Source organism: Hemitrygon akajei, chromosome 12 (assembly GCF_048418815.1).
Source record: "Hemitrygon akajei chromosome 12, sHemAka1.3, whole genome shotgun sequence".
In the NCBI taxonomy this organism is placed as follows: Eukaryota; Metazoa; Chordata; class Chondrichthyes; order Myliobatiformes; family Dasyatidae; genus Hemitrygon; species Hemitrygon akajei.
The window spans coordinates 26,933,754-27,510,469 of NC_133135.1; the positions used below are offsets into that span (position 1 = coordinate 26,933,754).

The 576,716-nt window shown below is 40.8% G+C and overlaps 8 protein-coding genes across 19 annotated transcripts; 7 read left to right on the forward strand and 1 right to left on the reverse strand.

Moving 5' to 3' along the window:
• The first annotated feature begins 27,512 nt into the window (after window positions 1-27,512).
• palmda (palmdelphin a) lies at window positions 27,513-151,385 on the forward strand. Of its 4 annotated transcripts, none has more exons than XM_073062755.1 (9): window positions 27,513-27,587; window positions 97,446-97,491; window positions 122,444-122,524; window positions 123,457-123,587; window positions 135,389-135,503; window positions 140,263-140,287; window positions 140,385-140,504; window positions 142,353-143,468; window positions 150,988-151,385. In XM_073062755.1, exons 2-9 carry the CDS (start codon window positions 97,447-97,449, stop codon window positions 151,032-151,034), a joined length of 1,680 nt encoding a protein of 559 aa, XP_072918856.1. In that variant the 5' UTR covers window positions 27,513-27,587; window position 97,446; the 3' UTR covers window positions 151,035-151,385. The 4 variants fall into 4 exon arrangements, with proteins under 4 accessions (XP_072918856.1, XP_072918855.1, XP_072918853.1 ...); XM_073062754.1 differs by lacking the exon at window positions 27,513-27,587 and adding an exon at window positions 50,831-50,944; XM_073062752.1 differs by lacking the exon at window positions 27,513-27,587 and adding an exon at window positions 51,177-51,226.
• An 11,810-nt stretch (window positions 151,386-163,195) lies between these two features.
• LOC140736820 (uncharacterized) lies at window positions 163,196-189,404 on the forward strand. 3 transcript variants are annotated; one of them, XM_073062764.1, is made up of 4 exons: window positions 163,202-163,287; window positions 182,938-185,468; window positions 187,260-187,393; window positions 189,033-189,404. In XM_073062764.1, the coding sequence occupies exons 1-3, from the start codon at window positions 163,252-163,254 to the stop codon at window positions 187,273-187,275; spliced, it is 2,583 nt and encodes an 860-aa protein (XP_072918865.1). In that variant the 5' UTR covers window positions 163,202-163,251; the 3' UTR covers window positions 187,276-187,393; window positions 189,033-189,404. The 3 variants fall into 3 exon arrangements, 2 of the variants coding, with proteins under 2 accessions (XP_072918865.1, XP_072918864.1); XM_073062763.1 differs by lacking the exon at window positions 187,260-187,393 and having other exon boundaries at window positions 189,033-189,120; XR_012101012.1 differs by lacking the exons at window positions 182,938-185,468; window positions 187,260-187,393 and having other exon boundaries at window positions 163,196-163,287.
• On the reverse strand, window positions 189,133-245,209 carry frrs1a (ferric-chelate reductase 1a). The gene is made up of 16 exons (XM_073062765.1): window positions 245,109-245,209; window positions 238,385-238,581; window positions 232,267-232,415; window positions 229,630-229,724; window positions 228,111-228,255; window positions 222,060-222,242; window positions 220,549-220,647; window positions 219,423-219,570; window positions 216,646-216,759; window positions 211,543-211,658; window positions 204,889-204,975; window positions 191,582-191,679; window positions 191,358-191,416; window positions 189,929-190,072; window positions 189,423-189,484; window positions 189,133-189,266 (listed from the first exon to the last, which is right to left on the reverse strand). Exons 2-16 carry the CDS (start codon window positions 238,578-238,580, stop codon window positions 189,174-189,176), a joined length of 1,788 nt encoding a protein of 595 aa, XP_072918866.1. The 5' UTR covers window position 238,581; window positions 245,109-245,209; the 3' UTR covers window positions 189,133-189,173.
• Window positions 245,210-257,007: 11,798 nt separating this feature from the next.
• On the forward strand, window positions 257,008-360,352 carry agla (amylo-alpha-1, 6-glucosidase, 4-alpha-glucanotransferase a). 4 transcript variants are annotated; one of them, XM_073062759.1, is made up of 34 exons: window positions 257,008-257,151; window positions 258,706-258,851; window positions 269,183-269,390; window positions 270,948-271,117; window positions 274,925-275,128; window positions 278,771-278,952; window positions 280,359-280,494; window positions 280,603-280,720; window positions 281,228-281,330; window positions 281,442-281,539; window positions 282,943-283,082; window positions 285,603-285,790; window positions 287,791-287,914; window positions 292,266-292,429; window positions 293,663-293,764; window positions 295,827-295,982; window positions 296,109-296,259; window positions 303,039-303,163; window positions 308,432-308,541; window positions 308,663-308,797; window positions 310,555-310,685; window positions 313,182-313,318; window positions 318,716-318,849; window positions 332,879-333,054; window positions 335,476-335,578; window positions 336,794-337,019; window positions 345,738-345,849; window positions 345,950-346,085; window positions 348,787-348,899; window positions 354,002-354,213; window positions 354,504-354,601; window positions 354,968-355,055; window positions 355,150-355,283; window positions 358,935-360,352. In XM_073062759.1, the coding sequence occupies exons 2-34, from the start codon at window positions 258,770-258,772 to the stop codon at window positions 359,050-359,052; spliced, it is 4,614 nt and encodes a 1,537-aa protein (XP_072918860.1). In that variant the 5' UTR covers window positions 257,008-257,151; window positions 258,706-258,769; the 3' UTR covers window positions 359,053-360,352. The 4 variants fall into 4 exon arrangements, with proteins under 4 accessions (XP_072918860.1, XP_072918861.1, XP_072918862.1 ...); XM_073062760.1 differs by lacking the exon at window positions 257,008-257,151 and adding an exon at window positions 257,181-257,357; XM_073062761.1 differs by lacking the exon at window positions 257,008-257,151 and adding an exon at window positions 258,163-258,290.
• Window positions 360,353-394,823: 34,471 nt separating this feature from the next.
• LOC140736822 (putative ferric-chelate reductase 1) lies at window positions 394,824-437,986 on the forward strand. 3 transcript variants are annotated; one of them, XM_073062766.1, is made up of 16 exons: window positions 394,824-394,976; window positions 401,618-401,816; window positions 404,599-404,753; window positions 407,743-407,831; window positions 408,621-408,777; window positions 409,892-410,077; window positions 411,051-411,152; window positions 413,882-414,023; window positions 416,084-416,197; window positions 426,444-426,556; window positions 428,478-428,564; window positions 429,421-429,518; window positions 433,564-433,622; window positions 434,554-434,691; window positions 434,805-434,836; window positions 436,964-437,986. In XM_073062766.1, the coding sequence occupies exons 2-16, from the start codon at window positions 401,618-401,620 to the stop codon at window positions 437,054-437,056; spliced, it is 1,764 nt and encodes a 587-aa protein (XP_072918867.1). In that variant the 5' UTR covers window positions 394,824-394,976; the 3' UTR covers window positions 437,057-437,986. The 3 variants fall into 3 exon arrangements, with proteins under 3 accessions (XP_072918867.1, XP_072918869.1, XP_072918868.1); XM_073062767.1 differs by having other exon boundaries at window positions 394,950-394,971; XM_073062768.1 differs by lacking the exons at window positions 433,564-433,622; window positions 434,554-434,691; window positions 434,805-434,836; window positions 436,964-437,986 and adding an exon at window positions 432,418-432,684.
• A 12,364-nt stretch (window positions 437,987-450,350) lies between these two features.
• cfap57 (cilia and flagella associated protein 57) lies at window positions 450,351-525,394 on the forward strand. The gene is made up of 22 exons (XM_073062762.1): window positions 450,351-451,324; window positions 452,878-453,191; window positions 457,746-457,987; window positions 458,960-459,110; window positions 471,640-471,792; window positions 473,323-473,462; window positions 474,614-474,779; window positions 476,115-476,228; window positions 486,154-486,366; window positions 486,926-487,099; window positions 488,040-488,201; window positions 491,065-491,220; window positions 492,160-492,253; window positions 494,266-494,456; window positions 494,590-494,763; window positions 495,119-495,277; window positions 498,356-498,499; window positions 506,630-506,746; window positions 508,542-508,676; window positions 518,223-518,366; window positions 520,043-520,178; window positions 524,804-525,394. Exons 1-22 carry the CDS (start codon window positions 451,168-451,170, stop codon window positions 524,971-524,973), a joined length of 3,606 nt encoding a protein of 1,201 aa, XP_072918863.1. The 5' UTR covers window positions 450,351-451,167; the 3' UTR covers window positions 524,974-525,394.
• A 10,031-nt stretch (window positions 525,395-535,425) lies between these two features.
• Window positions 535,426-539,047, forward strand: LOC140736816 (transmembrane protein 125-like). 2 transcript variants are annotated; one of them, XM_073062757.1, is made up of 3 exons: window positions 535,426-536,234; window positions 536,323-536,412; window positions 536,684-539,047. In XM_073062757.1, the coding sequence occupies exon 3, from the start codon at window positions 536,707-536,709 to the stop codon at window positions 537,367-537,369; it is 663 nt and encodes a 220-aa protein (XP_072918858.1). In that variant the 5' UTR covers window positions 535,426-536,234; window positions 536,323-536,412; window positions 536,684-536,706; the 3' UTR covers window positions 537,370-539,047. The 2 variants fall into 2 exon arrangements, with proteins under 2 accessions (XP_072918858.1, XP_072918857.1); XM_073062756.1 differs by lacking the exon at window positions 536,323-536,412.
• A 25,165-nt stretch (window positions 539,048-564,212) lies between these two features.
• tmem125a (transmembrane protein 125a) lies at window positions 564,213-566,706 on the forward strand. The gene has a single exon (XM_073062769.1). It carries the CDS (start codon window positions 565,619-565,621, stop codon window positions 566,279-566,281), a length of 663 nt encoding a protein of 220 aa, XP_072918870.1. The 5' UTR covers window positions 564,213-565,618; the 3' UTR covers window positions 566,282-566,706.
• Window positions 566,707-576,716: the final 10,010 nt, after the last annotated feature.

The window sequence follows — 576,716 nt, forward strand, 5'->3', positions numbered from 1 at the left end:
AAAAATTACCTCTGACATTCCCCATATACATTCCTCCAGTCAACTTAAAATTATGGCACCTTGTTTTCCACCCTGGGAAAAAGTCTTTGGATATCTACTCTTATCATCTTGTACACCTAAAAGTCTCCTCTTGTCATCCTCTGGCCCAGAGAGCAAAGCCCCAGCTCACTCAACCGATCCATAAAGACTTGCTCTCTAATCCAGGCAGAACCCTGGTAAATCTTCTCTGCACTCTCTAAAGCATCCTTCCTATAATGAGGTCACTGAACTGAACACAATATAGAAAATTGGAGCACAATACAGGCCCTTCGGCCCATGATGTTGTACCGACCTTTTCACCTGCTGTAAGATCAATCAAGCCCTTCCCTCTTACATAGCCCTCCATTTTTCTATCATCCATCTACCTACTAAGAGTTTTATTTTAAATGTCCATAATGTAACTATAGTATACCTACCACAAGCCTGGGCATCATGTTCCATACACCCACCACTCTCTGTGTATTGAAAACAAATGGATAAAGCATCATTGGTTATGTATGGGGAAAAAAAGTGTTTACAAATATTTATCACCTGAAAGGAAATCAAAAACAAAAAATATTTTCAAAGACAATTAACATGAGGGGTTGAATAGATACTTGAAAAGACAGTAAAAACTGCTGGTCCACTGTTTGTGTGAAGACAACAAGACTAATTGACTAATCTATTATAGCTACAACAAGCCGAATTCTGTTCTCAGCAATTCCATAAAATCAAACTTGACAATTATAAAGTAAGTGATACTTTATATTGTTTGAAGAACTGTAGATGCTGGAAATATAAAGTGAAAACAGAAAACGCTAGAAATATACACAATGTGCTGGAGGAGCTCAGCTGGACAGGAAGCATCTGTGGAGGGGAATAAACAGTCGACGTTTTGGGCAAAGACCCTTCATCAGGACACTGGATGCTGGGAACACTGGAAATACTCAGCAGGTCAGGCTGTATCTCTGGGAAGTGAAGCAGACCCTTCATCAGTTCTAATGTACAATCTTCAAGCTGAAACATTAACCCATTTTCTCTTGTTCCAAATTATAAGGTAAAACAGACAGAATAATGCTATGGAGATGCAAGAAGTTACTGACGCTGGAATCTGGAGCAATAATCAAGACATTGGAAGAACTCAGCAGACCAGGCAGCATCTTTGAAGGGAACTGGAGAGTAAATGTTATGGCTCAAGTTGCTTTAACTGGACTTAATACAACGCCATTCCTATCCTAACCTGATCAGAAGCATTGTCACACACTAACATTAAAATACAATGTACCCAATGAATATGAAACCAGGCATAAAATACAGGAACTTGTCAGCATTAAATTTATAAAGTGGAAATCAGTAAGGACATTCCAAATGTTTTAATTTGACTTAAGGAAGCCCATTTTCTAATTTGTACTCCAGCTTTTTCCTAATTGGAGGAAAAGATCGATGCTAGACATGATGTAAAGTATTCATTAGATCACATGACATGCAGTAATGCCTCAGGGTGACGGTGGTGAAATAATTCATAAAATACTGCATTGTTCACCTCAGGAAAGACCAAGTCATTCCTGTACAGCTTTGAAAAAACGGTGGCTTGAATATAGAACTGCTGGTTTGAGTCAGAATAATTACAGCTTTCTGCAAGGATTTCAGGTGTTCAATAAAATGAGTGTGTGCCCTTTAGTTTGCCTTCAAACTTTTACAAACCGCAGCAATTCAATGAAGGACTTTTTCTCATCATTTCTTGGTCTTTATGGATCACTCCGGTGAGGTTTTATACAAGTGCCAGGGTACCATGATTGCAGCCCACCACGTCTGCAATAACCATGATGTCTGTCTAGTTATCCCATCTGCCAGCTCATGGTCTGTAGCCTCTATTCTCCGACTATTCATGTGTTTGCCTCAATGCCTCGTAAACACTGCTGCTGTCTTTGCTTCTACTACCTGGAAACATGTTCCAGGTGTCTACCATTTTCCATGTTAGAAAACAGGCCTTGCACACCCGCTATAAACTTTCCTCCTCTCACCTTAAACAAATGCCCTCTGGTATTTGAAATTTCCACCATGGGAAAAAGACTCTTGCTGTCTACTCTTTAATGTACTGTACTTTTAACAAGTCACTCCTCAACTGTAGGCGCTCCAGATAAGAACAATCCACATTTGTCTGTATTTTCTTAATATGTAATACTCTCCAATTCAGCCAACATCCTAGTGAACCTCTTGTGCACCCTCTCTAAAGCTTCCACGTTCGTTCTGTATTGCAGTGACCAAAGCTGCACACAGTACTCCAAATATAGCCTAACTGAAGGTTTATACAGATGCAATGTAACTTGCCAACTTTTATACTCGATGCTTCAACTGAAGAAGGTGATGCACCATCAATAACTCTCGGAGACGGAAGGTGAACGATAGGCTTTCATTAGCAGCAAAACAGAGCACAGCATCTCGGAGACTGAGGGGGGAGCAGTGCCTCCAATCGCCTTTATGCAGGGGTCTGTGGGAGGAGCCACAGGAGCTGTCAGCAGAGGGGCATGTCCAGACAGGTATACATAGTTTACCACATTCACCCCCCCCACCTTTGTTTTAAAAGAGAGTCCCCACAGGGCGAAGTTTCTTACAAGTATATTTACAGGTTAAGTCTATCAGGCAGTCAAGTCTGTCGCTGCGATCTATGTAGCTCCGGCTGTGATTGCACAGGTGCCGGTGGTGATTGCACAGATGCCGGAGGTGGTGATTGCACAGATGCCGGTGGTGGTGATTGTACAGGTGCCGGTGGTGATTGCACCGGAGACGGTGGTTGTGCTGGCTCCGGCCTGACTTGAGGTGCCAGCACGTTAGGTGTCAGTAATCCCTCATGCGTGTGCGTGGCGCCCGGTATGGGAGAGTCGTGAGGAGTCTGTGTAGGGCTTGTTGTGCGCGGTGTCTCGTGGGTATACACCTCGGTGGGTACAGGGTTCATAGTCACCGTGGAGTGTTTGGGGTAGGGGTCTGGTGCTCCTGCAGGCGCCAGGTCACGGACGGAGACCATGTCATCCCGTCCATCAGGTAAGACCACGTAGGCATACTCGGGGTTCGCATGAAGTAGGTGAACCCTCTCAACCATCGGGGAGTATTTATTGCTCCTCGCATGTTTCCGGAGCAGCTCTGGCCCTGGGGACGTCAGCCAAACCAGTAGGGTGGTCCCAGTGGCAGACTGCCTGGGAAAAGAGAAGAGTCGCTCATGAGGGGTGGCATTAGTGGACGTGCATGACAGGGAGCGGATGGAGTGGAGTGCCTCGGGGAGGACCTCCTTCCAGCGAGGGACCGGCAATCCCTTTGACCTAAGGGCTAAAAGTGTGGCCTTCCACACAGTGGCATTCTCCCTCTCCACTTGTCCATTCCCCCAGGGATTATAGCTCGTGGTCCTACTAGTAGCAATACCCCTAGCCAGCAGGTACTGGCGCAGCTTGTCACTCATAAATGAGGACCCTCTGTCACTGTGGATATAGCAGGGATATCCGAACAGAGTGAAGAGCTGGCAGAGGGCTTTTATGACGGACGCGGCAGTGGTATCGGGGCAGGGGATGACAAAGGGGAACCGTGAGTACTTGTCGATTATGTTCAGAAAGTAGACATTGCGGTCAGTGGAGGGAAGGGGGCCCTTAAAGTCGACACTCAGTCGCTCAAAGGGGCGGGTGGCCTTGATAAGTTGTGCCTTTTCAGGACGGTAGAAGTGCGGTTTGCACTCAGCACAGACTTGACAGTCCTTGGTCATCGTCCTGATTTCCTCAAGGGAGTAAGGCAGGTTCCGGGCTTTCACGAAATGGTAAAGTCGGGTGACCTCCGGGTGGCAAAGATCTGCATGGAGGGCATATAGCTGGTCGAGCCGCGCACTGGCACATGTTCCCTGGGATAGAGCATCAGGGGGCTCATTGAGCCTTCCAGGCCGGTACAGGATGTCATAGTTGTAGGTGGAGAGTTCTATTCTCCACCTCAAAATTTTATCATTTTTGATTTTGCCCCGCTGTTGGTTGCTGAACATGAATGCAAGTGAGCACTGGTCGGTCAGCAAGGTGAACCTTTTGCTGGTGAGATAGTGCCTCCAGTGCCTAATAGCTTCCACTATGGCCTGGGCTTCTTTCTCCACCGTGGAGTGCCAAATTTCAGGGCCTTGAAGGGTACGAGAGAAGAATGCTACCGGCCTTCCTGCCTGATTGAGGGTAGCAGCCAGCGAGAAGTCGGAGGCATCACTCTCTACTTGGAAGGAAATGGTCTCGTCCACCGCATGCATCGTTGCTTTGGCAATGTCCCCTTTAATGTGGCTGAAGGCCGCGCGGGCCTCGGTTGAGAGGGGAAATGCGGTGGACTTGACCAGGGAACAGGCCTTGTCTGCATAGTGAGGGACCCATTGGGCATAATAGGAAAAAAAGCCCAGGCACCGTTTGAGGGCTCTGAGGGTGGTGGGAAGAGGGAGTTCTAACAGGGGGCGCATACGGTCGGGGTCAGGGCCAATGACCCTGTTCTCCATGACATACCCAAGGATAGCGAGTCAGGTGGTTCCGAACACACACTTGTCCCTGTAATAGGTGAGGTTAAGAGCTTTGGCTGCTTGGAAAAATCATTGGAGGTTGGTGTTGTGATCCTGCCAGTCGTGACCGCAGATGGTGATGTTATCCAAATATAGGAACGTGGCCTTCAGTTGGCACTTGTCCACCATCTGGTCCATTTCCCTCTGGAAGACAGAGACACCATTCGTGACACTGAAGGGGACGCGCAGGAAGTGATAGAGCCTGCCGCCCGCCTCGAAGGTGGTGTAGGGGCGGTCCTCCGGACGGATGGGGAGCTGATGGTAAGCGGATTTCAGGTCTATTGTCGAGTACACCTTGTACTGAGCTATCTGATTGACCATATCCGCGATGCGGGGTAGGGGGTACGCGTCAAGCTGCATGAACCTATTGATGGTCTGGCTATAGTCCACGACCATCCTATTTTTCTGCCCAGTCTGAACAACAACCACCTGGGCCCTCCAAGGACTTGTGCTTGGCTCAATGATCCCCTCCCTGAGCAGCCGCTGCACCTCCGACTTAATGAAGGTCCTGTCCCCCGCGCTGTACCTCCTGCTTTTAGTTGCCACAGGTTTACAGTCAGGGGTCAGGTTGGCGAACAGCGGTGGGGGAGGGATCTTGAGTGTGGAGAGGCTGCAAGTGATGTCAGTAGCGCAACTGTTGGTATGGTGCTGGGTGGGATGTGTGGGTCGGTGTGTGTGTGTGGTCAGTAGCGGGGTATAGGATGAAGTCCCACAAAACTGAGGATTCCTGACTGTGAGTGGTGGGAGGAGCCCATCATACTCCATTGTCACACTTTTCAGGTGGCTCTGGAAGTCCAGCCCCAATAGCACAGGCGCGCACAGTTGAGGCATTACCAGTAACGCAAAGTCCCGATATTCTGTGCCCTGCACCACCAATGTCGCTACACAACCCACCCGGATGTCTGTGGAATGCGATCCAGAAGCCATGGTGACCTTCTGGCTTACCGGCTGTGTCACGAGTCCGCAGCGTTGCACTGTGTCCGGGTGAATAAAACTCTCAGTGCTGCCCATGTCAAACAGGCAGCTAGTCCTGTGACCCTCCACCAGGATGTCCATCATTGACCTGGCAAACTGGTGTGTGGCGCTTTGGTCGAGGGTCACGGAGGCCAGAGTTGCATCGCCGTCTTGGTGCCTGGTAAGCACCCGTGGGTCGGAGGCGGGGCGAGGTGGCGCTGACAAAGATTGCGACCCCCATGCCTCGCAGGTGGTGCTGTTCGACCGCGCTCGTGGTTTGGATTTACAGGCCTTGGCGAAGTGGCCCTTCTTGCCGCAGCTGGAGCAGGTAGCTTCTCGGGCTGGGCAGCATTTTCGGGGGTGCTTTTCAAATCCGCAGAAGTAACACTGCGCGGACTTGCGACTGGCAGCAGCCGTGGTCGATTCGCCGGCGGGTTGCGGGGACTTCACGGACTTGCAAGTGGCAGCAGCTGAGGTTAATTCGCCGGCAGTTTGCGGGGACTTCACGGACTCGCGAGTGGCAGTAACACTGCACGGACTTGTGACTGGCAGCAGCCTTGGTCGATTCGCTGGTGGGTTGCGGGGTCTGCAGTGTCCATGGGGCCGGCAGGAGATCACGCGCCTGGAGAGCATCAGCGTTGTGCAGAGCAGCCTCCAGCGTGTCGGCCAGTTCAATCGCCGAATGTAGGGTAAGATCGGCGCGTTCCAGCAGCCGCCGGCACATGTACACTGACTTGATCCCAGTGACAAAGGTGTCTCATACCAGGAGCTCCGCATGCTGTTCCGCCATCAGTCCCCTGCAGTCGCAGGCCTGCACGAGTGTCTATAAGGCCCAGACAAACTCAGCACTCGACTCTCCGGCCCGCTGCCGCCGTGTCGCTAGGCGATGTCTTGCGTAGACGGTGTTCACCGGCCGCAGGTACTGTCTTTTGAAGGCGTCCAGTGGCCCTTGGTAGGTCGGCAGGTCTCTGATCAGGGAGTAGACCCTTGGACTGACCCTGGAGAGGAGAATTTTGAGCATCGTGGCAGGCTCAGTCACACGAATCTCTTCCAGGTACGATTGGAAGCATGCAAGCCAGAGTTCAAAAGCGATGCTGGCTTCCGGAGATTGAGGGTCAATATCCAATCTGTCCGGTCATAAAATGCTCTCCATGTTTTAAAATTGCTGCTAATAAAATTGATGCACCATCAATAACTCTCAGAGACAGGAGGCGAACGATAGGATTTAATTAGTAGCAAAACGGAGCACAGCATCTCGGAGACTGAGGAGGGAGCAGTGCCTCCAATCGCCTTTATACAGGGGTCTGTGGGAGGAGCCACAGGAGCAGTCAGCAGAGGGGCGTGTCATACAGGGGTCTGTGGGAGGAGCCACAGGAGCAGTCAGCAGAGGGGCGTGTCATACATACAAAGCATGAGTAAGTCAAGTCAAGTCAAGTAACTTTTATTGTCATTTCGACCATAAACTGCTGGTACAGTACATAGTAAAAAACAAAAACAACGTTCCTCCAGGAACCATGGTGCTACGTGAAACAACACAAAACTACACTAGACTATGTGAGACGGCACAAGGCTACACTAGGCTACGTAAAACAACATAAAAACTGCACTAGAGTACAGACCTGCACGGGACTACATAAAGTGCGCGAAACAGTGCAGGGCAGTACAATAATTAATAAACAAGACAATACGCACAGTAGAGGACAAATTACAAAATAACAATAAATGATGCAGATGTCAGTCTAGACTCTGGGTATTGAAGAGTCTGATGGCTTGAGGGAAGAAACTGTTGCACAGTCTGGTCGTGAGAGCCTGAATGCTTCGGTACCTTTTGCCAGATGGCAGGAGGGAGAAGTGTTTGTATGAAGGGTGCGCGGGGTCCTTCACAATGCTGTTAGCTTTGCGGGTGCAGCGTGTGGTGTACATGTCTGTAATAGTGGGAAGAGAGAGTAAGAAGCCCGATAGAATACTCTTCCCTTGCCTGGATGAGTACAACTTCACCATCAGCACAGAGTGACTGCATTTTGTACCAGTACCCTAGCTGCAAAATGCATTACTGTTATTGGCTTTGGGTACTGTGCAAACCCATGACCTGCAAGAAGTGTAGGGCAACACCACCAACTGGAGGTCCCCCTTCCAAGTCGCACACCGTTCTGATTTGGAGATGTGACCACTCTTACTATCATATTGAATTGGGGTGGAAGATGCTGGGGACCAGACAGCCTAATCCTGCTCTCATTTACCTGTGTCTTTCATTGTCACTGGTTTGAAATCTTAGGGGTCCTACCCAGCAACATAAGGGGGAAAATCTCCAAAAGGGCTGCTATAGAAGACAGCTCATCACGACTTTCACGAAAACAGTTAAGGATGGGCAGTAAGTGCCTACCTTGGCAGAGATTCCTACATTCTTGAAAAATAATGAATTCAAAAACAATATTCCAGAGCCAAATTAGCCGGGAAACACTGGGCTCTGAGTTTATTGGAGTAATCAGATGAGTCCTAGTAAGTATGTTAATCCAAGCCTACAAGTTAGGTTACTGGCTTCTATGTGTTTGTCTTGTGATGAGTTAAGTGTTTCTTCATTTGGTGCAATAATTATTAACCAGCAGTATATCATTCAGAAGTGGCCCATTTGGAAAACATTGAGAGAATTCTAAAGCTCATTCTTGTCAGCAGGTTCTGTAGACATAGAAGGGTTTGTACAGTTACCAGGGAAACCAAAGAGAAAATAACAAATTTTCTTAGCTGCTTGTAAAAGCAGACTACATAGCTGTCACGCAGAAATCAGTCTTTCAGTCAGACATTGTATGTTATTAAAGCTGACCTTTAGAAAAATAGCGATAAGCAGAATGCACAATTTAATCGCCTCATTCTGATATGCAAGAAAGGACTGGAGACTGTTAGAAGTTTTGAAGTTGCATTCTTTCAAAAATGGCTGCTGGAGGAGATAGTGAGAAGCACAAATTGCAGCCAGTAATGCTTGTATCCATAACAACAGCATAAAATGATTGCCTCACTCAGCAAGCTGTCTTTGCCGCCATGAATTTGCACCAGCTATGATCCTAGCATTGTCCATGCTTTTGAATTCCTAACATTCAACCTTCACAAAAGCGCCGTTTGATTTTATTTTTCTTCATATGTTTCAGATGCTTTATTCACAATATTGGTTGCAAACAATATATTTTATTTAGAAGGCAAATGAACAAATGTGACAGGGTAAAAAAACATTCTTTGCACTTAAAAATATTGTAAGTATTTATAATGATCGAACCAGCATTTAAATCTTTTGTTTAAAATTGTGTGCCAAGTTTGGCTGATGTTCATTCTATTCCTTAAGTAGAGCGGGCTCACTGTTAACCAGTTATTGCCCCCACTACTGATCATGGTAGTGAAGCAGTTAGCACGACTCTATTACAGCTTGGGGCATCAAAGTTCGGAGTTGGGAGTTCAATCCCCTCCCTGCTCTCTATAAGGAGTCTGTATGTCCTCTCCGTTGGATGCATGAGTTTTCTCTGGGTGCTCCAGTTTCCTCCCACAATTCAAAGAAGTACCAGATACTGGGTCAATTGATCATTGTAAATTGTCCTGTAAGGGTTAATTCTGGGATTGTCAGGTGTTGCTGGGCAGTGTGGCTCGAAGGGCCTATTCCACACTGTATCTCTAAATAAATTTTTTTTTTAAATTCAGAGTCAGATTAGTTAAATAATTGTGGGCGTTGATGGCCATCTCTGGGGATGGGATTGAGTGTGGCAATCCCAGGTTCTATCCGACAATCTAGAGCAGCTTCAAGGAGGAAGCAGTATCAATAGGAAAAGAGGAGAGAGACTGCAAAGAAAACCTGTTGGAAATGGAGCATCAAAGACCTCAAGCCCACTGAACTGAGAACTGAGAAAGTGAGACTGACACGGCTATGGAGACCACCTCACACTACAGAAAGACCAAGTGGTCTGTTTTAATATCCACATTCCCAGATGAATTATCAAAAAGAGTATGTCACCCTTCCTCTTCAAGTTGCATGAGGAACATTTTGTACATAGATCCCTCAAACTATCAACATATCACTGTTTTGATATGATCAATGAAGTTCCAGTGTTCTCCCACACAACTGTTTCATAGAGCCAGGGCAAGGCACGGGTGAAACTGTTCATGTTTGTGTTGTTGGTCGAGGTTGATAGCCAGTTGAGGACTTTTGACTGAATCGTTGTTCGGGTCAGTAGCTTGCAATGTCATTGTATATAAACTATCATGAATTTGGGATGTTTGTGACACTCAACTTGTAAACTAGCACACACTCCATGTCTTGCACGAATGTCATTTAGGACTTCAAAAACTAGAAGATGGTAGAACGCACCCTAGGGGTCATTGAGGGGTCAGCGGTGGAATGAGTAAGCAGCTTCAAGTTCCTGGGTGTCAACATTTCAGAGGATCTGTCCTAGGTCCAACACATTGATGTAATCATGTAGAAGGTACGCCACTGGCTTTACTTTGATGGGAGTTTGAGGAGATTCGCTACGTCACCAAAAGACTCTTGTGAATGTACGGTGGAGAGTATTACGGCTGGTTGTATCACTGCCTTGTATGGACAGGATCACAACAGGCTTCAGAGGGTTGTTGACTCAGCCATTTCCAAAATGGGCACAACGCTCCCCACCGTCAAGGTGCATCCATCACTAAGGACCCTGGCCATCTGGGGCATGCCCTCTTCTTATTACTACCATCGGAGAGGAAGTATAGGAGACTAGAGACACTCCACAGATTTTTAAGCAGTCCATGAATTCATGAACACTACATCATTATTCTTTATTTGCACTATTTACGTGTGTAATTTATAGACTTTTTATGCCTTTTCACTGTAGTGCTGCCAGAGAACACCAAATTTCACAACATACAAGTCAGTGATAATAAATCTGACTCTGATTTTGATGCAATGTAGCCCAATATTTCTATTATTGGAGGCAACTACAGTAGCTTCTCACTGCCAACAGGGTGGAATTATCTGATTATTAGCTACTTCCCATTTAAGCTATAGAGTCTGGTTTTCTGTCTCTTAGCCCTTGACAGATGTCACTGAGTGCACTTTCCAGCAACTCAATGAGATGGTGGCATTACCTAAATTATGAATACTGCAAGTGAAAGAGAAAAAGATCCAAAGGATGTCAGTCAGTGTAAGAGGATTACAAGTGGTATTTGTAGAGGCAGGGGATTGTTGGAAAGTTGACTGAATTAGACTCACACATGCACTCAGTGGCTACATTATTAGGTATATGTGTACATCTGCTCGTTAACGCATATATCCAATCTGCCAAACTTGTGGCAGCAACGCAGTTCATAAAAGCATGTGGACATGGTCAAGAGGTTCAGTTACAAACAAGAGAAGAACTGCAGATGCTGGAAATCCAAGCAACACACACAAAATGCTGGAGGAACCTAGCAGGCCAGGCAGCATCTATGGAAAAGAGTAAACAGTCAAGTCAAGTCACTTTTATTGTCATTTCGACCATAACTGCTGGTACAGTGCATAGTAAAAATGAGACAACATTTTTCAGGACCATGGTGTAACATGACACAGAACAAAAAACTAGACTGAACTACGTAATAAAAAAAACAACACAGAGAAAGCTACACTAGACTACAGACCTACACTGGACTGCATAAAGTGCACAAAAACAGTGCAGGCATTACAATAAATAATAAATAGGACAGTAAGGCAAGGTGTCAGTCCAGGCTTCGGGTAATGAGGAGTCTGATAGCTTGGGGGAAGAAACTGTTACATAGACTGGCCGTGAGAGCCCAAATGCTTCGGAGCCTTTTCCCAGATGGCAGGAGGAAGAAGAGATTGTATGAGGGGTGCATGGGGTCCTTCATAATGCTGTTTCCTTTGCGGATGCAGCGTGTAGTGTAAATGCCCATGATGGCTGGAAGAGAGACCCCGATGATCTTCTCATCTGACCTCACTATCCGCTGCAGGGTCTTGCGATCCGAGATGGTACAATTTCCGAACCAGGCAGTGATGCAGCTGCTCAGGATGCTCTCAGTACAACCCCTGTAGAATGTGATGAGGATGGGGGGGTGGGAGATGGACTTTCCTCAGCCTTTGCAGAAAGTAGAGATGCTTCTGGGCTTTCTTTGCTATGGAGCTGGTGTTGAGGGACCAGGTGAGATTCTCCATCAGGTGAACACCAAGAAATTTGGTGCTCTTTACGATCTCTACCGAGGAGCCGTCGATGTTCAGCGGGGAGTGGTCGCTCCATGTCCTCCTGAATTCAACAACCATCTCTTTTGTTTTGTTCACATTAAGAGACAGGTTGTTGGCTCTGCACCAGTCCGTTAGCCGCTGCACCTCCTTTCTGTAAGCTGACTCGTCGTTCTTGCTGATGAGACCCACCACGGTCGTGTCATCGGTGAACTTGATGATATGGTTCGAGCTGTGTGTTGCAGCACAGTTGTGGGTCAGCAGAGTGAACAGCAGTGGACTGAGCACGCAGCCCTGGGGAGCCCCGTACTCAGTGTGATGGTGTTGGAGATGCTGCTCCCGATCCGGACTGACTGAGGTCTCCCAGTCAGGAAGTCTAGGATCCAGTTGCAGAGGGAGGTGTTCAGGCCCAGTAGGCTCAGCTTTCCAATCAGTTTCTGAGGGATGATTGTGTTGAATGCTGAACTGAAGTCTATGAACAGCATCCGAACATATGTGTCTTTTTTGTCCAGGTGGGTTAGGGCCAGGTGGCAATGGCGTCATCTGTTGAGCGGTTGGGACGGTATGCAAACTGCAGGGGGTTCAGTAAGGGGGGCAGCAGGGTCTTGATATGCCTCATGACGAGCCTCTCGAAACACTTCATGATGATGGATGTGAGTGCAACGGGACGGTAGTCATTTAGGCAGGACATTGAAGACTTCTTCGGCACGGGGACGATGGTGTTTTGGTCAACATTTTGGGCTGAAACCTTTCAGCAGGACTGGAGATAAAAAGCTGAGGAGTAGATTTGAAAGGCGACGGTGAGCAAGGAGATAACATGAGAGAGGGACAAAGGGATGGGAAATGGTGAAGGGGGGGAGGCATTACTGCAAGTTTGAGAAATTGATGTTCATGCCATCAGGTTGGAGGCTACCCAAACGGAATATAAGGTGTTGTTCTTCCAATCTAAGTGTGGCCTTATTCTGACAGTGGAGAAAGGAAGCCTTTTTCTTTGAAGAAGGAGGGCAGATACGGCCTAGATGAACAACCATCAGATCGGGCAAGAAATGTGACTTTGACCCTGGAATAATTTTTAGTGCCAGATGGGGTGGTTTGAGTATCTCAGAAATTACTGATTTGCTGGGATTTTCACTCAAGGCAATCTCTAGAGTTTGCAGAGAATGGTGCAAAAAAAAACAAAAATTAAATCCAGTGAGTGGCAGTTCTGTGGGTAAAAGCTACTGGCTATTGAGAGAGGTCAAAGGAGAATGGCCTGACGGGTTCAAGCTGACAGGAAGCAATGGTAGCTCTAATAATCAGGTGTTACAACAGTGGAGCACAGAGGAGCACGTCTGACGGCTCAACACGTTGAACCTTGCAGTGAAAGGGCTACAGCAGCAAACGACCATGTGCATGCACTCAGTGGCCACAGGAGGTACCTAATAAAGTGGTCACTGTGTGTAAATGATAAACATTGTAAATTTCAGTCCCACACAATCCTTTACAGAGATTGCTACGATTGTTTTCTGTTCTGGAAGATGCAAGACAGCTCGAACAATGAAAGGTTTTATTTTAATTCCTGTATTCCTTAGGTACACCAAAGGCATCTACAGATACAACGTCCATAGCAATGACAAATGCAGATGAAACATCTCCGCCATTGAACTAGGCATATACTCTCTTTTGTCTCAGTTGTATATATGTATATTTCTTTTTCTTATTCAATTACCCAGCATAAAACAATTATTTTTCTTTTGTGGAGATGGCGGTGCTTGAATATACTACTTACCGTATCACACAGAAACACACGGTGTTCCACAAAGATTGCAAATTGTGTGGGGAACATGGGATTATTGAATCTGTTCCAGATTTATAATAATGTCCTGTGAGAACTGCAATTGCATCTTCATTTAAAAGGAAGGAAAATCATAATGAATTTAGGACCATGAAAGGATCGGTAATAAAATAACACAGTGCACAGCAAGGAGTTAGCAGAAATATTATATCTTGAGTTCATACTTAATATGGAGAGAGCGCATCTAGACCCAGTATTGGGTGATGACACAATAAATGTAGAAAACAGATAAAGCGCTTATACATGCCTTTAATAAAAATAAACAAACCCATGATAGAATAGATTGCATCCACTCATTTTATAGGACTCTAGTGAAGAGATAGCATTTGCATTACTGTGCATATTTATCAAATAATCAGAAAAGAGTTAAATGCCAAAGAACTAGTAGCAACAGACTTTTAACATCATAAATCAGCGAGTTGTTTTGTTATGTCTCCCTCTCGCTGTGAAATGGGGACACCTCTTTTTCCCTTATTAGGGAGAGAGAGAGAGAGAGCCTGTGGTTTGTCAAATTACCTGGTAAACGAGTAGTATTTGGGGTATTGCAAGTCTGTGTATTTACTGATGCTTTGTTGCACACTTGAGTGTTCAGTGGGGGGGGAGTGCCAAAGTTTTTTTTGTTGGTGGAGGAGGGGGGGCCATTGCTTTGCTGCTACTTGTGCATGGGAGGTGGGGCCTGGGGGGGCTTCGGGGTTCTAACATTTAACTATCATTCATTTTTTGGGGTACTCCTCTGTTTTCGTGGATGTTTACGAAGAAAAAGAATTTCAGATGTATATTGTATACCATAAATTCTGGTGTATAAACTGAGAATTTGGCCCTAAATTTTAGTCCTAAAATTAGGGGATTGGTTTATACAGAGGGTGCCAACTTTGGAAAGATGGATACACGGAAGACAGGTCGTATTTATTGGCCATTTTTGAGTCAAATTGGTTCCACTGTCGACGCATGAATTCTTTGATTTGTTTGAACTCACGTCTGGTGGCTGAGGATGGACGTCAAACCACCGGGGATGACTGCAGTGTCCGTATTTTCAGCTTTCAGTGCTGCTTTTGTCTCACCTGACAAGTGCGCTTTGAACTTGTCCCAGACAAGTAGCGACTTTTCCTTCCTGACACCCTCGGGACGTCGACGCCACACCTCTTTAACCCACTTCAAGCAACCCTCTTCGTCCATCCAGCAGCATTCTTGAATGTAAACAACTGCCCGCGGGAATTTTCTGAGCAATCTTTGTTTTTCGTCTCAACGCAAGATCACGTCTATTCTTAAATCGGGTGCATCAACTTTACGTAGCTTTGAAATTTTCACTGACCTCACGGTGTTTTTCGTCCTGATTAACTCATCAGTTAATAATGCATCGGGGTGATTGATAAGTTTGTGGCCTAAGGTAGGAGGAGATGCGTTATTAACTTCACACTTTCTGCATAATCACTCAAAGAGTTGACCTGCGTGTACATATAACGAGAGCTATATAACTCATCTCCTTCTACCTTAGACCATGAACTTATCAATCACCCATCTGTGGACACTTTCTGGAGGTCCAAGATCCGTATGCTCCACAACCGCTGGACTAAGTGTGTAAATGCAGGAGGGGACTATGCTGAAAAATAAATGTGCTAGGTTTTCTAAAATTGACTCCTTCTACCTTAGGCCACGAACTTATCAATCACCCTCGTATTTGAGAAGAGATCTCATAATAAGCTAATGAATGCCGGAGAATGTGGAGGTGGGAGGAAATAGCAGGAGGGATGACTCCGAGGTGGAATGCAGACATTGGGAACAGAGAATAAGTAAGTAAATGAATGGTGGCATTTCACAGGATCAGTGCTGCAACTGATTAATTTACATCAATAATTTAGAATTTGGAATCAATAGCAAACTTATGGAACTTTACTATTGTTAGTAATCCAGAAGAGGGCAACGGCCAATAAAGAGGCTTATTCAAACACTTGAAGAATGGGTAAACTATTAGCAAATAAGTCTCAGCAGATACACTTCGGTGGAGAGAAGTGGGAAATAATATTATTTAAATAGTGCATCTTTAGATGTGGCAGAACAACAAAGAGTTCTTCGAATAGAAATGCATCCATCATTTAAATCATGCCACATGTTTTCAAGACAATAAGGAAAAGCAAACTGTAAAAAGTAGCCTTTGTTTCTAAATGGATAAAATTGAATCATGGGGTAGTTTTGCAGGATTAGGCCACATTTGGAGTATTGTATATTGTTCTGGTCATCCAATTACACAAAGAGATACGATGACAATGGAGGAAATGCAAAGAAGGTTGCCAAGGTCCACTTATCAGGAAACTATGAATAGACTGGATCCCTTTTCTCTGGATGTAAAATGCTGAAAACTAATCTAATAGAAGCTTTTAAAATTATGAGAAGTTTTGCTAGAGTAGATAGAGGGTAAAGAGTTGTACTTACAAGGAAGAATTATAACAAAAGACCATTAATACATGGAAATCACCAAGAAATCCAATAGGGAACTCTGAGCCAATTCCTTTATGCAATGAATACTGAGAATGTGAAACTCACCACAATGTGAAATACTGCTGGTTTGTTTAAGAAGAACACAGACAAATACAGTATATGAGGAAGAATAGAGGAAAGGGCTAAAATTACAGAAATGAAAGGAAAAGCCTGAATGAAACATGGTCCATTTGCACTGTATAAATACCATATTTTCTATGTGATGCTTTGTATTTGCTGTTCTTCTGTGCCATTATCATTATACAATAGTGCAGTGGCATCAGAATTCAGACAAAGAGGTCTCTATTATATTTCCAGCTCAAACAGGTCCTCTAGTGGCCAAGGACAGGTAAGCTGTTCAGTAACACCATAGATTATCAAGAATATTAAAGAACAATTTCTAAATCATTCATATAGCACTGCTGTCTACTATGACACTGTAATGTTATCAGGAGATTAATAGCAGTACAGTTGGATGACTTTATTTATTTATTTAGAAATATATCCTGGAACAGGCCCGTCTGGCCCAACGAATCGCCCCGCCCAGCAACCCACCTATTTAGCACCTACCTAATCACAGGACAAACTGCAATGAACAATTAACCTCCTAACCGATACGTCTTTGGACTGCAGGACGAAACCAGAGCACCCGGAGAAAACCCATACATTCACAGGGAGAACGTACGAACTCTTAACAAGCAGTGTCAGATTGAACTCCAAACACTGGAATGCCCCAAGCTGTATTAGCAACGTGCTGACCGCCATGCTACTGTGGTAATTAACTAACTGCTGTTTGCCACTTCCCTATGATCCATGAAGATTAACTAGCTGGTAGTGCAAATGCAAAAGCTTAAACAGGCATATCTATGAAAACAGGAATTCCTCTTTCAATAGAATTGACCTTGCCCACAACCACTGTAATTGTGGGACAAAACCCACAGTGCAGGCTTTCACAGCACAGTACCTTTATTTTCACCTGGATCACTTCAAGTTTGTGCCTATAGGCTCCTAAAAAAAATCTATCGTTCTTCATCATTAATTCATGCCAACTGCCTTATATTAAATTAAAAATTTTAACCTCAGCAGTGCTGGAACAAAATCACATTATTGGGTTTACTTCATTTGTACATAACTGTCCATATTGGGCTTAGTATTTAAGCCTTATGGTAATAGAAGTTCATAACATCCAACATTTTAGACCAGTGCAGCATATTGAATGGCCATAGTGATTGAGAGTATGCTCCAACCAATAAATAAAACACCAAAACAAAGATGCAGTTCTCCACTTACAACTTAGTTTAAAACATCACAATCTATAATGCTTGGCCCTGAACCTTTCTGCTATTATTTGTTGACCTGGCAATCTCCCGCCCCAAAAGAGTCACCTATTGCTTTTTAATGAGACAATATTTTTAAGCAGGTTTTAGAATCAGATTTAATATTACCAGCATATGTCATGAAATTTGTTAACTTTTCAGCAGCAGCACAATGCAATATGTGATAAATATAGAGAGAAAAAGAAATGCAGTAATTAAATGGTTAAGTTTAAGTGAGTAGCAAAAACAAAATAAAAAGTATTGAGGTAGTGTTCATGGTTTCAGCGTACATTTCGAAATCAGATGGCAGAGGGGAAAGTTTGCATATATTGTTAATGTTATTCCCTGACAAATTGCAAAAGACTAGGTAATTTTACTGTCAATCAATGTGATAGCTATCTTCTACTCCCTGCAGTTTTATGCTACCCTTATAATTGTGGCTGTTGTATGTTCTGCCTTGTTTTCTTTCCTCTGTGCTCTTTCAATAAACTCTACTTTCAGACTAAATTCACTTTGTTCATTGCACAATCAACTACTATGGGCAACACACACAAAATGCTGGTGGAACACAGCAGGCCAGGCAGCATCTATAGGAAGAAGCACTGTCGACGTTTTGGGCCGAGACCCTTCATCAGGGCTAACTGAAAGAAAAGATAGTAAGCGATTTGAAAGTGGGAGGGGGAGGGGGAAATGCGAAATAATAGGAGAAGACAGGAGGGGCTGGGGTGAAGCTAAGAGTTGGAAAGTTGATTGGTAAAAGGGATACACAGCTGGAGAAGGGAAAGGATCATGGGATGGGAGGCCTCGGGAGAAAGAAAGGGGGAGGGGAGCAGCAGAGGAAGATGGAACCCTGAATGGTGGTGAGGGAGGAAGCGTAAGGGCAGGTGTAGCACTTGTTCCGCTTACAAGGATAAGTGCCAGGAGGGAGATCGGTGGGAAGGGATTGGGGGTACAACTGGACAAGGGAGTCGCATAGGGAGCGATCCCTGTGGAAAGTAGAAAGAGGTGGGGAGGGGAAGATGTGCTTGGTAATGGGATCCCATTGGAGGTGGCGGAAGTTGCAGAGAATTATATGTTGGACCTGGAGGCTGGTGGGGTGGTAGGTGAGGACAAGGGGAACCCTATCCCGAGTGGGGTGGCGGGAGGATGGGGTGAGAGCAGATGCGCGGGAAATGGGAGAGATGCATTTGAGAGCAGAGCTGATGGTGGAGGAAGGGAAGCCCCTTTCTTTAAAAAAGGAAGACATCTCCTTCATCCTGGAATGAAAAGCCATAAGCCTAGAGTTATGACCCATTGCTCTTCTCTGACAGTTAGACATAGGTCATACCTCCCACCCAGTTGCAAATGGGTATTTCAAGATTTTAACCCCTTTCAAAGAAAGGTGCAATAAGGAGATCCAATTCTTATTTTCCCACGCACTTGTTAATTCTTGATTGTAGAGAGTTGCAACAAAAAGATAAATTACAAGGTATTTCTTTATACTCCTCAAATGTCTTTATTTTATTCACTTATGAGATGCAAACATCATTGGCAAGACATCTCCCCAACTGCCCTTGAGGAGGTATTGGTGAGCCATTTAGTTCATCTAGTGAAGGTATTCCCTGGGAGCTGTTATTCTAGTGGAGGTATTCCTTTGGAGCTTGGAGTCTTTCTGTGGAAAGAGTGGCGGGGTAGAGATACATCTCTACCAAAGGAGGTTTGGGGCACTCCTGCAGGCCACCCCAGGGGCAAGGTGTAGCATCTGCTTAGCCCCTGATCAGGGTCACGTGAAGACATGGGAGCAGGTGGTGGACGGTCATATGAACAGCTGGTACATATCACAAATCCTAGTTATGTGACCATTGACGCCAGGCAGACAGTCTCCAAAGAGTATTAATAATGACGACGATCGTCTGTCTTGTAAAGACACTGCTGCATACCACTTCTGTAGAAAAAATTGCCAAGAGCGATCATGGTCATGGAAAGACCATGATCATCCATGCCATGTGACGTGGCACGTAATGAATGAATGGACATATCAGGTTCATTTCATGGACCAAGGATAAAATGAGCATGTATGTTCAGGGTTGTGAAAAATGCCAATCCATCAGGAAGGACCCCCACCGCCCAAGACATGTCCTTTCCTCATTACTACCATCAAAGAGGAGGCACAGTGACCTACATAAACACACACTCAACACTTTAGAGACAGCTTCTTCCCCCCTGCCATCATATTTCTGAAAAGTCCATGAACCCTTGAACATTGTGTCACTACATTGCACCCTTTTTTCACGACTTATTTATGTTTGTATATTTTTTGTTCTAACTTATAGTATATCTTATGCACTGCACTGTACTGCTGCCACAAAACAAATCTCATGACATTTCCAACGGGATCCCACTACCAAGCACATCTTTTCCTCCCCCCCCCCCCTTTCTGCTTTCCGCAGGGATCGCTCCCTACGCAACTTCCTTGTCCATTTGTATCCCCAATCCCTTCCCACCGATCTCCCTTCTGGCACTTATCCTTGTAAGCCCTTACACTTCCTCCCTCACCACCATTCAGGGCCCCAGACAGTCCTTCCAGGTGAGGCAAGCTGGTGTGGTATACTGCATCCGGTGCTCCCGGTGTGGCCTTTTATATAATGGTGAGACCCAACGCAGACTGGGAGACCATTTCGCTGAACACCTACGCTCTGTCCGCCAGAGAAAGCAGGATCTCCCAATGGCCACACATTTTAATTCCACGTCCCATTCCCATTCTGATATGTCTATCCATGGCCTCCTCTACTGTCAAGATGAGTCCACACTCAGGTTGGAGGAACAACACCTTATATACCAGCTGGGTAGCCTCCAACCTAATGGCATGATCATTGACTTCTCTAACTTCCGTTAATGCCCCTCCTCCCCTTCTTACCCCATCCCTGACATATTTAGTTGTTTGTTTTTTTTCTCTCTCTCTGCCCATCACCCTGCCTGTTCTCCATCTCCTTCTGGTGCTCCCCCCCCCCCCTTTCTTTCTCCCGAGACCTCCCGTCCCATGATCCTTTCCCTTCTCCAGCTCTGTATCACTTTCGCCAATCACCTTTCCAGCTCTTAGCTTCATCCCACCCCCTCCGGTCTTCTCCTATCATTTTGCATTTCCCCCTCCCCCCACTACTTGCAAATCTCTTAGTATCTCTCCTTTCAGTTAGTCCTGACGAAGGGTCTCGGCTCGAAATGTCGACAGTGCTTCTCCTTATAGATGCTGCCTGGCCTGCTGTGTTCCACCAGCATTTTGTGTGTGACATTTGTCAGTGATTCTGATTCCATATTAGTGGGCTGGTTTATTCTGATTCTTAGTGTTGGTGTTTTACTAATTTCTGTATGTGGCTGTACAGGTGGTGTTCCTGTCCTTTTGAGCTATTGGAGTTATGGTTCTCTTCACACGTGGAGAAATTTCCAAAAAAACTGAGATAATGGAGCTTTCGTAGAAACACACAGTGATTATTTTAATTGATGTTATTTTTGCTATGCCGCAGAACAACTCAGCTTGAGGCCAGGACATTGACTATTTCTTTACTCTCATTATAAAGGAGAATGTCCAATGTGGGCCATTAAAATTACAACTTGAATAATTTGATAGCTGCAATATACAGAAAAAAATGCTCTTTCTTGAAGTAATGCAAAACCAAGAATCATAAATGCATTCACCAATTTGAGAGAAATTTCTTAACCAGCGAATAGCTGGAATGTGAGGTACACTAAATATGATAGATATTTAAGAGGAGTCTACAATGATATGAGAATGTAAATAATAGGAGATTATGTTGATAATAGATCTTTCTCTTAAAATCAATGATTTTATTTTTATTTATAGATGAAAGGCTCAGAAATCAATTGCATCTCCAAAACCACATGTGCCAAGTGAAAATCAAAATGAAAAACTGCAGGTGCTGAAAATAAACAGCAATTGAATCATTGCTTCTGTTTGGGTCCTTGGACAGTCTCATGTAGTTCATGACTAGTTCACAACTACCTCATGTAGTTGTGTGATAAGGTGTTATGAGTAGGAGGGTGGTTGGCAGACAGAGAAGAGGAGTTCGGGGGGTCACAAAGGGATTGTTCCCTTCGGAATGCTGAAAGTGGAGGGAAGGGGAAGATGCACACTGATGGGATGGAAAGGGAGAACCATGGGATCTCTGTCTTTGCTTTGGCTGGAGAGGAGTTTCCAAGTGCAGAAAAAATGTTGTAGTCAATGGCTCTGTCAACAGTTGTAGTGAAATGAGGTGCAAGTGACTCACTGCTTCACTTGGAAGAACTGATTAGTTCCCTATACTCTGCAGTAATTATTGGGAAGTAAAAGAACAGGTTTTGCATTTCGTAACTACAAGAGATTCTGCAGATGCTGGAAATTTTGAGCAACACGCACAAAATGCTGGAAGAACCCAACGGGTCAGGAAGCATCTATGGAGGGGAATAAACAGTCAATGTTTCGGGCTAAGGCACTTCATCAGAAACAGAAAGGAAAGGAAAAGAAGCAATAATAAGGTGGTGGGGGGGAGAGGAAGGCGTACAAGCTAAAAATAATAGGTGAAGCCAGGTGAGTGGGGTAGGGGGAATGAAGTAAGAAGCTATGAGTTGATAGGTGGAAAAGGTAAGGGCTGGAGAAGAAGGAATCTGATAAGGGAGGAGAATGGACCATGGGAGAAAGTAGAAAAGTCACTTCATTTTTACTATAAATGCCCAGTCCCTATAGACTTCTATCCTCCATAAAGAAGACTTTAAATCTCTCTACATCTTTCTCAACAACAGACCCAACCAGTTCCCTTCCACTACCACCTTCCTCCATCTGACAGAACTGGCCCTCACATGCAATAATTTCTCCTTCAGCTCCTCCACTTCTACCCAACTGAAAGAGTAGCCAAGGCCACCAACATGTGCCCCAGCTATAACTGCCTTTCTGTTAGCTACATAGAACAGTCCATGTTCCAAGCCTTCCCTGCTAGTACTCCCCAACTCTTCAACACTACATGGACAACTGCATTGGTACTGCTTTGTGTAGCCATGCTGAGCTCATCAATTTCATAAACTATGCCTTCAACTTTCACCCTGCCTTTAAGTTCACTTGGTCCATTTCTGACACTCCTCTCCCTTTTCTTGATCTCTGATCTATCCCTGGAGACAAAATTTCCACTGACGTCTTTTATAAACCCTCTGACTCCCAAAGCAATCTTGACTAGACCTCTTCCCACCCTGTTGCCTGTAAAATTGCTATTCCCTTTTCTCAATTCCTTTGTCTCTGCCACATCTGTTTCCAGGATGAGGCTTTCCTTTCCAGAACATCAAAGAATGGAGTTTCCCTTCCTCCACCATTGATGCTGCCCTCACCCACATCTCCTCCATTTCCTAGATATCCATGGTCACCCCATCTTCTTGCTGCCTTAACAGGGATAAAGTTCCTCTTGTCCTCACCTACCACCCCATGAGCCTCCACATCCAGCATATCATTTTCCCCAACTTCCATCAACTTCAACAGGATCCTACCACCAAACAAATCTTTCCCTCTGCTTTCTGCAGGGATCACTCCCTCTGTGATTCCCTGGTCTATTCATCCCTCCCCAATAGTCTCCCTCCTGGCATTTATCTCTTGCCCATTCACCTTCTCCCTCACCTTCATACAGAGTCCCAAACAGAACTGCCAGGAGAGGCAACACTTCACTTGAAAATCTGTTGGGATTGTCTACTGTATTCGATGCATCTAATACTGCCTCCTCTACACTGGTGATGCTGTGTCTGTGCAACTACATATCAATTAAATAAAAGCACGCACATGGGAGATGGCTTTAACTGGTGTATTCAGACAGCAGCAAGAGAAAGAGAGAGGGAGAGAGATCAATACGCATGTGTAGACAACAGATGAATGCACATAGGTAAGTTATCAGTCCATACATACTGCTAAGGGGAAACATTGCTCTAAAAAATAGATCCATACATTACACTTCCTCCCCCTTTAGATTAATGTAATATAAAACTGTATCGGTACAAAACGTTCAATTTCCCTTGCACAAACCATATTCCAAAAAAACATGCTTTCACAATAATGGTCCATTACTGACTTCACTATAGTAAAGATTCAGTGCTTTGGGTGGTGCTCTTTTTCTTGCAGGATGGCGCCACTGGACCTGTGGAGTGACATCAGGTTTGGTAGGTGTCTTATCAAAGCCAATGTTCTTGTAGCACCTCTGGATCCATGGAGTGGCATTAAATTCGGCAGGTGTTTTGTCAAAGGCAACATTCTTGGTTTCTGGTGTCACATGGCTGTAGGTGACGTGATCATCACAGAGAGGTAAGTCCAGTGACTGCAATGTGTCCATCTTGTTGGATGCAGTTGACTCCACTTTGTTCTTCAGTTGAGCATTCAGTATCTCGTCGACATGGCGTGTCCATCTCCAACATCGACTGTGAAGATCAGTGGTCCAGTTCTTGTAGCTATCCTACCAGGTATCCACTTGTCCTCTTAGTAAGCATGTTCTAGGACTTCCTGTCCAATCATGAAGCTCTTTGCTGCTTCACTTGGCAACTGGCTGAACTGTTTATTCTGCACTTCCCTCCGTGGATCTGGTTTCAGGAGGTCTATGCAACATCTCAGATTCCTACTCATGAACAGCATTGCAAGTGTTTGCTTTGGTGTCACATGAACAGAGTTCCAATACACAAAAAGGAAATTGTCCGCCTTGTGCTGTACAGAAGTGTTCTCATTGTCCATAACTTTAATGGACTTCTTGAAGGTTTGGATAAACCTTTCAACTAATCCATTCATTGTCGGGTGGTGAGGAGCTGACTTGAAATGTCTGATGCCATTTTTCTTCATCAACAGTCTGAACTCTTCTGATGTGTATTGTGATCCATTGTCACTCACAATTTTTTTCAGGTAAGCGATTTCTGGTGAAGATAGGACTCAGAATGGAAAGTCTTTTCTGAGGTGGTTGACTTCATTAGAATGACCTCCAGCCACTTTGAATGATCACTCAGAACTATGGAGTCCATGAATGGCCCAGAAAATCAATATGCACTCTTTGCCAAGGTGACATCAACCACTCGAATGGGTGCAACGGTGACTGTGGGTGTGCATTTTGAACTTTTTGGCATCCCGAAAGGCTTTAAGTCCAGTCTTCAATCTGTCTATCTATTCCCGGTCACCACCTGTAGCTCCAGGCGAGACTCTTCATCTTATCTGTACTCAAGCGTCCTTCATGCTGGTCTCTACTACCATCTCATTAGCATTAAACAGTTGTGACAGTCTCTGGTTGGTGCTACCATTTGGGGTGCAGTTACTTGTTGATGACACATTGAGAGCTTTGATTGTGTGCCTGTCTAGTTGGATTTTTCTCAACCATTCACGTCTGAAAAGTGCAGGCCTTCCACTTTTCAATGCATAAAGCTCTAACTGCTGATTTTGGCCTTCAAACATCACATTCACTTTCATTGACTTTGGCACCTGCCTTTTTCACCTGCGTAGGTCTTTAGCATCACTAAGGTCTTCTCTAATGGTAGCTTAGAACACAGTCTGTTGTAGTCAGCCTCTGACCCTGTATCCAGCTTCACTTTCAGTTTTACACCAGACACATCTGTTGTGATCCATATGATTTTGTGATCTGCTTCGGTACTACTATGCAGTTCTAGGCATGACAGTTCACCTGGTTTGTCTGATTCTGTTTCACATTCGGTCACTTTACGCATTTGCTAGTTTTGTGTTTGAAACCTTTCACTTGTTGTCATTTTTGTCTTTGGTTGCGCTTTTTGTCTGCCTGCACACTCTCTCTGAGTGACCTTGTCTATGACACTCTCTACAGACTTTTTCTTGAACCAAGAGTCATTTGAATCATGGGAGGAATTGCCACATCAATTACATTTTTGGCTTTTTGCACTATCCAGGGGCATCTTGTGCATTTCAAATGTAACCACTTTTTCTGTAGTTCTGCTGCATCCTTGGCTGCAGTCTCTAATGATATTGCAATGGTCAATGCCCATTCTAAGGTTAGGTCTCTTTCTGTCGGTAGCCTCTTTTGAGTGCTTTGACTATACGTGCCACATACAAGCCTGTCCCTTAATGGATCAGAAAGTCCAACTCTAAAGTCACAGTATTGGGAAAGTTTGTGCAGTTCTGTAATGTATTCAGAAATGCTTTCATGCTTTGACTGGTTACTTTTGTGAAATTTAAATGTCTCAGCTATTACCAGTGGTTTTGTGCTCAAGTGATTTTGTAAAATTGCAGTAATTTTGTCCTGTCTTTTCAGGGGTTACCAGGTTGTGTAAGAGACTGTACATATAAGCACCCATTAAGCTAAGAATCTTGAGGGCTTTCCTCATCCACATTATTCACATTACAATACAGTTCAACCCTCTCAATACAGGTGCCCCCCCCCCTACAAAGATAGAGCACTCCTATAAAATCGTTCTTAAGCCAAAATGGTGTAAAGTGAAGAACCATTAATTTATATGGGAAAAATTTTCTTAAAAGCAAAAATCCTCTTTGTAATGCGAAAAAGGTTACTAATGTAGGTCTTTTGTAAAAGTGAAGCGGGGTAAAGCGAACATTCCTAAAGCTGGGGACACCTGTATATGACTCCCAGCCTTCATTAGCATTATGAAATTATTCAACTTTCCCAACTAAAGCCATCGCCAATTTATTTTCACTTCTTCTTTGCTCGTTGTGCGTCTTTCACTGGGTACTAGGCAAATATTCAAGCGTCCCTTTGTTAGCGTCTGTGACAGCGTATTCCATATTGTTTAACTCTTTCCTCTCGCTGTCTCATCCTGTAATCATCCCGTAACTGCCAGTGCAGTTGGTGATATTCGCTGACATTCAGGTTTGTACTCGTCGCCAATTTGTTGTGTCTGTGCATCTGCATATCAATTAAATAAAATCATACACGTGGGAGGTGGCTTTAACTGGCTTTAACATTACAGTGAGAGTGACAACAGATCAATGCACATTGGTAAGATATCAGTCCGTACGTAGTACTATAGGGAGTCATTGCTCTAAAAGAATTAGATCTATACATTATAAGAGTGATCTGATGAGACTTTATTGAGCACCTCTGTTCCATCCATCTAAAGCAGGAATATCCAGTGGCCAACCATTTTATTTCCAATCCCCGTCTCCATTCTGATGGCCACAATGAGGCCTCTGCTCTCAGATTGGAGGAGCAACACCTCATATTCCGTCTGAGTAGCCTCCAACCTGATGGCATGAACATCAATTTCTCCAACTTCCAGTAATTCTTCCCCTTGCCCCCCCACCAGCTTTTACAATTCCCCACTCTGTTCCCCCCTTAACTCATTTATTTTCCTTACCTGCCTATCACCTCCGAAGGAATCCCTCCACCTTCCCTTTCCCTCATGGTCCACTAGCCTGTCCTATCATATTCTTTCTTCAGCCCTTCGTTCCACCCATCAACTCCCAGCTTCTTCATTCACCCTCCCCACCCACCTGGCTTCATTTACCACCTTCTAGCTTGTCCTCCTGCTTCTTCTTCTGGCATCTTCCCCCTTCCTTTCCAGTCCTGATGAACATCTTGGCCCGAAATATCAACTGTTTATTTCCCTCTATAGATGCTGCCAGACCTGCTAAGTTCCTCTGGCACTTTGTGAGGATTTTGCATTTACTGCAACCCTCTGGGGAAAAGCTGTAGAAGGGGAGTGGTTAATAGAAAAGGAAAGGCAGACAAAGTTGAAATCAGAGGGAGTCAAAATTACCCAGACCCTGTGTCATAAACCAGCTCTTAACAAGATTATTTAAAACTAAAAGTAACAAAGAAAATGCCACATAGAAATAATGCATTACAATTTATATTTATGTGGAGATATGCTTTGATTTATATCCTACCAAATCTCCATATAAAAGTAACAAAAACTTATCTTCTTCAATTGCATAATACGGAAGTCAAATAAAAAATTTAACACTTTCAAATTAACCACTAATGCAGATTTCTTCAGTTGCATAGTTTTCGGGTGTATCTGAATTTCATATTGATAAGGGAGCATAAGTTTTACTGCACTTAATTTCTGCAGGATAACTGTGTTGCCGTAAACCATAGCTTTCATTATTCTGTTAAATGATTTCCTGTGCCAGACTGTGACCTGAGGAATTTATGATATGTTGATACATTACAGCACTTAGCAGCTGTGAGGCAAAAATCTGAGGAGCTCCCTAACTGAACACTTCACTCCACAAACAGGAGAGGAAGCCTTCACCCCTCTACTACCTTCAAGGTAAGATCAGTGACAAACATGCCATTGAATGATAAATCTGCCTTCATTTATTTTTCTGCTGTTTTCTTTTGTTGTGAAACTTGTCAAAGTTTTATAAAACTTTCGTATTCAATAGTCAAACTCACTTCAGCAAAGGTTATTCAAATCAACCTGGTTAAACATTATATTGCTAAGACTGGAGCTCTGTAAGATTCTGATTAATATAACCGGCAAAACTAATGTTAATTCTCATGGTAGTGTACTTTCAAAGCAACGTCATTTCATTAATTCTGGCATGGTTTGAGATCACTGATGCAGCAAGCTTTCAACATACTGAACATCCTTATAGATGTGTTCTCAAAGCCAAGTAAGTGTTTATGTGATACAGTTAACTGCCTGAATCGTTCAGCAGTCTTGCCCTGAGCTCTTGTCAAGTATTGATCGTGAATGTCCTTCATTGTGTCAGGACCAGGAAGATGTCTTCGCAAGTACTGAACCTTGATCTCTGCACAAAAAAAAATCCACTGAGAAAATATAAATGACAGCTTTTCATTTCAGTGTGGTATCTCTCCTTCCTGCATGTGTCAAATCTGCTATTTTATATATCTAAAGAAATATCTTTCAATCTGTTGTGACCTTATGTTCCTTCAACATTTAAAGCAATTCCTGCATTAATAAAAAATGATCAATAGTGCCTGTCTGACAGTTATTATTATACAGCATCAGATTAAAGTTTTTCTGAAATACTTCTCAAAAATTTGCTGGCAATTTGTAGTATCCTTTTATCAGTATCTGTCTGAAAGCTGAAAAGGTGGGAAACACGTAGAAGGTCTGGCAATGTTAGTGACAAGGTAAAACAGGGTAAGTTTTCAGATTTATGCGGGTGGGGCTAATATCACCATTAAGTCCGTAAGTCCATAAGACCATAAGACCATATGATATAGGAACAGAATTAGGCCATTTGGCCCATCGTGTCTGCTCTGCCATTTTATCATGGCTGATGCAATTTTCCACTTAGCCCCAATCTCCTGCCTTCTCCCTGTACCCAGTCATGCCCTGACCAATCAAGAATCTATCAACCTCTGCCCAAATATGTACAGAAAGACTTGGCCTCCACAGCTTGCTGTGGCAAAGAACTCCACAAATTCACCACTCTCTGGCTAAAGTAATTCCTCTTCATCTCCATTCTAAACGTACGCCACACTATTCTGAGGCCGTGTCCTCTGGTCCAAGACTCTCCCACCATAGAAAACATCCTCTCTACATCCTCTCTATCAAGGTCTTTCACCATTCGATAGGTTTCAATGAGGTCTCCTCTCATTCTTCTGCACTCTGGTGAATACAGGCCCAGAGCCATCAAACACCCTTCAAATGACAAGCCATTCAATCTTGAAATCATTTTCGTGAACCTCCTTTGAACCATCTCCAGTTTCCGCACATCCTTTCTAAGATAAGGGGCCCAAAACTGCTCACAATGCTCCAGGTGAGGCCTCACCATTGCTTTATAAAGTCTAAATATGACATCCTTGCTGCCCTTAATGCTGCTTCATCCTGACCTCATTGGAGTTGGTTCAGTCTGTGATGGAGGAGGTGCCCACAGTACTGGCAACTTTTGCCTAAAATACCACTTTTCCAGCTCCTGTTGGAAGTGCATAAATCTATTTCCCAATAATAATGCATGATCCTTTCCCAATATATAATAATCTCCCTGTTTTGGGGACTGGAGTTTACTTACCCTGGCCTGGAATATTATTGCTGCCTTCATTGGATTCACTTGTACCCTGCACCTCATCTTTATCAATGTACTAAACTCCAGTGAGATCTCACGTTCTGACAGAACCAAGAACTGACTCTCTACCACCCACTTTCCACCGGGCGCCCCCAAAACACAACACACCATGCCCTGAAATCATTGGCCTTACAAGTGGAAAGCAAAGTTTCACCCTCGTAAGGCTGAATGGAGAAATCCCAAAACTGATGGCAACTGGACAACTATAAATCCTCAAGAAATCTTAGGTCTCCATTTCTGAGATGTAACCTGTTCTTGGGCATCAATGAATGACATCTCAATTCCGTCACATGTTTACAAGGACACCTACCTGGATTTTATACCAGGTCGATGTCTCCACACCCATACCTACCTAGTCTGGATGCAGAAGTTGGAATATAAACCATTCCCAGCTCCAGGAGCATGGTCAGAGTGGGAAAATGGAGACAGAAGTTCTGATGTTGCTCTTTGGAACACAATCTCCCTAAAGCTTAAGAACAAGTAATGCTTGAGGCCCTGAGCATTGTCCCTGACATTCAGTTCCTTTTAAAAATTATTGAATAAGGTAAATTATTACCTCATTTAAAAAAAAGAAAATAGAGTTAGATAAAAATAATAAACACAAGGGATTCTGCAGATGATGGAAATCCAGAGTAAACCTACAAAAAGCTGGAGGAACTCAGCAGGTCAGGCAGCATCTATCGAAAGGAATAAAAAGTCAGTCCCGATGAAGGGTTTTGGTTGGAAACATCAACTCTATATTCCTTTCCATAGATGCAGTTTGACCTGCTGCGCTCCTGCAGCATTGTGATGTGCTACTTAAATAAAGATAAATTAATTAATTAAATCATTCAGATAAACACACATAGTATTAAAAATAGAGAGGAATCTACTCATGTTTAACGGCTGGAACCCATCAGGCTTACTCTGCTGAGAATCTGAGAGGTGATTACCCAACAAGCATAGAGATTTAAATTAAGATTTAAAACAACTTAACATCTTTTTGGTACTTATTGTTACCCTGAAGCACAATGGATATGTTTTAAAGGTGATATGAATAGTTCTATAAGTTGAACCTTACAAGTGGAATGTTTATTAATTCACCCTGGAACAACATTCTCCAACAAAATATCTCAAAAACTTCAATGGAAACCAGCTTTGTGAGTCTTTAAGATATGACCACATGGTGGAATAATCTCCATGTCAAAATTGAGAGTAATCTCTCTTTTTACCAATGTTAAGTAATGTCCATGATTTGCTATTTCTACATTGGCTCTACACTGAATTTTGCAGCATATTGAATGTGAAAATGGAACTCCACACCTGAATTCTATGCAGAAACCAGTAACAGGGTGTAATGCTCAACCATTGGGTTTAAAAAAGCTTGACTGCAGACAATTTAGAAAGCCAAATGCCATTCAGTTTCAAAATATTTGCAATTACTTTGCTCTGTTAAATGTGTCACCAAATGCATGGATCTTAAACCTGCCTCAATATGTAGTCAGTCTTCAATTTTCAGTTATAGATTTGCAAATTAATAATAAAGTTTAGTGTTGGAGGGGTTAACCCATGGAACATTCTTTATAAAGGGTCTATTGTACGTTATTCCTGATCCCCAGGGTGATTACAGCTGATCATTTCCTTTTGGAAACTGAATTGAAAAGGATTCTGCTTAAAATGTTACATTGTGGAAAAAGTGACATATAGCCATATGTAGAGGAAACCATGAGTCAGAAGGTAGCAGCATTCACAAATCTAAACTGTAATGAAGGGGAAAAAAATAAGGACCTGCTGGTTTCACAGAACTGTGGATTAATTCATGTATCTAGGCCAGAGGTGCGAATGCTGCACTTCAATGAAATTTAGTTAGCGATGAAGCAAGGGCGATGATTGCACTGACAGAGTGAAGAGGCATGTCAAAGATTGGACTCAAAGCTGTAACCTTTGAACAACGACAGCATGTCAGATCCAATCACTTGAGTGTATACTCTGAACCATTGAGGTCATTGCAGTAGATTTAAAGGACGATCCATTATCCTCAAAGTAAGTTTGCCCATGGACGGCTCATAAAAAGGCCAAAAAAATGTAGAAAAAACATAAATGAGTTTTTTAAAAAATATTTTCACGTTTTGAAAGGCTAAATGCAAATATAAAGATTACATTTTAAAGATAATTTTCAGTTCTATACCTTTGTCAGTTGCATGAAGAAATACCTTCAGTACCTCCAGTACCTAATAAAGTGGTCACTGAATGTATTTTCATGATCTTCCGCTGCTGTAGCCCATTTACTTCAAGGTTCAATGTGCTGTCCACTCAGAAATACTCTTCTGCACTCCACGGTTGCAACGCATGCTTATTTGAGTTACTGCCTCTTTTACGTCAGCTTAAGACAGTATGGCCATCCTCCTCTGACATCTCTCATTAATAAGGTGTTTTTGCCCACAAAACTGCTGCTCGCGGGATGCTTTTTGGTTTTTTTTGCACCATTCTCTGTAAACTCTGGCGACTGTTGTGTGTGAAAGTCCCAGGAGATTAGTGATGCCTGAGCTACCCCAACCACCCCATATGGTACTAACAATCATTCCACAGTTAAGGTCACTTAGTTCCCATTTCCTCCCCATTCTGATGTTTGGTCTGACTATGTCAACCTTTTGACCATGACTTCATGTTTTTATGCATTGAGTTACTGCCACATGATTGGCTGATTAGATATTTAGAGCAAGCTGCTCAGGCATACATAATAAAGTGGCCTGTGGGTGTTTATGGTGCATCCTGTGATAGCATTCCTGGTCAGAACTTTTCAAAGTTGTTATTGAAATATGTACCTAAGTTTTAAGATATCACTATTTAATAGAATAATTTTGTTGATCATACACGTCCAAATTTAAATTTGCAAACTTTTTTTTATCTTCCAAGCTTAAATATTGTAGTTTATTGAAAATCTTTATATTGGTCCTGCCGGATATAAGAACAAAATACATTTGATACAACATGTGGATATTGGTTTTTAAATGAACTAGGAACATTTATTTACAACAAAAATATTACAGTCATTTCACATCAAGACAGAAAACACCTGCTTCAATTTACATTCAGACTTAAAATAGAAGTTTCTAAACCTCTAGCTCCATGCCTCCTCCTTCTTCTTCTTCATGTCCCTTGCGCGTTACACGCTTGGGCGATCATGGCTCTCCACATCGCAGCGTCAATGATATCTCACACAGCGTCCATATATTTTCTTCTTTGTCTTCCTCTTCCGCGTTTCCCAGGCATACGGCCTTGTAATGTAAGGCATTCTACTTCTCCCTTTCTGATGACATGGCCCAGGAAATTAAGTTTCCTTTCATTTAGTGTTCTCATTAAAGATCTTTTGATATGGGCACGTTGGAGTACTGTCTCATTAGTTACCCTATCTTTAGATGATATTTTCAGCATTCTTCTATGAAACCACATTTCTGTTCTTTCTAAATTTCTTCGGAGTTCTGGTGTTATAGTCCATGTTTCGGAAGCATACAGCAAGATTGACCAGATGTAACATTTTAGTCGCCTCAGCCTTGTTGTCATAGAAATGTGTCTGTTGGTAAAAATGGGTTTCATTTTTTGGAAGCTGGCTTTGGCAAAGGCAATTCTTCTTTTTATTTCTACTTTACTTCTCGCATCTTGTGATATAAAGCTACCAAGGTAACTAAAGCTGGTCTTTTGTTCAGTCTCTTGGAAACCAATGTAAAATTGGCAGTTGGGAGCATCCTGTTGTTTCAATATTACCATACATTTGTTTTTTTTTGCAGTTGATGTTTAGATCAAAATCTGCACCTGTTTGTACTACTTTGTCTAGGAGGATTTGTAGGACTTCTGCAGCACTTGCTATTAGGGTGGCATCGTCTACATATCTTATATTGTTGATGTTAACACCTCCAATTTTATCCCATCTAGGTCTTCTATTTCTCTGAGAATCATTTCACTATAGATATTAAATAATTCCATGCCAGCTGTCAGTAATTACGCTGAAATTCAGTTAACGCTTGGAGTGATGTTTACTCCCATATACGTACTTACAGTTCTTCACTGCCAACTTTCTCTATCCATAACTCAGATGTACTACTCATGTCAGAGAACAAAATGTTTTGATCTTTGTGTCTTTTATAACATCTCTGGATTAAAAATGACAGGGCTGATGGGTAACTGTAAAATTACAATTTTACAGTGTGCAAGTATGACCTCAATGAAGTATTGTGTTCCTTCATTGCTTGGAAAAGGTACAGAACAGAAGAACAAGTCAATCTTGTATAATATGCCATAGGAAAGATTGCATAGGGCTATAGGAATGTGCTGGACTTGAAAACTTCTTTGAGTTATCTGGCCTCATATTTTCCCACTTTTCATCTCAAATCTCTTTTTGTCTAAAATCTGTTCAATTCCCTCTTTAATTTGTTGGAGGTATCCAATTCCAAATTGTTCTGGGGTAGGGGACCTGTGAAAGTTAAATACAAGCTGTTTATTCTGCTCATCTTATTTTATATTGGATTCTGCAATCAGGTAAACTGATATTTTAGCGTCCATGAAAGAAAGCTTTTAAGGAGGGAACCAGAACGTGGCTGCTAAAAATAAAATAGCAATGTAAGTTTAAATATCTCCTTCTCAACAGTGTACAGTACCAGAGGGCAGAAAGATAAATTAATCTACAGTAAGTTTAATGTTTTTTCTGATTGAGTTCTTTAATTGAAGAGAAGATCCATGTTTAGAAATGACCTGGCATCCCACCAAATTAAGAAGTTGATATCAACTTCTTAATCCTGTCTCCCTTTCTCTTCACCATCTACACCTTGGACTTCAGCTACAACACAGAGTCTTGTCATCTTTAGAAGTTTTCTGATGACTCTGCCATAGTTGGATGCATCAGCAAGGGAGATGAGGCTGAGTACAGGGCGATGGTGGGAAACTTTGTCACATGTTGTGAGCAGAATCATCTGCAACTTAATGTGAAAAAGACTAAGGAGCTGGTGGTGGACCTGAGGAGGGCTAAGGCACTGGTGACCCCTGTTTCCATCCAAGGGGTCAGTGTGGACATGCTGGAAGATTACAAATACCTGGGGATACAAATGGACAATAAACTGGACTGGTCAAAGAACACTGAGGCTGTCTACAAGAAGGGTCAGAGCCGTCTCTATTTCCTGAGGAGACTGAGGTCCTTTAACATCTGCCGGACGATGCTGAGGATGTTCTACGAGGCTGTGGTGGCCAGTGCTATCATGTTTGCTGTTGTGTGCTGGGGCAGCAGGCTGAGGGTAGCAGACACCAACAGAATCAACAAACTCATTCGTAAGGCCAGTGGTGTTGAGGGGGTGGAACTGGACTCTCTGACGGTGGTGTCTGAAAAGAGGATGCTGTCCAAGTTGCATGCCATCTTGGACAATGACTCCCATCCACTCCATAATGTACTGGTTAGGCACAGGAGTACATTCAGCCAAAGACTCATTCCACCGAGATGCAACACTGAGCATCATAGGAAGTCATTCCTGCCTGTGGCCATCAAACTTTACAACTCCTCCCTCGGAGTGTCAGACACCCTGAGCCAATAGGCTGGTCCTGGACTTATTTCCACTTGGCGTGATTAACTTATTATTTAATTATTTATGGTTTTATATTGCTATATTTCTTCACTATTCTTGGTTGGTACGACTGTAACGAAACCCAATTTCCCTCGGGATCAATAAAGTATGTCTGTCAATATTATCAGTAGTGTTCATAGCTATTTAGAAATCTGGCAGAGGGAGTTTCAGCAATTGAATAGAACAATTCCGGAGTAAGTTGGAATACCCGTCACCGGCTTGCATAAGTAAAGGTTCAGCAAGAGCAGGGTAAGTCAATCTGCCACCATCTACAAAAGGCACTGCAATGACTCAACTAGAGTACTTGGATACCATCTCCCAAATGCAATCTCAACCACCCGGAAGGAAAAGGGCAACATCTCTGAGATGTGTTCTCTCCACCAACACACTCACTCACCATTGAGCAACTTCTCCTTCGACTCCACCCACACGTACAGCTGTTTGAACCCACGTGGACCCAGGCTTTGCCACCACTTCTGGTGAGACACTTGGAATAGTCTTTATTTCATTCCTAATTAGACCACTCCAAATCCTGTACATCAACAATTACTGAACATTTCTCTTGATTCATACACAACATAAACATTTCATGATTTTTGCTGTCAACTTTCATCTGTCACTTTAATCCTCCATCCTTCACTGGCCTATCTACCCGATGCCTCCTGTACTACAAAAACAAAGATCAACGAATTTTAAAGAACAGAACCTTACACTTCAGGTATATTGTTGCCTTCTGGGTTTAGTACTAAAATCTACAACTTAAGTTAACTTATTTTCTCTTCATCACAAGTGGCTCTTTCTATTCCAAGTTCTGATGAAGGAGAAATATCTCACACACACACACACACACACACACACACATACATCAATTTGTTATGTTTGTATCTTGACTAGCCTTTTCTACAAGTAATGTAGTTTACTTGTATTAATCTTTCAGAAAGCTGTGTTAAAGGATGCAAGGATGAAGTTGAGATAGGAATTACTCAGATATTACTGTATGGTATATTCTAATTTGAGGGAGAACGTCATATTAAAATGTGCCTTGTTTTCTGAGAGTCAATCATAAGTATTTTAAATTAGTATATTTACTAAAAAGATCCATTGATAACAGATAAGCTGCAACAATAGATTTCTCTAAAGTAACATTGTGAACCAAGCCCTTTTTAAATTCTATTACAGGATGTGGACAATAGTGGTAAGGTCAGTAGTCATTGCTTTTCCCTAACTGATCTGGGGAGTTGATAGTTAGCCACCCCTTTGAACTGCTATAAATTAAGCCCTCCTGAATTTTGTTTCAAAATTCTTTACCATGACATTTTGTTCCAAGACAAATGTTCCCTGATATGAATCCATTAGCTGGACCTATTTGACAATCACCTTTATTGCAATTTTGAAATTGCTAACATTTAGATATAAAATTGATACAGGTGGTTGGAGAGATGCTGAAATTAATTTGGCTACATATATCAAGATTTATACTAGAAAGAGAGTCGACTCTAATATTTCAACTATCCCTGACAAGTGATTCTATAAATCAACATGGTATTTCCTGCCACGGTTTTGAAAAAGCTATATTTTGTGGGATGTTAAAACAGGCAATTGAATTACTGTCACCAGTTTTGCACTATTGCCATGGATTAGTTTAATTCCAAAAATTTTCTGGAGGCAGAGTTTACCCCAGTGAAAACACATTTAATTTGTTCAGCAACTTCTCACCAGAAGACCACAGTCTGTACAGATCGGAAATAGCATCTCCACTTTGCTGATAATCAACACTGGCGCACCTCAAGGATGTGTACTTAGCCCACTGCTCCATGCTTTCTATACTCATGACTGTGTGGCTAGACACACCTCAAATGCCATCTATAAATTTGCTGATGACAGCTATTGATGGCGGCATTTCTGATGCTAACGAGAAGGCGTACAAGAGTGAGATAGATCAGCTAGCTGATGGTGTCACAGCAAAACCTTGCATTCAATGTCAGTAAGACCAAAGGATTGATTGTGAACTTCAGAAAGGGTAAGATGAGGGAACATACACCAGCTCTAATAAAGGGATCAAAAGTAGAAAGAGTGAGCAATTTCAAGTTTCTGGGAGTCAACATCTCTGAGGATCTATCCTGGGCCAACATATGGATGCAGTTACAAAGAAGGCACAACAGTGACTATATTTCATTTGCAATTTGAGGAGATTTGGTATGCCACCAAAGACACTTGCAATTTTCTATAGATGAACAGTAGAGTGTATTCTTACTGGCTGCGTTACTGTCTGGTATGGGGCGAGGTGGGGAGTGAAATATCACTGCACAGAATTAAAATAAGCTGAAGAAAGTTGTAAACTCAGTCAGCTCATTAATAGGCACCAGCCTCCTCAGCATCTAAGATATCTTCAAGGAACAATGCCTCAAAAATATGCATCCATCATTAAGGACCCTCATCGCCCAGGTCATGCCCGCTTCTCATTGCTACAACCAGGGAGGAGGTAAAGGAACCTAAAGGTGCACATTCAATTATTTAAGAATAGCTTCTTCCCCTCTACCATCTGATTTCTGAATGCACATTGAACCCATGAATGCCTCCTCACTACTTTTTCTTTTCTCTCTCTCTTCTTTTGCACTAATTTAATTTAACTTTTCAAATACATATATACTTCTTACTGTAATTTACAGATTTTATTATTATGTATTGCAATGTACTGCTGCTGCATAACAACAAATTTCACAATGTATACCAATGTATGCCAGATTCAGCTGATGTTGATATATATAAGTATCTGTCCTGTTATTTAAAATCTTGGTTCCTTAAGGTGTTTTAGTCGGGGCTAATAGTGAGGATAAACTCCCACTACCTATACCCTCAACAGTGTGCAACTTAAATGGCCTCTGACAACCAAGCCCCGCTCCTGGCCATCACAAGTGGCTTAGCTACTAATCCCAGTTGAACCATTTCTACTGACAGGAGAAGGGGCAAAGAGGAGTTACTGGTGTGTTAAAACCAGTCACTTTGGGCAGATGGTGCTTGTCAAACCTCCGCTGCCTTACGGCTATGCACACTCATGAGGAAGGCTTCAGGAGTAAACCTTGAGGGAAAATGCAGAGCTGGAGTTCCTAAGGCAGTCCTACACTGAGTTCACAAGAATGATTCTGGGAATGAAGGGGTTAACATATGCCGAGCGGTTGGCAGCTTTGGGCCTGTACTCACTGGAATTTAGAATAATGCCAGGGGGATCTCATTGAAACCTACTGAATGTTGAAAGGACTAGATAGGGTGGATGTGGAGGGGATATCTCCTGTGGTGGGGGTATCCAGAACTAGAGCGCACAGCTTCAAAACTGAGGGGTGACCATTTAGAACAGAGGTAAGGAGGATTTCTGTTTTAGCCAGAGAGTGGTGAATCTGTGAAATGCTCTGCCACAGACTGCGGTGGAGGGCAAGTCCGTGTGTGTATTTAAGGTGGAAATTTAGAGTTTCCTATTCATTCAGGGCATCAAAGGATCAGATGGAATGGTGGAGCAGACTCGATGGGCTGAATAGCCTACTTATGCTCCTATGTTTTATGGCCCTAAGGAGCTCAATGCTGACCACCAATTCCTTTGACACCACTGGTGCCAAACTGCATCAGTCTCTGCCATTCCTTTGGATTCAGCAGCTACGTGGAGAGCCTGCTACACGGGCAACAGCTTGTTCTCCATATCATACTGCTCTGGCTTGCGTACCACGTAGACAAGGGTTTCAAAATCCATGGTCGGAACCAACCAATGGAGGGCCTCTATTATCGTTGCTGCAAACTAGTTAGAGAATAAAAACAGAAGTGTTGGAAACATTCAGCAGGTCTGGCAGCAGTATGCAGAGGGAAAATAGAGTTATCACTTCAGTTCAAAGCACTTTCATCCGAATGGCTGGTAAGGATGTTGATTATGACAAGTTCATGTCCCGCTGTGCTCTTTGCGCAATTCTTTGACTTCATACGGCATTGGCTCTATTCAAAACTGTTCTGCAGCCATGGATGTAATATTTGTTCAAGCTATTTCTCAACTTCTCTCATTGTATGAATGCAAATGTAGCAACTTCTCACCAGTCCCAGCAAACTGCAGTTCCCCAGGTTATGACATTTCTCCACCATGAACCACTCCAAGCTTACAGTTGTATCAGAGCATTTTAATGAATTTACACTCGAAATAATGGGCTCACCCACAGAAGGGCAAATTAGAAACATGTCCATAGACATACCCCACACCGGATACACATGACCCTTCCTCCATGGGGCAGAAGATACAAAAGCCTGAAAGGATGTACCTCCAGTCTCAAGGACAGCTTCTACCACCCCCACTCTCCATCACTGATATAATACATTTGACTTTCTATTACGTAATGATGTGACATTATTTCCCAATGGGCAGAAACTGTGGAGAGGCAAGAGTGGAATGTGATTTCCTTGGCCACCCTTTCCACCTCCCCATTATTCTCAGAGTCCAGTTGACTTAAGGGAAGGAATGCACTGTTTCCTTCCAGGTGCTTGATACCTCCTTTTGCTGGTGACACTAGAGGGAGCTGACTGTCTTGTTGGCGATAAAGACAATCAGGGAACAGATCTGCTACAAGGATCCAGCTATATCTGCAGAATTATTCCCAATTGTAGATAGTAGCAGCTCAGTTGAATTCCAGCACCAGGACACCGGTGCTGTGCTGGTGGGCCAATATGGCCAAATAGGGCTAAGACAAATTTCACAGCTTCACCAGATCCCAGATTGGGAACTTCATCCCCTTAGTGGAATTAGACCTCCTGTAGATACAGCACAAAAACATGCCCATCAGACCATTCAATCCATACCAAAGTTCAAACTAAGTTTATTATCAAAGTACATATATATCACCATATACAACCCTGAGATTCATTTTCTTGTAGACATACTCAATAAATCCATAATAGATTAATAACCAGAATAGAATCAATGAAAGACCATTTGTCTTTTGTTCAACCAGTGAGCAAAAGGCAAAAAAACTGTGCAAATAAAAAAGAAACAATAAAAATAAATAAAAAAGCAATAACTATCAAGAACATGAGAGGAAGAGTTGTTGAAAGTAAGTCCGTAGGTTGTGGGAACATTTCAATGATCCCCTTTGTGAAGTTATCCACTTTGGTTCAAGAGCCTGATAGTTGAGGGATAATAACTGTTCGTAAACCTGGTGGTGAGAGTCCTGAGGCTCCTATGCCTTCTTCCTGAAGACAGCAGTGAGATGAGAGCATGTCCTGGGTGGTGGTGATCCCTGAAGATGGATGCTGCTTTCCTGCAACAGTGTTTCATGTAGTCTCAGTGGTTGGGAGGGCTTTACCCACAAAGGATTGAGCCCTATCCATTACTTTTTGTAGGATTTTCCTATCAAGAGCATTGATGTTTCCATACCCAGCTGTGAGGTAGCCAGTCCATATCCTCTTCACTACACATCTATAAAACTTAGTCAAAGTTTTAGGTGTTATGCCAAATCTTCACAAACTCCTGAGCATGTCACTAAACTAGAGATTCAATCTGTCTAGAGGCTGCATGTTTCTGTGAGGGTATGAGAAGATGAGACCAAAGTCATTCTATCTCTTGATGGTGTATGTCTATACCTAGGTTTGGGTACTGCATTATCAGTAAGGAGCAGCTCAGAAAGCACAGGTGATAGGGAAACACTGGCTCTGTTATTTAATCTTAGCAGAGGTTCTGCAGTCGTCGTCTCAGAATCCTGTACCCTTCCTACAAATGGGTCTGGATTGTTCAGTTTGTGTTGGCTTTCAGTAGCTTCAGAAGCGGGCAACAGCTGATCAAAATGCCTTCTCCAAACGTTGTGGTTACTAGTTGCCACTGTGTATGACACAGGACTAGTTTGGGCCACCTCCACAGCAAATATCCACTTTGTTCCAGAGATGCAGTTCCGAGCAATTACTTGCACCTGCTGTGAAACATCGGTACTTCCCTTTCACGTGTCTCTCTGCTTGTTTTACAGTTCATTTAGCACTATCTGTTTTGTGGTCTAAGGAGGTCAAGCCCGGCGCGAAGCTGTCTTTTCATCACTGACGTGGCTGGAGCCACTTTGGTGGTGCAAGAAAGTGCTAAAACATTGGTTGAGGGATCCACTTCTGCTGAAGTCATATTGAATCTTTGCAAACTCCTGAGGAGGAGGAAGTGTCGCCTTGCTTTCTTTGTAATTGCACTTACATGCTGGGCCCAGGACGGGTCCTCCAAAATAATGGCACCGAGGAATTTAAAGCTGCTGGCCTTGTCTATCTCTGATTCTGTAATGCGAACTGGTTCATGGACCTCCGATTTCCTCGTCCTGAAGTCAATAATTAGATCCTTAGTCTTGCTGACATTGAGTAAGAGGTTATTGTTATGAGACCACTCAGCCAGATTTTCAATCACCCTTCAAACCACACACACTCAATGCTGGAGTAGCTCAGCAGGCCAGACAATGTCTATGGAAAAGAGTACAGTCAACATTTCAGGCTGAGACATTGTGAGTGTGTATTGCTTGGATCCAACTATCAAGCACTCATTTACACTAGTCAAATTTCAAAGTTCAAAGTAAATTCATTATCAAAGTACGTATATGTCACCATATACTATTCTGAGATTCATTTTCTTGCAGGCATTCACAGTAGAACATAGAAATACAATACAATCAATGAAAAACACTGATAAACAACCAATATGCAAAAGAACTTAAGCTGTGAAAATACAAACAAATAAATAAATAAACAACTATATATAAATAATACTGAAAAGATAAGCTATAGAATCCTTGAAAGTGAATCCATAGCTTATGGAATCAGTCAGTGTGGAGGTGAGTGAAGTTATCCACACTAATATTCTAACTCATTTTTTTCTCCCCATCTTCCCATTAATTTTGATCTTCCTCTGTTCCGTAAGCTCAATTCAGAGTGACCAACTTGCTTAACCTGCACATTTTTGGGATGTGGAAGGAACCCGGAGCCCTTGGAGGAACCACCCAGCCATTCCTTTCCACTCCTGATCACGAGTCTTGGCCTGAAACGTCGACTGTTTATCCTCTGATAGGTGCCGCTGCTGAGAATTCCTCTGCATTTGTGTGCGCTGGTCGCAGGGAGGGTTTGCAAACTCCAGACTGACAGCAGCAGAGCTCAGCACTGAGCAATGGTTGCAAGAACTGTGCGGCAGTAACTGTCCCGAGCTGTGCTATTGTGACACCCGGTGTTGGGGCATGTACAATTACCCCCTTTAAAATGAATGGGAGGAATCATAAATATATGCTTCCATTTGATTCAGTTGAGCTAGTTTAAATATGTTTTTGAGCATGCATGTGGGCAAGCTTTTGATTTTTAATTTTTAAAAATAATTTTATTTTTATAAATTTATCTACTGACAGTTTCCATGTGGTTTTAAGTATTTGTGAATGTCAAAGGCATTTACAGATATTCAACACCAGAGACAGAATAGACAGCTGGTGATCCTTGGGTGGGGCCACATCAGCTGTCAAGACCATTCTGAGAGGGTAATGAGGCAACTCATGCTGCACCACGTCATGCGAACATGCCGGGAGCTGGAGAGCTAGTGGGGACCACACTGGAAGAATCAGCGTGGCTCAAGGTCGGATGCCTGACAATCTTGGAAGAGTAGAAGATCTACTGCCATTATTCAACTGAAAATATTTCTAGTTGGGACATTTTTGTATGTATCTCAGCATCTTTTCATTGCCATGAGTTACATACTTGAGTATAATATATGTATATACAGTACATTTATTCTTTAGCTGATCTGTTTATCAGCCCAACAAAAATCAGTCCATTCCTACCAAGGAGAATAATCTCTCATTTCTTTATCCTTCAAACTTAACGCAGTTTATTGTTTGTCCTTCTCCCTGTGTTCTAATTGAGGTATATGAGAACTATTCATGGAATACTAAGTGATGGAATACCATTAAAACCTCCTGGGAAAAGAAGCAATGAACAAGGTAATAAATGAATGAGAGTACTTTGTTGGACTTGAATTGAATCCAATTTGGCTGTGTAAGCAAGTTGTACACTGATACAGAACATCATGGTATTAAGAAGTATCAGATATCAAGATCAAGGTCACCATTCAGAGGAGACCTCAGTTTAGGCTGAACATTAACAAAGATAGATCGGTTCTTCTGACTGAATAATACATAAGAAGGAAGGTCAAAGGTTTTAAACTATTTCCTGAATCATTTAGTAACACACAATTCAATTTTACAAACTGTGCAGCTGACTTAAATTCTCTTCATCTCAACATTCTGCAGATATTATTTTGAAGTCTAAAGTGAAATGCGAATAATCAATTTTAGTTCTTTCCATTTTTCTTTGGATGTCATTGTTTCCTAAGTGATTTTCAATGATTTTTCAATGCCAGTAAAGAAACAGAACTTTTCTATGTTTGAAGACTCTGAAATATCAATTTCAATATTCCTCATTAATTTTGTCACTCTCTATTCACTGATCCCCTGCAATGAATGGCTTTATTCTGGTGGGAGTTGGTCTGATACTCCTATGACCGTCAATCAACATATTATTCTCACAAAGTCCAGAAATAGAGAGGGTGGCCACCTCTTTCATGAGCTTCTGGCCCTGTTCTTGGATTTCATGAAACAGATATATAAAGTTCTTACAAATGTTTTCCAGTCTATCCATGGTTTTGCCCCACCCTAACTTAGTAATGCCCTCCAGACCTGTAACCCTATGAAATATCTGTGTGCCTCCAATTCTGACCTCTTGTTCAATCACAGATTTAAGCACTTCATCGTTGACAACCATGCCTTCAGCTGTTGAAGCACTAAGCTCTGAAAATTCCTCTATGAAGCTCTTTCTATCTCTCTACCCTTAAGTCTAAAAAGTTGCAGAGAACAGCAGAGCTTCATAATTAGTTCATTATATCCCATGATTTCATTTCTTGTTTGATAATGCTTTTTGGTCCACTTTTCCATTCTAAGTGAAGTTTGTGTGCTTATTACTGTTCTTGCTATAACCAACTTTACAGATGCGAAGTCTCAGCCTCAGTGTATTTGCAAAGCAATATACCACATTGCATGCATTTCCAAATACAGTGGGTCCAGTTAATTAGAACACATTGGAACCAGTACATTTTGGTCCAATTAAGCAGCTGTCCCAATTAGCCAAATAGTTAAGTAGGTAATTGTCTAGAAATAGATTTTTAAAAAGGTATGAAAAACACAAACTGAGTAATAAATTATGTATTTAAATGAAATGCACAATAAATTAGAACACTATCGTAATTCTACAAAATTATATAATTATTAGTTATTAGTTCCCAATGGTTATCGACGGAGGAACTCATCCAGTCTGTACAAAGAACAATATCAATACAGATATCAAGTGCAGATAATGGACTACATTTACACAACCTTATCAGCGATTGCTTCCTCCACATCTTCATTTTCATTGTAACATTCAAGATGATTGTCGATAACATCCTCATAGTCTTAACTTATTGAAGTAGCAAAATAATTTCATTTTCACTGCTGGACATTTCTGGCATCTCTAAGCCTGAATGGTTGAAACCACGGTGAGGAAACCAGTTCTGAATTGTCTTACAGCTTATCTCCTGCCAACTATCAGTGACAAAAATCACTTTTTTTTAAACACAAACACACGCAACTGATGTCATTTATAAACTGTTCTCTCTAAGCATAGCATAGCATCTAATGGCCACAAAATTGCACACAACTGATGCTATTTATAACCCATGTGGCAACAGTCTCCTGCCTTAATTATTTCTGAAAATGAAATTAGTAAAATATTACTAATTTTTTCACCAAAAATTTCTGTTTGACATTTATTGACTGAAATAAATGCCAAGAACACTGCCTTTACAATGTCATCTGCACTACTTGAAAAATATTCATTCAGCATTCAAGTAACAGTTACAGTCTGCTGATTATTTATGAGATGTGTTGGTCAGTAAAGTGAAGGTTGAGAATTTTAAAAAGTTGCTATGAATTTAAATGCACATGCGTTGTTTCAATGTAGCTGTACTTTGTAGAGAAGGAGGTGCGGGAGCCTTCGCTCCCACACCACCAGATGCATGAAGAGTTATTACTCTGCATCAACTAGGCTCCTGAACCAGCGTGGATAACGTCACTCATCTTGTATATGAACTGATTGCACATCCGATGGACTCACTTTCAAGGGATCTTCAATATTTATGTTCTAAATATTATTTATTTATTGTTTATTTGCATAGCTTGCCTGATTTTGCACATTGTTTTTTTGGCATACTTTGTGTGTAGTTTTTCATTGATTCTATTGCATTTCTCTTTTCTACTGTGAATCCCTGCAAGAAAATAGATTTCAAGATAGCATATAGGGACATATATAAAGTATACATTCATAATAAATTCAGTTTGAACTACTTTAAGTTAGACACTATTAAGTGAGCAGCAGGTTTGGGCTATTATATCAACTTTTCATAACATCCCTTTTGGGAGTCACTCACTAAAACTGTGAAATGGATTGCACATGATAAGGTCTATTAGACAATAGACAATAGGTGCAGAAGTAGACCATATGGCCCTTCGAGCCTGCACTGCCATTTTGAGATCATAGCTGATCATCTACTATCAATACCTGGTTCCTGCCTTGTCCCCATATCCCTTGATTCCCCTATCCATAAGATACCTATCTAGCTCCTTCTTGAAAGCATCCAGAGAATTGGCCTCCACTGCCTTCTGAGGCAGTGCATTCCAGACCCCCACAACTCTCTGGGAGAAGAAGTTTTTCCTTAACTCTGTCCTAAATGACCTACCCCTTATTCTCAAACCATGCCCTCTGGTACTGGACTCTCCCAGCATCTGGAACATATTTCCTGCCTCTATCTTGTCCAATCCCTTAATAATCTTATACATTTCAATCAGATCCCCTCCCAATCTCCTTAATTCCAGCGTGTACAAGCCCAGTCTCTCTAACCTCTCTGCGTAAGAGAGGTAACCTCTGCGTAACCTCTCATTCTTACCAGAGAAATGAACACGCATAACAAATATATATCTAGACAAGCAAATAAACTCGATTTTAAATCTTTGGTCCTCCAGCTCACTTCCACTCAGACCTATCTGTCTATGGTCTCCTCAAGCTTGAACTAGGTTACAATGAAACCATTTCAAGCTTGAGTAGTAATACCTCATCTTCCTTCTGGATGTGTGGCAGCCTTTTGGACTCAATATCAAATTCTGCAACTACAAATAACTCCCCTTTTCTGCCTGTATTGGTGCTCGTCATTTCTAGTGTAAGCTCTCTGTGATATTAACTTGTTACTTTCGTTCTGTTAGCACAGCCTGACCTGATGCCCATTTTCTATAGTTGGATATTTTGCATCCTTTCACACTAATAATTTATATTATCATTCTCCAGCTCTCCCCTTTAATCTATTAGGGCAAGAGTTCCCAACCATTTTTTAATGCCAATGGTGTCATAATTCCTGTGGCTTGCCATACAGCATTGAGCTACTTGGGCTTTTGAGCATTTAATTTTCATTATCTTAACTAGAGTTATTAGGCTCTGGTGTTTTCAGTTTAATTTTGTCAAGTTAATTGTGGCTGGTGCATGGTTCCCATTCGATGATTATTTAAAGAGGGCTCTCATTCAGGGCCTCAGTGGGGGTTAATGTGTTGGAGATGGTGTGTTCTTGTGGAATTGCTTGGTTGTGCCTTTGAGGTGCTGATTCTGATGTTTAACCTTTTGTTTCTGTCTTGTCTTGGGGATCCTGCTGTTCCTCCACACCTGGGTCCAGTCCTTTGTGAGTGCATGACAAATGGCTAATACCATTAAGCAAGGGCTTCACGGACCCCAGGTTGGGAACCCCTGCATTAGATGATGGTATCTATAAATTATCCCCAGAGTAGTCCTAGTCTCAGCCTACTGGAAATACCATAAATCCATCACAGCACACCCCTCACCACCATCAAGAACATCTTCAAAATATGGTACCTGAGAAGATGGTATCTATCTCAGGACCCTCACCATCCAGGGCATGCCCTCTTCTCATCACTGTCATCAGGGAGGAAATACAGGACCCTTAAGACCCTCACTCATTGTTTTAAAACAGCTCCAACCCTCTACCATCAGATTTCTGAAAAATCCATGAAACCATGGACACTACCTCTCTTTCTTCTTCGTTGCACTATTTATTTTTTATTTTGTAACTTGTAGTAATTCTTTATCTTGAGTACTGCTGCAAAAAACAACGAATTTCACAACATACATGAGTGATAATAAACCTTATTCTGATTCTAATTCTGATATTCCCCTTGTCTTTTCCATTTACACCCAGCCTCTGCAACTTGAAACTAACTTATATTTTGTCTTTCCCAATTCTAGTGGGGATAGTCATTACCTGAAGCAGTAACTATTTCTCTTTGTATAAATGTTGCAGCATTTTTATTCTGAAGCCATTTACTTTGGCTATATAGAACTTTTTTTTTATTTTGTGAAAGGTCGATTTGGCTCCTTTAATCCTTTCTATACAGCAAATAAATGAGTCCCCTTGTTAAGAATCATTCATCCAACATTTGAACCATAACTTGCTTCATGATCTGTGGCTCAAAGAATGTCCAAGAGGCAAATAAACCAGTGGTATTATGTCATAAATAATAAATAAGTATAACATACAGTATTATGTTATAAAAATACATTTATGGCATATTAAATAATTCACCAAATACACCCACTTGAATGCTTTGGTGAGAGAACACTATTATAGTACTGGATGCACGAAGACACAGTGGATAACAATTTTTTATGAGAATGTAAGATTTAGTGTAGGAGTAGGCATCTAGTCCTTTGAGCATGCACTGACAGTTAACGTGTTTGTGGCAGGCCTTCTGCTTCATCAGCAAGGATGTCATTAAGCTGGAAAGAATGCAGAAAAAATTCTTAAAGGTGTTGCCAGGACTGGAGAAATTGAGTTACAAAGCAAAGCTGGATCAATTGTGACAGTATGTAAAGGTTCAAAGTTGTGAAGTACTGGAAAAATCTTGTTGAATTAGGCCAGAACAACCTCTGATTCAATGTCAGTAAATCCAAAGAGCTAATTGTTGACTACAGAAGGAAGAAACTGGAGCTCCATGAACAAACCCTCACTAGGGGATCGAAGGTGGAGAGGGTTGGTAACTTTAAATATAGTGGTGTTCTCCTGTCAGAGAATCTCTCCCAGATCCACCACAAAGAAGGCACAACAGCACCTCTACATTCTTTAAGTTTGCGCGGATTCAGCATGTCATCTAAAACTTTGACAAACTTCTATTCATGCACAGTGGAGAGTATCCTGACTGGTTGCATTATGGCCTTGAATGGAAACAACAATGCCCAGGAATGGAAAAACCTATAGGAAGTGGTGGACACATCCTAGTCCATCACAGGAAAAACCTTCACCACCAGTGAGTTAATATACATGGAAATCTGCCACAACAAAGCATAATGGACCCTCACCATCCAGGACCTGCTCTCTTCAGGAGGTATTGGGAGCACCGGAAGCAATAACTGCACATTTCCCTTTCATGTACTCTTACTAAGGTTTTTATATTTTTGCTCATTTTGGCTTCCTGTATTAAAGGCATACGTTCAGAATCTGTGCAGACTGTCTTCAACAAATTTATCATTTTATGCATTGATTGCAAATTATTTTGCCCAAACTCATGATATTTCTCTGGAGCCTTTGCTGCCACCTTATTTCCTGGTCATTAGATCATCCTTCAGACTTACTAAGTCTGACCCATAGTTAAATAATATTTCTAAGCATGACTAAACATTATTGCACATTTTGGCATATAGCTGAGATTAATAGGATCTTTTCATTTCAGTTTCTCTGATCAGTAGTGTCATTTGCATCCTTCAATGAGTCATCATGTTGTGGCAATCTGTATGAAAAGCACCTTGCTTCCTTAATGAGTTTGCAAATTAAGGAATCTATTAGCTGCCATTCTTTCTGTGCAAGTTATAGAGCTGTCAGGCTGAGTATTGTGGAGACCCATCAAGTGGCATGCTCAGTTAATATCTTTAGCAAACAGCAGTACAAAAGTAAAATGATGTAGATGCTGGAAATCTGAAATCAAAAACGATGTGTTTGGCAGGCAGGCAGCACCCCTGTGCAGGGCAAAACACAATTACCCTGTTTCAAGAGGACTGTCTTTCAAATGAATTTCTTGTGTTTATAAAGAATCGTTGACTAGCAAGCCAGCATGGCTCACCGAAAGGAAGTCACACCAAGGAGAGTTTCGAGTGTGTGACTCAAAGCCAAAGACGATTAGAGCCTTGAAGAAGGAAGGAGAGCAGAAAGACAGAGGTGTCAGGGACAGAATTCTGAACCTTAGAAGTCTGAGTCTGTTGCTAATAGTGGGATGATTAAAGTTTCAAAGTAACATTATTATCAATTACGTATACCATATCCAACTTTGAGGTTCGTGTTCTTGAAGGGACACACAAAACAAAGAAACACAATAGAATCCATGAAAAACCACAAACAGCCAAAACCAACAAACATCCCTTGTGCAAAAGAGGAACAGGTCATGCAAATAATACATAAACATCAGCTGAAGAGTCCCAAAAGCGAGTCTAGAGGCTGCGGAGTCAGTTTATTGCTGAGTCGAGTGAGGTCGGTCCAGGAGCTCGATGGCTGCAGGGCAGCCACTGTTCCTGACCCTGGCTCCTGCACCTCCCGTAGTAGCAAAAAGAAAGGGAGATGGGACAAATGTAGGCCGACGGCACTGAACTGCTGTTCATTTTCTGCTCTTGGACTTCTACACTTTAATCCTGCCTGATGCTTTAATCAGCACATAGTAATGGGGTTGAGCATGGATTCCTTTTCTGATTAAAATTTCTCTTGGTCAAAAGACCAGAGTAGAATCAGAATGAGGTTATTATCTCTGACGTAATTTGTGACAGCACTACAGTGCAAAAATATAAACATTACTCTAAGCTACAAAAATAAATATATATAGTGCTAAAGATGAAAAACGAGGTAGTGGTCACGGGTTTCTGCTCCATTCAGAAATCTGATGGTGAATGAGAAGGAATGTTAGTGGTTTGATCCAATGAGTTAGTGGGAAAGAACAGCAGACACAAATGAAGATAAAGAGATTGCTAATGCAGGAAATGGGAATAACAAACTGAATGCTGGAAGAACTCCGTGGATCAATAGTGCAAGTTGATGTCCCCTGCATCAGGACTGCATTCAGCATCAATACTTGTTTGCTTACACTCATGAAGTACTGATAAGAGGCACTAAACAAGTGTAGGTTGTTGAACTTCTGATGTGATATTAACAAAGAGAATTTACTGTGACTCATGAGTGCGTCCTTCAAAATATCCAGCAGGTTGCACATTTTTTTTTAAATACGTAAGAGTTAACACACATAGGCCCTTCACCATTCTGTGGAATAAATATTCTCTTTTAGATGTTGCCAGATGTTGATGTATTTACTTCTGTTTTCAAATATTGCAGAATAAAGCTTAAATTATTGGCTTAGAGTCAGAGGTCTGGGCTATTGTTCAATATCCGCAGTGGAAGCTGGGAAAAATAAATTCAAGTAATTATTAAACCTTGGATTAAAAAGTTGGCATTAATAATGATGAACATGGAGGGCGTGGATTTTTTTTTGCCAACTCATCTGCTTCACAAATACCTTTCAGGGAATGAAATCTCCTGGCATGGCTTCTATAAAACACCAGATTCTCAGCAATATGAACTGAGAGTAAGCAATTCAGTTCAGGAGTGATTAAGGGATGGACAATAAGAGGCACTGTGGCTGGTGACACCCACCTTTTGTGAATGCATGCCTAGAAAATAAATAGTGGGTGGGGTCCTTTGATTTCCCACTGCCAGGAAATGTAGTTTTGACTTCCACTTTTCACAAGGAGGATTTTCCAGCCTTCTGTAGAAAAGCATGAGAACATTGGAGAGAGCACGGTTACAAGCAGTGTTGGGCAGATGTGACTGACAGGAACCAGCGACAGAGGTACATATATATAAAAAAAAACATGGTGTAATTGTGTTGTCATTCTCTCAGCTGCTGCTTGTTTGTAAAATGTATGGATGGCAGCTTGAAAGGACAAGCTGACTGACATGACGCCAAAGCGCACTAAGCTAATTTAAGAGAAAAGTAATTAGCTAATTGCCTCTGACTGCCAGTGTGTGTCGCGGAGTGCAGCTGTCGGACTAAGGAAAAGCAAGACAACTCTGAGTGGCCAGCACAAAGCAGTGGGATGGATTTGAGCACTGATTCATGCAGTCAGGAATGGTGAGAGAGTGGGAGGCATTTGTACATGGCATTGAAATGCAGCAACTGGGCTGTGACTAATCTCTTGAACTGCTTGGGTGTCTGATTATTTTAAACATTTGAAATGCACTAGAGAGAAATCTTTCACTTACACAGTGTTTCCTTCAACCCTTGAGGAATTTTGATTGTTGTCTAATCTGCACAAGGACATAGCCAGGTAGGCATAAAAGCATTTCCTTTGATTAGAACTTGCAAGTACCTCCTCTTTGAGAGTTGCTTTGTTGGGCACATTGTACCTTGGAAAAATTTAGATGCAACATAGTGTTTTTGTAGATTAGTAGCCTGCAGAGCAATGTCCATTTACATTTAAACAACTCAGAGAGAAAGCATAAGCAGGTTTATTACTATGCAAGGACAATTTTTTTAATAGTTATATTTCTCTCACTGTCTCAGTATTAAATTCCCGTACCACAATTTGAAGCAGATATTGAAGCTTAATTGTTATTGCACTGTAGTAAAGCAAAATTATGGTATAACATTTAAGCAGTTTGAATATAACATTTCAACTGCTGCTGAAGTAATCCTTTTCATGAAGTTTGCACAACTAGGGTATTTTGTAAGGATATTGCCTGTTCTTACGATGACACTGTGTTTCATCTCAGAATATACAGTTTAAAAAGAGAATTCTCTTTTTTAAAGTCTTGGACTTCATTCTTTTGAGCAAAGGAGACAGAGCTAATCTCACAGAAGTTTCTAAAAAATCATGAGAGCCAATGATATAGTGATTGCACTTGTTTCTTTCCCAGGGCTGGGGAATGAAGAACTAGAGAGCACGGATTTAAAGTGAAAAGGTTTAATTGGAACTCGAGGTGCATTGTTTTTATATGGAGAGTGGTGTGTGAGTGGAATGAGCTGCCTAAGGAAGTGGCTGAAGCAGATACAATTACAACTTTTAAAAGACAGTCAGACATATACTTGGATTAAAAAGGTTTAGAAAGTAATGTTTCAAATGCTGGCAAATAGGATTAGTGTCATGGTTGGCATGGACTAATTGGGCTAAAAAGCCAGTTTCCATATGCATAACTCTTAATTCTATGACTTTGCTTTTCCACACAGTCCAGAACCGACAAATTACTGTTAAAGGGAGACCACAGATATATAGGAAACCAAGCAGTCACTACAAAGTCCAACAACTAACAACTGATAGCATAGGCAGTAGAACGTACTGCCTATACCCAGAAATGGCCAAGTGGACAAAAGTTTGGAATCAAAGTACTCATTTTAAAGTCCCTATCATTTCACACCATTCTTTTCCTCATCCTCCTCCCCTCTCAAATACTCAGAGCATCCTGATCCTCATTGGGAGTTAATAACCAGGTTACCATCTCGTTCTCAAGACTGAATAACACTTTCTCCAAGCCATATGGAAATATGAGCTGGATCACTTTCTACTGGGGTGAGGTTTGGATTTCTAACTCAACCGCAATCCCAATAAGGTCCTAAGATTTTGCATCTGATAAAACGTTGTGTCCTGTGAAGATAATTAGGCTGATAAAAATGACCCTTCATTTAATGGATTCAAAGGATTCTGTCTGAAATTGGATTGTCCCATGTTTGTTCATCATGGTTCATTCAGTCAGACAGCAAAGTCATGACCATTATGGGGTGAGAGGGAAAATGGTGCAGGCTCTGGGAGTTAAGTCCAACCCAAACACAAGTTCCTGTGCATTTTCAGATCGGACAACTAATGAATATCTGAGGAATTTTCTGCAACTGTCTTATTTTGAAAGCAATCTGTACTGGACCAGTTGTGTGCAGTAAAATCAAGTATATAATTAACCTGACTCACCATTCTTAAAGGAATCATTACAGTCTGCAGTAAGGAAGATTAATTGTTTAAAATATACACTCAATGGCTACTTTATTAGGTATCTAATAAAGCAGCCACTAAGAGTCCATTCATGGTCTTCTGCAGCTATAGACAATCTACTTCAAGGTTTGTCATGTTGTGAGTTCTGAGATGCTCTCCAGCACACCACTGTTGCAATGCATGGCTATTTGAATTACTATGTAAGAACATAAGAATTAGGAGCGGGAGTAGGCCATCCGGCCCATCGAACCTGCCCCGCCATTCAATAAGATCATGGCTGAACTGTCCGTAAACTCAGCTCCACCTACCTGCCTTTTCCCCAGAGCCCTTAATTCCCTCCCTTACTATGTAAAAACCTATCTAACAATATCTTAAATATACTTAGTGAAGAAGCCTCAACTGCTTCCCTAGGCAGAGAATTCCACAGATTCACCACTCTCTGGGAAAAACAGTTTCTCCTCCTCTCCGTCCTAGATCTTCTCCCCTGAATCTTGAGGCAATGTCCCATAGCTCTAGTCTCACCTACCAATGGAAACAACTTTCCTACTTCTAACTTATCTATCCCTTTCAAAATTGTGTATGTTTCTATAAGATCCCCTCTCGTTCTTCTGAATTCCAGAGAGTATAGTCCCAGGCAACTCAATCGCTCCTCATAGGTTAACCCCTTCATCCCTGGAATCAACCTGCTGAACATCCTCTGCACTGCCTCCAAACCCAGTATATCCTTCCTCAAGTATGGAGACCAGAACTGCACAGTACTCCAGGTGCGGCCTCACCAGTACCCTGTATAGTTGCAGCATGACCTCCCTGCTCTTGAATTCAATCCCTCTAGCAATGAAGGCCAACATTCCGTCTGCCTTCTTAATAACCTGTTGTACCTGCAAGCCAACTTTTCACGATTCATGAACAAGCACTCCCAAGTCCCTCTGGACAACAGCCTGCTGCAATCTTTCACCATTTAAGTACCAATCTGCTCTTCTATTATTCCTTCCAGTGGATGACCTCACATTTACCAACATTGTATTCCATCTGCCAGACCTTGGCCCACTCACTTAACTTATCTATATCCCTCTGCAGACTCTCCACATCCTCTGTACAATTTGCTTTTCCACTCAGTTTAGTGTCATCAGAAAATTTTGCTACGCTACACTCAGTCTCCTCTTCCAAATCATCAATGTAAATGGTAAACAGCTGTGGACCTGGCACCCCACTCACCACTGATTGCCAACCGAAGAAATACCCATTTATACCAACTCTCTGCCTTCTATTGGTTAACCAATTGACTATCCATGCCAACATACCTCCTCCGACTTCATGCATCTGTATTATATTTATAAGTCTCTTGTGTGGCTGTCCCCTTCCTGTCAGCTCGAGCCAGTCAGGCCATCCTCCTCTGATCTCTCTCAGCAACAAGGCTTTTCCCCACAGAAATGCTGCCCAGTGGATTTTTTTTTTAAAGTTTTGCACCATTCTCTGTAAATTCTAGGAACTGTTGTGTGTGAAAATCCCAGGAGATTAGCAGTTTCTAAGATACTCAAACCACCCTGCCTGGCACCAACGATCATTCTGCAATCAAATTCACTTAGATCATCCCCATTCTGATATTTGACGTGGAGAACAACTGAACCTTTTGCCCATGTCTGCATGTTTTTATGCATTGAAATAGTTGGCTGATGAGAATTTTGCATTAATAAGCAGATGTACAGGTGTAATTAATAAAGTGGCCACCGAGTGTACTTTAACCTTTACGTGAACTCATCTGGGAATGACTGCTCAACTACTAAAGACAATCATAATTCCTCATGCAATTTTAAACCAGGATGAATTTCAAAAGGAATGAAATAGAGTTCCTGAAGTTGTAATATGCTGGATATAATATGGCTGACAATCTTGTAAAGGATAAAATCTGTTTAAATATTTCACTATTCAACCAGAAGTAAACAGTTTACACTTGCACATAAGTTGAAACCATTTTGGAAGATTATCTCCAAATGCCTGGAATTCACCTTTTGCTTATTTCAGAATTTTTATTATTTGAACCAAAGAATTTCATGTGATTCCTGTCTGTGTGATAAGTGTAGTCCACAAAGGATTTGAGCTGTAACATCTCACTCATAGAGTTTTGGTTAAAATTGAGCCTAAATGGCCTTCTGAGCCTGCTGTACCCTGGTTTGTGACACATTAGAAATCTCATGGCTGGAGGTGCAATCCCAACCAGTTCACCAAGAGCTAGTTAAAATTCCATTGGGGACCAAATTATGTCTGAGCATTTCTAATGAAGGGTCTTTAAACATTAACTCTGTTGCTGTCTCCACTGATGCTGCCTAATCTGTTGAGTCTTTCCAGTTTTTTATTCCTGAATTTAAGTAAATGTTTCAACATTTGTACTGCTCTGATTTTCATATAATTTGGTATTTTACACCACACAAAAAAAAATTGCTCTGTATGGCAGAAAAAAGTGTTGCTGCTGTTGTCTGCATTGGTCATATTAATTATGAAGAATTAAAGTCCGTTTCTCAAGTTTAAGTAAACACTTACAAACTGGTCACGAGAGGGATGAATTGAACAAAGTCAAGATTACTGATTACCAATTGGGAAATGGGAATTGCTGGATTGTATATTTACACCTGGTATGGACAATGGACTAAGTGACTTCTTTTTCTTCTGTATACTTCCATGGTGCTCTACTTGCTTAATCAGTGGTGAGCTATAGAGCCAGGGTCTTACAGTTAAATGCCCACTCTTTACCAAACCAATAATTCTGTTTTGGGACAAATAATTTGGATATTGTGTAAGCTGAAGGGGTTAGATTAGTTGGGCTTTGATTTGCTCATTGAATTATGCTTGGCATAACATGGTGGGTGGGCCGTAGGACCAGCTCCAGTGTTGTACTGTTCTATGTTCTATGTAAAGCTTATCTGTTCCTAACCTTATGAGTTAGGATAGTAATAAAACAGCCCCAGATTGCTGGAAACACATGAAGAGAATCTTGTTGAAAAGCTTACTGTGAATTTCTAATAAGAAAATGTTCAATTCTTGGCAATGATTAGCTCCATAACAGTGAAATAGCTATTCACAAGCTATTTCCTCCTCCCTTTCTTACCCCATCCCTGACGTATTTAGTTGTTTGCCTGTTCTCCATCTCCCTCTGGTGCTCCCCGCCCGTCCTTTCTTTCTCCTGAGGCCTCCCATCCCATGATCCTTTCCCTTCTCCAGCTCTGTATCACTTTCGCCAATCACCTTTCCAGCTCTTGGCTTCATCCCACCCCCTCCGGTCTTCTATCATTTTGCATTTCCCCCTCCCCCCACTACTTTCAAATCTCTTACTATCTTTCCTTTCGGTTAGTCCTGACGAAGGGTCTCGGCCCGAAACGTCGACAATGCTTCTCCCTATAGATGCTGCCTGGCCTGCTGTGTTCCACCAGCATTTTGTGTGTGTTGTTGTAGCTATTCACAAGAGCATCTTTCCAATTGATTAGGTTTAATATGCAGATGTAAATTAACTAATCAATTGGGTAGAGATAAATTATAATCCACTAATTTCTAAAATGGTCTCTGTAACATCTGTCACTTTCTCAGCTGTGATATTTACAGTAAATAAATCTTTGGCTACATTATCTAAATAGGCATGCTTTTCCTTGTAGTTTCTCCCAGAAGGCATAGAAATTTGGTGATTATAAAACAGGGTCCAAAGTTTACAAAACTTTGAATACTTTTTGCTCATTGATTAGCAAAGGGAATGATTTGTTCCAATGGTGTTCCATTGCCAAACACTTCTGTAAAATTTGTTGAGGGTCAGGGACATCTCAGATCAGGCCCAAAGCATTCTTCAAGGAAGTAGCCAGAAGTTGTGGTACATATTAGTACCAACAGCAGAGGTAAGAAAAGGGATAAGGTCCTGAAGAGAGTATATAGGAAGCAAGGTAGGAAGCTGAAAGCAAGACTTCCGGGGTAGTAATCTCTGGATTACTGCCCTTACCACACACCAGTGAGTGTTGGAATATAATGTTTTAGCAGTTGAATGTGAGATGGAAGATATGGTGTAAGGGGCAGGGATTTGTGGATCTTTGGGATCTCTTCTGGGAAAAGTATGATCTGTACAAAAAAGACAGGTAAAAAGAGATATGATCTGTACTAAAAAGAACTCTGTAGTGGGACCAGTGTCTTTGTAAGCAGCATTGGTGGAGCTGTTGGAGAAGGTTTAAAATAGTTTGGCAAGGAAATAGGAACAAGAGTGATAGGTCCAAAGATGGAGGTGTTGGTGTAAAAGTCAATGTAAATTGTAGAGAGACTGCAGTCAGCTAAATGGGTTGAAATATGCCTTTTTTAATGCAGGACACAGGTGATGAGCTTAGACATAGATCAGTACATGGGACAATCCATTGTGGGCGTTAGAGAAACTTGGTTGTCACAAGGGCAGGAATGGCTGCTGGATGTTCCAGGGTTTAGATGTTTCAAAAGGGTCTGGGGGGAGGTAAAAGAGGAGAGGGAGTGGAATTACTCATCAGAGATAGTAACACAGATGCAGAAAGGAAGGACATCATAAAAGGATCATTTACTGGGTCAGTGTGGGTGTAAGTCAAAAACGGGATTGACTTCGAGAGCCGCAAGGTAATGTTGCAGCTCAATAAAACCCTGCTATTTTGTTCCATTCTCATCTCCTCCATTATAGGAAAGATATGGAAGCTTTAGAGAGGGAGCAGAAGAGATTTACCAGGATGCTGACTGGATTAGAGAGCTAAGGGTTTTCTCTGTGGAGCTAAGGAGGATGACAGGTGACATGATAGAGGTGTATCAGATAAGAGGCATAGACTGGACACCCTGAGACTTTCTCCCATGGTAGAAATGACTAAAATGAGGAGCCATAATTTCAAGGTGACTGGGGGTAAGTGTAGAGGGGATGTCAGAGGTAGTTGCATGGAATGTACTACGAGGGGTGGTGTTAGAGGCAGATATATTATGGACGTTTAAGAGACTCTTAGATAGTCGCATAGATGAAAGGAAAATGGAGGGTTACGTGGGAGGGAAGGGTCAGATACATCTTAGAATGGATTAAGAAGTCGGCACAACAGCATGAGCTGAAGGGCCTGTGCTATTCTATGTTCATTGTTCCATTTGTGAAGTGGAAGTGGTCCTAAAGAAATTCAGTAGTTATTTTATCAAGTGCTTTCAGATCTCCTGAACTATCTTTATATTAAAAGTTAAAAAAGTTAAAGTCTGTCTTGAGCCTTTGTGGCTCATCAGGCCGGTGCTTATGCCGGTTTCAGTGGCAACTGAGAGTACGAGACTCCCCCACCCCACCCCACCCCCCGGATAGGATGCCAGTCTATTGTGAGGTTAACACAAAGTGCACTGCAGATGCTGTGGTCAAAGCAATATGTACATCAAAATGGAGGAACTCAGCAGGTCGGACAGCAACTGTGGAAACGAGCAGTCAATGGTTTGGGCCGAGACGCTTTGTCCTGAAACGTTGACTGCTCATTTCCACAGATGCTGTCCAACCTGCTGAGTTCCTCCAGCTTGTTGTACGTATCGTGAGGTTAACCCCCAGAATTTTGCCGGTACCCATTTTCAGCTGGGCGGACTGGAGCAGTGTGCAGTTAAGTGCCTTGCTCAAGGACAAAACACATTGCCTCAGTTGGGGCTTGAACTCACGACCTTCAGAACACTAGTCCAACGCCGTAACCACTTGGCCATGCACCACTATCTTTGTACTGAAGCGATATATTGTGTGGGATTGCTCCTTGGGAAGATTTGACTGGTTACTTCAAACAAGAGATTATATACACTTGAATTAAAATGGAATCAAAGTCTGAATGATGCTGCATGTTTGCAGACCTCAACTTATTATTTCTGTCTTTTTATCAGTATAGTGTACTATTTGTAAAACATAATAAAACACAAATACATTGAGTAAATACTTGCTATGTTTCATCTGTGCTCTTCCAAGCACGTTCAGCAGTGAATATATGTATTGTTCTTCATCCATGATTGCTTATTGTAATGCTTTGTTGATGCTAAATAGCTAACAAACACAGGTCCTTGCTAAAGCTGTTTTAACTCCCCATACAATAGTCCCATCTTCTGCAGCTGAGGTACTTGGAGCAGCATAGATTCATGTTACCATGGGTTTCTGACAGTCCACAGCTTATGGCTTCTCACTTATCCTTGCCCTCTCCTTACCCCCCTCCCCTTCATCCTTTCCTTTCCTCCCTCCCCTTATCCTCTCCATTACCCTTCCCCCTCTGCCATACCCTCCGTCTACCTCATCCATCGATCCTTCCCTTCTTTTTCTGTCACCACCCACACCATCATACCCCTCGCCCACCCCATGCCCCCTCCTCACCAACAACCTCCTCCTTCTCCCTTCCTAAAACCTCATTCTCTTTAAGAAAGAGGTAGAGCGGGGAATCGGGGCAGGCTGTCCGTTTTGACTGTGACAGAGGTAGGACATTCTCTTGTCTACATTGAAATTAAAATTGTTATTTTATTATTATTGTCATATGTACTGAGATACAGAGGAAACTTGGCTTGCATACTATTCATACAGACCAATTCATTACACAATGCATTGAGGTAGAACAAAGTAAAGTAACAAATATAATGCATAATGAAGTGTAACAGCTGCTAAGAAAGTGCAAAGCCCATAGACGAGCTGCCCAGCCCAGCCCTCCCAACCCCATTCTCCTGCCTTCTCCCCGTAACCTTTCATGTCCTGACTAATCAAGAACATGTAACCTTCGCCTTAAATACACCCAATGCCCTGGCCTCCACAGCCACCTGCGGCAATGAATTCCACAGATCCACCGCTCTCTGACTAAAGCAGTGCCTCCTCATCTCCGTTCTAAGTGAACATCCCTCTATTGAGAAGATATGCCCTCTGGTCCTAGACTCGTCCTCCAGAGGAAATATTCTCTCCTATACCACTCAATCTACGCACTTCAACATTTGATAGGTTTCAATGAGATCACGCCTCATTCTTCTAAATTCCAGTGAATACAGGCCCAGAAGTCCTAGAGCTGTCAAGCGCTCCTCATATGATAAACCTTTCATTCCTGGAATCATTATTGTGAACATCCTCTGAAGCATCCCCAATGTCAGCACATCCTTTCTAAAATAAGGGGCTCAAAACTGTTCACAATACTCCAAGTGAGGCCTCACCAGTGGCTTATAAAGCCTTAGCATTACGTTCTTGCTTTATGTTCTAGTTCTCTCAAAATGAATGCTAACATCACATTTGCCTTCTCCACCGCCAACTCAACCGCAAATAAACTTTTTAGTTGCCTTCTGTTAGTTGCTAGAAGTCTCACAATCCTCTAGCTTCACACTAACTTTTGCTCTATTAAATGCCCTCTCAGAGGGTCCAGATCCTTCCCGAGGCAGGTATTGATTCCAGCCATGACCAACCTCTCAAAGCATTTTGTTACCATAGATGTGAGCACTACTGGGCGATAGTCATTGAGGCAGCTCACACTGTTCTTCTTGGGCACTGGTATAATTGTTGCCCTTTTGTAGCAGGTGGGAACTTCTGATTGTAGCAGTGAGAGATTGACAATGCCTTGAAATTCACCCGCCAGTTGGTTGGCACAGGTTTTCAGAGCCTTACCAGGTACTCCATCAAGCCTTGTATATCTTTTTCCATATACCGCATGCAATCAAATATAATACCCTCAGCCCTTTATTCGTAACTGCTTTTGATTTTGTCCCCCTTTTACACAGCAATTCATCCCTGTGACTGCAATTTTTCTCTATAATCTGCCTGTCCTTCCTCACAATGTCTCTGTACTCTGTCTCTGCTTGTAAACCAATTACCCTATCCTCAGCCACAAGTGGTTTAAACCCTCCCCAGTAACTCTAGCAAACCTGCCTGCAAGGTTATTAGTCCCCCTCTGGTTCAGGTGTAAGCCATCCCTTTTGTACAGGTCATATCTTCCCCAGAAGAGATCCCAATGATCTAGAAATCTGAATCTCTGGCCCCTGTACCAGTTCCTCAGCCATGCATTCGTCTGCCAAATCATCCTGGTCTTATCCTCACTGGTGCATGGCACTGGCAGCAATCCTGAGATTGCTACCCTGAAGATCTTGCTTTTCAGCTTTCACCTAGCTCCCTACATTCTCTCTTCAGGACTGCCTTGCTTTTCCTACGTTAACATGGCCTCTAAGGAGCTGCAGTTCGGTGAAACTGATGCAGAAGTGGTTATCTGGATAGCTGGAGGTCTCCCAGAATTCTCACATCTCTTACAAAGAACATAACACAGCCCCCAAAATCATTTTAACTGCTTTAACTATGTACTAACAGATGAAGGAAGAAGAATCAAGGTTCAAAGTAAAATTTATTATCGGATTACGCACATGTCACTATATACAACCCTGAGAAGCTTTTTCTGCAGGTATACTTAGCAAATCTATAGAACGGTGACTAAACCATAAACATCAGGAATTGTCAACTGTTAACAAACTGTGCAAATGCAGATATAAATAAATAGCAATAAGTAATGAACAAGAAATATCTTGAAGCTGGTGGTGCGAGTCCTGAGGCACCTGCACCTTCTATCTGATGGTAGCAGCGAGAAAAGAGCATGTCCTGGGTGGTGAAGATCTTTGATGATGGATGCTGCTTTTCTAAGGCAATGATTCATGTAGATGTTCTTAGTGGTTGGGAGGGTTTTCCTGTGATGCACTGGGCCAAATCTATTACCTTTTGTAGGATTTTTCATTCAAAGGCATTGGTGCTCTCATACCAGGCTGTAATGCAGCCAGCCAGTATACTTTCCACCACAAATCTATAGATACTTGCCAAGGTTTTTGATGACATGCTGAACTTCGGCAGACTCCTGAGGAGGTAGAGGCACTGCTGTGCTGTCTTTGCAATAATTTTTATATGATGGGTCCAGAACAGGTCCCCTGAGATGGTGACCTGGAATTTAAAGTTACTGACCCTCTCCGCCTCTGATCCTCTGATGATTACTGGCTCATGGACTTCTGGTTTCCCTCTCCTGACGTCTATGATCAGTTCCTAGGGCTTGTTGCCAGTGAGTGAGAGATTGTTGCTATTACACCACTCAGCCAAGTTTTCAATCTCCCTTCTCTATGAAGAAGGAGAAGGAAGAAGAATAAAGATATTTTTCTTGACCAAGTCTGTTCTCACTGAAGCCTGACGAGCCAAAGCCCACCCTAACCCAGGTCCACTCACATAATGGTCACTCCAAAGAAACGGTCACTGTGCTCGTCCCTGCCTTATTTTGATTTGCTCTTCCTAATGAGTTGCGACTGCACCACCAAAAAAAAGCAGAAATCCCTGAAAGCTCCTTTTTTAAATCTCTTGCTCTCTCTCCCCAACCTTCGTAGGCCTCCTCCACCGGTTTGACTGTGACTGCAGCACTCAAAAAAGCCAGAAGATATTACAAAACACACAGCATAGTACAGGCCCTTTGGCCCACAATGTTGTGCCAACCCTTAAACCCTGTCTCCCCTATAACCCCCCACCTTAAATTCCTCTATATACCTGTCTAGTAGTCTCTTAAACTTCACTAGTGTATCTGCCTCCACCACTGACTCAGGCAGTGCATTCTACACACCAACCACTCTCTGAGTAAAAAAACCTTCCTCTAATATCCCCCTTGAACTTCCCTCTCCTTACCTTAAAGCCATGTCCTCTTGTATTGAGCATTGGTGCCCTGGGGAAGAGGCGCTGGCTGTCCACTCTATCTATTCCTCTTAATATCCTGTATACCTCTATCATGTCTCCTCTCATCCTCCTTCTCTGCAAAGAGTAAAGCCCTGGCTCCCTTAATCTCTGATCATAATCCATACTCTCTAAACCAGGCAGCATCCTGGTAAATCTCCTCTGTACCCTTTCCAATCCTTCCACATCCTTCCTATAGTGAGGCGACCCGAAATGGACACAGTACTCCAAGTGTGGCCTAACCAGAGTTTTATAGAGCTGCATCATTACCTTGCAACTCTTAAACTCTATCCCTCGACTTATGAAAGCTAACACACCATAAGCTTTCTTAACTACCCTATTTACCTGTGAGGCAACCTTCAGGGATCTGTGGACATGTACCCCCAGATCCCTCTGCTCCTTCCACTACCAAGTATCCTGCCATTTACTTTGTACTCTCCCATGGAGTTTGTCCTTCCAAAATGTACCACCTCACACTTCTCCAGGTTGAACTCCATCTGCCACTTCTCAGCCCACTTCTGCATCCTATCAATGTCGCTCTCCAATCTTCGACAATCCTCTACACTATCCACAACTCCACCAACGTTTGTGTTGTCTGCACACTTGCCAACCCACCCTTCTACCCCCCACATCCAGATCGTTAATAAAATCACAAAAAGTAGAGGTCCTAGAAACAATACTTGTGGGACACCACTAGTCACAACCCTCCAATCCGACTGTACTCCCTCCACCACAGCTGTCTTCTTTCTGCAGGCAAGCCAATTTTGAATCCACCTGGCCAAACCTCCCTGGATCCCATGCCTTCTGACTTTCTGAATAAGCCTACCATGTGGAACCTTGTCAAATGCCTTACTAAAATCCATGTAGATCACATCCACTGCACTACCCTCATCTATAAACCTGGTCACCTCCTCAAAGAAGTCACAGAGAAAGCTATGATGATTCTGTTTATGATTTTGGATCTTCCACCCAAAGGCACAAGTGGTCAACTATTGTCATTCATTTGTAAACACACATTGAAAAAAAGCTGGATGAATGCAGCAGGCCAGGCAGCAACAATGGAAAAGAGTAAACAGTCAATGTTTCAGGCTGAGATCCTTCTTCAGGACAGGAAAGGAAGGGGAGTAGACTTCGACTGTTTACACTTTTCCTTAGATGCTGCCTGGCCTGCTGCGTTCCACCCAGCATTTTGTGTGTGTTGCTTTGGATCTCATCTCCAGCATCTGCAGATTTTATTGTGTTTGTAATTGACATACATTTCCCTATTCTTTCTGTGACACTAATAGGACGAATACTGTCGCTAACACCTCATGGGGCATCTCTTTCATCTGCCTTTAAACAGACAATCAATAGTTACTTTATTTGGTACTCCCGTACACCTGATCATTAATGCTAATATCTAAAGAGCCAATCATGTGACAGCAACTCAATGCATAAAAGCGTGCAGATATGGTCAAGAGGTTCAGTTGTCATTCAGACTAAACATCAGATCATAGAACAGTACAGTACAGCAAAGCACAGGAACAGGCACTTCAGCCTACAATGTTGCACCAAACCAATTAAATTCATAATCAAACTGCTAATTAAACTAATTTCTTCCACCTACGCAATGTCCACATCCTTCAATTTTCCTCACATTCATGTGACTATCTAAACATCTCTTAAAATTCTTGTGTTTCTGCCTCTACCACCACCCCAGGCAGTGCATTCCAGTCACTCACCATGCTGAGTTTGGGAAAAGAAACTTGCCACTCGTGCCTCCTTTGAAATTATCCCCTCATACGTTAAGTGCAGGCCCTGTGGTTTGGACATTTGAATACTTGGAAATGATGTTGTCTGTCTGTTTTATCTGTTTATGTCTCTCATAATATTATAAACCTCTCTCAGATCTCCCTTCAGCCTCCACTGCTTCAAAGAAAACTGTCCAAGTTTGTCCAACCTCTAATAATAACATATGTCTTCTAATCCAGGCAAAATCCTGATAAACCTCTTCTGTATCCTCTCCAAAGTATCCTTCCAGAAATGTGGTGACCAGAACTGTATGAAATACTCTGGATGCAACCTAACTAAAGTTTCATAAAGCTGCCACATAACTTCCTGACTTTTGAACTCAATGCCTCAACTAATAAAAACAAGCATACCAAACGCCTTCTTAACTACCCTATCAACCTGTGTAGCCACTTTCAGGGAGCTATGAACTTGACACTCACCCCGCCCCCCCCAACCCAGAACCTTCTATTCATTCTCTACTCATTGATCTTGCCCGTAACTTGGAATATTGTGAGCAGTTTTGGGCCGCTTATCTTAGAAAGGATGTGTTGAAACTGGAGAGGGTTCAAAGGAGTTCACGAAAATGATTCCAGGATTGAATGGCTTGTCACATGAAAAGTGTTTGATGGCTCTGGGCTTGTATTCCCTAGAATTCAGAAGAATGAAGGGTGACCTCATTGAAACCTGTCAAATGGTGAAAGGCCTTGATAGAGTGGATGCAGAGAGGATGTTTCACATGGTGGGAGAGTCTATGACCAGAGGACACAACTTCAGGGGTGCCCTTTTAGAATGCAGATGAGAAATTTCTTTAGACAGGGCGTGGTGAATCTGTGGAATTCTTTGCCACAGCAAGCCATGGAGTCCAAGTATTTCTGTACATCTAAGGCAAAAATTGATAGATTCTTGATTGGTCAGGACATGAAGGGATACAGGGAGAAGGCAGGAGATTGGGGCTGAGAGGAAAATTGCATCAACCATGTTGAAATGACGGAGCAGATGTAATGGGCCAAATGGCCTAATTCTGCTTCTATATCTTATGGTCTTAACAGTTAACTATCTCTTTGCATTTGACTTACCAAGGTGCAACACATTTGACCAGGTTAAGCTCCACCTGCCATTTTCCACCCATATCTGCAACCAATCTGTCTCATTGTATTCTTCACTATTCTTCAATGCAATCCTTAACACACCAACCTTTGTATCATCCACAAACCTACCAACCCACCATGTATGTTTTCATCCAGGTCATTCATGGTATATACATCACAAACAGCAGAGGTCCCAGTACAGATCTCTGCAGAACACCACTATTCACAAACTTCCAGCTAAAATAAGCCCCTTCAACTACTACCTTCTGCTTCTATGGATAAGCCAATTCTGAATCCAAATGGCTAATTCTCTAAGGATCCCATACATCTTAAACTGCTGGATGAGCCTCTCAGAGGGAAACTTGTAAAATGACTAACTAAAATCAGAATCAATGCAGACAACATCCACTGCCTCAGATACACCCAATGACCTGGCCTCCTCGCAACAAATTCACCACCTTCTGTCTAAAGAAATTTCTCCACGTCTCTGTTTTGAAAGGGTGCCCCTCTATCCTAAGGCTGTGCCCTCTTGTCCTAGACTCTCCCACCATGGGAAACATCATTTCCACATCTACTCTGTCTAGACCTTTCAACATTTGAAAGGTTTCAATGAGATCCTCCCCTCATCCTTCTAAATTCCAGCGAGTACAGACCCAGAGCCATCAAACATTCCTCATATGATAACCCTTTCATTCCTGGAATCATCCTTGTGAACCTCCTCTGGACCCTCTCCAATGCCAGCACATCTTTTCTAAGATGAGAGGCCCAAAACTGTGCACAATACTCAATGTGAGGCTTCACCAGTGCCTTATGAAGCCTCAGCATCACATCCCTGCTCTTGTATTCTAGACCTCTTGAAATGAAAGCTAACATTGCATTTGCCTTCTTCACCAATGACTCAACCTGTAAGTTAACATTTAGGCTGTTTCTCAGCCACTTATTTATCTATACTGCCATGCTAATCCTGCCCTGACTAGTATGTGGTAATGGGAGTGATCTAGAGATTACTACCTTAGTTCAAGTTTAATTATCAGTCAACCATACATGAATATAACCAAACTAAACTGTGTTCCTCTGGGGCCAAGTTGAAAAACACATTACCAACCACACATGGCACATTGCACATACGATATAGCACAAATAGCAGATATGGTTACAATTTCAAAAAAACATGCAGTCACAAATAAATAATAAATCCCCAGGTCTGAGTGGCATGACTGTAGATTGATGGTAAGGTGTCCTGATCAACTTGTTTTTTCACCAAGCAAACACCAGAGGGTAGCACCGAGCAAACAGTTTGGATTCCAGCACACCCACAGAGGCCACTACACTCTTCCACGACACCTCCAGTGTTTTCCCCCCACCCCACCCCAGGGTGACTTCAATAGGTGACCCCCGCCCCACAGTGAGGGTCCAGTCCCCACCACAACCGAAGTAAACTGATGTCAGTCTCACTAGTCAACTGGACTTGCAGTATTCTATGTAACCATTGTCCAACAGGGCCTTGCAATCACAATAAAAATGTCCAAGGCAATCACTCATACCATGCACTGTCTCGACACAACAGTACAAATCATGTCCAGGTGACAAAGCAATGGTATACCATACTGGCACCAAACTGGCATCTCTTTCATGGTCAAAAAATCTCCTCTCTGTCCCCCTAACCAGTGAGTCTCCTATCACTATCACTCTGCCTGACTTTACCCTTACATGCTGTGCCACTGGCCTGCCCTGATAGGTGATTCCCATCAGCAGAATCCGGAGAAGTATACTTGTTGCTGAGGGGAATGGCCACAGGGGAACCCTGTACTGACTGCTTACTCCCCTTACTCCTCCTTGTGGTCACCCATCTACTATTGGAAGCTTTACTCTGGGTGTGACCACATCGGTAAAAGTTTCATCTCTGAGGTTCTCGGCATCCCGGACAGTCCTGAGTACATGCAGCTCCACGTCCTTGGACCTCGCCAGTCAGGAGCTGAAGTTGTAAAGAAGTCCCAAGTCCCAAAAAATCATTTTTTAAAACTAGCGCACAAATTCAACAAGGAACTGTTTCTAACTCAGTCTGTGATTTCCTGCTCTGCAGACAAAATCAGAATAGGGAAGAAATGCAATCTAAGTGACTCTGACTGTGGAATGATTGCTGGTGCTCGCTGGAGTGGCTTAACTATCTCAAAAAGTGCTGATCTCCTGAGATTTTCGTGCACACAGTCCCTAGGATTTACAGAGAATGGTGCAAGAAACTTACAAAGCATCCAGTGAGTGCTAGTTCTGCGGGCAAAAGCACCTTGTTAATGAGAGAGGTCAGAGGAGAACAGCCAGACTGGTTCAAGCAGGCAGAAAGGTGATAGTAACTCAAATAAACATTCATTACAGCAGTAGTGAGTGGAGAGCACCTCTGAATGCAGAATGCATCGAACCTTCAAGTGGATGGGCTACAGCAGCAGAAGACCATGAAGATACAGTGGCCGTATATTGGGTACAGGAGGTAACTGATAAATTGGCCACCGAGTGCAATGCGCAGGGACGGTGTCATCCCAAGTTGTATCACGCCGTTCCCTGTACCTTCATCGCCAAAACGGCTCTTTAGTTAAAATATCACACGCTTGACCAGACTTAGGCCATGGCATTGATGTACAATCAAGTGGTTTCAGCCCAAGAACAATTTGGATAGATTCATTATTTGCCTTCAATTATTTAGAGTTTTAATCTTAAAAAGATGTAACTGGTCTTCTCTTTTCAGTTCATTGACCATTTGAGTGACTCCAATCTACATGTCTCAACCAATGCAATTGCTATTTATTCTGCTGTTTATATTTCTGTATTCTTTTGCGTGAGAAATATCAGTAGTCAGATTTTAGATTTCAGATTCATTTATTTATCACATCTACATTGAAACGTAAGAGAAATGTGTGGTTTGTCTTACAACCAACACAATTTAAGGATGCCTAAGATTCCCACCACTGTCGTAAGGAGTTGTGTTCTCCCTGTGTTTCCCCTACCTGCTCCATTTTCAAAGACATACGGCTTAGTAGGGTAATTTGCTGCGTGAGTGTAATTGGGCAGTGCAGACTCATTGGGCTGGAACGCATGTTACAGTGCTGTATCTCTAAATTAAATAAGTGTGCTGGTGGCAGCCTGCAAATGTTGCTACATAACCTGGCGCCAACATAGCAAGCACACAATATTCAGCAGAACAATAACAACAAAACAAGCACTTTTCCTGCCTCACATAAAGTGGTAATGGAAATTCCACATCTTCCACTTGGGTCATTCATTGTCACTTCAAGGACCTTTGCTGCAGCACGTTCATAAACAACGTGCCTTGTCAGAAGTTCAACTATTCAAGCCGTGTGCCAGTACCAATGAAATGAGTAAACTGATAAAAAAAAGCTGGTTGACAGCCAGAGCCACTAATCAGAAAATAAAAACTGGGACTGTTTACACTCTCAAATGTCACACTGCCACTTATTTTTATGGGGACATGGTTTATAAAAGGCCAGAATGCAGTAGGGCTATAAAACATGCAATTCATATTACCATGGATTGAGAATCCTTCACAAATCAGCCCCAAAGAGCGCAATAGCCCAATGTTCAACTGAGCTCAAATTTTCTTCATCTGTTTTGTACTGTCAGATGACTGGAGATCGTGATAATTAATAATGAAGTGCTGTCCAAGAGACGCAATGTTTGTTCCTGTTCTTAGCATTTCTAACTGAAGTATATTACTTCTAGTTACTTATATAGAGGTGCTGGTAGTTCCACACTAAAAATTAATTGCAAAAAAATTCTCTCTTTATTCTAGTTTGTGAAACATATTATTTGAGAATGTCTTGTCGAGTATATCAAAGTCAGAACTCATTTATCATCAAAATGCATGCAGTAAAGAACCCTGAGATTTGTCTTCCCACACAGCCACAAAACAAAGAAACACCATAGAACGTCTTCAAAAAAACATCAAAATAGAACAAATCATGGCAACAGCAAAAAACAAGCAAATAACACACACACAATGTTAAACATCAAACCACAGAGTCCATGGAATAGTCTAGAAATGTTCAATTCATTTCAGTTCCGTTCAGTTTGGCATTGTGTCGTTTGTTGTCTGAAGGCCGCAGAGCCAGTCCACCCCGATCAAAATCTTGCAAAACAGCAATAAAAAGGGAGTAACCAGAAACACATATAACATAAACTGCAGAGTCCTCTTTAAATGAGACCAATCCACAGACTGCACCGTTCAGTTCTTGCCGAAGACATAATACTCCCCCGCCTTCCTCCAGCAACAGCAGGTGAAAGTGAGAGGGAGACTGATCAAACGCAGGCAGATGGTGCTGGGCACCCTCTCACCCTTATTGATTTAAATCTTGCTTGACGCTTTAATCGGCAAGAACAGAGAGAAATGCAGCTGATCATGGTTTCATGCTCTACCATTAGGCCACATACTCCATTCTCAGCTGAATTCCCTCGGAAACAGCAAAATTGCCAGATAGCTCGGTTGGCCCAAAAACAGTTATCAAAGTGTAAATTACAGGCTCCAATTGCACACAGGTTAGTAGTAGAAGTACTGTATAGAAGTACTTAAAAAAAGAATGAGAAGAAGTAGTTTTGTGAACTGTCTACAGTACATTGCCGTTAGTCTTGTCAGCTACTGACACTATCTTCCACAGAATATACGTTGCCTTGAAGAATGCAAAAGTTGAGAATTCCTTGCCTAAAACATTCAAGCAAATGCTTGATGAAAGCATTTTGATTGTCACCCAGTTCATATTGCAGTGCCTAAGAGCTTTTCATGCCCAGGACTTGCAGAATTGCTGTGCTCTGATCTGAATAAAAAACAAATTTATGTTACCTGAGACAAAGAGTTATTCAATGGTTCAAAAATATTCTGCACAACAACGTTACCACCCGAAATGAGTAAATTCACAATTACCCACATTACTGCTACCACAATACAACAAATTTCATGTCATATAAGTCAGTGAAAATATGAACGGTTTGTAAATCTGGCTGTTCTGTTTTACTTAATTTGATCACTTGCTTACTCAGTTAACACAGGCACACACATCATGTATCTGTGACACAGTTAATAGCATCATGGCCTCTGATTCAAAGGGTTGTAGGTTCATGTCCTATTGTAGAGGCTTAAGCAGGAAAATAAGAGCTGATACTAAGGTGCAGTTGCATTGGAGATGCTAGTTTTAAGACCATAAGACAAGATATAGGAGCAGAAGTCGGCCATTCGGCCCATCGAGTCTGCTCCACTATTCAATCATGGGCTGATCCAATTCTTCCAGTCATCCTCACTCCCCTGCCTTCTCCCCACCCTTTGATGCCCTGTCTAATCAAGAACCTATCTATTTCTGCCTTAAATTCACCCAGAGACCTGGCCTCTACAGCCACTCGTGGCAAAAAATTCCACAGATTTACACCCTCTGACTAAAGTAATTTCTCCACATCTCCGTTCTGAATGGATGTCCTTCAATCCTGAAGTCATGTCCACTTCTCCTAGACTCTCCTACCATGGGAAATAATTTTGCCATATCTATTCTGTTCAGGCCTTTTAATATTCTGAATGTTTCTATGAGATCCCCCCTCATTCTCCTGAACTCCAGGGAATACAGCCCAAGAGCTGCCAGACAATCCTCATATGGTAACCCTTTCATTCCTGAAATCATTTTCGTGAATCTTCTCTGAACCTTCTCCAATGTATGTATATCCTTTCTAAAATAAGGGGCCCAAAACTGCACACAATACTCCAAGTGTGGTCTAACGAGTGCCTTACAGAGCCTCACCATCACATCCCTGCTCTTATATTCTATACCTCTAGAAATGAATGCCAACATTGCATTCAACTTCTTCACCACCGACTCAACCTTGAGGTTAACCTTTAGGGTATCTTGCACGAGGACTCACAACTCCCTTTGAATCTCTGCATTTTGAATTCTCTCCCCATCTAAATAATAGTCCGCCTGTTTATATCTTTCACCAAAGTGCATGACCATAAACTTACCAACATTGTATTTCATTTGCCACTTTTTGCCCATTCCCCTAAACTATCTAAGTCTCTCTGCAGGCTCTGTGTTTCCTCAACACTACCCACTCCTCCACTTATCTTTGTATCATCGGCAAATTTAGCCACAAATCCATTAATCCCATCGACCGTATCATTGACATACATCGTAAAAGCAGCGGTCCCAACACTGACCCCTGTGGAACTCCACTGGTAACCGGCAGCCAGCCAGAATCAGATCTCTTTATTCCCACTCTCTGTTTTCTGCCGATCAGCCAATGCTCCACCCATGCTAGTAACTTCCCTGTAATTCCATGGGCTCTCATCTTGCTAAGCAGCCTCATGTGCGGCACCTCATCAAAGGCCTTCTGAAAATCCAAGTACACCACATCTACTGCATCTCCTTTGTCTACCCTGCTTGTAATTTCCTCAAAAGTTTGCAGTAGGTTAGTCAGGCAGGATTTTCCTTTCAGGAAACAATGCTGACTTTGGTCTATCTTGTCATGTGCCTCCAGGTATTCCATAATCCTATCCCTAACAATCGATTCCAACAACTTCCCAACCACTGATATCAGGCTAACAGGTCTATAGTTTCCTTTCTGCTACCTTCTTAAATAGTGGAGTAACATTTGCAATTTCCAGTCATCCAGTACAATGCCAGAATCTATCGATTCTTGAAAGAACATTGTTAATGCCTGTGCACTCTCTCTAGCTACTCCCTTCAAAACTCAAGGGTGCATTCCATCAGGTCCAGGAGATTTATCCACCCTGAGACCATTAAGCTTCCTAGGCACCTTCTCAGTTGTAATTTTCACTGCAACTACTTCACTTTCCTGACACTCTTAAACATCCGGTATACTGCAAATGTCTTCCACTGTGAAGACTAATGAAAATACGCATTCAGTTCCTCTGCCATTTCTGACTCTTTCATTACAATATCTCATTTTCTATTGGTCCTATATCTACCCTTAACTCTCCTTTACCCTTTATATACTTAAAAAAGCTTTTAGTATCTTCTTTGATATTAATTGCCAGCTTCCTTTCATAATTCATCTTTTCCTTCCTAATGACCTCCTTAGTTTCCTTTTGCAAGTTTTTAAAAGCTTCCCAATCCTCTATCTTCCCACTAACTTTAGTTTCCTTGTATGCCCTCTCTTTTGCTTTTACTTTTACTCTGACTTCACTTGTCAGTCACAGTATTGCCTTCTTCCATTCAAAAATTTCCTCTTATTTGGAATATATCTGTCTTGCACTTCCCTCATTTTTCACAGGAACTCCAGCCATTGCTGCTGTGCTGTCCTTCCTGCTAGTGTCCCCTTCCAGTCAACCTTGGCCATTTCCCCTGTCATGCCATTGTAATTTCCTTTATTCCATTGCAATACCGACACATTGGAATTTCAGATATGCCATTAAACCAAAGTCCCAACTGTCCTCTTAGAGCATCGTGCAGAACAGGCCTTCAGCCCATAACGTTGTGCCATCCCTTCAAAGATCAACCTAATGCTTCCTTCCTTCATAGCCCTTAATTTTTCTTTCATCCACGTGCCTATCTAAGAGACCCTTAAATATCCCTAATGGATCTTTCTCTACCACTACACCTGGCAGCATGGTCTATGTACCCACCACATTGTACATTAAAATTCCATCTCTGATATCTCCCTGTACTTTCCTCCAAACACTTTAAAGTTATGTCCCCTCATATTAGTTATTTCCATCCTGGGAAGATGTCTTTGGCTGTCCACTCTGTCTACTCTTCATATCATCTTGTACACCTCTATCAAGTCACCTCTCATTTGCCTTCTCTCCTAAAAGAAAAACCTAGCTCATCCAACCTAACCTCATAAGACATGCTCTCTAATCCAGGCAGCAGCATGGTAAATCTCTACTGCACCCTCTCTAAAGGTTTCACATCCTTAATGAGTTAACAAGAGCTGGACACAATACTCCAAGTCTTAAGTGGGACTTTAAGTTCAGAGCACTTTTTAGAAGAAGGTAGTGAATTATCCCCATTAATATTCATCCTATGTGATACTTTGCTAGGCATCATTAGGAACATCAAACATTTGCCAAAAAGTTAATTCCAATTGCTGTCATTAAAAGTGCTAACTTGTCACACCAGCACACTGGACCTTGCCTCTGAAATTTATTCCATTAAAGTCAATGAAATAAATTTTAGAGACAGAACACTGCTCTCTGACATGACTATAAAATATGCTTAGCACTGCTCTCTAGGACTGAATATCAAGGCAACTATATCCAATGAATCTTCCTACAAGTTACACTCAGCAAACTCTATTGGTTTTGTCCAATACAAATTCCCTTTCAGAAAAGTATGCTGATTAACCAACCAAATTATCAGTTTCTAAATGCTGTAGAACTATGCCATCATGATAGACAAAGAATAATGTCAACCTAACCAATCTCTTTTTTTCTATCTTCTCTGTCACATCTTGGAAGCAGTATTATATTTGATGTCTTACAGTTCTAGGCAAACTGGGAAGGTTATGACTAATGCATGAAATGTCTCCATAATGCTCATTTACGGTGCCTTAGGATGAAGGCAGCTAAATTCAAGGAATTCACGGACCTTTAGTTCCATTAGTTCTACAAATACATGTCCTTTCCCAACTTTAATTATTTTTAATACATATTTAGAATAAAATAGAATAATTACCATAATTCTAAAGAATCTGTGGGGAACCTGGATGTAGAAACAAATATTTGAGAGAGTAACTTGTTAAGTATATAGGATAGTGAGGCACCTAAATCAAATCAAGGGGCATAAATCAAGGAAGATATGTTGAACTTTTACAGGTTAAGCCAGAAATGGAATGTTACATCCAGTTCCAGTCTGCGCAGTTTAGGAAGGATGTGAGGGTCAAAGAGCGGAAGCAGAGAAGATTTATTGCAGTGCTTTGTAGAATGATGGATTTCAGCTACAATGGAGAAGCAGGGGGAATTCTCCTTGGAGCAAATGAGGCTGTGAGGATATTTGACTGAGGAACAGTTGATCATAAGTGCATTAGAGAGACTAACAAATGGAGATGGTTTGAACAAAACCGTGGGCACAGATTTTAAAACGTGGGCAAAGATTACAATAGGGGTGTAAGGAGAAACGTTACTGAGAGAGTGATTAGCAATTGGAATACACTACTGTTAGGGTGGTGGAAACAATCAAAGCCTTTGAAGGGGAAATGGATTGACTCTTGAGAGATAATAATTCACAGCACCATGGGGAAAGAATTGAGGAATTGAACTGACAGGTTTTCTGTACTAGGAACCAGCATTGACTCCATGGTCAAAATAATGTTTGTTCTGTGTTATAACAAAACTATCATTATCTGATTCAGCTTTCTCTTTCCCCTTAGGCCATAGATACCTCCAAAATTTCTTTGGGGATAGTGAGGTGGCTTTAAGTACCGTTTACCAAGGAGACAGAAAGAAAACACTTTGCACCCCAATGATTTCCATTTCCCTGTGACAAATATTCTGGAGAGTAATCTTGCTGTACCCTGTGGAACTGCCATAGGCTATTTGAAGTGCATTCAAAATTTAATAAATTTGAAAGCCATTTTGTTGAAATGATTTCTCAATTCCAGTTGTAATTTTAGAAACAAGGGACTTAACAGTAGTGTTTTGTTTTATTAAAGCTGATCTTCCACCCCATGGAGGGGTTCCTGCAGTTTATTTGATTAGTCTGAATTACAGTACGGATAAGAAATATATTATAAGACCATAAGACATAGGAGCAAATTAGACCATTCAGCCCATCAAGTCTGCTCTACCATTGCATCATGGGTAATTTATTATCCCACTCAACCCCTTTCTCCTTCCTTCTCCCTATAACCTTTGACACCCTGACCAATCAGGAACCTATCAACCTCCATTTTAAATATATTCAAAGGCTTGATCTCCACAGCTGTCTGTGGCAATGACTTCCATAGACCCTCTGGCTTAATAAATTCCTCCTTATCTCTGTTTTAAATGGATGACCCTCTGTTCTGAAGCAGTGCCCTCTGGTCCTAGGCTCACCCACTTTAGGAAACATCTCTCCATATCCATTTTATCTAGGCCTTTCAATATTCAATAGGCATCAGTTAGTTTTTCCCAGCACCCCCATTATTTTAAACTGGCGTGTATAGGCCCTGAGCTCCTTGTATGTTAACCATTACTTTCCCAAAACACTCTAGATAAGGGGCCCAAAACTACTTGTAATACTCTAAGAGCAGCCTGACCAATGCCTTTTAAAGTCTTAGCATTACATTTTTTTTATATTCTAGTCCTCTCAAAATGAATGCTAATATTGCATTTGCCTTCCTTACCACTGATTCAAACTGCAAGTTAACCTTTCGGCAAAACTGCACAAGGACTTTCAAATCGCTTTGCACCCTGGTTTATGAATTTTCTCCCCATTTTGAAAATCATCTATGCAGAGCCAATGAACTGTAGTCTCAAATAGTTCCTTCTACTAAAGTGCATGACCATAGACTTTCCTACACAGTATTCCATCTGCCACTTCTTTGCCCATTCTCCCAATCTGTCCAAGTCCATCTGCATCCTCAACAATACTTTCCCCTTCACCAATCTTTACATAGTCTGAAAATTTGGCCATAAAACCACCAATTCTGTCATTCAAATTACTAACATATAACGTGAAAAGAAGCAGCCCCAACAATGACCCCATGGAATACCCAAGACTAGTCACTGGCAGCCAACCAGAAAAGGCACCTTTTATTCTCATTCTTTGCCTCCTGCCAGTCAGCCAATATTCTATCCATGCTAGTATCTTTCCTGTAATATTATTGGTTCTTATCCTGTTTCACAGTGCGGCTCCTTGTCAAAAGCATTCTGAAAATCCAAGTAAACAACATCCACTGACTCATCTTTGACCATCCTGCCAGTTATGTCCTCGAAGATTTGTCAGGCAAGATTCCCCTGAAGGTATTCATGCTGCCTTTGGCCTATTTTATCCTGTGTCTCCAAGAATCCTTACAACTCATCCTTAATAATGGACTCCAACATCTTCCCAACCACAGAAGTCAAGCTAACTGGCCTATGATTTCCCTTTCTCTGTTTCCCTCCGTTATTAACTAATGGAGTAGCATCAACTCTTCCGAAACTGTTCAAAAATCTAGTGATTCTTCAAAGATCATTACACTCACACTGCCTCCTGTTGCTCTGGCAAGCTGCTATATATTCCACAGTGAAGACTGACACAACATATTAATTAAATTCATCCACCATTTCTTTATACCGTATTACTACCTCTCTAGTGTCACTTTCCAGCATGATATCCACTCATGGTTTTCTTTTAATATTTAAATAACTGAAAAAACTTTTGGTATCCTCTTTTATATTATTGGCTAGCTTACCTTCAAATTTCATCTTTTCTCTCCTTATGACTTTCTAGTTGCCTTTTGTTAGGTTTTAAAAGCTTCCCAGTCGTTTAACTCAATTTTACTATATTAGATGCCCCTCTTTTCTTTTTGTGCTCTCTGTGACTTCCCTTGTCAGCCACGGTTGCCTCATCCTCCTTTTAGAAGACTTCCTCATCTTCCTGCTGAATTGCCCCCGGAAAATCCAGTCATTTCTGTTCTGATTTGATCCCTGCTATTGTCCCCTTCCAATCAACCAGCCAGCATCTCTCTCATGCCTCTGTAATTTCTTTTATTCCACTATAATACTGATTGTAGCACCTGTGTAGTGTTTGTCTTATTTCGTGTGACTGGTCACCGCACTCTTAATGAGAAAATCGGATTACATAGTACTACATTAGGTACTAGTGGGCCATCAGAAACTCTAGGTATTGGAAGAATGTAGTGAATAGAAAACACTCACTTCTAGAGGTAAGTTTTGTTTATAAAAATAGCAATACATGCATAATATTTACGACATAAGTAAGAACAATTCAAAATTCCAGCATTCTGTTTAGGGTTCAAATCCCAGATATAAAACAAAAACTAAATTCCTTTTTAGTTACATTACAATAACCTTTATTATTCCAATTTCTCTGATTAGATCAAGTGTTATTCCCTATTAAAAGGTTTACAGACTAACATTTGCCTTTCTATTTATCCCTAGTCAGCCCAAAATATCGACTGTACTCTTTCCTAGACTCAACCTGGCCTGCCCAGTTCCTCCTGCACTCTGCGTGTTGCTTGGATTTCAGGCATCTGCAGAATTTATCTTGTTTCTAGTCAGTAAACTAATTGAATTCTGATTTTAAGTGTTATAGTTAACATCAGTTTCAGTTTCAGATCAGTATGTCTACAAATTCAAATTCAACACCAACAGCGTAATATCTTTCACAATTCTCCAACGTCACAACTTTTAAACAAAGTAAGTCTCATTCATTAACTTACCAAAGTCTTTGTAAAAATAATTAGTTCTTCCAGAAAATCAAATTCAAATCCTTTGAATGAAATAAACTTGTACATCCAACCGTATTAAATCCTCTATGTCTCAAAGCATCTTGTTCCCGATCTGATTCTTTGATTTTGGGTGGCTCGATAACTTGTTTCTTGGTTTGTTGGACAAAATAGTGAGTCATCCGTGGAAAGTGGATTCACAATACTTACACAAAAAAAACTGACCTGTATACAACAGGATTACAATCCGTGAATTCTTACGTGCATTCTATTTTCCATTTCAAAATGACTCAATATCACATTGTCATTTCCAAGCATTTCTCAGTTACAACCACTAAACATATTTTACACACAAATTATACACCCGGAACAGTAAAAGTGTTTTAATTCACCAAATCCCTTGGTATGATTTAACAACTAATTCCCAGTTACATGGTAGAGATCTTGGACACTGCTCCATAGTGATATTGTCTCACTAGAGCTGGTGCTCGTTATAGCTGTAGCTTCAATAAATCTTTTATTGCTATCATCTCCCTCCAGGTACGACACCACCTATCAGCTACTTACAATGCAGTCCTAACATCTCTACCCTGACATCTTCACAACAGTTCACACCTCCATTCAGGCAAAGGTCAGACCCTCTCATTACCTCTATGACTCTAACGACCCTCGTGTGATTGCTATACCTTGAAACAACTCAGGCTACGTCCACACTAGACCGGATAATTTTGAAAACGTCGGTTTCACGTAAAAACGATCAGCGTCCACACTATGTGTTTTTGAAAATATATCTGTCCACATTGAAACAGAGATTTTGGCGAATCTCCTCCTACTGCACATGCGCAGGACACATCTACTGAAAACAAGCGACATGTCTGGTGTCGAATCTCACTGTAAAAGTGCGCATTTGTGTAGTTGCTGACTAGAAAAACTTATAACGATGGACAGCTGTTGGCTCTCGTGCAGGAGAACTTAAAAGTAAAAAGAAAAATAAATACTGGAGTGTATGGAAGCAACCAACTGGGAGTTCACGGACAGATTGACCCGGCTGACAACGAACATTGAAAAACTGACTAACTCTGTTGCATTAATAAAGCACCTTGTTAAATGTATGAATGTTTTAATGTCTGCATCAGTGTTATCTTGTATTTCCATATATTGTTACATTAGACTGTTACACAGCTATTGTTAGAGAAGTACTTGCATAAGTACTTGCACACCTTCATACGAGCAAGGACAGAAAACAGGGCAAAGTGAGTATACTTATTTATTCAGTAAGTTATGGGTCAAAGTATTTGGTGAGTACATTTCAAACTCTTCTGGCTCCAGTCTCTTTGCCGTCTGTTCTGAAATTGTTAGATTGCATTCAAGAAAACAATGAAATAGCGCGCTGCCGTCTGATAGCTCAGGTTTCAGATTTCTCCGGTTACCCCGTCCACACTGATCTGCCGGAGCAGCATTTTCAAAAATACCCACCCTGGAAAGCGTTTCTGAAAAGCTCCGGTTTCAGGGGACAAAAACGCTGTTTTAGTGTGGACGGAGGGTAAAAACGAAGAGAAAAAGCTTCGGTTACGGATTTATCTGGTGTAGTGTGGACGTAGCCTCAGAGTTTATAAGTTGGAAAACCAGCCACCATGGATTAGAATTGAAGAAGTCTCTTGGATGAGTGGCAAGATGTCTTCTAGAAAATACAGCAATCCAGTCGCCTTGATTTACTGCTAGATATACAATAACCTGAATGACTGAGAATGTTGATAGACGTATCTCCCTCCAGGGGTTTCACCCTGAGGATCTCAGTAAGTAGGATAGAGATACTGTACTGACTACTAATTCCACTTTTTACAGTTTTTATCTTTAGTTAGTTTCTATAGTTTGCTGTGTTTCTGATGCACGTCTACGCCTCATCAGCCACGCCTTGTTCTCGATGAGATTTTGTTTTCAAGTTGTCCCTTTTTTTAATTTAGTAACTCTTGTTTTTGTCACTCCACTGGTAGAGCTTTCTAACATTACAATTTTGAATCTAATTAACCTGGCTACATGATACATCTGACTTCTCCCTCTCAAATTGCAGAGTAAATTCTATCATATCGTGATCACTGCCTCCTAATGGTTCCTTTACAATAAGCTCCCATATCAAATCTAGTTCATTACACAACACCCAATCCAGAATTGCCTTTCCCCTAGTGGACTCAACTATAAGATGCTCTAAAAATCTATTTCATACACATTCTACAAATTCCCTCCCTTGGGATTCAGCACCAACCAGGCTTTCTCAATCTACATATTGAAATCCCCCATGACAATCGTAACATTGCCCTTTTTACATGCATTTTCTATTTCCCGTTGTAATTTGTATCCCATGTCCTGGCTACTGGTTGGGGGCCTGTATATAACTCCCATCAGGTTCTTTTTACACTTGCATCTCCTTAATTCTACCCACAAGGAGTCAACATCTTCCAATCCTATATCACTTTCTAAGGATTTGATTTCATTTTTACCAGCAGAGCCACACCACCCCTATTGCCTACCTGCCTAATCTTTTGATACAATGTGTATCCTCAGATGTTCAGCTCCCAACTATGATCTTCTTTCAGCCATGACTTAGTGATGCCCACAACATCATACCTGCCAATCTCTAACCTTATTTCATATACTGCATGCATTCAAATATAACATCGTCAGGCCTGTATTCAACACCCTTTTCAAATTTGTCCCCATATTACATTTCAACTAATCCCACTGACTGCAATTTTGCCCTACCATCTCCCTGCCCTTCCTCACTGTTACCCATTGCATTTACTAGTAAACCAACTGTGGTGAACTACATATACCTGTCTGGACAAGCCCCTTGCTGACTGCTCCTGTGGCTCCTCCCACAGACCCCTGTATAAAGGTGATTGAGGTCTGAGCCCGGCCTCTCTGTCTCCAGGATGTAGTATGGTGGTCAATCACTGCTTGGTCCTTCTTCCAGTCAATAAAAGCCGAAATCTCGCCTTTACGTCTCAGAGTGAGTTATTGATGGTGCATCACGAACTGCTCCGTCCTCTACCCTATCACTCCAGTTCCTATTCCCCCTGCTGAATTAGTTTCAACCTTCCCCAACAGCTCTAGCAAATTTTCCCAAATGGATATTTGTCCCTTTTGGGTTCAGATGTCGCCCGATCTTTTTGTACATGTCATACCTTCCCTTGAAGAGATCCCAATGATAGAGATGTCATTAAGCTTTAAGACCTTGTTCTCAATACCTCCTTGTGTATTTGGATTCCCACTTTCATCACTTGCAGACCTCAGTTGGTTTGGATTGGCAACAACATCTCCTCCACTTCCTCCATCGGTACAGGTACATCACAAGGCTGTATGCTTACCCATCTGCTCCGCACACTTTACACTTCTGACTGTGTGGCTAAGCACAGTTCCAATGCCATATTTAAGTTTGCTGATGACACTACTGTTGCTGGCTGAATCAAAGGAAGAGATGAATCAGCGTACAGAAGAGAGATAGAAAATACAGCGTCTTTAAATTCCTTAGCGTCCTCAGTTCAGAGGATCTGTTCTGGGCCTAGCACTTAAGTGCAATTACAAAGAAAGCATGGCAGTACTTCTGCAGTACTTGGAAATTTGTGAAGATTCAGCATGACGTCTAATACTGACGTCTAATATAAGCTTCTATAGATGTGCAGTGAAGAGTATATTAACTGGTTGCATCACAGCCTGGTATGGAAACACCAATGCCCTGGAATGGAAAATCCTCCAAAATGTAGTAGATATGACTCAGTCCATCACGTGTAAAGCCCTCCCCACCATTGAGCATGTCTCCATGGAGCAGGAAAGCAGCGACCTCCACCACCCAGGTCATAATCTCTTCTTGCTGTTGCCATCAGGAAGAAAGGACAGGAGCCTTCAGAATCACACTACCAGGTTCTGGAACAGTTATTACCCCTCAATCATCAGACTGTTGAACCAGTGAGGATAACTTCATTCAACTACACTTGTCCCATCACTGAACTGTTCCCATAACCTATGGACTCACTTTCAAGGACTCTTCATTGCATGGACTTGATACTTATTGTTTTTTTTCTTGTTTATACTTGCACAGTTTGTTGTCTTGTGCACACTTGTTGTTTGTTCACCTTGCTGGGTGATGTCTTTCATTGATTCTATTATAGTTATTATTCTATTATGGATTTATTGAGTATGCCTGCTAGAAAATGAATCTTATGATTGTGTGTGGTGACATATGTTTTTTGATAATAAATTTACTTAGAGCTTTGAACAAATTTGAAACCCTGCATTCTGCACCAACTCCTCAGCCACGGATTCATCTGCCAGATCATCCTATTCTAACCCTCACTGGTGCATAGCACAGACAGCAATCCAGAGATTCCCTATATTCCTTCTCAGGACCCCCTCCCTTTTCTTTCCTGTGTTGCTGGTACCAATATATACCATGACTTCTGTCTGCTCACTTTAGACTGCTGAGGACCCGATCTGAGAAATCTCTGACCCTTGCACCTGGGAGGCAACGCACCACCCATGTATCTCTTTCACATCCACAGAATCCCCTGTTTGCTCCTCTAGCTATGGAATTCCCTATCACTACTTCACTCCTCTTTCCCCCTTCCCTTCTGAGCCACAGAGCCAGACTCAGTGCCAGAGACACTATTGCTGCTGTTTCCCCTGGTAGGTTACACCCGCCCCCCCAATAATATCCAAAGCCGTAAATTATTGATGGGAACGGCCGGAGGGGTACTCTGCACTGGCTGCTTATTCACCTTCCCTCTCCTGACAGTCACCCAGGTACCTGTCTCCTGTAACTTAGGTGTGACTACCTCCCTATCTATCACCACATCATTCTCCTATATGAGCCAAAGGTCATCGAGCTACAGCTCCAGGTCCTTAGCACGGTCTCTAAGGAGCTGCAGCTCAATGCACTTTGGGCAGATGTAATTATCAGGGAAACTAGAGGTCTCCCAGAGCTCCCACATCTAGAAAAATATTTGGAAGAAATAAAACATGCATTGGTATATTTTTCTAGACATATTATTGCCTCTAAATGTTCTGACTGTTTGCTGGTTATCACTGACCATTTTCAAGTAATTCCATGTGCTTTTAAAAGAAGATTGCTTTTCACATGAGCAGTAATATAGCTTGTTTGTGGTCCAGGTTTCAATGCCTTCAGTATGTTCTACTTCAGTGTGCATTGGAATTTACAACTAGAGTGTTAGAGTAGAGAGAACAGAATCAGAAATGACAGCGTTTTCTTGTTGCACTGCTCAAACTTGCAATAAAACTCCTCTGATATACAGCTTATTCCGTTCATCAAGCTGAATACTTCCTAATCTTTGATTACCCTCTTTATCGCACATTGCCTTATATGGTTTATAACCTGGTCCTTATTTAGTACATAAATCTTTCATCTGACTTAATTCATTCTGCAGGAATCTTCAGTCATTATGTGATTTAGCGTTGATAACATTTGTTTGATCTCTAAAAGCAAGGCTTCTTTGCTGAAAGCTAAATCATGTTGTAACAGCTACCCCCTAAAGCATCACATTGCTAGCTAATTTCTTTCTCTTGCTCCTATTGATCTCAAGCAGCCTTGCAATTTTTCTTTTGTTTTCGGAACAGAATCTTTCTATCGGCTTCTTGATTTTATCATTTCCCTATAATCCTCATGCTAACTCTCATGTTTTCCTTTCCTACATCCTTACCAGTTCTTCACACAATATAACCTAATGACCAGAATTAACATGCAAGGCACACAAAATGCTGGAGGAACTCTGCAGGTCAGGCAGCATCTATAGAATTGAATAAGCAGTGGACGTTTCAGGGTGGGGCACTTCTTCAGGACTGAAGAGGAAGGGGGAAAACGACAGAATAAGAAGGTAGGGGGAGGGGAAGAAGGATAGCTATAAGGTGATAGGTAAAGCGAGGTGGGTAGGAAAGGTAAAGGAATTGAGGGGAAGTAGGATAAAGGAAAGGAGGAAGGGACACGGGGAGGTGATAGGCAAGTGAGAAGAGGTAAGGGACCAGAGTGGGGAATAGAAGAAGAAGGGGTGGGGGTGGGATTTTTGTTACTGGAAGGAGAAATTGAATATTATGCGATCAGGTTGGAAGCTACCCAGGTGGAATATAAGGTGTTGCTCCTCCACCCTGAGGGTGGCCTCATCATGGCACAAGAAGAGGACGTGGACCAATGTGATGGAATGGGAATAAAACATTGGGCCACCATGAAATTCCATTTTTAGCAGATGGAGCAGAGGTGCTCGACAAAACGGTCCTTACGACAGGTCTCACCAATATAGAGGAGGCCGCATCAGGAGCACCAGACACAATAGGCAACCCCAGTAGATTCACAGCTGAAATGTCCCCAAACAATTCACATCCAATGCTCAGTAGCCATGGATTTAAACAGAAAATTCTGGAAACACTTGGGAGATCAGGCATCTCTACATCCCTTCTCACAAATATTGTCTGATCTGGGTGTTTCCAGCAATTTTTGTTTTAATTTATTTTTCATTCAATATGCACTCACTGCTGTGTGGTTTGCAGGTGTAAGCTGTGACCAGTTATCATCTTGTACAACTCTATCGAAAATACCTCTCAACCTTTTATGCTCCAAAAAGAAAAGCCCTAGCTTACTCAATTGATCTCGTACACCCAAGCAGCATCCTGGTAAATCTTCTCTGCACATTCTCTAGAGCTTTCACATCTTTCCCGTTATGAGGTGACCAGAGCTGAATACAATATTTCAAGTGTGGTCTAACCATATAAAGCAGAAAAAAAACATTATTATTAATATTATACATTGTGAGAAACAAATTTGATGCAAAGTCAATTTAAACACATTTCACTCACAATAAAAACTTGACATGTTCCCTAGTAAGTTTTAATGCCATCTACCATTATCTATCTTCTATCTTCTAATCTATCCTTAACTTACAGTCCAAAACTTTTCTTCAATGGGACAAATAGAGATGATAGAAGAGTTCTACATAGAAACTCTCTGCAAAAGCGTTAAGAGTTTATACCAATCATCTGCACATGCATCTTACTGACCTACAGGTTGACACATTGATATCTTTATTTGAGTACAAAACAGAAGTAGCTGCTTTCTACTCATGCCAGGTATCTCAACAGTTTTTCTTTTCATCTACCAGCTATAACCTATGTTCAAAAATATTGCGAATTACATGAGCAACTTGCTCTGGGCTGAATGGACATGAGTTAACTGTCTTTACAATGATAGCATAAGCACATAAGAACTAGGAGCAGGAGTTGGCCATCTGGCCCATCGATCCTGCTCCCCCATTCAATAAGATCATGGCTGATCTTATCTTGCTCTGCTATCCAAAGTTTTTCTAACCTTCTCCTTTTTTATCTTCATAAATTTCTCTTCACTTAATTGCTATTTTCCCACCTAGTGAATTAATCTATGTATATTAACTATATATTAACACTTCCTAATCTTGAGATTATTATGAGATTATCCTTCCATCCCCTGCAGTCAAAATACTCTTATTTCTCAATTTGTTCCAAACTAGTAATACATCATTTCTTCGAGCAGAGTCTGAACCAGGAATTTATTGAAGTACTGAATAGGATCCACAAGTTATTTGAGCCACTTGTGTTCCTATTCCAGTCTCAGGAATTCTCTGCTGTAAGGGATTGGGGATGCTCAGCCGATGAGTAGCTTCAGGACTGAATGAAGACAAAAATAGTTTTAGGAGACCCACAACTGTCTACAGGAGCTATTCAAAGAACTATTCAGTTTACATTGCTAAGGCTTTTAATTTCCTCCACACTCTTATGATTTAAGGTGTTTTGAATTCTTTACTTTCTAATGCACAAGTAATATTGTAGCTGTTAGTTAGCAGGGCAAATGCAATGATTTGAAGAAATGGGTAAAAATTAAGTATGTGTTTACCTGATTAAATCAACTATTGAGTACATTATACATGTATTCACTGGAGTTTATAGTGTGATTTTACTGGAAAGGTATAAACTTGTGGGATATCACAGCAGGATGGATGATAAGAAACTTCCTCTTTCAGAATAGGGCAATAAGATTAATGGAAAAGAGATCAGAAATTTAGGAATGAAATACGGATTAAAACATTATTAGGCCTTTGAATCTTTCAGATTTGCTACTGCAGAGCTGCAGATCCTAGCCTATGTGTACATTTGGGCTTATTCACTGTGGGCATGCTATGTTGGCACTGGAGTACATGGTGATGCTTGTGAGCTGCCCGCATTACTTCCTTGAGTGTACTGTTTCTTAGTGCAAATAGCACACTTCACTACGTTTAATGTACTTGTGATAAATAATTCTGAATCTAAACTTAAATCTTAATCAATTCTTGGAATAGGACAACAGGGAAAATAAAACAGAGAGGAGAGAGCAGGAAATTGTAATGTGGGAGTTCACCATGCCTTAATGAATAGTAATACAGATCTCCTAAAACACAAGGCTAACTTCTGCTCCTATTTCTCATACCCTCTTCACTTTTGCAAAGTATAAAAAATGGTAAAATATTTCAAAAATACTTTACTCTGTCCTGTTACTCTTATTGGGCTCATTGCTGCCTCCTTACGTGCATCCGATGCAAATGTTAGAACTTGCATTGTAAAATATAACTTCAGACAAATGTAATTTAAACTGAAACAATTAGAAGTCCAATGTATAATAGGTCTGTTAGGCTATCTTCTGTCAAGATTAAGATATGCTATAAATTGTTGATTATTTTAAAAATACATAACTTCTCAAATTCTGTCTCTGGCTTTAAACAAGTCTTGTCACCAATAATTCTGTCTGTAGCTTTTTTAACAGAGATATCAAATAAATGGCTTAAAATCATGATGAAATACTGGAGATGAACAGGCAATGCAATCATCTTCCTTGGCATTACTTTTGTCCTGATCTATTTGAAATATGGGTTCATCCAAAATTCGGTAATGTCAACTATCCATTTATCAACTCTCCCATTCCACTCTCCAGAAGTATTGCACTAGTTGTCATCACCTTAAGATACATAAATATCTCTAAGAGACATACTGTGCTAATATGGTAGTGGTTTTAAAGAAGATGAAAACTATTTTGGTCCTCAGTGGACTAATATAATGTGGAACAATAGATGTCTTGGCAAATCATCTGTTAAGAGCTCCCTGAGCCTGAGCTTTTAATCTTTTCCTATCTATATTTGCAGCTGATGCCCAGATACAAACATGGCTGCAAGATATTGTTCCTAGGATATAAAACTTTCCAAAAATTGACACCCAGAGAGATAATTATTGTAAAATGTACACACCACATCTCTACATTAAAGAGAAGGTGTGCTGGTGAGTTTTACTATGGTTGATAACTCACTCTCTAACCGTGCCAATCACTACTCCTGTTGTAGCCCATGCTCCCTAGAGAGAAGACAGCCTATGTGCCACACACAAAGTATTACCCCAACTGCTAATAAATCTTTTTCCTCATTTTTCTTTCTACTATAATTACTAAAAAGTAGCGAGAACCACGGTTTTTAAGTTTTTTCAAAAAGGTGCTTGCTTTTGCATGGCGCATTACGGAATGAACATGATTTCTATTGTACTCATTTCTCAACCTCCAGGAACACCATCCACATCATTGCATGTTTTCTTGAAATCAGGCTATCTTCCTTCAACAGCCACTCTTGGAAGCCTTGAGCAACATGCACAAAATGCTCGAGGAACTCAGCAGGTTAGGTAACATCTATGGAGGGAAATAAAGAGTCAATATTTTGGTCTGAGACCCACCATCTGGGCTGAGCATTGATTCCCTCCATTGGTGTTATCTGACTTGCTGAGTTCCTCCAGTTTTTTTAATGTGTGTTATTTTAACAGCTTTAGCTGTCTTTTATCTATTTGTATTGCAGCTCATGCTGTTTTAAATGTAATGAAAAAAGACAGCTATTGCAAATGTAAAATTACAGGAACCATTTTAACAACTCCATCCAATAGAAATCATGTGGAATGAGAGTTAAAATGCAAGCGATATTCCTGTCATTTGATTAGTACCACCTGGTTGTTTCAATGCCATTGCTTTCTCAAGCAAATGAGATAGTGCACAGAATCATAGAGCACCAAAACAGGCCCTTCAGTCCAACTGGTCAATGCTGACCAAGACACCCAAGCTTGTCCCATTTGCCATTGTTTGACCACATCTTTCCAACTATCCTTTACAGTATTATTGTATCCACCTCAGACGCTTTTCCAGTAGGTCATTTCACATACGTTTTACCTTTTGTGTTGGTAGGGGAGGGGTGGGGAGAGGAAAAGAACAAGTTCCTGCTAAATGTTTCCACTCACACCACAAAACAATGTCCTCTGGTTCTTGATACCCCAACCCTGGGAATGACTGAGTGTGTTAATGCTATCCATGCCCCTGGTGATCTTGTACACCTCTATAAGGTCACCTCTCGGTCTCCAATGCTCTATGGAAAAAAAAGTCCTAACCTGTATAACCTCTCCCTTTAAGTCAGTCCCTTAAGTTCAGGTAACCTCTGTAGGCTCTCCTGACTTGGATATATGCATTTATATAAACAAAGAAAACTTGGATTTCTGCTTAAGATCAGGTGAGGTGAATACCAATTGTTTTCTAGTGGATCCAGGAAGAGCCTCTATCCCGGATGGCCCATTCTTTCTTCACCCCAGTAGGTGCCTGACTCCTGGTTCTGTGGCATCAAAGCCAACTAATATGCAGGAGCCAACAAGATTATTGATATACCAGCAGCTGACTGCTTCACGATGACAGGCAGCAGACACAATAAGCTGGTCTTGTCCTTCAGCAGCTGACCTGCAGCAGTTCTTGACTCCCTGCTTACGAGTTAACATCCTAAAGCAAAAGTCAAACATTCAACAATCATGATTCAAATGTTATAAGGTTTATTTTCTTTTTTTTTCCAAAAGCTAACATTGCTAACTTTGTACAGAAAGATCTGGAGAGCTCTGTGATAAGAGGTTTACCTTTTTCCACCATCAACGTTCAAAGTAAATTTATTATCAAAGTACATGTATGTCACCATATACAGCTCTGATATTAATTTTCTTTTGGGCATACTTAATAAATCCATGATAGAATACCTTCTTCTCAATGGTAGAAGTGAGAAGAAAGCATGATCTAGGGGGTGGGGGTCTCTGATGGTGGATGTTGCTTTCCTGCTATATCGTTTCGTGTAGATGTGCTCAATGCTGGGGTGGGCTTTTTGTGATGCTCTGGACCGCACCCACTAATTTCTGCAGTGTTTTCTGTTCAAGGGCATTGGTGTTTCCATACTAGACTGTGATACTGGAAGCCAATATACACTCCACTACACATCTATAGAAGTTTGTCAAAGTTTTAGATGTTATGGTAGACAGATATCAGTTTACCAGAATTCCTGTTATTGAGCATTGGCAGTATAATCAAGTTGACTGAGCAACCAATCAGACTAAAGAATTCTTACAGGACAACAAACCAGGAAGCACAAAAAAAAGCACAATGTCTTTCAAGCATGTTACAGGCCCTCAGTTTAAAAATTGGAAGTTACAAGAACTAGTAAAATAAAACTAGTCACTACATTTGTGTTTGGAATGATGGTAACACTGTCAGTATAACATAGAATTGGTAACATCTTCTGGAATAGATACGTACACAGTTAAACTCAGCAATACAACAGCTAATAGGATTGATTCTCCACATACCATTTGGTAAGAAGGAGTAGGGAGTATTGATTTCTTCCTGTCAGTGGCATCTTCATAGGGAAATACATTTAAAAATAAACTATTTTCTTAGGAATGGAGAAATTGCTGAGTGGTAATTATTGTTTATTGCACCCTTCCCTACTTAAAACACATAAAAGAGAATTTAGCAATTTTGAGCTATTTTATATTGTGAAAACTTTATGGTCAACTTACTGATCCCTCAAGATTATGAGAAAGCAAAGAAACTACATGATCCCTATCCCAAAGGAAATCCAGGGATTTGATGCCTTCAGTTTTTTGTATTTCCTGGTCAAAATGTATAATTTTGTTCTTAGGATATGAATTCAATTCCACACCAATAATAGTGAATGATGGTAGATTTAATCTCCTCAATTCATAAAACCTGGGCTAAAATGGTCAATGTTGCCCAACCCACCGCAGTGACCATAAATTACCTGCCTTATTTTTCATCTGCTGACATTGAGAGAAGCAGTCAATTTGTCTCATCAACTCAGGTTACTCCAGAGAGAAAAAATTATATTTCAATCAGTTTGGATGCCTCAAGCTTGACAAGATGCAGAACTTGCATGAGAAGTAGCAGATGGAAGTCAACCCCGTAAAGTGTGAAGTTATTCTCTTTTGGAAAGTTGAATTTGAAGGCAGAATACAGGGTTAAAGGCAGGATTCTTAGCAGTGTGGAGGGGCAGAGAGATCTTGGCGGTCCTCCAAAGTTGCCATGAAGGTTGATGGGGTTGTTAAGGTGTTGACCTTCAATAATCGAGGGATTGCATTCAAGTGCGGCAAGGTAATGTTGTAGCTCTGTAAAACACAGATTAGACCACCCTTGGAATATTGTGTTCAGTTCTGGTTGCTTATTAAAAGAAGGACATGGAAGTTTTAGAGAGGCTGAGGAGGAGATTTATCAGAATGCTGCTTGGACTAGGGAGCATATCTTACGCTGATAGGTTAAGCAAGCTAAGGCTTTTCTCTTTGGAGTAAAGAAGAATGAGAGGTGTTTTGATAGAGGTGTACAAGATGATAAGATTAGATTGAGTGAATAGCCAGAGACCTTTTTTTCCCAGGGTGGTAATGGCTAATCATAGCATAATTTTAAGGTGTTTGGAGGAAAGTATAAGGGTGATGTTAGAGTTAAGTATTTTACACAAAGATTGGTGAGTGAGTGGTGGTGGGAGAGACAGGTACTATAGAAACATCTAAGAAACTCTTAGATAGGCACATGGATAATAAGAAATGGAGGGCTATGTAGGAAGAAATGGTTAGATTGATTGTTGAGTATGTTAACTGGTTGGCACCACATCATGGGCAAAAGGGCCTGTACTGTGCTGTAATGATCTATGTTCTATGTGCAACCTATTTGTCTATTGATCTGCTTTGCTGGGCAGCAGAGCTCCAGACTTCATGATAGATTCCAGAACAGATGGTGTGCATTAATACTGGGATCATAAGGTTTAGAGAAAGTGTCAGCAAATAATTCATATTGCCTCAACAATGAATCACAAAGGGTGAGAGATGCCATTATGGGGGATATGGAGTTGGAACCTAATGAGTTGTTTTTTTTTGTAACATGGTTATCTTTGTACTGCTCTGGGACAACACAATATACAAATACAATGTGTGAGTAACATATCAGGAAGTGGGAATCGGGGGCAGGAAGTAGATCATTTTGACACGTTTCAAGATCGCGGTTAATAGACTATTTGTCCAGAAGGCAGTGCTTATGTTGCTCCTGGATCCTGATGAGGGTGACAGATGCAATAAACATTGCACCGTTCTTCACATTGTTAAATTTCAATGCCATTGCTCAAGTCCTCCAGACAAGTCCTAATCTGAACATGATGCAAACAGCAATGGAATGCAACCAGAAAGTGCTGACATATCTGGCTCTGCTACAGATTTGGATACTGTGAATCACTCTACAGGGAACTGTGTGTGTTCTGACTTAAATAACACAACTACATCAGTGGTGGTTTGAGCTTCCTGCTATCAACAACAGGGAGAGAGGGAGGGAAGGAAGCCAAAAGAAAGAAAGATTGAATGAAAGAAAAAGACAACAAGAGAAATAGAGAAGAAACTTCACAAATGTAAAGACAGACTTGCATTTATAAAATATATTTTATATCCCAGTTAACACATCCCAAAGCACGTCACAATTAATAACGTGCCTTTGAAGTGGTGTATAAGAAACATAGCAGCCTGTTTGCACCCAGCAAATTCCAGAAACAATGTGACACTGACCACATGATCAGGATATTTTTTAGACTTATTGTGATAACCACTGAAGTTCAGTGAGACTACAACTAGAGTTCATAGGTTAAGGGTGAAAGGTGAAATATTTAAGGGGCACCTGAGGAGAAACTTCTTCAATCACAGCAGGGGTTCCCCAACTTTCTTTTTTTGTGTCATGGACCAATAGTATTAAGCAAGGGGTCCATGGATCCCAGGTTGGGAACCCCTGATTTAGAGGGTGGTGTGAGCATAGAATGAGCTGCCAGTAAGGTGGTGGATGCAGGTCAATTGCAGCAGTTGAGAGAAGTGTGGATGGGAGGGGAATGGAGGGCTATTTTCCAAGTGATAGTTGATGGGAACTAGGCTGAATAATGGTTGTCTCCATTCAAATGAATGGAGGCACTAACCTGCCTCAAGCTCTTAGAGTAGATTTACAATTTTGTCCTTTGTCATTTACATCCCCAAGAAAGCAATGCAAGTACTGAATAGCCTGTTTTTGTGCTGTAGTGCTCCACAACTCTAAGACCTCCATGACTAACAATAGGTTTGGGCACAAGAGATATGGTATTACTCTAAAATACCATAAAATCTTTTACATCCACCTGGGAGAACAGATGGGGTCTTAATGTAACATCTCCTCCCAAATGATGGATTCTACCTCAAACTTAATGGTGCATAAAACCTTCTGTACACAGTATAATGATGTAAGCATTCTCTTAAGAAGCTGCCATGTCTCACAAACCAGGTACAGAGACAATGAGGAATCTTTGCCAGTCTTTTCTCAACCCCACTTCCTCAGGGATGCAAGTGGCAAAGGAGAAGGATGTAAAACAAGGAGAAATCTACTTCTAAGAGCCTGAAGCAGTGTAGTGCCTTCCGTCATTTGAATAAAAACAATACAGGACTTTTAATTGCAATTGTTGAATTTATTTTAGTGTTTCCGAATGTCAATGACATTCAAAAGTATTGAAATATCTAAAAGGTTTGACCATCATATAAGCCAAAACACATGCACTGTAGAGTGGCCTGCTAGCGGAGTGGTTAGCACGGTGCTTTACAGTACAGGCAACCTGGGTTCAATTCCTGACCCTGCCTGTAAGGAGTTTATACGTTCTCCCTTGACTGTGTGGGTTTCCTCCAGGTGCTCCGGTTTCCTTCCACAGTCCAGACGGCCCAGACACACTGTTGGTGTGTTAATTGGTCATTATAAATTGTCCCATGATTAGGCTAGGGTTAAAATTGGGGTATCGCGGGCGAGCACAGCTCGAAGGGCCAGCAAGCACTATTCCATGCTATATCTACAAAAAACATGCCTCTGATAGTTGTCAATGCTTTGTCAACTATTTTGTGCCTAAGGTTTGTTCTGAAACACCTTTCAATTCAGCACCCTCATCCCCCTGCCCCAGATGTCGTCACTGAGCAGGAGCGTGCCACTGAGAATAAAACGAACTGCTACAAAGTTACTCTAGTGGGGAAGGTGACTGAAGACAACTTAGTCCGGAAATCAGCCATGATTAGAGGCATCTATCGCATCAATGACTGCAAAATCAAAATCATCTTCTGAAGGATATAAACAGAATAAACATTTAATTTGTAAATATTAGCTTTATTAGCCTCATGGACATTGAAACATTGTAATATACAGTGAAATACATTGTTCGCAGCAATGACCAACATAGGATGTGCTGGAGGCAGCTGCAAGTGTCGAAATTCAAAGTACATATATGTCACTATATACAAACATGAGATCCATTTTCTTGAAAGCATACTCAATAAATCCATAATAAAATCAGTGAAAGATCGCACCAGCATGCATGACAACAAACTGTGCAATTATATAAAGAAAGAAATAATAATAATAAATAAAAAGCAATAAATATTGAGAACATGAGATGAAGAGTCCTTGAAAGTGAGTCCTTAAGTTGTGGGGACGTTTCAATGACAGGGCAAGTGAAGTTGAGTCAAGGTTATCCCTTTTGGTTCAAGAGCCTGATAGTTGAGGGAGTGTCGCCTCGCTTCTTCCTCAAATGTAGCATGCCCACAACTTATTAACCCCAACTCTACATATTTGGAGTGTGGGAAGAAACACTCTGGGGTTCTTCCCCTGAGAACCCAGAGGAAACCCACGTGGTCATGAGGAGAGGAGAACATACAGATTCCTTACAGCGAGTGGCAGGGATTGAACCATGATCTCATAGCTGGCACTGTAAAGTGTTACGCTAATCGCTACACTACCATGCCATACTACCCTTGGGTTAAAGCCAAAAATAAAACTATTATCAGGGCAAATTGAACAAAATGTGGACTTACAAACAGCAATTATTTACGTGGTAGTGTTTGCATTCTGATAATGTGTAAAACAGACATTTTAATTTTGATCATTACACTTATGACGCAGTATTATTTATGCAGAGACAAAGTCCTTTGATCAAGAATAAACCAAAAGGTTATTGTTTGTGATTCCAAATTAGGTTGATGATTCACCACCAGACAGTGTTGAGCCACATGGCCAAAGAAGGTCTCCCTCACATTGGGGCATGTAATTGATCAAGCCAGCATTATAAACATGGCTGACTGCATTATACAAGAAACTGATCAGTTGCTGAAGAGCAGACATTCTGACATCAGACTGCTTTAGAATACTGGCAACGACCAATGTCTTCTGCAACATCTCCATCTGCAAAGTTAATAATGAGTAAAGATTGTGACACAGTGCAGTTGGCCACAGTACTCTGAGCTGGAGTCAGGCAGAAGAAGGGATGGAAAATGTAATTCCAGTACCAGTCACCCCATCAGGCCGATTGCTGATGCTACTTAGAATTCAGCAGCCACCAGACACTCACTCCTCTTCAAATTCCTAGCGGATTGATGTGGGCATCTCAACAGCAGCCTGAAAATAAGGAACAGGCTGCAGATGGTTAATAAGGATCCTCCAGTCTCAGATCTCAGAATTCCCCAATCACACCCACTGTCGTGCATCACTACAGTCTCCACACTTCAAAAGTATATTGTTAGCTGTAACTTTTGCTCTTTCAGGGATGTGAATATCACTGCAGATACTTCACAGTTTACAAATTCAGGTTCAGATTTACTGATCACCTACACTGAAACATAAAGTGAAATGCATTATTCGCATTGGCAACAGACACACCCAAAATGAAGCTGGGGGCTGCCCGTAAGTAATGCCACACATTCTAGGCCAACATAGCATGCCTACCATGTTTGCTCTCACAATTTCCCTCAATTCCCAACACACCCCGCCTAGATTCTACTGCTCTGCTATACACAAGAGGCAATGCATTTTGCCCAGTTAACCCACCAAGCGGCAGAGCATTGGGAGGAAACTGGGAAACTCAAAGAAAATTCACAAATTCACAGCAAGAACATGCAAACTCCACATAGACAGCATCAAAGGTCTGGATTCTACATGGATTACAGGAGCTGTAAAGCAGCATCTCTACCAACTGTATCATTGTTCTACCAAAAAATTAGAAACGTAGAAAATCTACAGCACAATACAGGCCCTCCAGCCCACAAAGCTGTGCCGAACATGTCCTTACCTTAGAACTACCTAGGCTTACCTATAGCCCTCTATTTTTCTAAGTTCCATGTACCTGAACAGCAGTCTCTTAAAAGACGCTATCGTATCTGCCTCCACCACCATAGCTGGCAGCCCATTCCATGCACTCACCACTCTCTAGTAAAAAAAACTTACCCCTGACTTTCCTCTGTATCTACTTCCTGAGGAGACTGAGGTCCTTTAACATCTGCCGGATGATGCTGAGGATGTTCTACAGGTCTGTGGTGGCCAGTGCTATCATGTTTGCTGTTGTGTGCTGGGGCAGCAGGCTGAGGGTAGCAGACACCAACAGAATCAACAAACTCATTCATAAGGCCAGTGATGTTGTGGGAGTGGAACTGGACTCTCTGACGGTGGTGTCTGAAAAGAGGATGCTGTCCAAGTTGCACGCCATCTTGGACAATGACTCCCATCCACTCCATAATGTACTGGTTAGGCACAGGAGTACATTTAGCCAAAGACTTATTCCACCGAGATGCAACACTGAGCGTCATAGGAAGTCATTCCTGCCTGTGGCCATCAAACTTTACAACTCCTCCCTTGGAGTGTCAGACACCCTGAGCCAATAGGCTGGTCCTGGACTTATTTCCACTTGGCATAATTAACTTATTATTATTTAATTATTTATGGTTTTATATTGCTATATTTCTACACTATTCTTGGTTGGTGCGACTGTAACGAAACCCAATTTCCCTCGGGATCAATAAAGTATGTCTGTCTGTCTGTCTTCCAAGCACCTTAGAACTATGCCCTCTCGTGCTAGCCATTTCAGCCCTGGGAAAAAGCCTCTGATTATCCACACAATCAATGCCTCTCCTTATCTTGTTCACCTCTCATCCTCCGTTGCTCCAAGGAGAAAAGGCTGAGTTCACTCAACCTATTCTCATAAGGCATACTCCCCAATCCAGGCAACTTCCTTGTAAATCTCCTCTGCACCCTTTCTATGGTTTCCACGTCCTTCTTGTAGTGAGGCAACCAGAATTGAGCACAGTACTCCAAGTGGGGTCTGACCAGGGTCCTATATAGCTGCAATATTACCTCTCGACTGTTAAACTCAGTCCCATGGTTGATGAAGGCCAATGCATTGTATGTCTTCTTAACCACATTGTCAACCTGCGTAGCAGCTTTGATTGTCCTATGGAATCGGACCCCAAGATCTCTCTGATCCTCCACACTGCCAAGACTCTTACCATTAATACTATATACTGCCATTATATTTAACGTACCAAAATGAACCACCTCACACTTATCTGAGTTGAACTCCATCTGCCACTTCTCAGCCCAGCTTTTCATCCTATCAATGTCCCGCTATAATCTCTGACAGCCTTCCACACTATCCACAACACCCCCAACCTTTGTGTCATCAGCAAATTTACTAACCCATCCCTCTACTTCCTCAGCCAGGTCATTTATAAAAGTCATAAAGAGTAGAGGTCCCAAAACAATTGAGGAATTCTTTTATAAAGACCCATTTTTTCTTTCATTCTGAACCTCTGAAATATGCCCACTTTGTATCTTTAATATTAGTTGTACATGTTAACTCTTCAGTAGCATTCTGCATCTTTGGTCATACTGCAGACATGCAATCTTTTTCTTATCTGTAAGAAACCGTATTGTCTCTTTAATACTGGATAGTAGGAAGCTGTCTCACCTCCTGAAACAATTGAACAAAAGGAATTCTGGGCCAAGGAGAACATATGGTCTGTCACTCAAATGTGACAGTCAGGCCAGCAATCTGTTTCTGCAACCTTCATCACATGTGCCTGTCTGAGTCAGGCCAGTACCATCATCTGCTGGGAGACGTCCTGACAAGCCAGGAATACTCTCCACCCCAGCTGCAGCACACGCCTGCACTCACGTCTCCCTCTCCTGCTCATGTTCGCCAGCCATCTACTTTTGCTCTTTCTGTTTTGATTTAGGATGGACGAGACTTATCTACTGAAGGAAAGACTACAAGCCATCACTGTAAGTCCTCTAAATTTGCCTTCTGTGTAATCCAATCGGTGTATTGTTTGTAAGTATGCATGAAGGACACTTTCAGGTCAAAGTCCCCAAGGATCTTCAACTTCAGTTAAGTATTCTTTTCTGGCAGGAATTAGTTAATTAAAGACTCTCGACGTTTATATCAAAATATTCTCCACGTTTGTTTTCTCCCTGTACAGTGGCAGAATTGTATATTTTCATTGTTGGATTAAATAACCATTGAAGTCGAAAAATGAAGAATTGAAATCTGCAAGAGAGTGTAGCAGAGGCATGTGTCCCTGCAAATGATTTTTAAAATATCTGTTTTCGTGTGATGCCAGAGTCTGAGGGCAGGCCACTTTCTTCTAGTTGAGACTAAAGCCTGATGCCACATCAGTCTACTTATAACATTTCTCTCAATGGCATGATGACATTCTTGTAATAACCATGGTCTAAAAGATTTTTATTGTGATTTTTCAAAATATGTTACAGCAATAGCAAAACAGATGTTATACATGGCTGACTGGATACCTCCTCAAAGTACTTCTGTTAGTTTGGATCTCATTTAGTGACCTACATAGTTAAAATATTTGAAAATATATTTGCTATGTAATAATAATAGTTAAGATAATTGCATTTGCCATAATTACTTGTAATTGGAAATGATTATTCTTGAGTGTCTACTGAATAATGTATTAATGACAGCCAGTGATTTGATCATAAGATTAAAAACCTAATTTAGAAATTGACACACCATAACATTATCCAGTCTCTAAGCCTGGAAAAAAGTGTGCTGTACTGTATTTGTACAGAAGTGTCAAGCATCAAAGCTTCTTTAGAAAATGAGGAAATAAATCACTTCTGCATTGTTTCATAATACTCTTCCCCTCAAAAATAACACATTTTCTTTGAGATACTGATTTAAGTTTTAATGCTGGTTGAAGGTTAATTTTAATTGAAAAGGTATTTTAAGAGCCTCTTAGATAGGTACATGGAGCTTAGAAAAATGGAGCACTAAGAAAATTCTAGGCAGTTTCTTGAGTAGGTTACATGGTCGGCACAACATTGTGGGCTGAAGGGCCTGTAATATACCGTAGATTTTCGATGTTCTATGTTAATGTCTCATAATTGTTTTATCTACCTGAACCTACCTGTACAGAAAACGTCATAATAATGTTAGCAGTATGGCAACAAATAATTATCACATAAGAGAATAAAACCTCAGTTTTGAATGAACCATATCTCAAATATGAAAAGATTTATAGATTTGTAAAAATTAATTGAAAAGGGAATAGTATTAGAATACTGGAAGGCAGCTAAGGTTGTTCTCTCACTAAAATGAAAGAGGTGGAACAAGTCCTGAAAATTGCATACAAAATTGCTTCCATCAGTTAATTGATTTTTTTTTACTAAAAGATGTAATCAACTGAAATTCAGAAACCAAAAATATATCAAAGATTTTGCCAACACAAATTTCCAAAGGGAAGATCACATTCAATCAAGCTTATTGAAATCTTTGAAAGGTCAGGACCAACGTACGCAGGCAACAATAATGCAGCAGCTGCATTTCATTTGGATTTTGAAAAGGACTTTGATAACGGAAAGCAATAGGCGATTCAGAACATGTGGAGTCAAGGAACAGGTGCCTATTAGTTAACCACAAAAGAGAGACCAGAAGGTTTGGATAGCTACTCATAATGGCAAAATGTGTGAGGTGGTTTTCCACTGGAAGTGTGCTGGGACCACAATCACTCAAAATTTATGTTGATGAATCATACTCAGGAATCAATGCATAAACCTCAAAATCTGCAAAGGTGTCCAGCCCCAGGAGGTTAGTTCTTCACTTATTTATGTGGTCATATATTGTTTAGAATCTAGACATCACTGGAATATATTGTGCATCATTTATTGCCCTAGAACAGGTCAGGTGAGCTGTCCCATTACATGGGGAAAATAAAAGCTGGGTAAGTGTACATCAGTAAGGTGTGGGTGGGAGGGTACTGTAACACAGACCCAATAACAGTGAAACAACAGTGACTCTCCAAGTCAAGATGGCGTGTATTTTGAAGCTGACCATGTGACTGGTGATGTCCCCATGTGACTGGTGTACTTAGCCCTAGGTCCCAGAACACAAGATTCAAGAACAATTATTACCCTTCAACCATCCGACTCATGAACCAGTGTAAATAACTTCACTCACCTCAACTTTGAACTGATTCCAGAACCTGTGCACTGACTTCCAAGGACACTGCAAATAAGGAAATTATTTATTTCCCTATTTTTTGTTTGCACAGTCTATCGATTTTTGCACATTGTTTGTGAGTAGTTTTTCATTGATTTTATTGTATTTCTCGATTCTACTGTAAATGCCTGCAAAAATCTCAAGATAGTATGCGGTGACATATGCATAATTTGTTAACAAATTTACTTTGAACTTTGAACACTCTTGGTGGCAGAGGACACAGGTTTGAGAAGTGCTGTTAGAAAGACTGGGCAAATAGCTTCAATGTGCACCAGTGGTAGAGGAAATGGTGGTTTAGGTTAAAAGATGGGGCACCAATCAAGTGATTGTTTAATACCAGTTGGATTCAAGCATCTTGTTGGAGTTGCACTCACGTTGGAGTTGCACTCAATGAGGCAGGCATAAAATATTCCATCCCACTGCTGGTTTGTGACTTGTAGATTGAGGAAAGACTTTAAGGTGTCAAGTGCTAAATTATTTGTTCAAGATTCCCAGCCTCTGACTTGCTTATGAAGACACAGTGTTTATGAGAATGGTCCAGACGCACTGCTGATTAATGATGAACTCTGGGATATTGATGTGAAGGGATTAGGTGATAATATTGACTTGGGATATGAGGGATAGATGTTTAGATTTTCTTGCTAGAGATAGTCTGGCACTTCTGCAATGTAAATATTGTCCCTGAAGGCTGGCTAGGCTCTGCTGCATGCAAACATGAACTGCTTCTATTGCTGAGAAATTATGAACAGAATTAAACATTGTGGAATCATCAGCGTATATTGCCACTTCTGATTTTATAGTGAAAGAAAGATTTTTATTGGAGCATCCAAACACAGTTGAGCGTAGGCACTGCCTCAAGGACCCCCTGAAATGATATTCTAAAGCTGGAATGACTGCCCTCCAGCAACCATCCTTTGTTTAAGCTAGGGCTCCAATTATTAGAAAAGTTTCCCTTTGATTCTAATTAATGTCATATTTACTAGGACACCTGATGCCACTCGCAGTCAAGTATTGCCATAGGCATTTATCTTGCCCTCCCTGCAATTTTGTTGTTTAGGTCCTTACTTGGACCAAGGCTTTGATGAAGATGGAAGCTCAATATTTTTGGCTAAACCCAAACTGGACATAGAAACATAGAAAACCTACAGCACAATACAGGCCCTTCGGCCCACAAAGTTGTGCCGAGCATGTCCCTACCTTAGAAATTACTAGGCTTACTAGGCCCTCTATTTTTCTAAGCTCCATGTACCTATCCAAAAGTCTCTTAAAAGACCCTATTGTATCCGCCTCCACCACCGTTGCTGGCAGTGCATTCCATGCACCCACCACTCTCTGAATAAAAAACTTACTCCTAACATCTCCTCTGTACCTACTCCCCAGCACCTTAAACCTGTGTCCTCTTGTGGCAACCATTTCAGCCCTGGGAAAAAGCCTCTGACTATCCACATGATCAATGCCTCTCATCATCTTTTACATCAGTAAGCAGGTTTCATTTAAAAGCAGAGACATAAAAACTTCTCATCAGCTTGTTCATTACTGAGATAAGACAGACTGAGCAGTAATTTCCTGCAATAGATTTGTCCAGCATTTTGTGAACAGGGCAGTTTTGTCAGGTAGGTACGGTTCACATTTTCAGGTAGGATGACTACAATGAAAGAATATAATAAATTACTGAATTATGTTGAAAATATTATAGAATGAGCCTGTCCATTTGCCCCTACTGGCCTTTTTCAGTAATTATGGTCTATGCAAACTTCTTGCCTTCCATCTTCACATAATCCTCTCGACAAATCCATTTATTTTTTCTTTTCAATCATACAACTAACTGACCCATAAATATGCCTATACTTTCTTTTTATTCATTTAAGTAATGTTGCTTTTAACAGTGAGTCAGTATATAGTTGCCAATCCATAGGGTGGTGGTGAGCTGCCTCGTTGAACTGTTTCAGATATGGAAGTGTGGAGATTACCATCAATGCTGTTGCAGGATCTTTGCCCAGCAGTGTTGAAGCACTAGCAATATGGTTCCAAGCCAGCATTGTGTGCGGCTTGAAGGGCAACTTCCTGTTGGTGATGTTCCCACGGTTTTGCTGCATTTGTCCTCCTGGCTGGTAGAGGTTGTGGGTTTGGAAGGTGCTGTCTGATGCATCTTACTGATTTGCTGTTGTGCATCTGTAGCTGTTCATAATGTGTTTCGGCAATGGAGTCATAGAAACATAGAACATAGAAAACCTACAGCACAATACAGGCCCTTCAGCCCACAAAGCTGTGCCAAACATGTCCTTACCTGAGAAATTACCATAGCCCTCTAGTTTCTGTGCTCCATATATCTGTCCAGGAGTCTCTTAAAAGACCCTATCGTATCCGCCTCCACCACCGTTGCCGGCAGCCCATTCCACACACTCACCACTCTCTGCATAAAAAACTTAACCCTGATATCTCCTCTGTACCTACTTCCAAAACTGTGCCCTCTCATGCTAGCCATTTCAGCCCTGGGAAAAAGCCTCTGACTATCCACACAATCAATGCCTTGAGTCAGTGAATGGTTGTGGATGGGGTGTCTATGAAGCATCGAATGCTGTATGTCTCCAATGAGTCTTTGTACAGTTCACAGTACTCCAGTTGTGTTCCAATACATGTAAACTTCAACTTTGCAATTCTATCACTCTTAATATGAAACCCAAAAAACAATTTTGCTTTTTCCATTGCCGTATTAACAAACATCTCCACTTATAGTGATTAATATATCCTATCTATCTCTATACTTCACATTAGTCCTGACTGTTGAGAATTTAGTTTCCTTTTTTTGGTACCTCTGTTATCAAACGCAATGAAAAGTTTTTGCTTTGTTCACTTAATGGCCCGGACCATTGTAGCTCTTAGCTGGTTGTCCATTGGAAACTGATGGCCAGGTGTCTAATAGGGGTCTTTTTGTCTTTGCTTGCCTGCACACTGAAGCAGAAAAGTCAAAGGCAAGCTAAAGTCAGGGGCCAATGTATCCATCTTCCTGCTCTGCTGCTGAGGGCAGGGGGCCGATCAGTTTTTATCTAAGAAAAGATGTGCTGGCATTGGACAGGGTCCTGAGGGGGTCCGTGAGAATAATTCCAAGAATGAAAGGGTTAACATGTGAAGGTCATTTGATGGTTCTGGGTTTGAATTCTCAGGACTTTAGAAGAATGACAGGGGATCGCATTGAAACCTATCAAATATTGACGGGCCTAGAAAGAGTGGATGTGGAGAAGATGTTTCCCATAGTGGGGAGTCCAGAACCAGAGAGCACAGGGCACAGCCTTAGAATATAGGGACAGCCCTTTAGAACAAAGATGATGAGGAATTTCTTTAGCCGGAGGGCAGTAAATCTGTGGAATTCATTGTCATAAATGGCTATGGAGGCCAAGTCATTGGGTATATTTAAAGCAGTGGTTGATAGGTTCATGATTAGTAAGGGCATCAAAGGTTATAAGGAGAAGGCAGTTCAAAGTACATATATGTCACCACATACAACCTTTAGATTTATTTGCCTGCCGGCATACTCAGAAAATCCAATAACAATAATCGTTCATTATGTGCCATGTCATATGACGTAAGTGATCATTGTCTTTCCATGACCATGATGGTTCTTGGCAAATTTTTCTACAGAAGTGGTTTGCCATTGTCTTCTTCTGGGCAGTGCCATTATAAGAAGTGTGACCTCAGCCATTTTCAATACTCTTCAGAGATTGTCTGTTTGGCAACAGTGGTCGCATAACTAGGACTTGTGATATGCACCAGTGCTCATGCAATCATCCATCACCTGCTCCTGTGGCTTGATGTGACCCTGATCGTGGGCTAAGCAGGTGCTACACCTTGCCCAAGAGTGACCTGCAGGCTAGCAGAGGGAAGGAGTGCCTTACAGTCCCTTTGTTAAGATGTATCCCCACCCTACTACTCAAAATATCCATAATAGAATCAAGAAAAGACCACACAAACGGAGCAGATAACCAGTGTGTAAAATACAACAAACCATGCAAATGCAAAAAGAAAATAATAATAAATAAATAAGCAATAAATATCAACAACATGAGGCAAAGTGTCCTCAGCAAGAGACCATAGATTATGGGAATAGTTTAGCGATGAGGCAAGTAAAGTTGAGTGAAGTTATCCCTCTGGTTCAAGAGCCTGACGGTTCAGGGGTAATAACAATTGCTGAACCTGGTGGTGTGAGTCCTGAGGATCTTTCCTGATGGCAGCAATGAGAAGAGGGCATGGCCTGGGCAGCAAGGGTTCCTGATGATGGATGCTGCTTTCCTGCAACAACACTGTGTAGGTGTGATCAGTGGTGAGGAGGGCCTTCCCATGGAGAACTGAGCCATATCCACTACTTCTTGGAGGATTTTCCATTCAAGGGCCTTGGTGCTTGTGATGCAGCCAGACAATACATTCCTGGGTACACATTCATGGAAGCTTGTCCAAGTTTTAGACATCATGCTGAACCTTTGCAAACCTCTAAAGTAGTACTGTAGAGGCGCTATGTTCTTTCTTCGTAATTGCACTTGTGTGCTGGACCCCGGACAGATCCTCTGAAACGGTAACACCAAGGAACTTGAAGTTGCTGACCCTCTTCACCTCTGATTCTCTGTTGAGGACTGGCTCATGGACCTCTGGTTTCCTCCTCCTGAAGTCAATAATCAGCTCCTTGGTCTTGCAAACGGTTGTTGTTGTGGCACCACTGAGCCAGATTTTCAATCACTCTCCTATATGCTGATCCATTACCGCCTTAGATTCGGCCTGTGACAATGGTGTCATCAGCCAACTTAAGATGGCATTCAAGCTGTGCTTAGTCTTACAGTCATACGTGTAAAGCGAATGGAGCAGGGAGCGAAGCCCAAAGCCTTGTGGTGGAATTGTACTGATGGAGATTGTAGAGGAGATGTTGTTACCAATCCAAACTGAATGGGAAAACTGAGGGGAAATTGAGCGCGCAATTGCACAAAAAGGATTTGAGGCCATGGTCCTGAAGCTTATTGATTAGTTTTGAGGGGATGATTGATTGCCCAGCTATAGGCAATAAGGAGCATCCTGATGTGTGCATCTTTGCTGGTCAGATGTTCCAAGGTTGAGTGAGAAATCAATGAAATGGCATCTGTTGTGGACCTGTTGTGCAGGTGTACATATTGGAGCAGATCCAAGTCGCTTCTGAGGCAGGAGTTGACTTGTTTCATCATCAACCTCTCATAAAAACTTCATCAATGTTGATGTAAGTGCTACTGGATGATACCCACTGAGGCAGGTTACCACGTTCTTCTTGGGCACCGGTATAACTGAAGCCTGCTTGTAGTAAGTGGTTACCCCAGAGTGCTGAAGTGAGAGGTTAAATATCTCAGTGAACACTCCAGTCATTTAATCAGCTCAGATCTTTAGTACTCAGCCAGGTACCCCATCTGGCTGTTTTCTGTGGGTTTACCCTCCTGAAGGATGCTTTCGTTTCGGCCTCTGCAACTGCAATCACAGGCTCGTCAGGGGCTGTGGGAGATCATGGGGTCTCTTCTATGTTATGACGAGAAGCTAGACTGGACTGCCAACACAGATGCCTTGTGCAGGAAGGCACAGAGTCGACTGTACTTCCTAAGAAGGTTGGCATCATTCAATGTCTGTAGTGAGATGCTGAAGATGTTCTATAGGTCAGTTGTGGAGAGCGCCCTCTTCTTTGTGGTGGCGTGTTGGGGAGGAAGCATTAAGAAGAGGGACGCCTCACGTCTTAATAAGCTGGTAAGGAAGGCGGGCTCTGTCGTGGGCAAAGTACTGGAGGGTTTAACATCGGTAGCTGAGCGAAGGGCGCTGAGTAGGCTACGGTCAATTATGGATAACTCTGAACATCCTCTACATAGCACCATCCAGAGACAGAGAAGCAGTTTCAGCGACAGGTTACTATCGATGCAATGCTCCTCAGACAGGATGAAGAGGTCAATACTCCCCAATGCCATTAGGCTTTACAATTCTACCGCCAGGACTTAAGAACTTTTTAAAAGCTATTATTAATGCTTTTTGAGATAGTGATTTAGATGCATATCATATTTTTTACTGAGTTAAGTATTGTATGTAATTAGTTTTGCTACAACAAGTGTATGGGACATTGGAAAAAAAAGTTGAATTTCCCCTTGGGGATGAATAAAGTATCTATCTATCTATCTATCTATCTATCAGTCAAAGTGAGCATAGAAGGCATTGTGCTCATCTGGAAGTGAAGCCCTGTTGTCACACGTTGCTCGGTTTCACTTTGTAAGAGGTGATAGCCACAGCTGCTGAACTTTCTGCATTGATTCAGATTTAGTCCAGAACAACCATTTCGCCCAGGAGAGAGCTTTCCAGAGATCGCACCTAGTCCTCTTGTAACTTTCTTGTTTGCCAGACTTGAACGCCTCTTATCTGGCCCTCAACAGACTGCAAATCATGGAGTTATCCACAGGAGAATGAGGTTCAGCGTAATAATAAATCAGCCATGATGGAAAGGGGGAGCAGATTCGATGGGCCAAATGGCCTAATTCTTCTCCTATGCCTTATGGTCGTAACACAAATATCATGAACTCTACTTCAAATGCTAATTCAGCCAGGTATCATTCTATGCAAAGTTTTTTTTCTTAAAGGAACAACTTCAGACAGATAGACAGACAAACAGACATACTTTATTGATCCCGAGGGAAAATGGGTTTTGTTGCAACCGCGCCAACCAAGTATAGTGTAGAAATATAGCAATATAAAACCATAAATAATTAAATAATAATAAATTAATCATGCCAAGTGGAAATAAGTCCAGGACCAGCCTATTGGCTCAGGGTGTCTGACACTCCGAGGGAGGAGTTGTAAAGTTTGATGGCCACAGGCAGGAATGACTTCCTATGACGCTCAGTGTTGCATCTCGGTGGAATGAGTCTCTGGCTGAATGTACTCCTGTGCCTAACCAGTACATTATGGAGTGGATGGGAGTCATTGACCAAGATAACATGCAACTTGGACAGCATCCTCTTTTCAGACACCACCGTCAGAGAGTCCAGTTCCAGCCCCACAACATCACTGGCCTTACAAATGAGTTTGTTGATTCTGTTGGTGTCTGCTACCCTCAGCCTGCTGCCCCCGCACACAACAGCAAACATGATAGCAAACATGTTACTCCTCCCTTCTGTTTCTTCTCTCCACCATCAATGTGTTAAAAACCTCACTTCTGCTCTGTAGAGACTGAACAATTCAGCCAACATCTTGAACGTACTACACAAAGGATAGTTGACTACCATTTGAGAGTGGGTAGAGAATGCTACTACCCAATCAATACTCTGTGAATGACTCGATGAATATATGATCTTCATTGTTTCCATTTCTTTTGAGAACTAGACATCAAATAGCATTAGACAAGGAAACGTGGGTAGAACGTGGATATGTAACTTTCACAGACTTTAATGTTGAAAGCAAAACTTCAACCTGCCATTGTACTGAAAATATAAGTGTCCTTGAAATACTACCAACAAAAACTTCCATGTTGAAATGAGTGATCTATTCCCAACTATTATGCAGAAATGAACATTTCTTGCCTTTTGTATTACACGTGTTGAAGATTTTTTGTCTAGTTCTGTAATTAATAAATTGAACTGCAGCAGAAGTCACATTGAGGAATACTCGAGCATAAGCTTTAATTACTCCCACCCTTCCACTTGCTTCTCATTAAGACCCAAGAGCAAGTGTAATTAATTAAATCACTGTGATTAAACACAGCGCAACAATCCTTGTACCTAATTAATCTATATATTCTGAATTATATTGCACAAACATGTAAAATATAATATTCCTTTCTTTTGTTATTTTCCTTTTCCAATCAGTTGCTCTCACAATATATTGATCTCCAATCGCACGAAATATCATGAACTAAGCTTGGATGTGATGCATTCCCTATTTGAATAATCTGAAAATCACTAACCTGAATCATATATTAAATACTGTATCACTATTGGTATCATCCAAATCAATAACCAGGTGCTTTGTAGGACAATGATTTAGAGCAGGAGTTCCCAACCTTTTTAAGGGATTCATAGACCCCAGGTTGGGAACCTTTGGTTCAGAGGCTTTCCCTCCACACACATGGAAGTAGTGAGGACCTACAAGTATCTGGAACTGTACCTGGATGACAGATTTGAATGGAGCACCAACAAGAAGGGCCAGAGTCACCTCTACTTCCTGAGAAGCCTGAGATCTTTTGGAGGCCTCTCCTTCACATGATCTACCCAGTTATTGTCACCAGTACTATCTTCTATGCAATGGTGTGCTGGGGATATGACATCAACACAGGTTATGCCGACAGGGTCAATAAACTGGATAGGAAGGCTGGCTCTGTTATAGGAGTCAAACTGGACACACTGGAGGCTGTGGTAGAACAAAGGACCCTACAGAAAATCCTAGCAATTCTAGACACTTTTTCTCACCTTCTGCATGTCACCTTTGCTGAACAGAGGAGCACTTTTAGCAATAGACTAATACAACTGCACTGCTTCAAAAGGCACTTATGAGGTTAGCTTTACCCTTGGCTATTAGGCTTTATGATTAGTCAAACTATAGCTGGGGAAGTGATGAGCCCCTCCTGTTAGATTTTTTGTGGTAACTTATTTTTTATTCTTTTTTACTTCTCTTCTAATATTTTTATCTGGGCACTTGTAATGCTACTGTGACACTGTAAATTCCTTTGGGATTAATTAAGTATCTATATTTGTCTATCTATCTTTCTATCTATCTATTCATTTCACAGCCCAAAGTGTTGTCTCCTATACAATGACCCTCCACTGCCAGTGTCCCCCCAACTCTTCACTTGATATACCAGGTCATGGCCCAGCTGGAACAAGTCTTCAGGAATCACAACCATTGAATGTAATAAGTTTTCAGCTTCTAGTTACCTGACACTTTAATTCACCATTCCACTCCCTCAATAACCTCTCATTCCTGTTCTGTACTCATATACGAAGCACAATGCAACACCAGGAACAACACCTGATCTTCTGTCTGGGCATATTTCAGCCATACAGAATTTGCTATTGGATTCTCCAACTTAGGTAGCTCTTTTTTTTCTGTCTGTCTCAGAACTGGCCATTTTGCCTTCCCTTTTTTTGTCTTTTGTCTTGTCTGTATAGTCTCAGCAGCCCAGACTATACACATTCTGAATAGAGTCATAGAGTCACTAAAGCACAAACAAGCCCCTAAGTGCATCTAGCCCATACCAGTCTGGTTTTTTGCATAGTCATAAAAATTTAAGAACATAAGAAATAGGAGCAGGAGTCGGCCATCTGGCCCATCGAGTCTGCTCCGCCATTCAATAAGAATAATCTGATCTGACCATGGATTCATCTCCACCTACCTGCCTTTTCCCCATAATCTTTAATACCCTTATTATGCAAAAATCTACCCAACCTTGTCTTAAATATATTTACTGAGGTAGCCTCCACTGCTTCATTGAGCAGAGAATTTCACAGATTCACCACCCTCTGGGAAAAGCAGTTCTTCCTCATCTCCATGCTAAATCTACTCCCCCAAATCTTGAGGCTATGTCCCCTAGTTCTAGTCTCACCTATCAACGGAAACAACTTTCCTGCCTCTATCTTATCTATCCTTTTCATAATTTTATATGTTTTTATAAGATCTCCTGTCATTCTTCTGAATTCCAGGGAGCACAGTCCCAGGCAACTCAATCTCTCCTCATAGTCTAACCCCCTCATCTCTGGAATCAACCTGGTGAACCTCCTCTGCACCGCCTCCAAAGCCAGTATATTCTTCCTCAAGAACAGAGACCAGAACTGCATGCAGTACTCCAGCTGTGGCCTCACCAGTACCTTGTATAGTTGCAGCATAAGCTCCCTGCTCTTAAGTTCAAACTCTCTAGCAATGAAGTCCAACATTCCATTTACCTTCTTGATAGATTGCTGCACCTGCAATCCAACCTTTTGTGATTCATGCACAAGCAGTCTCAATTCCCTCTGTGTAGCAGTATGCTGCAGTTTTTTTTACCATTTAAATAATAATTTGATCTTCCATTTTTTCCTTTCAAAGTTGATAACCTCAAATTTACCAACATTGTACTCCATCTGCCAGACCCTTGTCCTCTCACTTAACCTATCTATATCTCTCTGCAGACTCCCCGTATCTTCTGCACAGCTTGTAGTCCCACCCAGTTGCACCCAAACAATAGCCTTCTATACCCCTTCCATCCATGTACCGAAGCGAACATCACTTAAATATGACAATTGAACCCACATCTACTTCTTCCGCTGGCAGCTTGTTACACATTTCCCCCACCTATTGAATGAAATAGTTACCCCTCAAATTCCCCTTAAATATTTCAGCTTTCACAAGTTCCAGCCTGAATCTATGTAGGGAAAGAAAACAGTGGTGTTATACTCGTTATTGGGTGGTGAACGAAGAGCAAATATACTTGTTGGATTTCAATTCACATTATCATATAATTCTTATATTCACTGTTGCACTAAAGGAAATGATTCCTCCATACCCACAAGTTTAGTTCAAACTGGCACGCGCGATTGTAAAGCTGGAAAAGAATTCCTCGACTAAGTGCGCCGGTGCCCCTTTTCACTGCTTCTAGCCCTGTGCTAAGTTTTTGCTAAGAGTGGGTGCTGACCGCCTCTCAGTGCACATTGCAAGGTTATCACCGGGGATAAACCCAGCTAAACTCTCAGTGTTGTTGGCAACATGGCAGCTTTTGTAAATAAACAGCCGTCCAAAATTCCACCTCAGTGGTTCTTTGGTTTACAATTGTTAGAAACCCTCTTTATTGTACTCCTCCTTCAGCAGTATTGATGCTTCTGACATGCTTCTCCTGAATCTGCCCTGATCCTGTCCCAGTGGGATAAAACACATCAAGATTCACAGTGCAGCTTGAATCAGAACTCTTTTAAAAGTATATCAGGACTGTGGAAATGACACAAACAACATAAAACACAATATAACTTACACCATTACACAAAATTACTATACATTATTTGATGTAAAATACTGAAATATATTGCAGACCAATATGTCTCCCCTGCATTAATGAGTTGAAATAGCTTTAATCCTCAACTATAACTGTAAATTCTGCTTACTTACATTTCTCTCTAACTCTGACTGAACGCATTTAAAACCAGTGATCAGTTGGAGAAATTTGTCTTCATCTGCAAAGCTTGTAATTAATTCCCTTGCAAGCTGCCTTTCACATTTCCAAGTTATTCATTCTTTAACTCTGATTTTTAATAACACACTGGTGAACACATGGAAGCATATGTTACCATTTGTGCAGGGAATCAATCCCGTCCATAGTTCCCTGCAAATTGCAAAATTTTCCCTGGTTCTGCCACCCCCCCCCCCACCATTTTATAATATAAAAATCATACCTTTAATTGTTTAATTACAAACGTTTGTAATACAAGACCTTCTTATTGCTAACTTATCACCTGTTTCCTGTCTGTTGTCAGTTCATGCAATGGTTAAAATAGGAATGTCTCCTGTTTGATGATCAACAAAAACATTGAGGAAAGGTCTGAGCTTATCAGCATCTCTAAAAGCCGATTAATGCTCTTTTCTAATGGCGTTTCTCACATTTTGTAACTTCAAAGGGTCTTGGAGTCAAAACTGGGACCACCTTTGTTACCTATATATTCACTTATCTGTTGACAGCTTCACTGCAGCGTTTCAGAGAAGATCACAGCTGGTTAAATTCCAATAGCATCCAGTTCGTGTTTGTATGAAATTGCTTGCTCAGTGCTTCTCAGTTCACAGTCTCATCACAGAACCCTGGTTCCTTGTAGCATTCTGGGACAGAAAGTTTTGTGCATTTACTGGAGGTCTGATAGAACTTGGAGTCATTGTGCTCCTTATTGAAGTTCAGAACTTCAATAGAATTGGTGTCATAGCCCACTTCTAGGTGTCAAGTAGCTATTATATTTTGAAGGGACCAGAAGCAGATGTTTTTGTGAACAGGAAAAAGACCAGTTGATCTAATAATCCATTCATTTTACACAGATCATTGTTTTGTCAGTACCCCCCAACAATTGTTGTTTGCCCATCTTTTGTGGTTTTCCATTGATTCTACCATGTTTCTTTGTGCCTATTTTGAATGTTGGCAAGAAAACTAATCTTGGCGACCTAAATGTACTTCGATAATAAATTTTATTTAAAATCCTTGTCCCTTAATTCTTCCTATCCAACAAAATATCAACTGAATCTTCCATTTATAGTCTCTTGATTCACATTTCACAATATTTTCCCTGCCCAAATTTCCCTCTTCCTTCCAAACCAATTTAAAACAATAAATAGGAACAGGAGTAGACCATCTGTCCCAGTGGGCCTGCTCTATTATTCATTAAGACTATAGCTGATCTGCTACCTCAGTGTAATTTGCCTCACCGCTCATAACCCGCCAACTTGAGATTGATCCATTTATTTCCTTTCTTTCTCTTTGCTTTCTGTCCAACACCAATTCTCGAACATTATCCTCAGTTCCATGTCGTCTAATGACCAAACTCCTGTAGGACCTCATCAGAAGCATTCGGAAAATCCAAAGACACAGCATCCAATTGTTCTCTAAACAAGACATGTCCTCAGAGAATCCAATAGATTAATCAAACGTAGTTTTCCCATCTTGAATCCATGTCAGCCTTGTTCAATTCCATTATTCTTTCCAAGGTATTCTGTTATGACTTTATTAAAGAGCTGCAAAGTAAGGTGCAGGTCTATAAAACCATGGTTGGACAACAGTTGGAATATTGTGTCAAGTTCAAAAGGTCCAAAGGTTCATTTATTATCAAGGTATACAACTTGAAAATCTTCCTCTCTGGGTAGCCATGAGACCGAAAAGAAAAGGAAAGCGGCATGATCATCAATCCCCAAAAATACCCCTACCCGCACAAAAAAAACTAAAAACAGAACAGGCACATCAACCCCAAATCCCCCCCGCACAAAAAAAAACCAAAACGGAACAGGCACATTGACCCCATCATTCCCTCCCCGCACAAAAAAAATGAACAAAATTAAACAGGGACAGCAATCCCCAAATCCCCCCTCCCACACAAATAAATGAGTGAAAATGTAACAGGAACATCAATCCCCCCCCCCAATCCCCCTCCTCACACAAAAAAAATGAACAAAATCATAACATTTCATCCCCCTCTCTGCACAAAAGACATGAAAGATTGGGTGAAAAACCCAAAATATATGAAAAACTATAAGATATACAGAAAACCAGGGGAACAGTCTCCAAGCCCATTATAAGAAGGATGTGGAAGCTTTTGAGAGGGTGTAAAGGAGATTTATCAGGATGTTGCCTGGGGTAGAGAGCATGTCTTATTTATTTTATTATTTATTTATTTGGAGATACAGCATGGAACAGGCCCTTCCAGCCCAACAAGCCGTACCGCCCAGCAACCCAGCTATTTAACACTAGCCTAATCACAGGACAATTTACAATGACCAATTAGCCTACTAAAAGATACAACTTTGGACTGTGGGAGATAACAGGTTCACACTTCGGATTTTCAAAAAAACTTCTGGTGAGGTCCCACAAGAGTTTGGTCGACCAAGTTAGACCACGTGGAACTGGGGGTAATGTTTGAGAATTGGTATTGGACAGAAAGCAAAGAGTGGAAATAAATGGATCAATCTCAGATTGGCAGGTTGTGAATAGTGAGGCAGAAGAAATGAAATTGTAGGCCAGTTAGTCTGATGGGAAGATGATGGAGTCAGTTATTAAGGATGAAGTCGGGGATAGGATACATCAATGATTTGGATGGAATTAAGATGATATGCAGATAGGTGGTGAAGTAGGTAGTTTTGAGGAAGTATAAAGGCTACAGAAGGACTTAGATTAGGAGAATGGGCAAAGAAGTGGTAGATGGAATACAGTGTTGGGAGGTGAATGGTTATGCACTTTGGTAGAAGAAATGAATGGAGAGAAAATACAAAAAAAAGATTCAAAGGAATTCGAGAGTCCTTGTCCAGGATTCCCAAAAGGTTAATTTGCAGGTTGAGTCTCTGGTGAAGAGGCAAATGCAATGTTAGCATTCATTTCAAAAGGATTAGAATATAAAAACAAGATAAATTGAGACTTTATAAAGCACTGGTGAGGCCTCACTTGGTATTATGAGCAGTTTGGGGCTCCTTATCTTAGAAAGGATGTGCTGAAACTGGAAATGGTTCAAAGGAGGTTCACGAAAATTATTCCTGGATTGAAAGGCTTATTCATAGGAGCAGCATTTGATGGCTCTAAGAATGTACTCACTGGAATTTAGACTAGAAGTAAGTCCATTTAGAACGGATATGAGACCATAAGACATAGGAGCAGAAGTAGGCCATTCAGCACATCAAGTTTGCTCCGCAATTCAATCATGGGCTGATCCAATTCTTCCAGTCAGCTCACTCCCCTGTTTTCACCCCATACTCTTTGATGCCCTGGCTAATCAAGAATCTATCTATCTCTGCTTTAAATACACCCAATGACTTGGCCTCCACAGCCGCTGGTGGCAACAAATTCCATAGATTTACCACCCTCTGTCATTAGTAACTTCTCCACATCTCAGTTCTAAAATGACATTCCTTTAATTCTGAAGTCATGCCCTCTTGTCCTAGACTCCCTTACCATGGGAAATAACTTTGCCATATCTAATCTGTTCAGGGCTTTTAACATTTGGAATGTTTCTATGAGATCCCCTCCTCATTCTCCTGAACTCCAGGGTATACAGTCCAAGAGCTGCCAGATGTTCCTCATGTATGAGGAACATCTGGCAGCTCTTGGACTGTATTCCCTGGAATCATTCTAATGAATCTTCTCTGAACCCTCTCCAATGTTAGTATACCCTTTCTAAAATAAGGAGCCCAAAATTGCACACAATACTCCAAGTGTAATCTCACAAGTACCTTATAGAACCTCGACATCACATCCCTGCTCTTATATTGTATACCTCTAGAAATGAATGCCAATATTGCATTCGCCTTCTTCACAACTGACTCAACCTGGAGGTTAACCTTTAGGGTATCTTGCACAAGGACTCCCAAGTCCCATTGATAGATAGATAGATAGATAGATACTTTATTCATCCCCATGGGGAAATTCAACTTTTTTCCAATGTCCCATACACTTGTTGTAGCAAAACTAATTACATTCAATACTTAACTCAGTAAAAAATATGATATGCATCTAAATCACTATCTCATAAAGCATTAATAATAGCTTTTAAAAAGTTCTTAAGTCCTGGCGGTAGAATTGTAAAGCCTAATGGCATAGGGGAGTATTGACCTCTTCATCCTGTCTGAGGAGCATTGTATCGATAGTAACCTGTCGCTGAAACTGCTTCTCTGTCTCTGGATGGTGCTATGTAGAGGATGTTCAGAGTTATCCATATTTGACCGTTGCAATAATTGCATCTCTGCATTTTGAATTCTCTCCCCATCTAAATAATAGTCTGCCCATTTATTTATTTCATCAAAGTACGTGACCATACACTTTCCAAGATTGTATTTCATTTGCCACTTCTTTGCTTGTTCCCCTGAACTATCTAAGTCTCTCTGCAGGCTCTCTGTTTCCTCAACACTACCTGCTCCTCCACTTATCTTTGTATCATTGGCAAATTTAGCCACAAATCCATTAATACCATAGTCCAAATCATTGAAGTACATTGTAAAAAGCAGCGGTCCCAACACAGAGTAGAAATTTCTTTACCGAGAGAGTGATGAATCTGTGGATTTTGTTGCCACAGGTGGCTGTGGAGGCCAAGTCTTTAAGTGTATTTAAGGTAGATGTTGATAGATTTTTGATTAGTCAGGGCATGAAGGGATATGGGAAGAAGGAAGGAAATTGGGGCTCAGAACAAAATGGAACAGACATGATGAAATGATGGAGTAGATTTGATGGGCCAAATGGCCTTATTCTGCTCCTATATAGATATAGAAACATAGAAAACCTACAGCACAATACAGGCCCTTCGGCCCACAAAGCTCTGCTGAACATGTCCTTACCTTAGAAATTACCTATGGTTACCCATAGCCCTCTATTTTTCTGAGCTCCATGTACCTGTCCAGGAGTCTCTTGAAAGACCCTATGGTATCCACATCTTATGGCATTATGGATAAATCCCCAGGATGCTCAGGGAAGAAAGTGATAGAACACAGTACAGGCTCTTCAGCCCACAATGTTGTGCTGACCTTTTAACCTAATCTAAGATCAATCTAACCCTTTCCTTCCACTTCCCAAAGCCCTCAATTTTTCTTTGTGTTGGGAATTTTTGCATATTTATTAACCATAGATGAGATTCCAGAAGACCACAGCACAACTTGCAACTATATAGGACCCTGGTCAGACCCCAGTTGGAGTACTGTGCTCAGTTCTGGTCGGCTCACTACAGGAAGAATGTGGAAGCCATTGAAAGGGTTCGGGGGAATTTACAAGGATGTTGCCTGGATTGGGGAGCATGCCTTATGAGAATAGATTGAGTGAACTCGGCCTTTTCTCCTTGAAGCGAAGGAGGATGAGAGCTGACCTGTTAGATGATGAGAGGCATTGATTGTGTGGATAGTCAGAGGCTTTTCCCCAGGGCTGAAATGGTTGCCACAAGAGGACACAGGTTTAAGGTGTTGTGGAGTAGGTACAGAGGAGATGTCAGGGGTAAGTTTTTTACTCAGAGAGAGGTGAGTGCATGGAATGGGCTGCCGGCAACAGTGGTGGAGGCGGATATGATAGGGTCTTTTAAGAGACTCCTGTTCAGGTACATGGAGCTTAGTAAAATTGAGGGCTATGGGTACGCCTAGTAATTTCTAAGGTAGGGATATGTTTGGCACAACTTCATGGACCGAAGGGCCTGTATTGTGCTGTAGGTTTTCGATGTTTCTAAGACCAGTGGATAGCCTACATTGTTCTTTGTACATAAAGGGCAGTCAAAATAAGCCTGGAAACTATTGGCCAAGGAGCTTTTCATCAGCAATTGGGAAGTTGTTGGGATGATTTTTGAGGGACAGGATTTATGTCACTTCAAAGGGCAGGGACTGATTAAAAAGATTCAGCACAGTTTAGTGTAGGGGAGGCAGCATCTCACAAATCTGATAGACTCTTTGAGGTGGTAACTAAAGTGATTTATGAAGGCAGGATAGTAGATGTTGTTTATATGAACTGTAGTGAGGCTTTTAACAAAATTACACTTAATATATTAGTACAGACGATTAAGGCACGGATAATCCAATGTGTGTGGGCAAACTGGTTTAAAAATTGGCCGCTTGTTACTAAGCAGAGGTTAGTGGTGAATGGGTGCTTTGCTGGCTGGAGAGCTGTAACAAGTGACATAGCAGAAGTATTGGTGCTGGGAATTTTGTTGCTTGAAATATACACTCAATGGTCACTTTATTAGGTATACCTATACACTTGCTTGTTAATGCAAATATATAATTGGCCAATCATGTGGCAGCAATTCAATGCATAAAGGCATCTAGACATGGTTCAGACCAAAAATCAGAATGGGGAAGAAATATGATCTAAGTGACTTTGACTGTGGAATGATTATTGGTGCAAGAAGGGAGGGTGTTGGGGTATCTCAGAAACCGTTGATCTCCTGGGATTTTCATGCACAACCATCTCCAGAGGTTACAGACAATGGTGTGAGAAACAAACAAACATCCAGTGAGTGGCAGTTCTGTGGACAAAAATGCCTTGTTAATGAGAGAGGTCAGAGGAGAATAATCAGACTGGTTCAAGCTGACACAAAGGTGACAGTAACTCAAATAACCACGTGCTACAACTGTAGAGAACAGAAGAGCACCTCTGAAGGCGCAACACGTTGAACTTTGAAGTGGTTGGGCTACAGCAGCAGAAGACCATGAACATATATTCGGTGGCCACTTTTTTAGGTATGGGAGTCACCTGATTAAGTTGCCACTGAGTGTTAGATAAATGATTTGGATGAGAATGTAGCAGACTGATTAGTAAGCTTGCAGATGACACAGATGTTACTGAACTCAAAGATAAAGAAAATGGTTCTTTAAAGATATGGTGTTACATAGATCATCTGTAATGGCAGATAGAATATAATCCAGACAATTCAATGGTTCAATGGTACAATTGTGAGGTAATGTAGTTTTGGGAGTCAAATTCTCCAAGGATATACAGAGAAGAGTTGGATAGGTGGTGAAAAAGACATTGGGAATGCTTACCTTCAGAGGCATTGAGAATAAAAGTTGGGATGTAATGTTACAACTATAAGAAAACATTGATTAGGCTGTACATGTTCTGTTCAGTTCTTTTACAATACCACAGGAAGCATATGGTAGCAACAGAGAGAATGTAGAAGAGGTTCACCACTGTGTGCCTGCAATGAAGAGCTGTAGTTATAAGAAATGTTTGAATAAACTGGGTTTATTGTCTCAGGAAGATAGGAGATTGTTGAATGACTTTATACAGGTTTACAACAATATCAGCAGTGTAGATAGGAGATAGAAACTTTTCCCCAAGGTAGGGGAATGTGGAACTGGACAGCATAAATCTAAGGTGAGAGGGGAGAAATTTAAAGAAGACCTGAGGGGCGTTTTCCTCAGAGCGTGGTGAATATTTGGAACAAACTGCCAGAGGTGTTAGCAGTGGCATTTAAAAGATTTTTGGACAGGTACTTGGACAGAAGGGTAGTTGAGGATACCCACTGGAAATGCAAATTTATGAAACTGTTCCTCTAATCTAACCTATTTCCATAATAATGATTTGTTACTCTAAATAAGAATAGGTCGTAAATGTTCCACAAACACAAGAAAATTTGCAGATGCTGGAAATCCAAAGCAACACACAGAAATGCCAAGGAAACTTAGTAGGGCAGGCAGCATCTATGGAAAAGAGTAAACAATCGACATTTTGGGCCGAAACCCTTCATCAGTCCTGAAGAAGGGTCTCAACCCAAAATGTTGACTGTATACTCTTTTCCATAGATGCTTCCCGGCCCACTGAACTCCTCTGGCATTTTTTGTGTGTAGCCCAGATCATAAATGTTGTTATTTCCATATGTGGGAGTGTTAATAGGATTAATAAAGGATAAACTGGCACAGTTGAAGTCTCCTACCACACATCAAGTACACCCGCTTGGAGTCATCGTTTCTCCCTAGACAACAGAGCCATCTCCTCTTAATGTAACGTCCTGCAACCTGGTATAATCCTTTTAACTGTTTTGTTTACATATCCTCCAAAACAGCCTATTATATCTTTTAGAAATAGGTTCAAGATTCAAACTCTCTAAAGACACCAATTAGCCACGTATGGACCAATTATGCATGGTCTTTTAAATTTTAGTTTTATTCGCAGTTAGATCTTTACTGATATGGAAATTCATTACTGTGGATTTCAGGCAAATTTAATCCAGTCATATCCAATTAAATGAGTGACTAATGAATGGATAAAAATGTGTGAAGAAAATTAAATTTCCATGCACAAATTCCTTTTGCTATCATTTTACAGATAAGTACCCTTATTAAATGAATAACTGTTAATGGCATAAAATTAGTTTTATGAAATGAAGGAGTCTGTATTTCTGTGGTTAACTGTGGTGCTCTCATGGTCAGGATAATTAACTCACTTTACCAAATGCTATGCTAAGATCTCTTTACTAATATACAGTGTTTCCCTTATGAGGTAAAAATGCTTGATGTTTTCAATGACATTTGAGGGTTTTTTAACTATTAGGATGGTAAAGCATATTTATGTGTGAAGATTTTATCTTAAGCATTTTATTCTTTAAGGGAGTCATCCAATTCTTAACAACTGAAGCTAAATTTCAGAAAAGCTGTTTTGGCTACAAAGAGCTTTTGCTGACTGTTGTTGCAAGTGGAACTGAAGTTTAGAAAGAGAAAAATGTTATGTAATCATAAAGGTGTTAGAGAGGCCTCACCTGGAGTAGAGTATGCAGGCTGAAGAAATGATATACTAGCGTTGTAAACAGTCCAAAGATACACAGTAGGATGGAATCCTCGGGATCAGCATGTTGCTCTGTCACAAGCAGGTAAAGGATTTAGATCTATATTCTTTAGAGTTTAGTAGAAACTCATCCCACATCACCCAGGACATGCCTTCTTCTCATTGCTACTATCAGGAAGGAGATATAGGAGCCTGTATTCAACAATTCAGGAACAGTTTCTTCCCCTCGGCCATCTGATTTCAAAATGGACATTGATCTCAACCTCGCTAGTTTATTTTTACTTTTGCACTACTTATTTAATTTTAATTTAACTATTGTATACATATATATACACTTACTGTAATGCCCAGTGTTTTTTCTCTATTATTATGAACTGCTGTCACAAACAGGACAAATTTCACAACATCTACTGCTGATATTAAATCTGATTCTGAATAAGGGCCCATTGTTGTAATGTGAGTATTATTAAAAGTAAGTTAATACTAATCGGGAAGCTGTGGTAGCAAGAGGCGGGATCCAGGGTTGGCGGGGTCTTTACTTCTGCTCTTTTGACTCCCGGAATGCATTGTATATAGTTCCTCCACCCATGCTGCACGAGGTACCTGGAAGCCTCTGTATTGTAAATATCATTTGCCGTCCCAGATAAAGATGCTCTTTTGGCCATCAAATTGTCAAGTGGTCTTTTTGTAAAGTAGAAGTTACCACAGACATGAATATCAGAAGCATGACCAGGTTGGTACTGACATGTTTCCACTAGTGGGAGTGACTTGAATGAGAGGACGTACTTGTAAGATAAAAGAGTAAAAGAGGAGTCATTCAAAACTGAAATGTGTAAGAATTATTTCACACAGAGGCAGTGAACCTCTGGAACTCTCTAACCCAGTGTGCTGCGTATGTTAGGTCACTGGGGGTATTTAGAGAGAAAGTAGATATTGTACATTTTTGGCAGACTGGGGAATTCTGGGTTATGTGGAGTTGGCACACTGTAAGAGCTGAGGCCTGAGGCACATTGGCCAGGATCATATTTAATGACACGGTAGGTGTGAGGGGACAGTTGCCAACCCCTGCTTTTGGAGCAGACCACAATCTGCTGGAGGAACACCAAGGGTTGAGCAGCACTGGAACAAGGAAGGAATTTGCTGACATTTCAGACCAAAACCCATGTCCTGGTGCAACTACCTTGATGTCACAGTGATGAAAATGCACCATCTCTTCAACTTCAGCAGGAGGCTGAAGAAATGCAGCAAGTCTTTGTCAACTCTTAACAACTTTTACTGATGCACCATGGAAAGCATTCTGCCTGGATGCATCATGGCTTGGTATGGCAACTGCTCTGCATGTGAGGCAAGACACCACAGAATGTTGTGGACACAGCTCGACACATCATGAAATCCAGCCTCCCCTCTATGGGCTCCATCTATACTTCGCGATCCCTCAGTAAAGCAGTCAGCTTAAGCAAAGACCCCACCCACCCTGGACACTCTCTTTTCTCCCCTCTCCCATTGGGAAGAGGATACAAAAGCCTGAAAGCACACACCACCAGGCACAACAACACCTTCTATCCTACTGTTATTATTCCCTCATTGCAAATTGAGTGTAGGTGGTCTGCAAAACAGTGACTGAGTCTGTGTTTGATCTCACCAATATAGAGGAGGCTACATGGGGAGCACCAAATGCAATCGACGAGATTGAAAGAAAATCCACGTGAACTTTTGCCTCACCTGGAAGGACTGTTTAGGTTCTAAACACAAGAGATTCTGCAGAAGCTGGAAATCCAGAGCTACACACACAAAACACTGGAGGAACTCAGCAGGTCAGGCAGCATCTATGGAGGGAATAACCAGTTGAGATTCGGGCTGTTACCTTTCCAAAATATTAACTATTTATTCCCCTTCAGATGCTGCCTGAACTGCTGAGGACTGGGTGGTGGTGAAGGAGCAGGTGTAAGGACAAGTGTTACAAGGCAGGGGAAGATTCAGGCAGTGTTGATGCAGGGTTTCAACTTGAAATGTTTATGGTTTCTTTCCTCCTCAATTACCCCTCCACCCTGCTGTCTTCCTGCAGCAGATAGAGTGTTGCTCCAGATTCAAGTATCTGCATTCTCTTGAGTCTCCCGCTTCTGGTTTTGGTTTCACGTATTCCTCTGTAATCCCCCATTACAAAACATGTGACTGAACAGTTTCCTTTGCAAACTGAATTTATGTGCACTATAAATGGATATGAGCTGCATCCAACATCGATGTGTGACCACAAGAGCAGCGTTGAGATGGAAATCCGCCCTGTGTGTGTTCTGACAGCTCTCTTCGTATCTTTTAACATGTAAGAGACCAAGAATCTCTGACCCCCACCTCCTGAATAATACAGCATCACTAATGTTATCTTCAAAAGCAATCAAGATGGTTATGTTGATAAACAAGCTAAAGCACATAAGAAAATCAGTATTATACGTCAAATTAAAATAACTTTAATGACAAAATACAGCCACAATATCAGGCATTATGCACTTCATAGTGAGATAATAGAGAAAAAAATGACTGAAATTTTACAGTTACCCAATTAGTTTAATTATTGCGCTAGAAATTATATGGTTTCCCAGTAAAGAGTGATATTAAATAGTGAAAAGGGATAATAATTAATATATATGGTTACACTATGGAATGTTACACTATTCAGTGAAGAAAGGCGTCCATCTTCAATATGCACAGCTTTACCATGTAGCATTAGAAAGCTAATTAAAATGGCTGGACAGCATTCTCACATTTCAATTCTAACTTTGCAGGAAAAGAGGAAAATCCAGGAGAAAATCACAAGACAACGGTTTGAAGTGGATGAGGAGAAGCTAAAGCTTAAGCATTTAAAGGTACAACAGTTAACAAATGTTCTGTTTTTTTGTCCATGGATAAATGTGTGAAGAAGCATTGCATTCAATGAAGCATTAAAGATGAATGAGATTTGAACAGATAGATTCAGTTTGGACTTTCCGTTCAGTTAGTTGATCTGGCCGTTCACACTGTTATTAGTGATTTTGTTTATCAATCAATTTAGATCAACATCGATCTGGTTTATAGATTGGCCAAAATAAAATAAAGATGTCTATCAGACTTTCTGATCACTGTGAATCCTCTATTAAGCTGCCTCAGGAGATTTTTGCTACAATAAGTATCAGTTATTGTTAATCTGAAATAGCTCTTCCTCCAGTTGAAAAACATTTTGTCCATGCAACATAAAGAAAATCAAGGCTGGAGGAAGATGAAAGGATAGAGTAACAGAAATGGATGAAGACTACTCCTCTTATCAGTCAGAATGCAGGAAGATTCAATTCAAACATATGAGACCCAGAGGAGCTCTGACAGGGTGGACATGGAGAGGGTGTCTCTAGGCTATGAGTTCACTGTTTAAAACTAATAGGTCTCCAACCTCATGCAGTGAGACTGCAACAATATGTCCCCTCACAGCATTGTGATTATATGGAAGTCTCCTCCTCAAGCACAGTCTTTGAATCTTTTTAAAAGCAGAAATAGATTCTTGAGAAATAAGGGAGTGAAAGTTAATGAAGGGTAGATTAGAAAGTAGAGCTGAGATGAAAATCAGGTCTCTTATGATCTTACTAAATGTGCAGGTGATTTTTTTTTCCTCCTCCTAAGTGCTTTCACCTTCTAGATCAGTGGCCAGAAGGTCTACTCATGGTGACCTCAGAATGAAGCCAAACTTTGTTGGAAAATTACTGAATGCAAACAATAAAATGCATTGTGCTAATACTGAAAATTTCTAACACTGTGCTGTTCTGAACAGTCAAAGTCTTTGAGGGAACAATGGCTTCTGGAAGGAGTGGCCAACATCACTCCTCAAGAACAAGAGGCAATAAGAAAGCAGCATCTAGAAGACCAGCACCAATCCAAGCAAATGGAACAAAAGATTCTCCGGTAAGCTAGAGATGTAAGGGTACAGCTTGTAACTCCATTACTAAAATGGAAATTCCACTTAAATGTAGAACATTTAACAAGACTGCTCAATACAGGCCCTTCGGCCCATATTCCTTTTTTTATAGTGGGCTGGGGAGTCATGTGCTGATTTTACCCTCTACCCAATATTACTTCTGAATGGCATTAGCAAAATTGGGCCATTCCACAATGCTGGTTCAAGCTTAACACATAGTTTTGTCTTTATTTAGAATACTTAGTTTCTCTAGAACTAAAACGCAAAAGTTGGTGTGGTGCTGTGGATTGTGTAGAAGGCTGTCACAGGTTACAATGGGACGTTGATAGGATGCAGAGCGGAGCTGAGAGGTGGTAGATGGAAGTCTATCTGGAGAAGTGTGAAGTGATTCACTTCCAAAGGTTGAACTTGATTCTTAACAAGTACAGGATTCTTAACAATGTGGAGGAACAGAGGGGTCTTGGAGTCCACATCCACAGACCCCTCGAAGTTGCAGCACAAGTTGATAGGGTGGTTAAGAAGGCACGTGGTGTGTTGGCCTTCATTAGTTAGGCAGTTGAATAAAAGAACCACAAGGTAACGTTGCAGCTCTATAAAACTATGGTTAGACCACTATGGCAATATTGTGTTCAGTTCTAGTCACCTCATTATAGGAAGGATGTGGAAGCTTTAGAGAGGGTACAGAGAAGATTTACCACAATGCCGCATACATTAGAGAGTGTGTATTATGAAGAAAGGCTGATCAAGCTAGGGCTTTTCAATTTGGAGTGGAGAAGAATGAGTAATGACTTGATAGATGTGTATCAGATGGTAAAAGACGTAGACAGAGTAGACAGCCAGTGCCTTTTTTTACAGGGCAGAAATTACTAATGAGAGGGGATAATTTTAAGGGGATTGGAGAAATGTATGGAGGGGGGATGTCAGGGGCAGGTCCTTTTTACACAGAGAGTAGTGGGTGCATGGAATGTGTTGCCAGCAAGGATGGTAAAGACAGACACATTAGAGACATTTAAGACACTCTTAGATAGGCATACAGGTGAAAGGAACATGTGGTGTATGTGGGAGGGATACATCAGATTGATCTTGGAGTAGGTTAAAAAGTTGGCACAATATTATGGGCCAAAGGGCCTGTACAGTGCTCTACGTTCTACGTTCTAAAATAAAAATAGATGTATTAAATTTCATGGACCAGAGTGATTCAATCTGATAGTTATATATTTTTTTGTTTTAAAATATAAAGTTTAGCAACATAACCTGTATGTGCACAAGGCTGATAAAAAAGCAATCTTGCTCAAGGAATGTAGTTATCCCATCAGTCAGGCATACTCCATCTATTCTCTACCCTGTCATGGACTCTGCTCCATTTATTTCATCTTTGATGGGGACTATTCTCCAGTGGCTCTAATAGTACAGATAGCATACTATTAATTCCTTTCAAATATATTGTACACTGCACAACGGAAGAGTATAGCAAAGAATGATTGAATGTTTTACACTTACCCTATTAGTTTAATCCATGTGCTAGAAAATGTATGATTTCCAAGAGTGAGTTAACAGTAAAAAGTGATGGTAATGAGTATGTTTAGACGCATCACTCCTGCCCAGTGGTCGCAGCGAGCTGCAGGATATCTAACCTTGTCCTGGGCTGCAAGCTTCTTGTTGCTTCATTTCTTTGGAGTGTTTTCAGGAAGCTGAGGATTATTCAGCCACGGCTGCTGCAGAAGATAGTTTGAATTCCTTTGCAGCTTAGTTATACAAGGCTGAAAGTTACTCAAGGTTGCTGTTACAAAAAGGGATAAAATAACACATGTTGCTATCAATATTACATGGCATTAGGGTCCTGAATCTGTAAATTTAAAAAAGTAAGCTACCTTGAGTAATGAAGTTTATTATTTGAGAAGTATTGCAGAATGTTTTGGTCTTCCAAGGATAAAATTAGACCATGTTCTGTTTGGTAAAATATTTGAAGGTTAAAATGTTTCTTTAACCCATTGACAGAATGTTATGTCCATTGTGTGATAAATATGAATCACGCTTAAGAGGGTGTTTCAACTAACTGGTTTTCCATTAATATAAAGTTCCTACTTTCCATTTCTTTTGTGACTTTCTCAATAACAGGAAGCACTGAAATTAAAATGATTAATATGGAAAATATGTCAAATTCTACTCCTATATTTAAACGTTGACAAGTACTGTACAACCAATTCTAATAGCTGCACAAACATATTAAGTAATGCAGTCATTCAAATAACTTTCCTGATGACGTGTTTGGAATGAGTGCAGCCAATTCATTGCCAGGTTAAAATTAAGTGCATACTTCAGTTAATACACTCATCAAACATGTACCTTTTCCATTTGAAAACAATGTTTTCTTAACAATCTTTATATATGATTTGGAATATTTAAAATGTTTGATTGCTTATATGTGGCTTTTTTTTTCTCTCTCTCTCAAGATGGTTGTTCCGTTTTCTGTAGATAGACTATATCTGCTCTGATCAGAGAATAGATTTATGAAGTAATTTGCCCCTGCAGGATTGCATGACGCAACTGATTAAAAGAGTTCCCTTCTGTAGCAATCCTGAGCTAAACTTGGTCTAAGTACACAAGTGACAGGTGCTACTGAAAGTCAGTGGAGAGAGGGAGTAAGTATTGGGACAGCCTTTGTGTGTAGAGTCACACACAAAATCTGGAGGAACTCAGCAGATCAGGCAGCATCTATGAATAAGAATAAAGAACCAATGTTTTGGGCCAAGACCCTTCGTCAGGACATTTGTGTGTTAACTTGTTTTGTTAACTTCACTCTTAAGTGACTTAGCTCTAACTTTTATGCCTTGATCATAGACTCCTTGTTCAATAAAAATAGTTCCTCTACATCAGGCGAGTGTAAATAAATCGAAAGAAACCACTTCAGCGACTTATCTTCAAAGTCGATTCAGGGCTTGATTTCCTGCACTGCACGATTTCTTCGAGCAGAAGTTTGTAAAATGTCTCCAGCAGTCTCTGAGGCCATCTTAGCAATCTGTTTTTAATTACTTTGTTCTACATTGTGGTTTGCCATGCTGTGAGATTGATAACTGCATTACCTTCAGGCAAAGGAGTCAAATCGCTTCTCCCTTTATAAAATCTTTTACAGTGCAGTGCTTGTTAAGTAGCTATCAGAGCAATGGCATTCATGCAGGTTGATGTTTTCTGACTATCTTCCAACTGTAGGCTGTTGTAGCATATAACATTTCTGCAGATTTCAGGTGCAACTTCATCAGAAAACCAATTGCATTCACCCATCACCAACATAGTACATCAAACTCGAGCTTAGGGAGTTTCTTCTGGGTTTGCTGATGTGCTCATGCACAGAGGCAATTGTGCATGTGCAGAGTGGCATGCAGTAAGTTACAATATGCCACCGGATGCCACCTCCACAGGATTCACTCCCACGTGAATTTGTATGGCAGCAGCTTTCTAAATGAACATGAGGTTACCTTCAGGGAGCCTAGCCATTCTCCTGTCCATGCATTGTAGCCTGGGAGCCTGCCTTTCAGTGAAAAAAATTGCCCTGGCTCCTTCTTGCCCCCAGCCTCCCCTAAACCAACTGAACAGCTTCACGCACCTCTCTCTGACCCTGACACCTGACTTCCACTCAGCTTCAGTTTTCACACATTGTCTCACCATTACCCTTACCCACACACCCACGGTATCACTCTCTACTTCCTCATCCTTGAGCTTCTCTTCACCACCTTCCGCATGACCTTGCCCTTACTCTACAGCGTGCAGAGGAAAGGGCTTTCATTGCATTAAACGCGGAAGGTATAATGCCATGTAAACAAAGGATTTTTTGATTGGTGGGTGGGCTTCTTGCATTAGTACCAAGTAGATTAATAACTAATTCAACACAAGCTGAGCCACTGTGCACTGCATTCAGTCTGCCTTTCCCAGCGTGAACGATTTCTAGCCCATAGCACAAACAGTAGGTTAGCACTAAACATTCTTTCTACCACTGTATGGCACTAGTGCACTTCGCAAGAACTGCAAAGCAGCCAACAACAAGCTGTTTACCCTGAAGACATGGAATCATCAGCCCAGCATTTAAATTAAATCAGAATCTAATCATGACTAATAATTTTGGATTTAATGTTCATTGAATAAAATACCATACTGTGTTGAGGTTATTCGCATCCTGTGTTGTAGTAGAAATAAATTAATTTAATTCTGTTCTGTTGCATGAGTTCAAAGTAAATTTATTATCAAAGGACTATATATCACCATATACAAACCTGAGATTTCTTTTCTTGCAGGCATACATGGTAAGTCCAAGAAACAATAGAATCAATTAAAGACTGCACACAATAGAATGGCCAAACAGCCAACGCACAAAAGACAAAAAAAGCAAATATAAAAGAGAAAAATAATAAAAATAATAATAAAAAAATAAATAAGCAATAAATCGGAATATGAGATGAAGAATTCTTGAAAGTGAGTCCACAGGTTGTGGGAACAGTTCAATAACGAGGCGAGTTAAGTTACCCCTCTCATTCAAGATTCTGATAGTTAAGTTTATGTCTAATATACTATAAACATTTAAAATTTGAGTAAAATATAAAGTTCTTTCAATTGACTTATCAGGGTCATTTTAAAGCATTTTGTGAAAATATTTAAATGTATTTTTCATATTTTCTTGCAATATGGAAGGAGAACATTCAGCCCATTGAGTCCACACTAGCTCTCAGATCAATCCTATCATTTCAAAATCAGAATCAGGGTTAATATTACTGGCATATGTCGTGAAATCTGTTAATTTTGCAACAACAGTACAATGTAATACATAATAATAGAAAAAAACTGAATTACAGTATGAATATATATACTAAATAGTTAACTTAAATAAGTAGTGCATTAAAAAAAAGAAATAAAAAGTATTGAGGTCACATACATTGGTTCAGTGCCCTTTCAGAAACTGGATGGCAGAGAGGAAGAAGCTGTACCTGAATCATTGAGTGTGTGTCTTCAAGCTCCTGTACCTCCTTCCTGATGGTAGCAATGAGAAGAGAGCATGAGCTGGATGATCAGGGTCCTTAATGATGGACGCTAAATTTTTGAGGCACCACGGCCATTAAATACTGAGCTGTAGTCAATAAACAACATCCTGACATAGGTATTTGTATTGTCCAGACTACGTAGAAAAGCCTGCCCATTGACCTATTGTAGTGATATGCAAATTGCAGTGGGTCCAGGTCCTTGCTGAGGCAGGAGTTCATTCAAGCCATAACTCGCCTTTTAAAGCACCATCACCACAGATGTGAGTACTACTAGATGATAGCCATTGAAGTAGCTCAGCCTAGTCTTCTTGGCCACTGGTATAACTGTTGTACTTTTGAAGCAGGTTCCACTCCTTACTCACGTCCTACTCTCTCTCATATGCTTATAACCTCCCCTAATTCTACTGCAACACACTAGATTAGGAGTAATTATAATTATCAACAAGACTACATATCAAAATTCACCACTAGTAGCTGAAACATTAATGCTATGAGGTGTCTACTCTTGATGAAGGGTCTTGACCTGAAATTTCAGCTCTTTATTCCTCTCCATCGATGTTGCCCGACCTGCTGAGTTCCCCCAGCATTCTGTGTGTGCTACTCAGGATTTCCAGCAGAATCTCCTGTCTTAATACTATGAAGTGAACTGCCAACATCATTCAATAATATTAAACCACAGAAAAGCAGTGTAAGACTATTCATTAAAGCATTTCAGGTTCAATAGTGGTCAACTTTTAGAATTCATACACTGAAATATGTTTACTTGAAAGAACGAAGTATATTGACATTGCTCATTTTGCAGCCAGTGGAATGCTTCTGCAACATACATGGGGGTAGCCTACTTGACTCTCTCTACATCCATATTAATGAGATTGGAACCATAGCATCCAAGGGCTACTTTCTACAAATGTATTCCAAAAGAACTCATCTGTATTTGTCCTAGAAGCAGCAAATAGTAACTATTTTTCAACAAGGTTTACAATCTCACTATTTCATATCTCCCAAAAAAAATCTCTCACATTCTGAGCAGTTTGTCTGTAAAGTCGACTAGTAGAGCTATGTTAAGAATGCATTACCTATTGCATTAGATTCAGCACAATTCAGAAGGCAAGCATTTTAATAGATCACTAGTAACATTTCCCAGTGTATCACTGTGACCTGTGGGAAGTGGTTGAGGGTCATTTGAAAGAATGTGTGATGAAATCAGAATTTTCTAATTGCTTAAATGGCTCATTCTGCTGAGCTCAATGACTATTCAAAAATCAATTGCCTCAGAGTCATTTCCAGTCCTTCTTGACGTAAAACAACATTGACTTTGGAGTGCAAATACCAGTTAATAAAAATTGAAAATGCTGCAATGCAATTGAAGAAAGAACTGGTGAACATTTCAGATCAATCATAAATGAATTGACGTGATCCTTAGCACTTCCATTCACGAGGGATACATGTTCCTTTCTAAATTTAGAGGAACTGGAAGAGTTATCAGTGCAGCTGGGAGAAGTTAACATCACTAAATACTCCAGAAAATAACCATACTCAAGCAACTATTGTGCAACACATAGAACGAATGAGGTACAGGTATACCCCTTCCACACGGTGAGGGGAAAAGTCTCATCAGTTATTCAAAATGACTCTCTGGTGCCCTTTAACATCCTGGCTCTAAAGTAGGGATGGTATTTGTGCAGTTTAGGGAAAATGGAATAGTTTAGGGGTATTTATATGAACAGAGCATTGACAATAATGAATCAGCCAATGAATTGGAGCTGGGGCAGGGAATATAATTCACCACAAACTAGTTAATTTACGTAAAGCAGGAAGGAAATAGAAACCATGGAAAATTTTGCTCTCTAAAAGCAAAACAGTTTCTCTAGAAAAGAGCAGTGCATAACAGATAGTTATATTCTAATTATGTCAATAAATTCAGTCATAGCCACTTATAACTGTATGATCCCTAGCAACTCTCATTAGCTTGAGCATTATCACTACGTGCAGTCTGCTATGAATCTCTACACTTGACACAATTGCTAGGAATGCAGATTGAGAATTCAACATGCTACTCTAGGAATAAATGCAAGAATAATGTCACAACGTGACAATCATAGTACAAAAATTCAGTATCACCAGTACGCCAATCTTTCTGGCTGTCTATTGTAAGAAGTTGAAACCTGGTTCAATGCCTAAAAACGTAATTATTTTTAATTTATAGCAAAATTTCAGGCATGCCTCTTTGAAGTAATTTATAAATTAGTTTTAATTTGTTGCAATAATTGCAAGTCCTGTAATGCTGATGATGACATACAAAGCCATTAGATGTATTTTTACTCGCGTTTAGTTGTGTATTACCTTAAGCACTTAAAAGTGTAGAGATTTGATTCATCTGAATCAGATGAACTGTTTGATTCTTTTAATATATAATGTCTCCAGTCATATAAAATTGGACAAGCAATGGAATTTATAAAGGATTGTAAGAGAGAGAGAGAGGGAGCTGTACATGGGAGGGATTAAGTAGATAATTATAAGGAGAATGGTCTATAGAGAAACAATACTGTAACAGGCCCTTCCAACCCAACGACCTTATGCACACCAATTACACCCATGTGACCAACTAACCTGTACTCATTTATGGAATGTAAATATAATAAAGAGATTAGAATAATAGACTCCCAGCCTCCCAGATGGCCACATCTGCATCAGGTGTGTTGAGCTGCAGCTCCTTAGGGACCAGGTTAGGGAACTGGAGATGCAGTTCAAAGACCTTTGTCTGGTCACAGAAAGTGAGGAGGTTATGGAGAGGAGGCAAGTAGTCACACCCGGGCCCCGCGTAACGGTCAGGAGAGGGAAGGACAAGAGGCAGATACTAGAGAGTACCCCTGTGGCTGTCCTGCTTAACAGTAAGTACTTCTGTTTGAGTACTGTTGGGGGTGGAGACATACCTGGGGGAAGCAACAGTGGTCGCGCCTCTGGCACAGAGTCTGGCCTTGTGACTCAGAAGGGCAGGGAAAGGAAGAGGATGGCAGCAGTGATAGGGGACTCTATAGTTAGGGGGTCAGACAGGCAATTCTGTGGATGCAGGAAAGAAACATGAATGGCAGTTTCCTCCCAGCTGCCAGGGTCCAGGATGTTTCTGATCGTGTCCATGATATCCTGAAGTGGAAAGGTGAACAGCCAGAGGTCATGGTTCATTTTGGTACCAATGGAATAGGTAGGAAAACGGAAGAGGCCCTGAAATCAGACTACAAGGAGTTAGGAAAGAAGCTGAGAAGCAGGACTGCAAGGGTAGTAATCTCAGGATTACTACCTCTGCCACGTGACAGTGAGTATAGGAATACAGTAAGGCGGAGGATAAATGTGTGGCTGAGGGATTGGAGCAGGGGACAGGGATTCCAATTTCTGGATCATTGGGACATCTTTTGGGGCAAGCATGGCCTGTACAAAAAGGACGAGTTGCACTTGAATCTGAGGGGAACCAATATCTTGGCAGGGAGGTTTGCTAAGGCTATTGGGGAGAGTTTAAACTAGAATTGATGAGGGGTGGGAACCGAACTGAAGAGATGGAGGAAAGGGGCGGTTGGCTCATAGATAGAGAAAGCTTGCAGACAGTACAAGAGGGAGGATAGGCAGGTGATACAGAAGGAACACCCTCAGACTGATAGTTTGACATATGTCTATTTTAATGCAAGAAGTATCATGAACAAAGCGGATGAGCTTAGAGCGTAGATCAGTACTTGGAGCTATGATGTTGTGGCCATTACAGAGACTTGGATGGCTCAGGGGCAGGAATGGTTACTTGAGTCCAGGCTTTAGATGTTTCAGAAAGGACAAGGAGGGAGGCAAAATAGGTGGAAGCGTGGCTCTGCTGATCAGAGATAGTGTCACGGCTGCAGAAAAGGGGGAAGTCATGGAGGGATTTTCTACTGAGTCTCTAAGGGTGGAAGTTAGAAACAGGAAGGGGTCCATAACTCTACTGGGTGTTTTTCATAGACTACCCAATAGTTACAGGGACATCAAAGCGCAGATAGGGAGACAGATTCTGGAACGGTGCAGTAATAAAAGGGTTGTTGTGATGAGAGATTTTAATTTCCCCAATATTGATTGGTATCTCCCTGGAGCAAAAGGTTTAGATGGGGTGGAGCTTGCTAGGTGTGTTCAGGAGAGCCTACAGGAAGAGAGGCTGTACTTGATCCGGTATTGGGAAATGAACCTGATCAAGTGTCAGGTCTCTCAGTGGAAAAGCATTTTGGAGATAGTGATCACGATTCTAGCTCCTTTACCAGAGCATTGGAGAGGGACAGGAGCAGACAAGTCAGGAAAACATTCAATTGGAGTAAGTGGAAATATGAGGCTATCAAGCAGGAACTTGGAAGCATAAATTGGGAGCAGATGTTCTCAGGCAAATGTACAGCAGAAATGTGGTAAATGTTCAGCAGATATATGCGTGGCCTTCTGCATAGGTACGTTCCAATGAGACAGGAAAAGGATGGTAGGGTACAAGGACCATGCTGTACAAAGGCTGTTGAAAATCTGGTCAAGAAGCTTATGAAAGCTTCAAAAAATTAGGTAATGATAGAGATCTAGAAAATTATAAAGCTAGTAGGGTGGAGTTTAAGAATGAAATTAGGAGAGCCAGTATATACTGCCTCTGCCTCTGTCTCCCAGAATCCCCCTGGAACACCCAAACAATCTCCAAACTGCAAATCACAGGCTCCAGCAGTTCCAGAATCACATCCAAGATTAGAAACAAATATAAGAGACATGAATGAAATGAAATGTGGATCCAGAGATACAATGGACTGTATTAGCACCTGACTTCATCTGCTAGCTAAGCTATCTGTCATCACAGTTCAAGCCATCATCCTCTGTTTTGCTGAACTCATTGACTTCATCCACTTTGCCTCCAACTTCCACCCTGCCCTCAAATTCACCTGGTCCATTTCCTCCACCTCCCTTCTCTTTCTCGATGTCACTGTCTCTGTCTCCAGAGGCAACTTATCCACCGATGTCTATTACAAACCCACGAACTCTCACAGCTACCTGGACTATACCTCATCCCACCTGCTACTCGTTAAAATGTCATCCCCTTCTCTTAACTCTGCACTCAGGATGAGGCTTTTCACTCTAGAACAAAGGAGATGTCCTCCTTTTTCAATGAAAGGGGCTTCTCTTCCTCCACCATCAACTCTGTCCTCAACCGCATCTCTTCCATTTTATGCACGTCTGCTCTTAACCCATCCTCCTGCCACCTTATCAGGGATAGGTTTCCTCTTGACCTCACCTACCACCCCACCAGCCTCCACATCCAGCATATAAGTCTCCAAAACTTCCATTACCTTCAATGGAATCCCACCACAGCCCCCCCCCCCCCCACACACGCACTTTCTGCTTTCCACTGGAATCACTCCCTATGCAGCTCCCTTGTCCACTCGTCCCTCCCCACTGATCTCCCTCCTGGCACTTATCCTTGTAAGCAGAACAAGTGCTATACCAGCCCCTACACTTCCTCCCTCACTACCATCCAGGACCCTAACAGTCAGTTCAGATGAGGCGACACTCCACCTGTGAGTCTGTTGCAGTCATGTACTGTATTTGGTGAACCTGGTGTGGCCTCCTATACATCAGTGAGACCCAATGTAGATTGGGAGACTGCTTCACCAAGCACCTACACTCCATCTGCTGGAACAAGCGGATCTCCCAATAGCCACCCATTTTAATTCCACTTCCCATTCCCATTCCATTCTGATATGTACATCCATGGCCTCCTCCACTGTCGTGCTGAGGCCACACTTAAGTTGGAGGAACAACGCCTTATATTCCATTTGGGTAGCCTCCAAGCTGATGGTATGAACATCAATTTCTCAAAGCTCTGCTAATGCCCCCCACCCCCACTCACCTTCTCCATTTCCCATCCCCTTTTCCTTGTCTTTACCTTTACTTTGCTATGAGATATTTATGATTGTGCAGATTACATGGAAATAAACACATTGTAGCGTAGTATATGTATGACATAATATGCAACCTCTCAAACTATCATCACCTATGATATAGACTACAGAGGATAAGTACAATAAAGACAAAGCCCTTTCATTAATATCCCCAGCATGCTTATTAGACTACAAAGGTAAAGATGAAAAATTTAACTACCAGTTAATAGACTTATTGTGTAAAAACTTATGCTTTGAGAACTGAGTTCACAGCAAATTTCTATGGAGTGCAAATGTGACCTTCCTCTGTTGATATGTGCCAAATGAAAGCATATACACTTAACTGAAGGTTACAATGCAGCAAATGTACAAATTATCACCAGCATAGAACAGAGAACAATGAGACAAATCTTTTCAGCCTATACAGAACCCATATTCTGCCATTCCCTGCATTTCATGTGTCTAACAGCCACTGAAATGCCACAATCATATCTGACTCCACCAGTACCCCAGTAAACCACCCAGAACACTTACCAATAACAGTGTAAAACAAGGTAATGTGCCCTTCACATCTCCTTTAAACTTTCCCTTCTCACCTTAAAAGCATGTCCTATGTGATATTTACATTATCGCAGAAAGCTATGGCACAGAAACAGGCCATTCGGCTCAGCTAGTCGATGCTGAACCATTTAAACTGCCAATTTCCATCAACCTGCACCCAGACCGTTGCCCTCCATCCCTCTCCCATCCGAGTTTCTCTTAAACGCTGAAATTGAAATTGCTTTCCGATTGTACACCTGAGTCGAATTCCCACTTTCTAAAGTTAAGTGTTATTTACAGGCTCAAAGAAGAAATAAAAACTCTTGAAAACCAAGAAGCCCAAATTTCATCTAACGAACAACTGTTACTGAAAAAACTGAAAGCAACAGAAAGATCGACAGCAGATATAATTAAGGTAAGTTATTCAGTGTAATTCATTAATTCATGATACATTAATAGTTCTAATATGTTGTTACTGGAGGATAATACAACATAATTTTGCCTTCAAATTGTTTGCACATGTTGAACGTATAAAAGTGTTGCACACATGCTACTTGTTTGATTGCCCGTTCACTACCTCAATTAGTCTTAAACTTCTGAACAGTTTCCAGGGAGGTAATCCTATTTCAAGGAGCCAAACTTACCAGAGAGTAAAAAGGTGTTTTAAGCAGTCTGTAGAATCTAGGGTTTTTCAATTTACACTGATCAGTTAAAGAGAAACAATAAACCTTCTTAAAGAACAATTGCACATATTCAAAGACAAGCTCAAACTGAACATTGCTTGCAATGATTGTTTTTCTTCCTATAATATAACATTTGGAATTTTGTGTCTTATGTACTATACGTCGTCAAAAAATAGTAGGCTAAAATCCACCCCAAATTGAGCAAGTTATCCAGATTGAGTCAATGAAGTGTACAGGAAGTGCTAGGTAGTCCCCAACCTGATGGCATGTACATTGATTTCTCTAATTTCTAGTAATTTCTACCCCCCCCTTTCTGTCTTTTCCCATTCCCCATTCTGGCCCCCCTTTTACCCCTTCTCATCTCCTCACCTGCCTATCACCTCCCACTATGCCCTTCTTCCGTCCCTTTCTCCCATGGTCCACTCTCTTCTCCTATCGGGTTCCTTCTTCTCCAGCCCTTTAACTTTTCCAACTACCACCTCACAGCTTCTCACTTCATTCCTCCCCCCCCCCCCCTATTTTCATCCATCTGGCTTCACTGATCACCCTTACAGCTTTTACTCCTTGCCCCCACCAACTCCGAAACCTTCTGTTCTGGCTTCTTTCCCCTTCCACTCCAGTACTGATGAGGTCTTGGCCTGAAACGCCAACTGTTCATACCTCTCCATAGATGTTGATTGAGCTGCAGCGTTCCTCCAGGATTTCTTGTGTGTTACTTCAATCACTGGTGTTGTAATTGGATGCAACATTAAGTTGCCTGATACAGCACCGTATGATTTTAACAACCTTGCACAAATATTTAACGAAGAACGAAGAGCTAAATTCTCTTGTAGGCTTGGCTGACTTTACTATGAGAAGTCAATTACTGTGTTTCTCAATTTATTGCTGTTTATGTGGAATCTGTAAAAGAACTTTCAAGCTATTAATTTTAAATGCTACAAGGAGGTACAATGATCAGTTGCATTCCTGGATCAGAATCAGGTTTATTATCACCGGCATGTGTCGTGAAATTTGTTAACTTAGCAGCAGCAGTTCAATGCAATACATCATCTAGATGAAAAAAACTAAATAAAATAATAATAATAATAATTATTATTATTATTATTATTATTAATAAATAAATTAGAGTATACGTATATTGAATAAATTTTTAAAAATCATGCAAAAAAACAGAAATAATATATATTTAAAAAGTGACGTAGTGTCCAAGGGTTCAATGTCCATTTAGGAATCAGATGGCAGAGGGGAAGAAGCTGAGTGTGTGCCTTCAGGCTTCTGTATCTCCTACCTGATGGTAACAGTGAGAAAAGGGCATGCCCTGGGTGCCAGGTGTCCTTAATAATGGACGCTGCCTTTCTGAGACACTGCTCCTTGAAGTTGTCCTGGGTACCTTGTAGGATAGTATCCACGATGGTGCCGACTAAATTTACAACCCTCTGCAGCTTCATTCAGTCCTGTGCAGTAGCCCCTCCATACCAGACAGTGATGCAGCCTGTCAGAATGCTCTCTTCAGTAAATCTATAGAAGTTTTTGAGTCGACATACTAAATTTCTTCAAACTCCTAATGAAGTACAGTATAGTCACTGTCTTGCCTTCTTTATAACTGCATCAATATGTCAGGACCAGGTTAGATCCTCAGAGATCTTGACACCCTGGAGTTTGAAGCTGCTCACTCTCTCCACTTCTAATCCCTCTGTGAGAATTGGTATGTGTTCTTTCATTACCCTTCCTGAAGTCCACAATCAACTTTTTTGTCTTACTGACGTTGAGTGCCAGGTTGTTGCTGTGGCACCATTCCACGAGTTGGCATATCTCGCTCCTGTACGCCCCCTTGTCACCAACAATGGTTGCATCATCAGCAAATTTATAGATGGTATTTGAGCTATGCCTAGCTACACAATCATCTGTATATAGCGAGTAGAGCAGTGGGCTAAACATAGTCGGTTTCAGTGCACCAGTGTTGATTATCAGCAAAGAGGATATGTTATCACCAATCCGCACAGATTGTGGTCTTCCAGTTAGGAAGTCGAGGATCCAATTGTAGAGTGAGGTACAGAGGCCCAGGTTCTGCAACGTCTCAATCAAGGCTGTGGCAATGATGGTATTAAATGCTGAGCTATAGTCGATGAACAGCATCGTGATGTAGGTGTTTGTGTTGTCCAGGTGGTCTAAAGCCGTGTGCACAGCCATTGAGAATACATCTGCCATAGAACTATTGTGGCGAAAGGCAAATTGCAATTGGTCCAGGTCCTTGCTGAGACAGGAGTTCAGTCTAGTCATGACCAACCTCTCAAAGCATTTCATCACTGTAGATGTGAGTGCTACCGGGTGATAGTCATTAAAGCAGCCCACATTATTCTTAGGCACTGACATAATTGTTGCCTTTTTGAAGCAAGTGGGAACTTCCGCCCGTAGCAGTGAGAGGTTGGAAATGTCCTTGAATGCCCCTGCCAGTTGGTTGACACAGGTTTTCAGAGCTTTTCCAGGTACTTCATTGGGAACTTCCGCCTTGCGAGGGTTCACTCTCTTTAAAAACAGTCTAACATCGGCCTCTGAGACACACATTGCCATCAGATGCAGCAGGGATCTTCACAGCTGTAGTGGTATTCTCCTTTTCAAAGCAGGCATAGAAGGCATTGATTTCATCTGGTGGTGAGGCATTCATGCTATTGGGTTTTGCTTGAATGTCTTGCAAATTCTGCTAGAGTTGTTGTACATCTGAAGTCACCTCCAGCCTCATTTGAAATTGTCTCTTCACCCTTGAAATAGCCCTCCACAAATCATACCTGGTTCACTCCTTATTGGTAGCCCATCTATAAAGTAAATGTTTAGTAACCAACATATTATTAAATAGAATAGACTTTTATACTTCCCACAATCATCCTCATCCCAAATGTAAGCATGCTACTTAGAAACTAGAATATTTTAGCTCATATTTTGGGATATATGAGTGGTTGCTGACTGTCAGTAAGTGTTGGGAAATAGAAGTCATTCTATGAATATATAACTGAAATGCTCGTTTAAATGTCATTCAAAGGACTACTATCTCATATTCTACAGTTCTTTCGAACTCCGATTCAGAGTTTATTGTTCACATGTACATGGAAACGTACAGTGAAATGTACCATTTGCATTAACAATCAACATACCTAAGGACTTGCTGGTGGCAGCCTGCAAGAGTCACCTCTGATTCCGGCTTAACGTATCATACTCACAATGCTCAGCAGAAACATCAAAACAGAACACGACAAGCACCCAAACAACAACAGCAAAATAAGACTCTTTCCTTCCTCCTACCCGCCCACACACTTGGAAAATCCCTTTAAGTCCAGGACAGGCCTTCAGTTTCCAGTTCCCAGTCTTCAGGCTTCAGACTTCAAAGCTAAAGTAAATTTATTATTGAAATACATATATGTCACCATATATACCACTGAGACTCATTTGTGAGCATACTCAATAAATCTGTGGAATAATGATCATAACAGAATCAATGAAAGACCGTACCCCTCTGGTTCAAGAGCTTGATGGTTGAGTGATAATGAACTGTCCCTGAACATGATAGTGAGAGTCCTGAAGCTGCTGTACCTCCTTCCTGATGGAAGCATCAAGAAGAGAGCATGTCTCTGATGATGGAAGCTGCTTCCTGTGACAGCGTTTCATGTAGATGTGCTCAAAGGTGGGGAGGGCTTTACCTGTGATGGACTGGGCCAGGGCTACTACTACTTGTAGGTTTTTCCATTTAAGGGAATTAGTGTTTCCATATCAGGCTGTGACATAATCAGCCAATATACTCCCCTCTACACATCAATAGATATTTGTCAAAGTTTTAGATGTCATGCTGGATCTCGGCAAACTCCTAAGGAAATAGATGCTTTGTCAATATTTCTTCAAAATTACACTTACGTCCTGGGCCCAGAACAGGTCCTCAGAAATAACAACACCGAGGAAAGTAGAGTTGCTGACCCTCTCCACCTCTGATCCTCCAATGAGGACTGGTTTATGGAGCTCTGGTTTGTTCTCCTGAAGTCAATAATCAGCTCCTTTGTCTTGCTAACATTGAGTAAGACATTATTCTCATGGCACCACTCAGTCAGATTTTCAATCTCCCTCATACATATGGTAATTCATCACCACCTACGACACTGGTGTCATCAACAAACTTGAATATGGCATTAGAGCTGTGCTTGATAAGTGTGAAGCGAATAGAGCAGGCGGTAAGCACACAGCCTTGTGGTGCACCAGTGTTGATGGAGATTGTGGAGGAGATGTTGTTGTCAATCCAAACTTACTCGCGTCTGCAAGTGAGGGAATTGAGATCCAAGAACTTGTCATTCATTAACAAGTTAAGTATTTCTCTTACAAAGTTTTTAAAAATGAATTCTTAATAAGGTCAATGCAATATAGTAAGGCTTGTATTTAATATAAGATCGGTTTTTTTTCCAGGAACACAATCAATTCTTATAAAAATTTATTTTTATTATCTCTTTACAGGCAGCACAGGCCGAGAGTGATCGAAGTAAGAAAACAATGTTATTATTTGCTTCATAGTAATTTTCAATTATGTTCTGTAAATGTCTGCATTATATTGATGACTATTGTGTCCCTGTTCATAGATCAGGTAAAGTTTGTACGCTCGGAGTTTTCAAACCCTGCAAAACAATATCAGTCTCAGGTAAAGCAGAGAAAATCAAGTCCAGAATTTGAAACACAAGACTCAGGAGGGTCCAAAGCAGGTAGGTTCATGTGATTGGGTACCTTTCATTTCTTCCCAAAGGCTCAAATCTTATGGGCAGCAATGAAAACCAGGATCTTTGCTGATCTTCAAGGAACTTTTCTGCTCATTAACACCGAATCAAACTCTGTGCCATCCAGCAGCAACCTGGAGAAAGCTAAATGCATAATTGGGCTAAAGAATTCTTATAAGGAGAATATCAGGAAGCATGAAAAAATACCCAATGCATATAATAGAGAACAAAATAAAAGTTGGATCATATATGCAGAGAAACATCATAAAATATAAAATATGAGTTTTTAAAAATACTAATTTTTAAAAATGTATATGTTTAAACATTATTCAATCACAATCTGTCTGGACAAATTTAATCTTCCACGGCTTGAGAATTTGTTCAACTGTAACAGGATGTGATTTAAAAACTTAATTCCACTTCATTTAACAAGACTTTTAAAGGCTTTTCTCCTGTTTCTTCACACATTCCAAAGACATACTGCTTCATAGGTTAATTGGTCATTTAAATTGTCCTGTGATTAGGCTAGGGTTAGATCAGTGGGTTGCTGGGCCCAGTATGCCAGAAGGGTCTGTTCCACACTATTTTTCTAAGTAAATAAATATAGAGATAGAGTGAGTATATCCCTCTCACCAAAGAGGCAAAATTGTTATGGTGCTCCTTCAATGATTTCACAAATATCCTGTATAGTTAAAGCTAGATTTTCTTACTTTTGCACAAGATCCCCTTTACAATTAAGACCATTCACCTTGCTAGTTGTTGACTGTAACTGCATGCTACAAGCTGGAGCACTCTGGGTAGCAGCATTCAGCTGACCCTCTCGCATAAAGATGTTTTTCTATTCTTCTGGGGAGGGAGTTAATAGGACTGCGTAAAGACTAAAATGGGATGGTAGTGGTGTTAGTGCTACTTAATAGTCGGTGTGGTCTGTTCGGCTGGAAAAACTTGCTTTCATGCTGTTGGATTCAATGACCTGATACAGATTGCCATCCGATGAGAACCAGCACCTTTAGTTACAGTGGAACTCTGGTTACGACTTACACTGTGCCAGACTGGCAGATTTTCTGAAGTTGTTTCTGGAGATGAGGGTTAACCTAGGAAGAGAAATTGAGTTGCCTGGGACTCTACCTGCTGGAATTCAGATGAATGAGAGAAGATCTTAGAGTAACATATGACAAAATGAAAGAGATAAATAAGATAGAGTCAGGAAAGCTAGCTCTACTGGTAAGTGAAACTAGAACGCGAGGACATAGCCTCAGGATTTGGGGGGATAGGTTTAAGATGGAGATGAGGAGAAACTGCTTTCCCCAGAGAGTAGCGAATCTATGGAACTCTCTGCTCAGTGAACAATAGAGGCTACTTCACTAAATATATTTATGAAAGAGTTAGTTAGAGTTTTGCATACCAGGGGTATTATGGGTTATGGGGAAAAGTAAGGTAGTATAGCTGAGTCCACAGCCAGTTCAGACAGAATCGTACTGAACGGCGCAGGAGGTTTGACAGGCCATCTGTCCTACTCCTGCATCTATCTCTTCTGTTTCATTTTTGGAAATTTCTTCAATTCATTTTTCACTTACTTTCTCATATGTTACACAATAACAGTATTTTTCAGTAAACCTGTTAAATATAAATATGTTTCACCAAAGAGATGGGAAATAAGGAAAGTCAGTAACAAAGCCCAGTAATAGAAAGAATGCACACATTTCTTCCAAAACAATGAGAAATCCTTTTGATTATTAGTCAGTCAAGAAACAACTTTTTTATAACAGTAAGAATTGATCCTGTGATGATTAAGGAAAAAGTTTTTGCTAACCTTTATAAATATTTTCTGAATAGCTTTGTTTGCAGTGGAAATCAATGTCCAAAAGGATATGAAGACTGGAGAAAGCACCGTTCTATCGACTGTACCAGTGATGATCGATGAAATCCAAAACAAGGGTGTGAAGGTTTATGAAGATAGGGCAAAATCAGTATATGCTTTGCATAGTGATGGAGGACTGATTCAGAATGGTGTCAATGACATGACTCATGAGGAGGTGGAAGCATTGTTACAAAAGGCTGGTGAGAAACAGGCGACTATTCCTGTGGCTTGTCATGCCCCAGTTTACTCAAGTTCCTACAGCAGCTCCCACTATCCTAAAATGTTTATCAATGAGCAGATGGACTCTGAGCCGAGGATTCAAGAAAACATGACTGAAAGTGAAGGAATTGAGAGGCATGATCCAGTGAAGGCTCAAGTTTATCGAACCAATGATGGTGACACAGATCTGGAAAGGAATTTGCCCAGTTATCAACAGGCAATGGTCACTCCTACTACTTCCTTATCCTGCCCAATATCTAATTGCTGGTCTCCGAGTTCCACACGAAGCCAGAGTCGACAAAGTTATGAGTCGCCATTACCTGAAAATGAGCTGAATTCAGTGCAGCTTCCTTGTCACCCACCCAGGGACAATTACCGCAAGGCCGTGTTTGTCAATTCTGAACTCAATCATGACGGCAGAGCTTCTACTACGTCTGAAAATTTAGACAGTGGGTTTAACGTTTGCCATTCCTCACCTTCTACCATTGACACTGAGGAACCAGTTACTATGGTCTTCATGGGCTACCACAATGTCGATGACGAAAATGAAACCAGCAAAGTTTTAGGGTTTGAAGGAGCGATCCGAGCAGAACTGGTCATGATCAGTGATGATGATGATGATGATGATGATGAGGTGAATGCACATCAAGCAAATAACCTCACTAATCCTGTATTCCATCCCGTTCCTCTTTCAACTGCGAATGAGATACATAAAACATCATATGCTGCTATAACTCTATCTGCAGGGAATAACTCCCTCCCAAGGAAATCCATTTTGATCTCAGGCCGAGATAATAATCATTCTCCCTACAGAAATTACTCTGGTGACCAGGTGGATAAAGACGGAATCTACAGTGACTCCACAGTGTCAGGTACAAATAACAAACAGAAGTGTCGTTGTTGTTCTATTATGTGACAAGTTACTAAGTTATATCTGAAATGGAAAGCCTTTCTTGCTGTTACTAATGGGTTAATCTTGTGCAGAATGGACAACATGTATCCTGAATGTAAAACTGCTGGTTATTATTTTCTTTAGTGTTATGCCACTCATCCACTAACAAGCTTTAAGGCAAAGAAAGTAATTAAAACCTAACTGTGCATGAGAAACCTTATCAATTGGCACAGACACCACAGTGCCCATTTCAGCAAAATCTGAGCAGGAATCATACCTTCCTGATATATTTCATGCTTTACACCAGGGGCTCCCAACCTGGAATTCACGGACCCCTTGGTTAATGGCAAGGCTCCATGGCATAAAAAGAAGGGAAGCCCTGCTTTACACTGAGCACATCAGAATTTACAGGGACAGAAAAGTCTATCATCACTTTTCCCAACATTTGAAGAACAATCTATACTACAGCATTTTCCAGGACTTCTTAATCACTTGCTTTGCAAATTTCTAAGAAATTCCCTCTTGAACTTGCAAACACCATCTACTTTCAAACAGCCTTTTGTGCGGCTGTGTGTTGTGTGTATGAGTATGAAGAGTGTGACGTGTGTGACGTGTGTGTGTGTGTGTGTGTGTGTGTGTGTGTGTGTGTGTGTGTGTGTGTGTGTGTGTGTGTGTGTGTGTGTGTGTGTGTGTGTGTGTGTGTGTGTGTGTGTGTGTGTGTGCGCGTGCGTGCACTGATATGCATACACATGCACATTATTCCATTACCACAAACACAAGATCTTCTACCTCAGACATCGTTTTCCTTCCCATCTTCCTAATATCTAGAAATCTACAATCTTTATTTTAAAGTAATCAATGTCTGAGCTTCCATACTCCTCTAGTATAAAGAATTTCAAATATGCATCTCCCAATGAATGATGAAATCTTTACTGATTTCACTCCTGAATACCCTGTCACTTAATGCTAATTCTAGACTCGGTATCCTGGGGTAACATCCAACCTGCATCTACCTTATGTCAAGCCCTCAAAATATTTTCTGTGCTTCAATGAGGACATATCTCAACCTTTCAAATTCTGGAGATTAGATCTCAGGACTGCTCAATAACATCATGTAAGACATGTCTGATAACTCAGGAACCAGTCTGGTGAATTTTCGCTTCACTCTCTCTGCAATCAGTCTTTTCCAGAAGGAAAGGAGACCAAATTATACATGATGTTATCTGTACAGATGTCAGCACAGGTAGGTAAGGTAGTGAATGAGGCAGAGGGATATTTCCTTCATTGACTGAGGCATAGAATGTAGGAACAGGGAAGTTACAGTAGCATTGTTAGGCCACAATGGAGTACTGTGTACATTTCTAGCCATCACGCTTTAGGAATTACAGCATTGCATTATTAAGGACTCAGAGGTTGTTGCCTGAGAGGATTCAGTTTCGAGGAGAAACTGAATGGGCTGGGTTTTGTTTTCCATGGAGTGGAAGAGTTTGCAGGGAGATCTGTATACATACACAAAATTATGAGGATCATGGATATGAAAGCTGCTCCCCATTGCACAGAATGCACATCTTGATGGCATAGGTTTAGGATAAGGGATAAAAGGAAATCTAAGGAAGACTTTTTCTCCCCCAGAAAGTGTGTGGTTAGAACCTAGAATACACTGTTTGATGGGGTGATAGATGGAGATAACCCACAATGAACTGCTAAGGTGGAGAACTGAATCAGTGCTGATAAATGGCATTAGTATAAATACTTAATGATTAGCATCGAAATGATGGGCCAAAGGGCCTGCATGACCATGCGACCCTATGACAAATATGTCAGCAAGCAGTTATTTGCACAGGGGATAGCAAAAATTTGGAGCTTTCTTGATTGCAATGCTGTTAAGAATGGGTAAATTGAACTTGATAAGACTAGGTGATAGATTTTTTGTTAGTCGATGCTAGGATTCAACAGAGTTAAAGTACAGATAAAACTTGATCCCTGTCTTTCATGGAATGTGATCCAGTGTTGAATATATATCCCAATTATAACTTGAAACAATAAAATCTTAATTCTATAATCCTGAAGATATGCTGCTTTCAATCAACATTTTACTACAGAATTCATCACTCTGAAAGTATCTCTGAAATTAATACAATCACTGACAAACAGCAAATCAAATGCAAACTATACAAATAATCTCCTTTTGCTTTTCTACTTTTGTACACCTGATTCTGTTATAATGCTGTAGATCTGTAGTTTGAACATACCACTAACGTTATTACCTTGTAAAATAAATTTTCATGTAATCATCTTTCTGTAAATAAACATTTCTTCATTTAACTTATTCCTATTCTTTTTGTAATTATTGACAGTTGTATAAACAAAAATGTTCTGCAGCATTGACATACCTCCACAAATATCTGATGCAACATAAATAACTAATGACTGTATTATACTTTTGATGCGTAAGACAATTAACTGCCTGGGAAATATTCCTAATTATTAGTGCTTTTGGACTGCAATGTTTAAATAATTTAAAGTTGCTTTCAAGAAGTTGCTTTTGTTATGATTTCATATTTACTTTATATTTCTGATTATTTTCTATGAAAGGAATACAAGATGCATCATTACTATACATAACAAATCAGTTGATTATTATCAACACACACAAAATGCTGGTGAAACACAGCAGGCCAGGCAGCATCTATAAGGAGAAGCACTGTCGACGTTTCGGGCCAAGACCCCTCGAAGGGTCTCGGCCCGAAACGTCAACAGTGCTTCTCCTCATGGATATACTTCTCCTTATAGATGCTGCCTGGCCTGCATTTTGTGTGTATTGTTTGAATTTCCAGCATCTGCAGATTTCCTCGTGTTTGCTAGTTGATTATTATCAATAGTTTATTTCTATTTATTATTTTAATATGATCTTCATCCATTAAGCAATATTATTTATGATAAAGAATGGTGATAAGTGTGGCACAGTAGCATTGTGGTTAGCACAATGTTTTACAGAACCAGTGACATGGGTTCAATTCCCAACGCTGCCTGTAAGGAATATGTACGTTCTCCCCATGACCATGTGGGTTTCCTCCGGGTGCTCCAGTTTCCTCCCACAGTCCAAAGACATACTGGCTAGTAGGTTAAATAGTCATTGTAAATTGTTCTGTGATTCAGCTAGGGTTTAATTGTGGGGATTGCTGGACACGTCTCCAAGGGCTGGAAGGGCCTATTTCATGCTGTATCCCAACAAATAAATATATATATTGGAAATAAAGCCCTGTACTAATCTAGAGCGCAGAATACTCTTGAGCTGCAGAAGTATTGGGTAATTCTAATGCACTGCATTCATGCACAAGCTCCAGGTCAGTTGCTGATCGGAAACTCTGAGGGGCTGGCTGGTGGGGGTGTAGTCTCAGGATTAAATGTCCCAGCTCTTCATTAATTTGTGGGATGAGTGTCTTCAGGATGGCTTATGAAATGAGATGCTAGGAGAGAATGTAGGAGCCTTTCCAAATGCTTGTATGTTTGATTGATTATTTCTTTGAGCCTTTGCCACTGTTCCCATTAGCTGGACATGGAAGGTTAGTTACCTTGCTTTCATACTTAACCTCTTTTCCTTTAGCAGTGGCCTAAAAGTGTGCTCCAGTTAGACATAAAGGAACTTAGAACTTACATTTTGCCGAGATAAGACAGTGTGTCATAAAAAAATATTGTGTGCACATCTGATGTACGTACAGCTAACCACAACAACAAATACTGAACTCTTTGAACATTAACCAGCACCAGTATTGCGCAAAATTCTGATTCCACTGATCCATGAACCTTAGCAAGATGATGAAATCAGGGAATCCCAAGTACATGTGTGAGCAAATATAACAATATGTGTAAAATTTGTAATTTACCAACTCATTTAGCAGCATTAAATGTAAAGCGACAAACACAGATTTTATTATAATATAATTACATTATATATAATGAAAGAGGATGAGAGGTGACCTGATAGAAATAGACAAGATGATCAGAGGCATAGATAGACTGGACAGCGAGAGCCCTTTTTCAAGGGCAGAAATGGTTAATACAAGGTGGCATAGTTTTAAGGTGATTGGAGGAAAGTAGAGGGGGGATATCAGGGAAGAGTAGTTGGTCCATGAAATGCCCTGCCAGGGATGGAGGTAAAAGCAGATACAGTAAGATCTGTATACAGTTGCAGTAAGGAGATTTAAGTAAGTCTTAGATAGGTACATAGATGATATAAAATTAGGGGCAGTGATGCAAAAAAGAAGAGTTAGATTGATCTTAGAGTTCATTAAAGGTCAGTACAACCTTGTGGACTGAAGGGCCTTACTGTGTTTTAATGTTATATATCCTATGCTCTATTTAACATACATTATATCCAGTCCACATTAATAATTCTCTCTTCTAATACCTAAGCTTTCTAAAATATATGCTTTTATGTAAAATATTAATGCAGGTTGTAGAATGACTTTAGCAAAAGATATGAAACTCCCTTTTCAGCTGCAAGTCAATTCACTAAGTTTACAAGTACTGCTTTAAATGGACAATTGTATCTCACAATACTTCCTTTAATAAACTAAAATGTCCCTATTTACAGTTGACAGTGATAATGATTAAATACAAGTATGCTATAAACTTTAAAAATATGCAAGTATTCTTCCTTTTTCTTTATTCAGTCTGAATGTTAGGTTAAATGTTTTCACTGTTTGCCTGGAAAATAACCTCACTTTCCATTATTAAAAAGAACTTAGTGCAAAGATACAAGTTCAGTTTATAATCTGTTGCAAATATAATCATAATGAAGAAGCCTCTCTGCATTAAGCTGAAAATGCAGTAAGCGATATCCCTCTCCACAATAACTTAAATGTTATTTGTAAGCTTTATGAATAGAGAATAGCATATAACTTTTGATAACTAATATTATTTGTATCAAGTAATAACTCTTATTCATAGAATCATAGACATCTACAGCACATTGCAAGCCCTTCGGTCCACAATGTTGTACCAACCATGTAATCTACTCTAGGAATTGCCTAGAATTACCCTACTGCATAGCCCTCTATTTTTCTAAGCTCCATGTACCTGTCTATAAGTCTCTTAAAAGACCCTATTGTATCTGCCTCTACCACTGTCGCTGGCAGTGCATTCCACACACTTACCCCTGACATCCCCCGAGTTCCTACTTCCAGGCACTTTAAAACTATGCCCCCTCATGTTAGCCATTTCAGCCCTGGAAAAAAGCCTCTGGCTATCCACACAATCAATGCCGCTCTTCATCTTATACACCTCTATCAGGTCACCTCTCATCCTCCATAGCTCCAAGGAGAAACGGCCGAGTTCACTCAACTTATTCTCATAAGGCATGATCGCCATTCCAGGCAACATCCTTGTAAATCTCCTCTGCACTCTCACTATACTATCCACATCCTCCCTGTAGTGAGGTGACCAGAATTGAACACAGTACTCCAAGTGGGGTCTAACTGAGGTCTTATAAAGCTTTAACATTACCTCACAGCTCTTGAACTCAATCCCAAAGTTGATGAAGGCGATCATGCCATACGCCTTCTGAACAACACTGTCAACCTGCGCAGCAGCTAAGAGTGTCCTATGGACACGGACCCCAAGATCTCCCTGATCCTCCACACTGCCATGAGTATTATCATTAATATTATGTTCTGGCTTCAAATTGGACCTACCAAAATGAACCACTTCGCATTTATCTGGGTTGAAGTCCACCTGTCAATTCGCAGCCCAGTTCTGCATCCCACCGATGTCCCGCTGTAACTCCTGACAACCCTCCAGACTATCCACAACACCCCCAACTTTTGTGTCATCAGCAAACTTATTAACCCAGCCTTCTACTTCCTCCTCCAGGTCATTTATAAAAATCACAAAGAGGAGGGGTCCCAGAACAGATCCCTGCAGAACACCACTGGTCACTGTCCTCCACGCAGAATTCGAACCATCTACAACCACCCTTTGCCTTCTGTGTGCAAGCCAATTCTCGATTCACAAAGCAACGTCTCCTTGGATCCCATGCCTCCTTACTTTCTGAATGAGCCTTGCATGAGGAACCTTATTAAATGCCTTACTGAAATCCATATACACTACATCCACTGCTCTGCTTTCATCAGTGTGTTTTGTTTCCTCCTCAAAGAATTCAATTAAGCTCATAAGGCACATAGCCATGCTGAATATCCTAACTGGATTATATCTTTCCAAATGCTCATAAATCCTGTCTCTCAGGATCTTCTCCAACAATTTGCCCACCACCGAAGTAAGACTCATTGTTCTATAATTTCCTGGGTTATCTCTACACCCTTTCTTAAACAAGGGAACAACATTTGCAACCTTCCAATCCTCTGGTACTTCTCCATCCCTAAAGATCATCACCAGAGGCTCAGCAATCTCCTCTCTCGCTTCCCACTGTAGAGTATCTCTCGTCCAGTCCCAGCGACTTACCTAACTTAGTACCTTTTAACAGCTCTAGCACATCCTCTTTCTTAATGTCTATATGCTCAAGTGTTTCGGTCCGCTGTAAGTCATCCCCACAATTGCTAAGGCCCTTTTCACTGGTAAATACTGAATCCTTTGCTTTTCCCATTTGCCTTTAAGCGGACAAATACAAAATACAATTATTTAAGTTATTGCAATAAGTTGAAAATTCTTTAATTGTTTTCTGACTTTAAATATTCAAGAAAATGTTATTGTAAATAAGTGATAGTAAATGTATTTCGATACTTGGAGAGTAGTTCTGAATCAATCTGATTACTGTAAGTCAGGAGTCACGTTTGGGCTAAACCAGGTAAGGTCAGCCTATAACCTTCCCAGAATGATGTTAGTGAAGCAAAAATGTTTCTATATTTTTCTTGTCAAATTCAAAATTATTTAATTAACTATCGTTAGATTTTGCAGTTGCCTGTCACATACCATCTTGGCTTCAAAATATATACCTTGTCTAATAGTTACTGGCAGAGGCTTACAAATACCAGTTCAGCCCAGCATAAGATTACTCTGCCTTTCCAATATATACTATATCATTACATTTTGACTGACAAAGGCAGACACATTCCAATGGACAACATTTTGGATTGCATGTTTGTTTCAGTAGCATTTCAATGAAAGTGGTAATATTATTGATATTGTGTTGAGTGATATTTAACCTGGAGCATTTCAAAATTAATGTAAAGTATGAATTGAAGATCTTATTTACAGAATATATTGAATCGACAGGAACTTAGAATCTGTTAATATTCTCTGTTACAACAGGGACTTCAGTCTTCACTAATCTAATACGCTAATACTTTTGCACATATCCTTTCTCTGCTCTAAGTGCATGGCAGCTTCTCACAACTAATCATGTGCTTAAGGCTTCAGCATAATACTGTGGTATGTATATTTTTTCTTATGCCATTAAGTTTCAAAATTTAGCTAAGTGTAAAACATTTCCTGGAATGATAAGTAACAGTAATCATCTTTGTTTCCTCTTCAATCAACAGCCTTAGAAACTAAAATGGACAGGCTAGGTAAAAAAGTGCTGATGTAAAGTGGAGCGATACATCCATAACAATGGCCATTGCTTCTACCTGGAATTACAGGAGGTATTGAAACTTAATTACAGGACAGGCAAGTTAAAATGAACATGCATCAAAGTTGTACTGCTACTATTCATCCACAATATGTATGCATTCAAATTGTGATATCCACTGCATTTGTTATAGCTATCATTTACCCAAATATAACTGTTACAGTATGTATGTATTCTATATTCTATAAGAAACCAAGAATTGATTCAATTAGCCATTGCAAAATAATGTTCAGTTGTTGTTAATCTTTGGAACTGCTTTTTACTTTGGTTCTCTGTGTTCTTAAATAATAAAATATTCCTGGCAAATTATCTGCCCTGTGCACTTTTTTCCAAATTATGATGGATTCATAGTTTCTAAATTGTGTTACTGTAGTTAGATTCTTGTAACTGAATCAATTTCTATTTGGAACTGCATTATGAATCAACAATATACTTTTCCTGAGCAAAACACACACACAAAATGCTGGAGAAATTCAGCAGGTCAGGCAACATCTCTGGGATAGAGTAAACAGCTGACCTTTTTTCTAAGAAGAAAAGTGTCAGGAGAGGTGAGTGGTGATATCAGACCACTGGAAAATGATGCTGGAGAGGTAGCGATGAGGGATAATGAAATAGCAGATGAACTGAATAAGTGTATTGCATCAGTCTTCCCTGTGAAAGACACTAGCAGTATGGTAGAAGTTCCAGGTGTCAGGGGGCATGATGTGTGTGAAATTACCATAACTAGAAAGGAGGCTGTTTGGAAACTGAAAGGTCGATAAGTCACCTGGATGAGATGGAATAAACCCTAGAGTTCTGAAAGAGGTGGCTGAAGAGCTATGGATAAGTAATGATCTTTCAGGAAGCACTAGATTCTGTAATGGTTCTGGAAAACTGGAAAATTACAAATGTCACTCCACTCTTCAAGAAGGGAGAGAGGCAGAAGAAAGGATAGGCCAGTTAGTCTGACCTCAGTGGTTGGGAAGACATTGGAGTCGATTGTTAAGGATGAGGTTTCAGGGTACTTGGAGGCACATGATAAAATAGACTGTAGTCAGCGTGATTTCCTCAATGGAAAATCTTCCCTGACAAATCTGTAAGAATTCTTTGAAAAAATAACAAGCAGGATAGGCAAAAGAGAATTGGTTGATGTTGCGTACTTGGACCTTCAGAAAGCCTTTGACAAGGTGCCACACGAGGCTGCCTAACAAGCTACGAGCCCATGGCATTACAGGAAATATTCTAGCAAGGATAAAGCAGTGGTGTATTGGCAGGAGGCAAAGAGTGGGAATAAAGGGAGCCTTTTTTGCCTGGCTGCCGGTGACTAGTAGTTCCACAGGGATCTGTGTTGGGACGGATTCTTTTACCATTATATGTCAGTGGTTTGGATGATGGAATTGAAGGCTTTGGTGCAAAGCTTGTAGATGATATGAAGATAGGTTGAAGGGCAGGTAGTTTTGAGAAAGTAGAGAGGCTACATACAGAAGGATTTAGACAGATTATGAGAATGGGCAAAGAAATGGCAGATGGAATAGTGTCAGGAAGTGTAGGGCCATGCACTTTGGTAGAAGAAATAAAAGTGTTGACTATTCTTAAATGGAGAGAATTTTTTTTTTTTAAACTGCGTGCAAAAGGACCTGGGAGTCCTTGTACATGATTCCCGAAATATCAGCAATGTCAACAGAGCTCTACGAATGAAATAAGATTACAGAGGGGATAAGAGGAGCAGCCACTTTTGGGAGTAGGCCAGTGGTAAGGGTAGAATCGACAGGCTTGGGCTCAGAAGAGGCATCGGTTCTGTGTAAAGTGTCTGATAAGGTTTCCTTTTTGGTTTTCTCCCCTCTCTTACTGTGCCATTTAAATGGCTGTGGTGTGCTCTTCGTGCCAGATGTTGGAGAACTGGGAGACCCAGAGTCTCCTGGAGGACTCCATCTGCGGGAAGTGCATCCGGCTGCAGCTCCTTGAAGACCGTGTTAGGGATCTGGAGCAGCAACTGGATGACCTTCGGCTTGTACGGGAGAGCGAGATATAATTGGTCAAAGTTACAGGGAAGTAGTCACCCCGAAATCGCAGGAGGCGAGAAGCTGGGTGACCGTCAGGAGAAATGGAAATAAGCAGTTAGAGCAGAGCACCCCTGTGGCCATTCCCCTCAAAAACAAGTATACCGCTTTGGATACTTCTGTGGTGGATGACCTCCCAGGGAAATACCACGGCGACCAGGTTACAGGCACTGATCATGGGTCCATAGTGCAGAAGGAAAAGAGAGAGAAGAAGGGAGCAGTAGTGATAGAGGACTCGATAGTGAGGGGAACAGACAAGAGATTCTGTGGACGTGAATAGGGCACCCAGATGGTATGTTGCCTCCCAGGGATGTCAGAGATGTCTCAGATTGCGTCCTCAACATTTTGGAGAGGGAGGGGGAGCAGCCAGATGTCTTGGTACACATTGGTACCAATGACATAGGAAGGAAAAGCAATGAGGTCCTGAAAAGAGAAATTAGAGAGCTACGTAGAAAGCTGAGAAGCAGGACCTCCTGGGTACTGATTTCAGGATTGTTGCCTGTGCCTCACGCCAGTGAGGGTAAAGACAGGATAATTCAGCAGATAAATGTGTGGCTGAGAAGCTGGTGCAGGGGGCACGGCTTCAGGTTCTTGGATAATTGGGATCTCTTCTAAGTGAGGTATGACCTGTTCAAAAGTGATGGGTAGCCTGACCTCAGTGGTTGGGAAGATGTTAGAGTCAATTGTTAAGGATGAGGTAATGGAGTACTTGGTGACACAGGACAAGATAGTACAAAGTCAACATGGTTTCCTTAAGGGAAAATCTGGCCTGACAAACCTGTTGGAACTCTTTGAGGAGAGTACAAGTAGGATAAATAAAGGGGATTCAGTGGATGTTGTACATATGGACTTTCAGAAGGCCTTTGACAAGGCGTCACACATGAAGTTGCTTACCAAGTTAAGAGCCCATGGTATTACAGGAAAGTTACTAACATGGTTAGAGCATTGGCTGCTTGGTAGGAGGCAGCAAGTGGGAATAAAAGGATCCTTTTCTGGTTGGCTGCCAGTGACTAGTGGTATTCTGCAGGGGTCGGTGTTGGGACCGCTTCTTTTTATGCTGTAGATAAATGATTTAGATGATGGAATAGATGGCTTTGTTGCCAAGTTTACAGATGATATGAAGATTGGTGGAAGGGCAGGTAGTGTTGCGGAAACAGGTAGAATGCAGGACTTAGACAGATTAGAAGAATGGGCAAGAAAGTGGCAAATGAAATACAATGTTGGAAAATGAATGGTCATGCACTTTGGTAGTAGAAATAAATTTGCAGGCTATTTTCTAAATGGGCAGAAAATCCAGGAACCTGAGATGCAGAAGGATTTGTGAGTCCTTGTGCAGAACACCCTGAAGGTTAACTTGCAGGTTGAGTTAGTGGTGAGGAAGGCAAATGCCTTGTTAGTATTAATTTCAAGAGGTCTAGAATAGAAGAGCAGGGATATGATGCTGAGGCTTTATAAGGCACTGGTGAGATCTCACTTTGAGAATTGTAAACAGTTTTGGACCCATTACCTTAGAAAAGATGTGCTGGCATTGGAGATGGTCCAGAGGAGGTTCACAAGGATGTTTCCAGGAATGAAAGGATTATCATACAAGGAATGTTTAATGGCTCTGAGTCTGTCCTCGTTGGAATTCAGAAGGATAAGGGGGGGATCTCATTGAAACCTTTTGAATTTTGAAAGGGCTAGACAGAGTAGATGTGGAAAGGAGGTTTCCCATGGTGGGGGGGGTCCTCAGACAAGGGGGCACAGCCTCAAGAAAGAGGAGCACCCTTTCAAAACAGAGATGCAGAGAAAATTCTTTAGCCAAAGGGTGGAGAATTTGTTGCCACATGCAGCTGTGGAGGCCAAGTCATTGGGTATATTTAAGGCAGAGATTGATAGGTTCTTGATTGGACATGGCATCAAAGGTTATGGGAAGAAGGCCGGGAACTGAGGTTGAGGAGGAGATAGAAATAAATGGATCAGCCATGACTGAATGGTAGAGCAGACTCAATGGGCCAGATGGCCTAATTCTTCTCCTATGTCTTATGGTTTTACTGTCCATGGTCTATAATTTGCAGGTTGAATCTGTGGTGAAGAATGCAAATGTGATGTTAGCATTCATTTCAAAAGGACTAGAACATAAAACAAGAATGTTGTGACTTTATAAAGCACTGGTGAGGCCTCACTTGGAGTATTGCGAGCAGTTTTGGGCCCCTTATCTTAAATAAAACGTGCTGAAAATGGAGAAGTTTCAGAGGAGATTTTAGAAAATTATTCCAGGGTTGAATGGCTTGTCATATGAAAAGCGTTTGATGGGTCTGGGCCTGTATTCACTAGAATTCAGAAGACTGAGGGGTGACCTCGATGAAACTTATCAAATGGTGAAAGGCCACAGCTTCAGTATAGAGGGGTGTCCTTTTAGAATGGAGATGAAGAGAGATTTGTTTAGCCAGAGAGTGGTGAATCTGCAGAATTCTTTGCCACAGGCAGCTGTGGAAGACAAGTCTTTAATGTGTATTTAAGTCAGATGGTGATAGATTCTTGATTGGTCAGGGCATCTAGGGATACAGGGAGAAGGTAGGAGATTGGTGTTGAGAGAAAAATTGAATCAGCCATGATGAAATGGTGGAGAAAACCTGATGGGCCGAATGGCCTAATTCTGCTCCTAAACCTTACGGTCTTATGAAGGCGCTTCATCAGGACTGGAAAGGAAGGGGAGGGATGGGGAAGGCCGACAAGCTAGAGATGATAGGTGAAGCCAGCTGGGTGGGGGAGGGGAGATAAAGTAAAAACAAGGAGATGATAGCTGGAAAAGGTAAAGGGCTGGAGAAGAAGGAATCTGATAGGAGAGGGGAGTGACCATGGAAGAAAGGGAAGGAGGATGGGAACCAGAAGGAGGAGTAGGCAAGTGAAGAGAAGAGATAAGAGGGGGCCTGAGCGGGGAAATGAAGATGAGGGAGGGGGCAGTGGGGAAAAAAAATTACCAGAAGTTAGAAAAATCAAAGTTCATGCCATCAGTTTGGATGCTACCTAGATGGAATATAAAGTATTCCTTTTATTTTCACACAATTATAGATGCACTTATCATTTATACTTTAATGAACAAAAACATAAAATCTGGAGCAGGAATAAACCATTTGGCACTTTGACAACCATGGTCGATTCTCTGTCTGAATACCAAATTCCTATTCTCCTTCCATACACCTTGAAGGCTTGATTTTACATAACTTGAAGCTTAGGCGCTACTTAAATTTGTTATAGAGTCATCGAGCACTACAGTACAGAAACAGATACCTCAGCTCATCTAGTCCATGCTGGCCAGGTCATCTGCCTAGTCCCATCTACCTACACAGGGACCATAGCCCCCCATACTGCTCTCATCTATATAGCTATCCAAGTGTTTCTTATATGTTACAATTGCATTTGCATCTATCATTTCAGTTGGAAGCTTCTTCCAGTTGTTGGTGTTTTAGAATCTGTAGCCTAATGAAGTAAGTGTGACTCTCAGCAACAAGATGAATGCAAGATTCCATCACAGGAATTTCCAAGCATTTTTAACTTTTTCTCAATCACAAACAATTTCCTTATTGAAATGGAATTATCTACTTTTAAAGGATGGAAAAAAATCTCTATCATAATCCATTATTTGTTAACAGAATAACCTTATGGCTCATCTTAAAAAAAAAAACTCATATACAAGAAGAGGAACACACACAAAATGCTGGAGGAACTCAGCAGGCCAGGCAGCATCTATGGATAAAAGTACACTTGACAATTCGGGCCAAAACCCTTTGCCCTCCAGCATTTTGTGTGTGTTGCTTGGATTTCCAGCATCTACACATTTTCTTTAGTTTGTGATAAAAGATGAGGAGTTTAATTCATCTTCTGTGTACAATTTGACCAAATCAGATTTATACCTTTATAGATAATAAGTCATGGGGAATTTTAGGTCAGAAAATAAAAGGTAAAAACCTATTTTGAAAGATGCTTTGTATATGTTTCAGAATAGATTCACTGACTGAATGTATACCCTGCATTCCTCATTCTTCCAAATGTATCTTCTACTGTGGAGGTCAATCACGCAGTCCAAGGAGCAAACAGCAATGAACATAAAATGAGGAGGCCAGAATAAGTGTTAAAATAACTTATTTCACTTTCAATACTTTTTAGTATCTATGATATTTGGAAACCTTTTAAACCATTGAACATAAGTAATTTTTAAAACAATGCTGATTTAAAAAATAAAAATAAATTAACTTAAAACTGCTTACAAATAAAAATACTGAGTGCAATAAACGACTGATTATCTTATTCTTCTCTACTCTTATTCAAATAAAGACGTTTGTTGATCCCAGGACTGGTTCACCAGATGGAGTATGAGAGGAGAAATTGCACAGTTGGGAAATCTCAGGGAGTTTCTTGATTTGGATTTGTGATGAGTCTAGCAATAAAGTACATCTAGAATATCACTGGAGAATTTCAAATGATCTAAAGTCTTACTGGTAATTTTGCTGAGAAATGTCACAAGCACAGTGTGGAAATTGCAAGCCAGTAACTCTCCCGTCAGAATAGTAAATAATTTGGAGCTGAAATCTAAAATGCTTATTGAAGTATGAACCCAGCAAATGCCAAATAGAATGGTGAATATTTAAATAAATTAAACCTCTTAACAAAATACAGGTTTGTACTTTGAAAATTAACATAATATTTACACTATTAACTATCAAAGTAATTTAAGGTTTACACTTGTTTCAAGAAGCATTAGGGGTGAAACTTTTTTTAAGGTAACAAAGTTGAATACAGATTTAAAAGCTTGGCTGTTGTGTCAATTGTACTTAGTAGAATGTTGTTAATGTCCATTCTCATTTTGTAGACTGCACTGTAATTCCAGCTTTTATTGTCACTCCTTAATTACCCAAGTGAGTAGTTTTAATCAGACATTTCTCATGGCTGTTAATTGTTAGTCACATAAATGAGTCTAGATTTGCATTAAGACTGTGCCAGGGAAGATGCTTAAGGACATTAGTAAGCCAGAAGGATTTGTAGAACAATCTGGTGATTTTATATCCAATATTATTAATATTACATTTTTATTTCTGAAGCAAGTAATGACTTGAATTTAAAGTCCTAGTTGCCACATTGAGATTTAAATTAACATGATAAGATTCAAACACACTAATTTATTAACATACTTTAGATCTATGATGAATGTTTTGGGTGAAGAAATGACGTAAAGATAGCAAAAAGGAGCAGCACAGAAGCCATGGGAATCTTCAAAAGTCCACAATACCCGCTTAGGGCATCAGCAAGGAAACCTCTGACTGATTACATCTACAGCTCCCTCAACTGATGAATCAGCACTGTGCCATTTGAGCGATACATGCAGGAAGTACTGAAATTGAACATATACAGAATCTGCCCAGTGTAGAGAGCCTAGCTTTCTGGACATATACATTTAAGACAAGCCAACAGGTATGTTAAACAGCTAATATAACTAACTTTGAAGGTGGTGGTAAGATAGTTCGATCACATCGACTTCTACGGGGTCAACCAAAGGTGTTATTGTCCTTTTTGAACATACTTTTTACAATTGCAAGACCCTGCTGGACATTAAGTACATAAAATTCTGCAAGTCTACCTCATCAGCAAGTTGCTCATTGGCGGAGAAGCTGAAGGAGCTGGGCTTGATGTGATTGTGCTGCGTCGGAGAGGCATCAGAGGGGTCAGTATGTGAAGACAGTGTGCAGTTTAACAGCAAGTGATCATCTTATTCGCTTTTCTTGTGATTCTAGACATTGTTAAAGTGGAATGATGCAAGCCTGATTCATTGATTTATTAGCGGAGAGCAGGGAAAGACGACGGGGGAGCTGTGTGGCCTCAGTCATAGCAAGGACTAGATCTCAAGCTGCAGTGTCACCCATTTTACAACCACCCAGGAGACAGGTGTCAGTGTTGGCGCGCTCCACCGAAGACGGTGTGGCGCAGTGTCCAAGCTGAAGCCAGTGCTGCCCCCAGCGTTCGCTCGGCAGAAGACAAGCTGTTTTGTGTTCAACTGCAGATTGCTGCAGAATTTATGGACTCGGGGTTTGGAACAACATTTTTTTTGAGTGACTGTATTTTACTGATATCTTATATGTGCTTGCTATGTTATACGTGCTCTATGTGCCTTGTGTTGTCTGTGATTGTTGGTTCTATGTTTCACACCTTGGCCCTGAGGTAACACTGTTTCATTGGCTATATTCATGGGTATTCATGTGTGGTTGAATGACATTTAAACTTAAACTTGAACTTGAACATTAATTCAGGATTTGTATGTTTGGTCCACAAAGGAACTTCTACCCAAAGGATATAAAACAAAGAACATTACATTACAGTGCAGGCCCTTCTGCCCATGATATTGTGCTGACCTTTTAACCTACTCTAAGATCTCTGCATCTTCTGTGATGGCAGGGCCTGGTACATGAATGTGAAGGTAGAAGCTAAAATAGTCACAATCAGATTGAACCAGAAATGTGGAGCGAATTATCCATATCCACTACCTCCAAAGACCACCATTAACTCAGAAGGCATTCTTTAACCAACTCCATGAGATAGAAGGGAAAGGGGAGCAGTATTCAAGGTAAGTAAGATTAGGGGACGTCAAAGCCCAGTTGTAGCCTGAAGTGTTATACTTCAGAACTATGTGACTTGTTCCAGTACCATTAGAACACAAAGGTCAAGTAAAGGATGTGGAAAATTGCTCAGGTGCATCAATTTCTCAAAAACCAGGACCCATCCAATCCAGTTAATTATGGTTCAATCAGTCTATGGCTAATCATCAGCAAAGTGGTGGAATATATCAGTTAAAGTGCCATCTGGCAGCACTTTCTCATCAATGGCCAGTTTAGATCGATCAGGAGCACTAAGCTGCTGCCCTCACAACAGCCTTGGTAACATGAATATTCTCCACAACATCTCCACTCATTTCCCTCATTTATTGAGCAATCTTGATTTTCTTCTCAGTAAACACTAAGGAGAAATATTCATTAAAAATCCCACCCACCTGCAGCTGAAGACACATGCAACACTGTGGTTCTCCGAGGAGGCTTACTCTCTCCCTAATCACCCTTTTACTCGATATATCTATAGAGTTTCCTGAGTTCTTCCTTAATCTTTACACAGAAAATAGTGAGTAGTGGAACATGCCTGCAGAGATAGTGGTAGAGGAATATATACTACGGACATTTAAGAAACTGTTAGCTAGGCACATGAATGATAAAAAAAAAGGAGAACTCTGAGAGAATGAAGGATAGATTGACCTTAGAATAAGGTAAAAGGTCAGTACAACATCATGGACCAAAGGGCCTGTACTGTGCTGTAACGTCCTATGTTCTGTAACATAAAAGAAAATGGAAAAAAATCATAGGCATACTCATACACTACAGAAACCGATCCTTTAATCTATCAGGTCTGCTTTGTCCATCAAGCATTAATTTATATTAATCCTGCACCAATAACATTTATTTTCCTGATAATCATTTCAATTTTCCTTTCATTCTACCATTCAACTGTACACTTAGAGCACAGGACATAGAAAATCTACAGCATATTGCAGGCCTTTCAGCCCACAATGTTGTGCCAACCATGTAACCTACTTGAAGCAATTTGTGGTGAACCTATCAGCCTGCACATTGTTGGGATGTGGAAGGAAGATGAAGAACCTAAAGTGCAAACTCCAGCCAAACAACACCAGGTTAGAATCAAACCAAGGCTGCTGGCATGGTCTCCACTTGCTGAGCCATTGATCTGTCCTGAATGTAGCAATCTAGAGGTTGCAGAAAAATCATAGCGGCACATGAAAATGCTCATTCAGATTTCTAATGGTTGGTTGCCAGTCTATCTTTGTCCTTGCACTAAACAAATTGGGGAAATGCTGTAAATAGAAGGTTCTAAACCTACTTGTTCTCTTTAACTTTGTTTTCTTCATCATGCTATTAAACAAGAACTGACAATTCTCCCTCACTTTCTTCTAAAATATAATCTTTGGGCAATATCAGGCATTGTATCAGTATTGCCTAGAATGAGGCCACTCGTGCCATCAAGCTCTTGACAACATTTTCTAGATGAGATTAATTCAGCCCCACTCTCTTCCCTTTACATTTTCATCTTCAGACTATTTTGCTTTAAGTGTCCACCCAGTTCTGAGGGTATTCCCAACACCATCACAGACAGATCATAACCAGGAAAAAAATGTGTTTTTAAGTAGGGGCTGCGGTCATAGGTCTGATTCGGAGAAACTTTTAATTTGCAAAAGTCCATGTGTAACTTCACCCATACCTAAAGGCAGCGCAAAAAAAACCTCATTTCTGCAGTTTCCATGGAGATACGTTGATACAACCATGACTCGTGCAAGGCTGTCGCTGTGAAGGAACCCAGTCATTTGCATGCACCGTTAATAAACAGTCTGGTCCACAGTTGGCAGCTGGATTAAAGGTATTGACGCCTGGAAGCTGTCCGCAGTGAACCGGGTAAGTAAAGGGCAAATGGATGCCTTCAGTTTGCCATCTCCCTGGAGATGATTTGAAGAAGTTTTAGGATTTTGCGTATAACAAATTGTACAGGTGCGATCTAAGTCACCAAATAAAATTCACTTAACTTTTTTTTTAAAAAGGCATCTCTTCCATTTAGGGTGTTTTAAAACAAATCTGAAGGAATTTAGTTTTAACGCAGAATAAGGGGAGGGAGCAGGGATGTAAGGTGAGGTCTGAGTCTGAAGGAACTGAAGAATCGGGGGAATTTCCGTGCCCCTCCCTCCACCCGTTGACAATGGTGCGAGGCTTTGGATGAATGGCTGAAGGAAAATGGGAGCTCCTTTCTGACCTTACAATTGATCTACTTGATCCGTTACCCTTTCCAAAACTTAAGGCCTTCCGCATGAATACTTACGCGTTTAATTTTACGAATGGGTCACATTTTATATGAGATGCCCATATTCCACCCTTGTTCCAACCGATGTATTGCAGAAGTCACTCTGCTTTCTGTAATAGTCTACCAAACCACTTGTGGAAAGGTTCTAGGATGCCTATTTGACTTCTTGTAGCCACTGCAGATTTATAATGTGCTTCTGCATGCAAACGAGAACATTTATTGTCCCCATGCTGTTGTCACTTTGGGGCCAACAGTAAGGAAGGTACACAGACTTCTTTGTTGTGTTGCCATTGGAAAGGGAGAACATCTTTCTGTGCACTTGGAGATTATTAATCATAAATTTAAAATAAATACATATTTTAATATGTTCTTAGGCAACAATATATTAAAATATAAATAACTTGTACTTTAACATTGGACTTGCTAGATAATATAAAATGGTTACTTGTTAAGAACTGTTAAATTAATACATTAATATGCTTTCTCACCTCGTCTCTCATGCATCTTTCTATAATCATACAAAGCACTATTCAAGAACGCGTATCAGGAGTAGCTTATTGGAGTTCTATCAGTGTGTCACAAGTCACCGTGAAACACTAGGTTATGGTAGGACTTCCACATGCGCTATTGAGAGACAATTACTCATTGCTCAGAAGTGAGTTCACATTTCCAGCATCTGCAACTTTTTGATCTTCACCTACATAACTATAATTGGGTTCTTACTAAATATATTATCTTTGAAACTTTATCTATACTTTGTAAAAAAAAAGAATGATAAAACTATTAAGGCATGATAACGCTGCACCCAAATTCATGCATGCAAATTCATTTGGCCATTCATTATCTGTGTTCAGGATATATATAAATTTTGTTTCCGATAATTCTCTGTCTCCAGGGAAACCTTTCATCTATGATATTGTTCTACAAGTTTATCCTTTGAATATTATTGTGGTTAAAAAAGATGTATTAAATATTGGCTGGCTTTCTTTAATAACTGAAAGATTAATACATTTTTTCACCTTATCTCTCATTGCATCATTCTATAATAATACAAAGCAACATTCAAGGGCACTTATCAGGAGTAGCTTATTGGAGTTCTATCAGTGTGTCAGTTAGCATCTCATCTCTTTTGTTTACGAATGGCTCAGATCGATAACTATAAATACAAAAAGGGATGAGCTTGTTTGCCCTTGACAAGATATTTTTTCATTGTTCAACAACTTCCCTAGCACAATTTTTGTCTGTCAGAAATGATTTCAGTTTGGCTGATGTTTAGAAACTTCCTGGTAAGTTACACCAAAACTGTGATACAATTTTAAACGAAAGTAATGGTAAATCTTTGTATAATTTGGAAGGAATTCCTTAATTTAAGTGTAGGACTGCTTTACCAATTGGGTCTGTATTATTTGTTAAATGCATGCAATTTAAGCTTAGAAATTAGATTATATGTTACAGATTTATGATTTCTTTTGTAGCTGATAAGTAGGGATCACAATTTAAAGGTAAATTTGGCAATACTGTATCTTTTTCCTATTTGCATTAGCTGTTTGAGCATTGGTCTTCATATTAGGAAATGACAACGGATCAAAAGAATGTTAACAGCGTTAAAACATTTTTTTTGCTGAAAAGCTACTACCTTTCTCTACAAGTTATTGTATGAAAGAAGAGTGATTTAGAACTCACAATTATTAAGCGTATGGGTAATTGGGTGCGATTTTAAAAAAGGACATGATTTTACTAAATGTTAGAGATTCTGTAGATGCTAGAAATCTTGAGCAACATACACAAAATACTGGAGGAACTCAGCAAGTCAGGCAACATCTATGGAGGAGAATAAACAGTCGATGTTTTGGGCTTCATTCGTCAGGACGGGAAAAGAAGGGGGCAGAAGCAAGACTAAGAAGATGGGGAGAGGAGAAGGCATGCAAGCTGGCAGGTGATAAGTGAAATCAAGTGAGGGGGAAAGTGGCTAGGTTGGGGAGGGGGAACAAAGTAAAATGATGGGAAGGGATAGGTGGAAGAGGGAAAGGGATGAAGAAGGCACCATTTTATATGAGATACAGTGGACCATTGAAGAACGAAAGGAGAACGGGAACCAGAGTTAGGTGATAGGCAGGTGACGAGAAGAAAAGAGGTAAAAGGATAACCAGAATCAGAATGGAAAAACAGAGAAAGAAGGGGGAGAAATTGCCAGAAGTTAAAGAAATCATTGTTCATGCTGTTGGGTGGAGACTACGCAGACAGAATATGAGGTGCTGTTCCTTGAGCCTGTGCTTGGTTTCATCGTATCAGTCAAAGAGACATGTTGGAATGGGAAGGGGAAGTCAAATTGAAATGGTTAGGTACATGGAGATCTTATTAATAAAAATAATACTAAATTCACGGGAAGATACTGAACAGATTTACTCAAATCTTGTTGATGAGACACTTTTATTTGGAGAAAATTATATTAAAAAATAGGGTTCTTTTCATATAAGCTTATGGGAAATGATGATCTGAAATTTAGTCTTTGGCTCAGGTCTGTAATGAAAACTTTTACTTCTGATCAATGTGTAGGCATCAACAGAGAATATATTTAATACACTTGTTTAAAAGGACCAAATAAATATCAAATTTATTTATTAATCTAGAAGGTTGCTCTGATTTAGAGCACACTGTCACAGATGATTTTGAAAGCAAAGCCCATAATTATTATTAAAAATTGTTTAAATGTTTGAAAATGAAAAATTGTAAGTGCGAAGGCATTTAAAAGATATCTGCACGAGCACTTGAAGAACCTAGACAAAGGGACCATGCATGAGTCATCTAACAGCTTCATTCTCTCATGTGGACACAACAGACCAAATGGCCTCCCCCCCCGTGATCTCTGTTTTGATGAAGTGCAGAGAAAAAAAACTAGCACAATGCCCTCCGGTGCTGCAAGAATTGATGATTCTGTGAACAACCAGGCTATTTGTCAAGCATATTTGTATATTCACTTAACCTGCTTTTGCTCACAGTAGTCGGGAATTTATAGTATATTTTATGTTGTGCACTGAAATACTGCCACAAAACAACAAATTTCATGACATGGGCCAGTGATAATAAACCTGGTTCTGATAGGTAGTAGAAATTTGGATGAGCTGAAGTCTATAGAAGGTAAAGGGCTGTAATTATGATGAAGGCACATCTGGGAAAATGGTCTGGTGGTAGGAAGCTAGAAGTCACGCGTTGTCAACAATTGTAATTGACTTTGATGACCTGATACATTCTTCATTCTACATCAACATAGTACTTTAGTCCTACAGATAACTGTGAAGCTATTTTCCCATTACAACATTGATATTGACTTCCTAGGAGAAAAGTCATATTAGAGTTGGATTAATAAACAAGTTTGTTCTTATTCAATATGATCAGCGTTGATCTGATATTTCCAGTGCCCCGGGTCACGTAGGAACTGAAAAGCAAATATTACCCAACTTAATTTTAGGTCATTACACCTTGATGTGATTAAAAATATGATTTAGAATTTCAAGGACACTGTAGCTAAGTCAGTACCAGAGGCAGGTGAAGTTTTTATTTAGGCATTCAATGCCTATAGACATCACCATTATTGCTGGTATTCATTATGCATCACTTACTGTACTTTTCCAGTACTACGGATGCAATCTGAAATCATTTGCATCAGATGTGAAAGGTCAATTTCTTCCCTGAAGTAAACTAGATTGTTTTTCTTTTTACAACAAACTAGTATTTTTTTTATCACCTTTGCTAAGATTATGTTCTATTTCTCAGTTTGATTATTTCAATTTAGATAGTGCAGTTGCCATGGTGGGATTCGAACTCCTCATCCCTTTGGGTTCATGATCTAGAAATCTGACTTTTAGTCAATATTATGTGCAATATATCACAGAAAACAGACTTACAGGTGAAAGAAGTTGAAAGAGAGAACAGACAAGATACAGATTCTCTTCTGTGTCACTTGTTATATCAGGCGTACAACCAATCTAATTTAGCCTTAGGCTGATGGGAATTTGATAGTGGCTGTTTCAAGGGTATACAGTATTTGGATGTGCTCTTCCCATTTTTCAGCTACAGGATACAGACTACATATCAGATGGTAGAAAGCCAGCAATAATGTCAAGAGAGGTAGAGAATTTCAAAGGTTTCAAAGGTACAATTTAATGTCAGAGAAATGTATACAATATACATCCTGAAATGCTTTTTCTTCCTAACCATCCATGAAAACAGAGGAGTGCCCCAAAAAATGGATGACAGTTAAATGTTAGAACCCCAAAGTCTCCCCCCCCCAGCTCCCCTCCCTCCTGTGCATAAGCAGCAGCAAGCAATGAATCCCCCCTCCCCCAACACAAGAAAAAAGCATCAGCTCCCACTACCAAGCACTCAAGTGTGCATCAAAGCAACAGCAAAGACATAGACTTGCAGTGCCTCGAAGTCAATGCATTCACTCGGTTTTCGACATACCACAGGTTCTCTCTCTCTCCCTAATAAGGGAGAAGGGGATGTCTCCATTTCACAGCGAGAGGGGAGACATAACAAACAACTCTCTGGTTTAGAATGTTAAAAGTACATTGCATTGCTTTTTTCAAGCTCTGTGCCCAAAAATCTCAGATCTTCCAGTTCCCATGACACACCAGTCCGGGACACTGACCTTAGATCTGCCCATCTCCAGAGCCCCCAGATCCTAGGCCTCTAAAGGCGAGCTGAACTGTTGGGCTGCACACTTGGCATGTCGGATAACAGCCAGCCACGGCACCCCGAGAGCAAGTCCCATTCCCGTAAAGAACCAAAGTCAGCGTGTAACTCCAGGTCAGGGTCTCCAAAAGAACCCGGAGAGGGAAAAATAGAGATATTAAAGATGGAAATAGAGCTGTTTCTGGAAGATACAAGCAAAAGAGTCACCGTTTTGCAACATAGGTGTCCAAGCTGACACCATAGTGGGCAAAAGAAAGTTAACCATTTGGCAGCAGTTAATTTTGAGTCTGAAGCATCTCTGTCATTCTGTTATTATTAATACAGGAGGCAATGGTGCACATACATTTGTACTGAGAACCTTCATCAGAACAATCCTGATGAAGAGTCTTGGCCCAAAACGTTGACTGTTTATTTCTCTCCATTGATGCTCCCTGACCTGCTGAATTCCTCCAGCATTCTGTGTGTTGCTCTGGAATTTCTGCATCTACAGAATCTCAGGTGTGTACATGTGTGCGTGTATGTATATTTTCCACCATATTGGAGAAGGTAGATTTCTGCAGATTAGAGTGATGTGCCAGCTTGTCTATGAGCTTACTTACTGCATAACTTACAACAATATTTTAGATTTCCAGCCATCCCTGAGATTCACTATTGAACATGCATTCTGATACAACCATGAGGAAAGACCCTATAGCTGTCTGAATGTGCTATCACAGATCAACAGGAAGAGCTTTGACAAGTAAGAATGGAACCAGTCAAAGTCTGTCCCAGTAAAACAGAAAACAGAGAACTGAGCAGTAAATGCAAGAGGCCTTTTCCACTTGGGTTTGGTGAAACTAGAACTAGAGACCCTAGGATAGGGTGAAAGGGGAAGTTTTTAAAGGGGAATGTGAGAGGATACTTCTTCACTCAGGGAGGTGAAAGTGTCAAATGCGCTGCCAGTAGAAGTGCTGTATGTAAGTTCAATTTCAACGCTTAAGAGAAGTTTGGATAAGTACATGGATCGGAGGGGTTAGGAGAGCTATGGTCAAGGTGCAGGTGGCTGAAAGTTTGGCACAGACTAAAGGGGAAAAGGCATATTTCAGTGCTGTTGGAAAAAAAAATAATGTGGCTGTCAAAACCATGGAGAGGATGAGGAGAAGACATGTAACATAGTGACAGAAAATTAGGAGCATATTTTTACTAATCAAGTAGCATTTTGTGTTGTGGGAGGACTCAAGTGAAGTTATAATAAAGATGAGCACAGATTTGGGAAGTGACACCACATTTCTGAACCTTGAAGTTGGAAAGAATGTTGAAGGTAAAAGATAAATACCATTGACTTAGCAGTTGATGAAGATAGGTGGAGAATGTCCAAAGAAAAACAATTATTTACATTGTTGGCTAAAATGAAAGCCAGGAAGGAGTTTATAAATGAACTGGTGGTTGTGCATTGTGTCCAACGATGACAGGAATCCTGTGTAGGAGAGTTTTTAAAGTGGAAAAGCCATTTCACTGGGGAAATTCCTCTCTCTTGACCTCGGAAGTCCAGGCCCAGTCTCCAGTGGTATGTCAGTCATCTCAAGCTGGGATCTTCCTTAGTTGCAGTGGAGGTCTATGACATCTTCTGTGCCTTGTTGTGCCCTTCACACTCCATGCAGTGTTGCAGTACCACTTTGCTGGCCATTAAACCTCGTCTGCCCAGTCCACCGGAGCTGACTTTGCATGCTAGGATATATATCTCCATCTCACCAGGGTATGAGGCTTTAGCCCGCCTGTTGAAGCAGTGAACCAAGGTGTGGCCGTTATTACGTGCAAACAGCTACTTGGAACCGCAGGGGAGACAGGTGTCTGGTGGGGACCAAAGGTAAGTGAGCTGTCCCAGATTGGACACAACAAGCCCTTTCACCAGAGGTGCTACCCCTCCCTTGACACCCCAAACACCCCATTAATGAACTATTTAGTGGATATACGGTTCTATAGTTGACAATGATCTTACGGCTTCTGGCACAGATAAAACTAGAACAGACAGTTTTCTACTGTAGTGAGAAGGTTTAGGAGGAAACCAGAGATGGTTATATTGCTGGGTATAGTGACATGCAAAAGTTTGGGCACCCCTGATCAAAATTTCTGTTACTGTGAGTAGCTAAGCAAGTAAAGGAAGACCTGATTTCCAAAAGATGACACATTTCTTTAATATTTTAAGCAAGATTATTTTTTTATTTCCATCTTTTACAGTTTCAAAAAAACAAAAAAGGAAAAGGACCCGAAGCAAAAGTTTGGGTACCCTGCATGATCAGTGCTTAGTAACACCCCCTTTGGCAAGTATCATAGCTTGTAAATGCTTTTTGTAGCCAGCTAAGAGTCCTTCAATTCTTGTTTGGGGGATTTTTGCTCATTCTTTCTTGCAAAAAGACTTCTAGTTCTGTGAGATTCTTGGGCTGTCTTGCATGCACTGCTCTTTTGAGGTCTATCCACAGATTTTCGATGATATTTTGGTTGGGGGACTATGAGGGCCACGGCAAAACCTTCAACTTGCACTTCTTGAGGTAGTACATTATGGATTTTGAGGGGTGTTTAGGATCATTATCCTGTTGTAGAAGCCATCCTCTTTTCACCTTCAGCTTTTTTATGGATGGTGTGAAGTTTGCTTCCAGAATTTGCTGGTATTTAATTGAATTAATTCTTCCCTCTACCAGTGAAATGTTCCCTGTGCCATTGGCTGCAACGCAAGCCCAAAGCATGGTTGATCTACCACCATGCTTAACAGTTGGAGAGGTGTTCTTTTCCTGAAATTCTGCACCCTTTTTCCTCCCTTTTTGCTCATTGCAGTCAAAAAGTTTTATTTTAACTTCATCAGTCCAAAGGTCAAAATACATGCTGCAGATTAATGAGAGTAATTCAAAAGAGGAATATTTAGAAGCTTTGTACATAGCCCACGGAACGTCACCGAGATTCACCAGCACCACCCTGGAACAAACTAGTTGTACATTTCAGTAATGCCATATTACTTAGTCCTCTTGCTTACGGTCAAGTTAATATACTTTCAAGACTTGTGTTAGTGTAATGCCTGAGAAGACAATATGCTATAAAGTTGCTGTTTGATTCTGAAAAGTACTTCCAGAACCCCAAGGGGAAGTACCACAAGGCCGCAATATTATGTTTGTATTACTAACATTCTTCAGGATAGTTCAGTCTGCTATGAAACCAAATCTATCTTGTCATAAACTGTGTCATCCAACAGCAGTCAGTGAAAGCCTTCACATTTCCTTGGACACTTAATCAAAGATTACTTTATGTGTAAACCCCTCATCTACTTGGAGACTTTGCCAAAGGAAGCTGCCATTTGGTTTTGGCCAGAAGAAAATTGTACTGAATTGAGACAGAAGTGTAACATATTGTCAGATACAGTTGCTCTAAATATCATACAAGGATTTTTACTGTTACTTTATGTAAATAACTTGCAATAACTGTACTCTTCCATCTTCCTGGTAAATGACACATCTTTTCTATGTTACAAATGTTATGTTTTGTAACTCTAGAAATTAATCGAAAGAGAAAAAATCATGGGTGAGCCAGGGATAACTCATGTCTCATTTCATTTTAATTTTAGCAAGTTGCACGCATATGGCATGGTGGCATGATAACACAAGCCATTTGTGTACCTTTAAATATAACCCATAATGAATTATTTAAGCAAAGAGTGCTCAAACAACAGATTTGCAATATTACTCAAACATTAATGAAATATTAAATACACCATGTTCCTCCCTGCTTAATATACAACAAATCTCAATTTCTATACAAATACAATGCCTATAAAAAGTATTCACTCCCCCACCCCTTCAAAGTTTTCATGTTTTATTGTTTTAGAATATTGAATCACAGTGGATTAAAATTGGCTTTTTTGACACTGATCAACAGAAAAGACTTTTTCACGTCTAAGTAAAAACAAATTTCTACAAATTGATCTAAATTTATTAAAATTATTAAACACAAAATAATTGATTGCATAATTACTCACCCCCTTCAAGTCGACATTTAGTAGATGCACCTTTGTCAGCAATTACAGCCTTGAGTCTGTGTGGATAGGTCTCTATCAACTTTGCACATCTGGACACTGTAATATATCCCCATTCTTCTTTACAAAACTGCTCAAGCTCTGTCAGATTGCATGGGGATTATGAGTGAACAGCACTTTTCAAGTCCAGCCACAAATTCTCAGTTGGATTGAGGTCCTGTCTCTGACTTGACCACTCCAGGGCAATAACTTTGTTGTTTTTAAGCCGTTCCTGTGTACCATTGGCTTTATGCTGGAAAGGGTTATTGGCTTGCTGGAAAAAAAATCTTCTCCCAAGTCACAGTTCTCTTGCAGACTGCATTAGGTCTTCCTCCAGGATTTCCCTGTATTTTGCTGCATTCATTTTACCCTCTACCTTCACGTATTCCAGGGCCTGCTGCAGTGAAGCATCCCCACAGCATGAGGCAGCCACCACCATGCTTCATGGTAGAGATTTTGTGTTTTTGATGATGTATAGTGTTTGGCTTATGCCAAGCATAGCCTTTAGTCTGATGGCCAAAAAGCTCAATGTTGGTTTTATCAGACCATAGAACCTTCTTCCAGCCAACTTCAGAGTCTCCCACATGCCTTGTAGCAAACTCTAGCCAAGATTTCATGTGAGTTTCTTTCAGTAGTAGTTTTTTCTTTGCCACTCTCCCATAAAGTTGGTAAAGCAACCAAGCAACAATTGTATGTGCAGTCTTTCCATCTCGGCCACTGAAGTTTCTAACTCCTCTAGAGTTGTTATAGGTCTCTTGGGGGCCTCCCTCACTAGTCCCTTTCTTGAAATAACCGTACTCCATGGGATATTGAGTGATTTGGAAATTTACTTCATTACAAGAATCACCCCTTGTAATAATGAGCAGAGAGGCACAGAGAGATCAGTATTTACTGACAAGTAGCTTTATTGTCTAAATTAACAAGTATGTGAATTCACACACTAAATACCTTGTGTGCACACCAACTAAGTTGTCCTGACCTTCCATGAACAGTCAAAGAACAGAAAAGATATTACCAGTTGAAAATGAGTTTCTGCTGCTGGCCATGTGTTCCGCATAGTTCCGTTTTGAACCTTCACCTGTCTGTGAGGAACCTTACATCCACAACAGCTGTTCTCTTACAGAGTTACCACTGCCAGCAGACTTGAAGCATCTGTTTTTATATCTATTTCTTACCATTTCAAATATTGCATTCCAGTGTCAATAGCTGTAGATCATGTGTCTGACCTATACATCTTTTATTGGTTCTGCCCTCAGCTATCATCCACTTATCATCCTTTTCCCAGCAAGTGACAATTGGTCATTTATGGCTCTTTGTTCTCAATCAGTTTGAATTGCACAGACCAACATTCACAAACATGCATGTTATATCCAACCAAAGAACAATTAACTTCTTATTTGGAAATGATCCCTAGTTCAACAGATTACCTGTGGCATCATTGTGTCTTTAAAACACTGATCAGGCCAAGCAACTAACACAAAATGGAGGACGTAAAATAGTTCCACAAAATGGCAGCCTCCATCTCTAAGCACATGGCAGAGACGAAGACAATTAGATAGATAGATAGATAGATAGATAGATACTTTATTCATCCCCATGGGGAAATTCAACTTTTTTTTTCCAATGTCCCATACACTTGTTGTAGCAAAACTAATTACATACAATACTTAACTCAGTAAAAAATATGATATGCATCTAAATCACTATCTCAAAAAGCATTAATAATAGCTTTTAAAAAGTTCTTAAGTCCTGGCGGTTGAATTGTAAAGCCTAATGGCATTGGGGAGTATTGACCTCTTCATCCTGTCTGAGGAGCATTGCATCGATAGTAACCTGTCACTGAAACTGCTTCTCTGTCTCTGGATGGTGCTATGTAGAGGATGTTCAGAGTTTTCCATAATTGACCGTAGCCTACTCAGCGCCCTTCGCTCAGCTACCGATGTTAAACTCTCCAGTACTTTGCCCACGACAGAGCCCGCCTTCCTTACCAGCTTATTAAGACATGAGGCGTCCCTCTTCTTAATGCTTCCTCCCCAACACGCCACCACAAAGAAGAGGGCGCTCTCCACAACTGACCTATAGAACATCTTCAGCATCTCACTACAGACATTGAATGACGCCAACCTTCTAAGGAAGTACAGTCGACTCTGTGCCTTCCTGCACAAGGCATCTGTGTTGGCAGTCCAGTCTAGTTTCTCGTCTAACTGTACTCCCAGATACTTGTAGGTCTTAACCTGCTCCACACATTCTCCATTAATGATCACTGGCTCCATATGAGGCCTAGATCTCCTAAAGTCCACCACCATCTCCTTGGTCTTGGTGATATTGAGACGCAGGTAGTTTGAGTTGCACCATATCACAAAGTCCTGTATCAGTTTCCTATACTCCTCCTCCTGTCCATTCCTGACACACCCCACTATGGCCGTGTCATCAGCGAACTTCTGCACATGGCAGGACTCCGAGTTATATTGGAAGTCTGATGTGTACAGGGTGAACAGGACCGGAGAGAGTACGGTTCCCTGCGGCGCTCCTGTGCTGCTGACCACCGTGTCAGACCTACAGTCTCCCAACCGCACATACTGAGGTCTATCTGTCAAGTAGTCCACTATCCAATCCACCATGTGAGAGTCTACTCCCATCTCCGTTAGTTTGTGCCTTAAGATCTTGGGCTGGATGGTGTTAAAGGCACTAGAGAAGTCAAGGAATGTAATCCTCACAGCACAACTGACCCCATCTAGGTGAGAGAGTGATTTGTGCAGCAAATACATGATAGCATCCTCCACTCCCACCTTCTCCTTATACGCAAACTGAAGAGGATCCTAGGCGTGCCTGGTTTGTGGCCTCACATTCTGTATTATCAGCCGCTCCATGGTCTTCATCATGTGTGACGTCAAGGCAACAGGTCTGAAGTCATTCAACTCCTTTGGTTGTGGTTTCTTCGGTACCGGGACAATACCGGGACAATTGGTCTGTCTACTTCCACTATTCTTAATTCATTCAACTTCTTTGATTAGCAGACTGTAGTTCTTTCTGGTCAACATCTTGTACTCATCTCCTGACTTGTGCTTTTCAAGAACCTTTTCATAAAGTTGGTCAGAGAGTTCTTTTGTCTTCATGGTGTAGTTTCTGCCAGTATACTGACTCACCAACCATTGAACCTTCTTCTTCTGCTGACTTTCAATGGCAGCTGGCAGGCCAACTTAAAGGTGCATTATCACCATCAGCTAGACTAGAGTGTGGTGTAGAGAGCTGGGAATTAAAACCCCTACTGGTTCCTTATCATTTGAAGATTAAATTACTCCAAAAAGCCCTATAGATTTTAAATAATGAAAGACAATATTGTGAATTAAAGTACCTTCCATAACGTAGAAAAGTTTTTAAATGAAAACTGTCAACCCCCAAAGCTAGTAGTGCAGCCTGTAATTGCTATCTTTCAACCTCGTATGCTTCACATTGTAAAAGAATGTGTTCAACTGCTTCATGATGATGACAACACCTACGCACCCCAGAGTGATGTTTTCCGGCAAGATACAAAGAATAATTAAGCATAGTATGCCCAATTCTAAGTTGAATCAATATAATTCCTTCCCTTCTTGTCTTACCCCCTTCTCCCATCAATCCCACAGTTTTATATTCTGGAAAGATGTCTCCCCTTATGCCCATTATCCCACAGGTCTTGCCATAATCCCCTAATTCTTAGCTCCACTAATCCTTTAGCTTCTGTTTAGCTAAATGGAAGGTCTATATTCACAGATGAACTTTTAACAGCTTTTTTGGCGAAACAATCCACCCGCTCATTCCCCTCAACACCTCGACATGCAGGAAGCCAAAGGAAGAAGACATTTGAATATGAAATAAAGTTGATGAGCTTCCAGCAGTAAATTACAGTAGATCTAAACAGAAGTATTCCATTAGTAGTAGATCTCATGTCACTTTCATTGGAGTGAAACGTTGCCAGAGTTCTAGAGTCATAGAGCACTACAGCACAAAAAGAAGCCCTTTGGCCCATCCAGTCTGTGTCAAACTGTTATTCTGCCTGGTCTAATTACCCTGGACATAGCCCTCTATACCCCACAACTCTTGCACAAAATTTCATTGGAATAGGCACTTGGGATTTATTCTATAAAAAAGTTCTTAATATGTGTATAATTCCTCATCTTCTATGACTATTTCAACAAAACTGATGCAAAGTATGAGTTGTGATAGTTACATTAGTGAGCAGAAACAATCAGCAATTATGGACACTAAAGATCCCAAGGAGACATTGGATTGCATAGAGGGAGAGTTTAAAAGAAATGAGCAGGGGCAGTCAGCACAATTTATGCACCACAGTTCCTGAAGAGGCAACTGAACTGTGCATAATTAGGCATTTGGCGAGATCCAATAAAAGATGTTAGGTTTAAATGGAGCGGCCATCGTGAGAATGGGATAGTTTTAGAGTGGGAATTTGAGGCTTTGGCAAAGAGAGGTGTAGGTGGATTTTTCTCATTGTTAATTCTTTCTTTCTTGTTGCACATTTAGAGCAGAGGGGATGGCTTGCAGGATAGTGGAATAAGAACATAAGAGCATGAGAAATAGGAGCAGGAGTCGGCCATCTGGCCCGTCGAGCCTGCCCCGCCATTCAATAAGATCATGGCTGACCTGACCGTGGACTCATCTCCACCTACCTACCTTTTCACCATAACCCTTTATTCTCCTACTATGCAAAAATATATCCCATCCTTGTTTTAAATATATTTACTGAGATAGCCTCCACTGCTTCATTGGACAGAGAATTCTACAGATTCGTCACTCTCTGGGAAAAGCAGTTCCTCCTCATCTCCATTCTAAATACATTCCCCTGAATCTTGAGGCAATGTCCTTTACTTCTAGTCTCACCTACCAACGTAAACAACTTTTCTACTTCTATCTTATCTATCCCTTTCAAAATTTTATATGTTTCTATAAGATCCCTTCTCATTCTTCTGAACTCCAGAAAGTATAGTCCCAGGCAACTCAATCTCTCCTCATAGTCGAACCCCTTTATCTGTGGAATCAACCTGGTGAACCTCCTATGCACCACCTCCAAAGCCAGTATACCCTTCTTCTATCCATCTCACTCCTGATGAAGGGTTTCGGCCCGAAACATCGTCACTACCTCCTCCCATAGATGCTGTCTGACCTGCTGAGTTCTGCCAGCATTTTGTGTTTTTATACCCTTCCTCAAGTAAGGAGACCAGAACAGCAGTACTCCAGGTGCGGCCTCACTAGTACCCTGTACAATTGCAACATAAGCTCCCTGCTCTTAAGTTCAATCCTTATCTTATGGATAACTCTTTTATGCAGCACCTTATCGAATGCCTTCTGGAAATCCAAGCAAGTAATGTCCATTTGTTCCCCTCTATCCATTGCACTCATTATATCCTCAAAGAACTCCAGTAAGTTTGTCAAACAGGACCTGCCTTTGCAGAATCCATGCTGCGTCTGCCCGATGGATCTATTTCTTTCCAGATGCCTGGCTCTGTCCTCTTGCAGGATGTTGGAAGGCAGGGAGACCTGGTGACTGCACATGTCGGAAGTGCACCCACCTCCAGCTTCTATCAGACCCATGATAAGGAGTTGGAACTGGAACTAGATCAACAGTGGATCATTCTAGAAGGGGAAAAGGGGTAAGGCAGCCAGTTCTAAATACCCCCGTGGCCATTCCCCTCAACAACAGGTTTTCTGCTTTGGATACTGTTTGGTGGGTGGGGGGATGCTGGGTGGTTTGACCTAGCAGGGGAAAGCCACAGCAGTCAGGTCACTGGCACTAAGTCTGGCTCTGTGGCTCAGAAGAAGAGGGGATAGAAGAGGTGAGCTGTAGTGATAGGGGATTTGTTGAACGGGGAACAGAAAGGAGGTTCTGTGAACAAGAATGGGATACCCAGATGTATGTTGCCTCCTGGGTGCTAGGGTCAGGGACATCTCAGATCAAGTCCGCAGCATTCATAGGGAGGCTGAGCAGCCAGAAGCTGTGGTCCATGTCAGTACCAATGACATGGGTAGGAGGGGTGATGAGGTCCTGCAAAGTAAGTTCAGGAAGTTAGGTGCTAAGTTAAAGGACAGGACCTCCAGGGCTGTAATCTCAGATTGCTGCCTTTGAACATAAGAACATAAGAAATAGGAGCAGTAGGCCATCCGGCCCATTGAGCCTGCCCCGCCATTCAATAAGATCATGGCTGATCTGGCCGTAAACTCAGCTCCATCTACCTGCCTTTTCCCCATAACCCTTAATTCCCTCCCTTACTATGTAAAAACCTATCTAACTGTTTCTTAAATATATTTAGTGAGGAAGCACAACTGCTTTCCTGGGCAGAGAATTCCATAGATTCACCACTCTCTGGGAAAAACAGTTTCTCCTCATCTCCGTCCTAAATCTTCTCCCCTGAATCTTGAGGCAATATCCTTTACTTCTAGTCTCACCTACCAATGGAAACAACTTTCCTACTTCTATCTTATCTATCCCTTTCAAAATTTTGTATGTTTCTATGAGATCCCCTCTCATTCTTCTGAACCCCAGAGAGTATAGTCCCAGGCGACTCAATCTCTCCTCATAGGTTAACCCCTTCATTCCTGGAATCAACCTGGTGAACCTCCTCTGCACTGCCTCCAAAGCCAGTGTATCCTTCCTCAAGTATGGAGACCAGAACTGCACACAGTACTCCAGGTGCGGCCTCACCAGTACCCTGTATAGTTGCAGCATGACCTCCCTACTCTTGAATTCAATCCCTCTAGCAATAAAGGCCAACACTCTGTTTGCCTTCTTAATAACCTGTTGCACCTGCAAGCCAACATTTGCGATTCATGCACAAGCATTTGCAAGTCCCTCTGCACAACAGCATGCTGCAATCTTTCAGCATTTAAATAATAATCTGCTCTTCTATGTTTGCTCCCAATGTGGATGATCTCGCATTTACCAGTGTTGTATTCCATCTGCCAGATCTTGGCCCAATCACTTAACCTATCTATATCCCTCTGCAGACTCTCCACATCCTCTGTACAATTTGCCTTTCCACTCAGTTTAGTGTCATCAGCAAATTTTGCTACGCTACACTCAGTCCCCTCTTCCAAATCATCAATGTAAATGGAAATGGTCCTGGTGTAGTCTCCCTTGTTCAAGCATAATACACAAGTTTTAGATCTAACTATTTCATCCTCCATCTGAATGCGAAATTCAATCATACTATGATCGCTCTTTCCAAGAGGATCCCTGACTACAAGATCATTAATCTTACCTGTCTCATTGCACAGGACTAGATCTAAGATAGTATTTTCCCTTGTAGATTCACTAACATGCTATTCAAGAAAGCCATCACAGATGCATTCTATGAAGTCCTCCTCAAAACTTCCTTGACCAACCTGATTCACCCAATCTATGTGGAAGTTAAAATCCCCCATGACAACTGCCGTTCCGTTCTTACAAAACTCAGTTATTTCTTGGTTAATCGCCTCTGTTACTGCAATATTTTTATTAGCTGGCCTATAGACAACACCCACCAGTGATTTTTACCCCTTTACTATTGTTAATCTCTACCCAGATGGACTCAACATTTTGTCACATGCTAGTGAGGGCAGATATAGGAAGATTACTCATTTTAATACTTGGCTAAGGAAATGGTACAGGCGGGAGGGTTTTTAGATTATTGGGCTCTCTTCCAGGGAGATTGGGAACAATACAGAAGGAATGGTTTGCATCTGAACTGGAGGGGCATAAACAGCCTGGTGGAAAGGATTGTTAGTGCTACAGGGAGAGGGAGTGGGGGTGAGATGAGAAGTAAAATGCCAGAACAGATAGTGGAGGGGATGAGAAGAAAGATGTTGTTAAGCCTATATACAAAGTCAGGAAGCGGATGGTGGGACTATTGTTGTGAGCTGCGTGTATTTCAATGCAAGGAGTATCGGAGGAAAGGTGGATGAGCTTAGGGCATGGATCAACATGTGGTTTTGTTACACAGTAGCCATTACTGAGACATGGTTGCAGGAGGCAGGGCTGCCAACTCATTTTCCAAAGGTTCTGTTGTTTTAGACATGATAGAGTGGGAGGGACTAAAGAGGGAGGGATGGCATTTCTAGTCAGGGAAAATATTATGGCAGTTCTCAGTCAGACAGACTGGAAAGTTCCTCTAGTGAGGTTTTATGGGTAGAAGTAAGGAATTGAATTGAATTGAATTGAATTGATTTGATTTCTTACATCCTTCAAATAGATGAGAAGTAAAAATCTTTATGTTACATCTCCGTCTAAATGTGCTATGTGCAATCATAGTAATTTATAATAATTTATAATAAATAGAACAGACAACGTAATACAGAGTACACTCAAATCAGCGTGAGTTAATCAGTCTGATGGCCTGATGGAAGAAGCTGTCCCAGAGCCTGTTGGTCCTGGCTCTTATGCTGTGGTACTGTTTCCCGGATGGTAACAGCTGGAATAGATTGTGGTTGGGATGGCTTGGGTCCCCAATGATCCTACGGGGCCTTTTTACACACCTGTCTTTGTAAATGTCCTGAATCATGAGAAGTTCACAACTACAGATGTGCTGGGCTGTCCACACCACTCTCTGCGGAGTCCTGCAATTCAGGGAGGTACAGTTCCCATACCAGGCAGTGATGTAGCCAGTCAGGATGCTCTCAATTGTGCCCCTGTAGAAAGTTCTTGGGATTTGGGGGCCCATACCAAACTTCCTCAACCGTCTGAGGTGAAAGAGGCGCTGTTGTGCCTTTTTCACCACACAGCTGGTGTGTACAGACCATGTGAGGTCCTCAGTGATGTGGATGCCGAGGAACTTGAAGCTATTTACTCTCTCAATCCCAGATCCATTGATGTCAATAGGGGTTAGCCTGTCTCCATTCCTCCTGTAATCCTCAACCAGCTCCTTTGTTTTTGCGACATTGAGGGAGAGGTTGTTTTCCTGACACCACTGTGTCAGAGAGATGACTTTTTCCCTGTAGGTCACCTCATTATTGTTTGAGATAAGGCCAATCAATATAGTGTCAACAGCAAATTTAATTAGCAGATTGGAGCTGTGGGTGGCGATACAGTCATGGGTATACAGGGAGTAAAGTAGGGGACTCAGTACGCAGCCCTGAGGGGCTCCTGTATTGAGAGTCAGAGGGTCGGAAGTGAGGGAGTCCACTCTTTCAATCTGCTGGTGATCTGACAGGAAGTCCAGGATCCACCTGCTCTAGACAAGGTGAAGGCTGAGGTCTCTGAGCTTCTTGTTGAACTATGGAACTATGGTGTTGAATATTGAACTGGAGTCCAAGAGCAGCTTTCTCACATAAGCATCCTTCTTCTCCAGACGTGTAAGGACGGTGTGTAGAGCAGTGGCTATTGCGTCATCTGTCGATCGATAGGCAAACTGTAGGGATTCCAGTTTGGGTGGTAGCAAGGTATGACCACTTTAACAGGATTATTTTACAGACCACCCAACAGTCCATGGGATTTAGAGGAACAGATTTGCAGAGAGATCGTAGACTGGTGCAAGGAACATAAGGTTGTGATAACAGGTGATTTTAGCTTTCCACATAATGACTGTGTCTCCCATAGTGTATGGGAAAAAGTTTGTCCAATGACTTCAGGGAAGTTTCTTTAATCAGTACGTAAAGTCTTAACTAGAGAGAATGCAATACTAGATCTCCTATTAGGAAATAATATAGGGCAGGTGACAAGCTTGCATAGGGGAACACTTTGCATCTACTGATCATAATGCCATTAGTTTCAAAATAAGTATGGAGAAGGGTAAGTCTGGTCCTCAGTTTAAGAGTCTACATTTCAGAAAGGCCAATTTTAATGGTATCAGAAAGCATCTGGCAGGTGTAAACTAGGATAACTTGTTTTCTGGCGAAGTGAAATTTTGGAAGTACAGTGTTGGTATGTTCCTGGCAGAATAAAAGGCAAGATAATAGGTTTTAGGTTTTCAAGAGATATAGAGCCCTGATTAAGAAAAAGGAGGAGGTGCTTAGCAGGCAGAAACAAATTAAGTACTTGAGGAGTATAATATATTAAGAGAACACTTAAGAAGGAAATTAAGATGGCTAAAAGAAGGCATGTTTTCTCTGGCACACAAGGTGAAGGAGAATCCTAAAGGCATCAACAGACATATTAAGAGCAAAACAGTAGCAAGGGACAAAATTGGTCCTCTGGAAGATCAGTGTGGTAATTGATGTGTGGAGCCAAATAGATGGAGAATGGACTTTTTGTTTCTGTATTTACTCAAGTGATGGACACAGAGTCTATAGATGTGAGGCAATGCAACAGTGTGGCTATGGATCCTATACAGATGACAGAGGAGGACATGCTTACTGGCTTGAGGCAAATTAGGGTGGATAAATCCCCAGGGCCTATCAAGGTGTAGTTATGTATATATCTTTAAAATATTTGGCCAAAAAGACAGAAAATCTAAAATAATTTTTTTTATTTTCCAGTAATCATTGAGATGAAAATGTAGGCTTTTTATATTGGATTTATTTAAAAATTCAATATATATTAATGTTTATTATATCTACATAGTATTTTGCAAGCATTTATAATCTTATCTGACTTCCGAATAAACTTGTTATTTTAATTGTTTCTGACCTTCATCATTCCCAGTAGTGTGTTAAATTGCATAGGTAAACTATTCAGTCTAATCTGTTTTAATCTAATCAGGAAAATTTCTTTATCCCAATATTGTATACATAGTGTTATTTTCATTTAGCTAGTACACTACAATGGCTTTTTGTTTCTAACTGATGGACAGGATGTGTGTGACGCTGGCAAGGCCACTATTTATTGCCTTCCCACAGACATCCTTGAATTGAATGGCTTGCTGAGGTAAAAGTCAACCACTCTGCTATAAGACTGAAGAACAGATGGAATGACTGTAAAACTCTTAAAAGACAGTGATTAACTATTATCTTTTGTTCATTAGAGTTGATATTTCCATAGTCATCATTGCCAACGCCACGTTCTTCAGTTAATTTTTACTTAATTTCCCACAATGCACAAAATTTAATATGAACTCATGTCTCTGGATTATTTCTCCAGTGTGCTACACTACCACAGTGGTAAATAGCTCATCAGGTCACTGTACACCTGATTGCAATGTCACATGACTGATACTTAGCATTATTTATACACTCAGTGGTCACTTTATTAGATACCACCTGTACCTAATAAAGAAGTATCTTAGGGTTCTTCTGGTACAGTAGCCCATCTACTTAAACGTTCAACATGTTGTGCGTTCAGAGATGCTCTTCTACACACCACTGGTTTAACGCATAGTTATTTGAGTTACCGTCAGCTTGAACTAGTCTGGCCATTCTCCTCTGACCTCTTTCATTAGCAAGGCATTTTCACCCACAGAACTGACACTCACTGGACATTTTTTTTTCATTTCCCATACCATTCTCTGTAAACTCTAGAGACAGTTGTATGTGGAAATCCTAGGAAATCAGCAGTTTTTGAGATACTCAAACCACCTCATCTGGTACCAACAATCATTCCGTAGTTAAAGTCACTTAGATCACATTTTTTCCCCATTTAGATATTTGATTTGGGCAACAGCTGAAACTCTTGACCATGTCTGAAATCCTTTATGCATTGAGTGATTGCCACTGAGTGGTTACCTCTTTTCAGCTAAAATGTACAGATATGAAACTCTGTGTTAGAAAACCTCTGAAATAGGAAGTGGTATTACAGATGTGTTTATTTTGTATATGATCTATGAACTGACTGGTTTTCTCACAAAAATGTTGTCTCGTTACAATTTTTTCAAAATACTGTGCAAGAATGAACTGCACTGCTAAATGGTGCAATCACTTTATGAAGGTATTGATGAAATATTACAGAAAACACTTAAATATATATATATATAGGTAGACAATTCCCTTGCCCTTACATTTAATGGAGTAACTTAAATGTGCAAAACAAAAATATACACGTGGTCTCACAAACAAGAAATAAAAATTTACATTATCTACAGTATTTCACAGCTAGGCCAAGGGATAAATACCGTCTGATAAACAGAACTCTTTTGCTACTTAAATAAATACCATGTGATTTCTCCACGTGACCTCTGTTTAAAATCTGACCCAGTGAATAAAAATTTCTGTGCAGTTTGTGGAGTGAATGTATCATGTGCTTTGTGGAAAAGTTTGTTTAAAGCATCTTGTGACTAATTTACATGCATATTTGACTATGCAGCAAAATGGTGTTCTGACTGAGGAAGTCAAGAATGGAAAAGAAAATGATGTTGACATTAGAGATGCATGTTCGTCAGCTGTAACTGTGGACTCTGGTGTAAACTTCTCATACTCTGAAAGAGATTATGTGTCGAAACCTATTACCATGGAAACAAAACTAACAGAGAAGGCCATTGATCCACAAGGCGGACTTAATGTGAATGCCACACACGAATGCGCTGTCTTAAAAGACATAAAGGAAACCTTCAACAGTTGCAAATTAATAGCAGAATCTACTTCAACAAAACATGATGAAAATTGTATTGACAATTCAGAAAACATAAACCATGATCTTCAAGGAGAGGTTCTCAAAATCGAAAAGGTTTTCGATCATGCTATACAGTTTGAAACAAGGCCTGCATCCTATGAAATGTCAAAAGTAATCTGTGGCACAACTCACAAAGAGTACTTCAAAGACTATCCAGCTACAGTACTGGTTGCCCGAACTGCAGGCACATTGGCACAGAAGGATTTAGAGGTGACAGGACAGATCCTTGCCAAGAAACCTCATTCGGTTGCCGCAGTCCCAATTGAGGTCTCCCAAGAAAAAATGGTGGAGAATTTCCAAACTAGAAATGAAGCTGGAAAAGTAATGGCTATGGTTGCAAGTGCCAAATCTAAAAAGGAATCAACATCAAATCAGTCAGTATTAACCTCCAATGGAGTTACATCTGAAAACTCTTCAAAAATGAGTCAAAGTGAAGAAAAGCCGAGTAATTTCTCCTCAACTGATTTAACTAAATTGACCGAGGAAAGTCCAAATATTTTAGGCATGCCACGGGATAATAAAGGCTCAATTAATCTGTCAGTGATGGATCAAAGTGGAAAGATTCCTTATTCAGGCAGCAATAGTAATCAAACACCATGCAACAGGTTGATATATCAACAGGAGTCCAAAAACCTTTCAACTACGATTCAAAATGAACCTTTGCCAATCACCACTCCTCCAGGGCCATATGCAGAAGAGTTGGGGTCAGATCAGACAAACAAATTCAAATGCCTCCAAAAACATTCAGAAACAAATCAGCCTAACTGTAAGTTCATTAAAGAATATGGTTCAGCTGAAGGTTTGACCTCTCTCAATAGGAAGCTTGTGTTGGAGATAATGGAACTGCAACATCAAAGACAGGGAAACAACCCAGGCCAGAGTGACGAAGTGCAGTTTAAGCCCTGGGGTATTAAAACTCAATCTTTTAAGCCATTTCAAGGGGTGAAACTCAAAACTGAGGTGTCAGAAAGTCAAAGTGTGGACATGGAACACATGGATTTTGCCACAGCTCGCAAACAGTGGCTGAGGCTGGAAGCGATGAGCAGGACACACAGTTACGGGCCAGCAGTCAAAGAGCAGAAGAATAAAATGATAACCAAACATGTTAATAAAGAGAAAAAAGATGACTCTTCCATCAATAAATCAATAGAAAATGAAGTAGCCTCACCCTTTTCTGGACCTTTGCTCTCAGAAGATTACATGCAAAGCAAGGGGTCAACAGGAATCAAAACTCTTACAGATGAATGCATGAGAAATTCAACAGATCTAAATAAAGAACAGGATGTGGTGGCATCACAAGAGAAGAATGGCACAACAGGGGCTATAGATCAGAATTTATTATTGAATACAACAGCTTGTAGTCCTTGCCCAGAAGGGAATGATTCTGGACTGGACGACAGGACACATAGACTTCAAGGCAACAACTTGCTTGATCCTATAGTTCAGAATGAATCGTCACATTCTCTGCCCACAATGAGTGAAAAGCCTGAAACACCTATTGAAAAGGAGTTTTGCCTCAGTCTAAAGCACGAGGAGAGTCTTAGAAAAGCCAGAGGCATTATCACACTTCCTTGCTCTGAAAAATACACAAAGATCAAAACCAGGCCTCTTAGCTTGCTGCCTGTTTCTCCTCCTTCATCGCCTAAGGTCAAAAATAACCATTTTGCTGAGATGCAAATACAACGTGAAATGTTACTTGAACAGCAAAGAGAGGAAGATCTTATACAGCAGGGAAAGATTTTGGGAAAGTACAACAAAAGTATGATTCCAGAGATTGAGGGGAAAAGGAAGTTCTTTGATCAGCAAAATTCCTTCCCATTCTCACTTCCCAATAAAATGTTAGCTCAATCTATTACTTCTCCAGCCACATTGCTGGTTTCACCTCCTATAAGGAGTCCCTTCAGTAATGAAACCAAAGTTTCTAATGTTCTTATACTGCAAAATGATCTACTGGCTTCTGAAAAAGATAAGGCAGATGTTAAAGATTCTGTATTGAATCTTAACTATTCAAATGCAGAAACTACTGACGTCGTAATACTGCAGACACCAAACCTGACCGTACAACGTTCTTCATGCTTACCGCTGTCTTCTAACTCATCAGTCCAAAGAGAAGACACACTGCAAAATAACCCCTTCTTCAAACTCCGCTCACATGGAGCTGATTCCATCATTAGTCAGGAGATCAAAGAAGTTCTACAACGGGAGGATGAGCTCCATAAGCAAAGGTATAGTCTCCATGAAGTGACAAGAGCTTCTGAGGAGAGTTTGGGATCTTCAAATGCAGCCAATAATTTACTCTCAGGTAAAGCTGAACCAATTAAATTTGAGAGATGAGTCACAGAGCAGTACAGCACAGATATAGGGCTTCTAGTCCAACAAATCTATGCTGATCACCCAATTTCCTAAGTTCAGCTCATAGCCCTCTAAATCTTGCCTCTCTATGTACCTATCCAAGTGCTTCTTAAATGATATTATTATACATGCCTCAACCACTTCCTCTGGCAACTCATTCCATATACTCACCACAGTCAAACATGAGAAGGCTGTCCCTTTCAGATCTCTCCCCTCTCACCCTATACCATTGCCCACTAGTTTTGGAGTTCAATGAGGCCAAGACTGCTTCCATCCATCTTATCTATGCCCCTTTTAATTTTAAACATTTCTAAAAGAATAAAAACATAACCTTTCCAACTTCTTCCTATACCTCTGGCACTCTAGTCCTGGTAAATCTTTTCAACACTCTTTCCAGTTTAACCATGTTTTTCCCAGACAGGGTGAACAAAATTTTACACAGTTCTCCAAGTGTCGCCTGATCAATTCCTTACACAACGTCCCAGCTCCCTGCTCATTGCCTTGACTGATGGTGGCCAGTGTCCTATGTGCTTTTTACACCACCATGTGATGCTACTTTTACAAGTTATGCACTCCAAGCTCCATCTATTCCATTACATTTCCTCTCACATCCTTTTCAGCTCCATCCAACTGTGTTCACTACTGCTCTAGAGTGTTGTGTTCCTTTCACATGGTGGCAATGGACAATACTAGAGGACATCTGTTTAAGGTGAGTGGAAGAAAGCTTAGGGAGATATCAGAACTAGATTATTTTACACAGTAAAGGGTAGTTGCTTGGAATGGACTGCTGGGGTTGATGGTAGAGACATTTAAAAGACTCTTAGACAAATAGGTGTAAGGGAAATGGAGGTTTATGGACTGTGTAAGCAAGAGGGGTTAGATTAATCATGGAGTAGATTTATACAGGTTGGTATAACACCATGGACCAAAGGGCCTGTATTATCAGTATTATTCTATAATATATGTTCAATCTTTGTCATTATTTCTTTAACAAGTTCTTCATTTTTTTTAATGCAACAGTGGACAACTATTTTTTGCTGGCAATTTACAGTGTGTACTTTACTCTTCCAGCTTGATTCACTGCCCAGTATAACTCATAGACTCATGGGATTTGTCAGAGGGCAACATGAGCATTTTAAAAGCCATACACAGCATTCTTAAAGCAAAGTGAATGAATCGGCAAAATTCACAAGTTGACATTAATTTACAGATAGAAGAGAAAAAAATTCATTTAGGCCTTTAGAGGAGATAATTATTATTTATTGTAAGTTGAAACCTAAACCTCCTTCCATTCTTCCTTTAGGAGTTCAGTGGAAAACTGTTCCCTTCTTTGAAACCTTTCTTGATTCACATTGTTGAACATTAATGTTATTGTTACTCTTATTTTGGATCTACCTATGTATTTTTATTTTTCTGCCTTTAAAACTGAAGATGATTGCAGATTAGTTGTATTAAATCTGACACCAAATGCTCACCGTTATATTTCCTCAAGACAACCAGGTATAAGTACTGCCACCCCCCACCATGACCTGATACCTTTGCTGCTGTAATCTCTTGTGGTATCCTGCAATAACTTGGAACCTTTCAATTGAATTCCTCCATTAAAGCAACTGGTGCAGGATGAGCCTCTGTAGATGCACTAACAATATATCATTTGTCTGCAGGGCACAAAAGCAATAAGAACTCATCACAAGAATGCCCTGGCACTGAACCTGGAGATTGCTAGATGTGCCAGCGACTACAAAATCAAAAAGAACTTCATAAGTAAAGTGCACAAAATGATGCAGGAACTCAGCAGGTCAGGGTGCATCTGCAGAAAGAATTGACCAGTTAACATTTTGGATTGAGACTTCTGAAAGGGTCTCAATTTCCTTTGCACACAATTGCACATCTGAATTTCTCTAGTATTTTGTGTGTGTTGCTCCAGATTTCTAGCATCAGCAGTCTCCCTTGTGTCAATCACGTCATAAGCATGTCAAAAAACAATAGCTGCATGAGACTGGTAGTTAGGTTCGAACGGACAGGATGGGGAGAATGGGGGTGGATGACTATTATTTGAGGTCTCATATTTTAACTGAAAGATCATTGGCAATCTTAAGGCAATAATACAGTTTTAGATTACCTAAGATATTTTGCAATGAAATAATATCAATTGAGATACATTGGGGTCTAACATAATTGTAAATGGTGTTTTGGCTTTGAATTCCTTTAAGAAATATTATTCAATGAAGCATAATATGTGATCAGAACAGAACACTTTGACCATACTTCACCCAAATTTTATATAAATATATATATATATATATATTACCCTTTTGAATAAGAAACAAATTTGAACAAGATGCTCATAAAAATTATGAATGTATGGATAACAAAAGTAAAAGCATTGATCAACATCTGAAAGAGAATAATTAGGTAATACGTTCAGTTTCATTGCTGATTGACCTGTTTTGTACTTAAGGTATTGTTTTATTATTAAATGTAATCTGTGCATGGGTTCTTTTTATGTAGCTTTGTAGAGTGCAATTCCTAATGATATGAAACATTATTATTTAATATTTCTACATTAATGATTATATCCAGCAGCCTTTATCCTGTTCTGCAGTTTTGCTACCAAAAAATCATTGATATGTGGTCTCGGCCCGAAACGTCGACAGCACTTCTCCCTATAGATGCTGCCTGGCCTGCTGTGTTCCACCAGCATTTTGTGTGTGTTGTTGTTTGATATGTAGTGTTTGTGTGTCTACAAATTCACTACAGTGTTGGAAAGATTTGCCCTGCAGCATAATATTCTGAGAATCTGGTTTAAATGATGCATACAGAAATGATGATGGTCTAAGAGAATTTTTCTTCTCTGAATTGTGTACATCTTCAACCAAAACTATAAAGTTAAAATGCAATCACATCGATCAAACTAGAAGACACAGTTTCTATAATTCACGAATATTAAAATTCAACTCATTGGACTAAGAATTAAAAATCAGGGTGGCATCATGCATGCAATATACACAGCAATGGATGTAAAAATTATCGATACAATTGTTATAACTCATTATATACTAGTTCAAATGATGCTGAGTTGGAAAAGGAAACTTTTTTTAAAGTCCATTAAATTGCCAATTTAATAGGACAAGTTCACTTACAAAACAATTTAAAAAAACACATTGAATCATTATTAATTTGAGGTTACTTTTTAATAACATTACTTTTGATCCACATTACATTTATTAGTATTTTGTATCTATTAAAAAAAATCCAAAACCACTAAAGTAATCCATAACTACAAACATTGTAACTGCTTGCTATTCACACTTCATTCAAAGTCAGTTTCACTGAATTCTGCCTTATTGCTTATTATTAACACTGTTAATCTTTAAATAATTAGCACTCGCAATATTTCCTAAATAGAAAGTAAAATAGTAAGTCTTTTGGTGCAGCATTTCAGTTCCCTGCTGACGGATCTTCAGTTCGGTGCATGGCAAGCAGGCAACGCAGCTATCTCATCAGAAAAAGATCAGATGGCATCAGCAAAGACCGGATCAATGGAAGCAAAAATGCAGGAGGCTTCGGAGTGACCATCAAATAAGGCTAATTCCAACAAGTAATGTTATCAGAAATGTTAGGTTTCCACAGATGTAGATTGTTAATATCATCATTTTAAGCCTATGACCCTGTAATTGTAGGATTAAACATGAATTCAAATTGAAATTACTTTCCTGCTATGTTACAATATTTCTGCATTGTCATTCAAATGAAAGTCATTGAAAGAGTTATGTAATTCTGATGCTTCCAGCCATAATAAAAATCAAAAGCCAACATTGTGTTACCTGTGGATCAATCAATTCACTCGAATCCATTATCTCCATTTTATCCTCTTCTCGTTTCCGTGCTATGAAAAGATGAAATCAAAATGCATCTTCAGCAAGATTTAAGGTATCAGTGAAACTTCCATTTATATATTGTAAATCAAACTAAGAGTGCTGGAAAATACAAAATATTATTGCTGAGTAACATGTGATATTGAAGTCAACAATCACAGCATGGGCAAAGAGAGGTTTAAGGAACAGCTTAAAAGAAATCAGTAATTGAAGGCAAGAGTTTCAGTGCTTAGGTTTAAACTGCTGATGATACAACCATTATTCATCAGCATATGAAGCACTATGAAGAGATTACTGAGAAATTCTTCCCTTGACAATAGCATTAAATCAAATGTCTAGCAGTTTCATTACTTCTAAATTGTTGAGGTGGTTTGGAATCCCAGTGGTCTTACAAATTCTCACAGTAATGTAAGAAACAATAAAATTAACTACAAGTGATATAAACAAACCCTGACCTTTACTAGTAATTATGTAATTATGTGCTTCTAGAATTAATTCTGTTGCCACATGCCAAATTATGAATCCAACCATTACTAATGTATCCCAAGGGTTATGGAGATCCAGGGCTGGCAGATCCATTCCAAGAAAGATCGATCCAACTGTGTGAAGATTAAATTAAATGTCAGCAATTCCTAATGAATACCCAATAATGTAATAAAAGTAAAAACTGATATTACTTTCTACAATAACTCTGGTCATATAATACGAGTTGGGAAGATGTCTACTGTGAAAGGATAACCCAAGCTATGGTCACTATGGAAGAATATCTGAAATTAAAAAACATTGTCTCCCATGGAGGCAAAAAAACCCATCACGTCCATTGGTATGATATGGCCCTCCGTGAGTCAGGGTCGACCGTGGATGTTGCATCCTAGCTGTCTAGATACACAAGCCAGGGCAGTACGATATGGAGAACAAGCTGCTGCCCATGTAGCAAGCTCCCCCTCTCCTTGCATCTGGTGAACCCAAAGGAACGGCAGAGACTGATACAGTTTGTTACCAGCAGTGTTGCAGGAGTTGCCAGTCAGTATTGAACTCAATGTACTCCAGCTCTGGATTTTTCCCTTGGGTTTACTCCCAAAGCCTTCCCATTGAGTGGGTATAATTGCAAGGCAGCAGAGGCTTGAGATCAGAGATTTTCTTCTCCACGGCTGACAGGCCCCATCTGCCCAAAGCGATGGATTTAAAGATGCCAATAATTCACCTTTGCTCCTTCTTGTGTCGGTAGAAATGGTTTCGCCGGGCTTAGTAGCTAAGCCACACGTGAAGGCCAGAGTTGGACTTAGCTGTCAGAGGAAATTTGAGGCACACTCTATTGAAAGCATCTAATAGCTAGCGGGAGCTTGTCCCCATTACCACGCCCGGCTATAACAACCTTAAGGAGCCTCATTAGAATTATATAGTATACAAATAACAGATAATACTTAGTGAAGGCATCGTCTTCTATTTTATTAAATTTTGTAGAGATTTTCACTTGCACATTGTTACCGCTTTAAAAGCATATATTCCCCCCCATCTCCCTGTGTTTTCAATGTGTTCTTTTTTTCTATCCCTTTGAAGAACACTTGCATTACTTACTAGCCAAGGTGCACGGGAAATTAATTCTTAAGATGATAATTCATTGCAGATTGAAGGAGTCACAAGTTAACATAAGGTCCTGTATTCTGTAATTCTTATTAGAAGTTTCCATACTGTTTAATGGAAATCAGCTGAGAACCAGTTTCAGAATTCCTCCACGAGGCATGTCTATTAAATTAATAAATCCTTAGTCCTGCTGTAACTGGTCAGCATTTAAGCCCATTTCTTACCAGCCCACAAACCTTACATTTATCAAGATTCATTAGAAAGTCTTCATTAAATGAAAACATTTTTCTTTAAACTTACCTGCAATTATTCTAGCAAAAGTGCCTGTCGTCCAATGAAACCAGTTAAAGAGATATCGCCTAAAGATGATGAATATTAAAGTCAACAAGTTGTAGAAGTTATAGTGTTAGACGTCCTTGATCTTAGTTTAAGGTATTTTAAAATTACATTGATTTCCTTTCTCATTATCAAAAGTTGTGTCAGAAGAGATTACAGGGAAGTATTACAATGACTGATAGACCTACCTGGGAGCATACGGATTGGTTCTGAATATGGCCACAAGTGCCTGTAGAATCACCAGTGTAAGTATTATACAGCCAAAGTATGGATGAGCACCAGCATTCTACAGGGAGACAGAGGTTCATGAACCCACATTACAACCAATAAACATACCAAATTATACAGAGCTCTCTTAAGAACTGAAGCTTATGGGTATCGAAAACACTTAATAGAATTTAAATTAGTAAATGTAAAACAATTTGCATCCATTCATCAATTGGACATTTAGACATTCACATATCTTATTGTTATTGAAATAAGTAATGTCTGCAGAACTGTTTTCTTCTGTAATGTAAGTTGCTTTTCCACAATATGTTTTTGTATTGGTATTTGTATTGCTTTATGGCGGCTGGGAAGAGATATGTCTCTACCAAAAGAAGTGTAAGGTGCTCCTTCCATCCACTAGCCTGCAGGTCACCCTTGGAAAAGGTGTAGTATTTGCTTAGCCTCATGATCAGGGTCATGTTAAGCTATGGAAGGAGGTGGTGGATGGTCATATGAACAGCTGGTGCATATCACTAATCCTGACAATATGACCACTGACGTCAGGCAGAGAATCTATGAAGAGCATTGATAATAGCTAGGGTCACTAGTCTTGTAAAGACACTGCCCAGAATAAGGGCAAACCACTTCTGTAGAAAAATTTGCCAAGAACGATCATGATCATGGAAACCATGATCACCCACGTCATCCAATATGACACACAATGGTGATGATATTGGTACGTTATTGGTGTATTGGTGATAGTATATTACTGTCACATGTACCTAAATACAGTGCAAAGCTTGCATAATATTCATACAAATGAAATTATTACAGTGGGCAACAAGGTAAACCAATAAAAATGCAGAATAAAGTGCAAAAGCTAAAGAGAAAGTGCAGTTCAGATAAACAATAAATTGGCAAGATCATAACACGGTAGGTTGTGAGGTTGAGTCCATCTTTGGAGGGCACAGGATATATACATCCCAAAGAGGAAGAAGCATTCTAAAGGAATGATGACAAATCCATGGCTAACAAGAGAAGTCAATGTCAACATAAACACCAAAGAGAGGGTGTGTAGTAGAGCAAAAATTAGTGGGAAGTTAATTGGAAAGCTTTGAAAAACCAACAAAAGGCAACTAAAAATGTCATTAAGAAGGTAAAGGTGGTATAGCAAAGCAAGCTACCCAATAATACTAAAGAGGATACCAAAAGTTTCCTAAGATACATAAAGTGTAAAAGAGAGGCAATAGTGGATATCAGACCACTGGAAACAATGCTGGAGAGGTAGGAATGGGGGACAAGCAAATGGCAGACAAGCTGAATAAACACGTTGCATCTGTCTTCACTGTGAAAGACACTAGCAGTATGGTGGAAATTTCAGGTGTTGGGGGCATGAAGTGTATGAAGTTACCATAACTATAGAAAAGATTCTTGGGAATCTGAATGGTCTGAAGGTAAATAAGTCACCTGGACCAGATGGTGGACACTCCAGAGTTCTGAAACAGGTGGCTGAAGAGATTATGGGGGCATTGAATTTCCCCTTGGGGATGAATAAAGTATCTATCTATCTATCTATCTATCTATCTATTAGTAATGATCTCACACAAATCACTAGATTCAGGAATGGTTCTGGAAAACTGGAAAATTGCAAATGTAACTCCACTGCAAGAAGGGAGAGAGACAGAAGAAAGGAAATTATACGCCAGTTAGTCTGACCTCAGTGGTTGGGAAGATATTGGAGACAGTTATTAAGTATGAGGTCTCAGGGTATTTGAAGACATTGATAAAATAGGCCATAGTCAGCATGGTTTCCTCAAGGGAAAATCTTGCTTGACAAATCCGTTGAAATTCTTTGAAGAAATATCAAGCAGAGTAGACAAAGGAGAATCGGTTGATGTTGTGTACCTGCATTTTCAGAAGGCCTTTGACAAGGTGCCACACATGAGGCTGTTTAACAAGCTACAAATGGTATGACAGGAAAGATTCTAGCATGGATAAAGCAGTGGCTGATTGGCAGGAGACAAAGTGGAAATAAAGGGAGCCTTTCCTGGCTGGCTGCTGGTGACTAGTGGTGTTCTACAGATGTCTGTTTGGGACCAGTTCTTTTTACATTATGTCAATGACTTGGATGATGGTATTGATGGCATCATTGCTAAATTTGCAGGTGATATGAAGATAGGTGGAGGAGCAGGTAGTTTTGAGGAAGTAGAGAGGCTACAGAAGGACTTAGACAGATTAGCAGAGGGGGAAAGAAATGGCAGATGGGGAGACTCTTAGTGCTAAATGGAATAGATCACATTTTTGGCTCTGCTCCGATCTTTTATCAATGTCCTAATCTCCCCTTTGTTATATGTATCAAAGTGTCTTTAACATCTTTATATGTTGGAAATTTGAAGTTTAATTGACGGAAATGACTTCCAGAACAAGAAAGGCATTAGCGGAAGGCAAAGAAACCGGTAACGGAAATGGGAAGAAAGAAGACCAACCAACACAGACTCAACTTACTTTACAAGCTATTTCGAACTTACTGGATAAAAGATTCACTGTATTGGATGAAAAACTGGATGAAAAACTTGATAAAAGATTTGCTGCATTGGAAATAATGCTGAAGAAGAATAAAGGCAAATTGAAAGCACTCGAAGAAGAGAACACAATACAACATCGGCAAATTACCGAGCTTACTAAAACTGGGAAACAGAGGAATTCCAAAATGAACTCTTTTGAAAAGAAATCAAATTTGACTACTCGTACACTGGAGCAGTATAAAGCTAAAATTATCGATTTGGAGAGTCGCAGTCGCAGACAGAATTTGCCAATAATAGGTCTCAATGAAGACGTCGAGAGCGGGGACCTTACTGAATTTTTCTCTGAATTCGGATCGGAGGCTTTTAATTCACCCCCGATACTCGATAGAGCGCACAGATTGTTAAAATCTAAACCACCGAAAGAGTTAAAACCACGTCATGTTATTCTGCGGTTTCACTATGTGAGTACAAAGGAGCGCTTAATTCGAATTGCTCATCATAAAGGAATTATTGAATATCAGAATCTCAAGTTCCGTTTGGTTCAAGATTATTGCCCCGGGGTAATGCAAGAAAGAGTGTGTTTTAAAGAAGTCATGTCGCAATGTTATCAAAGGAATCTTTGACCGGCTGTGCTGCATCCCACCCGCTTAAGAGTGGTCTTACCCGATAAATCGTTTAAATGGTTCAAATCAGTGGAAGATGCAAAACAATTTCTCGACGAGAGCTCGGATGTTTAATCAATTTTCCGTTTCTATATATCTGTACACATTGGGTGTGTTAGTTAATAATTAGCTTATAGAGTCGGACATTTTAAGTTTGTGAAACCGTGTCCTTGGGCTGATGTTTTGGATATTTTGTTTGGGCTCATGTCTGTTTTATATTAAAGATTTCTTCCTTTTCCTTTATTATTTTACTCTTCTATTTTTTAATTGTTTGTTTTAGAAAATTATTGAGACTTTTACATGGTGATTAATTACTATGAAGAATGTACTCTGTTTTATTTTTACGACCTTGTTTTTTAAAATGGTCTACAAAGGATTTTTTTTATTTCGTCTGTGTTTGGCATTCTTTTCAGAATATTTTGGCTATGGGGAGTTTTCTTTCTCTTAAAATTTGGAGACTTGCCATCAAGAGAGATGGGGGTTGGGCAGGTCTTAGATAGCTTCCTGACTGCCTATTTGCCAGGTTTCTTGGCTTTGGGGAAGGGGGCAGCGTTTTCTGTTACTCTACTTTTTTTCATTTGGGCTGCCTTGAAACTACAAAAATGTCTCCATTGTCGTAACTTCTGGTTCCTTTTTAAACTTTTTTCCTCTTCCTGGCTCATAAGTTTCCTATGCAACTTGGTTAACCCTTTACATACCATATGGTTTATTTAAGGAAAATGGATAAGATTATTAACTTTGTTTCATGCAACACAAATGGTTTGAATCATCCAATTAATCGGAAGAAGATTTTTAAGGTTTTTCATAGATTAAATGCTTAGATTATATTTGCACAGGAGACTCATGTGAGGAAGGAGGAAAATCAGCATTTTTTTAGGTTTTGGAAGGGACAACAGTTACACTCTAATCCTTCTACCAAAGTGAAGGGTGTTTCCATTTTTATAGATCCTTCAATCTCATTCATCCATTATGACATAATTTCAGATCCATATGGTAGATTTCTAATAACTACTAGTTTACTTTATAACCAAAGAGTAGTTTTGGCTAATGTTTATGCACCTAATACATACTATCCTGAATTTTTAGGCAGCTATTTATATCTTTTCCCAATTTAAATGAATATAGGTTAATAATGGGCGGAGATTTTAATTGTTGTTTGAAACCTATGTTGGATAGGTCTGCACCCAATCAGGTACCTCCAAATATATCTGCAACTTTTATTAATTCCTACTTAGTTGACATGGGAATTTTAGAAATTTGGAGGTTTCTGCATCCCAATGATAAAGAATTCTCCTTTTTTCTCATGTTTATCATAATTAGTCTAGAATCAATTACTTTTTTATTGACTCTCATTTAGTTCCATTACCTGTGAGTATGATGCAATTGCCATTTCCAACCATGCACCTCTGAAATTATCAATTAAATTTAGTGATGTAACTTTTAGTACTAGACAATGGCGGTTCAACTCTATTTTGCTTCAGGATTTAAATTTTGTTAATTTTATTAAAGAACAGATTGCATTTTTCTTTTCATCTAACTCAACAGAAGAAATTTCCAGTGGGATATTATGGGATACCCTTAAAGAATATATCCGTGGATAAATTATTTCATATTCTGCTAGATTGAAAAAAACAAATTAATAGTGAGATATGTGCATTGGCTGATAAGATTAAAGATATTGATAAAAAATATTCTATTGCTCCCAATTTGGAGCTTTATAAAGAGAGAGTTGAACTTCAGATGCAACATAATTTGTTATTAACATCTCCGATTGAAAACCAATTACTTAAATCTAGGAGCCAATTCTATATACATGGTGATAAATCGAATAAGTTGTTGGCTAATCAATTGAAAGCAGCTTTGGCGAAACGTCAGATTAATAAAGTTTGTAGACGGGATGGTGTCTTGACAGTTAATCATGATGAAATTAACAAATCTTTTCAAGAATTTTATAATAATTTATATCAATCAGAATTTCCTGATGATACTACCATAATGAATGAATTTTTAAGGAAACTAAATTTTCCGGAATTACCAGTTGATGAACATTTAGTATTAGATGCACCCATTACTGAAGAGGAAATAAAGAAGGCAATTTTTTCGATAAACTCAGGTAAAGTACCCAGTCCAGATGGCTATATAGCTGAATTTTTTAAAATCTTCTCAGATTTACTCTCTCCCTGGTTATGTAAAGTTTTTAAAGATGCTTTATTAGTAGGTAAATTACCACAATCCTTTTATGAAACATCAATTTCCTTAATTCCTAAAAAAGATAAAGATCCCACTGAATGTACATCATATAGGCCTATATGTTTGTTGAATGTGGATTCTAAAATCTTTAACCAAAATATTAGCAATTAGATTAGAGAAGGTATTGCCTCAGATTATTTCTGAGGATCAAACAGGATTTATTAAAAATCATTATTCACATTTTAACATTAGGAAGTTAATGAACATTGTATACACTACTTCATCTAATACTTCAGAATGTGCTTTTTCGCTTGATGTCGAGAAGGCATTTGATAGACTTGAATGGGAATATTTATTTAATATACTTGAGAAATTTAACTGCAGTTCAAAATTTATGTCTTGGATTAAACTGTTATATCATACACCCTTGGCTGCTGTATTTACCAATAATCAGAGATTCCCTTTTTTAGGCTTTTTTGAGGTACTAGACAGGGCTGTCCTTTAAGTCCTTTATTATTTGATATTGCCCTGGAGCCCTTGGCAATTGTTATTCGTGATTCACCTAATATATTTGGCATTATTCGTGGGAACGGGATGCATAAAATATCATTATATGCAGATAACCTGTTATTATATACTTCTAACCCAGAGAAATCCATTCCTGCAGTAATAACTTTACTTGCCCAGTTTAGTATTTTTTTGGGGTATAAATTGAATCTTGATAAGAGTTGCTTCTCCCATTAAATATGCAAATTTCTATTTATAGACAATCAACATTTAGATTGGCTACTGATTATTTTACTTATTTGGGGATTAAAATTACTAAGAAGTATAAGGATATGTTTAAAGTTAATTTTTTACCTTTAATTGATCATGTTAAACAACTGTTTACTAAATGGTCCCCACTGTCCTTATCTTTCATCAGTAGAATTAATGCTATTAAGTTGTTTATTTTACCTAAACTTCTGTATCTATTTCAGGCAGTATCAATTTTTATTCCTAAATTTTTTTTTTGATACTATCAATTCTAAAATTTCTTCATATATATGGCAATATAGAAATCCCAGGTTAAGTAAGAAATATTTACAGAAATCAAAAAAGGAAGGGGGTTTGGCTTTGCCGAATCTTAGATTTTATTTTTGGGCAGTTAACATTTGATATTTAACGTTTTGGACACAAGAGTTGGATGAAACTCAATCTCCACGATGGATGAACCTCGAGCGTGAATCTATACAGGGGTTTTCGCTGGTTTCTATTCTAGGAGCTGTGCTTCCCTTTGCACTTACTAAATTGAATAATCAAATGATAAATCCAATAGTTAAACATACAATATGAATATGGTTTCAATTTTGTAAATTTTTTGGGTTGAATAAATTTAGGCTGTCAAGCTCTATTATATCTAAATTCTTTTTCCAACCATCTAGAATTGATCAAGCCTTTTTGTTATGGAAAACAAAAGGAATAGCATGTTTTCATGATTTATTTATTGATGATTGTTTTATGTATTTTGAACAGTTGTCTAATAAATATAATTTGCCCAGATCACACTTTTTCAGATATTTACAGATTAGAAACTTTCTGAATGCTGCTTTACCTACCTTTCTGATATCACATCCAATCGCAGTTACAGAAAGAATTTTTGGGTTTAAACCCCTTTCAGAAGAGTTTAATAGCAATTATTTATGATTTGATTACGAAAATGCGTCTAGGTACTTCAGTTAAAATTAAGAATGAGTGGGAAAGAGAACCTCAAATATCTTTATCTACAGAGAAATGGAGGAAAATACTTAAACTAGTTAATACTTCATCAATGTGTGCCAGACATGCTTCGATACAATTTAAGGTGGTTCATAGGGCTCATATGTCCAAGAATAAGTTAGCACATTTTTACCATCATATAAACCCTGTTTGTGATAGATGTAATTCTGAAGTAGCTTCTTTGACACATAAGTTCTGGTCGTGCCCTCTCTTAAGAAAATATTGGAAATATATTTTTGATATTATTTCAGCAGTTCTGCGTGTTGATTTACAACCTCATCCTATTACTGCCATTTTTGGACTACCAGTGATAAACTCCAGTCATTTATCCTCAACAGCTTGTCGTCTAATTGCATTTGTTACATTAATAGCCAGAAGATCCATTTTATTTAAATGGAAAGATTCCAACCCACCTACCACATTTCAATGGTTGTCCCAAACGATTGCATGTTTAAATTTGGAAAAGATTAGGAGCGGCACTATGGTCCCCTCAGTTAAATTTGAAGAAACTTGGAAGCCATTTATTCAATATTTTCATATGATGTAAGTTGACCCTTTCTGAATCCTTTATTCAGTAATTTTTTTATGTATAGAGGAGCGGAGTTAACAACAAAATATAATTTTAACCAATGAATTATGGCAGCAAAATCTTTGTTTTCTTTTAGGTTAGTTTGTTTTAGTTCGGGGATTTTTTTTCTTTTTCTCTTTTTTTATAATTATAATTATCTTTTTCATGGTTAATTAATAAGAGATTGGGAGGTTAGACTCCATTTGTTACTTGGAATATGTGTTTCTGCATGTTAACCATTATTATTGTATTCCTGATCTCTACGTGTTAGTATTAATATTGTTTATTGGAAACTTAATAAAAAGATTGAATAAGAAAAAAAGAAATGGCAGATGGAATAGTACCAGGAAGTGTATGGTCATGCACCTAGGTAGAAAAAATGAATGTGTTGACTACTTCCTAAATGGAGCGAAAATATAAAACACTGAGATGCAAAGGGTCTTAGGGGTCCTTGTGCAGGATTCTCGAAAGGTTAATTTGCAGGTTGAGTCTGTGGTGAGGAAGGCAAGTACAACGTTAGCATTCATTTCAAGGGGATTAGAATATAAAAGCAAGGATGTAATGTTGAGACTTTATAAAGCACTGGCGAGGCCTCACTTGGAATATTGTGAGCAGCTTTAGGCTCCTTATCTTAGGAAGGATGTGCTGAAACTGGAGAGAGTTCAAAGGAGATACACAAAAAATTTTCCAGGATTGAAGGCTTGTCATATGAAGAGCATTTGATGGCTCTGGGCCTGTATTCACTAGAATTCAGAAGAATGAGGGTGACCTCATTGAAACCTCACAAATGGTGAAACGCCTTGATAGAGTGGATGTGGAAAAGATGTTTCCTATGGTGGGAGAATCTAAGACCAGAGGACACAGCCTCAAAATAGAGGGGCGTCTTTTTAGAATGGAGAGGATGAGGAATTTTTTTAGACAGAGAGTGGTGACTCTGTGGAATTCTTTGCCACAGGCAGCTGTGGAGGCCAAGTCTTTATTTATATTTAAGTCAGAGGTTGATAGATTCTTGAATGGTCAGGGCATGAATGGATACAGGAAGAAGGCAGGAGATTGGGGCTAAGAGGAAAATTGGATCAGCCATGATGAAATCGCAGAACAGACTTGATGGGCCAAATGGCCAAATTCTGCTCCTATTTCTTATGGTCTTATACAGGAGGTCCATTGAAGAGTTTGGTAACAGTGGATTAGAAGCTGTCCTGGAGCCTGGGTGTATGTGCTTTTAGGCTTTTGTATCTTCTGCTCAATGGAAGAGCAGAGAAGAGAGAATGTCCTTGGTGGGCAGAGACGTATACACAGTTTTTTTAAAATGATGTAAGTTTTCTAACTCAAAGTATTTATATCAGATTATACAAAGTTAAATTGTTCACTTTAAGTAATGGTCCTGGACTGTGCTATTTAGTATCAAAATGGCAGTGCGAAAGGATGAAGAGAAGAGGTTAGAGAAGGCAAGTAAACTGAATGAATGTGATGAAGTAACAAGAGACTGCAGATGCTGAAAGTCAAAGCAAAAACCAGATGTTGGGGGAACTCAGTGAGTCAGGCAGCAGCTGTGGAGGGAATAGACCTGTGGTGAACTACATATACCTGTCTGGACACGACCCCCTTGCTGACTGCTCCTGTGGCTCCTCCCACTGACCATGGCTCCTCCCACAGACCCCGGTATAAAGGCGATTGAGGCCTGAGCCCTGCCCTCAGTCTCCAGGATATAGCATGGTGGTCAATTGCTGCTTGTTCTTTCTTCCAGTCAATAAAAGCCGATATCTCGCCTCACGTCTCAGAGAGTTATTGATGGTGCATCAAGACCATTGAAATGTCATTCCTCCCACATCTTGTATTTTGAACGAATGTGATCATAGAGTGAGCACTAGCATCCAGTTGCCTTGCCTTCATTATATTCTACCAGGCAAATGTTAGGTATGAATACCACATGGGTGTCACATGAGCTACTAATTGTTTTCAGCTGTTAATTACTATTTGAGTTTTTTATTCCTCTTTGCCAGGGCAATATGGTCTTTAGCTTGAAGAAATGTTCACAATAGAAATTTGACACATTACAGCTAAAAATTATCTTTTTGCAAACCTTTGCCCTGAAACTCCTACTTCTTGTCCCATTTTCTCTTTAACACGTTGGGTTTGGTTTCAGGGCAACAGCAGTTTAATGGTGGATCAGTCATGTCATCACTCAACATGTATAGACCTGGACTCTTATTAGGTCTTATCCACATCCCACCCCTACATAGATTCAACATCTGCTGCCTCCGCCTTCCAGCCTGCTTACACATACTGAGTGTAAAGGTCAAAGGGTACCTGGACCCTTCCTTAGTGTGTCAGTGCATCAGCAATGGAATAGTCAGATGCATGGTCATCTGACCTCCAGTTCATCTCAGACTTCCCTTCAAAACCACTGGCTACATATCAGAATAACTAAAGCAAGGGAGTTTACCAACACTGCCTCCCAATTCCTGCTATTCTAGGATCCTGCTAGATCTAGGAGATCTAGGCCTCATATGGAGCCAGTGATCATTAATGGACAATGTGTGGAGCAGGTTAAGACCTACAAGTATCTGGGAGTACAGTTAGACGAGAAGCTAGACTGGACTGCCAACACAGATGCCTTGTGCAGGAAGGCACAGAGTCGACTGTACTTCCTTAGAAGGTTGGCGTCATTCAATGTCTGTAGTGAGATGCTGAAGATGTTCTATAGGTCAGTTGTGGAGAGCGCCCTCTTCTTTGTGGTGACGTGTTGGGGAGGCAGCATTAAGAAGAGGGACGCCTCACGTCTTAATAAGCTGGTAAGGAAGGCGGGCTCTGTCGTGGGCAAAGTACTGGAGAGTTTAACATCGGTAGCTGAGCGAAGGGCGCTGAGTAGGCTACGGTCAATTATGGATAACTCTGAACATCCTCTACATAGCACCATCCAGAGACAGAGAAGCAGTTTCAGCGACAGGTTACTATCGATGCAATGCTCCTCAGACAGGATGAAGAGGTCAATACTCCCCAATGCCATTAGGCTTTACAATTCTACCGCCAGGACTTAAGAACTTTTTAAAAGCTATTATTAATGCTTTTTGAGATAGTGATTTAGATGCGTATCATATTTTTTACTGAGTTAAGTATTGTATGTAATTAGTTTTGCTACAACAAGTGTATGGGACATTGGAAAAAAAGTTGAATTTCCCCATGGGGATGAATAAAGTATCTATCTATCTATCTATCTATCTATTCCTCTCTGTCACTTTCTCTCACTCTGTAGTTTCCTGGTTTGATTTTGCTACCCTCTTAAACAATCGTACCGCATTATCTCATCTCCAGTCCTGCAAAATTTCACCTCTGACCAGAGAAGGAACAGAAATCTCTGCACAGGCTTCCACAGACTTTTATTTATTTATATATTATTTGTAGATACAGCACAGTAGCAGGTCCTTCTGCCCAACAAGCCTGTGCTGCTCAATTACACCCATGTGACCAGTTAAGCTACTCACTCCTGTGCCATTGGAATTGGGGAAGAAACCGGAGCACCTGGAAGAAACCCACGTGGTCATGGGGAGAAGGTACAAACTACTTACAAGCAGCAGTGGGAAATGAACCCAGGTCATAGGCACTGTAATAGTGGATATCAGGGAACTCCGAATTTGGAGTTGCTAGATCTCTCATCTAAGGCCTAGTTGCCCTTGGTTGGCTGAGTTGAACTCAGATCATTGGTGCTGTAACCTCAACAGTATCATGCCAACCCTATTACCAACTTATCTCTAACTTCCAATCAGGTATGAGAATGCACTGGGTCAGGCCCTGGAGATTTAGACACCTTAATGTACTTTATGTACTTTCTAATACCTCCTCCCTGATAATTTGTATGTGCCTTAAGTCAAAACCACTCATTTGCCCCGTTTCCTTACCTCCCATAATTTCCTCCACAGCATAAACTGAAGAGAAATTGAAAGCCTCACGCATTTCCTTTTGGACCATTTGATTTTTAAGGGAACTCATCCATTCCCTAGCCACCCTTTTAATTTCTTAATTACCTGTAGAATATCTTGGGATTTTGTCTCAACTTGTCTGCCAGGTCTTTCTCATATTCTCTTTTTGCCGTCTTAACTTCCCTTATAAGTGCACTTCTACTGTTCTTGTCATCAGCAAGAAATTAACTGGTTCTCAATTGCTTACGTTTAGTGGATGCCTCTTTTTCTAAACCAGAGTCTCAACATCTCTTGTCAATCAGCCTTGTGTTTCACCCTGCCAAGAACATGCAGACTCTGTATTCCTGAAACAAGATCCAAGCTCTTGGATCCCTGCAACCTTCACCATCTCCTCAGCCACACATACATCTGAGCCATCTTTTTTTTTATTTCTACCTTTACAAGCATATGGCACTGGGAGTAATCTAGAGATCACTACCCTTAAGGTACTTTATTGAAAGTGAAACACAATCACCACATGAAATTCAATGAGACTAGCATTTTACAGATTGCTTCAATTGCTCCTTTCGTAAAAATTCCCATAAGTCCTCTTAATGAACTTAAGTGACTTAACTGAACACTGCAATGGTATTTGCTTAGTGAGGTCATAGAATTTGCTATATTCCTTGGACAATATTGGGCAAGACTAAAGTAGAGATGTCCGCCACTAATATCTGAAGCATGTTTTAAAGATTTTCTACACACATAAAATGGGCATAATATCTCTGCTATGTTGTCCATGGTAATATTGGCTTGCCTTCCATCATCTGAATTACATTAGTTCTTAGGAAAAGATGTCTAAGTTTGCCTGCACAAAAAGGTAAGAAGCATGTCTGCAAAGGACAATACCTTTTTGCAATTTCCAGAGCCATGATCCCAGATATCTAGGCCTTGGTCCACAATCCATTCCTGAATCTAGGCACCAAGCCCTTAGTATGTCCTCTAACCCCCAACCCAGCCTTTGATCTCCTTTCCCCACAGCAGCCAAATCCCAACTATTTACAAAGATTAGCTGGGTCTACCACATAAATCCTTAATCAAACCAAGACAAATGTTGGCCTTCTGTGGCTTCATTCAAGCAATTAGGTGAAGATAGTCCTGGTCACTTCTGCTTTGGAGAGACAGCAAATTATGTACTAGTGCAAGGAATCAATGGCTTTGGATAAGGGAGGAGTGAGGGCAACATTAGGAAAACAGAGTACCAAGCCAATAATAGAAGTTCAAATCGGAACAATACATCTGTAAAAAGTCTGAATCATAAAATAAATCAGCTAGGTGGATATACTTAAAACTAGAGAGCTAATAAGAAAAAAAACTCTGATTCCTGTCTCAACACCCTATCTCCTCCTCTCCTTAAAAAATTCTCTTTGGCATCTGCCCAAATATCTCCTGATGTGATATATATCACACTTACCTCCTTTAACACATTAAAACATAACTTTAGAGCATGCAAAACAGAGCTTCTATGTGTGAGGAAGTGTACAAAGGCATAGAAAATATTGATACATTCATGGACTTGTAATGAACAATTGACTGAATTATGACTGTTCATGCATCATGCTAGTTTAGCATTGAAAAGTAAAGAAAAAGAAAAATTTCCCCTTATTATCAAAACTGCTGACTTACCTGGTTCCAGCCTCCTCTGTAAAGAAAAGGAAGAATAAAACCAATGCATGTAAAGAATACTGTGGTCATCATCAGAATGCTGTGCACCTAAAACAAGACAGGATATTGAAGTGATAATGGAGCACATGCACTTTAAAAACAATGACTCTGGATTAATTCCCTCACTGTCTGCGTGCACAGCTGTGTGTCCAAAATATGGTGTATGGTATCAGCAACTATATGCAACACATTGAAATGTCAACACCCAAACAGTCAATATATTCTGTATACAGTTATATATATATGCATTTTGAATACACTAATGATACAACCCAAATCAGTAAGCCCTTTGTTCTTATCAAAATGACTCGTTTTACTGAGAAACTCAACTGGTGGAGAAAGAATTAGGTTTAAAATGTCATGTATTTTTAAAAAACCTGTTCCTCAGGTATTTATTCCTCTTTAATAAATTTTGTTGCAAAGAATAATAATTTTTTATTGAAAGTAAATCACTTTACGAAACAGGGAGACAAGCATTTTACAAATGATTAAATTGCTGCAGTTTACTGAGAAATCCAACATAATGGATCAAGTTCTTAGACCAAGAACCATTGTCATATTTGATGACAATTATGAATTGATTCACAGAGGGGAGATGCTTGGCCTTTCAAAGGCTAGAACTTTCAGGATAAAGAACAAGGTATGAGTTCAGTGGATACCAGTTAATTGTGACACATCAGGACCAGTGCATTTTGGCTCATTTAAGTGGCTGATCCTATTAGCTGAAGTTTCATGGAAATAGTTAAAAGGTATAAAAAAAGAACTACTGCTTAACTGAGTAACATCCAACATGCTCTTTTGATTGACAGTAAATGAACAAAGACAGTGCACACACCGAGTATATATAATGGACTCCCTTCATAAAATGCTTTAGATGATTGCAGATTGCATCCTCTGAATCTTAACTTTCATTGTAACATTCAAGATAATTGCCGATATCTTCAAATTCTTTGCAGTTCCTAACTTGTTCAAGCAGTGAAATCATTTCATTTTCACTTCTGGATGTTTCTGGCATCTCCAAGCCGGAAGGCTTGAAACCATGGTGAGCAAAACAATTCTGAATTATCTTACTGCTTATTTTTCACCAACTATCAGTGACAAATATCACAGCTTTTTGAACCAAAAATACACTCTGATTCTATTTAAAAACTGATCACTCTAAGCACAGCATGGTATCTAATGGCAAGTGCACGCGACTGATGCTAGATAGATATTGTTTGGCAACAGTATCATGTCACAATTAAATGAAGGAATATAGTCTCAAATAAATGAAGGAAATCCCAGGCTTTTTCTCGAATTTGTTTTTGTTACTTCAGAATTGTCCCAAATAAATGGCTGTCGAATTAACTGATGGCCCAATTAACCAGACTCCACTGTATTCTGAATCTTCGGGATTCTCCCCTGGAAGTGGCTCATGATTCTCCCCAGGTTACAGCAGGGTTCCATTCCTGAGAACTATTCATAACCCAAAATGTTTGCAAGTCAAATGGCAGAGGCTGCCTGAAGAGATGGGTTATCCCACAGGAATGGATAATCTAAATTTTGTTTTGCCATTCATGAAGGCTAACATTAACAAATTTAGCCTGAGCCAATCTCAGACTAATGATTAAATTCTTTTAAATCCATACCGCGTGTCTGTGTGTATTTATAGGCAAGATATAAATCAGGTGTACTTAACCTGTATGGATCCAGACAGAATGAAATTAAGTCTGAAACTGATAGTAGGATCATACTAGAAAATAAATGCAATGGACGATTGGGTATAATCTTATTGACCAGCAAAGTCAAATTCTGAGCTTGTGCTTCTCTAGCCTGAAAGAATTATGGTAGAAAACTGTATAATATTTTTAAGAACTGTAAAAGCATAACCACAAGGTGGCACCGCCTGCTGCATTATCATGGTCATTCAGGAGAATTCAGCAATTTAGTTAGAGCAATTTGAATTCTGGGCTTATTGCTGAAATTGTATCGGGTTTGTCACGTGCAATTAACATTAAAACTCAGGTTATGTGTATGTAGACCCCAATCATAAGACCAGAAGACACAGGAGCAAGTTAGGCCATTTGGCCCATCAAGTCTCTGCTATTCATCGCAGCTGATTTATTATGCCTCTCAACCTCAATCTCCTGCATTCTCCCCATAATTTTTGACACCCTGACTAATCAAGCACCTATCAACCTACACTTGAAATATACTCAATGATCTGGCCTCCACAGCTGCCTGTGGGAATGAATTCTACAGATTCTCATCTGTTCTAAATGGATGTCCCTCTAGCCTAAGGCTGTGTCATCTGGTCCTAGACTCATTCACTACAGGAAACATCCTCCAGTGACAAACACCCTCTCTACATCCATTCTATCCAGACCTTTTAAAATTCAATAGATTTCAATGAGATAGCCTCTTATTCTTCTAAACTCCAGGGAATACAGGCCCAGAGCCATCAAACACTCCTCATACATTAATCCCTTCATTCTTAAAATCATTCTCATGAATCTCCTCTGGACCCTCTCCAATGTCAGCACATCTTTTCTTAGATATTGGGCCGAAAACTGCTCACAGTACTCCAAATATTCCAAATGCGATCTGATCAATGCCTCATAAAGCCTCAGCATTACATCCTTTCTCTCGTATTCTGGTCCTCTCAAAATAAATGTTAACATTGCATTTGCTTTTCTTACTACTGACTCAATCTGCAAGTTAACCTTAACGAATTCTGCACAAGGACTTCCATGTCCCTTTGCATCTCCGGATTTTGAATTTTCTCCGCACTTGGAAAATAGTCTTCACATTTATTCTTTCTACCAAAGTGCACGACCATACACTTTTGTATGCTATATTCCATCTGGCTCTTCTTTGCCCATTCTCACAATCTGTCTCAGTCCTTCTGCAGACTCTCTTCTTCCTCAACACTACATGCCACTTGACCTATCTTTGTATGGTCCACAATCCTGGCCACAAATCCATCAATTCAGTCACCAAAATCATTGACAAATAATGTGAAAGTAGTGGTTCCAACACCATCTGTATCGGAACACTATTAGTCACTAGCAGCCAACCAGAAAAGGCCCCCTTTTTCCCACTCTATCCGTCCTGCCAGTCAGCCAATCTTCTATCCATGAAAGTATCTTTCCTGTAATATCATGGGCTCTTATCTTGCTGAACAATCTCATGTGTGGCACCTTGCCAAATGCCTTCTGAAAATCCAAGCAAACATCCACTGACTCTCCTGTACCTATCTTGCCTGTTACTTCCTTAAAGAATTCCGCTAGACTTGTCAGGCAATATTTTCCCTTAAGAAACTTTGGCCTTCTTTATCATGCATTCCATGTACTCTGAAACCTCATCCTTAATAAAGGAATACAACAGCTTCCCAACCATCGAGGTCAGACTAACTGGCCTATAGTTTCCTTTCTTCTGCCTCTCTCCCTTCTTAAAGAGTGGACTGGCATTTGCAATTTTTCAGTCCTCCAGAACCATGTCAGCATCTATTGATTCTTGAAAGATCACTACTAATACCTCCACAATATCTTTAGCAACCTCTTTAAGAACACTGGGGTCCATCTGGTCCAGGTGATTTATGTACCTTGAGACCTTTCATCGTCCCAAGCACCTTCTCCTTAATAATAGTAATAATGCTCACTTCTACCCCCTAACACTCTTGAATTTCTGTCATGCTGTTAGTGTCCTCCACAGTGAAGACTGCACAAAATACTTATTAATTTCATCTGCCATTTGTCTGTCCCCCATTACTACTTGTCCAATGTCATTTTCCATTGGTTCAATATCCACTCTTGCCTCTCTTTTACTCTTTATATATTTGGAAAAAAATTGGTATCCTCTTTTATATTATTGGCTAGCTTCCCTTCATAGTTCATGTTTTCTCTCCATGTGGCTTTTCCGTTGCCTTCTGTTAGTTTTTAAAAGCTTCCCAATCATCCAACTTCCCATGAATTTTTGCTACTTTGTATGTCCTCTCCTTTGCTTTTCTGCTGTTTTTGACTTCCCTTGTCAGCCACAGTTGCCTCATTCCCCCTTTACTTCTTCATCCTTGAGACCTATCTATCCTGCATCTTTTGAATTGTCTCCAGAAACTCCAGCCATTGTTGTTCTGTCATCATCCCTGCTAGTGTCCCCTTCCATTCAACCTTGTCCAGCTCCTCTCTCATGCCTCCGTAATTCCTTTTATCCCACTCTAATAATGATACATCTGACTTTATCATCTCCCTCTCAAACTGCAGGGTGAATTCTATCATATTATATTTGCTGCTTCATATTACGTTTCTAGGTTTCTTTGCTGGAACATCTTTGCCAGGACAATGTGGTCTTTGGCTTGGAGAAATGTTCACATCAGAAACTTAACACATTACAGCTAAAAATTATCTTTTTGCAAACCTTTGCCCTGAAACTCCTCCTTCTTGTCCCATTTTCTCTTTAACACAAGTTGGGTTTGGTTCCAGGGCAACAGCAGCTTAATGGTAGATCAGTCAGGTCATCACTCAACATGTAGAGACCTGGACTCCTATTATACTGAGCTATTCTATTATATTACGATTGCTGAGGGATTGGAACAGGGGGCAAGGATGCAGATTTCTGGATCATTGGGACCTCTTTTGGGGCAGGCATGACCTGCACAAAAAGGACAGGTGGCACTTGAATCCAAGGGAGACCAATATACTGGCAGGGAGGTTTGCTAAGGCTATTGGGGAGAGTTTAAACTAGAATTGCTTGGGGTTGGGGACCGAACTGAAGAGACAGAGGAAAGGGCGGTTGGCTCACAAATAGAGAACGCTTGTAGGCGGTGTGAGAGAGGAAAGGCAGGTGATAGAGAAGGGATACGCTCAGACCGATGGTTTGAGATGTGTCTATTTTAAAGCAAGAAGCATCATGAACAAAGCGGATGAGCATAGAGCGTGGATCAAGTACTTTGAACTATTATGTTGTGGTCATTACAGAGACTTGGGTGGCTCAAGGGCAGGAATGGCTACTTAGAGTGCCAGGCTTTAGATGTTTCAGAAAGGACAGGGAGGGAGGCAAAAGAGGTGGGGGCGTGGCAGTGCTGATCAGAGATAGTGTCACGGCTGCAGAAAAGGAGGAAGTCATGGAGGGATTTTCTGCTGAGTCTCTGTAGGTGGAAGTTAGGAACAGCAAGGGGTCAATAACTCTACTGGGTGTTTTTTATAGACCACCCAATAATAACAGGGAAATCAAGAAGCTGAAAGGGAGACAGATTCTGGAAAGGTGCAATAATTACAGGGTCGTCGTGGTGGGAGATTTTAATTTCCCTAAAATTAATTGGCATCTTCCTTGAGCAAGGGGTTTAGATGGGGTGGAGTTTGTTAGGTGTGTTCAGGAAGGTTTCCTGACTCAATATGTAGGTAAGCCTACAAGAGGAGAGACTGTACTTGATCTGGTATTGGGAAATGAACCTGGTCTGGTGTCAGGTCTCTCAGTAGGAGAGCATTTTGGAGATAGTGATCATAATTCTATCTCCCTTACCATAGCATTGGAAAGGGATGGGAACAGACAAGTTAGGAAAGCGTTTAATTGGAGTAAGGGGATATATGAAGCTATCAGGCAGGAACTTGGAAGCATAAATTGGGAACAGATGTTCTTGGGGAAATGTACAGCAGAAAAGTGGCAATGGTTGTATCATCAGCAAATTTATAAATGGTATTTAAACTATGCCTAGCCACACAATCATGGGTATAGAGAGAGCAGAGTAGTGGGCTAAGCACACACCCCTGAGGTGCACCAGTGTTGATCATCAGCGAGGAGGAGATGTTATCACCAATCTGCACAGATTGAGGTCTTCCAGTTAGGAAATCGATGATCCAATTGCAGAAGGAAGTACAGAGCCCCAGGTTCTGTAACTTATCAAGCAGGATGGTGTTAAATGCTGAGTTATGGTCGATGAACAGAATCCTGATATAGGTGTTGAGATTTCTATAAAGAACAGATAATCTAAACCTTAATTTTACACACTTTCATGAATTGGTAGGGTGCTTCTTTTCAGCTGCTTACTTGTATGCTAAACAATCAAACTCTACATCTTAGAATCAAATATTGTCATGTAAAGTCTATAGTGCAAGGTTTGTTGCAGGTGCACAGATAGGAGTGGTGAAATACTGGCACCTTCAAAAGTCTCAACTGTTCACCTGTGTTGCAAACTTTCCTATTTCACTTTACACAGCCAGTAGATTAATAAGTACAGATATATTAGGTATATCATGTTCATAGAGATTTTCAGTGGAGCCCAGGATGGAAAAATCACAGACCTGGCATCTATAAATCAGGTGCATCAGAAATGAATTCATGGTCCAACTTTTTATAGAAATTTCAGTCTCTTAAATCCAATAGGGATAAATTTTGAACTTTATCAGCCAAGCATAAAGAGTAATGCCTTGATGGAAGTGGAAATCCCTGCAAGACAGCCTAACAGTTACAAAAACTATCAGGTTCTTCTTTCTGCATTCACGTTAGTCATTCACATACTGGTGTGATCCTTATGAACAATCAACTCTCCTCAGATACCTTCCAGGTGATGCTGAGTTCCCAGAAAATAAAACATTTATGATCAACCAAGGCTAATGAAATGAACCAGCATTAATCACATACCAGAAACCAGATCTTCTTCCCAAACACTGTGGTAGATGGCCAGACAGGTTTAAAGAATCGAGCTACGATAACACCAGTGTTGGCTGTTGTCACCCATGCAATAAACATTAATGATCCTAAGAAGAATAAATAAAAAATGAACTTGTTATTGCTCACCAGAATATAATCTGAAAGCTCTTATCAAATTAAACTACCAAGAGACTCAATCTTTCTTGTACCATTGCCCAGGCATCTTCAGTAATTTACCGAACATTACAAATCTCTGAACAACACATACAAAATGCTGGAGGAACTCAGCAAGTCAGGCAGCATCTATAAAGAGGAAAAACCAGTTAATATTTCAGACCAAGATCCTTCATCAGGACTGGAAAGGAAGGAGGATGAAGCCAGGATAAATAGGCAAGGAGAGGGGAAGGAGAACAAACTGAATCCACCATTCTGTTCTGTCATTTGTAAAATATTCCAAAAATTTTGTAATTAAATCCTAAAATTGTGTTGTCTTTCAAATTCAGGTTAAAATACCACTGGTTGAAAGGAAAAGATAATGAGGCCTAATAACTAGTGATGTGGATTATGCTAATGTAATAACAGGGATCTGCAGACAGAGCCTCAAAGTAGAGACATGGAATACAGTAGTGATGACACCAAGAGGAAGAATAGCCCTTAACTCGGCAGTGGAGTTATCAGGGCACCGTCATGACAGTGTTTCCATAGCAAGCTATTCTTGTTTTTACAAGGATGAGTTGCTAGCTCGACGCTCGACCCAACTTGGATTCGAATTCGGGAACCTTCGCTCCGGAGTCCGGCGCTGATATTATTGTGCCACCAAGCGGGACGATCACACCAAAGTTTCGGGAATTACATTAGTTATGTTATAGTGTGTAACCACTTTTGTAATAGAAAACTGGATTTGCTGTTAGACCTGTGGATAATTATTTTATTCTGAAATCAGGACCTAGCCTGCTGCATAATTAAGTCTTCCTCTAGCCACCAATCTGTTATTAAAATGTAGTTTTACTGGGAATCTCGTCACCTGAGAATGGAAAAGCTGTACCAAGTTCATGCTCAGGTAGATCAGCTTTGACTGGACTCCTGGTGCACACCAGAATATTTTTTTTGAATAAGTCATCCATTATTTTGAACACTGACTCCGTGTAGCTTTCAGTTTGCTCCTGTATCACCAACGTCCAGTCAACTTGGTTCTGTTGATGTGATGTTAAGTGCTGGAATATATATATTGGCGACAGCAGCTCACTAATACACCAGAGAAAATAATCACACTTCCCTCAACACCTGATAGAAACCGAAGTAAATCCAAAAACCAGGGATCAGTGCAAAGCACTTCAACTCAGCACTCAAGTATGGAGAGGTAGACGGAAATCATTAACAATACCATAGTGAATCATGTGCTCAAGGGCCAGTGATGTGGATGGGTAATGAAGGACATGTGTGGATGTCAGGCTGTCCCAGGTCAGTTGTGTCCTGGGATTAGATGTCCATCTTAGCAGGAGGCAAGAGTTCCAATGAGTCAGCTAGCTTGGCGTTAGTGTCCTGGAGTTCGGAGTTCCATCATCAACTTGTCCAGGGATCAGTACCGAAGATTGATCAGAAGTCCAAATGTTGATCAGAAGTCCAGAAGTTGAAGCCCGATACCCGAAGACTTGAGACTGAAGGACTGGAGGCCTGTCCTGGGGTTGGAGGAATGTTGTTGTGTGGGTGGGAGGGAGGGGGAAAAGCAACTTATTTTGCTGTTGTTATTTTGTTACTTGCTGTGTTCTGATGGTGTGTCCTCTGCTGTTATTGTGAGCATGCTACTGTATGTTGGCGCCAGAATGTGTGGTGACACTTGCAGGCTGCCCACAGGACATCCTTTGATTGTGTTGGCAGTTAAACAATTGACAGATTTCAGTGAATGTTTTGATGTACATATGATAAAATAATGAACCTGAATCTGAATCAAGTTAAAAACTGGCTGAGGACTTTTCATTATGTTTGGGCAAAAGTATCAGCAGAAGGGCTTTGCACCGTTTCCCCCGAGAGTCTCACGACCATGCACAGATATTTGTTCACTCCACTTGTCATTAACAAGCAGTTGAGAACACTGGACTAAACACAAGTCCAAATTTGCCTGCATGACTATACACCAAAACTATCATAACGCCAGCCAATGTGACTTCAGATAGACAGTTTCTGTATGTGTGAACAATAGATCAACTGTGCTCTATCTAATACAACAGGTCAAGTCTAACCTGAAAATGTTAGACACTGACAATAAAAGTGAAGATTTCAGGTCGGTGGGTATTTCCAGCATTTTCTGTTCTGATTTGGGATCTCCAGCATGTGTTCTACTTTAGACCGTAAGATATAGGAGCTGAGTTGGGCCATCTGTCCCACTGAGTCTGCTCCGCCATTTCATCATGGCTGATCCAATTATCCTCTCAGTCTCCATCTCCTGCCTTCTCCTCGTATCCCCTCATGTCTTGTCCAATCAAGAATCTATCAACCTCTGCCTTAAGTATATATAAACACTTGGCCTCCACTGCTGCTGCTGGCAACAAATTCCATAGATACACCACTCTCTGGCTAAAGAAATTCCTCCTCATCTCCATCCTAAAAGGACGCCGCACTATTCTGATGCTGTGCCGTTTGGTCTTACTCTCTCCCGTCATAGGAAACATCCTCTCCACATCCACTCCATCAAGGCCTTTCACCATTCGATAGGTTTCAACCCCTCATTCTTCTGAATTCTAGAGAATACAGGCCCAGAGCCATCAAATGTTCTTCATATGACAAGCCACTCAATTCTGGAATCATTTTTGTGAACCTCCTTTGAATTCTCTCCAGTTTCACTACATCCTTTCTAAGGTAATGGGGCCCAAAGCTGCTCACAATACTCCAAATGATACCTCAGCAGTGCTTTATAAAGTCTTAACATTACATCCTTGCTTTTATGTTCTAGTTCTATTGAAACAAATGCTAACATCGTATTTACCTTTCTCACCAAAGACTCAACCTGCAAATTAACTTTTAGGGAATCCAACACAAGGTCTCCTTTACACCTGTATTGGAGAGCGAAGGCATTACCGGAGTTTTCCGAGTTCAAAGGATTGGATAAAGTTAATGTCGTTCAGCGTCTTGGGAATGATCGACCTTTTTTTTGACTTCGTTCGGGAATTGTGGCATGCACATTTGAGTTGAACTCCTGCAAGGTCGGGAAGGTTTGTGCAGTGACCACCCTCCCGTCAAAAGGTCAGTTCCTTTTATTTCCTCATGATTTCTTTGAACAAGGCATCTCCCGGCTGTGATCGCCAGATTCATCATTACTTCGAAGGAATCGTTGTTTTGGGGAAGTCTCTCCTTAATGACTGTATAAATTGCATGGACTTTTAAATTTACCACTTACGTCTGTGCTTGGATGAGAACTCGTTAAGAACAGTTTCTACATTTGACTGTTTGTTAGATATTCCCACCTAACCGTTAACTTTCGGCTAAGTTAGTCGTTTGTTTACTTTTCAATGTCTTTGAGCAGTGGTTAATAGATCTTGGGATTTGTTTATAAACCTTATCTCAGTTTCATATCGATTATTGCTGGTTCGTAACAGGACCAAGACTTCTGGCTGCTCACTCTCACCCTTGAGAAAGCCATGGACATGATCAGAGACATCCCTGACCCTGGCACTAGGGAAGCAACGTACCATCCAAATGTCTCTATCGCACCCAGAGAACCTTGTCTCCATTCCTCTTCCTAAGGGATCTCTTATCAACACTGCAGTCCTCTTCACCTCTCCGCTCTTCTGAGCCACAGCACCTGATTCAGTGCCAGAGACCCGGTCACTGTGCTTCACCACCCCCCCAGTAGGTCATTCCCTCTCAATATTATCTAAAGTTTCACAATTATTATTGAGGGAAATGTCCACAGGTGTACTCTGCACTGGCTGTGCATTTCCATTCCTTCTCCTGACAGTCACCCAGTTACCTGTCTCCTGCAATCTAGGAGTGGCTACCTCTCTGTAGCTCCTGCTATCACCTCCTCATTCTCCCGTATGCGTCGAAGGTCTTCGAGCAACAGCTCCGGTTCCCTAATACATTCTCTCAGGAGCTGCAACACCTGCTCCTGGTGCAGATGTGTTTATCTTGGACACTCGACATCTCCCAGACCTCCCACATCCTACACACAGTACAAAACACTGCCCCTGGAGCCATTCTCACTACACTATGCACTAATAAACGAGGAATGAACAAATAAGGACAGAGCGAGAGTAACTTACAAGACCATCTATCTCACCCAAGCCTGAACCAGACGAGCCAAAGCCGCTCTAAAGACAGACACACTTCAAAAGAATGGTCGCTCTGCTTGCACTTGGATTATTCTTATGAGCCCTTTCCAATGAATCCTTCTTGCTGGTTGGTCACTCCTTGACTCAGAAAAAAACCGCCGCAAACTCTTCCTTCAAAACCTTGATCGCCGCCCTGATTAAGAAGTAGCTCTTTCCATGCACCCCCAGTGTGGATTGCCCGACAGAACTTTGTTATGCATTGACCAATTATTACCTCATCATTATTTATCCATCAAATAGCAAATTAAAGAGTCATCATTAAAATTAAATAACTCCACCGTGGTCCCAAGCCTGGCTGCAAAAGGAGGGTTAGCTACCCCATCCTGTAAAAACCCAGAGCTGAAATGCCAACAGAAGTGCCAAAGACCCGAGGAGAGTGAGGATCTTTGAAGATGGGTTACACCGGGGGATAACTTGAAAGACTGCCCAGGAAGGGGACTCTGACGAGCTGCTAACGGCAGTATATGCCCCAGCAGGGGTGATGGGCTTAAATAAGTAATGAAACCAAATGCCTAATTAATAACTATGATGGACACACTCATCATACCCCAGATGTGTTCATAAATACCAAAGGCTTCCATTTTTCGACCCTGTGTACATTGTTGGGTTCCAATGTGAAAGCTCGGGCAAACATATTTCCCCATCCACTGATAGAGTTCATTTGCAGGGTTCTGAGCCTCATTTACATGATTATTATTCTATTATCAGTCACAGAGAATCTTTTCCTTACAGAAAATGGAAGACAAAATAACTGAGAGAAACTAACCATGAGCCTTAACATATCCTGGAGACCGAGAACCCGTCAGTTCTTTCGGAGAACCATGCAGATGTACCTTCTCCTGCGCAATCAGTGGTTGCTGATGATGTTTATGAATTCTTCCTTTAATAATAAAAATAATATTAGTATTATTACATTTGTTAGGCAATTTTCCAGTAATTGGATACTTAAATATTTAATGCATGTTCCGAGAATGGTTATAATGAATCTCACATGATAATAAAGAAAAAACTAGCAATGGAACCTTCAGCTAAATGTGTCAGAGCACAAGGTAAACTTTAATTTAGAGAAAGGAAATATTAATATCTAAAGTTGAACATCAAGAAAACATCAGTTAAATAATTTTAAAACTGTTAAGACTAGTTTTCCATAGAACAATTGGGGAGCATCTTTTACAGAACACAGCCATTCCAACTAGGTTGCACAGATAATCAGAAAACTGTTTAATACTGCAATACATTTAAAAAATGCAAACAAACCTTTCTATCCTAGAGGCCAGTACATGCCTGCTCATACCAATCTGCGCCCTCCAATCTTCATCTAATGGCATTAAAACAACATTATCTCTTTTATCTCTTGTTTCTTTATTTGGCTTCCCTTTTGCTTCAACTCCTCCCTGTAGATGTTTCTGCATTCTAACTATATAATGAATAAAGACATTTCTTCTGAACTAACTGTTGAATTTATTAGTGTCCACCTTCAGTTTATGGCTTCTTGCTTTGGTTTTGAGACCTTTTGCAAGTCAACCTTCTTGTTCTAAACTAAATAAGCCACAACCTGTTTGACCTTTCCCCATAGATCTAATCTCAGTTCTATCATCATTTTAATAAATGTATTCTGTATCTTCTAGTACTTTCATATCCTTTTAATATGGATACCATTCTGTATTGTTCACAGGCTTACATGCATGTGGTCTGATCAAATTAATACACAACATGGTGAGATATGCAGTTGCAACTAGGCTCAAATTTCCTCCATTTGGGAGAAGGGAGGAAGATTCATGGGATTTTTCTTGACCAGCATCCAGTGGAAAACTCTGTTTGTGATGACTATTAGTATCACTAGACCCAGGCTTCCGAGGTCAAGAGAGTGGAGAGTGAATCTTTTCCACTTTATAATCTCTCGTGTACAGATTTCACTCTCATTCTCTATAACAATGGATAACAGAAACACTGCCATGTTCAGTCGATTGACCGTGAATGAACAGAATCAGTGCAAACCTAATGCAGGTAATGAACTGCCTCCACGCAATTCTATCGATGATTACATCCACCAAATCTTCATTTTCATTGTAATCTTCAAGATTGCCAATACCTTCAATTTCGTCATAGATCCTATCTTGCTGAGGTAGTGAAATTGTTTTATTTTCGCTTCTGCCCATTTCTGGCATCGCCAAGCCTCAATGCTTGAAATTGGAGTGAGCAAAACAGTTCTAAATTGTCTTGCTGTTTACTTCTCACCAACTATCAGTGACAAGAATCACTTTTGTATGAACACAAACATGTGCAGCTAACGTTATTTAAAAACTGCTCGCTCTAAGCACAGTATAGTATCTAAAGACCACACTGGTTCACGCAACTATCACTAGTTAGAAACTGTTCAGGAACAGTCTCCTGTCCCAATTAAATGGCATAGTGTCCCAAATAAACTAAGAAAATCCTGGCTATTTTCTCGATTAGTTTTTGTTCTTTATGAGTTATCCCAAATATGCAGCTGCCCTGATTAACCCAAGGAACAAGTAACTGGAACCCACTGAATATTATTTTCTATTGTACTTTGAGATAGAGTACAGTAACAAGCCTTTCCTACACCATTCAAATACACCCATGTGACCAAATAATCTACTAACCCAGACATCTTTAGAATGTGGAAGGAAACCAGAGCACCCAGAGGAAACCCATATCGTCGCTGGGAAAATGTACAAACTGCTTACGGACAGAAGCAGAATTCAACCAGGGTCACTGGTAACATTGTGCTAACTGCTACGCTACCACTCGACTTAGATGAATCATGTCCCTAGTGAAGGGAAGAACAGAATGCTCTTGTAAAACAAGGGAATGACCAGTGTTCAACTCCGGAGATGGAATAATTTGGATGACCCATGAAATATGGATGAAACCCAATATCACAATACGCTTGGACCCACTTGGAGTACTGTGCTCAGTTCTGGTCACCTCACCACAGGAAGGATGTGAAAGCCATAGAAAGGGTGCAGAGGAGATTTACAAGGATGTTGCCTGGATTGGGGAGCATGCCTTGTGAAAACAGGTTGAGTGAACTCGGCCTTTTCTTCTTGGAGCGACGGAGGATGAGAGATGACCTGATAGAGGTGTTATAAGATGATGAGGGGCATTGATCGTGTGGATAGTCAGAGGCTTTTTCCCAGGACTGAAATGGTTGCCACAAGAGGACACAGGTTTAAGGTGCTGGGGAGCAGGTACAGAGGAGATGTCAGGGGTAAGTTTTTTACTCAGAGAGTGGTGAGTGCGTGGAATGGGTTGCCAGCAATGGTGGTGGAGGTGGATACGATAGGGTCTTTTAAGAGACTTTTGGATAGGTACATGGAGCTTAGAAAAACAGAGGGCTATATGTAAGCCTAGTAATTTCTAAGTCAGAGGACATGTTCAGCACAACTTTGTGGGCCGAAGGACCTGTAGGTTTTCTATGTTTCTATGCTTACATAAATTCAAGCTACTCTGGTTTCTCAGAAATATCACTAACTGTGCATGGCAAAGATGTGCATTATCTGTAAGTGGCAAACCCACCATTTTCTGTGTTCCCATCTGCTAGAAAAATATAGTATTTTCTGTCCAAGTCAAAACGTTCACTATATTCAGGGAGCCGTGTTTTCCTTCTGAATGAACACTGGGTCACCCCATCTTCTAACCTCCATGCCATGTCATAAATAGAAGCCTGCCAAAAGAAATCATTGTTACAATTATTTCAAAGTTGAGATATCTGTTGCCATTGAATAGTGTAAACAGACTATATGAAAATGTTGTTTAAAATCCAGTAAGAAGAGTCTATCACTCATAAACTTCATTATTTCTAGAATCCAGATCTAGTGTTATATCTTACACTTCCATCTATTGAATCCTATTTTAGGAGATTCTGGTTTCAAAGTAAAGGATGGGTGGATCATAAAATGACAATATACCATTGTTCAAGGTGAATGTCTTCCCCTTAATATCTTTCTGATAAAAATCATAGCAAGCTTTTGTCTGCGTTCATCAACTGTTATGAATACCACATCCTCTTAAGCTTACTAATCAACCCTGAATCATTTATCTTTTCCAGGATGTTTTTTTCCCACAAGTCCTCTGTTATTAGAACATAGAATAAAGAACATTACAGGCCTTTCAGCCCACAATATTGTACCGATCTTTCAACCTATTCTAAGGACAATCTAACCCTTTCCTCCTATGTAATCTTCCATTTTTCTATCATCCATGTGCTCACCTAAGAATTTATTAAACGGCACTAATGTATCAGTATCTATCACCACTCCTGGTAAGATATTCTACACACCCACCTCTCTCTGTGTGCCAAACTCAACCCTGACATTCCCCCCTCCATGCTTTCCTCCAATCACCTTAAAATTATGCCCCTCCCCATTTTAGCTATTTCCACACTGGGGAAAAGACTCGGGCTACCCAGTCAATTTATGCCTCTTATTATCCTGTACACCTCTATCAAGTCACCTCTCATCCTCCTTCACTCCAAAGAGAAAAGCCCCAGCTCACTCAACCTGTCTTCCTAAGTTAATGCTAACATAAGGTTTTCTGACTCCAGTCATGGCTAAGAAATTGTTATAAACTGGAGAAAACCCTACTCACCTTAAAAGTGTACATAGCAAATTTGTAGTCAGAAGCCCCATTCGGGCTCACCTACCTGTGAATCCAGTATTGGATGTGAGCGGCCAGTGGAATGGGCTGGATTGATCTGTACACTTTGATCATTAACAACACACAAATAAACATCATCATCACCCTGAAACAGAAGATTTTAATTACATATAGATTCAAATTCAATACTACAAATAGTTTGCTGCATTTTTATTGTGCATTTTGTTCTCTCACTGACAAAATTAAATAAAGCTTTAAGAATGTATTGCAGGCATGTTTGCCCTTAGCCTCCACTGTTCTTACCTATTAACAGTATATTTTAATATGCCCTTATTTTTATTATGATCGAAAACCTTAAAAGGAAAGATTTTGAGGCCTCCTACCTGGCATTCATGCCTGATATTCAATAACTGTCCCAGCAAAGAGGTTCCCAAAGATAAGTTGAAGGAGCATTAAGAAACAGAAGCTCACCTACAGGTTCCACAAAATCAGACAAATTCATTGTGTTCAACAGCTGTCTTACTAGAGACTGATGGCTCCTTCCTGCTCTTCCTGGCCACTCTATAGCATCGAACATTTCCAGTAGCAGCTTCCTTATGAAGCCAAGCTCCCAAGTGCACTTCCTAGAAATGTTATCACGCATAAATATTTCAGGCAGATGACCAAAAACATGACTAGGCAGGTAGGTTTTATGGAGACACAAGAGATTTTGAAGATTCTGAAATTCCAGAGTAACATACACAAAAAGCTGGAGAAGCTTAGCTTGATGGAAAGGAATAAAGAGTCAACATTTCAGACTGAGATCCTTCATTAGGACTTAGGTTTCATGAAGTTTCTTAAAAGAATAGAAATGCAGAACGATCTGGGGAAGAACTACAGCACCTTGAGGACATTTGATGCTGAAGGCATGACCACTAATAGTAGATCAATCACATTTTAGATGCTCAAGAGGACAGATTTGCGGAAGTACAAATACCTCTAAGAGTTCTGTGACTGGAGGAAATTACAGAAATGAAGAGAGGTAAGATCACAAAGGGGCTTGATAAGAAGAATGGTAAACTTTAAAACAATGTATTACTTAATTAGGAACCAGTGTACGTTACAAGCTCAGAGGTGGCAGGTGAAGAAAGCTTGGTGAAGTTCGGGATATGGGCAGCAGAGTTTTGGATGATCCTAAGGTTATAGGAGGGCAGGAGTATACTGGAGGATATTTTCTGAAGCAAGGAAGGGTATAAATGAGAGTTAGAGAATGTGAGAGAATGAAAAGAAGAGGGTTAATGTAGGTTTGTGTAAATGGGTGCTTTATGGGTGGTGCAGACTCATTGATTTGAAGGGTTTGTAAGAGGCTGAGCAAGGCAACGGTTGAGCTGAAAAAGTGATAGAGATGTATGCTTAAAGTTCAAGTAACCAATGCTGCTTTATGTTTTTGTGTGGATTTAGTGCTGGCGACAAAGGCAAATTCTCCTCAAGTGAATGGATTGATGACACAGCCTCTGGACCCTAACAACTAGCATAATCAATGTCACTGCTTTTATCCAGGGCAACGATAATACTCACCATCCATTTGTCATTGGACAGGGCAAATGAGATGTACCCATTGGATGGTCCACTCAACTCAAAAAGTACAGAGGAGCCCTGTGGTGTAAACGAGAGGAAGAAGCACAATCTGTCGAGCTCAGGGTCACATCCAGTGGGATTCCGCAGGCAGGATTTCTGATTACCACAGACTGTGGCATTAACCTAACAACATAAAAAGCTAAAACAGACACTGAATCTTACCAATTCAATCTAACTATGCAAAGATTTTCAATTGCAAACTAGACGCTTGGTTTAAAGAAGTAATCCACTTTGAAAAATACACCTAGTAATTATAGAACATATGAAATCACCTCTGAAACAGCTTAAGTACTTAAAATCAACCACTTATGTGGCTTATTTAATTGATGGTGGGAAATGTATTTATTTATTTTTGTTGAGATATAGTGCACAGCAGGCCCTTCTGCCCCTTCAAGCCACACTGCCCAGCAACTGCCGATTTAACGCTAGCCTAATCACGGGACAATTTACAACGACCAATCAACCTACCATTGGTATGTCTTTGGGCTACGGGAGGAAACTGGACCACCCGGAGGAAACGAATGCGGACATGGGGAGAACGTACAAACTCCTTACAGGCAGCAGCGGGAATTGAAACCAGGTTGCCTGAACTGTAAAGCATTGTGCTAACCATTATGCTACCATTCCAGTGATTGTGGAAAAACCTGTGGAAAGTCCTTAACAAAGGATTTTGTTTGCTCTAGTATTAAAATTAATTTGGCTCCTTGGAAGAGAATAATTTCAGGTGGCACAAGGATGTTCATACTGCAGAAATAAATCTATGATATTAAGGAATATCAGGAATTTATGAAAAAGTCCACACTTTCTGAGTCCTACCTGAGGCTGAAATATAGAAAGCCTGACATGTGCTGGGCACCAATCCTAGGAATCTCTATGTGTGTATTTTCTCTTATCATTGCTCTCTCAAGTTCTGTAGGCCCCACTGCAGCTACAACTCCCATTTTCCACTGGTTTCAGCCTGACTTCACCTCTCCATTATCTACTGGCCTGACACATGTCACCACATTACAGGTCATATATTTGTCAACAGCAGAAGTTATTTTTATGGCTTTTCCATCTAGACAGTAGAACTCATGTCAGACTGCTATTCATTGGCTACAGCTCAGCATTCATCACAACCATCATATCCAAACTCATTATCAATCTTAAAGAAATACACACAAAATGCTGGAGGAACTCAGCAGGCCAGGCAGCATCTATGGAAAAAAGTACAGTCGATGTTTCAGGCTGAGACCCTTTGACAGGACTGAAACATTGACTGTATTTTTTTCCACAGATGCTGTCTGGCTTGCTGAGATCCTCCAGCACATTGTGTGTGTTGCTTGGATTTCCAGGATCTTCAGATTTTCTCTTGTTTATCAATCTTAAAGACATGACCCTATCTACTTCCTCTGCAACTAGACGGTCAACTTCCTCATCAGCAGATTTCAATTAATGAGGATTGGTAACAACATCACATTGTTACTGACCATTAACAAGGGTGCACCTCAAAGCTATGCATTTAGACCCTGCTCTACAATCTATAAGCAAATGATGTGGTTAAGCACAGCTCCAATGCCACATGCAAATTCATTGATGACACCACTGTTACTGGACAAATCACAGATAGTGATGAGTCAGTGTACAGCAGTGAGGTAAGACACAAGAACCTCTCATTCAGCAACTGTAAAGCTAAAGATCATTGACTTCATCAAGGGGAAGGGAACAAATAGGCACCAGTCTACACTGGGGGATTGGCAGCGGAGAGAATCAGCAGCTTTTAATTCCTGGGCATTAGCTTATCGAATGACCTGTCCTGGGCCAAGCATATAGACGCAATCTTAAGGGAAGCGCGGCAACTTATTTTCTTCTTGTCAATGAACACTCAATCCAAACTTCTGCAAATGTACCTTTGAAAGCATCCTGACTGGTTGCATATGGTCTTCTAGAGCAATTCGAATACACACGAATGTAAGAAGCTGCAGAGATTAGTAGGCAGAGTAGACTCCACCCAATACAGGGGTCGCTGCTACAAGAAGGCAACATCCATCATCAAACTCTCCTCTCCTATCAGATTCCTTCTTCTCCAGCCCTTGACCTGTCCCACCCACCTAGCTTCTCCTATCATCTTCCAGCTAGACTATACCCCCAACCCTTTTTACTCTTGGCTTCTTCCCCCTTGCTTCTAAGTCTTGAAGAAGAGTCTCAGCCCAAAATGTCGATTATCCATTCATTTCCATTGATGCTGCTTGACCTGCTGAGTTCCTCCAGCATTTTGTGTCTGTTGCTATCCATCATCAACGATCCTCTTCAATGGGCCATGCCATCTTTTCACAGCCACTAACAGGTAGGAGGTATAAAAGCCTGAAGTCCCACCCCACCATGGTCAAGGACAGGGGCAGCACAGTAGCATAGCAATTTGCATTACAATACATTATTACAACATCAGTGATCCAGGTTCAATTGCGCCGCTGTCTGTACAAAGTTTGTGAATTCTCCACATGGCTGCGTGGGTTTCATCCAGGTGCTCCAGTTTCTTCCTACATTCTAAAGACGTACAGGTCTAATTGGGTTGTGCACTCATTAGGCCCAAAAGGTAATGTTACCATGTTGTACCGCAAAATTTAAATAAAATAAAAGAACAACTGCTTTCCTTCAAACATTCTTTTCTTGAACCAACCAGTACAACATCATGACAACTTTAATCACCTTCCACTAAAAAGACCTTTGTCTTCTAATTGTGTTCTGTCTTGCAAAAATTGTGAAAAGTTTATGTTTGTTTTTTTCTGGTGAAAGCTGCTTATATAAAGCTCTGTGTCTGATGCTGTTGCAAGTAAGTTCTTCATTGCACTTGTGCATACTTGTGCTTGTGCATATGACAATCTCATCTTCAACTCGTACAGCATAAAAACCAGATTATACGGTCCATCATATCTACCTCAACTACCATGCCTACCTATACTAATCCCACTTGTCTGCTTTAATTCCATATTCATCTGTCCTGCTCATTCAAGTACCTGTCAAGATGCCTTTTCAAAGTTGTTACCATTCCTGCCTCCTCCACCTTCTCTGGAAGCTCATTACAGATAGATACTAATTACCCCTTGAATCAAGCATTTAGCTGTTAGATCCTCTTTTTACCTCCTCCCTGTAACCTTAAACCTACACCTTCTAGTTTTTGGCACTCAGTCATGAAAAATAGACTCTGGCAATCCAAAAGATTACAGGATTCTGGCGAAGGGCGCTGAGTAGGCTACGGTCAATTATGGAAAACCCTGAACATCCTCTACATAGCACCATCCAGAGACAGAGAAGCAGTTTCAGCGACAGGTTACTATCGATGCAATGCTCCTCAGACAGGATGAAGAGGTCAATACTCCCCAATGCCATTAGGCTTTACAATTCAACCGCCAGGACTTAAGAACTTTTTTTTAAAGCTATTATTAATGCTTTTTGAGTTAGTGATTTAGATGCATATCATATTTTTACTGAGTTAAGTATTGTATGTAATTAGTTTTTGCTACAACAAGTGTATGGGACATTGGAAAAAAAAAAGGTTGAATTTCCCCATGGGGATGAATAAAGTATCTATCTATCTAGCAGTTTAACTCAATCTGAGTCAATCTGAGATTGTACACAGGTACAATCAAGTGGCAAACATCATTCACCAAAATCTTGCTTTAAAATACAAACTCATAAAAGAAACTATACCTTATTATAAATACAAGCTTGATCCACTTTTAGAATTATAGTCAGAGCCCCACAAATTATATTACGATCAATCCATTATTACAGATAGGACAATCCATAATAACTGTCCAGATATAATATCACAGGATGAACAAGCAAGAATAACTCACTTAATAGATGTAGCCATTCCAAACACACATAAATTTCAGAATCAGTAAGTGAGCAACACCTGAAATCTGCTGAATTAAAAAAGGGAATTGAAAGACTATGGAACGTGACCAGGGTGTACATTGTTCCAATGGTAATATCTACAACTCGTATCATCCCAAAGTCACTGCACAATAGTGTTGAACAATTAGGGCTACACAGCATATTTATGTAAATCTCCAGAAAGCCACAATACTAAACTGCACTGGAATAGTCCAGAAGTCCAGAAGAGTAATATTCAACATTAAACAGCCAAGATTCAATGCTCATTTTTTTAGATATCTCCAAATTAGACACTTTATTACTCCTTTAATTCCTAACTTCCCTGAAATGCCTGAGAAAAATGTTATGGACTTATTTCTTTCTATTAATCCACTAGGTAAAGGTTTAATATCATTTATTTGTGATAAATTAGCAGCCTTACGACGTGCCCCTGTGGATAAAATTAAAATGGCATGGGAGCATGATTTAAATACCTCCTTATCTGATGAGACTTGGGACTCGATTCTCAAATTGGTTAATTCAACCTCTCTTTGTGCTCGCCATTGCCTTTTACAGTTTAAGATTGTTCATAGATTCCATATGTCTAAATCTAAATTATCTCGATTTTACCCTAACATTAGTCTGCTTTGTGATAAATGCAAAAGGGGCGAGGCCTCTCTCATTCATATGTACTGGCTTTGTCCTAGCTTGGAGAAATTTTGGAAAGATGTCTTCATAACGTTATCGCATATTCTGAATCACCACCTAGAACCTGACCCTTTAATTGCTTTGTTCGGTTTCTGGGGTGAGACAGATTTACGTCTGAGTTCGACTAAGTGTCGAATATTATCTTTTGCCTCTCTCCTGGCTAGACGTTTAATCCTCCTTAGATGGAGAGATGTTGCCCTGCCCACGCATGCTCAATGGCTTAACGATATTATGGCCTGCTTAGACCTTGAAAAAATTCATTATTCAGTTCTTAATTCGGATTTAAAGTTCCATAAGGTCTGGGGACCTTTTATTGAGTACTTTCATAACCTTCCTCTTGACTAGGGTTTTTTTTCGGTCCCTTGCTTTCAGCTCCTTCTCTTTTTTTTGGTAGTAGGCATTAATATCTTCTGTTGCTAAGTGTATTTACAGTTTTGGGGGTTTGATTGTCCTGATTTATATTCTTTATATTGTGTTGTGGTTGGTCTGGAGTTTTTTTTGTTGTGGGGCTTGGGGAGGATACTAATTTTACATGTCTTCAATTTGGGTGCTTTCTCAATTATCTTTCTTTGTATCATATTATTATTGTATGTTTATTTTTGCACTATCAATGTTCTTCATTTTGATCTGGGGTTTTTTTTATCTTGTATTAAAAAACTAATTAAAAAAAACAGCCAAGATTGTTTGTTTCCTATCAGAAAATTGCTTAAAATGCTCAAGTACCAGAGATGGAAATAACTACATATAAAAAAAATCCCAACTGAGAAATTGGAATCCATTTCATTTCTTGGAAATCTGACACAAGCCCTTTTTCTAAAATGCACCATTTTATGTAAAAATTTGTCTTTAGAAAGTAACTCAATATTTTCAAAAGAACATGAACTAACTTGAATTGACTTTATTTCTTACATCCTTCACATACGTAAGGAATAAAAGTCTTTATGTTACAGCTCTGTCTGAATGTGCAAATTATAGTAACTTGTAATAAAGAATATGTACAGTAAGATGTACAACAGAACAGTCAATATAGCTTAGAAATACAATTGTTTCAGCATGAATTAATCAGTCTGATGGCCTGGTGGAAGAAGCTGTCCTACAGCCTGCTGGTTCTGGCTTTAATGCTTGATGGTTACATGGATCTTAGATTATTGGCTTCAAATAGATGCTTTTCTAGGTCTATAGGGCTTGAGGTTTCTAGTTTGGTATATGCCTACACAAATTAAATAAATGTGAGAAGGATTCCCACAATAATAAACCCATGAAATAAAGGATTGCTTCTCATCTGGAAGGTCAAATTCAGTAAATTATCCATTTGTCTACTATAAACATAAATAAATACTATTGTTACACATCCCATAGCAACTCTTCATCTTGAAATGTGAACCCAAATCCTTAATCTACACTTTGTATTTGAAAAGTGCTTACTGGTTTAGCTAGCTGGATGGTTGTTGGTAGTTTTGGTGGAGATTCAGTTGCAAGCTGTTGTGACAAAGAAGAAGCATTTACTTGAGAAATTATTGGACCACGTATTTTGACCCAATAAATATTGAACTTCTGAACCACTGTGGCCCTGAAAAGCAAAAAAAAAAGTTTAAATTAAGGAAGAATTAATTACCTTTGTGCTATCTTTTTTCAGGTTAAAAGTTAAACCAGGCTATAAACTTAGCAATGGGGAGATGGTGGGATGGGTGGGAAGGGGAGCTGGATAATCTTTCTTTATTGATCTACACCCAAAGTACAGTGAGTGAATCAGTATTTTGAATACAAAAATGTTAAGTTATCTAGATAATCTGACTTGACATCTGCCTGTAACCTAGCAATCAGCAAGATGTTGCACAGCCCTTTTCTGCTCCTGGACAGTAGGTGGATCAATGATATTAAATTCAAGCCCAAAATGTATTCATCTCTGTCCTAACAACCTCATCCTCAGTAATACTTTTAAAATACCATATTAAGAAGGAAGAGTATTTTTTCACAGAGATTACCATGAAACTCGTTATGTGTTTCAGTCTATATGCACAAAGGAGCTGTTGTGAATCCTCATGCAATGCACATTTGGATGTTGTCACTGTTACATTGATCATGAGAAATCATGCACAAGAACCCAGGCATGCATAAATGGATGCAAAGAATTGCAATTTTCATTTACATGTCCAGTCACAGCTAGAACAAACCATTCATGCAGAGGGTTGTGAGGCCTGTTTCAGCAGTATTTGGGACCTATCTGTTACAGGAAGGTTCACTTTAATGTGTCACAATAGATCACCCTTTTTTGGCACCCATGTCCCACCTAACATCCACTTTTAGGTCCCCATCCCACAACCCCTGCCTGTAAGAATATCACAGAACTTCTTCAAAATCTATGGAAATGACTCCTCATGAGTACCAAACTAGAGGACACCCATCAATTCTCCCCCATCCCTCCCCTCAACACCACTACTAACATGCTGCCTAACCCAAGTCTTATCAACTTCCACCTCAACCCTCCTACTGATCTTTATCATAATACATGTTGATGTCAAGCAACCGATTGCTCAAGGCTTCTTGTCACATGACAAGCCTGCAATCCTTCCCCCATGCCACCCTACACCCGGAACTCACTGCTCAACTCGTGAGTTTCTGTGTACAAGGGATAGTGTTTGTATTAGATTAGACCTGTTCAATCTACATGCACAACAGAGTGGGCCTCATAATCTGACATAATTCACAACAGGTCCCTAGTGAATGTGTGTTAACCCTTCCCACATTATTCGTTCAATGTACTTAAAATGTGGCTAATCATCTTCTCAGCTTTAGAAGTTGCACCCACACTTTCACAAATTTGTATGTTACATTTATATCTTGGACATGCCACAATTATTCTCTGTGAAAAAGACGTGGCTGGCTTACAACAGTCTTAATATATCCCGTGAATGTTGTCTGTTAATTGCATTGCAATGCTTACAGGAATTGGATGTGATCTGGATTTGGCATAGGTGGGTTCCAAAGGACCTCAATTGTGTGCTTTCCTGATGAGCTTTTGTGACTGACTGCTGAGTCCTATGGAAGAGACACAATGCTCAACATAAGTTGTGTGTTAAGTAGGTAATATAGAAAGTTAAAAATTGTTCCACACTTTTTTTTTGCTGTTTAAGCACCGCTGTGAGACTCCTACTGCTGCACAAAAATGACAACTCCAGTTGCAGTCTTCAGGACAGTGCTGTTGGGCTTTCCAGTGTTACATAAGAACATAAGAGATAGGAGCAGGAGTAGGCCAATCGGCCCCTCAAGCCTGCTCCGCCATTCAACAAGATCATGGCTGATCCAATCTTAACTCTAGTTTTCACCGAATCCCACAAGGCAACAGTGCCAACCAACAGGGCACCATGCCGCCCATTTTATTTTATTATTCATCCCGCCCAAACCCATGTGATCACCCGGGGAAAAAAAACCGAGTTGCCAATTGAGGAGAAAAAATCTGGAAAATTCCTCTCCGACCCATCCAGGCTATCGAAAACTGGTCCAGGAGATCATATGGCTGATCTAAACCTAGCCTCATGTCCACTTACCTGCTTGCTCACCGTATCCCCTAATGCCATTTTTATCCAGGAAAATGTCTATCTCATACCAACACAGTTCCCTGCTGATCTAATGTCCCAATATTAAACAGCAGATGCAATCTCTGCAGGCAGTGCTCTCTCACTAGAAACAAGTGCTGCTGATGGTCAGAGTAGTGGGTTTGGTGAGAGTGTTAGGGATGGGAAGTTGTGGGAGAGGTATGGAGAAGAGTTCTCCAGAGGTTCAGTGGGAGTTGGACTTGGGCAGGTTCGTGAAAGAGATGACTGCTGGAGACAGCTTAGAGGTATGGTCATAAAGTAGTCCATCATGAAAACAGGCCTTTTGGCCCACCCAGTTCATGGCAACCATCACGCGTTTACACAAATCCTGATCTTATCTTTTTCCCTCCCCCAACCCTCCCATCCACATGAGGAGCAATTAACTATGGCCAATCAATCTACCAACCTATATATCATTGGGAAGCGGGGAAAACTCTCTGAGGGCACTTGGAGAAAACCAAAGTAGTCACAGGGAGAATGGGAAAATTCCACCTAGACAGTAGTAGAGGTCAGGATGAGCATCATGTAAACACTACAGGACAACAGCTAGAGATGTCTCAATGAGGGAATAAGCCTGATTGCCAAAGTGTAGGGAAGCCAATGCAGGCAATTGATCATTCCCCTTCTACATAGTCCTGCAGACTGAAGAGGAAGTAGATAAAATCACCTTGTGAACGGAAGTTTGCGTGACTTCCCTAATGCAGCAGTAAGGAGCCAAAGATCATCAACAGACACCTAAGGGTCCTAGCCTCAGGAGAGTGTCCATGACTGTGATCCTGACCTTTATGAAGGAACTCTTGAAAAGATACTGTATATTTAAAGGTTTATGAGATACAAAATCTCCATGTTGGCACTGCAGTTAAATTACTATGGCAACACACATAAAATGCTGGAGGAACTCAGCAGGTCGGGTAGCATCAATGGAGAGGTATAAACAGTCAACGCTTCAAGCTGAAACCTTTCATCAGGACTGTTTATACCTCTCCATAGATGCTGCCTGACCTGCTGAGTTCCTCCAGCATTTTGTGTGTGTTGTCTTGGATTTCCAGTACCTGCAGATTTTCTCGTGTTTGTGTGTTAAATTACTGTAATAGTGACTCTGGCTCCCGAAGTTCAATTCACATCATGATAGACCTGAAAGTTAAATCCAGTTAACAATTTTGTGGACTGTGATGATGAACATCAAATTATCAGATTGCTGTAGAAACCCAATGACCTTGGCAGGAAATCAGCCAGCCTTAACCAATCTGGGCTTAGATGTAACTCCAGACTCACAAATGTGTTCATTCATAAATGTCCTTTAAAATGGACTTGCAAATCATTTAATTCAAGGACAATTGAATGCTAGCTTTGCCAAGGAAGCCCAGGTCTTGAAATATGAAAAAAATGCAGTTTAAGAATTGCCTATTTAATGCCACAGTTTCTGGGCAAAGTGTTTCATAAAAGCTAGTTGTTTTGCAAGTCAGAACTGACATTTTTGGTTTGAATGGGGGTAAAAATTTTTGATAGCCAAATGTTACTTGTCATGCGATCATTGATATAATTAAAGGAATCTTACACCAGAAAAAAAAGGGAAAATTAGAGCAAGAAAAATTGGAGAATGCAAATTTGTCGGGAAGGACTGAGACATCTAGAGATTGCTCTACTCTGGGTAAATCAAAAATTTCAAAAACACAGTACTTTCTTTAAGAGTTATGTGAATGAACTTGTTGCCTTTTTACTTCTTTTCTTGCCTCATCAGACTGTCTCTAATCTAATGATGATCTATTTGATTACCATATGATGATCTCTACTACAATTTGAATGGTTGCATGGAGGTTAAGGACTGAATTAGCAAACTAAAGACAATGATCTGGAGGAACGTGTTCAAATCCCACCAGCAACAGGAAGTTTATGTCCAATAGTCGATTATGAATTAAAAAAAAAACATTTCCTGGTCTAGGAACTTTGTACCAGTCTTAAAATTCACAAGATGGCATACACACTTTCACACCCCCACACGTCAAGAGCTGGGAGTTCCGATCATCAATCAAAGTAAAGTTCCCAAGAGGTCCAGCATTCAGGTCAGCAGCATCGCGTGCTTGTATAAAAAATCCTTGGAGTGAAGTTCCAGACTGCCTCACAGTGAGGGTAACTGAAAGCAAGGGAAAACAGTTTGAGATAGGGAAGCAAATAGTCCACAAACAAGCAGTCACCATTACTATATTCAGTAGCTGACCAAGAGTGACGAAAAGGGCGCCAAGCAACTTCCTGTCAAGTGGACGGGAAGATCAGTGAGAGGTTCATCCCAGGCTTTCACAGGTGACCAGTTCAAAAGCTGAAATAAGCCTGTCACATCAGCTTTTGAATGTCAAGGAAAGCAAAATGGAATAAAAAAATCCATGGGATGTGTTTTATTCTTCTAAATAAAATCCATTCACATTTGCAATAGTTCATTGCCAAATTTGCGTCATTAATGTCTATGCAACCCTGTGCTCATTCAACCCATTGTTTATGACAATGTAATTAATTAACCTAAAAACTATGATACCTTTAATGACTGAATTACTTTGGAGGTGGTCAGAGTAGAGTGTCAGTGTAATTCCAATCACAATTAAAAATAACTATCTTCCCCACAACAATTAATTTTATTTCTTCAAGACTCTAGTCGAATGTTCCCTTCTTCAGACTTCGTAGAGAAGTTAGTTGACTGTGTGGCTAGGCATAGCTTAAATACCATCTATAAATTTGCTAATGATACAACCATTTTTGGCAGAATCTCAGATGGAGATGAAAGGACATACAGCTAGATATACCAACTAATGGAGTGGTGTCGCAGCAACAACCTTGCACTCAACGTCAGTAAGATGAAAGAACTGATTGTGGACTTCAGGAAGGGTAAGACGAAGGAATACACACCAGTCCTCATAGAGGGATCAGAAGTGGAGAGAATGAGCAGGTTCAACTTCCTGGGTATCTAACCCAGTCCCAACATATCGATGCAGCTATAAAGAAGGCAGGACAGTGACTATACTTCATTAGGAGTTTGAAGAGATTTGGTGTGTCAACAAATACACTCAGAAACTTCTATAGATGCACTGTGGAGAGTATTCTGACAGGCTGCATCACTGTCTGGTATGGGGGAGGGGCTACTGCACAGGACTGAAAGAAGCTGCAGTGGGTCGTAAATCTAGTTAGCTCCATCATGCGTACTAGCCTACAAAGTACCCAGGACATCTTTAGGGAATGATGTCTCAGAAAGGCAGCGTCCATTATTAAGGACCCCAACACACAGGGCATGCCCTTTTCTCACTGTTACCATCAGGGAGGAGGTACAGAAACCTGAAGGCACACACTCAGCGATTCAGGAACAGCTTCTTCCCCTCTGCCATCCGATTCCTAAATAGACATTGGACCACTGAACACTACTTCGCTTTTATAACATATATTATTTCTATTTTTGCACTATTTTTATCTATTCAATATACCTATACTGTAATTGAGTTACTTATTTATTTATTATTATTTTTCCTTCAGTATTATGTATTGCATTGAACTACTGCTGTTAACAAATTTCAAAATACATGCCAGTGATAATAAACCTAATTCAGATTCTGAATTAAAACTGTTGAGAATTAGTCTAGGCACCAAATGTTAAGAGGAGACGGCAGGAAGATGACACCAGCAAACTACACTGCCAAAGGCGAGATCCTCAAGATGGGTCACGGAGAAATTCTCTTCACTTCTTTTATATCTTCTTTTTATTTCAGATATGGTTCTGCTATTGTTAGAGCCTGTAGCTTACATCCTGGCCAACTGGGTGATCGATCTGGTGCTGTGCTCTCTCCGAGAATGTTTCACAAGGCTATAACCAAAGTGTGCAGCATGGAGGCCAGGAAGCCAGAAGATGGGGCGCGAGCCCATGATCAATTCCACCTCTTGCCAATCTCACTGATTAAAGTGTTGAGGAAGATCAAAATCATCAGAGAAGGCTGTGGAAGGCGAGTGAGTGTTTACCACCATCTACCAGTCGCTCATTCGCTGCTACTGGAGAAGGTGGCGGTTTCTCGCTTTCTCTCACATGCTGTTCTTGGGGGAAGGTCCTTGCATTTGAACGACCTCTTTCTCCCTTGGTGCCATCGGTGGATGGTCCTGGAGCAAGGTTTAATTGATGCAGATTCTAGATATGTACTCTAACTCAAGCTTATGATGTGTTCTAGTTCTACTTCTTGGTCTGGTCACACTTTTTTGTTACTACTCTTGGGCAATTTTTGAATCAGAGTGGCCTGCAGATAAGGAATGCCAAGCTGAACTGTATTGAAATATGCCTTTTGAGTTTGTGATCTATTTTCTGTGTTTTCACTCGTTTTTTTTGTTACTGTTTGGGTGATTTTGTTGTGCTTGGGGAGAGGGTTTGATATTTGATGTTTTTCTTGAAATGGGTAGGTTCCATGGTTCTTTGTTTTCTGACTGTCTGTGGGGAAGACGAATTTCAGGGTTGTGTACTGCATACATACAGTGCCAATAAAAGGTATTCACCACCCCTCTGGAAGTTTTCATGTTTTATTGTTTTCCAACATTGAATCACTGTGTTTATAATTTGGCTTTTTTGACACTGATCAACAGAAAGAGACTCTTTCAAAGATATCAAAGTGAAAACAAATCTCCACAAAATGATCTAAATTGATTACAAATATAAAACAAAATTATTGATTGCATAAATATTCACCCCACTTTAATATGACATACCAAATCATCACTGTGCAGCCAATTGGTTTTAGAAGTCACATAATCAGTTAAATGGAGAACTGTTTTTGGAGACCTGTGTGTAGTCAAATTGTTCCAATTGATTGTAGTAAAAATACACCTGTATCTGGAAGGTCTAACTGTTTGTGGGTCAGTATCCTGGCAAAAACTACACCATGAAGACAAAAGAACACTCCAAGCAACTCCGCGAAAAGGTTGTTGAAAAGCACAAGTCAGGAAATGGATACAAGAAAATTCCAAGTGACTGAATATCCCTTGGAGTACAGTTAAGTCAATTATCAAGAAGTGGAAAGAATATAGCACAACTGTAGATCTGCCTAGATAGATAGATAGATAGATAGATAGATACTTTATTCATCCCCATGGGGAAATTCAACATTTTTTCCAATGTCCCATACACTTATTGTAGCAAAACTAATTACATACAATACTTAACTCAGTAAAAATATGATATGCATCTAAAATCACCCTCTCAAAAAGCATTAATAATAGCTTTTAAAAAGTTCTTAAGTAGTTTACTTAAATACATTGAGTCCTAACCCCGGCACTTTAACCTATCTTACTCCTGGCGGTTGAATTGTAAAGCCGAATGGCATTGGGGAGTATTGATCTCTTCATCCTGTCTGAGGAGCATTGCATCGATAGCAACCTGTCACTGAAACTGCTTCTCTGTCTCTGGATGGTGCTATGTAGAGGATGTTCAGGGTTTTCCATAATTGACCGTAGCCTACTCAGCGCCCTTCGCTCTGCTACGGATGTTATACTCTCCAGTACTTTGCCCACGACAGAGCCCGCCTTCCTTACCAGCTTATTAAGACGTGAGGCGTCCCTCTTCTTAATGCTGCCTCCCCAACACGCCACCACAAAGAAGAGGGCGCTCTCCACAACTGACCTATAGAACATCTTCAGCATCTCACTACAAACATTGAATGATGCCAACCTTCTAAGGAAGTACAGTAGACTCTGTGCCTTCCTGCACAAGGCATCTGTGTTGGCAGTCCAGTCTAGCTTCTCGTCTAACTGTACTCCCAGATACTTGTAGGTCTTAACCAGCTCCACACATTCTCCATTAATGATCACTGGCTCCATATGAGGCCTAGATCTCCTAAAGTCCACCACCATCTCCTTGGTCTTGGTGATATTGAGACGCAGGTAGTTTGAGTTGCACCATATCACAAAGTCCTGTATCAGTTTCCTATACTCCTCCTCCTGTCCATTCCTGACACACCCCACTATGGCCGTGTCATCAGCGAACTTCTGCACATGGCAGGACTCCGAGTTATATTGGAAGTCTGATGTGTACAGGGTGAACAGGACCGGAGAGAGCACGGTCCCCTGCAGCGCTCCTGTGCTGCTGACCACCGTGTCAGACCTACAGCCTCCCAACCGCTCAAAAACTGAGTGACCGTGCAAGAAGGGGACTGGTGAGGGAGGCCACCAAAACACCCATGATAACTCTGAAGGACTTACACAAGCTTCAGTGGCTGAGATGGGAGGGACTGGGCATACAACTGCTGCCTGGGTGCTTCACCAGTTGCAGCTTCATGTGAGAGTGGCAAAGAGAAAGCCACTTTGAAAAAAACTCACATGAAACCTTGGCTAAAGTTTGCCAGAAGGCATGTGGAAGACTCTGAAGTCAGCTGGAAGAAAGTTCTATGGTCTTATGAAACCAAAATTGAGCTTTTTGGTCATCAGACTAAATGTTAGGCTAAGCATAAGCCAAATATCATACATTATCAAAAACACACCCTCCCTACTGTGAAGCATGGCAGTGGCTGCATTATGTAATGAGGGTGTTTAACTGCAGCAGGTCCTGGAAGGCTTGTGAAGGTAGAGGGTAAAATGAATGCAGCAAAATACAGGGAAATCCTGGAGGAAAATCTGATGCAGTCTGCAAGAGAACCGTGTCTTCAGAGAAGATTTATTTTTCCCAACAAGAAATGATTCCAAGCATAAAGCCAATGACACACAGGAATGACTTAAAACCAGCAAAGTTAATGTCCTGGAGTGACCATTCAGAGTCCAGGCCTCAAACCAATTGAGAATTTGTGGCTGGATTTGAACAGGGCTGGTCACTCATGAACCCCATGCAACCTGAAAGAGTTTGAGGAGTTTTGTAAAGAAGAGTGGGGAAAAATTGCAGTGTCCAGATGTGCAAAGCTGGTAGAAACCTATCCTCACAGACTCAAGGCTGTAATTGCTGCCAAAAGCGCATCTACTAAATACTGAATTGAAGGGAGTGAATATTTATGCAATCAACTATTTTGTGTTTTATATTAGTAATTAAATTAGATTGTTTTGTACAGATCTGTTTTCACTTTGACACAACAGAGTCTCTTTCTGTGATCAGTGTGAAAAAAGCCAAATTAAATCCATTGTGATTCAATGTTGTAAAACAATAAAATATGAAAACTTTCAAGGGGTGGGGGTGGTGAATACTTTTTATAGGCATTGTACTTTGATAATAAATACACTTTGAATCTTTGAAAGCCTGCTCTCAAGTGATTGCAGCATTTTCATTGGTGTGCATAAATGAAGCTGATTATCACCAAGATGGTCATAGAAACTTGTGGGTGATGGTTTACATCACAACTTACTTCACCATGAGGTTCATCACTTGTGACATAGTTAGGCTCAAGGAGGATTAATGAAGCCATAATTCAAGTTGATCAAATAGTTCTCTGTTTCTAGCACAGAATATCTTCAGAGTACATCTCATCCCATAGCAGTATGAAAACAAACTAAAAAACACAGACAGCATTCTGAATATTACAACACAGCTAAAAAAATTACACCTGGCCATGTTTTGCTTTAAACAATAAATTTAAACAGAAAGGAATACCTGAAAGTAATTATAGCATGAACTTAAACACAAGATATTCTGAAAATTCTGTAAATCTTAAGCAATACACAACAAATACAGGAGGAACTCAGCAAGTCAGACAGCATCTATGGAGGAAGCAACAGTCAATGTTTTGAGCTGAGACCTTTCATCAGAACTGGAAAGGAAGGGGTCAGAAGCCAAAATAAGATGGGGGGGGGGGGGAGTGAAAGGAATACAGGCTGGCAGGTGACAAGTGAAACCGGGTGGGAGGAAAGAGGGTGGATGGGGGCTGAAGTAAAAAGCTGGGAGGTGATAGTTGGATAGTTGGAAGCGGTAAAGGGCTGGAGAGGAAGGGCTCTGACACTGGCTTCTTCCTCTTTCCTTTCCAGTTCGGATGAAGGATCCCAGCCTGAAACATTGACAGTTTACTCCCCTCTATGGATGCTGCCTGACTTGATTTCTTCCAGCATTTTGTGATGTGTTGCTATAACATAAATATGACAGGATTGTTTAGCTGTTGAAACTTTTCGTACCTTTTATTTGATCACTGGCATTGATTTCATGTTTGTCCACAGTGATGATGGCAGGGCTTGATGATTTCTGAGGAATGGCGCCATGCTTTGGAAGCATGGAGTCACAAGCCACAGTCACCCGACCATTTCCAAAGCCAACGATAGGTTCCACAAATATGCTAAACACAGCAAGCAGACCAGGAATATGCTGCCCCATACTGGTGTGGAATCAGACAAGAATCATTTTAATTAGTTTTAATTTCTATTGCGACTAGCAAGTTTTTCACAAGCAATTAGTAATACTTGTACTGTCGATGATAATCAATCACTTAGTTAAAAACAAATTGCTGCAACTAGCAGATAACTTTAGTTTATTTCCGGTGTCAAACCTGTCTCACTTGTGAGTCAGAAGGTTAGGAGTCATATGCTGATCTAAATATTTGCTTACACTAGTCACTGTGTTTTAAAAGGAGACCATAATGGATCCAAAGGGCAGCTAAAATTAGAAAATCAGAGGATTTTAATTATAAAAATATATATAATATCTTTGATCAGAGCATTGGGAGTGCAAAGCAAGATAAATAAATAGTGATGAGAACATACTGAACATACCTGTAGCACCAAGGGAACACATACCAGTCCTCACAGAGAGATCAGAAATGGAAAGAGTGAGTAATTACAAGTTCCTGGGTGTCAACATCTCTGAATCTATCCTGGGCCCAAAATATTAATGCTGTTACACAGAAGGCACAGTACTGGCTATATTTCATTGGAAATTTGAGGAAATTTGATATGTCACTAAAGACACTCGCAGATTTCTACAGTTGTGCCATTGAGAGCCTTCTAACTGGCTGCGTCAACGTCTGGTATGTGGGGGTTATTGGACAGGGTGGAAAGAAGCTGCAGAAAGCTATGAACTCAGTCAACTCCACCATGGGCACTAACCTCCCCAACATCCAGGACTTCTTCACTGAGTGACGCTTCGAAGAGGCGGCATCCATTATTAAGGACTCCCATCACCCAAGACACGCCCTCTTCTCATTGCTAACATCAGCTTCTTCCCTTCTGAATGGACATTGAGCCCATGAACACTACCTCATTATTTTTGCACTACTTATATAACTATTTATATAAAAGTATATGGACACGTATATACTTAGTGTAATTCACAGCTTTTATTATTATGTATGGCAATGTACTGCTGCTGCATAACAACAAATTTCGCAACACATGTCAGTGATACTAAACCCGATTGTGATTCTGAATTAATTGTGAGAACCTCCAGATTAGTGTATTTTCCGTATGGTATGCTATCAAGAGTACTGATTAAGGATCTTAACCCGAAACATTGATATCACCTGCATAGATGCTATCCGGCTTGCAGACTTCCTCCAGCATTTTATGAGTGTTGCTTTGGATTTCTAGCATCTGCAGATTTTCTCGTGCTCATATTGTATGCCTGTTAGGTGACCTGTTGGCCCTCACGCAATCCCCCCTCCCACCCACACAGCAAGGTAGATGTAAAGAGCCTTGGCGTAAAACATAAACCCTTCAGGTCTGAGAAAAATAATAAATCAGCCATGATAGAATGGCGGAGCAGACTCAGTGAGCCAAATAGCTTAATTCTGCTCTTACAGATAGTGATAAAATAAATCATTTACATTGGTAAATTGGTTAATTATTGTCACATGTTTCAATGTATAGTTAAAAAAAACATTTCTAACAGAACGCAGAATAAAGTGTTGTAGTTACAGAGAAATTCACAGCCGGTAGACAATTACAATAAGGTCAAGGTCATAACAAGGTCAAGAGTCCTTATTGTACTAGGGAGCCATTAAATATTCTAAGGCAGGAGGGTAGAAGCAATCATTGTGCCTGGGCTTTCAGGCTTTTATATCTTCTAACCAAAGGGAGGGGGAAGATAAGAGAATGCCTGGGAAGGGAGGTGTCTTTGATTATGTTGGCTGCTTTATTGTGGAAGCAAGAAATGTAAACAGTCGGAGGCTCAATAAAATTTTTTAGAGATAGAGCATGGAATAGACCCTTCCAGCCCTTCAACCCACATTGCCCTGCAACACCAACAACCCCGATTTCATCCTAACCTAATCACGGGACAATTTACAATGGCCACATAGTCCACAGGGTGGACGTACAGAGAAGCATCAGAGAACACTTGCAGGATACAAGCAGTAGAATGAGTTGGTAACTGGATTCAGGACAGAAAGCAGAGTGGGAGTAAAGTGTAACTATTCATCATTGAGCAAGGCAAAACAGAGATATTCCACAACGATCAAGGCTGCAATCACAGCTGTATGCAATTTATAATTGAAAGATTTACACTCTCAAATCAGACATAATTACTAAATTTATGATGATATTAATGTGTTTGTGGTGAAGAACAGTTATTCATGAAAAAGATTGCAATAAATTACAAGGAGCATTAAAAAAAATTGCAGCATGGCCAAATAATTAGCATGTTAATTTTGACACAGATAAATGCATGGCAATACATTTTGGAAGGATCATTCAAAAAATCACTTATTGTTTGTGCGATATGCTATACCAATCTCTAAAAGTTGTGTCACAGGTTTGCTTGATTACTAAAAAAAAACCCAACATAGAGATATATTTCTGAAGGGAATGAATTGAAAATTGGTGAGGTTATGCCAGACTGCATTAGACTTTGGTTAGACTGCAGTTAAAAATGATTGCATACAGTAGTGGTTAACCTATTGTGGAAAAGATATACAGGCACCTGAGATAGTGCAGCCAAGATTTACGAGGTTAATATCAGGAAAGTGAAGACAATTCAAAAAGAATGAATAGACTGTTTTCTCTTTACTCTAGAGAAAAGAAGCTTGAGGGGTGACCTAAAGGAGCACCTCAAGGATTTTGATAGAGTGGATGCAGGAAGGATCATTTTGTTAGTGAGGAAGCACCTAATGGTGGCCATTATCATAAGATAATCACTAAGATATTCAATAGTGAGTGGTGAGAAACATTGACAGGCAGTATTATTCACTCTATTTTTAAAAATTCTACTGCAGCACATCAGCATATGAATGGTTGGAATATTAGTTAACAATTTATTGATCTGTTCACCCACCAAAGTCAGGGATCCTTGCTCTTGTAGGCAGAAAGCTACTGGTTTACTTGGAGACAATAGCAAAACCGGCAGTCAGAAAAACAACTGGAAGCACAGCTTAAAAGATTTTGCTGTGGTCCTGGTTTATTATATAAGGCATTTAAACCAGCCACTAAAATGTAATTATCAACAGCACTATAATTTCAAACTTGTCATAAAATTTCTTGAAGAAATAACTGATTTAATCCTTTATAATTTTTAACATAAAATTTAATCAATTGATTTTAAATTCCGCAACACAACAGTTGGATCTTCTGCCTCAGAACTCCCGAGGTCTGGGTTTGATCCTGACCCTGGATCCTGTCTGTGTGCAGTTTCCATATTGTCCCTGCAGCCGTTTGGGTTTCCTCTGGTTGTTCCAGTTATCCTCCTGTTTCTCAAAGATTTGCCGGTAGGTTTAACAGGCTACAGTAAGTTACCCCCTAATGGCAAATGAATCAAAGGAGATTGATGGTCTGGTGAGTAGTGTGTTTATTCGAGGCGAGTATGATGTTCTCTCAGGGGATTATTCCCTTAATGGAGAATGCCTGTGTGTGACTTTGTTTAACATGGGGAGGCTGATGCATGGGCTGCCACCACATGGTCCTTGGCAGGTCAGGGTCAGGGTCCAGTAGCATGGAATGCAAGATGACTAGGGACCCTCCACTGATGCAGCCTTCCTTAACCTTCACTATCATTGTGATGTGTCATCATCTTCCACCAGCTCCATCATTAAAGCTTTGGTTGGACCACTCTTTGTTTGGAACCTACCCCCTTGACCTTACTGCCATGGGTGACCCTACCAGGAGCTATGCTCCAGACGGTGTCACTTTTGGGACTGCAGGAATTCGCAAGCCTGTCCACCATGACAACGATCCTTGGAGAAGCTGGTGAGTGAGAACAAGTAGCAGAGCTACAGAGAAGGGGAATGTGACCCATGGGATCACTCTGTTAGGAACCAGCATGGACCTAATGCATAGACTGGCAGCCACCTGTCTCATAATGAGTAAGTTAGATTCCAAGGGACTGAATATCTGATCTTTAATGGAAAGGTGTCACTGTACACCTTCCCTGTGTGTTACATCTGAGGATTGTCACAGCTCACTAACCTAACTCTATGCCACACGCATGACTAACAACATTGTCACCATGTTGATACTGTTACCAATGTACAATGAAACTAATCCCTTTGGTTGAGACACAATACCATAATTTATGGGCAGGATTCAGTTTCATGGAATACTAGAGAAGTACAATGCAGAAAAATTTTAGAAAAGAATTGTAAATATATAATGATCTGCTCACTCTCAAACCACCAACTCTTTCCCACTGGCTTGCTCTTTTCCAATTAACTTGAGAAATTAAAATGACAAGAAATGATTCTCAGAGTTCTGAGCAAGTGAAATATTTGCCCTGAAAAATCAAAACATCAGGAAGACCCAAAATTAGAATCAAATCCAGGGCTCAGGACATAATTCTCCTCTGATGTCCTATCATGCCCTCTGAGTATTTTCAGCACTTTCTGTGATTGCCTTCCAAAACAAATCTTCCATTATATGAATTCAAACTTAGTCAGGTGAATACAGTTTGCCCAGACTTTGTTAACACCGTAAAATGATAAGACTATGTAATGACATCTTCCTCCTCACTGTAATCAGCAGAGGTACACCTCAGGGATGTGCGCTAAGCCCACTGCTGTGCAATCTCCACACTCATACAGCGTGGCTAGGCACAGCTCAATCCATCACACCATCTATACATTCGCTGATGACACCACTGTGGTTGGCAGAATCTCAGAACTGGATAAGGAGGCATACAGGAGTGAGAACCATCGGCTGGTTGAGTGGTGTTGCAACAAGAATCTCAGGCTCAATGTCAGCAAACCAGGGAATTGATTGTGGACTTCAGGAAGGGGAAATCGAGAAAGCACACAGTAGTCCTGATTGAGGGATCAGCAGAGTGAGCAGCTTTGATTTCGTGAAGCGTCAGCATCTCAGAGGATCCATTCTGCTCCCTACGTATTGGTGAAATCACATGGAAGGCGCACCAGCTGCTAAGTTTCATTAGGAGCTTGTGAAGATTTGGAATGTCACCCAGCACTCTTACAAATTTATTGATGACACCTTCAAGAGGCAGCGCTTCAAGCCAGTGGCATTCATCATTAAAACCCTCACATCCAGGGCTTGTTACTACCGTCAAAGAGGAGCTTGAAGACACATACTCAATATTATAAAAACAGCCTCTTCCCTTCACTACCAGATTTCTGACCGTATGAGCACTCTTGCCTGGTTATTGGTCTTTGGCACTATTTATTCATTTTGTAATTTATAGCAAATAATTATGTCTTGCATTTTACTCCTGCGGTTTAGAAGAAATTACACACACATACGTCACAGCTAAGAAGACCACCAGAGAGCTGGCTGCTGAGGCAGAAAGGGGCAGCTTTTGGCTATGGCTGAAGAGGAGGAACGGAAATTGGGGGACCGCCTAATCCCAATGAAAGCTACAGGGGTGGCAGGGAGACCCCCCCCCCCCCACCCCACCACTTCCTCGCCACCGGGAAGCGTACCAGGGCCAAGGGAGCCAAATGTCAATGAGTGGTGGTCCCCGGCTGATGACCTAAGGCACTGTTGCAGGGGCTGCAGGCAGCAATGCCAAACAGGAAACATTGTCCTGTGAATTTCACTGCGAATTAGGCCATTCGACACATTGTGTCTGTCCGCCATGGGTCATGACTGATTCATTATTCCATTCAGCCTCATTGTCCCGCCCTCTTCCCGTCAGATTAATAATTTAGTGATTTGTTCAGCTATACAGTATTTTTTGTTTGATAATGCATCTTGCCGTTAGTGACAAAGCAGAAAGTGGTAGTTATTGTTATCAGATCAGGGAGGGACAGTTGTACACTCGGTTGGAATGTACAGTATTTTATTGTCGTAGGGGAGCTGTTGTCAGTGGCTTCGCGCAATCATGGAACAATGTACAGAAGCATCTTAATCCCCATGTCATCCCCTTCCATCTCTCTCGCCAGACTAACAATTTGAACATTGCCAGCAAAATGAATCTCCAAAAAAAAAACAAGCAATGAAATATTAGCTCCTGAATTACGGTCAACAGAACCTGTCAGCCCCGTTTCTCCCTCCAAGGATGTTGCCTGACCTGCTTGGGGGCATTTTCTGGTTTCATTCATGTTATTGTTTCGAGGACTACCTCGAAACCCCGGCGGGATTATTTCTGCTGCGATGCGAATGTCCTGCGCGATTGAGTTGATAGCAGGATTGCGGAATATTTATCAGTTGTCAGACGGGCGAGCTTTCCAGTTCGCTGGCTTTGTGAAAATGACAAAAACAAAAACACTGAACCGCACGAGAAAGTAAAATTTAAAATCCCCTTTATTCTAATTGAGCGCGATCTTATTTTAACTTATTTTCACGCACACCAAGGTGGTTATCATCACTTCCACTTCCGTACACTCTTCCTTTTTGGGCGCTCCGTCTCCTTCTGCTACGGACACACACGCAACTACGTACATTCCCGACCACCGGCGCACTGACACCGCACTAAATGTACCAGTAAGTACATTTTTCCTGTTTAAAGATACGGGAGGCTTCTCACACTTACCTGGCTATTTGGAATTTGCGTGCCCTTACCAGAGAACCCTGCGCTCTCAGGTAACACGAGGAACTCAAATTGAACTAGCAGGTCGGTTCTAAAGTTACCTGTTACCGACTGGAACCTGTCGCTCCCGGCCTCGTTCTCAATGCAGTGTTTCCATGAACCTTATCCAGACCATTCACTTTATCTTCATCTCTGAAGTCGTTTCTTGCGTGGTCTGAATAGCCCGTCTTTCCATTCTCTCTGCTTAACTGCTCCCATGTAGACTGTTGCTCCTAGTTTGCTGATATCTGAAAATACCTTGCCTTAAGTTTGGGAACCAAGCCGACCAGCGTGAATTAGACAAAGCAGTGGTTCCAATACTAGACCTTGGCGCCACTCACTTGGGAACTTCTCGGGTGGATTAGCTTTTGCAACATGACCCATCGTTTACATTTTCTATGTCAAATTTGGAGCAGATCTTTCCGATCTTGTAAAGGGTTGACTGGTCTGTCAAGCACAGCAGAGGTCAGCACTAAAGCAGCTGGATCCTTTCACTTTCCCACTCACCTGGCTTGCCCTATTGCCTTCCCCTCTCCCCACCTTTTAATACTGGCGTCCTTCCCCTTCCTTTCCAGTCTTGAAGAAGGGTCTTGGCAGGAAAGGTTGACTTCTTGTTCATTTCCATAGATGCTGCCTGACCTGCCGAGTTATGTCAGCATTTTGTGTCTGTTGCTTTGGAATTCCAGCATCTGCACAATTTCTTGTGTGTATGTTCAAGTTCAAGGTTATTGCTATTCAACTCTATACATGGATTCAGCTGATCAAAACATCATTTCTCTGGGGCCAAGGTGTAAAACACAGTGCAAATAGTCACACAAGCACATCTGGTTAGGATCCAGCACATACAGTCACAAAATAATATTGGCACAGTCCCTGAGTGGCATGGCCTGAAGATTAACAGGTTGACATAAAGTACAAGATGCATATTTATATAAGACAATGTAATGTTACTGACAGTATTCTGATAAAACAGGCAGCAGATTAAATGTGTGAAACTGTAGCATAAAAAATGAAAAGTGACTAGTGCAGGATTAGACTGTGTCTGTGAACCACTTTACCACCCTATCCATTTGTGTTGAATAGAACTGGGAGATGCTTTGGACAGATCCATCACCCATTTAGAGATACAGCAATTTCCGGCCCAATAGGACTGTGATACCCAATTATAGCCATGTGACCAATTAACCTAATAACCTGTACACCTTTGGAATGTGGGAGGAAACTGGAGTAAACCCACGTGGCCATGGGGAGAATGTACAAACTCCTTACAGACAGTGGCAGGAATTGAACCTGGGACACTGGCGTTGCGTTAGCATTGCACTAACCACTTTTGCTACTGTGCCGCACCAATCGTGCACTGCCAGGGGAGGTTCTATTGGCAGTGCATGCCAGGTATTTACCACTCTTTGTGTAAAAAACATAAAATAAAATTACCTTGCAAAATAGCTTTAAAAACTTTCCCTCCTTTCCTAAACCTATGTCACCTGGTATTTGATATTTCCATCCTGGGAATATGACCGACTATCCCTATAGTTAATATACTCCATTTGAGGGATTCTCCTGGTGAATGACTTCTGAGGCCTTTCCAAAACTTCCACATGTTTCATTTATCATGCCATAACCAGAGACTCATTCAACTGCAACAGGGCTTCCAACTTTTAATATTCAGTGCCCTGACAGATGGAACATAATGATGATGATGATGACTAAATTTAAAAAACCAGTTAAACAGCATGTGAACAAGCAGGGGGAGAAAAAGGAAATGAACCACAGTATATGCAGGCAAACGGGATTAGTTTGGTTTGGCATCATGGTCGGAAGGCCCTTCTACACAACACTTCTGTGCCAACCATGATGCCATGAATCAATTATCTATGTATTTATTTATTTAGAGGTACAGCATTGTAACAGGTACTTCCAGTCCACTGAGCCCATACCACCCAATTACACCCATGTGACCAATTAAACTACTAACAGTACATCCTTGGAATACGGGAGGAAACCAGATTACCCAGAGTACCACATGGTCATGGGGAGAACATACAACCTGCTTACAGACAGCAGTAGAATTGAACCCAAATCACTTATATTTTAATTGTGTTACGCTAACCACCACACCACCATGATGCCAAACTCTTCTAATTCTTTTCTCCTTCACATAATGTACTCAATGTGAAGTATTGACTTTCATGTTAAAGCTTCTGACACTGTCTTTAGAGATGACAATGAAAAAGTGAACTGCAGTGTTGATATTATAAGTGTGCAAAGTATTGTTCGTAATATTAAAGTGTGTCACCAACGGGTATAGAAACAGTGAATATTAGAAATTTCAAGCTTAATGAGAAAAGGTGGCGGTGCACTTAGATACAGCAGCCACTCTGGGTCTAATCAAAGTTGTACTTGTTCATCTTGTATCTCTTTTTTATGATTGCAAGTCACTGCAGGATACTAAGAGCATCAGGTGCTGCAGGACTATCCCATCAGTGAGTTGCTTGATAGCAATGGAGCTGGACCTAGTTGTACTGTTGTTCTGTTGTCGCCTGGTTTTGTTGCATACCGTTGTGTCAAGATGGTTCACAATCCAACAAACAGAGTGAGTGATTGTCTTTGTCATTTTTATTGTGATTGCAAGACCCTATTGGACATTGGTAACATGGAACAGCTCAAATCAGCTTCACTGGTTTACCTTGGTTTAGGCAAGCACTAGGCCTAGGCCGAGGCTGCAGTGAGGCCTGTTGCAGCTGTCCAGGGGAAGGGATCCAAAGCGATGTGGGGCAGAGCAGGAGCCTCTGTTGGGCATGTTGGAATCCGTACTGTGTTGGGGTTGGCCCCTCCCACCTGTGCTGCCCTGTCATGTTCACTCAGAGCAAGAACAGGCTGGTCCAGGATGATCTACAGTCATGCCACTTAGGGATTTGGGCTAAATTATTATTTTTCATTGTGACTACATATTTTTTCTGAAATCATAACCATATGTGCTATGTACTACGTGCAGTGTGTTGTTGATAATGTGTTTTGCAACTTGGCCCTGGAGGGACTCTGTTTCATTTGATTATATTCATGTATGGTTGAATAATAATTAAATTTAAACTTGAAAATGTGTAAGAGTTTTAATGAAATCATTGCTGCCAAAGCAGAAGGTAACTGAGTAATCTATCTGAATGCAGGAACACATTTCTTTATTGATACAGATTAGATAGCACAAAGGGTAAATAGAGTGGGAGAATATTTATGTGGAATATAAACTATACCATGCATCTCTTTGTTCAAATGGCCTGTTTTTTATATCCTATTCATTTTGATATATGATGAGATTTGAGAGAATGAGATCAAAAAGAAACTCACTCTACACAGCTATGGTTCTGGGAAATGAACTGCTGAATTTATGATTAAAATAGCCAATATGGTGTAAAAATATAGAAATGTCATACAGAAAGAGAGAAGATACCTGGGATTAGGTGTGGATTGCTACTTGTATGGAAGCTAGAAGGAGCACTATCAAGTGGGGCTGTATAGCCTATACCTTAAGACAATAAGGAGTAGGAGTAGGAACAGAAGTAGGGAATTCAACTGCATAAGTCTGCCCCAGTAATCATGACACATCTGACATTCCTCAAGTCCCCTTTCTGCCCTTTACCCATGTCTTGATTGCCTTATTGATTAGAAATCTATTTCAGTCTTTGGAAGTTGCTCCTGGTTGAGAGGTGGTAAAATCTGGAGTGATTTGGTAGGATCAGGTTACAGGGAAATTCGGCGGATGGGTGGCAAAACCAGCACAGACATGATGACCTCCTATTATGTCACATGGAATTATGGAAATTATTTGTGGTACTCACACAGATTTCATGAGGGCCTTGTGCAGTTGCAGTGAATCGTCTATACTTTTTATGTCTTGGCTGTGTAAAATAAGGGCTAAAATTCCATTATCTCTCCTTATTACCAGTTGCATTTGTGCGTTAGCTTTCTGTATTTTATTTATAACGACTCCCTAATTAGTTCTACCTGCAGCTTTCTACAGTTTTGTTCCATTTGTTCTTTGTACTTCCTTCTAAAATGAACAACTTTTCTCCCACATGCCAGCTTCTCTCCCACTCACTTAATCTTTCAATATCTTTCTGATATCTGTAATGTCCAGTAAAGAATGAAAATAACTGGGAATATCTTCAGAGAGTTTGATGCAAACAAACATCTAAACTGGATGTTTAAACTGGTGAAACCTGTGACACTTCACACGCTCTCAATCTATCCACCACTTTCAGTTCCCTGGCCCTGCTCACCAAATTTTCACTATGGATATCCAGTCCCTCTATGCTTTTATGACCCATTAAGAAGGCCTTAAAGCTCTTTGCTTCTTTCTAGACAACAGCCTAACCAGTTCCACTCCATCACCACCCTCCTCCAGTGGAACTGGCCCTCACATTCAACAATTTCTCTTTCAGCTCCTCCCATAATTCAAAGTTAAAATAGATGTTATTATCAGGGTACATATATGTCACCCTGAGAATCACTTCCCTATGAGCATACTCAGCAAATCTATAGAATAGTAACTAAAACACGATCAATGAAAGATCAAGTAGAATACAGAAGACAACAAACTGCACTGTTTGTGTAATATAATAAATTATATTATTTATAATAATATAATTATTGCTGTTATTACTGTTATATATTGCTGTTATATAATTATTACTGCTGTTTATATAATAAATAGCAAAAAATAAAGAGAACATGAAATAACAAGATAAAGAGCCCTTAAAGTGAGATAATTGATTATGGGATCAGGATGGGCGTGAGTGCAGTTATCCTCTTTTTTCAAAAATCTGATGGTTGAGGGGTAGGGTACTAACTTTTCTTGAGTCTAGTGTAAGTCCTGATGCTCTTGTACCTGATGGCAGCAGTGAGAAAATAACATGGCCTGGGTGGTGAGGATCTCTGATGATGGATGCTGCTTTCCTCTGACAGTGTTTCATGTAGATGTGTGCAATAGTTGGGAGGGCTTTATCCGTGATTTTCTGGGCAGAATCCACTACCTTTTATGGGATTTTCCATTCAAACGCATTTGTCTTTCCATACCAGGACATGATGCAGTTAGTCAATGTACTCTCCACTACACTTCTATAGAGTTTGTCAAAGTTTTTGATGTCATGTCCAATCTCCGCAGACTTCTAGGGAAGTAGAGGCACTGACGTGCTTTCTTCACAACTGCATTTACATGCTGGGTACAGGATAGATCCTCTGAAATAGTAACACACAGGAATTTAAAGTTGTTAACTCACCCCATCTTTGATTTTCCAATGAGGATTGGCTCATGGACCTCTGGTTTCCCTCTCCAGAAGCCCACAATCAGCTTGCTGACATTGGGTCAGAGGTTATTGTTATAATACTGCTCAGCCAAATTTTCAATCTTGCTCTTGTATGCTGATTTATCACCACCTTTGACACAGCCCACAACAGTGGTGTCATCAGCAAACTTGAATATGGTTTTGGAACTCTGCTTAGCCACACAGTCATAAGCGTAAAGCAAATAGACTAGGGGTCTAAGCACACAGCCCTGTTATGATAGAGATCGTGGAGGGGATGTTTCTGCCAGTCCAAACCGATTGGGGTCTCAAGTGAGGAAATCCAGGATCCAATTGCACGACGTGGTATTGAGGCCAAGATTTTGGAGCTTACAGATTAGTTTTGAGGGAATGATGGTATTAAATGCTGTGCTGTAATCAATAAAGAGCATCCTGATGTATACATCTTTGCTGTCTAGATGTTCCAAGGTAAATTCAAGTTGGAAGGACCCAAATGGGCCCCAGTTATATCTGCCTTTTTGGCAGCTATGGGGCCCTGAATGGTGGTGAGGGAGGAAGTGTAAGGGCAGGTGTAGCACTTGTTTCGCTTACAAGGCTAAGTGCCAGGAGGGTGATCGGTGGGAAGGGATGGGGGGGGCTTGTTTCCCCCCCCCCCCCAGCCCTTCCCACCGATCTCCCTCCTGGCACTTATCCTTGTATACTCATTCCCCCCCCCCCATCCCTTCCCACAGATCTCCCTCCTGGCACTTATCCTTGTACACTCATCCCCCCTCCCCCCCATCCCTTCCCACAGATCTCCCTCCTGGCACTTGTAAGCAGAACAAGTGCTACACCTGCCCTTACACTTCCTCCCTCACCACCATTCAGGGCCCCAGACAGTCCTTCCAGGTGAGGCGACACTTCACCTGTGAGTCGGCTGGTGTGGTATACTGCGTCCGGTGCTCCCGGTGTGGCCTTTTATATATTGGTGAGACCCGACGCAGACTGGGAGACCGTTTCGCTGAACACCTATGCTCGGTCTGCCAGAGAAAGCAGGATCTCCCAATGGCCACACATTTTAATTCCATGTCCCATTCCCATTCTGATATGTCTATCCATGGCCTCCTCTACTGTCAAAATGAATCCAAACTCAGGTTGGAGGAGCAACACCTTATATACCGGCTGGGTAGCCGTTAATGCCCCTCCTCCCCTTCTCACCCCATCCCTGACACATTTAGTTGTTTGCCTGTTCTCCATCTCCCTCTGGTGTTTCCCCCCACTTTCTTTCTCCCGAGGCCTCCAGTCCAATGATCCTTTCGCTTCTCCAGCTCTGTATCACTTTCGCCATCACCTTTCCAGCTCTTAGCTTCATCCCACCCCCTCCGGTCTTCTCCTATCATTTCACATTTCCCCCTCCCCCCACTACTTTCAAATCTCTTACTATCTTTCCTTTCAGTTAGTCCTGACGAAGGGTCTCGGCCCAAAACATCGACAGTGCTTCTCCTTATAGATGCTGCCTGGCCTGCTGTGTTCCACCAGCATTTTGTGTATGTTGTTCTGCTTTGTATACTAATATTTCCATGTATACTATGGATGTTTTGTTTTTGGGTCAGCCTGCCTCACCAGAAGTCTTAAAGCCCCTAGATAAAGTTCAAGCTCAAGCTTTGAGATTATGTTGTGGTGCTATTAAATGATCCCCAAACTCAGCATTGCTGGTAGAAATGGGAGAAGTACCTTTACATCGACACAGTTTACAGTTAACAATAGTTAATTGGGTTAACAAAGAGGATATAAAGTTGGTCGTCCAATAATGGCAACATTAGTAGAGAGCTGGGAGCACTGGGTTCGTAAGGTCTTCAGTTTTAGTGGATGTGAAATGAGTGGACACAAAATTTGGGGCTGTTTGATGTTCAAAGTTCAAAGTAAATTTACTATCAAAGTGCTTACTGTATGTGTCTCCATATGCAACCCTGAGTTCATTTTCTAGTGGGCATACTCATACAATTCAAGAAACATAATAGCATCGGTGAAAGATCGCACTCAACCTGAACAGACAAACAACAAAGGTGCAAAAGGAACAAACTGTGCAAATGCTAAATAAAATAAAATAGTTAGATAGATAAATAAACAAATATTGAGTCCATAAGTTGTGGGAACAGTTCATGATGGGGCAAGTGAAGTTGAGTGAATTTATTCCCTCGGGTTCAAGAATGTGATGGTTCAGGTGTTCCTGAGCCTGGAAGTGTTGGTCCTGAGGCTCCTGTACCTTCTTCCCGATGGCAGCAACTAGAAGAGAGTATGGCAAGAATGTGGTATATGTTCCCAGTGTAGCCCTTTCTGTCACTCCTCTATGGTTTTCCCTTTACCTGTGGTTGATTTAAGTCTTCAAGAAAAGATCAAGATGAGGATTGATTGTATATAGTGGCACGGGAAGTTCAGCAATATAGGCAAGGCAGATATTATAGCTTCTTGCATATTTATATAGATTTTTAAAAGTTCCAGTGACAGGTCACTCAGGTATTTCTGTTTATGTTCCAAAGTTTCAGTTGACTGCTAAGAGAAGATTATAGAACATAGCATAGTACAGCACATTACAGGCCATTCAGCCCACAATGTTGTGCCGACCCTCAAACCCTGCCTCTCATATAACCCCCCACCTTAAATTCCTCCATATACCTGTCTAGTAGTCTCTTAACCTTCACTAGTGTATCTGCCTCCACCACTGACTCAGGCAGTGCATTCCACGCACCAACCACTCTCTGAGTGAAAAACCTTCCTCTAATATCCCCCTTGAACTTCCCTCCCCTTACCTTAAAGCCATGTCCTCTTGTACTGAGCAGTGGTGCCCGGGGGAAGAGGTGCTGGCTGTCCACTCTGTCTATTCCTCTTAATATCTTGTACACCTCTATCATGTCTCCTCTCATCCTCCTTCTCTCCAAAGAGTAAAGCCCTAGCTCCCTTAATCTCTGATCATAATGCATACTCTCTAAACCAGGCAGCATCCTGGTAAATCTCCTCTGTACCCTTTCCAATGCTTCCCCACTCTTCCTATACTGAGGCGACCAGAACTGGACACAGTACTCCAAGTGTGGCCTAACTAGAGTTTTATAGAGCTGCATCATTACATCGCGTCTCTTAAACTCTATCCCTCGACTTATGAAAGCTAACACCCCATAAGCTTTCTTAACTACCCTATCTACCTGTGAGGCAACTTTCAGGGATCTGTGGACATGTACCCCCCAGATCCCTCTGCTCCTTCACACTACCAAGTATCCTGCCATTTACTTTGTACTCTGCCTTGGAGTTTGTCCTTCTAAAGTGTATCACCTCACACTTCTCCGGGTTGAACTCCATCTGCCACTTCTCAGCCCACTTCTGCATCCTTTTAATGTCTCTCTGAAATCTTGCATGGCATTCTTCCCAGAATCCTGTGGCCCCTCCTCGTCTATGCAGTTCCAATCTCGACAGTCAAAACCTTAGAGAGGAGGGTCAGTAAACACCTCAGGAGATGACTGGGGCTGCCAAGGAGCCTGAGCAGCATCACACTCTATGGACACCACAATAAACTCCAACTGCCCTTCAAATCCCTGGAGGAGGAATTCAAGGTAACGAGCCAGAGAAGTGGTACAGTACAGGGACTCAAGTGATCCGAAGGTGGCTAGATCCAAGTGAGGACTGGCAGGAAGTGGAGGGCAGAGGAAGTTGTTCAGGAAACAGAGGAAAGGCTATGTCACAGGAGTCTGGTGGGAGTGGTCACACGAGGCCGAGCTGGGCTAGGATCCTTTCCAACTCCACAAATGGACACCACCAGAGGGAAGGAAAGGCGCTATCTAGTTCAGGAGGAGGTGAGAGCAGCAGTGGAGGAGACGAGAACCTGCAAGGCGGTGGGAATGAAGCAACAGGGAGTTTGGACAAGATGGGAGAATGCGGTGGAGAGGAAAGTGACCTGGGCTGAGCTTTGGAAAGCCGAGCCACACCGCATCCAATTTCTCATCCAGGTAGTGTATGATGTACTTCCAGGTCCATCAAACCTGCACACATGGGGCAAAGCAGAGTCATCTGTGTGCCCACTGTGCTCCAAGCGAGGAACCCTGGAGCACATCCTCAGCAGCTGCACAAGGGCACTTGGTGAGGAACAGTACCGATGGAGGCATGATCAGGTCCTGAAGACCATCGCTAAAGCCATCAGCGCAGGAGTGGAGTGGGTGAAACGGTCCCGACCCGCCAAGCAGACCATTGCCTTTGTAAGAGCTGGGGAGCAGTCAATACCCACCAAAAAACATCAGCAGGGATCCTGACCTCTTCAAGAGACTGGCAGCTGTTGGTGGACCTCGAAAGGCAGCTGAGGTTCCCCGACCATATTGCAGCCACACTGCATCGAGTGAGAGAGGAAGAGGAGAGCCATCCGCAGTACCACCGATGCAGCAGAGAGGGCCTCAGGGTGGCTGTGACTCAAGAGAGGGGAGCCATGGAGTCATGTGTAGCCAGCCATCTGGACACAAGCTGGGGTCTGATCAGCCCCGGCTGGGTCACCTGGAGAAGGGTGTATGATGTTGAAAGACCTGAAACACCCGATGATTCCAGGAACATCACTGATGATGTGTCCAGAAGCATCAGTAGATGTATGCACACAGCCCACTTCTGCATCCTATCAATGTCTCTCTGCAATCTTCGACAATCCTCTACACTATCCACAACACCACCAACCTTTGTGTCGTCTGCAAATTTGCCAACCCACCCTTCTACCCCCACATCCAGGTCATTAATAAAAATCACAAAAAGTAGAGGTCCCACAACAGATCCTTGTAGGACACCACTAGTCACAACCCTGCAATCTGAATGTACTCGCTCCACCACGACCCTCTGCCTTCTGCAGGCAAGCCAATTCTGAATCCACCTTGTCAAACTTCCCTGGATCCCATGCCTTCTGACTTATCAGACAAAGTATCAGTATTCACACTGAGATGGTTAATAGTATTCTAGCCTTGGAAACTGTTGAAATACACCTGATTATGTACTTCTGTGTTCTAATTCATTCTCGGTTTCAACATCTAGTAAAACAATTATTTCAAATTGTAGGCCAGCCCTTCTTCTTGAGGTTGGACATCTGTTGAGGCTGCAGGATCTAGGTTTGTGTATCCAGCTCTTATGGTTCCCTGTCTATGTTGGGGTTGAAGAACACAAGGCGGCAGACATCCTAGCCAGGCAATCACTTAAAACCAAGGATGTAAATGTAGTGGTGGTTTTGCATAAAGGGGAGGTAAAAGCCATAATTAAAAAGTCTATTTGAACACGGTGGCAACAAAGTTGGGATAAGAAGAAAGGATGGCATTTATATAAAATTCAGAAGACAATGGGAACTCAACTGGGAGATGGGTATAAAAGGAAAGAAGTTATACTTACATGTGTACGTATTCAATATACTCCGTTGAATAATTCCCTGTTCAGAAGTAATATGCATGATCGAGGCATTTGTAGGGAGTGCACTTGTCAAGAAACGGTGCAGCATATATTGTTTGTATGAAGTTCCTCCAAGGTGCAAAGGTAACGTCTAATTGCTAAATTAAGATCTTTGGGACAGACACAGTTTAACATGGAAAGTTAGGACATCTTTGCCATCGTAATGTATATAACTGCGGATATGACATTCTGAAAAGCAATAGACTTATTGATATTATTTGGGATCTTCTTGGGGAGGGGGTTAGTCGGTATTCTTCCTCTCTTGTTATTCCACACTCTACCTTAGTACGTGGCAGTAATATACCCTATGTTTGTCTGCAAGCACTATTAAATTTACAAGAACACTTATCACCTCCGAGTTTCTCACTTCATCACCACCACCCCCCACCCCGTCTCCCAGCAACCCAACCTCTCTGCACCAGGTTTCACTTTCATCACTGCATCTTGTACTTCTTCCCCTCCCCTTACTATCTTTTTCAGGCTTCTTCCTCTTTCCTTATCAGTCCAAATGGAAGATCTCCGCCCGAAACGTCGACTGTTTACTTCCGCCCATAGATGTTGTCTGACCTGCTGACTTCCTCCAGCATTTTGTGTTTGGCTAAGGTGCTTCTCTCTCAGCAACACAGGAGTATCTCCTGTATTTCTGTTCTTACTTCAGGTTTTTAACATATGTTAAAAATTCTCTCCACCCAGTCTTAAAAACTGTAGTGACAGACTTGAGATCGCCTTGGAAAGCCACATTATTAGAGTTGTGCATCCTCACGAGAGAAGTTTGTGCAATTCCTCCCTACTTTGATGATAGTATTGTGAGGTGCTACATTTGTCATTTGGAAACTGCTCAGCCGCTAAGTAATTATTACCATGCTGCAATATCATTGTAATTCGGCACTGTAAAGCCCCCAATCAACGTGACATTCATCAATCGCAGTTTACAGTCATGATGTTACAACAGTGACATCACAGTAGACTGACCCACAGTGAAAGTGGGGGAGACGCATTAAATTTCACTGCAAAAGATGCCAAGTTGTGAGAAATGGGAAACAGCTGGGTAGAGAAAAAGGACATCAGCTGGAGCGAGCAATGACTGCAGGTTAGTGGGCGGAGCCTTTTACTGCCCCGCATAAACATGGCGGCGCTGGCCCTTCTGTAGGCCTGAGCGGGGCAACGGGCTCTATCTGACTGGGTAGAACGTACCCGGTGTTGCACCAGCCTCCCTTCCCGTTGCTCAGGAGTCAGCTTCATCCGAGGAGGCGACAACTGGGAGACAGGTCCTGTTCTTGTAGAGGCGTAATCCCAGACCCGAGCGGCCGGGGCCGGGGCGGGTACCCGGGACGGTGGATTGAGAGATTCGGCCCAGTTCAGGCACTGGCTTTGGGTGACATTGAGGGTCAGAGCGGGATTATCTGAGTTGGCAACAGGAAAGTATCCGGAGAGAACTGGGTCAACGGCGAGGACTTGACGGGTCAGAGCTCGAGTGAGTTGTGGGGGGTGGGGGCAATGGAGAGGGAGAGAGTCTGGGAGGAGGGGGTATTGGCAGGTGCTGGAGAAGCCGAAGGACGCGGGGATCAGAGAGCTCGAATCTGAGGGTGTATCAGAATCGGGTTTATTTCCACTGACAGTCGTGAAATTTGTTTTGTGGCAGCAGTAAAATATACATTGTAACAAATAACTATGTTACAATTGTTATAAAGTCCAAAAGAGGGATAGCGAGCAAAGAGAACCCGGGATGAATATGGTGGGAGGCAGATAAAGCGGATCAAAGGGTAGAGATGAGTGTGTGAGGGGGAATCAGAGAGCTGGGGAGGGGATGCGCCTGCAAATTAGAGGGTAGAGGGAGCCCAGGGTTGGATAAGTGTGGGAGGCGGTGGTCAGAGGATCGATTGAACTCTGAATGACTATTGATTGATTCAGGGGTATACTGAGAAGTCGATATGAGTTGAGGGGGTCAGAGGGTATAGAGAGCTCGGGAATAGTATGGGGCATGTCAGAGGGCAGAGAAAGATCTCATGATGGGTATTGGATTAGGATGTACGGGGGGTGGGGCGGGTCAGAAGATGGAGAGAGCCCGAGAGGGTGTAAGGGATTGGTGGGAGTTGTCCACAATTCAGCGGTGTGATCGTACAGAACGATACACACATAATGCTGGAGGAACTCAGCAGGTCAGGCAAAGGGTCACAAACAGGAGAAAATCTGCATATGCTGGAAATCCAAAGCAACACCTTCAAGACGTGCTGGAGGAACTCGGCATGTCAGGCAGCGACCATGGAAAATAGAACACAGTCGAAGTTTCGGGCTGAGACAGGCAAAGCGTCTGTTCCTCCTCACTATAGATGCTGCCTGACCTTTTGAGTTCCTCCAGCATTTCTGTGTATATTACTCTAGATTTCCAGCATCGAATCTCAGGGGTGTAAGCTGCATACATACGTTGATAAGTTTTGAATATTTGAATCTGCAGAATCTCCTGTATTTATATTCGTAACAAACTGTCCCGCAGAGGTTGCAATGGGAAGTGATCGCTCCCCCTGTAGATCGCAGTAACCATAAGCCAGCCAGTGGTTTGAGTGATAATGTTAACCTACTGCGCCTGCACCAATCAACCAGTGGCTGTTACTGAATCCAGCTCGCTGTTAATTTAACGTTTCTCAAGCCAACGGCCCTTTTGGGAGGAAATTAGTTGAGCGTAGCTGGGGCTGGTGTTGCTGCCGCTCAATGTAACAGTCTTTCCTTGCTTTTCGCCTACTCCGCTGGTGTTTATAATGTTAAAATGTTTATGGCAGGGAATCGTCCATTTGACGTACTGTCCATTTTATGTATGTTTTTAGGGGTTGCTGATTTCACCTTGTTTACTTTCTGCTGGGGAGAATCAGGCACGTTTAACGTTGAAACATGCAGCATCCTAAACAAGTTCGAATTCTTCACTTAAATCGTTTCGACAAGCTCGAAAGAACGCTTTTTCGTCTCAAACAAGGTTAGTGTGTATTTAATAGCGGGCGTCCCTATGCAGACATCTGTTGCAAACTCAAATAAAAGAACTGGCAGACTGAGTTGAACTTGTGCGTGTTCGCTGACATTTATTTACCGTTTTGACTGTAAAGACCAATGTTTCAACGTCTATTTCCAGTGTTGATTGCTTCCGGTTTCTGATACATTTGCACATTGAAAACCTTTAGTACATGCGTGTCAGCAAATGCACTTTTTAAAGCATGTTTTAGATGTAGACATAGATAGCGAGTGGCTCGGTCTAATTTGGGAGCAATGTCAATGACTCAGTGTCGGTGTCAATATGGGCGGGGTAGAGATGCGTCTCCACCAAAGGAGGTGTAAGGCACTCCTTCCCTCTGCTAGCCTGCAGGTCACCCTTGGTCAAGGTGTAGCCTCCCCCCCCCCCCCCCAACCCCATCCCCACCTCCGATCACGGTCATGCTCGGCAATGTGAGCAGGTGGTGCGTATCCCAAGTCCTGGTTATGTGACCACTAACGCCAGGTAGATAAGCTCTGAAGAGTATTGATAATGACTGCTGTCACCCATCTTGTAAAGACACTGCCGGGAAGAAGGTAATGGCAAGCTACTTCTGTAGAAAAATTTGCCAGAAACATTCATGGTGAAAAGATCACCAATGTCATACAATGTTGATGATGTCAATGACCAATAGTAAAACTGCTATCACAGAAGTTCACTATCAACTAGTTGGCTTTTAGCATATCAGGTGCTATTTAATATTTTGTTGTTTTCAGCAAACACTGTGGATTGTATTCATAGGGTTAGTGGTTATGACTGTGCACTCTGTTTATTAAACCTGATTCTAATTGGAAACTTTGAAGTGGCAGAAGATTTCTTCCTGGGACAATCTATATAATATTTAAATACTGTGTGATGAACCTTTTACTGTCTTCTTTCCAGTTCTCTTTAACCCTAATGATTTCCCAGCCTGAATCCGTGCACTTGTTCAGATAGCACTGCTTTTCAACTTGGTAATTTTGCTTTGGCTGTAGCATTGGGTTCCTGTACCTGAACCTGTTCCAAATCTGAAAGGTCTGCTGTAGTTACACATAGTTTGAAAAGTTGACCAGAATACATGGCACTTGTCCTGCTATCCCCTACTCCACAGCATGCTCAACCATCCATAAATGAAGAAGAACTTATAGGTGTAGATATTTTTATCTTGAAGCTAATTGGGGAAAAGGGCAGGGGATGTTAGAGGTATTTGTGGGTGAGAGTCAGAGTTCCTGAGCTGCTGAATCTGTAGAGCAAGACATCCTGTAACTCCTTCAGCGAACTCTCCAACAAAAAGGCATCTCCATACAGCTTCTTCTGAATTTTCCCCGATGGGGCCTGCTTGTGATCTTGTGTTCAGAACAAACTTTTTGCTGCTCTGTGATTGGCTGTTATCCAAATTACTTCTCTCATTGGCGCAAAAAGTAACTGACATTTTGGGTTGCTCTTTTGATCAGCTCTTCCTTTTCAACACTTATTTGCCTGCTAAATTCTCTCTCTTTCCCCGAGACCATTGTCATTCTTCAGGAAAAAAAACTTACCGGTAAACTTGTTTCAGTTTCTTGTGGTTGAATGGCTAGGGTTCTGTGCATTTATCATTGAAGTCTGCTTTTGGTCCCCACTTAGGGCAAATGCACATTAGTTGTGTAATTTCAATTGCAGTTTATTAAGTAAGGTGGAAGGGTAAGTTTAATTGAGATTTACAAGGCAAGTCATTGAGACAACAATAAGTGTATGGGGTATACTATCATGAGAAGCGGTGGCAGCAGATACAATGACAATCTGCAGGAGGCATTTAAACAGGCACATGAACTGACAGGGAGTGGAGGAATATAGACTGTTAGTTTGGATTACATCATGGGGGGCACATGCATGATGGGCTGAAGGGTCTGTTCCTGTGCTGTATTGTTTTGTGTTCTTGAATGAAGTGCAGGAGATGGAGCCCCAGAGAGTTTAAAAGGAAACTGCTTTAAAACAAACAGCCAGGGATTCATAAAACTTTGTTTAGGGTACGGAAAACAGTAAGTAATGTAATACTAACAGTTTTAATAATTTTTATCAGGAAATTGATGAATAATACAGCTGAATGAAGGAACTGGATTATGAGGAGCTTGGGAGCTTGAGGGGCAGCTGAAGTCGCTGTGATCTATCAGTGTGTTCAACTAGTTTGTGTGTAATGTTTTGGGAAACTTCCAACCTGCAACTCGAGTGCTTCAGAGATAGAACAGATGGAGAAAATAAAAATAAACAGGTCTTCTACGAGATTCCAAGAAAGAGCTAAGGCTACATTGGGTGGCTCAACTTTCTATCAGAGGGTAAAGGTTGGGAGGTGAATAGTTGCAGGAGATTCTATGCTTTGAGGGTGGTATATTCTATCGATCAGCATTTCTGCAGGCATGAGTCTGTGATCATGTATTCCTCCCAGTGCTAGGGATGAAGATATCATATTAATGGATGGCTGCATGAAGTTTCAGAGAGGGTGAACTGCCAAAGGTGCATTTCAGTACCAATGCCATTGATTTTTTTTAAAAAACGGGATAACATCCTGCAAGAAGATTTCAAGAAGTTAGGAAAGGAATTCTGAAGCAGGACTTCAAGTCTGGCAATCTTCAGATACACTGAGTATAGAAATAGGAGAACAGACATGCTAAAAAGATGGTACAGGAGGAAGGGCTTTAGATTCCTAGGGTACAGACAGATGTATTAATGAACAACATGCACAAAACCCACTACTTTTTAATGAAGTTGGATAGTAATTTGGTTCAGTTGAAACCAAGTTATTGTACTTGAGTAAAGTAAGTTTTGGAGTTCTGGCTTCCGTGCCCCTTCCTTTCCATTCCTGATGAAGGGACTTGGCTTAAAATGTTGCCTGTTTGTTCCTCTCCATAGATGCTACCTCACTTGCTGTGCTTTTCTAGCATTTTGTGTGTGTTGCTCAAATTATGAAGGAGTGTGTTACCTTCGGTAAATAGAACTTGAAGAAGATGGTGCCAGCGAACAACACTACCACGGGTGACATCCTCAAGATGGTCCACAAAACTGCCGCTTTCACTTCTTCTACGTCTTTTTCTTTCAAATCTGGTTCTGGTACTTTTGGAGCCTGTGATCTACAGTTTGATGGTGGGTTTTTGGGCCAATTAAGCAATCTGGCAGTTTGCTGTCTCCAAGAAGGTTCAGGGACACGAGCAGCCTCCTTGAGGCCAGGCAGCTTGGACATGGAGCGAGGGCCCATGATCGACTCCATTTCTTACTGATCTCACTGATTAAAACATCAAAAAGAATTGAAAACATTGTGGCACATGGCAAAGGGAAGTGAGTGTTCTGTGCTGTCTACCATCCCCTTGCTCGCTGCTGCCAAAGGTGTCTGCATGTGACAGTGTGTCTCTATCTCTCTCACTCGCTGCTCTCGAAGGAAGGTCCCTGCGTTCAAGTAATCTCTCACACCCTCAATGCTGTCAGAGGATGGTGCCGGAGCAAGATTTAATAGATGCAATTTGTGGATTGGACTGTAGTCCACATTGTGATGTTTTTTTTTGGGGGGGGGGCTTTGAATCAAAGCTGAGCTGAATATGGACTCTTTTGTTTTTACGTTTTATATTCTGTGTTTATGTTCATTATTTTAGTTGCCATTTGCGTGGAATTGTTTGATGTTTTTCTTTGTGTTCTGTGGTTTTCTTTGTTTTGTTACTGTGGGAAGACTCGTCTCATGGTTGTACACTGAATGCATAATTTGATAATAAATATACTTTAAGTCCTTTGAAACTAAATCAAAAGGTACAATAGTAACCTAACAATAGGTAAGTTTTAAGGAGTTGACTTATAGTTTTAAAATCATATTCATTTCTTTCAAGGCAAAACAAAATAACAGGAAAAGTGATCCAGCTTTGGCTATGAAGAGGATTCAAGGATGGTACTGAATTAAAGGAAATGTATTTTTTTCAGAAGCAGAAAGTTTTAAAATAGGGAAAACATTCAGGTTTCAACAAAAGAGAATCAAGACATTGTTAAGGAAAGGAGAAATAGATTTTTTTAATATAAAGCAGGCCAGTGAGAAACAATGAAACAACTTTTACAGTCTGTTTCTATATTTTATCAATGAAAGAAAAGATTAGCAAAAGTTAATGTTTCCATAATGAATGAGACAGGATAAGAACATGGCAGAGAAATTAATCATAGAAGTCATCATGGTCCATTAGTATGATTCAATGTTTAATAGATAATGTCTCAGGAAGTGGCCAGCCTTCAAGGGAAGAAGCAGAGACTTCCTAAAAATGGTGGAGAACTACAGATTTAGAGAAAATGGAGAACACAAAGAAATTGGCATTTGTGAACTTGTACTGTGGGAATTATTGAACTCAAAGCTCTTTAAGTCCCCAGCACCTGATAACCTTCATCCCAGGATTTTCAATGAAATAGTTTTGAAAGTCAAATACATACCAATTATCCAAATTTTCATAGATCCTATAACAGTTCTCACAAATTGGAAAGTAGTAAATATAATCTGATTATTTAAGAAAGGAAGGGGAGAAAAGTCATGGAATTGTGGATCAGCTAACTTGGTGCCAGTACTTTGAAAAAAATTCTACGACCTATTATGTAAGTGACAAAGAGGCATTGGAAAATAATAGTGCAGTTGGATTGAGTTGTCTTTAGTTTATAACTAAAATTTCCTTGACAAATCTGACTGTTTTGGAACTGAAACCAGCAGAATAGTTGAGTTGTTGGATGCGTCTGTGCTTCCAGAAGACCATTCTATTGGATGTTACCTCAGGTGATAAGCACAGTTATAGCACATAGTTTGTGGTTAATGGTGTGGAGTGAGAATTAATTAATGGTCAAAATAAAGCAGTAGGAATAAAGCTGTAATTTCTGGCTCGGAAAGCTGTGACTAGAAAAATACCATAGTATTTGGTGCTAACCTCCAGCTATACCTAACCTCTTTCAATGATCTGGATGAAAGGATCCAATGTAACATACCTAGATTGCTGATAATGCAAACCTAGGTGACAGTGTTGACTGAGCAAGATGCAGAGAGGAGTCTTGGATATAGACAGGCTGGGTGAGTGAACAAGGCTTTTAAAATGGAAGGATGCATATTCTTTTGCTTTGCTTAAAAAAAAAGAAAAAAATTGTTAAGGGTGAGGCACTGAAAGATGTAAGTTTTCAGAAGAATCTTGGGTATACTTGTATATGAATTACTGTAACTTGCTGTGCAATCTCAAAAGGCAATTAATAGGAAAAATAGTAGTTTGGCCTTCATTGCAAGTAGATTGATACAGTTCTATAGAGCCACAGCGAGGCTACATCTGGCATATCATGCACAGGTCTTGTCCGTTTCCCAAGAAATATACTACTACTACTACTTTGTAAGCCAACCAGCCCTACTGGGGCATAGGTGGCCAACAGCTGCTCGGCAGAGTTCTCTGTCCTGGAAAGACTGAAAGGCTGTCCGGGATGTGGCCCATCAAAGATCCTTTCTGTCCCAGGGATGAGGTCTTCAGAACTTTCTGTAACGCTGTTCTTTTACAGGATGGGGTTGTAGCCCCATGCCCAACCCTCCTCCTCTAGCATCTAGGTTTGGGACAGTACATGGCGGAGTTGAGGATATCCTTGTGATAGATGAGATCAGGAAATGCAGCAAAGGTTCAAAAGTTCATTTTGTTTTCGAAGTATGCATGTACAATACAACTCTGGCATTTGTCTGCGCTAAATCGCCATGAAATACAGGAAAACCACAGGAATCATTGAAAGAAAAGACATCAACACCACACCCCCACGTGAAAAACCCATGCCCCATTTGTGGTCTTCTGCAAGAGGCAGCCCATGCTCGTAGTCTGCTCCAGGGATAACAGTGCACCAGAACACTTGATCGAACTTCAAACTGCACATCACAGGCTCCAATAGTCTCCAAAACCGATAGAAGCCAAGGTCTGGCAGATGGAATGCAACGTTGATAAATGTGAGACCATCCAATTTGGAAGGGATAATAGCAGAGCAGATTATTATTTAAATAGTGAAATATTGCAGCATGCTGTTGTGCAGAGGGACTTGGGAGTGCTTGTTCATGAATCGCAAAAAGTTGGCTTGCAGGTGCAACAGGTTATTAAGAAGACAAACAGAATGCTGGCCTTTATTGCTAGAGGGATTGAACTCAATTGGAAAATGCAAGGGGGGTAGATGGGGCTGAATTTGTCAGGTGTGTTCAACAAGGATTATTGACACAGTATGTGGACCAGCCGATGAGAGGAGAGGCTATACTGGATCTAGTTTTGGGTAATGAACCTGGTCAGGTGACAGACCTCTTGGTGGGGGAGCATTTTGGTGAGAGTGACCACAACTCCCTTAGCTTCAGCATAGCTATGGAAAGGGATAAAATCAGACAAAATGGTAAAGTGCTTAACTGGGGAAGGGCTAACTTTGAAGGGATGAGGCAGGAACTAGCGAGAGTAAATTAGAAATAGATGTTCAAAGGGGAAAGCACAGAAGTAATGTCGGAGAAGTTTAGGGACCACTTGAGCTGGGTTCAGGATAGGTTTGTCCCACTGAGGCAAAGAAAAAATGGCAGGAAAAGGGAACCGTGGCTGACGAAACTTGTGAGGCAACTCGTCAAGAGGAAAAAGGAAGCATATGTTAGATATAAGAAGCAGGAAGTAGGAGGGGCTTATGAGAAATATAGGGCAGCCAGGAAGGAGCTAAAGAAAAGACTTGGGAGAGCTCGAAGGGGGCATGAGAAGGCCTTGGCATGTAGGATTAAGGAGAACCGCAAGGCATTCTATGCGTATGTGAAGAATAGGAGGATGACGAGAACGAAGGTGGGACCGCTAAAGGATAAAGAGGGCAACATGTGCCTGGAGGTGGAGGAGGTTGGGGAAGTCCTAAGTGAATACTTTGCTTCAGTATTCACAAGTGAAAAGGATCTTGATCACGATGAGGTTGAAGTAGAGCGGGCCTGTGTGCTGGACAATATGGAGATTAAGGAAGAAGTGCTGGATCTTCTTAAAAACATTAAGATTGATAAATCCCCAGGGCCGGATATGATACACCCCAGGTTGTTGTGGGAATTGAGAGAAGAGATCGCAGGAGCATTAGCCATGATCTTTGAATCCTCTTTGGCTGCAGGGGAAGTGCCAGTGGACTGGAAAATGTCAAATGTAGTTCCCTTGTTTAAAAAAGGTAATAGGGAGAAACCTGGGAACTATAGACCCATGACTCTTGCATCAGTGTTATGCAAACTACTGGAAATGATTCTTAAGGATAGGGTCTATGAGCATTTGGAGAAGTACAATCTACTCATGGATAGTCAACATGGCTTTGTGAAGGGAAGATCATGCCTCACAAGCCTGATTGAGTTTTTTGAAGAGGTGACAAAAGAAATTGTTGAGGGTAGGGCAGTAGATGTGGTCTACATGGACTTTAGCAAAGCATTTGACAAGGTCCCTCATGAGAGACTCATCCAGAAAGTCATGAGGTATGGGATAAGTGGAACCTTGGCTGTTTGGATAAAAAATTGGCTTAAAGGAAGAAAGCAGAGGGTAGTTGTAGAAGGAAAGTATTCTGCCTGGAGGTTGGTGAATAGTGGAGTGCCACAGGGATCTGTACTGGGACCCCTGCTATTTGTGATTTTTATAAATGACCTGGATGTAGAGGCGGAAGGATGGGTGAGTAAGTTTGCGGATGACACGAAGATTGGAGGAGTTGTGGATGGAGCTGTTGGTTGTCAAAGGTTACAAGAGGATATAGACTGGATGCAGAGTTGGGCAGAAAAGTGGCAGATGGAGTTCAATCTGGATAAGTGTGAGGTGATGCATTTTGGAAGGACAAACCAGAAGACTGAGTACAGGGTTAATGGTCAGTTACTTAAGAGTGTGGATGAACAAAGGGACCTTGGGGTTCAAATCCATACATCCCTCAAGGTCGCTGCACAGGTTGATAGGATAGTTAAGAAGGCCTATGGGATGCTATGCTTCAGTAACAGGGGGATTGAGTTCAAGAGTAGAGAGGTCATGTTGCAACTCTACAAATCAATGGTGAGACCCCACTTAGAGTATTGTGTTCAGTTCTGATCACCTCATTATAGGAAAGATGTGGAAGCTATGGAGAGGGTGCAGATGAGATTTACCAGGATGTTGCCTGGATTGGAGAACAAGTCACATGAAGCAAGGTTAACAGAGCTGGGACTTTTCTCTTTGGAGCGTAGAAGAATGAGAGGGGATTTGATAGAGGTCTACAAGATTATGAGAGGCATAGATAGGGTGGATTGCCAGTACCTGTTTCCCAGAGCACCAATAGCAAACACCAGAGGACATATGTACAAAATTAAGGGAGGGAAGTTTAGGGGAGACATCAGGGATAAGTTTTTTTACACAGAGGTTGGGAGTGCCTGGAATGACTTGCCAGGGATGGTGGTGGAGGCTAAAATATTAGAGTATTTAAGAGCCTCTTGGACAGGCACATGGATGAAAGAAAAATGGAGGGTTATGGGGTAGTGTGGGTTTAGTACTTTTTTTAAAGGATTATATGGGTCAGCACAACATGGAGGGCTGAAGGTCCTGTACTGTGCTGTAGTGTTCTATGGTTCAAGAGCAGGGAGGTCATGCTGCAACTATACAGGGCACTGGTGAGGCCACACCTGGAGTACTGTGTGCAGTTCTTCCTACTTGAGGAAGGATACACTGGCTTTGGAGGCAATGCAAAGGAGGTTCACCAGGTTGATTCCAGGGATGAAGGGGTTAACCTATGAGGAGCGATTGAGTCGTCTGGGACTATACTATCTGGAGTTTAAAAGAATGAGAGGGGATGTTATAGAAACATACAAAATTTTGAAAGGGATAGATAAGATAGAAGTAGGAAAGTTGTTTCCGTTGGTAGGTGAGACTAGAGCTAGGGGACATTGCATCAAGATTCAGGGGAGAAGAATTAGGACGGAGATGAAGAGAAACTGTTTTTCCCAGAGAGTGGTGAATCTGTGGAATTCTCTGCCCAGGGAAGTAGTTGAGGCTTCCTCACTAAATATATTTAAGAAGCAGATAGGTTTTTACATAGTAGGGGAATTAAAGATTATGGGGAAAAGGCAGGTAGATGGAGCTGAGTTTATGGACAGATCAGCCGTGATCTTATTGAATGGTGGGGCAGGCTTGATGGGCCGGATGGCCTACTCGTGCTCCTATTTCTTATGTTCTTATGAAACACAAACAAGACAAAAAGAACAAGCAGAAGGTGTAGAAAAAGTTAAATAATTGAACAGTTTGACTATCTGGAAGGTGTTACCTGAGGAATGATTGTTCGCTGGTGCCGTCTTGACTTGGAGACCAAGTAAAGGTTAGGTTCCAAAAGAAATGATTGCTGAACTTTCACCATTATCATGATCTACCTCTATATCCCTTCATTCCATTGATAGATGTATATATAAATCATCTACCAATACCTGTTTAGAATCAATGGTGAGCCTCCACTCACCATTTCAGAGACTCATCATCCTTTAAGTGAAGAACATTCACTTAAGTTGATAATGGGGTGGGGGTAAAGAGGTTGTTAGTCTGGAATATGTTATTATTTGGTAACTTTTTTTGTGGTAATATTACTTTGAGTCATACATGCTGTGTTGCGCACATTGGTCCGTAGGATTGTGATTTAATTTGACAGTACACATATATATGATCATAAGCTTGAACTTGTATTTGCTGTACATTATCGTGCATTGATTGAGAGCTGCATTTCCCACATTTTCATGGAGTTGAATTTAACAAGTATTTTAACTGTGAATTCCATTGGTATGTCCTGAGGGCACAAGTGATGCTGAATGCGAATTATTGCCTCTGAGCCACAGGGATGAAATTTTTTTCAAGGATTGACACATTGTATGCCTGATACACCATATTGTGTGCCTTTCATAGGATTAGATTTTAAAGGCAGAATTGTTCGAGGTGCATTCACTAACGTGTAAAAGTGAGCTGGATGAATATGAAATGAATATAGGAATGTGAGGAGAGGGTGTGATTGCATGGGGAGCAGCATGCAAATAGTTAGATTTGTTGTTGTGCAGCCAAGCTGCATTTGATAGGCTAATAACCACCTATTGTGCTCTGAAGATGTATCTGTTTTTTTTAAATCAAGAAATTTGATTTCTATTTGGCCAAAATGTTAAAATTAATTACTGTATTGATAATTTTTCTTAATCACTTGCAAAACTGTGCAATTCATTCACTCATTTAATTCTGCTGTTAAGACAATTAATCTGGTTGAGTGCCTGATGAGACAGATTATTTTCAACCAAAGCAACACTTGTTTTATCTTTTGTCTTCAAGGGTATGAGCTGCAGTTTCGGCTTGGTCCATCTTTACAAGGAAAAGATATCCATGTGTACACAAGCTATCCAGTTGACAAAGGAATCTTTGACCGTCATCAGTTTCATATACTTGAGTGGCAGAATACAACAGGAGGAGATGACTCTGATAAATTCTGTGCAATCAATCTTCAGATTTCTGGATCATTTCAGTTTTATTTTACCTATGGGTGAGCTCAAATGAATATTTCCTTCCTATTCATAAGCAATCAATTAACCTATTAAAAATGATTTCACAATTATAATCAGTGTTGTCCTTCCAGTTCTCTCTGTTAAGGCTGCTGAGAGAATCTAAATCAGATTTAATATCACTGATGTATGTCATGAAAGTCTATGTTTTACAGCAGCATTATAGTGCAATACATAAAATATTATAAATTACAATTTTAATACATATATTTTTATTATATATATATATTATATAAATAAAACAAATTAGGTAGTGCAAAATTAGGTACCATGGTAAGGTAGTGTTCATAGCTTGGTTCATTGACTGTATAGAAATCTGATGGTGGAGGGGTAGAAATTGTTCCTAAACAGGTAGGGTGTGTGTGTGTGTATGTATGTATGTATGTATGTATGTGTATATATATATATATATATATATGTGTGTGTGTGTAGAACATATTTGCAATACAAAGAGAAATAGAACAAGGAGTAGGCGTTGTGCCTCCTCTGCCATTAAAAATGATGGCGTAACTTTTAACTGGCTATCACTTTCCTGTGTTAACTCCCTTATTTCCATAATATCCAGTTATCTATTGATCTAAGTATGCTCAGTAAATCAGAATCAAGTTTAGAATCAGCATTTGACATGAAATTTTTTGACTTTGTGGCAGCAGTACAATGCAATACATAATAGAGGAGAAAAACTGAATTACAGTAAGTATTAATTATATGTTAAATAGAAAAAAAAGTAGGAATTTTAAAAAAAAAAGTAGAGGTAGTGTTCATGGGTTCAATGTCCATTCAGAGATCAGATGGCGAAGCTGTACCTGAATCATTGGGTGTGTGCCTTCATGTTTCCCTTCCTCCTTCCTGATTGTATCAGTGAGAACAAGGGGTGACCTGGGTGATGGGGTCCTTTAATGAAGGACGCCACCTTTTTGGGGCATCACTCCTTGAAGATGTCTTGGGTGCTACGGAGGCTAGTGCTCATGATGGAGATGACCAGGCTTACTTTGATCCTGTGAAGTGGCCCCACCATCCAAGACTGTGATGCAGCCAGTTAAAATGCTTTCCACAGTACATCTGTAGAAACTTTTTGTGAAATAAATCTCCACAGCCCACAATTCCAAGGATTCACCACCCTCGGGGGAAGACTTGTTTCCTGTATTCTCAGTTCTGAATCCATCTGTTGTTGCTTTTTTTTTCTGCATTACTTTGATGTACCAGTGTAATGAAAAGACCAATATAGATGGCATGCAAAACAAAGTTTTTCACTGTACCTCAGTATATGTGATAATAATAAACCAACTATTATTACTTTTATTCTTAGTTTGAGGCTGTTAACTCTGATTCTAGGTATCCAGCCTGGAAAACATCCTCCCTGCATTTTCCCTACTAACCTTCATGCGAATTGTATGTTTCTTTAAAACTTGAGAGTATAGACCCATTCTGCTTAGTCTGTTCTCGCAGGACAATCTCAACATCCCAGGAATCAATTTATTTCTATGTACAATTGGAAACATGGAATGACTTACTGAATAACTTTTCTTTAATTAAAGAAACGAACAAAAGGGTGGTTCAGGCTTTATAGTTGTTGATCCTATACTACGCGTTGGACGTAACAATGAAGTTCTACCACTGGACTGCATATGTGCTGTGACTTACTTGTCCAAATGTTTGGGACCATTCGATGAATGGGAGGATAGGCTAAAAGTTGCCAAACTTTCAGGTAAAGAAAACTTATTCAAGTACTAAATATTAGTTCAATGTTATGAAATATAGCTGTAATTTGAAGTGATTTATATCATAATTTACCTGCAATATAAACAAACAAGTCAAAAGTGATAGAAGGTGATAATGTCTTTGGTTGAGGGCAGAGTTTTCTTTTATTTAAACTATTATGACTATTACATAGAATTCAGGAAAACACTTTCTCACCTGTCTCTGTTTCTAGCTCTGTTTGAGATCATTATAAACTTTGTAAAGCAATGCTTGGAGAGCTCAACACCTTCCAGAACAAAAGAGCTCTTCTTGATTGGCATCACGTTCATCACCCCTAAAATCTAGTGCCTTTGCCCCGTGGCTCCAGTTAGTTATCAAGGTCACACTGACAACATCTTAAAAATCTGTGATCTCTATAACCAAGAAGTTAAAAGGCAGCATGTGAATGGTAACGTCACCAACTGCCGGTTCCCCTCCAAGTTTGTGACCATCCTGTCTTTGAAAAACATTTTAACTCCTGCATTTTTGTTGAGTCTAAATCTTAGAACTGTATTATACAATGTTGTGGGAATACCTTCACCAGATGAACTAGAATATTTCAAGATGGTCACCACCTTCAAAGCTAATTTCCTAGAAATGTTTGGTCTATCGTGCTTTCCCCTCCCTACCCCATCTTTCCAATTAAAACATGACTGCTTATGCACTGTGCACTTTTCTCATTCTTTTCATTGCGTAGTTGTCACGAAATGAAATAACAGAAACATTAATACTTTACATTTCTTTCAGATGCTGATACATTTAGTCATGTGTTTTAACTCTTGTACTTAAGTAATTCTGTGCATTTAGTTATCCAATCTGTAAATATTTGTGCCTTTTGAGTCACCATATTAGCTTTGCCAGTGATGAGTTTGAAGAAGTTTATTAATTAATTCTGTCCTATTCTTTGTGATATCTGTACCTACAATTCTATCAGTCAGTAATTGTATTTCAAGCTTACGGAATTATCACCAGGTTTGTCTCCATTTATGCTTCCAAATGATAAATGAGTTTGAGTTTACTCCAACCCCTCTTAGCTCTTTCCCACTAATGATCAATTAATAAAAATTCAAAACCTATTCTTAGCAATATGATAGATAGATAGATAGATACTTTATTCATCCCCATGGGGAAATTCAACTTTTTTTTCCAATGTCCCATACACTTGTTGTAGCAAAACTAATTACATACAATACTTAACTCAGTAAAAAATATGATATGCATCTAAATCACTATCTCAAAAAGCATTAATAATAGCTTTTAAAAAGTTCTTAAGTCCTGGCGGTAGAATTGTAAAGCCTAATGGCATTGGGGAGTATTGACCTCTTCATCCTGTCTGAGGAGCATTGCATCGATAGTAACCTGTCGCTGAAACTGCTTCTCTGTCTCTGGATGGTGCTATGTAGAGGATGTTCAGAGTTATCCATAATTGACCGTAGCCTACTCAGCGCCCTTCGCTCAGCTACCGATGTTAAACTCTCCAGTACTTTGCCCACGACAGAGCCCGCCTTCCTTACCAGCTTATTAAGACGTGAGGCGTCCCTCTTCTTAATGCTTCCTCCCCAACACGCCACCACAAAGAAGAGGGCGCTCTCCACAACTGACCTATAGAACATCTTCAGCATCTCACTACAGACATTGAATGACGCCAACCTTCTTAGGAAGTACAGTCGACTCTGTGCCTTCCTGCACAAGGCATCTGTGTTGGCAGTCCAGTCTAGCTTCTCGTCTAACTGTACTCCCAGATACTTGTAGGTCTTAACCTGCTCCACACATTCTCCATTAATGATCACTGGCTCCATATGAGGCCTAGATCTCCTAAAGTCCACGACCATCTCCTTGGTCTTGGTGATATTGAGACGCAGGTAGTTTGAGTTGCACCATATCACAAAGTCCTGTATCAGTTTCCTATACTCCTCCTCCTGTCCATTCCTGACACACCCCACTATGGCCGTGTCATCAGCGAACTTCTGCACATGGCAGGACTCCGAGTTATATTGGAAGTCTGATGTGTACAGGGTGAACAGGACCGGAGAGAGTACGGTTCCCTGCGGCGCCCCTGTGCTGCTGACCACCGTGTACAGTATGTACACCGTGTACCATATGTACAGTAGTTGTCAATCACACAAGCACCTATAAAGTGACTTTTTTAATTTAGGGGAAAAAATTAGAAGATGTATGCAAAACATTTACATTAATATAATAATTATAAAATATTTCATATTAGTTATAAATTAAAAATTTATAATTATAAAATAATTTTATGTTATTATAAAATATTGGCCTGCTTTATAACTATGTATCAAATATAAAATATCAAGTTATTATAAAATAACAAATTTTATTTTGCCATATTAAACATTGGATTTTCATTTGTGCAGCCACTTGGCGCTTTAACAAATTTCTGAATAGCTAGCCTTCCTGTGTTTGCTTGTGTTTTTCGTGACTGTTACTATACTAAATGAAAGAATCTCAAAGCAGAGAACTTCTAAACAGAATACTGTCATAATGCAAACTCGTGCTTAAAGTAACTTCTGCTTGGATATGATAATTCATTCTTATTTCTAGAAAATAAAACAGTGAATTTTCAAAATAATAACTTGCAGTTTATAGTAATTCAAAGTACATTTAAAGTACCATTACATTTATTATCCAAGTATGTATACAGAATACCTCTCTATGGCAGCTCCAAATGTGACATGGAGGTTATCAGCAAGTTCCAAATCCGCTGGAGTTTCTGTTGAAGGTCCAACCAACATTTCCATTTTTTTAAAAATGGGATCCAAAGTCCACCTGTTTAAAGCTACTTCTATTTCCAGCTGACTTTGTGCATGCAATGGAGTGTCCTTCAACCTTTCACTTTGTATTTTAAAGCTGTATCAAAGTAGATTGATTCCAAGTTTCCTATTGCAGTTACGGGTACCACAGAAGCATAGCAGTTAATGCAATGCTTTTACAGCCCATGGTGTTTCAGTGTTCAATTCCGACGTTCTGTAAGGAGTCTCTGCATGGGTTTTCCCCGGCTGCTCCAGTTTCCTCCCACGTTCCAAAGATGTCATTGTAAATTGTTCTGTGACTAAGTTAGGGTTAGTCGGGTTTGTGAGGTTGTTGCAGTGGTGTGGTTTGAAGATGCGGAAGGACCTACTCCATGCTGTATCATTGAATAAATAATGTTCATTCTGTAACATTTAATTATGGGGGCTCTGGTCTGAGTGGTTTTAAATACCAATCTTTTATATACCGTTGTCGTTCCCTTTAGTTCTAAACTTGACCAGTGTGATTTTCCCCTCGGCAAGGATCTTCTGACTTTACTGAGAGCATGTACTATTTGGAAATGAATGTTGTCTTTTTTTTATACTATTTGGCTATCTTAAACTGTACTTGTATATAGCTGTTAATTTTCTAAACAGTGATTTCCAAATTCCAAATAAGATAATGTGTCATGTTCATTCAAATCTTCTTTCCCTTTGTCTCTGTTGTGTCTTGTTAAGCATTTTGCTTTGGCAGATGTCTACTTGTCCAGCGGGATTCAAAGAAAGCCTGGGAACTTCTGATCAGCACTGATCTTTGAATTAATAGCATTGCCAGAAGAGGTTAACTAATCAGTTCATAAATACTCGACGGTATTGGAATGTTATGTTTCCTTTTATAATGCTTGTTAAATGGTGCTTATCCAAAAATGGTAGTAAACCGGAATTGAAGTGTTTTAGGTTTCTTAACATTGATCTGGTGCCCTATATTATTTGAATACATTCAACATGATAGCTCTTTTTAACAGGTTATAATATGATCCATTTTACCCCGACACAAACTCTTGGATTATCCAGATCGTGCTATTCCTTGGCTGACCAGTTGGAATTCAACCCTGAGTTTTCTCGTCCTAATAAAACTTACAATTGGACTGATGTTGCAAGGCTGGTTGATAAGTTAAAGAATGAATGGAATGTACTCAGCATAACAGATGTCGTCTACAATCACACAGGTACAGAATTAGTTGTCAAATTCGTTACGTTGGGAGAAGGCTCACAAAGTAGAGAAGATATTTCTTAAGCTTTAACTTTTGCTAACAATATTTATCTGCAAAGTCAGTCACTTTTGTTGGAAGGAATCAACAACTGCACCTCACACCATGCAATTCCTTAGGCCTAAACTTCCTGTAGTACGGTCTTCCCACATATTGTATTGTGTTTATCGAGCTATCTGTTTTTGAATTATAATTCTCAAAATGTGTGAGAAAGGCCCACTGCACCTGGAATGCACTTTGGTCTTTATCGAGTCTTAATACTTCCTAAATACACTGCATTTACAAACTTGAAGTTGTAATAAATACAGTGAGTGGACAGTTTAATTGTTGATGCTTTAAAAACGCATTCTGATTTTTTAAATTGGGTGATCCCAGATAAAAACCAAATGGCATTGACTGTTGGACTTAATAAACTAAAGATGTTGTGTAGAAAATGTGTTCTTTTTCTATCATCACCTGACCCTGCATTCTTTGTTGCAAACTGAATATAAAGGGATAATTTTGAAGATTGCAACCTGCTCCTAGACTTGTATTTCTAGGTCTGGAATGTGACCACATTATTCTCATATTTTAGTATGACATAAAATAGGCCATAGTTCATATCTGTATCAGCTCTTAAAGCAATGCCATACCATCCAGTTATCCTACTTATTTCAGAATCCGGTTTAATACCACTGGCATATGTCATGAAATTTGTTAACTTAGCGGCTGTGGTAGAATGCAATATCTTGAATGTGATTCTGGAACTATTGGATCCTGTGTTTTGCTGCTTGGAGATCGCTTGGATGCTTCAGCGCTCCGCAGTCTCCGTGAGGATTCTGGGAGGCAGAAGCAGCACGAGCTCGCCTTGTGGCGAGAAGGCTGCAGGATGGCACACGAGCCGGTGTTTGACACCATTTCACTGATTATAGCTTCCATTGTTGGCCGATCAAAGCGACAAGGGTGATTAAAGCATCAAAGTGAGTGCAGGGGGTGAGCACCGCCTGCTTGCCTTTTGATCGGTTGTTCTGTACTGAGGAGGGGAGGGCCTGCCACTGCACCCAGAGAGTGTTGCCCAGGTTTATTCTGCATTTTGGCTGTGGACTTGGTCTGTAGACTTTATGTCTTCTAGCTTTTATATATGTGGGTTGTTTTTTTTTGCCCAGTCTTCTTGGCGTTTTTTGACGTGGAAGAAGGGATTTGGGGGCCAATGTGGCTGATCTATTTTGTTTCGGTTTCTTATGCAGGAGGAGGGATTAGTGAGTTGATGTACCTGAAACCTTTTGCTCAGTTTTTGTGCAGGAAGAGGCATTTGGGGGTTGATGATAGTGCTGACTTTTCTTTTCTTGGTTTCATGGCAACCCGGAAAAACGCAGAAACTCAAGAGTTTTGTACTTTGATAATAAATGAGCCTTTGAGAGGGTATTCCATAGAATAAGCCAGGTTGTGGGAATTCTGAGGTAGCAGCACTAAGTGATGTATCAACGTGCATCGGTAAGTAAGTAACAGTCAAAGGATATAAGACCATAAGATATAGGAGCAGAATTAGGCCATTTGGCCCATCGAGTCTGCTCTGCCATTTAATCGTGGCTGATTCATTTTCCCTCTTAGCCCCGGCCTATTGCCTTCTCCCCACATCCCTTCATGTTATGACCAATCAAGAATCTTAACAACCTCTGCCTTAAAAATACATGAAGTCTTGACCTCAATATCCACCTATGGCAACAAATTCCACAGATTCACCACTCTCTAGCTCAAGAAATTCCTCATCTCAGTTCTAAATGGATGCTTCTCTATTCTGAGGCTGTCCCCTCTGGTCTTAGACTCCCCCACACTAGGAAACATACCCTCAATATCCACTCTATCGAGGTCTTTTCAACATTCAGTAGGTTTCAGTGAGTACAGAAGAAGGACATGTTGGTAATAGGCTGGCATAAATCTGTGGAATGAATGGAATCCACTCACTGAACTGTAATGAGTTGGAGCTGAGTGATTATAGTGCAGAGACGCCACTCATTGTATCATTGTAGCAGCCAGCTTAACAATACAACCGTTCTCCATCATGGGAATGCTGCCATTAGTGTATTTGAACTCTAGTTTCTGGTTTATTAGTGCAATAACTGCTCTGTGACTATGACCCAAGATCAAATAGCATTGCCGTATTTGCTATCTGACTTGAATTTCCAAAACAAAGGTAATCTTACAATTATAAAGAGAAAAATCAAGACTTCCATTTAATAATTAGATTCAAAGTGGTAGTCTATAGGAGGTGGCTTAAAATGTCAAAGGGGAATACAGCTATTTAAAGTTCCAGTATTTCATTTTTGCTATGTCAGGAGCTGTACTTTATACTAGGAGATGGTCGAAGCTGTTGGTGCTTTCAGACACCGACCTTGTTTTATTTTGGTAAAGGTCAGACTCCTGCATTAATTTGATACTCGGCTTTTTAAATGGCAAGTTAGAACTGATCTTCATATGACAAGAGCAATTTAGTTATGTACTAGAGCTTTTTTTTTCCTGAACAGAATTAGTATTTGTAAATTGTTTCTTCTGAACTGTACAGGAAACACTAAGATTGATATTTGAAAATATTTGTTTCTTATTTATGTACTTAGCCACAATTAAGAACTGAAAAATCATTTTATTGGGATGTTGTAAACAAGATGATAAGAGGCCATTTGTTTAGTATTTAACACTTGTTTAAAGAATATAATTAATTTGAGTCCTCCAATCTTAAAATTATAGATTAACTATAAACAAGCACTAACGCATTTGGCTTTTTATTCATCAGTAGATTTTTTTTAAAATTGCTTTCATTATTACGTGAAACGCATTTTCTGTTGGTGAGATTGTACTGGGAAAACCGTGTGCTGTTTTTGTTGACAAGCTGTAGAAAGGATGTCACTAAGCTGGAGGGCTTGGCCATTGAGGAGAGACTGGATAAGTCAGAATTTTTTTCCTCTGGAGTGTAGGAGGCTGAGAGATGACTTTAAAGAGCTTGATAAAATAATGAGGGCTATAGATAAGGTGAACAGCCATAACATTTTCCCCAGTGTAGGGCAATCCAACACTGGAGAACATAGGTTTGTGAGAGAGGATGGACTAAGGATTACTGAGGGCAACTTTTAACACAGGATGGTGAATATGGAATGAACTGCCAGAGGAAGCAGTGGAGGTAGGTACAATTACAATATCTAAGAGACATTTAGATGGATATGAGAACGGGGAAGGCTTGGAGGGATATGGGCTTAAATGCAGGGAAATAGGACTAGCTCAAGTGGATAAGTTGGTCTCCATGGATGTTTTGGGCTGAAGGGCCTGTTTTCATGCTTTACAATTCTATAACTCTATATTGTATCTATATCCCAAGAGAAGAAAGTGAGGAAAGAAATGAGGTTCAGGTAAAAGAGTGAAATATTTTGTCTGCCTCCTCTTGGGGGGGCGGGAGGGGGAATGAGAATGCTGTCTTGCCCCTGTTACTTTTCTATGGTCGGATAACATTTTTCCGATTACGTATTTAACATGAAGAAAAGGTACAATGAACTTCATGCCTATTTCATCATTCTAATATCAATAAACAATGTTGTGCACTGTTCATATTTTTCTTTCCCGTCTCAATAGCTGCCAATAGTATTTGGCTGAAGAAGCACCCAGAATGTTCATACAACATTTTGAATTCCCCCCATTTAAAACCAGCTTGGCTTTTAGACCAAGCATTGTGGCATTTCTCTGTTGATGTGTCTAAAGGAAAATATAAGAATAAAGGACTTCCTGCTGTTATTCAAAATGGAGACCACCTTAATGTAAGTACAAGATGACTTTCACTTGCCACAACTTTCCTTCTTGACCATTTCTGCTGTAAAGGTTAAGTAACTGTTTGTTTCAAAAATACTTCTCAGTAAAAAATTAATGATTTTCTCATCTGGCAGGTTTGTAAGAAGGGAAAATGAATGTTATTTTGGAATTGGTAGGGGGATCTCTGGCCAAAATCTCTTCGTTATCCCAAAATTTAAAATTAACATTTTTGGAATAAGGAACAGGCATTTTGGCCAAAGCTTCCCCCTACCAATTCCAAAATGAAATTAACATTGTTGCCATAAAAGCATATGCTGAAATACAACTGTCATGAATTTAGCAACTTTTCCTGTCCTGTGTTTCAAATAAAGATAATGTCCCCAATTACTTAGAACATTGGGGGGGAGTTGAATTATGTAAATTTCAATGTTCAAGAATTTAAGCTTTCAATCTTGACACAACTTGCACAGTAAGTAGTGAAAATATTTTGTATAAAGTTGATGATATTATAATAGTAAGTAGCATGTATACTCAGAGGCCACTTTATTAGATACACTTGTACACCTGCCCATTAATCTAATGAGACAATCGTGGCAGCAACATGATCTGTAAAAGCATACAGACATGGTCAACAGGTTCAGTTGTTGTTTAGACCAAATATTAGAATGGGGAAGAAATATGATCTAAGTGACTCAGACCCTGGATTGATTGTTGGTGCCAGATGGAGTAGTTTGAGTATCTCAGAAACTGCTGATCTCCAGGGGTTTTCACACACATCAGTCTCTAGAGTTTACAGAGACTGGTGTGTAAAACATAAAACAACCAGTGAGTGACAGAAAATGGCGTATTAATGAGAGGGGTCAGAGGAGAATGGCCAGATTGATTCATGCTGACAGGAAGGAGACAGTAACTCAAATAATCACGTGTCACAACAGCGGTGTGCAGAAGAGCATCTCTGAATGCACAACTTGTCAAACCGCAAAGTGCTTGGACTTCAGCAGAAGAGCACAAATCTGGCCACTTTATTATGTGTTCACCTTGTAAAGCAAATCATCACATCCATACACAGGCAAGTTTTGTCAATGGACAGTACCAACCTAGAGGCCATAAATATTAGGTAGCCACTAATTAATTCTGTAAATATTTCAGACAAAACTACTTTAACCCTCGGTGAGTTAGAGTGTGTAACTTTCTTCTGCATGATATTGATGTGGTATATTACATGAAAGAAATCATGGAAAACCTAGGTACCTGCATGAAGTAGAAATAATTTCAACAATTTGGTTAGAAAACATAAGATGGGATAAAGCCTGTATGTAGCACCAGTAGTTAAGTACAGCATTCAAATCAAGCTAAGGTTGTCCATTTGATAAATTTCTAAAAGAGAATTTAATAATGTTTATTCTTTTGACAGTGTATTCGTCAAATCATGTGGGAGGAAATCTATCCTAAACTACGGTTATGGGAATTCTATCAAGTGAACGTTAAAAAAGTTGTTGCTGACTTCCGCAAAGCACTCCTGCACGGTACAGCGGAAGGCCAATTAGCATGTACAAAAACAGTTTGAAATTTTTTTCCCTGTTTTTTTTTACAGAATTTACTGTTAGACATGCTAGTTTGCATAGCTAACAATTTAAAAATTTCTCATTCTTTTTGAGGTGAGAAGACAAACTGTGACACTAAACAGCCGCTTAAGGTTATTCAGGACCCTGAATTTAAAAGATTTGGCTGCAGTGTTAATATGAGCTTATTACTGAAAATGTTTGTACCTCATGGGTAAGTTATGGAAGCCATTCTCACTCATTGGAAATGTAGAACATCCACACATTTAGTTTATTCTTTCTTTGTTGTTTAAAATGTAACCTAATTTACAATTCTGGGTGATGCAAAAGTGAGTTCTTTTGGCATCTTGGTCAATATGAATCCATCAACCATGATTTCTAAAACCAGAAATAAAAATGAAAAATGCCCAAGGTCAAGTAGCATTTGAGGAGATCTGAGAAAATTTGGGATTCGACAATAGAAGGGTATGAAGTGGGGAGAGTAAAGGAAGTGTCTGTGTGGCCTTCACCCTATGACAGGCATTTCCCCAAAATGGGATGTTTAACATTGTTTTGGAGCTTTGAGACCTTTCAGACAAAGTTTGGCTGTCCCATTGCAGTAAACAATATCAACATCTACTTCACTGCTTGTAAAATACTGTAGCTCAAAATCATGAAATTTGCAATTAGAAGCTCTTCGATAGCTATTATTTTGCAAATTATTCTTCTTTGCTTTCTGAAGCAATAGTCCTAATGAGATAGATGAATGCTGTGGTTGGGTGCTTAGAAGAATGGAAGAGTTAAATATGGAACGCTATCAAGAAGTACATCATCATCAAGAACAGGTAGATCTTACTTGACATTTTGCCTCTCTCCTACATCCCCTATTGATTTTTCATATCTTTTGCACATTACTTTGTTACAAGCACTTTAAATACTGAATTATGTACTTTCAGGCTATTAACTGCATATTGGGGACTATAAGCTATGATCGCTTAGCAGACCATGGCCCCAAACTTGGACCCATTACAGCAAAAGATCCTTTAGTAACCAGGTACACTGAATAAATAACTAAGCATAAACTTGCACAGTATTTTTTATTGGTAGAATTACATTATTGTTGGGAAAGTTTCTATTAATTGCTTATTACTAGATTTATGCTGTAAATATAGTACATAGAAATCTACAGCATATTACAGGCCCTTCGGCCCACAATGTTGTGCCCACCGTGTAACCTACTCCAGAAACAGCCTAGAATTTCCCTACCACATAGCCCTATATTTTTCTAAGCTTCATGTACCTATCTATGCAGGATACCCTAAAGGTTAACCACCAGGTTAGATCGGCAGTAAGGAAAGCGAATGCTATGTTGGTATTCATTTCAAGAGGAATAGTGTATAAGAGTAAGGAAGTGTTGATGAGGGTCTGTGGGGCACTGGTGAGACCCCATTTGGAATACTGTGTGCAGTTTTGGGCCCCCTATCTTAGAAAGGATGTGCTGATGTTGGAGAGAGTTCAGAGAAGATTCACTAGGATGATTCCTCGAATGCAGGAACTAACATATGAGGAGCGTTTGACGGCCCTCGGATTGTATTCATTAGAGTATAGAAGAATGAGAGGGGATCTCATTGAAACATTTCGAATGTTGAAAGGGTTGGACAGAGTAGATGTGGAAAGGCTGTTTCCCTTGGTGGGTGAGTCCAGGACAAGAGGTCACAGTCTTAGAATTAGAGGGTACCCATTTAAAACAGAGATGAGAAATTTTTTTAGCCAGAGGGTCGTGGATTTATGGAATTTGTTGCCACATACAGCTGTGGGGGCCCAATCATTGAGGGTGTTTAAGGAGGAGATTGATAGGTATCTAATTAGTCAGGGTATCAAGGGATATGGGGAAAATGCCGGAAATTGGAACTAGATGGGAGAATAGTTTAGCTCATGGTGGAGTGGCGGAGCAGACTCGATGGGCCAAAGGGCCTACTTCTGCTCCTTTATCTTGTGATCTAAGAGGCTCTTAAAAGACCCTATTGTATCCTGCAGTTCATATGGAAAGATTGCTACTGTTGATGATATATTGTACTTATTGGAGAGGTGACATAGTGTTCAAATACCTCCTCAAAACGGACTTGGCACAGTGTGTTAAACATTCAACTTTCAATTCTGACATTTAAGATTATTAGGAAAGAAGTCAATTTTATCTGACTGATGATTCACAGAGCACACTCCACTTGGCATGGTCCCAGACTCAGACTGAAATGTGGGGCTGTTCTTTGTGAACCCCCCCCCCCACTTAGAAACTATGTACTTATGATTTGCCTTCGGGTATTATGTGATAATGAATATTTGTCATGGGAAAAGTTAGCATTAAATTTTAATGCTGCACTGTTTTCAACCATATAAAAACTTAAATAATGTTTCTAGTAAAAAACTGTTGAATTTGTATGCTTACTTTACAAATAGGTACTTTACATATGATTTTGAAGACATGTCTTTAGAAGAGGAAGAGCTGATGATGCATCAGCCAGAAAAGGCTGTGTATTTCATGGCCCACAATGGCTGGGTCATGGGTGATGACCCTTTAAGAAATTTTGCAGAGCCAGGTGAATTAATTATATTTGCATCAAGATGGAAAAATGTAATGAAAGATGAAGCAATTGGGGTAAAGTGGTATAAACCAATAGACCACTTGGTCACAGAATAAACATGCTCAAGGAGTAATGTTTAGTCGGTTTTGGTTTGAATCTGTGTGTCGCCATCAATTGTTTTGTAAACTGCTCCAAATTCTGGCTTTAATTTCTGTGCAATGGAGGACTGTTGGTCAATATTTCTCTCAGCTCAAGGTCACGGTGTTGTTCCTGATTCCTTTTTTATAAATGACAAGCTGCTATACCTAATGTTGCTTATTATGCTTTTGCTTTTATGTCTATACATTTGGCTTTTATAATGCACATTGTAAATGAAATAGAAATCTAACTTAAATTTATAATTACTCTAAGAATGATATAATTAGGGAATTAAAATATTTAACTGGTTACCAATAAGAATATATGCATTGTAAAGATACACATTATATTTAATATAGTTCATAATGTTGCAGGTATTCCTGCACTCCACATCAATGGCTTGTTAGGTGCTGAGAGGATCTGTGCAACTATTGCAAACAAGAGAAAGTCTGCAGATGCTGGAAATCCAAGCAACACACTCAAAATGCTGGAGGGACTCAGCAGGCCAGGCAGTATTTATGCAAAAGAGTACAGTCAACGTTACAGGCCAAAACCCTTCAGCAGGACTGAAATGGCCCAAAACATTGACTGTACTCTTTTCCATAGATGCTGTCTGAGCTGTTGAGTTCCACCAGTATTTTGTGTGTGTTGCTTTTATAACTATTGGTTATCTTTATTGATTCATTTATAAATAGGCATGCCAATCAGGCTGTTTAGATACAAGATTAATTGCCTGTACCCACACTCACAAGGTTTCCCTAAACAGTCAATCATGAGTTAACATTTGCTAAGGATGCTTCTACATCTCGACTTAATCTTCAAACCTCTGACATAGGCTCATTCACTTCCGTGATAGTTGGTCTCCAGAGTCTTCACTTCAAAATCTGAGATACTCCATTATTAGTCTCTTTCTCATGGGTTTTGCACCCTTGTCTTTCAACTTTGAAGGTTCCTTCTTATCAGGCTAGCCTATGCCACTCACCCTCCTCAATCTGGCTTAAGTTTGCAGGCAAAATTAGCTCATTGCCCTTCTCCCAAATGAGGACTTGAATCTGAGGTCTTTTCTGTTGTTTTTCTTAAAGTCGGGTTGATTCAAACCATTTTCAGCCGTATTTGCTGGGCTCTATTTATTTCCATTTACAGACATGTCGAGCCAATGACAAAGCTCAGGCAAATGAGCTCTCTTCATAAAATCTACCTTTTCCGGCCAACAATAAGTAGATAACGCACCTATGCAAAATACGTAAATTTACTTGATTTCCAAGTTGAAGTGCCTTGGAATCCACAATATTCCTTGTGTATGTGTAACATTTTCCAAAATATATTTCTATTTCATAGAGGCATTTAATTCATTAGTGCCTTATGAAATTACTGGTAATATTTAATGGAATCTCCAGCTGCACTAGAATGACACCTCCCAATAATTGATTATTGTATTTAAGATTTGCACTATTTGATGTAGTGCATCAGTAACTGTTTTATGAGCCATCCTTCACTGACCCCAGACAGTAAAAGTAGACTTTTAGATATTTCCTTTGCAGTTCCCTGACCAATGTTACATGTTGGAGTTTCCACATTTTTTCACATTTAAAGGGAGTTTAAAACCTGAATGTGCTGTTCACCACCACCATACCCAGCCTCTGCTTTGGCATCATCAAATTTGTTGAAGCAATGCTTGATGATGTCAAGGCCATGACAGTCCTGCTGTCTGAAAAGTCCATGACTATACTCTTCAACTTTTTTTGTGACCAGTTATCACCTCACAATTATGATGCAGTGTCCATTTAATTGAGCTTTGCTATCTAATTATTTTGGAAAATATTCACTGAGGAAGAAAACCAGTTAAATAAATAATTTAGAATGCATTTACTTTGTTGAGCAGGCCAATTTACATAAGATCAAAGATCTCTGAAGACCTAATAATGTGATGAGATCCTCTAAAGGTTGAATATATTGAACCACAAAGCCTTCTATTTTAGAATTGTAAATGTTTTTACATTAGCTTGGCACGGCACGTAGTTAGTGGGCAGCACAACGCTATTTGGCACCAGTGACCCAGATTCAATTCCCGCTGCTGCCTGTAATGAGTTTGTATGTTTTCCCCGTGACCACGGGGGTTTCCCACCAGGTGTTCCAGTTTCCCCCAGTTCAAAGCTGCACTTGTAGGTAGGTTAATTGGGCATTATAAATTGTCCCGTGCTTTGGCTAGGATTTAAAAAAATCAGAGAATTGCTAGGCAGTGCAGCTCAAAGGGTCAGAAGGGCCTATTTATTTATTCTCAATAAATAAATAAATACTTTGGCTTCTAATGTAAATACCATAAACTTATTTGTTTACAAGGTGTTTGCAAATAATTCAAAATAGTAGCTATCATAAACATGTATTTTACTGTCATAGGTTCTAATGTCTACCTAAGAAGAGAATTAATTTGTTGGGGTGACAGTGTTAAATTACGATATGGAAGGAAGCCAGAAGACTGCCCCTACCTTTGGGCTCACATGCAGAAGTACACAGAAATAACGGCCAAAATCTTCCATGGTGTGCGGTTAGACAACTGCCATTCAACACCACTACATGTTGCTGAGGTACAAATAAAGCATTCTCTTGTCTGTGACTATTGTTTATAAAATGTTCTGAAATGTGTTGCAAGATCACATTTAACGATGTTTCCAGTTTTAATTTGGGACTTTTTTTTCCAATTGTTTGTAAAATGCTGGGTCTATCTTCACTCAAATCTTTTGTAAATTGATGCATCATCCATAATTTCCACAATTCATACCCACCCACTCAGACAGGAACCACCCTCCACATCCCTACCATCTCGATTCTCCTACGGCCAGGACAAATTGCAGTGGCCATTTTACTGACAACTCTCGCATCTTTGAGGTGCTAGAGCAAACACTGGCACCAAAGGGTGGCCTTTGGAGTTTAGAAACAAGCAGATGATCAGGCAAAACACCATCTTCTGCCACTGTGTCCGTCTAGAACACAATTGTCTTCATGGTGCCATCTTGTCTAATCCATTTGCCTTCTGTGATTTCTATGAAGCATGCTTCTCCGAATTCTTTTTGGCTGACTGCGTACATATCTCTTGTGGTGAGGGCCTTTAGGAAAGAGGCAACATTAAGTTACACATAAGTAAAGAAATCTGGATTCTGGACCCCATTTGAGAGATTTATCCTCTATTAGCAACTGATACTAAAATAAGTCGTGCCTCAATTTTGTAAGGCTAAAGTTTTACAAATGGGGCAAAATATCCATAATGTCAAGATTTGGATTATTGTGGCTGAAGTTTTTATATAGTTTTGCAGCCAAAAGTTGGATAGGTCTGCTTTAAAGGTGCTTCTTCCAAGTAACTACGTTAAACCAATTATATAGTACATGAGTGATCTCCATTTCAGGGATTGTAATGAATCCTTAGCTAACTGACTAGTGCTACTGGATTAATCCAATGTTTATATCTGTGCCTCATTCAAAAGAAATTAATATTCCATTTATGAATTATTTTGCAGGTAAAATGATAGTCTTTAACATTGTTCTACCAGAGCTACAGTTGTGCTCCAATTTGCATTGCCATATTACATTGTACAAACATTTAGTTGATAAGTATGGGGAATAAAAAATTACTATAAATATTGATTGAAGTTTATGTTTAGTTTTATGTAAATTATAATGTAGCAAATTGGGACTTCTTTTAAAGGGACAGTAGATCCAAATCACAGTTCAATTCCATTTTCAAAGTGCAGTTTTTGTGAAGGAAAGGAAGGTAAAATGGAAACAAAAATATGTATAGTAATTACTAGTCATGTGAATAAAGTTGTAAAGCTTATTAACCAACTCTTTTCAACTTGACAGTAAATATAATAAAGTCAGCCTGGTTTTCGCCTTCATTTTAATCAAATTTATTGCTTTTTAGAGAATTGAATTTGTTGCATATTTTTAAAGGTTAAGAGTACTTTAATAAATAATGAATCAAAAGGCTAAACTGAAATTCTTTATTGCAATGAATTATGTGACATTACATTTTTAAAGCTACCAGTCTACGGTTAGGCAGGCTTTCACATTTTCTTATATCCTGGCCAATGACACCACGCTTTAATGTTAGAATTTATTTAAAAACATGTTTTTGCAAATAAGTTACTATCTGCCAGAAATATTGGCTTAATTACTTTGACAAACACATACCCTACAGTAATAGAGATATAATCCTTGCCAATTATCTGGGATTTATTGTTTCTTTGATGTATGTAATTGTGAGTTAAGGAAGTATTGACTACCTTTTAAAGAATACATATTGGAATTCTTTCCATTAATTTTCTGACATGCAAATTCTACTTTTATATTGTGGGAATCATTTAATCATGTTAATTGATTCTGCTAAACCTAATGACATTGATTTTTATTTTGGGTTTTTTTTCAACAACTTACTAACTTGTCAAAAAAATCACTTCTTATCTATTTTGCTAAGTATTTGGTCTCCTTGTATTACTTGATTTTGATCTTGCTTTTTGCCCAGTTTAGATTTTTTTTTTGTCTACTTTCCTATTTTATTTCCCTATCTTGGTTCTTGTTTATTTTATTGCAGTACATGCTGGACACCGCTAGAAGACTGAGACCTAATTTGTATGTTGTGGCAGAATTGTTCACTGGAAGTGAAGAGATGGATAATGTCTTTGTGACCAATCTGGGCATAAGCTCCTTAATACGAGGTAAGCATGTTGGCCTTATGAGCTCATTGTTCTACTATAGCCAGTGTAGTGTGTCTAAATTGTGCTGTGCATTTGGTATGAAAAATATTATTGCTAACAGAATCACAGGGTGGCATGGTTCAAAGTTTAAAATGAATTTGTTAATAAACTACAGATATGTCACCATGTACAGCCCTGCAATTCATTTTCTTGCAGGCATGCTCGATAAATCTATTGAGTAATAACCATAACAGAATCATTAAAAGACCACACTAAATTGGATGTTCAATCAGTGCAAACTATACAACATATTATGCAAATACAAAAAGAAATAATAATAAATAAGCAATAAATATTGAGAACATGCAATCAAGAGCCCTTGAAAGTAAGTCCATAGGTTGTGGTTGGGCGAGTGAAGTTGTCCTCTTTGGTTCAGGAGCCTAACAGTTGAGGAGTAATAGCTATTCCTGAACCTGGGGGTGAGTCCTGTGGCTTTTGTACCTTCTTGATGGCAGCGGTGAGAAGAGGGCATGTCCTGGGTAGTGGGGGGGGTCCCTGTTGATAGAAGCTGCTTTCCTGTGACCACGTTTTATGTAGATGTGTTCTATGGGCTTTACAGGCTCACAGGGCTCTACCTGTGATGGACTGGGCCGTATCCACTACTTTTTGTAGGATTTTCTGTTCACGGTAGTGTAGAAGTTAGCATTACAGAACTACAGCAACAGTGTCCTAGGTTCAATTCTCGCTGCTGCCTCTAAGGAGCCTGAATGTTCTCCCAGTGACCGCATGGATTTCCTCGGGTGCTCTGGTTTCTCCTCACATTCCAAAGATGTAAGGGTTAGTAGGTTAATTCCTCACATAGGTGTAATTGGGCGGCACAGGTTTATTTGGTTAGAAGGGCCCGTTACCTTTCTGTACTGTATCTCTAAATTAAAAAAATTAAAAATTAACCAAGGCGGGTAAGAATAATAGTACTACTATTACACAACCACCTGTTAACTGTTTCTGAATATTTTGTTTAATAACATTTGATTTAAGCTGCATATCAATGTATTGATTTTTTTTAAAAATGTGATCAGTTATGATGTGCTGCACACAAAATTCTGGAGGAACTCAAGAAATTGGACAGCATCTAGTATTTTGTGTGTGTCAGTCAAGATTCCCAGCATCTACAGAATCTCATGCGTTGGTGACATTTTGCACATAGAGTCAAGACCAAGTGGGTGATTCTAATCGAATAGAGTGTAGGAGTATGGGCAAACCAAAGTGGGGGCAAGGGGTGATGTATGGAATAGACAACAAAATGGGTTGGGTGGAAGTGTATGAAGAAAGGAGGAACAAGACCATAAGACATCTGGCCTATCGAGTCTGCGCCGCCATTCAATCATGGCTGATCCTTTTTATTTCTCCTCCTCAACCCCAGTTTCCGGCCTTCTCCCCATCACCTTTGATGAATATGATTATATAATCATATATTTGAGGAATATGATTAGGTGGACAAAAACAGTTTGGATTGCACCCTGGTTTGGACATGTGAGAGCACTGTGAAAATTACTAACACTTCGCCTTTGGCAGAGTTATGGAAAATATGCAAGTGCTTTTTCACCGTGTGATTGTAGAGGAATTTACCAGCAGGAGTAAATCCCCGAGGCCTTACTGACTGACAGGTTGAATTCAGAATCCAACTTCACAGCATTCCGCAAAAACTGACTAGCTATTGTTCCAGTTGATATCTTCTCCAGAGATTGTGGGTTAAAAAAATAGGATGCCAGCACACAATATGCATGCCAGTTCAACATAAATTGTAAGCATGCATCTGAATGATGCAGTTCTATCTGTCAGTTGTTTCAGCTGATGGTTTTCAGTTGCTTTAACACATTGACAGAGTTAACAATACGATGTTCTGGGTTTTGTGATGGTTTTGTGGGAGGTGCAATTTGAAGGAAAAAATGTCATGAAATCTCATCTGATTTATTCATCCTGGAAAAAAAATATTCATATACACCCCACTGCCTTTATTTTGGTATCAAAAGCCATAAACAGAATAGAGGTTTGGAATATAGAGGATGTGATTTAATAATTAGTTAAATACCATAAGATAGGATAGTGCTAATGTTGTATCTTTATTTAAGAAAGGCTGCAAGGAGAAGCCAGGGAACCACAGGTCAGTGAGTCTAACATCAGTGGCGGTAAAGTTACTGGAGGGCATGCTGAGGAACAGAATCTACCCCCATTTGGAAAAGCAGGAGCTGATAAGGGATGAAAGGTCTCGGCCTGAAACGTTGACTGTTTATTCCTATGCAATGGGACATTGGAAAAAAAGTTGAATTTCCCCATGGGGATGAATAAAGTACGGTATCTATCTATCTATCATTGAAGCTGCCTGACCTGCTGAACTCCTCCAGCTCATTGTATGCATTACAATAGATTCCCAGCATCTGCAGTACCTCTTGTGTCTTTTGATAAGGGATAGTTAGCAAGGTTTTGTTTTAAGAAATTGTGCCTCAGTGCCAAGGAGGCTTGAGGAGGGCAGGGCAATGGAAGTTTAAAAAGTCCTGCATTGACTTTAGTGAAGTCTTTGACAAGTCCTATATGGTGGGCTAGCCTGGAAGGTTAAGTGAGATCAAATGGGATCTAGAGTGAACTGGTCTATTGGAAACAAAATTGGCTTTGTGGAAGGAGGCAGAGTGTGATAATGCAGGTCTGTTACACAGATTAGTGGTGTGCCCCAGGGACTGGTGCTGGGTCTACGATTGTTTCTCATTTATATTAATGAAGTGAAAATGTTGTTAACATGATTAGAGAGTCTGTGGATAACACTAAAATTGGTAGTGCAGTGGACAATGAAATGCTAGGTTCTAAAGAATAATGTAAAACAGAGAGACCCAGGATACAGATGCACTGTTCCTTGTGCTTGGCAACATAGATAGAACATAGAACTCTACAACACATTACAGGCCCTTTGGCCCACAATGTTGTGCCTATCGTGTAACCTACTCTAGAAACTGCCTAGTATTTCCCTAGCGTATAGCCCTCTATTTTTCTTAGCTCCAGGTACCTATCTAAGAGGCTTTTAAAAGACCCTATTGTATCTACTTCCACCACCACCATTGGCAGTGCATTCCATGCACCCACCACCCTCTGTGTGAAAAACTTACCTCTGATATTCCCTTGGTACCTATTTTCAAGCACCTTAAAACTACGGCCCCTCTTGTTAGCCATTTTGGCCCTGGGAAAAGGCCTCTGGATATCCACACGATCAATGCCCCTTATCATCTTATACACCTGCATCAGGTCACCTCTCATCCTCCATCGCTCCAAGGAGAAAAGGCCAAGTTCACTCAACCAATTTTTATAAGGTATGCCCTCCAATCCAGGCAACATCCTTGTAAATTCTCCTCTGCACTCTCTCTCTATAGTATCCACATCCTTCCTGTGGTGAGGTAACCAAAACTGAACACCGTACTCCAAGCGGGGTCTGACCAAGGTCTTCTATAGCTGTAACATTACCTCGCGGCTCTTGAACTCAATCCCGTGGTTGATGAATGCCAACACACCAAACGCCTTCTAACAACACTGTCAACCTGTGCAGCAGCTTTCAGTGTCCTATGGACTGGGGAAGATGGCATTTGGAACCCTGAGTACAGAAGTTGAAATCCCAATATTTATACAAGTTGTGAGTGATACTACTCTTGGAGTATTTTGTTCAGTTCTGGTTGCCCAGCTATAGGAATGATGTTATTAAGCTGCAAAGGGTGTAGAAAAGTTTCATGAGGGTGTTACTGGGATTGGAAGGCCTTAGTTTTAAGGAGAAGCTGGATTGGCTAAGACTTTTTCTTCCCCCTGAAATGTAGGAAGCTGAGAGGTAACCTTATAGAAGTATATAAAATCATGAGTAGCATAAATAACATGGATGGTCAGTCTTTTTCCCACAGTAGGAAGGACAAAACTTAAGGAGTAGAGGTTTCAGGTGAAAGGGGACAGATATAAAGGGGAACTGAGGGACACATTTTTCATGCAGATGGTGGTTAGTATATGCCAGAGAAAGCTGTAAAGGTGAATACAATTAAAGTAACATTTTGACAGATGCCTGGAGAGAAAGGGTTTTGAGGTTATGGGCCAAATGCAGAGAAATGGAACTAACTAGCTCAGATGGATATCTTGGTCAGCGTGGAGGAACTGGGGTGAAGTTCCTGCTTTTGTGCTGTGTAACTATATGCCTCTAATCTTTGCAGAAATTGCTCACTTCTCTCTACCAACCTGCTCACTCAAATCAAGTAAATATTTTTTAAACTACAATGCAAAGAACAACTCAACAATCTAGATCTAAAGTATGCTATACGTCTCACTTCCTCATGTTTTTGTCTAATAGAGGCGATGAGTGCAGGTGACAGCCATGAAGAAGGGAGGCTGGTTTACCGTTATGGTGGTGTGCCTGTTGGATCATTCGCACAGCTACTTGTAAGGCCTCTGGTACCAAAAATTGCTCATGCTTTGTTTATGGATGTTACTCATGACAATGAGTCATTGATTCAGGTACAGCATATCATTATTATCTTTGTTATCATTACTCAGTAAAATGGCAGGTGGAGATCTATCTCTACTAAAGGAGGTGTAAGAAGCTCCTTTCCTTTGCTAGCCTGCAGGTCACCCTTGGGCAAGGTGTAACATCTGCTTAGCGCCCCCCCCCCCCCCACCCTCAGATCAGGGCTACATGAACCCAGAAGGCAGTTGGTGGATATCTCAAGTCCTGGTTATGCAACAGCTGAAGCCAGGCAGACAATTTCTGAAGAGTATTGATAACGGTGGGGTCGCCCATCTTGTAAATACTCTGCCTTGGAGAAGACAAAGGCAAACGACTTCTGTAGAAAAATGTACCAAGAGCAATCATGGTTAGGGATAGGAAGATCATAATCGCCCGCGTCGTATGACACAATGCATAATGATGATGAATTATCAAAAAGGTCGTTTGGGGGACACAGAAATTCCATAAGACAAAGGAACAGAAGTCAGCCATTTGGCTCATCGAGTCTGCTCCGCCATTTCATCATGAGCTGATCCAATTTCCCCTTTAGTCCTATTCACCCACCTTCTCACCATAACCTTTGTTGCCCTGACTACTCAGATGCCTATCAATCGCTGCCTTAAATACACCCAATGATTTAGCCTCCACTGCTGCCCGTGGCAACAAATTCCAGATTCACCACCCTCAGGCTAAAAAAATCTTTTCACATCTCTGTTCTGAATGGGCACCCTGCAATCCTCAAGTCATGTCCTCTCGTACTAGACTCCCCCACCATGGGAAACAACTTTGGCACATCCTTTGTATAATGAAAATTACAGTTTCATTTTCTAAATCATACTGCATGCCTGTATACTTTTAGGAAAATGATCCCATCAGGAAAACCTGCCTTAAATTACTTGGTGATTAATCTAAAGAGATATTTGATATTTAAAAATGTTTGGCAAAGTGATTATCGAATTTCTCGGGCAGTGCAAATCCTTCTCAAAGATGGTATGTTTCTCATCTAAATTTGAATAGGAATGCAAGTTCATGGGAAATTACTGAGCAATCTGAGTTGAAATTGAGATCAAACGCTATTCTAATGTAGACTGCACTATTAAATATGTTGTTTTTTATGTTGGAGCATATTTTCACTTTCTTTGAACCAACAAATTGACAATTGGCATACAAGTTACTCTGAATTTCCTTTTGGGTCAGAATGGGTCTATTAATCTTCATAATGCATAAATATATTTTGTTTACAGCGCCGTTCTGCTTTTGATGCTCTTCCCAGTGCAACCATTATTTCAATGGCTTGCTGTGCCTCAGGAAGTACAATGGGCTTTGATCATTTAGTTCCACATCAGGTTAGTTTGAGGTGCATAATTTTATGTAAAATATAAAATATTTGCGTTTTTAAGTTTTGTTCCATATTCTGATATTGAAATCCTGATTAATCAGAATATCTCTTTATAAGAAAACTGTTCTGGTGGATCTAAAGCAAAATCAAATGGTGAAATCACTCAGCAGATCAAGGCCACATCTGGCTGAAGAGAAGTAATGTTAACGTTTCAGGTGGAACTTTGACCTAAAACATTAACTCTGAGGGCGGTGAAGCAATTGTATCAAATGGTTGCTTTCCATTAAGCTGGAATACTTTATTCATTTTCTATTCCAAACTCAAATTTTAATTTCATTCTTTTTAGTTTAGTTTTCATTCTTTTCATTTTCACATATGAAGTACAAAGTGGTGGTAACTACAGATATTATTCTAATCATGTTGTCTGGCCTATGCTTGTTGGAGTTTACAAGTATGATAGATCTAGTTGTTGTTGGATTGTTGCTGTTTAATTGATATTTTCTTTGCAGTTTAACAATTAACTGTCTGCTTGTATTTTATATACTTGCGTATATGCAAGTAACTGTCTAATATGTTTCCTAGTTGTCACAGTGTAAATATGTAGTTGTTCAGTGTATCCCCTAGTTGTTATAGTAGTATAATTCTGGTAAGCTCTGGAGGATTCTCAAAGTGCTGCGTTATTTGAATAGGGGGTATCTCATTGGTTGACTCTTGTCTACTAATTTAAATGGAATTTTCCTTATCTATGTAGTACAGTATAAAAAGAGCTGCATCTTGAGGCAGTACCATCGTAGTTCTTTTTGCTTTATGTTCCCCTTTTGCTTTCCAAGCCTCTATCACAGTGTGTTTCAACTTTCTATCAATGCTTAATAAAATTATTGTGAAGCAACAAACGTTGTGCCTCTTTCCTGACTTTTGGAAGAACCTTGTATTAAAATGCAGCATTGCATACACACTTTAAAGGGTTCTCACTGCTGTCTGTAAGGAGTTAGTACATTCTCTCCGTGACCACGTGGGTTTCCTCTGGATTCTCCAATTTTCTCCCACATTCCAAAGGGTTAGTATATTGTGGGCATGCAACGTTAGCACAGGAGGAATAGCGACACTTACGAGATACACACAGCGCATCCTCAGACTGTGTTGGTCATTGGCACAAATGGCGCATTTCACTACAGTTTCAAAGTACAGGTGATAAATGAAGCTAATTTATCTATGTAGGATGTATGTCAGCTGTTTTCTATATGTGGAAAGTTTTAAGGACTAGGGGATAAAGTCACAGAGATCAAGGTTAGCCATTTAGCGCTAAAGTGACCTGAAATAGCTTCTCATACAGAGTTAACTTTTCATAAATATGTCTTTGAGTTCTTGACTCATAGCCATGTCTCTGAACTCTCAGTTCACGTTGAAGACTGAGATTGACAGATTTATGTATATTTGGATGTTAGGGAAATGAGATGGGAAATACTGGATCAGCTTTGGTAATGACCTATGTCAGTATGTCTGAGTGAGCTGGATAGTTTGCTCTTATTTCTGTTTCTTGTGTGCAATATTAAAAACTAGATCACCAGCTTTGTAAGTTGGGTTGATGTGTTCTCTGATCTTAGCAATCCATACATCTGAAGACAACTCAACTATCAACCTCCCGAGCTATGCATTTTCTCAGTTATTTCCAGCTTTGTAAGTTTGATTTGGCCAGATTCTTCAGCATGAATGTTTGCAATCATGTAGGAAAACGATGTATGAAAGGTGTTTCATTTGAAAATTTGTTTATTTATACCTCCCTCAATAATGGTGTTAAATATTATAAGAAAAACATGTCTGTTCATTTATTTTTAATTCTGAGCATGCATTGCATGTCTCTATTGTTTGGTTTACTAGAACTTCTGATATTCTTACCTTGGCTTTTTGGCATATTAAATGCTACCTGTTTATCTGTTCCCTGTCTACCTGTGACATTATCATAATTGAAGTTGTAACAGTAACTAGGAGCAATTTAAATACAATGTATAGTACATATTTTGATTTCCTGCACATTGAAGTTTCTGTTTTCTGCCTTTACGTGTTAATAGATATCCGTGGTTGCAGAAGAGAGGCTCTATCCCAAGTATAATCCTGATGCAGATCCAGAGTCTGCAGGGGAGCTCAGTGAAAACTCTGGAATCATTGCAGGAAAACAAGCAATTAACTTTCTTCATCGTCTACTAGGAGCTCAGTCATTCAATCAGGTGTCGCAAAATGCAACAATTTCTTACTTAAATGCAGAAATATTGATCTGACTTGCATGACGAATGAATTGAAATTGCATCAGGATTACGAAATCTTTCTTCAACTGTGTTGATATGTATTTTAAGGTGTATGTGGATCAAGTTGATGAGGATATTGTGGCAGTAACACGACATTGCCCAAATACCCACCACTCAGTAGTGGCCGTGTCACGTACTGCATTTAGAGACCCAACAAAATCTTACTACAAATCTGAGCTACCTTCAATGTGCATCCCAGGTACTGCTTCTACTTGTTTTTTTTAAACATGTGTTTTTAACATGAAAAATGAGAACACTCTATATTCAATGCTCAATTCAGTACTTGAATCGTTAAGTTAGATGGGCAACAAAAGTAACCCCTTCAACTCGTTTGCACCTCTTAAATATCAGCTTGGTATGCTTCCAATACCAGACTAAAATTTTGTACGATTTGAGTCCACGTTGGCAATGCAACATTTTGTACTTTTATCTTGTCTGCATTTTTATCTAGGACCGAAGTAATCTTTAACCAATGTCAGACTAACTTTGTGTATCCTATGAGGGATATCCAGATTGGTGAGAGTAAGGATGAGACTGGGGTTTCATTAATGTTGAAAGGGATGTATATTTATGTTTTAAATTGTTATGTACCCCGTAACTGGGTGTCTAACCAGCAGAGAAAGAAGAATCCGTTGGAGTCTGGTGGTACCAAACTAAAGGTTTGGTATGTATTTTAATACATTGGTATTAATAAAAATAAGCAAAACCATATCAATAAGGCAAATATACATATAAAACAAGTTAGCAGTAATAAACCTAAAAGTGTAGGAATAATAATAATCAATAATAAACAAGCTCTATCGATGTCTAGGGGTAAATAAGTTGTCATAGAAAAGTATAAAGTTCAGTTCAGTTCATGCGTGCTGATGTAGTTATGGTTGTTGTATTGTAATCGTTGGGGAGAGAGAGAGAGAGCGAGTGAGATGTAACAGCTACAGTCAGGCAAACCTTCCTTTGCTTTCTTAATCCGTCGTATCGGTGTGGTCATTCAGGTATGACCTCTCCGTCCTCAGCCAGACCGTTCTTCTGTGGTGGACTCGTCACTCTGGCATGAGTGGACACGCACACAAGTCCCCACCGGCCCTGCTGTAACACTGTGAGCTTTATTGACCGATCTCCTGGTTCGGTCTTCAAAGCCCCCACCTTTCTGTGGGTTCCCAACACTCAGTCAGTGTCCACTGGTGCGTCTGAAGGATGTCTATCCAGACCTGTCTTTTATCCCTACTCACGGAGTCTCAGCTATCCATCACTCCTGAGTGACTGTGTCCATCAAATAAGGCCACTCCTTCAGTCCACTGAGGAATGTTTATGGGCAAAATAGTAGAAGATAAATAACCCTTGCAGAAGTCATAATACAGTAAATCAACAGTCTCTCTCCCCTCTCTTATCTGTAGCAAATATTCTTTCCTGTTTTTCGTCTCTCTCTCATGGTCAGCATAGCAATAGTAATAGTTCGTGTTTCTCGGGGGGGGGGAATGGTTAACTCTTCACCCCATTGTCTATCAGGTCTGTTCATCACTCATAACACCCCCATCCTTCTGGGAATTTTCACTAGGGGGAAAATTAACTAATAAAGCACATGACTGAATTACAGAGTTTTAACAAAATACAGAACTTGTCTTAACTACAAGAATAATACAGATACACGTTCAAGTTAACATCTAGATAAACAATCAGCAATAACATTATCACTCCCCTTTACATGTTGTATTTTAATATCAAATTCTTGTGATAACAGACTCCAATTTAATAACCGCCTACTTTTTACTTTTCATGTTAGCAAAAAAAATACTAAAGGGTTGTGATCTTAGCTTAGGTGTCTATTACAAAGCGTGAACCAATACATGTGTGATTATAATGTAGTACATTACAGAAATTTGTGCAAATACTAATCTCTATTTTACTTTTAAACTTAACATTCAAACAGTCAATCTTTCATGGTGTTTTTATCTTTCACATGCTTTGTCAAATTCCCTCAAAACCAGATCCTGTTATTCAAAGTGGCATTTGGTCAACCTTTGTCCCTTTTCCACTTAACTCTCACATGGTTAGCTTGCTCACCAGTGTGGAATAGGCCTTCACAGACTCCTTTTACAGGAGTTATCTTATCACCAATGTTTTCCAAACTAAGCCCATTTGCTGAACTTCCACACAATTCGTTAATTTTAAGCAAGTCATTAATTTTATCTTCAGGATCTTTCATTCTGTTTGCTTTCAGTTTAACAGCGGCAGATGATCCCTCTTGGTCAAAACAACATTTCAAGTTCTGTCTCTCCAAATCACATACTTGAATATCATCAGCAAGTTGTTTATCTTTAAATTTCCAAACAAACTGTAATTGATTCACAGGCACCTTGTTAACAAGCCATTGTTCAGTTAACGGTCCCTTCCCTTTTGTCAATCCTTCTAAAACCAATTCAAACTTTAAATTTTCTTTATTCAATTTAGGAACAACATCTTTCCCTTCTCCTTCAATAATATTCACATCACCAGCTTTCATCTCATCATTAACTTTTAACACACCTTCTAACACAAACAACTGAGAATTCTCACTTTAGTGGATGCATTAATGATCATTTTTCAAAACTCCTTAGATTCTGAATTAGTTCCTGAGGATTGGAGGGTGGCTAATGTAACCCCACTTTTTAAAAAAGGAAGGAGAGAGAAACCGGGGAATTATAGACCAGTTAGTCTGACATCGGTGGTGGGGAAAATGCTAGAGTTAGTTATCAAAGATGTGATAACAGCACATTTGGAAAGCGGTGAAATCATCGGACAAAGTCAGCATGGATTTGTGAAAGGAAAATCATGTCTGACGAATCTTATAGAATTTTTTGAAAATGTAACTAGTAGAGTGGATAGGGGAGAGCCTGTGGATGTGATATATTTAGATTTTGAAAAGGCTTTTGACAAGGTCCCACACATTAGATTAGTGTGCAAACTTGAAGCACACGGTATTGGGGGTATGGTATTGATGTGGATAGAGAATTGGTTGGCAGACAGGAAGCAAAGTGTGGGAGTAAACGGGACCTTTTTAGAATGGCAGGCAGTGACTAGCAGGGTATCGCAAGGCTCAGTGCTGGGACCCCAGTTGTTTACAATATATATTAATGATTTAGACGAGGGAATTAAATGCTGCATCTCCAAGTTTGCGGATGCCACGAAGCTGGGCGGCGGCGTTAGCTGTGAGGAGGAAGCTAAGAGGATGCAGAGTGACTTGGATAGGTTAGGTGAATGGGCAAATTCATGGCAAATGAATTTAATGTGGATAAATGTGAGATTATCTCCGTTGGTTGCAAGAACAGGAAAACAAATTATTATATGAATGGTGGCCGATTAGGAAAAGGGGAGATGCAACGAGACCTGGGTGTCATTGTACACCAGTCGTTGAAGGTGGGCATGCAGGTACAGCAGGCGGTGAAAATGGCAAATGGTATCTTGGCATTCACAGCAAAAGGATTTGAGTACAGGAGCAGGGAGGTTCTACTGCAGTTGTGCAAGACCTTGGTGAGACCGCATCTAGAGTATTGTGTGCACTTTTGGTCCCCTAATCTGAGGAAAGACATTCTTGCCATAGAGGGAGTACAAAGAAGGTTCACCAGATTGATTCCTGGGACTTTCATATGAAGAAAGACTGGATCGACTAGGCTTACACTCACTGGAATTTAGAAGATTGAGGGGGGATCTTATTGAAACGTATAAAATTCTAAAGGGATTGGACAGGCTAGATGCAGGAAGATTGTTTCCGATGTTGTGGAAGTCCAGAACGAGGGGTCACAGTTTAAGGATAAAGGGGAAGCCTTGTAGAACTGAGATGTGGAAAAACTTTTTCACCCAGAGAGTGATGGATATGTGGAATGCTCTGCCCCAGAAGGCAGTGGAGGCCAAGTCTCTGGATGCATTCAAGAGAGAGTTAGATAGAGCTCTTATACATAGCGGGGTCAAGGGATATGGGGAGAGGACAGGAATGGGGTACTGATTGTGTATGATCAGCCATGATCACAGTGAATGGCGGTGCTGGCTAGAAGGGCCGAATGGCCTACTCCTGCACCTATTGTCTATTGGCTCATTGGCTATATTTAAGAGGAAGTTAGATATGGCCCTTGTGGCTAAAGGGATCGGGGGTATGGAGAGAAAGCAGGTACAGGGTTCTGAGTTGGATGATAAGCCATGATCATACTGAATGGCGGTACAGGCTCAAAGGGCCGAATGGCCTACTCCTGCACCTATTTTCTATGTTTCTATTTTCTATGGTACCATGGTTAACCCTTTCTTCACTGAACCAAGTCCATCTGACCCAAAAGAACTGCAATCCTTTTCAACTAAATCAGATACCTCAGACTTTTCCCGAGTTTCAATACTAGGTTCAGTACCCTGTGCATCCACACCCTTCACACCCTGAACACACGCAAACGGGACATCTACCTCTTCCAGGCTTTCAATACCAGTCCCCTTTTCAAATTCTAAGTTCCCCAATCCTCCCAGTTACTCTCTGGGCAACTCCCCTTCGGAGTAAACTCAACCTTGCGGGTTAAAACAACCTCGTCTGCTAACCCAGCAGACTCCCTCAAGGTAACGGCATCCTTTTCATCTAGGACAGCCCTTACATCATTATCAGGAACACTTTTAAATTCTTCAACTACAAACTGCTCTGTCAAGCCAGACAGATCATCCGTGTCCATCCCTGGACCTTCTAACTACCATATCTGTTTCTTTATAAATTCCCTCCTGACTAAGGGTGGATCTACCTCCTCTCCTTTACTCTCTTTCACCCCACTATCCTCTGTTTTACCACCCTCTAACCACTCTTGGTACAGGGTCGGTAAAAACATCTCTGCCAAATCAACACTGGACTCATTTAAACTGGCTCCTGTCTCAGCCACCTTTCTAGACATGCTGTGAGTGATATCGCATGCGGGATAAATCTTGGAATCTATGGGCGGGTCCTCAGCACTTACACTTGTCAGCTTCACTGCTGACTAGACATCCCCAGTATCTCTCCGCACTGGAACTGGGGTTTCTCCTTCCTTCACAGACACCGTCCCTTTCGAGATAAACTTCTCACACCCCTCTTGGGCTCTATCTACCTTTGCCTTCCTCATCGATCTGCTGACCGACTCAATGCAACCAGTCGGGACTGCCGTTTTCCCTTTTCCAGTCTCCTTCTTTGGAGCAAAGAACTTAGATGCTATATGACCAGCTTTCCCACAATTATAACAAGTAAAGCTAGGAACCTTCCTGCCAGCCTTCTTTTCCTCCTCACCTTTTCCACTAGCTCCCGGCTTATTCTCTGCCATAGCCGGTGGGCTTTCTCTACCGTCCCTCTCTGGTAACTCTTATTTGAGGAAAACTTTGACTTGTGGGTTAAGGCGTACTCAGCTGCTAACTTGGCAGTTAACTCAGCTGTTAACTGCTAACTCTGTCTCCTTCTCATCCAAGTACGTCTTCATACTCTCAGGGATACAACTTTTGAACTGCTCTATCAGTATTAACTGTAACAGGTTATCATAATCTTCATTAACCCCTTTTGAGGCGCACCAATGTTCACAATATATTTGCATCTCACGGGCAAACTCTAAATACGTGTGGTTCCATAGCTTTCTCCAGTTCTGGAACTTCAGCCGGTATGCCTCTGGCACGAACTCGTAACTCCTCAATACAGCCCTTTTTACTTCCTCATAATCCTTCGACTCATCCATAGACAATGCCGAATTCCCCCTAAGTACGCTCTGTAACAGAACAGTCCATTTCCCCTTAGGCCAGTTCTAATTCACAGCCACTTTCTCAAAATGGAGGAAGAACTTATCGACATCCATCTCCTCGAATGGAGGTACCAACTGGATCTCCCGACTAATCTTGAACCCCTCATTTGGGTCTGCCGCCCGGTCTCTTCCCTGCTGTACCTTTAACTTCTCTATTTCCAGCGCATGCTGCCTCTCTTTCTCCCTTTCCTCCTTTCAGCTTCCTCTTTCCTCCTTTCAGCTTTCCTTTCTTCCTCCTCTCTCCTCCTTTCTTCCTCTCTTCGCCCTGCAGCTTCTCTCTCTGCTTCCAGCTGCCTTATGTGAAGTTCATGCTGCCTCTTCTCCTTTCCTCAGCCAACCTTAATTTTTCCATCTTTTTTTCTTTTTCAATATTTTTATTATTGTTATTACTATCAACAAAATAAAGTTGATACGTAGATAATGGGATTACAAACATACACATTTCGACTGAACATGAAAGAATACATAAGCAATGATTACAGTATAAATGAGTATTCCCAAATCATGGACGATACAATATACAAGTAAACAAGGCAAACCTAGGTATATCATAGTATATATTAAAAAAAAATCCATAATCTTTCTTTTAATATTCCTTCAACTTCCCTTGGGGAATAGATGACAGATGCAGCAGCATTGTCCCAGGAGTTCAAAACTTCGGGTATCTATCTGTCTGAGTCTTGCTGTGCTACCTTGTATGCCTTTCAGAGGCTAGGTTGGGGAGAGACGATGAGAGCAAATGGCCATAGGACCAATCAGTTTTGGATAGTGTGGTTAGGATTGTAGGGGTGGAGGAATGGTCGGAGGTCTGATGGAAATCTGCCTGATTAGAAAGTGAAGAATGATAGGGTGATTGGGATCCCTGAGATTCAATGGTCTGGTGGGGGAAAACCAGAAGACCACAAACTAGGTTGTTGGTTTTCAGCACAAAGGTTATCCAAAACTCTGCTGTAACAAAACCGAAGCTTAATGTATTTATCCTAATGATATCCTCAGTGCCTCACTGCTAATGAAATCTCTGTGAATATAACTCACTGATGTAGTAAACAAGCACAGAACTCAATTTTCATGCAGTAATGACTCGCAAGCAGCAATGAGATAAGTAACATGAAAAATTGTACTTTTGGTCATAATATATAGCTTTCTCCTTGTTCACCTTGTTTCTCATTGCATTTTGAATATACTGAGAATGCAATACCATTCATCTTTATTGTAGGTAAAATAGAAGAGATTGTGTTGGAAGCCATGACCGTACAAAGGAAAACTGTTCCTTACAAAAAAGATGAGCATTTCATTAATGGATTGCCACAATATACGGTGGATACCAAGGAACATTTGCAGGTGAAGATGCACATTTTCTTACAGCAGCATAGTGATTAAGCAATTGGACAAGAGTTTACAAGGTCTGGATTACTGATTTGACAGTGTGATTTCAAAGCTCCAGTGTACCATTTTAGGAATTTAAATTCCAGTAACTAAATAAACCAGCAATTTAGAAGAGTCGCTTGTGGTGACCATGAAATTATTAGATTGTTGTAAAAACCCAATTTATTCACTAACTACTTCTGGGAAGGCTCTTACTTACTTGGTCTGTATATATGTCATTATGGACACATCCTGCTACATTTATTTACTTTATTCTGAGATGCAGTGCAGAATAGAACCGTGTAGCCCATTGAGCCACACCTCCAAGCATTCCCCAATTTTAGCCCCAACCTAATCACAGGACAATTTATAATGACCAGTTAACTGGTGTGTCTTTGGACTTTGAGAGGAAACTGGAGCACCTGGAGAAAATCCAACACTGGAATTGAACTCCAGACGCCTAAGCCCTAAGCTGTAATAGCACCATGCTAGCCGTAATGCTGCAGTAATGCCTAACCATGGGGTTGACTCCCAATCACTTATTTATAAACAAAGCCTGTCGGGAAGCGGCCTGGTCGAGGGAAGTGCCTGGTGTGAAAAGTGGCTCGAGAGTCTTCGGTGAGGAGACTGAGGGAGGAGACTACGCCAGGCACAATTGGAGAGGGTGAAGACATGACCGCTAAGCTGATTCAGTGTGCTACGTGCATGATGTGGGAGGTCAGGGACACTGATGGTGCCCCCAGCTGCTACAGCTGTGGAAAGTGTGTCCAGATTCGGCTTCTGAAGGAGCATTTTGCAGCACTGAAGAAAGAACTGGATGACCTCAGGTTTATCCGCGAAAACGAGAGTTTTCTGGACAGGACCTACAGAGAGGTCGTTACACCGAGGATACTGGAAGAGAGAAAGGGGGTGACAATGAGGAAGGAAAGGATGCTTGAAGTACAGGAGACCCCAAGGGATGTACCTCTCATAAACAGGTTCACCCTCTTGGAAGCTGTCAGGCCAGAAGATACTGCCAGTCTGAGAGGCGGACAGGTCTGCAAGCCGAAAATTGGTGCAGAAGCAGAACCGAGGAGTCAGACATCAGGAAGAGCCGTGGTAGTAGGGGACTCTATAGTAAGAGGTACGGAAAGGGGTTTCTGCAGCAACAGGCGAGATTTAAGATGGTATGTTGCCTCCCTGGTGCTAGGATCCAGGACATCACGGACCGATTGCAGGGAATCCTCAAGGGTGAAGGTGAACAGCCGGAAGTGGTAGTGCATGTCAGCACAAATGACATCGGGAAGAAGAGGAAGGACATTCTGCAGCGGGACTTCAGAGAACTTGGAAGAAGGCTGAAAAGCAGGACTTCCAGGGTGGTTATCTCTGGTTTGCTTCCAGTTCCTCGTGCTGAAGAGGGCAGGAACAGGGAGATAATGGATCTGAATGTGTGGCTGAGGAACTGGTGCAGGAAGCAAGGATTTACATTCTTGGACCACTGGGATCTGTTTTGGGGTAGGGATGAATTGTACAAAAGGGATGGGTTGCACCTTAATAGGCGGGGGATCAGCATTCTGGCAGACAGGTTTGCCACTGCAACACGGATGTGTTTAAACTAAGTAGTTGGGGGGAGGGGATGAACTGGAAATATAAGGATGGAGTTAAAGGGAAAGTGAAAATAAGAAAAGTTAAAAAGGACAACAGAATCAATGGAGTAGAAAGCTCAAGAAGAAATCATACAGTATGGCCAAGTGAAATAGGAATTGATATGAAAGGAGAGGGGAGTAATGAATTAAAAGCATTATATATGAATGCATGAAGTATAAGGAATAAAGTAGATGAGCTTGAGGCTCAGTTGGAAATTGGCAAGTACGATGTTGTGGGAATAACCGAGACATGGCTTCAAGCGGACAGGGCCTGGGAAATGAATATTCAAGGATATACATCTTATCAAAAGGACAGACTGACTGGCAGAGGGGGTGGGGTGGCTCTGTTGGTGAGGAATGATATTCAGTCCCTTGCGAGGGGGGACATAGAAACAGGGGATGTAGAGTCAGTATGGATAGAACTGAGAAATTCTAAGGGTAGAAAGACCCTAATAGGAGTTATCTGCAGGCCCCCAAACAGCAGTCTAGATGTAGGGTGTAAGTTGAATGAAGAGTTAAAATTGGCATGTCGCAAATGTCATGATACAGTTGTCATGGGGGATTTCAACATGCAGGTAGACTGGGAGAATCAGAATGGTACTGGACCCCAAGAAAGAGAGTTTGTGGAGTGCCTCCAAGATGGATTCTTAGAACAGCTTGTACTGGAGCCTACCAGGGAGAAGGCAATTCTAGATTTAGTGTTGTGCAATGAACCGGATTTGATCAGGGACCCCGAGGTAAAGGAACCATTAGGAGATAGTGACCATAATATGATATGTTTTAACCTACAATTTGAGAAAGATAAGGGAAAATCGGATGTGTCAGGATTACAGTTGAACAAAGGGAACTATGGAGCTATGAGGGAGGAGCTGGCCAAAGTTCAATGGAACAATACCCTAGCAGGGAAGACAGTGGAACAACAATGGCAGGTATTTCTGGGAATAATGCAGAAGGTGCAGGATCGGTTCATTCCAAAGAGGAAGAAAGATCTTAAGGGGAGTAAGGGGCGGCCGTGGCTGACGAGGGAAGTAAAGGGCAGTATAAAAATAAAAGAGAAAAAGTATAACATAGCAAAGATGAGTGGGAAACTGGAGGACTGGGAAGCTTTTAAAGAGCAACAGAAGATAACAAAAAAGCCAAGAAAAAATGAGGTACGAAGATAAACTAGCCAAGAATATAAAGGAGGATAGTAAAAGCTTCTTTAGGTATGTGAATAGCAAAAAAATAGTTAAGACCAAAATTGGGCCATTGAAGACAGAAACGGGTGAATTTATTATGGGGAACAAGGAAATGGCAGATGAGTTGAACAGGTACTTTGGATCTGTCTTCACTAGCGAAGATACAAACAATCTCCCAGATGTAATAGTGGCCAAAGGAACTAGGGTAAAGGATGAACTGAAGGAAATTTATATTAGGCAAGAAACGGTGTTGGATAGACTGTTGAGTCTGAAGGCTGATAAGTCCCCGGGACCTGATGGTCTGCATCCCAGGGTACTTAAAGAGGTGGCTCTAGAAATCGTGGACACATTGGTAATCATTTTCCAATGTTCTATAGATTCAGGAACAGTTCCTGCTGATTGGAGGGTGGCTAATGTTGTCCCACTTTTCAAGAAAGGAGGGAGAGAGAAAACAGGGAATTATAGACCGGTTAGCCTGACGTCAGTGGTGGGAAAGATGCTGGAGTCAATTATAAAAGAGGAAATTACAACACATTTGGATAGCAATAGAAGGATCAGTCCGAGTCAGCATGGATTTATGAAGGGAAAATCATGCTTGACTAATCTTCTGGAGTTTTTTGAGGATGTAACTATGAAAATGGACAAGGGAGAGCCAGTGGATGTAGTGTACCTGGACTTCCAGAAAGCTTTTGATAAAGTCCCACATAGGAGATTAGTGGGCAAAATTAGGGCACATGGTATTGGGGGCAGAGTACTGACATGAATTGAAAATTGGCTGGCTGACAGGAAACAAAGAGTAGCGATTAACGGGTCCCTTTCGGAATGGCAGGCTGTGACCAGTGGGGTATCGCAAGGTTCGGTGCTGGGACCGCAGCTGTTTACAATATACATTAATGATTTAGATGAAGGGATTAAAAGTAACATTAGCAAATTTGCCGATGACACAAAGCTGGGTGGCGGTGTGAAATGTCAGGAGGATGTTATGAGAATGCGGGGTGACTTGGACAGGTTGGGTGAGTGGGCAAATGTATGGCAGATGCAGTTTAATGTGGATAATTGTGAGGTTATCCACTTTGGTGGCAAGAACAGGAAGGCAAATTACTATCTAAATGGAGTCAAGTTAGGAAAAGGGGAAGTACAATGAGATCTAGGTGTTCTTGTACATCAGTCAATGAAAGCAAGCAGGCAGTGAAGAAAGCTAATGGCATGCTGGCCTTTATAACAAGAGGAATTGAGTATAGGAGTAAAGAGGTCCTTCTGCAGCTGTACAGGGCCCTGGTGAGACCCCACCTGGAATATTGTGTGCAGTTTTGGTCTCCAAATTTGAGGAAGGACATTCTTGCTATTGAGGGAGTGCAGCGTAGGTTCACAAGGTTAATTACTGGAATGGCGGGACTGTCATATGTTGAAAGATTGGAGCGACTGGGCTTGTATACACTGGAATTTAGAAGGATGAGAGGGGATCTGATTGAAATATATAAGATTATTAAGGGATTGGACACACTGGAGTCAGGAAGCATGTTCCCGCTGATGGGTGAGTCCAGAACTAGAGGCCACAGTTTAAGAATAAGGGGTAGGCCATTTAGAACAGAGATGTGGAAAAACTTTTTCACCCAGAGAGTGGTGGATATGTGGAATGCTCTGCCCCAGAAGTGGAGGCCAAGTCTCTGGATGCATTCAAGAGAGAGTTAGATAGAGCTCTTATAGATAGCGGGGTCAAGGGATATGGGGAGAGGGCAGGAACGGGGTACTGATTGTGTATGATTAGCCATGATCACAGTGAATGGCGGTGCTGGCTAGAAGGGCCGAATGGCCTACTCCTGCACCTACTGTCTATTGTCTATTAAAGCCATTGAAGCTTATTTACTCTGTTAATTAAAACTATAATTTTCTTTGTTAGCATTTTAATGATTTTAATATATTTAACATTTTGTTTTCATTGACTTGAAAAGTTTAAAAATTATGTTTGATTGTCCAGACCTTTTAAAAGGGTGTTAAGTGTTTTTCTGCAACTAGCTGTTGAACTAACGTCATCACAATGGTCTTGTATTGGAGCCTTGGGGTGATGTCTAAAGCTTGAATTCCAATCAGAGCCCAGTGCACCAAGGGGAATGGCCCTCAGGTCAGATGGTTTGTTTGTTCAGCCTTTTCGATCGAGATAAAGTTCAGCGGAGTGGAGCGCTGGGCAGCAGGCCAGGCATAGTCAAGACAATATTACAGCAAAATAAACAATTTAGATTTAGATTTAAATGATTTAGATGCATATCATATTATTACTGAGTTAAGTATTGTATGTAATGAGTTTTTGCTACAACAAGTGTATGGGACATTGGAAAAAAATGTTGAATTTCCCCATGGGGATGAATAAAGTATCTATCTATCTATCTATCTATCTACAATATCTTTTTTTTTCAAGAGCCAATTCTGTATTTATTTTCTAGTTAAATGAAAGCAGAATTATTAAAGCAAAGGTAACTTCCAAAGATCGCAGTGACTATGTCTACGAAATTACATTTGAAAACTTTCCTCCTGGCAGCATCATTATCTTCCGGTAAGTGAAGTTCTTGTATACAGAGTGAATAAAAATGAATTTGTCCAGTAATTTTAAAAATTTATGTCGTGACATTTGTTTTTGTGAAACATTTTGTACTTAATAATCGCCATCTTTGCAGGGTGAGTCTAGATCCAAAGGCTCAGCATGCAGTTGGAGTACTCCGCTATCATCTCAGCCAGTTTAATCCGTTTTACAAAGCCGGCAGCATTGTTGATAGGAATGCTCCGCCAGCACTGGCTCAGTCGTTTATATCGTGAGTGCCTGATTTATTTTGGATTTAAAGATATAGTTGTAGATGAGTAAGCTTTCAACAAAAAAAATTAAACTCAGTTATTTACCAGAAATAGTCAAACTTGTACTTTTTTTCTCAGCATTTTTTCTATTAATACAATTTTTTATAAGTGTGTCTCTGAAACATTAAGTTACCCTTCACCTTATTCTTCAATGGCATGTATATCTGTTGCTTTTCTTGAGCTTAGGAAACTGGTCTATTTAGACCATAAGATAAAGGAACTGAATTAGGCCATTCAGCCCATCAAGTCTGCTCCATCATTTCACCATGGCTGACCTGTTATCCCTCTCAACCCCATTCTCCAGCCTTCACCACCTAACTAACCTTTGACACCATGACTAATCAAGAACCTAACAACTTTCGCTTTAAATATGCCCAATGACTTGGCCTCCAGAGTCGTCTGTGGCGATGAATTCCACAGATTCACCTTACAGTGGATAAAGGAATCCCTCCTCATCCCCGTTCTAAATGGAGATCCTTCTATTCTGAGACTGTCTTCTGGTCCTAAACTCACCTACAATAGGAAACATCCTTTCCACATCCATGTACTATTTAGGCCTTTCAATATTCGATAGGTTTCAGTGAGATCCTCCGCATTCTTCTAAACTCCACTGATTACAGGCCCAGGGCCATAAAACACTCCTCGCGTGTTAACTCTTTCATTCTCTTACACTTCCCTACACTATATTCCAACTGCCACTTCTTTGACCATTCTCCTAATCTGTCTAAATCCTTCTGCAGACTTCCTGCTTCCTCACACTACCTGCCCCTCCGCTTATCTTCATATATCGTCTGCAACTTGCCCACAAAGTCGTCAATTCCATCGTCCAAATCATCAACATATTGTATAACATGAAAAGAAGCAGTCCCAACACTGACCCCTGCAAACACTGCTAGTCACCATCTGCCGACCAGAAAAGGGCTTGAATCACAAATTCAGAAGCAGCTGCTTGTTGGTTAATCTCGTGATTATTGTTCACAGGAAGTTTAAACAGTGGGCCTAGGCGAAACACAGATCCATCTGTACAACAACACATCATAAAAATAGTTGAGATGCCATGTCATTTGTGAACAAGGCCACCAAAATGTCTTAATCTCAAAATTCAAGAGAATAATTTTAACATTGTATTCCTTATAATGTAGCATTTGTCAATGAGAATTATTTTGGTTTATATTCCGATAAACCTTGACTAATTCATCAAAGAGCTTCGATTGTTGAACTTCAAAATGTCTTTAAGTGAAGATAATTGTGGTCTTTTCCTAATCATTAAAGCAAAAGGGAAATAGGCCCTTAATTATGATCAGTAATTCAATTCTAATTGGAAATCTAATTTGTGTTTTAATGCTTAACTGGCTCCTTCTGTAGGCTTTTCACATACTAGATAGAATCTAGGTTCCTCCCGGGGTGGGGGAGGGGGGGCAAGCTAAGGTGGTTTATTCATTCAGACAATTTTAAAAGCAGAAAATACTGCAAATACTTTGCTGTTCAAGCAGAATATTTGCAATTCCTTTTGACCGGAGTATTTTTGGGCACATTTTATTTCAGATTCCCATCATCCTCAGCACTTTTGCTTTTGTATCATTCTTTGTTAAATGGGAGTTTGAACTGACAAAACTGAATTCCTACATAACAAAACACACATTATCAACCTGTTGAAGCTGCTGTAAATTGTAGTATTTTGTCAACAAGGAATTATCCTAATTCTTTTCATCAATAGAACCACTACAAGTCTTACTTTGGCTGACCTTAACATGTTACTGTATCGATGTGACAGTGAGGAGCAGGAAGATGGCGGTGGCTGCTATTTTATTTCCAATTTTGGGCATTTGAAATATGCGGGTTTGCAAGGTATGTGAATCTGGTTTACAAGAATATATATAAGGTACTGATTCAAATTAAGGCTCATTTAAATATTATTAATTTTGTTTTGATTAAATTATGTCATATATTTTCAGAGCTTTTTTAGGATATACTTTGATTAATTTGTGACTGGTTCTACCCTTGTTAATCAGATTAGGAGTTGGATATTAATATTTGTGTATTAGGACTGAATGTTCAGGGTACCCCCTGGACTGCAAAGGCTTGACTTTTGGACACCCCATACGTATGAACAAGCATTTGTGTTGATCACTCAGCCCAATGTGATTTCAATGAGGCAGAAGCTAGAAGTTGTAATGGACTTTCCTGGACATTGATTACAAAGGAACAAATTAGCCATTTTTTCCCTCTGGTTATATTGGACAGCAACAGCTTTGCTTCCTAAATATTTTTGGGTGTATCTTATGGACCTTGGGCTGCTGATCATGAAAATGAAATTTCCCTATGATGCACCATTTTTTGTAATTGCCTATATCTCTCATTTCAATTCATAATTCAATTCAGAATAACTGATGCCAAGATTAAAGAAGGCATTTTTGTTGGTTCATAAATCAAGCATGTCATCAGAGACGGGTAATTTGAAGAACTTCTAGTGGACTGGGGAAAATGGATACAAGGCATTCAAGGATATTGTTGAAAATTTTCTTGGCAACTACAGAGCATCAAACTACATGCAGCTGGTTGACAACATGCCATGAAGTGCAACATGTCACTAAAGATTCATTTTCTGACTTCCCATTTGGACTTCTTCCCTGCAAATCTTAGTGTTGTCTTAACGAGCATGGTGAAAGATTTCACCAGGACATTGCCGTCATGGAGAAACTCTATCAGGGCAACTGGAATTCATTAATGCTGTCTGATTATTGCTGGACACTGAAACAAGAAGCCTCAGGCACTGAGTACAAATAAAAATCATCAACCAAACATTTTAAACTTAGTTGAATTATTGCAAAGCAGGAGCATCATTAGGCAATTAAATGTATTATATTCAGTGTAAGTTAATTTATTGTTTCTCCAAATTCCTACGTGATACAAGTAGTCTGAAATTATATTTGTGTTCAGCTTCAAGCAGGCTATCATAAACAAAAAAAATCTGAGGAAGCAACACTTCCGAGAAAAATTTGTTGTCCAGTGTTTCCATTCACTGACCAATGTTGAAAGTGCATATCTGGATGGCATTTCACCACTGACTAGCCCAGGAAGCATTCACTGCTTGTTAGTTATTTGGTGAGATGTTTAAAGATACATCCTTGTGCAGGAAGGCACAGAGTCGACTGTACTTCCTTAGAAGGTTGGCGTCATTCAATGTCTGTAGATTCAATGTCTGAGATGCTGAAGATGTTCTATAGGTCAGTTGTGGAGAGCGCCCTCTTCTTTGTGGTGGCGTGTTGGGGAGGAAGCATTAAGAAGAGGGACGCCTCACGTCTTAATAAGCTGGTAAGGAAGGCGGGCTCTGTCGTGGGCAAAGTACTGGAGAGTTTAACATTGGTAGCTGAGCGAAGGGCGCTGAGTAGGCTACGGTCAATTATGGATAACTCTGAACATCCTCTACATAGCACCATCCAGAGACAGAGAAGCAGTTTCAGCGACAGGTTACTATCGATACAATGCTCCTCAGACAGGATGAAGAGGTCAATACTCCCCAATGCCATTAGGCTTTACAATTCTACCGCCAGGACTTAAGAACTTTTTAAAAGCTATTATTAATGCTTTTTGAGATAGTGATTTAGATGCATATCATATTTTTTACTGAGTTAAGTATTGTATGTAATTAGTTTTGCTACAACAAGTGTATGGGACATTGGAAAAAAAGTTGAATTTCCCCATGGGGATGAATAAAGTATCTATCTATCTAATCACTACTTTTTACAAAAAGGATCAAGGCATTATGTGGTACTGAATAGGTAATTGAACAGGTGTAATACCTATTGGACACACTGGATGGCACTGGTGAAATGACTTGATTCTTCACAAATCAAGCCAGTGCCATTTAATCACAACCTGCATTCAACGTAAATAACCTCTTGAGGGTTAGTTTAATCTTTCGTAAATGAATGGTCAATCTCCTGAGAGATTTAATCTAAAACAGCTTCATGGTAAATTGATATTCAGACGTTAAATGGAGAGACGAGATAGCATATGCTGTAATTTTGAGCGTAATGCAAACTGCTGGGGGACTCAGTGAGTCAGGCAACATCTGTTGAGGTAGATGGTGTTTCGGATGGAGACCCTAAATCAAGATCCCTGCAGTCCTTAGGCAGGGTCTTGACAAAAATGGTGACCATCACTCTGCCTTGGCACATGCTGCTGCACCTGCTGAATTCCTTCACAACTTTTATGTTTGCTCTGGATTTAAATATTGTGGTATTTTTTGACTGAAGTGTAGTGGACAATTAGTATATAATAGGACTTCTGATACAAATGGTTTCCCTCAGTAAATGTAATTGAACTGCTGTGCTTTACTAGGATTCATGTCGGTACTCGCAGATATTCGACCCAACAATGACCTAGGGCATCCTTTGTGTGAAAATCTGCGGGCTGGAGACTGGATGATGGATTTCATTAGTAATCGTTTGATTGCACATGGCGGCAGTCTTCAAATGGTGAGCTGATGTTGGTTTGTGTATTTCTTTATCTAGTCACATGCATATTACTTGTATATAAAAACAAGTGAGGGCAATTTTCTCCATAGTACCTGCTCTAACTCTCAGTAAGATCATGGTTGATCTTATAACTACACTTTTCCACCCGAATTTTTTCCCTCCCCCCCCCCCTTTATAAATACATATTAACACACACACCCATCCATATCCATTGGCTCTCTTGAAGCCATCCACACACTATCAATCATATTTTGATATATCTAATAATATCTCATCTTTTAGCTTAGTTTCATATTTTTCTGTGAATTGCTTTGAGGTCTCTTTCTCCTTTTAAAGTTCTTTATATATGGAAGTTCTTCCAATGTAAGAAAATAGAAGCTGCTATATTAGTGTAATAAGGGGATGTCATTTATAATTAAATTATTAAGCATAGTGGAATTACTTCTGAAAACTTGATATTTTTCCCTTGAAGGGCCTGGCACTAAATTAATACTCAGAAGTACAGCAGGCTGAAATTCAGTCTCATATTTTTTGCAGATATTCTACTAAAAGCTTTTTTAAGTATATAATGGATAAAAGAGTTGAAGGTAGATATAGGACCAATAGAAAATGGCCTTGGAGATATTGTAATGAGAGACGCAGAGATGGCAGAGGAACAGTGGAAGACATCTGCAGTATACTGGTCATTCAAAAATGTCAGGGAAGTGAAGTATGTGCAGTGAACATTACGACTGAGAAGGTGATCAGGAAACTTAGTTATCTGAGGGTGGATAAATCTCCTGGACCTGATGGAATGTACCCTCATGTTCTGAAGGAAGTAGCTGGAGAGATTGCTGAGGCATTAACAATGATCTTTCAAGAATCGATAGATTTTGGCATTGTTCCGGATAACTAGAAAATTGCAAATGTTACTCCGTTACTTAAGAAGAGTGGGAGGCAGCAGAAAGGAATCTATAGACCTGTTGGCCTGACATCAGTGGTTGGGAAGTTGTTGGAATCGATTGTTAGCAATGAGATTATGGAATACCTGGAGGCACATAACAAGATAGGCCAAAACCAGCATGGTTTCCTGAAAGGAAAATCCTGCCTGACTAACCTACTGCAATTGTGAGGAAATTACAAGCAGGATAGACAAAGAAGATGCAGTAGATGTGAAGGCATACTGCACAGAAAGTCTTTGACAATGTGCAGTACATGAGGCTGCTTAGCAAGATGGGAACCCATGGAATTACAGGGGAGTTACTAGAATGGGTGGAACATTGGCTGATAGGCAGAAAACAGAGAGTGGGAATAAAGGGATCTTATTCTGGCTGGCTGCCAGTTGGCAGTGAAGTTCTACAAGGGTCGATATTTTTACGATGCATGTCAATGAATTGGACTCTGGGATTAATGGATTTGTGGCTAAATTTGCCGGTGATACAAGATAACTGGAGGAGCAGGTAGTGTTGAGGAAACAGAGCCTGCAGAGAAACTTAGATAGATTAAGGGAATGGGCAAAGAAGTGGCAAATAAAATACAGTGTTGGAAAGTGTACGGTTATGCACTTTGGTAGAAGAAATAAACAGACTATTATTTAGATGGGGAGAGAATTCAAAATGCAGAGATGCAAAGTGACTTTGGGAGTCCTTCTGCAGGATATCATAAAGGTTAGCCTCCAGGTTGAGTCGGTGGTGAAGAAGGTGAATGCAATGTTGGCATTCCTTTCTAGAGGTATAGAATATAAGAGCAGGGATGTGATGTTGAAGCTCAAAAAGGCACTCGTGAGACCACACATGGAGTATTGTCTGCGGTTTTGGCACCTTATTTTAGAAAGGATATACTGACATTGGAGAGGATTCAGAGAAGATTCACGAGAATGATTCCAGGAATGAAAGGGTTACCGTATGAGGAACATCTGGCAGCTCTTGGGCTGTATTCCCTGGAGTTCAGGATAAAGAGGGGGGATCTCATAGAAACATTCTGAATGTTAAAAGGCCTGAACAGATTAGATATGACAAAGTTATTTCCCATGATAGGGGTGTCTAGGACAAGAGGGCACGACTTCAGGATCGAAGGACGTCCATTTAGAACAGAGATGCAGAGAAATTACTTTAGTCAGAGGGTAATAAATCTGTGGAATTTGTTGCCATGAGCAGCTGTGGAGATCAAGTCATTGGGTGAATTTAAGGCAGAGATAGATAGGTTCTTGATTAGCCAGGGCATCAAAGGGTATGGGGAGAAGGCAGCGGAGTGGGAATGACTGGAAGAATTGGATCAGCCCATGATTGAATGATGGAGCAGACTCGATGGGCCAAATGGCCTATTCCTATATCTTATGGTCTAAAAATATAATCTGAGTTTTAAACTGAAGACATTGTCATCTGAATTAGACCATTGTGAATCCTGATTTGGAGACCAGTTCATAGCATCTTTAAGAGGAAGCATTAAACTGAGGCCACATTAGTTCTTTCAATTAAATGTTAAAAACAAAATCCTGTTTCCCTATTTTGAAGAGAGCTCTATTCTACTCCACACCCTTGTCAATATTTATCCTTCAAACAAAATCTCAGTGTAAGATTATTTTTAGCATCAATTACTGTTTGCAGAACCACAATTTTCTGTAAATGTAATGCCTTGTTTCCTACCACGATAATAGTTCATTTTAAAAATACTTTGTGATGTCTTGCAATTACATGATTTTTTTTCTTTGAGCAAATGGAATACCAAATGTTGTCAAAAAATTATAGTTTCAGTAAAAAGTAGTACTTTTTTGTTTTAAACAGATGATGGTTTATTGAATGATGTACTTTAAGCCCCTGCATTAAATTAGTAAATGAAATTGTTAAATAGGTTTATTATTGTCACATGTACTTGGGTCCAGTAAAAACCTTTGCTTTGCATGCCATCCATTTAGTTCATTAAGAAGTACAAGAGAAAATAGTAACAAATACAGAATTTAGTGCTATAGTGAAAGTGTAGTGCAGGCAGATGATAGGGTGCATGGCCATGATCAGGTAAACTGTGAGGTCAAGAGTCTATCTTATTGTGCAGCGGTCAGGGCAGTAATCTTATAACTGCGGAATAAAAGCTCTCCTGGACTCTGGTGGTTGGTAAATAGTTTGAAGCAATGTTGTCATACCTGGAAGTCCTTCCCAGTTACAATATTCCATTCTATTGTGATGCAATCCTCATAGACGCTTACTGGATATAACCCGGGGACTGAATGTCAAGGTGAGTATTGTGCTAACAATTGTAGATGGGAGGAATTCACACGGAATCCTTTTCCTTCAGGGCTTCCTCTTTACTACATACTGACATCAACGTTGAGTCACTTGTCCAGGAACAAAAGCTCCCCGATCCAAAGATTCCATTATTCTTGTACTATTTCTTATCAGCATTCCCCCCACAGTCCCATTGTCTCTATCCTGCAAATGTGGTGTATGTGTAGAATGAAGTCAGCCTTTTGCAGAGACTTGCTTCAGTGCCTATATGTTAAGAGAGTCTTGAATGCTACATTAGCTACGTACAGTTCTATCTTTACCTTGCATGTACAATGGGAAGCTTCCATGCTGTAGTTGTGCTGATGTCAAAAACTCTTGGAGCTGTAATGGAAAATATCTTGGATCATGCTGCAAAAGTAACTTTATTAAACGAAGACCAGTTGACTCGAAAATGGGGGAAAAAAACTCTGAAATACTGGATGAAGTCCACATCAGTCTCCTGCTACATACAGAAATCTGGTGGCTCAGCAGAGAAGGAGTTCTCAACAGGGTGTTTGAGCTGGAAGGTGAGTTGCAGGAGAACTTTCAAGAAAATAATTGAAGATGACGAATAGCTGCAGAAACTAGTCTACTCAACAGACATTTTTCATCATATGAACCAATTGAACAAGTTTCTGCAAGGCCCTGGAGAAAATGTTTTGACTCAAGTGACAAGATTCTCGGATTTAAAAGGAAACTGAATCTTTGGGAAAAATCATGTTGCAAAAGGAAATCTGCTGGTTGGGCTTGAGAGTAAGTAAGGATATCAGAAAGCCTCGAGTCTTATTGAAAACCACCTAGAAGAACTGCAGAACAAAATTGAACAATATTTTTCCTTCCTGTCAACGCAAATGTATGACTGGGTGAGGGACCCTTTCTCTGAGTCATTTGCTCAGACTGAAAACTTGACTTGGAATGAAGAGAAAGAACTTTGTGAGGTGCAGTCTGATCGTGCACTCAAGATGAGATTTACTGACCTGCCCCTGGACATGTTCTAGATTTCTGTGAAAAGGAATATCCTGCCATTCATACGAAAGCAACAAATATTTATACTGCAATTTTCAATTTCCTACATGTGTGAGCAAGCTTTTTCTTGTTTAACAAGCATCAATCAAGGACAGAAATAGTCTCATTTCAATTGAAGGTGAAATCCATGTGTGCTTATTATATTTGTCTTATGAGTTCTTAAAATTTATGAAAGGGAAAGAAAGATTAATTTCAAGAAAGGTAAGTTAAGTTTAGCTACCTTGTTTCAAGAAAGGTTGACTAAAAATTTATTCTCAACTCAAAAGAGCATTGACAATTATTTTTTGATTATTATATCTACAACTGACTGATCACACTGTGATCTTACTGTGAGCTGTAGATATAATATTTTTTACGCAGGGGTTCCCTGAGACCTAAAAATTATTCCAAGGGTTCCTCCACCGAAAGGCTTCTCCAGAGTGTCCATACATCTCTCTGCTGCATGACATTCCCCGTGTTCTTTACTGCAGTGTTACAGAGCCATTTCACTATTTCCTACAATGCTGTTGAATGTAGTGTATCAGTGGATGAGGATAATGGTGGTATGGAGGTATTCCAGTACTTTGTCAAGAGTTCATGTAAAACTAACCTAGGTAATTGTCCGCAATAACTGTACTGGATTTAATAATGTGTTAACAATCTGATAGTGGAATATATTACATATATTAATGCTGCAGGGTCCTGATACAGGATTTAAGTCCATAAGACACGAGAGTGGAACTGGGTCATTCATCCCATCAAGAGAATTGAGGCGCAGCTTCAAAATGGAAAGCTCTCCCTTTAGAACAGGGATGAGAAGGAATTTATTTAGCCTGAGGGTGCTGAATCTGTGGAATTTATTTATAGATGGCTGTGGAGGGCTGGTGATTGGGTGTTTTTCAAGTGGAAGTTGATAACTTTTTGATTAGTAAGGGCATCAAAAGATACAGGGAGAAGGCAAGAGAATGAGGTTGAGCAGGATAATATATCAGCCATGTTGGAATGGCAAAGCAGGTTCAATGGGACAAATGGCCTAATTCTGCTCCTATGTCTTATGAATGATATTAATATTTAATTTGAAACCGCACAAACTGGTTAACTTCCAACTGTACTTGCTGGAAATCTATTATCTCAATGTTCTCTTTTCTACCAGGTTGGTAAATGGTTTGAAGCAATGTTTTCTTACCTCAAAATCCTTCCCCGTTACCTTATTCCATGCTACTTTGATGCAATCCTCATAGGAGCTTACTCAGTTCTCATGGATATAACTTGGGACCGAATGTCTAGGTGAGTATTGTTAACAGAACAAAAAATACATCAACATGTAAAGGTAACACAGGTATGCAAATATGATGATACTTTATGTCAAAAGTCTGCACCTAAAAATAACCTAGATTTGTACGAACTCTGCTGGATTTAATAATTCATCAATCAAGAATTTGTTAGCATCTCACAATGGAGAATATTGCTTAAGTAGAGATTAAGATGTTAAATTCCATACCAGGTTTCAGAGGGAGAATAGAGAGGGTCATGGATCAAGCTTTGAAGTTGAAATCAACTTAAGAAGACAAAATGGACTTGATTTATAATCAGTAAAACAAGGCAAAGACAAAAAGTGAAATTAGAAAGGTTTGTGGAAGAGATATTATTACCATATTTTTTTCACTCCCTTTGTAAAACCTCACATAGCAGCTGCTATGAGCATCATCATGTGAGACGTCAAGTGACCAAATGGTGCAGAATTGGCAAACCATCTGCACCATTGACGTGCCAAAAAGATGCAGACACCTTCATCGTTCTTCCCTCTTTTCCACACCCTTCCACCCCTATATTGTCTTGTGTGACTGATTATGTACTCAGTACAAGACTATTTTCCCTGTGTAATGACGTGATATTGAGACATTTGGAGGAATACTGGGATCTTGAAGCACATGCCATCAACATCCTAGTGGTCTCCATTGAGCAGCATTTGAACTGGACTAATCAGATGAATATTAGAGCAGTCACCTGCAACAATGACTTATCTTCTAAATCACTAAAAGCCTTTGCATCATCTTGGAGGAATGAGTCATAAATGTGATGGAATACTCTCGATAAGCCAAAATCACAGCAGCCCTTAAGTAGATTGAAGCTCAACGCTAACCAGAACAAAGTGGCCTGCTTTGTTGGTACTCCATCCTCCACCCTCAACCCTAATTATTCCTTTCCTCCGCCACCAGCTCACAGAAGAGGCAAGCTGGGATGATAAGGGATTTGTTGGGGGAACAGAAAAGAGGTTTTGTGGATGAGAACAAGATTCCTGGATTGGATGTTGCCTCCTGCGTGCCAGGGTCTGGGGCATTTAAGATAGAATCCTCAGCATTCTTAAGTGGGAGGGTGGAAGAGGTCATGGTCTATGTAGGAACCAATGACATCGGTAGAAAAAGTGATGAGGCTCTGCAGAGTCAGTTCAGGGAGTTAGGTGCTAAATTAAAGGGCAGGACCTCGACGGCCATGATCTCAGTATTGCTACCCATGCTACGTGCTAGTGAGGCCAGAAATACGAAGTTTATGCAGTTTTGCAGAACTTCATCACTCTTCCTACCTATATAATTGGCTCCTACATGGAACATAACCTCTGGCTATTGACCATCCCACTTAAGAATGCTGAAGACTCGCTATGAGATAGCTAAGAAGTTGGTGTAGGAGAGACGGCATCAGATTTTTGGATCATTGTACTCTTGTCCAGGGAAGGTGGGATGTACAGAAGAGACTGTTAGCACTTGCACTGGAGGGGGCCTAAGATCATACTGGGAAGGTTTGCTAGTGCTGCACGGGGTGGGGGGGGTTCAGAGGGTGTAGGTTTAAACAGGTGGTGCAGGGGGATGGGAAATCAGAGTGCCAGAACAGTTTGTGGAGACAAATGTTGTTAAGATGTCAGACAAAGATGGGAATCAAAAGGTTGAGCATGGTGCAACAAATGTCCTGGGCTGTGTCTATTTCAATGCAAGAAATATCATAGGAAAGGCAGATGAGCTCAGGACATGGATCAACATGGAATTATAATACTGTACTCATTAGTGAGACTTGATTGCAGGAGGTGTAAGACTGATGGACAGCTCAATGTTCTAGGGTTCTGTTGTTTTAGAGTTGATAAGAACATGAGGGATTAAAGGAAGAGGGGTGGCATTACTGGTCAGGAAAAATGTTGTGGTAGTGCTCCATCCAGATGGACTGGAGAACTCAATTACTGAGGTGTTATGAATGAAACTGAGAAATAAGAAAGGTATGACCACGTCATGGGTCTATATTACAGATCAACCAACTGTCCTAGGGATTTAGAGGAACAAATCTGATGAGATCATAGACCATTGCAAGAAACTTCAAGTTGTTAAAGTAGGTGATTCTAACTTTCCATATAATGACTGGGAATCACATACTGTAAAAAGACTAGAACAGAGTTTGTCAAAGTTTCCTGAATCAGTATGTAGAGGGAGAGTGCACTACTTGATCTGCTATTGGGGAATGAGGCAGGGCAGTAAGTTTGCCTAGGGAGACACTTTGCATTTAGTGATTACAATGCCATTAGTTTCAAAGTAAATATGCAAAAACATACATCTGGTCTGCAGGTTAACATTCAAAATTAGAGAAATAAATTTTGATGGTATCAGAAAAAGAACTGGCAAGTGTGGATTGGGACAGCCTGTTTTCTGTCAAAGGTGTACTTGATAAGTGGGAGGCCTTCAAGGGTGAAATTTTGAGAGTACAAAGCTTGAATGAGCCTTTCAGAATGAAAGGTAAAAATAACAGGTTTAGGGAACATTGGTTTTCAAGAGATATTGATGTTCCGTTTAAGAAAAAAGGGAGGTGCATAGCAGGTACAGGCAGGTAGGACCAAATAAGGTACTTATGGAGTATAAGAAATGCAAGAGAGTACTTAAGAAAGCAATCAGGAGAGCTAAAAGAAGGTATGAGGTTGCCAGAGCAGACAAGGTGAAGGAGAATCCTAAAGGATTCTACACATGTTAAGAGCAAAAGGATTGCAAGGAACAAAATTGATCCTCTGGAAGATCAGAATGGTAATCCATGTGTGGAGCCAAAAGAGAATGGGGAGATCATAAATCAATTTTTTGCATCTATGTTTGCTTGGGAGATGTACACAGAAGTGAGGCAAAGTGGTAGTGACCTTATACCTGTAATCGGTATAAGGTCTTGGACCTTATACCGATTACAGAGTGGGAGGCAATTTAGGGGCCTGACAAGGTGTTTCCTTGAACCTGCAGGAGGCAAGTGCAGAAACTGCAGGGGCTCTAGCAGTGATATTTAAACCATCTTTAGCAACAGGAGAGGTACCAGAGGATTGGAGAATAACTAATGTTGTTCCACTGTTTAAGAAAGGCTCTAAAGATAAACCAGGAAATTATAGGCTGGTGAGCCTGATGTCAGCAGTGAGAAAGTTTTTGGAATGAACTCTAAGAATATTTGGGTACTTGGATAGATACAGACTGATGGCTTCAAGCGTGGTAGGTCATGTCTAACCAATCTAGTAGAGTTTTTCAAGGAGGTTACGTGGAAAATTGATGAAGGCAAGGCACTGGATGTTGTCTACATGGACTTTAGTAAGGCATTTGACTGGATCCCATGTGGAAGGTTGGTCAAGCAGGTTCAGTTACTCGGCATGCAGGATGAAGTAGTGAATTGATTTAGGCGTTGGCTTTGAGGGAGAAGTCAGAGAGTGGTAATTGATGGTTCCCTCTCTGATTGGAGGCCTGTGACCAGTGGAGTTCCATAGGAAATGGTGTTGGGTCTGATGTTGTTTGTCATCTATGTCAATGGATGATAATCTGGTTAAATGGATTGACAAATTTGCAGGTGATGCCAAGATTTGGGGTGTAGTGGAAGAATATTAAAGCGTGCAACTGGACTTGGATCAGCTGGGAAAACTGCAGATGGAATTTAATGCAGACAAGTGCAAGGTGTAGGAGTAACCAGGGTAGGGCTTACACAATGAATGTTGGGACACTGAGGAGTACTGTGGAACAAAGGGATCTGGGAATGCAGGTACATAGTTCATTGAAAGTAGTGTTACAAGTAGATGGTGTCGTAAAGAAAGCTTTTGGTATATTGGCCTTCATAAATCAAAGTACTGTATTGAGTATAGGAGATGGGATGTTATGTTGAAGTTGTATAATTTGGCCTAATTTAGAGCATTGTGTGCAGTTTTCGTCACCTATCCACATGAAAGAAGTAAACAAGGTAGAAAGAGCGCAGAGAAAATTTACAAGGATGTTGCTGGGACTGGAGGACCTGAGTTATGAAGCAAGATTGAATAAGACTCATTCATAAGACCGTAAGATATAGGAATAGAATTGGGCCTTTTGGCCCATCAAGTCTGCTCTGGCGTTTCATCATGGCTGATCCAATTTTCGTCTCAGCCCCAGTCTCCTGCCTTCTCCCTGTATCCATTCTTGCCCTGACTAATCAAAAATCTATCAATCTTTGCCTTAAATATACATAAAGACTTGGCCTCCACAGCTGCCTGTGGCAAAGAATTTTACAGACTCACCACCCTCTGGCTAAAGTAATTCCTCCTCATCTCCGTTCTAACAGGACACCTGTCTATTCTGAGGCTGTAGCCTCTGGTCATAGACAATTCCTCCATAGGAAACACCCTCTTCACATCCACTCTATCAAGGCCTTTCACCATTCAATAGGTTTCAATGAGGTCACCCCTCATTCTTCTGAATTCCAGTAAATATAGGCCCAGAGCCATCAAACACTCTTCATATGACAAGCCATTCAATCCTCGAATCATTTTCGTGAACCTCCTTTGACCCCTCTCCAGTTTCAGCACATCCTTTCTAAGATAAGGGACCCAAACCTCCGAGTGAGGCCTCACCAGAGCTTTATAAAGATTCAACATTATACCCTTGCTTTTATATTCTAGTCTTCTTGAAATGAATGCTAACATTGCATTTGCCTTCCTCACCACAGAATCAAATTAACATTTAGGGAATCCTGCATAAGGACTCCCAAGTCCCTTTGTTTCAGTTTTTTTTGTATTTTCTCTCCATTTAGAAAATAGTCAACCCTTTCATTTCATTATACATGACCATACATTTCCCAACACTGTATTCCATCTGCCATTTCTTTGTCCAGTCTCCTAATCTGTCTTAAGTCTTTCCGTAGCCTCTCTACTTCCTCAAAACTACCTGCCCCTCCACCTATCATCATATCATTTGCAAACTTTGTAACAAAGCCAGCAACTTCATCATCCAAATCATTGACATATCACATAAAAAGAATTGGGCCCAACACAGACCCCTGTGTAACAGCTCTAGTCATCAACAGCCAGTCAGAAAATGCTCCCTTTAATCCCACTATTTGCCTCCTGACTATCAGCCACTGCTTTATCCGTGCTGCAATCTTTCCTGTGATACCATGGGCTCGTAGCTTGTCATGTGTGGCACTTTGTCAAAGGCCTTCTGAAAATCCAAGTACACAAGATCAACCAGTTCTCTTTGTCTATCCTGCTTGTTATGTCTTCAAAGAATTACAACTGATTTGCGAGAGAAGATTTTTCCTTTGAGGAAACTATTTTGACTATGGCCTATTTTATCATGTGTCTCCAAGTACACTAAGACCTCATCCTTAATAATCGATTCCAACATCTTCCCAAACACTGATTTCAGACTTACAAGCCTATGGTTTCCTTCCTTCTGCCTCTTTCCCTTCTTGAACAGGAAAATTTTTAATTGGGGAAGGGTAAGTTATGAGACTATAAGGCAAGAACTTGCGGGTGTGAATTGGGATGATGTTTTTGCAGGGAAATGTACTATGGTCATGTCGTCGATGTTTAGGGATCTCTTGCAGGATGTTGGGGATAAATTTGTCCTGGTGAGGAAGATAAAGAATGGTAGGATGAAGGAACCATGGGTGACAAGTGAGGTGGAGAATCTAGTCAGATGGAAAAAGGTAAGGTTTAGGAAGCAAGGATCAGATGAGTCTATTGAGGAATATAGGGTAGCAAGAAAGGAGCTTAAGAAGAGGTTGAGGAGAGCAAGAAGGGGGCATGTGAAGGCCTTGGCGAGTATGGTAAAGGAAAACCCCAAGGCATTCTTCAATTATGTGAAGAATAAAAGGTTGACAGGAGTGAAAATAGGACCGATTAGAAATAAAAGTGGGAAGATGTGCCTGGAGGCTGTGGAAGTGAGTGAAGTCCTCAATGAATACTTCTCTTCGGTACTCACCAATGAGAGGGAACTTGATGACGGTGAGGACAACATGAGTGAGGTTGATATTAAGGGAGAGGAGGTGTTGGAGTTGTTAAAATACATTAGGACGGATAAGTCCCTGGGGCCTGATGGAATATTCCCCAGGCTGCTCCGCGAGGTGAAGGAAAAGATTGCTGAGCCTCTGTCTAGGATCTTTATGTCCTCGTTGTCCACAGGAATGGTACCGGAGGATTGGAGGGGAGGCAAATGTTGTCCCCTTGTTCAAAAAAGGTAGTAGGGATAGTCCAGGTAATTATAGACCAGTGAGCCTTACATCTGTGGTGGGAAAGCTGTTGGAAAAGATTCTTAGAGATGGGATCTATGGGCAATTAGAGAATCATGGTCTGATCAGGGACAGTCAGCATGGCTTTGTGAAGGGCAGATCGTGTCTAACAAGCCTGATTGAGTTCTTTGAGGAGGTGACCAGGCATGTAGATGAGGGTAGTGCTGTGGATGTGATCTACATGGATTTTAGTAAGGCATTTGACAAGGTACCACAGGGTAGGCTTATTCAGAAAGTCAGAAGGCATGGGATCCAGGGAAGTTTGGCCAGGTGGATTCAGAGTTGGGTTGCCTGCAGAAAGCAGAGGGTCATGGTGGAAGGAGTACATTCAGATCAGAGGGTTGTGACTAGTGGTGTCCCACAAGGATCGGTTCTGGGACCTCTACTTTTTGTGATTTTTATTAATGACCTGGATGTGGGGGTAGAAGGGTGGGTTGGCAAGTTTGCAGACGACACAAAGGTTGGTGGTGTTGTGGATTGCACTGAGGATTGTCGACGATTGCAGAGAGACATTGGTAGGATACAGAAGTGGGCTGAGAAGTGGCAGATGGAGTTCAACCCAGAGAAGTGTGAGGTGGTACACTTTGGAAGGACAAACTCCAAGGCAGAGTACAAAGTAAATGGCAGAATACTTGGTAGTGTGGAGGAGCAGAGGGATCTGGGGATACATGTCCACAAATCCCTGAAAGTTGCCTCACAGGTAGATAGGGTAGTTAAGAAAACTAATGGAGTGTTAGCTTTCATAAGCTGAGGGATAGAGTTTAAGAGTTGCGGAGTAATGATGCAGCTCTATAAAACTCTGGTTAGGCCACACTTGGAGTACTGTGTCCAGTTCTGGTCGCCTCACTATAGAAAGGATGTGGAAGCATTGGAAAGGGTACAGAGGAGATTTACCAGGATGCTGCCTGGTTTAGAGAGTGTGCATTATGATCAGAGATTAAGGGAGCTAGGGCTTTACTCGCTGGAGAGAAGGAGGATGAGAGGAGACATGATAGAGGTATACAAGATATTAAGAGGAATAGATAGAGTGGACAGCCAGCACCTCTTCCCCAGGGCACCACTGCTCAGTACAAGAGGACATGGCTTTAAGGTAAGGGGAGGGAAGTTCAAGGGGGATATTAGAGGAAGGTTTTTCACTCAGAGAGTGGTTGGTGCGTGGAATGCACTGCCTGAGTCAGTGGTGAAGGCAGGTACAGTAGTGAAATTTAAGAGACTACTAGACAGGTGTATGGAGGAATTTAAGGAGGGGAGGGTTATATGGGGGCAGGGTTTAAGGGTCGGCACAACATTGTGGGTCAAATGGCCTGTACTGTTCTGTATTGTTCTTTGTTCTTCGTTCTTTGAACAATGGAGTGACGTTTGCTGTTTTCCAGTCTTCCGGAACTAGTCAGAATCTAGTGATTCTTTTAAGATCATTACTGATGCCTCCACGATTATATTCTGCTACTTCCATCAGAACCCTGGGGTTTACACCATCTGGTTCAAGTAACTTATCTACCTTCTGACCTTTCAGTTTCCCAAAAACCTTCTTTCTAGTTATGGTAACTTCACACACTTCATGCCTCCTAACACCTGGAACTTCCACCATACTGCTAGTGTCTTCCACAGTGAAGACTGATGCAAAATACTTAGTCAGTTCATCTGCTATTTCATTGTACTCCATTATTACTTCTTCAGCATCATTTTTAGTGGTCCAATATCCACTTGCATCTCTCTTTTACACTATGTATCTGAAGAAACTTTTGGTGTCCTCTTTAATATTATTAGCTAGCTTACTTTTGTATTCTATCTTTATCTTCTTAATGACATTTTTGTCACCTTCTGTTGGCTTTTTAAAGATTCCCAATCCTCTAATTTCCCATTCATCTTGCCTCTATTATGTCCTCTCTTTGGCTTTTGTGTTGGCTTTGACTTCCCTTCTTAGCCTTGGTTGTGTCGTCATTCCTTTAGAACTATTCTTCCTCTTTGGGATGTATCATCCCTGCCAGTGTTCTTTCCAGTCAATTCTGGCTGACTCCCCTCTCGTGTCTGTAATTCCCTTTACTCCACTGTAATACTGGTACATCTAACTTTATGCTTCTCCTTCTCAAATTTCAGCGCCAATTTGATCATTTTATGATCACTTCCTCCTAAGGGTTCTTTTGTCATAAGCTCTCTAATCTATTCTGATTCATTGAACAACACCAGTCTAGAATAGCTGATCCTCTATTGGGTTCAACCATGAGCTGCTCTAAAAAGCCAACATATAGGCACTCTAAATTCCCTCTCCTGTAATCCAGGACTAACCTGACTTTCCCAACCCACCTTCATATTGAAGCCTCCCATGAGTATTGTAAGATTGCCCTTTTGGCATGCATTTTCTATCTCCTGGTGTAATTTGTATACAACTCTCATCAGGGGTTTTTTTTACCCTTGCAGTTCCTTAGCTCTATCCACAACGATTTAACACCTTCCGATTCTATGTCACCTCTTCCTAATGATTTGCTTTTATATTTTTACCAACAGAGCAATGCCAGCTCCTCTGCCTATCTTTTCAATACAATGTGTATCCTTCGACATTAAGCTCCCAGCTATAATTTTTCAGCCATGATTCAGTGATGCCTACAACATCGTACCTGCCAATCTGCAACTGTGTTGCAAGTTCATGTGCCTTGTTCTGTAAACTGCGCCCATCCAGATACAACACCGTCAGACCTGTATTAACCCTTCTCACAAGGAAATCTGCACATGCTGGAAATTCAAAACAACAACACACACAAAATGCTGGTGGAACACAGCAGGCCAGGCAGCATCTATAGGGAGAAGCGCTGTCGACGTTTCCGGCCGAGACTCTTCGTCAGGACTAACCGAAAGGAAAGATAGTAAGAGATTTGAAAGTAGTGGGGGGAGGGGGAAATGCAAAATGATAGAAGACCGGAGGGGGTGGGATGAAGCTAAGAACTGGAAAGGTGATTGGCAAAAGTGATACAGAGCTGGAGAAGGGAAAAGATCATGGGACGGGAGGCCTCGGGAGAAAGGTGGGGGGGGGGGGGAACACCAGAGGGAGATGGAGAACAGGCAAACAACTAAATGTCAGGGATGGGGTAAGAAGGGGAGGAGGGGCATTAACGGAAGTTAGAGAAGTCAATGTTCATGCCATCAGGTTGGAGGCTACCCAGCCGGTATATAAGGTGTTGTTCCTCCAACCTGAGTTTGGATTCATTTTGACAATAGAGGAGGCCATGGAGAGACATATCAGAATGGGAATGGGACGTGGAATTAAAATGTGTGGCCACAGGGAGATCCTGCTTTTTCTGGCGGACCCAGCGTAGGTGTTCAGCGAAACGGTCTCCCAGTCTGCGTCGGGTCTCACCAATATATAAAAGGCCACACCGGGAGCACCGGACGCAGTATACCACACCAGCCGACTCACAGGTGAAGTGTCGTCTCACCTGGAAAGTTCCCTGGCTCCTACCGTCTTATTTTCACCATGGACGTTCAGTCCCTATATACCTCCATCCCCCACCGAGATGGTCTCGAAGCTCTTCGCTTCTTTTTGGATTCCAGACCTAACCAATTCCCCTCTACCACCACTCTCCTCCGTCTAGCGGAATTCGTTCTTACTCTCTATCATTTCTCCTTTGGCTCCTCCCACTTCCTCCAAACCAAGGGTGTAGACGTGGGCACCCATATGGGTCCCAGTTATGCCTGCCTTTTTGTTGGCTTTGTGGAACAGTCCGTGTTCCAAGTCTATACAGGTATCCATCCCCCTCTTTTCCTTCGCTACATCGACGACTGCATTGGTGCTGCCTCCTGCACGCATGCTGAGCTCGTCGACTTCATTAACTTTGCCTCCAACTTTCACCCTGCCCTCAAATTTACCTGGTCCATTTCCGACACCTCCCTCCCCTTTCTTGATCTTTCTGTCTCCATCTCTGGAGACGGCCTATCTACTGATATCTACTATAAGCCTACAGACTCTCACAGCTACCTGGACTATTCCTCTTCCCACCCTGTCTCTTGCAAAAATACTATCCCCTTCTCACAATTCCTCCGTCTTCGCCGCATCTGCTCTCAGGATGAGGCTTTTCATTCCAGGACAAAGGAGATCTCTTCCTTTTTTAAACAAAGGGGCTTCCCTTTGTCCACCATCAACTCTGCTCTCAAACGCATCTCTCCCATTTCCCGCACATCTGCCCTCACCCCATACACCCGCCACCCCACTCAGGATAGAGTTCCCCTTGTCCTTACCTACCACCCCACCAGCCTCCAGGTCCAACGTATAATTCTCCGTAACTTCCGCCACCTCCAACGGGATCCCACTACCAAGCACATTTTTCCCTCCCCCCACTTCTGCTTTTCACAGGGATCGCTCCCTACATGACTCCCTTGTCCACTCGTCCCCCCATCCCTTCCCACCGATCACCCTCCTGGCACTTATCCTTGTAAACGGAACAAGTGCTACACCTGCCCTTACACTTCCTCCCTCACCACCATTCAGGGCCCCAGACAGTCCTTCCAGGTGAGGCGACACTTCACCTGTGAGTCGGCTGGTGTGGTATACTGCGTCCGGTGCTCCCGGTGTGGCCTTTTATATATTGGTGAGACCCGACGCAGACTGGGAGACCGTTTTGCTGAACACCTACGCTCGGTCCGCCAGAAAAAGCAGGATCTCCCAATGGCCACACATTTTAATTCCACATCCCATTCCCATTCTGATATGTCTATCCATGGCCTCCTCTACTGTCAAAATGAATCCAAACTCAGGTTGAAGGAACAACACCTTATATACTGGTTGGGTAGCCGTTAATGCCCCTCCTCCACTTCTTACCACATCTCTGACATATTTAGTTGTTTGCCTGTTCTCCATCTTCCTCTGGTGTTCCCCCCCCCTCCTTTCTTTCTCCCGAGGCCTCCCGTCCCATGATCCTTTCCCTTCTCCAGCTCTGTATCACTTTGCCAATCACCTTTCCAGCTCTTAGCTTCATCCCACCCCCTCCGGTCTTCTATCATTTTGCATTTTCCCCCTCCCCCCACTACTTTCAAATCTCTTACTATCTTTCCTTTCGGTTAGTCCTGACAAAGGGTCTCGGCCCAAAATGTCGACAGCGCTTCTCCCTATAGATGCTGCCTGGCCTGCTGTGTTCCACCAGCATTTTGTGTGTGTTAACCCTTCTCAATTTTGTTGCACCATCCTCAATCTTTTGACTCCTAACTTTGTCTGAGGTCTTACCAACATCTGCCTCCACAACCTCTCCACTAACTGTTTTGGCGCTCAAGTTCCCATCCCCCTGCAACTTCAACCCTACTGTGTAACATTAACAAACCTTCTAGCTAGAATATTAATCACCCTCCAGTTCAGGTGCAAATCATCCCTTATGTACAGGTCCCACCTTCCTTGGAAGAAAGACCATTGATTCAAAAATATCATGCCCTCCCTCCTACACCAACTCCTCAGCCACATATTATACTGTATAATTTTCCTAGCTCTAGCCTCACTGACATGTGGCACGGTAGCAATCCTGAGATCACAACCCTGGAGGTCCTGCCCTTGAACATAGCACCTAACTCAGTGAACTCCCTATGCAGAACCTCATCACTGGTCCTACCTATGTTATCGGTACCTCCATGGACCATGACTTTTGGCTGTTCACCCTCCCATCTAAGAATGTTGAGGACTCGATCTAAGATATCCTGGACCTTGACACCCAGAAGGCAACATGCCATCCGGGAGTCTAGTTCTCACCCACAGAACTTCCTGTCCATTCCCCTAACTGACAAATCCTCTATCACCACAGTGTGCACCTTCTTCCGCCTTCCTGTCTGAGTCACAGAGGCAGGCAGAGACTCTACCATTGTGACTTTCTTCTGTTAGGTCATTCCCCCCAACAGTATCCGAAGAGTTATACCTGTTGTTGAGGAGAAAAGCTGCAGGTACACTCTGCACTGTCTCCTTAACCTCTTTCTGCTTACTATCACCCAGTTTCCTAAATCCTGCACCTTGAGTATAACGACCTCTCTATATGTCCTATATGTCAGCATCTCCAATTATCTGGAGTTCATCCAGTTCCAGCTCCAACTCCTTAACGCTGTTTGTTAGAAGCTGCAGCTGGATGCATTTCTCGCAGTTGTAGTCATCAGGGGTACCGGAGGTCTCCCTGCCTTTCCCACATCCCACAAGAGGAGCATTACACTATCCTCACTGTCATCTCTACCTAGCTGAGCAGATATAAAGAAGAGAAGAGGGAAATAAATAAACTTGAGCTTTTCTTTCCCTGCGTGAAGCCTCAAAGAGCTAAAACCTTAGGATCACCACTCTGACTACGTACACTCCTTGGAATATAGAAGATTGAGGGGAGATTTGATAGAGGGATACAAATTTATGAGCAATATAGACAGGGTAAGTACAAGCAGACTTTATCCACTGAGGTTGGGTGGGACTGCAGCCAGAGGTTAAGGGTGAAAGGTGAGAAGTTTAAGGGGAACATGAGAGTGTGGAATGAGCTGCTAGCACAGGTGGTGCATGCAAGTTCAATTTCAACGTTTAAGAAAATCTTGAATAGGGGCTTGGATGATAGGACTACCAGTGGCTATGGTCCTGGTGTAGGTCATTGAGAGTAAGCAGTTTAAATAGTTTGGCATGGTCTAGATGGGCTGAAGAGCCTTTTTTGTGCTGTACTTTTCTCTGACTCTATAAGACTCCTCATTGCCTGTGAACATGATTTAAAGCTAAATTACTATCCTCTCTTTATCACTGGATCTAACTCTTAGAACTACTTCCCCAACAGCATTATGGGCATACCTTTACCAGAGAGCAGACAGCTCGGTTTGAGAAGAGCAGTGGGGGGGGGGGGGGGGGTGGATAATAAATATAGGCTTTACCAATAAAACCCAGATCCCAGAAATGAATAAATAAATATGGTGGGGTATGTGAAATTATGCCTATCTGGTGCTTGCAGGTTCACTAGGTTAGAGATAACCTAGTAACACTGTTTAGAAATGGACCAAAAGTGCAAATCAAAAGGATAAAAATCCTTTATAAATGCTTTAAAAAGCTGAGGCTTTATTACGCATCGGTCAGACTGCACCGAGTTTTCGGAGCAGTTTTGGCCCTGTTTTAAAAGGGATGTGCTGGCTTTAGAGAACATCCGGAGGAGATTCACAAGAATTATTCCAAGAATGGAAGGGTTAACATGAGGAGCGTTTGATGGCTCTGAGCCTGTACTCATTTCAGATTAGAAGCATGAAGAGGGATCTCATTGAAACCTATTGAATATTAAACCTAGACAGAGTGGATGTGCAGAGGATAATTTCTATAGTGGGGGGTCTCTAGGACCAAAGGGCACAGACTCAGGATAGAGGACGTCCATTTAGAACAGAGCTGAGGAATCTCTTTAATCAGAGGATGATGAATCATTGTCACAGGTGGCTAAGTCATTGGGTATATTTGAAGCAGAGGTTGAGATGTTCTTGATTAGGAAGGGTGTCAAAGATGAAAGCAGGAGAAAGGGTTGAAAGGGATAATAAATCAGCCATGATGGAATGGCAGATCAGACTAGATGGGCCAAATGGCCTAATTGTGCTCCAATTTTTTATGGTCTTCAATATTTTTCCATGACTAGTGAGATATGATAATTATTTCCATTGGATTACCATTCAAAATTTAGTTGGTTAATCCTCAAAAATGCCTATGTTTTACAATAATTCAATGTGTAAAAGCAAAGTGGATAAGTGAATGATTATTAGTAAAGACATTGTAATTGTTAGTTCTCTGATTTCTACTTTTGTAATTTTCTCTTAGCTTTGTGCAGAATGGCTCAACATTTGTGAAGCAGCTTGCTATGGCTTCACTGCAGATGTGTGGAATCGGCCGATTTCCTGTACTTCCACAACTGTCGTCTTCCCTGAAAGATGTTCCCTATAGAACGAATTATATAACTGGTGAGAAAGAACAATGCTGTGTTTCCTTGGCAGCTGGTAAGTTAGCAAAACTTAAATGTTTTGGTTCTAAACACATTTCACAAAAACATATCCGAAGCTGCTGTTCTGGGGGTGGGTGGGTCAATAAAGCTGGAAAAAAAATTCCTATTTTCTTCAAAACCTTTTCTTTCAAAAGAAGAGCCGTGATTCATGAGTTAAATGTGAGGTATTGCTCTATATCTTGAACTGTTACATATATTTGGTCTTCTACCGTCTATAACGAGTTCACCATGAACCAATACCAATAAGCAAGGCATCCGTGAACCCTGGTTGGGAATTTCTGCTCTACATCAAGATTATTCAAAATTTTGCAAACTGACATTGTGACTCGAGTATCTTTTGATAAACAGGGGGCTCTAGGGGGAGAGAAGCTAACTACGATTCAAATCACCAAGGAAATGGTACTTGATAAATTAATGGGACTGAAGGTGGATAAATCCCCTGGACCGGATGACTTGCATCCTAGGGTCTTAAGGGAAGTGGCGGTCGGGATTGTGGATGCATTAGTGATAATTTTTCAAAATTCGCTGGACTCGGCAATGGTCCCGGCAGATTGGAAAAATGCTAATGTAACTCCTTTATTTAAAAAGGGCAATAGACAGAAGGCTGGGAATTATAGGCCAGTTAGCCTAACATCTGTGGTTGGCAAAATGTTGGAATCGATAATTAAGGAAACAGTAACAGGGCATTTGGATAAACATAGCTTAATAGGACAAAGTCAGCATGGCTTTACAAAAGGGAAGTCATGTTTGACAAATTTGTTGGAGTTCTTTGAGGACATAACATATAGGGTAGACAAAGGGGAACCAGTGGATGTGGTGTATTTGGACTTCCAAAAGGCATTTGACAAGGTGCCACACCAAAGATTATTACTTAAAGTAAAAAATCATGGGATTGGGGATAATATTCTGGCATAGGTGGAGGATTGGCTTTCTAACAGAAAACAGAGAGTTGGGATAAATGGTTTATTCTCAGACTGGCAATTGGTGACTAGTGGTGTTCCGCAGGGGTCAGTGTTGGGACCCCAACTCTTTACAAAGGGACTAAGTGCAACGTATCGAAGTTTGTTGATGACACAAAGATGGGAGGGAGTGTAATGAGTGCGGAGGACATTGAAACCCTGCAGGGGGACATAGATAGGCTGAGTGATTGGGCAGACATTTGGCAGATGAAATATAATACTGTCAAGTGTGAGGTCTTGCACTTTGGCAGGAAAAATAATAGAGCAAGTTATTATCTAAATGGAGAGAAACTGGAAAGTGTTTCTGTGCAAAGGGATCTGGGGGTCCTGGTGCAGGAAACACAAAAAGTTAGTACGCAAGTGCAGCAGGTGGTCAAGAAGGCCAATGGAATGCTGGCTTTTATTGCTAGGGGGATGGAGTGCAAGTACAGGGAGGTCTTACTGCAGTTGTACTGGGTATTGGTGAGACCACACCTGGAGTACTGCATGCAGTTCTGGTGTCCATATTTAAGAAAGGACATACGGCTCTAGAGGCAGTGCAGAGAAGGTTCACTAGGTTAATTCCGGGGATGGGTGGATTGATGTATGATGAGAGGTTGAGTAGATTGGGACTCTACTCATTGGAGTTCCAAAGAATGAGAGGCGATCTTATTGAAACATATAAGATTGTGAAGGGGCTTGATCGGGTGGATGCGGGGAGAATGTTCCCAATGATGGGTGAAACTAGGACTAGGGGGCATAATCTTAAAATAAGGGGATGCCGTTCCAGGACTGAGATGCGGAGAAATTTCTTCACTCAGAGGGTAGTGGGGCTGTGGAATTTACTGCCCCAGAGAGCTGTGGAAGCTACTACACTCAATAAATTCAAAACGGAGATAGACATTTTTCTGGATAAAAATGGCATTAGGGGATACGGTGAGCGAGTAGGTAAGTGGACATGAGGCTAGGTTTAGATCAGCCATGTTATCTCCTGGACCAGTTTTCGATAGCCTGGATGGGTCGGAGAGGAATTTTCCAGATTTTTTCTCCTCAATTGGCAACTCGGTTTTTTTTCCCCGGGTGATCACATGGGTTTGGGCGGGATGAATAATAAAATAAAATGGGCGGCATGGTGCCCTGTTGGTTGGCACTGTTGCCTTGTGTTTTTCAGTGAAAACTAGAGTTAAGATTGGATCAGCCATGATCTTGTTGAATGGCAGAGCAGGCTTGAGGGGCCGATTGGCCTACTCCTGCTCCTATCTCTTATGTTTATGTTGACCGTATAACACATCTTTTGTTTTAATAAAAGTCTTTATTGCATCCACTTGTATAAGGTGCAGGATTTGTCACTTACCAAGGAAGACTTTCCCAGTATTGTAGAATAAAGTTCATTTACATTGCTAAGCCAAAAAGCTATTGTGCCATTTCAGTGTTCAATTCCATCCCCTCTAATAAGGGTTTTCTTGTTTGCTATTAAGGGCTGCCGCATTTTGGTGCTGGCTTATTCCGCTGTTGGGGTAGAGATACCTTCATTTCTCTCAGAGGATTACTACTAGTCACAGGACGTACCATAGAAGCTAGGTAAGAAGAAATTATGTCCCAGAATCCGAGGTGATGTCAATACCGAACAGGTTATTTTTCATCTTTTCCTGTGTCATTGCTAAAGAACCATCTCTACTTTAAACTCATTCCTCCTTTTTTTTTTTTTGTTGCCAAAAATGGATCTTCTGATCATGTTGGTCTTTCTTTCCGTTCTAAGTTTTGTTCTGCAAAGAACAAAATCTCTCATTCTCTGTACAGTACTGTACATATTGACTGAGTCAGCAAACAATTTCTAATAAAAATTCTTAACCACACTGTGATTGCAACAATAAGCAATCTTCTGAAGCTGTGAGTCAGATATTAAACCTGCATGTGACAGAAGTATACAATTATGTCATTTTGGACTATTTGAACTCAGAGATGACTTGGGTTAAAAGGAAAACAAAGTGCTGGAAACCATCTGTAATCCAGGTAGTGCTTTTCCAGAGAACATTTGAAGTGTGGGTGCAATTTAAAATAGTCAAAGATTGTAGATGGAAAACTTTTTTTTAACAATGTTATCGCTTGGCATTCAAATAGAAAAATAAATTAATGAATGCAAGCATAATTCTGAAATTAACCACAACATTAGTATCTTCCAAAAGATAAATTATTTCAGAATGACTAAAATTTAGTGGGTAATGCTGGTGGGAAATCAAGTTTAAAGCTAAAATTATTAACATAAAAGCACATTGCCCAGATAACATCGGAAGTGGTGAGAATTCTCTTATTGTTCATTCCCAATTTTCTACTGGGGTATATTCATGAAGGAATTGCAAGCCATACTATTTGATTGACCTCTTGATTCTCTTTGTTGGGTTTGAGATTTTCATAATAAGAACATTCTTTGGATTTGCAATTTGTGTTATATGTTCATTAAAGACTGTCTCTTAATATCGATCTATTTTCTCTAAACACGTTCTTTGTGTATTTTATTGTGAATGATAAAGCTTGCCTTCTCAAATGTAAAGTATCTGCAATATTTTTTCACCTTTTAATTTATCTGTTGCCTGGTTTATGTTAAAATCATCTGGTGCAAGTTCAAAATTTGATCAAATATACTTGCTAAACATGAATCCAAATTAAGTATTAAAATCAAGTCAGTCCTTTTGGCTCATCAACTTAGGTTGTGTTTTGATACAAACAAATATTAGTCACATCTTTTTTTAAATATGCCAGTTGCTTCAGTTCTCAAATGATTTCATTTGATTATAGGAATATCATCCTTGCATTTGCTGGTACTCTACGTCATGGTCTAATTCCAAATCTGCTCGGACATGGAATATATGCACGATATAATTGCAGGGATGCTGTCTGGTGGTGGCTTCAGTGCATTCAGGATTACTGCAAAATGGTTGAGAATGGACTGGAAATTCTCAAATGTCCTGTCAGTCGACTATATCCCACTGACCATTCCCCAGCTCTTGCTCCAGGCTCTGTGGTAACTATTTACTTTCTTCTAGTTATTTGCAGCTTTGTATAGCTATGGTGTAACTGACTTTTTTTTAAAGTGACAGGTCTTTATGATTTTATTGATGCAAAGTTAATCCAAGATATTTCCTTTATTATTTTATCTATATCTTCCATGTTAGGATTTAGATCTGGTAGAATTAGAACCTAGAACAGTACACTAGAGGAACAGGGCCTTCGGCCAAATACAGAGCCAAATTAAACCAAATCAAATTAAAACAAGTTCATTTTAGTTTTGTATAAGACCATATGAAACAGGAACAGGATTAGGCCATTTGGCCCATGGAGTCTGTTCTGCCATTTAATCATGGCTGATCTATTTACCCCCACAGCCCCAATCTCCTTCCTTCTCCCCGTATCCCTTCATGTCCTGACCAATCAAAAATCTATCAACCTCTGCCTTAAATTACATGAAGATTTGGCCTCCACGGCTTGCTGTGGCATGGAATTCTACAGATTCACCACTCTCTGGCTGAAGAAATTCCTCCTCATCTCTGTTCTAAAAGGGCACTCCTCTATTCTGAGGCTGTGTCCTCTGGTCTTAGACTCTCCCACCACAGAAAACATCTACAAGGCCATTCATCATCTGATAAGTTTCAATGAGGTCATCCTCATTCTTCTGATTCTAGTGAGTACAGGTCATATGCATATTATAGTGGAATAGAATGATACATAATCTGATGCTTCTGTCTAACCTGGAAACAAAAATTAAAAGTAATGGTCTTTTATTGTAAGCATTATCAGAAGCACAGTTTCACTTGCCTATTTTCTTTCTGATTCTCCTTTGCTCCTTGTGAAGTTTATTCAAATTTGCTTGAGGCAGCACTTACCGTAGATTCCGGACTACAGAGCGCACCTGGTTAAAAGCCGCTGGCTCTAATTTTAGAAAGAAAATCAATTTTTTACTTGTACAGGCCGCACCGGATTTTAGGCCGCACCGGATTTTCGGCCACAGGTGTCCCACGTTGTAATATGAGATATTTACACAGAAAGATATTACACGTGAGGATTTTTTAACTTTTAATTAAATCCATATGGTAACATAAACAAATACATATTGCAAATGCTTTTTTTCGAACCGTGCCTGTAACGCGGCTACTTTTAAATATACGTTGCGTATACTTCTTTACTGAACAACATTCCAATATCTCCTAACGACTGGTAAAAAATATATATACTGCAGCCTACCAGGAAAAGTTATTGATCGCCTTTAACTTAAAAGCAGCGTTCGCTCAGATCCAATGCCGCTCGCGTAATGCCGCTCGCCCCCCTCCTTCCCGTTTATCGCAAACGGCATTTTTCCCACAAGACGCGGCGAAACCGGGTGTGACGTCATAGCATCCCGCGATGTAGTACAGAAAACAAATATAGTTAAAACACTTCTAACTTTAACTAGAAAATGAATTACTAAGCGAAAATATTATAAACTAAATAACTGCCATAAAGGCAGCACAATGCTTTTCTTCGAGTGTTTTCCATGTTGATGAGGGTGAGTACAAATGACTGATTTACAATAATTTAATTGTGAAAGTGCGCTTGATTTATCGTACAATTTCATTGGACCTCTGTGAACTACTCATCAATTTTATTGGTCTACTGTTACGAGGCAAAATGTTTTTGGCGGCATGAAAAAAATAATGTATTAGCCGCACCGTATTAAAGGCCGCAGAGTTCAAAGCTGTTCAAAATGTGGGAAAAAAGTAGCGGCTTATAATCCGACATCTACGGTAATTAAGAATGACAACTGATGCTTCCCACCCTTGTCTGCTGACGCATGCGCGTACCTAGAGCTCTTTGATGTCTGTCAAGATATTTATTGCAAAGTGTACTTCCTCTTGTCAGCATCAAAGTTTAAAATATATATTGTTAAAGAAACTGTGAAGATCCACTCTTGAGCTGGAGAAGTGTATTTAATTATCTTGTGTGACCTTGTTCACAGTTCATTCCTTTAGCATTTGCATTACACCCCGTGCATCAGCCAAATCAAACAACCTTCTGATCTTAGAGGTTGACAGTGGTAATGAGAATCCTTCCAGCCAAACGTACAAAAATACACATACTCCTGATGAAGGATTTCGGCCCGAAACATCGTCACTACCTCCTCCCATAGATGCTGTCTGGCCTGCTGAGTTCTGCCAGCATTTTGTGTTTTTATCTATTTCCAGCATCTGCAGATTCACTCGTGTTGAGCTGGAAAGTTCCTTTGAGTCAAAGACATTCCAGGGAATTGGTATTATAAAATTGAAAAAATAGTAATATTGTGAAAAATGATTCTTTTTATGATAGCTGGCCACGTGGGGTTTGCTAAAGATCTTGTGAAAGATTGAAGATGAGGCACAAAGTACAGATGTGGTAAAAAAAAAAGTATCTTGGATCATAAAGAATGACTCTCGGTGAGGTGGATACTGTGATAGAATTGAGGGAATGGAAGATGAGGAAAAAGGAGGTGAAAAGGTGGGGGTAGGCATGAGGAAGAAGTTTGGGACTTGTGCATGTCTGCGTGCATAGACAGCTTGTGCCTGTCTGTCCTGTTTGTACACTGAAAGATGTGATGAGTACGAGCAGTAGAGCTACGTATGTCTCCAATCATCTTACCCTCTCCTTATCTTTTAACTAAGAACCTGCCTTTTTTGATTTAGAACCTGCCTTGTCAAGACCTTGTGCTGTTTGGTATGCAGTAAACACCCCAGAGAAAAAGATATCATTTGTGGATATCTGCCATTGCTCAGAATGGAGATAGAGAACTGGAAAGTCATGAATAAGCCCTACAGTGGCAAACCTGAATGTCACTCTTACTGTGGCTGAACCTTGTTAATCTCTTAAATGACTAAGGAAAAAAATTAGCTTTATTTACCGTTCGTACATCAAAGCATGCAGTGAAATATGTTACGTCAATGACCAACACAGTCATCAGTCAGCTGTGAAGGAGATGGAGAGGAAGCTACTCATCCTCAGTCCCTGGTATCTGTCTAAGAGGAAGAGAATGTTCGGCAATGCAAGCATTACAATTTTAGGTATGCCCTGAGCAACTTACAGTATTTTCTTGTTGGTATCGGTCAGTGTCACTCCATGTATTAAGCAAATGTAACGTAAGCAAGGCATTTGACAAGGTACCCCATGCAAGGCTAATTGAGAAAGTAAGCAGGCATGGGATCCAAGGGGATGTTGCTTTGTGGATCCAGAACTGGCTTGCCCGGAGAAGGCAAAGCGTGGTTATAGACTGGTCATGTTCTGCATGGAGGTCGGTGATCAGTGGTGTGCCTCCAGGATCTGTTCTGAGACCCCTACTCTTCGTGACTTTTATAAACAACCTGGATGAGGAAGTGGAGGGATGGGTTAGTAAATTTGCTGATGACACAAAGGTTGGGGGTGTTGTGGATAGTGTGGAGGGCTGTCAGAGGTTACGTTAGGACATTGATAGGATGCAAAACTGGGCTGAGAAGTGGCAGGTGGAGTCAACCCAGATAAGTGTGAGATGGTTCATTTTGGTAGGTCAAATATGATGGCAGAATATAGTATTAATGGTAAGACTCTTGGCAGTGTGGAGGATCAGAGGGTTCTTGGGGTCTGAGTCCATAGGACACTCAAAGCTACTGCACAGGTTGACTCTGTGGTTAAGAAGGCATACGGTGTATTGGCCTTTCATCAATCGTGGGATTGAATTTAGTAACTGAGAGGTAATGTTGCAGCTATTTAGGACCTTGGTCAGACCCCACTTGGAGTACTGTGCTCAGTTCTGGTCACTTCACTATAGAAAGGATGTGGAAACCATAGAAAGGGTGCAGAGGAGATTTACAAGGATGTTGCCTGGATTGGGGAGCATGCCTTATGAGAATAGGTTGAGTAAACTCAGCCTTTCCTCCTTGGAGCGACAGAGGATGAGAGTTGACCTGATAGAGGTGTGTACAAGGGATGATTGATAAGTTAGTGGCCTAAGGTAGGAGGAGTCAGTTTTAGAAAACCTAGCACATTTATTTTTCAACTTAGTCCCCTCCTACATTTACACACTTAGTCCAGCGGTCGTGGAGCATATGGATCCTTCTTTGTTGAAGTTGGCGTCTTGGACCCCCTGAAAGTGGTCCACAGCAGGGGTGATTGATAAGTTTGTGGCCTAAGGTAGAAGGAGTTGAGTTATTAATAATCACTCAGAGTTGAACTGCATGCTCATGTAACGAGCTGTATAACTCAAATCCTTCTACCTTAAGCCGCGAACTTATCAATCCTCCTGCTGTGGATCACTCCTGGAGGTCCGAAGACGCAGACTTCTACAAAGAAGAGATCCGTATGCTCCACGACCGCTGGACTAAGTGTGTAAATGTAGGAGGGGACTAAGTTGAAAAATAAATGTGCTAGGCTTTCTAAAATTGACTCCTACCTTAGGCCATGAACTTAACATCGTAAGATGATGAGAGGCATTGATCGTGTGGATAGTCAGAGGCTTTTTCCCAGGGCTGAAATAGCTAGCATGAGAGGGCACAGTTTTAAGGTGCTTAGACGAAGGAATAGAGGAGATGTCAGGAGTAAGTTTTATACGCAGAGAGTGGTGAGTGCGTGGAATGGGCTGCCAGCGATGGTGGTGGAGGCAGATATGATAGAGTCTTTTAAGAGACTCCTGCACAGGTACATGGAGCTCAGAAAAATAGGGGGCTATGGGTAACCCTAGGTAATTTCTAAGGCAAAGACATGTTCGGCACAGCCTGCATTGTGCTGTAGGTTTTCTCTGTTTCTATTTAAACAAGATGAATCCTCTTTTTCATGGAAAATGTGTGAGTAGCTGTGGGAAAGTGGGAAAGGAAAAGATCAGTAAAGGGCATGTTAATTTCACCAGAGGTAGCACATAGTTCTTTGTCATTTGTTTGTCCTGCACCAAGGTTCCCTGTCCCCTTTAGAGGAAGGAATGTTGTCTTTGAGCTCTGCTAACAACATTCCAGTGCAGAAAGGCCCTCGTATAATGAGTGAGTGTCTCTTGCTATTTCTACTTGGCAAACCTTGTGCAGGGCAAGTTGTGTCTTGCTCAGCATGGCTTTGTGCAGGGCAAGTCATATCTTACTAACATGATTGAATTTTCTCAGGAGGTGACGAGGTTGATTGATAAAGGTAGGGCTGTGGATGCCGTCAACATGAATCATAATAAGGAGCTAGACAAGGTCCCTTATGAGAGGCTAATCCAGAAAATTGAGATGCATCACAGCCATGGTGAATTGGCCATTTAGATTCAGAATTGTCTTTCCCGTAGAAAACAGAAGATAGTTGTAGATGGGATTTATTCAGGCTGAAGGTCTGCGATTAATGGTGTTCTACAGAGGATCTGTATTGGGACCTGGCTGAAATCATAGATGTGTGTTAAGTTTGCAGTTGATACAAAGATTGGTGGTATTGTGGATAGCGTTGAAGATTGGCAAAAGATACAATGGGACATAGATCACTTGCAGATATGGGCAGAGAATTGGCAGATGGAGTTTAACCCGGCCAAATGTGAGGCATTGGCAAATCAAGTGTAAAGAGACAGTACACTGCAAAGCCCTTAACAATGCTGATGAACAGGGGATCTTGGGGTCCAAGTTCATAGCTGCCTGATAATGGCTACACAGGTTGACAGAGTGGCATGTTTGCCTTTGATTATCAAAGAGTTGAGTTAAAATCAGATAGTTGGGCTATGTAAAACTCTACTTATGCTGCAACTGGGGTATTGCATTCAATTTTGGTTACCCCATTATAGGAAGGATGTGGAGGCTTTGGAGAGGATGCAGAAGAAGGATACTGTCTGGATTAGAAGGCATGTGCTATAAGGAGAGCTGGACAAGAAGTTGAGGGGTGATCTGATTGAGGTTTATAAGATTATCTTTCTCCCACGATTGAAGTATCTAATATCAAAGCATGCCCTCTGAAGGACCGAGGAGTAAAGTCAAAAAAGATATTCAAGGCAAGTTTTTTTTTAATACAAAGTAATGGATGGCCAAAATGCAATGCCTAGGCTGATGGTGGAGACAAATATAACAGAGGTAGTCGAGAAGATCTTTGTCTCAGGACTGTGAAGGAAGTGGAAAGATATGGACAGAAGGGATTTGATTATTAGGGAAGGAATTGTGCTGGAGGCAAACACCAAAGGAATATCCAAAGAGGCTCTTGGAAAGATACATGAATGTGCAGGAAGTGGAGAGATATGAACGTTGTGCAATACATAGAACAGAACAGTACAGGAGCTTCATCGCATAATATTGAGCCAACGTTTTAACTTACTCTAAGATCAATTTAATCTTTCCCTCTCACACAGCTCTCTGTTTCCAACTAATCTGCAAATATCAGAATCAGGCTGATTATCACCGGCATGTGACGTGAAACTTGTTAACTTAGTAGCAGCATTTCAATGCAATAGATAATCTAGCAGAGAGAGAGAAAAAATAAATAGAATAAGTCAACAATAAATAAACAAGTAAATCAATTGTGTATATTGAATAGATTATTAAAAATGTGCAAAAACAGAAATACTGTACATTAAAAAAAAAGTGAGGTAGTGTCCAAAGCTTCAAAGTCCATTTAGGAATCGGATGGCAGAGGGGAAGAAGCTGTTCCTGAATCACTGAGTGTGTGCCTTCAGGCTTCTGTACCTCCTACCTGATGGTAACAGTGAGAAAAGGGCATGCCCTGGGTGCTGGAGGTCCTTAATAATGGATGCTGCCTTTCTGAGACACCGCTCCCTAAGGATGTCCTGGGTACTTTGTAGGCTAGTGCCCAAGATGGAGCTGACTAGATTTACAACCTTCTGCAGCTTCTTTCGGTCCTGTGTAGTAACCCCGCCATACCAGACAGTGATGCAGCCTGTCAGAATGCTCTCTACGGTGCAACTATAGTAGTCTTTGAGTGTATTTGTTGACATACCAAATCGCTTCAAGTTCCTAATAAACTATAGCCACTGTCTTGCCTTCTTTATGACTACATCAATATGTTGGAACCAGGTTAGATCCTCAGAGATCTTGACACCCAGGAGCTTGAAGCTGCTCACTCTCTCCACTTCTGATCCCTCTATGAGGGATTGGTATGTGTTCCTTCGTCTTGCCCTTCCTGAAGTCCACAATCAGCTCTTTCAACTTACTGGCATTGAGTGCCAGGTTGTTGCTGCGGCACCATTCCACTTGTTGGCATATCTCACTCCTGTATGCCCTGAATTAACCACCTGATATTCTATCAACAGTGGTTGTATCATCAGCAAATTTGTAGATGGTATTTAAGCTATGCCTAGCCACACAGTCATGTGTATACAGAGAGTAGAGCAGTGGGCTAAGCACACACCCCTGAGGTGTGCCGGTGTTGATTGTCAGCAAAAGGATATGTCATCACCAATCCACACAGACTGTGGTCTTTGGGTTAGGAAGTTGAGGATCCAATTACAGAGGGAGGTACAGAGGCCCAGGTACTGTAACTTGTTAATCAGGATTGTGGAAATGATGGAATTGAATGCTGAGCTATAGTCGATGTAGCTGAGCTACAGCTCCCAAAATGATGTAACTGAGTTGCTAATAAGCAAACTTGTTGAAAATTCACATTTAATATTTGTTAATTGCATTAACTTGTTAAAAGAAATCATGAAGAATAAAATGTCCGGATAATTTTTTATTAGAACATTTAAATCTTGCCATTAAATCATGTTTGTGAAATGATTTGTCTTAACTGATCACAAACACAAGGAAATCAGCAGATGCTGGAAATCCAAGCAACACACACAAAATGCTGGAGGAATGCAACAGGCCAGGCAGCATCTATGGAAAAGAATAAACAGTCGATGTTTCGGGTCAATGCCCTTAATCAGCAAGTCTGACAAAAGGTCAGCCTGAAATCTTCTCCATGGATGCTGCCTGGACTGCTGAGTTCCTCCAGCATTTTGTGTGTCTTATCTAATGTTTTCTTTCTGATATATTCTCCCTTGGTGCACCCTAGTGCATTGTTATAGTCTAGTGGCAAGTCCAGAGGGGAGATATTTAGTTAACCCTGTTTGACCATCATCAGAGATCCTCACAAGCCAGGCCATGCTCTTTTTACACTGCTGGCATCAGTAGAAGTACTAGAACCTCAGGACTCACACCACCAGATTTGACCTATAGTTACTACTCCTCAACCATTAGGCTCCTGAACTAAAGGGGGTAACTACACACACTTGCCCATCTATTGAGATAGTCCCGCAACCAATAATCTCACTTTGAGTACTCTCTATCTTGTTATTTCATGTTCTCGCTATTTATTGCTGTTTATTTATATTTGTATTTTCAGAGTTTGTTGACTTCTTCACTCTACTCAGTGATCCTGCTATAGTTACTAGTCTATAGATTTGTTGAGTATGCCCACAGGAAAATGAATCTCAGGGTTGTATGTGGTGACATATATGTACTCTGATGGTAAAATTTACTTTGAACTTTTTAAACTTAGAACCTTGAGAACAAAGGAAGTTTAAAGGGAAGCAGTTGGCATTGAAACGTTGGTTTGTCCCCCTGGTTCAGATCATGAGGTCTGCTGCAGAAGTGGGAGTAATAAATGCTAAGAAGGAGACAAGCACCCAAAAGCTGGGAGTTGGATTAACTAGCACGTTACAGTGGACACCTGATGGTGGGAGATATATTTTCCCTATTGGTCCAATTTCTGTATTGACATAGCAATTTTTGTTAAATTGAGTTTGTGTTGAAATGTTCTGTATTAGGAGCAGCCACTACACGATGTCATGCAGGAAGCCATGCAGCGCCATATGGAAGGTGTAGAGTACAGAGAAAGAAATGCTGGACCTCATATGGACACACGCATGAAAGATGAAGGTAATTATGCAATACTCTGCTTAAAAATAGGGCACCAAGTCATTTTTGAATTATAATGAATTTTGAGGCATTTTAAACATTGAGTTTATTTTCTTTCTAGGTTTCAATGTTTCTATAGGGGTCGACCTACAGACTGGTTTTGTGTTTGGCGGACATCGGTTCAACTGTGGTACCTGGATGGATAACATGGGAGAAAGTGACAGAGCTCAAAACAGAGGAATTCCAGCCACCCCAAGGTAAAATGAGATTAAGAATATTGTATTTCAAGAATGTTTTCAAAATCGTTCTAAAATTTGTTTTTAATAACCTTTTAATGAACCCATGACTATTGTAAGCTTTAATAAAAATAATTTTTTGTGATGTTGAAACTTGAATTTTAATACTGGAAGTTTTTCTAAAAGTTCAGACAAATGTGACAATGGTAGGTACTATGAATAATAAAAATGCACTGTGGGAGAAAGTTCTGTGACGTGCATGAAGGTTAAGTTCCCATAGTCGTCAGTTAGTTACATTTATTTTTGAGCAGAGCCATCATAATTGATAAACATATTAGAAGAGCACGGCTCTTAAGTGTGGGTTGTTATCGAAAGATTCTTTTTGGGTCCCAAGATGGCACAGCAGATGGTGCTGCAGCTGTATTTTTCTGGAGGTGAGGAGGTGTACAGGAGGGTGATAAATCAGATGATTGAGTGGTATCACAGCTACAACCTTGCCCTCGGTGTCAGTAATTGATTGTGGACTTCAGGAAGGGTAAGGAAGATACACACACACCAGTCCTCATCAAGGGATCGACAGTGAAAGGGTGAGCCGTTTCAAGTTCTTTGGTGTCAACATCTCTGAAGATCTATTCTGGTCCCATCACTGTCTGGTATGGAGGGGCCACTACATAGGATTGTAAAAGCTGCAAAAAGTTGAAACTCAGCCAGTTCTATCATGGGCACTATCCTTTCCAGCATGGACAACTTCAAAAGTGGTGCCTGAAAAAAGGGGCATCCATCATTAGGGACCCTCATCACCCAGGTCATGCCCTCATTTCATTGCTAGCATCAAGGAAGAGGTACAGGTGTGCAAAAGTGCTCACTAAGTATTTTAGGAAGAGCTTCTTCCTCTCCACCATCAGATTTGTGAATGGACAATGAACATATGCACACTACCTCACTATTTTTCCCCTCTCTTTTTGCACTACCTGTTTAAGAGTGTGAGTGTGAGTGTGTGTGTGTGTGTGTGTGTGTGTGTGTATATATAAACAAACTAGTGGTAATAAAATCACCTCGTGTACTGCCTGTGTGGAGATTGCATGTTCTTGCAGTCACTGAGCAGATTTCCTCGTGCTGCTATATTTCCTCCCACATCCTAAAGGACTGCAGGATACTCCGTGGTGGAATCTGGGAGACAGATATAAATGTGATTAATGTGTGGTTGTCATGGAGTTGCTGGGCTGATGAACCTGTCTCTGTACAGTATGATTCTCTCTGAAAAGACCATAGACATGGGAGCAGAATTAAGCCGTTCAGTCCATTGACTGTTCCACCATTCCATTATGGTTGATTTATTGTCCCTCTCAACCCCATGCTTGAGTCTTTCTCCCCCATAACATTTGATGCCCTGGCGAATCAAAAACCTATCAATCTCCGCTTTAAATATACTCGGTGACTTGGGCTCCAAAATCGTCCACGGCATTGATAATGAACGTACTGTATTGTTCTCTAGTTTCTGTAATACCTTCCTTTTCCAAGAACTAACTCCTATTATCACTAAACAGATGGTTTTCCACTTTTCCTGCTAAATTACATGGCAGATATTTTTTTTCTCTACTCCCTAGCTTTCAAATGTCATCTCACACCTTCTGAGATTCATCACACACAAAGAAAGCTTGTCCTCTTTGTCCCAGGAAACTGCTCCTTCTCTAACCATCCTTGTGTTACAATGTGTGTTATTGCATCCCAAGCGTATGGACATCTTCCCCACTCCTCAAAGCTTACACTTCTACATTGGGACTGCCACCCTTGCCACAAGACTGAGAAGCTGCTTATTAAATTATCATTTTATCATTATCAAATTATCATTTGTTTTTTGTATTTGCACAGTTTGTCTTTAGTACATTGGTTAGTTCTCGGTCTTAGTGCGTAGATTTTCATTGATTCTATCATATGTCTTTGTTCTACTGTGACTACATGAAAGAAATTGAATCTCACAATGGTGTATGGTGTCATATACATTGACAGTAAATTTGCTTGGAACTTTGAAATTGCATCCACTTAGCTGTGAGCTTGCTATGCTGTAGCTCCTCGTCCTCCTCAAGCTGTCGGCAGTCTCTAACAGAGCTGATTGCACCAGCCTCTTCAATGGCTTCATGCTTGCCCTGTTGAGGATGCTTCGCTTACCCAATTCATTTTGGCCATTCAGTCAAAAACCAGCAAAATACAAGGAGTGGTTTTACTGATTATTTATTTCTCTCTCTTTCTCATGAACAGTGTTCCATTGACAGGAGGCTCTTGTGTGTTTCTCCATCCATTCATATTATCTTGTCATTGACAGCTGTACATTCATTCATCCACATAAGCCCCATCCTGTAATTTCCTCAATAAAGCATTGTCACTCTATCACCCTCTGCTCTTTAGCCCCGCCCCCCAGAATTAGCCTCTCTGATTAAATGTTTTATTATGTCCCCTAATCCTTGTGGTTCTTTTGATTTGGAGCTTGTTTTCCTGTGCACTGTTTGAGATACATAATTCTATCAAAATGTTTATATAACAGCAATCTGGTGAATTGTTTCCTATGTTTTATTCTCTGTCAAGTGCAGATTCCCAGCCTTTTTTATGCCATGAACCAATACCATTGAGCAAGGGGTCTGTGGACCCCAGGTTGGGAATCCCTGCTCTGGTGAGAAGAATCTGGTTTCTTAAAGTAACCTTTTCAAATGTATTTATTTTTCAGAGATGGATCTGCTGTTGAAATTGTTGGCCTTTGTAAATCAACTGTTCGCTGGCTGATGACCCTTTCCAAAAATTCTTTGTTTCCTTACAGTGGAGTCAAGGCTCGGCTGAACGGTGAGAGCACTAATTTTCTGACAATTATCTAGTAAATTGGACAGAACAGAACATTGCCTTTTACAAAAGGATGAGGTGCACGAGCGACAGGAAATACTCAGTAAATAAGAGAGTTAATATCGAGTTGGTGTGGAGAAGGATAGAAATCTTAGAATTCACAATGGCAACACACTGTCCTTCCTCCCCTCCACCCACCTGTTGTCTGATTCCATGTTCCGCCTTCCTGTCCTCTCAGATTCCACCATCTGTAGTCCCTTGTTTTCTCCACCTTTGTCCTCCCAATCTCTGTCCTGATTTTCACTTGTCCTTCCTCTGTCTGTTTATCATTACTCGCGTGGATCCACCTCTCACTTTCCAGCTCTTCGTCCACCTTCCCCTTCACCTCTTTATCCTGACTATCTCCTCTCCAATCTTAGTATTGATGAAAAGCCTCGAACCACTGTTCATTTCCCTGCACAGACAATGCCTGACCACTGAGCTGTTCCATCAGCTTTTTTTAAACTCTGTGGAAATTTGAACCAATGTACACTGCAGGCCTATATTGATCAATTTTAGCTTTCTATATGCAACCCGTAAATAATTGTTGTTCAATCCCTCAACAGTGTTCCTTCAAGCAACACCATGAAAAGTTCTAGTATTCTATCTGCCCAAAAACTTTTTCCACCAGTGTCTATAAGACATAGGAGCAGAAATAGGCCATTCAACCCATCAGATTACTCCAGCAGTCCAGCATGGCTGATTTCTTATTCTTCTCAAGTCCATTCTCCTGCCTCTCCCCATAACCTTTGATCCCCTGACTAATCAAAAACCTATCAGCCTCCAATTTAAACATAATAGCCTCCACAGGCATCCATGGCAATGAAATATGGCAGATTCACTACACTCTGGCTAAAGAAATCTCCCCTAAATCTCTGTTCTAAATGGACATCCCTCTATTCTGAGGCTGTGTCCTCTGGCCCTAGATTCATTCACTATAGGAAACATCCTCTCTACACCCACTTCATATAGGCCTTTCAATATTCAATATGTTTCAATAAGATTCCCCTTCATTCTTATAAATTCCAGTGAATACAGACCCAGAGCCATCAAACGCTCCTCAAAAGTTAACACCTTCATACTTGGAATCATTCTTGTGAATTTCCTCTGAACCCTCTCAAATGCAGTACAAAATTGTTCATGAACTATAAGTGTGGTCTGATCAACACACACATAAAATGCTGGAGGAGCTCAGCAGGCCAGGCAGCATCTGTGGAAAGAAGAACGTTTTGGGCTGAGACCCTTCGGCAGGACGAGTGTTCCCAAAATCTTCCCAACCACTGAAGCCAAGCTAAGTGGCTTATAACTTCCTTTCTTCTGCCTCCCTCCCTTCTTAAACAGTGAAGTGACATTCTCAATTTTCCAGTTCTCTGGAACCATTCTAGGATCTAGTGATTCCTGAAAGATCATTACCAATGCCTCCACAATCTCTTTGCCAGTCTCTAACTGCACTAGAAGCTCACCTACCTTATTCCATATGCTGTGTGCATTCAAATATAATGACTTCTTCAGTCCTGTATTCATCACCCTTTTCAATTTTTCCCTCGTGTTACACTTCAACTCATTCCACTGACTGCAGTTATACCCTATCATCTGCCTTTCTTTCCTCGCAGTCTCACTACACAATGCTTCGACTGCCCCATCATCGCCCCTTTCACTCCAGTTCCCATTCCCCCGCCAAATTAGTTTAAACCCTTCTCAACATCTCTAATGTGTTGAGTTCTGATCACCTCACTACAAAAAGGACGTGTTTACTATAGAGAGAGGGCAGAGGAGATTTACAGAAATGTTGCCTGGACTGGAGAGCATGCCTTATGAGAATAGGTTCAGTGAACTTGGCCTTTTCTCCTTGGAGCAACAGAGAATGAGAGGTGAACTGATAGAGGTGTATACGATGATGAGAGGCATTGATCCTGCGGATAGCCAGAAGCTTTTTCCCCGGGGCTGAAGTAGCTAACATGAGGGGGTTTTAAGGTGCTTGGAAGTAGGTACAAGGGAGATGTCAGGATAAGTTTTTCACACACAGTGGTGGGTGCGTGGAATGCGCTGCCAGCGACAGTGGTAGAGGCGGATACAATGGGTCTTTTAAGAGACTTAGATAGGTACATGGAGCTTAGAAAAATAGAGGGCTATGCAGTAGGGAGATTCTAGGCAGTTTCTAGAGTAGGTTACATGGTCGGCACAGCGTTATGGACCGAAGGGCTTGTAATGTGCTGTAGATTTCTATGTTCTAACATCAAGGATATTGATCCCCATGGAGTTCAGGTGTAAACCGTCCTTTTTGTATAAGTCATGCTTTCCCCAGAAGAGATCGAAATTATCCATACCTGCCTCCTTCACCACTTCCTTAGCCACTCATTCCTCTGTACTATCATCCTTTTCCTGCTCTGACTAGCACATGGTACTGGGAGTAATCCACAGAATACTACTTTGGAGGTTCTGCTCTTCAGCCTCTTCCCTAACTCTCTCTATACTCTCTGCGCAGGACCTCTTCCTCCTTTCTACCCATGTTATTGGTACCAATGTGCATCACAACCTCTGGCTGCTCACCATCCCTCTTGAGAATCTTCTGCAGCAGCTCTGAGACAACCAGGTCCCTGAGAGGCAACTACCATCTTGCCACCTACATCTTGTCCCTTTCCTCTCTCTTTGGTGGCTGACTTATGGAATAGATGTAGGCCTTGTAGGTCACCTCGACTTATTTCAGCACTATTTCAACTGGTAGCTAAACCCATCCTATATGCACATATATTAATGTCCGATTATAAATTGACCAGAATTCAACTGCTGTATATGGCAGAATTTGACATTTCTGTGCTATTGGCATGTGGAAGCATTGCTCTCATTTCTATTTTCTCAATTGGTGACATTTTTTTCATTGCATCTTGAAAACATTGAAATCATCCCTATATGTTAGTCAATTAGCCTGAGCCAAAGGGCCTGAACTGTTCCATGTTCAATACAATCCAAGTTTGTGTTACAGCCCTTCATAAATTACCCCATAGGAGTCTGGATATTATTATAGTGCGTCTACTCTGCAATATCTTTTCATACTGTTTGCCATCCATACCTATGATCTAACTACAACTTTGTATACTTTGCATTCTAGATATAAAGAGTAACACATATAAAGCACACAGATGAGGGGTCTCGGCCCAAAATGTCGTCTCTTTATTCCTCTTCATAGATGCTGCCTGACCTGTTGAGTTCATGAAGTGTTCTGTGTGTGTTCTCTTGATTTCTAGAATCTGCATGTAAAGCCCAGCTTTCCATTAGTCTGTAGCTATCCATGGTGTTAACAATAGACAATATTTCTGTTTCACCGTTTATACTTTGATATGTTTTCTACTCTATCCAAATTTAATGACTTGGATTTCAAAGAAGGCAAGTACACGTCCCTAAGTTTTATCCAATAACTTCATTTTAGTCTCTTTCCAGTATTGGAGTCATAGAGTTGTAAAGAATGGAATCAGACATGTTAGCCCAACACATCCATGCCAAGCCAAGTTGCCTATCTAAATTAGTCCCACTTGCCTGTATTTGGCCCATAACTCTGTAACCTTCTGAATTCGTGTATCTGTCTAAGTACCTGCCCAGCTATAAAGTTTCATTTAGTCTGCAGTATTGACTATATTTATCAGTATTGTCCGTTGTGGATATGTGAGTCTTAGCCCATCATAGCCACTGATAAAGACAATGAGTCGATCAGACTTTCCAGCAGATTCCTGTGAGGCACATCAGTTGCATCATCCCAGTTTTCTATCCATCTTGGTCTTTCAAATCTATACTCTGGAGTTCTTTTGTCCCAATGTTTCTATCATGTTGTTATTTTAGTTTAAAAGCAGAAGTAACTCTCAACTTTTCTCCAAATACTTTATTAATCATCCTTCTTAAGCTATCTTTTCCTGGGCCCGACCAATTTGCCTTTCCTCTTTTGTGAATTTCTGATGGTAGAAATAAGAACTGACAAAGCTGGAAATATTCAGTTGGTATGGGAATGTTCAGATGAAAGGCTTTAAACCTGAAATTTTAACCTGTATCTTTCCTCCAGAGCTGACTGATGTGCTGTGTGTTTTTCAACTGTACAATAACAAGTTGTTTACGTGCAGATTATTTAATTAACTGTTGAAATTAACACATACCAAACTTAATGGAAAAAGTGCCACTGTAGTGTAGCGGTAGCATGATGTTATTACAGCTGGGGTCATTGGAGTTTGGAGTTCATTTCCGGCATGCCCTGTTTGAAGGAAGTTTGAATGTTGTTCCCGTGAGCCTATGGGTTTCATCCAGGTGCTCCAGTTTCCTCGCTTAGTCCAAAGGCGTACCCGTTTGTAGGTTAATTGGTGATTGGAAATTGTCCTGTGATAAGGCGAAGGTTAAATAGATAGGTTGCTAGGTAGTGCAGCTCATTGAGCTGGAAGGACTTGTTTCACCCTGCATCTCTAAATAAATAAGTAAGTAAGTAAGTTTGTCTTCCTTATATCTTATGGTCACATAATGAAGTGGACTTTGCGTTCAAAGGGAAAGCCAAGAAGCAGCAATAAAAATAGAGGCATATTGTAGTGTTATCAACATCTGAGAAGATAAGTTTCCAATAAGGTTCCTTGATGGAACCAGTTAGACCTGCATATTTTCAGCATTTTATGTTAGTTGATGGGTAGTCTCTAGTCGTAGAAAGAGGTGTCAAAGATTTAAATACTATGCACTGAAGAGTATTCAGCCAGTCATCTATTTTGTTGCCTAAAAGATAATCTAGTCAAGTGGCTTGTGCCCAGCTGTAGAACTCTTAAATTTACAACTTGAAATTTGCCTGCCAACTTGGAGTTCAGGTGTGAAAATGAATCATTATTTATTGGTCAAATCTGGTTAAGCGTGCAATGCTGGTAATAGTTTTATTTCAACACTTAAAATGATCATCTATGAGATCTATAATTTTTCTCATTAGTCAAATGTTAGTCATGTTACATTGTTTATTGAAAAAGTTTCTAAATGTTTGTAACTGAATTTTCAATTATAATTTTCCTAAACATGCCATATTGGATGATACAATTGATTGTATTGTACAGGAAAAGAAATATTCATCACATATGAGGAGTGGAACCATAAAATACAACAGAACTTTGAAAAGCATTTTTTTGTTTCTGGGGATCCTAATGATCCCAATGAAAAATGTCCTAACCTTGTCCACAAAAAGAACATATATAAAGACTCTTTTGGAGCTTCCAGTCCATGGTGTGATTACCAACTGAGACCAAATTTTCCAGTTGCTATGGTTGTGGTAAGTGATCCTATTTGTTTAAATAAGTATCTTCTGCTTTAATTCTATCTTTTTAAAAGAATTACATTGATGAAATATGTGACAATTTAAATATTTGTAATTGAGACTAACAATGGAGTAGTCATCACATGTTTTAAACTCTGGGTTTGATTCCATTTCCATTCAGTCATGTCTCCTGCAAAACTTTGAACTTTTCATCATAATTTTCATTTAAAACTACATGAATGTCCAACTAAAGTTTGTTGTTTTTTTTTACTTATAGCACTAAAACTATTACTTTGCATTTTCAGGCCCCTGAACTTTTTACACCAGAAAAAGCATGGAAAGCTCTAACAGTTGTAGAGGAAAAGCTGCTTGGACGCCTGGGATTGAAAACTTTAGACCCAGAGTGAGTTGAATTATTCCTGGTGCAAGTAAAATGAAATGGTGTGCAATAGTTAATCTAAGATGTTTCCTTTCGTGCAACACGCAAAATGGTGGAGGATCTCAGCAGCTCAGGCAGCATCTATAGAAAGGAATAAAGACTTCAACATTTTGGGCAGATACCATTCATCTCGACATAATTAATTGACTCTTTATTCCTCTCCACAGATGCTGCCTGACCTGAGTTCCTCCAGCATTTTATTGTTCCTCTGGATTTCCAGCATCTGCAGAATCAATTGTGTTTATATTTCTTTTTGTGGATCCCTATTTACTGTGGTGGTTATTTGCTAGTGTGTCTTGACAGTAAAATTCAATTTCTCTTTTTGGTTAGTGACCTTGTTTACTGTGGTGTTTATGATAACTCGATGGATTGCGACAACTTCAACATTGCTAAGGGCTATAATTACCATCAAGGGCCGGTAATTATTTATACTATGTTTCATCTATTTCAGCTAAAATATATATGGCATTTAATATGAAAAACATGTTACTTGCATTTCTTTTGTTTTCTAGGAATGGGTGTGGCCTATCGGGTATTTCCTCCGTGCAAAGTTGCACTTTTCAAAAGTAATGGAAAAGAAATTGTATGAAGACACTATAATTTTAGTGAAGCATGTTCTTTCCCATCATTACGATCATTTGTCAAAGTAAGGGAATAATTTGCTTGTCTACATTATGCAAATTTCCTTGGGAACATTTTGATTTTTGAACATTGCTGTAACACCCTGCTTCATATCAAATCATTACAATAAGTTGGTTTGTGAGTCATTGTGATTGAGAAGATTTTTTTGATTTCAAAGGAAATAATTTTCCATAATGAATATTGTAATATTTGTTAAGATTGTGATTTGCTTTTGTACTTGAAGCACATATATTAGTTGATGCATAAATCAGATAGCAAGAAGGACATATTCACTGTGCTGTACCTCTATGTTCTACCTTTTAAATGCAAAACAGCATGCAAAGGGATCCAGCAAGAACCTGGACTTCTTAAGAAAATACTACTTTAATTTATTACTGAATGGTACTCAAGGTTATATTGAAGTAGCTATCCAAGTAGGGTTACAAGTTTATCAGAATCCCGTTCATAGCTAAGGAACAGTTGTTACGAGGATTACCCCTTAATAATAATGATCAGTTAGGCACAAAAAGAATCTGTATTCATTGACAAGTATCTTAATTGGCTCAGTTCATAAACCTGTAAATGGAAATCTTGCCTGACAAAAACTGTTGGAGTTCTTTGAGGAATTAACAAGCAGGGTGTGCAAAGGAGAGGCAGTGAATGTCACTTTGATTTTCAGAAGGCATTTGATAAGGTGCCACACGTGAAGCTGCTTAACAAGATAAAATTGTATGGCATTACAGGAAAGATACTGGCGTGGATAGAGGAATGGCTGACAGGCAGGAGGCAGTGAGTGGGAATGAAAGGGGCCTTTTCTGGTTGGCTGTCAGTGACTAGTGGTGTTCCTCAGTGATCAGTACTGGGTCAGCTACTTTTCACATTGTCAGTGATTTAGATAATGGAATTGATGGCTTTGTAGCAACATTGGTGGATGATACAAAGATAGGTGGAAGGGTAGGTAGTGCTGAGGAACAAGGTGATTGCAGCAGGAGTTAGATAAAATGGAAGAATGGGCAAAAAAGTGGCAGATGGAATATAGCTTTAGGAAATGTATGATGATGCATTTGGTAAAAGGAACAATAGTACAGAAGATTATCTAAATGGGGAGAAGGTTCAACCATCAGAGATGCAGAGGGACTTGGAGTCTTCTCATGCAAGACTCCTAGAAGGTTAATTATAGGTTGTGTCTGTGGTAAAGAAGGCAAATGCAATGTTGGCATTTATTTCAAGGGAAATAGAATATAAAAGCAGGGAGATAAAGCTGAGCCTTTATAAGACACCACTCAGGCCACGCGTGGAGTATTGTCAACAGTTTTGGGCCCCATATCTCAGGATGTGTTGTCATTGGAGAGAGTCCAGAAGAGGTTCACGAGGATGATTCTGGGAATGAATGGGGTTAATATATGAGGAACATTTGGCAGCTTTGGGCCTGCACTCACTGGAATTTAGAAGAATGTATGGGGATCTCATTGAAACCTACCAAATGCTGAAAGGACTATATAAGCTGGATGGGGAGAAGATGTTTCCTATTGTGGGGATATCAGAGTGCACAGCCTCAGACTTGAGGGATGACCTTTCAGAACAGGGGTAAGGAGTTTTTTTTTAATCAGAGTAGTGAATCTGTGCAATGTTCTGCCACAGACTGTGGTGAAGGACAAGTCTGTGGGTATATTTAAGGGAGGGGAGGGTCATTTCCTGATCGGACAGGGCATCAAAGGATATGTTGAGAAGGCAAGTGTATGGGTTTGAGTGGTATCTGGGATCAGCCAGGATGGAATGGCGGAGCAGATTTGATGAGCTGAATGGCCTAATTCTGTTCTTAAGTCTTATGGTCTTACGTGAATTTACACAGCCGAGTACCTGTGTGCACACTTAACAAGTTTCCCGGACACTCTACAAACAAAGAATAGAAGGGCTAGAACCCAGGATAAAGAGTCTAGGTATTCCTCATGGTCCCAATGTCATTTCACCGTGTCCAGTGTGAGGTGCTCCACATCTGCGAGAGTTGTCACTGCCCGACTCCAAAATCCTCTATTTTTATACTTCTCTGTATCAGGTCAATTTATGATCTTTCAATTTCATTGGCTGAAAGTCATCTGACTGAACTGTGCCAAGTTTCCATTGGATGTAGCCCAGGAGGTGCATAACACAAAACAAGCAATATTGTGTTATGGACCACCCTCAACTTTGTGCCTTGGATGAATTCTTTTGTTCTATTCCACTCTACTGGTTCAACACAGGTTACTCGGATACTGGGCCAGGATAATGAGATTACTTCTACAAGCCTGACATTTTACACAATGATAAACTTATCTGAGAATGGTCTCCAGGTTTAGCAGATCATTAGCAGAAATGCCTTGTATCCACATTCAATTACTCTGATTAAGTTCCCTCAGAGCAAGAATCAGTTTGTCAAACAGACCACAAAATGGCATCTGCAAGGTCAGTCTCACAAAATGGCTGTCTCCATTCCTGTTCACTGATTGCCATTCTTTCTGGCCAACACTGTCATACAGGATTTTTTTCTCCATTTTTATGAAAGTAATGTACAGAAAGGAGGAGCATTGATCAGCAGGGACCTCCACCATCCAGGACATACTCTCTTCTTACTGCTGCCATTGGGACCCACACCACCAGGTTCAGGAAAAATTTTACCCTTCAAGCATCAGGCTCCTGAGCCAGCATGGATAGCCTCACACATGTCAGCCCTGAACTGATTCCACAGCCTATGGACTCACTTTCAATGACTCTACAACTCCTGTTCTCAGTATTAATTAATTAATTATACACAGTTTGTCTTTTTCACATTGGGCCGTTTGTCAGTCTTAGTGTTTAGCTTTTCATTGATTTTATTATATTTCTTTGTCCTGCTGTGAATGCCTGCAAGAAAGGGAATCTCAGGATAGTATATGGTGACATATACATACTTCGATAATAAATATACTTTGATTTTGAGAAGTTAGCTTGTTGAAATTCTTGACGGTACTGTCCACAGCCTGATCTGATGATTGACTAATGGCACTCTAACCAAGAACAGTGTCGTTAGTAACTTAGAGTTATTCACATTTTATTGGATATGCTCTCATTGTCAAGTGCAAGTTGCACGGTGGCAAAACCTAGTGATATTCCCAATCTAAATTTTCATTTCTCATATGTGTGCTACGTGTGTCACCTAAAAGTCAAATGGTTAGGTAGTTTGATTCAATATGTAAGTTTTTATTTTTCAATATGTAGTACAACTTGTTCATGGCTGCATAAAAAGGAAGAGTGTGAGGACTAGCCAGTAGCTTGAATTCCCCAGTATAAAACCTTGCATTTCTACATTTTATCTTACGGCTCAGCATAGCATGTATCTGTATTCAGCTGCTCAGCCTCACTATTGTGTGATACTTTCTGAGCTTTAATGATTTTCATTTCTCTTTTCTGCGTATCTATCAATGGAAATTAATACATCTTCAACAAAAGCCATCCCAACTTGTGTAAATTATATTTTGACAACAGATCAATAACATAGCATGGAGTTGTCTTGGAGGGTCAACTCCTTTTAAATAAGATTATGCTTTTAAGAGTGTGTCCAAGTCGTAATGAATAAACATTCTCAGAACCTCAAACTGTGACAGTTACCAATTAAAATGAATTGTGTTTTTATTTATTATGTTTTTTTTTAATTCTTTAGGTCTCCTTGGAAAGGTCTTCCAGAGCTTACCAATGAAAATGGAGGGTACTGTTCATTTAGCTGTGAAACACAGGCTTGGTCAATAGCCACTATTATAGAAGTTCTGTATGAGCTCTGAAGTGCAATATTTTCCTCTTGCCAACTGTGGTGCAGCAGTTCTACTGAGTCTTGTGTGTGTCTTTCCAGAGTATTAAATGCCACTTGCCATTTAACTGTATGAGTTTGGTGATACAATTTAAAAACCTCATTGACATTGCTTGAACAGTACAAAATTGTGATCTTGTATGTGATATGTAATACATGTGCACTGTTCTGATAGGATTCGCATAAAAGGAGCTTCTCAAATTAATGTTTTAATGTGGTTGTGATATTAACTGTTATAATCTTGTGTGGCTGTTAGCAACCCTAAAGCTAGTTTTAAATTGATAACACAATTGTGTAGAATAGAATCTACATCTTGAAGGATAGTTTGGTTAAAATGCATGCAATGCACTAATCTAAATTTGAGCCTCATTGTAACTACTGCTATTATTTAATTGGCCAAAGTACAGAGAACCTGAATTTACACATTATGAATGGAGTAGAAAATTACTATAATTTTAAACCACTTTCAGAATTAATTTTTGCAGCAATAGTGAATGAATATGGAAGTAAAACATTATCTTGTATAACACTGTACACCAGCTTATTTTAAGGCCAATGGAGTGAAATTTATTTTAAGTACTTGCAAGAAATTTGCACATTTAAAATTGTACTATGCAAGAACTATTTGTGTGTTCAAAAGAAAGAGATTTGGAGACATAAAATCTTCAAAGTCTTGATGGTACAGTTAGTCATATTAACTGATCATTTTAAGGTTGCCATAGTGTATAAGTAAAGAACCATACAATATGCATGTATTTTTGTATCTCACTATGGAAAAAATTCAAATGCACATTAATGTCTGATCGATTTCAGTCAATAAGATTATAGCATTTCCATCAGCTTTTAAAGTCTGCTGTAAATGTTTAATTTGTTGTTCCTCTGTAGATGTTCTTGCGAAATGCAAGAATTGACCATTTCAATGCATTAAATCAGCAGATTTTTAATTTGCCTTTGAATCAATTAGTACTGTACTTGGCAATGAAGGGCAGAGAAGCTGATTGAGATATTTGGTCTTGTCCTACAGACAAACTTGCATCTTTATTCCCAAGTATAATCCTCAGCATTCAGTTTTCCTTTAATCCTTCCAAATATTCAAGAAACTTGACATGCATTTATTTTAAAATAGTATTAAGTTTTGTTTGGAATTGTGGAAAATTAAGTTTAAAACAACAGCAATTCATACATCTGTTTTGTGTTCTGCAAGGACAGATAGCTATGAATCAGACATTGACATTATTTACTCCTATGATTAAACATATTGTTGCATTAAATCACTCAAAGGCTGCTTTTTGTGTTTGTGTGATTTCTCATTAATGTGAGGTCTTTGTGTTTATAAATGAGTTTTATATATTGCATTTTAGATATAAAATGTTCTGTCCAGAAATTTCATTGTAACTTTAAAATTTTAAAAAAATGAGAACACATTAATGGTAAATTTTTGGATAATGCTATGTTGTCAGGGCACTAAATAAACCACCTGTTTATCTCAGCAGTCCACGGTAACACTGGGATGTGGCAATTGGTTATTATATTGACTCTTTTTCTCTCAGCAAACTGCTGAAATATGAGAGGTCAGAGGTGATTAATGGTGACAACAAATGGCTGCAGATTATGGAATCTGACAGAAAAGGAGAATAATGGGTGGCACTTGATAAAGGAAAGGCTACTGGGCAGATGGAGAAATGGGTGGGGGGAGGGACAGGGCAGAGCAGTTGAGTGGATTTGAAGATCCAAAGTACATTTATTATCAAAGGATGTACGTATGCAGCACACAACCCTGAAATTTGTCTTCCCCACAGAGAGTCACGAAACAAAGGACCTTGGAACCAACCTGTTCAAAGAAAAACCTCAAACCCTGACGCTCAAAAAAAAAAAGCTTAATTAAAAAACGAGCAAAAACTCAGGATATAAAACACACAATCAAAAGGCATATTGCAGTTCAGCTCAGTGTTCATTATCTGCAGGCTGCCCTGACTCAAAATTCACCCAGAAGTAGCAAACAAGAAAGGAGCGATCAGTATTATAACATATCATAAACCTGAATTAGAATCCACATCCACAAACCACAACAATTAAACTTGGCTCCAGCACCATCCTCTGACAGCATTGTGGGAGAGACAGAGATCACTCAAATGCGAGGACCTTCCCTCGAGAGCAGTGGGCAAGAGGGGGAGAGAGAGACCACCACACGCAGACACCCTCCTCTCACAGGTGAGAGGCTGAAAGATGGCACTGAACACTTGATCGCTCTCCACTCCCACCTCAGTGATTTCGGACTTCCTCAGTGCTTTAATCATTGAGAGATAAAGTCAATCATGACCTCCTGGCCTCCATGCTGCACACTTTGCTGTCAGCCTTGTGGAACACTCTCAGAAACAGCAAAGCACCAGATCGCCCGATTGGCCTGAAACCGCACCACCAGAATGTAGATAACTAGCCCTGACAGTAGCAGAACAACATCTGAAATAAAAGGTCTAAAAGGAGTTGTTTCATGAACCATCTTGAGTATGTTGCCTTTGGTAACGTAGTTTGCTGTTGCTATCTTGGATCAAGAAGTAGGACAGGTTGAGTGATAAGCAGGTGGCACCAAGTGGAGGTGGTGAAAGAAGCGGAGTAACGAGCTGTGGGGTGGAGAAAATGGAAAGTAAGGTGCGGGTATGAGGGCTGGGGCACGTCAGAAAAGAGACAGGAACAAAGGATATGTGGGCTACCTGAAATTGGGAAACAATGTTCTTTCTCAACTTCAATTATGCTTTATGTGTAAGAAAATAAACATAGCAGGAAATACTAAAGAATCTATTTTATCGTGATTATTCTGTGTTTAGTACACGAAGCAGTCAAATATCCACCTCTGAAGTGAGAGTACAGAAACTAGAAAATGACAATACTGCAAGGATCGAAATGTTGTCACAAAAATAGAATTCAAGATTGTAAAGTTGGGAGTGGAAAAAAAATCAAAGTTGAGTCCATTAAGGGATTTGCCCAGTTTAAATGGGGAGTAAAATTAACTTATGGGGCAACAGAGCTTTCAACTGTGTCAAGTCAGCCAGGCCAATGTGATGGAATATGTTGAGGTTAAGAAAGAGGCAGTTTTGGAGTTTCTGAAAAACATCAAGATTGACCAGTCCCTGAGGCTATATCCCACAATACTTTGTGAAGTTGGGGAAGAGATTGCTGGGGTATTGATGATAACCTTTTTGACCTCCCTGGCCACATGAGAAGTACCGGGAGGTTGGAGGATGGAGAATGTTCTTCCATTGGTCAAGAATTATAATAGGGATAATTCTAAGGATTATAGACTAGTGGTGGCCAAACTAATAGGGAGGATTAAAAGGAACAGGATTTATGAGTATTTGCAAAAGCATTGTTTAATTAAGGATAATCAGCATGACTTTCCAAGGGGGACGTCATACATCACAAACCAAAATAGATTGTGGGGATGCAAGAAACAAATTGAAGGTGAAGTTGTGGGTGTGGTGCATGTGGATTTTAATAAGATGTTTGGCAAGTTCTCCAAAAAATCAGGACGCGTTAGAGTGTGTTCTCCCTGGGGGTCAATGACTGGTGATGTTCCATGGGGATCTGTTTTGGGATGCTTAGCTCTTTTGGATTTTTATAAATGACACGGACAAGAAAGTGGAAGGGTGGGTTAGTAAGTATATAGATGACACAAAGGTTGGATATGTTGTAGATAGTGCAGAAGTTGTAGGTTACAAGGGGGTATAGACAGGGTGCAACAATGGGTGGAGAAGTATCAGACGGGGTTCAATCTGGAAAAGTGTGAAATGATGTGCTCTGAAAACTTAAAGGAAAGTACAAGTTCAATCCCAGGATTCTTAGCAGTCTGGAATAAGGGAAGGATCTTGATGTCCATGTCCATAGACCCCTCAAAGCTGTCATGCAAGTTGATAGAGTGGTTAAGAAGTTATATTGTATGTGTTAATTCAGGGAATGAGTTCAAGAGTCATGAAGTAATGGTGCCGCTCCATAAAACTCTGCTTTGACCACAATTAGAGTATTATGTTTAGTTCTGCTTTCCTCATTGTAGGACAGATGTAGAAGCTTTAAAGAGGGTGGAGAGGAAATTTACCAGGATGATGCCTGCATAAGAAAGCATGAATTATGTGGAAATGTTGACTGCACTAGAGATTTTATCTTTGAAGCAATAAAGAAAATTGATAGATGTATATAAGATTATGAGAGGCATAGATAGAATAGACAGCCAGCACCTTTTTCCCAGGACAGCAATGACCAGTACCAGAGGATATCCAGTTCGAGTGAGTGGAGGAATGTTTAGGGGAGATATCAGAGTTAATTTTTTGATTTTTTTTTAAGCAAAGTGAGCAGCGAATAACTGGAATGCACTGCTGTTCATGATGATGATGGAGGATGATAGGCAATGGATGTAAGAGAAAATGGAGAATTATGGGCCATATTGGTGGGAAGGCTTAGATTGGTCATGGAATAGGTTTATATAGGTTGGCATGCATTGTGGGCCAAAGGGCCTGTGCTGTGCTCCTTGCATAAGAACAAGAAACAAGTGGGCAAACAGTTACAGAAGAGTGCATTGACAAATTAGGTCCAGGTAGGAAAAGACCTGGTAATATTACAAACAGGGCATTTGTACAAGTCAAGTATGCCTAAAATGTGTTCATAGGTGCTTAATCCAAATGAGCCCTACAATAGGGTTAACATGAGGAAATCTGCCGATGCTGGAAATTCAAACAACACATGCAAAATGCTGGTGGAACACAGCAGGCTAGGCAGCATCTATAGGAAGAAGCACTGTCGACATTTCGGGCCGAGACCCTTCATCATGACCCTACAATAGGGTTTGTAGCTGGGTGGATAAAGTGATCTGTGTAAACATAGGTAGATGAATGTGATATAATTGCTATTATGGTAAGGAGATTGCAACATAGCCAAGACTGGGTGGTGATCATCAAGGACATTTAATGTTTAGGAAACAACACATAAAAAATGCTAGAGAAATCCAGCAGGTCAGGCAGAGTCAGGATATTCATCTGGGTCTTGGCTTGAAATGTTGTCTGTTTATTTCCTTCCATAAATGCTACATGATGTTCCTCCAGCATTTTGTATGCATTGAGCTGGATTTCCAGCATCTCTTGTGTTAACGTTTAGGAAGGAAAGGTAAAAAGGTAAATGAGGTCCACAGTTTTGTTAGTAAGGGATGAAGCAACCGCAAGAATAGATATTGGCTTAGAAAGCCATAATGTAGAGCCAGTGCAGAGCTAAGATGCACCAAAGGACAGAAATTAGATTGATATTGTCTATAGACCTCCATTTAATTGTTATGTGATGTCAAACAGGGCATTAGTTTTTAAAAAAGTGCCAGGAAGATAAATTCAGAATCAGATTCAGATTCAGTTTATTGTCATTTATAAACCACAAATGCAATGCAGTTAAAAAATGAGACAACGTTCTCCGGAATGATATCACGAAAAAGCACAAAACAGACCACACAAGAAAAACCACATAACGTTTGGTAATCCCCAATCCAGAGTCAGGAGAGGCTGCTGCGTATCAATATCGCGCTACCATCTTAGCACGTTCCCCGGAAAGGAACTACAAATCCATCAGACACACCTAAAGCTACAAAACCTACACAAAACCACATAGTTACATATAGTTATAGTTAACATATAGTTTCAACAGTGCAGACAATACCATAATTGATAAAAGACTAACTGACAAAGACCACATAATTATAACACATAGTTTCAACAGTGCAAAGCAATACCGTAATCCGATAAAGAGCAGTCCATGGCAACTTAAATGAAACAAAACAGAAAAATCTTGTACACTGGTATACTAAAGAACATAGTCGTGAACAAAAAGATCAGGTTGCTTGTTTGTCATCTTTCAAAATTCTACAGGTTATGGAACGAACTCTACTGACTAAAAGATGCCACATGGAACTCCACAATTTTAAAAAGGAATTGAACTAACAGCGAACTGCAGATTCCATAGCCTAACATCAATAGGAGGAAATTGCTATAGTACCATAATAATGTGATAAAATGATAATTACAATTAGTCAGAGGATTAGGTAATGTCAAAATGCATTCATGCAAGTGAAACTTTGATTGCCAAACATGAATTTTTGATGATGTAATTGGCATAATACATTACAAAGAACCATTGAATGAGGTGTGTTTCTACTTTCAGAAGGCTATTTATGACATTCCAGATAAGAGGTGACTGCGTAGCAAACCAGATTTTAAAAAGGGTTGTTTGGAAGGTATGGAAGGATATGTGGAGATCTGAAATGAGTAGAGGCTACTGAAAACAGAGGACATCCATCAGTAATCATGAAGAGAAAAGACAGTTTTCCAGCCTCCTGCTCTGTCATTACAATATCCTGGAAGAAAAGCAAACAATTGTAGAGGGTTGAGAAAGTGAAGGAAAGAAAAGATACACCAATCGGAGCAATTCATTGAGGGAAATAATAAGGTACCTTTGGATCACTATGATTTTGCAATCCAAGGTTCTTCAGAAGTCAAGAATGAGGTCTACAGCTTATTGCTTATAATCATTTTATTAAGTATTACAAGAACAAAGGAAATGAAGGGAAAGGGAAGAGAGCTGAGTGTCAGGGGAAAGAGCGAAGACAGCAAACCAAGGTGGTCTGATCTTCCTTTTACCAGACCTCTAATTCCATTGAAATTCCATATATAACAGATAATTAAAATATACTCTATTCAAGTAATGCAATGCCAAGCACTGAAGATGAGAAGTTTCCAGAAAAATATAAAGGCAACTGCAGCCACTATAAAACTCACTGAACAATTACATGTACTGCAAATAAGTAATTATTATTAAAAATGAACAAACATAATGAATACTGAATGAGGTACTTAATGAATAATTTGCTTCAGTATTCACCAGTGAAAAGGACCTTGGCAGTTGTGGAGATGACTTACAGTGGATCATATAACCATATAAGCATATAACAATTACAGCACAGAAACAGGCCATCTTGGCCCTTCTAGTCCATGCTGAATGCTTACTCTCACCTAGTCCCACCTACCTGCACTCAGCCCATAACCCTCCATTCCTTTACTGTCCATACCACTTCTACTGGAAGCTCATTCCACACAGCTACCACTCTCTGAGTAAAGAAGTTCCCCCTCGTGTTACCCCTAAACTTTTGCCCCTTAACTCTCAACTCATGTCCTCTTGTTTGAATCTCCCCTACTCTCAATGGAAAAAGCCTATCCACATCAACTCTGTCTATCCCCCTCATAATTTTAAATACCTCTATCAAGTCCCCCCTCAACCTTCTACGCTCCAAAGAATAAAGACCTAACTTATTCAATCTTGATCTTACTGCTTGAGCTTATAGACATCAAGAAAGAGAATGTGCTGGAGCTTTTGAAAAGCATTGTTAGATAAGTCACTGGGACCCGATAAGATACACCCAAGGCTACGGTGGGAAGTGAGGGAAAGATTGCTGAGCCTCTTTCAATGTTCTTTGTGCCATCAATAGGGATGGGAGAGGTACCGAATGATTGTAGGTTTGCAAATGTTATCCTCTTGTTCAAGAAAGGGAATAGAGATAACCCAGGAAATTATAACCCAGTGAGTCTGACTTTAGTGGTGGGCAAGTTGTTGGAGAAGATCCTGAGAGGCAGAATTTATGAGCATTTGTAGAGGCATAATCTGATTAGCGATAGCCAGCATGGCTTTGTCAAGGTCTTATGAACCTGATGAACCTGATTGAATTCTTTGAGGATGCAACAAAACATAATGATGAAGGTAGAGCATATGTAGTGTATATGGATTTCAGTAAAGCATTTGATAAGGTTCCCCATGCAAGGCTCATTCAGAAGTTCAGGAAGCATGGGATCTAAGGAGACCTTGCTTTGTGGATCCAGAATTGGCTTGCCCACAGAAGGCAAAGGGTGGTTGTAGATGGTTCGTATTCTACATGGAGGTCAGTGACCAGTGGTGTTTTACAGGATCTGTTCTGGGACCCCTTCTCTTTGTGGATTTTAGAAATGACCTGGATGAAGAAGTAGAAGGATGGGTTAATAAGTTTGCTGATGACACAAAGCTGTTGGTAGTGTGGATAATCTGCAGGGTTGTCAGAGGCTATAGCAGGACATTGATAAGATGCAGAACTGGGCTGTGAAGTGGCAGATGTACTTTAACCCAGATAAGTGTGAAGTGGTTCATTTTGGTAGGTCAAATATGAAGAAAGAATATAATATTAATGGTAAGACTCTTGGCAGTGTGGAGTATCTAAGAGATCTTGGGGTCCGTGTCTATATGACACTCAAAGCTGCTGTGCAGATTGACAGTGTCGTTAAGAAGACATATGGTGTATTGGCCTTCATCAGCCATGGGATTAAGTTCAAGAGCCGTGAGGTAATGTTACAGATATACAAGACCTTGGACATACTCCATTTGGAGTACTGTGTTCAATTCTGGTCATCTCACTACAGGAAGAATGTGGATACTATAGAGAGAGTGCAGAGGAGATTTACAAGGATGTTGCCTGGATTGGAGGGCATACCTTACGAGAGTAGGTTGAGTGAACTTGGTCTTTTCTCCTTGGAGTGACGGAGGATGAGAGATGGCCTGATAGAGGTATATAAGATGATGAGAGGCATTGATTGTGTGGATAGCCAGAGGCTTTTACCCATGGGGGTGAAATGGCTACATGAGGGGCATAGTTTTAATGTGCTTGGAAGTAGGCACCGAGAGGATGTCGGGGTAAATTTTTCACACAGAGTGGTGGCTACACGGAATGCACTGCCAGCAGCAGTGGTGGAAGCGGATACAATAGGGTCTTTTAAGAACCTCTTAGATAGGTACATGGAGCTTAGAGGGCTATGCATTAGGGGAATTCTAGGCAGTTTCTAGAGTAGGTTACATGGTCAGAACAACGTTGTAGGCCGAAGGACCTCTAATGTGCTGTTGATTTCTATGTTTCTATGTTAAGCATAAGAAAGTTAAACTCTCAGGAATATAATAATTATACCACCTAATCCAACAGTGCTATCAATTAATCATGGAATATGACAGCAGTAAAGAAGGCAATTTGATCCATCATGGGTGTACTGCCCTTTTGCTGAGCAATGATACCAATAAACATCTGAGTGAAGCATGTTTGGGTGGCACAGTGGTACAACTAGAGAAGCCACTGCCTCCGTGCCAGTGACCCAGGCTCGATCCTGACCTCGGGAGTTCCTTCTCTTGTGGCCACGTAGGTTTCTGGCAGATTCTCCAGTTTCATCCCGTACACCAAAGGCACGAGCTTGGCAGGTTGACTGGTCAGTGCAAAGCATTCCTAGTGTGTTGGCAGGTGGTAGAATCCAAGTGGTGTTGATGAGAATGTAAATGGTCGGGTGTTGGGAATTTAGAATAAAACAAAGATTAATGTGGGATCAGTGTAAAAGGGCTTATGTCAGTCATGTCTTAACTTGTATGCAGAAGAGCTTGTTTTCATGTTTTATGATTCCATAAACATTGATCGGATAAGTGTATGACTCAGCAAGTCAGGGAAACTGTGTAAGGTTGACATCAATTGAAATGTAAATCTCATTGCCCATTCTCACACCTCAACCTATATGACAATGTTGACTGCTTACTTCACCCTGAGTAGGACACTTCTGGTCACACTCATTAAACTCACTCTATTTTAACTGGGATATCATCTGTGCCAGAAATTCATGCAAGTCTGATCATCAAGGCCTAAAGGTCAAAGCCATGATATGCAACTCATACCTAGAGGTCAGTGAAGTAAGGAGGGCAAAGCTGAAGGTTGAAGTTCAGTGCAAGGCAAGTCTGGAGGAAGAGGCCGAATGGTCAAAGACCAAAGTCAACAAGTCCGGAGGTTAAAAGCCTGAAGGTTGAAGACCAAAGCTGATTAATCTCAAGGAAGAAGCCTGAAGGTCAAAGACCAAAGACAACAGGTCTAGAGGTAGAGGCTTGAAGGTTGAAGTCCAAAGTTGAGGTCCTGAAGATCGAAGCAAAAAGTTGATGCGTTCAGAGATAGAGGGCTGAAGGTTGAAGCCTCTTAGTCAGTTTGATCAGAAGTCAGAGCTCAATGTCTGAAGGTCTAGGTCATATATGTCAAACTCAAGGCCCGCGGGCCAAATCCGGCCCGCGGTGGAATTATCTTTGGCCCGCGAGATAATATCTAATTACTATTAAAGCTGGCCCCAGTAATCGAAGCGCCTATGGCGTATGATAAGGCTAATGCTGAGTTTATTCAGGTACCAGGTTTTCAGGGTTTTTAGTGTTTATTCGGCAGTCTTGCTCGGCAGTCTTCTTCATAAGAAACGGAATTTGTAAAGTGAAACACTTTGTAGTTATAGCAGAGACTGAGACACATGAGAGCAGGCTGAAAAAACGGAGGCAACGAAAGCTGCGTTCACACGCGTCCGACTGATCCGGCCCGCATGAAGCTGCATTTTGCTTAATCCGGCCCGTGACCTAAAATGAGTTTGACACCCCTGGTCTAGGTCAAGGATTGGTCATTGGAGGGCCAATGTCTATAATTCTGAGAGTCCAGGGTCAAGGATTGGAGGCCCAGAGATGTCCTGTCCTGTGGATGGATGCCTGTCTGTGTGTGGGAGTGGGTGGTTGGGTGGGAGAGTAGGAAAGGGGCTTGTTTTTCTGTCGATATTTTGTTGTTGTTGTTGTTGTTGTTGCTTGTGATGTTCCAATGAACATTGTGGGCATAATATACTGGCAACAGAATGTGTGGCAGCACTTGTTCATTGCACATCCTTGGGTGTGTTGACAGTTAACGCAAATGATACATTTCACTGTATCTTTTGATGTATATGCAATAGACAAACCTTAGATGTCTTAGACCAATAATCATGGATTTGGCTCATTGAGATCTTCAATGTGTTTTCAGCATTTACTGCTTTTATTTCACATTCTGCCTCTTGCTATTTATTTTACCCCTTAATTTCCCTATTGAACTTTCTTTTAGCTTGATTTCTTAAGTTTCTGATATATTTGAAGGGCTTTTGATATGTGCAATTGTTTTGTTGTGTGTTATCTGACAATTAATTATATATTTCATTCAACCCAGTTACATCCTCCCTAACTGGGATATTGACTTACTTGCCCTGGTATCCTAACTCAGTCAACACATTTACCTTTTGGTTTATAGTTGCAAGAAAAGGTTTTGCATGAATGGTAATTTTAAATTCAATAAGTGATACATTTCACAGATTCTTGACCTTTACTACTGAATAGATTCCTTTATTCCAAAAACACTGGAAAACCCCCTGCCCCTCCCATAAATTCATACCTTTTATTGGCCTTTCAAATCCATTCTACCTCTTCCCATTATGCACTCTACTTCCCAGTTGGGGACCTGACCACATATAATGTTGTTATAAGACCGGTTTTCACAAAATTTCCAAATGTCCCCTCCTATTTGACAATGTTCCACCTTTTAAATAAAAATCATCCTTTCCTTAAAAAGTCTGCTCATAACCTCACTATCTTGCAATCACTTTCTCAGAACTAAAATATTCTTCCTATTATCATGACACAGGTAGTTTCCATCTAACAAAGATCTAACATGGAGTCACTAGACACTAGAAGACACTAGAACACTAGTACAGGCCCTTCGGCCCTCGATGTTGTGCCGACCCATATATTCCTAAAACAAAGTACTAAACCCACACTACCCCGTAACCCTCTATTTTTCTTTCATTTATGTGCCTGTCCAAGAGGCCCTTAAATACCCCTGTTTTAGCCCTCACCATCATCCCTGGCAAGTCATTCCAGGCACCCACATCCCTCTGTGTAAAAAACACCCCCAATGTCTCTCCTAAACTTCCCTCCCTTAACTTTGTACATATGCCCTCTGGTGTTTGCTATTGGTGCCCTGGAAAACAAGTACTAGCTATCCACCCTATCTATGCCTCTCATAAACTTGTAGACCTCTATCAGGTCCCCTCTCATCTTTCTATGCTCCAAAGAGAAAAGTCACAGCTCTGATAACCTTGCCTCATAAGACTTGTTTTCCAATCCAGGCATGATCCTGGTAAATCTCCTCTGCACCCTCTTCATAGCTTCCACATCCTTCCTATAATGAGGTGACCAGAACTGAACACAATACTCTAGGTGAGGTCTCATCAGAGATTTGTAGAGTTGCAACATGACCTCTCTACTCTTGAACTCAATCCCCCTGTTACTGAAGCATAGCATCCCATAGGCCTTCTTAACTACCCTATCAACCTGTGCAGCGACCCTGAGGGATGTATGGATTTGAACCCCAAGGTCCCTTTGTTCATCCACACTCTTAAGTAACTGACCATTAACCCTGTACTCAGTCTTCTGGTTTGTCCTTCCAAAATGCATCACCTCACACTTATCCAGATTGAACTCCATCTGCCACTTTTCTGCCCAACTCTGCATCCAGTCTATATCCTCTTGTAACCTTCGACAATCTACAGCTCCATCCACAACTCCTCCAATCTTCATGTCATCCGCAATCTTACTCACCCATCCTTCCACCTCTTCATCCAGGTCATTTATAAAAATCACAAAGAGCAGGGATCCCAGGACAGATCCTTGTGGCACTCCACTAGTCACCAACCTCCAGGCAGAATATTTTCCTTCCACTACTGCCCTCTGCTTTCTTCCTGTAAGCCAATTTTTTATCCAACCAGCCAAGGTTCCACTGATCCCATGCCTCATGACTTTCTGGATGAATCTCTCGTGGGGGACCTTGTCAAATGGCTTGCTAACATCCATGTAGACCACATCTACTGCCCTATCCTCATCAATTTCTTTTGTTACCTCTTCAAAAAACTCTATTAGGCTCGTGTGGCATGATCTTCCTTTCACAAAGCCATGTTGACTATCCTTGAGTGGACTGTACTTCTCCAAATGCTGGTACATCCTATCCTTAAGAAACCTTTTCAATAGTTTGTAGACCACCGACGCAAGATACACCAGTCTATAGTTCCCAGGATTCTACCAATTACCTTTTTTAAACAAGGGAACTGCATTTTCCATTCTCCAATCCTCCAGCACCTCCCCTGCAGCCAAAAAGGATTCAAAGATCATAGCTAATGCTCCTGCGATCTCTTCTCTCACTTCCCACAGCAACCTGGGTATATCAAGTCCAGCCCTGGGGATTTATCAATCTTGATGTTTTTAAAAAGATCCAATACTTCTTCTTCCTTAAATTCCACATTGTCCATCACACAGGCCTGTTCTATTTCAACCTCACCCTGATCAGGGTCCTTTTCACTTGTGAATACTGCCAACTCCAGGCACATATTGCCTTCTTTATCCTTTAGCGACCCCACCTTCATTCTTGTCACCCTTCTGTTCTTCACATACACATAGAACACCTTGGGGTTCTCCTTAATCCTACATGCCAAGGCCTTCTCATGCCCCCTTCGAGCTCTCCTTTCTTAAGCTCCTTCCTGGCTACCGTATATTTCTCATGAGCCCCTCCTGCTTCCTGCTTCTTATATTTAACATATGCTTCCTTCTTCCTCTTGATGAGTTGCCTCACGTGTTTCGTCAGCCACGGTTCCCTTTTCCTACCATGTTTTCCCTGTCTCAGTGGGATAAACCTATCCTGAACCCAGTACAAGTGGTCCCTAAACTTTCTCCACATTACTTCTGTGCTTTCACCTTTGAACATCTGTTTCCAATTTACTCTCGCTAGATCCTGCCTCATCCCTTCCCCAGTTAAGCATTTTCCCATTTTGTTTTTTTTTTGTCCTTTTCCATAGCTATGCTGAAGCTAAGGCGGTTGTCGTCACTCTCACCAAAATGCTCCCCCACCAAGAGGTCTGCCACCTGACCAGATTCAGTACCCAGAACTAGATCCAGTATGGTCTCTCCTCTCGTTGGCCAGTCCACAAACTGTGTCAGGTATCCTTCTTGAACACACCTGACGAATTCAGCCCCTTCTATCCCCCTTGCAGTCAGGAGATGCCAGACAATATGAGGGAAGTTGAAATCACCCATAACCACAACCCTGTATTTCCTGCACCATTCTAAAATCTGCCTGCTTATCTGCTTGTCGGTGTCGCGAGGGCTATTTGGGGGCATATAGACTACTCGCAGCACAGTGATTGATCCCTTCCTACTTCGGACCTCCACCCACACAGACTCAGTGGACATGCCCTCTGCAACATCTTCTCTTTCTATAGCCGTGATACTATCTTTCCTAACTCCCTATATTCCTTCTTCAGGACCTCATCCCTACTCCTATCTATGTCATTGGTCCCCACATGGACCACGACATCTGGCTGCTCACCCTCTCTCCTGAGAATACTGAGAACTCGATCCGAGATATCGCGGACCCTGGCACCAGGGAGGTAACAGACCATCCGGGATTCTCAATTTCTCCCACAGAGCCTCTTATCTGTCCCCCTAACTATCGAATCCCATATCACTACTGCTCTCCTCTTTTCCCTCCTTCCTTTCTGAGCTGTTTGTCCAGTCTCGGTGTCAGAGACACAACCACTGCAACTTGTCCCTGGTAGGTTGTCCCCACCAACAGTATCCAAAACAGTATACTTATTGTTGATGGGAATGGCCACAGGGGTGCTCTGCTCTTTCTGTCTATTTCCCTTCCCTCTCCTATCAGGCACCCAGTTACCTTTCTCCTGACTTTTAGGGGTGACTGTCTCCCTGAAACTTTGATCTATTACTGCCTCTGCCTCCCGAATGATCTGAAGTTCATCCAGTCCAGCTCCAGTTCCCTAACCTGGTTTGACAGGAGCTGCAGCTGGATGCACCTTTTGCAGATGTAGTTATCAGAGACAATTGTGCTGTCCCCTAACTTCCCACATTCTACAATCGGAGCACTGGAATGCCCTATCTACTGCCTCCATTACCAACTCCAAAGTTAATTAAATTAATTAAAGAAACTTACCCAGCCTTACCTCACAGGGAGCAAGCTTGTCCTCCGCCTCTTCTCACTGATGCCTCTTGAGCCAAAGACTCAAAGCTCCACTCCTTCACTGGCCCACTCACTCACTGGCCGCTCTCCACTTTACAACACAAACAGACCCTTTTCCTCATCATTCCCATTGTCTGTTTTTTTTTTATCAATTATGCTATTGTTTGCACTGTTGTAACTATATATTGTAACTATGTGGTTTGTGCAGGTCTTGTAGCTTTAGTTTTTGGTCTTGTTTTTGTCTGGTGGATTTGGAGCTCCTTTCCGGGAACGCGCTAAGATGGTAGCGCGATATTAATACACAGCAGCCTCTCCGGACTCTGGATTGGGGATTGCCAAACGTTATGTGGATTTTCTGGTGTAGTCTGTTTTGTCATACGCTTTTGTGATATCATTCTGGAGGAACGTTGTCTCATTTTTTAACTGCTTTGCATTTGTGGTTTCTAAATGACAATAAACTGAATCTGAATCTGAATCTGCAAATAAATCCAATTTACCCTTAGTTGGTCTGTTACCTTTATGACGATTCAAGTGCTTGTCCATATGCTTCGTAAGTGTCGTGACCGTATCTGCATCCACCATGTCTTCAAGCAGCTCAATCCAGACTCCACCCACCACACCCCGCTACTCCCTCCTCCACCCCACCCCCCACAACTTGTGAAAAATCATCTTCTATCAGTTGCTCAAAAGGCCTGGAAGTAGTGCCATAGAGTGAGAGTTGTACAGCTCAGAAACAGGCCCTTCTGCTCATTATGTCTTTGTGACCACTCTGCCCCTCTATACTAAACACATTTGCCCACATTAGCACTATATCTTTTCATATCTTCCCTATTTGTATCTATTTAATATTTTTAAGCATTGTAAATGTATTTTATTCCACCACCTCCTGTGGCAGCGCATTCCAGGTATCAACCATTCTGTAAAAAGAATCCATCCCCGTTCTTTCCCCGTTTAAAACTCCGTCCTCTTACCTTCAAGCAGGACTTCCCAATCTGGGGTCCACAGACCCCTTGCTTAATACTGTTGGTGCATGGTATAAAAAAGCTTGAGGACCCCTTCTTAAAGTTATGTTTTGATACCCCTATCATAGGAAAAACAAACCATTCTGACTATCTATCACAACTATGTCTCTCATAATCTTACATACTTCTATCAAATCAACCCTTAGTCCACTTTGCCCCTTCACTCCAATCCAGGCAATATCTTGATCAATCTCTTCTGTGCTCTCTGCAGCACAATCACAGACATTCTATAATGTGGCAACCAGAATGGCACACAATGTCCCAATGTCGCCGATGAAGTGGCTTGTAAAGTTGCAACACGACTCATATATATTCTGCCCCAACCAATGAAAGCGAGCATGGCATATGCCTTTTGCACCTGTATTTCCTTTGACCTGTATTGACATTTTTAAGGAGCTGTTGCCCTGGATCTATAAAGCCATACAGCATATTCACGGAGAAGTTGCATGTAATTGCTATCCATGCTCTCTGTACCAGTTTGCTTTTGCCATCATTCCACTGACCTTCCGTTCCCTTGCTCCTCACATTTCTGGAACTGTGCTCTGGCATTTTTTTTACTCTGTTCCAATGCAGTCAGCACACCTCCTCCATCATCTTTACCATATTTGATGAAACCAGTATGGAATTAATTCCTAATCCCTTCACTTTGCCACCCACTTAATCCCAAGGAAGTCTCAACCATGAAGAATGTTGCTCACACCCAAGTTTCCTTCTCCAGCTTTGTCTCTCACAGGCATTGCTGTTCTATCATTTAACTTCAAGTCCTAAATGAGTAAAACCTCTAATATCTTGAGGCTGTCATAATTCAGCACCACCCAACAAGAACCTCCGGTACCAACTTGTAACATGACTGCAGGTGTGGCTGTCTTTGGCACCCTTGGAATTTAATTCCCATTCCTAAGTGGCCCAGAACACAGGTTCAGTCAGGCTATATGCAATCATTGTACTCTGCCTTGGTGGTTGTTGCTACTGTGAGCTTCTTATCCAATATGTAATATGTTATCAAGAGAACTTCTTATAGTCCAGGGCAACAAGCTGCTCTTGTGGAGTCATTTGTTTCTGGCTACTCCTTCTGCATATTGGGACCAAGTTTTGAAATTTTCTTTGATGACTCAATTCCTATTCAAGTAAAACAGAATATTCTGATCTCTCCAACACAATCATCTGTACACAACAAGCATTTAGGCTCTGGGGAATATGATTTTATTAGTTTTAAGATCACGTTAGAAAAGGATAGGACAGGTCCACATAAGGATCCTAAACTGGAGCAGGGCTAATTTTAGGTGAATTAGGTAGGATCTAGCAAGAGGTTAATTGTTGGGGGCATGTACGAAGGGAAAGGATTAGATAGCAACCTAGGATAAAGGGCAAGCCCAGCAAGTTTAGGGAGCCCTAACTAATGAGGGATATTGAGGCTCTGGTCAAGAAAAAGGAAATGTGCATTGGGTTTGTTTAGGAAGTCAGGTACAAGTGAAACATTGATGACATAAAATGATAAGGAATACTTTGAAGAGGAAAATTGGTGGGGGGGGGTGGTGGCAACAAGAGGATTGAGGTGGATCTCGCAGGTGAAGTAAAGGAAAATCCAAAGATATTTGATAGCCATATTAAGAGGGTGACTAGAAAGAGAGTAGGTCCCTTCAGAGATCAGCAGGACCACCTCTACCTCAAGCTACAGGAGATGGGTGGGATTTTTAAAAAAAATTCTCCCCCGTGTTTCCTGAGGTGAAAATCATGATTGCTCAAGAGATAAGGGAAATAAGTGGAATGTTTTGGAGAACATTCATATTACCAAGGAGGAGGTATTTACTGTCTTAAAGTGAATTAAGATAGATAAATCCCCAGAACTTGACCAAGTGCATTATTGGACCTTGAGAGAGGCTAGAGAAGTATTTGCAGAGGGTCTTGTGGATACACTTGTTTCATCATTAGCCACTTACAAAATTCCCAATGACTGGAAGGTGGAAAGCAACCTAGGACAAGCCAGGGAACTGGGGTCAGTTTGACATCACCATGAGAAGCTAGGAAATTCCGAAGGACAGGATCTATCAGCATTTGGATAGGCACAGTCCAATTATGAGTCAGCAAAGCTTTGTGTGTATGGAAAGTCATGTTTGACAAACCTTTTAGCGTATTTTGAAGAGGTAACAAAAAAAGGATAGATAAGAGGGTAAGGTAGTGAATGTCATCTATTTGGGCTTTAACTACATGGTAGACTAGACAAAAAGGTTAGGTTCTCTGGAATCCAAGGAGAACTAGGTAGATGTTCTCGAAATTGGCTCAGAGGTAGGAAAGAAGGGTGGTGATTGAAGGTTGTTTTTCAGAACGAAGTCTGGTGACCAGTGGTCTGGTGCAGGGGTCAGTGGTGGGACCCTTTTCATTCTTTATTTATGTTGATGATTTGGATGCAAATGCACAAGGCTTGAACAGTAATTCTGGGGATAACACAAAATTAAAAGGTGCGGTTGATAGTTAAGATGGTTTCCCTGGATTACAGGGGGAACTTGATCCTTTATGGAAGTGGGCCAAAGAGTGACAAATGGATATCAATACCAGATAAGTAAGGCGTAATGTATTTTAGGAAGTCAAACCAGCATTTGACATACACTGTGAATGGTAGAGCCCTGGAGAGAGAAATGGAACAGAGAGATCTAGGACCACAAGTGCACACTTGCAAATAGCATCACAGGTAGACAGGGTGGTGAAAAAGGTACTTAGCATGCTGGTCTTCATCAGTTAGGGCAAATGAGTATAGAAGTTGAGACATTATGTAGCAATTGTACAAGTTATAGATGAAGCCACACTTACGAGTACCATGTATAGTTTTGGTCACCCTGTTATAGGAAAGAGGCATAAATAAGGTAGATGGTAATATTCTTTCCCCCACAGTAGGGAAGTCCAGTGTTTGAGGGCTTAGGTTTAGGATGAGAGGGGAAAGATTGAAAAAGGATCCAAGGGGCACCTATTTGACACAGAGGGTGGTGAGTACATGGAACAACTAGTGGAAGAGCTTCTTTTTCTTAGAAGTGTGTGCTTATTCAGCATGTCATCTAATACTTTGACAAACTTCTATAGAGGTAGAGTGGAGAGTATCCTGACTGGTTACATCACAGCCCGGTATGGAAACACCAACATCCAAGAATGGAAAAGCTTACAAAAAGTGCTGGATACAGCCCATTCTACCTCAGGAAAAGCACTCACCACCATTGAGCGCATCTACAAGGAGCCCTAACACAAGAAACCAGTGTCCATCATCAAGGAGCCCCACAATCCAGACCATGCTCTCCTCTTGCTACTGCCATCAGGAAGGAGGTACAGGAATCTTAGGTCCCATGCTATCAGGTCCAAGAACAGCTATTGAATTGAATTGACTTTATTCCTTACATCCTTCATATACATGGGGAGTAAAAATCTTTATGTTACGTCTCTGTCTAAATGTGCAATGTGTAATCATTCTAATTTATAATAATTTATAATAAATAGAACCGTCAATGTAACATAGAATATACTCAAATCAGTGTGAGCTAATCAGTTTGATGGCCTGATGCAAGAAACTGTCCTGGCTTTAATGCTGAGATACCGATCACCGGATGGTAGCTGGAATACATTGTGGTTGGGATGGCTTGGGTCCCCATTGATCCTACGGGTCCTTTTTACACACCTGTCCTTGTAAATGTCCTGAATCAAGGGAAGTTCGCCACTACAAGTGCACTGGGCTGTCCGCACCACTCTCTGCAGAGACCTGCGATTAAGGGAGATAAAGTTCCCATACCAAGCAGTGATGCAACCAGTCAGGATGCTCTCAATTATGCCCCTGTAGAAAGTTCTTAGGATCTGGGGACCCATACCAAACTTCCTCAGCTGTCTGAGGTGAAAGAGGCGCTGTTGTGCCTTTTTCACCACACAGCTGGAGTGCACAGACCACGTGAGGTCCTCAGTGATGTGGATGCAGAGGAACTTAAACCTGTTTACCCTCTCAACCCCAGATCCATTGATGTCAATAGGGGTTAGTGCATCTCCATTCCTCCTGTAGTCCACAATCCACAATCTTTTGTTTTTGTGACATTGAGGGAGAGGTTGTTTTCTTGACACCACTGTGTCAGAGAGATGACTTCTTCCCTGTAGGCCACCCCATTATTGTTTGAGATAAGGCCAATCAATGTAGTGTCTTCGGCAAATTTAATTAGCAGATTGGAGCTGTGGTTGGCAATTCAGTCATGGGTATACAGGGAATAAAGGAGGGGACTCAGTCTGCAGCCCTGAGGGGCTCCTGTATTGAGAGTCAGAAGGGTGGAACTGAGGGAGCCCACTCTTAAAACCTGCTGGTGATTGACCTTCAACCATCAGGCTCCTGGATAAGTTCATTTACCTCAGTCCTGAAATGATTCCATATCTCATGGACTCACTTTCAAGGGCTCTATAACCCATCTTCTCAATATTATTTATTTTCTTCAAGTTCAAATTAAATTTCAAGTTTATTGTCATGTGACTCTGTGCGTGTGTGTGTATATATATACACAACCAGACGAAACAGTGCACCCACAATACATGTATCACACACAGTACACAAAAATAAAATATTACCACAAATAACTTAATAAAATATAATGCGAAATGCATGTAGTGCAGAGCCCAGGTCAAACAACGTAACTGTCACTGTGATATGTTAATGATGGCAGGGTATTCATTCGTCTCACAGCCTGAGGGAAGAACCTATAACCCAGTCTAGCCATCCTTGCCCTGATGCTCCTATACCTCCTTCTTGCCGGTGGTGGGTCAAAGAGATTGTGGGATGGGTGGTAGAGACCTTCAACAATGCTTCGGTCCCTTTGTACAAAACACTCCTAGTATAAGTCACAAGTAGGGAATAGGGAGACTCCAGTGATCCTCTCAATGGATCTTACTATCCCCTGTAGGGTTTTGCGGTCTCATGTCTTGTAGCTTCCATACCACGCAATGATGCAGTCAGACAGAATACTCTTGATGATGCTCCTGGAGAAAGCTGTTAAAATGAGGGCTGAGAGCCTTGCTTGCCTCATTACCCTCAGAAAGTGTAGATGCTGCTGTGCTTTCTTGACTAATGCGGAGGTGCTTTGGGTCCAGGTTGGATCATTCGTTATGTGCACGCCAAGAAACGTTGTGTTCTTCACTCTCTCCATTGACGTGTAATGGAGAGTTGTTTACCTGCGCCTTCCTGAAGTTCACAATCGTCTCCTTCGTCCTGTCCACATTCAGGTTCAGGGTTATTGTTCTCACACCGCTTGACAAACGTTTCACCTCCTTTCTGCATGCTGACACATCATTGTTTATTATTTATTCATTCCTTTTGCACTCGCACACAGATGGGAAAGGTGTGCTGAGTGCCAGCTAATTTCCAGTATGATCAAAGCATATAAAACGCGCAGTGTTGCTGGTTCATATAATTTATGGCGAAATTTCTTGAAACAGTTTTAATGTTGTCAGTGAAGTGGATTAATGTTAATTTTAGGAGAAGCATGCGAAGAATATTATTGCTTACCTTTTGTATGAATGTACCTCTGAAACAAAATTACAAGGAGATGACAAGGTTGCAGAAACAGATTTTACTATGTAATGCACTTCCCTGTGGAGAAGAACTACCCAGAACCACTGTTATTATGTAAATAAATTAAAGTCACTGTTTGTAGAACTACTATAGTATTAGAATTACTTGTATATATATTTTTTCCCTGTTGGGAATTTCCTCCAGCAAAATATTAGGAGATTTAAAGCCATTGGTTCTAAACACAAACTCTTTTCCTCAGTGACTGTTCAATCCCCTTGGTATATGTGATTTTAAACAGAATCACATGTTATTACCTTGGCATCAGATTCAACTTTGGCATAATCATTAAGGTCACAAATTCCAGATATTGTTAAGGCTACATATTTCCACCTTTGAAGTATCATCTGACTCTTCTCTAGTTTCACTTAATTTGTTAACAGAACCTTCAGTACCACGATTATGAACAGGCTTGTGTTGAGCGGTGGCTGTTTCATAATTGAAGGGTGAGGATTGATGGTTCTCAGAATGAGATTTACTATTCCAACAGACTTCCTGCCTGTCTTCACCCTTTCACCATTCATAAGCTTCGGACCATTCAAACACTTGTAATCATTATCTAATTTGCACCAAGTTCTGTTCCATCCAACACCTGTGTTTTCTTAGTCATGGTGACCTATATTGAAAAATATCTCAGTATTAAAAATCTCCTGGCTTTCAAAGCTCATCCACCATCTGACTAACTGTAAATATTTTAAAACTTGATGATCGGTAAAATTCTCTTTCTTCAAGTAATAGTATTTAAGTTTGCAGATGCTGCAAACCTGAAACAAAATCAGAAAATGCTAGAAACATTCAGGAGGTTGGGCACCATCCATGGAAAGAGGAACAGGTTTTTCACCTGAAGCATCAACTAGTACAAGAATCAGAACGTCATAGAGTAATGCAGCACGGAAACAGGCCGTTCAGCCCGATTGATCCATGCTGAACACAGCATGTTCCCTGATAGTCCCAGTTGCCTCCAGTCAGCCTACACTCCTCCAAGCCCTTCCACTCAATGTACCTATCCAAATCCCTCTTATTGCAATTGTACCCAACTCAACCACTTCCTCCAGGTACTCACTGCCCTCTCTGTAAAGAATTTATCTCTCAGGTCTCTTTTAAATCTCTCCCCTCTTATCTCATGTCTGTACCCTTTAGTCCTGTACTCACTAACCCTGGCGAAAAGACTATGACTGTCCCCTTATCTATAAACCTCATCATTTTACAAGCTTTTATGAGGTCACCCCTCATTCTAAAATCCGACATGGTCATCCACTCCCCATCTTAGGCTTCTAGTCCAGGAAGCATCCTTGTAAATCTCTTCTGCACCCTCTCCAACTTGAAAATGTCAGTTCTCTAACAGAGTAACCTGTTACAGGAAAGACATCTGATCCAAGATTCAAGATAAATTCTTATGGAATTTATGTGAGGAATAGTGTTACGTACTCGTGACACATGACAGTGGTACCCTTGTCACGTGACTGGGGTTGAAGTTATACTGGACTTGAGGTAATGGTCTTGTGATGGTGGAGTGACGTCATTTTCCCGCCAGTAGAGGTCATGTGACAGGTTTTTTTTACAGGGTATAAAAGGAAGACCCCACCCTGTGGAGAGGGGCAGTTCGTGGCTGGATTTGCCATGTTGACTTCATGCCACTGCGTGATTTAATGTGATGACGCAGTTTAGTTGAAAGATGAAGTTTTATCTAATGCCTAAAGTTTAAAAGGTCATTGCCAGCAGTTTCTTTACAATACTGCTAGTGGAGAGTGAATATCGGAGTTCGGAAGTTAAAGATCGAGGAGAATCGATTTTCGACGGTGGATTGGGTTCGACCTTGTGTGATCCTCATTCGGAAGGATTTCGTTGACTATTCTTGTGTTAATCCCTGGGTTGACCAGAAAGGATTTGAGAATAGTGTGGAAGAAGAGGTCAGTGCCTTTAAACCGTTACGTTTCATAAAATTCTACGTGGGAAGAGTTCGACGCCGGGGATCGAAGGACAACGACGTGGAAGAGAATTTAAATCACCTTAAAAAGTCTCTCCTTTTAAATGGACTGAGCATTTTGAACTTTTGGCAACATCGCTTTAAGAACTGTTTGAGCTACATCGCTTTAAGAACTGCTTAAGCTGCCGCACAGCAGCTGATTTCCGGTTACGTTAGTGTTTGTTTACTTTTGGGGGGTTTGTTTTCAGTGTTTAATAAACGTGTTATTTGTTATAAAAACCCTTGCCTAACTCATATATTTTTATTGTTGCCTGAAAACGTAACATAAATATGGGGGCTCGTCCGGGATTGGATCATTTGAGTTTAAATGCTTGTTGCATTTTGAGTCGGTGTTTTGGAAACGGGGAATACTTGATTCTTTTGTTTGATTGGCCTGTGAGTGGTAATCAGCAACGATGAATATTGATGAGTTTCTGGATTCGCCCGACGCGGATTTGTTAGCGAAGGCGAAAAAAACTGAGGTGACTGAGATAGCTAGTAGATTGCAACTTAAAGGTATTTTGATGACTACATCAAAAGCTGTTATACAGAGAAAAATCACGTCTCACTATGTGGATTCGGGTGTTTTTGATGATTCGATTTTAGAATCGTTTCCAATAAGTAATTTGGAGATGCAGTTGCAAATCGAACAAATGATGTTAGAGCGTTGTAAATTAGAGGCTGCACAAAAACAGAGAGAGTTTGAATATGCAATGGAGAAATTAAGGTCTGGGAAACAGTCTTCTGGTTCTAAAAAACCGTTTGTTGCTAGTCAAGAAATTAAATTGGTCCCTCCATTTAGTGAAACAGAAGTGGAAAGATATTTTCAACATTTTGAAACTATCGCTCGGATGTCACAGTGGCCGAGAGATAAATGGTCATTGTTGTTACAGAGTGTAATTAAAGACAAAGCACGACAAGTTTACACAGCTTTAACTGCTGCGCAAGCATTAGATTATGATATTGTGAAAATGCATATTCTCAAAGTGTACGAATTAGTCCCAGAAGCATATAGAGAAAGATTCAGAAATTTGAAAAAATCTGTGGAAAAGACTTACGTGGTATTTGCCTATGATAAAGCTATGTGTTTTGAGAGATGAGTTTCTTCTAAAAATGTAAATGGGGACTATGATACATTGAAAGAGCTGATTTTAATGGAGGAATTTAAAAGAAGCATTCCTGTTGAAGTAAGGACCTACTTAAATGAGAGGGATACTGATAAATTGCAGGACTGTGCTAGATTAGCTGATGAGTATGTTTTAATCCATAAGAATAAATTTCCTCAGGGCAGAATTTTTAAGAGGAAAAATAACATGGAGACTCAAGGTAAATCAGAAATTAAATCAGAGGTTAATGAGAAAGGTAAGGAGGAAGGAAAACCTGTGAAGGAAAGACAGTTTGGTCTTATTTGTAACTATTGTAAGAAATTTGGCCATGTAATAGCTAACTGTTTCAAATTGAAAAAGAAAGAGAAGGAAGCAGTTCCAGATGCTTGTGTGCAACATACTGACGCACCTGTAAAATTACAGGGTTTGATAAACACAAATGAGGATTTGTTAGAGTCTGACCAAGTTAGAAAGGGATATGATCATTTTATAACTGAAGGGTTTGTATCCTTGAAAGAAGGATCTACTCTAGTGCCAATAAAAATCCTTAGGGATACTGGAGCTTCTCAATCACTGATGTTAGACAGTGTGTTGAAGTTTACTGAAGAGAGTGATACTGGTGAGGTAAATTACATAAGAGGTGTTGGGAGTGATTTTATGCCTGTACATTTACATAAAGTAAATTTAAAGTCAGGGTTAGTTACAGGATTTGTTAAAGTAGGATTACAGCATAGCTTACCTGTGAAGGGTATTTCTTTATTGTTAGGTAATGACTTGGCAGGTGGACAAGTTTTTCCTGAAGTGCATTTGACAATGGAGTCAGAGGAGCCAGAGATGAATTCTAACACAGATTCTTCCTGTGTTGTGACTACAGCTATGGCTAAAAAAATTGATGTGCGGAATGAGGTTGTTACTCATGACTGTTCAACTCAGGATTCGAGTTTTGAGGATGTGTCAGAGACTTTCTTACCTTCGTTGTTTGAACAAGATTCTGGGAGTATGTCTAACTATGAAGATTTATCTCTGTCTCGGAAGGAGATGATAGCAGAGCAGAATAGAGATCCTGAGATTATAAAATTAAGGGAACAAGCTTTACTAGATAGTGAAATTGAGAAGGTGTCAGTAGGATATTACTTGGAAAAAGGAGTGTTGATGAGGAAGTGGAGGTCGCCTACAATTCCTGCAAGTGAGGAATGGAATGTTGTTTACCAGGTAGTTGTTCCTAAAGTTTATCGGAATGAGATTTTGACTTTAGCTCATAGTGTGCATTTAGGTGGACATCAAGGGGTAAGTAAAACTGTGGACAAGATTTTAAAACATTTTTACTGGCCTGTTCTAAGAAAAGATGTGGCGATGTTTTGTAAAACATGCCATACTTGTCAAATTGTGGGTAAACCAAATCAGGTTACACCAGTAGCTCCATTACAACCTATTCCAGCGTTTGGTGAACCATTTTCTAAAGTTATTGTAGATTGTGTTGGTCCATTACCAAAGACAAAAACTGGTTATCAGTATTTGTTGACTATCATGTGTACTTTGTCTAGGTTTCCAGAGGCAGTACCACTTAGGAATATAAAAGCTAAAACTGTGACAAAGGCTCTTATAAATTTTTTTACTTATTTTGGATTACCTAAGGAAATACAAACTGATCAAGGCAGTAATTTTATGTCTGGATTGTTTCAACAGATAGTTTATAAATTGGGAGCTAAGCAAATCACTTCATCTGCATACCATCCAGAGTCGCAAGGTGCCTTGGAGAGGTTTCATTCTACCCTCAAGAATATGATTAGGACATATTGTGTGGAAAATGAACATGACTGGGATGAGGGTATAAACTTACATTTATTTGCAGTAAGGGAATCGGTACAGGAATCTTTAGGTTTTAGTCCATTTGAACTTGTGTTTGGGCATAGAGTTAGAGGACCTTTAGCTTTATTGAAAGAACAGTGGATTAGTAAGGAAGTGCACACTAATTTGTTGGACTATGTTTTGAAATTTAAGGACAGGTTACATAAAGCTTGTAGCTTAGCCAAGGAAAATTTAAAGTTGGCTCAGGAGAAAATGAAAACTTGGTATGATAAAGAAGCTAAAAATTTTTCCACACACAGGGTGGTATGTAAGCGGCTGAGGTAGATTCAATAACAATATCTAAAAGTCATTTCAACAGGTACATGAATAGGAGAGGTTCAGAGAGGTAGGAATCAAATGCAGAGGAAAGGAATTAGCCTTCATGGGAATCTAGGTTGCCTTGGAGAAGCTGAGCTGAATTCATGCAAACAACCTCTGTTTCCCACTTAGTTGTGTGATTGACATACACTGTCCAGAGCTGGAGAGAAAACGTCACTTTATGTATAAAACCTCTCTTTATAGCACATGCCGTCTAATCCAGTCAGCATCTTGATAAACCTGTTCTACATCCTCCCCATCCTTCCTTCAATGGGTGAGCAGAATTGCACAAATTACTCAGAGTTCAGACTGACCTTCGTGACTTCCTGACTCTTGTTCTATGCCTTCTTTAACGCTCTATCGACGTGTGTGCCACATTCAGGAGGGAAAGCAGAATTTGACTTTGAATATGAATCCCTGAATGTGTCCTATCCACCATGTGACATCACTTGATTGGTCAATTTTGTGGGCTTGTCCATCTATCAATTAATGTTTGACCTATTTACCCAGTTTGTGTGAATGTGTTCATTACATGTGATTACGAGTCAATAAGAACGACTCAGCTGAACTGTACGCGATAAACGTTCTGTTCCAACCTCCGGGTTTGCCTTTAATTGTTTTCACCATTACCTGTACGGCCAATGTTTCGAGATTCATCTGGACCACAAGCCACTGGTGTGATTGCTTGGTGAGAGCAAGGCTACACCACAGATAGAAACATAGAAAACCTACAGCACAATACAGGCCCTTCGGCCCACAATGCTGTGCCGAACATGTACTTACTTTAGGAATTACCTAGGGTTACCCATAGCCCTCTGTTTTTCTAAGCTCCACGTACCTATTGAGGAGTCTCTTAAAAGACCCTATCGTATCTGCCTCCACCACCATCGCCGGCAGCCCATTTCACACACAAGGCATCACCAAGGATGCCACGGTGGGCCCAATACCTGTCCCCTCCTCAGTACATGATATCTTAAGTTCCCAGTAGAAACAATTACACCGCAGATGCCTTAAGCTATCTTACACTATGTGAATACCTGTATGAGTCACAACTTCCAGGCGAACTGGTTCTACTGATTGACTGGCCCAACTCATCTCCAATCACTGTTTCTCAGGTAAAAGAAGAAACTGAGCCAGATGTAACATTGACACAAGTGAAAAGGTACATAGAAGGGGGATGGCCAACTAGTGTGCCCAAAGCTGTGCTACGCTCTGCCAGACTTCAAAACAAGCTTAGCATCTACTGTGGGGAAGTCATATTGTAATTCCTGCACAATTACGGTCCCCTTTCCTGGAATTTACATTGTGCACATCCAGGAATATCACAGGTGAAGGCACCAGCCCGGAATTATGTTTGGTGGTCGAAAACTGATGAAGGCATTGAGCACATTGTTTACGCATACAACCCGTGTCAGCAGTCTCAATCTTTAAACGCTCCTGTACCTATGGCTCCATGGCACTGGCCAACCAAACCCTGGAGACATTTACATGCAGACTACGCAGGTTCATTAGATGGTCACATGCTATTGGTGGTCGTCAATGTCCATTCTACGTTTGTAAATGGATCGAGGCCAAAGTGGTGAAGACTTCGACCTGGCCAGATGACGATAAACATTTTATGCATACTACTTTGTATACATGGAATCCTGAATACTGTGGTCTGTGATAATGGTCCGATGTTTAAAACTGAGGAATTCAACTATTTTAACAAGAGAATGGAGTTCGATTGCAACGTACGTCCCCTAATCACCCATTGTCAAATGGTATGGCTGAAAGGACTGTTCAAACTGTCAAGCAGGGAATCCAACAGTTGAATGATGACATACACATCTGGATAAATTGCTTTTTATTCTAGTACTGAATAGTCCCACAAACCACCACAGATTTCACTCCAGCTTAACTATTGATGGGCTACAGGTTGCATTCCCGATTGGATTTATTGCGCCCAGAGCTGGAAGACCGAGTAAGAGTCAGATTCAAAACAATGAAAGTGCGGTACAATTCAAATATGAGACATTGAAACTTTCAGGTGGGACATCCAGTTGATGTTCACCTGAACCCTGAGAGCTGAAGGTGGATGAAAGGAGAACTGGTGGAGGAAGAGGGCCAACGAATTACTTCAGCACTTGAGGATGGTAGTGTGTGCCACCGACATCTAGACCACATCAGGAGACAGCCAAGTGAATCCCTTCTTCCGGAATGAGCTGGTGAAAAAGATGGATTAGCACCAAAACCAATCGAAGTAGAATCCCCAATTGAAAGTACTGAACCCGGACCAACAATCAATTCTGCGAATTTTGGATTGTGCCGATCAGAATGGACCAGAAATCCAATGGAATATTATCAAGCTGGTTTTGCCTAAAAAATTACGGGTGTAGAGATGTCATACCTACCATGTGACATCATGCAATTGGTCGATTTTGCGGGCTAGTCCACCTATCAATTAACGTTTGACTGATTTATCTGGTGGGCTTGGATGTGTTATTACGAGTCAAGCAGACTTATTCAGGTGAACCGTACAGGATCAACATTCTGTTTCAACTCCAGGTTTGCCCTTAATTGTAACACACACATCAGCCTCTGCCACTCCAGAGAAAACAACCCAAGTTTGTCCAACCTTTCGTTACAGCATATGGCCTCTACTCCTGGCAGCATCCTGGTATTCCTCTTCCGCACCCTCTTCAATGCCTCCACACCCTTCCTATAAAGGGGCAACCAGAACTGTATGTCATACTCCAGATGCAGCCTAACTAGAATTTTATAAAGCTGCATCACAGCACCCTCACTTTTGAACTCAATGCCTCAACTAATAAAGGCAAGCATGCCCTATCCCTCTTAACCACCCTCTCAAGTTGTATAGCCACTTTCAGGGAGCTATGAACCTGGACCTTAAGATCCCTCTGCTCATTACTACTGTTAAGGGTCTTGCCCTTAATAGTGTACAGTCTCTTTACATTTGACCCGCCCAGGTGCAACGCTTCACATTTGGCTGGGTTCATCTCTATCTGCCATTTCTCCACCAATATCTGCAACTGATCTATATCCCACTGTGTTCCTTGCCAGTCATCTACACTATCCACAACACCACCAATCTTTGTATCATCTGCAAACTTACTAATCCCCCCCATCTCTATTTTCATCCAGGTCATTTATATATATATCACAAGCAACAATGTCCATGTGCCCTTGACTTCCGCCCATTCATGTGCTGATCTAAGAGCCTCTGGTGATTGCCTGTTTCATATTTGCCTCCAACACCATTTCTGGCAGTGCCACTCTGTGTAAAATAATTGTCACACACTTGACCATTGAACTTAACCCCTCTCACCTGATAATTGACATTTCAATGCTAGTTAAAGATAACAGCTCTCTACTCTACCTATGTGTCTCTTAATCTTGTAAACCTTTATCAACCTCAGCTCCTGCCACTCCAGACAAAATAAACCAATTTTGTCCAGCCTCCCTTTCTAGCAAATGCTCTCTAACCCTGTCAGCATTCTAGTAAACTTGTTTTTCACCCTTTCCAAAGCCTCCATATCCTTTCTTTAATGGACAATCAGAAATGTACATAATACTCAAAGTGCAATCTGATCATCATGAATTCCTGACTCTTGTTGTATGCCTTCTTTAACACTTTATCTACTTGCACGCCACATTCAGGAGAGTGCTGATTTTGGGTGTGGTAATAAACCTCTGAATATGGTTCCGTGCACTGATTCAAAACAGTCCTGTATCCATTGCAACACTTCAGAATTGTTTAGACTTCCACCAATCAGCATTGAAGGTGGAAGCACATTTTTTGTGCAGTACAAAAGTATGAAAACATTTTGCTTAGTTTTTGCTTCATCATCATGAAGCAACACTTTGTGTTAGTAACTTAGGTGACAATGCAGTTTAACTTTTCCGCAACCGAATGATGCACTATAATTAAAGGAATAATTTTCTCCTTACTGCAGTTTAGTTGGGTATATCAAATTTCATAAAGGCATGTTAACCATTCAATTACCTGCAGTTTTTAAACATTATTTTTCTGTTGTGAACTGATTTAAGATTTCTGATTAAAACAAACCATTTTGAATTACATAGCTAATGCTGCAGATTAGTAGACATTAAACATAAATATATTATTGAAATATAAAAGAGTGGTTGTAGATGGTTCGTATCCTGCATGGAGGTCAGAGACCAGAGGTGATCCGCAGGGATCTGTTCTTGGACCCCGTCTCTTTGTGATTTTTATAAATGACCTGGATGAAGAAGCAGAAGGGTGGTTTAGTAAGTTTGCTGATGACACAAAGGTTAGGGGTGTTGTGGATAGTCTGGAGAGTTGTCAAAGGTTACAGCGAGACATCAATGAGATGTGGAACTGGGCTGAGAAGTGGCAGATGGACTTCAACCCAGATAAGTGTGAAGTGGTTCATTTTGGTAGGTCCAATTTGAAGACAGAATATAATATAAATGGTAAGACACTTGGCAGTGTGGAGGATCTGAGAGATCTTGAGGTCCATGTCAATAGGACACTCAAAGCTGCTGCACAGCTTGACAGTGTTGTTAAGAAGGTGTATGGTGTGTTGGCATTCACCAACCATGGGAATGAGTTCAAGAGCTGTGAGGTAATGTTACAGCTATATAAGACCTTGGTCAGACCCTACTTGGAGTACTGTGTTCAGTTCTGGTCACCTCACTACAAGAAGGATGTGGAGAGAGTGCAGAGGAGATTTACAAGGATGTTGCCTGGAATGGAGGGCATACCTTATGAATAGTTTGAGTGAACTTGGCCTTTTCTCCTTGGAGCGATGGAGGATCAGAGGTGACCTGATAGAGGTGTATAAGATGATGAGGGGCATTGATCATGTGGATAGCCAGAGGCTTTTTCCCAGGGTTGAAGTGGCTAACATGAGGGGGCATAGTTTTAAGGTGCTTGGAAACAGGTACCGAGGTGATGTTCGTGTTAAGTTTTTCACACAGCAAGTGCTGGGTGCGTAGAATGTACTGCTGGCGATGGTGGGGGAAATACATACAATAGGGTCTTTTAAGGGGCCCTTTGATAGGTACATGGAGTTTGGAAAAATAGAGGGCTATGCAGTAGGGGAATTCCAGGCAGTCTCTAGAGTAGGTTACATGGTTGGCACAACATTGTGGGCTGAAGGGCCTGTAAGGTGCTGTAAATTTATATGCTCTATGTTCATTTAATGGCACTCTAAATGCAATAACCATGACAGCTACTGGAAATCTAAAATATGTTACAAATAATCACACACAAAATGCTGGTGGAACACAGCAGGCCAGGCAGCATCTATAGGGAGAAGCGCTGTCGACATTTCGGGCCGAGACCCTTTGTCAGGACTAACTGAAAGGAGAGATAGTAAGAGATTTGAAAGTAGTGGGGGGAGGGGGAAATGCGAAATGATAGGAGAAGACCGGAGGGGGTGGGATGAAGCTAAGAGCTGGAAAGGTGATTGGTGAAAGTGATACAGAGCTGGAGAAGGGAAAGGATCATGGGATGGGAGGCCTCAGGAGAAAGAAAGTGGGGGGGAAGCACCAGAGGGAGATGGAGAACAGGCAAACCACTAAATATGTCAGGGATGGGGTAAGAAGGGGAGGAGGGGCATTAACGGAATTTAGAGAAGTCAATGTTCATGCCATCAGGTTGGAGGCTACCCAGCCGGTATATAAGGTGTTGTTCCTCCAACCTGAGTTTGGATTCATTTTGACAATAGAGGAAGCCATGGAGAGACATATCAGAATGGGAATGGGACGTGGAATTAAAATGTGTGGCCACTGGGAGATCCTGCTTTTTCTGGTGGACCCAGCGTAGGTGTTCAGCGAAACGGTCTCCCAGTCTGCGTCGGGTCTCACCAATATATAAAAGGCCACACCGGGAGCACCGGACCCAGTATACCACACCAGCCGACTCACAGGTGAAGTGTCGTCTCACCTGGAAGGTTCCCTGGCTCCCACTGTCTTACTTTCACCATGGACGTCCAGTCCCTATATACCTCCATCCCCCACCAAAATGGTCTCGAAGCTCTTCGCTTCTTTTTGGATTCCAGACCTAACCAATTCCCCTCTACCACCACTCTCCTCCGTCTAGCGGAATTCGTTCTTACTCTCAATCATTTCTCCTTTGGCTCCTCCCACTTCCTCCAAACCAAGGGTGTAGCCATGGGCACCCATATGGGTCCCAGTTATGCCTGCCATTTTGTTGGCTTTGTGGAACAGTCCATGTTCCAAGTCTATACAGGTATCCATCCCCCTCTTTTCCTTCGCTACATCGACGACTGCATTGGCGCTGCCTCCTGCACGCATGCTGAGCTCGTCGACTTCATTAACTTTGCCTCCAACTTTCACCCTGCCCTCAAATTTACCTGGTCCATTTCTGACACCTCCTTCCCCTTTCTGGCGGACCCAACGTAGGTGTTCAGCAAAATGGTCTCCCAGTCTGCGTCGGGTCTCACCAATATATAAAAGGCCACACCGGGAGCACCGGACGCAGTATACCACACCAGCCGACTCACAGGTGAAGTGTCGCCTCACCTGGAAGGACTGTCTGGGGCCCTGAATGGTGGTGAGGGAGGAAGTGTAAGGGCAGGTGTAGCACTTGTTCCGTTTACAAGGATAAGTGCCAGGAGGAAGATCGGTGGGAAGGGATGGGGGGGACGAGTGGACAAGGGAGTTGCGTAGGGAGCGATCCCTGCGAAAAGCAGAAAGGGGGGGAAGGGAAAAATGTGCTTGGTAGTGGGATCCCGTTGGAGGTGGCAGAAGTTACGGAGAATTATACATTGGACCTGGAGGCTGGTGGGGTGGTGGGTAAGGACAAGGGGAACCCTATCCCAAGGGGGGTGGCAGGTGGATGGGGTGAGGGCAGATGTGCAGGAAATGGGAGAGATGCATTTGAGAGCAGAGTTGATGGTGGACGAAGGGAAGCCCCTTTGTTTAAAAAAGGAAGGCATCTCCTTCATCCTGGAATGAAAAGCCTCATCCTGACTCCCTTGTCCACTTGTCCCCCCCATCCCTTCCCACCAATCTCCCTCCTGGCACTTATCCTTGTAAGCGGAACAAGTGCTACACCTGCCCTTACACTTCCTCCCACCACCATTCAGGGCCCCAGACATTCCTTCCAGGTGAGGCGACACTTCACCTGTGAGTCGGCTGGTGTGGTATACTGCGTCCAGTGCTCCCGGTGTGGCCTTTTATATATTGGTGAGACCTGATGCAGACTGGGAGACTGTTTCGCTGAACACCTACGCTCGGTCCACCAGAAAAAGCAGGATCTCCCAATGGCCACACATTTTAATTCCATGTCCCATTCCCATTCTGATATGTCTATCCATGGCCTCCTCTATTGTCAAAATGAATCCAAACTCAGGTTGGAGGAACAACACCTTATATACCGGCTGGGTAGCCTCCAACCTGATGGCATGAACATTGACTTCTCTAACTTCCATTAATGCCCCTCCTCCCCTTCTTACCCCATCCCTGACATATTTAGTTGTTTGCCTGTTCTCCATCTCCCTCTGGTGCTTCCCCCCTCCCTTTCTTTCTCCTGAGGCCTTCCGTCCCATGATCCTTTCCTTTCTCCAGCTCTGTATCACTTTCACCAATCACCTTTCCAGCTCTTAGCTTCACCCCACCCCCTCCGGTCTTCTCCTATCATTTTGCATTTCCCCCTCCCCCCACTACTTTCAAATCTCTTACTATCTTTCCTCTCAGTTAGTCCTGACGAAGGGTCTCGGCCCTAAACATCAACAGCACTTCTCCCTATAGATGCTGCCTGGCCTGCTGTGTTCCACCAGCATTTTGTGTGTGTTGTTGTTTGAATTTCCAGCATCTGCAGATTTCCTCGTGTTTGCAAATAATCAGCAGGTTTGTGATGGTTTGCTGAGACAGAATCAATGCGTGTTCATATTTCAAGTATACTTTATTCGACCCTTATGGTTAATGTAATCATATATAACCATATAACAATTACAGCACAGAAACAGGCCATCTCGGCCCTTCTAGTCCATGCGGAACGCTTACTCTCACCTAGTCCCACTGACCCACACTCAGCCCATAACCCTCCATTCTTTTCCTGTTCAATTTGACTTTAAATGACAATACCAAACCTGCCTCTACCACTTCTACTGGAAGCTCGTTCCATACAGCTACCACTGTCTGAGTAAAGAAGTTTCCCCTCGTGTTACCCCTAAACTTTTGCCCCCTAACTCTCAACTCATGTCCTCTTGTTTGAATCTCCCCTACTCTCAAAGGAAAAAGCCTATCCACATCAACTCTATCTATCCCCCTCATAATTTTAAATACCTCTATCAAGTCCCCCCTCAACCTTCTAAGCTCCAAAGAATAAAGACCTAACTTGCTCAACCTTTCTCTGTAACTTGGGTGTTGAAACCCAGGTAACATTCTAGTAAATCTCCTCTGTACTCTCTCTATTTTGTTGACATTGTGGTGAACTACGTACATATACCTGTCTGGACTCGCCCCCCGACCCCGGTATAAAGGCGATTGGAGACAGAGCCCCGGCCTCAGTCTATTGCCATAGATGCTGCCCGAAAAGTTAGTCTTTGCACCATGGTATTGTCTTGGTTTTAAAAAAATGCTAACTATGCATAAAATAGCAAAAACAAAGCACATCGGGCGTAGAAACAGTTGACGGTAAGATCAGTCACCGGTGGACTTTAATTAAGTTGATCAAAATACCGCGCCATCATGTCATTAGATGTATTCCGACACACACTCTATGGGATTATTTCAGAAATGCGAACCGAAAACTTGGTTCCTCTCACCTTGGATGTTGTTCGACTCTTCTTGTTTTTGTTGGGATTGAGTGAGGTGACGCGCGATGGGACACAGAGGCACCATTCTGGGGAATTCTTCACTGACGCGTGCAAGTGAGCCGAGAAGCAGGCGGATTGCAATCACTGCAAAGAAAGGATAACTCACTCTATTGAGAAACATTTATCAGCGCCCACTGCCAAATAGATCGGATTACAATTGTGAGAGAATGACAATTCGTTTATTATAAACAACCCTTTCGTCAGCGGTGGGTGGAGCTAGCGTTGTATAAATCTTGCACACACGATCTCACTTTTTCCTTCACGTGGTAAATGCGGTGCTAGAAGGAAGCTGGTAAGGTAAGGTGTCCAACTATGTTGCGTTTGTCCGGGTACAATTCGCTTCAGGTCGATACTTTACAATAGTTAATCGCTTAACTAGTAGAGTAACAGTTAGTTGTGCATCGACTTCCGGTAAGGTTTTCAGTTTTCCCTGTTACATATACCGCAGGAAGCGTCAATTGTGAATGGAAATAACGTTGGACATTTGGGCGAGGTATTCTGTAGATTGTGTCAAGCGATTGCATAATCTTTGTTGTTCTTCACGGGGGAGCTTCTGTCTTGATTATTCGTATGAAAACATCGCCAACTCCACCTTCCCCCGGGAACAGCTCTCGGTCGGTTCACCGGCGGAATGAAGTACTGCCCACCTCCAGTTTCCTCGCACCATCTATTCGACAGAAAGAGTGGATGTGTCTGGACTGGGAAGTGTAGGGAGTGGGTATCTGTGGAGAACATGGGGGGGAACAGTGGAGGTGGGGGGTATCTGTAATGAGGAAGGGTGAGAGAATATGAATAGTGAAAGGTTAATCAGACTGAATGGGAGTTGAAATGAGGTTGAAGACCGTAAGACGTTAAGTGTAGAATTGGGCCATTCACCCCATTGAATATGCCATTCTATCATGGGTGTTTTATTATCCCTCTCAACCCGTTCTCCTCCCTACTCTCTGTAATCTTTGATGAGCTTACTAATCGAGAAGCTATCAACATCCACTGTAAATATACCTGATGACTTGCCTTTTACAACTGTCTGTGGCAATGAATTTCACAGATTCACTAACCTCTGTCTAAAGAAATTCCTCTGCATCTCTAAAGGGATGTCCTTCAATTCTGAGGCTGTGCCCTCTCGTCCTAGTTGGCAATGTCCACTCTATCTAGGCTTTTCAATATTCAATCGGTTTCAATTGATTATCCCTCCCTCCTCCTCCCCCATCCCTTCCCATTCTTCTAAACTCCAATAGTTACCGGCATCAAGCTCCTCCTAGGTTAAATCTTTCATTCCCAGAATCATTCTGGTGAACCTCCTCTGGACACTGTCCAATGCCAGCACCTCCCTCCCTTCAATAAGGGGCCCAAAACTGCTTGATTCGGCCAACAACAGTGGAGCCATCGGCAGACTTAAATATCTCATTGGAGCTGTGCTTAGCCACAAAGTCATAAGTATAAAGCAAGTAGAGCAGGGGGCTGTGCACATGGCCCTGTGGTGCACCGATGCTGACGGTGATTGTGGAGGAGACGTTGTTGCCAGTCCAATCTGACTGGGGTCTCCAAATGAGGAAATGAAGGATCTAGTTGCACAAGGACGTATCGAGCCCTAGGACTTGAAGTTTATTGATTAGTTTTCAGGGGTTGATGGTAAGCAAATGTTCTGTACCCAAGGGTTCTCTTTCAATATTTTTTAGTTTCTGCATGGAGGAATACAGAGTACAAGAAGATGTATATTATAAGTCAAAAGAAAAAATAAAATAGTACCAAATACATTGTATTAAAATACAGTTACAATCACAAAACCCTGTATTCATAAAAATTAAATTAAATCGTAATATTGAAATATAATAATTTTGTTATACAGGAAAAAAATCTAAACCCACTACCAAAGTCAGAGCTGTTAGGAAAAGCAAGAAAAAAAGGGATGAAAACCCTTATCATATAAAATATATTATTAGCCACCATCTGTACTTTTACAACAAACCAAAGGTTTTGAAAATAACTCAAAAATGGTCCCCACAATGTATAAAAGGCTTGGCTGGATTCAAAAACTGAACAACAGATCTTATTTAAATCTAAGCATGACATAACATCCCGTAACCATTGAGCATGAGTAGGCAGAACAGCATCCTTCCATTTAAGCAAGAGCCCCTCCTAGCTATAAGAGAAGTAAAAGCCGAAATATGCAAATAGTGTCTCCAAAATAAAGTATTTTCCTCCAGCAATACCAAATAATGCAGTCAAAGGGTTAGACTTAAAATTTACCTTGAAAAGTACCAAGAAAGTTTCGAATACTTCCTTCCAGTATCTTTCAAGGCTCAGACATGTCCAAAACATGTGAATTAATGAAGCTTCTCCATTATTACATCTATCACAGAAAGGAGGTATATCCGAATAAAAACGAGATAGCTTATCTATAGACATGTGAGCCCTATGAACCACTATAAATTGTAAGAGGGAATGATGAGTACATAACGATGAAGTGTTAACCAATTTAAAAATTTAATTCCAAGTTTCCTCAGAAATTGAAGTCTGTACTCAAGGGTTCTGAAAGAGGTACCTGAAGTGATTGTGGAGGTATTAGTGGTGGGGGATTTTCTTGAGACTCACTGGCTTCTTGAATGATTTCAGAGGACTGGAAAACTGCAAATGTCACTCCTCCTTCCTTTCTTAAAGAGAGTTATAGGCCAGTTAGTGGTTGGCAAGAAGTTAGTCCATTATCAAAGATGAGGTTTCGGAGTACTTGATAAAATAGGAGGTATGTGATAAAATAGACCAAAGTCAGCATGGTTCCATCAAGGGGTAATCTTGCCTAACATCTGTGGGAATTCTTTGGGGAAATAGCATGCAAGATGGATATAGGAGAGTCAGTGGATATTGTTTACTTGGATTTTTCAGAAGGCCTTTGACAAGATGCTGCACAGGTTGGTAAACAAGATAAGGGCCTTAGATGAAAGGTATTAGCATGGATAGGAGATTGTCTGACTGGCAGGAATCGGAGTGGGAATAGAGGGGACTTTTACTGGTTGGCTATCAGTGACTCATGGGTGTTCTGCAGGGGACTGTGTTGGGACTGCTGCTTTTCTTGCCGTATGTAAACATAGAGAATCAGCAGCAGAAGGCAGGCGGAGTACCACCAAACACGATGTTCTCCCTGCATGGGTTTTTTTTTAATTCATAAGAGAAATGGGGTCTAGCAGGGTGGCCATCGTTGGAGTGGGGGCCAGAGTCAGAGTGGGAACTTTGGAGGCTTTGACTCAAGAGTCTGAGGCCAAAGAAATGGGCAAGAAGAGTAGTTTTTCTTTCCTTTTGTTATTGCGGATTCAGTCTTGTTGCCCATTGGACAGTGCAGGCAGGATGGCAGATATGGCAGTGGAATGCTCCTCTTGCAAGATGTGGGAATTCATGGAACCTGATGGTGTCTGATGACTACACCTGCGGGAAGTGCAGCCAACTCTAGCTCATGGATGTCTCAGGAGTGGGAATGGATGTTTCAAGAGCGGGAATGGATGCCGAGTGTGCCAGGCTTTGGATGTTTCAAAAAGGACAGGGAGGGAGGCAAAGAACAAAGTCGGGGGCGTGGCATTGCTAATCGGGGAAAGTACCACGGCTGCAAAAAAGGAGGAAGTCACGGAGGGATTTTCAACTGAGTGTGGGTGGAAGTCAGAAACAGGAAGTGAGCAATAACTCTACTAGGTGATTTTATAGACCCTTGCCCCCCCCCCCCCCCCCATAGTAACAGAGACATTAGGGAACAGATAGAGGAAGATTCATGAATGGTGCAATAATAATAGGGTTGTTGTGATGGGTGATTTTTAGCTTCCCTAATATTGTCTGGCATCTCCTTAGAGCAAACAGGATTGTCAAGAAGGCGTTTAAGAATGAAATTAAGAGTTTTAGAAGGGGCCATGGGAGGGTTTTAGTGAGCAGGATTAAGGAAATCCCCAAGGCATTCTGTAAGTGTGTGAAGAGCAAGAGGATGAGCCATGTGGGAATAGGACCAATCAGGAACGATAGGGGAAATTTGTGCATGGAGTTTGAGGAGGTAGTGGAGGTGCTTAATGAATACTTTGCTTCAGTAATCACCAGGGAAAATTACCTTGGCAATTGTGGGGATGACTTGCAGCAGACTTGAGCATATAGACATTAAGAAAGAGGATGTGCTGGAGCTTTTGTAAAGCATTAAGTTAGATAAGTCACTAGGTCCAGATGAGATGTACTCCAGGCTACTGTGGGAAGTGATAATCTTTGCGCCTTCAGTAGGGATGGGAGAAATACCAAAGGATTGGAGGGTGCAAATATTGTTTCCTTGTTCAAGAAAGGGGGTAGAGATGGCCGAGCAAATTATAGACCAGTGACTTTTACTTCAGTAGTGGGCAAGTTGTTGGAGAAGATCCTGAGAGGCAGGATGTATGAGCATTGAGAGACCTAATCTGATCAGGGGTAGTCAGCATGGCTTTGTCAAGAGCAGGTCATGCCTTGCGAACCTGATTGGATTTGTTGAGGATGTAACAAAACACATTGAAGGTAGAGCAGTGGGTGTAGTGTATATGGATTTCAGTAAGGCATTTAATAAGGTTCCCCATGCAAGGCTCATTGAGAAAATAAGGGGGCAAGGGATCCAAGGAGTCCTTGCTTTGTGTATCCAGAATTGGTTTGCCCACAGAGGACAAAGGGTGGTTTTGGATGGTTGTATTCTGACGGAGTTCAGTGACCAGTGGTGTTCCATAGGGATCTGCTCTGGGACCCCTCCTCTTTGTGAAGTTGCAGTAGGATATTGATAGGATGTAGAAGTGGCAAATGGAGTTCAACCCAGATAAGTATGAAGTCGTTCATTTTGGTAGGTCAATTATGATGACAGAATATAATATTAATTTAAGATTCTTGGCAGTGTGGAGGTTCAGAGAGATCTTATGGACACAGACCTCAGGACACTCAAAGCTGCTGCGCAGGTTGACAGTGTTGTTAAAAAGTGTATGGTGTGTTGGCCTTCATCAACCGTGGCATTGAGTACAAGAGCTGTGAGGTGATGTTACAGCTATAGAAGGCCTTGGTCAGACCGCATTTGGAGTACTGTGTTCAGTTCTGGTCACCTCACTACAGGAAGGATGTGGATACTATAGAGAGAGTGTCCAGGAGGTTTACAAGGATGTTGCCTAATTGGAGAGCATGCCTTATGAGAATAGGTTGTGTGAACTTGGCCTTTTCTCCTTGAGCAGCAGAAGATGAGAGGTGACTTGATAGAGGTGTAAAGATAATGAGCATTGGTCATGTGGGTAGCCAAAGGCTGTTTTTGCCAGGGCTGAAATGGCTAACACGAGGGGGTGAAGTTTTAATGTGTTTAGATGTGGGTACAGGGGGAATGTCGGAGGCAAGTTTTTCACACGGTGGTGGGTGCATGGAATGCACTGCCAATGACGGTGATAGAGAGTACAATAGAGTCTTTAGATAGATATATGGAGCTTGGAAAAATAGAGGTGTTTGCAGTAGGGAAATTCTAGTAGTTTCTAGATTAGGTTACATGGTTGGCACAACATTGTGGGCCAAAGGGCCTGTAATGTGCTGTAGATTTCTATGTTCTATGTCAATGATTTGGATAAAAGAATTGATGGCTTTATGGCCAAGTTTGCAGATGATACGAAGATAGGTAGAGGGGCAGGTAGTGTTGAAGAAGCAGTGAGTTTGCAGAAGTTCTTGAACAGATTAGGAGAATGGGCAAAAAATTGGCTGATAGAACATGGTGTATAGAAGTGCATGCCATGCTTTTTCGTAGAAGTAATAAAGCTGTAGACTATTTTCTAAATGAGTGAATTCAGAAATTGGAAATGCAAAGGGAGTTGGAATCCTGGTGTAGGACTCCCTGTAGGCCAATTTGCAGATTGAGTCTGTAGTAAGTAAAGCAAGTGCAATATTTGCATTCATTTCAAGAGTATTTGAATGTATAAAAGTAATGCTGAAGTCTAATAAGGCATTGATCACCCTCTGTCCTTCTCTCTCTTACATTCCCTGTTCTGGTTACCCTCTCATCCCTTCTGTACTTACCTACTCATCGCCTCCCTCTGGTCTCTCTCCACTTTCCATTTTCTTCCATAGTCCACTGTCTTCTACTATTAGATTTTTTTTTCTTCTTCAGCCCTTTACCTCTTCAACCTATCACTTCTCAGCTTCTTGCTTCCTCTCCTCCACACCCACTCGCCTTTCTCCTCACCTGGTCTTGTGTATCACCAGCTAGCTTGTCGTCTTTCCCCTTGCCCCACCTTTTTCTAGCTTCTGCATCTTTCCTTTACAGTCCTGATGAATGGTCTTGGCCTGAAACAGTGTCTGCTTATATCCCTCCATTGATGCTTTCTGACTTGCTGAGCTCTTCCACCATTTTGTATGTGTTGATCTTGTGTTTCATAGTAGCTTTATGGCAGCTTGGGTTCCCATCAATTGGTTGCGATTGGAACTGCCAGGAATTTTACCTACAATTTAAGTAAGATTGGTTCTTCTTACCTTTTTGAGCCTGGTTAAATACAAAAATCTCAATTAGAAATAAATGTAAATTTTAATATTCCTAGCTTCAATTGATTTTTATTTGGACTCTCTGGGCACTTCACAGGTTGTCATGTAGTCTAGTCTTGGTGTTGCTAACAATTCATTGCAATGTGGGTATATACAGTATACAATTACTGCTTCTGATTTGGTAAAGCTACATTGCCATGATGGAAATCCAGGCAGTGTTTAATTGCTGTGAAGCATTACAATAGCTGTTGTTAGATACAGAAAATCATTTTGTAGTCTTGCTTTTGGCTAACACTCAAATAAATCGAGCTGTCCTGGTATTTCCTGGTCTGAGTACCTTCCAGCTTTTAATATTTATGTACTCTTCTTTTAACTCTGTGAGGAAAATAAGTTCTTTATTGGGTGGTAGCAGGTCAGAATTGGCTAACATTATTTTTCTCTCTTGGCAGATGGGAGGCCATACTTGTTTTGTGGTGCTTTTTATTACTTCCATCTTCCTAGTGGACGTTTCTGGGTATCCAGATGGAAACGTTGGTGCTGTCTGTGAATCTATGTTGCCCAGCCATGGGGCCGCTGCACAGGCATCTGTTGCTCCATATCAAGTCATTGCAAGCAATACCACCTTCAATCCAGGAGATACGATTCAAGGTACCCCATGAGTGAATGGATCTAAACTGCAGATGAAACTTGTGCAATACATGAAATTTAATTGCATATCTGGTCACTTTTTGTTGCAAGTTAACTACTTTTCCCTTCTGGAGTGCAAATAATTTGAAGCTTTTTGCGATGATTGTATAAAATGGCAGTTTATGCTATCATATGGAGTGAAAGGTTTATCTCGGGATGTGTCTTATTTGATAAACTCAGCAGCTCAGGCAGCATCTGTGGAAACGAACAGTCAATGTTTTGGGCCGAGACCCTTTGTCCTGATGAAGGGTCTCGGCCCAAAACGTTGACTGTTCATTTCCACAGATGCTGCCCGACCTGCTGAGTTCCTCCAGCGTGTTGTGCGTGTTGCTTTGATCCCAGCATCTGCAGAGTATTTTGTGTTTTCTCATTTGATAAAGATGGAAGCCTGGAGGAGTGTGTGGTTTGGATCCATCTGTAACCACAGGTTAAAAACCCTTCAGCCATGTGTCTCAAGCAGTAGTGCCTGGTGTTTTTTTTTTCCTCTGCTGATGACTGTGTATTTTTGCCAAATGTCAGAGAGAAATAAAAACTGCAACAAAAAAAAAAAATTCAGAAGCATTTAACATGTCATGCAGCACTGTTGTCTTTTCAGACCATCCCAACCAAGGAGCGGAAATGGCTAGTCTAAATAGCAGAGGTCGGAGGTGGCCAATTTGTGAAACAAAGGGAATAGCTGTGATGGGCTGGAATAACGTGGCTGTTATGGCAGTTATAAACCATGTAATATTGTGAGGTCTGGTCTGCTGAAATACACCAAGTAGGCCGGCTGATACAAGTAAACAGAAATGGGCTGGGAGATTTGGCTCACCTTGATAAAAAGTGTTATTTAACATTGGAGAATTCGATATGAAGTCTGGAAGGCTGCAGTGTGCCCGGATGGAAGATGAGGTATTGCTTCTCGAGCTGCCTTGGGCCTCATTGTAAATGGACTGGAGACAGACTGAGGTCAGAAATGGAGCATGATACTGAATTAACATGGTAGTGGGTCTGGTTAAATTTTAGCAACTGGGACAAGTACAGCAGGTACCACCTCATGGGGGAAGCATGGTGCATAGATAGTGATGAGAGAAGCAGCGGGAGAACATGGTAGCAACGCTTGCAGACTGTGCCCATAGCTGTCTGGCAAAGCAAATGCCCAATCTGCATTTGATTTCTCCAGAGTACGGGACACTAGACCACAGGAAGTGCAAGTGAAATGCTGCTTTAGCTGGGGGAATAAAAAGACTGAAAATGGGTGGTGAAAACTCTGGTATTATAACTCTTGCATCTGTGTGGGGAAAGTGTCTTACAAAAGGACTAGTAAGTGGGGACAGAAGAGTGAATCAGGGAGTCAAAATGAGTGACTCCTTTTGTAGTTCTGAAGTATGCTGATGTGGCTCTCTGGAAAAAGGAGAAGAACGTGTGGCTGGTGGTGGAATCTCATTAGAGCTGGCAAGAAATGCAAAGTATAATTTGTTGAACATGGACACTGATGAGGTGGAAGGCAAGGAGCAGTGGAACTTTGTTCCTGCTGTTCAGGTGAATGCGTTAAAGCTGAGATGCAGGAAATAGATGATGTGTAAGAAATTCTGTTTCATCCTACCCTGAACCCCCTCCCTCCACTTCATAATTCTCACCCTGCATATGTCCCATATTGTTAATGAACAAAAATCAATTGTGGCTGTGTACCCCAACTTCACCAACATTTCCCTCCAATACAGGAAAAATATTCATTTTAGAGTACTATTAATTAAACAAAAAGTGAGAGCTTGCCCCAAATTGAAATAATGGACCAGTCGTGATGAATGGTCTTGGCCCGAAACATTGATTGTTTACTCCCATCTGCCAGTGCTGCATGACCTGCTGAGCTTCTCCAACACCTTGTGTCTATTGTTCTAGATTTCTAGCAACTGCAGTACCTCTTCTGTCAATGGATCAGATGTATATTTTCTGTTTGATCCATACCTGTGATGCTCAGAACCTCATAAAGAATGTCGTTGGGCCCCTTCATGGAGACCATATTTGTCCAGTGACACTTGTAATTTGGTAGTGCCCTTGATTAGTTTTACCTATCCGCTTTGGGGGGAAAAAGTAATGCCAGATGCTACAAATCCTGTATCTAATTTTCCATCCCCAAAGTATCACACCATTCTTTGGGTATGTTTTTCATTCTCTGTGGTATAACTTGTCGGTTGTCTTAGTTCTGAATAATGATTGATCTGAAACACTAACTGTTTCTCCATTGTTTTTGCCAGACTCAGGTATTTCCAAAATTGTTTATATTCTATCTTTTCATTTCCTGCGGAGACTTGTTTTGTAAAATGCCATTGTGTTTCTATGATTTCTTTTTTAAAACATTAAATCTATGGTGGAAGTGAGACTTCCTTTGTTATGAAACTGTGCAAGAAGTCTATTCCAGAGAGAGAGTTTTTTTTAATGCATGTTTGGTCAGGAGGTTTCCATTCCAGAAAGCTATTCCCTCTGTGGGATGGGGAGTGGGGGGGGGGGGGGCAGAAGAAAGGAGGTGCTGAGCGACCTGGTCCTTTGCACTGTACACTCAAGAATTTCAAGTTGGAAATCTGCAAGGGAAGGGCATGGAGTTTCACATCATGCGCTTCGTTTGTCTTTTGTCGATTTTATTTGGAACATTTTGCAAATTTTACTATGTATGGTTTTTCCTACTGAAATCTGGTAACCATCTTAAAAAAAAATTGAAGCATCTAACTTCAATTAATGCTGAATACTGCACCTTTTTTTTAAGTGACATTGAAAGGCAATTCGAGTGAAACCTTTAGAGGATTTATGCTGGAAGCTCGGAACACCCAGTCCTCTTCGACAATTCCACTTGGCAAATTCACTACAACCGATTCTCAGGCTCAACTCCTTAGCTGTGATGTTAATGGGGCTACCTACGCTGTAAGTTATTGCAACTGTCATTCTTTGTCAGTGATATTCTGAATCCTTCAACAATAAATTGGCATTGGTTTATTATTGTTGCACGTCCCAAGATAACAGTGAAAAGCTTGTCTTGCATAATGTTCACACAAATCAAAACATTATACAGTGAGTTGAGGTAGAATAGGCTAAAACAATAACAATACGGAATAAAGTGGAACAGCTAGAAAAACATTTCAGTGCAGGTAAACAATAAGGTTAATTGTGATCTTGCACTTTACTATGAGGTCAAGAATCCATTTTGTCGTATAAGACGTCTGTTCAACAGTCTGATTACAGTGAGATAGAAACTGTTCTAGAGCCTGTTGGTACATGCTTTCAGTTTTTTTATCCTCGGCCTGTTAGGAGTAGAGAGAATGACTAGTATGGGCGAGGTTGTTGATTATATTGGATGTTTAACTGAGTTAGTGAGAATTACAGGCAGCATCCGTAGATGGGTGACTTGTTCCTGTGATGTGCTGAGCTATATTCACAGTTCTCTGCAGTTATTTTGTGGGCTATATCTAAAATGAGTTAGGGTACAGGAAGGAGAGAGATCTTGGTGGCATGAATTAACAAAAGAGCTAGTCGTTGACTCCAGAAAGAAGGGAGAAGGGGTCTGCACATGCTTCTGTGCACAATGGTGTTGAGGTTGAGAGCTTCATGCTCCTAGGTGCAAATGTTGCCAAGAGCCTGCCTGGATCTAACCACCTAGTCATTGCCAAGAAAGTTCACCAATGCCTCCATTTCCTCGGGAGGCTAAAAAAAAAATTAAGCGTCTCCCTGTCTAACCTTACCAATTTAAAAAATTGATGCAGCATAAAAATGCGTTCAGTTTGGATCCATGAGCGGCTTGGTATGGCAACTGCATAACCACATTTTACTATCAATTGCCATAGTAGAAGACTCTACTACTACTACTACATGTGATGTATCTCATAATGCAGCTTGTTAAAATAATAAACACAGGAATGTTGAATTTGGATCTAATTTACTTATCTCCCAGTGTTTCTGTGCTTATTGACTGTGTTCACTGATCTAATCCCACTATTAGCCTCCTAGTCTTGTAGCTGTAGTACCAGTGCTTCAATGAATTCTGGTCTTCCACTTAGTACTGATCTCTGGGTGGAGGACAAAGCAAACTGTGGAGGAAAAATTATTAGTGACTTAAATTTGCCCTCAGTGCTTTACTATCGCCCCTTGGTATTCTTTCATCACTGTACCAGATACCAAAGAAGTGCTCTGAGCTCACCATCCTTCAAGTATCTCTCTATACCAAGGATTCCTTACCTAGAATCCACAGACCCCCTTGCTTAATGGTATTGGTCCATGGCATAAAAAAAATTGGGAACCTCTGCTCTATACTAATCCCATTTACTGCTACTTGGTCTGTAGCCTTCCATGCTTTGCAATCCCAGTGTTCATCTAGGTATGTAAAAGTAGTTGGCAGTCAGGCAGTGTGTTTCACAGTCCAAATGGCTTCTGCTTGAGAAACTTCTTCCTTGTATCCACTCAATTTTTTTTTTTGCATCCACAACAATGGCACCTAGTTTAAGGTACCTCTGCTATGGGACTAAGTATCCTACAGTCTACTGTGTATGGAGCCAGAGGACAAGGACAAGGTAGTAATTAAGCATATTAAGTTTATAAAGGAGGATGTAAATGCCTTGGCAGAATTAAGGTGGACAAATCCTTTGGATCTGCTGAGATTTATCCCAGGCTTCACTGAGATTGCTGAGGTCCTGATGGAGATATTTAAATCTTCATTGGCCACAGATGAGGTTCCAAATGACTGGAAGACTGTGACTATTGTACTTTTTTTTGTTCAAGTTGAGCAGCAAGGATAAATCAGATAATTATAAGTCACTTAAACTAATGTCATTGGAAGGGGAATTATTGAAAATTGTTCTGAGGATGGTGACCTATGCTCGAAAAAGTGGGGTTTGATCAGAATTATAGGATAGATTTGTTGATGGGAATTCCCATCTGACTAGTATTTGAAGAGTTAACTAAATATTCTGAGGGCAGCGCAGCGGATGTGGGTTTGTAAGGATTTCATTAAGGCCTTTAACAAGGCCCCATATGGAGGGCTGTTGCTAAAGTTTAGATCCCAAGATCAAAGGCAAGTTGGCAATTTGGATGTAGAATTGGCTTGTTAATGCGAGACACAGTGATGGCGGGTTTTTATGATTGGAAACCTGTGGCCTGTAGTGTACATTAATGACTTGGATGCAAATTTGAGATTGGATTATCAACTGTGCAGATGCAGTGACTGGTTGTGTTGATGACTAGGAAATGTTGGGCAATTGGTAAGCCAGGCAGAGCAATGGCAGATGAAATTTAATCCTCTTAAATGTGAAGTGATTTTTGGAGGGTCAAGTAAGGGTAGAACATCTTGAATCTTGGGATCTTAAGAATTATTAAGTATCTGATGAGCTTTGGTGTACAAGTCCAAAGTTCTCAAAGTGGTAGAATGAATTTTGCCACATTCAATTTTGAATGATCTGCAGTTTATAGGCAGCTGAATGATAAAGGCTGCCTGGTGTTTCATTGAGCTAGTTCAGTTTAGAGTTAACAAAAAAATGTGATCCAGGCTTGTGCAATTCTGTAGCACAGGGCGTATGAATATAAGGCGTGAAAAGTGATTCAAATGTTCCGAGATACCCACTGCATCACAGTTGTACTGTAGATGTTTTGAGTCCAGCTTGTAAAAGCCAGTTTGTTGGAGAGAAATTATGCAGCTTGCAATATACATATTAGAATTCTACCTTAAAGGTACCATTTGTACATCACCAATAATTTCAATTTGATAAACCTGTTGAAATGGATCCTTGTATTTATTTTTCAAAATCAATCCTTGATTTCTATTATTTAATCACTCAAAAGACATAGTGAGAAACTAAAATTCTTAGTTTGTTTTATCTTTTATTTGCATTACTGTTTCATTAAAAAAAATAATTTCTTTCCAAAGGATTCTGCTGTTAGTCACATATCAAAAAGTGAAAAATCGGAGATTATTGTCAACTGGACTGCACCAAATTCGAACGACATTGTATTCAGGTAGTTTTATTTTTGCAATTTCTTTTTCATTTTGTTGGCTTTATTCTTTCCCATTTCCCAAATAAAATTTGGAAAGGTGGTTATGTTCCTAGCTTCCAACATGTTTTTCCCCAAATCTTTTACTGACCTTTTTTATCCCCCTAATGATGGACCATCGTTAGAGTTTTGGGGAGAGTTCAGATCTGTCTTTTTGGCATTGTGGTTTGGCTACATACCACGGTTGTACATAGAACATAGAAAAGCACAGCACGGTGTTGGCTTGTCAGCCTACAATGTTGTGTTGACCAATATAAACATTTTCCATGCTCAATCTAGCCCTTCCCTCCTACATAACCCATAGCACTTGATTTCTTTCATCCATGTCCCTAACTAAGAGTATCTTAAATATCCCTAATGTATCAGCCTCCACCACAAACTCCAGAAGTGTGTTTTGGGCACATGCCACTCTAAGTGTTTTATGTTTTTAAAGAAAAACCTACTGCTATCATCTCACCTAACTTTCCACTACGTATTTTAAAAGGTAGCAGATGTTGGCTACAGTACAGCCCAAGGCATAAAAATTACTGTATGTTGCACAGAGAAATAACAAGGTAAAGTTCTAGTGTTCAGATCGACCAAAGCAGCATTTATAAGCATTGGCTCTCTGAGGCCCAGCCAAATTTCTTCATTGTTTTATTGCAAATAAGATCAGTAAGAGATTATTTATTCTTGTAGTGGATATTTCCTCAAGATATTTAAATGTTTTACAGCAGTTATATCACATTAACAATTTTTAATTTCTCCTTGTAGAGCTACGTTTGTGCAAACTATGAAATTTTTCTGGACAGAAGTATCATCCCCAATCATTCAAAGGTCTTCCTCTGCCTCCACTGTGCCTCCACTGTCCACTAGCTCTCAGAATCAAGGGAGCGACTTAACCTCTACTGCTAGTTCCAACCTGGATGCAGTAAGTTGAGACCTTTTTTGCTACTCAAAACTTTGGTTAATCTTCCCAAGTGATATTATTGAAATGACTTAATAGCTGAGAAACGCACAAGAGCAAGAGGGGAACTCTTTGTTCTGTGCTCGTATTGACTCTGTGACTGTGACATCTGTTTCTGTGCCCTTTGCAAATCACTTTCACATGATGTCGTTATAAATCAAAACTTTTTTAAATGATCTTTATTAGAGTAGTCATTTATTCTATTGGTGCCTTATCTTGGGGAAAACATCTGAAGGATATCTTTTATTCTCATGTTTGTGCCAACCTCCCTCTTGTTTGGTGTTTTGTTTTATTCCCCCCCACCACCACCACCCCACTGGGTATTTCTGGTTTTCTTTCACTTGCTGATGGGGAAAATCATCATTACGCTCTCTGTAAAATCCAGATTCAGTTTGTTATGTCTTTTGTATGACATTAAATTTACTGTATTGTGGCAGCAGACATAAAATTGAGTAAGTTACAAAATAGTGCAAGACAAAAGGAATGAGGTAGTGTTCGTGGACCATTCAGAAATCTGACGACAATGGGAAGAAGCTGTTTCTGATTCATTGTATGGTGTCCACACAGGGAGTACAGGAATGAGAAGAGAGCATGTCCCGGATGGTGAGGATCCTCACTGTTGGATAAAACCTTCTTGAGGTACTGCCTCCTGAAGGTATCCCTGATAGTGGAGAGGGTTGTTTCTGTGATACAGCTGGCTAAGTCTGCAACCCTCTGCAGCCTCGTGTGACTCTGAGCATTGGAGCCTCCACATTAGGCAATGATGCAACCACTCAGATTGCTCTCCACTGCACATCAGAGTCTTTGACATAGTAAATCTCCACAAACTCCGAATTGCGTAGAATCACTGGCAGTGGTGTACCTTTGTGATTGCATCCATGTGTTGGCCCTAGGGCCTTCAGGAGACTACAAAACAATTGCTAACTCTGCTCAAGAATATGAAACCTTAAAGCAGAATAAGCAGCTAAACACTAATGCATCATAAATGACTACTCAGAATTTGGAGACCACGGAATGATGTACAAAGCTGTGTTAAGTATTGGTGGTAACCGTTTTTATTTTTGTCATTTGGGTTTAGATCTCCAGTGATGGCTGTGGGATGACTAAGTTTTGCTTCAGTAATCCTTCACAGTGCAACCCAGCCACGGATCCAAATTGTTACTTCATGTCATCCACTCCGCTGGATAACCAAGGGTTGCGATTTGAAATGAGAGGAAAGGCAAGCGGCTACATCTCGATTGGTTTCTCAGATGACAAAATGATGGTAAGGAATTGTAGAAGAAAATGTATTGTGAAACCTCAAACTAGTCTAGCATTACTAATCGTACTTGAGCTGATTCTTGCCAATGTCCAGTGCCAGGTATTGCATTGCATATAACTTGCTGCATAGTTAGTTCACAGTAGTCATTCCAAATGGGGAAAACAATAGGTGTTGAGGAAATGAGGTTTTTTTTTAAATGGCATGTGGTGCATGATTAGCACATGTCCCTCTGCTAATGGTCAAATGTCAAATGTCCTGTCTTCTGCAGTTACCAATGGAAGAACTAGTAATGTTCACCAAAGTTGGATTTTTCTTCTGATAACCTGTGGTGAAGAGTTTGCTACTACCCATTATGCTGCTGGCATATGGGGCACCAGTGAAGTTCCTCCATCTCCAGCAGCGTTCAGGGCTCCCTTCATCTTGACAGTAGCTCTTTCTCACTACTGTCAATCATGCAAGTCCCGGGTAGAGACCCAAGAATGCTGTTGCACTCCGATGTAGAAGGATTCCTCATTGCCGTTTCAGTAACAATTTTGATTTGCTAGTCAATTGTTAGCCCTGAGTTGAACCTAAAGAACTGGTGGACTGCTCCTGTTCTGTCCTCAACCCTTTGACCCGTTTAGCATGGGTGGCTCTACTAAGAGCCAAAGCATAAAGCCCTGAATCTAGCCAATATAGCTCTCTGGGTCATTGAGGCATGCAAGCCTCCAAACCTCGACAAGGTTGTGGTCCTCTTCAGGAGGTGGAAGGGTAACGAGTGTTTACTTTTAACTTTATCTTTAACCCTATTGAATCTTACACTGGTTTCAGCTTCAGTAATCCATTTGCATCATGTTGGATTGCTTGGCTGATTTTAAAGTAGTTTAAATTCCTATAGATTAATCTACATTGGATATGCTTATTTTTATTGTCAGTTACAGTATGTTAATTTAAGTGTGAGGACTCAATGACGGGAGCACTACATTATTTTTCCTAGGGTGATGATGATATATACATTTGTGGTACAACTAGCAGTGGACAAGTAGATGTTCAACGAGCCTATGCCACAGGAAGAACACGCCCCAGCAGTAAGCCGCTGGTAACTACTTTCAGCTTCTACTTTAAAGATCCATGTGAGAAGCACTACTATAAAAGTGCGGTGGAGCATTGTGAGATTAAGTGATTTTGTTTTTGGGTGAGAAGTCTGTAGAATTGATATTCGTTCCAGAATTGTGTTGGTAGATTTGTACCATGCAGTACTAAAATCCTGATTAATGAACTGGGTAGATTACAATACTTAACAGACTTTTTTTTACTTTTGGCACATTGGCACTGACTTCTCTCGCAGTCTGTAGCAACTGGGTTAAAATTCCCATTTTCCAAATCCTTTCTGTATAACTTCTGTTTATGGGTTTTTTCATGTCTGTCCTGCAGTAAATTTTCAAACAATGTATGAAACCAAGGAGGTGTTGGGGCAGATGACTAATGACTGCAAGGTCTTTGAAAGGTTAAGATGGAACCTAAATGAGATATGTTAAGATGAGGGATATGGATAGGTTAGACTAAAGGAAACACTTCCCTGTATCAGAGGTAAAGAATTTGTATAGATTGAGGGTAAGGGGCAAGGGATTTGAGGAGATTGCTTTTTCCACCCAGAGTGCTATGTACTTGAAATGGGCTGCCTCAGAGTGGAGGAATCGGAGTTGCTGATGGTATTTAAGTGTTTAAATGATCACTTGAGTTGCCTAGACATAGAAAGCTGTGGGCTGTTTGCTGGAAGATGGGATTAATACCAAAGGGTGACCACTGGTTGACTTGGACGTGGTAGGTTAAGTGGCTTGTTTCTGTGCTGTATCACTCTCTGATCGACTTGAAGGTCACAGCAGAACCTGTCCCCACCACAGCTGCAGGCAGCACATTCCAAATTCAGACCACATGCATCATATAAAATGCTTTTCCTCATGATACTCAAGTTGTTAATTTTTTTTCTTTACTATCTCTAGGTCTCTTTTCCTCTGAAGGAGACGGCCTCTCGTTATCTGTTCTGTCCTGACCCCTCTAAGTTATCTTAAAACAAAACAGTCCCAACCCTCTGACCCATTCTTGTAATTATAATCTCTCATCATAGGAATGTTGGAAGTTGCAATCAGAAAATAGAGGGACAATGGGAGGGAATACATTGTTTATAGACCACTAACCCTTGGTGGACTAAAATTGATCCAAGTCTCTTGGTGTGGAACATTGAGTTTTAAGTCTGTGAATAAGGGGGATATATTTATTGAGATACAGTGCAGAGAAGGCCATTTGAGCTGCATCACCCAGCAACCCTGGATTTTAATCCTGTCCTAATCACAGGACAATTTGCAATGACCAATTAACCTACTAACCAGTACGTCTTTGGGCTGTGAGAGGAAACCCACATGGTCACAGGGAGAATGTACAAACTCCTTGCAGGCAACAGTGGGAATTTGAGCCCAGGTCTCTTAAGTGTTGTGCTAACCTCTATGCTACCATGCTGCCCCAAATGGGTAACCTCTGGAAGCCATATGAAAGATAGAATATTGAGGATTTGCTGGAGGGTTTGCAAAAATATTGACGATCATTCACGTTGTGCAGAGCAGCAGACACAAAATGCTGGAGGAACTCAGCAGGCCAGGCAGCATGTATGGAAAAAAGCACGGTCGACGTTTTGTCCCATAAATGCTGCCTGGTCTGCTGAGTTCCTTCAGCATTTTGTGTGTGTTGCACGGATTTCCAGCATCTGCGGATTTTTTTCTCTTGTTTGTGACATTATGCAGAATTTATTGAGGCCAGAAATTCCAGCAAAATTGGTGGGTCCTGTAAAAACATAAATATCCTTTAGACCTGAGTCTTAAAACTTGCCAGGAAGTACATATGATGAAATGGGGCATGCTGTAGAATAGGAAGAGATGATAGTGGTAGACCATTGTTAATTAAAGCTGAACAATCAGACAGCATTATGTAACCCTGTCCAAAAATATCTTATAAATACTGCTGGAGAAAACTTTAAAAAACAATGAAAGGGAGGATATTTTGGAGGAAGGCCATTGGGTGTGCCCAGTTTGATTGGCAAGATATTAGCAAGTGGTACCCACCTCTTCTTCAAAATCACTTTTATTGTAACATGTAGCAAGCTGTAATGAAAAGCTTTCGATTGTGTGCAATGTAGATGGACAATGACACATTACTGTACATTGAAGTAGTGAAAAGACAGTGTAGAATATAATGTTAAAGCTAGAGAGGGTCTGTAAACAATGCAAGGGCCATGATGGAATAGAATGAGAGATCAAGAGCTCGTCTTTAGTATATGAGAAGTCTGATAAAGAGCCTGATGAAAGGAGGATAAAAGGTCTCCATGAGTCTGGTTGTGCATTCCTTCAAGCTTGGAGTGGCACAGTGGTTGATACAGTTGCTTTACGGTGCCAGAGATCACTGAAGGGGTTCAATTCCTGCTGCTCTCTTTAAGAAGTTTGTGTTCTTCCCATGACCTGATGGGTTTCCTCTAGATTCCTCCCACATTCCAAAGACAAATGGTTACAGTTAGTGGGCTGTGGGCATGCTGTGTTGGCACCAATAAAGCAAATGTCAAATTTCACTGTACATTTCAATGTATATGTGATAAAGCTAATCTTTAAAGCTGTTCTATCTTCAAAAGAATAGGAGAAAAGAAAGAATGAGCAGGGTGGGAGGGATCCTTCACTATGTCAGCTACCAGTGACATTAACCCAACAATGGCCAAGGGTGGAGTATTTGAAACATATACATTATTAGTTCTGTGTTGTGTAAGCATAATGATTTATTTTACAGGGTGAAGTAGATAATATAGCTGTGGCAAATAAAAATGGAATAATACAATGCTCATTTGTAACAAGAAACGTCATTTCAACAACCCAAAGAGCTGCCAATAATATGTACTACTTATTTTTTGCTTATGGGACTTCAAGTGGTGGTAAGTGCTGCAGTGACATCTGCAATAACTTTGAGGTACAGCCCAAACATATTCTAATCTGTATGAAACATGAGAAATATAGAGATGTGCAGATTAGCTTTATTTATCACATGTACATCAAAGTGTACAGTGAAATGTGTTTGCATCGAATCAGTGAGGACTTTGCTGGGCAGCACACTAATATCGCCATGCTTCCAGTACAAACATAGTATGCCCATAACTTACTAACCCTAACCCATTATGTCTTTGACATGTGGGAGGAAACTGGAGCACCCGGAGGAAACCCATGCAGCCATGGGGACAATGTACAAACTCCTTACAGTAAGTGGTGGGGAAATGAGCCCATAACTTAACATCTAACATGCTAAAGCATTGTGCTACTAGCTAACCACCATGCTGCTGCAGTAATTTAAGGTCGGAAACTCTTCCAGTTTGGAAGTAACTCTTGGCTATATTGGGTGCACACCTTAAGTAAACTATTCTTCTGTGATATGCTTCATCGATTTCTCTACACAGGAGTGCTTCTTGCTTTGTATAGAGAAATGTATTTGAATTTGTTACATTGTTAGAAGTTTTGGGTGCAAAATTTGTAGCCCCATGCTTGTATTTTTCTATTACTTAACTGTAGCCATGCTTGTAACAATCTCAAGCATGTTATTGCTCAGTTGGAAGATGTTGCCCCAAATATTGAGAGTCATAAGAGATTCTGCAGATGATGAAAAGGAATATGCACAGAATGTTGAAGGAATTCGGTAAGTTAGACAGCAACTGTGAAGAGGAATAAATAGTCAACATTTCAGTCTGAGACCCTTTATCAGAACTGGAGAAGAAGAGGGAAGATGAATTGGCCAATTATTCCTCCATAGATGCTGCTTGACTTGAGTTCTTCCAGCAGTTTTGTGTGTATGTGTTCCAAAGGATTTTATAGTTGCCTGTAATATGCCTTGGCAATAATCACTAATATTATGGGGAAGCTAATTTGCAGTGAAAATCCTCGTACAGCTCAGAATCCTCATAAAATATGGTGCTAATGACCATTAATCTGATCTGTTCTCTAATAATTTCTTAATAATACTTGAGGAGAGAAAGATGTGATTCATCCCCAGATTGATATTGAGAAAGTTACCAGACAACTCCTCTGATAGAGGAACTGGGCAAATGGAATTCAACTTGTAACTAGTTTGCCCATAGGTAATGCAAATGAGGGTGGAAGATCTGGTTTTGATTCACTGAAAACATGGGAGATTGGAGCCTCAGAGAGGCATGTGGAATGAAGAAATGAGATTAAGCCAATATCATCAGAATCAGGTTTAATATCACTGGCATATGTCATGAAATTTGTTAACTTTATGGCAGCAGTACATTGAAATACATGATAAATATAATGGGGGGGGGGGGAAACGAGTTGGGGTGGGTGGGTGTCTCCATGGCAACAGTGTCCTGAGTGGTGAGGATCCTTAATGATGGACACCACCGCCTTAAACATCTTGAAGAGCAATGCCTTGTACTACAGATGCAAAAAATGATGATGGAGCTGACTGAGTGTTTACAAGTTTCTGCAACAACTTGGATCTTGTGCGGTAGCAACCCCCCACCCTCCCATACTAGATGATGATGCAGCCAGTCCAAATGCTCTGCATGGTACATTTGTAGAAGTTGGAGTTTTTTAGTTGACAAACCAAATCTCCTCAAACTCCGAATGAATTATAACTGCTGTCTTTACTTGCATCATAGCTGCATCAATATGTTGTGTCCAGGTTATGTCCTCAGATATTGACACCCAGGAACTTGAAATTGCTCACTCTCTCCACATCTAATCCCTCTGAGGATTGGTTTGTGTTCCCTTGTCTTGCCCTTCCTGAAGTCCACGATCAGCTCTACAAGATTGTGGGATGGAGGGATTGGAGGAGTTGAGATGGCAGAGAGATAATGTAGTAGTAATGAGCAACAACATCTTTTGCCAGAATGACATCCCAAAATGTGCATTAGAATCAGAATCGGCTTCATTATCATGGAAATTATTGTTTTAGTGTCACTTTCTAACAATTTTCATTTTTCAGGAAGAATAAACAAGCATCAAGATTCTCCATTCATATCAGCGGAGAAAGTAAATGTTGCAGTTCCACAGTTAGCCTCTGGGAACAATGACACACCTATCCTTATCAAGACTCACGGTAAGAATTGTGTCAGCTAATTTCACCACTGAATATTAGCATTTAACTAATCATTGTTTACCCTATGTGGTATATTGACATAGATCCAGTGTATGTGGAGTAGTCTAGTATGTTACTGACTGGATCAGCAGGTAGAGTTCAGCAACAGTTGAAGTCGAGAAGTAAGTTCAAACTCTCGTGTGGATTTGGAGAATTGAAATCCAAGTACTTGATATTCTAAATTTCTGGGATTTTGTGTTGAGGTCTTCTCAATGAGATATCCATGCAACTTTCAGATTGATGTAATATCCCATCAAATACTTCAAAGAATGAAATCAGCTATCATCGCCTGGTCAGGATGACATGTGACCTGACTCAATAATTCAAACAGAACAGATTTTACAGATGTTGGAAATCTTGAGCAATGTGCATGAAGTGCTGGAGGAAATCGGGTAGTGTTTATGGCAGGGACTAAACAGTTGATGTTTCAGGTGAAGACCCTTGATCAAGACTGATATTTACGTTCTGAGGAAGGGTCATGGCCTGAAATGTCAACTGTTTATTCCACTCACAGATGTGACCCGAGTTGCTGGGTTTCTCCAGTATTTTGTGTGTGTGTGTGTGTGTGACCCAATAATCTAGTGGACTTGGGGCCCAATTGGAGAAGTCCAATAAATACTGACTTGGCCAACAACATAAAATCACTTATCTGTTTTTCATCAGTTGGCAGGGCTCACTTAAAGGCAAATGTACTGCACCATAAATTGCTTAATTTGGCACATAGTCTGTACTGAAGAATCCCATGTGCTTTAGACCCAAGATGGCTGTTCACCATTGATTTAACATGTTATTATTTTTAACTATGTAACCAGGATGGCAGTCTGTGGGCCATCCCACAGACCAATATACCTGGTTGTGATGCAGCCAGTAAATGTACTCTCCAATGCACAATCTATAGAAGTTTGTCAAAGTTTTAGATGTCATGCCAAGTTTTCGCAAAATCCAAAGGAAGTAGAAGCGCTGTTGTGCTTTCTTTGTAATTGCACTTGTGTGCTGGGTCTAGGACAAGTCCAATTAAATAATGACAGAGGATTTTAAATTTGCTGACCCTCTCCACCTCTGATCCTTTGAGGACTGGCTCATGAATCTCTGGTTTCTTCTCCTGAAATCCATAATCAGCTCCTGTGTCTTGCTGACATTTGCGTAAGAGGAATCACTCAGTCAGATTTCCAATCTCCCTCCATGTTGGACCATTGGAAAAACTATGCTGGAAAAGTAATAATGGGGACCAAGGAAATGGCGGACAAAGTGAATAAGTATTTTGCATCAGTCTTCACTGGAAGACAGTAGCAGTATGGCAGGAGCTCTAGGTGTCAGGGGTCATGAAGTGTGTGAAGTTACCATAACTAGAGAGAAGGTTCTTGGGGAACTGAAAGCTCTGAAGTAGGTAAGTCACCTGGACCAGATGGCATACACTTCAGGAATCTGAAAGAGGTGGCTGAAGAGACTGCGGAGGCATCAGTAATGACCATTCAAGAATCACTAGATTTTGGAATGGTCTGGAAGACTGGAATCTTGCTCATGTCACTCCATTCTTCAAGAAGGGTGAGGGGCAGAAGAAAGGAAATACTAGTCCAGTTAGTCTGACCTCAGTGGTTTGGAAGATGTTGGAGTCAATTTTTAAGGATGAGGTTTTGGGGTACTTGGAGGTATATGATAAAATAGGCCGTAGTCAGCATGGTTTCATCAGGGGGAAATCTTGCCTGGCAAATCTGTTGGAATTCTTTGAGGAAATAACAAGCAGATTACACAGAGGAGAATCTTTGTGTACTTGGATTTTCAGAAGGCCTTTGACAAGGTACTACACACGAAGTTGCTTAAGCTATGACCCTGCAGTATTATGGGAAAGACTCTAGCATGGATAAAGTGGTGGCTGATTGGCAAGATTTTTTCAATGATTTTAAGTTCCCTGGCCCCCACTGTCTTATTTTCACCATGGACGTCCAGTCCCTATATACCTCCATCCTCCACCGAGATGGTGTCTCCGAGCTTACTACTTTGACAAGGACTCTCCTACCCCCACCGATGACCCCTTCTCCCATCTTCAACCCTCCTCCTCTTCATGGAGACCCCGCTCTGGTCTTCTGCCTGCTCTGGATCTCTTTATTGCTAATTGCCGACGAGACATCAACTGTCTCGACTTCACCACACCCTGTTCCAATTCCAACCTCACTCCTTCCGAACGCTCTGCTGTCCGCTCCCTCCGCGCCAATCCCAACCTCACTATAAAACCTGCTGATAAGGGGGGAGCTGTTGTTGTCTGGCGTACTGACCTCTACCTGGCCGAGGCACAGTGACAACTCTCTGATACCTCCTCTTATTTACCCCTTGATCATGACCCCACTAAGGAGCACCAGGCCATTGTCTCCTATACCATCACCAATTTTATCAGCTCTGGGGATCTCCCATCCATTGCTACCAACCTCATAGTTCCCACACCCCACACTTCCCGTTTCTACCTCCTACCCAGGATCCACAAACCTGCCTGTCCAGGTAGACCTATTGTCTCAGCTTGCTCCTGCCCCACTGAACTCATTTCTGCATACCTTGACTCTGTCTTATCCCCCCTTGTTCAATCTCTTCCCACCTATGTTTGTGACACTTCTCATGCTTTGAATTTTTTCAATGATTTTAAGTTCCCTGGCCCCCACCGTCTTATTTTCACCATGGACGTCCAGACCCTATATACCTCCATCCCCCACCGAGATGGTCTCGAAGCTCTTCACTTTTTTTTGGATTCCAGACCTAACCAACTCCCCTCTACCACCACTCTCCTCCATCTAGCGGAATTAGTTCTTACCCTCAATAATTTCTCCTTTGGCTCCTCCCACTTCCCCCAAACCAAGAGTGTAGCCATGGGCACCCATATGGGTCCCAGTTATGCCTGCCTTTTTGTTGGCTTTGTGGAACAGTCCATGTTCCAAGTCTATACTGGTATCCATCCCCCTCTTTTCCTTCGCTACATCGACAACGGCATTGGCCCTGCTTCTTGCACACATGCTGAGCTCGTTGACTTCATTAACTTTGCCTCCAAATTTCACCCTGCCCTCAAATTTACCTGGTCCATTTCCGACCCTCCCCTTTCTTGATCTTTTGGTCTCCATCTCTGGAGACGGCCTATCTACTGATATCTACTATAAGCCTACAGACTCTCACAGCTACCTGGACTATTCCTCTTCCCACCCTGTCTCTTGCAAAAATGCTATCCCCTTCTCACAATTCCTCCGTTTCCGCCGCATCTGCTCTCAGGATGAGGCTTTTCATTCCAGGACGAAGGAGATGTCTTCCTTTTTTAAACAAAGGGGCTTCCCTTTGTCCACCATCAACTCTGCTCTCAAACGCATCTCTCCCATTTCCTGCACATCTGCCCTCACCCCATCCACCCGCCACCCCACTCGGGATAGGGTTCCCCATGTCCTTACCTACCACCCCACCAGCCTCCAGGTCAAACGTATAATTCTCCGTAACTTCCGCCACCTCCAACGGGATCCCACTACCAAGCATATTTTTCCCTCCCCCCCCCCCCCCCTTCTGCTTTTCACAGGGATCGATCCCTACGCGACTCCCTTGTCCACTCGTTTCCCCCCCCCCCCCCCCATCCCTTCCCACCGATCTCCCTCCTGGCACTTATCCTTGTAAACAGAACAAGTGCTACACCTGCCCTTACACTTCTTTCCACCACCATTCAGGGCCCCAGACAGTCCTTCCAGGTTAGGCGACACTTCACCTGTGAGTCAGCTGGTGTGGTATACTGCGTCCGGTGCTCCCGGTGTGGCCTTTTATATATTGGTGAGACCCGACGCAGACTGGGAGACAGTTTCGCTGAACACTTACGCTCTGTCTGCCAGAGAAAGCAGGATCTCCCAGTGGCCACACATAATTCCACGTCCTATTCCCATTCTGATATGTCTATCCATGGCCTCCTCTACTGTCAAAATGAATCCAAACTCGGGCTGGAGGAACAACACCTTATATACCGGCTGGGTAGCCTCCAACCTGATGGCATGAACATTGGCTTCTCTAACTTCCATTAATGCCTCTCCTCCCCTTCTTACCCCATCCCTGACATATTTAGTTTGCCTGTTCTCCATCTCCCTCTGGTGTTCCCCCCCCCCCTTCTTTCTCCCGAGGCCTCCCGTCCCATGATCCTTTCCCTTCTCCAGCTCTGTATCACTTTCGCCAATCACCTTTCCAGCTCTTAGCTTCATCCCACCCCCTCCGGTCTTCTATCATTTTGCATTTTCCCCCTCCCCCCACTACTTTCAAATCTCTTACTATCTTTCCTTTCGGTTAGTCCTGACGAAGGGTCTCGGCCCGAAACGTCGACAGTGCTTCTCCCTATAGATGCTGCCTGGCCTGCTGTGTTCCACCAGCATTTTGTGTGTGTTGTTGGGAATAAAGGGAGCCTTTTCTGGTTGGTTGCTGGTGACTAGTAGTGTTCCACAGCGGTCTGTTGGGACTGCTTTTTATGTTGTATGAGGAAGCAGAAGGGCTACAGAAGGTCTTAAACAGATTAGGAGAATGGGCAAAGAAGTAGCAGATGGAATAGTGTCAGGAAGTGTATGATTATGCACTATGGTAAAACAAATGAAAGGCTTGACTACTTTCTGAATAGAAAATACAATAAAACTAAGGTACAAAGGGACTTGTGAGTCCTTGTGCAGGATTCCTTAAAGTTTAATTTGCATGTTAAGTCTGTGATGAGGAGGGCAAATGCAATGTTAGCATCCATTTCAAGAAGATTTGAACATAAAAGCAAGAATGTAGTGTTGAGACTTTATAAAGCACTGGTGAGGCCTCGCTTACAGTATTGTGAACAGTTTGGGGTCCCTTATCTTGGAAAGGATGCACTGAAACTGGAGGGCATTCAAAAAAGGTTCACAAAAATGATTCCAGGATTGAATAGCTTGTCATATGAAGAATGTTTGATGGCTTTGGGCCTGTATTAACTAGAATTCAGAAGAATGAGGGGTGACTTCATTGAAACCTATCAATGGTGAAAGGCCTTGATAGTGGACGTGGAGAGGATGTTTCCTATGGTGAGAGAGTCTAACACGAGGACAAGGCTTCAGAATAGAGAGGCATCCTTTTATAATGGAGATGAAGAATTTCCTCAGCCAGAGAGTGGTAAATCTGAAATTCTTTGCCACAGGCAACTGTGTATTTAAGGCAATGGTTGATAGATTCTTGGTTGGTCAGGGCATGAAGAGATTCAGGGCAAAGGCAGGAGATTGGGGCAGAGAGGAAAGTTGGATCAGCTATGATGAAATGATGGAACAGACTCTATAGATCAAATAGCCTAATTCTGCTCCATGTTTTGTATGTCTATTTGTCATCACCTTTGAATTGGCCTGCAACACTGGTATTATCAATAAGCCAATGTAGAATGGGGTGCTTAAGCACTTTGCCTTGTGATGCCTGAATGCTAATGGAGATTGTGGAGGAGATGTTATTGCCAATCCGAACTGACTGGTGTCTGCCTGGTTCGGAAATTGTACCATCTCGGATCGCAAGACTCTGCAGCAGATGGTGAGGTCAGCTGAGAAGATCATCGGGGTCTTTCTTCCCGCCATCATGGACATTTACACTACACACTGCATTCACAAAGGAAACAGCATTATGAAGGACCCCATGCACCCCTCATACAATCTCTTCTCCCTCCTGCCGTCTGGGAAAAGGCTCCGAAGCATTCTGGCTGTCACGGCCAGACTATGTACCAGTTTATTCCCCCAAGCTATCAGACTCCTCAATACCCGAAGCCTGGACTGACACCTTGCCCTTTTGTCCTGTTTATTATTTATTGTAATACCTGCACTGTTTCTGAGCACTTTATGTAGTCCTGTGTAGGTCTGTAGTCTAGTGTAGCTTTCTCTGTTTTGTTTTTTTACATAGTTCAGTCTAGTTTTTGTATTGTTCATGTAACACCATGGTCCTGAAAAACGTCTCATTTTTACTATGTACTGTACCAGCAGTTATGGTTGAAATGACAATAAAAGTGAATTGACTTGACTTGATTGACTTGAAAATGAGGATCCAGTTTCTCAAGGAATTATTGCAGCCAAGGTCTTGAAGCTTGTATTTTAGTCTTGAGGGTATGATGGTATTAATCGCTGAGCTGAGGTCATTAAAGAATATCTTGATGTACCTAATAAAATGGGCACCAAGTGAATATTCATGGTCTTCTGCTGTAGCCAATCCACTTCAAGATTTGACAAGCTGTTATTGAGAATGCTCTTCTGCACACTACTGTTGTAACGCGTGGGTGTTTGAGTTGCTGCTGCCTTCCTGTCAACTTGAACCAGTCTGATAATTCTCCTTGACTTCTCTCATTAACAAGGCACTTTCTTCTACAGAACTGCCACTCACTGGATGTTTGTTGTTTTTCAAACCATTCTCTGTCAGCTCCAGAGACGTGAAAATCCCAGGAGATCACTAGATTCTGGGATAGTTCTAGAGGACCGTAAAATTCCACATGCCACGCCACTGGTTAGTACGGGAAGGAGGCAGAAGAAAAGAAATTAAGTCGGTTAGCCTAACTTCAGTGGTTGAGAAGATGCTGGAGTCCATTAGTAAGGATGTGGTTTGGGGGTATTTGGGGCACCTGATAAGATGGTCCAAAATCAGCATGATTTTCTGAAGGGGAAATCTTACCTGACAAATCTGTTGGAATTCCTTTAGGAAATTCAGGGGTATGGATAGGGTAAATGAAAACGGGCTTTTTCCACTGAATTTGGGTGAGACTATGACTAGGGCATTGGTTAAGAGCAATAGGTGTAATGTTTTGAGGGGAACTTCACTCAGAGGGTGGTGAGAATGTGGAATGAACTGCAATGCAATTGCTGGATGTCGGTTCAATTTTTAACATTTAAGAAGTTTGAATAGGTACATGAATGGGAGGGTCGGAGGAATGGAGGTCAATGGGACTAGGTTAAATAAGGATTCAGCACTGATGGGATGAGCTGAAGGGCCTGTTTCTGTGCTGTACTGTTCTACGACACAAAATAATAAACATGATAGATGGAGAGTCAGTATATGTTTAATTGGATTTCCAGAAAGTCTTTGACAAGGTGTCACTCATGAGGCTGCTAAACAAGATAAGAGTCCGATGTGTTATGAGAACTATCCATGCTAGAATCTAGCATTGGCTTACTGGCAGGAGACAGTAGGAATAAAGAGGGCCTTTTCTGGTTGGCTGCCACTGACTAGTGGCATTCTGCAGGGGCAGGTGTTGGGCGCATTTGCATGACAAAATTGATGGCTTTGTGGCCAAGGTTGTGGAAGATGGGTGGAGGCACAGGTAGTTTTGAGGAAGAAGTGAATCTGCAGAAGGTCTGGGATAGATAAGGAGAATCAGGTAGAATATAGTGTCAGGTAGAATATAGTACAGTGATGTGTATTGGTCAGACTGCACTTGGAGTATTGTGAACAGTTTTTAGGCTCCTTGTCTAAGAAAAGATGTCCTAGCATTGAAGAAGGTCCGGGGAAGTTTCATGAGAATGATTCCAGGAATGAAAGGCTTAAGGTACAGTATTGTGCAAAAGTCTTGGGTACATGTATATAGCTAGAGTGCCCAAGACACTTGCACAGTACTGTATCAACCAAATATTTACCAATATTAACAAAAACTTGGGGTTCACAGTGTGGAGGAAAATATTGAGTTAAATATTTTGATAAACAGAGGGTTAATATTGCCTTTTTTGAGTATGGAAACTAGATTGCAGCTTAGTTTGCTATAGATATGGCCTTGGCTTTTAGCAGAGACAATTCATAGAATAAATGCCTGCCTTATAAGAACCAGCCTCAATGAGATGGGACAAACTGTCTTTAACAAAATATTTTTAAACTTTGGCTGTTGCTATGGGTATAGCTTATCCCAAAGGAACTGCATGTGAACCTAGCTTATCTTTTGTAATTCACAAGGGAATCGAGCAGACCTTGCTTTTGCAATCGATTTGTATGTGTATAAAAGGAGCTGTGCTCTCTGCAAGTTTGGAGTTCAAAACCCACTGTTAGTGGTTATACTCCCCATGATATCGTGAATAAAGTTCTCTTTACTTCAGTCCGAAACTGGTGTTTTTGAGTAATATCTCTAACAGATCTGGCGATGAGGAAGGCCTGGCGCTCACACTGTCAGTGAGCCACTCCTGCCTTATTCATGAATAAAGGTATTCTTTAGTCACTTCAAAGTCCGTATCCAATTTATTTATGACCAACTTTAATTGAATTTCCTTAAATTAATTTCCTGAACAACTGTTTGTATTATCAAACAGGTTAACCTAATTGTGGTCAGAGAGTGTAAGGTTCAATTGCAACGGTTGGAAAGTCGAGAGAGTGCAAAACTTTTAATGAGTATTTAAGTAACTTTAGGGTCCATTGCAAAACATTAATCAATAGATTTATTGCAGTTATCAGTTGGTTCATAGTTTCCATTGCTTGGGAATAGAGTAAACATGTCTTTGACCATTTGCTTAATGAGTTAAATTCTGAGTAATGCAGATTATGCTTCCAGAGATGGCTTCAAAGCATCTTGTAATAAATGCTGTAAAATTGCTTGATAATTTTTAAATGGGTTTTGCGCTAAATGGTGTATTTTATTACTTTTTGTCAGTTTAAAACTGAGCTTTTTTGAAAAGAAGTGCCGTAGTTTGGGTGAAGACTATCCAGAATTTACAGCGTTGTATTCACAGTTCACTGGCATTATGTGTGTTGGATCCGTGACCTTGGGAATTGATTGTTAAGTGAAAGGTGGATTTAATTTGATTTTTTAAAATTTATCCATTAACAGATATCTAATCTAATTTAATCTACCACTTTAAATATCAAAAACATTATAGCAAGTTCCTGGTCTCCTACAGTGGACAAAATATACATTCTTAAAGTCTTTTCAAAGTCAAAGTGGAGTTTATTATTAGAAGCAAGTACGTGTATGCACAGATGCAATGAAAAACTTGCAGTAGCGCCATGGGCACATTGCAGTAGTCTCAAGAGAAACACAAACATTTTCTACAGGAAAGAACGCTATTAAAATAAATTCCATTATATTTTAAACTGTGCTGATTACGGTTTTGCAAGTCGGTCCAAGAGCTGAATGTTTTCAGGGAAGTAGCTGTACTTGAACATGGTGCTGTGGGACTTCAGGCTTCTGTAGATCCTGCTTGATGGTAGCTTTGGGGGTGGGGGCAAAAACAGCATAGTCTGTACTGTGACAATCAGTGGATGTTGATTTGACGCAGTACCTCCTGTAGATAATTGCAACTGTGGTGAGGGGGGGGGGAACGTACCTGTGATATAGTGGGCAGAGTCCATTACTTTTTACTGCTTGTATTCATTCATTAAGATTTTTCCTTGTACGGCCTAAAGCTTTGACAAATCTGAAACTGTAAAGTGGTCTCAGTATTTTAAAGTGGACCAATGAAGTATAAAATAGACCCGCCAGATGAAGAATCCATTGCTTAATGTTTAACCGCATGGGGATTGGATCCCAATGGATGCTGTTTCTCTAAATGAGAGCAGCCCGAAGAAATGCCTCCAAACTCCTCCAACCCAGATTCAGTCCTGACCATCAACGCTCTCTATGTGGAGTTTGCTTATTCTTCATTGACTACATTGACATTCCTATTTCTTTCTGAATCTTGGAAGATGTACGGGTCGGTAAGCTCTCCGTAGCGTGCAGCGCAGAAGTAAGCGGAATGTGGGGAGATGTGATGGATTTAGTATTGGATTGTGAATGGGTGACAAAATGTCTGCATGGACTTATTGGACCTTTCCGTGCTTTGATTCTATCAAGTTGTTCACACGGTTATTTTGCAGGTCTATTTCACACTCAAACTAAAAGCAATTTTGTTCTGACTTGTCAATCAACTGTCAGAAGGTCTAAAGGATTACAAGTCACTATTGTGACTGGCACGTGTCTTGGATGATACATATCCACAATCTATGATATTGTTTATTTTATGTTGGAGCCGAACAAATGCCGACCCTTGCTGGCTACCCCCAGCAGGTGCTTGGATATGTTGGAACTTAATGCAAATGGTACATTTGACTGTATATTTCCATGTACATGTGATAAATCTGTACTATAACTTTTGGTCAAGGGAATACACCAGACTTCTCTCTCATTGGAGAAACTGACCCAGAAATAAACGATCCAAAGTTGTGCTATTAAAATGATATATAATAAATAAACCCCTTTCATTTCTATTTAAAGGTGCACTGATGTTAATAGCTTGGATGACGACTGGAAGTATTGGTATACTGATTGCCCAGTATTTTAAGAGGGTAGGAGATACAAAGATCTTTGGCAAGGACCTTTGGTTTCAGGTACAATGTATAGATTTTCTGATTTCAGAATAAGTGTTATTTTACTCCGTTATTTTCCATGTGCTTCACTGCTACCATCTTTACAACTAGAGCGTTGTTTTTTAATAACTTTGACTTCAGATTTTTTTTTGAACGTGCTTTGTCATGGTTACTTGAAATGACCAGGAGACGCAGACAATTCTTTGAGAAGTTTAAACCTTTATCTGCAAACAAAGGCTGAGGCAATCAATGAACTTGTCACCGAAAGCCCACCGAGCTCCGGTGTACAGCATTCTTTTTAGTAATTTCTTATCTCAGTTACATTTCGGTTTCATCAGCATACCCAATCAATTTTTAATTGCATATCATCTATTCATTAACTAATCAATCGCTCTTGCCTAGCTCTCGGTGCGTCACCATTATTTCTCTCCAATTCGCATTGGGGCCCCATTCCTGGCCAAGGTTATTTTTCCAGACAACTTCCCTCACATTACATTTCCTGCTCGTAAACATCCTGTCCGCCACCGTTATCTCTTACTAAACAAAGGCTGAGTGTAATACATGGGGTACATTTCAGCTAATAGTGCTGCTAGCTAAACAGGTGTTCTGTAATTGCCACAGTATGCAGCTAAGAGAGTACAAAGTATCTAGTTAAAACAATACATAGCAAAATGTGTCTAGTAAAATAATACATAGTAATTATGTATTGTATGTATGGGTTGATTGTATTTAATGTATTTAAGTAAACTACTTAAGAACTTTTTAAAAGCTATTATTAATGCTTTTTGAGAGTGATTTAGAGGCATATCATATTTTTACTGAGTTAAGTATTGTATGTAATTAGTTTTGCTACAACAAGTGTATGGGACATTGGAAAAAATGTTGAATTTCCCCATGGGGATGAATAAAGTATCTATCTATCTATCTATATTCAGTACCTAGAAGTGATTACATAGTATAGTAAATAGCTAGTACATAGTGATTATACTTCAGGTATATATAATGATTATGTCAGGTATATTTCTCAATAGCTTCGGGCTTTTTGAAGTTTGGGATAACTTTTTTTTATTCTTGACTTTGAATCATTGATTCAAAGTACATTTATTATCAAAGAATACATGAATTGTACAAACTTGATATTTGCCTGTTTATAGGCAGCCACAAAGCAAGAAACCAGAAAGAATCAATTTTTAAAAAAAACAATAAAGACCAACACCCAATGCGCAGAGAGGAAAATAATCACGAACAGCGCAGACAATAGAAGTGAGCACAGCTTTCCAAATCAAACTGAGACCCTAGGCCCAAATCCCTGCAGCGTCGGTCTCATTTCATCATATTAATGGGGCAAATAGCACAGCAGCCTTACAGCCTCAGTGTAGATACTGGTCAAATGAAATACAAAAATGCTAGAACAGCTTATTGGATATGATGTGCAGAAAACTAATCTAAAGGTATACAGCACAATAAGAGTAAAAACATAGGTAGATAGAACGCACCATGGCTTACACATTTTCAAAGGTCAAGTATAGACTATAAGGGCTGGATGATACAATCAAAACTATTGTTGACATATCCACAATCTATGATATTGTTTAGGTTCAGGTAAATCAAAGTAAATAAGGTGGGTACACAACAGTATTTAATATCCCAAAAGATCTGGAAAGCAAGAAAAATCAAATCGGAGAATTTAAAACTAGTCCTATTTTGAATTATGGAGGGTCTCCTAGAGGGGTTCTGGAACCTTGTTACCAAATTTCATATGCCCACAAATCTCAGGATTTCCAGCTAGGCACAGGGCACTCTGTTTATCACTGCAAATGCTGTCAGAAGAGTTCTTTCGTTTTTATTTTAATTATCAAATCTGAACACTTGCAGTTTTTGTGAGATTTATATTAAGTTATCTAGCATGTAAAGGTAATATAGGTTTTTTTTCTTTAATTAGTTGCACTGGCCTCTGATGACACTGACTGTTGTATTGACAATAATTGGCTTTGTGCTGGCATTCGTCCAAGCAAAAGGTTGGAGTTATGTAAGTTTTGATTTTTTTGATGTGTTTATTGGTTAAATAATTTGAAACTTTCTTGTGCATATAACATTCCTTTTTAATGTTTCAGCCCCAAAATCAAAAGTTCAGTTATGAAATGTAATTTCCTCAAAATCTTGCAACATGTATAACAGGCATAATTTGTTTTATTTATTGTGACAGTTCTTAAAGGAATTTCAACCCTGTGGTGTAATGATCAGTTATGTAGTTTGAGTTAACCATCTCTGTATTGTGACAGTCGATTCTCCAAGATGACACAATTTCACACCAAGCAACATGATTCCATTTCTGAGGAAATGGCTGTAAAACCTCAGTACATCAGCTTTTTTTAAAACATTTTTTTATTAGTTTTTCAAAACATTTTACAAATTAAAAATCTCAAATCCCAATGAGGAGCATTAATACAGTGCAAAATTAAGCGTACAATAACAATATGCTACAAAGGAAGAGAATTTAACAAAAAAAGCACCTAAATAGTACATCAGCTTAACTGATGTTCAAGGTACTTGGAGTGTGAGGTTGAGTAGTGGAATAGATAACATAAGTTGTACAGCAAAAGAGGAGAGGATCGAGAATGATACATCAGATTGGTCACTGACATTTCAAGCAAAACTTGTTTCCATTTAGGTTTGATAGTAATGAGGATGGAATATTTAATGTTTTCCATTTCAGAACAAACAACTTGATTTACCTTGGATTAAATAGTCAAGTTTATTTTTATTCAACCGTATACATAGACCACCAAATGAAACAATGTTCCTCCAATACCACCTTTCTTCACTAGATTTGTGAAGTACTGCATTTCTATGCATGTGAATTTATTTTCCTTTTCTTTTTGTAGGGTGCCGGATCTCACCCTGTGTTGGGATGTATAGTTATGGGGCTAGCACTGATTCAACCTCTTGTAGCCGTCTTCCGTCCTCCACCAGATCACAAGAGGTCAGTTAAATGGCAACTTTTAATGTTGGGTGATATTTTCTGTTTAAATCCTGGGTTTTGTTCTGGCAGTGATCATTCTCTAAGCATCTGTTGGATAATTAAACAAAGACCAGGCCGTCTAATTCTGATAACACTTGAGAATGTTCAGTTTGTCTAGGAGGGTTTGCATTTCCAACAGGAAGGTGGCGTCTATGTTGCACAGTCAGTTGGCATCTTGTCAGCTTGATGAATTTCGGGAGGCTGTGAGCAGTATTTTGTTGACTCTCAATATTTTAGCTGCAGTTCCAGTATTTGGTCTCCAATTAGGAGCATAAATGTAGTTAGTTTTCAAGTTTTGATTCCTGTCCGATGCTTTGAGCTTGTCCAGGCAGGGAAACACCCGAGCCCCTGCTTTTTCTAAGCCTGTCAGGAGTCACCAGAGTTTTCTATTCCCATCAGGAAACTCAACAATTCTGCTGGTGCTCTTGATCACAAACAGTCCTGTACTGTACAGGGGATATCTCATTTTCATGGGAAACTGGTCCTTGCATTAGGTTGGTCCAAGAAGTCTTATTCCACCACCAAAGCTGAGAACAAACCAATGTTGCACAAGCATTAAAGGGCATCTCCATCTTCTCTTAACTGTAAACAAAGTGAGGACATAATTCTTTCAGTCATTTCTCCAAATAGGGACTTGCAGATCCATTAGGTCTGACCTGAATGGATAAGCTATGACAAATGGTAAACCCAGCTCTAAATCTTGCCAACTTTAACTGTTGTTCATGTGTTGGACTGGTGCCTCTGCACTTAAATGCAAATTGGTTGTCTGTAAGATGTCAATATTGATAGTCATAAAAAGGAGCACTGGAAACTCCTTGATGCCTAATCTGTATAAGATCCTGGCCTGGTAGGCCTTTATCTGCCTCGGAACCACCTGACATAACAACAGTTCAAGATTTGCAAGTCCAAACCTAGCACTTCTAGCACGTCACTGACATTAGAAATTTAAATGACTTTCATTGAGCCTCTTGTTACCTGATTTGTTTTTTTCTTTCACACTGCACTTTAAAGTTCATGCACTAGCATTCTATGTTGTTGAACTGTGTTGTGAAACTTGGCCACAAATCAGGGGTTCCCAACCTTTTTTATACCATGGACTTCTGTAGATGTGAAAAAGAAATCTGGATGGTAGTTTGCCTCCTAGGTGCCAGGGTCCACGATGTTTTCTAAATACGTCCACAATATCCTGAAAAGGGAGGGGGGAGTAGCCAGAAGTTGTGGTACCCTTGGTACCAAGGACATGGGTAGAAAAGGGGAGGAGGCCCTGAAAACAGAACACTGAATCAGGAACGAAACTGGAAAGCAGGACCTCAAGGGTAGTAATCTCGGGATTGCTGCCACGTAACAGTGAGGATAGGAATAGAATGAGGTGGCAGAAGAATTGGAGCTGGGATTCAGATTTCTCGATCATTGGGACCTCTTCTGGGGCAAGTGTAACCTCTACAAAAGGGACAGGTTGCACTTGAATCCGAGGGGAACCAATATCCTTGCAGGCAGGTTTGCTGAAGCTGTTATTAAATTAATTTAAACTGATATGGTAGGAGGAATGGAACAAGTATGATAGAGCTGAGGATGAGTCAGCAGGTTTACAAGTAGATGCTGGATGTAATACGAATGTAAGGAGGGACAAGCCAATGACTGGGTACAAATGCAGACAGAGCAAAGAATTAAACTGTACCACAGAGGCAAAATTCAAAAGGCAAAGAATGTAGGACTGAAGGTGCTGTATTTAAGTGCATGTAGTGTTTGGAATAAGGTGGATGAACTCGTGGTGCAATTAGAGATTGGTTGGTATGATGCTGTGGGCGTCTCTCAGTCGTGGCTGGAAGAAGGTCATAATTACAGAAGGTTGTATCGAAAGGGCAGCAGGAAGGCATAGGCGGTGGTGTGGCTCTGTTGGTAACAGCTGGAATTACATCTTTAGAAAGAGGTGACGTAGGGTCAGAGAATGTCAAATCTGTGGGTGGAGTTAAGAAATTGCAAGGGTAAGAAAAAACATTATGGGAATCATATATAAGCCTCCATATGGGGATGAGATTGCAAACGGAGCTGGAAAGGGCATGTAACAAGGGTAATATTACAACTTTAATGGGGACTTCAATACATTAGGGGATTGGGGAAATCAGGTTGTCAGTTCGCAAGAGGGGGCATTTGTTGAATGCCTATGAGATGGCATTTTAGAGCAGCTTGTGCATGAGCCTACTTGGGGAAAGGCCATCTTAGATTGGGTGTTGTGTAATCAGATTTTATTAGGGAGCTTAAAGTATAGGATCCCTTAGAAGACAGTGATCATTACATGATTTAATCTGTACTGCAATTTGAGATGGATAAATGCATGTCAGATGTATCAGTATCACAGTGGAATAAAGGGAGTTGGTGAGGCATGAGAGAGGAGCTTGCCCAGATGGATTACTGGCGGGGATGATGGCAGAGCAGAGATGGCTGAAGTTTCTGGGAATAGTTCACAAGGCACAGCATAGATATATCCCACAGAAGTTGTTCTCAAATGGCAGGGATAGGCAATTGTGTCTGACAAGAGAAGTTAAAGACTGCATAAAAGCCAAGGAAAGGGCATATAAGGTAGCAGAAGTGAGTGGAAGTTGGATGATTGGGAATTTTTTTTAAAATCCAACAAAAGGCAACTTTTAAAAAAAAAACCTTAAGGGACAAGATGAAATATGAGGCCAAACAAGCCAATAAAATAAAGCAGGTCACCACAAGCTTTTTAGTTGTATAAAGAGTAAAAGGAAGGTGAGAGTTGATATTGGATCACTGGAAAATGATGCTGGCAAGGGATAAATGGGAGACAAAGAAATGGCAGATGAACTTAATATGTATTTTGTGTCAATCTTCACTGTAGAAGACACTAGCAGTGTGCCAGAGGTCCATGTATGTCAGGAACCAAGAGTGCCCATGCTATTGCAAAGGAAAAAGTGCTAGGCAAACTGAAAGGTCTTGAGGGGGTAAGTCACCTGGACCAGATGGACTATATCCCAATACATACATACAGACAATACATACAGATGCATTGGTCATGATCTTTCGAGAATCACTTGATTCTGGCATGGTTCTGGAAGACTGGAAAATTGCAAATATCACTCCACTCTTTAAGAATGAAGGAAGGCAAAAGAGGGCTGTGTGTAACCCTAGGTAATTTCTAAAGTAAGTACATGTTCGGCGCAGCATTGTGAGCTGAAGGGCCCGTATTGTGCTGTAGGTTTTCTAGTTTTCTATGTTTCTAAAATGCTGAAGCTGGTCGGGTTTCCTATGGTTGGGGTGTCCAGAACTACAGAGCACAGCCTTAAAATTGAGGGGTGACCCTTTAGAATAGAGGTAAAGAGGAACTATTTTTAGCAAGACAGTAGTAAATCGGTGGAACACAAGAAGGTGGGTATATCAAAATTTACACAGTCCACTGAAATAAAAGTGTAACTGTCTATTCAACTTTCCCATCCAAGAGTGTTTATCATATAACCATATAACAATTACAGCACGGAAACAGGCCATCTCGGCCCTTCTAGTCCATGCCGAATGCTTACTCTCACCTAGTCCCACTGACCCGCACTCAGCCCATAACCCTCCATTCCTTTCCTGTCCACATACCTATCCAATTTTACTTTAAATGACAATACCGAACCTGCCTCTACCACTTCTACTGGAAGCTCGTTCCACACAGCTACCACTCTCTGAATAAAAAAATTCCCCCTCGTGTTACCCCTAAACTTTTGCCCCCTAACTCTCAACTCGTGTCCTCTTGTTTGAATCTCCCCTACCCTCAATGGAAAAAGCCTATCCACGTCAACTCTATCTATCCCCCTCATAATTTTAAATACCTCTATCAAGTCCCCCCCTCAACCTTCTATGCTCCAAAGAATAAAGTCCTAACTTGTTCAACCTTTCCCTGTTACTTAGGTGCCGAGACCCAGGTAACATTCTAGTAAATCTCTGTAAAATAAAAGTATCATCAAAGTAAGATTACTCTAGGTTTCGTTGCTTTTTTTTCCAGGCGGTGGATTTTCAAATATTTTCATTCAATATTGGCTTTGGTGATCAGACCTTTAGCAGGTATGTGACTAAACATGCAAAATATGAATAGTCATAAATTTTAAAGATTGAAATGAGTATCTCCAAATGGTGTCTTTAAACTCAGCCCTTCATTTTTATCAGAGTTTTACATGCATTCTTCATTTAGTGTGGTTGTGATGAATGGATTTGTGCCTTCATTAACAGGAGTCAATTATTCAACATGTATTTTTAAAGTCAGTGATTTGGCACAAGTGCAAATAAAACTCTCCTCAGCTATACGAATTTCAGCAGCATATTGAGAGTGAAGGAAAAGTTAGCATTGCAGTGTAGGCTAGATATCTGCTGGTGTTGTATCAGTGGATGGAGCGAGCTCTCCTAATAATCTTGTTCTGTCAATGTTTAAATTCCAAATGCAAATCAGATTTGTGAAAATTTCAGCAATAGCTTGTTGAAAAGTTTCAAGATTGTTTGTCATTCTTCACACGAGTGTAAATAAGAACAAAATGAATGTTATTTCTGATCCAATGCAGAATAAAAAAAAACTAAATTACATATGTCTTATAAAATAGAACGTACAAGCAACTGTTGGGTGTGGCCTTGTATACGTAGAATTAGTTCAGAACACATAGATTGTATGCACATAAAGTGACACTTGTCTGCAGGACATCAGGTGACAGTGACTCCTGGCTAGGGAGCTCTTCTAGGCAGGAGCCCAGCTTATAAAAACACAGTAGGACAGTGACTGTGTCACTGTATGAAATGTGTAGCATAGGCATAAAGAGGCAGCGCACGAGGCGGGTGAAGGGTGCCAAGGCTCTATGGAGAGAAGTGGCTAATGTGGAAGGGGTGAGTTAATAGGTGGAGCTGTTGATCAGACTGACATCTTGGGTGGTTGGGGTGGGACTTGTCAGTTTTTGAGTCAACTTCCATGCAATAACCTACTTTATTTGTGTTTTGTTTTCTCTTCTAGTGGCAGCACTATTCCTAGGTATTTTACTAATAAATTCAGCACCCAATAAGTGGCCAGTAAAGGTCTTGGGTGGTTTTGTTGGATGGGATTTGCTTGTCCACATTCTGTTTATCCTGATCTGCTGTTTTGGAAATGGAGGTAAGGCAAAGTTTAGAATTTGTTTCTTTTCCCTCAGTTGTTAAATCTAATAATTGTAGGAGGAGGGATGAAATGATGCAAACTAACTTTGGATTTTCTTCTCTCGTTTTTAGCAAATTGTAGTTGCAGCGACACGAAGAAAGGGGTAATTATTTTTTTAACTACTTGCCTGTAAATGGTGTATTCCATAAGAAGTTAAAATACAAAACTGGCATCTGTAGGTTAGCAATCCACAGAAGAGATGCTTGGTTTTGGAGATAATGAACAAATTAAAACTTGCTGAAAGTCAATTGAAGGTTTTAAGATGCATTCTGTGTGCAGTATATCAAAAGTGCTATAGATTGAAGAGTTTTCTTAATTTGAACTGCAATTTACCAAGCAGTCCTTCGTTGTACAACAGAGGATTATAGCAAAAAGTGTTGAATTTCTAAAGTATTTGAGTGCACTCTTATTTGATAAGAATGATCAAAAGAATGATTTTTCAAAAGAAAAGTAAGAATGAGAGGAAGGAACTAGACACAATGTCAAAAGTTCAGATCTGTAGGTATACAAAATTCACGTGAAGGTGTTATTATTAAATTTTTTTTAAATTTTGGGATCTTGGGGTTCATACAATGTATGGAAACAACAAATCTTATTCTAAAACCATTAGTGTAGCCATCTTTGGATTATTCTGTCCAATTCTGTGCACCACTCTAGGGTGGGGGAGAAAAGTAAAGATCTACAGCATGTTACAGCCCCTTCGGCCCACAATGTTGTGCCAGCCATCTAGCCTACTCTAGAAACTGCCTAGAATTGCCCTCCCGCATAGCCCTCTATTTTTCTAAACTCCATATACCTATCTTAGAGTCTCTGAAAAGCCCTATTGTATCCACCTCCACTACTGTCACTGGCAGTGCATTCCAAGCACCCACCACAGTCTGTGTGTAAAAACATGCCCCTGACATCGCCTTGTACCTACTTCTAAGCACCTTAAAAAAACTATGCCAGCCCTGGAAAAAAGACTCTATCAACATGATCAATGCCTCTCATCTTGTATGCCCCTATCATGTCATCCTCCATCTCTCATCCTCCATCACTCCAAGAATAAAAGGCCAAGTACACTCTACGTATTCTCATAAGGTACACCCTCCACTCCAGGCAACGTTGTCTGCACTCTCTATAGTATCCACATTCTTCCTGTAGTGAGGTGACCAGGACTGAACACAGTACTCCAAGTGGGTTCTGACCAAGGTCTTGTATAGCTGTAACATTACCTCTCGGCTCTTGAACTCATTCCCATGGTTGATGAAGGCCAATGCACCTTCATCATCAAGGCCTTCTTAACCACAGAGTCAACCTGCGCAGCAGCTTTGAGTGCCCTTTGGACTCCAACCACAAGATCTCTCTGATCCTCCACACTGCCAAGAGTCTTATCATTAATACTAATTCTGTCCTCAAATTTGACCTACCAAAGTGAAGCACCTCACACTTATCTGAGTTGAAGTCCATCTGCCACTTCTCAACCCAGTTCTGCATAATATAAATGTCCCACTGTAACCTCTGGCACTGCTCCAGACTATCCACAACACACCCAACCTTTGTGCTATCAGCAACCTTACTAACCCACCCTTTTAGAAGAGATTTAGCTGGGATTGTTATAGTTAGATTACAGGAGGTTGTAAGGAAATCTGAAGAATTTTTGTTTTTAAAAATATTTTCACTGTCAGTGTAGTCATGGGAGAAATCCATCTGTAACACTTCGTGGGAAGTTGGATCAGCATCTGAAAGCATTAACTTGCTGCACTTGAAGTGGAAGGTGACTTGAACTTTCCTCCTGTGTGGGGCCTGTACCTATAACCTATAACCAATTCATGATAATGCATTCTAAAAGAATTCTCTTCTTCTCAGTCCTTAATCAGAATTGGGGAAAATTCTGATCATAACCAAACTCTGGCCATGTTCACAAACACACATTCTTTGGAGGTCTGTTGGATGATGGTCAGGTGTTTGAAACTTTTCTCCAGTTCTGCTCCCTTCCAGTGTGAAAATGCTGATGTCACTTGGTTGTTATAATACTTGTCTAATTTGTGATCAATTGATAGAGCTTTAAATGTGGGCATTTTTGGCTGCATGGTATTACAATTCTGCAACTAAGCCAGAAGAGCAATTGGAAACCTTGGAAAACTTAGATTGGACAATTTCTGAGAATGCTTTCCAATTCCTAACTTGAGCAACATTGCTAACTATTTGTTTTCAGAAGGATTAAGTGTTTTGTTTTTTTTCCCCACAGGTGAAGAAGCCCTTGTTACTCATATTTATAGTGTACCTGTGTGGAAACTTGACATTTCTGGTAGCGATCCTTGTGGGAATTGGCCAAACATAACATTTCATTTTGCAATAGAGACAGTTACAGATCTTTCAGTCACTGGCTTGGTATCAAAGTATCACATGAAGACTTCAACACGAGTCATGCCCCAACAAAACACTTGAGCCAATTTGAAAAGTCTGTTCCTGGTTTTTGTTTACAAAGGATTGTTTATGGTTGCAGAAAGATGATGATTATTAGCCTGCCAAGATTCTACAGTGAGCTGATGAATCCCACCTTTTTGAAGGTCAAGAAGGGATTTAATTGTCATACCCATGAATGTCTTACAAAGAATTATAAGTAATGATTGTATGCTTTTTTTAATTTTTAATATACTCATCAGAATGGTGATGATGTCATGTGAGGAACTGATGTAAACTTCTAAAGCAAACTGAAATAGTATGACTATCTAAATTGGTAGTTATGAAGCCTTGGCCCTAGGTAAAAGGTGTTGTTCATTGAAGTTAAAACAATTGTGAAGTGATTCAGAGTACTGATTTACATCCAAAGCATCTACTGTGGTTTAATTGATAATTTTCCTTCACCTTTTCCCTAATGGCTTCCTTGACTAATCCATTCAATGATTTGTAAATATGGGTGTCTTGGCCTTGACTTTGAACAATAGAACAAGCCCCTTCAGCTCTGCAGTTGAGCAGTATCACTCTGTTGTTGCTCAGGGTCGATGGATTACAATGTAATTTCAGAGTGACATTTCATCTGCATCATTACTTTTGATATTAATGATGGAAGCTCCACACAATCAGGACTTTCAGAAGCAATTAACTAGATTGTGCATATTTTGGACAAAAGAGCCTGTGATGTAGACTACTGTGCCTGAAATTAAATCTTGTATCTGATCATTATCTTGCTATTTGTAAGATGTACATAATGGATATTTAAGATTTTTATTGATTAAAAATTATTCTCAATGTTTTATTTCATTTTTAATATTCTACATGTCCTTCAATGTCTCGTGTTCAGATGTCTCCATTTTAAATAGAAATGATTTGGTGAAAGATTGATTAGTAACAAGAGGCAGAGCGCACTAAAAGGAAGATATTTAAGAATGGAGATTATAATTGCAAGTGAAATAATCCAGGGGAGTGTGCTTCAACACAACAGGAGATTAGTGTGGAGGGAGTTTAGAATAAATTTTCCCATGGGGGAATTCGGGTTTTACTGAGTTTGTGTACAAAATAGTGATACAGTAGATTGTATATATCCTAAACAACATTTATTTTTCTCTTCATGGACCAACAAGTGTCTTTATTTTTTCAAAAGAAAACTAGCTTAGAAACCAGTTTGTTTCCTCAATTTATAAAATCGGGTAAAATATAATACAATGACATTTTAAACATAGAAACAGAAAATCTACAGCACAATACAGGCCCTTCGGCCCACAAAGTTGCGCCAAACACATTCCTACCTTAGAAATTACTAGGCTTACCTATAGCCATGTACCTATCTAAAAGTCTCTTAAAAGACCCTATCATATCGGCCTCCACCACCGTTGCCGGCAGCCCATTCCATGCTCTCTGAGTAAAAAAACTTGTCCCTGACATCTCCTGATCCAAGCACCCTCTGATCCTCCGCAGTGCCAAGAGTCTTACCATTAATACTATATTTTGCCATCAGTGAATGGTGGTGCTGGCTAGAAGGGCTGAATGGCCTACTCCTGCACCTACTGTCTGTTATCTCCTCTGTACCTACTCCCCAGCACCTGAAACCTGTGTCCTCCTATGGCAACCATTTCAGCCCTGGGAAAAAGCCTCTGACTATCCACAGGATCAATGCTTCTCATCATCTTATACACCTCTATCAGGTCACCTCTCATCCTCCTTCGCTCCAAAGAGAAAAGGCTGGGTTCACTCAACCTATTCTTATAAGGCATGCTCCCCAATCCAGGAAACATCCTTGTAAATATCCTCTGCACCCTTTCTATGGCTTCCACATCGTTCCTGTAGTGAGGTGACCAGAACTGAGCACAGTACTCCAGGTGGGGTCTGACCAGGGTCCTATGTAGCTGCAACATTACCTCTCGGCTCCTAAATTCAATCCCACGATTTATGAAGGTCAATACACCGTACGCCGCCTTAACCACAGAGTCAACCTGCGCAGCTACTTTGAACGTCCTATGGACTCGGACCCCAAGAACCCTCTGATCCTCCACACTGCCAAGAGTCTTGCCATTAATACTATATTCTGCCATCATATTTGACCTACCAAAGTGAACCACTTCACACTTACCTGGGTTGAACTCCATCTGCCACTTCTCAGCCCAGTTTTGCATCCTATCAATGTCCCGTTGTAACCTCTGACAGCCCTCCACACTATCCACAACACCTCCAACCTTTGTGTCATCAGCAAACTTACTAACCCATCCCTCCACTTCCTCATCCAAGTCACTTATAAAAATCATGAAGAGTAAGGGTCCCAGAATAGATCCCTGAGGCACTCCACTGGTGACCAACCTCCATGCAGAATATGACCGGTCTACAACCACTCTTTGCCTCTGGGCAAGCCTGTTCTGGATCCACAAAGCAATGTCCCCTTGGATCCCCTGCCTCCTTACTTTCTCAATAAGCCTTGCATGGAGTACCTTATCAAATGCCTTGCTGAAATCCATATACACTACATCTACTGCTCCTACTTCATCAATCTGTTTAGTCACATCCTCAAAACAATCAATCAGGCTCGTAAGGCACAACCTTCCCTTTACAAATCCATGCTGACTACTCCTAATCATATTATACCTCTCTAAATGTTCATAAATCCTGCCTCTCAGGATCTTTTCCATCAACTTACCAACCACTGAGGTAAGACTCACTGGTCTATAATTTCCTGGTCTATCTCTACTCCCTTTCTTGAATAAAGGAACAACATCCACAACTCTCCAATCCTCCGGAACCTCTCCCATCCCCATTGGTGATGCAAAGATCATTGCCAGAGGCTCAGCAGTCTCCTCCCTCGCCTCCCACAGGAGCCTGGGGTACCTTTCATCTGGTCCCAGTGACTTATCCAACTTGATGCATTCCAAAAGCTCCAGCACATCCTCTTTCTTAATATCTACATGCTCAAGCTTTTTAGTCTGCTGCAAGTCATCACTACAATCACCAAGATCCTTTTCCATAGTGAATACTGAAGTAAAGTATTCATTAAGTACCTCTGCTATTTTCTCCCGTTCCATACACTTTCCCACTGTCACATTTGATAGGTCCTATTCTTTCACGTCTTATCCTCTTGCTCTTCACATACTTGTAGAATGTCTTCAGGTTTTCCTTAATTCTGCCCACCAAGGCCTTCTCATGGCCCCTTCTGGCTCTCCTAATTTCCTTCTTAGGCTCCTTCCTAGTAGCCTTATAATCTTCTAGATCTCTAACATTACATAGCTCTCTGAACCTTTTGTAAGTTTTACACAAAGAATGATTGTATAAAGCTGGGCATATGCTGTAAACTTGCACATATTATAATTTCCATTCCCAATCTGTTCATGGGCCTGTCTAAATGCCTTTTAACTGTTGTTTTTGCAAATGCTTCCACCACTGTCCTAGCTGTGCACTCTGTAACTTTTTAAATTGCCTTGTAAATCATTGCTCTTCTCCCCCCACCCCCAATCTTTTAACCATACCTTCTACAATTTGACATCTCAATTTTGGGGAAAGAAGACTCTGTCTACCATATCTATGCCTCTCGTAACTTTATAGACTTCTCAGGTTGCCCTTCAGTTCCAGTCCAAAGGATATCAGTTGTCCATCCTCTCCTTGTAGTTAATATTCTAATTCAGGCCTTTCCAAAGCCTCCATTCTTCCTGTAACATGGCAAACAGAACTGCACACAATCAAAATGTGCTCTAAAATCTGATAGATTAAAGTCAGTCATGGATATGAAATAGTGATAAGTATATGGAGTTAAGACCATTAGACATGCAAGCAGAACTGAGTCATTTGGCCCATCGAGTCTTCTCCACATTTCATCATGGCTGATCCATTTACCTCTCAACCCCATTCTCCTGCCTTCTCCCTGTAACCTTGCATGTCCTCATGAATCAAGAACCTATCAACCTCCACCTTAAATACCAATGACCTGGCATCCATAACTACCTGTGACAATGAATTCACACATTCACCATGCTCTGGCTAAGAAAATACCACTTCCTATTGTCACGTATCCCGTAACTGGATCACTTACCAGCAAAGATATAGAGGTCCATTGAAGTCTGATGGCACTATCTTTTAGAAGTTTTTATTTATAAAGGAGCACAAAAGTAAGGTTAATACAAACATTCAGATAACATACGTCGTCAATACTCAATCTAAAGCGCAGGTATAGTAATAATCAATAAGAAACAAGCTCTATCGTTGTTTAGGGGTAATATTTTGTCCCATGTAAATATAAAAGTCTCTCGAGGTCACTGCAGTTCCACCAGCTGCCGTCTTTTGGGTATCGTGGTGGTGCACTTTGTTGGAGAGAGAGAGAGATAGGTATAGAATGGAACAGTTACCCGGTGGGTTTTCCAACCTTTATGAGTTCGATCCGTTGGAGTCTCGTTGGGGGGTGGCCGTTCACTTGTGGCCTCTCCTGTAGCTAAAGCCGTTCTTCCGTGGTGAGGTCGCCAATCCCAGGCAAGGAAAGGACGCACATGAGTTCCCCCCACCGGCTGTCGCTATTAAACGCTGTCACAGGATTTCTAGCGTGTCTTCTGGTGTGTCTGAGGGGCCGTCTTTACAACCCCTCTTTTATCTGAACTCACGGGGTCTCAGATGTCAATCAGGTTGGGATGATGCAATCTCTCTCCGACTCTCCACCCACGTTGCCCTGAGGGTATACACGTAGTACAGTTACCAATTCACAAAGGTGGCTCCAAGAGACAATGACCACAGTCGCCAGCTTTTGCCTTGCCGTGAAACGAGGGACACCGCACGTATCTTTCTCTTCTCTTGGGTCATTGACCCCCCCCCTTCACTAGGACTCTTGCGATTCTCACAAAGGAGGGGGCTGGGATCATAACACTATCTGGTTCTAAAGTGACATCCTTGTATTCTGGGGTTTCGCCCTTTGATCCTAGATTCCTTTGTTATAAGAAGCCTTTCAATCTTGGAATCATTTTCATGAACCTCCTTTGAAACCTCTCCAATACAACACCTTTCTTAGATGAGGAGCCCAAAACTGTTCTCACTATTCCAAATGAGGACTCACCAGTGCTTTATTAATCCACAATATAATGTCTTTTTTATATTTAATGTATGCTAAGATTGCATTTTGTTACCATTGACTCGACCTGTAGTTATCCTTTAGGGAATCCTACATGAGGACTCCCAAGTCCCTTTGCCCCTCGGATTTTTGAATATTTAGAAAATTTCTATGCTTTTATTCCTTCTACCAAACTACATGACCATACACTTCCTCACACTATTCCTTGTGCACTTCTTTGCCCATTCTCTTAAACTGTTGAAGACCTTCTGAAGCTTCCCTGCTTCCTCAATGCTATCTGCTCCTGCAGCATTAGTAATGATGTTTCAATCTCTTCGGCTACCTCTTTCAGAACCTCAGGGTGTGGCTCATCTGGTCCAGGTCACTTGTCTACCTTTCAGCTACCCAAACACCTTCTCCCTAGTAATAGCAACTGCACTCACTTCTGCCCCCTGGCACTTTTGACCTTTTGGCACACTGCTCTTGTCTTCTACAGAGTAGACTGATGTAAAATACTTAGTTCATTTGCCATTTCCCTGTCCCCCATTATTACCTCTCCAGTGTCACTTACCAGCAATCTGATATCTATTCTCATTTCTCCTTTACTCTTTATACCTGGGGGCGGGGGGGGGGGGGGACATTTTGGTGTAATCTTTTGATATTATTGGCTCGCTCACCTTCAGATTTCATCTTTTCCCTCCTTCAGGCTTTTTATTTTAGTTGCCTTCTGCTGGTTTTTAAAAACTTCCCAATCCTCTAACTTCCTACTAATTTTTGCTTTAATATGCCCTCTTTTGCTTTTCTGTTGACTTTGACTTCCCTTGTCAGGATGATGCAACCATGGTTGACTTTACAATACTACTTTGGGATTTATCTATCCTGTACCTTCCAAGTTGCTCCCAGAAACTCTAGCCATTGCCGTTGTATTGTATTCCCTGCTAGTGTTCCCTTCCAATAGATTTTGGCCAGCTGCTCTCTCAAGCCACTATAATCCCCTTTACTCCAGTGTAATACTGATATACCTGGCTTTTCCCCCTCAAGTTGCAGGGTGAATGCTATCACATTATGATCACTGCCCCACCCCTCAAGATTCCCTTTACTTTTAAGCTCTGTTACTTTTAATTCAGGTTCATTGCACGACACCCAATACAGAAAAGCTGATCTCCCAGGGGTGTCAAACTCATTTTAGATCACGGGCCGGATTGAGCAAAATACAGCTTCATGCAGGCCGGATCAGTCGGACGTGTGCGAACGCAGCTTTCGTTGCCTCTGTTTTTTCAGCCTGCTCTCATGTGTCTCAGTCTCTGCTATAACTACAAAGAGTTTCACTTTACAAATTCCGTTTCTTATGAAGAAGACTGCCGAATAAACACTAAAAACCCTGAAAACCTGGTACCTGAATAAACTCAGCCTTAGCCATATCATACGCCATAGGTGCTTCGATTACTGGGGCCAGCTTTAATAGTAATTAGATATTATCTCGCGGGCCAAAGATAATTCCTTATTCCTTATAATCCCGGATTTGGCCCGCGGGCCTTGAGTTTGACATATATGTCCTAGCTGCTCAAAAAAATCCATTTCATAGGCATTCTACAATCTCTCCTTTGGGGACCAGTACCAACCTGATTTTCCCAATCTACCTGCATATTGAAATTTCTCATGATAATTGTAACATTGTCTTTTTACATGTCTTTTCTATTTCCCATTGTAATTTGTAGCCCACATGCTGGCTACTGCTTGGAGGCCTGTATATAACTCCGCTCAGGGTCTTCTTACCCTTGCAGTTTCTTTGTTGTACCTCCAAGGATTCTACATCTTCCACTCCTATGTCACTTCTTTCTGAGGATTTGATATTTTTTACTGAGTTAAGTATTGTATGTAATTAGTTTTGCTACAACAAGTGTATGGGACATTGGAAAAAAAAGTTGAATTTCCCCATGGGGATGAATAAAGTATCTATCTATCTATCTATCTATCATCTATTACCAACTGAGTCATATCACCCTCTCTGCCCACCTGCCTGTCGAGACACAGTAAATATAGGCAGCCATTTTTACATAACAAAATAGACTCGAAGGGAAAAATGGCCTACAATTTGTATTAAGCCCTGCACATGTAAGGCTAAGAGATGATCAAATCGAAGTATTTACTGTAATGAGAGAAGTTAATGGAAATAAGCACATAAGACACCTTTGGTAGCATTTCAGAATGCATGTGGAGGTAGAATGAGATTTGGGGTACTGATGGGCATTTGAAAGTGAAAAATCTGAAGAAAACTGGAAACAATAGAGGCAATCTGTCAAGAACACAACCCTTTGCTGTGGAGGTTGTGCAGAAAATTGCAGGATGTGTATTTAAAATGAAATATGAATCCATAAGATTTAAAGTAAGGAGTAAATGAAAATTGCCATTGTGGCCTTCTAGGCAGTGTCTTTACAAGATGGGTGACTGCAGCCTTTATCAATACTCTCCAAAAATCGTCAGCCTGGCCTCAGCAGTTACATAACCAGGAGTTGTGATGTGCACCAGCTGCTTATATAACCATCCACCATCTACTCCTGAGCCTGATCGATTGGGACGGAGCCTAAGCAGGTGCTACACCTTGCCCAAGGGTGACCTGCAGACCAGCAGAGAGAAGGAGTGCTTTACACCTCCTTTGATAGAGGCATATCTCCACCCTGCCATCTTGCATTATAATTGGGGAAAAAGTGATGATGTGGCAGAGTTCAACTAGGGACTAAGAAAAAGGTCAACAATGGGGTGTAAAACTGGACAACAAGCAAAAGGGATTGTTAATGGGCTGAAATACTATGGAAAAAAAGATGGATCTGGAGGAGGAGTAAATGGTTGAAAATGTATGAGCTGTTTTTATTCCAAACAGATTTGGCAGTGACAGTGATCTGAAATTGTTGAAGTTGGTACTGAGTACTAAAGGATATAAAATGAAGTGAGAAGAACTGCTATTCCTTAAACTTAATCAGAATAGCTTAGTAGGCCAAAGACCAGGATCAAAGTTTGAAGTAACGTTATTATCACATACTGTATATGTCACCAAATATTACCCTGAGATTAATTTTAATTCACAGAACAAGAAAGTACAATTCTTGTACAATTCTACAATGAGTTGGATGATCAGCCATGATCATACTGAATGGTGGTGCAGGCTCGAAGGGCCGAATGGCCTACTCCTGCACCTATTTTCTATGTTTCTAATCAAATCAATGAAATACTACACACAAACAAAGACTGACAAGCAACCAACATGCAAATGAAGACAAACTGCAATACAAAAGAGAAACAAACAAGCAAACAGATATTGATAGATGGATAGAAAAATAAATAAAAATGTGAGTTGTAGAGTCCTTGAAAGTAAGCCCATAGTTTGTGTTGAATGATCAGTTCAGTGTTGTAGTGAGTGACGATTTCCAGGCGCCTGGTGGTTGAAGGGTAATAACTGTTCCTGAATCTGGTGATGTGGGATCTAAGGCTCCTGCACATCCTCCCCGATGGCAGCAATGTAAAGAGAGCATAGCCTGGATGGTGGGGTCCTAGATGGCAGATGCTGCTTTCTTGTAGCAACGCTCTTTGCAGATGTGTGCTCAGTGGTGGAGAGGGTTTTTCCTGTGACGAGCTGGGCTGTATCCACCACTTTTTTGTAGGCTTTTCCGTTCCTGGGCATTGGTGTTTCCATATCATGCCGTGATGCAACCAGTTGAGATACTCTCCGTTCTGCATCTACAGAAGTTCATCAGAACTTCTGAAGGAGTAGAAATGCAAATTAAAATTATAATGAAATGAAATGTCAGGATCATGCATAGCAATTGAATGGAGGTGTTTTGTGTAGCAATGGCCTACTCTACATTCCATCCCACCAACTCTGAGGGTAGCCAATAAAGGTTCCAAAAATGTGTATACAGTAGTTAGTGCTTCATCTGGGAATGATATTTGGAGCCTTATGGTGAGAAAAAGGCTGATATTTTGGAAGATTAGTATATTGTCATCAAAGGTGATAGGGTGAAGCCTAAGAGATTAGTTAATGAAACTGACACCAGTTTATACTGTGGCAACGTTGGAGGTAGTGGATTTTTTTGAGAAGTAGATTGAACTGCATGCAAAGCACATGAATTTCTGAAATAAAAAGATAACAGGAAATAATGCAGTTCAGCCAGCATTTGTGGAGAAGTTATCACTCAACTATTCCCACAACCTATGATCTCACTTTCAAGGATTCTTCAGTTCATGTTCTTGATATTTATTGCTTATTTATTTATGTATTATTACTATTATTATTATTTCTCTTTTTCTTTCTTTTTACACATTGGTTGTTTGTCACTCCCGTTGGGTGCAAGCTTTGATTTTATTGTGTTTCTTGTACTTACTGTGATTGCCCGCAAGAATATAGATCTCTGGGTTGTATATGGTGACATATATGTACTTTGATAATTAGTTACCTTTGAACTTTGAAATTAATGTTTTGGTTAATCATTTGCATTTCCTTAAAGAAATGTTAGATGGCAGTAAAATAAAAATAGCTGCTTTTACATATATTTACAAATCAGAATCAAGTTTATTGTCTCTGACATAAGTCTTGAAATTTCTTGTTTAGTGGAAGAAGTGCACTGCAGGTATACCAAAGCACTATAATCACAATATAAATCAACAAATTAATTAATTAATAGAGTAAAACAGGAATAGCAAGCTGATGCTCATGAGTTCATGTACCATTCAGAAATCTGATGGCAAAGAGGAAGAATTTGTCTCTAAAACTTTGTGTTTGAATCATCAGGTTCCTGTACCTTCTCCCTGATGGTAGTAATGAGAAGAGGGCATGTCCTGGATAGAGAGGGTCTTTAATCTTGGACCTGGGTGATCTGCAGTCCCCACTGTGCTAATTTTAAAGATTGCTATGCTTTTTAAATGACTTCAAAGTTCAAAGACTTGAAACAGTTTTCTTACAGCAGTCTGGCTGCATATTTCAGCCACAATTGATCTGAAAAGGATTATTTGATGATTCCATTGGGAACAGCACACAAAAAGTCACCACACTCGTTGATAATTAATAATGTAGGACTACAAAACTGCCAAAATCAACAATTTATTTCATCTATTAATAGGTTGAGACTGCCAATGACATTGGCAACATAAGTTACTCATTGTTTATTGTTCTTGCCAAAGTGAACCACTATAACCTACATAATTCCCATAGTATTCTTGAACAGGGAAATTTTCAAGACTTTGATTCAGCAGAGATAAAGTAAGCATGATGTAGTTATTGAAGGAGGTGGCTCACTCATGTTATTGTTCTAGGTGTCAGAGATTATAAGCTTGGCAGGTACTGTGGGAGTTGTCTAAACAGCATATTTTGGAGATGGTACATATTTTAGCCACTGTATAGGGGAGTGGAGAGAATTCATACATAAGATGGTGAATGGGGTGCCAAACATGTGGCCTACTTTGTCCTGAATAATCCATGGCTTCTTGAGAGCTGTGGCAGCTTTCCTCACCTAGGTAAGTGGAGACTGTTTACACTCCTGACCTGCTCCTTGTAGATGGCAGAAAGACACTGAGACATCAGGAAGTGAGACGTTCTCCACAGGACACACAGCTTCTAACCTTCTCCTATAATCATAGTCTTAATGTGGCTGTTGTAGTTGAGTTTCTAATCAATTGAGGCAGCCAGGATGTTAAAGGTGGGGAACTCAGTTGTGCTAATGCCGTGGAATGTCAGTTCACAATTTTTCAAGATGACCATTACCAAGAATTACTGTGTTACTTTGGCAGGTATAATATCTACCACCTATCAGTCTGTATTTTAGCGGTGGGATGCTGTGTGGCCATGGTACTCAGACCATGGAGGGTGTGAATATTTTAACTGTTGCTTGAGGTGTCAACGAAGAGCGCTATTTTGTTCTAGATGGTGTCAATTATACTTGAAGTGCAGTCATCCAAGCAAATACAATAGATTCTATCACACTCCTGCATTGTCTCATAAGTGATGGATAGATTTTGAAGAGTCAGAAGATGAATCAAGTGAGAATAGTCTGCTTTGAATGCACTTTGGTAAATATAGTATCAATGTAATAAAAACAAAGTGATCCAAATACTTAGTGTGTTAGTCACAACCACCAGAAATTCAGCAGATACTGGAAATATTGAACAACACACACAAATGTTGGAGGAAGTCAGTCACCATTTAATGCTTCCCTCCTACATAGATGCCTGGCTTCCTCCAGCATTATCTTTGTGTTGCTGCTTGCTTGATCATTTAGTTCTTCCTGCTTGTGAAGATTTGCTGTTAAATTACTGGAACCCTATTTATGTAAATACAAAGCCTTTTAAAAGAAACACATCTTGCTACTCCAAATTATGGACATCTGCCTCTGACTCTCAATCAGATGGGAGATTCCAAGAAAAAGTTATTGAATAAAGGTTAATAATTCTTTGCAAAGAAGCTGATGATTACAGGCTATTTTAAAAAATGATTTTATATTCTCTGGTCACTGCAATTTACTTTTAAAAAGCTGAGTTCACCACCCCACCTAGACTTCAGTGGAATTTGTTCCTCTCCACAGATACTGCCTGACTAGTTGTGTTCCTCCAGCATTTTATGTGTGTTGCTCAGTACGTTAGTGAGTTAACATGCATGTTAACATTACACGTCGGTGACCTTTCACTGCAGTGAGAAAGATTAAGAAAAGTTTTGAGAGGATGACACATCTGTTTTCATCATGATTTGAAGCTTGTTGTGGACCATTGTTTAAGATGCCATGATGTAGCTGATGTAAAATGAGGATTAATTCCTGCATACAAAGTTCAGAGTTCACTAAAATCCTTCATGATCTTAATTAAAGTTTTTTTTAAGGTCAAAACAGGCCACATATTGTGGTTGTTGCTACTCCCGGCAATGTTTTGGGATTTAATTTTATGCCCATTGTGTGGAAACCACCTTGCAATTCAGGAAATTAAATTTTAAAAAATTGCAGATATTGGAAATCATGTATAAACCGGAAATTGCTTGAAACACTCAGCAGGTCAGACTGCTTCGGAGGAAAGAGTAACTACGTAGTTCAGTTCCATGTCCAGGATGCTTCGTCAGATCTGGGAAACAGAAACTTGTCATTCAGGAAGCAGTACTTTGGCCCCCTGGTAGTGACAGCTAAGAAGGATCCGAGTGACAACTTTTCTTATTGCAGACAGTAGGGAAATCTCTATGTAGCCTTCGCACTTGGAGTGATCTTTTTTGAAGATGGTACAATTATGGTGTCTTTGATGTCTTCTGGCATGCGCTTCTCTTGCTAGACGACTATGAATTTGAAATTTAAATTACTCTCAGCTTTTGTACTTCAACAGGGAATCCAGTCTGCTTCAGAAGCGTTTTTTTTTTGTTTTATCAGTTGCATTTGGTCGTTCAGTCTTCTTACCGTTCTGGAGCTGGTAGCCCCGCGAGTCAATACCATAAAAGGGCAGCATGCGAGGCTGATGAAACTGCAAAAGCTTTCCTGCCATCTGGTGGTCACTACTGGAATAGCAATGACTGCTTGAAGTAAAAACGTATTCCACCAGTGCTGCCAGGACAATCAAGGACAAGACCCACCCAGCCAACACACTTTTTGTCCCACTTCCCTCCGGGAGAAGGTTCAGGAGCATGAAGATTCGTACGGCCAGATTTGGGAACATCTTCTTTCCAACTGTGATGAGACTGCTGAGCAGATCCTGACCCGGATCTGGGCCGTACCTTCTGGACCTGACTTGCGCTACCTTATTTCCCTTTTCTGTTTTCTAATTATGGTTTTATAATTTAATTTTTTATTATATTTACCTCGATTTGTACTTCAGGGAGCGGGAAGCGTAGAAACAAACATCACTGTGATGATTGTACGCTCTAGTATCAATTGTTTGGTGACAATAAAAGTAAAGTAACCCTCAGCAACACACAAAATGCTGGAGGAACTCAGCAAGATTTGTGTATGTCACTCAGGGCTCCCAGCATCTGCAGAACTTTTTGTGCTGAGGGCATCGAACTACAATTCTCAGAGTCCTGGCTGATCGCTTCCGGTGGGGAGCTTCCGGCCAGTGTCCATGGCAACAGCATTATTTACAAGAGCAAGAAAGCCGGGTCCTAATTGCAAGAGGATCGAGAGTGACAGAAGAAAAGATAGAGGGTGAACAAGAGAGTAAAGTCGAGAGATAAAGAGCAAAAGACAGATCGACAGAGACAGACGGAGAGAGTGTGATAGTAGAGGGAGAGAGCGAGGAATTGTTAGAGACACAGAGATAGTGATAGAGGTAGGGAGATTAAGCAAACAAGGGAACTTCATTGAAAGTGATAGTGTGAGTAATAGAAAAAGTAAAGGGATTAAGATAGAATAATAATGATAAAGGAGTATTAAAAGGTGTGGTGCGTGGAATTTAGAGAAAAAGTGGTTACTGCAATTAAAGAAAGAAGGAGGGTAAAGGGAAAGTGTAGAACAGATTGCTGGAGACCTGCAGAGGGAGCGTGATCGAGAGAATGCAGTGGTTCGCTGTGCATTAGATAGAGAGTGAGTTAGAGGGAAAACTCTAGTAGATAAAGATATTTGTGGGAGCACAATAAATTTTAGACATAAATGTCATTAAAATGAGACAGGCTTGCTAGAAAGAAGAGGAGATAATGTTAGAGAATCTATGACAGGTAGGAAATATATCAGAGGTTATATGAGAAATGGTGTACAGCATAATATTGAATGATATTTAGAAAATCATAGAAAGGGGAACATAAAGTGACAGGTTATTGAGAAAGTGTAAGTGATAAATACACTGTGTGTAAAGAATAGAGGTAGCAAGAATGTACAACAGAGAGGAGAAAGACAAAGTGTGCTAGGGATGTGAATATGCAGTTTATTTGAATGATTGATACCAAATAGTATAGATAAAGAAAATAATATTGGCAGTAGTCCACAATGACAACTCCAGTGGTCCAGGCTCATCATATTTTTGGTTTTCAAAGCTCTGTTGTCAATAATGTTTTTTATTTTGATGATCAAAGTATAATATTCCCTTCTGGGAGCGGCTGTGTGCGTTACAACATTGACCAAAGATGGCAGAAATTTATTACAGGTAAGAAGTGTTTTTAACTTGGGAACATTTGAACTTAGCCAACTGAAAAATATAAAACAAATACTTCGATATTCAGCTACTCACAGGAAAGCAATATTCAATCAAAATGTCAGAATTTATTTATGCCTCGTTTGTCTTCAATTAAAGATCATTTTGGTGATTTCCAATATTTATTCGGAACTCCTGTGTAACATCCAGAATTTTTGAAAAAACAGTCTTCTGATTTGCAGTTCTCATGCACCAAGGGGAAATTTCTATGGATTAAACTGAAGAGTACTGGAGAAATAAATGATTGAGCAAAAATGAACACTATTTTCTAGTATATTTGATTTCAACCTATTGTTTCAACCATCTTGAGGTAAATTGATTACCAGCCTAAGGACCACGAAGAACACAAGGTACCATGTATATTATCAATAAGGTGTGACATAAATGACATACAGCAGTTTGAACTTGCAAAAGGAACAATTATTAAAGGTTAAAGGTTGTAGCTGCTTTAGCCAGTTCCACTTAAAAGGCAGTTTAAAAAAATCCTTACATCCGTAACAACGTGGTCTCAGGCGTGAACTCCTTGCTTAGAACTGGTGTGAGTTCTACAAAGAGTTACAGACCCAAACTTTGCTTTCCCACCGATGCTGTCTGGCCTGTTGAGATCTTCCTGCATTTTCCATTTTTGTTTTAGTTTTCCAGCATCTGTATTTTTATTTAGATTTAAATTAAATCCTGGTTAATCAATCTTGAAGTTGACATTAATATACGTTGTTATTTCAGAGTAGATATGAGTTTCCTTGTATTTGCATGGATTCTCTATGATCAGAGGTTCTTTACATTGGTATTCAGTATTCATTTACTAGCATTGGCAGAAATAGTGATGAAGTATCACATTTTGCACTGAGATATATAAGTTTATTTTTTATATGCTGATCCACTATCTCATTCACCTGAACTCCCATTTGCAACCCTTGTGCATTTAAGACATGGGATGAGGTGAAACGATATTATTTAAGGAAAATATCTCCCTTTTTTTTTCTAAAGTTAAAATTTCCCTTCAGTGCAAACTTGCTGCTATGTTTCCGAAATCAACAAGTCAACCATAGCATCTGAGTGGTACACTTTTACATTGGAAGAAGCTTTACTCCGTATACCTGAGCTTGAAATAAAAACGTAACGTGCTGGAACCACTTAGCAGGTCAGGTAGCATCTGACAAAGTGACTTTGACCTTAAGTATTAACTCTGTTTCTCTTTCCACAGATGTTGCCTGATCTGCTGAGTGTTTCCAGCTTGTTTTTTTGTTTTTGTCTCAGATTCCTAGTACTTGAATTTATTTTTATCTTCATTGCCTAAACTAGATCTCTGTGGGATTACCAAGCAGCAATCTACATTTTGCCATCCATCACATTTTGGTGCTTTTTGGCTCTTAGTTCAACACCAACAGATCACATTTTCATTCTTCCATGAAAAAATATATAAAATTTTACTTCTGACATGGGGCCCCATCATATCACAGTTCTACAATGTACTAACCAATAATCCTATTTTGCACTGAATACAGGTTCTGAAAAAAGCCAAGGAATATTGACTCTTGCCTTAAGTCCCAATCGGCGATATCTGGCCATTTCTGAAAAAGGTGAAAAAGCCAGTGTGAGCATTTATGATATTCAGCATGATCAAAGTAGAAAGAGAAAGTCACTTAGTGTGAATGATCTCCATGCCCAAGAGTTCATCAGTATTGCCTTCTCGCCAGACTCTAAATACTTGATTGCACAGTCTGGAAAACCAGATTGGACCCTGATTTACTGGTTATGGAAGAAACAGAAAATCATGGGTGTCATGAAAACTACTACCAATACCAACCCAATTTACCAGGTAATTTTAGTACTTCTGAACAGTAGCTTCAGCTGCCATATTTTTGAGAAAAACATTCTTTTGAGAAAGGTGATTATTAAGTTAAACATAAATGTTTCTTACTTTTAAAGCTCTCCTTCATAAAATAGGAGAGGTTCAATAATGTGCAAAGTATTAGAATTGTCAATATATTGCAGATATGTGGTATACAGTTTATGGCTGGATTTTTGTCAGATTTCCAGCAATTTATAACTGTCCGTATTTGTATATCCTGAAGAAGGCTCAGACTTCCAAGCATATTACTCATGGAAGGCATAAGGTTAAACAGAAGCAGTAAGAAGAATTATTGTAGCCCAAGTGCTTTAATCGAACCTGGGAAAGTTGACCTGGGATTTCTGTTTAGTTGTTACAGTTTCATAAATGAGATAACAGAATACATTTCATTTTTCCTGAAATATATCCATCACCCAGACCAGGGACATGAGCTGGTTTGAGAACAGAAGTGTGCATCTTGTGGACCTAAAAGCATAAACAGAGAAATTTCTCATTGATATTATTTCTTAATAACATTAGTATAGCAGAGTCCTTCTGCAACTCAAATCAAATCAAGTTTAATTGTCATTCAAACCATAAATGGATACAGCTGAATGAACAGCATTCCTCTGAGGCCAAGGTGCAAAAATATATACATGCATTCAAAATAACAAGAAAGGCGAAAAAGAACCTAGTCACATAAGAAAACACATTTTTAGACCAAATTCCTGAGCAACAAGTCCCACAAATTGATGGTTCCTGGCAGTCCAGCCTGTAATTCCACAGATTCACCACTGGGGGGCAGCACCAATAGGATAGGCCACCCCCCGACCGAGCTCAGATGCCATGCTACAATGCAAGCCAGACTGAGGCCTAGTCCTAGCTAAACCTGAGGAGACTCTGCTGCCTCGCCACCTGTCTCACCACCAAACAAGGGAAGCAGGCCTGCAGCTATCAATGTCCAACATGGTCTTGCAATCGCAAAAGAAATGTCCAAGACAGTCACTCATGGTTTCAGTGCTTGCCGCCTTCGCGCCAACTCGAAAGCACCAACTCCAGTGCCTCTGACGAGCATGTAGCAGCACAGTCTCCATCCAGGTCAGCTCTTCCAAATCCAATCCAGCTTCTCCTGCTCACCTTGACCTCCCCAGCCTGACAGCCCATCTCCACCTCACTGGCCCAATGACCCAATTCTGCTTCTCCAAACTGCTGCCTAGTCACTCTGAACAATAAGCAAGCTCACTGATGCGGTGAACATGCTGTACAGGTAAATGGAGTCACTAATAGTCTTACTATGTATAAAAACACATTTAACATAGCAAAAGCACCTTCAGTTGGCCCCCGGCATATACACACACCCAGGCTGCTGTGTGTATATGCACTACTATCTTACTGGAAGGGGTAATATAGAAACATAGAAAACCTACAGCACAATACAGGCCCTTCGGCCCACAAAGTTGTGCTGAACATGTCCCTACCTTAGAAATTACTAGGCTTACCCGTAGCCCTCTGTTTTTCTAAACTCCATGTTACCTATCCAAAAGTCTCTTAAAAGACCCTATCATATCCGCCTCCACCACTGTTGCCAGCAGCCCATACCACGCACTCACCACTCTCTGAGTAAAAAACTTACCCCTGACATCTCCTCTGTACCTACCGTACTCCCCAGCACCTTAAACCTATGTCCTCTTGTGGCAACCATTTCAGCCCTGGGAAAAAGCCTCTAACTATCCACATGATCAATGTCACTCATCATCTTATACACCTCTATCAGGTCACCTGTCATCCTCCATCACTCCAAGGAGAAAAGGATGAGTTCACTCAACCTGTTTTCATAAGGGATGCTCTCCAATCCAGGCAACATCCTTGTAAATCTCCTCTGCACCCTTTCTATGGTTTCCACATCCTTCCTGTAGTGAGCAGACCAGAACTGAGCACAGTACTCCAAGTGGGGTCTGACCAGGGTCCTATATAGCCGCAACATTACCTCTCCGCTCCTAAATTCAGTTCCACGATTAATGAAGACCAATACACTGTATGCCTTCTTAACCACAGAGTCAACCTGAGCAGCTGCTTTGAGCGTCCTATGGACTCGGACACCAAGATCCCTCTGATCCTCCATATAGCCTGTGTTCTGAGAATATTTGCACAGGTCACTCTGCTAACTAAACCTTGGTGCCTCTTCAGATTCAGATTTTTTTATAACATGTATATTTAAACATACAATGAAATGTTTTATTTGTATTAACAACCAACACACAGGGGGTACACGTTCCAGCAACACCATAGCATGCCCACAATGCTCTGCAGAACAACACAGGACACAACAAAATGTTTCCTGGGTGAACATAATTTGATAGATAGATAGATACTTTATTGATCCCAAAGGAAATTACGGTGTCATGGTAGCATTACAAGTGCACCAATATACAAATATTTGAAAAGGAGTAAGAAAGAATAAACAAATGTTACCTTAAATTGAGATGTACAAAATTTACAAGTCAAAGATTGCAAGATTTACAAGATTTCCAAGTTCACACTTATAAGATGGTAATGCAAGAATTACTGTAATATTATACAGTAATGGGTGTACATTCACACCATCCAGATAAGAAGTGATGGTAGTAACAGAGGTTAGTAACAGTCTAACAGGAGGGGTCATCACATCCCCAGCTATAGGTTGACTTATAGAGCTTAATGGCCAAGGGTAAGAATGACCTCATATAACACTCTTTGGAGCAGCACAGTTGTTTTACAGTGGTATTTTACTGCATTATCAACATAGGTGGATAGATACTTTACTGATCCCAAAGGAAAATACAGAGTCACAGTAGCATTACAGATGCACAGATATACAGATGTTAAAAGAGAAGTAAGAAGAATAAAAAATAAGTTACCTCAATCTGTCTAACAAGAAGGGGTCATCACTTCCTTGGTTACATGTTGACTTATTATAGATCCTAATAGCTGAAGGTAAGAATGACCTCATATAGTGCTCTTTGGAGCAGTGCAGTTGTCTTGCTTCTCTGTTCAGCCAAGGTGGCATGCAGAGTATGAGAAACATTGTCCAGAATCCCAGGATTTTCCAAAGGGCTCTTTGTTATACCACAACCTCCAGTTTGTCCAGTTTGACTCTTATAACACAGCCAGCCTTTCTAATCGATTTATTGAGCCTGTTGACATCACCCACATTGATGCAGTTTCCCCAGCACACCACTGCATAGAAGATTGAACTGGCAACGACAGACTGAAAGAGGAGGCCTACATATTCCAAAGGACCTCAGTCTCCTCAGGAAGTAGAAGTGACTCTGGCCCTTCTTATACACAGCCTCTTGTTTTTTGTGCTCCATTCAAGTCTGTCGTTCAGCTGCATCCCCCCAGGTACTTATAGGAACTCACCACATCAACATCCTCACCATCAATAGTAACAGGGAGCAGTGCAGGCTTGGTCTTCCTAAAGTCCACTACCACCTCCTTTGTCTTACTAATGTTGAGCTGCAGATTATTCCATTTTCACCACTCAACAAACTCCTCCACCAGGGCCCTGCATTCATCATCTTGTCCTCCCTTTATACACCCAACTATTGTTGAGTTGTCAGAGAATTTCTGCAGATGGCATGAGTCAGTATTGTGTCTAAAGTCCAAGGTACACAGGGTAACAGGAAGGGAGCAAATACAGTCCCCTGTGGGGCCTCAGTGCTGCTTATAGCCATGACTGACACACAGCTCTGAAGCCACACAAACTGTGGCCTGCCATTATGCAGGACACAATGAAAGTGTTAACTTGCATTAAATGGAGCTTTTCCCCCAGCATTGAGGGTTGTCTGGTATTGAAGGCACTGGAAAAATCAAAATAACATGATCCTCAGTGCTGCCCCTCTTAACCAAATGGGAGTAGACTCTGTTCAGCAGGTAGATGATAACATCATCGATTCCAGTGTATTCCTGGTAGGCAAACTACAGGGGATTAAGGGCTGATTTGATCAGGGGTCAGAGGTGAGCCAGGACCAGCCTCTCTAGGGTCTTTATGATGTGTGAAGTCAGGGACACTGGATGGTAGACATTCAAGATTTTCGGTCAGCCCTTCTTGGGCACTGGGTCCACACATGATGTTTTCCACACTGTCGGGACCTTTTCCAGGCTGAGACTCAGATTGAAAATGTGCTGGAGAACTCCACATAGCAGTGTGTCCGCTGACTTGTGGTATACAGCTGTAGCCCAGTCCTTGGTTATTTTACATGACTGTCTGACTCAGATCTGTTGGTGCAACACTTTAATTTGTTGATTATCTTAATACACTGTTTCTACTGATCCCAATTTCAACTCCTTTATTAGCACATTTCTTCATGTTTGATCTTTAAAAGTTGAATGTCTTTCCATTAGAATTGAAAAGGTATAATATGTGATCCTGTAATTGGATCTATTGTACACTTCTTCTGCACCAACCTTAAGTGTCACACAGCCTTTTAAACTGTATCTTATAAGGAACTGTCTTTCCAGTACTATACCATACACTAACCAGTACTTCTTTTTGGAATTCAGGTCAGCTTTAACCCTCAAGATAATGCACAGATCTGTGTGGTTGGGGATGGTGTTTTAAAACTGTTGCGATTTGCTGATGGAAATCTCAAACAAACAAATTTCCAAAAGTTAGAGTTACAGAACTTTCTCACACATGCCTGGATGTCCAATGACCGCATCATTGTTGGCACTGATAAGGGAAAACTTTATCTTTTTGAGTTGGCAGAGCTGCGCTGGGAAGGCAAAATCACACTGGAAGACAGGTACAACTGGAAGGGTAACCCTCTTACATGTTCCCTTTATTTTCTCAACAATGTTTTATATTTTTGATTACTTAAATATTTAGAAACTCTTGGAAAGTCCTGGAGAGGGTCCAGAAGAGGTTTACAAGAATGATCCTGAGAATGAAAGGGTTAATGTATAAGGAGTGCTTGATTGTTCTGAGTCTGCACTCACTGGAGTTTCGAAGAATGGGGAGGAATCTCATTGAATCCCATCAAATTTTGAAGTACCAAGATAGAGTAGATAAAGGATGTTTCCATTAGTGGGAGAGTCTAGGACCAGAGGCCACAGTCTCAGAATACAAGGACATCTCTTTAGAACTGAAATGAGGAGGGATTTATTTTTTAGCCACAAGGTGGCCAATCAGTGGAATTCATTGCCACACACAGTTGTGGAAGCTAAGACATTTGGTATCAATAAATAGGTTGATAGGGTTTTGATTAATAAGTGTATCAAAGGTTACAAGGAGAAAGCAGGAGATTTGGAGTTGAGAGGGAAAATAAATCAGCTATGATCAAATGGCTGATCAAATTTGACTGGCTAAAGGCCTGATTCAGTTCCTATGTCTTATGACCTTCCTTTTTGAATTCTTGAGATGCTTAGTGAAAGGAATGCTACTTTTTAAGGAAATATTATTAGCAATGTTAGCATCTTAAATAAATTAACCAAGTTTGAAAAACAGAAATATATCATTTCTAGCATACTTGAGCATTCATGTGATAAATAAGTTTGCAAGTAAGCTAACTGAAGACTTGCTGAGCTCATGAGATTAACATGCAGTACATTATGGATTATTCTCTTGCATCAAGTGTTTTAAACAATTTTTGTGAAGCCACATATTTTTAATAGTTCAGTTTTACTACAATGTTTGGATTCTCTATTGGTTAAAATATTGTTTTGGAACTTTTTATTGTGGAATAAGCAATGGCATCTGTGTTCTTTATGTCCTACAGCCAATCAACCTCCCTTCCACCCCCTATACCCAAGATTACAGCAATGACATTATATTCCAAAGGCTTTATTTGCTCTCCTGGACCTGCTGTGGTGTATATATTTGAAAAAGGAGAGGAGGGGGATACCTTCAAGAAAACCAGAGTCTTTAAAGTAAGTTCCACACTAAATGTGACAGTAACAGATAAGTAATGCATGGTACAAATGAGTAAAGCAGCAAATAACTTCAGTATCTTATATATTTTGAAGTGATTGGAGATGTTTATGCTAGTAGTGTCTAAGTTTGAAAGTCACCTTGTAGCTTTGAAAAGGAAATATAAGATATGTTTTCATCATTCTTGCACCAGAATCCTGCAGAGGCATTGGATGTTCAAGGCATATTCCTTTTCATATGCAGATATCATCAACTTACATTATGGCAATAGGGAGGATAATATGACTTTCATGGTGCAGATAGGGCTTTCAGATTCATGCAGTGGATGCTACTCATGACAGTGATAGAGGCCAGGAATGAAGTTCTTCGGAGCAGGGAAACAAACTACCTACCACAACCATCCAAGAAGAAGCCTGGCAGGAAAAGATCTGACAGAAGTCACCTCCAGGATTTAGAATCCACTCACAATGGAACAATGCCAGAAGAAATTTCAAGACTTATTAGATTTGTCAGGGTGATCTCCTCATCTAATTCAATTCAATACTGCTCCTTACACAAACATTTGACTGATAATCACACGCTAAATAACTCCATCTACATATGCACAGCTCTCCTTCCTATACCATCTTCCAACTCACCTCACCATATATATTGTAACTAATCCTCATCTTATATAATACATTATTGAAGTGTATTTATGTCACCAAATACTACCTTGAGATTCATTTTCTTGCAGGCATTTACAGGAAGATAATGAAATAGAGTTTATTGAGAAACTACACATGAACAAAGACTGAAAAAAATCAATGTGAAAAAGAAGATAAATTATGCAAATAAAGTTGACCTTCCAAAAAGATCACAATAAAAGCTGTGCAACACTTGCAAAATACTGGAGGAATAAAAGATTGGTAATAGTTTTAAGGAACAGACATTTAAGTCCATATAGGAGCAGAATTAGGCTATTTGGTCCATTGAGCCTGCTCTGCCATTTCACCATGGCTGACCCATGCTTCCTCACAGCCCCAATCTCCTGCTTTCCCCCTGTATCCCTTCATGCACTGACCAATCAAAAGTCTATCAACCTCTGCCTTAAATATATGTAAAGACTTGGCTTCCACAGCTGCCTTTGTCAATGAATTCCACAGATTCACTACTCTCTGGCTAAAGAAATTCCTCCAAATCTCCACTCGAAAAGGCCGTCCCTCTCTTTTGAGGCTGTGTCCTCTGGTCTTAAACAATCCCAGCAAAGGAAATATTCTCTCCATATCCACTCTATAAACGCCTTTCCCCATTCGATAGGTTTCAATTAGGTCACCCCTCATTCTTCTAAATTCCAGTGAATGCAGGACCAAAGCCATCAAGCACTCTTCATATGACAAGCCATTTAATCCTGGAATCATTTTCGTAAATCTCCTTTGAACCTTCTCCAATTTTAACACATCCTTTATAAGATAAGGGATCCAAAATTTCACACAATACTGCAAGTGAGGCCTCACCAGTGCTTTCTAAAGTCTCCACGTTACATCCTTGTTTTATATCCTAGTCCTCTTGAAAAGAATGCTAACATTGCATTTGTCTTCCTCACCACAGATTCAACCTCCAAATTAACCTTTAAGGAATCCTGCAGAAGGACTCCCAAATCCCTTTGCACCTCAGATTTTTGTATTTTCTCTCCATTTAGAAACTAGTCAACCTTTTCATTTCTTCTACCAAAGTGCATGATCAGAATCAGAATCAGGTTTATTATCACCGGCATGTGACATGAAATTTGTTAATTTGGCAGCAGCATTTCAATGCAATACCTAGTATAGAAGACTCCAGGATGGTGTGTTGCCTCCCTGGTGCAAGGGTTAAGGATGTCTCTGAGCGGCTGCAGGACATTCTGGAATGGGAGGGTGAACAGCCAGTGGTCGTGGTGCACATAGGTACCAATGATATAGGTAAAAAATGCAATGAGGTCCTACAAGGTGAATTTAGGGAGTTAGGAGATAAACTAAAAAGTAGGACCACAAAGGTAATAAACTCTGGATTACTACCAGTGCCACGTGCTAGTCAGAGTAGAAATAGGAGGATATTTCAGATGAATACGTGGCATGAAAAATGGTGCAAGGGGGAGGGATTCAAATTTCTGTGGCATTGGAACCAGTTCTGGGGGAGGTGGGACCGGTATAAACAGGACGGTCTGCACCTGGGTTGGACTGGAACCAATGTTCTAGGGGGAGCATTTGCTACTGCTGTTCAGAAGGATTTAAACTAATGTGGCAGGGGGATGGGAACAAGTGCAGAGAGACAGAGGGGTGTAAAATGAGGGTAGAAGCAAAAAGTAGTAAGGTGAAAAGTAAAAGTGGCAGGCAGGCAAATCCAGGGCAAAAAGCAAAAAGGGCCACTTTTCAACATAATTGTATAAGGGCTAAGAGTGTTTTAAAAACAAGCCTGAAGGCTTTGTGTGTCAATGCGAGGAGCATTCGTAACAAGGTAGATGAATTGAATGTACAGATAGTTATTAATGAATATGATATAGTTGGGATCACAGAGACATGGCTCCAGGGTGACCAAGGATGGGAGCTCAACATCCAGGGATATTCAATGTTCAGGAGGGATAGACAGGAAAGAGAAGGAAGTGGGGTAGCATTGCTGGTTAGAGAGGAGATTAACGCAATAGAAAGGAAGGACATTAGCCTGGAGGATGTGGAATCGATATGGGTAGAGCTGCATAACACCAAGGGGCAGAAAACGATGATGGGAGTTGTGTACAGGCCACCTAACAGTAGTAGTGAGGTTGGGGATGGCATTAAACAGGAAATTAGAAATGTGTGCAATGAAGGAACAGTAGTTATAATGGGTGACTTCAATCTACATATAGATTGGGTGAACCAAATTGGTAAGGGTGCTGAGGAAGAGGATTTCTTGGAATGTATGCGGGATGGTTTTCTGAACCAACATGTTGAGGAACCAACTAGAGAGCAGGCCATTCTAGATTGGGTATTGAGCAATGAGGAAGGGTTAGTTAGCAATCTTGTCGTGCAAGGCCCTTTGGGTAAGAGTGACCATAATTTGGTGGAATTCTTCATTAAGATGGAGAGTGACATAGTTAATTTAGAAACAAAGGTTCTGAACTTAAAGAAGGGTAACTTCGAAGGTATGAGACATGAATTAGCTAAGATAGACTGGCAAATGATACTTAAAGGGTTGACGGTGGATATGCAATGGCAAGCATTTAAAGATCGCATGGATGAACTACAACAATTGTTCAGCCCAGTTTGGCAAAAGAATAAACCAGGGAAGGTAGTGCACCCGTGGCTGACAAGGGAAATTAGGGATAGTATCAAGTCCAAAGAAGAAACATATAAATTAGCAAAAAAAAAGCGGCACACCTGAGGACTGGGAGAAATTCAGAGACCAGCAGAGGAGGACAAAGGGCTTAATTAGGGAAAGGGAAAAAAGATTATGAGACAAAGCTGGTAGGGAACATAAAAACTGACTGTAAGAGCTTTTATAGATATGTGAAAAGAAAAAGATTGGTCAAGACAAATGTAGGTCCCTTACAGTCAGAAACAGGTGAATTGATCATAGAGAACAAAGACATGGCAGACCAATTGAATAACTACTTTGGTTCCGTCTTCACTAAGGAGGACATAAATAATCTTCTAGAAATAGTAAGGGACTGAGGGTTTAGTGAGATGGAGGGACTGGGGGAAATACATGTTAGTAGGGAAGTGGTGTTAGATAAATTGAAAGGATTAAAGGCAGATAAATCCCCAGGGCCAGATGGTCTGCATCCCAGAGTGCTTAAGGAAGTAGCCCAAGAAATAGTGGATGCATTAGTGATAATTTTTCAAAAATCCTTAGGTTCTGGAGTAGTTCCTGAGGATTGGAGGGTGGCTAATGTAACCCCACTTTTTAAAAAAGGAGGGAGAGAAAAACTGGGGAATTTTAGACCAGTGAGTCTGACATTGGTGGTGGGGAAAATGCTAGAGTCAGTTATCAAAGATGTGATAACAGCACATTTGGAAAGAGGTGAAATCATTGGACAAAGTCAGCATGGATTTGTGAAAGGAAAATCATGTCTGACAAATCTTATAGAATTTTTTGAAGATGTAACTAGGAGAGCCAGTGGATGTGGTATATTTAGATTTTCAAAAAGCTTTTGACAAGGTCCCACACAGGAGATTAATGTGCAAACTTAAAGCACACGGTATTGGGGGTATGGTATTGATGTGGATAGAGAATTGGTTGGCAGACAGGAAGCAAAGAGTGGGAGTAAACGGGACCTTTTCAGAATGGCAGGCAGTGACTAGCAGGGTACCGCAAGGCTCAGTGCTGGGACCCCAGTTGTTTACAATATATATTAATGATTTAGACAAGGGAATTAAATGCAGCATCTCCAAGTTTGCAGATGGCTCAAAGCTGGGCGGTGGTGTTAGCTGTGAGGAGGATGCTAAGAGGATGCAGGGTGACTTGGATAGGTTAGGTGAGTGGGCAAATTCATAGCAGTTGCAATTTAATGTGGATAACTGTGAGGTTATCCACTTTGGTTGCAAGAACAGGAAAACATTATTATCTGAATGGTGGCCGATTAGGAAAAGGGGAGGTGCAACGAGACCTGGGTGTCATTGTACACCAGTCATTGAAGGTGGGCATGCAGGTACAGCAGGCGGTGAAGAAGGCAAATGGTATGTTGGCATTCATAGCAAAAGGATTTGAGTACAGGAGCAGGGAGGTTCTATTGCAGTTGTACAAGGCCTTGGTGAGACCGCAACTAGAATATTGTGTGCAGTTTTGGTCCCCTAATCTGAGGAAAGACATTCTTGCCATAGAGGGAGTACACCAGATTGATTCCTGGGATGGCAGGACTTTCATATGAAGAAAGACTGGATTGACTAGGCTTATACTCACTGGAATTTAGAAGATTGAGGGGGGATCTTATTGAAACGTATAAAATTCAAAAGGGATTGGACAGGCTAGATGCAGGAAGATTGTTTCCGATGTTGGGGAAGTCCAGAACGAGGGGTCACAGTTTAAGGATAAAGGGGAAGCCTTTTAGGACCGAGATGAGGAAAAACTTCTTCACACAGAGAGTGGTAAATCTGTGGAATTCTCTGCCACAGGAAACAGTTGAGGCCGGTTCATTGGCTATATTTAAGAGGAAGTTAGATATGGCCCTTGTGGCTAAAGGGATCAGGGGGTATGGAGAGAAAGCAGGTACAGGGTTCTGAGTTGGATGATCAGCCATGATCATACTGAATGGTGGTGCAGGCTCGAAGGGCCAAATGGCCTACTCCTGCACCTATTTTCTATGTTTCTATGTTTCTACTGCCAATTAGCCACTGCTTTATCTATGTTAGAATCTTTCTTGTAATACTATGAGCTTGTAGCTTGTTAAGCAGTCTCACATGTGGCACCTTGTCAAAGGTTCCGAAAATCCTAGTACATAAGATCAACCTAACAGATTTGTCAGGCAAGATTTTCCCTTGAGGAAACAATGCTTACTACGGCTTATTTAACATGTACCTCCAAGTACCCCGAAGTCACATCCTTAACAATTGACTGCAATATCTTCCCAACCACTGAGGTCAGACTAATTGGCCTATAATTTCTTCTCTTCGTCCTCTTTTCCTTCTTAAAGAGTGGAGTGACATTTGCGATTTTCCAGTCGATTCCACCTCTTCTCACTCATGGAAATGGCTATCTTAAGACTTAAGGGCTGTGAGATCTGTATAGTCATTAAAATAAGGAATGTATCAGGTATACTCACTAACAAATACTCTGTAGGCCCCCTTGCATTTTATCGGCTGCACATACCCTCACTGCCATTTGTCTTGCTGCACTGACATAAAACTCTTTCTACTTCAGCTCAAAACAACAATTACCCTGCACCTCCCATTTCTACCTCCTATCCAAGATTCACAGACCTGACTGTCCAGGTAGACCCATTGTTTCTGCCTGCTCCTGCCCCACTGAACTCATGTCTGCATACCACGACTCTGCTTTATTCCCCTTGTTTCAGTCCCTTTCTATCTACATTCGTGACATTTCACACGCTCTTGATCTTTTCATTCACTAAGTTCCTTGGACCCAATCATCTCACTTTCACTATGGATATCCAGTTCCTATACATTTTATTTCCCATCAGGAGAGCCTTAATGCTCTCCTCTTCTTTTTGGGTTGTTATAACTGGGGGAAGTATTGGAGACAAGCTCCCACTATCTATTAAATGCTCCCAAAGACGTGTGCCTCAAGTAGTCTCTGACAAATAATTCCAGCCCTGGCCTTCACATGTGGCTTAGCTACTAAATCCAGTGGAACCATTTCTACTGATAGGGGAAGGGGCAAAGGCGAGTTACTGGTGCCTTAAACCAGTCGCTTCTGGCAGATGGGGCTTGTCAGCCGAGGTTGGGAGCTCATCTAGGAGAAGGAAAACTTTGATTTCTAACCTCTGCTGCCTTGCGGCTGTACCCACTCACGGGGAAGGCTTTGGGAGTAAACCCCAAGAGAAAAATCTGAAGCTGGAGTCCCTAAGGAAGTCCTACTTTGAGTTCAATGCTGACCGGCAACTCCTGCATCACTTCTGGTACCAGACTGTATCAGTCTCTGCCATTCCTTTGGGTTTATCAGATACATGGAGAGAAGGAGTTTGCTACATGGGCAACTACTTGCTCTCCATATCATACCGTCCAGGCTTACACATCTAGACAGCTAGGATGCAGTAGTCATGGTCAACTCTGACCGACAGAGGCCTTAGATTTAGACTCTTTCTGGACAATAGATCCAACCAGTTCCCCTCCACCACCACTTTCCTCCATCAGGCGCAACTAGACCTCACCCTGAACAATTTCTCCTTCGGCTCCTCCCACCTCCTTCAAACACAAGGTGTAGCCATGGACACTCACATGGTTCCCAGCTATGCCTGCCTTTTCGTCATCTATGTTCCAAGCCTACATTAACATCGCTTCACAACTCTGCCTACACCACATTGACAACTGCATTGGTGCTGCTTCCTGCACCAATGCTGAGCTTGTCAATTTCATCAATTTTGCCTTCAACTTATGTGATCCATTTCTGACGCGTCTGTCCCCCTTCTTGATCTCTTTGTCTCCATCTCCAGAGGCAATTTATCTACTGATATCTTTTATAAACCCAGTGACTCTTACAGGCATATGGACTATATCTCTCCCCACACTGTCACTTATAAAAACGCCATTCCCTTTTCTCAGTTCCAATGTCTCCACCACATCTGCTCTCAGGATGAGGCTTTTCATTCCAAATGAATGTCCTTCTTCAAAGAAAGGGGCTTCCCTTCCCCCACCATCAATACTGCCTTCACCCCATCCTTCCACAGCCACACGAGAGATAGGCTTCCTCTTGTCCTCAACTACCACCCTATAAGTCTCAGCATCTAGCACATAATTCTCCTTAACTTCCACCATCTCCAATGAGATCCCACCACCAAGCACATCTTCCCACCCCCTCCACACACTTTCCATTTTCACAGGGATCATTCCCTACTCAACTGCCTTGTCCACTCTTCCCTCCTCCAAGCACTTATCCTTGCAAATGGAACAGTACTATACCTTCCCCTATGCCTCCTCCCTCACTACCATTCAGGGTTCCAAACAGTCCTTCTGGGTGAGGAGTCACTTCACCTGACTGTCCATTGGGGTCATCTACTGTATCTGGTGCTCGTGGTGGAGCCTCTTGTATATTGGTGACGTCTGACATAGATTGGGAGAGTGCTTCATCAAGCACCTTTGCTCCATCTGCCACAAAAAGCAGGACTTCCCGGTGGCCACCCATTTCAATTCTACGTCGCATTCCCATTCTGACATGTCAGTCCCTGGCCTCCTCTACTGCCATGATAAAGCCACACTCAGGTTGGAGGAGCAACACCTTGTATTCTATCTCGGTAGTCTCCAACCTGATGGCACGAACATCGATTTTGCTGCCCCCCCCCCATCTCTCTCCTCTCCTTCACCATTTCCCATTCTTGTTTCCTTCTCACACATCATCTTTTTAACTGCCCATCATGTCCCTATGGTTTTCCTCCCCCTGCTTTTTCTTCCATGGACTTCTGTCCTCTCTTATCAGCTGCCTCCTTCTCCTGCCCTTTGCCCCTTTCACCAGTCAATGCCCCAGCTATTTACTTCATCCCTCCCCCTCTTATGGTTTCACCTATCACCTGTACCTTGTACTCCTCCTCCCTTCCCCTCCCCCACCTTTTTATTCTGATTTCTCCCCTTCCTTTCCTGTGCTGATAAAGGGTCTTGGTCCAAAACATCGACTTTTATTCTTTTCCATCGATGCTGGCTGCTGACTTCCTCCAGCATTTTGTGTGTGTTCCTTTGGATTTCCAGCATCTGCAGATCTTCTCATGTCAGCAATTATACTTGCTTTGTCCCTGAAGATATTAGCAGAGGTCTCCTACTCTCCTCCTTTCTGAGAAGGATGAGGAAACAGAGTAGGAGGATCTTCTTAGGATGCTGGAGGAAGGAGAGGGGCAAGAGGGAATTTGGAAGGGAAGCAAATGGAAAGAAATCATTAGAGGGGGCTCAACGACTGAAGAAAGAGATGTTGAGCACAGGTATCATTATGCCTGTCATCCAACAGTATAGTCTCGGGTCAGCATCGATACGGGATTGTGTGTAATTTGCAGCAGGGGTCTCCACCATTGGGTGTGTGGCTTCATGCACCTATATCACCCCAGTGTGCTCGGATGAGGGCCACAACTTGTTACAAGGGGGCGTTGAGAGCGGACCCAAGTGCAGGATACAGACACAGAGGTAGTATAAACAGAACAGTGTTTATTGATAGTTACTAGGAAGGCCAGGGAGCGAGGACAAAATGTCAACATGGATGTAATCAAACCAGTAAAACCTGGACTTGACCTGGACTCAGACTCCGACTTGATTCGGACTCAGAACTTGGATCTTGACTCTGACTCGGAACTTAACTGGGACTCAGCCTGGCCTCAGAACTTGACTCGGTGCTTAGAATTGGAACATGAAGCCTGGAACTGGACACGGACTAAGAGCCTGGACTTGGGCACAGACCACAAGCCTGGACTTGAAGGACTTTGGACAACGAAAAGACAGACTACCCAACTCGAAGTAGGGCAAACGGCCAGACCTACTCAGCTGGAAGGACTTAGACAATGAGGAGACAGAACACCCAACTCGGAGTAGCGGCCAAAAACCAAACCTACTCAGCTGGAAGGACAAGGACAGCAGGCTCTCGACTCAACCCAGGAACTGCAGATGTCTGACTCTCGATTCAACCCAGGAACTGCAGATGTCTGACTCTCGACTAGACCCAGGAACTGCAGATGTCTGACTCTCGACTAGACCCAGGAACAGTGGACGACAGGCTCTCTACTTGACCCAGGAAAAGTGGATGACAGGCTCTCGATTCGACCCAGAAACAGTGGACGACAGGCTCTCTACTTGACCCAGGAAAAGTGGATGACAGGCTCTCGATTCGACCCAGAAACAGTGGACGACAGGCTCTCGACTTGACCCAGGAAAAGTGGATGACAGGCTCTCGATTCGACCCAGAATCTGCGAACGGCAGGCTCTCGACTCGACCCAGGAAAAGTGGATGACAGGCTCTCGACTCGACCCAGGAACTGCGCATGGCAGGCTCCCGACTCGACCCAGTCTCAGCCAGCCAATAAAATGACAGAATTCGTATCTTACTTGGAATAGTGGCAAAACGGCCAGCAACTCAGCTGGACACGAAAATGACTGAGTTCACTAAGCGGCCTTGGCACTGAAGCAACTAGAGTCCATGATTCTCAGCATAGCCGCCTTGCTGAGACGACTGGCTTCCAGTAACTGGTTACTGGTGACGAACTTCTGACAATGGTCCAGCAACTGAGTAGCTGTAACCCAGAGCCTTTTATGCTGCCAGTTCGAAATGAAGATCGGTTGCCTTAATCAAGGTGCCCAAAAGAACACGGGGAAAAGGAAATAACTGGAATGAGGAGCGCATGGACCGGACCATGACATAACTGGGATGTTTTCATGACAACAGTGATGTGAACCCTGAATGCAAATTGAGCCTTCCAGAGCAACTACAGCAGATGACAAGAAACATGCGGAATCTGTCTCTATGTTCTTCCAAGAGCCTTTTCTCCTGGATTACCACTTCCTTACATAGGCTCACCATCAATCCTATCCATTCGGTAAAGTGCACAGCTGTATAGAGGTACAGAGGAAGACTACTCGAAGAATGTAGATATCTGTCATATGTGCACAGTTTTGTGCTCTAAGAGAATGCTAAGTTCCATCTGCAAGCAACTTGATGTTCTTGTAATGCAAAAAGCTGCAATGGATGAGCTCTTACTGAAGTTCTGTGAACAGATTTTAGCTGTAAGTGGACACAGGAGGGATACTAATGAGCATCTCATTGCCTCCGGTGACAACAGGATTCTACACGTTGACAATTTGCTCTTCATCATCACACTGCTAGGTTCAGGCAGCTATTACCCTGCAACTATCAAGCTCCTGGACAGGTGTGGATAACTTCAATCACCACTACCCTGAACTCATTTAAAAGTTACAGATTCACTTTCAAGGATTCTTTACAACTCTTGTTCTCAGTGTCATTATTTTTATTTGCTCAGTTTGTATTCTTTTTCTCCAGGATGTTTGTCAGTCTTACGTATAAATTTTTGTAAATTATATTGTATTTATTTTTCTTTTCTGTTATTGCCTGCAAGACAATAAATCTCAAGGTACATATGGTACATACATTTATAATAAATCGACTTTGAACTTTGTCAATAACACGTAGTCACCACACCACTGCAGATTTTTCTCAAACTGGAGCAGAGGAATGTCAAATGAAAACAGATTGTTAACCTATAGTCACTAGCAGTAGAAACCAGTCTTCCGCCCCTGCCCACTGCTTCACCAGCTCTTCAACTCACATTCAATTTCACTGTGAGTAGAGTCCCAAGGAATGAATACAACATGAACTAGGATTTTGTATCGTGGGTTTAGTTAACTGGCTCACTGAAGGTTGAAACAATGGTGGAGTGGTCTGTATTCCAATAAAAAGCTGCACCAATGTCCACCCAGTCCCCTAAGGGTAAGCTGGTGTGCAGCTTCAGCACATTGATGAGTATCTTTACACGGACACTTCATCATCTGCCAATACTGCCTCTCAGGCACCACGTTCACATATACCCTACGACCTGCTCCTTCAGCCACCTCTGGGCAGCATTCTGAAGTCAGCCCATCTAGGATAAGAGCTTCTCACGCAATACAACACAGTAAATTTTTTCAGATTCAAATGGAATGGAAGTAGTGTTTTCTTTAGCCACACTGTGATAGTAGGGGAAGTGCTGGAACTTCTAAACCTAGACTAATGAAACAACAGGTACACTTTTTTTTTTACTTTAAAACTAAGTTACTTTCATTCATGTACAAGTAACCTTTTAATGTTATAAAGAATGTTTATCCTGATATCCATATAGCGCCTTAAGTAGACATTTTGAGATGAAACCAGTACTATGTACAGCTTACACAAAATGCTGGAGGAACTCAACAGGCCAGACAGCATATATGAAATAGAGCAAACATTTGATGTTTTTGGCCAAGAATCTTCATGAGTCCTGCTGAAGGGTCTCAGCCCAAAACGTTGACTGTTTACTCTTTTCCATAGGCGCTGCCTGGCCTGTTGAGTTCCTTCAACATTTTGTGTGTGTTGCTTGGATTTCCAGCATCTGCAGATTTTCTTGTATTCATCCTACTTACAGCTTGTTCAATTGAGAAGGAAATACAAAAGAGCTAAATAGTAAAAGATCCTATTTATGCTGTTATTAGTAGAAATGAGCATTGCATACATCAATAATATCATCAGCAACATTAATCACATTGGAAAGTCCTACTCAAAAATGCATGGTCCAGTTTTCCAACCAATGGACATTTAAAAGGAAATGTATGCAAGCATGTCCAAACAGGACCAAATTATCTGTCCAATCCAGTTTCTAGGCTGGTATTACTGAAAGGTGCCAGAAGTTAAGAAGCAAACTTGTATCACTAGTCATAGAACAAGCATTCTTAATTTGGCATAATTTGGCAATCTGAAGTCTAAGAACTGAAGTATACAGTGAAATATTGCTAAAATTTAACCAGTTAAATGTAGAATGTTTTCCAATATGCAATGTTTGTAAATTTCTGGCTAGTTGTTCAGGTAGAACCATTTTTTGATAATAGCTTTGGAGTGCAATTATTTATTTTGTAATGAACCATGGAAGAACTCACCTCAGGGAATTCACCATTACAAATCCCATTAATGACATACGGATCGAATGGATAATCCTTACCTCCTTGCATGGATCAGATTGGCAAGTGAGTTGCAAAACAATTCAGTCTTAAATTTCCCTAGAATATTAAAGGTAATGAATTCTGTTTCTGTTTAACTATGTCGTATGAGATAGTTCTCATATTAATGTTTAATCATATGAGGTATGCCTCACGGTTCAACAATGATGTCAGCTTGTGGACTAAAATCTTTCGTTTCTTTCAGATTCCACAAGATCCGTTCAGCACAGATCCAACCCAAGCAGAACAACAGGAAATTTTAACTCTGTGTCTTAGCCCTTCAGAAGAGACTCTAATTGCCAGCACCAATAAGAATCAGCTGTATAGTCTCTCGTTATCTTATGGAGAAATGAGCAAGGTAAGCTGCTCAAGAATGACAAGATTTGTTTAAAGTGAGCGGTCAGCAATCAGAAATATACAGAACAGCATTAAGTCTAAATATAATACAAATAAGGTAACAGTAGTTTTGAAATAGTTCAGAATTGAAAAGTGGTAATTTAATGACCATGCAACATAGAAAAGAGAACAGTATAGCACCATACAAACCCTTCAGCCCACAATATTGTGTGATCCTTTAATGTAATCCAAGATCAATCTAACCTTACCCTCCCAGATAGCCTTTTACATTTTTTTCATCCATTTGCCTACCTAGGAGTTTTTAAAAAGGTTCTAATGTATCTGCCTCTGCTACCACTCCACATAGTGCATTCCACGCACCTACCAAACTGCATATAAAAATCTACTTCAGCATCGACCCTAAACTTTCTCCAAATACGTTAAAGTTTTATGCCCCCTTGTATTAGCCATTTCCACCTTGGAAAAAGTCTCTGGCTGTCCACTTTATCTATGCCTGTTATCTCTATAAAGTCACCACTCATCTTCCTTCTCTCTAAAGAGAAAAACCTACCCTCATAAGACATGCTCTCTAATCCAGGCAGCATTCTGGTAAATGTCCTCTGCACCTTCTCTAAAACTTACACATCCTTCCTATAATGAGACAACCAGAAATGAACAGAATACTCCATGAGCAATCTAACCAGTGTTTTATACAGCTGCAATATTATCTTGCAGCTCTTGAATTCAATCCTCCCTGCAACACTTAGCTAATGAAAGCCAACATACTATTCACCTTCTTAACCACCTTATCAACTTTCACTGCAACTTTGAGGTATCTATGGACATGAACCTCAAGGTCCTTCTGTTCCTTCACACAGCTAAGAATCTTGCCATTATCCCTGTATTCTCCATACAAGTTCAAATTTCCAAAGTGAATTGCTTCACAATTTCCCCAATTGAAGTTATAAACACTTGCCCAACAGTAGTATTTCACTGCATTATCAACATGGACAGATAGATACTTTATTGATCCCAAAGAAAATTAGTGTCACAGTAGCATTACAGGTGCACAGATCTACAAATATTAGAAGAGATGTAAGAAAGAATAAAAATTAAGTTACCTCAAATAGCCTAAGAGGAGGGGGTCATCACTTCCCCGGCTATAGGTTGACTCATTAAAGAGCTTCATGGCCAAGGCTAAGAATGACCTCATATAGCACTCATTGGAGCAGCACAGTTGTCTTAGTCTATTACTAAAAGTGTCCCTCTGTTTGGTCAAGATGGCATGCAGAGGGTGAGAAACATTGTCCAGAATTGCCAGAATTTGCCATAGAGTGCTTTGTTCTACCACAGCCTTTAGTGTGTCCAGCTTGACACACCGGTGTTGATCCATTCCCCCAGCACACCACTGCATAGAAGATTGTACTGGCGACAACAGAGTGGTAGAACAAGTGAAGGAGAGGCCTGCATACATCCTGTCCATTTGGAAGCTGATGTTTCTGTATTCTACTTAACAGCATATATAAAAGTATATTTTATGACATTTTAACAGGGAGAAGTGCCACAGTTTGAAATTCTTTCACAATCCTTCCATTCCAACATAATCACGGGTCTGGATGTCTGTATTCGAAAACCTCTCGTTGTCACCAGCTCTATAGATCGATCTGTTCGCTTGTGGAACTATGAAACTAAGTATGAAGTTTAAAATATGAATATTTAGAGAATAATATACAGCTTTGTTTATTTCAGTGACCATCCTATTGTCGCAAATAGCTCAAAAATGTAGACCACTCAGTAAGTAAATTAAGATCAATAATTTTCTTTTGAGCATCTTATAGGCCACTCTACTCTATGCTTTCTATTTCTTTCAACCTTTTTAAAGATTTTGCACACTAAACATAGCAGAAATATAAAACATACATGGATTATTTGCCCTCTTTGAGTTTATGTGCAATTAAAGTGAAGTAAAGTCAATTGGACAAGAGTTTGGAAGGTTAATGTAGGTGTTGGATGGGTTGGTAAAGAAGCTCAGAGAGAGGATATCTACAAGGAGATGGACAATAGTACAAAAAGTAGAGAGAATTACAAGGGAAACCTTGATCAGAAGAATGATTTGTATATGAAAAATGATTATTCTGGGGGTTTGGACAAGGAAGTGATATTACAGGGAGTGTGTGGTGTAGGCCTCCGTTAGTCTCGATAGACCATGGATTTGCGCCTTGGAAAGTTTCCAGGGTGCAAGCCTGGGCAAGGTTTTTTTTGATGGAAGACAGGCAGTTGCCCAAGCTTGCTATGGAACTGAAAGCTGGGAAAAATACACAAAAAAGACCTGTGCAGGAAGAAGCAGGAATCCTCATATTTCCCTTCAATGTGATGAGTCCTCCCTTGGTTACAGGTGCGTTTAGAGTTTGAGACCTGTGCCTTAACAAGCCCATCTTAGTGCAAATAACATCGAGATAAATATTACTTGCTGTCTGATATCTCCTTACATTACTAGTAGTGCTGGCACATGGAAATTTCACATGGTAAATGTCATTACAGAAACCTGCCTTCAAGCTGTGAGCTGCACCTGCTCCTATTTCTTGTGTTTATGCTACAATGTGGAACTAAAACATGGTACTAGAATACTAAATACACCACTGTGTATTTGGGTTTGAATACTAATTCTTTTCGGTATTGAACAAAACCATTGAGCTATGTAATGAAACTTATAGACCTCGCCTGGAATAAAACAATCCATTGTTTAATATACTGTGAAGTTAAGTACCAATATCACATTGGGTGATCTCTTTCCCAGTACTTTTTAAATAATTATTTTTATTTCTGATTATTCTTTCTTTTAGTGGTTTGGAGCTTTATAAGGAGTTCCAGGAAGAGGCATACAGTGTTGCTTTGCACCCATTTGGTCTATTTATTCTTGTTGGATTTTCTGACAAACTACGGCTTATGAATCTTCTAATTGATGATATCCGATCTTTCAGAGAATTCACAATTCGAAGCTGTCGCGAGGTCTGTATCCTATTGACGATGTTGTTAGAATACAGTAGATAGATAGATAGATAGATAGATAGATACTTTATTCATCCCCATGGGGAAATTCAACTTTTTTTCCAATGTCCCATACACTTGTTGTAGCAAAACTAATTACATACAATACTTAACTCAGTAAAAAATATGATATGCATCTAAATCACTATCTCAAAATTCATTAATAATAGCTTTTAAAAAGTATGATATTAAAGATAATTTCTAACAAGTTATCTGTTGTCAACTTGTCTCAAATTCAATTCAATACAAAAAAATGGGATGGCTGATCAATACAGATTTGTTTTTATTATAAGACTTGAACTTCCTTGGTCTTTTTTAATGATAAAATTAAAATCTGTGACCATTGTAATCTGTGTTTTTATACCATCATTTCTACCACTTGAAAAGGCAACACTACTAAGACTAATCTTTCCCTAATTTCAAGAATCACAAAACTCAAACAATATGCTGTCAGCTAATTAACGAGAGAGATTTTAAGTAGCTTTGGTATATTCCTAATGAATTTTAATTAAGACCAGAACTGTACACAATACCAAGTGTGGTTTAACCAATGTTTTTTTTAGCTGCAACATGACATCTTAGTCAAGTCACTTGTGTTGATGTTTCATTATTTAGGGCCATATTTATTTTAATTTATTTCAAAAATAAAATTGCCCAGACATTGACATAGACATGCCTATTGTTCTTCCATTATTGTTGGTTTCCCATAAGTACAGGAAAACTTTAACTGCAAATATATCCAAAAGTGTTCCCCTTAAAATCCTGGACTCTTTAGTGGAAAGGAAGCATTTCCACTCTGTCAATTTACAGATGATTCTAGATAATGTGAAAATTTCATCATAGTGAACATTGCATTTCTGGAAAGGGTATATGACAGCTTTGTTCTGAGGGAATCCACATTGCTAGACAATTTTAGTGGCCAGTACTAAAGTGATGGTTTCCAGGAGTCTAGGGTTATTCACATTTTCCTTGGATCCTTACATTAATGTGCTCAATAATGAAAGTAGTTGAGCATAGAATTAACAGGAACCTTCAAGGTACCAGGATAGTACTGAAAAATGTCATTGTTCTCTTCACAGTAAAATTTTCAGGGTAGATGCTGTGATTAATTCAGAATGCTGTGCTGTGCAGTGCTAACCAAGTTCTTGAGGATATTATGCAGGCAATAAATGTCTATCCTTCTTTCACAATTCAGATCCTAACAAATAAATGAAATTAATAACTAGAATCATTTTGTCATTTGTAATCTACTGTACTCTTATTGTCATGGAATTTAATTTTTTCTGCTTTTTTTAGTGTTCCTTCAGCCATGGTGGACACCTGTTTGCTGTTGTGAATGGAAATGTTATTCATATTTATTCCACAACCACATTTGAAACCCTGATTAATCTTAAAGGCCATAATGGAAAGGTGAGAATTGGGGCAATTATAAAATCTAGTAACTTTGTTGATCTATGATTTTCTTGCATCTTCTCCATTGACTGCTGCCATGGAGATTTATGGATCTTTTAAACAGTATATTTGTGAGACATTGGTAAATGAAATTCAGTATCAGTAAGTAGGGTTAAATCCAAATGATTATGCTATTCCTCTGCTCTGCAAAAATAATATGGTTTACAACAGATTAATAAACCACCAAGGGTAATTTCACATGATGGACTCTCAGGTAGATATATACAATTAGACTATATAAACTTTCATGTGAACGAATAAGGACATTAAAAGTTATAGTTATTGCATTCAGTATATTAAAATTATGTTGATAATGGTTATAGAAAAGGATATTAAGGATAACAATAGGAGCAATAAAGTAGATTTTAAATAGAAACAAAAACAAGTTATATCTACTATTGCAGCATATTCAACTGAAACATTGATTATTTTAAATTTTCTACTGCCCTTACTCACTCAAATCCGCCCCCATGTGAATTTTCATTCTGTGCTTCCGTCATAAAGCAGTTTGCAGTGGTGACACTGAGCTTTCAATCAGTATCACTTTATTGCTCTATCCCTCTCCCACTTTGACCTATCTGTACACCTGAGGAACAGTCCCTCATCTTCCATCTGCAATTAATGTAGAATTTGACAATTTCAGGAAACCACTTTGTTTTAACTTCTCCAGAGATGTAGCTGCACCTTTATATTTAAATTAATTTCCTTTTTTAACTTCTCTTCATAGCAAACATGAGGAAATCTGCAGATGCTGGAAATTCAAGCAACACACACAAAATGCCGGTGGAACACAGCAGGCCAGGCAGCATTTTGTGTGTGTTGTTTCTCTTCATAGCTACTGTTTTTTCAAGCAATATTAACTTGACAATTCTGGTTTGTATATCAAAGAGTATTATACTTTATGGAAACAGGCCTTTCAGCCAACTTGTGCCTGTGTTTGACCTATATCCCTCTAAACCTTTCCTACATATGTAGCTATACAAATGTATTTTAAATGTCATAATTGTACCTATTTCTACCACTTCCTCTGGCAGCTTATACAACATATCCGCCACCCTCTGTGTGAAAAAGTTGTCCTTCAGGTCCCCTTTAACTTTGTCTCCTCTCGACTTTTACCAATACTCTCAAGTTTTAGACTACACTACCATGGAAAAAGACCTTTTTCACTCTCTTCATAATTTTATATTCCTCTGGTAACTTCAACCCACAAATTTCTATGGTCTGGGGAAAAAACAGAGTCTATCCAGTATCTCCTTATAACTTGTGATCTTCAGACCTAGTAACATCCCTGTGAACCTTTCCTGCACCATTTCCAGCTTAATGACATCCTTCCTATAGTTTGGCAACCAGAACAGCACACAATACTCTAGTTGTGTTCTTATCAATGTCTTGTACAGTTGTAACATGGCATCCCAGTTCTTGTACACAATGCCCTGATGTACCAAATGCCTTCCCTGTCAATCTATATTGCCACTTTCAGGGAATTATGTACTTGTAACTCTTAGGTCCCTCTGTTCTACAACACTTCAAGGCACTGTCATTTGCTGTGTAAGTTCTGCTTGAGTTTAACTTACCAAAATGCAGCACTTCACATTTGTCCAAGTTAAACTCCATCTGCTATACCTTGGCTCACTAGGCATCACAGAGATTCCTCCTGTTCTCTTCACTTCTCCTACATGCATCTTAAAACTTGTTTTTTTTTAAAGTAATCACTTTACTTATTCTAATGATTGGTCATTGATCTGAAACGTTGACTTCATGTATGCTGGAAATTCTCCCAGCCAGAGGTTCTAAAAATACTCAAAGTCAAAAATGATACCTTGTGTAACAATGGCTATCTTAAGTTCAAAGTTTATAGTACATTTATTATCAAAATATGTATACTGTATTCAATCTTGAGATTCAGCATGGTAGCGTAAAGGTTAGCACAATGCTTTACAGTTACAGAAACCCAGGTTTAATTCCCGCAGCTGCCTGTAAAGAGTTTGTACGTTCTCACTGTTATCACGTGGGTTTCTTCTGGGTGTTCCAGTTTCCTCCCACAGTCATAACTGGTTGGTAGGTTAACCCACGCAACAAAGATGATCAAACAACAAATGTGTGAAAAAAAGAACAAATCATGCAAACAATTCAGAAGTAAACAAATAACGCACAGAACATTAACCACAGTGTCCCCCAAAGTGAGTCCACAGCCACGGAACCAGTTCAGCACTGAAGCCGATCCAGGAGCCTGATGTTTGCAGGCCATAGACACAAAATAAGTTAGCGCTGTGCCGATGGTTGCAGGGTCAGAGTCAGCTGTGGAGGCAGTTCAGTGCTGAAGCACCTTGATTAAATCGAGCAAATAGTAAAAAAAAATAAAAGCACATGGAACAAGAGCTGCAGACTCCATGAAAGGGAGTCCACAGCTGCGGAGCATGTTCAGCGTTGAGGTGAGTGAAGCTCGTCCAGAAGCCTGATCACTACAGCCCAACAACTGCACCCGACCCTGGCGGTGTGGAATCCCAGATTCCTGCACCTCCTGCTCTGGTAGCAGCGGGAAGAGAGGGAGACTGGTCAAATGCAGGCAGGCAGCATTTGTTTTCTGTTCTTGCTTCCTACGGTTTTAATCTTGTTCAATGCTTTAATCCAGGCGGAGTAATAGAGCCAATCACAGGTTCATGTTCGGTCATCAGGAATTGTTGCAGCCGACCCCAGCAAAGGCCGTCCCTAGCCGCAGCTGCACACTCTGTTCTCATCCTCAGTGAATACCCCAGGAGATCGTAAAAGTTTAGTCTGCTCTAAGATACGTCCTCATAAGGAAAATTACAGGTTGCAGTCAATCATCAGTTCAGGAAAAGTATATCTAGAAGAAGAAAAGGAAGACTATCTAGTTGTTTTAGTTATGACCAACTTCTTGATACAGTTGGTGGCAGTGTCTTTCTCCCATAGGATCCACCAAGGTGGAGCCACTCTTGCTTGTTCCTAGATACTTAATACTTTGTTGTCACCAAACAATTGATACTAGAGGGTACAATCATCACAGTGATATTTGTTCCTGCGCTTCGTGCACCCTGAAGTACAAATTTAAGTAAATATAATAAAAATTTAAATTATAAATCATAATTAGAAAATAGAAAAGGGAAATAAGGTAGTGCAAGTCAGGTCCAGATATTTGGATGGTACAGCCCAGATCCGGGTCAGGATCTGTTCAGCAGTCTTATCACAGTTAGAAAGAAGCTGTTCCCAAATCTGGTCTTATGAATCTTCATGCTCCTGAATCTTTTCCTGGAGGGAAGTGGGACAAAAAGTGTGTTGGCTGGGTGGGTCTTGTCCTTGATTATCCTGGCAGCAATGCTCCGACAGCGTGTGGTGTAAAGTGAGTCCAAGGATGGAAGATTGGTTTGTGTGATGCGCTGGGCTATGTTCACGATCTTCTGCAGCTTCTTCCGATCTTGGACAGGACAACTTCCATACCAGGTTGTGATGCACCCTAGAAGAATGCTTTCTACGGTGCACCTATAAAAATTAGTGAGGGTTTTAGGGGACAGGCCAAATTTCTTCAGCTTTCTCAGGAAGTAAAGGCGCTGGTGGGCCTTCTTGGTGGGTGCCAAGAGGCAATATCGAGCCAAGTTGGAAGCCCAGGCTAACCAGAGGGATGCCAGTAGACTATGGCAGGGTCTAAATGAGATCACTGGGTGCAAAGAAAAGGCAGGGAATATCAATAACTGTAGTGCTTCTCTTCCTGATGAACTTAACATATTCTACGCAAGATTCGAACAGAAGAGGAGCGTCCCGCCCCCTCTGGATGAACTGGACCTGGTGGCATCGAGATTCATCGTCACCGAGGAAGACGTTAGAAGAGCCTTCCTGAAGATAAATCCAAGGAAGGCGACGGGCCCAGATGGCGTCCAGGGACGGGTTCTCCGGGCCTGTGCAAGCGAGCTAGCTGGAGTGTTTGCTGAGATCTTCAACTGCTCCCTGCTTCAGTCTAAGATCCCCTCGTGTTTTAAGAAGGCAACGATAATCCCAGTGCCGAAGAAAAGCAAGGTGGCATGCCTGAATGACTATCGACCTGTGGCTCTAACATCAATTGCTATGAAGTGCTTCGTGCGATTGGTTATGGCACACATCAACCATAACCTACTGGTCAACCTCGACACTTTGCAATTTGCCTACCAGAGCAACAGGTCAATGGCAGATGCCATCTCTCTGGCACTACATTCCTCTTTAGAACACCTGGAGAATAAAGATGCATATGTAAGGCTCCTTTTCATCGACTACAGCTCTGCCTTTAATATCATCATTGCAAATAAACTGATTCCTGAGCTCCGGAACCTGGGTCTTAGCACTCAGATCTGCAGCTGGATCTTCAACTTCCTCACAGACAGGACCCAGGCTGTAAGAGCACCAGTGCCCCACAAGGCTGTGTACTCAGCCCTCTGCTGTACTCACTGTACACCCGCAATTGTGTAGCCAAGTTTCCATCAAACTCAATATATAAGTTTGCTGATGACACCACAATTGTAGGCTGTATTTTGGGTAATGATGAGTCTGAGTACAGAGAGGAAATTAAGAATCTGGTGGCATGGTGCGAAGACAATAACCTATCCCTCAACGTCAGCAAGACGAAGGAATTGGTTGTTGACTTCAGAAGGAGTAGCGGACTGCACAACCCCATCTACATTGTGGTGCGCAGGTGGAACAGGTCAAAAGCTTTAAGTTCCTCGGGGTGAATATCACAAATGACCTGACTTGGTCTAACCAAGCAGATATCAGTCCAGTCATAACACTTGTAGTCTCTTCTTTGTCTAACCCTATTGCTATCTCTGGATTCCAGGAATTAATCCTTGCCTGCGGCCCACTTCTAATCTACATGAAGCTCCTCAATAATATCATAAAAAAGTAGTGAGGTAGTGTTCATGGGTTCAATGTCCATTCAGAAATCAGATGTCAAAGGGGAAGAAGCTGTATCTGAATTGTGGAGCGTGTGCCTTCAGGCTTCTGTACTTCTTTCCTGATGGTAACAATGAGAGCAAGGCATGACCTATGTGATGGGGGTTCTTCATGATGGATATCATCTTTTTGAGGCATCACTTTTTGAAGATTTCCTGGATACTACAAAGGCTAGTGCCCATGATGGAGCTGACAAAGTTTACAACTCTCTGCAGCTTCTTCCAATCCTGTGCATTTCCTCCTCCTCCCCCCCCCCCCCCCCCCCCCGCATACTACACAATGATGCAGCCACTTAGAATGCTCTACAAGGTACATCTGTAGATATTAGTGAGTGACTTTGGTGACATACTAGATACTTGTCAATATTCAGCACTGGAAAAGCAGAAAATTGTTGCAACAAAATATTACAGTAATAGCAGCTGATGCCTTTGGTTCCCAACATTAACTCTATTCTTTTATCATTGATGCTATCCTTTTCTCTGGCAACTTTGAGACTGAGTATTCAAAGTTCAAAGTAAAATTTGTTATCAGAGTGCATACATGTCACCACATACAACCCTGAGATTCTTTTTCTATGAGCATACTTAGCAAATCTATAGAACAGTAACTGTAGATTGTAAAAAAAATACAGATACAGTATAAATAAATAGCAATAAATAACGAGCATGAAATAACAATATAAAAGAGTCCTTAAATGGGTGTAGCTATTCCCTTTTTGTTCAAGAGCCTGATGGCTGAGGGATAGTAACTCTTCTTGAACCTAGTGGTGTGAGACCTTAGGCACTTCTACCTCCTACCTGATGACAGCATAAAAAGAGAATGGCCTGGGTGGTGAGGATTTTTGATGATAGATACTGCTTTTCTACTGTAACGTTTCATGTAGATGTGCTCAGTGGTTGGGAGGGTTTTACTGGCCCAAATCCATTACCTTTTGTAGGATTTTATAGGATTCACATTAGTGGTATAATTGATTTTGATAAAAACTTCGAATCATATGTGTATTCCACCTCTAAGCCAAAATACGGTCCATTTCTATGTTTGCCACATTTCAGGTACAACTGATATTCTCATCCAGGCCTTTTATTCTATCAGAATTAGACTTGCCAGTGCAATTCTGGCAGGACTTCTGTGTCCTACTCTCTATAAACTAAAGGTAATCCAAAATACTGTGTAGCCTATACCTGTACTTGCAGCACTCCAGGAACAACTCAATGTAGAAATTCTCATGCTTGGTTTCAGATTCATCTCGGTATTTTTGTCCAGCACAATAACATTTAGATATCTTGAGTCCTATGCTCCTTAAAATTCTCTCTCGGATCCTCATTTTTGTCATCTACCCTAGGTGACTCAGTTTCAATTTTTTTCTTATTATGCTCATGTGGACTAGATTGATCAGACTGTCACATTCATTGTGTTATGTACATGCAAATTGCTGTATCAGTAGTACAGTGGGATTTACGCCAATCTGAGAGGTGGAACTTCTATCTCTGAGCCAAGATTGAAAGTCATAATAATTGAATTAGGTTCACCATATGAGGGTACAGTGCATATAAAAAATATTCACTCCCCTTGGAAATTTTCATGTTTTATTGTTTTACAACATTGAATCACAGTGGATTTAATTTGGCTCTTTTGACACTGATCAACAGAAAAAGACTCTTTCGTGTCAAAAGTGAAAAATCTCTACAAAGTGATCTAAATTAATTACAAATATAAAATACAAAATAATTGATTGCATATGTATTCACCACCTTAATAATATGACACCAATTCATCACTGGTACAATCAATTGGTTTTAGAAGTCAAATACCGTAGATTCCGGATTTTAAGCCGCTACTTTTTTCCCACATTTTGATCAGCTTTGAACTCTGCGGCCTTTAATACGGAGCGGCTAATACATTATTTTTTTCATGCCACCAAAAACATTTTGCCTCGTAACAGTAGACCAATAAAATTGATGAGTAGTTCACAGAGGTCCAATGAAATTGTACGATAAATCAAGCGCACTTTCACAATTAAATTATTGTAAATCAGTCATTTGTACTCACCCTCATCAACATGGAAAACACTCGAAGAAAAGCATTGTGCTGCCTTTATGGCGGTTATTTAGTTTATAATATTTTCGCTTAGTAATTCATTTTCTAGTTAAAGTTAGAACTGTTTTAACTATATTTGTTTTCTGTACTACATGGCGGGATGCTATGACGTCACACCCGGTTTCGCCGCGTCTTGTGGGATACCGGTTTGCGATAAACGGGACGGCGGGGGGGAGCGGCGGAGCAGCTTTGGATCTGAGCGAATGCTGCTTTTAAGTTAAAGGCGATCAATAACTTTTCCTGGTAGGCTGCAGTATATATATTTTTTACCAGTCGTTAGGAGATATTGGAATGTTGTTCAGTAAAAAAGTATACGCAACGTATATTTAAAAGTAGCCGCGTTACAGGCACGGTTCGAAAAAAGCATTTGCAATATGTATTTGTTTATGTTACCATATGGATTTAATTAAAAGTTAAAAAATCCTCACGTGTAATATCTTTCTGTGTAAATATCTCATATTACAACGTGGGACACCTGCGGCCGAAAATCCGGTGCGGCCTGTACAAGTAAAAAATTGATTTTATTTCTCAAATTAGAGCCAGCGGCTTTTAATCAGGTGCGCTCTGTAGTCCGGAATCTACGGTAATTAGCTAAATGAATATCTGTTTTTGGATATGTGTGCAGACAATGTGTTTCAACTGATTATAGTAAAAATACACCTGTGTCTGGAAGGTCCTGTAGCTGGTGAGTCAGTATCCTCCAAAAATACCATGAAGACAGAAGAACACTCCAAGCAACTATGCGTAAAGGTTATTGAAAAGCACAAGTCAAGAGATGGATATAAGAAAATTTCCAAGTCACTGAATATCCCTTGGAGTACAGTTAAGTCAATCATCAAGAAATAGAAAGAATATGGCACAGTTGTAAATCAGCCTAGAGCAGGCCATTCTAAAAAAAAATTGAGTGACCATGCAAGAAGGGGACTAGTGAGGGAGGCCGCCAAAAGACCCATAACAACTCTAGAAGAGTTACAAACTTCAGTGGCTGAGATGGGAGAGACTGTGCTTACAACATCTGTTGCCCGGGTACTTCACCAGTGGCAACTTTATGTGAGAGTGGCAAAGAGAATGCCATTGTTGAAAAAAACTCACAGGAAATCTTGGCTAATGTTTTCCAGAAGACATGTGGGAGACTCTGAATTGAGCTGGAAGAAGGCTCTATGATCTGATGAAAACAAAATACAGCTTTTTGACCATTTGACTAAACGCTGTGTTTGACGTAAGCCAAACACTGCTCATCATCAGAAACACACATCTCTACTGTGAAGCATGGTGGTGGCTGTGTCATGCTGTGGGGATACTTCACTGGAGCAGGCCCTGGAAGGCTTATGAAAGTAGCGGAGAAAATGAATGCAGCAAGATGCAGGGAAATCCTGGGGGAAACATGATGTAGTCTGCAAAAGAACTATTACTTGGGAGAAGATTTGTTTTCCAGCATAGTTTAATTGAATTGAATTGACTTTATAACTTACATCCTTCATATACATGAGGAGTAAAAATATTTATGTTACGTCTCCATCTAAATGTACAATGTGCAATTATAGTAATTTATAATAACTATTATGTACAACAGGATAATCAATATAACATAGAAATGAAATTCCATCAGCATGAATTAAGCAGTCTGATGGCCTGATGGAAGAAGTTGTCCCAGAGCCTGTTGGTCCTGGCTTTTATGCTGCGGTGCTGTTTCCTGGATGGTAGCAGCTGGACCAGTTTGTGGTTGGGGTGACTTGGGTCTCCAATGATCCTTCAGGCCCTTTTTACACACCTTTCTTTGTAGATGTCCTGAATAGTGGGAAATTCACATCTACAGATGTGCTGGGCTGTCCACACCACTCTCTGCAAAGTTCTGCAATTGAGGGAAGTACAGTCTCCATACCAGGCAGTGATGCAGCCAGTCAGGATGCTCTCAATTGTGCCCCTATAGAAAGTTATTAGAATTTGGGGGCCCATACCAAACTTCCTCAACTGTCTGAAGTGAAAAAGGTGCTGTTGTGCCTTTATCACCACACAGCCGGTATGTACAGACCACGAGAGATCCTTGGTGATGTTTATGACAAGGAACTTAAAGCTGTTCACCCTCTCAATCCCAGATCCGTTGATGTCTAGGGGTTAGTCTGTCTCCATTCCTCATGTAATCCACAACCAGCTCATTTGTTTTTAAGCCAAAGCTACACAGGAATGGCTTAAAAACAATAAAGTTAATGTCCTGAGTTGGCCAAGTCAGAGTCCAGACCTCAATCTAATTGAGAATCTGTGGCTGGAATTGAACAGGGCTGTTCACTCATGATCCCTGTGCAATCTGACAGAGCTTGAGCAGTTTTGTAAAGAGGAATGAGGAAAAGTTGCAGTGTTCAGATGTACAAAGCTGATAGAAACCAATCCACACACTCAAGGCTGTAATTGCTGCCAAAGGTGCATCACCTAAATACTGACTTAAAAGGGGTGAGTAATTATGCAATCAATTATTTTGTGTTTAATAATTGTAATAAATTTAGACCAATCTATAGAAATTTGCTTTCACTTTGACATGAGAGTCTTTTCTGTTGATCAGTGTCAAAAAAGCCAAATTAAGTCCATTGTGATTCAATTATGTAAAACAATAAAACACAGAAAAATCTAAGGGGTTGAATACTTTTTATAGGCACTGGCCTATACATGGAGACTGCTATTCCTATTCATTTATATCCAGAAAGCTGTGGCTCCAGTGTTGCTCTTTAAGTCTGCATCTGTCCAATATAAATAGTAAAGCCTAAAGCATTGTATCTGATTGCAGTAAAACACAGTGGAACAATGTAAGCAGTTGAGAGATTACATATTGATACTGTTCATTTGCATCATCCTGCAGATTCGTGCTATTGCCTGGAATTTAAATGACAGTAAATTGGTTTCCTGCGGTATGGATGGTGCAGTATATGAATGGAATACACTGACTGGGAAGCGAGAATCTGAATGTGTACTGAAGACTTGCAGTTACACTGGCATTAGTATCTCACCTGATGGGAAATGCATATTTGCAGTAGGATCTGATCGAACTTTGAAAGAAATTGCTGACTCCCAGGTGTGTAGAATGAAGTGAAATGGAATTGCAGTTATATCATGTGGCTAATTGGCATTGAAAATCTGTTCTGTTCATAAATAAGTGAAATGTCGAAAATTTGGCCTAAATTCCCAGGAATATTGTTTAATATTTCTACATTAGTGCATAAAGCACTAAATTCTCCTTGCACTATTTTTGATGCACAAGTATGAATGGTGTAATAATGATTCATGCATTATAATTTGAGCATCACCAATGCAAGAAACATTATTTAAATTTTGATTCTGAAAAAGTAAGTACATGAGGTTCAAAGAAAGAATATTAATTATTAGAAGCAGTATATTAATTTCATATATCAGCAAGATCATATAGTTTACTCTTCTGTGTGAAGTTTTGTTGAATTGTGGAATATTCCTAAATGGTATACTTCAACACCAATATTAGCAATTCTCAACTTATTAAACAACTGAAATTAAGAGTTTTACTTTCTGGTTGATATTTTGTCCTTAATAGATTGGCATTGTTTCTATTTTTGGATCTCCCATAATCATTATCTTTTTTTTTGTTCCCACCCATCCAGATTATTCATGAATTTCCATCAAATGATGTTGCATATACCTCCATTGTTTTATCACGTTCTGGGCGGATGTTGTTTGTTGGCACTGCCAATGGAACAGTACGAAGTATGAAAGTCCCACTACCTATAAAGCAGGAATGGAATGAATATGAGGCACACAGTGGGCCAATTACTAAGGTGTAGTAGTGATTTTATGTATAAGCTATAATGCAACCAGCAATCTGGATATTATATTCTTAGTCTTACTCTTACTTTTAATGTATCTCAAATTCAAGTTCAAGTTTATGGTCATTTCAACCTTACACATGTATACTGCCAAATGAAACAATGTTCCTCCAGACCAATACATAAGTATTGTTGCTTATGTAAAGACTAGATTATCATTTCCTATTTATGATCAAATAATATTATTCCAATATGAGCAAAAGCAGATTCTGCTATATTTTGCAATTCCACTGTGGCTATGTAGAATAGAGCAAGTGTATTTTTTTCTGATGTATGTTAAGCTTCATGTTTTGTCCTGAAAATTCCTTCATGAAACAAGTGTCTTATAAGAACAGTTTTTGCAAAACTACACAATAATGTAAATATAGCATTAACAATGATTTTGCAGGTGATTAAAATGACCTGGCTCAATTTACAATCAATTGTCCTTGGACTTGATTGGCCATTTAATATCATTTTCAGCTGATGTACAGAAAAACCTTTAAAACAGCTTTATCAAAATGCTTTTGTTTTGCACATATGTAATTATTACAGTATACATACCCTGATTTTAATTCTGGTATATGTCACGTATTGCATTAAAATCACTCCATCAATTTTTACTTGCCTATTCATTTTTGTCTTCTTTCATTGCTAGCAACACACAGCAATCCAGAATCTGCATCTTCTTGTGTCAGTATTAATTGCCTTGTCATCAACCAGGAACCTAATTTCAAAATAGCTACCCTCACATGAACACACATCAGCTGAAATATAATGAGATCCACCGTTTCTCCATTTTTCCCCTAAATATTAACATTTTTTCTCAGCAAAGTGTGAAAAATGAATTAGTGCATTCTTTTCAAAATCCTTGGAAAACATCTTCTATAGCCAGTCCTTCTTCTCCCTGCAGATGGCCATTACTTATGACGACCAGTACTTGCTGACGGTTTCAGAAGATTCATGTCTTATGATCTGGAAGATTACTGATAAAGAGGGAAGGGTGCTGAAACAAGATAAGGAACTTGGTCATTCAGAAGAAATCCTGATCACAAAGTCAGATTTGCTAGAGAAGGTGATGTATTGGCTATAAATATTGATAAGGACTATAAATGCAAAAGCTATAAGGAATTATGTAAAATGAATTTAATTTTTAGATTTTATTCCCATGGTTTGCCACACAATTTTAAAACATTAACAGGAAAAAGGTAATGTTTATCCAAATAGTCATAAATTCATGCCAATGTTATCACGACACCAACCCTCCAACAAATAGCCAAACTTTACCAGTTCTAAAACCCTAACAAAACCTTCAAGATTTTTATTATACCCTGACTGATGTCTCAGATATCTGCCAGTGACCACCAGCTCCTCAGCTTCATGCAATGTCCCCGCTGACCTGGACCCAAACCTAGCCCTTTTCTCTTCTAGATTTTGGATCATATTTCATGAAAGTCTTCCAGCAAATTTTGCAAAGGCATGCACTTTGTAAAAAAAAATACAGAAGCAGCTGCTCTATACAATCATTTTTATGTCTTGTAGGTGCAGCCAATTGAATGTACAGTATTTTCAGGCATTGGAATACTGTTCTCAAAGTTCTCGACTTATTGACACCTTCAATACCAAGTTTATTATCCTAAGGGTTGTTAATTATATATTTTTGTTTGAAATTTACAACCAGATTCCAGGATTAATTGTTGCATTATTTTTGATTTTTAATTCAAATTGTTAATTACATTGTACCAAAAATATTTAAGACATCCAGCAAACTGTTTTGTCCTCTGTATCATAAACCACTTAAAATAACATTTATAATATAATAATAAACATAATTGTCCTTATAGTTTATCTTTTTCCATATCATACCTAAAAACTCATTCTCTCTGGCTCCTCATGAACACTACCTTCAATAATAATTTTAAGCCTAAACATACTGCCTATACTAGTGGAGGGCATCTAATTCATCCACATCCCCATGTGACATAAAAATTGTGATAAAACATCCCTGCTCCAGAATATGGCTTTTGAGAGCATGACAGCTTTGCTTAATAGTCAGTTAAAGCAACAATGTAAAGATTACACTTTAGCTAAACGTAGCTAATTTACACACTAGGCTTATTCTCCTCTAGGCACCAAACAGAAAGTCCAGGTGAGAGCAACAGAGAGGTAGTGCCCTCAATGTAAAGAACAGGGACAGCGTATCAAAGGAGACTGATGAGAAAAAATAAAAATGGAAGAGAAGAGAGATAAAAATCTGTAAAGACTAATGTAACAAGGATTTTAAAAAAGGAAATGATAGTCAATGACTGAGGAAACAAACATTTTAAAACAATGATTTTCTATCGACTAGTAAATATATCTTCCCATCTTGTTTTACCCTCTTTGTGCTATTTTGTGTGTGACCTGGCTATTCTATTTTATTCATTCTGCTAATTATTCAAGTTAGTGAATTTGCTGATGACACAAAGGCTAGGAGTGTTGTGGATAGCATGGAGAGCTGTCAGAGGTTACAGCAGGACATCGATAGGATGCAAAACTGGACTAAGCAGGGGCAGATGGAGTTCAACCCAGATAAGTCTGAAGTGGTTCATTTTGGTAGGTCAAATATGATGGCAGAATATAGTATTAATGGTAAGACTCTTGGCAGTGTGGAGGATCAGCGGAATCTTGGGGTCTGAGTCCATAGGACACTCAAAGCTGCTACACAGGTTGACTCTGCAGTTAAGAAGGCATTGGCCTTCAACAACCATGGGATTGAATTTAAGAGCAGAGAGGTAATGTTACAGCTATAGATAAACCTGGTCAGACCCCACTTGGAGTACTGTGCTCAGTTCTGGTCACCTCACTACAGGAAGGATGTGGAAACTATAGAAAGGGTGCAGAGGAGATTTACAAGAACGTTGCCTGGATTGGGGAGCATGCCTTACGAGAATAGGTTGAGTGAACTTGGCCTTTTCTCCTTGGAGTGATGGAGGATGAGAGGTGACCTGATAGAGGTGTATAAGATGATGAGAAGCATTGATCATGTGGATAGTCAGAGGTTTTTTCCTAGGGCTGAAATGGCTTACACAAGAGGACATAGTTTTAAGGTGCTTGGAAGAAGGTACAGAGGAGATGTCAGGGGTTAATTTTTTACGCATCGAGTAGTGAGTGCGTGGTATGGGCTGCTGGCAATGGTGATGGAGGCGGATACGATAGGGTCTTTTAAGAGACTCCTGGATAGGTACATGGAACTTGGAAAAATAAAGGGCTATGGGTGACCCTAGTTAATTTCTAAAGCAACTACATGTTCAGCACTGCACTGTGGGCCGAAGGGCCTGTATTGTGCTGTAGTTTTTCTATGTTTCTATGCTGATCATTCAGTATCATGTGAGTTAACTGCATAAACTTTCATTCTCATTCAGTCTTCATGTACAATGAAATTACCTGTAAGGCCATGAGAAAAGAACAACACTGTTGGCTGGTTTTCCATTGTATGATCTTAATAAACATCATTTTGTCTAAAACTTTTGCTTCCTATATCTAATCCTGCATTAAGCTCTATTTATTCATTGTCTATCCTCACTGAACTACAGAGCCTCCACATTCCCCAACATTTAAATATTAAAATTCTTCTTTTTATATTTAAATTCATATTTAAATTTCTATTGGCCTTTACCTCACCCCAAACATTCCAACTTTCAATTTTAAATGAGTTACACAAATGCACTAATGCACGGTTGAAAACCCATCAATGGAACTGGTAATTTAGTGTATGCATTTGTATTACTGGCAAATATACTCCAGGTTTAATCCCAGGCCCCTTGCTTGCAGGAGACAAGGCACAGGAAGAGAAAAAATGCAGAAAATTCATATTTCTGTTTGGTGTTGGTGTCACTGGTAGAATTTGTGATCAAGGTTAATTTGACAGCAGAAAATTATTTAATCTGTTTTAACAGAATCAATTAACAGTGGAGTTGAAAAGCCGTGTCGAGGAACTGAAGATGGAGAATGAATATCAACTCAGACTGAAGGACATGAATTATAATGATAAAATCAAAGAATTAACCGAGAAATTTATTCAGGAAATGGAAGTTCTGAAAACAAAAAATCAGGTAGGTAACAAAACAGGGAGCTAAAATCAAGGCCAGAAAACATCTTTGAAGAATATTTGTTGCTTAAATTCCTTTAATGCTTTAACTTTGATACTGGACACTTGTTTGGTTGAATAATATACATGAATATGGAATGATTATGGTAGATATTCCACCCTGTTTGATTAAGCGTAATATAGGAAGCAGAACACAATGCACACTCACAATCTCCCAGTGGCTACCCATTTGAATTCTCTCTTCCCATTCCCACACTGGCATATCTGTTTCTTCAACTGCCAGAGTGAGGCCAAACTCAGGTTGGAGGAGTAATATTTCATATTCCCTCTTGGTAGTCTCCAACTTGATGGCATGAACATTGGTTTTTCCAACTTCCTGTAACCACTGCTCACCGTACCCACCCCCTTCACTTTTACTGTTTCTCTCCACATTCTGTTGCACTCTCACCCCTTCTCTTTTCCTCCATGGGTCTCATGACTTGCCCGTTATTTCCATCTGGTTCCCCAGCTTTTTTCCCCTTATTCTATGGTCCACTGTCCTCTCCTATTAGATTACTTCTCCTTCAGCCCTCTATGTCTTCCACCTATCACTTCCCAGCTCTTCCTTTCCCACTCAACTTCTTCTCCTTCTTATTCTGGCTTCTGCCCCCTTTCTTTCCAGTTCTGAGAAGCAGATTTGGCCCAAATCATTGACTGTTTATTTCCTTCCATAGATACTGCCTGATTTTCTGAGTTTCTCCAGCAGTTTGTGGTTGTTGCTCATGACACATAGCTGACTCTCCATTGCACGTTCAGTGCAACGGATCAAGGTCACAATTTGATTTTACTGACTCTTCAACAAAATACATTAGAGAAGATATATACCACATGAGACCTGAGATATATTAACTGGTGGTTATTGAATCAATACCTCAAAATAATGAAATACTATGATTTGCTACAGGTTCTGAAGACTGACAAAGATAAGGTTGAGATAAAACATAAGGAGGATACAGTGATGGTCCTGGATAAACACTCCAAAGAAATTGAGGAGTTAGGTAAATTGCCGAGTGCATTTTTTAATCATAATGTCTTTAAAGCCAAACAGACTGCTAATTAATCAATCAGTAAATGGTAGACATATACTCAGTAGCTACATTATTAGGTACATCTGCTCGTTAATGCAAATGTCTCATCAGCCATTCATGTGGCAGCAACTCAATGCATTGTTAGTGATAATGATTTTTAGTGCCAGATGGGATGGTTTGAGTATTTCAGAGACTGCTGATCTCCTGGGATTTTCAAAACTACAGTGTCTAAAGTTTATAGACCAAAAAAAAACAAAAGACATCCAGTGAGCAGCAGTTCCGTGGGCAAAAACACCTTGTTAATAGAGAGATCAGAGCAGAATGACCAAATTAGTTCAAGCTGACAAGAAGGTAACAGTAACTTAAGTAACCATGCAGTACAACAGTGTTGTGCAGAAGAGCATCTCTGAATGGACAACACATCAAACCTTGAAGTGGATTGACTACAGCTGCAGAAGACCATGAACATACTCTGAGTGGCCACTTTATTGGGTACATGAGGTACCTAATAAAGTGGCTGCTGAATGCATACTGTAAATTGAAATGAAAAGTTGTTTCCTTAAGTCAATTAAGCTAATTATTTGAAGTGCACTTTTATAAAAATACATATTCAACAACAATAGCAAAAAGCAATGTTAGGACATTATTCTAATTTCTCCTCTTCTACTATTTACCATTATTCAAAGCTTCATTTATTTTCAAAATATACAACTCTGAAATTCTACAATATTCTGGGTAGTCATGACACTAAGAAAGAAAAAGAAAAGAAAGGCAGCATCACCCCCAAATCCCTCCTCCCAAACAAAAAAAGGACAAACAAAATGGAACAGGCCCATCGATGCCCCCCAAATCCCCCTCTTCCAACAAAAAAAAGATCAGGTGAAAAAACTCTAAATTATAAAATCTATAAGGCGGAAAAATAGAGTCTATAGTCCAGATCCAAAATGCAGAAAAAAACAAAATGCAAAAATACCTTCTGGCCCTGACACAGCAGCAGGCTCTCTGCTCTCCCCTCTCCAGTACAGAGCAACCCAATCAAAAGAAAGGTGGCTGGTGCTAACCCTCTGCACTTACTTCAATGCTTCAGTCTCCCTCCTCACTGTAATCGGCAAACAATAGGAGCTTTAATCGACAAAATGGAGCCAAACATCGGCTTTTGCCCTGTCCAGCACCCTGCCCGCAGATAAAATTCCCAATTTTATCTGCCACTTCTATCCAGCAGAGGGTATATACAGCTTTCCATTTTCATTAATCAGCCTTGGAATACTTTCTGACAGGGAAACATACATTCATAGATGAACTGCGAAAATCTCATACTGGTGGTCAGTTCTCTAATTTATCTTTATTTATTATTGATCTTGGAAGCTGTTCAAGCTGACAGCAGTTTACAAAGTTTTGGGACCCTCTGCTTACTGGTAGCCATTTCATGTTTGGTTGGTATAATATATAAGACCATAAGATATTGGAGCAGAATTAGGCCATTTGGCACATCAAGTCAGCTCTGCCATTTCATCATGGCTGATCCAATTTTCCTCCTAACCCTAATCTCCTGCCTTCTCCCCGAATCCCTTCATGCCCAGACCAATGAAGAATCTATCAACCTCAGCCTTAAAATACATACAGACTTGGCCTACACAGCTGCCTGTGGCAATGAATTCCATGGATTCACCACTCTTGTGTGCTTAGATGGCAAGAAAAAATACAAAGATTTATGAAAAGTATGCAACAGGCTTAATAGAACTTGTAAAGAAAAAGTATAGATTAATACCTTGGCCAGAAACTAAAATCTTGGTTAAACAAGTCATTCTGAAGCAATGAAAAACTCAAGGTGATGATCACTCGAATTGCCCTGTCCTATCTCATTGTGTTCTTTAATGTAATGCATATATTTAAGATGCCACAATCCATTCGAGGCTGAAATCAAGTTATCTATTGCATACATTTATAAACAAATTTAATTCCATGCATATTTCTAATTTTAGAAACAATGAACAATCAGAAATTAATGTTGGAATATGAAAAATACCAGGAGCTGCAAATCAAATCCCAACGAATGCAGGAAGATTATGAAAGACAGTTGAGTGAAATGGATGAGAGTAAGACCCAAGCATTAGAGGAGCTGACAGAGTACTATGAGACCAAACTACAGGAGAGGGGCACACTTATTACACAGGTAAAACAGAAGAACATGAAATAGGAATTAATTTTAATTAACCTCTTAGAAATTAAACATACACTTTCACAGCTTAATAAGTTTAATAATGCTTTGACTGTTGTACTAATCATTCCAATTTTAATTATCTTAGTTGCAGGATGACTCCAGGCAGCAAATTAAAGAGTCTGATGAAACAAAGAAACAAATAGAGGAGGATTGTGACCGAGAAATTCAGGACATTAAAATTAAATATGAACGGGATTTGAGAGATGAGAAGGAGGCAAATCTCCGACTGAAAGGAGAAACAGGAATCATGAGAAAAAAGGTACAGAAAGGTCCTTTTTCATAAAAACAATCTAGGTTACAAGATTGTCACTTCCAGATTTCCCCTAGGCAGGTGGAAGAAAATTTTGATCTGTGCGTCAGCAAATTATCTGAAAATGATGAGCATTGTGTCTTTTTCTCAACTAAAATCCTATTGTCTTATGTGGTACAATGATATTATTTTATATAATATTATCTTCTCAATAATATCACTAACAATCATTGAATAATTACCCAAGACAATTAGTTATCTTGAAAATTGCTTTGTGATATTAAGTTGATCATTCTCTGAGTGTGAAAGTCTAATGATTTTGGTCCATCCTTTCATCTCTTTCCAATGTTCCTCCTTATCACAGTTTACCAGCTTTCAAAAGGAAATTGAAGACAGACAGGGAGAAATTGAGAAACTGAAGGCAGAACATCTCAAGTTACATGGAGTCATCAAATCTCTAGAGAAAGATATCCAAGGATTGAAGAAAGAGATCTTAGAAAGGGATGAGACGATACAGGACAAGGTGAGGCAGCTGGGAAATAGCAAGGAAGGGAAAATGAATTTGTCTAAGTGGAAGAGAACCCAGTGGCAATTATAGCCAAAGCAAAGAACGGGATTATGCAAAGATGCACACGTGTATTATCATGTATAAAAATAATTAGTGATGTTAATCGTGTAGTGCAAGTTTTGAATCTAAATATTCTCATTCCTTTATAATAAGCTTTTCTTAATAGAAGAGGGAATATAGTGTAGGGAAGTGTATGGTTATGCACCTTGATAGAAGGAATAAAGGCGTTCAGAAGGAATAAAGAAGTTCAGAAATCAGAGGTACATAGGGATTTGGGAGTCCTAGTGTGGGATTCCTTAAAGGCTAACTTGCAGGTTGAGTCAATGATAAGGAAGGCAAATGCAATGATAAAACGAATTTCAAGAGGACGAGAGTATAAGAGCAAGGAAATAATGTTGAGGCTTTATGAGGCTTTGGTTAGACCGTACTTGAAGAATGGTGAGCAGTTTTGGACCTCTTGTCTCAGAAAAGATATGCTAGGATCCAAAGAATGTTCACAAGAATTCACAAGTGATGCCTTGCAGCGGACTGAAAAGCTTGAGAAAGAGGATGCGCTGGAGCTTTTAGAAAGCATTAAGTTGGATAAGTTGCCGGAACCAGATGAGATGTACCCCAGGCTACTGTGGGAGGCAAGGGAGGAGATTGCTGAGCCTCTGGCGATGATCCTTGAATCATCAATGGGGACAGGAGAGGTTCCAGAGGTTTGGAGGATGTTGTTCCATTATTCAAGAAAGGGAGTAGAGATAGCCCAGGAAATTATAGACCAGTGAGTCTTACTTCAGTCGTTGGTAAGTTGATGGAGAAGTTCCTGAGAGGCAGGATTTATGAACATTTAGAGAGGTATAATGTATATGATTAGGAATAGTCAATATGGCTTTGTCAAGGGAAGGTTGTGCCTTATGAGCCTGATTGAATTTTTTGAGGATGTGATTAAACACATTAATGAAGGAAGAGCAGTAGATGTAGTGTATATGGATTTCAGCAAGGCATTTGATAAGGTACCCCATGTAAGGCTTATTGAGAAAGTAAGGAGGCATGGGATCCAAGGGGACATTGCTTTGTGGATCCAGAACTGGCTTGCCCAAAGAAGGAAAAGAGTGGTTGTAGACAGGTCATATTCTGCCTGGAGTTCGGTGACCAGTGGTGTGCCTCAGGGATCTGTTCTGGGACCCTTACTATTCATGGTTTTTATAAATGACCTGGATGAGGAAGTGGAGAGGTGGGTTAGTAAGTTTGTTGACAACACAAAGGTTGGAGGTGTTGTTGATAGTGTGGAGGGCTGTCAGAGGTTACAGCAGGACATTGATAAGATGCAAAACTGGGCTGAGAAGTGGCAGATGGAGTTCAACCCAGATAAATGAAGTGGTTCATTTTGGTAGGTCAAATGTGATGGCAGAATATAGTATTAATGGTAAGACTCTTGGCAGTGTGGAGGATCAGAGGGATCTTGGGGTCCGAGACCATAGGACGCTCAAAGCAACTGCACAGGTTGACTCTGTTGTTAAGAAGGCATACGGTGTATTGACCTTCATCAATCGTAGAATTGAATTTAGGAGCCGAGAGGTAATGTTGCAGTTATATAAGACCCTGGTCAGACCCCACTTTGAGTACTGTGGTCAGTGGTTGCCTCACTACAGGAAGGATGTGGAAGCCATAGAAAGGGTACAGAGGAGATTTACAAGGATGTTGCCTGGATTGGGGAGCATGCCTTATGAAAACAGGTTGAGTGAACTCAGCCTTTTCTCTTTGGAGCGAAGGAGGATGAGAGGTGACCTGATAGAGGTTTATAAGATGATGAGAAGCATTGATCCTGTGGATAGTCAGAGGCTTTTTCCCCAAGGCTGAAATGATTGCCACAAGAGGACACAGGTTTACGGTGCTGGGGAGTAGGTACAGAGGAGATGTCAGGGGTAAGTTTTTTACGCAGAGAGTGGTGAGTGTGTGGAAGGGGCTGCCAGCAATGGTGGTGGAGGCAGATACGATAGGGTCTTTTAAGAGACTTTTGGTAGATACATGGAGTTTAGAAAAATAGAGGGCTATGGGTAAGACTTGTAATTTCTAAGGTAGAGAGATGTTCACCACAATTTTGTGGGCTGAAGGGCCTGTATTGCGCTGTAGGTTTTCGATGTTTCTCTGTTCTATCAGGATTATGTGGATGTTGAAAGGATGTTTTCTGTGTTGGGTGAGCCTAGAATCGCAAGCCACAGCCTTAGACTAGAGGGACATCCTTTTAGAACAGAGAACTTACTTTAGCCAGAGGATGGTGAATCCATGGAATACATTACCACAGATTGCTATGGAAGCCTGTTACTGAGTGTATTTATAGGGATAATAGCAGGAGAGGGATAATAAATCAGCCATAATGCAATGGCAGAGCAGTCTCGATGGACAGAATGGCCTAATTCCTCTCCTATGTCTTATTGTCTGATGGTCATTTGTTGTTACCAAAGTTAAATAATAATGTTCTATGCTTCTCTTTCCATAAACTTTAGTTCCTACAAAACATTTATCAAGATCAAAGCCAGTCCTGATAACACTTACTTTTGGAGCACCTTAGAAGCAACAATATTGGGTGATTCTCAGGCAGAATAATAAAGTGAGATGTTCCTCATCTTTATGTGAGCCCAGGTGGAATCCCATTCAAATATCAACATGCAGGAACCTGTTTAACTTCTGAGACCAAAAGTAATCAGCACCAAAACACTCATATCATTGAGTATTATACAAATATTGCTTTGGGAAGAAAATAAAAGTGCTGTGTTGTGCAGAATGGTGGCAAAGATTTGATGATCTTCAAATGATGTAATATCAATCATTGAATAAGACTAGCTATTTCAGCAAGGGTTACTGGAAACAGCACATTTTCACTTACCGCAAATCAGCATAGAACTAAGCATAGTCCAAAATAATGAATGTAAATTTTTTTGAACTATGTGACTTTCAGTGTCATTCCTGTGGAGGACCGAAGTTACCCTCTAAGTTCCACATAAGCAAGGAATGACAACTTCAATCTAACATTCTGATTTTCTACAGGAGAAGCGCATCTATGATCTCAAGAAGAAGAATCAAGAACTGGAGAAATTTAAATTTGTTCTTGATTACAAGATTAAGGAGTTAAAACAGCAGATTGAGCCACGAGAAAATGACATAAAAGAGATGAAAGAGCAAATTCAGCAAGTAAGTCTTCAGGGAACAAAAAAACAATAATCCTTAATCCTGATGAAGGGTTTCGGCCCAAAACGTTGTCACTACCTCCTCCCGTAGGTGCTGTCTGGCCTGCTGAGTTCTGCCAGCATTTTGTGTTTTTAATAATCCTTAAGCTGGACATCTATCACAAATTCCACCCCATCCAGACTCCTCACACTTTGGCTGGCCCAGATAAAACCAGCAGAATTAAAATTTCTGACAAATACAATCCTATTATTTTTTAACAATATGAACAATTTCTCAACACACCTGCATCTCAAGTTCGCACTATGTATGTGTCCATAATACAGCTCCAGTAGTAACTCTTGCCTTCCTGTGTCTAATTTCGACTCATATGACCTCATGAGGTACCCAAGAATGCCATCTCTAAGTACTGTTGTAATGTCCTCCCTTATCAAAAATAGTACACCCTCCTACGCTTACCAGTACCTCTGTTACACCTGTAGCATCTGTATCCTGGAATACTGAGCTACCATTTCTGCTCTCAACCATGCACCATTAGGCACATCTGTAAAGAGTGCTGCCACAAGAAAGTAGTGTCCATTATCAAGGCCATGCTCTCTTCTTACTGCTGACATCAGGAAGGATGTACAGGAGCCTTACCTCCCACACCACCAGGATCAGGAACAGCTATGGACCTACAGTCATCAGGCTTCTGAGCCAGCAAAGATAATGGCACTCACCTCATCTCTGAACGGATTTTATAATCTGTGGACTCACTTTAAAGGACTCTGCAGCTCATGTTTCTTAGTCTTATTTATTTATGCATTTATTTTATTTGCAATTGGTCTTCTTTTGCACATTGATTGTTTGTCAGTCACATTTGTGTGTAGCTTCTCATTAATTCTGTTGTATTTCAAAGTTCAGAAGTTCAAAATTCAAAGTAAATTTATTATCAAAGTATATATATGTCACCATACACAACCCTGAAATTCATTTTCTTGCGCACATACACAGTAAGTCCAAGAAACACAATAGAATCAATGAAGAACTGCATCCAACAGGAATGACAAACTATGTGCAACTGACAACAAACTGTGCAAATGCAAAAGTAGAAATAATAATAATAATAAATAAATAAACAATAAATATTGAGAGCATGAGATGAAGAGTCCTTGAATATGAGTCCATAGGTTGTTGGAACAGTTCAGTGATGGGGTGAGTGAAGTTAACCTTTCTGATTCAAAACCTAATTGTTGAGGGGTGTTAACTGTTCCTGAACCTGGTGGTGTGAGTCCTGAGGCTCCTATACCTTGGCAGCAGTGAGAAGAGAGCATGGCCTGGTTGGTAAGGGCCCTTGATGATGGATACTGCTTTCCTACGACAGTGCTCCGGGTAGATGTACTTAATGGTGGGTGTGTAGATCTTTACCTGTGATGGACTGACTCTACTTTTGTAGAATTTTCTGTTCAAGGGTGTTGGTGTTTCTATACCAGGCCATGATGCAACCAGTGATCCACCACACATCTGTAGAAATTTATAAGTTTTAGATGTCATGCTGAATCTTCATAAACTTTAAAGGAAGTAGAGGCTCTGTCATGCTTTCTTCATAATTGCACTTATGTGTTGGTCCAGGATGAGTAATTCACTGATGGGGTAGAACTGAAGGCACACACTCAGCGATTCAGGAACAGCTCCTTCCCCCCTACCATCCAATTCCTAAATGGACATTGATCCCATGAACACTACCTCACTTTTTAAATATATATTATTTCTGTTTCTATTCATTATACATATATTGTAATTGCTTTACTTATTTATTTTTCATTCTTAATTTGTTTTTTACTTTTTTTTCTTCTATATTATGTATAACATTGAACTACTACTGCTGTTAACACATTTCATGACACATGCTGGTGATAATAAAACCTGATTCTGACTCTTTAAGTTCTTTAGGTCCAGTAGGGTCTTGTGATCATAAAAAATGTTTTAAAAAGACAATAACACCTTTGACTGACCCTGTAGAAACCACTCTGTCCAAACATGCCACCATCTTACTGGATGACCAACTTACCATCTACCCAGAGTAATAATCTCTGGATTGCTGCCAGTGTCATGCACCAGTGATGGTAAGAACAGGATTATTTGGCAGATGAATGCATGGCTGAGGAATTTGGTGCAGGGGTCAATGTTTAATATTTCTAGATTATTGGGATCTCTTCTAGGAAAGGTATGACCTGTACAAAAAGGACAAGTACATGAACCCAAAGGGGATAAATATCCTTGCGGGCATGTTTACTAGAGCTGATGGGGAAGGTTTAAACTAATTTGGCAGGAGGATGTGAACCGGAATGATAGGGCTGAGACAGGGACAGTTGGTATACAAGTAGATGCAATGTGTCGTGAGACTATGAGGAAAGACAGGCAGATGATACCCCAATATGTGCAGTCAGTGGAACAAGTTGAAATGTAACATGGAGACATAATTGAAAAGGATAGTGAACACAGGACTGACAATATTATATTTGAGTGCATTGGGCATATGAAATAAGGTAGGTGATCTTGTAGCGCAGTTAGAGATTGACAGGGACAATCTTGTAGCATCACTGAGCCCTGGCTGAAAGAAGATATTAGTTGAGAGCTTAACATCCAAGGATACATATTGTATTGAAAGGACAGGCAGGTAGGTGTATAGGATGGGGTGGTTCTATTGGTAAAAAATGAAAACAAATCCTTAGAAAGAAGTGAGATCGGATCAGTAGATGTAGAATCCTTGTAGGTAAAGTTAAGAAACTGCTAGGTTAAAAAGACCCTGATGGGTGTTATGTACAAGCCTCCAAACAGCAACCAGGATATGGGCTACAAATTACAACAGGAGATAGAAAAGGCATGAATAAAGGGCAATGTTATGATAGTGATGGGGGATTTCAATATGTAGCTAGACTGGGAATATCATGTTGGTGCTGGATCCCAAGACAGGGAATTTGTAGAATGCCTATGAGATGGATTTTTAGATTAGCTTGTGGTTGAGCCCAGAGAAAAGGCAATTCTGGATTGGGTGTTATGTAATGAACCAAATTTGATTAGTGTGCTTAAGGTGAAGGAATTCTTAGGAGGCAATGATCATAATATGATAGAATTCACCCTGCAGTTTGAGAGGGAGAAGCTAAAGTCAGATTTATCAGTCTTATAGTGGAGTAGAGTAAATTGCAGAATGATTGGCACTATCAAGGATCACGACACACAACAGAACAGCAAGATTGGAGTTTCTGGGGTCGATTTGGAAGGCGCAAGATAGATGCATCCCAAAAGTGATTAAGTATTCTACAAGGAGGATGAAGCAACCATGGGTGATAATGGAAGTCAAAAAGTGTAAAAGGAAAAGAGAAGGCATATAATATAGCAAAATTAGTGCAAAGTTAGAGAATTGGGAAGCTTTTAAAAACCAGCAGAAGACAACTAAAAAGCCATAAGGAGAGAAAATTTGACAATGAAGATAAGCTAGCCAATAATATAAAAAAGGATATTGGACCACTGGAAAATAACTCTGGAGAAGCAGTAATGGGGGGCAGGGGGCAAAGAAATGGCTGATGAACTTAATAAGTATTTTGCATCAGTTTACACTGTGGAAGACACCAGCAGTAGGCCAGAAATTCAAGAGTGTCAGGGGCAGAAGTGAGTGTAGTTGCCATGACTAAGGAGAAGGTACTTTGGAAACTGAAGGTACTGTAATTAAGACTCCTGGACTAGATAGACTACACCCTAGTGCTCTGAAATAGGTAGCTGAAGAGATTGTGGAGACATTAGTAATAATCTTTCAAGAATCACTAAATTATGGAATGGTTCAGGAGGACTGGATGTATTTGGATGTACATGACAAAATAGGCCAAAGTCAGCATAGTTTCTTTAAGGGGAAATCTTGCCTGACAAATATGTTGGAATTCTTTGAGGAACTAACAGACTACATAGACAAAGGAGAGTCAGTGGAAGTTGTTTACTTACATTTTCAGAAGGCCTTTGACAAGGTCCTGCTCATGAAGCTGCTTTACAAGGTAAGAGCCAATGGTGTTACAGGAAAGGTACAAGCACAGACAGAAGATTGGCTGTTTCGCAGGAGGCAAAGAGTGGGAATAAACGGGGCCTTTTCTGCCAGTGACTAGTGGTGTTCTGCAAGGATTGTTGTTGAGATCGCTTCTTTTTACGTTATATGCCAATGATCTGGATGTTGGAATTGATGGCTTTATGGCCAAGTTTGCAAATGATATGAAAATAGATGGAGGTACAGGTGGTCTGCAAAAAGACTTGAGCGGATTGAGAAAATGGGCAAAGAAGTGGCAGATTGAATACAGTGTAGGGAAGTATATGGCCATGCACTTCGATAGAAGGAATAAAGGTGTAGACTGTTTTCTAAATGGAGAAAAAAAATTGAAAATCAGAGATGCAAAGGGATTTGGGAGTCCTTGTGCAGGATTTCCTAACAGTTAACCTGCAGGTTGAGTTGGTGGTAAGGAAGGCAAATACAATGTTGGCATTCATTTTGAGAGGACTAGAATATAAGATCAAGGATGTAATGTTCAGCTTTTTAAGGCAATGTTCAGACTGTTCTTGGAATTTTAGGCCCCATATCTAAAAGATGTGCTAACATTGGAGAGGGTACAGAGGAGGTTCACGAGAATGATTCCAGGAATGAATAGGTTAACATATGAGGAGCGTTCGATGACTCTGGACCCATGTGCACTGTAGTTTATAAGAATGAGGGGGATATTATTGAAACCTATTGAATATTGAAAGGCCTGGATAAAGTGGATGGGGGGAGGATTTTTCTTATGGTGGGTAAGTCTAGAACCAGAGGGCACAGCCTCGGGATAGAGTGATGTCCATTTAGAATACAGATAAGGAGGAATTTCTTTCACCTGAGGTGTAGTGAATCTGTGGAAATCATTGCCATAGACATCTATGGAGCCCAAGTTATTGAATATATGTAAAGCTGATTGACCAGGATGTCAAAAACGACAGGGAGAAGGCAGAAGAATGGGATTAAGAGGGATAATAAATCAGCCATGATGGAATGGGTCCAGTTCAGCTCTTTTATCTTATGGTCTTACTTGCTGCTGCTTAGAGTCCCACAGCTCACTGCCCCATCCTCCACAAATATAGTTTAAACTCGCCTATGCAGTGCTAGCAAATTACCTGCAAGGATATCGGTCTATGTCTGCTTCAAGTAAACCCTGTTCAATGTGTACAGGTCCCCTCTATCCCAGAGAGATTCCAATGGTTCACGAATCTAAATGCTTGCCTCCTCCGTACCTGTAAGACCCTTGAATTAAATGATTAGTGTATCTGTCTTTTGATGATGTTTGTTGAAGGAGAAATGCTACTTGAGATAAGTCTCTGCTCTTGTAATAGTGCCTGTAAGATTTTTCTGATCGTTCCCCTGAACAGGGTAGAAAGACAGTAGCTAGGCCAGTGTATCACTCTCCTTGCATGGCAGTCTCAGCTTTCTTTACATGCTCAGGTTTAGAATTGATAAATGAATCCACAAATCTTCAGAGTCAGAGGCAAGAGTGAATCAAGCTGATGTCTATGAACAGAAAAATCTTGTATATTTCTTTCTGACATTGGAACATGATTAACAAGGTTAACTTTGAGAACGAAAACGTGCTCCCTCTCATGAACTATATGCTTAACCATCAAGCATGGTAGGGTGATTCTTACACCACATTGTTCACCACTCAAAGTATATTATTGAATAATAAATTGCATATCAGAATTCATGTAAGCATGCTTTCATGGTCTAGTGCAAAGATAAAATCGTTTTTGCTCCATTTATTTTTGGTATGTACTTAAGTACAAAGTGCACTGAATAAATTTTGTGGTCTCATGATACTGCTACTGTATTCTTGATAAGTGAGCACTACTTGTTCAGAAAGAGTCTAAATGTATTAGAAACCCAGTCAAACACTTCATTCTCTTTCACTATGCAATTAAATAATGGAAACTCAGTGTCACGATTACATTTACTTGTCATGCCACATTCTCAGAAAATGTATTGATCACTAACTTCAACATTTTTAGACTGCTCTGTTGCTCTGACTTTTACTGTACATTAGAAATGGTATTTCATTTCAACTATGTTGAGTCCTTCTATTGCTTTAAAGTCGTAGATTTGGTCATTCACTCAATATTTTAAGTATTTGGGTTGTTGCAGAACTTGTCATTTTAAAATTATATGAAAGAGTTCCACTGCTTTATTCACCCATGGTCCCACGCCCACAGTTCTGTAATTCACAACCTTTTATGTACATTTTCAAAGCTGATTAAAGGTCATAGAGTTATTCAGCATGGAAACAGGCCTTCAGCCTAAACTATCTATGTTGCCTAAAGCTCTCCTATCTATGTATTTATCTTAATGTCTTTCAACTAGCTGCATCCCTGCTCTTATACTTTGTGTCTTAATAAAATAAACCTGCTTTTATTCCTCTGACAAACAAGAGAAAACTGCAGATGCGGGAAATCCGAGCAACACACACAAATGCTGGAAGAATTCAACAGGCCAGGCAGCATCTATGGAAAAAAGTACAGTCGATGTTTCGGGCTGAGACACTGCCCCAGGACTGGAGGAAAACGATGAGGAGTTGATTTAAAAGGTGGGGGAGGGCAGGGAGAGAGAAGCACAAGGTGATGGGTGAAACCAGAGGGGGAGAGATGAAGTGAAAAGCTGGGAAGCTGATTGGTGAAAGAGATACAGGGCTAGAGAAGAGGGAGTCTGAAATGAGAGGACAAGAAGAAAGAAAAGGGGGGAGGAGCACCAGAGGGAGGCAGTAGGCAAGCAAAGAGATTAGGTGAGAGAATGGTGAAGGGGCTGGGGGGCATTACCAACATTTCAAGAAATCGATATTCATGCCTTCAGGTTGGAGGCTACCCACACAGAACATAAGGTGTTATTTTTTTTCCTTCCAATCTGAATGTGGCCTCATCGCAACAGTAGAGGAGGCCATGGATTGACAAATCGGAATGGCAATGGGAGGTGGAATTAAAATGGGTGGCCACTGGAAGATCCTGCTTCTTCTGGCAGGCAGAGCGTAGATGCTTGGCAAAGCAATTTCCCAATCTATGTCACGTCTCACCAATATACAGGAAGCCACACTGGGAGCACCAGACACAGTATTTGACCCCAACAGACTCACAGGTGAAGTGTCACCTCCTTTGAAACTACTTAACTATTTTATTGAAGTGACCCATTTCCAGGGGTGAGTATAACTTAATCAAAAGGTTAGATATCAACTGTGAAGAGAGAAACACAGTTAACATTTCAGCCAGTTACCTAAAATATTTTACTGATACTGATTTTATTACAACATGGCTTCAGTCATTATCTTGCAGGTATGCCTTCACAAGATCACAAGACAAAGGAGCAGAAGTAGGCCGTTCAGCCCGTCGAGTCTGCTCCGCCACTCCACCATGAGCTAAACTATTCTCCTGTCTAGTTCCAACTTCCGGCTTTTTTCCCATATCCCTTGATACCCTGACTAATTAGATACCTGTCAATCTCCTCCTTAAACACCCTCAATGATTGGGCCTCCACAGCTGTATGTGGCAACGAATTCCATAAATCCACGACCCTCTGGCTAAAAAAATTTCTCCTCATCTCTGTTTTAAATGGGTACCCTCTAACGAAGGGTCTCGGCCCGAAACGTTGACAATGCTTCTTCCTATAGATGCTGCCTGGCCTGTTGCATTCCACCAGCATTTTGTGTGTGTTGCTTAGATCTACCCACCAGTGTTTGCTGACTTCAGTTTAGTTTGATATGAGATTAGATACTTTTAGATTCAGTATTCAATCCTCTTCCTAATGATAGTTTCCAAACTCTTCCCTACAGCTGACACTAAACTATCAGATCTGTACTTTCTTAGTGTCTTCCCATTACAGTTTTAAAAAAGATGAGACTTGAAGTTCTCTATCCAATGATATAATGTTCCAATTTTTGGCACATTATCAATATAAAATATTGTTTTCTAAGCAGAAGCATAATGTAAGGTTGATATTTAAAGTATCAAATTAACTAAACAAAAGAATAGTTTTGTAGTTAATCATCTCTTACAGTTTTCAGGCAGGAAGACCTGAGATTTCTAACAATATTTTTTCTGGTATCTTTACAGATGGAAAATGAGTTGGAATTATTCCATAAGCAAAATACACAACTGGAACTTAATATTGGAGAGCTCAAACAGAAACTGAAAGCAACAGAAGCAGAGATGCGTAAAGAAATGGAGAAGGTTTGAGTAGATTTAACCATGTATGCATTTACATGCTGACATACACAGACATATAAGCTTTCTCATTTAGTATTGTGTTAAATATATAATCAAAATGACCTTTCAACAAACATTTTGGTAGGTAATTCTCCAAATTCATGCAAAAATTACTTAGACTATAAAAACCTTATCTATTTAAAATTTAAAATAAACTATGCTGTTGTGATATTGATGGGTTTCGCCTCAAACAGTATTACTTGAAATGGAAGAAGACAAATGAAGTTTTAATTGGTCATTCATACCAACTTTTTTTGTTGATTTAATTCTGAACTGAACAGGCTTTAAGGAAAACTGTCCTCAGCAGATTTTTACCAATCTAACAGAATAGGGACAGGACTTGGCTATTTCATCCTTCAGCTGTGTTCTGCCATTCTATTAGATTATATTGATATGTACCTTAACTGTTTAATGTTCATTCTCTTTAACGATCACCCCTGTAGTTATTACCAGAATATACACCAGTATCAGAACCTAGAACCAGATGTCCATGAATTGGAGAAGTGCTCTTGCCTAATGAAATTATTTATGATTTGTGTCCTATTCCACAGATTTATTCAGCATTTTACATTTCACAGTTCAATGTCACACCAATGAAATACTCCCGTGTTGGAGGTACCATCTTAGCATTAGTAATTATAGAGAAGATATAGATTCCATTTGAAGTGGATGTAAATTTCAGGTATCCATCATCAAGAACTTCACCATCCGAGTCATGCTCTTATCAAGAAGGAGATTCAGGAGCCTTAGGTCCCATACCATCTGGTTCAGGAACAGTTACAACACTTCAACCATTAGGCTCCTGAATCTGTGTGGACATCTTCACTCACCACAACACTGAACAGGTCAATGAACATAACTTTTGGACTTACATTCAAGGACTCTACATATCATGTTCTCAGTTTTATTTATTTGTTTGTTTGTTTGTTTATTTATTTATTATTACTTGTTTCTTTTAGTATTGCATTATTTGTCAGTCTTCATTTGTGAGTGGTCTTCCATTGGTTCTGTTGTACCAATAAATACCTGCAAGAAAATCAATCTCAGTTTAGTGTTTGGTGACATATACGTACTTTGATAATAAAATTTACTTCTTGACTTTTGTAAATGATCTGTGGCACTACCTTGAAGAACAGCAAGGCCATTCTCTCTGACAGTTGATCAATATTTATCTCAACAAATACTTAAAAATATAATTTCTAAATTGGCTGCCATATTTCTTACATGGCAATATGATTCTGTTTCAAAAAGTACTTTTTTGAGTCCTTGGACACCTTGTAGTCATGATTTATATGTATGCAAGGCACACCTTTCTTTAATTTTTCATCTTTTTGAGGCAGATGTTTAAATTAAGCCATAAGATATTAATGCTCAATGAAGAAAATTACACAATGGAAATAATCCTTTATTGTTAAACATACTTTCAGTATTAATTTTACTGTAAAATATCATCACATGTAGTACAAAGTTTTTTGCAATCTGATTTACAATAGCTTCTAATTTTAGACATCTGTATTATTAGAAGTTGGTGGCATCACAATACTAGCAAGCATGTCCCAATTCATGACATCTTGGTAAACCCCAGTTTGATTCTTTGTGCTATCTGCATAATAACGGGTCTGCATCAAATCAGTAGTAAATCCAATTTAAAACTATAAATATTTTAAATAACTGATATTATTCTTTTTAAAATTCTTCTTTTTCTCCTCCTTTGTGATCCCCTTCATTTCTAATGGTTTCCCATTTTTTTCACTTTCAGGTGCATCGTGTTGAATCTGTTGTCAAACATTTTAAGACTGATGTGTACAACTGCGTGGGGTTTATCCAAGATCCAAAAAAACTGAAGGAAAGTGTGCAGCAACTGTATGAGAAATATGTACCCCAGACAGATGTGGTAAGACCATTTGTATAATTTAAACATTTACAGTGTGCATCATAATAAAAATTGTACCTTCTCTGCTCTGTGCAGTTGAATTGTATAGCTGTTGAAGTCAGACAACAATTTAGCACATGGAACTGTGCCCATCATGAAAATTTTTTCTCCAGTTAACTATCTGCTGTGGATTCGGATTGTCACATTGGAAATGGACAATGTTTCAAAATTTGTTAAACCTACCTTCTATTTAGTTGTTTCACTTTCATGTCAATTTTTCTTAATTTCTAATAGCATAGGGGTAAGCTATTTGGCCCTGGTCTATACTGGGTCCTGCAGCAATTACCCTACAACTAATTCTTGTTGTATGTTCACCATCTCCATCATGATTCTCAAGAACCACCATAACCACCCCTTGCTATCTTCACTTTACCTTATTATACAGTACATGAGGGTAAAATCTCCACATCTGTTTGGTTTGCCCTGCAAGGTGCTCTAGAAAAATCTCCTGTTGATGAGACCTGCAGTGATTTTCACTTGCTGTTTGAGTGCTTCAGTTGGTGTAATGAAGAGCACAGTGGTGTGAGCAACCATAGGAGTGAAAGGTAGAGGGAAGGAGCAGGATTAGGTCCATGATCCCAAATCTGCTCTACCATTGAATAAGATCGTGGCTGGTCTCATTGTAACTTCAATTGCTCGTTTCTGACTCTTTTGCTTATCGATGTAAAATATTCAGGAATTCGGTGATTTGCATTTGATTCTGCTCGCAATTGGCACTACCACGTTAGGTTTCTTATATACTTTCAGTGGCCTTTTAGTAATCATGCAGCATCATGAGAGCTCATGCTTCCAAGGTCTCCTCCCTCCAAATAATGCCAATGTTCAGTAGTGGGAACTTCTTCAGACTTCTTCATCACATTCATCATCAGGAATTTATTCTTAGGGTCAACAATAACCTTCACTTTCAGGAAGTGGGAAGGCTTCAGGTTCCTAAAACTGTCTGTGCTTTTAATAGGCACGAGTACATCTGATGATTGCCTGTATTTGTAGGAAGCCAGTAAGGCTTGTAACTCTCAGTCCCTGGGCAGGAGACTCTGAGAACATATCTGAATCATTTCCTCTGTCTTTCTGGTAATCTTAGAGCTGTGTTATCAGGCATGCTAATGATGTGGCTGGCTCATCAGAACTGACCAAGTGTAATTACAGCCTCAGTGTTGGGGATGTTGTCCTGAGAGAGGGGTCCAATGTTAGGTTTTTTTTTGGAAAGTTAGCTTTATTTGTCTTTGAAACATATAGCAAAATGCATTATGTCATATCAAATCAGTGAGGAATAGCCCACTTCCAGCACCAACACAGCATGCCCACAATCACAAGTCCTAACTGTAAGTCTTTGGAATGTGGGAAGAAACCAGAGTACTCAGTAAAAAAAAAAGGTTAATTATCTTGCCAGTAGATTTGGAAGATTTTGCCATGACAACTTGAAGAGTAAAACCTGTTTCACTCAGTCCAAGCTGTGAATGCATAGGTGGCAAAGTTGAACCAAGAGGAGTGGCACTTCTCCACTAGGTAGCATGGTTGCACGCCTCTATCTTGATTCCTTCAGTTTCCCTCACAGAGCATCCTCTTGAAAGCTATTCTCTGAAATTTACCTGTCAACTGGATGTGCCTCCCCTTGCTGTAGCTGGTGGCCTCTAGCATTTGCACTCACGGAAATTTCACGGCTTTCCAATTTCCACAAATTGGAACAAAATGTGCTAGGATTAGAAATTTATATCAATAAGTATTGTTCTAAGTATATCCTGACCCTGTCTGTATTAGCTCCTTGTTAATATAATCTAAAGCTATTCTAATGTCCTTGCAGTTTTCCCATAGCATATTGTGCTTCAACTACTCAAGTCACTAAGACACTTCATATCCTGATAACACTGTCTGTACAGGAACTTCCTTTCTGGTTTCACCAGATAAAGCCTAAGAATTTGTTTAAACTGATACAGTTCTACCATTGCATTCACATTTGTACACAGAACAGTGGAGTGCAGGAATAGGCCTTTCTGACTAATCTAACCTGCCTGCACATGGTCTCTAACCCTCTATTCCCTGTCTGTACCTGTATCTTTCTACGCACTTGTACCATCTGCCCTGGCAATGTGTTCCAGGCACCTACCACTCCGTTACAAAAATCTTGCCTTGCACATCTCCTTTAAACATTCCCCTATCACTTTAAACCTATTCGTGCTATCGTAGGGACAGAAATGTGGGCAGAGGGGGTGGGGTGGCCCTGTTGGTGAGGAATGAGATTCAGTCCTTTGCAAGGGGGGACATAGGGTCAGGAGAAGTAGAGTCTGTGTGGATAGAACTGAAGAACAGTAAGGGCAAAAGGACCCAAATGGGTGTTGTCTACAGGCCACCAAACAGTAGCATGGATATTGGGTGCAAGTTGAATAGGGAGTTAACATTGGCATGTGGCAAAAGTAATGTCGCAGTAGTTATGGGGGATTTCAACATGCAGGTGAACTGGGAGAATCAGGTTGGTGCTGGACCACAGGATAGGGAGTTTGTAGAGTGCCTACGGGATGCATTCTTGGAACAGCTTGTACGAGAGCCGACCAGGGATGAGACTATTCTGGATTTAGTGTTATGTAATGAACAGGATTTGATAAGCGATCTTGCAGTAAAGGAGCCATTAGGAGGTAGTGATCATAATATGATAAGTTTTTATCTGCAATTTGAGAAGGATAAGGGCAGCTTGGAGGTGTCAGTGTTGCAGTCGAACAGGGGAAACTATGGAGCCATGAGGGAGGAGCTGGCCAAAGTTGACTGGACGGATAGCCTAGCAGAAAAGACAGTGGAACAGCAATGGCAGGTATTCTTGGGAATAATGCACAAGGTGCAAAATCAGTTCATCCCCCAGAGAAGGAAGGATTCAAAGGGGGGAAGTGGGCCACAGTGGTTGACAAAGGAAGTCAGAGATTGCATAGCATTAAAAAAAAAAGGAAGTATGACAGAGCTAAGGTGAGTGGGAGGACAGATGATTGGGAAGTTTTTAAGGAACAACAGAACTTAGCTAAAAAGACAATACGGGGAGAAAAAATGAGGTACAAATGCAAGCTAGCCAGGAATATAAAGGAAGATAGCAAAAGCTTTTTTAGGTATGTGAAGAGAAAGAAGATAGTTAAGAACAATGTTGGGCCCTTGAAGAATGAATTGGGTGAAATTGTTATGGGAAACAGAGAAATGGCAGAAGAATTTAATGAGTACTTTAGATCTGTTTTCACTAAGGAAGACACAAGCAATCTCCCAGATGTATGGATGGGCCAAGGACATAGGGTAACAGAGGAAATGAAACAGGATAACATTAGGAAGGAAACGGTGATGAGAAGACTGATGGGACTGAAGGCTGACAAATCCCCAGGTCCAGATGGTCTGCATCCTAGGGTACTAAAGGAGGTGGCCCTGGAAATTGCGGATGCATTGGTAACCATTTTCCAATGTTCCTTAGATTCAGGATCAGTTCCTGAGGATTGGAGAATGGCTAATGTTATCCCACTTTTTAAGAAAGGAGGGAGGGAGAAAACAGAGAACTATCGACCTGTCAGCCTGACATCGGTGGTGGGGAAGATGCTAGAGTCCATTATTAAGGATGAAATAGTGGCATATCTAGATAGCAGTGATAGGATTGGGCCGAGCCAGCATGGATTTACCAAGGGTAAATCATGCTTGACTAATCTGTTGGAGTTTTTTGAGGATGTAACCAGGAAGTTAGACGGGGGAGATCCAGTGGATGTAGTGTACCTCAATTTTCAGAAGGCATTTGATAAGGTCCCACATAGGAGACTGGTGGGTAAAATCAAAGCTCAGGGCATCGGGGGGAAGACATTGACGTGGATAGAAAACTGGTTGGCAGATAGAAAACAAAGGGTAGCGGTGAATGGGTGTTTCTCGGAATGGCAGATGGTGACTAGTGGGGTGCCACAGGGCTCGGTATTGGGACCACAGCTGTTTACAATTTACGTCAACGATTTGGATGAAGGCATTGAAAATAACATCAGCAAATTTGCTGATGATACTAAGCTGGGTGGCAGTGTGACATGTGATGAGGATGTTAGGAGAATTCAGGGTGACTTGGATAGGCTGGGTGAGTGGGCAGATACTTGGCAGATGACATTTAATGTGAATAAGTGTGAGGTTATCCACTTTGGGAGTAAGAACAGGAAGGCAGATTATTATCTGAACGGTGTAGAGTTAGGTAAGGGAGAAATACAAAGAGATCTAGGAGTCCTTGTTCATCAGTCACTGAAGGTGAATGAGCAAGTGCAGCAGGCAGTGAAGAAGGCTAATTGAATGTTGGCCTTTATTACAAAGGGAATTGAGTACAAGAGCAAGGAAATCCTCTTGCATTTGTACAGAGCCCTGGTGAGACCACACCTGGAGTATTGTGTACAGTTTTGGTCTCCAGGGTTAAGGAAGGACATCCTGGCTGTAGAGGAAGTGCAGCGTAGATTCACGAGGTTAATTCCTGGGATGTCTGGACTGTCTTACGCAGAGAGGTTAGAGAGACTGGGCTTGTACATGCTGGAATTAAGGAGATTGAGAGGGGATCTGATTGAAACATATAAGATTATTAAGGGATTGGACAAGATAGAGGCAGGAAATATGTTCCAGATGCTGGGAGAGTCCAGTACCAGAGGGCATGGTTTGAGAATAAGGGGTAGGTCATTTAGGACAGAGTTAAGGAAAAACTTCTTCTCCCAGAGAGTTGTGGGGGTCTGGAATGCACTGCCTCGGAAGATAGTGGAGGCCAATTCTCTGGATGCTTTCAAGAAGGAGCTAGATAGGTATCTTATGGATAGGGGAATCAAGGGATATGGGGACAAGGCAGGAACCGGGTATTGATAGTAGATGATCAGCCATGATCTCAAAATGGCGGTGCAGGCTTGAAGGGCTGAATGGTCTACTTCTGCACCTATTGTCTATTGTCTATTGTATTTGATATTTTCACCTTGGGGAAAAAAAGACTAATTATTTACTCCATCGATGTCTTTCATTATTTAATATCGGGTTTTTTTCAGTTTCCAGCCTCCCAACACTCCAGAGCAGGGGTTCCCAACCTTTTTTGTGCCATGGACCAATATCATTAAGCAAGGGGTCTGTGGACCCCATGTTGGGAACCCTGCTCTAAAGCAAACAATCCAAGTTTGTCCAACTTTTTGTTATAGCTAACAATCCTCAGTCTAAGCGACATTCTGGTGAACCTTTTCTACACTATCTCCAAAGCCTCCATATCTTTCCTGAAAGGGGAAAAAATTCAAGTTATCATATCAAACAATGCATAGTTCTAAAATATTAAATTAGATTATCTTGGTCTTCTCTGCTCTAGAGGAAAGTTATTGACATCAGTTCTGTTAAAAATGCAATTTCTAGTATTGATGATGCATTAATATAATGTAAAACAAATAATCTGTTAGCCTAATGAAACTTTGGGTGAAGTCATATTGGATATGGAAAGATCAGAGACTTGTTTAAGGAACAAGGAATGTGTACGTTTAGGGAATGGATGTTTTGTGAAAGTTGAAATCATATCAACGACGTTACAACGTGCACATCAGGACTGACTTAAAAGGAACATTGCTTCTGTGATTTTTTGCTTTGACCACCAGTTTCATCTTTAAACCACACAGAATCAACTTAAAGTATGAGTAAGATCCCAAAACTTAAGGTGTATTTTTGTAGCTTTTCATCAATTATTAAAATATAACATAAAACATAATTTTATTGAATTAATTGCTATGCAAAAATGCTCATATACCCAGTTAAACCAATGAAGTATAGGAATGGATACAGTCTAATCAAGTTCAAGGCTGTATGATTAAAAACTAGTTGTCTTGAAAGGTACTTTTTGTCCATTTCAAACATTAATGTGCCTAACAATTTGCATAATTGTGATCCTTGCCACCCAGAATTTTTAACTCTAGTTAGACCATATGGCCATAAGATACAGGAGCAGAAGTAGGCCATTCAGCCCATCAAATCTGCTCTGCCATTCAATCATGGGCTGATCCAATTCTTCCAGTATTCCCATTCCCCTGCCTTGTCCCCATACCCTTTAATGCCCTAGCTAATTAAGAACCTATCTATCTCTGCCTTAAAAACACCCAGTAACTTGGCTTCCAAAGTCACTCGTGGCAACAAATTCCACAGATTTACCACTCTCTGACTAAAGTAATTTCTCTGCATTTCTGTTCTAAATGGACATCCTTCAATCCTGAAGTTGTGCCCTCTTGTCCTAGACTCACCTACCATGGGAAATAACTTTGCTTTTTCTAATTTGTTCAGGCCTTTTAACATTCAGAACATTTCTATGAGATCCCCCCACCACATTCTCTAGAACTCCAGGGAACACAGCTCAAGAGCTGCCAGAAATTCCTCATATGGTAACCCATTCATTCCTGGAATCATTCTCGTGAATCTTCTCTGAACCCTCTCCAATGTCAGTATATCCTTTCTAAAATAAGGAGCCCAAAACTCCAAACAATACTCCAAGTGTGGTCTCACAAGTGCCTTATAGAGCCTCACCATCACATCCCTGCTCTTATATTCTATACCTCTAGAAATGAATGCCAACATTGTATTTGCTTTCTTCACCACCAACTCAACCTGGAGGTTAACCTTTAGGGTATCCTGCACAAGTACTCCCAAGTCCCTTTGCATTTCTGCAGCACTTTGAATTCTCTCCCCACCTAAATAATAGTCTGCCCATTTATTTCTTCCACCAAAGTGCATGACCAGACACTTGCCAACATTGTATTTCATTTGCCACTACTTTGCCTATTTCCTTAAACTATCTAAGTCTCTCAGCAGGCTCTCTATTTTGTCAATACTACCCACTCCTCTACCTATCTTTGTATCATCCACAAAATTAGCCATAAATCCATTGATCTCATAGTCCAAGTCATTGGCATACATCATAAAAAGCAGCAGTCCCAACACCAACCCCTATGGAACTCCACTGGTAACAGCAGCCAGCCAGAATAGGATCCCTTTATTCCTACTCTCAGTTTTCTGCTGATCAGTCAATGCTCCACCTATGCTAGTAACTTCTCTGTAATTTCATAGAAACATAGAAAACCTACAGCACAATACAAGCCCTTTGGCCCACAATGCTGTGCCGAACATGTATTTACTTTAGAACTTACCTAGGGTTACCCACAGCTCTCTATTTTTCTAAGCTCCATGTACCTGAACAGGAGTCTCTTAAAAGACCCTATTGTATCCGTCTCCACCACCATGGCCAGCAGCCCATTCCATGCACTCACCACTCTCTGCGTAAAAAACTTACCCCTGACATCTCCTCTGTGCTTACTTCCAAGCACCTTAAAACTGTGCCCTCTCATGATAGCCATTTCAGCCCTGGGAAAAAGCCTGTGACTATCCACATGATCAATGGATTGCATGGGCTCTTATCTTGCTAAGCAGCCTCATGTGCAGCACCTTGTCAAAGGCCTTCTGAAAATCCAAGTACGCCATATGTATTGCATCTCTTTTGTCTACCCTGCTTGTAACTTCCTCAAAACATTGCAGTAGGTCTGTCAGGCAGGATTTTCCTTCAGGAAACCATGATGGCTTTGACTTATCTTGTCACGTGCCTCCAAGTAATCCATTATCTCATCCCTAACAATCGATTCCAACAACTTCCCAACCACTGATTCAGGGAACAGATCTATAGTTTCTTTTCTACTGCCTCCCACCCTTCTTAAATAGCAGAGTAACATTTGTAGTCATCTGGTACAATGCCAGAATCTATCAGTTCTTGAAAGATCATTGTTAATGCTTCTGCAATCTCTCCAGCTATTTCCTTCAGAACCCGAGGGTGCATTCCATCAGGTTCAGGAGATCTATCCACCCTCAGACCATTAAGCTTCCTGAGCACCTTCTCTGTTGTAATTTTCACTGCACTTACTTCACTTCCCTGACACTCTTGAAAGTCTGGTACAGTCAGCCCTCCTTATCTGCGAGTTCCGTATGCGCGAATTCAACCAACTGCAAATCGAGAAAACCCGGAAGTGCTCTTCTACCACTTACTGTTCGAGCACGTACAGACATTTTTTTCTCATCATTATTCCCTAAACAATGCAGTATAACAACTATTTGCATAGCATTTACATTGTATTAGGTATTATAAGTAATTTAGAGATGATTTAAAGTATACAGGAGGATGTGCGTAGGTTATCATGGATCGAGATTGAAAAAAATCGCAAGTTCTCTTACTAAATAAGTCAGAACAGGTACATCAGTGTATTTAGTGTCAGTTAGTTAAACGTTTATCAGTATACAATATATATTTTACCTTTCTATGTATATAAAATATTTAAGAAACATATGTATTTCAATAATTAAACCACTCTGCTGCTTAGTAATAATTGTAGCTTTCATCGGGGCAGAGCCTTTCTCACTTTATCCTTTAAAGTTGTTCCGATTGTTGACCGACTGTAGCCTAACACTTTTCCAATGACTGACGGTGTTTCATCTCTTTCCAATCGCTTTATTATTTCCACTTTATTTTCAATCGTGATAATTTTCATGAACAGAAACACTGTGGATTCAGAACTCCACTGGGTCCTAAAGACCACCACACTTAGACAGGTTAAATAAGGTCTGGGGTTCCGCTGGGTCCTAAAGTCCACCGCACTGAAACAGGTTAAATATAGAACTTGAGCATCTATGTTTTTTGGTATCCACAAGGGGTCCCGGAACCAATCCCTCGCGGATAAGGAGGGCCGACTATATACTGCAGATCAGTGAAGACTGATGCAAAATACTCATTCAGTTCCTCTGCAGTCTTTGTGTCTCTCATTTAGATATCTCCAGTGTCATTCTATTGGTCCTATATCTACCCTCGACTCTCTTTTACCCTTTAAATACTTAGAAAGGCTTTTAGTATCTTCTTTGATGTTAGTTGCTAGCTTCTTTTCATAATTCATCTTTTCCTTCCTAATGACCTTCTTAGTGTCCTTCTTCCATTTGAAAAATTCTTCTTATTTGGAATATATCTGCACTTCCCTCATTTTTCACAGCAACTCCAGCCATTGCTGCTTTGCTGTCCTTCCTGCTAGTGTCCCTTTCCAGTCAACTTTGACCAGTTCCTCTCTCATGCCATTGTAAGTACCTTTATTCCACTGAAATACTGACACATTCAAATATAGTTTCTCCTCAAATTTCAAAGTGAACTTGATCGTATTGTGATCACTGTTCCCTAAGGGTTCCTTAACCTTAAGCTCTCTTATCACCTCCGGATCATTGCACAACACCCAATCCAGCACAGCCAATCCCCTAGTGGGCTCAACAACAAGCTGTTCTAAAAAGTCATCCTTTAGACATTCTGCAAATTCTCTCTCTTAAGGTCCAGTACCAACCTGGATTTCCCAATCCACTTTCATGATAAAATCCCCAACAATTATCGTGACATTGCCTTTCTGACATGCCTTTTCTATTTGCATGAGGAAATCTAAATTTTAATTTAATACGCCAAATTAAATAGTTTTTCAGGTTTAACTATTTTCTACTTGTTAGTTTGATATTGCAGCCATTGATTTAGACATTCAGCAAGAATTTGGACGACAAAGAAACCATCTGGAAAAAAGCATTGCAACACTTCAGAAAAAACTATTGACAGATGCAGAAATTCATCGTACTGACAATGTCCGTATCATGCAGGTAGGAAATCCCAGTCTAAGCAACAGAATAATGGTTAATAATGTAACTAACTGTAATAAACTTTAATAAGTTTGTTTCCACATGTCTGATAGTCTAGATATTTTACATCCTGTTAGTTACATTTATCTTGTTAATTTTCCCATGGAAAATTCAACATTGTTATGTTTAAGTGTTCATGGAATAATATCATATAATATTTAGTTCTCCTTTGCCCTTGTGTACTGAAGAATTACAATAAACAATCTCTAACCATTCAGCAGCCCTCATAAGAATTGCATAAACTAATGTGTGTTTGAATTAATGTTATTGTCCTTCACAATAAACAGATTTAGCTCTTTTGTGCTAGACGTTAAATAATCACCTGGAGAAGCTCCAAGGAAAATGTGATGGAAGATGTTCTGAACTATCTGAGTTATCATCCATTTAAATTAATTGTTGGGAGATTAGTTAGGCTCTATTATAGGCTTGCATTCCTTTATGTACAGTCACCCTCTAATGCACATTGTATAGGACATTACATGTGAGCATAAAAAGCTTTCAGCATTAAACAGTTATTTAAAGGACACATTTTCAGGAACCTGATCCTTTGAGTTTGAAGCCCTAACTTGTTGCATGGTCAGCCCAGCTGCCAGAATAAAATGTTCTCCCCTTGGTCAGCTGATGGATTGGAAAGTAAAGGGTGTGTTGCAGGTGAATTGAACCAGTACCTTCCTCAAATATGATCTCAAACATCGAAATTGGAAAATATTTCAGAGAAGTACTCAACATGCTAAGTTGGTGTACACCAGCAAGTTTTTTTAAATTTGGATATCTTTGAGTCTGAAAATCTATAACCACTTGGCAGTGATATCCTCCCCTATCCACTCTCTGTCCTTCCTCAGATCCTCCATTCACTGTCTCTTTCACACTCCAGCAGCAGGTGAATAATGAGCCATTTTCCTTGCGGCAGAAAGACTGAAGCTATCAGCAAGCTCCCTGCTACATCTGTATCTCTACCTTTCACTTCTATCTAGCCTTTCCTAAAACTCAGTTCTTTTTGATCATTCCTTCTCCATCTCTGCATGTTGTTTGAGTCTGATAATCATTAGTTAAGCACATTGGGGAAGTTAAGTGCACTAAATGAATGTACTATTAGGAGTTGTATAATGATGCTGGCATTAGAGTCTCCAGAAAGATTTTTTTTAAATGAATCGTGATGTTAAAACATGAAAAATAATTTTAATAATATGACTGTTTACCATTATTTCTCATTTATAACATGGTCCCATATGACTTAATCAAGAACTATTGTAGGAAAGTTATGCTCCCATTTTAAACTTAAGCTAGTTATTGTTGAACTGCTGGGATCCATTATAGATAGAGAAATAGATAACTTTTTTGATCCCAAAGGAAATTACAGTATCACAGTAGCATTACAAGTACACAGATATACAAATATTAGAAGACAAGAACGAAAGAATGAAAAATAAGTTACCTCAAACAGTCTAACAGGAGGTGGTCATTACTTCCCCAGCTATAGGTTGACTCATTATAGAACCTAATGACTGAGGGTAAGAATGATGATATTATAAAGTTTTCCTTGTAATTACAGACACACAATATTGTATCCACTTCTGGTATTCAGTCTGCTTTTAGTTGGGAAAAAATTTCTAAGCCAACCTTTTTCATTTTCTCAGGAAAATGTTGCTTTAATTAAGGAGATAAATGATCTGAGGCAGGAACTGAAGATTTCTCGAATCAAGGTACATGATTTGGAAGTAACTCTTGGAACTCTGAAGAAGACCAAGAAACCATGTGCTGTTGACTTTAAAGGTAAACTATTTCAATCTCACCTGTAGTTTACAGGGAAGGAGCACAAGGAAACCAGGAAAGTCCAGTTAATCTCATGGACAGAGTCTCATCCAGGGTATATTTAATAGACAATAGACAATAGGTGCAGAAGTAGACCATTCGGCCCTTCGAGCCTGCACCGCCATTTTGAGATCATGGCTGATCATCTACTATCAATACCCGGTTCCTGCCTTGTCTCCATATCCCTTGATTCCTCTATCCATAAGATACCTATCTAGCTCCTTCTTGAAAGCATCCAGAGAATTGGCCTCCACTATCTTCCGAGGCAGTGCATTCCAGACCCCCACAACTCTCTGGGAGAAGAAGTTCCTCCTTAACTCTGTCCTAAATGACCTACCCCTTATTCTCAAACCACACCCTCTGGTACTGGACTCTCCCAGCATCTGGAACATATTTCCTGCCTCTATCTTGTCCAATCCCTTAATAATCTTATATGTTTCAATCAGATCCCCTCTCAATCTCCTTAATTCCAGTGTGTATAAGCCCAGTCTCTCTAATCTCTCTGCTTAAGACAGTCCAGACATCCCAGGAATTAACCTCGTGAATCTACGCCAGGATGTCCTTCCTTAACCCTGGAGACCAAAGCTGTACACAATACTCCAGGTGTGGTCTCACCAGGGCTCTGATTTAATGAATTTATTGAACAGAATTATGTTTACTAGTATTCTGTTCACTTGGCAGATTTGACTGGAAATGGGTTCATTGTAATTTAAAATAAATCCAAAGAATTTCATTGAATTTAACCTTACTAAATTGCCAGTTATTTTGCACGTGAGGCTATTGGATTTCTTAGTAAAGCAACCACAGGAAAGTCAAAACCCTTAAAAAAAAGCATCTGCAGATTTTTTCTTATTTGCCCTTAAAAAAAAGTTCAGTTTCTTTCTTTAGGCAGAATATTATGCAGGCTCCTTTATGAGCATAGTCCACATCCTTGCTCAGAAAAGCCTACCTCTCAAGACTTTTTTATACAGTTATGAAACTATGGGTGAAATTTCAAGGGAACTCTTCTGATGTTATTTCGCTAAATTACTCCAAAGTTATACAGTAAAAGAAAATTAGAAGTCCTGTAGAAGTTCACTTCTATTGTCTCCTATAGAGGCAAACTTTTGTTTAACTGCTGTTTACCAGCCTCATTTTTATGTTAAAAATGTACTTTGGATCATGATAGTATTGAAGGACATACCCAGTTATGAGATAATTCTCTTTAAGGCTTGGTAGCTACTGCCCTGGACCATTATAAACTCCGTAGATAAACCTGAACTGGCAACTGAGTAGTAACATGCCCTTAACTGTTAACTTTTAGCTTGATTGACTCATTTTCCTAATGTACTGTAAATGTATGGTGAATAAAGATGATCCTTGATCTTTGAACCTTCTTGATCCTTCATAAAGCCAATAGCAGTGCATTGATTGCATGTCCACAGACTGGTTTTGTGAAAGAGTTAATATGTTTCCTTAGACAGAATGTTGTCTGTAAATGGATACCTACAATACGTATATAATAATATATTAACAATTTAATTGTCTTCTAAAATAATTGGCCAAAGATGGGCAGCTACTCTGTCATAATTAAGTGACAGACCATAAGACATATGAGCATCATTAGGCCGTAAGGCCCATCATGTCTGCTCCACCCTTCCATCATGGCTGATTTATTATCCCTCTTCATTGTCTTCCTCTTGCCTTCTCCCCGTAACCTTTGACACCCTTATCAATCAAGAAACTATCAACCTCCACTTTAAATATACCCAATGCCAGCCTTCACAATCGTCTGTGGCAATAAATTCCACATTTTGCTTTATTTCTTAGAGAACAACATCAAGACAAGTTATGTCCCCTATGTTGAATAGGACTATGTGGTATTGCTAGTTACCGTGCCCATAAAAGGTATTCACCCCCCCCCCAAGAAGTTATCATGTTTTAATGTTTTACAACATTGAATCACAGTGGATTTAATTTGTTTTTTTTTTACCCTGATTAACTGAAAAAGACTTTTGTGTCAAGGTGAAAACGGATCTCCACAAAGTGATCTACTTTTTTACAAATATAGAACACAAAGTAATTGATTGCATAAATATTCAACCCCCCCCCCCTTAAATATGACACACCAATTCACCACTGGTGCAGTCAATTGGTTTATGAAGTCACACAATTAGTTAAATGGAGATCACTGTGTGCAGTCAATGTGTTTCAATTGATTGTAGTAAAAATACACCTGTATCTGGAAGGTCCAACTACTGGTGAGTCAGTATCCTGACAAAAACTATACCAGGAAGACAAAAGAACACTCCAAGCAACTCCATGAAAAGATTATAGAAAAGCACAAGTCGGGAGATAGATACAAGAAAATTTCCAAGTCAGTGAATATCCCTTGGAGTACAGTTAAGGACAGTACAAGAAATGGAAAGAATATGGCACAGCTGTAAATCTGCCTAGAGCAGGCCATCCTCAAAAATTGAGTGACTGTGCAAGAAGGGGACTAGTGAGGGAGGCTACCAAGAGACCTGTGACAACTCTGGAGGAGTTACAAGCTTCAGTGGCTGAGATGGGAGAGACTCCGCATACAACAACTGTTGCCCAGGTGCTTCAACATTCGCAGTTTTATGGGACAGTGGCAAAGAGAAAGCACCTGTTGAAAAAAATTCACACAAAATCTTGGCTAGAGTTTGCCAGAAGGCATGTGGGAGACTCTTGAAGTCAGCTAGAAGAAGTTTCTATGGTCTGATGAAACCAAAATTGAGTTTTTTGGCCATCAGTTTAAATGCTATGTTTAGCATAAGCCAAACACCACATATCAAAGATGTCAAAGGTTTCAAAGGTACACTTAATGTCAGAGAAATATTACAATACACACCCTGAAATTCTTTTCTTCTTTGCAACCATCCACGAAGAGGAGTGCCCCAAAGAATGAATGACAGTTAAATGTTAAAACCCCAAAGCCCCCCCCAGCTCCCCCCTCCCATGCATAAGCAGCAGAAAAGCAATGATCCCCCCTCCCCACCAGCAAAAAAAGTATCAGCACCCCCCCACCGAGCACTCAAGCATGCAGCAAAGCATCAATAAAGACACAGACTTGCAGTACCCCAAGGACTACTTGTTCTACTTGTTCACCCGGTAATTCGACATACCACAGGCTCTCTCTCTTTCCCTAATAAGGGAAAAAGAGGTGTCCCCACTTCACAGCGAGGGGGGAGACAAAACAAAACAACTTGCTGATTTACGATGTTAAAAGTCTGTTGCATTGCTTTTTCCAAGCTCTGTGTCCAAAGAACTCAGGTCTCTGGGCACACAGCCAGCAGCCAGCTAGCTGCTTTCGAATTTCCATGTACTCCAAACACACCAGGTTCCTGCAGAGGCACTGACCTTGAGTCCGCTTGCCTCCAAAGCCACAAAATCCCATAACCCCGAAGGCAAACTAGTCTTCTAGGCCGCATCCTTGGCATATTGAATAGCAGCCAGCCGTGAGACCCCAAGAGCGGGTCCCATTCCCACAAAGAACCGAAGTCAGTGTGTAACTCCAGGTCAGGGACTTCAAAAGAACCCTCAAAGGGAAAAAATAGAGATCTTAAAGATAGAAATAGAGCTATTTCCGAATATGCAAGCAAAGAAGTTGCCATTAGGCGCCATCATCTCCTAGGCTCCACCCCTTCCTGCATATCATCAAAAAACACACCATCCCCCATGAAGCATGGTGGTAGCTGCATCATGCTGTGGGAATGCTTCACTGCTGTGGGCCCTGGAAGGCTTGTGAAGGTAGAGGGTAAAATGAATGCAGTAAAATATGGGGAGATCCTAAGGAAGAAAACCTGATGCAGTCTGCAAGAGAACTGCAACTTGGGAGAAGATCTGTTTTCCAGCAAGACAATGATCCCAAGCATAAAGCTAAAGTTACACAGGAATGGCTTAAAAACAGCAAAGTTAATGTCCTGGTATGGCCAAGTCAGAGTTCAGACCTCAATCCAGTTAGAATTTGTGGCTGAACTTGAAAGGGCTGTTCATTCACGATCCCCATGCAATCTGACAGAGCTTGAGCAATTTTGTAAAAATAGGGAAAAATTGCAGTGTCCAGATGTGCAAAGCCAATAGAGACCTATCCACACAGACTCAAGGCTGTAATTGCTGCCAAAGGTGCATCTACTAAATACTGAATTAAAGAAGGTGATTACTTATGCAAACATTTATTTTATGTTTTGTAGAGATTTGTTTTCACTTTGACACAAAGGAGTCTTTTTCTGTTGAACAGTATCAACAAAAGCCAAATTAAATCCACTGTGACTTCAATATTGTAAAACAATAAAATATGAAGACTTCCGGGGGGAGTGGGGGATGAATACTTTTTATAGGCACTGTTTAATGGTGCTGTGGATAGGCCCTTTAGAGTCATAGAGCATGGAAATAGGCTGTTCAACTTACCATATCCATGCCAGCTAATGGGCACTCTCCCATAATTAATTTATGACCGTGTCTTTCATCACTCAGATAGTCTTTCACTGCACACATCAACACAAGGAGCAGGTACATATACTTATTTTTGTTTAATGTCAGAATATTAGATAAAAGAACAAATACGGTTTGCTTCTTTCCAGACAATTGTTCAAGAAATGGTAGAGTTACACGCCTTAATTTCGACCAGGAGTCAGAACGGATCATTGAGCTACAGCGACTGGAAATTAAGCAACTTCGAGAAAAAATTCAGACAGTAGAGGAACACCAACAACAGCCTGGAATAGTGTTACCTGCACTGAATGTCTTATAAACATTTGAGAAACCAGTGCGGCATTTTCTTTTGTGTGTAAACTGGCACAAAACTTACAATGCACAATGCTTAATATTAAATTTGTCAATTTTGAAAACTCTTTAAATCCCTTCTGTTTCAAAGCAATAAAGTGATCTGTACTTTAATATTACACTATTAACTTGTTCATTATATTCATTTCATTAAGCAAAATATTTTCCTGTACAGTGAGATGTGTCACATTAACTTGTTTTTTTCATTTTAACCAGATCGGATTTTGCCTTTTTAATGTTCAGTTAAAGAATTTCTATGTTTGTGATGAGAGAATAGAAAAAACTGTTTATTACTCAATTATCATAGAACAACTGGGTGCAGCACAAATTATAATTCTGAAATTTAAATGTCAATTGGTGTTAACAAATTAAAGGAACTATTGTCTTCATATTTTCATGCTTCTGTTTGTTCATGTTGGCCCCTGTTCACTTGAACTTCCAATGAAACTGTGCACTTTGTTCCTCCTGATTTTTATGTAGTCATTTATTGGGAGAAAACTTCTTAGATTGCTGGCACTGAATGAATAGGGGGAAAAAATACAAATGCCAGCTATACTTTCCTCCTCAAGATGGTGGCTCATTCAATCACAGTGGCTTCCATGGGGTCAGCCAAATGTGTTATTGCTTTTTTAAATTCATTATCTACAATCGCAAGACCCTGTTGGACATTAAAGACTAAAGTACTGTGGGTTTACCCCATCAGTGAGTTACTCGTGGGCAGAGAAACTGAAGGAGCTCGACTTGGTGTAGATTGTACTGCTGCTTATGTTAGAGAGATGTCGGAAGAGTCGGTTCACAAAGGCGGTGTGCAGCCTTATTGCGAGTGATCATCTTAGTCACTTTTCTTGTGATTGCAAGACCCTGTTGGACATTGTTTCTCTGTAAGTCTGATTCACTGATGTATTGGTGGATAGCAGGGGCAGCTGCCGGCCTTGGTCAGAATGAGGATCAGACCTCAACCTGTGATGTCACATGTTTACAGTCACCCAGGAAACCTCAACCTTAATAATGGATTCCAACACTTTCCCAACCACTGAGGTTAGGCCAACTGGCCTATAATTTCCTTTCATTTGCCTTCCTTCCTTCATAAAGATTAGAGTGACATTTGCCAGAATCAAGTGATTCTTGAAAGATCATATCTAATGCATCCATTATCTCTTCAGCAACCTCTTTCAGAACTCTGGAATGTAGTCCATTTGGTCCTGATGACTTCTCCAACTTAAGACCTTTGAGTTTGCCTAGCACTTTTTCCTTTGTAATAGCAATGGCACTCACTCCTGCTCCCTGACACTCATGGACCTCTGGCACACTGCTAGTGTCTTCCACAGTGAAGACGGATGCAAAATATTTATTAAGTTCATCTGCCATTTCTTTATCACCCATTACTACCTCACCAGCATCATTTTCCCATGCTCCAATATCAACTCTCACCTCCCTTTTTCTCTTTATATAACTGAAAAAGCTTTTAGTATCCTGCTTTATACTATTGGCTAGTTTGCCCTCATATTACGTCTTTTCCCTTCTTATACCTTTTTTAGTTGCTTTTGAATGAATTAACTTTATTTAATACATCCTTCATATACACGAGGAATAAAAATCTTTACGTTACATCTCCATCTAAATGTGCAATCATAGTAATTTATAATAAATAGAAAAGTCAATGTAATATAGAGTACACTCAAGTCAGCAGGAGTTTATCAGTCTGATGGCCTGGTGGAAGAAGCTGACCCGGAGCCTGTTGGTCCTGGCCTTTATGCTGCAGTACCACTTCCCAGAGGGGAGCAGCTGGAATAGACTGTGGTTGGGATGGCTTGGGTCCCCAGTGATCCTACAGGCCCTTTTCACACACCTGTCCTTGTAAATATTCTAAATCATGGGAAGTTCACAACTACAAATGCGCTGGGCTGTCCGCACCACTCTCTACAGAGACCTGTGTTTAAGGGATGTACGGTTCGCATACCAGGCAGTGATGCAGCCGGTCAGAATGCTCTCAATTGTGTCCCTGTAGAAAGTTCTTATGAACTGGAGGCCCATACCTAACTTTCACAACTGTCTGGGGTGAAAGAGGCGTTGTGGTGCCTTTTTCACCACACAGCTGGTGTGTACAGACCACGTGAGGTCCTCAGTGATGTGGATGCCAAGGAACTTGAAGCTGTTTACCCCTCTCAACCCCAGATCCATTGATGTCAATAGGGGTTAGCCTGTCTCTATTTCTCCTGTAATCCACAACCAGCTCCTTTGTTCTTGTGACATTGAGAAGAGGTTCTTTCTTGACACCACTGTGTCAGAGAGATGACTTCTTCCCTGTAGGCCACCTCGTTATTGTTTGAGATATAAAGCCAATCAATGTAGTGTCATTTTGTTGGATTTTAAAAGCTTCCCAATCATCCAACTTCCAACTCACTTTTGCTACCTTATACAGTATGCAATTTCCTTGGCTTTTATGCAGTCCTTAACTTAAAGAAACAAAAGCAGGAGTCGGCTATCTGGCCCGTCGAGTCTGCTCCACCATTCAATAAGATCATGGCTGATCTAGCCATGGACTCATCTCCACCTACCTGCCTTTTCCCCATAACCCTTAAACCCCCACAAATCAAAAATCCATCCAACCTTGTCTTAATGATGTAGCCCCCACTGCTTCATTGGGCAGAGAATTCCACAAATTCACCACTTTCTGGGAAAAGCAGTTTCTCCTCATCTCCATCGTAAATCTACTTCCCCGAATCTTGAGGCTATGTCTCCTAATTCTAGTCTCACTTCCTGTGGAAACAAACTTCCTTTATCTATCTTATATATCCCTTTCATATGTTTCTTTTAGATCTCCTCTCATTCTTCGGAATTCCAGAAAGTACAGTCCTATGCAACTCAATCACCCCTCAATGTCTAACCCCCTCATCTGTGGAATCAACCTGGTGAATCTCCTCTGCACCGCCTCCAAAGCCAGTATACCCTTCCTCAAGGATATGAGACCAGAACTGCAGGCAGTACTCCAGCTGTGGCCTCACCAGTACCCTGTATAGTTGCAGCATAAGCTCCCTGCTCTTAAATTCAATCCCTCTAACAATGAAGTCCAACATTCCATTTGCCTTCTTGATAGATTGCTGCACCTGCAATCCAACCTTTTGTGATTCATGCACAAGCAGTGTCAAGTCCCTTTGCACAGCAGCATGCTGCAATTTTTTACCATTTAAATAATCTGCTCTTTCAATTTCCTTCCAAAGTGGATGACCTCACATTTACCAACACTGTACTCCGTCTGCTAGGCCATTGCCCACTCACTTAACCTTCCTTTGTCAGCGATGGTTACCTACCCCTGCCATTTGAGAACAACTTCTTCTGTGGGACATATCTATCCTACACCATGTGAATTATTCCCAGAAGCATCAGCAACCTCTGTTCTGCTGTCACCCCTGTCAGTGTCCCCCTCCAATCAACCTGGGCAAGCTTCTCATGCCTCTGTAATTCCCTTTATTCCATTGCAATACTGATACATCTGACTTGTGCTTCTCCCTTCCAAGTTGCAGTATGAATTAAATCACATTATGATCACTGGCTCCTAACAGTTCCTTTACCTTAAGCTCCCTAATAAAATCTGGACTATTACAGAATACACAATCTTAAGGTAGCCTTTCACTAAGGAGGCTCAAGCACAAACAGCTTTAAAAAGCCATCTTGCAGGCATTCAACAAATTCCCTCTCTTATGATCCAACACCAACCTGATTTTTCTAATCCCCTTGCATATTGTAGTCCCCCATTACAATTATGCCTTTGCCCTTATTACATGCCCTTTCCAGCTCCCTTTGCAATCCCAACCCCACATTTTGGCTACTATTTTGATGCCTATATGTGGTTCCCACAATGCTTCTTTTTAACCCTTGCAGACTCTTAACTCCACCCACAAAGATTCTATATTCTCTGACCCTATGTCACCTCTTTCTAAAGATGTAATAGCATCTCTTTCCAACAGAGCCACACCACTACCTATGCCTTACTGCCTGTCCTTTCAATACGAAGTATATCCTTTGATATTAGCTCCCAACTATGACCTTCTTTCTGACACAACTCAGCGATGCCTACGTCATTCTGACCAATCTCTAATTGCACCATGAGTTCATTCACCTTATTCCAAATACTACATGCAACTAAATACAGCGCCTTCAGTCCTGTATCATTTGCCCATTTGAATTCTGCCTCTGTAGTACAATTTAACTATTTGTAGTGTCTGCATTAGTAGCTAGTCATTGGCTTGTCCTTCCTTACATTCATATTACACCCATCATCTACTTGTAACCCTGCTGGCTCATCCTCAGCTCTATCATACTGGTTCCTATGCCCCTGCTATGTTAGTTTAAACCATTGCCAATAGCTCTATCAAACCTGTCCACAAGTATATTGGTCCACCTTGAATTCACCTGCAACCCGACCCTTTGTACATGTCACACCTGCTCCAGAAGAGGCCCCAATGATCCAGAAATCTGAATCCCTGCCCCTTTCTCCAATTTTTCAGCCACACATTTACCTGCCACTTCATTCTATTCCTATCCTCACTGTTGTGTGGCACAGGCAGCAATTCTGAGATTACTACCCTTGAGGTCCTGCTTCTCAACTTCCTTCCGAACTCCCAGTATTCTGTTTTCAGGACTCCGCTTCGCTATCTATGTCATTGGTTCCAATATGTACCATGATTTCTAGCTGCTCACTCTACCTTTACAGGACATTGTGGACACATTCAGAAACATTGTGACTTTGGCACCTGAGAGGCAAACTACCATCCGTGTTTCTTTTTCATGTCCACAGAATAGACTCTCTGTCACCCTGACTATAGAGTCCCCTATTACAGCTACCATCCTCTTCAGTTCTCTACCCCTCTTTGCCACAGGGCCAGACTGAGAGATACGGCTGCTGTTGCTTGCTCCATGTAGGTCACCCCCCCCCCCCCACAACAATTCTCAAAATGGAGTACTTATTGTTGAGGGGTATGGCCACATAGGTGCTCTTCACTACCTGATATTTTCCCTTCCCTCTCTATCTGTCTCCTGTGGGGTGTCTTCCTCCCTGTAGCTCCTGTCTACCACCTCCTCTTTCCCTAACAAGCCGAAGGTCATCGAGCTGCAGCTCCAGTTCATTAACATGGTCTCTAAGGAGCTATATCTTGATGCACCTGGTGCAGGTGTGGCCATCAAGGAGGCTGGAAGTCTCCTGGAAACCCCACATCTGAGACCCAGAACAGAACATTGGTCCTGCAGACATGCCTCCTATTTTCTCAAGAGTTAAATAAGAAAAAGAAATAAGAAATAAACTGAAATAAGAAATAAACCTACCTGCTTACCTCACCAAAGCCTGTTGAGCCAAAACTTTAACACTCTGAATCAGACCATTCCTATGATGACTGCTCCGCTAGACAGAACCTCTCCTTTATCGAGACTGGGTTTTTCAAGCTCTGCTCTGGACTGTGGAGGAACACAGACTGCATCTGTGCCACTGTCCAATCAAAGACTGCATTTTAAATATTAAACCGAGATCTTGTGTACTTACCAGCACTTTCTGAAAGTTTCCTCAATACGCTGCCTCATATTTATCCCTCGACCAATATCAAGAACTGATCAGAGTATCTCAAAGAATACACTACAGTTGTCACAGAGTTTATAAGAACAGTCACAGATGAGTGTGTCCCCACAAAATCAATCAGTGTCTTCCCTCACCAGAAGCGCTGGGAGATTCGTAATCTGCTGAGGGCCATATCAATAGCATTCAGCTCCAACACCAACTTAAATACATGAGGTCCAGGCATGATTTCCAGAAAGCAATCTCTTGTGAAGAGTGACAATTCCAGACCAAACTTGAATCACTGAAGGATGCTCTGCAACTCTGGCAGAGTTTGAATGCTATCACTCCCTGCAACATGAAACGATGCAACACATGTAGGTGACAACATGTTTTCATTCCCAGATGAGCTCAATACCTTTTATGCTCACTTTGACCATCAAAACATGCGGGCACCTTCACGAACTTCCATAGCCCCTGATGACCATGTGCTTCGCACCGATGAGGTCGATGTACTGGCATCCTTCAGGAGGGTGAAGTGATTGAAAGTACCTTGCCCAGATGGGGACCTGGCTAAGTACTAAAGACCTGTGCTGATCAACTGGCTGGAGTGTTCATTGATATCTTTAACCTCTCATTCTGGCAGTCCGAGGTACCCAGCTGCTTCGGGGAGGCTTCAACTATACTGGTGCCAAAGAAGAACGTGGTAACCCACCTCGATAACTATAGCACTTACGTCCACTGTGACGATGTGCACTGAGAAGCTGGTGATCAAACATACGAACTCCTGTCTGAGAAGCGACTTGGATCTGCTCCAATTTGCCTACCGTTACAACAGGTCAAAGACGATACCACTTCATTGACTCTTCACTCAACCCCGGAATACTTGGATGGTGAAAATGCATACATCAGGATGCTCATTATCGACTACAGTCTGGCATTCAGTGCTATCGTCCCCACAAAACTAATCAATGAGCTTTAAGACCTAGGCCTCAATATCACCTTGTGCAACTGGATCCTCAATTTCATCACTTGCAGACCTTGCAATAGTGTAAAAAAATCTATAAATTACCGGAAGAAATATATAGTATATTAAAAATTAAATTATTTGTGCAAAAAAGTGAAACTGGCCTTTATTAGTTGGAGCATTGAATACAGAAGTAGGGAGATTATGTTTCAAGTTTATAAAGCCTTGCTTCCGCTAGAGAAAGTAAACAAATACTTTTTGTCTGTCTTCATGAGATACTAAAACCCTCTGACTGCAACTGAGGAAGTAAATTAGAATTAGTGAAAAAAACCTTTGAGAAGATAATGATCCTGAAAATTAATAAATCAGAAGAGTTTTGTCCAAATGATACTGGAATTCCAACTGCTAAATTACATGGAGAGTTTACTACAAACTGGCTTCCCTGGGATTTGGTAACTGGTGAATTTTTCCCAAAGTTGACATGAACTGATAGAATGCATGGAACAAGGCTCCTACTACTGATTGAAGAAGCTAAGACCATGGCTATCATTTGAAATTCAGCACTGTGTTTTTCAGAGATGAAGGTGATAGAAATTTGGAATTCTGTAAATGACATTTGATTCCAGATTACTTGTTAATTTTAGTTCTACAATTAACCAAAGCTATTGGGAAAAGACTGGAATTTTGTCTCAGGTCATTTGTGAACACACCAAATGGCAGAGTAGGTTCAAGAAGCTTAGCACTTCTCTGCCCTTGGGCTTTGCTTTCTCCTGTCCTCGCATGGAGATTTTTTCACCACTGTATTTGTCAGGCAGTTGTTTCATTCCTTTAGTTTCTCACTCAATCTCAACAGAATAAACCCCTGACAAATCCAACTGCTGATCTACAAGTCTGGAAAGGGAAACTTTGATAACTGTAACCTTCTAGTCCCAAGAGCTTCCTGTGGCTGTTGGTATTCCACAGCTGTCTTTGTGAATGCATGGAAGAAATTATTAAGAGTGGAAAGAAGACATTATGAATTAAGCTCTTCAGACCTGTGCAGGGAGCCAGAGAGCATTGAGCTCTGAGGTTTTTAGGAGCACCTGAATTGGTTAATTGTAGTTTAATGAGAGTCATTAATCATTTAGAGGCCCTTGTGTTTTTCTCAAGCAACTTGCTTTCTGTAATGCAGTCTCCAAATGCTTTCTGTTTAAAATTGTTAAGTTTATGTCAATTGGCTCAGTGATTCCACGTTAATTGTACCATCTAAGCGGACACCCAATTAGCACTAATCGCGGAGTCCTAGTTTTGAGGATGTTGCATCTCGTGGTGTCACACGGCCAAGCCACTCATGTTCAGTTGGAATCCTCATGAATAAAGTTTGGTCACCATCTCTACATCAGAGTGTGACTTTCTTATACACTTGGGTTTCAACATTTCCAGTGAACATTGTGATACATTATTGTAATGAAAGAATTCCTGCCTTCCTTATGGGTATAAAATAAGAATAGAAGAATCAGAAGCACATGAAAGTCAATAGGGCTTTCAAATCTGCTCATATCAACACCTCTTTCCCACTCTCTTCCCCCCTTGCAAATGTAGCATCTGTGCCCCCAGTTTACCCCCGTTCACCCTGCCAATAGTGCAATACTTCGGTGTAAATACAGTGTAATGCCCCCCCAGTACATGCTCGCAACACAAATATCAGACAATACACCAAAGGCGAGTAAACAATTGCAACTTTATAGTTATTTCTTAGTGATGTGTTAGTAGAAACAGATAACCTAAAGGCGCCAAATCAGTAAGTTCATCAGTTTGTGCACATAATATTTTAATACGTTGGAGCTCACACTTCCAGTTCCATCCACAACGATCTTCCGAGCCTTCGGCCACCGTCCGAACCACTGATGTCAAGTATCTGCTGTCCTGGAACCGCTGTCCACTCCTCACAAGTCCATCCTCCTCGCTCTCCTCCCAAAATAAGACCGCAAACTCCCACTCAGCTCACACATACAAGATAGTGTAACAATTTTCCATTGGTTAGTTCCCCCCTTATCTGCAGTTATAACCCAAACATTCCAGATATAGAAACCCATTGCAGCATTAAGTAACATTACAGAGAGCCATTTCATTATAACAATACAGAGAAGCCATTTTGTTAGCCTGAACAGTTAACACCACAGTTGCTGGTACTGAGAGCCCCCCCCCCCCCCCAAGTTTTTTTATTTTCATCCGGTTATCTTTGTACCTTAGATGCCTGTCAATTTTCATCTAGGTATACTTGTTGACTATTCACTGTTAAAGAAACTATCGTACTCTGAGCCACTGACTCCACCATCTGCAATCAAGCCACCGAAGAAGCTCTTGAAAATGAAGGAAAAAAAGAAAATGAAGAAGGGGATTTTTAACACAAGCACAACAAAATCTGCAGATGCTAGAAATCCAAGCAACACACACAAAATGTTAAAGGAACTCAGCAGTCCAGGCAGCACCTATGAAAAAGATTCAACAGTCGACATTTCGGGCCAAGACCCCTCATTAGGACTGGAAAAAAAAAGATGAGGAATCAGAGTGAGATGGTGGGGAGAGGGGAGGAAGATGTACAGGTAATAAATGGGAGGGGGGAGAGGTGAAGTAAAGAGTTGGGAAGTTGATTGGTGAAAGAGATAATGTGCTGGAGAAGGGTAAGCTGATAGGAGAGGGTAAAGTCAATGGAAAGAAGGGGGAAGAGCATCAGAGGGAGGTAATGGTCAAGTAGGAACATAAAGTGAGAGAGAGTAACAGGAACAGAGAATGGTGAAGGGGGCAATTTCTGGAAGTTCAAGAAATCAATGTTTATGCCATCAAGTTGGAGGCTACCCAGACAGAATATCAGGTGTTGCTCCTCAACCTGAGTGTAGTCTCATCACATCAGGATATGAGGCCATGGACTGACATGTCAGCAAAGGAATGGGAAGTAAATTGAAATGAATGGCCATTGGGAGATTCTGCTTTTTCTGTGGATGGAGCAGTCTCCCAATCTACGTCGGGTCTCACTGATATACGGGAGGCCACACCGGGAGCACCGGTTACAGTAGCTGACCTCAACAGACTCACAGGTGAAGTGTCAGCTCACCTGGAAGGACTGTATGAGGCCCTGAATGGTAGTGAGGGAGGAGGTGAAAAGGCAGTTGTGGCATTTGTTCTGCTTGCAAGGATAAGTATCAGCAGGGAGATCAGTGGGGAGAGACAAATGGACAAGGGAGTCGCATAGGGAGCGATCACTGCCGAAAGCGGAGGGGTGGGGGCGGGAAAGATATGCTTGTTGGTGGGATCCTGTTAAAATGGCTTTTTAAATTAAGGCAGAATCACCAAAATGGAAGTCTTTGAGATTTTGTAAGAGTTGGGGTTAATAGAAAGACAGCTCTCTATTATAATTGTGGTCTCCTTTTTTGACATGGCAAATGTACTTCAATATTATCTAAGATAAACAAACTCAATGTAAACAAGGGAGTTTAACATGACATAACACGTCACCATTTTCAATATTCCTGCTGCAACTACAATTCAAAGAAGTTCTCGTCACATATCTAACAAATTAGGAAGCTATATAAATCTTTATTTTTATTCTGTTATATTTCTGAACATTAATACACATTTGACAATTTTTCTGTGAAATTTGGGGACTTTGGATAACAAAAGCAAATTGTTATAGCGTTCAATCTGAGTTTCTCTTCGCGAGATTTGTAACGTAACGTGGAAAGTACCTGGTGCAATAAGAGCTCCGTTCACAGATATTCATGCCTGCTAAACTATTCCGGATAACTTTTGCAAGTAGCCCTTCCGTTCGGAGACTTGCTTGTGCATTCCACGTTAAACCTGTTGGACAGCAGAAGTGGGTGGAGTCAGAATGTAATCACACCGTATCCAACAGAAACAAAAGTGTGACGCGAAGGGACACCTGCGTGGACAGGGGGGAGGACCTAAAGAAAAACTAAAAACTATGGTCTCCTTCACCCGAGCGTTGACGAAATGCAGATTGGGGCTGAATGGAAGCGGTGGTAACTTGAATATATCAATCATAGACAAGGAGACTGAAAGAATTCACCTACGTATAACCAGGAAATGAAACAGGGGCCAGATTTGAGAAGACAGACCAATAAAGGAAACCAGGAAATAAAAGAAGAAAAAAAAAGTACTCAATGCATTGAAGGCTGGAGGAATCAGAAAAATAACAAGGATTCGTGATGTTATATTTTGTTGCCGGTTCGGTTGGAAAGGGTCAAAAGCACCTGGGAGGAAGTACGTGGAACCCTGAGTAGCAGCCATAGACACAGCAGCGCAGCAAGTTATACCTGTTGAATATGAAACTGAGCCTGGGGAAATGTAGTGCAGTACTACAGTAAGCCTGGATATTGCTGAACCCCGATATTTTTCTGGAAATTAATCTTGAACTAAGAAATTCAACTCAACACTGTGTAAAACGCCAGATGTCAAAAGTACAACATGCAAGCGGTTAAATACTAGAAGTGAGATGGAATCCTTGAGGGAAACTCCAATCCGCAGCAATTTTAAACCGTTTTGGTGTGCTTGGTTTGATTCTATACGGCAGAGTTTCTCCGATGGCAGTGTACAGTACATAGCCATCCCATCTGATGCTAGTTTTCTACGTGGAATAAAACTCTCCGAGCTCCTGGACGTTTAATGAAATGCAGATTAAAAACATGGGAAACAGGCAACGTCTTTAATTTAAAAAAAGGCAAGTGATAAAGAATTAAAGTGGTCTCCTGGATACGGGGTTGCTGCGTACTTGCAAACTTTAGAATTACTTGTGCTTCCAACTCCAGGTGAACTTCCACGGACACTGAACGTGCAGAATTTCCAAGGAGTGTCGTTGCATCCTGCAAAAATGTTTCTGTTGTGTTGATGAGTTTTTGGTGAGAATGAGTTATGCTTTCCTAAAATGTATGTTAAGACAATGTTGTAATATATCTACAGAACGTAGGAATGAAGAATTTGCCTTGTAACTTATGCTTCTAACTCCAGATCGGACCAGATATAGTGACATCTTGATAAATTCTGTACTACTTTTTAGGAGTATTGAGCGTCTGTATCATCGCGGAAACATCCCCAGGCTCTTTAAAATTAATCATTAGTTTATTTAATGTCTGGTGTTCCGAAGATTTATGTTAAATTTCTTCATTTTAGATACCGGCGGACAATTTCTCCAGATGTCTGAGCTTTCTGAGATCAGAGCTGGCCGCTTCCCAGCAAATCGTTCCCGAATCCAGCAGAGTATCTTGGAAGATCAAATTGAATTATGGTGGTTCCAGGACATGAAAAGCGTGATCTTGTGCTACTCCGTGGCGCTGTTCTTGATTTTAGGGACTGGAATAGGGGGGATTGTTTTGATATCTACAACCACCAGTAAATCTGGTGAATGGAGACTGGGCATAGGAATTCTCCTGTGCCTACTATCTTTAGTTATTCTCTTTAAACAACTGTTGACCTCTGCCCTCCAGGACATGAACTGTGTGAGGAACAGGGCTCATATCGACAAGTTAAGGAGTGGTGGATTAATTGACTATCTGGTTATTTCATTCACTGGATTCATAGTACTTACCTGTGGTTATATCGTGATAATTGTGGCAAAATCTGAATATTACCCTCCAGTTAGATACTGGAGTGATAAATTGATCGCAGGGGTAGTTCTAACAGTGATTGGCTCCACTATTCTGTCTGTACTATTTTTCTATGTGTTAATTTTCAAACTATATTCCTACATAGTAGCTAGGTCCACAATCAGAAGGGAGCAGAATGTTTTTACTATTTCAGGAAGCAATGTGATGGAGAGCCGAACAGAAATCTCTACGAGTACCTCCAACATATTATAAAATAGGCAATAGCAGAGTTCATTGCAAGATAACCAATTGCTCAGACATTGAGAACACTGTACAGTGAAGGTTAGTTCATCTCAGCTTCCTAATCAATGGTCTGAGATCAGTTACTGGATTTTATTAATATGGTGGCACAGTTGTGCAACTAGAACTGCTTCCTTCCAACTCCAGTGATGTGAGTTTGTTACTGACCTTAGAAACATAGAAAACCTACAGCACAACACAGGCCCTTCGGCCCACGAAGCTGTGCCAAACATGTCCTTACCTTGGATGCTGTCTGTGTGGAGTGTGCACATTCTGTCCCTCAAACACACTTCACTGGTGTTCCACTTCCTGCCCAATCCCAAGGGTGTGAGGATTGACTGACTACTGTAAATTATCCCTAGCACGTAGGTGAGTGGTATGGTTTGAGGGAATTGATGTCAATGTGGGGACAATAAAGTGCGTTTGATCTAATAGTGGAGCATCTCCACCATGATAAAACAATACCAACTCCAATGGACAGGTCATGAGATCCAGATACCTAACTCACATTCTGCCAAACACACCCTGTACCATCAGCTGGAGGAAGGCCAGTGAGCCCCTGGTGGGCAAAGGAAACATGTTAAAAATAACAACAAAACCAGCCTGAAGAAACTCACCATTACATCTAAAAACCGGGAAGACATTGCACACAATAGATACACTTGGAGAAATCTGTCCAAGAGGGAGCTGTGCTACATGACAGCAACCTCTGCTCTGCTCCAGAGAATGTGTCAACCGTGAAAGGAGAGAATGGGAAAATGAAAGGACCCGATCACTAAGCTCAGTCAATCACTTAATTTTGCCCACACCACACCAGAATATGTGGACCACAGATCATCCTCTACAGCCACCTGAGGACCCACCAGTAGGAGAACATCTTACTCTACTTGAGTGATTGCACTACTACTACTAGAGATTGACGCAGAGCAGATTAGTCTAAGGGGGTGCTTGATAGTCAGCATAGAATCAATGAGCTAAAGGGTCTGTCTATGTGTTGTATGGCAGTATGACTATTATTAATAATAAGGTGAATGTTAAAGAAACACTCTAAACTTCATCGCATACTTCTGATGTGACATTGGGCCCACTTGACTCCCATAACAACCCCAGTAATCCCATTTTCCTTTTTTTATATTTTTCCCAATAGCCCAGCAATTTACTTCCTCTTGTTAGGGGTAACTTAGAGAAGTTAGTTAACTTTCCAGCACATTACTGGGAGACTGGAACACCTGATGGTCATTGGGATACACTACAAATTCCACACAACACCCGAGGGCAGGAATGAACCCAATTTTTCGCCATTATGAGCAGCTGTGAACTTTGCAATATAATCCTGAGCAAATTCCAAATACCTGAGCCATATACTATAAAGTGTGAACAAATTCAATCATGTTAAGATTTGTATTAATCAAACCAAATTAAGAAGTATAAGCAGTTCTACAAATTCTTTACTATAATTTATAATACTTTAATTCAGAAGTTTGAACTGAATGCAAATATAAAGCTTAATTAAGGTAAAGTCAGTTAAGTGGTACTACTGCTACAGACCTTTTCTGAAATAAATCAGTTATCTAGACTTCTGTTTTAAATCCTTTTTTAATGCCTCACCACTATCGGTACACCAATTAAAATAAATCATTTTGGGGCTTAATGAGGTCTAATTTGGATTTTTATTTTATACCTGTTTAAGGATTTGTGTACACATGCACAGTAGACCAAGAGTGGATGGAAAAATATGTGCTGAGGTGCTTAGCAGATGTAAGCAAAGAAGTGTTTGGATTGAATGAACTCTCTTATATTTACAGTAATCTAAATTATGCAAATATTGACCTTTATTACTTAGTTACTGAAAGATGATTTCCAATGTCATTGCGGTATCAGACATGTTTCCCAGGGTGTCAAAGAGGTAGACTTTTATTGAAGGCTGAACCCACTGATGATTTTTTTTTTCTCCCTGAGCTTCCTGTTGGTTTACAGGAGAATTCTGCAGACTGCATTTTCCATTTATTAATATATTACATAGAAATGCCATGGCCACTAAACATTTGAACATGAATTGCTTGTTTTGGTGTTTTTGGTGTCTTACCAACAAACGTGATTCATAGTTTAAAACCTAATGCACCAATTTTTTTAGAATTAGGCAGAAAAGGCCACATTTCAGAGGTCAAAGTACATTCCATATCAAAGCATAAGTACTATATACAACCTTGAAATTTGCTTTACAAAGAAACCCAATAGAACCCATAAAAAAATCGTCAAACACCCAATATGCAAAAAAAAGAATGAATCATGCAAACAATAAAAAGTAAGCAAATAACACTCAGAACAAGATTTCACAAAAATAGTCCACAGCCACAAAGCCAGTTCATCACTGCAGCCAATCCAGGAGCCCGTTAGATGCAGGCCACAGCCTCAGCTCAACGCAGAGACAAGTAAACCTCGCTGAGCAGCAAGCTGAACACTGGTCCATCCCTTGCCTCCGGCCCTGTCACCGTAACCTTACCAATCTGGCCCAGTGCTTAAATCAGCCAAATATTGACTCATTCCTCGCTCTTAGACCTGGACCCTGCCGCTTTGATTCAGCCCCGTCCGCTTCAGCAATGGACAAACACCGGCCCATTCCTCGCTCTCAGGCCCAGGCCCTGCCGCCTGGATTCCGCCCTCACCCAAACTTGATTGAGGCCTGGTAAAGGACCACCATGCCAGGCGGTTATGGGTTAACTCACAAGTGATGGACATAGTATTTATCTGAATGCCTGTAGTATTCGAAATAAGGTCAGTGAACTTGTGGCACAATTCAGTACAAGGGGGTATGATTTAGTAGCCATTACAGAGACATGGTTGCAGGGTGGAGAGGATTGGGAATTAAATATCCACGGATATCAGGTAATACGGAAGGGTAGGCGGGAAGGTAAAAGAGGTGGGGTAGCATTCTAAATTAAAGATGGGTGATAGTGAGAGACAATATAAGATCTAAGGAGCAGAATGTTGAATCCATCTGGGTAGAGATTAGGAATAGTGAAGGGAAAACACTGGTGGGAGTCATCTATCAGCCACTAAATAATAACATTACAAGGGCACAGGCAATAAGCGGAGAACTATCTGAGGCATGTAAGAATAGAATAGCAGTTATCGTGGGGTCTTTAACTTGCACATAGATTGGGTGAATCAAGTTGGTGGAGGCAGTTTTGAGGAAGACTTCACAGAATGTGTCCGTAATGGCTTTCTTAAATAGCATGTTACCGAACCTACAAGGGAACATATTATCTTAAATCTGGTCCTGTGCAATGAGACAGGTAAAATTAGTGATTTTGTATTTAGGGATCCTCTTGGAAAGAGTGATCACAGTATGATTGAGTTCTTCGTATAAACGGAGAGAGCAATAGTTCAATCTAAAACCAGTGTATTATGCCTAAACAATTGAGACTACAATGGGATGGGGGAGGATTTGGCTAGAGTAGACTGGGAACACAGGCTATATGGTGGGATGGTTGAGGAACAGTGGAAGACTTTAAAAGAGATTTTTCATGGTGCTCAACAAAAGTATGTTCCAGTTAAAAGCAAGGGCAATAAAGGTGGGGAGAGCCAGCCTTGGATAACTAAGGAAATAATAGAAGGCATCAAACTAAAAGCTCGTGCGTACAAAGTCACCAAGAGTAATGGAAAACAGGAAGATTGGGAAGACTTTAAAAAGTAACAAAGAGCCACAAAGTGAGCAATAAAGAAAGGGAGGATAGATTATGAAAATAAACTAGTACAAAATATAAAAACAGTAAAAGTTTTTATAATTATATGAAGTGGAAAAGGGTGGCTAAAGTGAATGTAGGTCCCTTGGAGGATAAGAAGGCGAAATTGATATTGGGTATTGAGGAAATGACAGAGGCTTTGAATGATGATTTTGTGTCAGTCATCACAGTGGAGGACACATCTAGCATGCCAAAAGAGAGATGTTATGGATGTGATGGGAGGTGAAGACCTCAATACAATAGCTATCAGAAAAGAGGTAGTACTGAGCAAACTTGTGGGCCCGAAGATAGATAAGTTCCCTGGTCCTGATGGAATGCATCCCAGGGTACTGAAAGAAATAGCAGGAGTTATAGCAGAGGCTTTGGTGATAATTTATCTAAATTCTCTGTACACTGGGCAGGTTCCAGTGGATTGGAAGATAGTGAATATCATGCCACTGGTCAAAAAAAGATGTAAGCAAAAGGCAGGCAACTATAGGCCAGTTAATTTAACACCTGTAGTGGGAAAATGCTTGGAGCTATCATTAAAGAAGAAATGGTGAGGCATCTGGAAAGTCATGGATCCATCAGGCAGACACAGCATGGATTCAGCAAAAGCAAGTCCAGTTTGACAACTTACTGGAGTTCTTTGAGGATATAACAAGCGCAGTGGATAGAGGGGAACAGATGAACATTATTTACTTGGATTTTCAGAGGGTGTTTGATAAGGTTCCACATAAAAGACTTAAGGATGCATAGAGTTGGGAGTGATGTATTAGCATGGTTAGAGAGTTGGGATACATGGATGTTACTCTGTTTGGCAATCAGTGGGAGGTGTGCCTCAGGGGTTGGAGCTGGGCCCACAACTGTTCACAATATTCATTAACGATCTGGAAGACAGGGCCAAGGGTAATGTATCTAAGTTTGTTGATTATACTAAATTGAGTGGAAAAGCAAATTGTACAGAAGATACGGAGTCTGCAGAGTGATATAGATAGGTTGTGTGAGTAGGCAAGTTCTGGCAGATGGAATACAATGTTGGCAAATGTGAGGTCATTCAGGTTGGAAGGAAAATGAAAGAGCAGATTATTATTTAAATGGTAAAAATTTCCAGCATGCTGCTGTGCAGAGGGACTTGGGAGTGTTTGTGCATGAATCACAAAAGGTTATTTGCAGGTGCAGCAGGCTATCAAGAAGGCAAATGGAATGTTGGCCTTCATTGCTAGAGGGTTTGAATTTAAGAGCAGGGAGGTTATGCTGCAGGGTACTGGTGAGGCCGCACCTGGAGTACTGTGTGCAGTTCTGGTCTCCTTCCTTGAGGAAGATATACTGGCTTTGGGGGCAGTGCAGAGGAGGTTCACCAAATTGATTCCAGAAATCAGGGGGTTCGACTATGAGGAGAGATTGAGTTGCCTGGGACTGTACTCGGAATTCAGAAGAATGAGAGGAGATCTCATAGAAGCATATAAAATTATGAAACAGATAGATAAGATAGAGGCAGGATAGTTGTTTCCACTGATAGGTGAGACTAGAACTAGGTGGCATTGCCCAAGATTCAGGGGAATAGATATAGCATGGAGATGAGAAGGAACTGCTTTTTCCAGAGAGTGGTGAATCAGTGGATTTCTCTGTCCGATAAAGCAGTGCAGGCTACCTCAGTAAATATATTTAAGACGAGGTTGGATAAATTTTTGCACAGTTGGGGAATTGAGGGTTATGGGGAAAAGGCAGGTAGATGGAGATGAGTCCATGGCCAAATCAGCCATGATCTTATTGAATGGTGGAGCAGGCTCAACGGGCTGGATGGCCGACCCCTGCTCCTATTTCTTATGTTCTTATGTAAATCCAATTCGACTTAATGAAAGTCTTGATTTCTGGGATTCTTTGTTTTGTTCTATCTGTGTAGCATATGTGGGGGTTCAAATACAAACAAAATATATCATGCATTTGTTTTTGAAATGAATTGAGTGAATATTACATAAGCAATTAGTGCAAAGGCATTTAAAGGAATAGAGAGCATAGCGCAAATTCAGAACTACCATCACTTCATAGATACCACAGCATAGTTCATTCCAGTAGGTTTATGTTATGATTGTGACTTTTAAACTGATATGCTTCATAAAAGCATCCCTGAAGGATAATAATCATCACTGATAGAACAGGTGGAATGAGCTGCCAGTAGAGATGTGGGATGCTGGTTTGTTTTCAACATCTAAGCACAATTTGGATTGGTGCATGGACGAGAGGGGTATGGAGAGCTACGGTATAGATGCAGGTCGATGGGACTGGGCAGAATAACAGTTCAGCGTGGACTAGAAGTGACGGAGGACCTGTTTCTGTGCTGTAGTACTCTATGACTCTATAACGTAGATCAGTGCAGCACAGTACATGCCCTTCAGCCCACAACGTTGTGTTGACCTCTTAAACCTTTCCAAAATCAATCTAACACTTTTCTTCCACATGGCCTCCCTTTTGCATTTATCCAATGAGTCTATCTAAGATTCTCTAGAGTATCTGCCACTACCACCAATAATAGCAAGCCATTCCATGCACTTAATATTCTCTGTGTAAAAAAAACTGCATCTGTCATCACCCCTAAATATTTCACCAATCACTTTAAAATAATGCCCTCTTGTATTAGACATTTTGACCCTGGGAAAAAGGCTGTCCACTCCGTGATATTTTATTTCACCCAAAACTTGGCTCATCAATTAGATGATGATGAATGTGACTAAAGTTTATATTGTTGTGTAACAGATGGGTTCAGCCATCTATTGATCTGCCTTGCTGTTATTAAACCAGCCTATGTCTAGTTTTGCAGCTATGGGCAAGCTGAAAAAATCTAACTGTACCAGGCCCGGAAATCTTACAATGGGTACAGTGTTTCTCCAAGTAATGAATCATCGATTGTTACCTAGAAATCTGAGAATGTGTGATCCAATCACTAACCAGGGAAAGAATATGCACTTAGCAGACAGAACTTAGTCAGATGAAACAGCAAATATTCGGAATTCGGGACTCGTGCATCGCAGTGCCGCTTGATTTAGTAAATTTGCTCTCAATATGACCGTGTCAACTTGTACATTCAAAGAAATTAAAGAGAGACAGTTAATGCTAGAATCTGGAGAAAGAAACAAGCTGCTGGAGAAGCTCAGTGGGTTGAGAGGGAAAAAGAAATCTCAAACATTTCAGGATAAGACATTGTATCATCATTTCATCATCTTTATTTATATCATATAAACTGCAATATTAGTGGGCAGTTACAACAAATAATCATAATAATTTCTTTGGAAGAGTATACCACAGTGACTCACCCTTTGAATCCACAAAGCATTTCTACCGATGGACTTGAGCATATGACAATAAACCCTACTTGACCACATGCGAGGAGAGAATATAGAGTTTAGTGACATCATCCCTCTTTGTCCAACAACATTGAAAAATCTTAGCAACATTCATGAGATGCTTATTTTCAAGATTCATTGGATAATTCCTTGAAAGTGGCTTCACACGTAAAAGCACCATAAGACCTTTCGGCACATTGGCCTTCGTAAATCAGAGTATTGAGCACAGGAGTTGGGATGTTACATTGAAATTGTAAAGGCGTTGGTGAGTCCTGAATTGGAGTGTTGTGTGTAGTTCTATTTACCTACCAACAAGAAAGGTATCAATAAGATTGAAAGAGTGAAGAGAAAATTTACAAGGATCTTGCCGGGAATTGAGGTCCTGAGTTATATGGAAAGGTTGAATAGGTTAGGACTTTATTCCCTGGATTGTAGGAGAATGAGAGGAGATTTGATAGGTATAGAAAATTATGAGGGATACAGATAAAATAAATGTAAACAAATTGTGGTAACTTCTACTTTACAAAAGGACTACTCGACAATTTAATGGCCAAAAGAACATCATTATCTGGGACGGCCAATGATATTTACAAGCTCTTGCAGTCATCTTTTTTAGACTTCTGGATAAGCGGAGTCTGAGCGTGCCAAACAGTTGCTCTCCATGTCTGGCCTTAGCGATGGTAAGCTGCAGGACTGAATGGATGACATGCAGTCCCTCCTGGGAAATCACTATCCTTGTTTTATTCTTAAAGAACTCTTCATGCTGCAAATGCCTGATCAAATTTGCATAGCCCTCGCCAATGCACCCATGAAAGAGCTTGCTAAAATGGCTGATAGAATACACTCAGCCAGGCAGTGGTGCATCATTCCCTCTCCATCTCCCAACAGTTTTCGAGCACTTAAGCCAACATGGATTGATTATAAACCCTGCTAACTGCCAGTTTGGGTTATCAACCATCGACTTTCTAAGCCATCACATCTCTGCAGCAGGTGCAAACTGCTCCCATTAAAAGTAGCCAATATTTTCCACCACACTGCACTATTGGAAAACTCCAGGAGTTTTTTGATATGGTGAATTTCTATCACCGCTCCATTCTGCAACCTGCTGAACTTATGCTCCCCCTGTATAGTGTGCTTAAAGGCAATATGTACCACTAATCAAGTGCTTGACTGGTCAGTGGACATGACCTGGGCAACTGCTGATACCAATCGAGCTCTTTCGAACACGAACCTGCTGGTGCACCCACTCTCTAATGCACCCATATCCGTAACAACTGATGCTTCAGACTATGCAGTGGGTGCTGTGCAGTGGCAGCCACTCGCCTTCTTCTGCCGCCACCTCTGTCCCCCCCGGAAGGAAGTACAGCGTGTTTGACCGTGAGCTTCTCAGTCTCCATCTGGCGGTCTGCTGTTTTCGTTTTAATCCAGAGGGTTACCATTTCACAGCGTTTGTTGACCGAAAAACCCTCGTGCACACGATGTCCAAAATATCAGACCCTCAGTCTGAACGGCAGCAACGCCATATCCGAGTTCACACTTGATATACAACGTATCAAGGTGAAGATAATGCCGTGGCTGATCACCCCTCGCGGCCAGCCGTTGAGGCCATACGCAGAGGGGTTGACTCTGCCGGCATGGCAGCCAGCCAAGCTGCTGACTCAGAGGTCTAGGCTCACAGAACAGCATTCACGGGCCTGCTATTGGCTGACATTTAAGTTCGGGGAAGCTGGCGTTACTCTCTTGTACGATGTCTCAACCTGTCGCTATCGTCCCATCGTGACCAAAGACTGGAAGGGGACTGTTGTTGACTCCATACACGGCTGGAAGGCCTCACAGGCTGCACTAAAGTTTGTGTGGCACAGCTTTTAAAAGGACTGCAGCCTGTGTGGAGTGACAGTGGGCAAAAAGTATCCTTTATGTGCAGTCACCAATGGCACCTTTTGAGGTCCCTGAACAATGGTTTGACCATGTCAATGTGGACCTGTTGGTTCTCTTCACCCCCCACCCCTTCCAGCATCTTCACACTCATAGAACATAGAATAGTACAGCACATTACAGGCCCTTTGGCCCACCATGTTGTGCTGACCCTCAAACCCTGCCTCCCATATAACCCCCCCACCTTAACTTCCTCCATATACCTGTCTAGTAGTCTCTTAAATTTCACTAGTGTATTTGCCTCCACCATTGACTCAGGCAGTGCATTCCACGCACAAACCACTCTCTGAGTGAAAAACCTTCCTTTAATATCCCCCTTGAACATCCCTCCCCTTACCTTGAAGCCATGTCCTCTTGTACTGAGCAGTGGTGCCCTGGGGAAGAGGCGCTGGCTGTCCATTCTGTCTATTCCTCTTAATATCTTGTACACCTCTATCATGTCTCCTCTCATCCTCCTTCTCTCCAAAGAGTAAAGCCCTAGCTCCCTTAATCTCTGATCACAATCCATACTCTCTAAACCAGGCAGCATCCTGGTAAATCTCCTCTGTACCCTTTCCAATGCTTCCACATCCTTCCTATACTGAGGTGACCAGAACTGGACACAGTACTCCAAGTATGGCCTAACTAGAGTTTTATAGAACTGCATCATTACATCGCGTCTCTTAAACTCTATCCCTCGACTTATGAGAGCTAACACCCCATAAGCTTTCTTAACTACCCTATCTACCTGTGAGGCAACTTTCAGAGATCTGTGGACATGTACCCCCAGATCCCTCTGCTCCTCCACACTACCAAGTATCCTGCCATTTACTTTGTACTCTGCCTTGGAGTTTGTCCTTCCAAAGTGTACCACCTCACACTTCTCTGGGTTGAACTCCATCTGCCACTTCTCAGCCCACTTCTGCATCCTATCAATGTCTCTCTGCAATCGTCAACAATCCTCTACACTATCTACAACACCACCAACCTTTGTGTCGTCTGCAAACTTGCCAACCCACCCTTCTACCCCCACATCCAGGTTGTTAATAAAAATCACAAAAAGTAGAGGTCCCAGAACAGATCCTTGTAGGACACCACTAGTCACAACCCTCCAATCTGAATGTACTCCCTCCACAGCGACCCTCTGCCTTCTGCAGGCAAGCCAATTCTGAATCCACCTGGCCAAACTTCCCTGGATCCCATGCCTTCTGACTTTCTGAATAAGCCTACCATGTGGAACCTTGTCAAATGCCTTACTAAAATCCATGTAGATCACATCCACTGCACTACCCTCATCTATATGCCTGGTCATCTCCTCAAAGAATTTACGCAAACTTACCCTTCACAACGCCATGCTGACTGTCCCTGATCAGACCATGATTCTCTAATTGCCCATAGATCCTATCTCTAAGAACTTTTCCAACAGCTTTCCCACCAAGATGTAAGGCTCACTGGTCTATAATTACCTGGACTATCCCTACTAACTTTTTTGAACAAGGGGACAACATTCGCCTCCCTCCAATCCTCTGGTACCATTCCCGTGGACAACGAGGACATAACGATCCTAGGCAGAGGTTCAGCAATCTCTTCCCTAGCCTCGTGGAGCAGCCTGGGGAATATTCGGTCAGGCCCTGGGGACTTATCCGTCCTAATGTATTTTAACAACTCCAACACCTCCTCTCCTTTAATATCAACATGCTCCAGAACATCAACCTCACTCATATTACTCCTCCTTATCTTGGTGGACCATACCACCAGGTGGCCAGAGGTTGTCCCTGTAGCATCGACAATGGCTGCAGACATGGCTTGGGTGTTTATCAGCACCTGGGTTTCTTGGTTTGGCATGCCATCTGATATTTCCTCTGACCGGGTCACCCAATTCATATCAGACCTCTGGGCTGCAATGGCCCAGAACCTCGGTGTTGGGCTACGTCACACCACAACGCAACACCCGTAGTCTAATGGCCGTAGCGAGTGGTTTCACTGCTCGTTAAAGGCTGCTCTGAGGGCTTCCCTGATTGATGAGTATTGGAATTATCGTCTCCCATGTGTCCTACTGGGGCTCGGAACATCTCCAATAGAGGATGTGCAGTCGTCCGAGGCTGAGTTGGTGAACGGACAGCTGTTACGAGTGGCAGGGGATTTCATTCCTGACACCATAGCCCCCTAGTTGGCCTCTGAATAGCATTCACTCGTGTCAGTAAAGTCAATTCCTGTTCACCTATTCACCTTGTTTGCTTTCGTCCACCATGATGCAGCAGCAACACCCCCTTAGGCCCCCTTACAATGGCCTGTTCCACATTTTTGAATGGGGAGAAAAGACTTTTATCATAGATAAGAGGGGTAAACCTGAGTGTATTTTGATCCACCAAGATTTGGAGGATTCCGTTACCATGCCCCTGCCATCTTAACGTGACCACGAGCGTGTCAACACACCTCTGGATGAGCTAGAGACACCTGCTGTTTCCTTAGAACATAGGACCCAAACCGGGTGGCTTACCTGAGCTCCAGATAAGCTCACGATGCCAGTTTTAGTGAATTCTGGGAGGGGGGGGGTACCTGTGTAGGGTAATGTAACTGGTGAATATATACATAATTCACAACTACCGTTGAGTTGGGGTTCATTTTAGGGGCTGGTCTGATGTGATGACGTAATTGCATAAAGGGCTTTTAGTGTGTTTTGAGATCATTTTGTGGGTGTTCAAAGGATGAATTGCTTCGGCGTTTATAAAACCTCAAACACCTCTGCCATTTTATTGGTGAAAACTGACAGTACTAATGTAATGGTAGTTGAATAACATCATAACCATTACTCTGATCTTGGCTTCCTATGCCAGTACAGATAATCAGAAGGTCAAAGAGCAGTATTTCATTTGAATAGAAACATTTCTGCCTTCTGAGTTCGAATCCACAATTTCAGATTTTCAGCATTTCTGGCTGTTTTAAGAGGTAGAAATATAGAAACATAGAAAACCTACAGCACAGTAAAGGTCCTTTGGCCCACAATGCTGTGCTGAACACGTACTTACTTTAGAAATTACCTAGGGTTACCCATAGCCCTCTATATTTCTAAGCTCCACGTACCTATTCAAGAGTCTCTTAAAAGACCCTATCGTATCCGCCTCTACCACCATCACCAGCAGCCCATTCCATGCACTCACCACTCTCTGCGTAAAAAAATACCCCTGACATCTCCTCTGTACCTTCGTCCAAGCACCTTAAAATTATGCCCTCTAATGCTAGCCATTAACCCTGGGAAAAAGGCTCTGACTATCCACAAAATCAATGCCTCTCATCATCTTGTACACCTCTATCAGGTCACATCTCATCCTCTGCCACTTCAAGGAGAAAAGGTCGAGTTCACTCAACCTATTCTCATAAGGTATGCTCCCCAATCCAGGCAACATCCTTACAAATTTCCTCTGCACCCTTTCTATAGTTTCCACATCCTTCCTGTAGTGAGGAGACCAGAACTGAGCACAGTACTCCAAGTGGGGTCTGACCAGGGTCCTATACAGCTGTAACATTACCTCTCGGCTCTTAAACTCAATCCCATGATTGATGAAGGCCAATGCACCATATCCCTTCTTAACTACGCAGTCAACCTGCGCAGCTGCTTTGAGTGTTCTGTGGACTCGGACTTCAAAATCCCTCTAATCCTCCACACTACCAAGAATCTTACCATTAATACTATGTTCTTCCATCATATTTGACCTACCAAAATGAACCACCTCACACTTATCTGGGTTGAACGCCATCTGCCACTTCTCAGCCCGGTTTTACATCCTATTGACATCCAGCTGTAACCTCTGACAGCCCTCCACATTATTCACAATACCCCCAATCTTTGTGTCATCAGCATATTTGCTAACCTACCCTTCCACTTCCTCATCCAGGTCATTTACAAAAATCACAACGAGAAGGGGTCCCAGAACAGATCCCTGAATCACACCACTGGTCACCGATCTCTATGCAGAACATGACCCATCTATAACCACTTTTTGCCTTCTGTGGGCAAACTAATTATAGATCCACAAAGCAAGGTCCTTTTGGATCCCATGACTCCTTACTCTCTCAATAAGCCTTGCATGGGGTACCTTATCAAATGCCTTGCTGAAATCCATATACACTACATCTACTGCTCTACCTTCACCAGTGTGTTTAGTCACATCCTCAAAAAATTCATTCAGGCCGTAAGGCATGGCCTGTCCTTGACAAAGCCATGCTGACTATTCCTAATCATATGATGCCTCTCCAAATGTTCATAAATCTTACAGTCTTTCCATATCTTTTTTAATATTTTTATTAATTTTCAAATACTTAAGCATAATAACAATAGTAGTACAGAGAGATTGGGATTACATTGTTGGTAAACAGTATATGTGAGTAAAAGCTATAAATAATACAAATGTACTAAGCCTCCCAAACTCTTAATGTAATTAAACATGGTAGAAAAAAAATGAAAACATGTCAAAAAAAAACCCAAATTAGAAAACAAAAAAAAAATCTAAGCTAAACTAAACTAAACAAAGCTGGGCTATTATGTTGCATCGGATACAATCAATAATGTCAATAACTCCACTCCTCTATCGAAATACTTAAGGTTAATAAAAAGGATTCAGAAAAGGTCAATTTACATCATATGAAAGTGTTAAATAAATGGTCTCCAAGTTTCTTCGAATTTAACTGAAGGGTCAAAAGTGACACTTTTGATTTTTCCTAAATCTAAACAAGATATAGATTGGGAAAACCATTGGAAAGTAGTAGGAGGGCTAATCTCTTTCCAATTCAATAAAATGGATCTTCTAGCCATTAGAGTAACAAATGAAATCATCCGACGAGCTGAAGAGGATAAGTAACTATGTTCTACCATCGGTAAGCCAAAAATTGCAGTAATAGAATGAGGATGTAAATCAATACACAAAACTGTTGAAATAATATCAAACATGTCTTTCCCCATCTATGTAGTAATTTAGTAAACACTCAACATTTTCAGTCTGCAACTTCATTATCCAGCACAATCACTCCTTTAATCATGTAACTCCTCATAGCTGGACTCTTCCCTCCATTCTCTGCACCTTAAAATCTATGTGTCCCTGAATGTTCATTGGCCTTCAGCTCTATGTCTCTCTGTGGATATTGTTCGATTTGCTGGGTAGTTTCACAATTTTCTGGTTTTGTTCCAATAAATGCTGATTATTTTCTTGAGTTCATTTGTGTTTTCCATAACTGGGTTTACTAAATTCTCCATGATTTGGGGTTTACTTTTTATCACTATTTTATCATTCATTAAAAACTGTGAGAATAAAGCACACAAAATGGATTATTGTTGTTCCTTTCTGCATCTTGTGGCACATTGAGCAGCAATTTGCCATTTTTTTTAGCATTTGGTTTTTTTACGAGGCCAAGTTGCATTCAACCCAGCACGGATGGAAAGCATGCAAGGAGCCGGCTGGATTCGAACCTAGGACCACTCACCTTGAACTCCAGTGAGGATGCCACTACACCAGCAGCCACACAAGCTGGATGGCAATGGCAAAATCTCACACTGCTAATGATCTGCTTTTTCCAATCAACAGAGAACTTATCAACACAATAAATTTTATTGATGTTTGGCAAATTAATTTAAAAAATCAATGAACATATTTATTTTAGATTACAGAGGTTTTTAGAGTAATAAATCTTGAAATTTTGGGTCTGCTATTATGCTTTCATGACATTTATATGAACATTTCTGTGACCGAATCCAATGCAATTGCAAATAAATACATCCTTTCCGTTACCTCTGGTCATCTTTTATAACTGGACCCTCAAGGCATTGTCCAGTGATGCTACAAATAAACAGAAGCCTCCCTTCATTTTGTGTTACTGAACTATCAGGTATCCTAATTTCTAAATGAAATCAGGGATATTGTCAACAGCATTGATGGAACCATAAAATAAAGGATAGGAAAAATTGGCAAAATGATGACTTATTTTATTTCCATAGAACATATGACAGTACAGGAACAAGATATTCTGCATACAAAATCTCCCTTTGAATTTTACACTTTGAAATCTGTGCTGACCGAGGTGTTCATTTAAACTGCATCTCTAGGCCGATGTTCCCCACTTTCCTGCATATCTCTATACCTATTTAAAAATTAGAAATTTACTAAAAATTTAAAAGAGGATCAAAATATATGGTGATAAACTAAAAACATTGGAAGTCTAAAGAGAGGCAATGATACAATTGTTTATTTAAACCTTATATTGTTAGGGGAAATGGGGATATGGAATTAGGCTGCAAGTAACTATGCCCTAATAGAGGGCATAGGTTTAAGGTGAGGGAAAAAGATTTATTAGGAACCTTAGAGGCATTTTTTAACTCACAGGGTGTTGTGTAAGTGGAATGCCAGAGGAAATGCAAGCAATTCTACAGATGCTGGAGATCTTGAGCCACGTGCAAAATGCTGGGGGAATCCAACAGGTGAAGCAGGGGAATAAACAGTTGACGTTTCGGACCGAGACCCTTTACTGGGACTGGAAAAGAAGAGGTCAGAATGTGTGTTGGGACGGAGTACAAGATGGCAGGTGATAGGTGAGACCAAGTGAGGGGGAAGGTGGGTGGGGTGAAAATGTAAGAGGCTAGGAGGTGATAGGTGATTGAGGTAAAGGGCTGAATAAGAAGGAATCTAATAGGAGAGAACAGTGGATCAAGAAATAAAGAGAAGAAGGAGGGGCATCAGAGGAAGGAGATGGGCAGGTGAGGATTAGAAAACCAGGACAGGGTTTGGTTGGAATAGATGAGCTGGGCTGAAGGGTCTGGTTTTGTGCTGAATGACTCAATTTCATTTCATTTCAAGATTTTATTTTAAAACTGAAACATTTTCAGGCTCAGAGACTGTACCTCTAAATAATCATCAGGAAAGGGAGCAGATTTGAAATAAAATAAGCCTCTTAGTGACTCTAAATAAAATTTAAAAGTGGTTCTCATATTAGTGAATGTTTCTTAAGGTTTTTAATCATATTATCACAAATTCTGGGTTCAGGCTATATGTTGCCTGGGTTCATCCTCACCGGTCTCTGTTACAAATGGATTACATATCACCCATAACCTGGAAAATACCTTTCTTGCCCAATATCTATCAAACAAGAATAAATGTGTCCTATGTGAACAGTAAATGATTTCATTATCATAAGTACATGCCTTTCTCCAATTACACATGCAATGAGAGCTCCCATGGCAGGAAACAAAAGCAAATGTAATCAAAAGCTTATTTACAAAGCACACAAATCCAGAAAATAGTAAATTTTATCTAGTTCCTCAACATTCCTATAACATTTAAGACAATTTGCTATGTTTCTGGCCAACATTTTCAATGACTTTCTACATTATAAATATGTGTACATGCTGCTCACTGCTCAGCCTTCTCCAACTCACCCTGCATGGCATGTGTCTTACTTACTTTTATCAGAAGTTAGCACTTTGATCTCTGACTCCTTTCTTATCTAAGGATTGCTCAGCATTGCTGATAATCAGCACAAAGGCAGTGGAGAAGGTTTCTGGTAAAGAGAGTGGGAATTGTAGGCTGCTCTGTAGGCGGGGTGAAGCTTGAATCAGTCTGTTGAGAAAGATGGTTGTTTTTGTAATGGAGTTGTTGTGGCAATTCTACATTACACAGCCAATGTCCCAGGCAACTCACACAGAACACTGGAGGAACTGATCAGGTCAGACAGCATCTATGGAAAGCATTTTCAGGCCAAAAAGGATGTTGCTGGGACTTGAGGATCCAAATTATAGGGGAAGGTTGAATAGGTTAGGATTTTATTCCCTGTAGCATAGGAGAATGAGAGATTTGATAGAGCTGATGGGCTGATGTTATAGGAATGTTGAGGGACTAGATGGGCTGAAGGGCCTGTTGCTGAGCTCTATGACTCTTCGACCAAACTTACCACAGTCACTCAAATATATATTATGATCCTCAATTACTTGATTAAAGAAGTTGGTTTATGTAACATAGTTAATGAAGTGCAGGGTGGTAAAGACAAGTGCACATTTGTAATATATTTATCAGCTGAAGACATTGCTGACATGATTTAGGAGTCTGGCACCTAGCACTGGATGTTGAATCCTGCAGTCTTAATTTATCCAGTGTGAAGCTAACATTTGCATATGGAATGCCCTTCTTGATATTTCTACTGCTATGCTGTCAGGTATTTTATTTTAGTAGTTTTCTGTAAAAGCAGTGTGTCTTGCTGGTAGATTGTTTTGATCTCGGCTAAAGATAAAGAGTCCGGTTGTTCTACTTAGAAAGGTTGTGTCAGCCAATCAGGATGTGGGATCGGGAGAAGGTTCTAGAGAGAGCTGGGCAGAGAGAGATTAGTGATGGACAGTGGTTGGGTTCATGGTTTTTTGCAGAGAGGAGAAGATCGGGAAGACACCCGTAGGATTTAATCCGAACGGAAGACGTTATTGCAAGGGGTGCTCTGTGAGACACAGTAGTCCAAGATGGAAAGTTCTACCAGTGATTGGTGATGAGAATTCAGCATCATGAGTAATGGTTATACCCAGCTTTTGGAAGAGATAAGCTCCAAAGGTTATGTGCATATTTAGACCAATCTAATTGTAATGGGACTTTTATCCTTTCTTTCTTTTCTTTCTCTTAATAACTGTTTGATACAGCTGAAATTGGTGAATATACTTCCTTTGTAATTTTATGCTGGTGTACGATTTGTCATTTCTTGGCAACTGGTAATTCTGTCGCCAGAGTTTGATGCATTTACTATTGATCCCACTCAGTGCCCTAGAAATTTGGGGCCTTAGTACTGACAATTTCCTATATGATTTTTACTTACCATTGAAGCTGGAGTGTTTGGAAACAGATGTTGGAGTAGCTGAGACACTTGACACATTGGAGTTGGTCTGTCTAGATCCAGTTGAAAAAAATGAAGCTTCCAGTTATTGTGGGAACAAATACTCCCCTTGTGAGAAGGCTCGTGGAGCATGCAAGGAGAGACATGGAGAGAATTTTTTGAAAACCTTGTCCATTCACCCTGTGTTCAAGCCTGTTTTTGAGAAGGTGCAAGTTCCTCCTAAGCAATCCAAACCCTACGTGTTACATCCTGGGGAAGTAGCTAGTAGATGCTCCTGAGGATCATGAAGATGAGTTCTGCTGGGGTGATGGTGAGACCTGAACTGCAGAAACCTTTGGCCCTCCACATAAACAGGATGACAGTGATTGTTAGGAGCAGCTTGGAGAGACAGGTCGCCTTCACCTGCAGGATGCTGATGGCACATCTTTTCCCGGTGACCATAATTTCTAGTTTTCCAGTGAGAAAACCAGCAGAGAGACAGTCTCCTGGATCAGGAAAGTTAACAGCAAAGTCATACAACTTTCATGACCCCCGGTACCCAAAGGATGGAAAAAAGAGACTAATAGAGAAGATGTTAAAGTTCGAAGATGTCTTTTCTACTGATGAATTCAATGTGGCTTGCTTTCCACACTACTCAGGTGATGGAGGACACCGCTTTCAGAGAAAGGTTTTGACAGTTAGCACCAGCAGAGGTGGAAGATATTTGGCAGCATCTGCTGAAACTGAAGGAAGCTGGGATTATCAGTGATTCAAGTGGTGGCAAGGAAGAAGAATGGGAAGGTGCGGATGTCTGGTGATTATTGAATGTTGAACCGATGTACAGTCCCAGACCAATGTACTGTTCCACAGATCCAGAATGTTCTGGCCTGTCTGAGTGGAGCAAAATGGTTTAGTGTGTTGCACCTAAAGAGTGGGTATTATCAGATACCCATAAGTGAAGCTGATAAGGAGAAGATGGCATTTATATGTTCACCTGGATTCTTTCAGTTTGAAAGAATACCCCAGGATATGTCACGAGCACCAGCTACTTTCCAATGTGCCATGGAGAAGACTATTGGGGACATGAACATGCTTGGAGTAATGGTGTACTTGGATGATCTCATAGTGTTCAGGTGTACACTGGAGAAGCATGAGACGAGTCCACTGAAGGTGCTAGACTGCCTGAAAGCTGAAGGGTTAAAACTGTCACTGGACAAGTGCCAGTTCTGTAAGACATCAGTCAACCATGCCGGGCACATCGTTTCTCAAGATGGAGTGGCTACATATCTTTCCAAGAAAGAGGAAGTGACCATATGGCCAAGGACCAAGGATGTGAGGACTCTTTGCTCATTCCTTGGATTCTGTGGGTACTGTGGGAGATTTGTGAAAGACTACTCCAGAGTAAGCCACCCTTTGAATCAACCCCCAGTTGCCGTACGTACTGCATACCAACACCAGCTATGAGAGCTTAGGCAGTATTCTATATCAGGACCAGGACAAACGGTTGAAACCTGTTGCTTTCATCAGCCAGAGTCTGTCACCCTCTGGATGAAACTACCCTATACACAAATTGGATTTTCTGGCATTGAAATGGGATGTGGCGGATGAGCTAAGTGACTATCTATATAGTGCCAAGTTCGAGCTGAGGACTGACAACAATCTACTCACTTATATCCTGTTCCCAGCAAAGTTGGATGCCACAGGTCATCACTAGTAGGTAGCATTATCTGCTTATGATTTCAGCCTTAAATATTGTCCGGGGAAGTGGAACATCAATGCGGATGCATTGTCCTGACACTCACATGAGGTGTCGGAAATGGATGGAGAGTGAGAGGTGTTTCTGCCTCTGGTGTTAAAGCACTGTGCCAGTTTTGCACAGTGGGGAGATCAGAAGAAAGGCTATGGCATGATAGGGCTGTGGATCATTTAGGAGCTTCTGGTTGTACCCTTCCACAAACATATTGCAACTTGACCACTCTGGATATGAAGTTGTTGCCTGCCTTGAATCCTGCGAAACTGGCAGCAGCCAAGCAAGATGACCCTTGTATAGGTGCTGTTTGGTTATCTGTTGCCAAAGGAGATTGGCCCAAGTTGAAAAGACAAAACACCCTACCATACCTCTACTGATGAGGGAATGGGACAAACTGGAATCGAGGAACCAAATTTTATACTGAGTCAAATCTCCTCCAGACAGGCTTCAGCATTCCCAATTGATTTTGCCTGAGAAGTATCGGAGGATTGTGTTGAAGTCACTTCATGATGATTGGGGCTTGACAAGACCTACAAATTCGTCCAAGATTTGTTCTGTTGGCCCCAAATGAAGCCTGAGGTTGAAGAGTACTAAAAGTCGAGCATCCAATGTATTTGGAGGAAAACATTGCCCATGAGAGTCGCTTCACTATTTCATTTACAGAGTACGAGACCATTTGACTTACTGTGTATGGATTTCTTTTCCATAGAGCCTGATTCCAGCAATGCTGCAGATGTCTTAGTCATCACTGATCTCTACACCAGATATGCTCAAGTCTTCCCCACAAAGGATCCGGCAGCATCCTCAGTTGCCTAAGTGTTATGGGAGAAGTATTTTGTTCATTATGGCCTCCCAAGAAGAATTCACAGTGATCATGTTTGGAGTCAAGAAGTCAAGGACCATGCCATATCACCCTTTAGGTATTCCCCAGCCTGAAAGGTTCAACTGGACATTGTTAGACATGCTTGGAACTCAGGATATCAGCAAAAAGAACAAGTAGAGTCAGCATATTGGGCATTTGGTATACACCACTACAACTGTACAGAGAATGAAGCTACTGGATATTCTGCATACTATTTGATGTTAGGGTGCAAAACAAGATTACCTGTAGATCTCTGTTTTGGAGCCAATGGTGAAGCGTTGCCATATCTCAACTGTTTGAGATACTCACACAGTATCTCAACTGTGTGTCTGACATGAGGAAAGAACTGCAAAAGGCTTATGAGCTAGCAGTAGTTTCTGCTACCAAGACAAACCAAGGAAATAAGAATAGATATGATCAAAAGATTAGCTTCTCTCAACTGATGCCTGAAGACAAAGTTTTAATAAGAAATTAGGGGCTTCCAGGGAAGCATAAGTTGGCTGACCACTGGGTGTCTTCGCCTTGCATAGTGGAGAGCCAGATGCCAAATGTGCCAGTTTTCTGGGTGAAGCCAGAAGATGGGAATGGCCCAGTGAAAATCTCCATCGGAATCACTTTTTGCCTCTGGGGCAGGAGGTACGTGTTGACCCAGAGCCTGACTTAGAACCTGCACCTAGTAGGAGAACTCTACACAGAAGGAGGAGAACAGAAAGGCAATCAGCAGAAAGAACTGAAAAGAATACTGGAATATTGTACAGACTCAGGGGATGAGGAAATGGGAGTGTGTATGCACTCCCTTATGCAAACTCTCCAAGAATTGATGAAGAGATGCTTGGATCTCCCAACCCTGACTCAGATGTAGCGGGGTCGGGGGACTAGCAGTGGACAGGCAGTTGTGATGATAGTCAGCGAGGGGAAACTGGGCTCCAATGTAAATGAGGATGTAGCTGAGCTCAGTCAGGTGACAGGGCACCTGAGTTGCCGGGAGATACGAGTGATGGATGGGGGAAGTACTGACAAGTAAACAGGGACAGTCCCAAGGAGTACCTGAGGCCAAAGAAGCTGAAGATGAGATAAGATGAGAGTCAGGAAACCCCCAGATAGGTTGGCATAAACACACTGGGGAAACAGAGTGTTACATCTATTCCAATAATGAGATATGTGACAACCATTTACAAATCGATTGGGGGGTGTGGGTCTTGTAATCATGAAATTCATTTGGAAACTGTCACGATTTAATAAACTCCAATTGATTTAGTAAGTTCCAAAGTCATGAGAACATAACTATTTTTGGTGGGGGAGTGAATATAATGCCCTGGTTAAAATTTCTACTGCAATGCTGTGAGGTAATTCATTTCAGTAGTATTTTGCAAAAGCGGTGTGTCCTGCTGGTAAAATGGTTTGGTGTACGAATTGTCATTTCTTGGCAACCAGTAATTCTGTATGGGCGGTATTTATCAAGGTTCAAATCAAGGTTCCTTTGATCAGAACATCCCAGCTTTCCTGTTTAGTTGAAACCCAAACCATGCCGACCCAAGACGTGAATTTATAATATACTGCCTTCTCATCGCAGAGTTGGGTGGCTGTTAGTAGAGTTAGCTACCAATCCAATTTTGTATATAAGCCCCAGTGAGAGGGATATAATTACATTTTTCTGTATGTAAATATAATTGATTCTGTTTATTTCTTACAACTCAGTCAATTGTTTAATTATCAAACTGTCATGGCCTACTTCACTACTAATATACAAAATGTGGTGCCGTTTAGCAACTAATCTTTAGAACTCAGTATATACACAAAATGAAGAAATCATTAAGGCGTACACTGCAACATTAAAATTCTGTTTATTATTTTGTGGAAGTTATTAAATGTCAACTGCAACATTAAAATTCTGTTTATTATTTTGTCTAGAGTATTTTTGAAATTAATCATTTTTAGATCAGTGGGGTATCTTTGTTTTCTCATGTCTATGTGGTTGGTCCATGGTAAAATTATAATTTTTGATTCTCTACAGATGGGAAAAATTCAAAAAGTCTTTAATTCATTCTGTTTCTTGTCACATTTCCTTTTATGACTGCTCCTGTTGAAAGTTCCTACTCCCACTTGTCAGTTTTCATTAATTTTCGCTTTGGGGACTTTATGATGTGGTATATGCTTTACACAATAAGACTATTCTGAGCTTGTGAACTGCATTCAAAAGGGTTTGGTGCACTTGAGATTGATTCTCACCATTTACATCAACAATGGGCCACAATTGAATGCATGTCAGTGTTTCATCATTGAAAATCGCCGCTGCAAGAGCAGAAGAACTTTGAGGACTGCACAAAATGCTGGAGGCACTCAGCAGGCCAGGCAGCATCAATAGAAAAGAGTGCAGTCAACGTTTCAGGCCAGAAGTGTCGACTGTACTCTTTGCCATAGATGCTGCCTGGCCTGCTGAGTTCCTCCAGCATTTTGTGCGTGTTGCTTGGATTTCCAGCATCTGCAGATTTTCTCTTGTTTATGAACTTTGAGAATGTTGAGAAGGTTCTGGTGAGGGTATTGCATGGGATACCAGATAATGACCCAAATAAGCAGCTGAACCCAAGTAAATCTCAAGTCTGTTTCTTTCACTGAGACAGTGGGATATGGCACGACCTTTCACTGTCATGGGGGTGGGTGGCAGGGGCTCGAACATAATGAACACTCACTGTAATTAGACTGTGTACTTGATTGAAAAGACAAACAGATGTAGCAGAGAACTCATCTTTCAACAAATCCTCAGATCTTATAAGCAGGTAGTACATCATCTAAGCACATTATTTCTCTGCATTTGAACATTCCTACTTTACTTCGGACACTGAAGTCACATTAAATGTTAACACTGCTCATAGATGGTCTGGCACAGAAGTACAGCAGTTAGCACATCACTTTACAACAGCAACGATCACCGATCGGGGCTCAGTTACGCTCTCCCTGTGACCATGTGGGTTTTCTCCGGGGGCTCCAATTTCCTCCTGCATTCCAAAGATTTATGGTTAGGATTGGTGAATTGTGGCCATGCTACATCGGTGCTGGGATTGTGCTGACACTTGCTGGCTGCCAAGCACAATTTTGATGATTTGATTTCATGCAAGGGATGCACTTCACTGTATGTTTCAAGTTCAAGTACAAGTTTATTTTCATTCAACCATACACATAGACACGGCTCAATGAAACATTGTCACTCTGGGGCAAAGGTGCAAAACACAGCCCATATAGTCACACACAGAGCATACTGTGTGGTTATGATCCAGCTCATACAGTTACAAAATAATATTAGAAAATGTCCCTGAGTGGCATGACCTGAATATTAACAGTATGACTTAAAGGGTGAGGTGCATGTTTCTGTAAGACAGTGTGAAGTTACTGGCATTATTATAATAAAACAAGCAGACGTGCTAATCTGTGAAACAGCAGCAATAAGTGGGCAGTCCAGGATGAGACCGTATCTGTGAGTTGGGCAGTGAGGGGTTTTGATGTATATCTGACAAATAAACTTATCTTTATGGCATAATTGTTCGTGGGACAAGTGTGATGTCTGCAGAATCAGGTGAATGTTTCAAAACATCTGAAATCTTCTCTTATATATTTCCTCACATGAGCCTGGTGAGACCCATCAACATTGCTACTGCAGCTACACACTAACACACAGGTTATCATACTTTCCTCTGCTGTGTTTTGAGGAGATAATATAACTTAAATAGTATAATTTTAATGTATATAATACCAGAAACCTTGGATATATACGTTCACTTGTCATTAAGGAAGGACAATATTGGAAGGCCAGTTTTACAACTGGATTGTTAAAGAGAGACACCGAGGAAAATTAAAATCATCTTCATCTTTAAGATTTCCATTAGACAAGTGTAAAAGAGAATGAAATAATTTTTACTCCAGATCTGATGTAGCCAGCGTAACAAAAGATGAAGGACATAATAATAATAAACACAATAAATACATGTGATAGTTTAATTGTATGTCCATTAAGTAACGCTGGGCACAGGAGTGTCTGCACATAAGGTGACTGACAGGAAATGATAAAGGTGTGGTTGCTGGGGTTGTGGAGGGGTGAATTAGTGGGTGGAGGTGTTAATCACCTTACTGTTCGATACCCAGCCACGTAAGTCAGTGGATTGTTATCGGACAGGTGTTCCTGAATATTTTGTGCATAGGCGGCCTTTGCCCTCTTGATGAGGTTTCTCTTGGCTGCTGAAGAGTCAAGAAAATGGAAGAATCTTTATAAAAGACTGTGTTGGCACATAGCAAAGTTCACAACAAAAACATGAACTATGCATAAATTGTACACAAGTTTTATACAAGAAGAAAACATTTAGAACAAAAACAAGTCTATCATAGTGCAAAGTGGCTATAGTGTTGCTCTGCTGAGGTAGCAGTTAATGTTGTTCACGTTGGTTCAGAAAAAGCATTTTATAGAAGCAGCATTGAGAGCGTCCTGACAAGCGCACTCCATCCTGTATGGAAGCATTGGACCAGAAGCCTCTACAAAGGACTATGAGAATGGCTGAGAGGATCGCAGGGATCTCCCTCGCATCCATCACAACATTTATTAGGAGCACTGCATACGCAGGGCACTTAATATTATCAAAGATCCCACCCATCTATCCAGCATCCTCTTTGACATTCTACTACCAGGCAGTAGACTCTGATGCATAAAGGCAAGAACAATCAGGTTGGGAAAAAGCTTTTCCCCTCAGACCATTAGGCTTCTGAATTCCCTACTGCATCGCATCCAACGTGTCACTAGTTAATCTGTTCTGTACCTTACAATATTTAACTTACGCATTATTTATTTGTAGACTTAATTCTTACTTTTCTAAGTTACTGTGTGTTATGAGTGCTACTGTGCTTCACATCCTGGTCCGGAGAAATGTTACCTCGTTTGACATGTACATGGTTAAATAACAATAAACTTGTCTTGAATGGTTGAAGGGAAATCTCAGAATAAACTGAAAGAGAAAATACTAAAGACTCAGTGAGGGTTATTGAGACTTGCAAGCAACATGGCTTGGAGTATTCTTTCTGGATTGTTACAAGCAGAAGATTTAAAGGTATCTTTCAAAATGAGACCAGATAAATCCTTGAGGGGGAGCATGTTTCAAGGCAAAGGAGACAGAACAAGTGAAGAAGATAAATACATAAACACAAGAGATTCTGCAGATGCTGGAAATCTAGAGCGACACACACAAAATGCTGGAGGAACTCAGCAGGCCAGGCAGCATCTATGGAAATGAACAAACAGTCGATGTTTTGTGCTGAGGCTCTTCTTCAGAATTGGAAAGGAAGAATAAAAATTTGGGGGGTGGGGAATGATGGGTGAAGCCAGGTGGGTAGGAAAGGTAAAGGGTTGGAGAAGAAGAAATCTGATGGGAAAAGAGAGTGAACCATAGGAGAAAGGGAAGAAGAAGGGGCACCTGGGGAGGAGGTGATAGGTAGGTGAGGGGAAGAGGTAAGAGGCCAAGGTGAGAAATAGAATAAATTAAATGGTTATCACATTTAAGGCATTTCCACTAGTTTGATGGGCTGAAAGGTTGGCCTCTATACTTGATTCCATCGAATAACACCGTCAAAAAGCAGATAAGTTATTGGGATTTTATTTTCAGAAAACTTCCAACAATACCAGCAGTATTATGCTAATCACACCACTAAATCATTACACCACGTGGCCAGGCATTCAGATTAGGACAATTGTCATGCCCCAATGGACTCCATTATTAATAAGACAAGAGGACATGTTACCTATGGAGAGATGGCACCAGCTGACATTTCAGCTCTTCAGACCCACCATTCCACCATTCCACCATTTTCCAGCTGCACGACGACTACAGAAAGGATCTATTCATTGAACAAAGACCACACTCACTCGCCAGGGACCAGAAATAAAGTATAATGCATGAAGCGAGAGAAGCTCATGGCAGTAAGAAAACAAAGGAAGTGTGTGTGTAATCCCGTCAAAGGGTGACCCAATACTCATTAGACATATTTAATAAGTGCCAGATAGTGAGTTAGGCCTTTGTATTAATATAAAACTGTTTCGCTCTTTTTCTCTTTAAGGGAAACTAGAAAACTATCTGACAGTAATTTACTATTTTTAATATTAATGACATTTTATGGAATCTGACACACTTACATTTAAAATTATAAGCATTTTCTTTTTATGTTTCTGTGGATCAGAGATTTTCTTTCAGTAAATGTAAAATTTTCCTGTATTTCCTTAAGTCCACCTTAAGTGGAAGAGACTGACTGCTCCAGGTGAAACACTGGAGTAAACTACCCAAATTATAAATGTACCAAGGAAGGTTTTAGTTAAACAAAGCACTTTGACTGGCCTCTTGTACAAGCCATTCTGTCTGCAAACTGCCCAAGTGGCTGGATTACTTGAACATAACACAAACCTTGTCAAAAGGCACGGTCTAAAAATAGTAGGACCTGAATCTTCTTGGGAGCAAAAGTGGAGGCGGAGTCAAAGCTTGCTCACAAGAGATTTACCTGAAACTGGAAAACAGCACAGCAGGCTCCACCCACAAGATTCTGGAAAGATCTGCCAAACTGCAGGATGAAAACTGACAATGGGTTTACTTTCTTCTTCGAGATAGTTGGCTGAAACAGCAACTCACTCCACCGTGAGAGCGGGGCTAATCAGTTACCTGCTTTAAGACAGCAGTAATTGATCTGGAAATTAAACACCTTGCCCTGTGAGAGGCTGGAAAAGATCAAGGTGATAAAGCAGAAAGAACGTCTAACCTGGAGTCAGTGTCATTGGAATGAGACAGTACGCTCACCCTGATAAACAAAGCCTGGAGAATTCTCACTGTTTGCAAGCTCAGCTTGTAAACAGCAAATACCCTTTGGAACTGCAGGTTACCATCACAATCTGTGCGCATGGACTATTTATGGACTGGAGAACTGCCTTCCTTCACATCAGGTTTGCACCTTTTAGTTGCATCTACCTTAGATATTAGCCTTAGCTTGAGAAAGCCATCCAGTGTGAAATGCACCATTGGCTGAAGCTCATTACTAATAAGGAGCAAGATGCTGGAGAGATTTAACACAGGGAGATAGCAAGATTGCATTAAGAAAAGCAGCAATAGTCATCCATCGGTGAACTTTATGTTATCCTGTCTTCTGAGATAACTCCAGGCGCAGCAAATCATCGGAAGTGCATCTTTTCCTCGACCCCATTGTGAGAGATGGGAATCGTTATGGAACTGAGTAAGGAAGAGAATTAGACAAGATAGTGTGTTTCAAGGCACTGGGTGATTTCATAGGACAGACTCAGACTTATGGATGGTTGGAATAATGTTACCTATGATTTTCCTGTGAACTTCTGCAAACCTACTAACACGCAAGACAAATAAATGTCTGGGCATATATCCAAGGCTGCTATATTTGTAGTATCGAGGATGTACTGAAGAATATGAATGAAAAGGTGATACTGAAAAGCGTAACGTGGAATTTAAAATGTCTATTCAACTGAAAAACATGTTCAAAAATGAGGTGAATACTGCTTTCCAGTTCCTGAAGTTTCTGTTCTCTAATCTGATGTGATATGGCGATATATTAAGACCATGATTCTCTTGTTATCTATAGGTTCTAAATTAATCTGAACAACTTTAAAGATTTTTGTCAAGTTATTATTCAATTAGTCGAACACTTTTGAGTTTTGCTATATGTGTTTTCAAAATCTTGTATATTTCTAAGACTTAGATAGATATTGATTTTCCTTTTGAATGACTGTGGACAATTTCTCCAGATGTCTGAGCGTTCTGAGATCACATCTGGCCGACCACCAGCAAATCCTTTTCGCATCCAACAGAGCATCCTGGAGGATCAGGTGGAACTGTGGTGGTTCCAGGACCTCAAGCGCTCAATCTTATGTTACTCCGTGGCTGTGGTGCTGATCCTGGCCACTGGATTGGGAGGAATTGTTTTATTGTCTACAGCCACTAGTAAATCGAGTGAATGGCGGCTGGGAGTTGGAACCGTCCTGTGCCTCTTAGCTCTAGGCATCCTCTTAAAGCAGCTGCTGAGCTCTGCAATCCAGGATATGAACTGTATGAGGAACCGGACCCAAATTAACAAGCTGAGAAGTGGAGGGTCAATTGATTATTTGCTTATTTTAATTGCTGGATTTGTAATACTCATATGTGGTTATGTGCTGATAATCCTGGCAAATTCTGATCCTCATCTCTCAGTCAGGTCCTGGAGTGACATGTTAATTGCAGGTGTTGCTATTACACTGTTCGGCTCCATCATTCTTCTCCTGCTCCTTCTCTACAGTTTAGTCTTCAGGCTTTGCCCCCACGTGGTCTCTGGGACTTCAGGTAGAGCGGAACTGAGCATTTATGTCATTCCCGCAGCTGTTACAGATGGGAGGCAAAGACAAGTCTCTTCCAGTACAGCCAACCTGATATAGGATGGGCACTCCTGCTCAACATAAGGAATTGTTTAAACAGTGAAATGACTGGTTTGTCTCGCTTTTGTGGTGGACACAGAGCACATAACAGCAGGAATAAGCTTTTAATTAATTAATACCAAAATCAAATTTGTTTGAGTCTAATCTTAAACTTTAGTAGGCTGGTAGGAATCTGGCACAACATACAAGCAGAAATTTGATATCACCTTATGAAAATATTAACCCATTGCTAATCAATGGCTGTAGACTAACCACTGCAGTTGTCACAAATGGCACTCACAACAAAGCACTTTGGTTCTGATATATTAGAGGAGCAAACTGAATTAATGTCAAACACAAATGCACTTTGCTTTGGCCAAGTCAGGAACAAAAGGTACTGTTTAGCTGCTGCTTATAATAAATGCAAATAAATGTTAAATATTTAAGAGTGGGATTGATTTCTATTCACCTGTCATGAGAGCACCTCTAGTATTTGATCTGCCTGATCTTCCTTCATCACCTTCACTCTTTAACTGTTGCAGTGTTCTAGTAAAAATATGTTCATGGGGTGTTACTTACTTTAAACATTTCTGTTATTCTATCGTTAAGGTAATTATATATTCTTTGTTAACAAATTACTTCAGCTTCATGTTTACCACTTTGATTATTTCATTTGGTTAGTTTGCAGAATCAGATTTATATCTAGTTTGCAGCTAATTAACCATCTCAAAGGTCTTAAGATGTTTTAACTCAATTACATCAGAAAGTTTGGGTAGAGTGCAGAGTGTAGTCACATGGTTTATTTACCACAGTCACATCCTGTGGAACGTAGTACACCTCTTTATGTGTCATGCAGCATAGCCATGCCCATGTCATAAACACAGGAGATTCTGCCAACGCAGGAAATCTTGAGGAACACGTACAAAATGCTGGAGGAACTTTGCAGATCAGACAGCATCTATGGAGAGGAATAAGCAATCGATGTTTCAGGCTGAGACCCTTGATCAGGACTGGAGAGGAAAGGGCCAATTCACAGCTTTTCATATATTGCACTTCAAAAAGGCTAGAACTCAGTAGCATCACTGCGGAGTAGGACATAAGGCAACTGTTTCATCTCAGTGTTAATGGTAGCTTTCCAGTGCATTGAAGTGTTTGCTGGAGGAAATCTAAGTCACTGAAGCATATGAAACCATTGCGTCCTGATAGACCATCAGTTTTGTACCAGGTCTGAGGCCTTGTTCTTCAAATACCCCTTTCCTCAGTTGACCAAAGTCTATGCAAACACACTGCATTATTAGTGTCTTCCTTCACCGATATGCTTGGTAACTTCAAAATATTAAACTTATCTTAAGAAAGACACAGGGAGTCGAAAAAGGTGGGTCTGGCTTTGCCTTTACTTTAAGCAAGGCACCTGCATGTCATGTGGTATCATGATGATATATGCAATTAACATATTTTTACATATAACCTGTAAATAATTATTTAGATAAACAAGAATACTTTATCAAAAAAATATATAAGATTACTTGAATATTATTGAAATATTAAATGCACAGCATTCACCAGGCATAAGAATGGCCATGTCATTCACATGTTCAACACCAAAAGATGCATGGGTTACTGGTACATGGGTACAGAAAGTTAGTTGCTCAGTTAAGGACAGAACCACCAGGGTTGTGATCTCATGATTACTATTTATGCCACATTCCACTGAGGCCATAACTAGGAAAATAATACAATTTATGGGCTATGGAGATGGTGCATGAGGGAGGGCTTCTGACTTTAGGATCATTGGGCTCTTTTCCAGGGAAGGCGGGACCTCTATAAAAGGTATGGTTGGCACCTGAACTAGAGGGGAACTAATATCCCTGTAGGAAGGTTTGCTAGTGCTTCACCTGGGGGTTTAAACTAGAATTATAGTGAGATGGAAACCAGAGCACTAGAGCAGATAGTGAAGTGGCTATGAGAAAAGACGTTGTTAAGTTTACATACAAAGTCAGGAATTGAAAGGTTGAATATGGTGGGACTAATGTTCTGAGCTGTGTATACTTCAATGCAAGGATTATGGATAGGAACGGCAGATGAGCTTAGATCATGGACCAGCACGTGGAATTGAATTGAATTGACTTTATTCCTTACATCCTTCACATACACGAGGAGCAAAAATCTTTACATTATGTCTCCATCTAAATGTGCAATGCACAATTTATAGTAATTTATAATAAATAGTACATACAACAGGACAGTCAATATAACATAGAATAACAATTGTATCAGCATGAATTATTCAGTCTGACGGCCTGGTGGAAGAAGCTGTCCCGGAGCCTGTTGGTCCTGGCTTTTCTGCTGTTTCCCTGATGGCAGCAGCTGGAACAGTTTGCAGTTGGAGTGACTCGGGTCCAAATGATCTTTTGGGCCCTTCTTACACACCTATCTTTGTAAATGTCCTGAATCATGGGAAGATCACAACTACAGATGCGCTGGGCTGTCCACACCACTCTCTGCAGAGTCCTGCGATTGAGGGAAGTACAGTTCCCATACCAGGCAGTGATGCAGCCAGTCAGGATGCTCTCAATTGTGCCCCTGTAGAAAGTTCTTATAATTTGGGGGCCCATACAAAACTTCTTCAACAGTTTGAGGTGAAGAGGTGCTGTTGTGCTTTTTTCACTACACAGCCGGTATGTACAGATCACGAGATCCTCGGTGATGTTTATGCCGAGGAACTTAAAGCTGTTCACTCTCTCAACCCCTGATCCACTGATGTCAATAGGGGTTAGCCCGTCTCCATTTCTCCTGTAGTCTACAACCAGCTCCTTTGTTTTTGCAACATTGAGGGAGAGGTTGTTTTCTTGACACCATTGTGTGAGGGTGATTTCTTCTCTGTAGGCTGCCTCGAATTATGACACTATAGCCATCAGTGAGACTTGGTTGCAGGAGGGGCTGGACTGGCAGCTCAATGTTGCAGAATTTCATTGTTTTAGATATGATACAACAGGAGGGGTGGCATTACCAATCAGAAAAAATGTCACGGCAGTGCTTAAGACAGAACAGGCTGGAGAGCATCTGCTCCAGGTGCATCTCCTCAGAGAACATTTTAAGGAGCTGAAGCTGCAGCTTGATGACCTTCGACTCATACAGAAAAGTGAGGAGGTGATAAATAGGAGCTACAGGGACAGGCAGGTGCTGAAACTGGGTGACTGCCAGGAGAAGGAAGAGAAATGTGCAGCCATTGCAGAGTACCCCAGTAGCCGTTCCGTTCATTAATAAGTACACCGCTTTAAGACACTGTTTGGTTGAGTGACCTACCAGGGTGGAGCCGCAGTGACCAGGTCTCTGGCATTGATTCTGGTGCTGCAACCCAGAAGAGAAGAGAGGTGAGGAGGATTGCAGAAGTGAAAGGAGATTCCACAATCAGAGGAATAGAGGCGAGATTCTGCACGTACAATAGAGACACCCAGATGGTATGTTGCCCCGTAGGTGCTAGGGTCAGGGGGGTGGGGGGGGTGAGCAACCAGAAGACTTGGTGCATATTGGCACCAATGACATAGGAAGGAAAGATGAGGAGATCCTGAAGAGAGATTCTAGGGAGCTAGGTAGAAGGCTGAAAAACAGGACCTCCAGGGTGGTAATCTCTGGATTGCTGCTCATGCCACATGCTGGTGAGGGTAAGATAGGATGATTTGGCAGTTGAATGCATGGCTAAGGAATTGGTGCAAGGCGCAGCCGTTTTTTTAAATGGATCTGTGGGATCACTTCTGGGAAAAGGTACGGCCGGTACAGAAGGGATGGGTTATACCTAAATGCGCGGGGGGACCAATATCCTTATGGGCAGGTTTGCGAGAGCTGTTTGGGAGGGTTTAAACTCATTTTGCTGGGGGATGGGAACCGGTCTAATAGTACCAAGAATGGGGCAGTTGGTTTACAAACAGAAGCAGTGTGTAGTGAGACTGCTAGCAGGGAGAGGCAGACAATAAGGCAAAACTGCAATCAACAGGGTGAGTTGCAATGTAAAAATCAGACAAGATCAAAAGGCTGAAAGCATGACTGAAAGTGACAAACTGGAATGTGTGCAGTACACGGGATAAGGCAGGTGAATTTGGAGCACAGTCAGAGATTGGTATGTATGAGGTGGGCATCACTGAATCATGGCTAAAAGGAGATTATAGCTGGGATCTTGATGTTCAAGGGTAGGTTTAAAGGTCAGGCAGGTAGGCAGAGGGGCGGTGGGACTCTGTTTATAAAAAATTAAATCAAATCATCAGAAAGAGGTGACATAGGGTCGGAGGGTGTTGAATCGCTCTGGGTAGAGCTAAGGAACTACAAGGGTAAAAAGACCCTGGTGGGAGTTATATATAGACCCTAAAACAGTAGTAAAGATGTGGTCTACAAATTACATCAGGAGATAGAAAATGTATGTCAAAAGGGCAATGTTACGATAGTCATGGGGGATTTCAATATGCAGGTAGATCAAAAAAATCAGGTTGGTTCTGGATCCCAAGAATGCCTACAGGATGGGTTTTTAGAGCAGCTTGTGGTTCAGCCCACTAGGGGATCTGCTATTTAGGATTGGGATCTATGCAATGAACCAGAATTTATTAGAGACGCTTAAGGTAAAGGAATCCTTGGGGCATTTGATCATAATATGATAGAATTCATCCTACAATTTGAGAAGGATAAGCTAAAGTCAAATGTATCAGTGGAGTAAAAGGAATTATAGAGGCATGAGAGAGGAGCTGGCAAAAATTGATTGGAATAGAACATTGGCAGGGATGACAGCAAAGCAGCAATGGCTGGAATTTCTGTAAGCAATTCACAAGGTGCAGGATGCATACATTCCAACGAAGAAGAAGTATTCTAAAAGCAAGATAACACAACTGTGGCTAATTGCAGTGAAACTGAATGAGGCTTGAACTAGAAGTTATGGGTTAAGAGTGAAAGGTGAACTGTTTAAGGGGAACTCCTTCATTCAGAGAGTGTGGAATGAACTGACAGTGGAAGTGGTGGATACTGGTTTGATTTCAACATTTAAGAGGAATTTTGATTGGTACATTTTAATAGGTAGGGTTATAGAGTGCTATGGTCTGGGTGCAAGTCAATGGGATTAGGCAGAATAATTGTTTGGCATGGACTAGATGGGTCAAAGGGCCTGTTTCTGTACCATACATAGTGTTATATGATTCTATAACATGTGAGATACAATGAAAAATTTACTGGCATGTAGCATCACACAACTAGCATTCAAAAGAAAAAATAATTAAACACAAATTCTACTCTTTTAAGAAAAGGGAATACAATTAGAACAAGAAGAAATCCATTTTGGTGCAAAGTGATCATAGAGGTCAGTGCTGATAAACTGTAGTGATGAGGGTTGTGTTGGTTAGTTCAAGAACCAAATGGCTGAAGGTAAGTAGCTGTTCTTGAACTTATTGGTGTGTAACTTCAGGCTTCTATACTTCTGCCAATGGTAGTCGTGTGAAAGTGGCACGGCCTGGTTAGTGGGAATCCGTGCTGATAGATGTAGACATGCTGAGCTCGTCAATTTTATCAACTTTGCCTCTGTTTTCACTCTGCCCTTAAATTCACTTAGTCCATCTCCGACACCTTCCTCCCCTTTCCTGATCTCTCTATGTCCATCTCTGGAGATAAGCTGTCAACCGACATATAACCATGTAACTTTATTTTACAAACATCTTTTACAAATGTTCTAATTCCCATAGTTATCTCGACTACAGTTATCTTGAATATAGTGTTGGGAAATATTTGATAATGCATCTTGGTAGAAGGAACAATAGTGTAGGCTATTACCTAAACAGGGAGAAAATACAAACATCAGGGGTGCAAAAAGGACTTAGGAGTCCTTGTGCAAGATTCCCAGAAGCTTAGTTCACAGGTTGAGTCTGTGGTAAAGAAGGCAAATGCAATGTTGGCATTTATTTCAAGGGAAATAGAATATAAAATCAAGGAGATAATGCTGAAGCTTTATAAGACGCTCGTCAGGCTGCACTTGGAGTATTGTCAACAGTTTTGGTCCCGTTATCGCAGAAAGGATGTATTGTCATTGGAGAGAGTCCAGAAGAGGTTCATAAGGATGATTCCAGAACTAAAGGTCACAGCCTCAAAGTTGAGAGGGCAACCTTTTAGAACAGAAGTAAGGAGGAATTTTTTAGCCGAAGAATCTGTAGAATGCTCTGTCGCAGACTGCGGTGGATATTTTCGTGGGTACTTTCAAAGTGGAAGTTGATAGTTTCCTGATTGGGCATCACATATGGTGAGAGGGCAGGTGTGTGGGGTTGAGTGGGATCCCAGATCAGCCATGATGAAATGGTGGAGCAGACTCGATGGGCTGAATGGCTTAATTCTGCCCCAATGTCTTATGGCCTTATGGACTCTACCTCTTCCAACCGGATCTCCTGTAAAAATGCTGTTCCCTTTTCTCAGCTTCTTCACCTCCGCTCATCTGTTCTCAAGATGAGGCTTTCCATTCCATTTGAGATGTCCTCCTTCTTTAAAAAACAGGGTTTCCCTCACTTTACTATCGATGCAGCCCTCAGTACATTTCCTTCATTTCCCATACGTTCGCATTCACCCATCATCCTGTTGCCATAATGATAGAGTCCCTCTTGTCCTTACCTACCACCCTATCATTCTCCACATCCAACACATTGTCCTCCGCAACCTCCGCCATCTCCAGAAGAATCCTACCACAAAACATATTTTAACCTCCCGCCCCCACCCCCACCCCTCGCTTTCCACAGGGATCGCTTCCTTTGCCCTTGTACATTCCCCTTCCTCCAGGCACTTAACCCTGCAAGCGGCCTAAGTGATATATCTGCCCATACACCTCCTCCCTCACCTCCATTCAGGGCGCCAAACAGTCCTTCCAGGTGAGGCAACACTTCAACTACAAATCTGCTGGGGTTGTCTATTGTGTCCGGTGCTCCTGATGCAGCCTCCTCTACACTGGTGAGGCCCGTCGTTAATTGGGGGATTGCTTCATCGAGCACTTTCGCATCACCTGCCACAAGCCGGACTTGCCAGTGGTCAAATGGTTTAATTACGATTCTCATTCCCGTTCCAATGTGTCAATCCATGTGCCAAGAGGGCACCCTCAGGATCGAGGAGCAAGCACCTTATACTCCCTCTGGGTACACTCCAAACTGATGGCATGAATATCAATTTCTCCCTCTGGTGAACAGATTCCCCCCCCCCCCTTCCAGTCCCACTCTGACCTTTCACTTCTTCTCACCTGCCTATTACTTCCCTCTCAGTGTCCTCTTCCTTCCCGTTCTCCGCTCTCCTCTCCTATCAGATTCTTTCTTTTCCAGCCCTTCACCTGGCTTCACCTACCACCTTCCAGCTAGCCTCGTTCCCCTCCCCTACCTTTTTATTCTGGCATCTTCCCCCTTCCTTTCAGTCCTGAAGGAGTGTGTCAGCCCGAAACATCGACTGTTTACTCTTTTCTATAGATGTTTCCTGACCTGCTGAGTTCCTTCAGCATTTTGTGTGTGTTGATTCCGTAGAAGTTTATTAGAGTGTTTGGTGATTAGAAATGTCAGATATCTTGACTTAAAATTAATTAAGATGTTTAACTGATATCCAGTCTGTCCTACTGAAGGAATGTTTATCCCAACAGATCATTTATGCCAGATTTCTACATTACATTACTATTTGTGGAATCACTCAGTGAGGGAATTAGCTGCCTCATCTCACTGACAAGACAGCAAAAGAAATTAATGAGCTATTAATGTGTAATATAAATACAGGTTTGTTCTTATCTTTGCTGTCCGCTTGGATTTATCAAGTTATGTTTTAACCCCCTAATCTTTCATCACATGTTCCTATAATATTTCCATATGGTGCAAATTCCCCATCGTATTGATACTCCTTCCCTTTTATCACACACATCCACTTGACCTTCAGTTTTGTGATAGGAGTTGTGGTGAACTACGTGTATACCTGTCTGGACACGCCCCTCTGCTGACTGCTCCTGTGGCTCCTCCCAAAGATCTCTGTATAAAGGCGATTGGAGGCACTGCTCCTCCCTCAGTCTCCAAGATGTTGTGATCACGTTTGCAGCTAATAAAAGCCTATTTTTTGCCTCCCATCTCCGAGTTATTGATGGTGCATCAGGAGTTCTATACAATGTTTTGTTTTAGAAGAGTATATTGGGAATTGATTGGAAAATATGTAAAAGACCATTCATAATCTCCTATTTCATCTTTTTAAGCAAAATATTCACTACCAAACAACCAAAACGATCAATAAGTTCCAAGACCTTGGCCTCAATACCTTCTTGTGCAATTAAATTCTGGATTTCCTCACTTGCACACCTCAGTCAGCCTGGACTGGCAACAAATTCTCATCCACGATCTCCATCAGCACAAAACTGTGTACTCAGTACCCTGCTCTACTCACTTTACACTTATGACTGTGTGGCCAAGCACAGCTCCATTGCCATATTCATGTTTGCTGGTGGCACCACAGTTGTTGCCAAATCAAAGTTGGTTATAAATCAGCATTTCAGAGATTTAAAATCTGGCTGAGAGGTGTAATAACAACAACCTCTAACTCAATGTCATTAAAACTAATGAGCTGGTTATGCACTTCAGGAGATGCTAATTAATTAAATTTATTTATTTATTTTTGTATTTGCCAGTTTGCTGTCTTCTGCACTCTGGTTGAACGCCCTAGTTGGACAGTCTTTCATTGATACTGTTACAGCTATTATTCTATAGATCTATTAATTATGCCCACAAGAAAATGTATCAATGTTTTATACGATGACATATATGCACTTTAATAATAAAGATTACTTTGAACAGAAAAATACAGCAGAGTTTATGAGGGATAGACCTGTCAAAGAAATAAATCTTGGGAGTGGCCACATTAACTCCATTTTGTGGACCAAACTACAGAGGTATCCAAGTGAAAATATCATATGGTTTCGGAAAAGATCTTTTCACAAAGATCACCATATGCTGAAAAATCCTGATTTATGTTTTGGTTTGCCAACTCTAGTTGGGTCATCTCAAGGACAGCCCCTCCTCCACCATTACTACCCCAACCCTAGGTTATTGTTGTTATCTCATCCAACAGTAACCATCACCTCTATCCCAACTGGAAAAAGAACAGACTACGTTATTCAATTGGACCATTCACTATAGACAGAATTTTTTTCTCATTTTCATTTTTGTTTTTATAAAACTAATGGATAAAATTGTTCATAGAATGTGAAAATTAGTAATGTTTTTGCTAATGACCTTCCTCTGAACCTTTACAACGAGTAATGGGAATTTAATCTTCAGTTGCTGTGGTACCAAAAATACTCCAGATGTACACAAAAGACAGCCATGCAAATGCCAAATTCTTACAATTTCAGACTTGCAGTATTAGCCATTTAAATCATCTTTTTGTTCTGTGTGACAAGGATAGAGATTGAACATAGAACAAAGAGCAGTACAACACAGTATGGACTCTTCAGCCCACAATGTTGTGCTGATCTTTTAACCTAATCTAAGATCATCCTAACTTTTCTCTCCAGTTTTCATTCATCCACAGGTCTTATCTACGTCTTTTAAATGTCCCTAATGTATCTACCTCTACCCCATCAGTACATTCCACATAAAACAACATACCTCTGACATCCTGCCATACTTTCTTCCAATCACCTTAAAATTGTGCCAGTTTGAGTTTGCCATTTATGTTGCGACAGAATAAGTCATAAGACTATAAGAAATAGGGGCAGAATTATGCCATTCGCCCCATCGAGTCTGCTCTGCCATTCTATCATGGCTGATTCATTATTCATCTCAACCCCATTTTTCTGCATCTTTCTCATAACCTTTGACACCCTGACTAATCAAGAACCTATAATCCTCCACTTTAAATATACTCAATGTGTTGGATTCCACAGCCATCTGTGGCAATGAATTCCACCGATTCACCACCCTCTGGCTAAAGAAATTACTCCCCTAAAGAAGTTTCTCCCCTAAATTACTCTCTGTTCTAAACGGATACCCTTCTGTTCTGAGGTTGTGGCCTCTGGTCCTAGACTCACTCGTTACTGGAAACATCCTCTCCATTTCCATTCTATCAAGGCCTTTCAATTTTCAATAGGTTTGATAAGTGTAAAGAAAACCAAGTTCTATTGTGTGAAAAACTTTATAAAGCATTTTAGAGAATTATTTTATTTGCTTCATTTATAGAATCTTAAATAATTATAAGAATATTTTAACTATTGATTTTTACACACAAATTTCATGCTCTCCCACTGTAAACAAAACATTGACGATCTCTGGATTTCCATTAGTATCTCTGGTAATTTATAAAAATAACCTATCTGAATCCCTCTCCACACAATGCTGTGGTTGTGTAGTTGTCATCTTGGACCCTGCAGCCTATGGCTGAAAAGGCTCAGGATCTGTTGATGTGTAAGTTCCCAGCCTTCGTTACCCAG

Coding starts and splice junctions, on each gene's coding strand:
- LOC140736816 (XM_073062756.1), top strand. CDS start 536,180: ATGAAATGCAGATTAAAAACATGGGAAACAGGCAACGTCTTTAATTTA. Junction 536,235..536,683: donor CGTCTTTAATTTAAAAAAAG/GCAAGTGATAAA, acceptor TCTTCATTTTAG/ATACCGGCGGACAATTTCTC.
- cfap57 (XM_073062762.1), top strand. CDS start 451,168: ATGACAACTCCAGTGGTCCAGGCTCATCATATTTTTGGTTTTCAAAGC. Junction 473,463..474,613: donor TTGTGGAACTATGAAACTAA/GTATGAAGTTTA, acceptor TCTTTCTTTTAG/TGGTTTGGAGCTTTATAAGG. Junction 494,764..495,118: donor CAGGAATCATGAGAAAAAAG/GTACAGAAAGGT, acceptor TCCTTATCACAG/TTTACCAGCTTTCAAAAGGA.
- LOC140736822 (XM_073062766.1), top strand. CDS start 401,618: ATGGGAGGCCATACTTGTTTTGTGGTGCTTTTTATTACTTCCATCTTC. Junction 411,153..413,881: donor GCCCCAGCAGTAAGCCGCTG/GTAACTACTTTC, acceptor TTTATTTTACAG/GGTGAAGTAGATAATATAGC. Junction 428,565..429,420: donor AAGCAAAAGGTTGGAGTTAT/GTAAGTTTTGAT, acceptor TTCTTTTTGTAG/GGTGCCGGATCTCACCCTGT.
- tmem125a (XM_073062769.1), top strand. CDS start 565,619: ATGTCTGAGCGTTCTGAGATCACATCTGGCCGACCACCAGCAAATCCT.
- frrs1a (XM_073062765.1), bottom strand. CDS start 238,580: ATGGGGCAGCATATTCCTGGTCTGCTTGCTGTGTTTAGCATATTTGTG. Junction 222,243..228,110: donor CCATCCAGCTAGCTAAACCA/GTAAGCACTTTT, acceptor TTATGTTGTTAG/GTTAATGCCACAGTCTGTGG. Junction 211,659..216,645: donor AGGATATGTTAAGGCTCATG/GTTAGTTTCTCT, acceptor TATTCTTCTTAG/GATCATTAATGTTTATTGCA.
- LOC140736820 (XM_073062763.1), top strand. CDS start 163,252: ATGATTTCAGTTTGGCTGATGTTTAGAAACTTCCTG. Junction 163,288..182,937: donor TGATGTTTAGAAACTTCCTG/GTAAGTTACACC, acceptor TTGACTATGCAG/CAAAATGGTGTTCTGACTGA.
- agla (XM_073062759.1), top strand. CDS start 258,770: ATGCAGCATCCTAAACAAGTTCGAATTCTTCACTTAAATCGTTTCGAC. Junction 280,495..280,602: donor AGCGGAAGGCCAATTAGCAT/GTACAAAAACAG, acceptor ATTCTTTTTGAG/GTGAGAAGACAAACTGTGAC. Junction 354,602..354,967: donor TTGAAAACTTTAGACCCAGA/GTGAGTTGAATT, acceptor CTTTTTGGTTAG/TGACCTTGTTTACTGTGGTG.
- palmda (XM_073062752.1), top strand. CDS start 51,192: ATGGATTTGAGCACTGATTCATGCAGTCAGGAATG. Junction 135,504..140,262: donor CGACAGCAGATATAATTAAG/GTAAGTTATTCA, acceptor ATCTCTTTACAG/GCAGCACAGGCCGAGAGTGA. Junction 140,288..140,384: donor ACAGGCCGAGAGTGATCGAA/GTAAGAAAACAA, acceptor CCCTGTTCATAG/ATCAGGTAAAGTTTGTACGC.